The sequence below is a fragment of the Rhinolophus sinicus genome, linkage group LG03 (genome assembly GCF_036562045.2).
Source record: "Rhinolophus sinicus isolate RSC01 linkage group LG03, ASM3656204v1, whole genome shotgun sequence".
Classification (NCBI taxonomy): domain Eukaryota; kingdom Metazoa; phylum Chordata; class Mammalia; order Chiroptera; family Rhinolophidae; genus Rhinolophus; species Rhinolophus sinicus.
The window spans coordinates 177,195,587-177,772,302 of record NC_133753.1 but is presented as its reverse complement, the minus strand read 5'-3'; the positions used below and the strand labels follow the sequence as shown (position 1 = coordinate 177,772,302).

At 40.9% G+C, this 576,716-nt stretch overlaps 6 protein-coding genes across 13 annotated transcripts; 2 read left to right on the top strand and 4 right to left on the bottom strand.

The window, feature by feature from the left end:
- Nucleotides 1–100,679: 100,679 nt before the first annotated feature.
- On the top strand, nt 100,680–125,580 carry TARS1 (threonyl-tRNA synthetase 1). Its single transcript, XM_019737307.2, has 19 exons — nt 100,680–100,857; nt 104,820–104,900; nt 108,173–108,363; nt 111,841–111,964; nt 113,181–113,302; nt 113,815–113,932; nt 114,207–114,271; nt 114,351–114,429; nt 115,250–115,396; nt 116,502–116,600; nt 117,568–117,734; nt 118,709–118,871; nt 118,964–119,101; nt 119,460–119,537; nt 119,700–119,800; nt 119,887–119,991; nt 121,547–121,619; nt 124,474–124,588; nt 125,044–125,580. The coding sequence occupies exons 1-19, from the start codon at nt 100,801–100,803 to the stop codon at nt 125,190–125,192; spliced, it is 2,172 nt and encodes a 723-aa protein (XP_019592866.1). The 5' UTR covers nt 100,680–100,800; the 3' UTR covers nt 125,193–125,580.
- Nucleotides 125,581–145,566: 19,986 nt separating this feature from the next.
- ADAMTS12 (ADAM metallopeptidase with thrombospondin type 1 motif 12) lies at nt 145,567–419,485 on the bottom strand. The gene is made up of 24 exons (XM_019737332.2): nt 419,081–419,485; nt 411,382–411,743; nt 337,040–337,190; nt 282,009–282,205; nt 281,203–281,286; nt 273,325–273,449; nt 269,596–269,745; nt 262,123–262,266; nt 261,387–261,531; nt 259,738–259,830; nt 258,122–258,267; nt 255,189–255,358; nt 243,681–243,814; nt 236,703–236,823; nt 233,592–233,836; nt 231,970–232,108; nt 218,578–218,704; nt 210,872–211,082; nt 202,493–203,611; nt 192,922–193,074; nt 184,791–184,967; nt 181,597–181,740; nt 169,772–169,931; nt 145,567–149,569 (listed from the first exon to the last, which is right to left on the bottom strand). Exons 1-24 carry the CDS (start codon nt 419,211–419,213, stop codon nt 149,391–149,393), a joined length of 4,809 nt encoding a protein of 1,602 aa, XP_019592891.2. The 5' UTR covers nt 419,214–419,485; the 3' UTR covers nt 145,567–149,390.
- A 14,392-nt stretch (nt 419,486–433,877) lies between these two features.
- RXFP3 (relaxin family peptide receptor 3) lies at nt 433,878–437,098 on the top strand. The gene has a single exon (XM_019737198.2). The coding sequence runs from the start codon at nt 434,571–434,573 to the stop codon at nt 435,945–435,947; it is 1,377 nt and encodes a 458-aa protein (XP_019592757.2). The 5' UTR covers nt 433,878–434,570; the 3' UTR covers nt 435,948–437,098.
- Nucleotides 437,099–440,286: 3,188 nt separating this feature from the next.
- Nucleotides 440,287–471,429, bottom strand: SLC45A2 (solute carrier family 45 member 2). Of its 6 annotated transcripts, none has more exons than XM_019737259.2 (8): nt 471,308–471,429; nt 468,854–469,324; nt 466,805–466,981; nt 456,026–456,351; nt 447,738–447,929; nt 447,070–447,193; nt 442,894–443,108; nt 440,287–440,552 (listed from the first exon to the last, which is right to left on the bottom strand). In XM_019737259.2, the coding sequence occupies exons 2-8, from the start codon at nt 469,236–469,238 to the stop codon at nt 440,328–440,330; spliced, it is 1,644 nt and encodes a 547-aa protein (XP_019592818.2). In that variant the 5' UTR covers nt 469,239–469,324; nt 471,308–471,429; the 3' UTR covers nt 440,287–440,327. The 6 variants fall into 6 exon arrangements, with proteins under 6 accessions (XP_019592818.2, XP_019592820.2, XP_019592819.2 ...); XM_019737261.2 differs by having other exon boundaries at nt 447,840–447,929; XM_019737260.2 differs by having other exon boundaries at nt 447,738–447,881.
- AMACR (alpha-methylacyl-CoA racemase) lies at nt 471,324–492,446 on the bottom strand. Of its 3 annotated transcripts, XM_019737263.2 has the most exons (5): nt 492,092–492,440; nt 489,860–490,003; nt 488,405–488,565; nt 483,624–483,810; nt 475,009–475,946 (listed from the first exon to the last, which is right to left on the bottom strand). In XM_019737263.2, the coding sequence occupies exons 1-5, from the start codon at nt 492,336–492,338 to the stop codon at nt 475,540–475,542; spliced, it is 1,146 nt and encodes a 381-aa protein (XP_019592822.2). In that variant the 5' UTR covers nt 492,339–492,440; the 3' UTR covers nt 475,009–475,539. The 3 variants fall into 3 exon arrangements, with proteins under 3 accessions (XP_019592824.2, XP_019592822.2, XP_019592823.2); XM_019737265.2 differs by lacking the exons at nt 475,009–475,946; nt 488,405–488,565 and adding an exon at nt 471,324–471,455 and having other exon boundaries at nt 492,092–492,446; XM_019737264.2 differs by lacking the exon at nt 488,405–488,565 and having other exon boundaries at nt 492,092–492,443.
- Nucleotides 492,447–501,004: 8,558 nt separating this feature from the next.
- C1QTNF3 (C1q and TNF related 3) lies at nt 501,005–525,173 on the bottom strand. Its single transcript, XM_019737258.2, has 6 exons — nt 524,954–525,173; nt 518,894–519,005; nt 516,477–516,631; nt 513,237–513,366; nt 505,714–505,813; nt 501,005–501,879 (listed from the first exon to the last, which is right to left on the bottom strand). The coding sequence occupies exons 1-6, from the start codon at nt 525,155–525,157 to the stop codon at nt 501,720–501,722; spliced, it is 861 nt and encodes a 286-aa protein (XP_019592817.1). The 5' UTR covers nt 525,158–525,173; the 3' UTR covers nt 501,005–501,719.
- Between the last annotated feature and the right edge of the window lie 51,543 nt (nt 525,174–576,716).

The following is a 576,716-nucleotide window of genomic DNA, read 5'->3' as shown; positions in this document are numbered from 1 at the left end:
CCACAGCCTCACCACTAATGAAAAAGAGGTCCGAAGGCTTCAAAGCATGACACTCTTTTATCCGTCACCTCTCCCCACACCAAATAAATTACCATATTACAAAAGTATTCTTCCCTTTTACACATGTGGGAAAATTATCCACACTAATCAACTTTCTGAGAACCTATTTCTATAAAGATCCCACAGAAAAGAAGTCAGAAACAACTTCCAAAATTAGTAACTAGACACATTTTGTTTTCTACTTAAAAATTCCTAGAACCAGTTTCCAAAACCACCAAAGTCTTGGCTCTGTCATACAAGTATTGAAGAATTGCCCTCTTCTAAAACTTGGGAAGGTTATCTGTCCTGGAGTAGGTGCAATCCTTTCCTTTTTTCTTCTAATCACCCTAGTATTGCTGCCACCGATACAGGAGAGCCCTCTCCCTATTGGAATTTTAAGTCTCCTTTCCCTAATTTCTTACCTCCCTAGTCCCTGGTTTTAATCACTTTTAAAATCAGTTTCTTAATCTTAAACGAAAGATTGCTCCTAGTCTGAAATCATAGATAATTAGATAACATAATCATAGTTATCTGCTTCAGATAACTACCCAGAAGCCTATGATTTAAGCTTGTTGATTGTAATTATTGTGGCCCAGCATTCTCTCCAGGCCAGTCTGCAACCAACTCCTGGGTAAACAATGGCACCTGGATAACTAGTTAAAAACCAGAGGAAAAAGCCACAGGAGGCCCCATGAAACTAAATGGACTTTGAGTCCTGCTCCTTGGGCCAACGCTGTTAATCTGTTAACCAAAATCTATCTCTCCTCATCTAGGGGTCTTTGGGATACAAATGATGCCTCAGCAAAGCTTCCAGTACATCCCAACCAAGTAGGCCAACACGGTCTTCCAGACAGATCTCAAGACCCCTTCCTCTCATCTAAGATCAGATAGAGCGAGAGTTCCATGGATCCCCAATAGGCAGGGACAACAACCACATTCAACAGGACATAGATACAGAAGAAGAGACCGCCTGCCCCTCAACTTCCCATAGAGATTTATGGAGATCACGCCTCTCAGGGGAAATGAGGCAGGCAGCTAGAGATAGGAATGGGGACTCCAGACATTCCTACGTGTTCCACACGGCCCACAGAGAGTGACCGCCCAGAGACCTCCCCAAAACTTTCCCTCTACACCCAAATTTTTCCTTTATCTACCATAACCATTAACTACTATGAAGACACTAGAAGACACAAACTACCTAACTAGATTAGACCGGTCACCACACCTGAGCAATAAAGGCTGCAGCAACCTTCATCTCACCTTAGCCTCATTATACCATCATTTTAATATCATGTATATGCCCAGAAGTTTATTAATATCATTATAATAGACTGAATTCTGGGAAGGAACATGTGCAGTCTGAAAAGATGAAGTAATAGCCTCCTGTCAATCACAGGTGCCAATCAAGGGGCCCCACACCTAGAGAGGAGTAGCCCATTCTAAAGAAAAGAAAAACTAGCCGCTCTGTTGCTCGGGCCTACTCCTATCTCTTTGGAATATACTTTCACTTCTAATAAACTGCTCTTTCACCACTGCCTTTTGGTGTCCCATTCAATTCTTTGTTTGAGATACCAAGAACGTGGACACGGTGCTGAGAAGAGTCCGTTCTCTGGTAACACCACCATCAAAGCCACTGGCAGGAGGAATGGAGGAAAAATTTGTTCAGTGTCATAGCTTCTGAGGTCCTCTCTCTAGTCTCACATCCAGGGAGATGCCATTCTCCTGGAATAGAACAGAAATTCTACAAAAGTTCCCCAACAAATAAACACCTGCACTCGTGTATGCACAACATACATTTTGTTCTGTCCAAAACATACATTGCACATTTGGTCCATGTCAAAAGGTGTTTGATACTTGGTCCTACCCAAAACGTCCATTGAGACATTTGGTACATGCCAAAGAGCCCTTGAAATTTGGTCCTGTCCAAAACATCCATGGAGACACTTGGTTCACACCAAAATGTCCTTGAAATTTGATCCTATCAAGAATCTCCGCAAGCATATTTGGTCCATGCCAAATGGTCCTTGATATTTGGTCCTGTCAAAAATGTTCACACTTAGAAAATGTCCCTGGGTTCAATAAGCCAATAATGTTTACTTATTCTTTTGGTTTACAGGATTGGTACATTAAAAATATGTTTTATTGGTCCAATAATTATGTTGTAATTGCATTGCCAATAACAACCTTTCTTGCCTTGGTAACCTAGCTGATAATGGTACATGAGGCTAGATCGATGGATCAGGGTTTACATCTTGCAGAGAGAGGATTTTCATGTATTAACTAAGCATACTGAGAAAGAGTCCTACAGTTAGAGAAATGCACAAAGGACAACTCAAGGATGAGATCACTCTATGTATCGTGCATTAACATATCACTTGGCATTTGACTGGTTGTGGCTGGGTCATTCAGTAAGGACAGAGATTGAAATGGAGGTGTTTGGTCAAGTTGCTATGTAAAATGGACAGAAAACATGTTTCCATAAACACTGTACGGAGCATCCAGCTTGTTCAGGAGGAGTGACAAATAGTGTAGCTCTCCTACCACATAGCATTTGGGCATAATAGCTGCTATAAGAGGGGTACTGGGCATCTAACCTGCTTCCCTGAAAATAAGACCTAGCCAGACAATTAGCTCTAATGTGTCTTTTGGAGCAAAAATTAATATAAGACCCAGTGTTATGTTATATTATATTATATTACCTTATATTATATTATTGTATAAGACCCGGTCTTATAGTAAAATAAGACTGTATCTTATATTAATTTTTGCTCTAAAAGATGCATTAGAGCTGATTGTCCAGCTAGGTCTTATTTTCAGGAAAACACGGTAATTAACCCCCCTACAACTATTCCGTCACCCAGGATTAATGGGCAATGTTTCCCCTGAATTGATGTTCTTTACAGGCACAATCACCATAGACCACAAGCATCTGCTACTATTTGGAGAGGTTCTAGTGGGTGTGACTCCCACACTTACCTGCCAGTCGGTGTGGACAACCCTGCTGTTGGCTGGTGTCTACCTACTGACTGATCCGGGCCAGCCAAACTGGGTGGCAAGTCCAGAATACATTAGTAAGGTTTCCCTTACCAGTAAACCAGCAACCATTGGTGTAATAGTTACAAAAGAAGAAAAATCCCTTCTGTTTCTTGAAAACTCTCAGTGGAATATGGCAGCAATAGTATGCTCACACACACACACACAGTCAATGCTACATTATAATGGTTTTGTTACCATTTCCATTCCTTTAACAGAGATAGGAGTAAAAGTTACCGGCGCTGTGAAGAGAGGAGAATCTGCAATGCCCGATGTATGACTAGTCAGGATTTGGATAATATTACAGTCATTCAAAATGGGACAGGAAAACATCAGCACAATGTTGGTGTTGAAGGAGAAGTAAGGAAAACCCTAAATAGGTTAAAATGACAAACAGAAGAAGAACCAAATGCAACATCATTGTATATACTTTGAACACCTCTCGGGATACTCATGAGGAAGAGGTTCTGCTACATAATATTACCAAAAAGAACCTCATTAAAGAGGCAAATACATAGAATTCAAAACAGACATTGACCTCCAAACCCAACTTCATTGCATGGAATTGAAATTCCAGAGGAGTACAAAGTGACAGGATATGGAGAACTATTTCTTATGCATGGTTCTGGTGCTTGAAATGGTGAAAGAATTCTTATTCACACAACTTATGACAGTATTCGATATTTAAGTGCCAGGACTACATCATTCAGTGACGGCACCTTCAAGATGGCACCAACATAGTTCACTCATATACTTCCTGTGCATGGTGTAGTACTAGTTAAACTATGCCACTGATTTATGCACTAACAATGAAAAGGTGAGAAGACAAATACATACTTGTATGTCCACCCAAAACCTACATAGGGATGTTTATAGCAGCTTTGTTCAGAATTGCCAAAACTTGGAAGCAACCAAGACGTCCTTCGGTAGGTGATGGATACATAAACTGTGGTAATCCAGATGATAAATTATTATTCACTGCTAAAAAGAAATGAGCTATCCAGCCATAAAAACACATGGAGTAACTTAAATGCATATTTCTAGGTGAAAGAAGCCAAACTGAAAAAGCTACATACTGTATGATTCCAACTTTATGACATTCTGGAAAAGGCAAAACTATGGAGACAGTAAAAAGATCAGGTTGCTAGGGAGGGATTGGGAGGTAAAGATGAATAGGCAGAGCGCAAAGAATTTTTAGGGCAGTGAAAATACTCTGATGATATAATGATGGAGCTACGCCATTATATAGGTGTCCAAATCCATAGGATGTACGACATAAAGAGTGAACCCTAATGTAAAACATGAACTTTGGGTGATTATGATGTGTCAGTATAGGTTCATCCTTGGCAAAAACTGTGCCATTCTGCTGAGTGACGTTGGTAATGGCGGAGGCTACGAAGGGAGAGAGGCAGGAGTGACATGGGAAATCTCTCTGTACCTCCCTTACAATTCTACTGTAAACCTAAAATGGCTCTAAAAAAGTAAGTCTTTAAGAAAATGAACTACAAATGTGGGGAAGAGAAGACACCTGTTCAACATAGTTCTTTTAAAAGAGGCGTGTAGGTTTAAAAGTTTGAAAACCAGGACATCTTCCTGGTTTTTTGTTTGTTTGTTTCTCTCTCTCTCTCTGTCTCTCTCTCTTCCTGTTCCCTGTCTTTCCTTTCTTCTTTTCTTCTCTCTCCTGCTCCCTGCTTTCTTTTTTAGGACTCCCAAAAGTTATGTGAATTACCTTAGTAACCTCAATAGGCTCCTCGATTCCAGGTTTGGTTTACTTTAACCCGCTCTCCCTTACCTGCTACCAGGGTGATCTGATTAAAAAGCAAATGTGGGGCCGGCACAGTGGCTCAGGCGGTTAGAGCTCCATGCTCCTAACTCCGAAGATTGCCTGTTCGATTCCCACATGGGCCAGTGGGCTCTCAACCACAAGGTTGCCGGTTCAACTCCTCAAGTCCCACAAGGGATGGTGGGCTGCGCTCCCTGCAATTAGTAATGGCAACTGGACCTGGAGCTGAGCTGTGCCCTCCACAACTAAGATTGAAAGGACAACAACTTGACTTGGAAAAAAGTCCTGGAAGTACACACTGTTCCCCAATAAAGTCCTGTTCCCCTTCCCCAATAAAATCTTTTTTTTAAAAAAAAAGCATATGTGGGGTGGCCAGTTAGCTCAGTTGGTTAGAGAACAGTGCTCTTAACAACAAGGTTCCTGGTTCTATCCCCACATGGGCCACTGTGAGCTGAGCCCTCCACAACTAGATCGAAACAACCACTTGACTTGGAGCTGATGGTCCTGGAAAAAACATTTAAATAAATAAAAGGTTTTTTTGTGTGTTTTTTTTAAAAGAAAGCAAATGTGATCAAGTTGCTTTCCAGCTTATAATACTTCAATGAGGACCCACAGTCTTCAGTATAAAGTTCAAACTCCATTAAGCACACAAGACTTTATGGTCTGGGCCCTGCCTGTAATCTCTAGATCCTTCCCTAATCTTCTATCCCATCACTACACCATACGCTGCTTTCACTTTTGCCACATTTCACCTGAATGCGTCACACTTTCATATTTCTATGCTTTTGCTACTGCACAGTCCAAATATCTCGTTTCCTTTGAGTCCAAATTTAGGTGATCCTTTAAGAAAACAAAATGTCTTTGATGCATCCACTATGTATTCTATACATGTAGCGTATACTTTTATTTAGTGCTAATCACACTAAATATCTTTCCCATTACACACTAAACTTGTATTTAGTGTCTAATTCATACCCACCTTTGCCACTGTAAGGGGTGGAACAGATCCTCAAAACCTCCTGTGGATTGAGAGACTAAACGAACAGTGAGAGCCCCCAAACCATGCAGTATGTATTGACCACAGATATTTGCTCTACAAGAAAGAAGGCTTTGGAGGCTATAGCAACTCACTTTAAATGTACAAAGACATTCCGTTTGGTTACAGAGGACTGTGTAGAACAAAGGAACAGAAACTACAGGAAGCACATTTCTGTTCAGTGAATAACTAGAACTTTTACAAACGGGATGATTCCCATGAGGTGGAATTGTTCACTTTCAATAGAACTGTTCAAGCAGAGTTTGAACGTATTCCTTCACCAAGTGGAAGGTAGATAAAGAATTTGTAAGATTCCTTCCAACTCTAAGCTTGGTTGTTTTTTTCCAAAAAAAAAACCAACAAAAACATTTAGTAAACAAATCACAAACCATTTTTTAGTTAGAGGAACTATGGACCAAGAGGAATAAAGGCTAAAGCCCAAAGAAGTTGGCCATAAAAAAAGCCCCCTTTAATGTATATCTACCACTAAGATAAAGGCATCAACATACTTAGAAAAAGACACACTGCGATCCCAAGCTGTTACTGATACTCCACAAATCGGATAAAATTCTGAGAGCAAGTGGATCAGAGAAAACAAGTAACTGCTATTTATACCAACATCCGACCCTAAACCCTAAAAATTTTATGCACTGACAATGACTAATTCAGAGGTTTAAAATATAAAATCAAATAAATTATATTCTAATTCTTTTACTGTCCAAGCATAGCCAGGTCTTCCAATAAAGAAAAACTCAATAAATTACATGTACAAAGAGCAGCTCAATCACCCACGCAGCTCCTGGCTGCCACCAGAAAGATCAGAGAAAGTTATTATTAGAAACTTGGGAAAGACATATTAGAAACCACAGCAAAGACCTTGGATATTTAAAAATTCAAATAGTTTCCATGTGGGTTTAAAGTCATAGTCAAATTTGCCCAAACATTGAATACACAGGGAAAAGAGATAAATCAGATGCAAGATGCATAAATAACAGACACATGGGAGAGCAAACCATTAAAAAATGTAGATGTAGATACTGAGCAACTAAAAGTGTGTGTGTGTGGGGGCATTACAGAGGACATTTTTGCTAGAGAAAACTGCATAATTCCCTTTTTCTGAGCTATAAAGGTCTGCATTTCACACAAAAATTGAAGACCTTTCCTAGCAAATACAGCAAGGAAAATGCTATATTTCACCGTAAATATTTATATTTTAGGACACACTCTAAAGCCTACAACAAAAGATTTTAAAATAGCCAGGCCCTAATAGAGATCTGTGTTTGGCTCCTCCCAAAACTACAAAAAGCACATTGTGGAAACATGCCCAAGGGGCCACAGAACATTTGTGAAGGCTGCTAGGTGAGCCTGTATCTCTCTACATGACGGCTTTACCTTACCTTCACTTCACATGGCTCTCTTCCAGGAAAACTTCTCCCCTAAAGGTCAAAATTCCCACCTTCTCCTGAGACACAATAGGCACATACAATAGGTAAAGTCACTGAAAAGTGCCTATTGTAAAGCTTGTATCATGAATGAAGGAACAAACTTATCTGATGTAATCAGGCCCAGTGCCCTTTCCTTTTAAACAAATTTAAAACTCTTCAGGGGCAGATGGGTGGCTCAGTTGGTTAAAGTGTGAGCTCTGGGCAACAGGGTTGCCAGTTCGACTCCCACATGGGCTAGTGAGCTGTGCCCTCCACAACTAGAATGAAGACAACGAGCTGCCACTGAGCTGCCACCGAGCTCCCGGCGGCCGGATGTCTCAGTTGGTTGGAGCACATGCTCTCAACAATAAGGTTGCTGGTTCGACTCCCGCAAGGGATGGTGAGCTGTGTCCCCTGCAACTAAGACTGAACAACGACAACTGGACTTGGAGCTGAGCTGCGCCCTCCACGACTAAGACTGAAAGGACAACAACTTGACTTGGAGTTGATGGGTCCTGGGAAAATCACACTGTTCCCCAATAAAGTCCTGGAAATACACATTGTTCCCCAAAGTCCTGTTTCCTTTCCCCAATTAAAAAAATAAAATCTTTAAAATCCCTTATTAAAAAAAAAACAAAGCTCTTCAGATACAAATATTTTGGAATTCATATTAGGTCTTGTAGCACAGTGCAACATGATACAACCCCTAGAATATCTTTATTAGCACATCTTTGAAAATTACCTTCTGAAATCATTCAAAATAGAAATCATTCAAAAACAGAAATTCTGCTGAAAAATTAGTCCTGAATTTTATTACCAATTCTAAAATTTCAGCCTCCTAACAAGTTCCCTATAACTTAACATAATGCTAGGGTACCCATGACATGTGTACATGCATGTTTTTCAAGTTATTTTTCCCTTGTAGAGAAGATGAATTTTCACTAATTTATCCAAATACTTCTCCCCAGGATCTATGCTTCTTTGGGGATCAAAAAGAGGACTATTTAATTTATTTGGCCCTTAATTAAGGTTGCAGTCATGGCCTCTAATGTACTTTTCTTCTAACCAATATAACTGACCTTTACAGAGTATCTAATATTTTTATTAAATGAACAAAGAGATTCCCAAGCCTCAGTGCCTCCTGTAGTAGCAGCATATCATTAGATAGAAGATTCTCTTTACAGCTACTGAGTCTTCCCTCTCTTCTCCCAACCACACCTACACCGTAATAAACTTCCACCAAAACCAAGGCTACAAGGAAAGATGAGCTAGACAGAGCACATGAAATTCCTTTTTGAGGCTTATGGCCTGTTTTCCATTATCTTCACATAGATTTCCTTTAGGGCCTGGCTATTTTAAAATCTTTTATTATGAGATTTGGAATGTGTCTTAAAATATAAATATTTATGATGAAGAAAAACAAAGTCACACAGTTTTATAGTCAAAAGTCCTCCTTGGACATTATAAACGTATTTATTGCAAGCGGAGCTCTTGCCAGTCTGAGGAAAGAGGCAAAGGCCTGAGATGAGGCATGTCACTAAAATATCTAAGGATAAAGAGCCCAGCTCTGGATTATATTCTCAGCCACTAGCCTTGTGCTCAGAGCCACTTAATTCTCCAGGGCAGTTTGCTAATGATCTTCTTACCTTTGTCAAAGCTCTTTAAGGCCCCAAACTACAAAAGGATCTCACGTTAGTTGGGAAGATGGAAATTATGAGCAACAGAACTACAGCTGAACTCAGGACAGACAGCAGCCCCTTCACTCCGACCCTCTTTAAAATATACATACTTTAACCCCTGCCTTCAGCCACCACCAAATCTATTCAGTTCAATTTACACCATCCAGACACTTTTGCCCAAGCAACTAGCCTGAACAATTGTGTCCTGTACTGCCTCAGCCACCTCAGCTCCCAGCTCTAGTATCTCTTCAGGGGCCAAGTCCAGACTACAAGCAATGAAAAGGCAGTCTACTGAAAAGAAGAGTTGTATACGACAGAAAGCAAACTGGCTTGAGGTCAAGAAAAAAAGAAGAGAAAACAAGGGCTACAAAAGACAGAGTGATTACATTCATGTATCACTTTTGTAGTTATTTTCAGCCTCTGCTCTCAAAATTGTAATAAAGCATATTTTCAAACCATCCAGGCCATGGTTCTCTTTATTCTTTCATTTAGAATCCTGGCTCCACACATTCAGAAATTACAACATGGTTATGAAATGCAAGGTATGTGTATAGCATATACATATACTTTAAAATTCCAAACACATTTTAAGAGATCCCACAGGGAAATGAACCCCTGTACCATGTGGGTAAAGCAAAAACAAACAAACAAACAAACAAATCTCCTCTATGGAGTATGTCAATTAAGTACATTATTGACTTATCCTAAACCAAAGCTAAATACAAGCTGCAATATGCTGGGAAGCATCAGGGTTCTTTCCTCTTATCAAAAAGATACAGATACAATCCTAACCAGCTATAGAACTGAAACTCAAAATATGTAATTATGCTTGAAGAATGGAGAAAACTAAAAGCCCCAGAAACTTGATAGAAACATCTAGATTATTACTTGAATTTCTTATCTTATTCTTTCCTCCCATTCATCATTTTTGTCCATCATCATTAAATCCTCTTCTAAGCAATTATGTTTCACTAGCCTGTGTGGTCCCAAGTTTATGCTACAAACTATTCAAATGTTTTCTCTTAGAGAAGAATTATCCTTTGTGGACCATCTGTTTATCTAACATCTGAGTTAGAGACAATTTTATTTATTTATTTTAAAAGAGCTTGTTTATGATGTTAAGATGAGAGAAACTGGGTGAAGAGTATATGAGAATTCACTGTACTACCTTTGTAACTTTTTTTAAGTCTAAAGTTATTCCAAAATAAAAAGTATATTAAAAAAAAAAATTGACCTTCTCAGTCAAGCCAACATAGGATCAAATGCTGGTCCACCCTGACCAGGCTGTGACAAGAGGCAGATTGTTTTTATTTTCTTTAACTGTTTTAATATTGTTTTGACATCAAGGAGTATCAGTTACAAAAGGAATTGCGAAACATTGTCATTTTTTTGTTGTTGTGCAACAATTTGTAGTAACAGGTTACTACAAGCATGTATTACTTAATAATTTTTAAAATCCAACGAAGTGTTGATATATAATACTGTAAAGGGTACCCTATAGTAAAGTGTGTCATGAGTATATTTAGTGGTCCTAACTAACTTCTCCAGGATCTCGAGCAAAACCAGACCAACAAGTAGTGACAAAGAATTCTGTTGACCAGAAAATCCTCCTGTCCCAGTAAAGAACATTAGAATTAGTATTTCCTTTATCAAATCACTCATTATTCCATTCAAACAGACACAGTTCCTCCACCTAAAAGCATGACAGTCTGACAGAAAGTGGCTGCCTCCTCTGCTGTTTAGTTGACACCACACTAATCCTCCACACTGTGGGGATAGCTTTCCAGTTTCCTTTCCTGATAAATACAAGGGTTGGGTCAGATTCCCGCCAAGGACCCTGTGGGGAGGGCCATTCCACGGCAAGCCCTGTGTTTCCTGGGCTCTCTCTGCCTGAGTCCAGAGTTGCCAGTGCTCTTAGCTTCACCTGCCTCACGTTCTCAGAGCTAGAAGTCATCTTACGCAATCTCCTTTATGGCCAGGGCAGGTCATCTTAGTGACTGAAGAAAAGCAATGAGGTGAGTTAGGCCACTGTATGGAACAAAATTTTCTTATTGTTGGGAAATAAGCAGTTTTGCTCAGTAACTTCTGTTTAGCTTCTATTTGGGAAGATGACACCCTATTTGATGCCTAGAGGATAGTGGCAGACATACAGACAATACAGCAAAAGTATCTCAGCCGAAAGGTGCTGCTTATAAAATATCTTTCCCTATTCTATGGAAGTCTGCCTCCCCTTCACAATGTGCTTTGACTCTAAGGCACTAACAGAAGCTGAATAACACAATGACTGAACCAGAATGACACATCTTAATGGCATGGACATGTATCTAGAAAAATATGATTGGATTTATTCTATTCAAATAATTTGAGACCAGAAAATTAAAAAGGAAAGCAAGTCCAAATTCTGTAGGGTAGGATGGAGGACAGAAGATACAAAGATAAAAGGAGTAGTTTTTATCCTGAGCTTTGCTCAAGAGAGACTTTACTTCAGTAAAAAACAGTTTTTCCCTCCTCTGTATATATGCACGTAGTTCTTAAACTTTTAAATTTTATCTCTTGAAACACGATGATTGCTCTCACAGTTTACTATGTCAAGCAAGGATGTCCCTTTGTGATCGCTGTCCCTTCTGGGGAGTGCTCTCCTCAACACCCCACCCCTGGTACTCCCCAAAATATCCACAAACCCAGCTCCCTCACTTCTTTAAGTATCTGCTCAAACATCACCTTATCAGATATGTCTTTACTGGGCATCTTATATCCAAATAGTAGCTCCATCCCATCACTCTCTCTGACCTTAATTTCTCTCTCTAAGAGATGTTATCTATGTATTACTTTTCAAAGTTGAGTTGAATTAATTGCGGTAGCAAAATGTAGTATGATGTTCACTCAAAACATGGCATTAATCAAATGAATGCTAGCGTCATTCAATGTATTACAATTTTAATACATTTTTTTTTCCTTTCTTAAAATGTGTATACGTTTTTTGGCACCCTCTGTGTGTGTGTGTGTGTGTGTGTGTGTGTGTTTATTACATATATATATAGACATAGATATACACAATATTTGCCTAAGATAAATATATATATTGGTCTTTCTCTACCTATTTAAGTTCCATGAAATCAGGGACTGTGTCTGTTTTGTTCCCCAGAACCTATACCAGTCCCATTAAATAATGAATAATCAAAAAGTATTTGTTCTTGGCTGCAGATAAGTGTACCAACGGAAACGATTTTGTGCTTTTGGTTGCAGTATACAAAGTATGACTACGAGTATATGACATGTGACTTATGTTATTTTTAAGAGACACTCACCCTAAAACCTACACATCCAAATGTGTATTGTCCTGTTTAAGGTCTTCAATTTTGGTAGATATACCAATAGTCTCATTAAGTGCCATTACTTAAGACTGTCAGAGCTCTGTTTTATTACAGATATCAGGTCAAATTCTTTTGAGGAGTCGAAGTTGCAGCAGAAATTCATCCTCTGAATGTGAATTTCATTGTCTTGAATAACCCCAAATCACTCAGAGTAAGGGATGGCAAGTGAAGTGGATAAGCAAGTTGGGTAATACTAGTTGTGGCCAAATGCTCAGTTATTCAGAAGCTGGATTTCAAGATATTTACCCCCAAAAGAAGGAGTTACAAACATTTTTACACAGTGGTCATATCATCTGAATAAGTGTACCATCCTTCTAAGGAAACACTCTGAGGGAAAGCTGCCATTTTAATGTAAATATTCTAATTACGACTTCAAAAATCATCTCATTGCCCTGCCCCCCAACACGAGTCTCAGATTTTCCTCCCTGAAGAGTTAAGTAGGAGTTTAAAATAAACAGTTTCCACAAATTTCACTCTCCTTGAACTCATCAAGGACATATTTTAAAGTACACATCCTCACACTACTTTCGATTTATGGGGCATTATTTTTCTTGCCCCTAGAAATCTAAAGCTGTACCAGGGGACTTGTGATTAGGTTCTGCAGTGAAAACAACAAGAGCAGAGTGTGTTCAATAAAACAATCTCTTGTGTTTATAGCAATTCACAGTTTACGCAGGAACTTGTAAAATGAACCAAAAAAATATGTTTCCTGACTTTATGAGGTTTCTGAGAAATATCAGCACTTGGTATGAACCAAGCCAAACTAGGGCATCTCAGCTGGTCACAAACACAGACTAAGTTGACCACAAAGCCAAGACGACGTCTTAAATGGCCCCAAATGTAAAAAGTCCATTAACTAATGATATCCCAAATTCCTGGCTTGGTTATTGAATACAGCATGGACTTCTAAGGTTGTTTCCAGCTAGGAGACCCATGAGGTTAAGTGATCACTTCATTTTCTTTCCCCTCAAATTTACTGTCATATGTAAACAATTTATGGTAGGTGTGGTCCCTAAAGACATCAGTAAAAGTTTTTTTTTAAAAAAAAAAGGCCTTTTGGATTTTGTGGTAAATCAAATAATGCCTCCCCAAAGATATTAGGCTCTAATCTCTGGAACCTGTAAATACCACCTTATAAGGAAAAGGGGTCTTTATAGAGGTGAGTAAGGATCTTGAGATGGAGAGACTATCCTGGATATTCTGGTGAGCTCTAAATGCAGTCACACGTATCATGATAAGAGTGAACAGACACATACAGACACACAGAAGAGAAGGAAGCAACCTGACCATGGAGGCAGAGATTGGAATGATACAGCCACAAGCCAAAGAATGCCAGCAGCCACCAACAGCTGGAAAAAACAAGAAATGAATTTTCTGCCAGAGCCTCTGGAGGGAGGGCAGCCCTGCCAACACCTTAATTTCAGCCCAGTGAAACTGCGTTTGGACTTCCGGCCTCCAAACCTGGGAAATAATAGATCTCGTTGTTTTAAGCCCCTAGTTTGTGGTAATTTGTCACAGGAGCCTTAGAAAATGAATATAAATTTTTTTCGTCTGCTTCCCCTCATTTTTAATTTTTCTTTTTTCTTTAAATACAACAGCTTTACTGAGATATAAGTCACATGCCATACAGGTCATCCATAAAGTATACAATTCAGTTCTAAGGGTATTCATAGAATTGCACAACTATCACCATAATCAATTTTAGAACACTGTCATCACTTAAAAAAAAAAAAAAAAAACAGAAAACCACACCTACTAGTAACACACTATTTCTCCACAAACTCTCAGCCCTAGGCAACCTCTAATATTCTTTCTATCTCTATATATTTGCCTATTCTGGACATTTCATAGAAGTGGAATAATTCAATATGTGGTTTTGTGGTTGGCTTCCTTCATTTAGCATAATTTTTTCAAGGCTCATCTATGTTGTAGCATATATCGTACTTCATTCCTTTTTATTGCCAAATAAATTTTGTTTTATTCATTTATTTACTATTGCCATAATATTTCATTGTATGGTTATATCACAATTCCTTTACCCATTCATCAGTCAATAGATTTTGGGTTGTTATTTTTTAACTAACATGAATAATGCTAATATGAAAATTCATGTACAAGTTTTTATGTGGACATATGTTTTTATTCTTCTTAGGTATATACCTAGAAAGAAATAGCTAGTTATATGTTTAACATTTTGAAGAACTGTCAGACTGTTTTCCAAAGCAACTATTTTATATTCCTACCAACAGTATATGAAATTTCCAATTTCTCTACATTACATTATATGACCTATCTTTTTTTATTATAACCATCCTAGTGGGTATGAAGTGGTGTGTTACTGTGGTTTTTATTTACATTTCCCTGCTGGCTAATCATGTTGAACATCTTTCATGAGTTTATTAGCATTTGTATACCTTCTTTGGAGAAATATCTATTCAGATCCTTTGCCCATTTTTTGAATTATTTGTCTTTTTACTGTTGAATCACAACAATCCCTATATATTCTAGACCAAATGCTTTATCAGATATATGGTTTGCAAATACTTTCTCCCATTCTGTGGGTTGTCTTCACTTTCTTGAAGTTATCCTTTAAAGCACAAAAGTTTTAATTTTGATGAAGTCCAATTTACCTATTTTTTTCATGTTGTTTGTGTTTTTCACATAGTATCTAAGAAGGCTTTGCCTAACCCAAGGTCATAAAGATTTACTCCTATATTTTCTTCTAAGAGTTTTATAGGTTCTATAGCTCTTTTATCCATTTTCAGGTAATTTTTGTGTATGGTGTGAGGCAGGGATCCAATTTCATTCTTTTGCATGTGCATGTCCAGTTTCACAGCACCATTGACTGAATTCTGACCCATTAAAGCATCTCTAATATCCAAATAAGCTTCAAGCAACACATGAAATGCTCAAAAATCTGAAGAATTTGGTGGCCCCCTGCAAGCATTTGGTGGGACTGGGGCTTAGATTAAGCCATCCCTTAGTCTCCAACAGCAGCAACAAAAGCTATTTTTCTGATTTAATACGATGATTGGCATTGTGTTTGTCTCCATGACTACAGAAAATGGGCTTATACTACAGATGACACATTTTACAATCGAAATCGGGGATGAGGCACTTCTTGAATGTAAAGAGTATTAAGCTTTAAACTTCAGTAAAAATGAAATTTGTGGATTTTTGAACCTAGCAAAGATGGAATAAGCTACGGAAGCTTCTCTCTCCTAGTGATTACACTAAAAACTTTGGATAAGATACAAAAAGTTAGTACCTGAAGTAAAAACTTGGGGACTGAAGTAAAAACTTGAATAATACCCAGTACATGGACTGTGAAGTTTCTGGGTTTTATTTTTTCATTTTTTTATCTTCTGGATTTAACCATGCTGAAGATGACAAAATCAGGGAATGAGTATAACAATTCACAGGATATAAGGTAACTATAGAAAATCAACTGATTCTATATACAGCAGTGAACTACTAGAAATTAAAATTGAAACATCAGGCTTCATATATTCATTTTCAATAGCACCAGAAATTACTTACGTATAATTGTACACAAATATGTTTAGGATCTGTTTGCTGAAAACCACAAAATACTGATGAAAGAAATTTAAAAAAAGACCTAAGTTAATGCTCATAGATAGAAAGATTCGATATTGGTAAAATGTTGTTTCTCACCAGATTGATTTATGGATTCAATGGATTCAATCAACATCCCAGAATGATTTTCTATACATACTGACAAGCTACTTCTAAAATTAAATGAAGGGGTAGAGGATTTTGAATAGCCACAACAATATTGAAAAAGAACAAAATTAGAGAACTCACATTATCTGATTTCAAGGCTTATTGTAAAGTTAAAATAATCAGGATATTACAGTATTTCTAAAAAGGGAGAAATGGATCAATTGAACTAAGAGTCCAAAAGCAAACTTACACAAACATGATCAACTGATTTTTGACAAAGGTCCACAGGCAATTCAATGGAGAAATCACAGTTTTGTTTTGTGTTTCAACAAATAGTTCTGAAACAACTGAACATCGTATGCAAAAATAAATCCTGATCTAAACCTTATTGCTCACATAAACATGAACTCAAAAATGGATCATATAACCTAAATGTAAAACATGAAACTATTAAACTTTTAGAAGAAAACATAAGAGAAAATCTTTGTGATTTTCTTGGGTTAGGCAATGCGCTCTTAAGATACAAAACCAAAAGCAGAATGTATTTTTAAAAATTGATAAATTTGACTTCATCAGAATTTAAAACATTTGGTTTGTAAAAGACGCCATCAAGAGATTTAAAAGATAAGCAACAGAATGGGAAATAACATTTACAAATCACATTTCTGACAAAGGACTGATATCTAGAATATATAAAAGACTCAAAAAACTCAAAATAAGAAAACAACCCACCTCTTAAAAATGGCAAGAAACTTTGAACAAAAATTTCAGCAAAGAAATAGTGATGGCAAATATGAATATGAAAAATGCTCACCATCACTGACCTTTAGGGAAATGTAAATTAAGACCGCAGTGAATACCATTATTTACTTATTAACACAGCTACCAAAAAAAAAAAAAAGATAAACAACAACAAAAAACCTTACAGTATCCATTATTCACAAGGATGAGGAGCAAATGGAACATTGCCAGTGGGAGTGCAAAATGACACAGCCACTTTGGAGAAAAAAATTGAACTTTAAACATACACTTACCATATGACCCAGCAATCTCACTCCTGGATATGTATCCAGGTTAAATAAAAACCTATGCTCATGTACATGAGTTTTCCTAGCAGAATTACTGACGATTGCCTCAAAATGAAAACAACCTAAATGTCTCTTAACTGGAGTATGAATATGTAAACTGTGGTACATCCACAAAATTGAATACTACTCAACAATAAAAAGGAACAAACTATTTATAAATATAATAACATGGATAAACATCAAGTACGTTTTACTAAGTAGAAGAAGTCAGATATAAAATACTACTTACTATGATTCGATTTATATGACATACTAGAAAAGGCACAACAATAGGGGTGGAGAACAGATCAGTAGTTGCCAAGAGTTAAGGGTGAGGGGAGGGCTTAACTGTAAAGGGTGATTTAGCACAAGGGTGTGTGTGTGTGTGTGTGTGTGTGTGTGTGGTGGGAGGTGATGGAACTGCTCTGTATCTTGATTGTGGTGGTGGTTACACAATTCTATGTATTTGTCAAAAGTTATAGAACTCTACACACACACACAAAAAGAAAAAAGTGAGTAAAATGTAAATGTAAATAAAAAATAAATAAATGTAAATAAAAAATAAATCTTAAAAAGTGAGGAGAGGGTGGGGGAGATTTGTGAAAATGCCTTTTCTGAAGAGTTTAAGAATAAGAGGGTTCAGGAGCAGCCCTGAATGTTTTGAATCATTGGATTCATTGTGAATCCAATGACTATGGAGCTCTTCAAGTTAGCACTTTATGTTGCTTTAAAAACACTAGAAATAGGGGTGAGGTACTTCTTGAATGCAAAGGATGTAGCTCTGGTTTTCATTTTATCCATGAAAATAAAGAATTTGACAAGACATTGTAAACAGCATGTGTTCTTTTGTTTTATTTCAAACAAAGCCTAACACAACAAAGCAGTTTCCATGGTAATGACACTTTTTATTCAACATCAAGACAAATAACTATAAAAATGCATAGTTATGTGATGCACGAAGCATACATGCCAGGACTAAATCAGGCCTCTAGGAAAATGATTGGACACTTACAAAAAATATTGCTTTATTTTTCCAAGAGCAAAGTTAGTCTCTCAATCTTGTTTGCACCCCGTGGTAAGAAGCTGAAGGCCTTTCTCTAACTCTCATCTGTCACTGAAAATACATGGAGAAGAGAGAGGTCATCCATAGCATCTGTTGGTAAAGGGGTCCCACTATTTATACCTGAGAAGTTGCTGTATATGTATGTTGGGGGCCGGGGGGTGAGGGGTGGAGGTGGTTGAAGAGAAACGGAAAGAGATGTATAGTTAATAGTTAATCGGTTGGGCCGGCCCAGTGGTTCAAGCGGTTAGAGCTCCATGCTCCTAACTCCGAAGGCTGCCGGTTGGATTCCCATATGGGCCAGTGGGCTATCAACCACAAGGTTGCCAGTTCAATTCCTCTAGTCCCGCAAGGGATGGTGGGCAGCGCCCCCTGCAACTAAGATTGAACACGGCACCTTGAGCTGAGCTGCCGCTGAGCTCCCAGATGGCTCAGTTGGTTGGAGCGCGTTCTCTCTACCACAAGGTTGCCAGTTCGACTCCCACAAGGGATGGTGGGCTGTGCCCCCTGTAACTAGCAACGGCAACTGGACCTGGAGTTTAGCTGCACCCTCCACAACTAAGATTGAAAGGACAACAACTTGACTTGGAAAAAAGTCCTGGAAGTACACAATGTTCCCTAATAAAGTCCTGTTTCCCTTCCCCAATAAAATCTTTTTTAAAAAAAATTGTTAATGGGTTAATTATCACTGCTCTGTTTGCCTCCAAGAGATTGTAAATGAGTCACGTAATCAAAGGACATGGCATTGGAGAAAATCTTAGAGATCATTTAACTCAATGTCTTGTTTCAGAGAGGAAAACGAGGTGGCCCAGTCAGTGATCATACTGCTGGGTGGTAGCAGAGCCAGAAGTAAAACCCCAAACTTCTGACCCCTTCTAACCACTAATACTTTACCCAGAGCCAGCGTCCTGGTCTGTGACGTATGAAATCTCACAGGGCCTCACACTGAGAGAGCCCTGCTCTTCGTTTAATGCTCTGCTGTTCTTGTATTGAAGCACTTAGGAATTTTTTTAACAAAGGACCCTGTATTTTCATTTTACATTGGGCCCCGCAAAATATGTAGTTGATTCTGACCCCACCCTTCCACACTCAAAGATTGTTTCAAAGAAAGAAAACTTCATAGTCCAGCCAATAGAAAGAAGAAAAATTCAAGAGATAAGGAAACTTAACACAACAACAACAACAAAATCAAGTAACATTTATAAAGAGAGAAACTTCTTATGCGTCTAAGAGAACATTAACCAGCATGGGACTGAAAAAAATGGCTTCCTGAAAAGTAGGGAAGATACAACCTCAACAAGTTTTACTAGAGCTCAATAATAATAGTAATATTTCTATTTGTTCCTCAGTAATAATTCCCGGGGAATCAATAACAGCAGTGATTAAGTGGGAGGGGGTTAGAGCACATTCAACCTAGCTATGTAATTCACCTGAATGTTCTTTTACCAACCAAGCCTTAATAGACCTGGTTTGTCTCATGCTGGAATCACAGGAAATATCTCATCATACGGGAAAAGAACTATCTCGAGAAAGGCGAACATCAGATGTTTACACACCGAAGTACACACAGGTTATTTGCTATTGGAGAACCTGGGGTCTAATTGTTACAAATATTACATTGGACAATAATACATATAAGAACACTGGGGAAACCTAACGCTTTTGTCCATTATTAGTGTTAGTGATATTAACGTTTGATAGGAGACAAAGATTCTCTGATCATTAATTCCTTCTCCTTTCCTTCAGCAAAAACTTTATTTTTAGTGATGCAATATGGGATAAAAAGATTTGCAGCCTTAAAAACACCAACCTAACTTTAAATTGCAGTATTATCATTCACAGTGTAATGATTGGCAAGTAATATAAACCCTCTAAGCCTCAATTTCTTTATCTGTAAAGTAATGACCATACACCTCTCATGCTTAATTTGGTAGACAGGTTAGCTTGCAAGAATTTACTTTCCCCAATACGTGTTCCACAGAAGACAAGTTCTGGAGAACAGTACGTGAGATGTGTGGGTCAAATAAGTTTAGGAAACAATGGGTTAAAACTAATCACATTAATTTAGTGAATGCACAACTTCTCAAAGTTTTTAATATAATAATGTTCTTAGTGAATCAACAAAAGAGAGATACCATATATAGCGCTTCCCAAATTTGCCTGATTTGATCCTAGGTTTTTAGGACCATTTTTTGAAACTAGTATTGCATGGGGCACTTTTTCGAGAATGTTGAGTTAATTACATAAAGTAAACACTCAAATACTTAATAATTTATGTCAGTTTCGAGACCAATACAGATACAAAGGTTTTTAATATCACAATACATTATGACCTAAAAAAATATATTTTTTAAGTTTTCCCTCACAGTGTTTCAAACTGTTTTCTTGATAATGGTGTGGTTTTTTGTTTTGTTTTGTTTTTTAGAAGATCACCTCTGCTTCCTATTTAGTCATATGCTTATTGTTCCATCCTTCCCTGAACTTCCACTTGAGAAGAATCTATACTATCACTGTGGTCATTTGATCTAGGCTAAACCGCTACGGACAAGTCCAAATCCTCAGTTCGCATACCAGCTCTGCTATTAACTGTGTAACTGAGTTGTTGTTTTTAACTTTTTTAGGCCTTCATAAAATGACTGAAATAGAATTGTTCTGAGATAAAATTGTATAGCATTTTAGAACTGGAAGAGTTGATTAAAAAAAAAAAAAAAAGACTTTAGAAACTTCCAGTTTCCAGCCCAACATTAAGAGGAGCTTGGAAGTCATGACTCCCATCCATATAAGAAGAAAGGGACTGAACAAAATGAAAATCAACTTTTCTTAGAGCCATCAGAGAATCAATATCACGCAGTACACTACTGCCCCCAAATTTTGAGAGGCAGACAGGCAGATACAGAGAATCACAACTTACTGGAGCAGAAACGCAGGAGTAGAAACCTCTGTGGGAACCAGTACCAGAGTAGGAAAGTCTAGACTATAATTGATGAATTGCTGAAAACTCAGTGTGGACAACTTTGAGAGCTATAAATTCCAAGAGGGGCAGTCTTTGGGGGGTCAGGGGGGTGGGGGGGCTCCTACACTTCTGTGCGTATTCCCTTCAGGAATCCTATGAAGTTCTCACAGAGCTGATTGGAAAAATCCCCTCATGCTTCCATCAGGGGAGGAGCAAAGTAGACATTTGAAAGAAACCCAGAGCTCTCTGTTCTTCTTAACAAAATAAACTATCTTACCAGAGCCAAACAGGTCTGGGAGAAGGGAAATACCAAGCTCCAGTCCCCTCTAGCCTTGATGTGGAGGAAAGGAAATATACAACTGCAGCTTCTTCTAGTCTTCCTGTCTCACCTAAGCGTGTGTGTGTGTGTGTGTGTGTGTGTGAAGGAGGGGGAACTTGAGAAGCATTTTTAAGTCACAGTCCAGGGGCACAGGCTCTAAAAAACTGAGGCCAAATCAAAGGACTATAGAATACTTCCCCTCCCCCCACACCTACAACCACAAAAATAAGGCCTATAGTCTGAAGTTCCTTTTACCCAGTATGTCATATCCACCTTTCAACAAAAAAAATTGCAAGGCATACTAAAAGGCCAAAAATATAGTTTAAAGAGAAAGAGCAAGCATCAGAACCAGACTCAGATATGGCAGGGATGTTAGAATTATCACCAAACTGGGAATTTAAAATAACCATGATTAATATGTTAAGGAATCAAGAAAATGAGAAGATAATCCATAGAGTTAGAAAAAAATATTTGCATAATACACTAGTATTTGCATAAAGCACTACTATTCAAAATATATAAAAACAAAGTGGGATCCCTGGGATGAAAGGTTTAACATATGCAAATCGATCAATGTGATATATACTACATTAACAGAATGAAAGATAAATATCACATGGTCATCTAAATAGAAGCAGAAAAAGCACTGGATAAAATTAAATATGTATTCATGATAAAAACTCAACAAAATAGGTATAAAAGGAAATTTTCTCAACACAATAAAGGCCATTCGTGAAAATCTCACAGCTAATATCATAATCAATGGGAAAAAAATGAATGTTCTTCCTCTAAGATCCAGTACAAGGCAATGATGCTTACTCCTGCCACTCTCATTCAACATAGCCCTGGAAGTACTAGCAAGACTAATCAGACAAGAAAAATAAATAAAAGGCATCCAAATCAGAAAGGAAGAAATAAAATTGTCTCTGCTTTAAGATGATATATTATATATAGAAAACCCTACCAACTCTACCAAAAAACTGTTAGAACAAATGAATTCAGCAAATTATGAAAATATATTAAAATCAAAATGTATTTGTGTATGTATGCCACACACACACACACACACACACCATGAAGGAAAATAATGCTAAATTTTATGTTATTGGAAGGATATAAAAACAGGCACAAGGTGGGAGAAGATATTAGCAATAGAAGACTTTTTATATTTGTAGGAACTCCAACAAATAATAATAATAATGATAATAAGAGATATATTACCAATAAATTGAAAAAAAGGGGGGGTAGAGACTTGAGCAGGAATATCATGAAAGAAGAAATCCAAATAACCAATAAATGTATGTTAATGTGTTCAACCTCATATTTAATCAGACAAGTACACATCAAAACCAGAACGAGATACCACCGTACTCCAAATCAATTAGGAAAATTCAAAAAGTCTGAAAGTACCATGTGTCGGGTGAAGAAATAGAGCAAATGTGCGACTGCAAGTACTAATTAGTACAACCACTTTGGAAAAGCAAGTGGGCATAGTCTATGATCCAGCAATTTTATTCCTGGTTACATCCCCTAGAAGAACTCTTGCATATTTGCATCAAGATACATATACAAGTACGTTCCTAGCAGTCTGGTCCTTAACAGTCGAAAACTGGAATTTTGGAAACAACCGTATCCATTAACAGTAGAAGGAATAAATATTAGTATATACTTCTTTTTTTTTTAGTTTTTTTTTAGTGTATACTTCTAATGGAATACTACACTGCAATAAAAAAATGAATAAACAAAAACTATATCTATACAACAAGATGGTTGGCTCTTAAATAAATATTAAGCAAAAGAAGCAAAGATGACAAGATAAGTATAACATGAATCCATTTTCATGAGGTTTAAAAATGGACAATACTAAAATTATTATTTAGCAACGCATACCATTAAAGTATCCTTTCAGACTACTAGTTATAAGCAGTTATTAATATATTTTTTTATATTTTGCACACAGGGGAATAAACCTAGAGACCTATTCAAATATTTATTCTTTGTAGGTACATTTTATAGGAAAGGAGAATGGTTAGGTAGTAATTTTTCGTCTAGATATATAAAGATGAGCGTATGGTTAAAGGTAGTAAATTTCTGACTGAGAGTCAACTGAGAACCAAATTGACAGGCGAGTAATTAATATCCAAAACAAACCTTAATCTCATTAAAGTTCATCAGGAAATTGTTTCAGGCATTCTGTCAGGAATGCTAATCTTCTCCAAGAAAGTGGTTAAGTTACCTCACACAGAGAGTTTCTATTCCAGACCAGGCTGGATAGTTTTTCTTTTATGATACATAATGCACAAAACTAAAAAGAAAAGCAAGGAAATCATTGGCATAAAATGCAGTACAGTGGTTACCTGGAGGAAAAAGTCTGCGGGATGGGGTGCTTGGGAAGAAACACATAGGGCTCACAGAACACTGTTCACGTTCTCTCGAGTAACTACAATTACACGTGTAGCTTTATCTCACTTGATTCATTCATTAAACTGTTCTTCATTAAACTGATTCGAGGACTTTTCCACATAGGTGTGATATTTCTCATTTTGAAAGAAGGTAATAAAGAGTAGATGGAAATCTGAGGCAAAGATTAATTGATTTGCATATTTCACACTTGCAAAAAACGATGTTGGGTGAGTACCACCCTTTATAGGACACAGCCTTAGCATCCGGCTGCTTCCTCTAGTTCTCCAACAGGCTTTCGCACTCCTTCCCATCCCTCAGTGGCTGCTTCCTCTGTTCTCACAGAACTCACTGCCTAGACCTCTCCCGGACAGTTCACTCTGAAGTACCTCACAGCCCTTCCTGCACTCGTGGATCCACAGGTGGATGCTTTGTCTTCCAGTTTATGGCTTGGCTCACACAATCCCCTTGATATACATCTATTCCTAAGAATCAGCACAGAGTCTAAGTGTGAATCCCACATCAGAACAGGTCATGTTAAAGCAACGTTCCAGTATTCAGCATCATCGTTTCTAAAACACTTTTCTGAAGTCCAGCTGTGAGTGTTAGACACGAAGGCTCATGCCCTTCTTCCCTCAGTCAGAAAACTCTCCTCTTTCTATAAACTCAAGGACTGGTGGCAATATGATAGCACTTGTTATCCAATTCCAGGCCAGCTCCTTTAAGGACTCAGGAGGACTTAAGGCTTAAAAATGACTGACCAACTCCTTGAAGGAAAAAAAAAAGAAAGCAATGCTTTGTGTGGTAGTCTGATATTGAGTGAGGGCATAATTACCTTATTTGCACTACCTTGTGAGGGGTGGACTTAATTCTGACCATCACTGCTTTCCTAATATGAATCAGCTTTCCAATTTCCATTCCAACACAAAGCTCAATCCTGTCAATAAATATTTAAGTGATCTACTGTGTGCATATCGCCTTGCCAAGACATGATCCTGAATTTTCTCTCTCTACCAAACATATTCTCTTTTGCTGATAGTCATTATCAAGGAAGAAATACACAATTCCTTAATCAGCAAATAGCCTTTCCCTTTGTAAAAGGATGTTGCAACCAAGGCACCAAAATATAATAGTCTTTCCCCCAAAATAAGACCGGGTCTTATATTATTTTTTGCTCCAAAAGACGCATTAGGGCTTATGTTCAGGGGATGTCCTCCTGAAAAATCATGCTAGGGCTTATTTTCTGGTTAGGTCTTATTTTCGGGGAAACACAGTCATTATGACATTCCAGGGTGAAGTGCCAGTCCAAGATGTAAAATTTCAAAGGCGGCAGTCAAAAAACAATGGTTACACAATTCTGGAATCCCTCCCTTACATCCAGGGCAAAAAAAGATGGGGGAAGAAATTGGGTTTGGGTAAAAGATTTTCTTAGAGGATGTACTTTCTCCTGCCTCTTTTCCTCCATGAAAGAGATGTGGGAGAAATACTAGTCCCTAATATAAAGTCTAATCAAAAGGCTTCAAGGACATTCCTTAGGGAGAATTTCTAAAGATTTCTGTGGAGAAAATTCTTGGCATTCCATGAGTCTACCCCTTTCCAGGGGGAAGTCAGCTCTTCCTTCCTGACTCCAGTCAAGAGAGACAGTTGACAAAGAGAGCACTGGGAGAATTTATCATTCATTCCTTCTGTTAGAGAGAAACCCCGTGAACTGGTGTCGGACTCCTGCCTGGAAACTGCAGAACGAGAGGTCAGTTGGCTTGCAGCTTTCGCTCTGGGAGAGAAGATGCTGCTGCATTTACTGAGTTTACTGAGGCAAAGATGAAGGAGCAATTCTAGACAATGGGACTTGTATGAGTCAGCAATTTAGGTCGGTCAAAGACAGCGACCTGGAAGAAACGGAAGACAAACCCTCAGCTGCCCAGGTGGTTGACTAATTTGTCTCGCTGCTTCTGTCCTTGCACCCTTCAGTGTATTTCACCACAGAAGTCAAATGTTTCTGTTAAAACCTAAGTCAGATCATGCCACTCTCCTGCTCCAGACCACCCAGTGGCTTTCTACGTCACGTGGGCAGGCCCTGCCAGTCAGATTCTGTGCCCCGCATCCTGTCTCCCCGCTCCCCCTCACCTCTGCAATGCAGAAGCGCTGCAGCTTGTCCCCCAGGCGCCCCAGGACCCCTGCATGGAACACTTCAAGGCTTGGGGTCCTTAGTCCAGTCACTAGAAACACAATCTCCACAAAGGCTAAGCATTTTGTCTGTTTTGGTGGCTGTTGTCTTCTCACAACCCAGAACTGTGCCTGGAACACAGGGCTGGCTCAATAAATATTTGCTGAATGAATGAATGCATTTTAATAAAAAATTTTTGAATGACAATATTTCGTTGGTTTTGTTCCAAGAGCAGGCCAAAGGGGGAGAAACTGTCTTCTCCCCAAAGGAGAAAGTCACCAAGTCCGCATACAAGTTTGCTGGGAGCAGGAGGCTTGAGCATATTCGTTCCTTCCTCTTTCACATACACGTCCAGTGCACACATTTCACACAGCAGTGGTTGTGATCTACGTCTTTTCCCCCTTTGTTTTCCTTTTCTTCTTGGTGTTGAATAAAGAATTCTGCAACTCCATCATTAGAACACCGTAAATCACCCTCGTTACATGCTCTGCTCAGGCAGCGATGATAGGAACCTCCTGGCTGGACGAGAACTCGAGCAAGCCCGGGAATGTGTGAAGTCAGAACAGCAAAAGGGGGGAAACCCTAGGGCATGAATCATGTGGGATTTCAGTATCCCTGCTGCTAAATATGATAACTATTATGATTTCTAAGTAATGTTGAGAATATATGTTTTTCTTTAACTCCAAATTTTTCTACAACTGTGTTCCTGCCTTTAAACCTGCTGAGTCCGGAATTCAAGTGTTACAAGTGGCAAAGGAGTGAGGAACAGGAAGACGTGAAAGGGGCCTTCTTACCTCCCCATTCAGCAGGACTCCTACAGCTTCTGTCAAGATAACCAAGAAACCCCAAGATTTAAGGAAAATGGAGCATGGGGTATTAAAATTAGCCGAATAATATATAAACAGTATCTCAGATCCAAATAAACGGCTTAACACACACACATGCTCACAAGCCCACACTCAAGCAGATTCACAGGGCTCATTCCAATGGATCACAAGAAAACCACAGCCTTAAACTTCTCAGCCTTTCCCAAATGCCATGGCCTGCTGTACACAGGAGCTCATTCACTCCACCCCGTGCCCCTCTCAGACCATTTCTGCAGATGAGACTGCAGAAAATCGAAGTTACAAATGAATATGCTAGAGGATCACTCAAGGCCAGAGAAAGTAGCAGCAATAACAGTAGTAGTAAGAGTAACAAAGTAGCAAATGACTACCACTACCCAGCATTAATGCAAATCAGTGTTTCTAACACATTATGTCATTTGAATCTTCACAGTCCCATAAAGTAGATTATAGGGCTTAAAAAGAAGAAACCACTATCCAGTGTGGTTTTAAATTGTGAGCTCTAACAATAAAGCAAATTGGAAGAATGAAAGAAGATAAAAAAAGAAATGGTTTTTAAAATTCAGTTACAAAATTTTATTATTTTAAAGAAGTAATAAACCTTCCCTGCAAATCAATAAGAATGAATTGCAACAATATACAAGGGCCTCACTGTAAATTGTTACCAGTAAATTAGGATAAAGGCTACAATATCCCTGGACACATATTTACCTATACAGTGTAGGCCATGAGAAGTATTTGAGGAGTGCATAAATGAGGGAACAAAAAAGTGAATGAACAAATAAACCAAATAACCAGCACTCCTCTTTGTATTCTTGGTTCCCTAAGAAACATTAAGACTCTTTATTGCTCTTAAGTGACTTCTGTTGCTGGATCTCTGTCTCTCTCCACAAGCAGCAACATCTCCAGTGTTTTCTTGATAGTAAGAGACACTCTGGAGTTCTCTGATGTTCGGAAAATGCCTGATTCTATCCCTTCCATTCCATTCCCAATGCCACCATCCTCATTCAAGTTCAAATACACATCACAAAATCATCTGCTTTCACATTACAGTCTGATCCATCTTCCACATTGTCCAACTGCCTTTTATATCACTTTGCTTACATCATTCTTCTTGTCAAAATGGCTCTGCATTGCCTACACAAAGATAGCCTTTTGACTGACATTTAAGGCTTTCAACAATCTCACACCTACCCACATTTCCTCTTTTATTTTATCCCTTGGTACTTCTCAATATATTTTAGATCCAGCCATATTTGACATTCATAATTTCCCAAAATCTACTGTACTTTCCTTCTGTTCATGTCTTTATTTATGTCATTCCTTTTATCCATAAATGTCTCCACTCAGCTTCAGCTATGAAAATTCTATCCATTCTTCAGATTCTAGTTCTGATTTTCCACCTTCAATATGCATCCCATAATCGACTGAGTTGGAAAGATCCCTCCATCCTGTTATCGCCAATGGAAGCCTCTGAGATCAAAGAACACATTCCTTTTGCGTAATTGCAGTCAAATATTATCCAGTTTAATGTTTCACTAACTGTGCTACAAAGAACAATGTCTTGTGATTCTTCAATAATGTTGTAAAGATTTTGTAGGGTATCCGATGGACACTTGTCTCATTAGGGAGACCACCTCAGGGATGATGTAAATGCCTGATCACTGCACTGTACACCTGAAGCTGAACAATAATGAATGTCAACTACAATTTTTTATATATATACATAAACCATAAAAAAATATATATATATTTACAAGAAGCGGAGTACAGTATTAGGAATAGAGACAGTGGAAATGTAATGGCTGTATGCGATGTCAGAGGGTTAGTTTATGGGGGGAGGGTGGTGGTCACTGTGTGAGGGATATAAATGATAAATGTCTAACTATTACATTGTTTTGTATACCTGAAGCTAATAATAATAATAATAATAATAATAATAAACAAAAACAAAACCAAACAAAAAATAGAGTCCCTGGTCAAGCAGCCCTAGAAAACCCTATCCTCCTAGAGATTCATAGTACATATCAGCCAATCAAAGGCTCTGAGAAACCTGCAGTGAGGAAATGGGATTAACTGGGTTTAACCCAGTGTTTACCAAACATATTTGACTAGATTTTCCACATATGAATAAACCTTTCTCAGAAAACTACTTTTTCACGGAACACAGTCTAGGAAACACTAATCTAATACAATTCCCTCAGGGAAAAGATCAAGATGATGATGCAATTGAAATTCAGAGAAGTGAAGTAACTGAACAAAGACAACAGCTGGTTTGTACTGGAGCCAGTTATACACCTCAGGTCTCTTGTCTTGCAAACCAATGCTCCTTCATTACTATATTCCAATGATCAAATTCTATTACGGTATGAAATTGTAGGCCTAGGGTTTTTGTTTTATACCTCGACAAACTTCTTAGACAGTGAAAACCTTTTGGCAGTGATTTGCTTTGGGAGGACTATATTATCAGCAGAAAATGAAGCCATTTTTTAGCCCAATAAAGAATCTATAAACACACACACACACACACACACACACACACACACACACAAAAGGAAATGAATCAGGGAAGCTAACATCTGTATAGTCCCCAAGGATTAGAATTCATATTAACAAGTTGAATTTATAAGAATTCAAAATTCTGTGGTGCCCTATGGACCAGGTGGTTAACAAAGACAAATTCAATACCATAGGACAAATAGGCACAAAACGTACAATAAATATATAAGTTAATCCTTCCCAGGGTTCACCATATAGTATTCGTTCCCTTATAACAAGCCTTTGAGTAAAAACAAGAACAAAAGCAAACACATTTTTCTCTAGTGAGAGCTCCAGCAGAAGTTGTCATTTGTGACAGATATTATAGATTGCCTATTAAATGACTTCTCCCGTTTTGCTTTTCCTATCTGATTCGGTCAAAGTGGTCCACAGCCACGTGCCGAGGAAAGGTGAGCTCCTCCCCCATCTCCAAAAGATGAACCATGATTGATTCAGGCCAATCTCGATCATTCTCACCGCATCTGCCAATGTATTTAAAAGTGGGAATATGACCAATATGTAAGGAAAGCATATTGGGGTTTCTGGAGAAGATTTTCTTCCCCAATAAGAAAAGGGGGTGTGGGTTAGGATCACTTATTTACACCTCCCTGTATTCCTGTATCTGTATGCAGTTGTAATGAGGAAGTGATGTCTGGAACTCTGGAAACCATCCTGACACCATAAGAAATAAGCGTAGAACAAAAGCTAATATATGGAGGCTGGCAGAACAGAAAGTTCTCAGAACAGAAAGGTGCTCTCCCCTCACACAGTACTTCCTGTTTCTCTCTTCTCTTCACCTTCCGTTCCTCCAAACAATGCACTCCAAATCAACCTCTCCCTGGCTGCTCTCTGTTTCTGACTTTACTTCTAGAAACCCAAAATTCCTCACAAGTCCACATTGTCACCTCAGTGCAAATATTTAAACACTTAAGGTCACACATTTGCTACATATACTGACATCCCCTTTTCTCCACCCTCCCAGACTGCAGTTCTCTTCCTTCCCATTCAAGGGTATTTCAACAATGATTTCAGAATGGACACATTCTGAATCTGAGGACCTTCATTTCAGCAGCTCTTATTTGTACTGTGTTTTATGACTTATAACCAGCCTTGTGTCTGTTACCTCATCTAAGCACTCTTCATGTGATATATCATTTTTAGGTAAAACAAGTTTGTATAGTGACACTGGCCCGCAATTTGAGGATCCACATATGATCAGAGATCACTTGCAAACACATATTTTAATTATAAGTCGATTTGAAGTTTAAAAAGCAAAGAAAGAAAATGAGAATGCAAAATAAATTCTTCAGAATGGTATCCAATGAAGTAGGCCAGATCTGGGACACTGTGTTTATTTCTGAATGATGTGTTATAAAAAGGACAGTGTCAAAACAATACATCCAGACAAAGGCAACAAAGATGATGTCTGGAAATTATCTCAAATGAAGAATGAGAGAACTAGGAATGTTTTTAGCCTATAAAAAAGATAATTTCAGGGATGGCATCATCTTTAAATTCAAAGGCCGTCAAGGGAAAAGGTGGCAAGAGTCTTTCGATTGTGCTTCTGACAGCAGAGTTTGGCAATGTAAACAAATTAAAAAGACAAAGTCATCAACATAAGACAGGATTTTCTAATACCCGTCTCTACCACTGTTCTCCAACTTCCAGGCTGTTCAACATAAAGAAGAAATTTTTTTAAAATATATAATTGTCTAATAATAGACTGCACAACCTGCAAATTAGAAATATCTAAATGGTTTCTGGTGCCCTTCCTCGGGAATTCTGTGAGAGGGATTCCTGTATTGACAGGTGAACCAGATAACCTCTAGAAAATCTTCCGGCTTAAAAACTCAATGATTCCATGTTCTAAGAGTAGCCAAAATCATAACTGTTAAGCCACACTCAATTTATTTGTGTAATCAATCTTATCTTTCAAAGTAAAAAGATCACTAAATATATAATTTACAAAAGATGGGTAGACAAATAAAATCTAACCAGTAATGGTTGGCACTCAACATCCCCAGTACCTAGAACAACACAAGCATAGAGCAGAAACTCAGAAATATGTGTGATTTAATGAATGATGTAACTACCTAAATGTTAGGTAATTCTGACAGGTTTCCAAACATTTTCACACACATTCGCTCTTTGAGCTTTAGGCAACAACCCTGTGAAGTAGGTTAGGCAGGTTGGTATGCCCATTTTACAGACCTTATTTTGTGGTCCTCCCCCAAGAATGCTCTTCAGTTAACATTATGGCTTTAGGCTTCATTAAAGGTTTTTAAAGGAAAAATCCATCACAAGAACATCTCATGTAAAACCACAATTGGAACCATCATTATCCATCATGCCCCTCGTAGGAGAAACATGACAAATTCCTCCTGCAGTAAAACGCCAAGAAAAAGGTCACCTTGCCATACAAGGCATACAACTTTGTCTGCTGTCTCCCTTCCTTCCTTCCTTGTTTCTTTCCTCCGTCCTTCCCTCTCTTTTCTTTCCTAAATAAAATAACTGAGACTATAAAAAACATGGTTCCTTTTTGCCTCAGAAGTTGCCAGGAAGTTCAATCAACCTTCTAGCTCTAACTTTGACACCCCAAATTCCTAATATAAACCTCTCCAACATTATAACAAATTGGGACTCAGAAACTTTTGTTTCTTTGGTGAAGCAACAGACTCTTTGTTTTGAAAAAAAAAAAAAAAAAAAAAAAAAGCATTACTTGGACACTTGATACATAAAACAGATAAAAGTACAGCTGTTGAGAACAGAGCTCAGGGCTCTCCCAACTAAGCCTCCCTCAAAAATCCAACCCCCATGACCCCAGTGGCCCTAGATCCCAATTTTCCAGTGACCATCATTTCATCATTTGAAAACTACTGATCTATAGTATATTTAACAACTATTTTATCTGCCTTGTTTTGCGGCTTTTTATTATTGACCACATGAAAATGTTATAGTATTAGGTACGTGAAAAATGTGTGTATTTCCATACATGATTACACATGAGAAAATGGAAACATTAGGAATTAACAATATGCTGCAAATAGGTAGCGCCAAGATTATACTGGTAATTCAAAACTGACTTTAGACTCAAGCAATACCTAGGTCTGAATCTCAGTTTCTCACTACGTAAGGTTGAGAAAGTTACTTAACTTCTCTTAGCTACAATTTTTACACACATATAAAAATGGTTCCAATATTATCTATCTTAAAACGCTTTAGGGGCGACGGGTGGCTTAGTTGGTTAGGGTGGGAGCTCTGGGCAACGGGGCTGCCGGTTCAATTCCCACATGGGCCAGTGAGCTGCGCCCTCCACAACTAGAATGAAGTCAATGAGCTGCCACTCAGCTCCCAGGTGGCCAGATGACTCGGTTGGAGCGCGGGCTCTCAACCACAAGGTTGCCGGTTCCACTCCTCGACTCCCGCAAGGGATGGTGGGCTGTGCCTCCTGCAACTAATAACCTCAACTAATAATGGCAACTGGACCTAGAGCTGAGCTGTGCCCTCCACAACTGAGATTGAAAGGACAACAACTTGACTTGGAAAAGTCCTGGAAGCACACGCTGTTCCCCAATAAAGTCCTGTTCCCCTTCCTCCCACACACACACACACACACACACACACACACACACACTATATATATATATATCTCACTTCTCAAAAACAAAACACTGCTTAAATGAAATTAAATGAAGTACAGTGTGTAAATAACCCTATAGGGTACTTGACATAATAGGTACTTACTATTATCTGCATTACTTTTTGACTCCTACTACTCAGGTCTGGTCAATGTATTATGCCAACAAGATTTTTTTTTTTCTTTTCCAAAAAGGAGACACTAAGTCTGGAACCTGGAAACCAGAGGGACAACTGACCGCACTGAAAAGCAAGTGCGGGATGCTTTAGCTCTACCTCCGACATCTCCCTATAAAGTAATGTGATGTTTGGCATGGAAGGTTGTCCATTTAGGTGTGTGAAGGTTCTCGCTGTTAACTTGGAGAGAAGTTATTTCTCTACCTCCCTTCAGAGTACTTGTTTGACAGAGTGAACACCCATTACACACAACTGAGGGGCTGGGCCAGACTTCTGCAAAACTAAGTAGATGACCTCTTTTCTGACACTGCCCTTCCCACCTCTTTTGGCTGCGAGCCCCGTCTCCTACCCCCAGCTGTCCTACTAAATCCCGGTATCTACTCTGGGCTCTTTTTGCCAGATTTTGCTATCATCTAATTGTCTACTGATATCCTTTCTCTCTTTCCCCTATCCTTTCAAGCAGATTATAGCTGACAAGTGTTCCCAGGGACATTTACACTTTAATAGGTACTTAAGAATGTTGAAAGGTCTTCAGAACTAAAAGGAATGCAACCCAGCTGACAGAATTCCAGGTTACAAGATAAGACTGAAGGAGCTGTCCATAGGCTCACACGAGTTAATCAATCATCCCATTCAAGGGACCATCTGCTGCCCTTACACTCAAGGCTGACCTGAGAGGAGACAGTCGTTTTCTTAGAGACACCTAGGACAAAGGAATTCTATATATAATCTATCTATACATATACTGCACTATAATAGTAAATACTGTATCTATGTAAATACACATATTTATATATTTACACATATATGGTGTATATACACATATATAGTACATACCCCACATATATAGTATATACTTTATATAGTAAACACATACATAGGTAGCATATACAGTATATATACACACGAGTATATAGTGGTGTATTCTATATATTAATACATACTATATACATATGATAGTACATATGTATGTGTGTGTGTGTGTGTGTATGTGTGTATATAAATTCTATGCACACCCAACCCCTGTAAGTTTTTTAAAAATCCTTAGAGAATTTACTTTGTAGGTCATACAACCTTTGCCAATGCTTCCACAATCACATCCTGGCTGGCTGCAGTCATGCCGCATCATTCATTAAGGATGTTTTCTGTATTAACTGCTCATTCCCAACAATAATCCCCCAGAGCAGTGCAGTGAGGCAGGTAGGTGATTTCCAGAGAATGGGTTCTTAAATTCCCATAAATGCAGTTCATAAAGCTGAGTTGCCAAAAACAGCAAATCACAGCCTCTCACCCTTTTCTTTATCCTGAAGACTGCGGGACACCCCCCCAAGGCACAGACACAGGCCAAACACCCCAGGGGTGGTTTCAGCATTGACAAGGGTAAATCCTTTATGTCCAGCAAAGTAGATGCCTTGCCGTGGAAAGACATGGGATGAGAGGGAGAGGCGGGAGGAATGAAAGCCAACGTGAAGCAGATATGAAGCAGCTGGGAGGAATGAAAGCAGAATATGAAGAGGAAAGTGTATCCGGCACTCAAAATGCCAGAAAAATAAAGGTGGAATTCAAATTCTTCATGTGTAACTATCACAAGAAGTTGACAGTGGGTATTTTCTAAAAGCCTTGAAGTGGAGCCTCTCAGGCCAAAACATCTGTGGAACTGAACAGACAGGCCAGTAATTCGGGGCCTTGTGACTGCCAATGTCTCCCCTCCACCCCGCGCTCCTCAGCATCTGCAATGAGCAGCACATTAAAGAGGGGTTTAGAATGTCAGGAAATGCTACGGGCTTTTTCACTCTGCTGAGAAAGCCTGCTACGCACTGGAACAAAAAACAAATTCTTTCCTCATAAGCAGGTTTGGGTGGAACTTTTACATTATTTTAACACCCATCAAGGGATGGCCTTGTCTCTCCATGGAGAAAGGGAAAACAATTTATGTCTACAAAAAGTTTTTCAGCCTTTCAATGTCCCCCTTTTCCTCCAGAACCCCTTGGAATCTCACTCAAGACTAGAAAACCTCACAGTGGAAAATTAATAGAAACAGTCTACATAGGCGTATTTGCAGGACCAAAATGGGATAAGAAACATGAAAGCCTGGACTATCTGAGAACTGAGCTCTGTGGGACGGGAGCAGAGCTGGGTGGAGTCAATCAGCTCCGAATAAGTGGGGCTCTACTGAGTGCTCCCTTTTCCTGTCCGTCAAACTGATAGTCAGTCACCAGGAGACAGGTGATCGCTCATTACTACTAGGAAAAGAAAGGCAGAGCTTGGAGCCACGTGCCAGGATTGAGGATCAGGTGCCTTTTAATTCAGTGTGGACTGCAGATGGTAAAGTGATTACTATTAAGTAGCTACGTAATTTCTTACTGAAGGTCACACCATGGTCTGTTACTTTGCCAGGAAGAGAACTGTCAGAAAATGCCATTTCTCTTAGAAAAGACAAAAGGCCAGATATAATTATAAATAGTTATGCAATGTAAATTCTGAATTCAGATTTTACATTATACAACTCTATACTATCCTCCAAATCTACTATAAAACTGACAGTTTTTAAAGGACAAGAGTTCAATATAAAAGACCAGTAATTAAACCTAAGCATATCCCAAGGGTTTTTAGAAACATGAAAGTCATCATTTCCAATTCATATGGAACAGCTTACAGTTCAATGGTAATTTTTTTTTATTGTGTTTCTGAGTCCTGATGAGGTCAAACTGCATGGGATAAAAAGTGAGGGAAGAGTTGCATTGGCTTGCTATAATTTGGTTTATTACTTTGCTCTTAGAATGGAAATTGGATATAAAACGGCTTTCACTTAGAGATTTTTCTGGGGCAGGCAAAAATTTACGGTTTTGGTACCTTTTTAGTGATGGTTTTGTGTTTTGGGGGACCAAGAAACATGTGGCAGAAATGTGAGTTATGGGCAAAAACCCCTCAGGGGATACGTGTGTCCTATGATGTGAGTGATTATTAGGACTTAGGTTTATTTCCAAAATGCAATGGCTAGGACTTGTTCTGTGAGAGGCTGTTTTGTTGCTTTTCCATATGCATGTTGGGCAGGCAGCACTTGATCTGGACTCCTGCTATCTGGGTTTTTTTTTTTTTTTGGAAGAAGAAAAAAGAAAATTATTAACCACCAGGTCTGGAATAGTTTAATAACTGAAGAAAGAAAAAAGTACCTAAAGAGTTGTAACAAATGTTGGAGAGGCTGTGGAGAAAAAGGAACCCTCATACACTGTTGGTGGGAATGCAGACTGGTGCAGCCGCTATGGAAGGCAGTGTGGAGGTTCCTCAAAGAATTACGAATAGAATTGCCATATGACCCAGCAATCCCTCCCCTGGGTATCTACCCAAAATATCTGAAAACATTTAGAGATAAAGACACGTCTGCTCCAATGTTCATTGCAGCTTTGTTTACGGTGGCCAAGACATGGAAACAACCAAAATGTCCTTCGATAGATGAATGGATAAAGAAGTTGTGGTATATATACACAATGGAATACTATTCGGCAGTAAGAAAAGATGATATAGGAACATTTGTGACAACATGGATGGATCTTGAGAGAGTAATGCTGAGCGAAACAAGTCAGACAGAAAAAGCAGAGAACCATATGATTTCACTGATATGTGGTATATAAACCAAAAACAACAAAAGAACAAGACAAACAAATGAGAAACAGAAACTCATAGACACAGACAATAGTTTAGTGGTTGCCAGAGGGTAAGGGGGGTGGGGGGTGGGGGGTGAGAGATGAGGGTAAGGGGGATCGAATATATGGTGATGGAAGGAGAACTGACTCTGGGTGATGAACACACAATGGGATTTATAGATGATGTAATACAGAATTGTACACCTGAAATCTATGCAATTTTACTAACAATTGTCACCCCAATAAATTTAAAAAAAAAAAAAAAAAAAAAAGATCCCAGATAAAATACCAAAAAAAAAAAAAAGAGTCAAGAAAAAGTTATGTTTGTTCTATCTATTCTCCAGTCAATAAGAGACAGATATTTTATTATATCTGTGCGCAGCAAAGGGAGAAAGAAGCCAAGACTATCAGTGCTCCTATGTGGGGAATAATTAACATGTTATTAATTCTAACTATTATTAGAATTAATATTATGTTCCCCATACTGAACTTACGAAGGCAGGAAGCACTTCAACTTTGTCCAGTAAACCGTGGCCACGGTAACCTCGCTCTCTTCTGTAAAACCTACCGGACTACACTAGTCGTTAGGCACATACATAGGTCACCGTCTCCATCCCACTCATCTGTACAAAGATAGCACAAGACACATGTGTAAGACCGCCACCTTTAATGTTTCCAGAAGGCCAGACAGCACCAGTCTCCTCTAACCTTGGACGTCTGAAAATTGCACGGGGAATGCAATTGTGTCCTCTGCCCAGGCTCACCCCACTAGGGTACTGAAAGCACATAGCACAGCGCTGCAATGCTACGTCTAATTCTCTCCTTCCTCTCCAAACCTCCTTTCCGTTGGCAGTTCAAAGGTTCTTTTACCCACCCTTGCTGGAAGCAAGATGAAAACCCTGCTTGGTCTGTTGGCATCTTTTCCTCAAATGTCTCTATCTCACTCCAGTTGGGATCCTCTAAAGTGAGAAGCTAACTTTGGCCTGTGCTGTTTAAAACACTAAAGTAATAGGTGACCAAGGTACAACTGCGCAATGGGGTGTGATGGCCAGCTAACCTGGGAGGATGAAAACAAGCCCCTTTATTAAACGTCACATTTCATCACAACACAGATATTTGTATATTCACTGTCAACTACAATGTCCTGCATACAGTAAATGCCGGAGACAGGTCTGGGATTCATGGGTAATAACAGCGTTTTAGACATACTTTATATTAAAACAGTACTAGAGAGTTGTGATTCTCAATCTTGCCCAAGAAAATACTGCTAACAGCTGAGGTACATGAATGGTTTCCACAGCAAGGGAAATAGTCCTTTAAAGACTTGCGTTTGATCTTTATAATAACCAGAGATATCAGTAGCCCAATGTAGCCATTCTACCAAGCTGAGTAACCTAGATGAGATTTGCTTATATTTCCAAATTGAATCTCCATCTCTATAAGCAAAAACCACCAGACCTCCTAGAGTCTGAAAGGGGAACGCTCTCCCTCCATCAGTACCACCTCAAAACAAGCAATCTCTTGGCATGTTCAGTGTTTTAATTTCCAGTGGTCTAACCCCTTGTTCTTATTCTCCGCAGTCTAACAGAGACACTAAACCACACACATAATCATTTGATCAGTTCTTCATATGAGCAAAAATATCTTCATCAGCCCCCCCAATACAAATCAGCTTGTCCTTCCTAAATATAAAAATGACTGAAAACAACAGTGATTTTATACTAGCCAAAGGAAAAATATCTATCAAAGATCAAGCTATTGCTATAGAACTTGGGTAAGCTTTCTAAATCTAAATGCACTTCACTAATATAAAAATTCCTTTCTGCAGCCATAGAAATTGACATTCATTACTCATCTAAGGCCACAAGATAACATGTGGTGAATGGATGAAAGAAACCAATGATCTCTTGCCAGCCACATGGTAGACACTCAGAAATACTTTCTTTGTTGTTAATGGATTGTTTTATCTTTAAGTATTCCTCCATAGAGCAATATGTGCTATAAAGGACAAAAGAATTTTAAGTTGAAGAAGTCCCATGAACTAGGAAATGTGGGTGCTTTATAAAGAAGTTTACATAGAGAAAAAAATTTGAGAGTACAGACCCTTTGCCGTTTTTCATATTTTCTGATTTAATCACAGGCAGCATGATCTGAAGCTCAGAACATATTTTGAAGTATCTAAATTTATTGTACTTTATCATCTCGGTGAGCACTATGTTCCAGCAAGACCCTTTTTGTGAGCTATAGACAAGAAGCATGAAAAATATAAATGTGTACCAAGCTGTCACTTTTATCTTAAATTAGATCCAAAAATATACACAATGAATGGAGGATTTTTATGGGTAAAACAGCACCAATATTCTCACTAAGTGACTCAAAATGATAAATGGGACACATTTCTTCATTTTCTAAGACTGAAAAATTTCTCTCACATATGCATTACTTTACATATGTACGAAGATGCTATTATATTTAATAAAATACACATTCACTAAAAAGCTTTATTACATTCTTATTAGCTATTTTCTATGGATTTTCTTAAGTAACAGATAGTAAAACTAGTATTGTTTGTGCATGTGTGTGTGTGTGCGCGCACACGTGTGCATAGAAAGGTGGCATAACATTTTGACATTAAAAATGGTCCTTGTACTCAAATCATTGCTACGCAATTTGTGGCACAATTTTGGACCAACTTCTGTTGTAAACAGTGACGTCATGCACAACAGCAGTTACCTGCATCAGGATTCAACTAGCACATGAATAAGAGCCAACAGAATATGAAAAGGCTTCAATTCAAGTAAACATCCAAAAAAGATTTACATGTATAAGAGTGCTACTCAGTTCTTTTTTTAAGTGTGAATTATTAGATTCTGAAACAGACCACTAAAGGAGACTCTGACACAATCTCTTCCACTGGAGATTTAACAAGAGTTTAACAAGAGAACAAATGAAAAGCCAGGTTAGGTGGAGCTGGGCAGTCATGCCTAGTGGTTTTGAATGTGCTAGACATGTGTTTTAAGGTTACTTACAGCCAAAGGTTAATAAAAATACAAGTCAATCATTCCTTATTCTTAATGGTCTATTAGTTTCATACTTAACTAGGAAACTTTATTAAACTGTTTGCGAAGTTCAAGTAAAGATTTTGAGAAACGTTTGATTTCTGCAAAATTACATATTGTGTTCACTGAAGTAGTTCCAGAGTGGAGAAAATGTTGGCATAGAAATTGTAAGAGCTTCTTTGCACTGAATATTCAAAGCAAGAGGAGCCATCTGAGACCTTCTGAAGAGAAGGTTCAATTTTGATGGGGTAAAATTTATTTCAGGGACACAATAGCTTCATGCTTAAGAGTTTGTAGAGATTAAAAAGCAGTAACAAAACAAAATTTAAAAAGTCATTCTCCTTCTTCATCCTAATGCACATATAAAGGTGCCTACAAACGTTGAGGCACGGGAAAGGTATCAAAACCAGAAGAAAATGCCCCAGGTTTTCCTATTTGAATCCATGTATTTCACTCAGTCAATCCTGTCTCATTAACAAAAGCCCCAGTAACAGCCCACCATACAAAAAAGTGCTACAGTTAATGTTACCCTTTAAACCCACTGTCTGTTATCCTCATTATGGTGAGGTAAGAGCCCAGCCCTCTTTGGTTAGAGACAGAAGTCATCACGTTAAAGAAGAGATTGGTACCCATAGGTTACCTTCCTCTCCTAAAGCAATTAGAAACAATCTTTTGCTGTAAACTGAGCTTAGTGGGACTAACACATTGCTATAAAAATCAAAAGACTTAAATGGAACTCTTAAAAGACTTCAGTGGACGTAAAAAGTGAAACATGAGTGTGGGGACAGAGCCAGGAGTGCAGTTTCCAGGCTCTTGGCCTCATGTGGAAAGGTGCTGGCTCAGGTAGTAAATGGCCATCAACTGTGATTGGATGGCCATCAGCTGTGGCTAGTTGGCCGTCAGCTGTAACCAGTGAGCCATTGGCCACTAATATAACTCCTGTGGCTACACTAGCAGCAAATGGGGGCTAGCAAGAAAAATGGGGGCTAGCAAGAAGATGGTGGCTGAGCTAGCAAGAGCAGATTGCAGCAAGCAAGTTGTTCAGTTGGCAGGCAGAAAAGCGGACGGTAGGTTGTGGATAGTGTGGCTCCTGCTTCCTGTGTCTCCAAGCCAGCCTCCAGCAAGAATATAGTGGTATGACTTCCCTATCTATGGCTCTGTGGGTGTTCCTTTTGGCCTCACCATATTCTGTGTTCTTATGTGGGGAGCGGGAGCAGAGACCCCCGCAGGCTGCCCCACACGATAATGAGTCACTGTTTCTCTAGCAGTGTCTAGAGAAGCTACCAAATAAGTCAACAGAATGGTTGCTATTTCTATCAGTACAAAATCAAAGTAATGGTTAACAACACTGTATTCTAATAACTATTTCTTCTGAGCACTTAAAATATTCAAAGAAGTTGGAAGAGATGAATAAGACAGACTAGCTTGCTATTCCCTTGCTAAGAGATTCATAAGAGAAATAAAATTGAACAATAGCCAATATTCATTAAGAACTTACTGTGTTCCAGGCACTGTACTAGACTATCATACAGTATTTAATTTAATCATCACACTAATACTATCATGTAAGTGCCACTATTATCCAAATTTCATAGATAAATTGAGATTTATACAAGGTCAGACAATTAAGTTCACGAACTCATCCTAGAAAAAGTGCTACATACCTCATTGCTGAATATCACTATGGTCACCTTCCAAGTACTCCCCTTGGGAAGCTATGCACCGACGCCAGTGCCTAGTCCACCCTTCACAGCAATTTTGGAACTTTTTCTGGAATGGCCATCAGAGCTGTCGTTGTATTACCCTTGATGTCCTGAATGTCATCAAAATGTCTTCCTTTCAATATTTCCTTTATCTTAGGGTAAATAAAGAAGTCACCGGAGGCAAGATCAGGTGAGTAGGGAGGGTGTCCCAATACAGCTATTTGTTTACTGGCTAAAAACTCCCTCAGAGACAGTGCAGTGTGAGCTGGTGCATTGTTGTGATGCAAGAGCCATGAATTGTTGGCGAAAAGTTCAGGTCATTTTCATCTAACTTTTTCACTCAGCCTTTTCAGCACTTCCAAATTGTAAACTTGGTTAACTGTTTGTCCCGTTGGTACAAATTCATAATGAATAATCCTTCTGATATCAAAACACGTTAGCAACATCATTGCAGCAATTTCAGGAACTTAATTGTCACACCTCGTAGAGAACTTGCTCAAGTTCCTATTGCAAAGAAATAGCATAGCTCCATCTACTTCCAAATCCTGTGCATTTAAGCACTCCTCAAAACTGCTTTTGGTGGTTTGTTAGTTCTTGTTGGCAGTATTACATGAGCTTAAACAAAATTCTCAGGTTCAGCTTAACACTATGATCAGTTTTAGGGCCATAGAACATAAAATGCATAGCCAAACAGAATGTGTAAAATGAGACTTGGAGAAAACAATTAAGTATATAATCAACAACCTTCCCTTCGCGTCCCTTATCCCTACATGAAGGTCAGAAAGCATGAGTTTTTATATATTTTTACCATGCATTTTTTTGTAGACAGACTCTTTCAGCTATAAGCCTTGCCATCATTATTCTGACTTCATCACTTAACACAGTGTTGAATGAGTGACTATATTCATCCATCGGCTTGAATCAAAATCAAGCCCTGTCCTACAGATACTTGGAAACCTTCTCAACGACATCCACCACATATTAACATACAGTTGCAGCGGAAAGCCAGTCATCATCAGACCAATCCTCGCACCACACTGCTTCTTTCCCAAATTTCTCATCAAATATGCATTATAACAGGATAGGGTTTGCATCTTGAAACAGCAGGAATAATCTCTTTTGGACTATCCAGTCTCCCTCGTAAGTAAAATTGGGGAAAAACAAACACGAGTTGCCTAACTTTCATTATCACACATCTCTGATGTGAAGCTGAGACTGAACACCCTCAGCCGCCTAGCAAGTGAATGTCAAGTTTGCCATGGAAGGCAAGCATGTCCTATGGCTTTATTACGTCTATGGCAGGGCCGTGCTGCAGTGAAACTTCTGCTAATGCACATGAAACAATGGTTTAACCATCTGGTTGCTCGCATCACAGCTCAGTTTTTGTTTTTGCTTTGTTTTTTTGGCCCTAGTTAAAAAGAAGGAAAATAAAAACAACCCTTAGAACACATAATCTGGGAAGCTTCACATTATCTGAAGACTGGAGGCTAGTATACAAGAGTGACTTGATTATTCAGAAAAGGTTTAAACACATGAATCTATCCCCAGGTGAACGAAGAAGTGGGCCGAGTGCCGAGTGACCATGCCCTCGTGACGACCTGCCAGCGACGGCGAGCACGAGGGAAGGTGGTGGAAATACTAAAAGTACGTGTTTCTACTAATGTAAATAGTGTTTATTACCCTATTCATAAGCCTTTAAAGACAGTTGTTAGCACTGGGCACCAAATCAGGTTCAAGCCAGGCCTGGCAGCAGAATAACTCTAACAGTTAATAAAGTACATAGTGAGAACAGGATATGAATTTATGTCTCCTGAGAACTACTGTATTCACAAATGACCATTTCAGCGCAGCAGTTTTTGGGCACCGCTTGGGAAAGAAAGCACCGTGAGACTAATTTGAAACAGGAAGAGGGCAACATGCCACCTTCCAGGTATCTGATGGACATGGAGCCCTTTCTTGGGGAAGCAGAAGGACTTTAAAAACCCTGTAGTTTTAGGTTGTCACATAAAATACATAATGTAAACAGGCCCAAAAGACCAATATGGATGAGAAAATTTTACTTCTTCATGAGTGAGCAAAAGCATAAACTCCTTCCTGTCTTCTTTAGCGTCCCAGAGGTGAAAGAGAGATCAAGAACCACGAGCTTTTACATTTCCTTCCAGTGTATTTACTTCTGGGCAGATCCTGTCAGGTATAATACCCAAGAACTCGTAAAATCCAGGACTGTTTACTAAAAGGTAAAAATAGCAAATGTTTCTGATACCAATTAGGGCTGCGAAAAACAGAACTGCTCTTACCTGATGTCTTGGAGAGTTAAAAGCAGATCGCCTGACCAGCATCACCAAACCCCCCCGAGCGAGCTATTGCCCAACCAGCTGATGAGCACATACAAAACTCTACCTTGAGCCCAGCACTGTTCTGGGTGCCCTGAGAACAACAGAAGCAATTACATACATTCTATGTGGTCTCTGTCCTCCAAGAGTTTACAACAGTTGGAAATATACCAGCAATGCACACAAAATAACTTGGTTCCAAAGTAAGACAGTGAATGATTAAATCTCAGAAGAAGAGGTGCAGAATAAGGAGTGTGAAATTTCAGAGGAAGTTGATTAAGGCTTGGGACCAGGGAGAATTTTGTTGAAATCAAGATAACAAAAATAATAGCTATAACTTATTAAGCATTTATTAGATGCCCAGCCCTAGTCTGAGCACATCTGATATCGAGTGGCTTAATCCTCACAATACTAGCAGAAGGATAGTTATCCCCATTCTGCATAGGAAGAAACTGAGATGCACAGAGGTTAAGTACTGAATTGCAGTATTACTTTTGGCGCGAATCACTTAAGTGAGTCTGTTCTGGAATGTCTTCTGTTCTATTCGTCTATTTGTCTATTCTTGTATTGGTATCACACTGTAGTAATTATTATAGCTTTGTTCAAGTTTATATACCTAAAAAGCATCAAAGCCAGAATTCAAAAAAAGACAGTCAGCCTCTAGAATCTCCTCTCTGAATAGCTTTATTATTTGGAATTTGAGAAACGGGTGAATTTGAAAAGATAAAGGAAGAAAGAGATCTTCTGAGCAGAGCAGGCTTCTCCCCAGGAAGCCTAGAATTAATCTGCCCTGCCACCTTCCACTTTTATAGCCATCACTAGTAACATCTGACCAATTGCTTTCTATGCTGCCCCCCACCCCCCAGGAATATAAAATTGTCGTAGTTTTCAGAATTCTTCCTGAATGTAGGCTATGGCCCTCAAATGATAAGAGAAATTATCTCAAAACTAGACTTCTATACCTGAATGTAAGCCTGGAACATATTTCCAGGTATACATATTTTCAAAAATTTTACTTTGTGTGTGCCCTCTCAGAAGGCTACTAGAGGATGTAGTCCAGCAAAACAAGAAAGTAAATCAAGAAAAAGGACAACATAGACCCAGGAAATAGGAAAATAAGCACAGTAGAGAAGTCCTGGGAGGTCAGCTGTGTAGCACCGCTACAGGGAAATCAGTCCACATTAGAGCAGCAGGACCCAGGAGGAAAACGTGTATCTCCAAGGAGCACAGCTTCTTGCTCTATCATCACTGAATTACTAAGAGTTCAGAGCTGAACTTGGATGATGATGAGTACAAGGATAAAGTGGAGGTAACTAGGCAGAAAACTCACCAAACCCTCCCAAAGAGGGGGGGAAGGGAGAATTTACTAACTCCAGGGAAAACAAAAAAGTTATAAAATGAGTACATGACTCAAGAATGAATAATCTTTACGTACTCATAGCAAACACTAAATCCTGTGTTATGGGAAAGAAGGAAGGAATAAGAAAACAGAATCATCACCTTCTTCATATTCCATGGAAAAAAGGCTACATAGAATATATGTAATAAAGAAGTAGCAACATAAACATGTTATTTAGAAACGTGGATGTAAATAATAGAAATATCTAGAAGATTGGAAAATAATTGCCACTAGGAAGCAGGAACCAGGGGTGAAGAGGGGTGTAACAGACGACAACTCATTTTAATTATAAGCCTTGTAGAATTATTTCGTCTTTAAAATGATTCATTTGATCCACAGTTTCATGTGTTTGATAAAAATTAATTTAAAAATGTAAAAACAAAGGCAAGATTAGTATTCATGAAACAAGACCGAGAATTAGGTACAAACAGAGTATAAAACCTGATGTCATCAAAATAAAGAGTGAATATGTGGGCTCATCAGCAGACTAAGTACAACTGCATAAAACAGATTTCCCAGAATGCAGCACAGACATTTGAAGAAGGAAAAGGTGAAAGTGAATAGCTATGAAGGACAGAAGGAAAAGCTCCAACAAACATCCAAAAGGAGTTCCAGAAATATAACAAATAGAGAATGAAGGAGAAGCAGCACATCAACAGCATCAAGGGAGTTTATAAGGACAAATTTCAGGCTGCACACCAGATCTACTGTATCCAAATCTCCATTGTTAGAACCAAAGCATCTGGTGGTTCTGCACTTTTACAGGTGATTCTAGGGAAGAGCACGAGTTAAGAAACACTATTTTAACCCGCGTTGAATAAGCTACCTTTCTATAATGAAAGAGCACTCGACTAGGAGTTAAGAATCTCAGATTGAAATCTTACTCTTGACCACACATTAGCCATATGAACTTGAATAAGTCCCTGTTAATCCTCTGGGAGCTTTAGTTTCTTTACCTTTAAAGGGCAGGAAACAGTACACCTCCTATCTCACAAGTTTCAGAGGATCAAATACTTTCCCACTCGCAATGCACAGACACTGGGTTAAATGCTTAGTGTACAGTCTCCTTGGAACTTCACAAGTATTTTTATGTGTCTCATTTTACACATGAAGAAGTAAAGCTTAACAGTTCAAATAACTTGCATAGGAAAGTAACAAAGTTACCTGAATTTCTCCCTCTAGTAATTCACTCTTGCATATGAGAGTGCCTACACAGAGTGAGAAATTCAAATATTTTCATATTTTCCCCATTCTAAAAATTAGGGTAATTCAGTATTGAAAATTAGCCCAGTAACCTCAAGTTTTCTAAGAAAAATTAAGATTAGCCTAAAGAAATCCATCTGCAAAAAATGTGAACCTCTCCTGAAAAAACCTGCAAACATGACCCAATCACCACATTACCACCAACCAGCCAAGGGAGGACAGGTGAATCCATGAGTAAGTGGGCAGGCTACGTGCAAAATGCCCTTTGAGGGCTGTTGGGAAGGAAAAAAACAAAACCCTGAACATTTATGGAAATGTTTGCTCAGTTTGGTAATAAATGTCTGTAACACTGGAGTGTCTGCCAGCATAACTCCTCACACAATGGCTATGTGAGCAGTTTTTTTAACGGACTTACAATCAAACTGGCACTAGAGAAGAGCAATAACCATGAACTGAATTCTCAGTAATATCTTCTCGGGCAAAGGGCTGCATGACTATTTTCAGATTTGATTGTTATGATTCATAAATTCCAAAAGCCTCATGCTTCTCCATGTCACAATGCCGTTAGGTTTAATTAATCTCTCTAGAGATGTAGAGAATTCATTGCTTGTAAACCTTAGGAAAGAAACCATTAGCTTGGACCTCGTAAGAAATATAGACAAGCTGGCATCCAAGCAGAACAGGTGAAAAAGAGCTGGATGCAAGCCTGCCATCCATGTGCAGAAATAAGCCTTTATAAATTGATTTTTATAACAGAGCACTGCAGAACAGAACATATATACAATATGATCATTCGCCATTTTAACCTAATGCAACATTTCTGAAGACAACTGCTTCCAACAGACACTCCCCAGCATACTGATTCTTTGGTCAACGCTAAGGGTAACATAAGCCAATAAAAAGCACAAACTTCAATTCTGGCAAATGTCATTGTTTCTAAAGCATGTTTTCCCCAAAAGACGTTTAGGTGAGATTTCTTTGAGTTTTCTGTGGCTTAATGGAAAGAAAGGTCAAGTTAACAGGATTTACCTGAGCCTCATTCTAGATAACTGTCAAAGAAAACGTCTTCGAATGCGAGGGAAAACTTAAGAAGGGGCGTGAGTAGGCCTAAGACCCCCAAGTCTGAAGTGTGCAGGGAGCAAGAGGAGCAGTAGTTCCAAGGCCAGTCGAGCAGCTGGATGCTGCAGCACGATGGGTTCTCCTACGCAGATAACCAGTAACAGTTAACGACAGTCGCAGAGGTCATCAGAAAACATTTGAATGTGACGAAGTAAGTGAATGAAGGAGTATTAAAATCAATGACATTTTTTTACTTGACCCCCAAACTGCAAGTAACTCAAGAGGAACAATGAAAAGAAGCCAATACTAAGAATCTAAAAGCCATTACTTGGCACCAACCACATTAGCCTTTAGTAAAACAAAAGTCAGAGAAAGGGTTAGTAACCATGTCAGCCTCCAGGTCCTGGGTGCATGCTCTGTGCCAAGCATATCGAGAAAGTCTTTATGTTCATTAGCTCATTTAATTGAATCCTCCCAGGACCATTCTTAATCCCTTTTTACAGAGGCACATAGGTCGGCTCAGAGAGTTTAAGCAAATGAATTGCCAAAGTCACAAAGTTTGTAAGGGAGGAGCTAGGATATGAACACCGGTCAGTCTGACTCCAACATATGTCATTTAATGATCCCTGAAAGAAGTTTCGAAAATTCATTTTATTTATCAAAAACATTTTCGAAGACCAACTATCAGTCTCAAAAACTCTAAATAAGATTCAAATAGCCTCCTAACTGCATGAAACAGAAATGCAGCCAACTACATAGGAATAGCATTCAATCAGAGATGACATGGGATTATATTTTGCAATAAATCATGCTCCATTAGAACCTCTCACAGAGCTAAGAACTGCACCCGACAGTCTGCTATTGTTGGACAGTTCTAATTACTACTAAGTTCTCAATACTGAGCTGAAATTCTCCCTCCTCCCTTTGACTCCCACTCATGGGTCCTACTCTACCCTGTTACACACTGCAATGTGCTGAATACCTGCTCCACATTCCTAGAGGTAGCGAGGATGTCACCTTTTCCTAGGTGACAGCCTCAGTTCTGGAATCATTCCTTATATTGGAGATTTTTGTGCCTTCCTGTTTTCATCTAGACTAATTTCTTTGTAGGACTAGCTCTCTACAAGTATGATACCAAATTTAAATAGATACTTCTGGGATGGTCTAACCAGTGGGGAGCAGTACAGTGGAACTATGAGACCAATTTTGCTATGGATGTTACTACTCCAATATGAAATGGTCTTAGTGCTTTTGGCTGCCAAATAACATTACTGGCTTATTCATTTTGAGCCCCCAGTCCTTTCTGTACACACCCTCATTCTAGACAAGGGAATGTGAGGTCTTAAATAGAAGATTCTGTATTTATTTCAATGGAGTTTTTTTCTTATAAAACTTGATGAAATCCTAAACTGTCAAGATTGACTTGTGTAACTTTCATGCCAAAGACTAATATAGATGCTCGACCCTTGAGTGATTTTTTTTCTCCCTTGGCCATTTTGACTAGCAATGTTCTAGATGCTGGCTGCTCTGTGAACCTAGTTCCCAGAGTGAGGACGACAGTGTTGCATAACGAAGCCCTCTGTAAGTCACAGTGGATGATGTAAAACATTGTGACTATAATTGATAACACTGCATTGTGTAATTGAAATCTGTTCACAGTAGAATGTGAATGCTCTCACCAAAAAATAAAAGATAAATATGTGAGGTGATGGATGTGTTAATTAACTCTATGGGGGGGAATCTTTTCACGATGTTTATGTATATCAAATCACCACTATGTATACTTTAAATGTCTTACAATTTCATATGCCCATTATATTGTGAAAAAGCTCAAATTTAAAGAGACAAAACATAAAAATCCAAACTTATAAAACAATTTGAAGTTTATAATTTACTTTGCAAAAATGCGATATTTCTTTGCATGTTGAGCCCCTCTAAAGAATTTCAAATAATTCAATATATTAAGAAAGAACAGATTACTAAAGTAATTGGGGATAATAACAAGCAACAACTTGGTAAAGTTACCAGCTAGGAATCACACTACCCATGTTTCTTCCTTATTTACAACAACAATTCTTAATATTTTGGGGGATACAGATTTACTAAGGAATCTGAAAGACTATGAACCAACCTCTACCTTCAGGATAATACACATATAAATACAAACTTTTACAGTATTTTACAGAAAGCAGTAACACTAAGTTAGGAACAGTATTGACACAAATAACAATCAATTGAGATCAGAAATCCATTATTAGTTGGATAGAAGTTTGTATTTTAAAATGGGATGCCCCATGGGAACAATTTAATAAAATGACACTTGGAATCCCAAGATAGGCCACAAAAATCATTAAATCATGTGGGTAAAATACTGTACACATACAATTTTTAAATAGTAGAAGAAAATAAAAAACAGCAAACCCCTGCTTGCTGGAATCAACAGATAAATTACTTGTTAGGTATCGATTGTATATGCGACTGGGGTAGACATGTCAGGTGCACAGAATATTATGAGACTTGGTCATTCCTCTTTAAACAGGGATTTCGAATAGTTCCCCCAATAGCTATTCTTCCCTTCTTTCTTAGAACCTTTGATTTTCACCTGGTCATAAGGCATCCAGAATATCCAGAATACAGACTATGTTTTCCAGCCTACCTTGAAACCAAGTTCTATGTTCTGGACATTCAGATACAAGCGGAAGTAAATTGTGTTACTTCTACGAAGTGTCCTTAACAGGAGGGTGTTTTCCTTGCCCTACTTCCTGCATGCTGCTGAAATGTGGACATCATGACTGGGGCTCTTGCATTCATCTTGGACTATGTAGTAGCCATGGAAATGGAAGACTCACTCAGCAGAACAGTAAAACAGAAGGAGCTCGGACCTCTAACCTCACAGAGCATCATACCAGCCCTGAATGTCCTACCTCCAATTTATACATGAGAGAGAAATAAACTTCTTTCTTGTTTAAGCAACTGTTATTTTGGGTGTTTGATCACTGCACCCAAATCTAATCTTCCTCAAGAGCTTATAATGCTGGTGAGTAATTAGTCTATGTGAAACTGTGTAAAACCACACAGCCAGTGCCAAATTAAAAACCAGCCAGGATCTACTTGCATAAAAGTGTTCAACTTGAAATGGGATATACTTTCCCATAAGACCAATTTAATAAAATGGTGCTTAGAGTCCCAACAGAGTCCACAGAAAACAATAGCATAATGTGGTTAAAACACTGTGTGCTTAGAAATTTTTTAACAGTAAAATAAGTAAATAATATACAGAGGGTGCCAAAAATATGTATACATATTTTAAGAAAGGAAAACTGTATTAAAACTGTAATACTCAATATATACTGATAACAAAAGATGAATACAAGTCCCCTGTGACTTCTGCAATTGCAAGAGGTGCTCAAAGTGGTTACATCAGCATCCAGACACTTGTGATTACAACAAACTACTGCTTGAGCAACGTTGACCAAAGTGTCCACTGTATACATTTTTTTGGCACCATTGGTATTAGAATTTACAGAATCCATAGAAGAATGTTCAAAGAGAAACAACATAGGATTTCTTGATAAATTACAATGTTGAAACTGGAAAAAAATAGTGAAATAAGAATTATAAAAATTCACCAAGAATGCTGGTGCATTTAGAGTCCCCTGGTATGCTATTAAAAATACAGATTCCTGGATTCCCACCCTAGACTAAATCAGAACCGGGGGCAGTGGGGTGGGGAGGGTAAGGTCCAGCATCAATAGTTTACAAAGTTCCCAGGTAATGCTAAATTGCAGCCACAGCTGAAAACCACTGCGAAAGGAAACAAAAGGGCTGTAGCATGCTAAGAGGGATTTCTAGGTGCCTTCATGGACTTTAGTAAGTGATGCTACTAATTTTTAAAATTTTACCTAGTTTTACTGTAAAATAACTTGCTTTCAAATTTGTTTTGACTCAGCAATTACCACACATTATCTAGTACTGGAAGTTAAGGTCATTTTGGGGGGTTATAAATGGACTGAAGACCTCTCTATTTTCAGTCTAAATACAACATATTGTCTCCAATCACCAAAGCTCAACGTCCCATTTCACCAGCCTTTCTCTTTGTAGTTCTGCGGGCTCCTGTCTCTCTCAGGGTTTCTGTCTCTGTTTCCATGTTTTCCCCTCCTACTAACCCCCGTAGAGGTCAGATGCTCACCTCACCCCCTCCATTGTCCAGGCTCATGGGGAAGACAAAAGCCATGGGGCTGGGCGTCGCCAATGAACAGGCCAAAGGCAAAAACTGAAAGCCAGAGAGCAGGAAAGCATCATCAGCAGCATCAGTGAGCACAGATTGGGGGTCTTCACATATAAGGGGAGCTTGTCTGGTTGAGAAAGATACTTAATATTAGGTAAAGTAAGAAGTGTCTTTCTATAATAAATTCCAGATGATCCCAACTTTGGATTCTAGGACTAAACTCCCCAAGCCACCTGTAAGATTTAAAAAAGCCAAATGGATATATACCCCAAGATAAAGATGCACAAATTAACTAAATAGCAAATGTCTTTTCTTTCGGCTGGACCGATATCAATTCAGCATGTTAATTCTAGTTATCTCATACTCATCAGACCCTCTGACTGACAGATGTGTTATTTATTAAATAGGAAAATGACTTCTTTATAATAAATTCAATCTGGCTTGTTTTTCTGTTCAGGTCTTGAGATTTTAGAAAACATTTTTAAAAGAGAAGAGGAATTGTAATCTATTAAAAGAGGCTTAAGAGTACAGCAACCAAATCTTGATTCAAACAAGCCACATGTTAAAAAGTATTTTTGAGGAAATCAGAGCAATTTGAATATAGACTGGGTGTTATATGATAAAATGAATTATTATTAATTGTGTTAGATTGATGGCACTGTAATTATAAGAAAAAAATCCTTATCAATTCGACATACATAATGAGCTATTTACATAAGAAATTATATAATGTCTGGGGATTTGCTTTAAAATACTCTGGCAAAAATAAAAGGGGGGCAGGAGAGATGGGTGAAACAATATTGACAAAATGTTGATAAAACTGTTGAAGCTGAATTATGGATACATGGAGCTCATTATACTATTTTCACTGCTTTTATGTATGAAATATCCCTAATACAAAAACTAGCTTTAAAATATGCTTTCAACCACAGAATTTATAGGGAAATAAAAAAAGAGACTATGTGGGAAACGTTAGAAACTGCTCTCTAGATCATTTGACACAAAGAATGTGTAAATCAGGAGATTCAAGGAGACAGACATCAGTGGTGTGCAATGATAAAAGATGTCATCAAGAGGTGAAATTGGAACCAAAACTGAAGAAATTATAATTTAAAACAATTAAAAACAAGATAAGTAGTATTTTGATTAGATTTTCTTTTTTAAAAAACTTAGAAGAAGTAAACAAAAAAAAGTATATAAATCCACATTGTTGATTGAGAGAGATTTTTGTTAATGAAGATAGGAATAACACCAATCCCCAGATCATGGTGTAAGAGACCCAAATTAGTTAATTTTTATGGAAAAGTAGTGCTAAAGGTATCAATAATAATAACAATAATACAACTAGTAGCAATTGAGTGCTTACCACTTGCCAGCCACTATGCAAAGTACTTTATATACATTTCTCATTTAAGTCTTACAGCAATCTTATGAAGTGTGGGCTATTATTAGCACTCAACCCGTACTCCTTTCATATTTCAAGAAGCTGAGCTCAGAGAAGTAAAAACAACTGCCCAAAGTCACTTGGCAGTAAAAGCCATTGCTAGGACTTTAGTCAAGGTCTGTTTAAATCCAAATCCCAGGTCCTTAAACTTCTTGCTACTCTATTTCCCTTAGGACATGGTACATTTCTCTACATATAAATGTAAGGGCTATTTGGGGCTGTGATTCATGGCATTAGTGATTCCATATTGTTTCCTGGAGTGTTTGAGGAATGATCTAATAAAGAACTGTAGAGAATCCCTCAGGGAAAGGGTTACAAATAAGGACAAAGTACATGATGCAAGAGCAGAAGTACTATACCGCAGCCAAGTGCCGTCTAAGAGAGAAAGAGAAAAGGCAATTGGACATCTCACATATCCGGAGGGGATGACCTACCCAGAGGACCAGCTAAAGAAAAATGGAAGTATGTATGTCAGGGTCACACCCATCTGTTGGAATCCATTTCTATCCTAAAGGCAACCCATCTATTGCAGGTTCCCAGATTGTTCTGTGCTCTCCTCCATGAAACATTTTTCTCAGGTAACAAACTCCTATCTGGATTTACCTATGAAATAGGCTAACTTTCTAGCCTCCCTCAGGTATTTACCTTTTAAGCCTTAACACATTCCTACTACCCCAGCAGCAATCAAAACAATCTCTAATCCTCCTTGAGAAAGTGAGGAAGGAAGGTGAACCAAGGAGCGGAGGAACCCCTTCCTGGCCCCTGCAATGAGCACAGTCTAAAGGATGGAGTCCTCGGAGTTCGGTGTTATGGTGTTAGGGACTGGAATCAAAAGCATCGTCTGGGAGCTGGAGGACCTGCGCTCCTAGTTCCCCGCTTCTGCTGTCAACCTGCTACCTTATCTCTGGCAAGTCAATTCACCTCCTCTTGGGGCTTCCCAGTCTTCATCTGTAATGAGCTGGGGCTACGAAAAACAATTGTGTAACTCATTTCTAGCTGCAGAATCCTTTCAGAAAGTGATAGCTTTCAGGGAAAGTAACAATGTATATATAACAGACAAAAAGTAAAACTACTAGAGGGGGTCAAGGGTACCCCTTCCCGTGCCTTGTAGTAATACATCATGTTAAGGTGCTTTTCAGCTTAAACATTCTGTGATTATAAGTAAACTCCCTGCAGCCTGAGGAGGAGGCAGGGACCCAATGGGTAGCTGTACCAAAGGACCCTCTGGTCCTCAGATGGCTGTCCCCCTTTATCAGTAAGCCTCTTCCTAAAGCAAATAAGGAAAGAAAGAAATCCCACAGAAACAGAGTCCGACGTGAGGGCTCAGGGAGCCGACAGAACACTCAATTCCATCCAGGCAAACTAAAACACACTCCAAGGAAGAGATAAGGTTTATGAAAAGGAAACTAACACAATCACTTAAAAGAATTTCAACATGAAATGGCTCAGGCCAGGCTGCCAGGCCACCGGGAGGCTGAAAAACATCCAAAGTCGGCTCTGAAAGAAAAGACTTCACAGGGACCCATGCGTAGCTTTTCCTCTTTTGTTTCTCATTGCCCTGGGCCAAAGTCCTTCAGGTCCAGTGTGGGCAGCACACTGTACACAGCCCACGTTTCCCCTGGTGCTGAGTCAGTCCTGCACGACCTCAGCACTTCAGAAAAAGGGATTATGTGGGGGGTGGGGGGGAGGCGAGGGACTACAAATTAATAAATCTGGAATTTCATATATATCAAAACAAAGTAGCCAACTCAGTAGGGTCACCAGATGAAAAACACAACACCCCATTTTTAAATTTTAGATAAACAACACATTTCAGATAAATTTCAATTTCAGATAAGCAACAAATAATTTTTTATTGTAAGTATGCTCCAAATATTGCATACTTTTAAAGTCGTACTTGTTATTTATGTGAAATTCAAATTTAACTAAGCATCCGTATTTTTATTTGTTACATCTGGCAACCTTAACTCTCAAGATGAAAGCATATTCCAGTCGTACTCCAATATCCAAAGCATTTTTTAAAACTCCTCATTGGAAATGGCCTTTACAAGATGCAGAATATTCTTTCCACTAGTCTCTATGAAGTTAAAGCTTCAGCCTCAGAGACTATATAAAATTTATGAAAACTGCCAAAGGTTATTCATAAAGTCTGATGAATGAGAATGATCAAGGAGGGTGACTCCATTTGGGGCCAAAACATAAAGTGTGGCTCTATGTTGAGGAAATTAGTTGCCTTACAACACCCGTTATCCTTTCTAAGTCCCTACTGCCTATAGAGTAACTTCTCAGTTTTGTAATATTACATTCACGATATCTAGTCAAATCTACCTCTCCAGCTTCTGTTTCACCCTAGTCTGGGGCCACACAAGGCTACTTGTTAATGGATCCTTTTATACAACTTCTCCTGTTATTGCCTCTGTCAAGAATGCCCTTTCTGGCCTGATTGACACTTGCATGTCTTTTAAGACTCAGCTCAAACGTTACTTTTCCAAAAGCCGCCTTAAATCCTTTCTGAGATAAGCGAAAGGATGAAGGGATGATGGATGGATAGAGGAACTAATAAAACTTTTCTATACAATTTTCTTTCCTCTATTCTCAACCCCTAAGCAGTGGTTAAAAACCTGGGCTTTGGAGTTTGGCAGACCCAAAATCAAATCTCAATTCTGTTATTTAGTAGATAGGCAACTTTAGAAAAGACATTTAATGTCAATGCACTTCAATCCCCTTCTTTGTAAAACTGGGATTATACAGCCCATCCCACAAAGGGTTGTGGGGATGATTAAATAAGACAAGGTACAAAAAGCACGTAACATAGTGTCTAACTCAGAGTAAACATTTAATAATTGTAGCTAGTATCTTACTAGTATTACTTCCTATTTTTGTGTCCTCTCAGTACCCTCATATCACAGACTCAAACCTCTTTTACTGTACTTAACTATTTACATACCTCCTAGACAAGGATAACTTCCCTTCTTATTTTTTCTCTCCTTTGTATCATCAGCTTCTATCACAGTTCCTTGCGGGACAGAAGAACAAAAAAAACGAGAAGGCAAGGATCTAATGATTATTGAACCTAACTATATAACCATATGCTAGGCACTGTGCAAAACATTTTCATGTACTACTTAATTCCTACTTAATCCTCACAACAAGGTTCACAAAATAGATAAAACGGTATCTGTTTAAGAGCTGAGAAACAAACCCTAACAGCTCAGTGATTTACTCATCATCCAAAGGCAGTCAATGATGAGAGCAGGATTTGCCCCCAGGCTTGTCTGAGAGCAGGCCTGGGTTCACTCTGACACCACAAAGATTAGTCTCCTTACCTTTCCGTTTTTAGCTCTTCCAAGGTCAGGGCGGGTAACCACATGTATAGAAAGGAATAGAAAGTTTCGACTTAGCAGTAGGTAAACCAGGGATTGTGACCAGGAGCAAGGGGGAAGCACAGGGAGAGATTAGTCAGGGCAGTTATAGAAGGACATGGGGAAGAACGTCTTGTCCAACCACCTCAGTTTCTTTTATGCCTTCAAAACTCTGTTTCACATATGATTTAATAAATCTTCAACCAATGGTTTTTAAGTTAATATTAAAGAACATAAAATATAAATAAATCATTTTCCTTTAAAATAAATCAAACATTACAGGTAGCAAAGTTCTTTGCCTGCCTCTCCAATCCTGCTCCCTTCTCTGCTTCCTCCAAGATAACTGATGTTGGATGAGATATGTGCCCAGTAGACATTTAAACGTGCATTTGCATAAAGAAATATGTAGTCATATAAAATACATAATGTTGTTTTATGTTTAATTAATGAATAAATGATTTTTACTGTACACACACACACACACACACACAAACAAACCTGATTCTCCTGTTCTATGTAGGCATTCTCTTATTCCAAAATGGGTTTTTCCTAGATCCACCAAAGAAGATGGAATTCCAAAAAGTTGTTTGACCAAGGTAACTAAGAAGGAGGCACCTTTTCAAGTTTATTTTTGTATCAAGAATGTGTGCTTTCTCCAAGGCAGTTTGGGAATCATTGTTTCAATTAGAATCATCTCTTCTGACAAAGAGATGAAACTAATTTATTATTTAGTATTGGGAAGGTCTACAGACAACTAGCTTCCAAAAGAGAGATTGTAAAAGAAAGCCAAAATAAGGACAAGTACCGGAATCAAGAATTGACCATATTTTTAAAAATAAACTATGTAAATTCAAGCCAAACATTTACAGATACTTAAAATGCCTCCATGGACAGAGCTCCATGGAACACGGCCTGAAAACACTCGACTGGCCATTACCTCGGTCTTTCCTAGCACTGTGGTTCTATGATTCTAGCTGTTCATTAATAAAGTGTCTACATAAAGTGCATCCAGACCGTGAAAAGGAAGGACTTGGTTCTTTGGATGCCTACTCAAAGAATAGGCCCATGAGCCTCAGGTTAGAGCCATTTCTGATCTGCAAAAGGTTTTTCCTGCAATGCAAACAACCCATGTTGTTGTTTTCCCTTCCTGCACCAAAACAAAAATAAAAAACAAAAAAAACACACACACACAAAAAGAAAAAGTACACATAGACATTTCTTCAAATGTCAATTTCCTCATTGAGACCATGTTCCTGTTACAATAGAAGTGTTTTTGCTGAGCATTATTCATAGTAATTTCCTTCAGTAATGATATGCTGCTCCCTGCTTCTGGTTAAAGCAAGGAACTCTACCAGCCTCTACCTGGCAACCCTTTGCTACTTACATAAGAAAAAGGATGGTCATATATAAGATAAGAGGGTGGGTGAGGGGCCCAGAAAATGGGTAGAAGCTGGGGTGGTTTTTACTTTATTCTCTTGCAACACACTGTCCCCATTTTTGTGCATAAGAAACAAAGTAGAAAGGTACTCCCGTGGTCTCCCCTCCTCACAACTATCTAAAGCTCTCGTCTCCGAAGCAGGGAGGATTTTAGATTAAAAGAGACGTAAGACACAGAACAACAAAATGAAGCAAGTGGAGTTTTTTTGGCTCTAATTGGAAAAGCAATCAAAAACAGAAAAGCTATGACAATTAAGAAATGTTAACACAGAGAAATCTGAATATGGACTTAGTATTAAATAATAAATATTCAAGAATTAGTATTAATTTGTATTAGGTATGACATAGCATTGCAGTCAGCTAAAAAATAGCTTCCTTTTTTAAGATGCATCTTGGAGCTTTTAGGAGTGACATGTCTACTTGTGAGGGTGTGTTTGAAATTTTTCATGAAGTTTTAAGGGAGAGAAGTAAAAAACAGTACGGCAAAGTGTTGATGGTTTTTGAAAGTAGCAGATGACTTCATGCAGATTCACTGAACTCCTTACTTTTGTGTATGCCTAGAAATTTCCATAATAGTTTATTTTGAAACTTTTGAAATGTGACCCATTACTAGATCTAACCACATACCCACATTTTTCATTTTTCATACTTACCCATTATACCGATTTAATCACCCCCGTGACTGGCAGCAGAGCGTAGCGGTTAAGACGCAGGCTCTAGAGCTACACTGTCTGGGTCCAATTCCTAGCATTGCCCACTTATGAGTTCTGTGACCTTATGAGAGTTATTTAATTTCTAAATCTCCCCATCTGAAAAATGGAGACAATAGCATTGAGGCAGGATAGTTAGTATGTTGCTAGGTATACAAGGGGGTCCCTGGTGGAATACACAGAAAAAACAGCCATATCCTGAAACTCCAGGCCCTGGAATGTCTCCTTCACTCCAGGACAGAGACATGAGAATGCGCCTTATGGTTAATAGATAATCTCAAATCCCTTCTGGCCGGACAAAGGAGCAGATCTGATAGATAGGAATGGGTTGGTTTGTTAATCCCTTTAGGATGAGCAAACAGGACAAACCTAATAGATGAATTCCATTAGAAGGCTCCAGCCCCCTTCCCCAAGCCCGCAAGGGAAGGTATAAAAGTAGGAACTTTTGCCTCAGTCACTGGGCACCCCCATTCAGGACCCCCACCCCCTCGGGAGCTGCAGCCTCTTCTCCTGCCTCCAATAAACTATCCTTTTTTTAAAACTTTTTGCCTCTCCCTGGTCTGTGTGTCCATTCTTCCGTTTCACGAGACACGATCCCGGCCCACACCCAGAAACTGCCGGCAGATCCAACATCACCCACATCATTTGGGGACTCACAGGAAAAATATTCCTCCTTCAGCATTTAACTGATTAGACTGTTATGAAGATAAATGAGTTAATAAATGTATTTAGAATAACGCCTGGTATATAGTAAGTAGTCGATAAGTATTAGTTATTATCATTGTCAGTTACGTAACTTCTGAAAACAGAAAGGTATTCACTCTATGACATCATCTAGTCTAATTCTTTTGTTTAATAAAAGAAAATTTTAAGGTCAGAGTGTTTGAAAAAAACAAAACAAACCCGCCTATGGACACAAAGCTGGATAAAAACAGAGCAGATTAGAATTCACCTTTCCTAGAATCCAGACCAAAGTCCTTTCTTCCATACTTTATATATATTCACTTTAATATATATTCATATTGAATCGAATCATAACTACCATTCTTTCTGCTTAGTACTAAGTAAAAGGCTGGATCTTTTCTTTTAATATACCACCCAATTGAAAAACAGTGATAATACCAGATTTTGTACAGTAAGTTTCACTTTTCAAAGTGCTTCTAACAAAAGGAAAAAGTAATCTCTGGTGATAGAAATCAAAATAGTGTTTGCTTCTGTGTGGGAGGGATTAGTTGAAAAGGGATATAAAAGGGACATGAGAGAACTTTCTAGGGTGTTGGAAATATACTATATCTTTATTAGCATGTTGGTTACACAGATGTATACATTTTCTAAAACTCATCAAAGTGTATGCTTAAGATGTGTGTTTCACTGTATCTAAATAAATTTTACCTCAAATTTTTAAAAATCCTTCTCCATACATGTATTCCCCTAGTTTCTCACCAGTTAACTACCGCAAACAGGTTATTTATTGAGAGCTGAGAAAACTGGAAATTCTAAAGGCCATGTTCTGAGATACACAACAAAGCTAAAGCTAGAAGTAGGCCTCCTGATTCCTGGTCCTAAGTAATTTCAAATTCAAGAGTAAATTGAGACAAGACAAGGCATGAATGTAAGTGGGAAAAGACAAAGGGAAATAGAAGAATTGCTAGACTTGTTTGGACAAAGTATGGAGGAGACAGAGATCCACACAGGACAGATGCATTGGGGAAGGACACAGGGTGAAGTGGGACTTGTGGGACTTATTTGCGTCTGTCCTGATGCTCTGGCTCACCTACTCTGGCAGCGTCTGCCCCCCTTTGTCAGTGTTTCAGGCTATTTGACAGCAAGAAATCATACTGCATTCAGCAGACTCCAAGCATAAATAGTTATTTCAGCTTGTCCTCTGGTCCCTCTAATTCTGCTGCTTTATCTTGCCTCTCAATTCCTTTCCAATGAGCTCCCAAACCACTGTTCAATCTGCTAGAGATCAATTCTGAGCCAAGTTGTCTCTATTTTTCCTAATGGCAGAAGCATTGAGATTGGGAGAAGTAGAACAAAGCCCCAGGCATTATGTGGAATAAGGTGAGTGTTTAGTGGTTAAAATAAAAGTCCATTGTGCCTTATTCTTCTCTCCAGATCTTATCAACATGGAAAATAATACCCTTCACAGCAAGGCAAAGAAAAGCACAATGTGGTCTTTAATCTGTCAGTCAGAGTGTTTATGTGAGCCATTTGGCACCAAGTAAGCAAACAGGGGTTTTGTTAAGTGGGGGGTGGGGAGGGAGTTGTCACTTTCACACAATGGACCTGAGCTGTTCTACTGTCTTGACGTAGAACGAACCCCTAAGGAGTCCTAAACTGCTCCTGCTTTTATTGGCTTCAATAGCCTGTTGCTTTACTGCACGTAGCTGAGTGACTCAGTAGTTCACTGATGTATACAATCCTTGTGACCTACAATGGACTAGCTGTTAGGACTGGAGGTTTCCTTAAGGGCAAGGCGGACGAGTAGTCCAGTTATACAGCAGATCTGCCAGAGCCTATGACCTGCCTCTTTCTTGTGGATCTTAACATACAATTGATATTTGATTATTCTCTGGCCTACTTAGTCTCTAACTGCTCCATCCTGTGTTGTTTCCCTAACAACAAAAGCTCCCAGGGAGAGGTAATAACTACATACCTTTCTCACAGTCCTTATCATTTCCTGAGCACCTACCACGTGCTAGACATTGGATTCTTACAATGACCCTATGAGATTACATAACGATAATTATAATCCTCACTTTATAAACCAAGGCTACCAGAGCAGATACGAGCAGAGCTCTGATTCGATCTCATGTCTAACTAAAAATCCCATGTACTTTTCACTAATCCACACTTCTCATGGCATTTCCATAAGAAAGCTTGTGTAGCTTCGATTATCTGTATGTCTCAAATTGTAGTGATTCCTTTCTGTTTGTTATATTAAAGTAAAATGTTTCAAGCTACCCTTTAGCATTATTTGTCTTAGCAATCCTTTTAGAAACGCAAGAGATGGAATCATCCCAAAGACCCATGGCTGGATATTTTATTTGTCCTGTCAGATCTATTTTTCTCTACTTTCCACTCAACTTTGTGCCTTAGAAAGCAGTCTTTACAGACTACATCATTTAGTTTCCTGCCCTCTAGCTTTCAGTTGGGTTTACACAATGGGAGGCAATAGATGGAGGTCAAAAGAGGAAAAATGATGTTGGTGGTAATGATGTTTTACTTATTCTTATAAGTCTGGCATTTCTGGACACTGGAGAGCTTCTTAAGGTTGGCTGGGTTTGTCTGCAATGGCCACAGCTCGTATCCTGTGGCTCTCTTCTAAACCACAGCTATTCTCTTTGGGGTGAAAATTCTCCCTTCACTTGCTCAGTTTTGGAAGTACCAACTTCCCTCCAGTTTTGCTAGCCCCCAGGTGCTTCACCATCCCTTGCTAATTTCCCTTAAACCCATTTATACCTGTGTTCCTAGATGAAACTTTCCTCAATTGGTCCATCTGAGGATCTCATGTATGTCCTGCAGGAATTTGGACTGACACAACCCGAGCTCCAAAATCTCCTTGTTGCTTTGGATCACCAAACAAATGCCAGATGCCATTTCATGCATACATTTACACATCCCACAAATATGTTAAGCACCTATTGTGTGCCAGACACTGCGTTTACAATGCTGACAAATGCAGCCACTGCTCTCCTACAGCATAAAATATAGTATGATAGGTAGATTAAACAGAAAAATCACACAAACTAGTGGCAAATGACAATTTTGTCACGTGCTAATGAGTCAATCCAGTCAGGAACATCAGAAAAGGCTTGCAGGAAAAAGGAAATGTGAGCAGATATCTAAAAGACAAACAGACATTTATTGGGTATAAAAGGAAAGGAAAGATCATTCCAAGCAGAAGCTGACGGCTGATAAAAGCCAGTGTGTCTAGAACAGAGAAAGCACGGGGCTGCTTGAGAAGAAAGATGAAGCTGAACAGGCTTTGCAGACCATATTGAAATTTGTCTTTATCCTCTAGCTGCAGTGTGGAGACTGGATTGGAAGACCAGAGCACACTGAATATCAATGGGGGGGGGGGGGCGTTTATTATTGCAGTAGACAAGGTGAGAAGTGATCTAAATGGCAATGGGAGAAATGGAAAGAAATTGACAGATTTGCCCTTCCTTGGGAGATTTCAGTGCTTGGTTCCTTATATACATTAATATAACTGTCTTAGGATAATGACTTATCAACAAATGGAAATATGCTGCCTTCTCATTATGGAAGAGGGGTCAAGAAACATTGGTATACTTCTAAGAAAGAGGATAAAACTTAGTAAAGCAGTTATATTCACAGGCTCAGCAGAAAAACTGTCCCCATATTGACTTCCTGCCTTTCCCTCTAACAATTCTCACTTCCTAGAAATTCCATAAGAGGGAGAGTCTAGCAAGATCTGAGAGATCCAGAGAGACCTGAGTTCCCATCTTGGCTCCTTCACTTACAGTGTTGACTATGCAATTAATTAATTTCTCTGATCTTTACATTCTTCTTCTGTAAAATGAGAATAATAAGTATTCCATTGGACTGTCGTGAGGATTAAATTAGGTAATATACACGTATTTGTATGCTCTTAGCTAATTCAGGTAACAGAAAACTCTGATTTAAAAGGACTTAAACAAAGAAAACGTATCACCTAACATATTGGGAAATCTTGGGTACACAGATTTCATGGGTGATTGGCTCAGCAGCTTAATTGTCTTTCTATCTTTCTCCTCTATCACCCTGGATGTGTTCACTCTACCCTGAGCTGGCTTCCTTCATGATCATAAGTTACAAGTGTCATATTTAATGAGAGAAACATCTAGAGGTAGAAAGAAATGTCTTTTTCATTAGTGCCTACTTAAATGTGAGAAATATTTACCACAGCAACAGACTTATATCTCATTACCTAGAAAAAGAATGTAAGATACAAGAGGGCAGGAATTTTTGTCTGTTTTGCTTACTGATATCTCCCCAAGATAGTGGGTTAGGACTAATGACTATTTGTTATTTAAGGGCTGCGTGCCTAACTCTAATCCAACCACTAGTAAGCAAAGTGGGATTACTGTGTATTTTCTGTAAGAGACAAAATAATAATGATTTTAGGCTTTGCAGGCCATTTACAATCTCTGGAGCACATTCTTTTTTCAATCCTATGAAAACGTGAAAAACAGTCTTAGCTTATGAGTCATCAAAAAAACAGACCTGGCACTGGATGGCCTGCAGGCTCTAGTTTGCCGACCCCTGGCTGAGACCCATCATGTGGGGTGACAGGGGTGGAGAGTCAAGCACCAAGGCCAGTAGAAGGTTACAACACTCAGCAGAGTCCTCAACATGGAAAAAGCACTCAATAAATATTAGCTGCCATTGTTCTTTGATAATGCTGTTACCTTCCTTGTTCTTGGTATTCTAGGATAGCTGGACTCTGGAAATCTCTGCTCTGTGATAAACCTGCCACAGGGAGCTGATGGCCTCTGAACCCTGGACTGAAGCAGCACCTGGGGTGGGAACCATGAGACTCTGCATAGAAAGATATACCGCACAGGAATAAGTAAAGATACAGAAAACAAGAAGGTCAGGGTCAAGATTCGCAAAAGTAGCAGAGGATGTGATAGGAGTACTCTGTGGAAGAAATCCATTCTATTCTTAAATATTTGAAAATTCAAGTCAAAAATGTAAAATAAGTTCCTTTACTATCTCAGAGTCTTGAACAGGCAAACAAGCAACAAGTCGCAACTAAGGTAAAATCCTACGCATTATTTTCTGTACAATAGAATTCTTTTCCCAGTTGCCACTGCTATGACACCTTACAAAACACTGCCTTTAAAGTGTATAGCAGACGGTCATCCTCATTGTTTCCTACTGTCTGGCCCATTGGGAAGAATATCATCACTATTGTCCTCAATCATTCGTGACATTAAAAATATGTAACAACCAGTATGTCTTGGGATCAACCATAGCTCTGAAATGGAATAGGTGCTTAATGCCCCCTGCTGAGCCCAACATTGACCCTTTTGTAGCCAAATCATGGGCGGTTGGAGGGAATCCTAAGGGAGGGGGTCAGTTGGAGAGGCTATTCACCACAGTACAGAAGGATATCAATGTTCTGATAAGCACTATGGCTGTATCAGTGTGCGCCAGATGGCCATCAGGCCTGCCCACATTCACCAAATGGGAATTAAAAACAAATAAAAGTGGCTTTTCTGGGACTATAAACCACTAACTAGCAGAGCTTGAATTTCAAATTAGTCTTCAAGGATCCAAATCCCCCCAGGTTTCTCTTTGCCACCCACTTCTTGTGTGTTCTGTTACACATCCTAAGGACTACGCTAGTCACTCACTCAGAACAAGAAAAAGAATACCATATTTGGAGACAGAAGACTTATGTTCACGTCCTACTTCTGCTATTTATTAAGTGTGAACCCTTGGGCAATTTGCCTGATCCTCCAAGACTGAGTTTCTTCCCTGGGGAAATCACAGTAATCGTGTCTGCATAGCAGGGCAGCCGAAGAAAAGCTTTGGGAAATATGAAGTGCTATTCAGATGTTAGCCATTCACATTATGTGCAGATTGCCAGTTTTCATCTTAAAAATCTGAATGTTGAACCTGGAATGTTTTTCCCAGATGAGAAAACTCAAACTTCTGAGAGATTAAATTACTTGCCTAAGGTCACACAGCTAGTGACGATAGAGCCAGGACGGATGTCAAAGCTCTTGACTTGCAATTCAGGGCTCTTTGCTGGGCAGCTTCCAAACTCACATCACAGGCTGCCTACAAAGATGGAAATGTGAATGATTCTAAATTACAGTCACAGCATGCTGGCAGGTCGTTGTCATCAGCTCCTTCCAACACTGCAGGAGGAAGGCCTGCTTGTGGGCCCAGCATACATCTTCCATAGTGCGGGGTGCGGGGTGCACCTAGCCAATTGCTAGCTCACTCCAGAGGCTCTGGGGCTGGTATAGCCAAAATGGTGTTAATAATCCTGTTTCTGCTACAGACACAGAAGATAGCCCGGTCAGGGACAGTGCCTGTTCCACCAGGGTCTGCCATTCTCTCATCTGCCATAGGCCAAAGGAGTCATGCTTTCTACTGTGAAACTCAGAAGGAAGAATTATTCTTAGCCGAGGCTGCCTCAGAAAGACAACCCTCACTGAAAAGCAACAAAGTTCAATGATACGGATATCCCCTACTCCCAAAACTCTAGGCAAGTTCAGTAAAGCAGTGTGGCTTTGTGAAATAAACCTGGCTTTGGACTCAGATAATTTTTGGATTCAGAAACCAAGTCTTCTACTTACCTCTGGTGGTCATTTGCACTGCCCTCCCTCCCACAATGTCTTGCTCTGTCTTCCAGGAACATGATAGGGCTACACTTCCTAGCCTGCCTTGGGGTTGGGTGGAGTCATGTGACTAATCCTGGCCAATACATTATAAGAAGCAACAATGTATGTCACTTCTAGGTCAAGCTTTTATTGCTGATGAGACACTCTGGAGATGTCTTTGTCTCTGGTACAGCAATATTTGTGACGGTTGCTGCTCTGTGGCCTGGATCCCTGAGTACAATGAGCAGGGCCCTCCTGCTGACTCATTATGAACAAGTGATGCAAGCTAAAAACAAACCTTTGTGTGTTTTTTTTTGTTTTTTTAAAGATTTTATTGGGGAACAGTGGGTACTTCCAGGCCTTTTTTCCAAGTCGTCCTTTCAATCTTAGTTGTGGAGGGTGCTGTTCAGTTTCAAGTTGTTGTCCTTTCAGTCTTAGTTGTGGAGGGCACAGCTCAGCTGCAGGTCCAGTTGCCGTTTTCTAGTTGCAGGGAGCACAGCCCACCATCCCTTGTGGGAGTTGAACTGACAACCTTGTGGTTGAGAGGATGCATTCCAACCAACTGAGCCATTCAGTAGCTCAGCGGCAGCTCAGCTCAAGGTGCCGTGTTCAATTTTAGTTGCAGGGGGCGCGGCCCACCATCCCTTGCGAGACTCGAGGAGTTGAACCAGCAAACTTGTGGTTGAGAGCCCACTGGCCCATGTGGGAATCGAACCGGCAGCCTTCGGAGTTAGGAGCATGGAGCTCTAACCGCCTGAGCCACTGGGCCAGCCCAAACCTTTGTGTTTTAAGTCACTGAAATATGTAGGTATTTATTATCCCAGCATAGCCTATCCAAATGAATACATTAGCTATTTGATTTCTAGTAAGTTAGCCTCTCTGAGCATGGATTTCTGATATTTAAAATAAGGAGACACACCTTTTCAGAGCTGTAAGGATTACCAATAGCTTATGTAAAGCACCTCACAGCTCCTAGCACATATTTGGTCCTCAAGCAACGTTAACTATTGCTATTATCAAAACAGTCAAGGAAAAAGTCAGATGGAAGCAGGACATCCTTAAGCAAACACACAGTTCACAGACTTCACTCAGCCAGTCATGTAGACACAGAGCTTTGGCAGCCAGGTTAGCCAGCTAGAGGGAGACCCCTGAATGCCTCCAATCACTCGCTCATTCCTTCATTTTATAAATATAGAGTGAGTACCTATTATGTGACAGATACTGTTCTAGGCACTGTAAATATAATAGAAAACAAAGGAAGTCCCATCTCTCATGGCTTTTACCTGTACCACCTAATGCACTTGAATGGCTGTTTTTCAGATTACCCAATTGTACCCTCAGAGCAAAGAAGGAGCCTGGAATTTCATCCTTTGCATTTAATGGATTTTTAATTCCTTGGAAATATTTCATATATATCAGTAGATTTAATCCTTACTTCACTCTTACAATTAGAAAAAGAAACTATTAATGTATATATTCACAGATGGAAAAACTAAGTCTGAGGAGAGTTATTACTTTGTTTTTATTAGCAGCTAGCTACCCAGTGGTACTGCCAGATTGGGAATCTGTACTCTCTCAGATTCCTCATTCAGGGTCTTTTTTTAAAAAAAAAAATCCCAGGTTGACAATAAAAACTTGAATCATCATTTTGCTCAGGGATACTCCTGGATAAAAATATAAGAATGAAGTTGTTCCGTGATTATAGTAATAACAAACCACCACAAATGAGATACTAAATAGAAGTGCCCTATACCAAATTTTGCCTACTAAGGGATCAAATTTCAGGAAGTTCCTACTTCACAAATCCATGTATGGAAAGAGACCTAAGCACATCTCTAATGTAGGCATTGTTACCTCATTGGTGCAGTAAGAAAAGACCAATACAAATAGTATCTGCTTTCATGGTGTCTTTTACCGGAGTAAATGTCCTAGAAAGCTTGGCCACACCTAGTTCCTCACCAACAGCTCAGTATTTTCACCCATGCTGTGAAAATCCAACATGTCGAGAATCAGTTCAAATGTCATTTCTTTTATGAAATCTTCTCTGACAGGAAAATCAAATTCTTAGGAGATCAAAAGTGATCTCCTATCACTTTGATCTCCTATGATACTTTGTATCTTAATCTGGGACCTACTGTATCCTGAAGTCATATTCAGATGGCAGTGAAAAGGCCAGACTGAGCTGCTATTCCACACAGGGAAATGGTAGAAAATAAGAAATACAGATTGAGGCAAATTATGGAGGCTTCTGAATGCCATACTAAGAAGTTAGAGTTTCTTCTACGGGCAAGAGTTGCTGCTGGGAAATTTGGAATATTCACAAAATAGAAACATAATCATATTGTGCATCTAAAAGAAAGGGAGAAAGTGGAGTAGAAATCAGGTTTGGGATAATGTGAAATGACAGAAAATCTAAACAGCCACTTTTGTCTTGTAGATGTTTTTAGATTTACATTTAACTAGTTAGATTTGTTTCAAATCTGATAAACAAGCTGGAACTGAACACCTGCATCATAAAACTTGGAATTTGCAGGAACTCTCCTAAATCACGACTTGTACAGAAAATAGCCCCCACTTTCCCTGCAGACCAGAGAAATCTGAAACATACTCTTTCCACAAAGTTAAGAACGTGTATTAACCATATATTGATTGCCTTTGGAAAGTTAGTTTGTATTTACAAAGAATTCATAATTGCCAAGAAACCTCTGGCTTCTTCAGTTGGCAAACCCATCATTCATGGCAAATAACTAACACTTTATACCTTTTTCTAAATGGTAGGTGAAATTCTGAGGCGCTCTCATTTCTATGTATAAGACACACCTGTTCCGCATAAGTGGTCAGAAAAGGCCTTTTAGCATCTCTCGAGTAAAACCATCACAACTCCCCTCCACCAGCACTGATTCCAACTTACCAACAGGGCTTGGTTAGAACCACTTTGTATCCCATCTCGCTGGAAACCTGTCTCAAAAGCCGCTCTTGGCCCAAACTAATCTGGCCAGATCTGTGCGGAACTGAACCTTTATAACATCAGTCGCCATTTTGCTCTTTCCTGCGCATGCTCAAAGATTCACTTCCGGTCCCTCTGAACCTGGCAAAGGTCTCTCAGTCTTCCAACGCCTCTCTATGGTACGTCCACCGTGTTACATGCATGCTAATGTCCCCTTCACCGTTTCCCATTCCTCACCAAATACTCTTTGCTACCTACTGTACGCATATGCAGGGCACCGGCGTTAGCCGAACAGCATTTTGCACATTCCCTACAATAGTGATCTTCAAACTTTCTGGAGGGAGGTACAGCATACAGATATAAGATGTCAGTAGATAGGTTGACCGTAATGATGGTGAGTTTGTAGAAATTCTCTTGTGATTTTTTTCAATTTTCTCAGTTTAGAAAAGCAAGGGCACCAGGTGAGAATAGGGATATGAAAAGAGGTATTAGTGTTTTGAGGATAGAGAGGATGAATAAAATGGTCATTCAGGAGAATGGGACACTGAACATAAAATAAAAAATAAAAAATAAACTCTCAGGAAACCTGAAGAGAACACTTGAGTTTCACTGTCATGAATTTAAAGTGAGGCCAGTCAGCAGCGCTATGTGTCTTTCACTTGCCACGTGCAGTCACACTGATGTAAGCACAGAGCAGACAAATAGTTGGATTTTACCAGAGTTGTGGTTTCGACAAGCTGGTACATCAAAATGATAGAGAGAGAGAGGGTTTATGGTATATAAAAGTGACTCAGTATCCAGATAGGCCATGGAGTTTAAGCTGGTAGTGGACAAGAAAACACTACTATCTTTTTACTGTCTGTCACCTCTGTCATGTTGTCATGTGCTTTCTTTTCCTATGGATACTCTCCTTGCTTTGCCCTCATTATTGTCCCTCAAGAATGATGCAAAAATCATTACTCCCATCCACCCTGCAGTATAGTTGAACCCAGAGCACGCATGTCGCGTTGGTCTATTGCTGGTGATGCTGTAGGCTAAGAATTTCTGCGATTCTTGCCAGGACCTTCTTAATCCTAGCAAGACCCCACAGACACTCCCCCACTGGGCCAATGTGATCCAATGGTATGGCTGGACCAGCCCTTGTGGTTCTTAGGATGACAGGACACACTTCAGCAAAAACCTTTAGGGAATTTTGAGGAACAAAATTTATTCCTCAGAGGTCCTGGAGGGTACACAGCACACCTGTGGGCCACACAGTGAGGTTAAGGGTAGAGAGAGAGACAGGGCACGGAGCTGGGGCTCTATTTATTGGGGTACAGTATGAGGTGTCTGGGATTTTGTGGGTTCAGTCATTATTGGCTAATTTGAAGCAAATGAGCAGGAATTAGTGCATGGGAGAGTGGAGCAGGGCCACTCAAGCAGTCAGTTATCTAGGTCACCCAAGGTTTTCTGAAAGGGAAACTTCATAGACATGGGGGGCCTAATTCCATATCTGGTTGTTTTGCCAGTAGCTGTGTCATAGAGTTGGCAATATGTTTATTTGAGATTAATGTCTTTTGAAATGGACGCCTAAGCAATTAAAAGCTTAATGCCAGACACTTGCAGTACAATCCTAAAATGGGTCAAAATCCTCAGTTCTAAAGTTTGTTAGATAGGACACAGAAAGCAATAAGACACAAAAAGATGAGGAGATTCCCATGATTCTCTGCTTAAAGAAAGCTTTGCAAACTCCAATATTGCAAATTGTCCCTTTGTTTGTATCCCCAGGGAGTTTTTACAGCCTGAGGCAACACAGTATCGAAAGGTTCAGAATGGGTGGGAGGTGTGTCTTTCTTTTGTCAAGTGGTAGAAAAATGATTATAAAAGGGAAGTTGGGGAAAGAGAACTAGAACTATATCTACTTCAAGCAGATCAAGTTTAAGAAAAAGTAAATGCAAAAATTTAGGATGTAGAAACGAATTCTCTAAAGATCTCTCACCTCACTCAATCCCTGGAGGAGTTTTTTCCACACAATAGGGGTAAAAGTAATCCAATTTGTTGATAGCTGATCTAAATTGGGTAAATATTTGGGTTTCAAATGGCTCAATTGATGGGCATGCCCAGGATACTGTAAATGAAAAAGGGACCCTGTAATAAATCTGACACGTTCAGTGACCAAAAGTAACCTCACAGGGTGATCTGATCATAAATTCCTAACTAGGCAGGTCATGGTGAGACGTCATGACTAGGCCTATAACTTCTGTAGTATAAGGTTTATGTTTGCCTTAAGCCAGCCCTGTCCATTGTTCTTTTGGGTCAACGTTAACACAACTTTGAAATGCCAGAGTAATCCTCTTTTTCAGACCCCTCTGAGGCAGTAACCACTCTCAAAAGAGCACATAATCTTGTTAACTATCCTGTTTTTCAATCCCCACTTTGCTTTCTTCCACCATCATATAATCTTCACAGTTCCTCCTTAATTCCAAATGTATAAAAGGAACGGCAAACCTGTCATTTTGAGAAGCATTTGAGATCTTGCTTCACAGCGTGTTTTCAAATAAACTCATAAAATTTTTGTATAGGTTTGCACGTTTCTTATGTTGACAATACAAAAAGCAAATAAACAGAGACGTAAGCATTTATTGCCCAGACTATGTGTCAGACACTAGGCTAGGTGCTTTCACAAACACTAATTTCAGTCCTTACATTAACTCTGATAGAAAGATGGCCATGTATGAGCTTCCTCACAACACTGACATGCAAACATATCATACTTTTCAATTTTTTAAATTCAAATAAAATTTGGTTTAGCCCCGCCTGAGATGGGTAAAAATCAGCCGCCATTTAACTTCCTCATTTCTTTCCATAGCAGTTCCCAACTTCCAAACAAAGCTTTGGGTGATGGTAGCCTTATGAGAGGAAGATGCCTAATACAGAGAGAAACTTAATTCCCTTAGGGATCAGGGAGCACAGGACACAAAGACCTGGATATAGGAAGTGGGGAGCATGTCAGACAAAGAGAATATTACTTCTCAAAGTTCCCAGCTTTCCATAACACAGAAAACAAAACAAGATAGCAGTTAACATCTCGGTAAATTTTCTAGTGGCTTAGTTACTGTTATCCACATTTTAGAGAAAAGAAAACGGAAATTTAAGGAGTTTAAGCAATTTGTCTAAGGCTATGCAGTTAACTAATAAATGCTAGAATTAAGTCCAGAATTTGGGTCTCTTTTCTTATCGGTTCCATTATACCATCCCAGGGGACCCAAATGTAACTAATGAAGCAAAATACCACAGGAGTGGTCAAACTTAAAATCAGAATTATTTGCAAAATTGATTACTAGTCAGTTACATTGTTTGTGCTCTATGGCCTAGAAATAAATTGGCCATTATTCAGCACTGTGACTTATGACTATTTTATACAATAACATGTTGATTTTTGGCAGGCCACAGGAAGAACAGAAACCATTTGAACACCATGACAACAGACAGCCAGAACAGCTACGACTTAGAATGGCCTTGCTCCAGTTTTAATTATGCCACTAATTAGAGTTGGAAATGTTAGCCTTTTGTTTTTTCCTTTTTCCAATTCTTCAGCAGCTGTCACACATGAGTTAAGAAAGCAAGGCAGGCCTCCTCAGTGAATATTTGTGAGTATACCTATAAGTAGAATACTGGAGCCTTGGTGGGGTTTGTTGCTCAAAGATAGGGTATAGATGAGAAGGCTTGTATGCCAAGTCTACTTTTCCTGCTTCCTTCATTGACATCTGTGCTTTTGATTGGCAGGGATGTCACTTGATCCCACTAGAGTCATTCCATTGGCAAAATCAAAGCCAACTGGCACATTTATTGGGCATGTCTCATGGCAATCCTTTCTGCCAGGCTACAAAGGGATTATTGGGAGATTCTGGTCTGTCATGTTTCCACCCAAAATAGGATCTGGAAGAGGGGCAGTCCAGAATTTGACATACAGATGACAGAGCCAAGAATTAATTGAGGCATCCATTTCTTTAAACCCCAAACCCAGTCATTTTCTTTCTGGTTCTGTCAGAGTTCATAGAGTACTATCAACACGGTGAACCACTACCGGGTGCTCAGAACCTCCATGGTTTTGCTCTGAGGTAGATTTTGATCAGCCTCTCCCTCTTAAAATCATTAATAAAAGATTTCTTGCTTTTCTACCCTCTGCCTGAGCTTAAGGTGGATTCCTCAGAAAATAGTCCAGGTTTAAAGTGGAGCCAACACTTGGCTTGACCGTCTTCTAATCAACCCCCTCACCACTGTCAGCAGGAAATATTCTAAAGCCATAGAAGTCAATTTTTTTAAGATTAAGGCCTTTAATACATAGTCCCTGAGGGGGAAAAAAATCTCATTAGTGACTTCCTTTTTGTTATTTCAATTCAAAATGTATTTTTAAACCATTTCTATCTGCCTGGTGCTGTAGACTATATAAAAATAAAGCATTTGCAATAGAGTTGGGGGTCTGAAATGTATAAAAGGAAATAACCGAGTTTCTTAATAACAGAAACAGAGTTTTCACTCTCTTTGTAATCCTGGGTCCTGACCTGATGTGTGGTATTCTGCAAGTGCTTAACAAGATATGAATTGAATTGAATCAAAGCATCTCGAAATAAGTCAAATATAAGAAGACAGTTAAGTAACAAGATGGATGGAACCAAGAAGTAAAAGACAGGCTGAGGACCAATTCTGTAAACGTGTAAGGGAGGGGGTGAGCCAGGCCTTGAGGGGCAGACAGGTGCCCAACATGGAGAGGTATTTCATATAAAGCAAAACGCCGAAATGAGAAAAAACATGGATTGGCAAAAGAGAGCATTTTGTAAAGGAAATTTGAAAGAAAAGTCTAGAAAGGGTATGACCAATTTGGGAGGTTTTCAAATCCCTGTCTGAAGAGTTAAGTCTTTTCCTACATGCACTGAAGAGCCTTTGTAGAGAGTGGGGAGGTGGTTACTGCCTTCTGCTCCTCATAAAAGACCTTTGCAACGCTGATGGCCTTCCCGTTGCAACCTCAGCCCATTTACTAGGAGGTGCTTTGTAAAACATGTAATAAGAAAACTCTGTCACTAAGGCTAGGAAGCAGATAGGCATGTGTCTGAGTATGCATATCTTTACTTGGGAGGGAAGCTTCAGAGTTATTACAAAGAAGCAGAGAATCCCTGTGCACAAACTACGCTAGACCTGTAAATTACATAATGAACATCTCACATATACAGTGTCACTATTTTCAAATGTATATAGATGTAGATATTTGGGGGCTTAATAAAATATAAATTAGTCTAACTACGGGGACTGAATTTAGAATAACAGTTGGCTATTATATATTTCCTCGGCATTATACAGCTAGTATCATGTAAGGCTCTCTGTGTGTGCTTTGTTACTGAAAAGGAGCTTTCATCCACTAGAATCTTAATAACCACTGTATCAAGGAAAATTCTTCAATTTGGAATTTGATGGGTCATCATAATCCCAGGATATCAATACACACACCACAAGAAAACAAACTCCTCTAAAATTGTCAGTGCAGGGAGTATTTCCATGAGAAGAAGCAGTTAGATCTATGAGTCCCAAATCTCCTAATCCAGGATTCATTTTCTATTTAAGGGAGGCAGGTAAAGAATAATTGGGTAGTGATTAGATAATTATCTCACTAATTAATAGAAGATAGACAAGTGGGAGGGGGCATGAGCTCCACCACTATGGCAGGCTGACTGCATTAATGGCGCAAATTTTTCACATGTCCAGGCCCTATAACTCTGGCCACGTGACTTGCATCCCAATAGGATGCTAGCAGGCATGACACAGGCAGATGCCTGAAAATCACACATTTCTTACTGTTGCTCTTGCCTTCTGCTATGCCATGAGGTGGACATGTTGGAGGATGAACAAGACGTGGAGCAAAACAGAAAACTCCCAGTCATACCAGCCAAGGTTATCCTCCATCAGCCAATAACAAGCCAAACCCCAGACATCCATATGAACAAGACGAGCCAAGAGCAGCAGAACCACGTAGCCATCCCAGAGCTGGCAGCAAGCCTAAGAGCAGCTAAAATGAGCCAAGTCTAGATTAGCTAAATCCTAGACTCATGTGCAAAAAAAAAAACCATTTACTATTGTATGTCATCGAGGTTTTGTAGTTGTTTATTATGCAGCATTATTGTGGCAATAGATACCCAAAACTACCGCTTACCAGTTCTGTAACCCTCAACTATAAGTGGAGGTGTAAAGGTACTTACGTCACAGATTGGCATGAACATTGAGACCATATGTGTGAAGTTTTTAACACTGTGTCTAGCTCATGGCCTACACTCCAAAAGTGTTTAGCAGTATTTGGAAAGTAAGAAAGTAAGATTGAGAATGAGAGAGAAAGGAGGTAAAGACAATGAATTACTGCTGCCCCACTGTCCTTGGGGGGAATTACTGTTTTTTGGTTCAAAAGTCATAGCATAGCCAAGATCAGGTTTAAGTACTCAAATAAAACTTTGCTGAAGGTTCTCAGATCACAAAAAGAAAAAGAGCAATATGACGCAAGATAATCTGTCTTCCAGAATATCTTCAGCTGTGTCTTCCAAAATATCTTCTATGGGGGTGCCTCTTGGTATGCCCCTTCTGCCTCCATATAAAAGAATCTTCCCTCCTTACTCGGTAAGTCCCTTGAACCCCATTCAAAGCCCAGATTCACAATGAGGCAGACTTAAAAGATGCAGGTGTTCTTTCCCTATCTAAGAGCTGTCTCCTAAAAATTAGGAGAATCGATGTCCTGTCAGAAGAGTGATCCCTTCCATAGAATACGTATTCAAAGACCCACCCCCACCCCCATTAGAGGGGACCCCATTACCTAGACATGGTGGAGTGGCCTTAACAAAACAACAATTTCAGAACACAATACAATAGTTCATACACCTGTACAAGATGTGCAAACAAGCAGGGGGCAATGGGGAGATGAGCCCACAGATAAAAGAAAACAATGTTTATAGAGCCTTTATCTGTTACGTCTTCTACCTGCAATGCCAGGTCCCTTCTCTCCCTACTCTTTCCACTTTTCAAATTCTAACTGGTGTTTCAAAGTTATCTCATATGGATTTTACTTCTCTGACACTTTCTCTGATTATCATCCCAGTTCAAACTCCTGTTGGCATTTGTCTGTAGAATAGTCACATAGGAGAGGGGAAAATATATAACTTCCACAATCAGAATCCCATTAGCAGTGGAGCCTTCGGCAAGTTGCTTAATCCATCTGAGTCTCAGTTTCCTCATCTAAAAATGGAGATGGTAATAGCACCTCCCTTGAACAATGATGAAGTAGTCTATTAAAATACCTAATATAGCCTGACATATGGTAGGTACTCAAGAAATGTTAGTATTATCAGTATTAGTATTATTAGATAAATTATTTTGCCGTATGTAATTTACTAGCATAATAGCTGGCACATTGTAGCGAATATTATTTTGTTATTATTTAATCATTTTATATTGTATATCTTCTTACTTTTACTCTAAGGATTCTTAATCCACACAGAGAACTTCTTTTTGTAGTTAGTCACTGACCCATCTAATCTCAGTGAGATTCTAAATTCTTGAAGGCACATTTTTTTCAAAACATCTTGTCTACGGAGGGCAGAGAAATTTGAGATAGTCACAGTTTTAGTGTTATTCACTCTCTGGACAGATAATTAATTGCTAACCTTCCTACTAATGAAAGAAATACCAGCCATAAATGCAAGTCCAGTGTGCTGCTCTGCAGGGCTAACTGAACTAGGACACATGGTCTCTGTTGTCCTTAGCAACCAGGAATAATCGAAACGGATGCATCAAATCTCCAGCATTCCCTATGCAGGCCAGACAGATAGCCAAGAGAAGGAATGTCGTTAAATGAGTGCTGACTGAAAAACCAAGACATCCTTCCTGCAGCATTAATAAACATGGCAAACCCCAGGCAGCCTGCATGCATGCCTAGGTTGCGGGCAGACTTTGATTCAGTTTTTTGTTGTTGTTTTGTTTTTGTTTTTCCCACAGCAAATCATAATTGCCATAGTCCTAACACCTGTCACTAGAAAAAGGCAAAATCAGTATAATCTCCAGAGTAATTGCCTCAGAAATACATTCTTTTAGTAATTTGGTTGGAGGAAGTTCAAGAATGCAAGTGATGAGTTGGTTGCAAATGTGGAGTGACTGGGGTTGCTAGAAGTGCTGAGCTCTCTGAATTTAAGGGAGAAGGGGAAGAAAGAGAAGTTATATTATTAACAACAGCAGGAAATCGAGTTATTGAAGACTCATTCAGTGATGGGAAAATCAGCTCTGATACTACTCTTTCTAGTCTGCATGAAAATATGAAAAGAAAAAAACGGTATTAGATTCCCAACCAAGCAATGGAGTTGGCCTGATAAAAAGATAAGAATTGGTGGCCTAAAGAACAAGTGTCTGAGATTACACTCTCTTTTAAAAATAAAACCAGATGAAATATGACTAAGCAGGGGAAGGGTCTTTAGGTGATAGGGTAGAATTTACAGCTGATAGCACGCTACTGGCAATGTTATTTTCTTGTTGTCCATGTAACTAATTTCCTAAAAGTCCTGTATGCCATCTAGAAGAAATTAAAACCACAAACCAATGTAGTCTTCTTGTTCCTAGACCACCAACTTTGAAATTCCTATTGTTAATGGTCCAATTTCCTTGAAATTATTTTAGCAAATCAAATTATAATGGTCTGACTCCAGTTTTGATGTTTAACCTCTGATGGCTTTCAAGTCCTAAAAACTGGGAGAAAAGCAAAAGTTACTATTTTAAAAACTACACACTTTGCCTTTAAGAGGCTTACAGTCTAGATAAAGAGACACGTAAATAGCAGAATACTTGGTAGAGTGAAAAAAACACTCATGGAAGGTGAGGGAGAATTGGTTTCACACCAAAACTGGAACCACTACTCTCTCCAACATCTAGACCATGACCATGTTGTTCTATCAGAGGCCACTTTCTTCACTCACAATGATTTTCTCCCTGAGGCTCCATGATCCCTGATTGCCACCCCACCCCCAATCCTAAATCATCAGATAAGAATATTGATATTTGAACTTTAGTTGTGGACTGAGTTCAAATTCCCTCCCACAACAACTCAAGGATGCACCTGGACACCGGCTGCAGTGTCCCTGAACAAGTGTTAAGGACAATTCCAGAGGTCCCCTGAAATTTCATGATAGAAGACGACCTGCTCAGGGCAAAGATCACCTCCAAAAAACTATTGTATCCCCAGTGCCTGGCCCACAGTAGGTTCTTAATAATATTTGCTGATTGTTTAGTGGATATATTGAGAATAAAAGCATGGGCTCAAGATTGTTTTGGCAGACTGGTTAGTGCCCTGGCTTAATCTAGGAGGACTTCCTGAAAGAGCTAGAATTCTTTGGTTTAAAGCAATGTCTGCACACTGCCTCCACCCTTGTTGTGCTCTTTCTTTTGCGGTAATTCCAAGACAAAAATGTTTTCTTCTTGCCACTAGAATACTTTCCATGTCACCAGATGGGATATTTATAGACTCAAACTATTTCCTTTGATGGCCTGATTGAATCAAACGTTCTGGGCCTCTGTTTCCCCTTTTATTGTCTAGGGGAGCTGGTTTCTTCTATTTGCATCACTAAGCTCCCTTCAACTCTTGTCCTCTGTGATTTTATAATGTTCCCTTACAGATGCTTGGGGAAAGCAGGCATTTGGTAAGATGCCTCCCCAGTCCCTGCCATGTCTTACTGCTTGTCAGTATGTGTAACAGTAATAAATAACCCATTGGTTGTAAGAAAAGTATGCGTCAGATCAAGCTGATGTGTCTGCTCTCTGCTTTCTGGAGAGGACAGAGGAGGCTTTGAAGTTGTCAGAATGGGTTCCACATTTTGACCTTAGGGCCCCCTCAATTCCAAGTGGGCCCTCTTGCCAAATACATGAAACAATTATTTACAATTAAAGAAGCATTCCATATCTCTTTTAAAACTGCCACAGTTGTTTTATTTTAAAAAGAATAAAAAATATAATCCCAAAGTGGTGTGGAGCCTGCTTCTCATATACTGTTCCTGTTTAATAACAGGTAAGGAATAGGCTAAGTGATACAGCCAGTCTGAATATTAATATGGAACTAAACCAGATTCCTGTTTATACTGGAGAAAATCAACATGAAACACTTGTGTAATCCTACATGACACCCAAAAATCTTGAGAATGTTCTCTACTCAACTCTGGTCTCCAGATCAGGCCTATTCTCAGGCTGAGGGTTTGTGGTGGGCCATGAGATTGGTTACATAGAAGACGCAGCACACTTCCTGTCACATGAGAATTGTTACTTCCCTTCTCCTTCTGCAAATGTGCTGTTAAGGATAGCCAAAGGCCTGCCTTCCTCCACATTCACTCAGTTCCTTTAGAGAACTACAGTTATAGCATTTTCTGGAATGTGGCTTACAGAACTCTAATCCTCACAAATAAATAAAGTGATACATGTCCTAATATATTTGAAATGTGCTACATAATCTCTCTTTCTCTTGAGGTTCACGCAAAGGCTCTAAGAAGTCCCCCACCACACAACAAATGGTGGTTTCGTTATCGGCCAGGAAGAACAAAAACTACTGGGCCAAAGGAGCACTTCATTCCTCTGTACAGATTGTCCATATTTCCTGATCCCAAGCTCCCTTCTGGCATATCTCCCCAACCACTCTGACCAGCTGGAAGTAATCTCTCCTTCTCTGATCTACAACTGATTTTTATTTGCATCTGTCTCATAAACCTTTTATTTTTTATATTATAGATACGTACACATAAGTCTTAACTGTCCTAATTGCCTGTATGCTGCTAGAGAATAGATTCCTCATTCTTCAGTCTTTATTTAACATAGAAGGCTTTGTACATGAGATCAATCTATACATGTTGGATTAAAAATCGATCAATCAGATTAGGAACTAGCACCTCCTAAATATCTACACCATCATTGGCAAATATCAATGGAAACTACATAAATTCTCAAATCATAAAAAAAAGAAAAGAACAAAGAAAAAAAAACCAGCACTATACTCAAAGCTAAAGTTAGGGAAATAAAAATATTAACACTAAAGATATAAGCACCAAATGTCTCTCCTTTCCTTCTTTTCAATCACTAATTCAAGTATAAAAAGCTGGATATCATCACTCTTTCAGACTTTTTCAGGTCTGGAAATGTGCTTCATATTCATGCAATTTATCATAATTAAGTTTAACTTCAGGGGGAAATGTCAACTTCAGTTAATTCATTATAAAGGGATTATACTATTATTTGCAAATAACATTATGTAGTCTCAATATACAAGAACTATGGTATGAAAAGCTCTGATGCCAAATCTTATTTGTAAGAATGGTGATTCCTCTAGTTTTTATATAGAATTTTATATTCTAATTATGTAAAAATTACAAAATAAGAGATCCATATAGGTAATCAATTTTGAAACAATATAGTTCCATAAAATGTACCTAATATTAAGATCAGATTGACAGTATTAGGTCAGTTTTTGGAGAATATGAGAAACAAGTATTGATCTCTAGGGAACAAGTAGGAATAAGATACAATCTCTAACCTCAATAGGCTTCCATATAGAAGGGTTTCTCAGCCATGGCACTATTGACATTTTGGACCAAATAATTCTTCATTGTAAGAGGCTGTCCTGTACACTGTAGAATGCCTTTGACACTACCCACTAAATGCCAGTAGCACTTCACCAATTTTGATCAAAAATGTTTAGTCCTTGCTATGTATATCTCCTGGGGGACAAAATTGCCCCCAGGAGATATGTTGAGAATCTTGTAATGCAGGAACACTTAAAACTGAGTAGGATTTCAGAGTCATTTGACCATTAGTTTTCATTTTGCATCCTACTAGATATATGAAACGTAGAAAATCTTGGGCTAACTATACACTGAGGCCAAAACAAACAATAAATATTTCATATTAATTCTCCTATTCATAGAAGAGGAGAATAAACATTTCGATGTTTGTACTTTCTGGGGTTTGAATCAGCCACTAAGTATTAATTTATTGAGTTCTCCTTTGCATGCAGCACTCAAATTGGCATGAGGAAGACACAAGTGTCTGGCATGGTTCTAGGTGCAATTAAAATTTACTTGAGCAGCAGAAGTAATAGAATTAAACTTTAACTCATCTTAGAGATGATCTACCTACTCCTCTATTTTTATGAAAAAAATAAGACCCAAAAAAGTCAGAAACAGGATATGACCTAAGGACATCTCCCTAGTAAATGATCTTGGGTTAAACATAGGTGTCTTGACTCATAGTCAATAACTCAGACCAATACCAAATATTAGCTAACTGCTAAATAGTATAAGACACATTCCAAGTGCTGGAGGTGATCAGAGTGAAGGGAAACTCAGTAAGGGCTGGAATAGTTAGAGAAGACAACAAAGAACAGGAAGGACTCAAGCCAGGTCTCAAAGTTCACAGGTGGTTTCTGGGAAGGGTTGGGAAGGCCATTTTGGTGTCTTTCCCATGGCCATGGTGCCAAGTTGGGAACAACATGAGAGAGGCAGGAAATCATCTGATATGAGCCAGGGACTGAGTTCATGTGGGGAAAGAATAAAAATAAGATTTGGGATACTTTTCAAAATTATTCTGAGGAATCCCAGAATACCTTCTTTTCCAGGTACTATCCCCATTTTTGTTCTTCAATCTTCAGCTGTAAAACACCCTGCTGTCCCAGAGAGGTCCCTTGACAGCAGTTTTGTGAGAGGTGAAAGACATCCCCCATTTCAGGCACCCTTGAAGTTGCCCAGCCTTGAAAGGTACCATCTTTATGATTCAAATTATGAACTCAAAAATTTCCAACACATCAAAGTGCTAGGACCAGAAGTGATAATTGTGTTTCTAAAACTGAAATTTTCATCACTGCTTTCCCTTTAGTCTTTGATCTTGACTATTAAAATGGACTTGATTCCTTTGTTCTTGCACAAGCTAAATCTTCCTTCTATATCAAGGGAAGAATCTGGCTGGAATCAATGAAAGGATTATGTAAATCATAGAAAAGTGAATTTGATTATACAGCTCAAAAAATCGAATTAATCCAATACCAAAAATCAATAAATAAACCTAAAACATGAAAATTTCATCAAAATCTGAAAAAGATCCATTGATAGGACTTCTTCAGGAAAGAGCAGAGGCAAGTCAGCTCACTAATACTGTCTGCTTCTCAGAAAGACTGCCTGGAAAAAAAGAAAGAGAGAGAAAGAGAGGAGACATATCCCATTCCATTGGTCCATTAGTGATGGAGGTGATCCTTCTAATGTACGTGTGTGCGCATACATATGTGTGGAGAGAGAGAGAGAGAGAGAGAAAGAGGCAGAGAGAGAGAGAGAGAGAGAGAGAGAGAGAGAGAGAGAGCGCTTTTGGAATGGAGGATTAAATTGATGCTAGAAGGAAAAAATGTAGAAGAGAGTAAATGATGTAGCTCAGGTTTAAAAAAAAAATACAGAGAGGCAAGTACAGCTCTGAAACCCCACTTACCACCACTAACACCAAGTGATAATCAAGGTGAATAAGAGAAAATTAATTTTCTCACACTTTCTCAGGCATATTTCAAGCAAAACATGCCACTAGGCATTGAGGTGATTTTGCCCACTGTTCAAGCCTTCTAAACATATTTGCCAAGTAGCAACTAGTAATTTATTTTCTCTCTTATAACCAAATTTCACTTCTTTGAAAAAATTTGGAGAGAGGAGGAATAAGGACACAAAACTGAAGGAGACATCATGGTGTTTGTTTCAGATATTATTCCTAACCCTATGTCTGCATCCAGTGAAGAGGGGGCTGCAGGAAGAAGCCAAGGGAAATGTTTTCGAAGGGACTCTGTGAGACGTGAGGACAGACTCAGTGAGACACTGACGTTTTGGGTGGCAAGGTGTAGCACAGAGCTAAAAAGCAGGCCTTCGCCACGATTCTATGTGAAGTATCCCTCCAGTGTGGTGAGTACTGTAGGAAAAACATGAGGAGATGTCACTCTCATTGGGACAACAGCATCTTCAGAAAGAGCACCAGCAGTTGGGATACTCTTAGGGCATGTTCCTTTTTATTTACTGAACAGCTCAATACATGTTTATTGAGCAGCTCTCTTTGCCAGCCATTCTGTTTTCTGAGGATACTACAGTGAGCAAAATGCAAGGGCAGAAGGCAGCAATAAGAGAAATGGAAGAGCACATGAGAAACTATGTCTGAGTTCATCTGGGACGCCCAGATGAAGTGAAGTGAAGCTGGAGGGCTGCAGGTGGGGGCTGGAACTATGCAGATGAGGACTTAATCCAGTTAAATTTTGGTTACTATTCCTACTGAGACCCCATTGGTATGTGCACACTGGTACACATGTATGGATAAGGGCTGGAAGGAAATATACCCAAATAGTAACAAGATTATCTATGGGCAGTAGGAATATGAATTATATTTTTATATAATTTAATGTAATATTACCTATTTTCCAAATGGTCTAGGGTGAATATATTATTATTATAAACATAAAAATATTGGGGGTCAGGGAGGAGATGGTATTACTTTGTCATTAATTTAATTTGCTTTGGGGAGTATGATTTATACTCCCCAAAAAAGTGTGAGAAAATCTTTCTCTAAAGGAAACTGACTCTACTGTATATTTAGAAAAAATGTATTTCATGATAAACTTGAAACATGTTTCTAAACAACATTATACATAGAAGAATTGACCAACTTCTCTGCTGCTGATTTGTAATTAAATGTTTGTTTTTAATGAATCTATTACTCTTAATGAGTCCATTAGTCTTTCCAGCAAAGTAAACGTTACTAGAAGTGAAAAAGAAGAAAATAATTACCTCTTTCTGGGAACAATCATAAAAATAAGCTCTGTAATTTCCTAGAAGATCAATTTTACATCAATAAGTGGATAATTAATTGAACTCTCCAGACAATTCAAGAATTCAAATATCAGATCTTTGCCCTGGTATCTCCATAAAGAGATGAAATAGTTTACATGTGTGACTTATTCTATATCCCATTAGCATAAATGTGTACTTTTCCAGTTCATTTGTAAGGAATTGTACTTGAAACATCTGGTTTTCAAACATATATATATATATATATAATATATATATATATATATATATATACACATATATATGTATATATGTGTGTGTATACATAAACATTGAGGTACATGGTTACATTAGAGACAATATTTATATATATATGTTATATAAATTATATAACATTATATTATATATATAACAAATTAAATATATACAGAGGGTGCCAAAAAATGTATACACATCTTAAGAAAGGAAAAAACTGTATTAAAATTGTAATACTTAATATATGCCGATAACAAAAGATGAATACAAATCATATGTATACATTGTTTTGGCACCCCCTGTATATATAAATTAGTTCTCCTGGAGAAATATATTCAGCCTAATATTTATACAGTTGGTATTCCTTTGTCAATCAGGAAAAAAGAAGCAACAAGAAATTTTATCTTGTTTTTTCCTCTTCAGACCTAATTACAATAACAAAATTGAAGATTCATTTTTCTAAAAACTATGCATTGACACTTTATGACAAACATGTCTGTGCCAGGGTTAGAGAAATGAATAAGATACAGAGATACATAGCAAGCCTGAAAAGGCCAGACTTGGTCGGGGCATAAAAAATGAGGGATCAACATGGGGATCCCAGAATGTGGAAATTCCTAGAAATGAAACACTCTGGAAAGAGCGGTGATAGCACTGATGTATAGTGTTGTCCCCAAGTGAGTCACTAAATACTGCTTCGTGATGATTTTAATGTTAACTATGCACCTGCATCACTTCTCCCAGAAAATAAATGATAAATGCTGATTTGGTTGGATCAGATCTCCAACAGAGCTCATCCAAGAAGACCTTCAAAGAATTGTCAAGGAGGTTTACTGTCCACAAAACATTCATAACTCCAACTCAAGCACCAGGGCAAGCTCACCTAGTTTCTGAAGCCAGAATGGCTCCCGGATAAGGAAAGGGTGTGTCATAGCAATGTACATACATGGATATATATGTATACTTCGTCCTGGAAGTTCAAATCTTGGAGTCTATTTGTGCCCTTCCAGACCTGATTGGTTAAGAGATAACCTTTGAAGTGAGGAAGTTCACCCTTCTTTGGTCAGTTTTATCAGGAATCTTTAGTGCATTACAGACCTTCCTTTGAGTGCACGTTCCCTTTCAGAGGCCCTGTGATAAGATCTCCTGGGAAATCTAAAAGAAGAGCCGTGATGGGCATCACAGATTACAGCCAGTCTATAGAAAAGCTTGACAGTTGGTTCTTTCTACCACATTGAAAATGTGGGAACTCGCCAGTCAATACTCTACTGTTTTCTGTTTCAGTCCCAGACTGCTCTGGGAGCCAGACAGAGCCAAGTTGGAAGACATGAGGTATTGGGGGAGCTCCCTCCTTCCCGATGGAGATAAACCAAGTTGGATTCTCAATGTACTTCTCAGTCTTGCCAAATGAGCTGTTCTGCCTGAGTAACATTCCAACAACCTTTATTGTAAAAATGCATACACTTTTCCACATTACAAACTCTATACAGCTGAAAATGCAAGTCTTTCAATGATTGTCAAATCACACAAGAGGGTGGGAATGACACTGATGTTGAATTACAATTCACCATCTCTATGGTACTTGCCAAGGCTTTCTTATTGTTTCCATTTCTTCTCTCTCTCTCTCTCTCTCTCTCTCTCTCTCTCTCTCTCTCTCTTACTGGGGAAAAACAGAAAACTATGCTTTAGTTTTTCCCACTTAAAAAGAGAAACTCAGATCTAAATAAATAGTGCATCTTCATAGATCTTCTCTTCCTTTCAAGGGAGAAAAAAACAAGTGGAAAAATCATTAAATGCATTTGTGGAGAAGGAGAATCGCTCCCCTTTAAGCTGAGATATGAGTGAAACAAGTATAGCCACATATCAGAAAACAAAGCAAAACAAAACAACTTATTTTGACACGTATTACAAGCTAAATTCCAAGAATCACCTGAAAAATAGCTTCTCTGGCAAACGATTCTGATGCGATTCTATGACACTCACCAGTTGGCGTTATTAAGATTTGGCTCACATTCGCTAGTCTACATTGCTGCAGCTTAGCAATTCCCTTACAGAAACTCTCTTAGGTAAGAAGGTAAGTCTGTCTGAAGAAAAGAGTAAGAGAGGCTGAGGCAGGTGCAGTTGACGCCAGAACCCAGCTCTGCCATTTATTAGCTATTTGTCCTTTGGTAAGTGGATTAACTTCTCTGAGCTTAGGCTTCCTCATCCATAAGCTGACGACAGTAACAGGACCTACATTAGGTGTACTTGCTTGGTATATGCGTCTACAAGCATGCTTTAAACCAGAAGTCAGCAAACTACGGCCTACAGACCACCAGTTTTTGTAAATAAAGGTTTATCAAAACACCGCCACACTCATCCATTTATATATTATCTATGGCTGCTTTCTAGCTACAGGGACAGAGTAGGTAGTTGCTACAGAGACCATGTGGTCTATACAGATGATAACATTTGCTGTCTGGCCCTTTGCAGAGAAACATTTTCCAATCCCTGCATAAATGTTTAAAAATAATACGTATTATGATAACTTGCATTTCTCTCTCTCTCTCTCTCTCTCTCTCTCTCTCTCTCTTTCTTTCTTTTAATGTAGTCAGAAACTGACTTTCAGAGAAGGGTAGCAACTTAGTGAAAACCCCCAGCAAGGTGGTGACAGGGCTTCTCTCATCCCCTTTCCCACCCCATATTCCTTACTGTGCTTATACAACCTGGAATGGGGTCATTTTTTCAGAAAGCTTGTTTAGCTCGAGGTCCTATAACACATCTGCTTTTTTTCAACTGATTGGCTTTTAATTCAAATTGAACTTACTAAAACCAAACATGATCATTTAGGGTCTGAAGATGATTAAAAATTGTACATAATTTGGTTCATCCCAAGAACCCTACCCCAAAATATTCTTGATAAAAACTTGGCTCAGATATCTCCCCCTGTGCCTCACTCTGTTTGCTCTGAAATCAATGAGAGTAGAAAATATCCCCAGAGAGGAAGTGTCCCTACTGGAACCTTGTTCTCTGAAAGTTCAACACAACCCTCAGGGTCACTGAAATCATCGCAGAGCCCAGAGGTTAAAAACAGAGTGCAGACAAACTGGCAGTTAAAACTTAAAGTTTTCCAGAAAGACAGTTCTATTGAACAAAGTATTTCGCTTCCACAGCACCCTGGCTCACTTACTGATAAGCTATTAAAGAGACAATATTACAAAGTGAATTTGATGTGTAGTTATGTCCTGTTCACATCTATCCCCAGAAGTCCCTTGCTATTACAATAAAAAGTAGAATTTGAACTAAATCTTTAAAAAAGGAAAAAATAACTCACGAGAGAAAAGGTAAACAAAGCAGGATGTCTGTGGGTTTCTCTCTGAGGTTGAGGAAAGACAACATCAGAACACACAGAAATGGTTCTTCCCAGGCCTTTATGTTGTCTGTCCTTCCACTGTTTAGTAGTTCTGAAACTACTCCTTTAAAACAAGAAACTTAAAAAAAAAAAAAATAGCATGATTTTTCTCACGCAGATGTCGAGTTGGTTTATTTGCAGAGATAAAATGTCCCTCTCTGATCTAAAGATGGACTTCCAAACGATACTAAAAGTCATACAGGATGAGAATTCAAAATCTCTGCTTTTGAGTTTGGAGTTGATGAAAATAGCAACCTGATTTGAATAATTGGAGGTTTTCACCATGAATTATTTTGAGTCTTTAACAGTTTATTCCATTTAAGATACATTAATTTTTTTTCTTTCGTAAATGGCTCTGGAATTGAGAGCATCTCAAACTTGAGCCAGAATTTTACAGTCAAGTTACAAAAGCCTGACAAACAAGTTTATAATGGAAATTCGGACACCACCTTAAGTACAACCACGTGACCGACACCATGTTTGACGTAATGTGAGCAAAATATGTGGGAAATAAATTATTTTCAAGTAATATACAAGAGAATATGCAATTCTCACATTGAAATAAGGTACATTTGCTGGTTATTTCTGGATTCTGACATAACAATATTGTATAACATGAGGTGATGTGAGGGAATGTAGAAATTCAATGAGCACATTCATGAGAGTTGAGGAAATATCTGACAGCCAACTTGTCTTGCTTCCTCAATAAAACCAACTGGAATCTTCTCACAACAAGCAATTTTCATCATCAAGGATAAGTTCATCAAGAGGACTGAAAAAGAGGGAGAAAAATACTGAAGCCTAAACACATAAAATAGGCAAAACAGCAGAGTACGCCAGCTGTCCAACCCAGGGCAGATATAAAATAAAACTGAACACAGCTTACGGAAGACACTATACAGGTCCTGGTGTTCCTTCATGTTGGAATTGAACAGAAGGGAAAAAAAAGGAGAGAGGGAATACAGAGCTGGTCCATTAGCTTCCGAGAGCTCCACCCAAGCCGGAGAGCAGAGGTGTGCATACATTCATGAGCACAGATGGGTCCCATCTCAGTATCGGTTCTGAGTGTTCCCATTTCCTATCCCGGGCAGAATCTCTCTGATCTCTTCTTATCTTTTGGAAAGTAGACCAGTCCTGCTACTTCACCACCCACAGAGAAGTTAACCCATTTCTGTTAGGTCCTCCTTTCTGTTCTTCTAATTCTGAGCTCTTCAGTTTTCTCAGTTCATCTCCTTAGGGAGAGTTGTTCTAGAGAGGGTTTGTGCCTTCTATTTTCCTTACCATCCTCATCTTGATAGCTTACAAATATATAGCACTTTCCACTTTCCATACTCTGTCAAATAGCCCACAGAATGCCTATGCAGGGGTATTATAATTCTGAATTTACTCAGAAAATGAAGCCAGTATTAACAGACTCACTATTTATATACATGATCCATTCCCACCTCCATCCTGAAAAAAGGATTTATTGGAACTTCACATTTATAAGCATTGCATAAATAACTTTCTCATATAAGCAAACCTTACTTCTTTTGGACACCAAAGCTTCATTTAAACCATTTTGTAGAAAATCCATGTCACAAAGGATACTTGACATAAGTTAATCTTTTCTTGAAGACACAAGGTTGTCATTACAAATATCTGTTATTTTATGATGATGTAATATAGTTTTGTTTCTTTGAGTCTAGCAATTTACCCACTTCTTCTAATCAGGCTATCTGCTGTTGCTTCTTGTTTTAGTCTCTTAAAGTCCCATTTCTAGGTCATATCCCGTGGAGTCATCTAAACCAGGAATTAGATAGCCATGTTTTTTAAGAACTGCATGTTAGATAAGGTTCAAGGGATGACATAGAAATTAATGTTAACAGGTTTGGTACAGACCTCAAAAAAGCTATTGCACTTCTCAAAGAAAGCCCTTTTCAACTTACTTTCCATCCAGTGCCATGTTAAGACAGGAAAACCTGAGTTTGCCAAAACCTAAACCTTAGATAAGCTAAGTGTTGTGAACTTTGATTTCCTTTTTCATTCACATCTACCCAATTTCTTACATCCTCCAGTGAATTCCCTGCGAACAGTTCTCAGGACAGAATAGTAATCTGTGAATAACACTCTTTTTTTTGTCCCGTGTTATTGGTATTATTTTGAATGACAGAAATTTGAACAATTTATCCCAGATTTTGAGTAATATTATAGTTCAAGAAGAAAAAGAAAAAAAAAAAAAACAGTAACAAAGTTGATAACTGATACAAAAACATCATTTCCAAGCATTATTTACTTTTAAGAGAGGAAAGTCCACTAGAAGTCATGAAATCTGATTTTAATGCTAACTAGCTATGTGAACTTAGTTAAGGCATTTGATATCTCTAGCCAAATAGTCTGTTTTTGTTTTTAGTTAACTGGCATGATTGAAAAATATGATGTTTAAAGTCCCACTCAGCTCCCAGATATCCTGGCCTTTATAATTTGGTTTGGAAAGCAAAATCTGTGAAGTGAATGACATCTAGTGGCTTCTCAGTTTATATGCATCCTAACTAATCACCAATTTCAATGAAGTCACTATGGATCACTACAATCTCATACATGTAAATATTTAGAACTTGTAAACACAGAAGGATCTACAGGATTATCTAGTTCAGCTTCCTCATTTTACATTCATGACAACTGAGGGCCAAAGTGGTCATCTCCTTGACTTAGAATAGCCAGTGGCCATTTTTCCTATCACATGGAAAAAGTTCTTTTGAAAATGAAGCTAGCACATGAAGGAAAGCAGAGATAGAGAGAGACAGTGGCCTGGCATCATCAAAAACACTGGATCTGGCTCTGCCACTTTCTTTTTGCTTAAACTATCATGAGTGGACTTCTGTCCCTTGAAATCAAGTGCAGATAATTCTAAAAAACAGGACTCAAAAGCAATTTTTTTTTTAAATTACAAGTCTTTCAAATTCAGTTTCCCAACTCTTTCTACACAAAATTAGGAAACTATATTAACTTAGTGTGAAATAGAAAACCATATCCTAGATCAGAAATATGAATTATCTCTTTCTCTTTCTTGGAATGCTTATAAAATGCATAATATGATTCAATAATTGAATGTTTATTGTTAACCATTAGATTGAGATATTTTATTTATTTAAGCATACTGTGAATTCCCCAGAGACAAAAATCACAGACTACCCTAAAACAAAGTAGGCACTTAGTAAATATTTTTTAATGAATATAAGGTCTAAATTGTGTATACCTATATGGAGTTATATATTACATCCTCAGAAAATATTTTATGAGAATTATTTCAAATGCAGAATTTCCTAATTAAATAAAACTTGCAATAAGAGAGAGAGACTCATTATGTAACTTGTAGAATTACCTCCTAAGTGTTTGATCTCACGTGGCAACAGCTACTAGTTTTCCATTAAGATCTGTTCTTCCCAACAACGACAAAAATTAAACTAGGTATGTGACTCTTCATGTAGTAGCTGAGTCCCCCAGCCTCCCTTGCTGCTATGCAGCTAAGGTTGGACCAATGGGATATGAGTAGAAGTGACTATGGGCCACTTCTAGGTCTGGGCCTTAAAAGTTTAGGCATGAGCAATTTCACTACCTTTTCCCTTTTCTGAAAGTTGAAATTCAGAAGTGCCAGGAACCCAACTACAACCATGCAGATGAGAACAACACTCTAGACCAGGAGTCAGCAACTTACAGCCCACAGACAAGCCACCTGTTTTTGTAAAGAAAATTTTATTGGAACACAGATAGCCCATTTGTTTCCATAGTATCTCTAGCTGCTTTTGCATCACAGTGACAGAGTAGTTATAACAGAGACAGTATTGGCCTACAAACCTAAAACACTCACTATAAGACCCTCTCAGAATATGTTTGCTGACTCCTACACTAGAAGATGGCACAGCAAAAAGATGGGAGGAACATGAGTCCCTAAATGATTGTCATAGAAAAGTAAGTAAACGTCTAGTTTATTGTCATCATACTTTGAAGCCTCCCTTTTGCTTCAGTTTAGCCTTTACCTTATTACAATTTATGAATTGGATTTCTGTTTATCTTATATCTTATTGCCAGAAATAAGGGCTCACTATGGCTAGGGGGAAGCATGAATGTGGCACCATGGTTTTGTTGGCTCCAGGTAGCTGTGTCTGTGAAGGTGTTTCTGGAAAAGAATAACATTTGAATCAGTAGACTGAATAAAGCAGATTGCCCTCCCTAACATGGGTGGGCCTCACCCAATCAACTGAAGACCTGAATAGCACAAACAATCTGAGTAAAAAGACACTCCTGCTTGGTTATTGGAGCTGGGGCATGTGTCTCTTCCTGCCTTCAGACTCAAACTGAAAAATCGACTCTTCTTAAAAAAAACAATCAGGTCTCAAGCCCTCTGACTTTTAGACTGTAACTTACACCGTTGGCTCTTCTGAGTCTCCAGCTTGCTGACTACAGATCTTGGGGCTTCTCAGCCTCCATAACTACATGAGCCAATTCCTTATAATCAATCTCTCTCTCTCTCTCTCTCTCTCTCTCTCTGTCCCTCCCTCTCTCTCTCTCTCTCTCTCCACACACACACACACACACACACACACACACAGTTGGTTCTGTATCTCTGAAGAAACCTAATACAGAGGGTATTTCAAATGCATATGTAAATCATCTATGTACTCTTATGCAAAATAGAAACTGAAAATATCTTTTTATTCACCATCACAAGTCACCATAATTGCACCAGTAGGCAGGAAATGTTCAGGCTCAATATGGGTTTTATGTGCAGATTTGCTTGGAAGAAAAATAATCTGACCATGCAACTCATTTAGAAAACCAGGTGGTCCTTTACCAAGAAGAACTCAAGGTCCATATTTTAAGAAGGAACTCCCAGTTATTGCCCTAATAATACACATTTTCCTTTTGCTTTGATGGTGCCCAAAGATTACACAGGAAGAACCTTATCCTTTCAGACTAGTGTTTTCAACTGTGAGTGATTTTGCCCCCAGAGGATATTTGACAATGTCTGGAGACATTTGTGGTTATCACTACTGGAAGAAGGGTTGTGCTCATATTGAGAGGGTGGAGGCCAGGGATTCAGCTAATCATGCCACTGATGCACAGCATGGCCCCCAACAAAGAATTACTTGGCTCAAAATGTCAATAGCACTGACACTGAGAAAACCCTGCTTTAGACAAAGGCTTTTGCAATCCGAGTGAGGTAACGTATCTAAGTCAAGCAGCCGTTTAGTTAGTGAAAATGAATTCAGAGCCTTTCCTAGAAGATAACTTTCATAGAGGGAGGTGCGTGTAGAAGAGCGAGGGGTCCCTGAGTACCATCAAGGAATGGCAGAAGTACCTGATAAAGAAGTGAGAAGGGAAGGGACTTCAAAGATGAATGCATAATTTTACAAATTTACAACTTACTCTGGAGGAAAGCATGTCCTTTGGAGAAGAGGTTCCGAACCTTCCAAAAGCTATTCAAACATATTTCTAGTGGGCCAGGGTGATGTGATTTCTCGTGCATGTTAACGTGGGCTTGCTCTCCTGCTGGTGCCTCTCATCAGCTGAATCCAATGGGCATTGACACAACAAGAGCATCATTTGATGAAGGTAAGTGCCTTAGTCCATCATTCAATTTTGTTTTGTTTGTTTTTCTCAGGTGCTGAGATTGCTCCTCACTTGCAAGATTGTCACTCAGCAAAGAAAAATTAGAATTGTGATCCCAATTACACCATACAGAAGAAAGGAAAACAAGTAAGATAACCTATTTAACTGGAAAGCTTTTTCGGAACAATTAACCAGTAAATATATGCTCAATACATGCTATTCATTAAACCTTAGGTAAAGGTACATTGGCTGATATAGTGACATATAAAACAATGTTTCTGTCTTCACTTAGCTCTATAAATAATATGACCATCCTGTAGACAGAGGGCCCCTGACTGGTGACCGACTGAAGAAATAGTACTCCTTGAGCTCCATGTTGAGATAAAGGAAACAAACCTCAGAGCAGGAAAGGATCCAGGAAACACAGGTACAGGATGGAGAGTATTAGAACACAGCAAAATTCATCAAGCCCCTCCTTATTCACTACCTCTGGTACTCCCCTTATTTGCTACTCTCTACAAAGGCAAATGCAAATGCTTAAAGTAAGAAACACTATGGACTTCATTTCAGGGACATGCTAGGAGAGAGGAGGTGAGAAGAGTCCCATCTCACAATCCATCTTGCAAGGAGAAAAATCTCTGGAAAGAACATGGCTCCTGGCATCTTAAGAAGAAAGAGAAGGAGGCTGAGTCCTATGGGACGTACAGAAAAAGGGTGAGGTGAGAAACTGGAAATGTGGCTCTGAACTGCTATGAGGCACATTAAGGTCCCCAATAGTTCATTAATTTCCAAGAGAATTGTATACCCAATATGTGCTCTATATACAAACAGTAACTATGAATTTGCTGAGATGTGAGGCTGGGCATTGAAAGATGCCAAGATTTAGATGGATCTGAGAGGGTAAGTGCATGACCAATGAGCAAAGAGCAGGACACAGAAAAGCACTGTGTCAGCTCTCCTGGGGTACATCCCTTTGGTTGGAATTTATGAAGGCAGAAAAGAAAGATGAACTGGAAAGTGATTAGGGTCTAAACTGTGAAGATCCTTTAATGCTAGGATAAAGACAACCCATGCACTTGGAAGGTTCTCAGCAAAAAAGAGATATGACAAAAGGGAAATTAATTCAAGGGGATTTTTCAGGAGAGTTCCTAATCAACCTGAAAGGGTAATTAGCCAGAACAATCATTTCCCCAAACATAATTAATGTTTATAGCCCTTTAAAGTTTGTAAAGTACTTCTCATAGATCTACTTTCATTTTATGCTCCCAACAAGTTCTGGAATCATTTTTATTCTTACCCCTACTTAACAGCTGAGGAACACGAATATATCACAAAGGGTCCCAACAGGAAATAGATGACAAACTGAAATTATACTAATTTAAAGAGTGTTTATTTACAAGGGATTATCAAAGGATAGGGAAGAGTAGAGAGTCAGGAACCTGAGGCTAGTAATAGTGAAAAATCTGTTGCTACTCCTAGGCCAAGAGGGGTGAAGAGAGCCAGAGTTTACTGGAACCGAGAAGGAAAGAGCTGTGTAGAAAGGATGGCAACGAGATAAACAGTGACCTTTGGTAGTGAAACATTAACAGCTCAAGGCAACCTCCTCCCAGGAAAGAGCCAGGAGAATAAATACCGTCATTTTGTTCTCTGTCCTTCCATCTCTTGTTAAGGATCCCACTGGCTGGAAGCAACTGGAAGCCAATGGCACAGGTATCCATTGATATAGGCCATACCTTTCCCCTGTCAACATCCTCTCTAGTCTTTCACTCATGTGCAAAATGTATGTCCCCAGCACAAGGGGCACATGAAGTTCCTTAAAATTGTGTGTCATAATGGATTGATATTGATTCAGTCATATTCCCTCATGAAACGTACAATGTTAGCCACTCCTGATGCCTTCACACACATACGACAGAAGGAAAAGTTGGGGGGAGGGAAGAGAGAGAAGTGAAATAAAACAATTACTATAGCCCATGCTTCTTTGAGGGTACAAGGGCTAAATTCGTCATCACAGCACCAAGACTGGCTTCTTGGGAGCACAATCTGTGCAGTCACGGAACCCTGCACTTAGAAGGGGCCTGTGTTTGGTAGCTCTGCTGTTGCTTTGCTGAAAATCTTGACAATACGTATTTGAACAAGGGGCCCCATAGTTTGATTTTTGTCCTGGGTTCTGAAGATTATGTAGCCAATCCTGCATAGCTCCGTTCTGTTAGCACCTACTCAAGTTACTCTTAACCTTTGTCAGGACCTGGTTAGACAGGGTTCTTTACCCAGTGGGATCACCCAAATCTTCCTTCCTTCTCTTTATGGGGTTGCCAGAGTTTTCCAATGAGCAGAATATTAGGCAAGGAAGTACTAAACATGGCTCAAGAACATAGATCATACGTAAATATAGTAAACCAATTAAGAAGTGATGAGTTTTGAGCATTTATTATCTTTTTAAAATATAATTTATTATATGTTCCTGACAAAAGCCTCCTTTACGTAGCAGAAACCCATTTACCTCTAGTAATCAAGGTCAGTCATTCTGGCCAGAAAAGCAAGCCCCAGTTCTGTCTGTGGGTACAGCAGCATGTGGAGCCCCAAATGGCTAGGAGGCAGTCCCAGACCAATTCACCTGAAACACGGCCATGATCATGCACCCTGGGAGAAGCATTCTTTCCTTAAGATTAGGACCTTCAAAATCATGTAGCCCAAGGTTGTAGGAACAAGAAGCAAAAGTATTTCTGATGAGTTACTAAGGGTCAATAACGAGAAAGGCTTTTTCTTTGTCCCTGAACCCATGGATTTATAAGTTTACATATTGTAAATTTATAAAGATATATAATTATTATATAATATATGTATCTGTGGCAAAAATATAAAATTATTGCAGAATAAAAGTTACGTACTTTTTTTTGAGATAACTTTAGATTTATAGAAGAATTGCAAAGATAGTACATACATCCTTCACCCAGCTTCCTCCAATGTAATCATATGACTCTAGTACATTTATGAAAGCCAAGAAATTAATACGAGTGCAATACTATACACTGAACTACAGACTTCATTTGAATTTTATCAATTTTGTCACTAATGTCCTGTTTCTGTTCTAGGATTCAATCGAGGATACCACATTGTATTTAAGGTAATTTAATTTTCACTCATAGCTGTATTTAAAAACTGATTTGCAAAATTCTTAAACAGTTTTGCCTCTGTTTATATTGAGACCAGGAGCTGATTTTTACAGTAGCTGCAGCTGGCGCAGGCCAGGCACCTGTCCTGTAAGTGGGATGTGTGGGCCTCAGAGTGGCTGTTTCTACTTTTCCTGGTATTGAACATTAAGCTGGTGCATTCTACAGAGTGTTTTCAAATGGAACAATATTTGCTCTTTTACAGTGTTTTTTAGGCACCATGCGAGATGTTAAAGTGCAAAGGCAGTTTAGATACACATGGGCTGTGGAGTACTGCTGTGTGGTAGTACTAGTGCTGGTTCTAATTTTAGTACTAGGTTTAGATATCCAGGACTAGATCAGCTGCCCCAAATTCCATGCCTCTTTGCATTTTTTAACTGTATTTAAGGACAAAGGGAGAATCCCGGAAGGAATAACCTTTTTGACTTTTGTGGTTTGTCAAAAGTCTCCCCAGTTACGTGGTCTTAAGTAGGTTCTTGAGAGTTAAGAAGATTAAAAAATTGGTATGTGCTATTGAAAGCAAAACAAAAGGATATAGGCCTTTATTATAAAGAGAATATGCTCTTTTGGGGGATGAAAATAGAGAAAAAATTCAATTACATTATTGCAAATCCAGAGGTGAGAAGGTAATTACATTTTTTAAAAGATCTGTGTCTGAAGTCTCAGTCACTGGGAAGCAGATATTCTTAGGAGATCCAAGAGAAACTAGAGTAGCTTGAAAAATATGCTTCAGTTTTACTATTAGATATGAGCAATGGAAGGCTGAAGGCAAACTAAAAGACACGCTGATTACACTGGAGGAAGAGAGAGGTTCCTTTAAGACACAATTTATTATGTTAGAGGCAAGAAAGGAAAAATGGTATCTTTAAGGAAGTGATACACAGATATAAAATGGAGTAATTTCAAAGGTAGTAGAGAAGTAGAGGGCTCCTCAAAAAGGTGGTAGAAGTGGGGAGTGTGTTAGATGTTATTCGATCAAAACAATAATTAAGATCCACTGAAATTAAATCTAACAAAGGATGGGAGGCAAGGTCTCTAAACAGACTGGAATAACTCATAAAAAACCAGCATTCAAATATCATGGAGCGTGCCCTTCTCAAGGTGCAGACAGACTTTCTATTTTGGAACCACTTACTAAAGGTGGACATTGTCATTCAAAGTGCCCATAGAACTTTTGGACAGATTTGAAAGGGAAACCAGAAACATTTGGTGGAAAATACTCAAAGAACTATTGAGTGAGTTTTAAGTTGACAAAGTTTGTATACCTGTACCCTGAATAAACATCATCTAAATTCACATCAGCATCACCTTCTGTATGGTTGTCCACAGAGGTGTATTTTGTATTGCATGAATCTGTATCATGGTTGGTATCATTTTCAACTGAATTCATAATTTTAAGCATCTTTTTCAGATATAAAACAATTTGTTGTATGAATTGCAATGAAATAAGAAGAGGGGAAAATCACATCAGTAGAGACCACATGTCTTATAGCGTTAAGGATTTTAGACTAAATATAAACCAAGATTTATTTAGAAAATATGATGCTACTGTAAATGTGATTGCTGGGTAATTTTGTCATAATAACAAACACTTTACAAGTGTAGTGTCCCATTTTCCAAAGTGCATTCCATGGAACAGCTATAGTTCTATTAGATGTTATTAGAAGTTAAGCACCCCTGCCTCCCCTCCTCCCCAAAAAACTACCACAAAAAGCTCTCTAGACCCCTTTTAAGTGAAACAGAACCCACATTTCTCAATAGTAAGTAACTGAATATACTGCCAAATGAACCACAAACACATTTTGCTTTGGAGATATCACTCATAGCGCTTATCAAGCTCAGCATCTTCTTCTAAAGGTGTCCATAAGGAGGAAAGCCGCTGATCTCTGTACCATGATGGCTACACCATATGACCAGCTCCTCAGCCATTGCTCATTAGATCAGGGGAGGCACCTAACCCTAAGGAATGACCAATCGATCCATAAGTTGGAAATTATTATAGATAATCTTGAATCTTCTCTAATTCATATTTTTAAAAGGTGGATTATGTGTAATCTTCTATTATTTGTAATGCTATCTGTAGCATAATTCACATATAATTTTGGTCCACTTCTCAAGGCAGAGCTGTTGAGAGTCACTGTCCTAATAAGTAAGGCAGTGGGTGTAAACTATAACACTGGATGTCAATCAGCAGTTTTTCGTTGGTACATACACAAAAGTTGCTTAATAGTGTGTTGTGTCCTGGATCTGAGATCTGTTGGAAGCTCCCATTTATCTTGCTTAGCCCTAAAAGTGCATATGATGTAAGAACCCCTTCTAAACACCAGAGGGCACTGTGCCGTCAGGATGCCTCCCTGAGAGGTTCCCACACCAGCAATTGATGTTTACAGTTGCGTCCACATTTCTGCACCACGTTCAACCTTTAAAAAAAAGCCTTCCGCCTTTTCCTTTTGCTATTCTTAGGCCAGTACTTGTTCCTGGGTTGAATGAGAAAAAGGAGTTAAAAGAAGCTGCTAGAGACAGAGATGCATAACAGTAAACCAATCTATAATTTTAGCCTATATTGTTTTGCCTCTAGCAGAGTCAGTTATCTTGACCTTTCTGGTCCTCATTATACTCATTTAACATACAATTCAGGCAAACATGTCTAAAAAGCATAATTAAATTGTTTTACATTAGAAGGTAAGATTGATCCTGTTGATTCTCATTCTAATTTAAATATGGAAAGTCAGATTGGTTAACATAACGCTACTAAACTTGTGTATAACTCCTTAAGAACACCCACCACGTACTACCAACAATCTACTCTTACTATAAACCTTCTTCAAGATCTAATCTAGAAGTTTTGACTTCTTTTCTCACAATACAAATTAAGAGGCAATTTTTCAAGCAAGGTTTGTCTCAATGCTCATCAATTGCTTCAACATTTTTTGAACATCAGCTGTGTGCCAGGCTTACATCTGCTAATGTTGGCAAAAATACACAAGTTGTGCTTTCGTTAAGTTTTCAATCTAAGAGACAATAAAACAATTTAATTGTAAAATTGAGCTGATTGGCGATAGTAAGTGAGCTACATGAAACTATGAGCAGATGTAACAGGGAGACTTGCTCCATCCAGTAAGAGTGGTCAGGAAATGGCTCCCCTAAGAAAACGATTCTTGAGATCTGACAAAAAGGCAGGTACTAAATAGGCAAAGTGTGACGGCAGGCAGAAATAAGGCCGGGGGAGAACAATTTCAGCATGTACAAAAAAAATCTACGGGAGAAGACGTGAGAAAAATAAGCTCACTATGGCTGGAGTTCAGTGCATGGTAAGATAGCCAGAAAGTTAGGCAATCAGGGGCCTTCGAAGCCATGGCTATTTTTCATTCTAAGAGCAACTGAAAGCCAATGAGTAGTTTTAAGCAGGCGGTTGTGGTGATCATGTATTTGACAAGACTGTCCCGGTGCCCTGTGCAAAACGGATGCAGAAAGCCAGTTTAGGAGGCTATTGTTCTTCGCGGAAGGATGACCCTGAAGGCGGCGAGTTAAGGACTGATGTTTAGAAAGTAAAAATCCGTAAAACTTGGTGATGGAGCACATAAACAGTAAACGCATTCGTTGCACTTCTGACTTCAAATTAGAAACTATTTTAAATTGGCTGGTAAAACAAATGAACACAGGCCCGTTCGAATTCCAAAACTGAGACCTATGCGTGAGAATCCGGGGGTTCACCGCGGTTATTTCCATTAAGTAAACGTCTTATTGCATTTCCATGGGCCCTGCGGCAATGCTCCCGGAGGCAGTAGAGTGACAGTGGCATGCATTAAAGAACGTCGGAGGAAAGGCACACGTCCCTGGATCACCAAGGAAGCCTGGATTGCCATGAGGAGGGCTCGAATCACCGCTGCAGCCTGGGGGCCCTGGGAAGTCCCTAGCACTCGGCAGTCACGCCAGGTCAGACGGCGCCGAAGCCGCCAGAAACTCAGGCCTCTGCTCCGTACCGTCCCTGGCTAGGGATGGTGTTCCGGACGCTGGGGACTTCCGGAAGGCTCAAACCGAGGCCCTCTCATTCGCTACGGTGACCGGAAAGGCCCTAGACTGAAAAAGAAGACGCACGCGTATTGAGGATTTCTCGGCTCAGAAAGGGTTCGGCCCAGGGCTGGCAGAAAGTACGGGTTTAGCGTCAGCCGTACCCTCTCCTCACCCTCCGCGCCCCGATTTCCTAGAAGGGCTGTCACCCAACAAGCTTTCCCATTGGTTTAGAGAAGGGCGAGCCCGCCTTTCTCCGTTGTCGATTGGCTGTCCGTTCTCCCGGCGGTTAGGGGGCGGGGTTTGGGCGCTTTCCGATTGCATCAGCTGTCCCTTCCGGGCCACGTGGCTCAAGCGTAGTGTTCCCGGGAGCCCCAGCCCACCTCTGATCGGCCTCCGCTTTCGTTTCTAGTCCATAGTTTGGGGGTTCTGTCTTTTTTTCGTGATTCGTCCATGTCGGAGGAGAAGGCCAGCAGCCCGTCAGGGACGATGGGGGGCGAGGAGAAGCCGGTGAGTGGACCCGGGAGGCTGGGCTGGGGCTCTCCTTGGCGTCCAACTGCCTACTGGACCGCGGCGGAAAGAAAGAATCGGTCCGGGTCGTGTGGGACTAAGGAAACGGGGAGGGGGCGATGGAGGTCCTGCACAAGTCAGTGTCACTTTGGGGGAGGAATCCGTCCATTCATAAAGCAGGGCGGGACCCTGCCGGTCGTCTCTGGTTCCGTCCCCTTTTGGCAGATGAGGAAACAGACCTTTAGTGAGTGAGTTGCTCAGAACCATACATCTAATTAGAAATCGAGACAGAATTACGGGGCTCCCAGACTAGTGTTTTTACCCCACTTTAAGCGAAAACATTGCAGAGCCTCATTTAATCCTAAAACCCTGTTAAGGGCAAAAGGCTCTAGTTGAAGGAAGGGATACCGAGTTCCCGAGATCTGCTCCAACTTGCCCATTTGGGTGGTTTATAATAAATGGTGGAGGCCAGATGGCCTGACAAACTATAGAGAAGTTACACGCTTTCCCTGCCTGGTGCCGGAGACATGCCTTATCCTATTTCACACATGCTAATCACTTCGCTTTTGATCTTTCCCTTTGGTGTCATCCGTTGCTTAGAAATATCTCCCAGGTCACTTTCAAGCCTACAGGTCGAGGTTTTTGGTGTGTGTGTGTGTGTGTGTGTGTGTGTGTGTGTGTGTGTGTTTAACAAATAATGTCAAGTATCCATTCTGCTAGGCACTGTTCTGGGCCGTGCAAGTAGAAGGCGAATAGCACCCAGCCTGACCTTGAGGGCCTCACAGCCTGGTGTGTGAAGCTACAGAAGCGGGAGTGCCTGACCCTGCTCGGGAGGGCTCTCTTGAATTGAGTTTGGAAGAGAGTGTAAATTTACCAGATAAATCAGACAGGACAGGGCTTCCCAGGTAAAGGTAAGAAAGCAGTGTGAAAAGGCAACCTAGAGTGAATTGTCTGTGGGGTTGCTTGCAAGAGAAATGCCTGAAGGGGGAGCTACAGGAATCAGAAGGATCTTAGGCAACCAAGGATAGTTGACATTGTTTTCTATGAGAGAAAGTTTTTAAGCAGGGAAGTGATAGATGCGAATTGTAGTTTTAAAGATCACGCTGGCATTGGGGCGGAAGGTGTATTGGAAAGCGGTGAAACCACAAGCAGGAGGGAATTGTAATGGTCCCAGTGAGAGGTGGTGAGGTCTTCACTTAAAGCAGCCTCAACCCTAACCCTCTAATAGGACAGATCACTTAAAAGCCACAATTTTCTCATCAGTAAAATGAGTATGTCCTTTAACTTAGGGATTAAATGGGGAAAATTCACATGCGCACATTCTAAATGACTTTAAGTGATAAATGGTGCCTGTCCACAGACTTTTTTCAACCCATATTTTTTTCACTTAAAAATGAACTTTACTATTTTGTAACTTTTTTTTTTTTTGCTTAATAGTTTATAGTCAACTTTCATGTCCATAAATATTCTGCTGTGCCATTCTCAATCGGAGGTGATCTATGGCTAAAAAATATATGCTTTCTCCCTCCTATAATAATGATTACATAATACCTAATATTTATTATTAACTATGGGGTCTGGCACTGTATTACATGCTCATTCAATCTTCAGAATAGTTATGAAATGGTTTGTTATTATCCCCATTAAACAAATGAGGAAACAGACATAGGAACAATAAGTAACTTGCTCAGACCTAATATTCTGTAGCTAATACTCATAACCCCAGTGCTGTCCTGCCTCCCGTCATCTGCCTGGGAACAAGTCAAAGTGTTGGGGTTCCCAGGACATACCTATCCCAGCTGTCAGTCTCTGGGATTGAATTTACTTAAACTACATTCTACAGATACTTTTTTTCCCAACTCCTAAATATCCCTGAGGAAAGTAATTATGTTGCTTCGCTTCACAAACTGGTTCCATACCCGTTTTTGGGTTGAAATTTTAGATTGCTTTTACATAAATATGTAATATATAAACTCATATATTTTTCTTCTGTTTTCATTGGAAATAGAGAACAGTTGTTTATTCCCAATCGTAGTAAAGACAGAATGAGTCTCAGGGTTCCAAGAGATAAGTTTCAATGTCCCAGCTCTACCTACAACTTACTACCTGCATACGAATGGGTTAATTACCCTCTTTGAGTCAGTATTCCAATTTGTAAATGGCGAGGTATTTAGAACACAGAAACCTCTGTGTTAATTCTCTCCCTCTTTTCTACTACTCCTATTCATTCGACAAATAGCCTTATGACCAAAACCAAAAACATTTTATCAGAAAAATAGAATTATTTCATTCTTTTTCCATTTTAAACCTGCACAGACAGACCTGTAATTTGTTTTGATCCCTTCTGTTATGAAATAAAACAATTTACATCAGTACTATAGTATAGCAGAGGCAGGTAGAGACTTGTAACTATTGATTAGTACTTGATTAGAATGGACTTACTCATAAATTATGTTCATTATTCATCTGTAGACTATAAATGAACCTTAAAAGTTTATAAAATTCAGAATGCCAAAGTGGGGGAAGTTTTAGCTTAGCATGAAATTAGGAGTCCTATATTTTTAGTTTTTTTTTTTAAATTATATGAGTAACATGTTTTATAAGATTCAAAAGAGTAACCAAAGTGTCCAACTGTTAAATGGATAAATAATCAATGGAATATTATTTGGCCCTAAAAAAGAATGAAGTACTGATACATGTAACATGGATGGTCTTGTGAAACTTTTTATAGTGCAGTTTGCTTTGGCTGTTTCCATCTGAGCAGTCACAGTGATGTACGTGATACATTTCTGAGAAAATGCTCTTCACAGCGGCCCATATGTAGTTCAGGGTTTCTTGACTTCAACAGTGTTGAATTGACATTGGAGACTGGATAATTCTTTGCTGTGTGAGGCTTCCGTGTGCATTATCAAATGCTTAGCAACATCCCTGGCCTCTACCCACTATATGCCAATTGCACCCTCTGGTTTGACAACCAAAAATGTCTAAATGACCCCTGGGGGGCAAAATTACTTCTGGTTGAGAAGCACTGGTATAGACCTCCTCTGCTGTTGGCTGCCTTTTTGTACAGGGCTTACTGACTTAAAACTTTCTATGACTTCATGTACTAATTGAAGTCCACATTGCTTGTGGTAACTTTTAGTGCTTCTGTCTGAGCCCTGGTCTGTCTTCACTTACATTATTTCCTAAAACAGTCCTGCTTTAGTTAGCCTGACATTCTCTCTCTCTCTCTCTCTCTCTCTCTCTCTCTCTCTCTGTCTCTCTGTCTCTGTCTCTGTCTCTGTCTCTCTCATTCCCCACAGTAAGTTTATGTGTACACATAGAACACATTTCCTCCGTTCTCGAAATCCAGCCTGGTGAAATCTTCTTCATCCTTGAAAGCACTGACACTTACTATTGTCCTAGTAGCTTCTTTCACATCTAATCATAGTGCTGCAATTGTATTCTTTCTCCTCCAGGAGTTTTTCACACATGTATGCCTTAGTTTTCCCAGAGAGATTAAGTGTGCACATAGTAGAGATTGGGTCTATGTTTGCTTCTTCCACAGAGTTTAACAAAATACCATGATCTTGGGAGTACTTGTGGAATGAATGGATACATATTGCACTGATTTTGTTTTTTTCTAAAATACTGTTACTGAATAAATGGCATGCTTCCTTTTGGCTACATATTTAGTATATATCCACGTAAATCTGAACAAAGAGTCATAGGAACAGGCAAAATAAATGAAACGTGACAACTTCAACGTTATCAAGTAGCTCCTCTCTACTTTTTCAGGACTTATCTTTAAGTTGTTAACTTGTCTTTGACAGTGATCACATTTTCTAGTCTTTCAAAATCAGATTTTCACTTTTTAAAAATAGATGCTAAAAATAACATCCTCAAATATTTTCTGACGGCAGCATGGAGGGGTATCAAAGTACATTAAAATATAAACTCTTCATTTCTTTTTCGTTTTTTAGGTAGGTGCCAGTGAGGAGAAACGAAAGGAAGGAGGCAAGAAGAAGAACAAAGAAGGATCTGGGAATGGAGGTTGCACAGAGGTAAGTATTTCAGGGCTCTGTTATCAAAGATTGACAAGTGGCAGGGAGCTAGCTGTCTCAGATTTATCCCATGACATATTTTAGTGGTTTACATGGAGTTGTAAGACGCCTCTACGGTGTTTTCCCCGAAAATAAGACCCAGCTGGACCATCAGCTCTAATGTGTCTTTTGGAGCAAAAATTAATGTAAGACCTGGTCTTATTTTACTATAAGACCAGGTATAAATATAATATAATATAATTAATATAATATATACCTGGTCTAATATAATATAATATAATATAATATAATATAATATAATATAATGTAATATAATACCAGGTTTTATATTAATTTTTGCTCCAAAAGATGCATTTAGAGCTGATTGTCCAGCTAGGTCTGGTTTTCGGGAAAACACGGTAGATGGAAAAATCAGGGAGATGGTTTAGAAAAGTCTGAGAGGGAAACAGACTTGCAATTATTTGTTATTGAATGAGGAAAACAACTGAAGTGCAGTTGTAAGAAAACCTGCGAGATTAGATATGAAAATCAGAGAATACAAGTTGGAGAGAAGGGGACTAGGCTAATCACTCAGTTCCAGATTGGATGCTAGCAGTCCTGTCATTTCATTCAGTGAGGCGTTAAAGGGGAGAGACTTGGTGTTTGAGCCATACTGAATACAATAGAAACCAAAGAAAGCCCACTTCCTTGACCCCATTCACACTGTTTCCACCTGGATCTGCCACTAGGGTTTGGTTTTCAGCCAAGACAGAGCTCCTTGAGGCCTCTCAAGTATAGAGAAAATTCTCTCACTTCCCCGTGCTCATATTGAAAGGAACTGGCTTTTCCAAAAGCCCAGAATCAACCTGGTTCCTGGGTGTCCTGCTTTAGGAGGCAGTTAAGCTTGTCTTCCTACTTTATTTTTGAATTGCTATGAACTGTACTTCACTTTTTGTTTTAGTCATTGCAACCATTTTATTAGAGACTCTTTAGAAAACTACCAGCATGAGGAAGAACTAAGGAATAGCTTTTAAGAAGTATACTATAGCACAATAAACTGGCTTTAAAGAGCTGTTTTTATGAATGCTGTGTTGCTAAATTGATAGAGCTTCAATTTCCCTAAGGGCAAGTTTGTAGGTAATTAAGAACACCAAGTGTCGCTTAGAGCCCTGCCTCACCATTTCTCTTATGTTTTGTCCATTATACCCCATTGTAATTGTGGGCGAAATTGTTGATCGTGAATTTTAAAATTTGCAAGTAAATAGAAAAATGCATATGTTCCCTGATTTCTTATTTATACTTTCAATACAGTAGTACAAGCTGTTCTGTCACAGCTTGAGGATTAGCCTGGAAATAGGAACAAAGGGTATAATTAGAGGACTTTTATGAATAGAGAATTATAAATTATAGGTGCGACATGTGATTCTGTGTGTATTAAATGATCTGTCTGGAAAAATGTGTACAGTGAGATGTCCAAGATGTTTCCTCCTCTTCTGTGCTCCCATCATTTCTGTACTTGTCTTGTTCCCCTTTGAAGGGCAACACGCAGGTCTTATTGTCTATGTTCCCAGGGTCCAGCACAGAGAGTATCTGCACCATGAGTGTTGAATACATTAAATTTGACACTGAGTTTTTCCGATTAGGAAGCACCAAGTAGATGTGGAGATAAACTGCAGTAAAATACAGAGGGTCACGTGGGTAGGTAGGACTGTACTGATGCTTCCAAGTAGACAGGACCAGGTAGTGTGCTTCAGCTTGAGGGGTATAGGGTGTGGATGTAGAATGACAGGCTCCGAGCTTTTAGTATATTCACAGGGGCTTCATCCTTGAGGTTTCTGGACGCCTGTGACAATTGAATAAAAAGCTCCTAAAGAAGACCTGAACGATAGAGAACGAAAAGAACTGCTGCAGGAAGGAATTACAGAGCTTAAGCCTCTTCCGTTTTAAAAGATGGAGGCTGAGAAAAACTGATTGAAATGAGAAGAAAATTTTGTATAAGAGGGAAAAGTACTACTTCACATAAGATAAATTTATTCTAATAAGTTATATTCAAACAGTGTGAAAAAATATTTTTTTTTAATGATGTGATTTTTTTCTTTTTTCTTTTTTACTATAATATTTAGGGAAATGTTAACCTCTGAGGTTGACATAGCTGGTAACTGACCATCAGAAACCAAAGTACGCAAGCAGGTGAACAATGAGTCCACATAGTGTGGTTGATTTTTATTTTCTATTATCACAAGTCATTTTCTCAAGGATTTAGATACTAGCTCGTACTCCTTTCAGATTGTGTTATGTTGATATGTATATTATATTTAGAATTTTGGGTAGCATTGTCAAAACTGAATAAGTATTAAAGCATATATTTGACTAAGCTATTATAGATGATTGATTTAAATCTATGTCAAGATAGAAACTCATGGTGAAATTAAGCCATCCCCTCTTCACTTTTGTACGTAGCTGTTAATGTCCATGTTATTTTCATTTGAAGATCATAAATTATGTAGATGTTAGTGGTTTGACTATTTTATGACCACAGATTCACCACCTGCTTTTTGAAATATTTTAAAGACTGGAGTCTCAAACAGTAGAGGAAGTCAAATCTCTGATTATTGTCTCTTTTTCACTTTCTTTGTCAAACTTTTGGGAACCTGAGAGGGTTCCCAAAATATAAAAAGATTTTGGTTAATTAAGCACTGTAAGCATAGTGTTGTGCTGTTTTCTTATATTTGCTAATTAAATACTCCCAAGAAAGATAGTGATCATGGCTTCTTTGAAATACTTTCCTTGAATGGGAGTCCTTAAGTCAAATAAATTTAGAGTTGGTTAATTAAAAAGTGTGAGTGGACATATAGTCTGACCAGCTTTCAGACCATCCCTTGAATAAGATTGGAACAAAATGGAAAAGCCAGCTGGTTTTTATTTCTAGTATTATTTATAGTTGTAAAATCATTTGGTTAGAAAAGTCCTTAAGAGAACATCTTAAAAAAGAAAAAAAAAAATAATCACCTATGCAAATAATAGCAAAATGGCAGCCCAGATATGTATTGTTACTTATATTGTTCTATTTTTAAAAATTTCTAAAGCAAAAATTATAAGAAAAGAGCATTTAATTCCCTTTTTCACCTTCATTTGGGACAACGTTAAGGTAATGCTTGGTGATTTTGGCACTACATTTACCACACTGAATTAGTAATCATGGTTTTTGTATTGTCTTTATTATTTCTTTCCCTTTTCTAAAAAGGAAAGCAAGTATTTACTGATTATTTATTTCCTCATTTGTTGTCTTGCAGTTGAATCCTTGGCCTGAATATATTAACACACGTCTTGAAATGTATAATAAACTAAAAGCAGAACACGATTCCATTCTGGCACAAAGGGCAGAAAAAGATAGCAAGCCAATTAAAGTCACTCTGCCTGATGGTAAACAGGTTGACGCAGAATCCTGGAAAACTACACCATATCAAATTGCCTGTGGAATCAGGTATAAGTTGCACCTGTCTTGACCTTCTTTTGTCTGTAATTAAACTTTTAAAAAATTATCTTGCCAAGTTTTATCCTCATAATATTTTTAAGTTACTGTTCAATGTTTTTAATGTTTAATTGACATTATTTGGGATTTTTGAAAAATCGAAATAATATGGAGCTTTAGAGTCAAGATTAAAAAGTTAATTTCTGAGAGACTCCACTTTGGCCTTATCTTACAAAGGATTTTGTATTACTAGTTCTTATACTTTGATCATAAATGTCACAAAACCAAGTAGACAGTGTTTTACCTATTTTGACTTAAATGCCTCAGTTTTGAAGTTAAATGAAGGTCGATCATCTCACATGGGAAAGTTATGAAACTAATACATGACACATGAAAAAATGTACTATATTTATAAATCCAAAGAAGGGCCATTTCTAATCTAAAACTTAACATTTCTATTGGGTTCGGAATAAGTAACTGAGAATTAGATAGATGCATGCTTTGTAATAGAGTAAATGCTTTCTTAATCTGATACAATGTTGAGATCAATAGTTGGCCAGTTTATCAGGAAATGATAAAGCTGGATAAGCATAAATTGATGCATGTATCTTGTACCAGGTGTTGGCAAACTGTGATCATAGCCTGTTTGTGTATAGCGTGAGAGCCAAGAATAGTTCTTAAATGGTTTGAAAAAGTAAGACAGTAAGAAGAATATACAACAGAGACTATGTGTGGCCTGCAGACTAAAATATTTATATGGCCCTTTACAGAAAAAGTTTGCCAACCTCTGTCTTAAACATTTTAGTGTAAAACATGTAAATATATATTTAGTCACTAATTATACATATGAATATATACATATATATGCATGTGTGTGTACAGCCAAGGCTTTTTGGAGTAGAGTGCTGATTGAGTTTTATGCTGTCTGAACATACTTGAGAAGCAATCTGAGTGCAGAATCCTGCCAGATTTTTATAGAATTAGTTCATCCGCACCTAATTTGACAATTTTTTTTATTTAGTGATTTGCCTTTATCAAGCCTCCCCAAACATTTAACTTGTTTTTCATAGAAATCATAATTCCCTTGTGTTATTATTTATTTATATTTCTGTTTATTTATACTATTTAATTATATGTTGAGTTGAGCCACATGAAATCACCATGATTGATAAAAATGGTTGATTATCATCATTTTCATATTGTTGAACCTAAGACATAAAATAACAAATAGACAGGTCTGAGAACCAACCCAGCTGATTATTAGTAAGTCCACTATGCGCTGGTGGAAGTAGAAGCAGTTAGGTCGATGAGCCATGAGTCTTCAGGGTGCCAGGGACATTGGTTAGTACTTTTTACAAAGAGAATATGGGGTGTTTTAGTTAATTTCACCACTGCTTCTACCTAAAGTACTTCTACCTTACTCCAAAGGAAATAAGAAAGTAAGTTGTAATATCAACCAAGTTTCCAAGTGAGATCATAAATAACTGGGTAGACTTTTAAATTGCAGTTCAATCTGTTATTTTAGAGGTACTTTTGAAGGTCATTTGATTAAGGGATTCCTCCATTGTTGCACACTGATATTGTAGCTGTGTTGGGTTTAAAAAGCAGGCTCCTATTAGTCCAGGAAGTTTTTCTCTACATTCTATAATATTGTCCTCCATATTACATTATAATTTATCAAGTGGGCAAGTGAAAATAATTTTTCCAGAACTACACAATTCTAAATTGAATTTCATAAGACATTGATGCACTTTAGAACTGGACTTAAGTCACTGATCTGCGAGTGAGGGTGCTTTATGACATTTTTACAAAAGTCCAGAATAGCTTCTTGTTCCATGAAAACTTACAGCATGAATAACAGACTGTTTAAAGATTCAGATGATTACTAGTGAATATGAAGGAAGAGAAAAAGAAGGCATGCTTCATTTACTTCAGATGGTTTTCTTTGAAGTTTTGTTAAAGTATGGATTATTTTATCCCTTCTTTGGAAAATTGAAATGATCCGGTATGGGCCATGTGTCATCTCCATTTTCAAAGTAACTATTATTAGCATCTCAGGTCACCATTTTGAACCCTAAGATAAAAGTCATTTTCCCCCCAAAGAATACAGAGTATAGTAGTTGCCTTTTGATCAGTTCTTTAGTCTTCTGTAAACTTTTACACCAATGGTAAATTACATTCCTTTCTGCCAAATCCATGTATGTTTTAGGAAATGTGTATATTTTATTGATTTTATTGGCTCCATTTGATCTCAGGAAGAGAGGAAACCTTGGATATAGTCTATAGGAAACTCAATGGGAACATTGAAAGTGGGTTAGGAATTTATTCTTTACCTTCTCTTTGTTCCTCTTAAGTGGGGAGCTTATGTAAACTTGGATGTAAACCCTCAATCAGAGTAAGGAGAGAACCACCCAGCAGAGCAACCATAACATAGCTGGCTTATGCCTTCCTGTGGTATATTTAAAGACAGACAGTGGAAAGGCTTTGCAGTTTTCCTTAGTAGTGTAGAGTGTTGCCTGCTTTTTGTGGAGTTGTCCAGACCGTTATGGACCGTCATTTCTCTAACCACACATTCAGGTCTATAGTCTGACTAATCTTACTCAATTCTGCTATAGCCACGAAGCTTCCTGAACCTTTCTTAACTTGCATCCCTGTTTGCGTCCATGCCCACTCCCTCATCTGGTTTAGGAAGTTATCTCATCTCCTTTTCTTCCTGGCCAAATCTTTTGATCCTTCAGCCCCTTGTAACTTTATCCTTCAAGCTTGTGCAGACTCCCCTGACCTGTGTTACTTTCCCCTTCTCAGAAGTCCTGTGGCTTTTGCTCAGACTTGGTGTGGTCTGACATCTCATCCCTTGATGACAGTTTGTGTTTACTATATACTGTGGCTAGACATTTTTACCATATTATTAAAAGTTTTGTTCAGTAGTCTGTCGTTTTACCCATATATTTGTTATAAACTATACCATATTAGGCATTTAAGTAATTTATTCTTAGGTTAACATTGCCTCCCCCAAAAAAATTCTGGTACAGATTTTAAACAGGTAGAAGAGCAGAGAATTTACTTTACAGCCTCCTCCCTCCCCCATCTTTTTTTTCCATTGGAGTTTAAATACCTGGCTTTGTGGAGAAGTTATTTTAAAATTAATCAGACCACTGAAATTGTTGTTGTTTGTTTATCAGAGTTGCCATATCTGCTTAAATAAGCATTAAATGTCATAAAATAGTACTGAACTCTCAGGATGTTCTAGTTATATTCTTAGTTATATTATTTTGAGGGTTGGTTGCTTTTTCCATTTTATTTCAGAAAGATATATAAACACATATATATGTATATATACACATACATACACATCTATATATAATATGTAGTATTGATATATAATACATAGTGTTTATTTTCCTGTTCTTGTTCTCAAATTAAGTGTTGTGCTACAAAGGACGAATTTTCAGATTCTTGTATTTCATAAATACGCGTATATTTTTTAAGTCAAGGCCTGGCTGACAACACCGTTATAGCTAAAGTGAATAAAGTTGTCTGGGACCTAGACCGTCCCCTGGAAGAAGACTGTACCTTGGAGCTTCTCAAGTTTGAGGATGAGGAAGCTCAAGCAGTAAGTTTTTATTTACTGTTCATTGAATTTCAGGATGAAGATTCCCCTTTGCAATGTTTTCCAGCTCATTACTTACTGCCGTTGCCTGACTGAAGTTTACTGATGTCTCCTTGTCATATTTGAAATCTTCATTTTGTCTTTTATTTGGGGGGAACATAATTAAACTGCTTGCCTTATAAAATTAAGAGGAGAAGTTGCATACATTTTTTTTCACTACTAGATACTAAAGTGGAAAAAATGTTCTGGGACGTCTATTAAAATTTTATTAAAAATTGATTAAGCAAGTAGAATTTGTTTTCTACACTATCAATCACCACTTAAACAAGATGTATATACTTAACAAATAAAATTGAACATTAATTACTTAAAGTACTCCCGGTATTAGACAGTTGATTTCCATATTTTTCTCATCTTAAAATGCAGATCTGCTGGAAGCACTATAAAAATCAGCCTGCATTTGAAGGTTTTCTCCTTCACTATGGTATATTTCTATAAAGGAAAATAAAATATGTTGTTTTATTTAGGTTCATTGATGATGGTTTACTTATGTATGTGAATCGACGGTTTTCAAATGTATTCTAGATTCCTTAAATTTTTAAAGATAATTTTAAAAATCATTTGGGTACCTTACTATTAAATCTTAAAAACATTGCTTTGGATTTATTCCGACTCATCTGAATGACCACCTTGAAGCCAAGTGCTGCCATTTGATTTCAGTGTCCATATGCTTGTCCTTTATAATTGTTTTATAGGGTCAAGTTGTACCACCTTAGTTTGGGGCCAATAAGAAAAAAGCAGATACATTTTAAGTGATGCTCCACAGCAAAGTACAGGCAGAGCGGAGCACAGGGGACATGGGCACACTCACGCAAAAGACCTGGGCCACTGCTGTCAAGGAGACGGTCACACTGGGAGCAGCAATTGTTTTCAAGGAACAAAATCCATCCCACTTAATTAATGATGCTCATTTGACTTTAATTCACTTGAAAACAATTAAACTAGAGAATTTCTAAGTATCAATACAATTTAGTAATTAGTGTCCTTTTAAATTATTTTGTCTCTGAACAGAATCACACCGCCGTTTGTAGATTTGTAAATTTAGATTTTTATGACTTGGTTTTATTTACAATAAATTTTATATATCTCTTTCACACAATTATATTAACTTAAAGCTTGTATGGCCAGTCTCAAACTTTCTCATTTTGTGAATTTTCAGGTATATTGGCACTCAAGTGCTCACATAATGGGTGAAGCCATGGAAAGAGTCTATGGTGGTTGTTTATGTTATGGTCCACCAATAGAAAATGGATTCTATTATGACATGTACCTTGAAGAGGGGTAAGTTATGTAACCGGATGAAGAAAAATAAAATCTGAATTACTGTGGGTCTCTATGTTATTTTTAAAGAGTTCTCCATAAACGAGGAATGACATAAAACTTATTGCTTCCTACTCACCAAGTAGTCCCACTACCAAAACTTGAATTGTTGTAGTGACCTGTAAAGTTGTAGAGATATTAGTGAGAGCTTTGTTCCAGAGTGATGGAAGTGGAACCCTCAGGTATATTGGGAAATAAAATGAAGCTGGTCCTCTCCTCTCCTTTAAACGTGGTTATAAATTTGGAGGGAGGATTCACTAGTGGGAACAGTCTCCATGATGACTAAGGTAGAAGTCACTGAAAATATAAATTATAAAAATAATTTATGAAAAATGTCTAGTTTACAATTCTAATATATGATGCAAAGGTCTCATTTTTTTATATTAAAAGCTTGAAGTGTTCTAAACTGTTTCTCCAACCTGTGGTGTGAGTGGAATGGAATGGAAGGAGATTAATTATACTTTCTTCTTCAGGGGTGTGTCCAGCAATGATTTCTCTTCTTTAGAGGCTTTGTGTAAGAAAATCATGAAAGAAAAACAAGCTTTTGAAAGATTGGAAGTTAAGAAGGAAACTTTGTTGGAAATGTTTAAGGTAAATTGAACTGTGACGTGGTATGCACTCTTTATATCACTCATTAATGTTATTTGAAGTTGTCACTGGGGTTTAGAGTATAAGTTGAAGCCTGTCCTGTTTTTAGAAAAATGTAATGAAATATGAAATATTCATTTCAGAACATGAAATATTGACATATTTATATTCATACAATGTTTTGATAAGATATACTTTGAGTTATATTTTAGCTATAGTATTTAGAGATAAAAATTAAAGGAGGGTTTTTAAAAAAAATAATTTTTCCTGTTTTCAGTACAACAAGTTCAAATGCCGGATATTGAATGAAAAAGTGAATACTCCAACTACCACAGTCTATAGGTGAGAATATCAAATGTCATTACATGCAGTGGGTGTCATTTCATGTCTTTTATTAATATTCCTTTCATTTTTACTTTAGGTGTGGCCCCTTGATCGACCTCTGCCGGGGTCCTCATGTCAGACACACTGGCAAAATTAAGACTTTGAAAATACACAAAGTAAGCAATGGAACTTTCAAGACTCTCTCCATATAAATGTATTTGTCTAGTAGAGATACATATTTAAACTTGTATTGGTTTCTCTTTCTTCCGTTTTCTTTTTGCAAATGTAAGGGTAGATTTTTTTCTCATGCCGTCTCCTGACTGAGTGCTATATGTAATTAGGCTTTTTTTAGCTGAAATTCTTTCAAGCAGTGGTTGATTAGCCATTCATCACCAGAACCCACGGGGATGGAGGCTTGGGGGATTCACAAAGTCACGGGTATGAGCCTTCACCATCACGGCTCTAAAAGCTTTGAGACTCACTTAGGAGTATGTGCTTTGGCCCTTTGTATGCCTAAGGTAATAATTACGCAAGTTGTTCTTGTTAACCGAGCTAATCCTGCCAGTTTTATACTAGTTTATGAATCTTTTACAGGTGATTATTAGAATACACTTTAAATCGTAAGAATAAATAAGAGTCATTTCAGGATTTTTTTGTTGGTTTATTTTCCATTTTGGCTTAATCATTTTGTGAGAGATACCCTTGCTGTCAGTCATGTTCTTGGAGCTGTGGCTTGAGTGGGTATTGAGGGGGGCTCGTCTGAGGGTGGGCTGGATTAAACAGCCAGCTTTGTGCGGTAGGGTGAGCACAACTGTTGTGCCTCGGCCTCGGGGCAACTGTGAGATATTTACTAAGTGTGCACTTTTTGTGCCATTTTCTTGTATGAGGACGACTATGAATTTGATTCCTAAGGTGACTGTGAGAAGTAACATCCAACGCTTAAAATGAGGTATTTGCAAATTTGAATACTGTTTCATGGTTAATCCTTGTTTTCAGAATTCGTCCACATACTGGGAAGGCAAAGCAGATATGGAGACTCTCCAGAGAATTTACGGAATTTCATTCCCAGATCCTAAAATGTTGAAAGAGTGGGAGAAGTTCCAAGAGGAAGCTAAAAACCGAGATCATAGGAAAATTGGGAGGGTATGTTAAAAAAGAACAATAATGTGTATAGACTGTTTTCTTTATTTTCACTTGAAATTTAGCTAAGTACTAGGAATTGCCTTTTGAAGAAATACTATAGCTTTTAAGTACTGTACTGTGTCCTACATAAGCCATAAATTACTTACTGATTGTCCACATTACCTTTCTAGAGTGTGCTCAGTACTACACAAAAATTCATTAGCTACTTATATTAAGAACAAATGCTGATAACCTATAATTTTCTATAAAGTAAGTGTGGTGGTTTTTCATAGAGCTGGGAGATACTTTGGACATCACCTGTCTCACTGATTATTTTAAAGACATGGAAACTCTGTCCCCAGAAAGATTAATCTACTTGTTGCCCAAGGTGATGCAATGAGTCACCATTGTATTTTATGGTGTCATTTCCTTTGTCCCTCTACCCATGAATGTTGTCTAAACTGGGAGTTAGGTTTTAGATGAAAACGTTTCTTTCTGAAATTGTGTTCACTCTATGCCAGGCATCCTTGGCTGTTAGGTTATGAAGCTTGAGCAAGAGGCAGCATCCATTGCCATGCTCCCTTGACAGCCTGAAATAAATTCCAGCAGTAAGGAAGCCAGCGGTGATTGGTGGCACCTCCCTGAAAAGCCTGAGCATTTGTGGGTGGGCAAGTAGGAGGGTGTGCCTCATTCACCATGACCCAAAGTCTCCAACTCCATCTCCATTTTCTAGTTTATAATCAGGTCTTTTTCCCAATCTCCTTCCTGCCACTCCTTCTTTTAAAAAAATATGAAAAATTAAAAACAACCAGATGTTCGAGTTTTAAAGAGTTAAAACTAGGAGAGCTCCCTCCATGGATAGAAGAGAACTAAGACCCGTGCTCCATGTCACTCTTGGGTAAACTTGACTGGATTCAGGCATGTAATAGGGAGGGAACTAAGTTGTAAAACAAGTGAAATTCTGTACCATTAAATTGCACACCAAAAATGTTGACATGTTTCCTTTGACTTGGGAATGGCACAAATGAAAATATGAGACATCATGACGATATGCTGAATGGAAGAACTCTGAAGTTTGTTGATATTGGATACGTATATAAGAATTCTTTGCTTTTATTTTACCCAGGACCAAGAACTATATTTCTTCCATGAACTCAGCCCTGGAAGTTGCTTTTTCCTGCCAAAGGGAGCGTACATTTACAATACACTTATTGAATTCATCAGGGTAAGCCATGCTCACTATTTTCTTCTGCATATTTAGGACAAATTGATTTTATTAAATAAGGTCCACTAAAAGGAAAGATAGTCTTGTATTTAAGAAGAAATATTTAAAAGAATAAATGAAAAATGGAAGTCTGAGGTCTCGTAAAGTGTTTAAAAACTTCTTTCTTGCTAATGCATGATTTTGCCCATATGCATCAGTGTGTACACAAGACAGAAGCCAGTGACCTTGAAATGGGACTTGTGAGCCTTTATGCAGGACCTCTGTGCACTCTGACCATTCGTTGGTATTTTCCTGGAAAAGCAAGTCAGTTTTGACATTGCTTTTTTTCTTTGTGAATTATGAAGTGTTTAAAGCATACATTTCTAGAGAATATCACCAATGTCTGTGTACCTAATTTAACACATTTACATTTTGGACTGTACTTGCTTCAGATTTTTTATCGAAGTAAAGTAATACACATACAGTAAGGGGAGGAAAACTCCCCTTTTGGACCACTTTCTGATCCATTGCCCTCCTTTCCTAGAAGACACTACTCTTGAAGTTAGCCTGGATCTTTTTTATCCGTGTCATTGTGCTTCTAACATATTGTATCCCAAATTGTTTGTGTATTAGTCTGAATTGTGATTTTTTAAAAAGATACATACAGATTTAGTTTATTATCACTTGTTACATATTATTCTGCTATGTAACTACCACAATATGTCCAATCCTTTATTGGCGGACACTGGTGTAATTTCTAATTTTCCCATATTACTAACTGTGCTGCAGTAGCATCATTTGACAGCCTCCCTCCTTATGTACATGCGCAAGTTTCCTCTTCGGTATATACCTCCAAATGGAACTTCTAGATTATAACTTGTGTGTCTTGAACTTCACTACAGTACAAAGTTGTTCTTTACATTTTTACTCTCACCAGAAATATGAGCATTTCTTTCCCTGTGCATGCGTTCTGTTTGTTCTCTAACAGAGTGAATACAGGAAACGAGGATTCCAGGAGGTGGTCACCCCAAACATCTACAACAGCCGGCTGTGGATGACCTCAGGCCACTGGCAGCACTACAGCGAGAACATGTTCTCCTTTGAGGTGGAGAAGGAGCTGTTTGCTTTGAAACCCATGAACTGCCCGGGACACTGGTATTTGGCAGCTTTGAGTTTCCATTGAAGATTTTTCCATGCTGCAGTTAATCCTAGATTGCTTGACTTCCTTTGGAATAATTTTTGTTAAAAACAAATTATGGAATCAGAAGAGTATTTAAATGCAACATCCTTCGGCATTATCATTTCTTCTAGGCCTGATTTGGCCCTCAGAGCTATAGACAGTCAAGAATGGCACTGGGGTAATAGCAGTGAACAGGCTGGCTATAAAACAGGAAGACCGCGTGTGCAGTATAGCGAATTCTCTAGATTTTTTAAAGAAACGTTCTATCAAAACCTACTGCTAATGAATTAACAGTTATCCTTTGCCGTGTTAATCTTTGCCTTGAGGCTGCTCCACTTTCTATCCTTCTTGACAATTGGATGAAGAACAGCTTGGGGAAGACTAGGGAGAGCTTTGGCTGCAGGTAGCTCAGTGTCTGCTTTTCGCAAGCCCTGGAGGGCAGAGGCGGTGAGAGGGAGGAGTCTCCGTGAGGGAACTTTCTGAGTTCATTCTCAGTTTTCCCAGATTCTCCAAAGTGTCTGAAGCACCTTCAGGCTAACAGGGAAGTGCAGCCACTTTGGGGAGAGGCAAGAAAGCACAGACCTTACTTTCCAGGGTTATACATGATTCGTGTGTAGCCAAGTTGGCCTGATTTTTTCTTTCTTTTTTTTTTTAATCTGAGCCTTAAAAGCAATCCTCAGATGAACAGGAATAGTGAGCACGAGGATTTGACTCCAGAGTTATGGGAATCATTTTTTTATTCTGTCTCCATTATGGATAGTCGTGTTATAATTTATTTGTTGTTTTGTTCATGCAGTGCTTGCATTGTTGTATGAAGCCCAGAATTTGAGAAACGTTGCTTGTATGAACAACTGGCATCAGTGGCTTTCTGACAGCCTTTCATATAATATTAGAGAAGTTTTATTCTCATATTAAATAGCAGTGGGTTTTACTTTTATCTTTTCTTTAGCCTTATGTTTGATCATCGGCCAAGGTCCTGGCGAGAGTTGCCTCTGCGGGTAGCCGATTTTGGGGTACTTCACAGGAATGAGCTGTCGGGAGCACTGACAGGGCTCACCCGGGTACGAAGATTCCAACAGGATGACGCTCACATATTCTGTGCCATCGAGCAGGTATGAGACTCTGTAGCATAAAACACTTTGAAAGAAGTGTCAAGAAATTCTCGGGAAATTACCGCTGTGTCTTTTTTTTTTTTTTTTTTAAGATTGAAGAGGAAATAAAAGGTTGTTTGGATTTTCTGCGTACAGTGTATAACATCTTTGGATTTTCTTTTAAACTGAACCTGTCTACTCGCCCTGAAAAATTCCTTGGAGATATTGAAGTCTGGAATCAAGCTGAGAAAGTAAGTGGTGTTTTTTAGCAGGCTTGAATTCTATTTGGCTGAAATTGGCTTCCTCCACAGAGTAAGAAAGCCAAGCCTCTTTAAATGGATAAAAGCGAAAGAAAATTGGAAATGGTTCCTAGTTGTATGTTGTTGTTTTTTTCTGTATGATTTTGTGTTTAGAAATGGTTTGATGTGGTTTCAGTCATCAAGCTGTAACCTTTTAAAAGGGGTTTGTGTATGAGTAGGTTTAGGTGGACAAAATGATAAAGCAGACAATAATGACCCGTGAAAGTAATTATGATATTTTTAGTCCCAAATTAGACTGGTAGAAGTTGCAGATGAACAGAAATTAAAATCAGTTTTGATTTATCTTTAGCAACTTGAAAACAGTCTAAATGAATTTGGTGAAAAGTGGGAATTAAACCCTGGAGATGGAGCTTTCTATGGTCCAAAGGTCAGTATATTTGTGACTTTCCTTTTTGGGTGAATAAGAGACTACTTATTTTAAAATAACTTTTAAAAAAAAGGGGGAGAGGGGAAATCAGCCCAAACCCAATCATTGAGTTCAGCTTTAATATAGATGACATCTTATAATGACTCAATCTTCGCTCCATAGATTGACATACAGATTAAAGATGCCATTGGTCGGTACCACCAGTGTGCAACAATCCAGCTGGATTTTCAGTTGCCCATCAGATTTAATCTTACTTTCGTAAGGTGAGTTTATAGTGTCTGCTCTTCTTCAAGGACATACCAAGCAATACATATAAGAAAGGAAAACAAATTATATTTTTTCTTTCTAGCCATGATGGTGATGATAAGAAGAGGCCAGTGATTATACATAGAGCCATCTTGGGGTCAGTGGAAAGAATGATTGCTATCCTCACCGAAAACTACGGGGGTAAATGGTAATTCTCGTCATTGTTTCCTTCTGTGTTTTTCTGGACAATGTAAACTGGCTATAAGAAATGTCTACTGTCCAATTTAGTTACGTGATGAAAAGGGAGAATGATTCCAATTAGTCACTTCTAATTAATGACAAGTATTTGCTAAAAAGTAAGGAATCACAATCTAAACCCAAATTTTTTAGCTCGAAGAATATTTGTTATGAGTATCTTTATTTCAGAATTTGATTTGTTGAATGTTAGGTAATACTTTCTAATTAGGAATTATTATTCAGTAAGAAGCATATTTAGTTGATTGCTTTTCAAGTAACTTTGTTTTGGGATTTATATGTCTTTGATGTTTTTGTGAGAAAACAAGACTGTAGGCTTGGGCTTACCTTGTTCAGTATCCCTGACCATAATAAGCAAGTGTTTTGACACCCTTTAGAAGACAAGCATTTTTCAAATTGAAAGAACAGATTCTAAACCGATGAACATTTTGTGTCTTGTTTCTATGAGGTTATGTTTTTGCTGGGGAGATATGAGCACATGACTTCCATTTTATTTTTTAAGCAGTTTTATCTTTGCTCACAATTTGTAAAAGCAGTTGAAAACAGCACAAGGTTATAAGACATCGATTTTGTAGAGCCTGCCATATTGTATGCAAAACTTGAGTAAAATGTTGTAAATCTGTTTTGTACATTGCAGTCATTTCAATTTTATTTGTAATTTGATTAGTTCAGACATTAAGGGGAGTTTGTCATACTTGTCAGTGAAATAAGATAAACTCTTTTCAGTTACATTTCAAAAAATCAAATCAAATATGGGAAACATTCTCTATGTGACATCTAGAAAATAGGGGGATACTCAGCTATCTGCTCTGCCAAACCATGGTAGGTAGGGAAAAACCCAGAGTTTGGGTAGAATTTAATTCCACTGCAGCCTTTTCCCGGATGTAACAAAACAACTTAAAATAGAGGAATGATCAAGAGAAATACTGGCCTGATATCTGCAACATCAGGAGGGTTTGACCCTGAAATACCCCAAAAGGAGAATTGCAGATAGCGTCATCTTTGAATAAATAGTGAAAACACACTCATTTTTACCAAATATCTTCACCAGTTATCACTGGTTCCAATTTGGTGAATCCTGCGAATTGGATCTTGAATAAACAAGGCAGTCTGTGTTTCCCGTGAGGAATAAATCATAAAGTAACGCTGGAGCAAAATATCTTTTTGAGTAAAATAACTTGAATCAGTAAGTGTGGCTCCTTTCCAGTTCGTTAACCCCTCTGGCAGCCAGTGCCTGGTGTTCTGTTACCTGAAGTATTGAGTGTGAGGCTCTGTCCCTGCCCCCAGTTTGCTTTGCCATCTGCTCAGCAAGACAGAATGTAGTTACAGATTTTTCTTATTTAGGGTTAGTTTTCTGCACCTGTTAGTCTTTACTGAATATTGGAAAAAAGCCGTATTTTTAAAAATGTCCCCCACACGTTTCAGGAAAGATATGGAAGAGTAGACTTGTAAATGTGCCATCCGTGTGTAGGAAAATACACATTAAATATTTTTCATTTCTTCTAAAGGCCCTTCTGGCTGTCTCCTCGCCAGGTAATGATAGTTCCAGTGGGATCGACCTGTGATGAATACGCACAAAAGGTAATCCTTAAGTAGGGCTTGTCTTTAAATTCGGCGTCTGTTCTGCTTTTCAAATCCCATACACTGTGTTCTTGGTACATTGAACTGCTTATGATATGGAGAAATGCTACTATTTTCAATCTGTGGTAGGCTTGAATAGCTTATTGACCTCTTTAATGCTTTTCTATGTGCTTGCATGATCAGAAGACATAATTTGGGTACTGTTTTGTGTACATGTATATTTTAGTGTTAGCAAATAGCAAAGGCCTCAGTATGAGATGTAAATTCAAATGCATAATGCAGTTTAAGTTGCTCTTTGACTTAAAAAATAATTTTGCTTCATTTTCAATACAAATGTCTTCAATTATCTGAAACTTTTTTCAGGTTAATGACATGCCAATGTTTTGCCCTACCCACCAAAAAACTACCTTACTAAGATGTGGAAATATTCATACTTCACACCTTAAAGGCTAGAACACTCAGTTTTGTCAGAACAACAATCCCTACTGAGGAATATTAAATGATTAAAAGCTGTGATATAAAAAAAGCATGGTTTCAGAATTGCAAGTTAAAAGTAATAGATCGGTTAGTTAAAACAGACAAAAATCTAAATCTCATTGAACAATCCTGTAACATCAAACTATGTTTCTAGATCATCAAAATAAATTGCACTCAGGTCTCAACTGTCTTTAAGAAATAAATGATCATTAAAGCAGCTAATAAGCAAACCATTCAGACATACTAAATTCCTATTACCGCACACAGCAGTTTTAGTTATAAATGGTGAGAATCAGCTATGTTCCATGCTTAATTCATTGTACTTGATCGTGTTAGGAAAGCACACACAGTAGGAAAGGGTCTGTGTTAGTTAATTCATTTCTCAGCTCGAAATAGTACTGACCTTCCCTTCCCTCTGGGGAGTGGGGTAGCCTTTGGAATTATGTAGGGGTGGGGTTTTTATTTTGGGAGGTTTTTGGTTATATTGACCCAAGAGTAGCACTACTGCTGCTTCATGACTAGACACCAGAAGTTAAGCAGTCTGTAGTTATGGGGCCACTTCCCTAGTTGCAGGATAAACCAACTCATGAGGTTGTGGCCCATGTGGAAACTAAGACACCAGTGCTTTATTCTTTAAAGTAGGTTACAGTTGGAAATGTAGTCTTATCCTGGCACTCCAATAAACTATGTAAGAACCCTTGTGAAATTTACAAACTTACAAAATTCTCAACAGGTTCATTAGTTAACGATCACTAAGGCATGAGAACCTATTAGTGAAATAATTCTTCATTCAGACTTTTTTGTCAGTTTGATGGTAATTGGTTCACAAGTGGATGGAAAATTAATCTAGTGTGTTTAACTTAATTGGCAATTCATGCAGTGTAATCTAGTGTTCCTTTTTTTGGAAAGGAAAATTACTGAAAACATTGTTTACTTAATACTTAAAGACTTGAGACGATAAAGTGGAATTGGTATTTTTGAGGGGAAAAATGGCAGTGAATAATATCTAACATCGTTTGCCAACTTTAAATTCCTGGAAGTTTATTTCAAGATGTCCCTATTTGATCTTTGGCTCTAACTCTTTCATCTGCCTCCTTCATTTAATAAGCTTTCTTTTCTTTTTTGGGGTGAGCTTTCAAGACACATGGATATATAAAGATGTGAGAAGAAAAGAACAGTTGTTAGCCTGACTTTGGGATAAGATGACTGAGAGAGGAGAAAAGAGGCTATATTTTCTTAAGAACAAAATAAACTGATAGTTGGTTAATGATATTAAAAACAAAACAAACAAATATGTCTCAACACATTCAAATGAGTTCAATTAGTAGGTCTACAGAAATAATTTCATTTACATGTGGTGTATTATAACCTGGTGATATGTGTCCATTCCCCTAAACCATCAAAGTGGCCAATATTTACAAATTATATCCCTTATCATACTGTGTGGAAACACTATTTTTGTGCTTGTGTCTGCCATCAGACCCTTGAGAGCAGAAAAATCTGTTCTCCTCCTGTTTCCAGTGATTAGCTCAGTGCTCAGCACATTGCAGGAAGGCCTCGCATGACTGGCCAGTGAGAAGCAGAACAAACAGTAAGATGTTGTAAGTGGCCGAGATAGGACATGATAAGCTTTCTTTTAATTAAAAAGGAAATCACTGTTGAGAAAGAAAAAAATCACTTTTTACTGTTTCTCAAACCTGGTATTTTATTTTACTTAAATTATTCTTGTACAGCTCTATTTAATTAGGTCATTGTGTACACAGAATTATTAAAGAACTAACTAGTGTTAAAAGACAATTTTATATTGCAGTTTATATTCCATTTCCTTGGAACATAAAAGGAGCTGTTGTGATGCTTTTAGCCTATAGACTGTGCTATCCACGTTTTATTTAAAAAAAAATATTGCACATAAATGGCAGCAATGAGTGGATTCCTTGACTGACTTGCTGCCTATTTGAGGGATCAGAAATATTATAGTCTTTATTAGACTGGACGTCCATCATTGGATGTTAAATGGAGGCTGATAAACACTTCATTTCCTGGCAACCATATCAGGAACTTAAGAGATGTTTGCAAAACAATTTCTTTCTTTTTGTAATGTATGTTTTAAGACAGCTGATTACATTAAGCTGATTGCTTGAATTCTGATTTTTAAGGATTTTTCTAAAACATCTTTCAAGAGCAAAATACGTTGTTTTGATTTTCTTCTTTATTATTGTAGGCCCAAGTCACAAATTAATAATATGTTTTAATAGATATGTTAACATGTCTTTAAGGCTTGCATGGTTATCTAAACTGCAGATGAAATGAAATCATTTAAGATCAAAATACAATTCTAACTTTGGGTCTGAAGAATTGGGTATCTCTCTTTGCATAGGTGCGGCAACAATTCCACGAGGCTAAATTCATGGTGGACGTTGATGTGGATCCAGGCTGTACACTAAACAAGAAGATCAGAAATGCACAGTTGGCACAGTATAACTTCATCCTCGGTAAGAAAGGAAGGTTACTGAAGAAAATCTGCCAGACCAGGAAAATTCTGAAATCTTGAAACTTAGGCTTAAGAATTGTGGTCGTCAGTTTTGTTCCTTCCAAATCTCGATTCTTAAACTATTATGATTATTCAGTTGATATAAAAAAAGAAAATTTTGGTGTGAAAAAGAATAATCTTTAAAAGTCTGTCTAAAAAATTTTCTCCCCTTCACCTTTTATTTCTTCATATGGTTAAGTTTTTATTCAGTTGTCTGGATGAAGTGACTCAGTAAGCACAGCAGTTTTAGGCATCGCGACGTGGGGTTTTGAAATCGGTTGCTCAACTTATACACGGTCACTTGTACAGTTTAATTAGAAGAAGCTACAAGGTGGCTTTTGGGTCCTGGGATCATTTCTTTTTGAATGCCCAATAAGAAGCCTTCCATCTAAGGATTCTCACTGTCTTTTGTTTTAGTTGTTGGTGAAAAAGAGAAAACCAGCGGCACTGTCAATATCCGTACAAGAGATAACAAGGTACATGGAGAACGCACTGTTTCTGAAACCATCGAGAGGCTGCAGCAGCTCAAGCAGTCCCGCAGCCAACAGGCAGAAGAAGAATTTTAAGGAAGAACGTTGCCCTGATTGGCTCAGTGGAAAAGGACGTGCACTGTTCCCATAATATTAACTTTGTCCTCTGGAAAACATTCATTTACACCGATCTGGAAATAGTTTGACAGAGTCTGCATAGGTGATTGCAGAAGATCAGCCTTTTTTGACCTAGAAAGGTTTTAGACAATGCGTATTTAAAGGAGGTAATTAAAAGAGACACATTAAAATGACTATTCATTAAATATCTGAGCACTGGAAATAAACCATGAGGAATACTTTAGTGTGATGAGGGAGAACATTTTCATTAATTTAATGCAGTTGAAAACAAAAGTTTTCAAATTTGATTCAGATAAAAGACTACAATTGGATTGTGGTAAAAAAATAAAAACTTTAATTCATGTAAGATTCAAAAGATGTCTCTGACCTTCACATACATAGTACCCAGAACAAACTGCATGATTCAATATTTACCTTGACTGTCTTATAACAAATATGAGGTAAGATGGGTGGAGGGGAGCAAATCTACTGTGGATGCTGTTCTCACCCTGGGATGTGAGCTGGGCATCTGCTTCTCAGTCACGGGATAACATCTTTTAGGAGTGTCACTTTTACTTTACTTCTTTTTGGATATAAACCTTTAAACAATTAAAACCATGGATCTAATGTAGAGTAGATTTGCACAAATTTTTAAGATAAAGGATGAGTCTTCAAAGAAATACATGTTTACGGCAGACTGTTTTGGGCCATTGAGTCCCTTATACAAATTCCCTATTCTCTGATAAGGGATCATTTTTTAATTTTTCTGCCAGTGAATGGTGATTTAGAGAACACCACAAAATAAGGAATTCCTTATGTGGATATGTATGAATTTCTCTTTAATCCTGTTTAAAAGGCAACATCTTGGCCGTTTTCTAATAACCCCAACAGCGTGTTTGCAAGGGTCACTGAAAAGCAAAGCCTGCTCGCATAAATTAATCCTCACTTTAATAAAGGAGATACGATCTTTAATCATAGGGATTTTTATTTTTAATTTCATAATTAAGCCTTGCTTATGACTGTCTTAAAACTTGGCCTTTGATAGGTTTGCAATTAATTTTTATATGTATGTATCTTGAGGGAAACTATATTTAAACTAGAACTTTGCATTTTCAAGTTATGATACCAAAATTTCTGAACCATTTTAAAACTGTATTTAATTTTTATTTCTTCAAAATTCAAAGACTCTTCTTCGTAACAGACACTTTCTTAGCTTAGTCTTTGCTTCCAGTAGAAGCACCAGGGGACCATCCATTAAGGGCTCTTACAATTTGTGGGTTTATCCCGTCAAAGCTCTTTCCTCTGTAGTTAGTTTATTTTGTTATCTTTTCCTTATCTATCCTGGAGAGCAGAGACTGTTCCATTTACTGACTAATTCATCTGTTCTGTCCTGGCATGTAAGAAGAATTGAAAGAACCCAACTACTAAGCCTTTATTGAGCATCTAATCTATTGAGAGTTATCTTGGGGATCAAATATACAGGAACAATTTGAGAACAATGACAACAAAGTTGTAACCACCATGTGATAAATTCTGTAAAGACAGATTTTGTAGAATAAAAAATAGGTACCAAAACAAAGTAGGTACCCAAATGTATAAAATAGGTACCAAAACCAAAATCTGTGAAGACAGATTAGATTAAGTCGGGAGTACGGGGTAGTCAGGTAAAGGCAGAATAGGCAAGTGAAAGGGAGAGAAGGACCTAGAACGGTGGCCTGAGGTCACACTTGAACTCCCGATGACCTCATGGGCCCAGTGAATCCCCTTGCTTCAGTCCCTTACGTGTATTGCAGCAATAGACACCTGTACCGTGCACCGGTGCTGCTAGACCAGGGCATACAAATCAGCAGGTAATGGTGTCAAAATGCACTCTGGTTCTGTAGGTTTGGGCTGGGTCCTGAGATGGAGCTCACTTTGGGGCAAAGGCTCTCATTTCCTTCCTTGATTTGCTTCTCAAGAGAACTAGACTCTTGTCCTTGTGACCGTCATCTGATTCCCATTCTCCCAGGGAACCACTTTCAGCCATGCTGGTGTACGCCTCTGGTCCTGTTTCTAAATACTGTTATTCTCTTGATCCATCCCTTTTAGAACCCTCTCTATTAACTTCCTGTTTCAGAAGATGAGGGTTTTAGTTCACACCCCTTCATTTTCTCCCTCCATCTTTTTAATAGTATTGTAGCTCAACTTTTTGTTAAATCCATACTAGGTGTCTGCGTTACTATGTCCATAAACAGGCTTTAAGTCAAATAATATTCTGTGATTACGTTTCTTATAGTACAACCCTTTTTTATTGGACCTAAAAAGTACCTTCCTTTTAAAATGTTTTCTTTGACTATCTGACTTGAATAGCTCTGTTGTATACATTTCATTACAGTTCTTCCAGAAGTCGAATCTTTTTTTCTAGCTTTATTGAGATATTGATCTAACACATAAATTTAAGGTATACAATGTGATGGTTTGATACACATAAATATTACAAAATGATTACCATAATAAAGTTAACACCTCCATCTCCTCATAATTATCATCCATAAGTCAAATCTGAAAGACGATTCTGTAGTTGCATTTGTCTTCTGAGACAAATCCCTTCTAGAATCTATCTCCTCCAATCTGGGCTCATGGCAACCATCACCGCAGTCAGCCTTAGCCTCTCTTCCATATTGGTCCCCTCCTGGGTGCCATACGTTACTTTTTCTTGATTCACTTTCACATTGGTGGACAGGATTTTCCAGTTGCTTTTCAAAGAAGGACACATGGGATGTATAGAGAATCCTTGGTTGAAAGTAAATTTTCTTTCTCAGATTTTGGAAGACATGGCTCCCATTTAATTCTGCCTTTTGGAATCCATTCATTCCTATTCTGAGTCCTTTGTATATCACGCATTATGCTTTCCTCTGAAAGGTTTAGATCTCTTTTCTTTAGCCTTGTTCTGAAATTTCACGATGAGCATGTAGATCTTTTGCCTTCCACTGTGGTGAGCAGTCTTTTCATGCTGGAGACTCATGTCCCTCAGTTCTGAGAAATGCTTTTTGTGTTGTCTTTGATGGTTCCCTCCCCTACCTTTGTTCCTAATGGGCCTTCTATTATTTAGGTGTTCAACATGAGGAGAGATTTCCTTAACTTTCTCTTCACAATCATTCTGCTCTCTGTGTGTGTGTGTGTGTGTGTGTGTGTGGTTTTTTTTTAAAATTATTATTTCAACAGTCATTTTTTTTTCTTTTTAGTTTTTAAGAGATCTTTCTTGTTCTTACATTATTCTCATCTTAATGATCCTTGTTCCTTGGATCCAATTTCTTTTATCTCAGGTATTCCTTTAAATTACATGGAAGTTAGGTTTAACACACTGCATGAGCTCTGTTTTCTTTGAGTTGACTTGTTTATGTTTTGGTTTCTGTGTCATATTGTAAGCATGCCTAACTGCCAGAGATCACTGTTTAGGAGTGAAGCACTAAAAAACAATTAGAAGTATGCGTGTGTGATATGTGCATGGTTATTGAGGACAGTGATACACCTGAGAACTTGACTGAATTAAGAACAGGTAGGGAAATGATTTTTTCCTTCTTTTCTTAGGGGAACTTCTATTATTTACATGTTCTACTTTCTAAGAGTTCACCTTAACTTTATCTTCCCATTTATTCTATTGTTTTCAAAAAAATTTCAACTCACATTTTTAGTTTCAAGGTTTCTTCCTTATTCTTGTCATAGGGTTACATCCTGTAGGGCTCATTGAGGTTCTTTAGAGAAGTTTCTTCCCATCTTCCTGTGAGGTAAGCCTGTGGCTTTTGGATTTTGCATTAGGAAAGGGCTTGGGAGGGGAGGTCTTATCATTCAGTTTGCAGACTTTCACTGACTCTTACTCTCCCTCTGTCCAGAACAGCACCTCATCTCATCCTCCCCTGACTCTGGGGTCCCAGAAGGTTGCAGGCTCTTTAAGGTCTCCAGAGAGTAAACCCAACAGTCTTCTGGGAGGGGCGGGGGGGGGGGGCAAGCAATCACTGACTGCACAGGGAAGGGATTCAGACAGCTGTTCTTTATGCAGACTTTCAAACAATGCCCTTACTATATGTAGTCCCCTTCCTTCCACTGTCCCGTTTAAGGCCATTCCACCAGAGCTCCTGGTCCCATGGCAGAGAGGGCGGTACGGAGACAAAGACATGAGCTTTGGAAGCAGATAGTTGGGTTAATACCCTACGTCTGTCACTTACCAGGTTAGGCAAATTTGTTTAATTTCTCTGAGCGTCTTTTCTTATCCATAAAATGTAGATAATGCCTCTTTTGTGGAATTGTTATGAGTTGAGGTTTGTATGTAGTGTAAGAAAGGTAGTATTATTCTCATCTGCTCCAGTACAGTACTTGCTCCCACAGTTATCCCCGCTATGTCATCAACTTCTCCCCTAATTGCCTTTTAGCTCTCAACCTGCAAACATCTTTTCTACCCCACTATATTCTGCGTTCTTGTGTATTCTGACGTCAGCTCCCTCCACACCACTGAAATACTTCTTCCCAAAGACCAGAGATCCTCTGAAGGAATTCATGTGTTCAGGAAAAAAAATCAAAACCAAAAATAACCCTTAGGATCCAGCTATGGAACTGGTGCAACATTAGGCAGTGTGAACGGTGGACAAGATCCGTGTCCTTACAGAGTTTACAGTCTAAGCAAGAGAGGAAGAAATCAGATACAGTGGTGATGCTTATCATGAAGGAGGAAGCATTGGGACCACGGCAGCACATACCATCTGTAGAGTCATGGAAGGCAGATCAAGAATAAAGGCCTGAATGAAATCAGGGACTGGAAAATGAGAGGAAGGAGCTGACAGAAGAAGTACCAAGAAAGAAGTGACAGGACTTAGGAAGGGGGTGGGTTGGGGGAAGTAGTGGGGGAATAGGAGGTGGGGCCTCTGGAATTGAGGGTGCAACGACTGAGGACGGTGCCATGCCTAGGAGGGATAGATAATTAGATCTAGATTCACAATGGCCTGTTTAAGTGACATTTATGTGTTCACTTTGAACATATTGTCATGTGCTTTCTGTAGGCTCTTAAAGAGATTCAACCTGGGAAAGACTTAGGTCAACCAGTTTCTTCAAGGTACGACTTCTTGGAGTTTTCAATATCTGAAAGTGCATCACGAATATCCAACGATGCCAGAACTCCTTTTATCAAATGGGACTCTGACCAGTGGTATAAGGCATTTATTTATTTACTCTGGGGAAGCCAGTTCTATGGATATGCAGTCATGAAAAATTAAAGGCTGTTTTAATTCCAGGCAGCAGAGGGCAAGCTTGCCTTTCTTATCCAGAGAGATGCATCTATCAGACAAGGTTGAGATAAAAACAATTATTATATAATAACTGTAGTGCTATCTTAAATTTCAAGGGAAGCTGTTTCTTCCATGGTTCCACCCCAAGTTTATCTCCATTATTCCAGAAAATTCACCTTTAAGATAGTTTGAATGAGGTGCCCATTGATGTCAAGATAAACTCACATGGAAACATCTTTCTGAGTGATCAACTCGCTGGGGAAAGGTAGTGGAATCAAGCAGCATTATTTGATAATGTTTACATCTTGAAACAGGACCTTGCACTGGTCATTCTCGGCTGCCCCTCATTATAACCAATAAGGGAAGGACATGATAAGAGCCTGGAAAGCTGCAATGGGGGTGCCTTTCCCAACTCCGTTATCGTGAGGAGGGGTAGTGAGAGGGGGATGAGGCATAGGCCTGGAGGAAGGGTGGCTAGACTTCTGGTTTTTAAGCAGGGAGGAGAAAACTCTCACGAAAAAGTCCAGTGCCTAGAGTGCTGCAATGAGCAAAGGTTTAACAATAGGATGCATCTGTTAATAGATAGACCTGTCAAAGAGAGAAAGGGTTCCCCAGAGAAACACATTTTTCTGTGGCGTTATTCCTTAAAGAGAATCAGTAAAGCCGTGTTGCCAAGAGATCTTTCGGGAACATTTTAGTTAAATGAAGGATGTCAGGGGATCAGTAGCTAGAGATTAAATAGATAGGGATAGAACTAGAGAAAGAGAGGTAAGAATGTTAAGGTTCTAAGGTTTGGTTGAAGTAATTCCCCTTTTCCCCCTCTCCTGGGTGTGGAACCAATTGAGAGAGAGGGAGAGGAACACAAGAGTCCAGCAGCTGGAAAGCCAAACTTGACTTTCCTCACTGATAAACCGCTCGCAGCACACAGCTCCATATCTGTGATGAAATGGGCGAGCTGCCCCTTGTCTAAAGAGGTAGAAGGAAATTCCTCCACCCAGTCCAGACAGTTGCAAAACCTCTCCTGATACGAATACCTGCTTCCTGGACTAGTTGGTTCACAGCAGGAAGAAGGGGACAGATAGGCACTTTCTCCTACTCTGTACCTTAGATAACATGCCCCACTTAGGCCAGGAGTGGGAGTAAAGAGAGGTGAAGAGAGGGACCAGGAGATTCAGTCTAGGTAGGAGTAGGGGATTAACATTCCATCCTCACAACTGTCATTTGGACCCTTACTTCTATTCAAAGTTACTCCTGCCAATGAGAATGTCCAGAGGTATTTTGGCTGCGCAGGTCAAAGCTTCAGCCTAGGTCATTTCTCTGAAATGCAAGTAAGACTGAACTTTTTCTGTAGCCACTATTTTCAAAAGCACCTACTGTTTGGGACCTCCAGTTTTCACAATTGATTGCACAAGCAGAGACCCCGGGTCTTTACGTAATCTGGAATAAATACGTCCAACACACCGACAAGTCTCAGCGCCTGCTCCTGTGCTAACAGAAGGAACAGCACTTACATGTGGTAAAATCTACACCCAGGGTCGCCCCTGGGTGATGTGCAAGCTGCATGTGGGCTGGTCCCTGAAATGGAAGGTGGGGCCTCTGGGTCCCCAAATACAGCTTAACATGGGTTTCCTTTTAGGTATACAAAGAGAATGTTTTTTTTAATAATGATATGCCTATATTAAAAAAAAATAAAAGCTCAACAAAGTGGTATGATGACATTTACGATAAAGAATACTGTGTTTCCCCAAAAATAAGACCTAGCCGGACAATCAGCTCTAATGCGTCTTTTGGAGCAAAAATTAATATACGATCCGGTCTTATTTTACTATAAGACCGGGTCTCATCTAACATAATATAAGATCGGGTCTTATGTTAATTTTTGCTCCAAATAATGCATTAGAGCTGATTGTCCAGCTAGGTCTGATTTTCGGGGAAACACCGTAGCTGTATGTAGACGGCAGGATAGACAACCACTGTTCTCTATCAGGACTTTTAGTAGAAAACCACAGAACCCACTCCAGCTAGTACAAGTGGAGAGGAGTTTATTGAAGGATACTAAGTAGTTCACAGAATCCCTGGGAGGGGCTTGGGGTCAGACAGGGAAGCTGTGCAAAAGGGAACAGCCCCAGAGGGCAGCACCAGACTTCCCGTTGGAATCTCTGCTGCAGCCTCCGGACGACATAGCATTCTGCCCTGAAATCTCCACCGAGGTCCTGGAAAGCTGGGCATCGCTCCCCCATGACCTACCTGCCTCTCTTTGTCTACTGTATTCTCATGATGCTTCTCCCCAGTGAAATTTTGCTCCTTTGGCTCTCCTAATCTCAAGGGAGGTTGGTGGAAGGTAATTGCCCAGAAATAGGAACAGAACTCAACATGCATTGGGTGGCCAAAAGCATGACAAATGTCCATGCCCACTGCTATTATATTGTCCCATAGACAGAAATCTGGGAACTGAAATTTAATGCATCACTTAATGCATTTGGTTTGCATAGGCGTGTTCATGCATCATGGAACCAGCCTATGTTAATTTGCTATCACAGTTCTTTTTGTAATAAATAGTTATTTTTTAAAAAATTCAATTGAGGGAATTGAAAATTGTTACAGTGTTCATGGCTCTGGAAAAGGATATGTTATGTTAAATTACTAATTGAGTATTAATTCAATGTGCAGCTTAATGGAAAGGTTGGTTGGATTAGCTGTCTTAAAGAGTTTTGGGGGGGGCAGGAGGGTGAGTGATTGGGCAGAGGGGTCAGTCAATTCTTAAGTGTTCATTTTTCAAAGGTTAGCCCTTCTAACACATTTCAAAATCACCAAACATTCTCGTTAAAATCCTGGGCTCATCCCTGACCTAACAAATCGATCTCTAGAGGAAAAGTCTGGAATATATATTTTAACAAGCTCTAAAGCTTGAGAACTGGGGCTTGTTCCCTTCCCACCTGGCTCTGGCTTCTAACTGGCACTTATTTTTTGAAAAGTAAAAGTCATCCTCCTTTCAGGAAAATATTCCACCGACCTTTCACACTAGCTAAGTTTTTGAAGCCAGTGTTTCTCAAACTTAATGTGCGTCAGAAAAATCTAGAGGGTTTGTGGAGTCTGCAAGGCCTCTGACACAGTCGACCTGGCATGTGAGTGGGGTCTGCACGCTGGGCAATCGCCCCAGTGGACGCTGGTGCAGGAACCACCCTTCGAACTGTGTGGATGGTCCCAGCTCTCCAAGTTGTGATTATCCTTCTGCCATAGTCCCCCACTGATGTAGAATTAGTGCATCGTAGGTAAAGGGATGGGCTTCTGCTAGGAAAAGCCTCATTAGTCCCAGGAATAAGCCCTACCCACCTGCCCATGTGTCCCGTGCTGTCACAGGCACCTTTCTCAAGGTGTCATGATCCCCACAGCTTTCAAACACACCTACATGCTCCTCTGTGGGCTGTGGCACTTAACTTCCCTTGTCCGCGCACTTGGCTAATGGGATGTGAAATTTGGTCTGCCTCTTGCTCAGAGGACAGCAGAGACCAGGTGCCATGTGCTGGGGCTCAGCTCCCACAGGGACTTGGAGGAAAGGAGTCAGAAACCAATAAATGAGCACGAGATTCATCGGTTCCTTAATTCATTCTCCAGCTTTCCCCTGATAGCCTTGTAACAAGACAGAAAAACTCAACATATGTCACAACTCAGAGGTGCAGTGAAAAGGAGATTATTTTCTCTGTAACTGGAACTTTCCCCTAAGCCCTCTCCCATGGAATACGAGGCAAAAATTAACTACATCTCAATCCAATCTTATTCCCTTTCAGTGGCATTCAGTTTCTGTTAGTTAAAAATGCTCAGTCCCTCAAATAGCTGCTCTTCCTTTGTCTCTCTCCCTGAGATTGTGTCTGATATGGAAGGATACGGCTGACTTGCCCTTGTGGCTTTGTGTGGAAGTTGGTCCCCAGGGAGTCCTAGAGACCGTGTGCTGCCCAATGGATCTCCTCCTTTCTGGGTGATGTTTCTTTTCCTCCAGGTTCCTAGGTGCCTTGCTGGGCCCCGGTACCAATGTCTGGCTGGCTATCCCTCAGAGTTGTTACTATTCCGTGGGCAATGAACACACGGGTGCTTTCTGGGCAATCGCATTTCATCTCAGGTCTTGCTGGCACCATGAACAACTTGAGGAGAGACTGAGACACCCATTTGTCTCCCCAAAAGCTGCTGCTTTTTGTCCTGCAGGATTTTCTGCAGGATCCCCTTGTCTCAACTGAGACAAGTCCTCCGGGCCATTTCCCCTAGACAGACTGGCAGGTACATCCAGGACCTACGCAGCGTATCTCAAGTGGACTGGGGCCATGTACCTGGGACACTGGGTAATTTGCCGAAACTCTCTCGACCTAAGATTCTTCTTCTACAAAACGAAAGTAATGGTAACTGCTTCTAACTGAACACTTACTATGTGCTGGGCACTTTTTAATGTGCTTTACATTACAATGTGCTGGGTAGTTTCTAAGTCTACACTTCTTAAATTCTCTGTGAAACATGACTAGCTTTTTCTCTTAATTTCCAATTTGTCAAAATCAATGCTTTTTTTTTCTTTTGCAAAATGCAGTGAAAATGAATGAATAGGTAAAAGAAAAAACTACACTTGTACATAGTGTCCATTGAAAGTGTATATATAAGTCATGAATATAATCGTTATTATACGAATAACTTGTTATTTTTCAATTGTAACTTCACAACAAGTTGTGAGGGAAAGAGCGACTCCCCATGTTAAGGGCCTTTATGCACACTGTGAATAAATGCCATGCATTTTCAACACTTAAAGTGTGTAATGAGCTTTCTTCTCGCTTTGGAAACTCATCAATCCAATGAGATTTGATTGACAAGTTTCTAAACATTCTCTGAACTATCTTTCATACTTACCTAGTTGCAGACTGGGAGCAGGCAATTTGTGCACTTACATTGGTCCATAAGATACACTTTGAATAGCACTCTTCTACCCGTTTTTATGTGAATTAACTAACTTCATCCTCACGAAAACTTTATGAGGGCACTATTATTATACAACTAGTGAAGGTAACTAGTAAGAGTCAGAGTTTTGGGGAGCCAAGTTTTGAGGCCCCAAGGCCCCTATTCATACCACGTTGTGGAGGGAAGGAGGGATATGCCAGGTAGACTTCTGTCCTCATCTTGGAGATCCAGGGTAGAGGGAGCTAATGAGCGGTGGAAACGAGCAAACGAGATGAGGTAGACAGGGCACGGGATGGAATTAGGGTGGGCCAGGGTGGTCTGTCATCCAGGATGAATGACAGGTATGGGGAGACTCCAACAACCCCCACCTGGTGGGATCCCAGCCCTTAGCCCTGAGGGTGAGGGGAGGCCAGAGACGGGAGAGGGCTCTGTGGCTCAGTGTTGATTATAATCTTCAGCCAGAAGAGAAAGAGTAAAGCATGCAAAAGATTGCCATCTGTTCTGTAAAGACACTCCAACCAAATGGCTGGTATGGATGGTTGGTTGTCGGCCAGCAGAACAATGGTACTAATTAACTAAACGCAGTTGAAAGAGATGCTGGACCCAGGTCTCCATCCTAGTGCATAGTTATGTCATTTAGAAGGGAGGCTTGGCTCCTAATAAGTCTTCATATCTAGAAAGTTCCCCTTTGAAAGGGAAGTGTATTGATGGAAAGAGAATAAAATGTTTCCGACACTTTATCTTCTTGCGAAGACATTAAGGATTTGGGAAACATTTTCTCCATGACACAGCAGAGTTCAGTAAAGAGGTTAGAGGATATATTTCCTGAATTGTCTTATTGAAAGGGGTAGGGGATAGAAGCAGGAGATGCTGTTCCTGGCAAATGCAGGGAGATGGAAAGAAACCAAGAAACCAAGATGAAGGTAAGGGTGTGTGTGTGTGTGTGTGTGTGTGTGTGTGTGTGTGTGTGTTTCCCCACTCTGGGTGGCAGCTCTCTGGCTTTCTCACAAACTCTCTAATCCAGCCTGACTCCATAGGGAAATAGAGGTGACTGCAGGTTAACCTCATTTTATTGGGCCTTGTTTTGTTGCACTTCATAGATGATGCGTTGTTTTTTTTACAAATTGAAGGCAAGACCTTCCACTAGAGAAAAGATTACAACTCACTTTACTGACATACTTGCTTCATTGTGGTGGTCTGGAACCGAACCTGCAATATCTCCGAAGTGTGCCTGTACTTCGTTTACAATAGACTCTCAACTTACTGGGTGTGGATTTAGATGAGAAGGAGGTTTGAGAACTGGGCTACCGGTGTCCATCTGAAGTACTTCACCTACAGTGTCTCCTCTGTTCCCTGGAAAAGCCTTTCTCCTGGACCTAAGATCAGGCATAGGCCTGGGAGTGCGATTCCAAAGCACCTAGTCCCATTCCAAACTTCAGAGAAAAAGAATATAACAGAAAACACAATATGATCATGCTATTCATTTGCTAAGACCCCCAACTATCCTTAGGCTAAAGTAAAAACTCTTTTAAAAGTGAGCAAGGCCCTTTGTAACCTTACCCTTTAAGGTGGGCAGAATAATGGCTCTCCAAAAGATGTCCGTGCCCTATTCCCCAGAACAACCTGTGACTGTTAGGTTACAAGGCAAGGGGGGATTAAGGTTGCAGATGGAATTAAAGTTACTGATCAGCTGACACTAAGGGAGATCAACCTGGATTATCCAGGTGGGTCCAATGACGCAAAGCTTATTACAAGTCGACGATGGAGGCAAGAGAAGAGAGTCGGAGGAATGTGAGGAGGAGGTGATCAGCTACTGCTGGCTGTGAAGATGGGAAAGGAAACCATGAGCCAAGAATGAAGGTCACCTCTGGAAGATGGAGAAGGCAAGGAAATAGATTCTCAGCTGGAGCCTCCAGAAGCAACACAGCTCTGCCAACATCTTGATTTTAACCCAGTGAGATCTGCATTGGACGTCTGACCTGCAGAACTGTAAGATAGTAAGTTTGTGTTGTCTTAAGCCACCAAATTTGTGGTAGGTTTAAGCTCAGCTTCCAATCAGGAAAGCCAGCAGCAACTTTCTCTTTTTTTTTGTTTCTCTCCTTTTGTAGCTCCATCATCAGTTTCAGCTCTCCCAATGCACGGCTAGATGAGAAACATCCTATAGCTTTCTTTGTAGTACTAGGTGGGAGAGTTGTCACGAAAATTACTCGAGACTGGATGTAAAATGATTCATTCCAGAATGGCTCTGTTATACCAGCAGACCCTGTATGCGAAGACTACCGGTAGTTCTATCCACTTAGACTTGCACCAGTTCCTCAAATAACATTGTTTTGTACAACGTCATTTTGTTATAACATTGACGAGATGCTGTAGGAGTTTAACTCTTGTTTATGTCAATTAGCCACTTTGATATACCTACTCCCAGTAACCTGAAAATTTAGTTTAAAAATAACCATCTTGCTCCCAGAGTTGTATCTCTCTAAGTAAGAAGGACAGAAGAAACATTTGTCAGCGTGTTGCTTCCTTCTTTTACCTTCTGAGGTTCAGATGCCCATTCAGCTGAGCTAGTTCCCAGCCACCAGGCAAATGGAGAGTTTTCTTAGCGTTCTGCTCTTTAGTGGATCGAAAAGGCAATAGAGGGCAATGGTTCCTCAGCAACACATAACAAATCCGTTTCGAAATCCACAGGGGTCATGGAGGGCTAATTTAATCGCATGCTTCATTAGCTCATCTGTTGTCTAAAATCAAGAACAGATGCAAGCCAATCAGCTGAAAACAATGATCGTTTTGTGCAGCCGTGGATTTAAGTTGGTCCCCTGCAGCTCTATCCACTGGACTTCTTTTGCAATCATTTCCACCACGTTGGAGAAACGTGCTGCCCCGTATTAGTTTATCAGCACCCATTGTCTACCACGCTAATTTCTCTGCACAAGGGGATTCTTTCCTGGTGAGCTTGGTGTTGATTTTTAAACTAAATTTACTGGGGTAGAAAAGATAACAATTTTCAGGCGTGTATGATTATAATTCGACATCTGTGTTGGATTTTAAATGGGAAATGCCAGCTCTGTGTGTTGGTAACTCAGCTTTTCTCTTCCTGAAGACAGCCACCAGGGGGCAGCCCACACATGATTACGCCGGGGTTTGCGACCAAGGCCGTTAACACATGGAGGCAAAATCCGAGAGGTTTGGGAAAGGGAGGCAATTAGGAGACCAGAACTACCTTTGTCCTTGGAAGATCCTTAGAGTCAGTCTCCAGAGATGTATCTTGAAGAGGCTGCAGGGGGAGTGAAGATGTGAGCTTGTTAGGCTGGCGCCTGGGGGGTGGCTGGGCTGGCTGTCCCCAAATTCCTCCTCACTCTGGGTTAATACTTCATTCCATGGATTCCAGAGAGTTGTGGTTTTTATCCCTGTGAGTGTCGATCGTTTCTGTGTTTTACACTTTGGGACTGGGGAGTGCAGGTGTGTGTGCCTGAGGTCCTTGAACCCCTCAGTGCTCAGAGCGGCCACGTCTGGCTGCTACTGGTCTTACAGGTCACTGCTGCGGATGATGCATACATGGTCATCTTTCTATGTGCCATGTGTGAAGAGGCTGGGAAGAGTTGTTCTAACCAACCCTCCTCCTGACAGACAAGGATCAGTACTTCATCCCGAGGAAGCAGGACCCACATCAGAAACGTGAGGCATTCACTTTGTGATCAGGAGACTCAAGAGGGCTCAGAGATTGGGCAGAGCATCGGGGGAGCTAGAGGTCAGAATCCGGGGAGTGTCCTGAGAAACAGGCATGACTGACCAGCAGGAAGAAAGGAGCTTGATCCTGAGCCACCTGTGCTCGTCTCTCTGACACCCAGTGACCACCCTGGCCTCTGTCGCAGCCAAGACCAGACTGCGAGAACAGGTAGATCCTGGTCTGCAGAAGAAGCACGTAAGCAGCCTAGGTTCAAGGGAGACATGTGGGAAACACCAGATTTGATAAGGAGGCAGCACGTCCAAAGCCATTGTCCACTGTCTTTTTTCCCTACAGTAATGTCAAATGATGCTCTTGTGATCACATTCCACATCCTTTCACCTTCGGCATGCACCCAATTTTCTTAGTTTGGGTTCCCCAGAAGCAGAGCCTGAGATAGGACTTGGATGTGAGGAGTTTATTTGGGAGGTGATCTCAGGAAACAGAAGTGAGAGAGTAGGAAGTGAGACAGGGAAGGAGGAAAAGCCAACCTCAAGGCGCGTTATAGAGGTTGCTGCTGTGGGCAACTCAGCCAAGCCAGGACCTCCCGAATGATGCAGCGTCCTCCAGCTTTGTGCACCTGGAGGAGGGGGGCCCAGAACACTTAGCCGCCCGCTACTTTGTCCCCCTTTGGTTGAGAGTTGCCCCCAGCAGTCTTCATTCCCCGGCACTTTAGAGCTGCACGCACAGGAGGGTGCGCTGGAGCAGAAAGCAAACAGATGCAAGGGCACCAGAGGTATCTGCTGTATTAAGCAAGGAAACGTTAAAGCAGGTTCTCAAAGTGTCATTCCCAGGACTAGCAGCAACAGTACCACCTGGAAACTTATTAGAAATGCAACTTCTTGGTTCTGAATCAGCAATTCTGGGGGCAGAGCCCTGTCCTATCTCATGGGCCCTTTCTAGTCAATCCCCACTCCCCACCCAAGCCCTAGAGGCAACTGCTATTCTGACTTTTTCCCCCCACTATACATTGGTTTTGCCTGTTTTCAAATTTTATTCAAAAAATTGTGTAGTATGTCTTCTTTTGGGTAAAGTTTCTCACACTGAGCACAATGTATGGAGGTCCTTGCATTTTGTTACACATATCATTAGTTTATTTCCTTGTTATTGCTGAGCAGTATTGCACTGTATAAATATCTCACAGTTTGTTTACCCATTCTGCTCTTGACGGATGGACACCAGAGCTGCTTCCAGTGTTTTGAGTATTTTGATAAAGCTGTATGAGCATTCTTGTATCAGCTTGGGGACTGTTGCTGTGCTTCGTGCAGGCTAATGATAATAAAATACAACATGAATGCTTTACCCTAACCCTCGTGGTGGTATAATATCCAGTGCTGTGGAGATCACACTAACCCAACCTTCTGGCCAATGTGAGCCTACACATCACAGCCTTCTGGTGCTTAGGAGGACCAGACAGCAGTTCAGCACAGCACTTAGGGCCACATTACACAGCAAAATCACCAACAAAAAGTACTAACATGCAAAAAACATGGCACGAAGTCAGCTGTGGAAAGGACACGTGCGTACAGTATAAGAGCTGAAACAGGAAGCAGAGCATCACCTTGTCCGACCACAGCTGGAAACAGGCATGTAGGGTGACTCAAATTTTTCTCAACTCTGCACGTATATGTGAGAGCTCCATTCGTACTGATTTTGGAATTATAAATACATTTTAACAAATAGGCAGATTTGCAAATAAGGAATCTGAATAATGAAGTTCTGTTGTATATGGAGCTTGGAACTTGGTGCATGTGGTGACTTTTAATCATAGCTCCCAGTATTTGGCACTTGTTCCATTGAGAAGTGGGTCTGTGTCCTCTCCCCTGGAATGTGCGGGAGAGACCCCAGTGTTCTGAACTCAACTCCGATTTGTGCAAAGGAAACTGGACATTTTAAAGGGAGAATGAGAGTTGGGAGGAGGAGCAAGAAGGGGCTTAAGCAGAGTCAGAAAGTGAAAAATTAGTAAAATTGGGTAAGAGGGCTGGTCAGTGTCAATGTGATGAGGTCATTTGTGTCTGAAAACTGGTAGTTACCAAAGTTAGGCTTCTCCCTTCCCACAGAGGTTGGGAGACAGGTGCCCTATCCTTCCTGATGGTAACATTTCAATGGAACAACTTTCAGGTCCTTGAGAAAGACGCTCCTGGGTTGTAGAGGATATGCATACATTTCAAAGGGACAGAAAAAGGCTTTACAATAGTAAATTTGTAGTAAATGCTCTAAGAAAAGGAAAGTTAGGGACCCCTCATCAAGTGTTGGCTGGAACAAATACTAAATGCTCTTGGCATGCTTGATCTTTCCAGACAGGAAATCTAGCCTGGCTGGGTCATCCCAGGGCCACGGCCTTTGGGTGCTGGAAACTGTGGTCAAGTTCTCAGTGCGGGGGTTTGGACTGAGTCATTCATGCCAAGTTTTTTACGTTCTCCACACCATGGAGCAGAGGCGTCGGCCTTCTGTGTCCTGTCTGAATCCCCGATCCACAGAATTGGTGAGCACACAATATAGTGACTATTCTTACACCACTAGGTTTGGGAGTCGTTTGGGCTGCAGCAATAGTAACTGGAACCCTGCACCTTATCTCCTCTGGTAGGAGTGGCTACCGAGCCCCACCTCTGACCAGTATATAAGCCAGTTAAAGTGCCTTTGATGGATTGCTCATTCCATCCTGAATCATGGTCTGAAGAACACTCAGCAGTTGGCTGCTATGGGTTAAACCTGGACGAGTACCCCTGTTTTACTTGTCATCCTGCTCACAGATTCGATCCAGGATCCTGGAGCACAGTGGTGGGGCTGAGGGGTGGAGTGGAAAAAGCAAGTCAGCAGCCATCAGCGCTTTATTGACTGTGTCAAGAAAAACTGGCTTAGCAAACAAAGACCGTTTAGGGAGCACGGTGGTGAGGAACTGCGGCAGTGAAGGGTGATGTCCACTGGGATTTTCAAGGGGCCAGATTATAAGTTATCACATCACAGAATACCAGAGCAGATCTGACCTCAGAGAGCACGGAATCCAGCCTTAAGCATTTCCACCAAAGAACCCCGAAGGCAGGCGAGAGGCCCAGGGGTTTGACTGAAATGGCCTCTATGGTTGAGGAAATGCTCTTGAAGTTTCCTATCTTACTTTAAAAATTTATAGTTCATACTTCCCAGTATGTGTTTTATTTTTAAAAAGCTTCCCTTCTCCCAACTTGAATCAAAATGATGATTCAGAAGCTGCATCATGTTTTTTTTTTTTTTTCCCCCTGTGGTTTTTCACATCCCTTGGACACTTCAACTTAGACCAACACTTTTGCTTTACAAGTAGAGTCATTCATACATCCATTCTCTCAACTCTACTAGACATCCTCTTCATGCCAGGCATGGTAGTAAGAACTGGGAGAACAATGATGAATAAGACATGACTTTTGCCATCTGGGAAGATGGTCATTCATTGGGAGAGACAGATAGAAATGTAAGTGAATGATTGCGCAAGACTTTCCCAAAGTCCACAGTTTAGGGGTCATGGAACTGAGATTAGCATCCAGTTCTGCCCCCAGTTTAATCAGGGCTTTCTACCAGTCGGCTTGTTTTTCATCATACTGCCTCTCCAAACACTGGGGGAATCTCAGAGAATAAGTAGCAGACATTAGTAAAGTGGAAACATTGGGCTCCTTAGTTTTATCCCTTGGATACTGCAGAAAGATCCTGCCCTTTCACAGGGCACAGCATGTTCCAAAGTATTGTCAGTTATGTCAATAATTGTTCATTACTAGTTATGATGGTAAGTTTAGATCTGTGTGTTGGTTCTGAATGGCTTACTAAGTTCCATTTCTAGAATAAGCTTTCACCTTTCAGTTGCTAAAAGAACTTCACTTGTTTTCCCTAACTCCTTAACTTGGCATCAATTAATTTAACGAACCCAGTTTTGTTGAACACATACTATATACCAGGCAGTGAACAAAATTCCAGGAATAGAAGTACCAAACATTCCTTTCCCTCTCCTCAAAAAGTTGAGTCTAGAGGAGCAGCACATAGGTGAAAACATTGTTAGCAGGTCCTTCCCATTCTGGGGTTAAGAATGCAATGCTAGTGATGGTTAAGAGTTAGTTTTTCCCTGGTTCTGTTCCCACCCACTCTGAGAGAATTTCAGTCCCTGCAAATTCCTCTCCAATATTTCTGGGAGCAACAAGAGAATGTCTTCTGTGGACCAGTCAGCATTATCTTCCTGTCCTGCGACAGCTGGCTGTAGGGATGTTCCCAGTTGCTCTAGTAGCCAAAGAGAAAGCTGTATCATGATGGTACCAGGGGTGCCGCCATAGCCGGCACTGGGGCAGGAGAACCTCCAGCAGTTTGATGGTTGGTGTCAAGCTCCAGGTGGACTGTGCTTAGTTTTTGGGAATCCCTTGATATTACCTCAGCCCCAGGCACCACGTACCATCATTGTGAAGGCTGCAGGTGCCATGACTAAAGAACCCTAGTTCTGGAAACATCCCACCAATTTGGAGATGGGGGTGAGCCAGGCTCTACCACTAAAGGAAGGAGCCTGGGGGCTGTCCTGTGAGGGAGTGGGCAATGCTTGATGCTGGAGTGAGCACGGAAGGCGGTGACACTCTCTCATTAACTTCTGTATCTTGCTTTATCACTACTTCTTCCAAGTCATTTCATTATGATCTTTAAAAAAACAAATCACATCATCATTTAGGATTTATGGGCAAGGAACCATTTTTAGATAATGCTTCCTCTGCCCCTACCTCTTCCCTTCATGCTCATCTTACCCTCAGAAATAAGAGGGCTCCACTTCCAGGGTGGATAGTATTAGGATATCCCTTTGAGACCTTTATGGTACCCCTGTCAGGTGTTCTTCCCGTGCAGGGAGCAGTGCTGCCATTGATGAACATTTGATGCCCATGGATACTTCTATTAACTGAGGTTACTGGGTTTGAATGGTCCATTTCTCTCTCCCTTTCTCTCCCTCCCTGTACTTGTCCCTGTCCCTCTCCCACTTCTACCCCCAATCCCTTCCCTTGAGTCTGAACCCTGGAGGTGTAGAGAAGAGTAGGAAAGCCCTTTTCCATTTGCATCCAGGATGTGCTCTCCAAGCCAGCTTCATCATTAGTAAGGCTGGTATTTTGATCTGGCTGATTATGTCATTTTTTGTTAGAAACCTCAATCAGAGGAAGATGTTTATTTCAACCCTCCAACATATCACTTTTCCATGTTGCTTGCTTTTAGTTTATTGCCCATGGCGCTAGGATTGAGGCATCTGTGTCCCCAGGGGCCAGTCCAAGACACTCCCATCCAACATCAGGTGCTTTTATCAAACTGATGTACTTTGAATCCTGATGTGTTACTTTTCTTCTTTGGAGGTTTTCTGTCCTACCCCATCAATCCTTTTATGAGGTCTGAATTTTAGGATGAGCTCAGTTTTACCCAGCCTAGAAACTGCTACTCATTCCTAGGTGATAATTGTTTTAATGCAGAGTTTTACAACTTCAGAACTATTGACATTTAGAGCCAGATAATCATTTGGGGGAGGGGGGAGGAGAGGCTGTCCTGTAGGACGTTAGCAGCATCCTGGGCCTCTCCTCACTAGATGTCAGCACCACTCCCTCCTCTCCACTAGTTGTGAAAACCAATAATGTCTCTTGACATTGTCTAATGTCTCTTGGGGGACAAAATTGCCCTTGATGAAGAACTACTGTTCCAGAGGAAAATGGACAAAGTAAAAGAGGAGCAGAGAATTGCCTTGGTCTTTCTAGCAGGGTCAGTGTGAGCTTCTTGGAGGAGCAGTGCTTGAGGTGAGCATTGTAGAATAAATGTTACCTCATGGTCACAGGAGCGTTCTCAAGGTACAAAGAGGGAGGTGTTCATAGTCCTCTGTGATGGCTTCTTGGCTGAGAACAGATTCCTACCACTCCACTCAAATATTTCAGAGATCGCCTGTAGATGCCTGGTTTTCACTGCCTCAATGCTTTTACTCATTCCGTGAGTGAGTTTCGTGTCCATACGTCCAAATTCTACCTTTGCTGGCTGTACTTACTGTGTTGTGCACCATCTTTGAAAAACAATTAGAGTTCCAAAGCAAATTCCTCTAGATGTGGGTTACTTTCTCTTAAGCATCATGTCTACACTTTGGATAAGATGAGGGTGTAGGTTACGCTGCATGTCTGATACATTGGATCCGGTATTGTGGAGAACTTTAGGCATCACTTCCTATTATCATCTGGTAGATTGTCAGTCATTGCATAATTATTCATGAGAAGAGACCGAAATTCTACCTCACCTGGGATGTGACTCATCTGTTGACATACTAATTTAGAGGTGGAGTAGCAGAGAATCTGCGAGGCGTGTGGGAGGAAGCAGTTGACAGCATCCTCCTCCAGGATGCTAAACTCCAGGGTACCATGGGTGGGGGGTGGCAGTCTCACAGCAGGGAAAAATGAATCACACATGGAAACATCAATGAGTTTGGCCATTTATTGATGCCACATAATGGCAGGCTATGGTTACAGTCTGTTTTTAAATACCGAAGTACCCAGTGAGGCACCCCTTGAGGCTGGGCCTGGCAAAGCAGCAGAGACGCAGGGAGGGCAGTGGGTCGGGCCGTGTGCATCATACAACCAATTTGGAGGACAATGATAGGTAGAATAGTGCTTCCCCAACCGTATTTTTTTATTAGTTATATAACTTAAAATAATAATACTACTAATAATAATATTTGAATTAGCAATACAAAAAACCAGGAGTAGCATCAAATACATTGGCTAAGTTGTAGCACCAGGCAGTTCATCGTTTGATCGCTCTTGAAAGTCAATCACCATGCACCGCCTACCAGGACTTCATCTTCAAGTCAGAGGGGTGAAGGACTGAGACCTGAAATCTCTGGGGTGGCAATGTGTAGCGTTCAGAGTTTGGAGGATTTTAGCTAATTGATTGGGAAACTGTGATCTGAAACAAGACAAGCCCCTCAACTTGTGTTTCCGCAACTTGATGTAAGTTATCAAAAACATTCACCAAATACCCGAGAGCATCACATTGGGATGATCTACCACGTGGGGACTGGCTGTCCAAGGAGTGGCTAGAGGTGCGCTCTTGTTTAAGAAAACCCATTGGAAAGCAAGTCATTCCTACAAAGAAGCAAGTGTTTGTATCACAAAACGATTTCCTATTTTAGAAAAGTACTCACTGTTTAGTCTCTTGAAGTATTGTTTTCTCACGGTGTTGAATTATGTTTCGATGTTCAAGAATTTAATTAACCCACAACTTTGCAGGGAAGAGAGAACTCTACCCCTGTGAAAGGCAATGTAAACAAAACTGGGTTTGAGATCCTTGATTTGTTTGAGCACCAGGCCCTGTGGCAGCTTTCTCTGGTTCATGACAAATGTGTATCCAGTGTCTCTTGCTGTGCTTCTCACTTGCTTGCTCAAGTTGGCAAGGAAGGAGGACATAGATGAAATAAGCCAAAAAACGCTGCTTCATGTCGGCTCCTGAGAGCATCAAAGAAAAGAAGATACCACCTATGTTCTTGCCTTCAGAGTCTCCTGGTTCATCGGAGGCCCCTCTCTTATTACAAGCACAGCGACCTGTCAAAACCCACACGACTGTCTCGCAACACAGCCTCAATACAGGAAGTGCATGTCTATGAGGCATGACTCGGGGCCGATATTCTGCCTTCGAGAAACTGGAGAAAGGCCGAGAATGGAGCACCTGGCTAGGCCGTCCCTACATTTCTACCATCTTGGCCACATGGGTCATAAATAACATTTGGTGTATTGGGAAATCCGGCCTAGTTTGCTGAGGTCAGTAGGAAGCTGAGTCTGTTCCTGAGTTTTGTAAGACTGGTCACGACGCCGTGCATAACCCTATGATAGTACAGTACAGGTTCAGTCAATCCAGTTTACGAAATCAATCCCTTTGAAAGTCTACACTATACTTCAGAGACAGTCTTTGCGAATTGCCTCATTGGAAAAAAATTAGGTTCCCCTTCACTTACAACATAAGCATCTTGTCTCTCAAACCATTATTTCACCAGAGATTGTCATCAGCCAGCAATGTTTATATTTGAAGACAGAGAATACAAGACTGTAATTCTTATCTAGAAATAAATTCCCTGGCTTTAGGTAAACATTTCTACTTCCCTCTTGTTTCTGTTCAATCATAAATTTCATCCCAATCCCAGTGTTTTATGTTCCACAGAAATGTATCAGAATAATATACGTTGATGGCTTAGAAAAAAATAAAAGCACATAATATAAAAATCTTAAGCTTCTGGGATCCAAGCAGTAGAACTGGCATTGGCCAGCAACACCATCATACACTGAACAGAAGATGTCTATGGACTTGCCCACTTGTACATCTGTTTATTATGTTTACATTTGTTCTGCCACCATCTAGGTATTAGCACCATTTTTCAATAGCACCATTCTGCTGAATGGATAGATAATTCAAAGGAGATATGGGACACTGCCCTCCATGGTGAATATTAACTGTACCTGTGAATGAGTCTGAAAATACGCTGCCCATTACATGAAGGCCACATCCCTGCCTCCCAAGAGCTGATCTGGGGGCTTCTTCCCCTCGAGGCTCCACCCACCACCATCTCTCTCTGGGTTCAGTTCATGTGAATTCCTCCCTTTAGATACCAGGAAATTTGCCTTGAATTTGAGACCACAGCTTACTTTGGCTCTTGATGGGTGGTGGCAAGATCCAGAATAAGCCTTCTAACTTCCATGTCAGTTTTTTGGACTCCTCCTGACTGGCCTGTTCCCCTCAAGGAACAAGTGTAACTACTGGGTGGGCTAGGGAGTAGGTCATCTTTCCCTCACTTTTGAGAAATCTATACATATTTTTTCTTTTCTTCAGACTAGAAGTTTGTGTTCAGTTCTTGTGCTTAATACAATTTAGCGGGTTCTTTGAAATAGTCTAATCTGGAGCTCCAGTTCCCAACCTGGGCTTAGGTGGGAGGTTGCATCCATGGACCAGGCTATAACAGTTGTATGGAAACCCCCAGCAGTGAAAAGACGGTTCAGAAGCCTGAGCTGGTGAGTCAGGCAGGGGATATGCTGGAAAGGGAAAGCGAGCCAGGAACGGTCATTTGTTCTTCTGCAAAGGAATGGACATTTCCCAAGAAAGTGGGAAGAATAACGGCCCACTTTCCCTTTCTCATATAGTTGATCCTTGAACAATGCGGGTTTGCCAAACCTCACGCACTTGAAAATCTGCATGTAACTTCTGATTACCCAAAAGGTAAGTTGCCCCTTGGTATCTGTGGGGTTTTGGTTCCCAGACCATCACCACCCCACAGATACCAAAATCCATGGATGCTGAAGTCCCTTACATAAAATGGCATAGATCAACACATACAATCTGCCCTCCATATCCATGGACTGCCAAAGTGTGGCTGGAAAACAGTTCAGCTATTAATTGAAAAAAATGTACGTGTAAGTGGACCCATGCAGTTCAAACCCGTATTGTTCAAGTGTCAAGTGTATTAGCAAGAAATTGATTTCTGTGCCTTTGCTTTTGAAGAGGTCTCATAGAAATTATCTGCAGGTTAGAAATGTCTTCTGTATGACTCACTTAAATCCCTTAGGTCTACTAGATCCTACCGTTTCTGCTCATTTCCTCTTATTCTAGTATCTTTAGGTAGGCATGGGAGTCTGAACAGCCCAGACAGATATGGAGTCTACAGGGATTAGAGACAGACTAAAGGATGTAGCCAGTACTTTCTCTTCCTCCCTAGTTGAATACTGGGTGAAGAAAGTGGTCCTTTGCCTGGATGAATTAAAGGAATGTTCCTAAAAGCTCTCCCATGACATTTTAAACAGCAGTTGCCCCCAGCAGAAAGAAAGAGAAAAAATAAAAGATGATTCTACCAAGGTCAATTAACAAGATTCTTTTTTCCCTGGATAAATGTGGCTCTGTTTCCTGATACGTTTGAGGTAGTCTGGGAAAAATCTGGTCTCTTTGTTTTTCTCTTTGAGGAGGAAAAAAAGACATCATTTCACAGACTTGCCTAATTTGGCAACTTTCCCAGGAGCTGAGCCCAGGAGATGCCTAATTCTCCTGGGTATCTCACTTGTCTATCAGGGAGCATCGAGTGTCACAGTCCCACACCTCCTGCAAAGGACATTTTGTCGCCAATGGAACAATGGATTTTGTTTTGTTATGACCCAAAGTTGGACCTGAAATGCACAGAGTAAAACCATGAAGTGGTCCGTGGGGCTAGAACAGGTCACTGTCAGCAGGCTGTGGCAGTCTATGGTGGCGGGTGGCTTCCTCCTGGACTTAGAATGCTTTGGGGGTTTTGAGCAACTGTGGCTTTCTTGGCCTTCGGGTATGGCTGATGTAGGTCTGGGAGCAGGAGAGGCAGCACTGAGCCCGCACAGTAGGCACAGAACATTTCTGAAAGGTTTTCAGTGTCTGGCAGAAATTGGCTGATAAGTTGTCCTTGATGCAAAGCACATCTGCGGGAGGAGAAAAAATAAGAAAATTCCAAAGATTATCCTTTGTAAGTGAATCAGCACAACTTCTGTTAACGGAAGACTTTATATGTCTACGAAGAAAGGCTCCATAACAATTCATAGTAATAGTGGACATTCACTGAACATTTATGATGTATCAGGCACAGTGTAAAGTGTTGGTGTTAAACTGAGTTATCAATTACAATTCTTCACTCCCCTGTAATAGTATTAAACATTGCCACCTTTGCTGCGGCCGCCTGGTGGGTGGGGAATACTTCCGTACTTCTTGACTTCGGTTCAGCCTTACGACTTGCTTTGGACAATGGGACATTAGTAGATATGATCCCTATGGGGTCTTGGAATGTGCAGACGGATGAGCCTGTCCTGGTGAGCTTCTGCTGTTACCATTAAAACAACCTGGCTTGTGCTGCCACTGAACCAAGGAGGATGAAAGACTTACAAAGTTGACCTAGACCCAACCTACAGCTTGCAGCGAAGGCCGACCAGCTGAACCTTAGCTGACCTGTAGATGCTGAGCAAAAAAATATATGATTGTGGTTTTAGAGCCCTGAGTTGAGAGGTGTTTTGCTATGCAGTATTGTTATGCAACAGCTGAATGCAATGTTTTCCACGCATCGCTTCATTTAGTCTTCACAGCCATACTGTCCGGTAAATACAACTCTCCTTTCCGTTTTCAGATGAGGAAGGTGAGTCCTACAGAAGTTAGGAACTTGTACAATGTTTTCCAGCTGATAAGTGGCACAGCTAGATCTGGACACAGGCAGTATGACCCTAGATCTCTTGCTTTTATCAGTCCTACCATTCAGAGTGCAATGTAATTACCCAGTTAGCCAACCACCCAATGCTTCCTGAGCATCGCTCAGCACAGTGAACAATGTGTCACTGCCCTCCAGAAATGTACCATGTAGATGAAGGCCGCACACGTACACAAATCATCTCCATAGTAAGTATATAATTAGTTACCTGGGTTCTAATCCTTGTTCCACTCTAACTAGTTCTGGGCAATTAAGTTCCTTAATTTTGGGGGGGCCCTGCTCTCCTCAAACATGGAGCAGAGAATTAGACTAGATTCTCAGGAACCACCAACTCACAGGTTATGGGTGGGATTCACACTGCACTGGCCCACCAACTCCTGGTCTGGAAGGAATTCAATAAGGCCCACATAACAGATTTTTCTTCCAGAAAGGGAAATTGTTTATAACTCTGCTTGAGTGCCTCTCAGAGCTCCGGTTGTCTTTCTTTCTCCTTTACAGAAAAGATTTGAATAGTCATGAAGAGAAAGCTTTTTAACAGACTGTTGTCCTTTGTAAATAGAACCATCAATACAAGCAGAAATTGAAGTAATATCCTCTTTACTCAAAACCTGAGACAGTATTTTTGCCTCTTTGTGCTTTTTCACCTTCAGGTCGTGAAGGCAAAAAATGCTTTTTATCTCCTCCAAACACATCCTTCCATTGATGGTGCCTTGTTTTTTCTTTTTTTTGTGTGTGGAGAAATGTCTTCTGTTATCTGTCAAATTCCATTTTGTGAGCAAGTTATGTAACAGGTAACGTGATGCTCCTAGAACCCCAAACCTCCTTCCTCACTGCTCGTTCTTTTCTTCTTCAGGCCTCTTTTTACACATATTATAAAAGTCAATCTCTCTTAAAATCCCCAGGAAACCTTGGTGCATGCTCTGATGTTTCAGAAAGAGTACATGCTTCAGCCAAGTATTCCTACTGTGGAAAGGAATCAGAGCTCTTTGTCACCCATGTCCTCACCAGAGCAGCAGGCATTCTTAGTGGGGCCTGGGCCGTGCGTCACGTGACTGCTGCTCTGTTCAGAACAAGGCAAGATTCCTTCCTAGGCTTCTGGCTTTGGAGCAGGACCCAGCATGGAAGGCTGGGTAACAGAGCTGCTCCAGTTTCTTAGCCAGCCTCTCCTGAAGCCTTTGCGGCTGGTGGTTAGAGAAGGTGCATCTGGGGTAGTTCTTTGCCCGCCATTCCGTCTGCCATGAGTATGTGAGTACATGGAGAGAGGAAGATAGAGGAAGTGTCAAAGATCAGCTTATGTCCCTTCTCTCCACAGAGCTGCTTTCGGCCATGTTGGACCACACAGATCGCTTCCATCCCGATCTCCAAGGTGGTATTATTACTGGATCATTTGCTCCAATGTGGCACTAGGCTCTATCAAGAACTGTTCTGTAAATATGTGTAAGCCTTTTCTGCTAAGGGCTAACATGTGCTCTCTCTCAAGGGTGTCTATCATTACAAAGGGGGCCTCCTAGAGACCCCCAAAGTCTCTAACCCTGCTAAGGGTTAAACTGTGTTCTCCAAAGTTTGTATCCCCTAAAGTTGAAGTCCTAATCGTTGGTGACTGCGAGTATGACCTTATTTGGAAATATTTCTTTTTTTTTTTAATTTATTTTTAGTTATAGTTGACATACACTGTTATATTAGTTTCAGTTGTTCAATTTATACACCTTACAAAGTGATCACCACAAGAGGTCTAGTAACCATCTGTCACCATATTTAGTTCTTACAATATTACTGACTCTGTTCCCTATGCTGTACATTATATCTCTGTGACTTATTTTATAACTGGCAGTTCGTACTTCTTAATCTTCTTCCTCTTTTCTGCCCAATCCCCTTCCTTCTGGCAACCATCAGTTTGTTTTCTGTGTCTATGAGTTGGTTTCTGTTTCTTTTGTTTGATCATTTGCACTGTGTGTGTGTATACACACACACACGTATATATATCCTGTTTCCCTGAAAATAAGACCTAGCAGGACAATCAGTTCTAATGAGTCTTTTGGAGCAAAAATTAATATAAGACTGGTCTTATATTATAGTAAAATAAGACCGGGTCTTATATTAATTTTTGCTCCAAAAGATTCATTAGAGCTGATTGTCCGGCTAGGTCTTATTTTTGGGGAAACACGGTATATGCAAAATCATACAGTATTTGTCTTTCTCTGACTTACTTCACTTAATATAGTACTCTCTAGGTCCATCCATCTTGTCATAAATTGCAAGATTTCATTTTTTATGGCTGAGTAATATTCCATTGTGTGTATATATATATATATATATATATATATATATATATATATATATACACACACACACACCACATCTTTATCCAATCTTCTATTGATGGACACTTAGGTTGCTTCCATTTCTTAGCTATTGTAAATAATGCTGCGATGAACATAGGGATGCGTATTTTTTTTTAAAAAAAATAGTGTTTTGGATTTCTTCGGATAAATACCCAGAAGTGGAATTGCTAGGTCATAGGTAGTTCTACTTTTAATTTTTTGAAGAACCTCCATACTATTTTCCACAGTGGCTGCACCAACTTGCAATCCCACCAACAGTACATGAGGGTTCCCTTTTCTCCACATCCTTGCCAATACTTGTTCGTTGATTTACTGATGAGAGCCATTCAGACAGGTGTGAAGTGATATCTCACTGTGGTTTTAATTTGCATTTCTCTGATGATTAGTGACAATGAGCATATCTATTGGCCATCTGTATGTATCCTTTGGAAAAATGTCTATTCAGGTCCTCTGCTCATTTTTAAATCAGATTGTTTATTTATTTATTTTTTTTGGTGTTAAGTTGTATGGGTTCTTTATATATTTTGGATATTAACCCCTTATTAGATGTATCATTGGCAAACATCTTCTCCCATTTGGTAGGTTGTCTTTTTGTTTTGTTGATTGTTTCCTTTGCTGTGCAGAAACTTTTTAGTTTGATGTAGTCCCATTTGTTTATCTTTTTTGTTTTCCTTGCCCAAGAAGATGTATTAGAAAAAATATTAATAAGAGCAACATCAGAGAGTTTACTGCCTATGTTTTCTTCTAGGAGTTCTATGGTTTGGGGTCTTACATTTAAAGTCTTTAATCCATGTTGAGTTTATTCTTGTATATGGTGTAAGAAAGTGGTCTATTTTCACTTTTTTGCATATATCTGTCCAGTTTTCCCAACACTATTTATTGAAGACACTGTCTTTACTCCATTGTAGATTCTTGCCTCCTTTGTCATAGATTAATTAATCATAGAGGTGTGGGTTTATTTCTGGGCTCTCTATTTTGTTCCATTGATCTATGTGTCTGTTTTTATGCCAGTATCATGCTGCTTTGATGACTATAGGCTTATAGTACAGTTTGATATCAGGTAGCGTGATATCCCCAACTTTGTTATTCTTTCTCAAGACTGATGTGGCTATTCAGAGTCTTCTGTGGTTCCATATAAATTTTAAGATTATTTGTTCTAGTTCTATGAAAAATGTCATTGGTATTTTGATAAGGATTATATTGAATGTGTAGATTGCTTTGAGTATTATGGATATTTTAACAATATTAATTCTACCCATACCTGAGCATGGTATATCCTTCCATTTATTTGTGTTGTCTTCCATTTCTTTCATTAGTGTCTTATAGTTGTCAGATTACAGGTCTTTCACCTCCTTGGTTAAATTTATTTCTATATTAGGATATATTATTCTTTTTTATACAACTGTAAATAGATTCTTCTCATAATTTGTTTCTCACAGTTTGTTATTTGAGTCTAGAAATGCAACAGATTCCTGAGTTCTAATTTTGTAGCCTACAACTTTACTTAATTCATTTATTAGTTCTAATAGTTTTTTGGTAGACTTTTAGGGTTTTCTATATACAGTATGTCATCTCCAAATAGGGACCTTTTTACTTCTCCCGTTCCTATTTGGATACCTCTTATTTCCTTTTCTCCATGGCTGTGGTGAGGACTTCCAATACCATTTTGAACAAGTGTGATGAGAGTAGGCATCTTTATCTTGATCCTGATCTTAGAGAAAAAGCTTTCAGCTTTTCACCATTGAGTATGATGTTACTTGTGTGTTTGTCATATATGGTCTTTATTATGTTGAGGTATATTCCTTCTATACCCAGTTTGTTGAGAGTTATCATAAAAGGATGTTGAATTTTGTCAAATGCTATTTCTGTATCTATTGAGATGATCATATGACTTCTATCCTTCATTGCACTTATGTGGTATATCACACTGATTGATTTGTGGATACTGAACCATTCTTGCATCCCTGGAATGAATCCCACTTGATTATGGTGTCTGATATTTTAAATGTATTGCTGAATTTGGTTTGCTAATATTTTGTTGAGGTATTTTGCATCTATATTCATCAGGGATATTGGCTTATAAATTTTTTTAAGTTTACTGGGGTGACAATTGTTAGTAAAGTTATGTAAGTTTCAGGTGTATAATTTTGTAAAAGGGATCAAATATATGGTGATGGAAGGAAAAATGACTCTGGCGTTGTCAATTTTTTGTGTGTGTGGTGTCTGGTTTTGGTATCAGATGGCCTCATAAAATGAGTTTGGGAGCCTTCCCTTCTCTTCAATTTTTTGGAATAATTTGAGAGAAATACGTATTAATTCTTTGAATGTTCGGTAGAATTCACCTGTGAAGCTGTCTGGTCATGAACTATCACTTGCTGGGAATTTTTTGATTACTAGAAATAAAATTGAATTGGTAATCAGTCTGTTTAGATTTTCTGTTTCTTCCTGATTCAGTCTTGGAAAATTATATAGTTCTAGGAATTTATCCATTTCTTCTATGTTGTCCAATTTGTTGGCCTATAATTTTTCATAATATTCTCTTACTATTCTTTGCATTTCTGTGGTGTTCTATGTTACTTCTCTCATTTCTGATTTTATTTGGCCCCTCTCTTTTTTCTTAATTAGTCTGGCTAGAGGTTTATCTATTTTGTTTATCTTTTCAAAGAACCAGCTCATAATTTCATCGATCTTTTCTTTCTTCTTTTTCTTTCTCCCTCTTTCCCTCCTTCTTTCCCTCCCTCCCTTCCTTCATTTTTTTGTCTCTATTTTATTTATTTCTGCACTGATCTTCATTATTTCTTTCCTTCTACTCATTTTGAGCTTTGTTCTTTTTCTAGTTTTTTTAGGTGTAAGTTCGGATGGTTTATTTTAGATTTTTCTTGCTTCTTGAGGTAAGTCTGTATTGCTATGAACTTCCTTCTTAGAGCTGCTTTTCCTGTGTCCCAAGGATTTTGAATCATGATATGTCTATATGCATTTGTCTCAAGATATTTTATTTCCCCCTTGATTTCTTCAGTAAACCATTAATTGCTTACTAGCATGTTGTTTAGCATCCGTGTTTCCTCCCCCACTTTTCTTTTTGTAATTCATTTCTAATTTCGTACAGCTGTGATCGAAGAAGATGCTTGATGTGATTTCAATTTTCTTAAATTTACTGAGACTTGTTTTGTGGCCAAATATGTGGTCTGTCTTGGAAAATATTCCAGGTGCACTTGAAAAGTACGTATTCTGCTGATTTGAGGTGGAATGCTCTGTAAATATCTACTAAGTACATCTGCTTTAATGTGTCATGTAAGGCCATTGTGTGCTTGTTGATTTTGTCTGGATGATCTATCCATTGATATAAGTGTTATTATGGTTGTTAAAGTCCCCTGTTATTGTAATACTGCCAATCTCTCTCTTTACATTTGTTAATATATGCTTTATACATATATTAGGTACTCCTATGTTGGATGCATAGATATTTATGAGAATTATATCCACTTGTTGGATTGATACCTTTATCATGTGAAATGCTCTTCTTTTTCTCGGGTTGCAGCTTTTGTTTTTAAGTCTATTTTGTCTGATATAAGTATTGCTGCCCCTGGATTTCTTTTTCATTTCTATTTGCATGAATTATCTTTCCACCACTTCACTTTCAGTCTGTGTGTGTCTTTTAATCTGAAGTGAGTTTCTTGTAGACAGCATATGCATGTATCTTGTTTTCCTTTACCCATTCAGCCACTCTATGTCCCCTGATTGAAGCATTTAGTGCATTTACATTAAAAACAATTATGGATAAATATGCACTTAATGGCATTTTATTGTTTCCTTGTTGTTTTGTAGTTGTCTGTTACTTTCTTCTCTCTTGCACTCTTTTCTTGTACATTGATGGCTTTCTTCAGTGATTTGTTTGAGTGCCTTTTCTTTATTTTTTGTATGTGTATTATAGGTTTTTGGTTTGTGGTTACCATAAGATTCATATATATCAAAATATGTTTATAGCAGTCTCTTTAAATTGATGGTCACTTAATTTCAAATGCATTCTAAAAGCACTACATTTTTACTCATTCCCCACATTTTTTTGGCATTATATTTTACATCTTGGGTGTGTATGTGTATCCCTTTAATTTATTACTGTAGTTACACATGCTCTTACTACTTTTCCCTTTTAACCTTCACATTAGCTTTATAATTGGTTGATCCACTACACTCACTAAATGCTTGCCTTTATGAGTAACATTTCTCCTTTTCTATATTTACTTATTTTTAGTTTTGGCATTTTCTTTTTCACTTAAAGAAGTCCCTTTAACTTCTTCTTTTTTTAAATTTTTGGCTTAGTGGTGATGAACTCCTTTAGCTTTTGCTTGTTTGGGAAGCTCTTTATTTCTCCTTCAGTTCTGAGTGACAACCTTTCTGGGTAGATTATTCTTGGTTGTTGGTTTTACATTTCATCATTTTGGATATATCGTACCATACTGTTCTGGCCTGCAAAATGTCTGCTGAAAAATCAGCTCATAGTCTTATGGGGGAATCCTTTGTACAAAACTTGCTGCTTTTAAGATTCTCTTTAAATTTTGCATTTCAATTGTAATATGTCTTGATGTGGGCCTCTTTGGTTTCATCTTGTTTGGGATTCTCTGCACTTCCTGGACATAAATGTCTGTTCCCTTTACCAGGTCAGGGAAGTTTTCAGTTGTTATTTTATTAAATTGGCGTTTCTGTTCCTTTCTCTCCCTTTTCTCCTTCTGGGGCCCTTATGATTCAAATGTTGTACATTTGATGTTGTCCCAGGGGTCCCTTAAACTATCCTAAATTTTTTTTGAATTTTTTTTTTTTTTTTTTGCTCTTCTGATTGGGTGATTTTCACTACTTTGTGTTCCAGCTTGCTGACTCATTCTTCTGCTTCAACTAATCTACTGTTGACTCCCTCTAGTGTATTTTTCATTTCAGTTACTGTATTCAGTTCTGATTGGTTCTTTTTTTATATTTTCTATCTCTTTGTTAAAGTTCTCATTGAGTTCATCTATTCTTCTTCCAAGTGCATTGAGCATTCTCATAACCAGTGTTCTGAACTCTTTATTGGGTAGATTGCTTGTGTCCACTTAATTCTTTTTCTAGGGTTTTGTCCTGTTCTTTTGCTTGGAACATAGTTCTACATTTCCTCAGTTGGGCTGTATCTCTGTGTTTGTTTTTATAAATAGGTGAAACAACAATCTCTCCTGGTCTTAAAGAAATGGCCTTGTGTAGGAGCTTTGTAAACGTTGTAGACTGCATGTGCTGGGTGTCTTTGGCAAGCCAGCTGGAGCTGGAGTGGGCATGGGCTTTGGGGAGACCTGGGGCAAGCTTCACCAGGGCCAACCTAGTGGGCTGGCTGGGGCTCTAGTTGGATTAGGGTCAGGCTGTGGGAAGTCCTGGGGGCAAGTCGTGCTGGGGCTGCCTTGACAGGATGGTTGGAACTGTAGCTGAAGTGATCATAGTTTGTGGGAAGTCCTGGGGACAAGGTGAACTGGGGCAGGAGCTGAACCTAGAGTGGGTGCAAACTGTGGAGAGTCCTGGGGGCAAGCCATGCTGGGGCTGCCTTGGGAGTCCTGGGGGCAAGCAGTAACAGCTGGAAGCAGGCTGCAAGGAGACCTGGGAGTAAGCTGTGCTGGGACCCAGAGCTGTAGTTGGAGTGGGTGTGGGCCATGGGGAATCCTGGGGGCAAGCTGCAGAGCTGGTGTGGATCTGGGGCCTGTTGCATACTCTGATGGCTTTGACCAGCTGGCTAGAGTACTTGGATTCTGCTCCTGCCCATTTGATCAAGTTGGAGGGAAAGGACAACAAATGTTGTTCCTGCAGTTCCCCTCTCATTTGGCCAATGCGCCAGTGTTTGTAAATGGATTTCCTTCTCATACAGTCTAGGTTTCCTTTATACCACTGTTTTGTCCCTAAGCCCAAGGTGGTGGGGGGCAGGGGGCTAGTCTGAGCACAGGCCCTTCAGTGATCTCTCCCTCGTACAGGTCAGTGCATTGGGGATGGGGATCCCATGGTACCATGTATCTGTCTCTCTCCTACCCATTTCTATGTGGTCTCTCTCATTTGTTGTGCAGAAACTATTCAGTCAGCTTTCTATTCTTCTTTGGGAAAATTGCTCTATTTGTAGGTGTAACTTCGATGTGTTAGTGGGAGGAGGTGAGTTCGGAGTCTTCCTATGCCACCATCTTGTATCTAAAGCCTGGAAATATTTCTTTGTAGATGTGTTATGATGTAAATTAAAATATGGTCATATTGGAGAAGGCTGGGCCCTTAATCCAAAATGAATGTGTCCTTATAAGAAGAGAGACACACACACACAGAGGAGAAAGCTATGTGAAGACTGACACACAGAAGAAAGAAGGCTGTATGAAGACGGAGGCAGATTAGTGTTATGCAGCTACAATCTAAGGAAAGCTGAGGATTGATGGCAACCACCAGAAGCTAAGAGAAAGAACATGGCTCTGACAAGACCTTGATTTTGGACTTCTAGCTTTCAGAACTGTGAGGGAATCAATTTCTCTTATTTTAAGTCATGTAGCTTATGGTAGTTTGTTATGATAGCCCTAGGAGACTACTGCACCCCCTCCCTATTACAATAACAACAGATACAATTTATTAAATACCTACCACATGCTGGGCAATGTGCTTGACATATACACTCTCATTGGATCATAGAAATTTACTTGTGGATATAAATATTCTTCTTTAACACTTGTCTGAGATGTATCTTGTGATCAATAATATCTGCTGCATAAATGAATGAACTGAATCCTATTCATCTGGAAGAATATTCTTCAATAGACAGTTTGCTGACTCAAATGTTCATTTGTATCAACTTTGGATCGAAATACTTTCCTTATTCTTTTTCTTGCCTTCTTTACCCCTCACTCTTCAAATTAGAAAACAAAACAAAAACAAACCCCCAAGAATAGTGTGGATAAGGGTTTTGCTTTGATTTTTTTAATCATTATGAATGTAATGCCTAGAATATAGTTGATACTCAGGTAATATTTCTGGAAAAATTTTTTTTCTTAGTCCAGGTACATGAAAAGGGTTTTTATAGTCTCTAATATGGAAATGGTAGTTTTGATTTAGATTTTAAGTCATTAACAATTTAGATGGCACCCAAAGGAAGTATAACAGCTTTGAAGAAAGCAAATTTATACACAATACATTTGAATTTATATACAATCTTACAAGATGAACATGGAGGGTATGTTTATTGTGATGGCTGGATGGCTGACAAGAATCTGGGCACTGAATGACTCATTTTCAAAGCATTCTAGAGGGCATAGTAGACGAGGAGGTGTGTGGTTGGTACTTTAAATCAAGGAATTTCTCACAGCTGTTCTTTCATGTTGCTTTTCTATGAGTACGCATGGCTCTGCCTTCGAGAGAAGCTAATTAAACTTCGTGCCCTGATTATTGTTGGTGAGTGGAATTCATTGTTATTTACATCAATTGCCAGTCAACTGTTAGTCACCACCTCTTCAGTGTGAGAATTCAAGATAAAAAATACCAAGGATGCATTTAACCCAGTTTTGATTATTGAAGATTGCATTATCCAGCAATAAGACAGTTAAAGACCATCTACGTATAATTTTTAAAAAACCAATAGTACTAGGCATGTTCAACCAAGACTGTGTTGATACTTCAGTTGTGTAAAAATCAACACAACATAGAAGGATTCTCTAGCTTCAACACTTTATATTATTTTATTTTAAATTTATTGGGATGACCTTGGTTAATAACAACATTATATATGGCTCAGGGGTATCTTTATAATATGACATCTGCATACTCGCTAGTGTGCCCAATACCTGCAGTCTAGCCTCCTTTCATTACCATATATTTAAGCCCCTCTACCCTCTTCATTCTTCCCCACTGCCTTTCACCTCTGATAACTACCATTTTGTTCTCTGATCTACGAGCTTTTTTTGTTTTGTTTCTTTGTTGCTTTTCGTTTTAAATCCTACAAGAATGAAATCATACAGTTCTTGTCCTTTTCCATCTGACATATTTCATTCAGCATAATACTCCATCCATGTTGTGTCAAATGGCAATATTTCTTTTTATGGCTGAGTAGTATTCCATTGTATATACATACTACTTTTTTTTTTTAATCCATTAATCTGTCCAAGGATACTTAGGTGTTTCCATTTCTTGGCTATTGTAAATAATGGTTCAATAAATATAAGGGTATGTATATCTTTAAAAATAAGTGTTTTCAATATTTTCAGGTAGATATCCAGAAGAGGGATTGCTGGGTCATATGGTAGCTCTAGTCTTAATTTTTTGAGAAATCTCCATACTGTTTTTCATAGTGGCTGTACTAATTTATAGTTCCCACCAGATGTGTACGAGAGTTCCCTTTTCTCCACATCCTCAACACTTGTTATTTCTTCTCTTTTTGATAATAGCCAGTCTAATAAATGTGAGGTGGTATGTCATTGTAGTTTTAATTTCCATTTCCCTTAGAGTTAGCGATGTTGAGCATCTTTTTATATATCTGTGGGCCATCTGTATGTCATCCTTAAATAAGTGTTTACTCACGTCCTCTGCCCATTTTTTAATGGGATTGTTTGGTTTTTTGGTGTTGAGTTGTATGAGTTTTTATATATTTTGGGTATTAGACCCTTATCAGAAGAATCATTTGCAAATATTTTCTCCCATTCAATTGGTTGCCTTTTTGTTTTGTTGATGGTTACTTTTGCTGTGCAGAAGCTTTTTAGTTTGATGTAGTCCCATTCATTTACTTTTGCCTTTACTTTCCTTGTCTTTCTGGTCAACTTCATAAAAGCCCCTCAAGGTTAAGATCCATAAGTTTAATACCTATGTTTTCTTCTATGTATTTTATTGGTTCAGGTCTTATATTCAAGACTTTAATACATTTTGAGTTAATTGTTGTGTATGGTGTCAGACAGAAATCCAGTTTTGCATGTGACTTCCCAGTTTTCCAGCACTGCTTATTGAGAAACTTTCCTTTCTCCACTGCATGATTTTGGCTCCTTTGTCGAAAATTAGTTGGCCATATATGTATTTATGTATATGTATGTGTTTATTTCTGGGCTCTCAATTTTGTTCCACTAATCTGTATGTCTATTTTCTGTCAATACTATACTGTTTCGATTACTATAACTTTGTAGTATAGTTTTAAGTCAAGGACTATGATACCTCTGGCTTGGTTCTTTTTTCTCAGGGTTGCTTTGGGTATTCAGGGTCATTTGTGGTTCTATACAAATTTGAGATTTTTTTGTTGTTGTTCTATTTCTGTGAAAAATCTGGGATTTTGATAGGGATTTCATTGAATCTGTAGAGGTTGCTTTGGGTAGTATGGACATTATAATAATATTAATTCTACCAATCCATGAGCATGGAATATCTTTCCATTTCTTTGTTTATTCTTCAATTTCTTTCAACAATGCCCTGTAGTTTTCAGTGTACAGGTCCTTCACCTTCTTTGTTGAGTTTATTCCAAGGTATTTTATCCTTTTTGATGAAATAGTAAATGGGATTGTTTTCTTTATTTCTCTTTCTGATATTTCATTGTTAGTATATAGGAATGCAACAGATTCTTGTCTATTGATTTTGTATCCTGCAACTTTACTGTATTTGTTTATTGTTTCTACAGTTTTTAGTGGAGTCTTTAGAGTTTCCCATATAGAAAATCATGTCATCTGCAAATAGTGGCAGTGTTACTTCTTCAGTCTCAATTTGGATGCAATTTATTTATTTATTTATTTATTTATTTATTTATTTATTTAATTAATTTTCTTGTCTAATTGTTCTGGCTAAGACTTAAGAGTACTATCATGAATAATAGTGGGGAGAGTGGGAATCCCTGTCTTGTCCCTGACCTTAGAGAAAAAGCTTTCAGTTTTTCAACATTGACTATGATATTAGCTGAAGGTTTGTCATATATAGCCTTTATTTTGCTGAGTTATTTTCTTTCTATACCCACTTGATTGACTATTTTTGTCATAAATGGATATTGTATCTTGCCAAATGCTTTTTCTGCATCTCTTCATATGACCATAATTTTTATCTTTTATTTTGTTAACATGTTGTATCACATTGATTTGTGCATATTGAATCATCCTTGCATCCCTGAAATGAGCCCCACTTGATTGTGATATATGATCCTTTTAATGTTTTGTTGTATTTAATTTGCTAGTATTTTCTTTAGGATTTTCATATCTATGTTAATTGGAGATACTGGCCTGTAATTTTCTTTTTTCTTTTTTTTTTTTTTTTTGTGATGTCTTTGCCTGGTTTTAGTATCAGGGTAATAATATTGGCCTCCTAAATGAGTTAGGAAGTATTTCCTCCTCTTCAATTTTTTTGGAAAATGTTGAGAAGGAATGGTATTAAATCTTCTTTGAATGTTTTGTAGAATTCACCAGTGAAGCCACCTGATCCTGGATTTTTGTTTTGGGGGAGGTTTTCAATTACTGTTTTAATTTCATTACTAGTGATCAGTCTATTTAGGTTTTCTACTTCATGATTCAGTCTAGGAAGGTTGTATATTTCTAAGAGTTTGTTCATTTCCTTTAGATTATCAAATCTGGTAGTGTATAGCCTTACACAGTATTCTTGTATAATCCTTTGTATTTCTGTGGTGTCCATTGTAACTTCTCCTCTTTCATTTCTGATTTTGTCTTTTTTCCTATGTGAGTCTAGCTGTGGATGTCCTTTTTGTTTATCATTTGAAATAACCAGCTTTTTGTTTCATTAATTTAGTCTATTGTCTTTTTGTTCTCTATTTCACTATGATTTTTACTATTGCCTCCCTTCTACTGATTTTGGGTTTCATATGTTCTTCATTTTCCAGTTCTTTAAGTTATAATGCTAGATTGTTCATTTGGGATTTTTCTTGTTTCTTGAGGTAGGCCTGTAATGCTATAAACTTGCATCTTAATACTACTTTTGCTGCATACCCAAAATTTCGATATGTTGTATTTTCATTTTTATTTGTGTCTATGACTCTCTTGATCTCTTCTTTTCTTTCTTTTTGACCCAATAGTTGTTCAGTAGCATGTTTAATCTCCATGAATTTGTTGTTTTCCAGCTTTTTTCTTGTAGTTTATTTCCAATTTCACACTGTTGAAGTTGGAAACTATGCTTGGTATGATTTCAATCTTAAATTCACTGAGACTGATTTTGTGCCGCAACATATAGTCTGTCCTTGAGAATATTCCATGTGCACTTGAGAAAAATGTGTGGTCTGTCATTTTGGGATGGAAAGTTCTATAAATATCCATGAAGTCTATTTGGTCTAATGTGTCCTTTAAGGCCAATATTTTCTTATTGCCTTTCTGTCTGATCTATCCATTGCTGTGAGTGGGGTATCCAGGTCCCCTACTGTAATTGTATTTTTGTCAGTTTCTCCCTTTTGGTCTGTTAGTAATTGCTTACATATTTTGGCACTTTCAGGTTGGGTGCATATATATCGATAAAAGTTATGTCTTCTTGATAAATTGTCTCCTTTATCTACTGTTGATTCCCTCTAATGTATTCTTTATTTCAGTTATTGTATTCTTTATTTCTGACTGTTTCTTTTTTATGTTTTCTGTCTCCATTTTTATATGTCCTATCTCTTTGTTGAAGTTCTTCCTGAGAACACTGAGCATCTTTAAAACCAGTGTTTTGAACTCTGCATCTGGTAGATTATTTATTTCCATTTAATTTAGTTCTTTTTCTGGAGCTTTGTTCTGTTATTTCATTTGGTGAATGTTTCTCCCTCCCGCCCCCATTTTGGCTGTCTCTCTGTTTTTGTTTCTGCTTATTAGGAAGAGCTGCTATCTATGTTTCCTAGTCTTAGAAGAGTGGTCGTATGTAGCAGGTATCCTGTGGGGTGCAGTGGCTCGGTCTCCCTGGTCACCTGACCAGATGCTCCAGGTGTTTCCCCTATATGGGTTGTATGTGCCCTCCTGTTGTACTTGAGCCTTGGTTATTGTTTGTACATCAATGGGAGGGATTGATCCTCAGGCTGACTTTTTGTGAGGACTGGCAGTAACTACAGTGGAGCAGTTGTGCAGGAGCTGACCCTATGGAGCAGGAGCTGACCCTATGGAGCAGGATCTGCTTTAGCAGGGCTCTGATGCCTGCCCAGTCTGCCGTTTAGGTGTGTTGTTTGTGGAGGTGGTTGGCTGGTGCTGGCCACTAGGTGTGTTGGTTCTGAGGCTTCTTGAGAGGGGCTCTGTTGCAGGCTAAGCTCAGCTGCTGCCTGTGTCCTTCCCAGGCCACATGGTATGAAGTACAAAGTGATCTGCAAATGGTTGCCACTAATGTTGGCCTTGGAGGTGCCTGGGAGAGGCCAGCTGCTGCTAGTGCCAGGCTTTGGGTCAGCCTCAACATTTTAAAAACATGGTATAGGAGGTGATAAAATGACATCAAAGGAAGAGGGTCTCAAATTGGCCCCTTGGTCTAGAACAGGAATGTCCAAACTGCGGCCCATGGGCCAACTGCAGCCCCAATCCATTTTTTATTGGCCCACAGCAAATTCCAAAAATATATTTAGTTTACTTAAATAAACCAGGTGAGGCAATACGTACTTCACCTTGAGTGAGTAGCCCGGCTGTTTGTGTATTTTACCGCATATGGCCCTTGGTGAAAAACGTTGAAAAAAGTTTGGACACCCCTGGTCTACAAAAACATGATTCTCAAACTTTAATGTGCATCCAAATCACCTGGGGATCTTGTTCAAATGTGATTCTGATTCAGTAGGTCTAGCGTAAAGCCTGAGATCCCACATTTCTACCAAGCTCCAGGTAATGTCAATGCATCTAGTCCAGGGGACCACACTTTGAGTAGCAACAGTTTGCAAGACTAAAAGTTAATAACAACTCTTAAAATGAGCCTGAGGTAGCTTCTTTTAGAGTTTCAAGTATGGTCAGTGATAGCCACCCTCAAATACAAGTTGGTCATAAGAAAGTTGCACATGACAATCATATCTAAAGCATTTTCCCCCTCAGTGCATTGTGCTCAGTATTTCCAACCCAGAATTCTCTACTGGCTTCCATACTTGTGTAGAAAAATCAATCATAGGACATTCCTAAATGATAAGTCCCTCAACAAGCCTGTCTCAAGCAGAATTCATTCTCTTTCCCCATTCTCAAACCCACCCCTGGGCTTCCTCTCTCAGTGAATGGCAGCCTCATCTACTCAGCTTCCCCAGTCACAAGTCTGGGTATTATTATTCCTCTTCTTTCCCCAGGCACAAAGTCCTGTCAAGTCTCTGTTTTAAGTTTTAAGTAGCTCTTGAATCAACTTCTCTCTACCTTCTCTACTGCCCTAGTTTATGGCATATACATCTCTTGCTTCGGGTACCACTGATCCCCTAACTGGTCTTCCTTCTCTGTCATCCACACTGCCACCAGCATGATGACTTCCTTATCTTTACTCCCCTGTTTGGAACACTTCAACGGCTCCCTTCTTCCCTAGCGATAAAAATAAAGTCGAAACTCATTAGGATGCTTTACGGGGCTCTTTATCTTCTAGCTCCAGCTCACCTTTCTAGCCCTGCTGTTTCCTAACCAGCCTTGAACTTTGTACTTGAGTTAGTCTTATGTGTCATAACATCATCTTCTCCCTGTTTACTGTAGAAACTGAAAGCTTCTCCTGGAACTGCTCACCTAATCTCTCTACATATCCTTCACTTTGTCTGGAGGCCTTCCCTACTCCCCCCATTTTACATTTGATGCCCTTCCCAAGTACTCTAATGCTATGAGAGTACACCCTTGGTAACACCCTTACCTCCATTATCAGTGAGTCACTCGTTTGTAGTTTTGTTCCTTGTTGACATTATGTTTAGCACATAGTAAGTGCCCAACAAATATTTGTTAAGTAAATGCATTGTTTGTAAATAAACAACCGCTAGGGAAATTTTTCTCAGGATGTTAACTCTAATGGCAGTCTCTGTTGAACGGCAGCCCTCAGTACTTGGAAGGAGACGGGGAGCACAATAACAGACCACAGGTTTCATTATCTCTCATCTTTAAGGATCTTTGGAGACATTTCTCCAAAGAGGACATACACATGGCCAACAGACATATGAAAAGATGCTCAACATCACTAATCATCAGCGAAATGCAAATAAAAACCGCAATAAGATAATACCTCACTCTGGCCAGAATGGCTATTATGAATAAATCAACAAACAACAAGTCTTGGTGAGGATGTGGAGAAAAGGGAACCCTTGTGCACTGTTGGAGGGATTGCAAATTGGTGTAGCCACTATGGAAAACAGTATGGAGGTTCCTTAAAAAATTAAAAATAGAACTACCTTATGACCCAGCAATTCTACTCCTGGTTATGTATGTAAAGAAACCCCAAACACTAATTCAAAAATATATATGCACCCCTATGTTTACTGCAGCACTATTCACAATAGCCAAGATATGAAACAACCGAAATGCCTATCAACAGACGATTGAATAAAGAAATTGTGGTACATTTATACAGTGGAGTATTACTCTGCCACAAAGAAGACTGAAATCTTACCATTTGCAATGACATGGATGGACCTAGAGAAACTTATGCTAAGTGAAATAAGTCAGACTGAGAAAGACAAATACCATGATCTCACTTATATGTGGAATCTAAAGAACAGAATAAACAAGCAAACAAAACACAAACACACTCATAGATACAGAAAACAAACTGATGGTCGCTAGATAGGAGGGGGGTGGGGGATAGGGAGAAGGTGAAGGGATTAGAAAGCACAAATTAGAAGTCACAAAATAGTCATGGGAATGTGAAATACAGTATGGGGAATATAATCAATGTTGTAAAGACTATGTAGGATATCAGATGGGTACTGGACTTATTGGGGGGACTTATGCCTAATCACTGTGCTGTACATCTGAAACAAATATAAAATAATGTTGAATGTCAACTATAATTAAATACACACACGCACACACGGTCTAACAATTAAGTTCGTGAACTTGTTGAAATGATGGTGCTAACCTTTTTTGATATTAGAGGGATAATTTATTATGAATTTGTACCAACTGGACAAACAGTTAACTAAGTTTACTATTTGAAAGTGCTGAAAACACTGCGTGAAAAAGTTAGACGACCTGAACTTTTTGCCAATAATTCATAGCTCTTGCATCACGACAATGCACCAGCTCACACGGCACTGTGTGTGAGGGAGTTTTTAGCCAGTAAACAAATAACTGTATTGGAACACCCTCCCTACTCACCTGATCTGGCCCCCAAGGACTTCTTTCTTTACCTGAATATAAAGGAAATATTGAAAGGAAGACATTTTGATGACATTCAGGACATCAAGGGTAATACGACGACAACTCTGATGGTCATTCCAGAAAAAGAGTTCCAAAATTGCTTTGAAGGGTGGACTAGGCGCTGGCATGAGTGCATACCTTCCCAAGGGGAGTACTTCAAAGGTGACTGTAGTGATATTCAGCAATGAGGTAGGTAGTAGCAGCACTTTTTCTAGGATGAGTTTGCGAACTGAATTGTCCCACCTCATATATATACATATATATGAGGTCGGACAATATATATTTATATTTATATAGTCACGGGATATAAAGTACAGCATAGGGAATACAGTCAATGGTATTGTAATAGCTGTGTATGATGTCAGAGAGGTAGTAGACTTGGGGGGATTATTACTTTGTGAGGGGTGTAAATGTCTATAATCATTATGTTGTTTTTTACAACTGAAACTAATAAGTATTTTAAAAAAGAATCAAGATAGAGGAAAAAAAACATATCTTTGGGAAAAGACTACCACTGTGTATGACAATGTGGCACCCTCACCTCCCCAAGTCTCAGTGTCCCTCTTCTTTAGCTTCTCATACCCAGGGACCTTGGACCTTTTGGAGGACTGCCCACAACCTATGGGAGCTGCTTTATCTCCCCATGTAGAATGCCTTAAAAGCCTGCAAATTCACTTCTATTGAGGCAGCCGTTGGCCAGTGGCTGAAGAGTGTGGGAGTGTGATGGTCCAGCTTACTGCCTCTGACAGCGCTGAGACATAACTTACACCCTGGAGCATCCTAGTAGGACCAAGCTGAAGCTAGGACTATTCGTGAGGTGGCAGCCAGGGCAGGCCTCATCCCTTTTCTGTCTTGTTTCCCTCCACTCTCTTAATGGTCTTCCCTGGGATACTTCCTTAGTGAACCCCTTGAGCATGAATTTGCACCTCAGAATCAGTTTCTGCAGAACCTGACCTGAGACAGTGGCCATACTGATAGAGAGGGCCATTCAGTACTTGACCGTGTTCCTGAGCAAGGCCAGCGCCTACCCTATCTTTCTATGATAGGGTAGGTAGAAAGATAGAAATGAGCAGGAGAAGGAGGGAACCAGCCCTTGCAGCTGCTTCTCCTTAGGTCACAGATATCATAAACAAAGCTGGGCACAAAACAACTAGCTCAGCAGGACAGCGGCTCACACATGCCCCTAAAGCAAGAAGAAGGAAAAATGCCAGAGAAGGACGGCAAAACATCCCGTTTCTCAGAATGTACGCCCTGCTTCTCAGGGCCATTGTAATGAACTCAGAAACCTTGAGAGCAAGAAGTTAGTACAAGGCACACCCTCTGGGAGAATGACAGATACTGGAGAGGGAGATGGGGGAGACAATTCATAGAAATAAAAACTCTCACGCAATATAAGGAGAGGCCGTTTTTCCCTCCCTTGGGACAGCCCACTCCATAATCTTTACAGTATATGTGTTTTGCTAATAAACTTCTTATTATTCTCTCCTTGCACAAACTGTCTTTTGACTGAATCCTTTCCTTCAAGGAGACAAGAACTGAGGTACAGTCGTCACACCCAGTAACACTCAGAAATCTTTCACAACACAGAAGTGACTTTCATCTGTGTGGGATGACGTCAGTGTGAACCCACTTTCAGACAGGAAAATGGATGAGATAATCCCTCAAGGAATTGGAGTCAAACCTCGCCAAATCCAACAGCTTGCTCCTAGGGGAGCTGGCTGGCCTCTTCCGTATTAAGACTCCCAGCTCAGTAAAGGGGACTAAAACCATCCACAAATCAAGTCATGCAGGACAACGTATTTATGAAAAGCTCCCAATGGGACCAAGTCATTTACTCACCAGCATTCTTCTTGCAGGCCTGCCGGTTGCATTTTTGGAATTCCAGAGGTTTGGTTTCTTGATCACATCGGCATAGGTCTTGGTCTTCAGCTTGATTGTCCTCTGAGGAGACACAACGGACAGCCCTCTTCTGAAAGCCACCTCCACAGGAAGCGCTGCACTGAAAGAGGAGGGCACAGGAAAAGAGTCAGAATTCTTCCCCAGGACCACCAGGGGAACTCCAGTAGAATACCTCTAACCCCGCTGTAGTCATGTAGGGGAAAGTCTCAATGATCAGAAGCCTTTCTGAAGGAGTCATAGAATAAAGGCACTAATAATTTGGAGATGTGAATTTATAGACTGCCGAATGATGTTGGCTTAATTTATTATTGGGTTCTCTGAAGAATGTGGACAGAGGCTGAACTGCAACATAACAGAAACAAATTTCATATCTGGGTCCTAGCGCCTAAGCCACATCCAGTTTCTCTCAACTAGTTCATTGGGGGCTGCAAATCAGATGTGAGGAAAGGGGACACAGCTACAAGGGAAGCAGAGAGTACATTAAAAAAGGAAGTGGGAGAGGAAAACCATGGTGGAATGCAAGGAGGGTTTGGAATGGACCTAGCTGGACCATGTGTGTTCTCAAGCCATTCTAACAGATCAGATTCCACTGTAATGTCATGATATGGCTGCCTGCCAGCACAAGAGAGATTCTCTAGCCTGTGAGAGCTGCTTATGTAAGATGATTCCTGAGGGTGTAAGAAAATGTGTCTGAATTTACCTTATACACTTTTTTTTTTATAAAAGCAAACACAATTTCAGTAATTTTAATTCTGTCATTCTATGTGACCATACAAACATATTTGCAAATAGCTAGAATCAATCCAAAACAATCTACAGTGAGATGCTAAGCTTTAGACTTGTTTGCTGAAAACTGGCACATAGAAATAGTGCAAAACACCATTGCAAAAAAACAAAACATAAGGAAATTGACATTTCAAAGAAGAATGTCAGGAGAAACAACAAAAGATGGTGGTCTTCCATTGCCAGAAGAAATAAAAAGGATAATGCTTGAATGTTTCAATCATTTTCACCAAGAACTGAATCCTCATTCTAAAGTATAGAATCAAATACAACCAATATTTACTACCATTCAGTCACTTTCTCTGATTTTTGCAAAAGTAAAATTGGGGAAGTTTTTAACCAAATACAGTAGAAATTTATGATGAATTTTTGGTAAAGTTATTTTAGGGAATTTATTTATTTTTTTTAACTGCAGAGACATTTGAAAACTGCTACAATTCGTCCTGAAGAAACAAAGATATGGACAGTATTACAATCTCTGGGGTTTACTGTGAAATGGGATTATTATGAATATCTCCCACTCTCATCCTTAAGCACAGACTCTTTTGAAAATTATTTTTATTCTGGTAAAATATGTAAAACATAAAATTTACTATTTTAACCATTTTTCAAGTACACAGTTTGGTACCTTAAGCACATTCGCATTGTTGTACAATCATTACCACTATCCATCTCTAGACATTTTTATCTTCCCCAACTGAAACTCTGTAGCTATTAAATAAGAGCTTGTCACCGCCTATCCCCCTCCCTCAGGCTCTGGCAAGCACCATTCTATTTTTTTCTCTATGAATTTGACTGTTGTAAATACCTCATATAGGTGGAATCACACAATATTTGTCCTTTTGTGACTTGCTTATTTCAATTAGCATAATGTCTTCAAGCTTCCTTCATGTTATAGTATGTGCCAGAGTTTCTTTTTTAAGGTGAAATATATTCCATTGTATGTACATACAATATTTTGTTTATCCATTCATCCGCTGATGGACACTTGCATTGCTTCCACCTTTTGGCTACTGAGAACCACCTATACTCTGGTGATTTACCTTCTAGGTCATGTTTTATTACTTTTAGCCTCCTGTTTTTTATGTAATCAAAATCTCCCAGAGGGTAGAAACCAGTCTTTCTTTCTTCGTCCTGTCTGACAATTAGATGAGTGCTGAACATAGCCTGACATTCAATAAATCCTCATTGATCGACTGACTGAAAAAGTCTGCTGCATGGCAAATTCTGGATAAATCACTAGGTCCTAAAGATTCCATTTGCCATTTGAAATATCAGTGGTCACCCAGCTCACTAGATAAAAAAACTTCCACACTGGGACACCACTGATAAACTCAGAATACTGCTACCAAAACTTCCCACAAAACTTCCATATAGATAGGAGGAGGAACGTTAAATCTTTCTTAACATCTGCTTCTTTATTTTAATTCTACTCTTCATAAAGCCTAGGGCATGGTGGTCAACATGGAACCTCATGTTTGCTTTATAAATTCCGAGATTTCTGTGATTAAACCTGAATGTAATTTTACTCAGTGAATTCACCTCAAATTCTCCATGAAAATGGACAAGAAAAAGAGAAATAACTACTCAACGGATTCTGAGTAAATAGAAGTGTGCAACAGGACAGAGGGAAGCACAAGGGACGTTCATCAAGCCAGAATCTGATAAGGTGTACTGGACCAGGATTCAGGAGATTTGGGCTTTTTCCCTCACTGAATATTGGTCATTCACTCGACCTCTGTCTTCCTCCGTAAGGTGAGGTTGTTAGATAAAGAACAAATAACTTCCTTTCCTGCCTTCTGCTTCTAAGGGTGGGATGGAACAAGGCTGGGCTGGTCCTGGGTGCTGGAGTCCTGCAGGCTCTCTTAGGGGACACATTAAGATGGAAGAGCTAATTCCAAGCCAAGCACAAAAATAAGCGATTATTAGCCAATTAAAGTGATTCGTTATAAAGAAGATGCATGAATTTGTGTTGTACTTAATTAGGGGATTAAGCAGGAAGCATGGTGGCTGATTTGGGTTTTGTTGATTGTGCTAATGTTGTGGGTTTGGGGTTTTAGAGAGAGGGTACAACTCTCTTAATGCGCAGTTCCATTTCTTTGGATCCAGTAAAGATAAGGGATCTTTGTGCAGAACAGAGCACTCAAAATAGGGATGGGGCTAAAGCTGATTAGCTCCCAGGGAAGGCTACTGAGTAACTGAATTGTTCACACCCTAAAGTGAACTCTACTCTAGCCTTATTCAGTTGGCTGCCTCAATCAGAGTCCAAGGGTTCGCTACAGCATAAACTAGTCTATTTGGAAATGTTGACAGAGACATGAAGACTGGACTCTGTTATTATCCAGTCAACCAACAGTGATCAAATGGAGAAATATGAAGAAGAGAAACCATCTGATGTTCTAGAACTAATGCAAACATCTTCACTGAATAATTTTCTTGCACTTACTATTAATATATGGCAAGCACTGTTCTAAGCACATAAAAAATATCTTTAACTTCAATCCTTGTAACAACCATGTAAAATAAGATTTGTTTTCTGGTTTTACTGATGCAGAAACAGATAGATCCTCCTTTTTCCTGAGTTTTATTTCTTTTTCTTTTTCTTCTTTTAATTATAGCATTAATGGACACAGAGACTCGTGTCCCTCAGATTTGGAAATATTTTCTTCTGTTCTTTGATAATTTCCTCATTTCTATTCCATGTCTAGTCTCCCTTTCTGAAATCTTATTCTGATGTGTTACCTCCTAGTCTGATCCTCTAATTTTCTTATCTTTTATGTCATTTTCTTTTTGTTCTCCTTTTCTTGAGAGATTTCTTCACCTTATTTTCCCAATCTTTCCACTTAATTTTTTAATTTGCTCTTTTAAATTTTTCTAAGTTCTCCTTTTAATCTCTGAATATTCCTTTCATATAGCTTCAATAAGAAACTATGTCATGGATGTAGCCTCTTGTTTCTCTGAAGAGATTAACTATAGTTGTTTTGCGGGGAGATCATTTATTTCTTTCACGGTCTCTCTTCTTTGGAGTTCCTTTTGTTTTGTTTGTTTTGTTATTTTGTCCTTGGTATGACAGGTTTTCTCCAATGCCCAGTAATCCTAGGCTATCTATTTATATTAAGATGAGGCACCAATGAGCTATTGGAAATTCCATGGATGGCAGTTATTGAGAGATGGCTTTATATAAGGTGATCAGGAAGAGACGTATTATGTGTGTGTTTTTCTTTTCAGGCTAAGCCAGTTCCCCTGCCTTTGTGGAGCTAGTGTGGGAGAGAGGGGACACTATTTACTGAGTACATTTTCACTTAATCATTGGTGAGAAGAGCCCTTTCACATCCCCACCAACTGTGCCTGATTCCAAGGTCTCTTTTGATTTACTTTCTAAACATTCCCATCCCCCACACTCCTCTTCTTTATCAACCGCCAGGTTGTTCTCTTTAGCTTATGGGTCTCTTTCTGTTTTGTATATTCACTTGTTTTATGTTTTTACGTTCCACATATAAGTGAAAGCGTATGGTATTTATCTTTCTCTAACTTATTTCACTTAGCATAATACACTCTAGGTCCATCCATGTTGAAGCAAATGGCAAAATTTCATTCTTTTACATTACTGAATAATATTTTATCACACACACACACACACACCATATCTTCTATACCCGCTTTGTTGAGTTTTTATCATAAAAGGATATTGAACTTTGTCAAATGCTTTTTCTGTATCTATTAAGATGATCATATGATTTTATCCTTTATTTTGTTAATGTGATGTATCACACTGATTGATTTACATATGTTGAACCATTCTTGTGTCCCTGGGATGAGTCCCACTTGGTCATTGTGTATAATCCTTTTAATGTATTGTTGAATCTGGTATGCTATTGTTCAGAATTTTTGTATCAATGTTCATCAAGGGTATTGGTTTGTACTTTTCTTTTTTTGCAATGTCTTTATGTGGTTTTGGTATCAGGATAATGCTGGCTTTGCTGAATGAGTGTAGAAGTGTTCCTTCTTCTTCAATTTCTTGAAATTGTGTAAGGATAGGTTATTAATTCTTCTTTGAATGTTTGGTAGAACTCACCTGTGAGGTTGTCTGGTCCTAGACTTTTATTTGTTGGATGTTTTTTGATTACTACTTCAAGTTTGTTGCTAGTAATCGTTCTGTTTAGATTTTGCATTTAATCTTGCTTCAGTCTTGGAAGGTTATATACCTCTAGAAATTTACTAATTTCTTCTAGATTGTCGAATTTGTTGGCACATAATTGTTCGTAGTATTCTTTAATGATTCTTTGTATTTCTGTGGTGTCAGTTGTAACTTCTCTTTCATTTATGATTTTATTTGGACTCTGTTTTTCTTGATGAGTTTGGCTAAAGGTTTGTTGATTTTGTTTATCTTTTCTAAGAACTAGATCTTAGTTTTATTGATATTTTTGTTGTTTTTTAAATTTCTATTTTATTTATTTCCACTCTGATCTTAACTATTTCCTTCCTTCTGTTTACTTTTGGTTTTATTTGTTCTTCTTTTTCTAGTTGCTTTAGGTGTACAGTTAGGTTATTTATTTGGGGTTTTTGTTGTTTCTTGAGGCAGTCCTATATAGCTATAAATATCCCTCTTAGAACTGCTTTTGTTGTATCTCATAAATTTTGAAAAGTTGTGCTTTCATATCAATTTGTTTCAAGATAGTTTTTGATTTCCTCTTTGATCTGTTGGTTGTTTAGTAGTATATAGTTTCTGTCTCCATGTATTTGTGTGTTTTTTCCCCAGTTTTTTCCTGTATTTGATGTCTAGTTTCAGGCCAATGTGGTTGGAAAAGATGTTTGATACAATTTCAATCTTGAATTTATTGAGGCTTGTTTTGTGGCCTAATATGTGATCTATCCTGGAAAATGTTCCATGAGCACTTGAAAAACATGTGTATTCTGATGTTTTTGTATGAAATGTTCTATAAATGTGTATTAAGTCAATCTGCTCTAATGTGAAAGTTAAGGCTATTATTTCCTTATTAATTTTCTGTCTAAATGATCTACCTGTTGATGTAACTTGATATTAAAATCCCCTACTATTATTGTATTACTATGTATTTCTTCCTTTATGTCCATTAATAATTGCTTATATATTTAGGTGCTCTTATGCTGGGTGAGTAGTTATTTACAATTGTATATCCTCTTCTTGGATTGATTCCTTTACAATTATGTAATGTCTTTTTACATTATTTGTTTTAAAGTCTATTTTGTCTGATATGAGTATTGCTATCCCAGGTTTCTTCTCATTTCTTTTTCCATCCTTTCACTTTCACTCTGTGTGTCCTTCAATTTGAAATGAGTCTCTTGTAAGCATCATATGGATGGAATGTGTTTTTAATCCATTCAAACATCTACATGTTTTTATTGGAGCAGTTAATCTATTTACATTCAAAGTAATTATTGATAAGTATGTACTAATTGACATTTTGTTGTCTTTTAGTTGTTTTTATAGTTCTCCTCTGTTCCTTTCTTCTTCTCTTGATCTCTTCCCTTGTGGTTTGCTGGTTTTCTTTAGTGTTTTGTTTGGGTTCCTTTCTGTCTATTCTTTGCATCTTTTGTAGATTTTGGTTTGTGGTTACCATGAATTTTATGTACATAATTCTATATTTATAGCAGTCTATTTTAATCTGTTAGGCATTTAAATTCAAGTTATTCTATCAGGACTACATTTTTACTGCCCCCTCCACACTTTGTTATTGATGCCATATTTTAGATCTTTTTATGTTGTGTGTCTCCTAACTATTTATTGTGATTTGAGCTGAGTTTGATACCTTTTTCCTTTGTCCTTTGTAGAAGCTTTTTAAATGTCTGATACACTGTACTTATTAAATATTTGGCTTTACCTGTAAGGTTTTTTCCTTTCTCATAATTTCTTATTTCTAGTTATGGCTTTTCTTTTTCTGCTTCAAGAAGACCTTTTAACATTTCTTATAAAACTGGTTTAATGGTAATGAACTGTTTTATTTTTTGCTTATCTGGGAAAATCTTTCTCCTTCAGTTCTGAATTATAACCTTGCTGGGTAAGTTATCCTACGTTGTAGGTTCCTTTCTTTTAGTACTTTAAAGATGTCCTGCCACTCGCTTCCAACCTGTGAAGTTGCTGCTGAGAGACCAGCTGATATAGCCTTATGGGGTTCCCTCTGTATGTATTTGTTGTTTTCCTCTCCCGTCCTTCAAGATTGTCTGTTCAACTTCTGCCATTTTAATTACAATGTGTCTTGGTGTGAGTCTCTTTAGGTTCATCTTGTTTGGAATGATCTGTGCTTCCTGGACCTTGGTGTCTGTTTCCCAGGTTAAGAAAGTTTTCAGCCATCATTTCTTTAAAATAAAGTTTCTATTCCTTTCTGTCTTTCTTCTCCATCTGGGATCCCTATCGTGCAAATGTGTGAGTACTTGATGTTATCCCAGAGGTCCCTTAAACTAGCTTCACTTTTTAAAATTTTTTCTTTTTTGCTGTTCTCACTCGTTGATTTCCACTAATCTTTCTTTCCTGTTGCTGATCCATTTTTCTGTATTAGCTAATCTGCTGTTGACTCCTTATAATGTAATTTTCATTTCAGTTATTGTGTTTTTCAGGTCTGCTTGATTCTTTATTATACTTTCTAACGCTTTGTTGAAGATCTCCCTAAGTTTCTCTATTCCTCTCTAAAGTTTGATGAGCATCCTTAGGACCATTTCTTTATCAGTCAAATTACTTATCTATGCTCTGTTAAGGTTTTTTTCTGGGGAGTATTCTTGTCCCTTCATTTGAGAGATATTTTCATTTTGTTTGACTTTCTGTTTGTTTATATGAATTAGGCAAAATAGTTTTCCCTGTCTTGAAAAAGTAGACTTATGCAGAAGTGGCCTTTGTGTAGGCTGTGTGTGCTGGGTGGTTTTGGCAAGCTGGTAAAAGCTGAGCATGTATTTAAGGTGTCCAGGGCACTGGCCTACTGAGCCAGAGCTGTTCCGGGTGGGCAGGCCAGGTTGTGTTAGTAATATCCTATTGATCCTGCTTGCTTCCTTTGGATGGATATGGGTTCGGGTGATGTGTCTGACAACATGCTGCTGTGACCTTGAAGGTAGGTCACGTCACCTGGAGAGAGCCCCCCAATTCCCCACCCTGTAGAGGTGGAGGGAGACATAAACAATGGTGCTCACCAGCACCTCTGAACCCAGAGAATTCCTACAGTCCCTGGAGAGCTCCCACAGTTCCCCAGGCTTCTCTATACAGTCTCTTGTTTCTTGTATAGAAAGGGATCCCATGTAGGGGTCCCAAGGGGTTTCTGTGTAGGCTTTACTGTATAGATAATTATAACTGAAGAAATGCCCTGGAAAAATCTGGTTGAAGACTAATAACCACACAAAACCTCATGATTTACAACCTCAGTGCTACCGAAGCATCAAAATGAGGAGCAGGCTGCATGCTTTTGACAAATGGTAATATTTTTGACAATTTCCTCTTCTCAATGAGTTCCCTAAGAGCTTTATATGCTTCACATTATCATAATTTTCCAGAAAGAAAATTGCATTGTCCAACTTTCCTTTACAATGGATGACAAGGTAAGAGAGCCTCAGGGAATTGATAGAGTTGAAAATGTTCACCTGTAGTTGTTAATCGTCCATGGGATTTTGTGTCCCCAAATGACCCAAATTTATAACATTTTAATGACAGTTCACGTTGTATCAAATTTTCTCTTCTGATGGTCACATTTGATTTGGTTAGTGATGTTTATATTGTTATACAGGGCTGCAGGGTATTTATGAAGAGCCTAATTTGGAAACACATCTTTAATTGTTGGGTACAGTCTTTTCAGGTTAAATCAAAGATGGATGAAGCACATTGCTTTTCAAATAACTGAATTTCTAATGAATGGGAAAGAAAGTCAATTTCCAATGGAGATATTATATTATACCTAAATGTAAAGTAATTAAATTACATTTATATGGAAAAAATACAACTGCACATGGCATTTTCTATTGTTTACATGACCCATGGGGCAAGATGAAAAATCTCACATTTGTATGGAGCCACAAAAGACCCTGAATAGCCAAAGCAATCATGAGAAAAAAGAACGCCTGGGGTATCATACTCCCTGACTTCAAGCTATACTACAAAACTGCAGTAATCAAAACAGTATGTTATTGGCTGAAAAAAACAATCACACACAGAGACCAACGGAACAGAATCGAGAGCCCAGAAATAAACTCATAGATATATGGGAAATTGATTTTGACAGTGGAGCCAAAAATATACAATGGAGAAAGAAAAGTCTCTTCTGGGAAAACTGGAAAGTCAAATGCAAAAGAATGAGACTAGACGGCTATCTGAAAACATACACAAAAATTAATTCAAAATGGATTAAAGACTTGAGTATAATTCCTAAAACAATAAAATACATAAAACAATAAAAAACATAGGCACTAAATTTATGGACATTAGCCTCAGAGGGGTTTTTGTGAACTTGAGTCTAAAGACAAGGGAAATAAAAGCAAAAATAAATGAATGGAACTACATCCAACGAAAAGGCTTCTGCACAGCAAAAGAAACCATCAACAAAACAAAAAGGCAACAAATCGAATGGGAGAAAATATTTGCAAATTATACTTCTAATAAGGGGCTAATATCCAAAATATATAAAGACCTCTTACAACTTAACCAAAAAAAAGCAAATAATCCAATTGAAAAATAGACAGAGTACCTGAACAGATACTTATCTAAGGAAGACATACAGATGGCCAACAGATATATGAAAAGATGCTCAACTTCCCTAGCTGCAAGGGAAATGCAAATCAAAACCATAATGAGATACCATCTCACACCTGTAGAATGGCTATTAACAATAAAACAAGAAGTAAGTGTTGGAGAGAGTGTGGAGAAAAGGGAACCCTCATACACTGCTGGTGGGAATGTAAATTGTAGCTACTATAGAAAAGAGTATGGAGGTTCCTCAAATAATTAAGAATAAAGCTACCATATGACTGAGAAATCCCTCTTCTGGGTATCTACCTGAAAAATTTGAAAACATGTATTCATAAAGATATATGCACCCCTATGTTCATTGCGGCATTATTCACAATAGCCAAGACATACATATGTTTATATACATATATACGTGTGTGTATATATATAATGGAATACCACTTAGCCATAAAAAAGATGAAATCATACTATTTGTGACACCATGGATGGATCTTGAGAATATTACGCTAAGTGCAATATGTCAGATGGAAAAGAACAAGCATTGTATGACTTCACTTGTATGCTGGATATAAAGCAAAAAGCAAAACGAGAACCAATGAAACAAACAAAAAATAAACTCATAGATACAACAGAATGGTGCTTACAGACGGGAAGGGCAGTGGGGGAAGGACACAGAGGGCAAAGGGGGTCAAATACATGGTGATGGAAGGAGACCACACTTCAGGTGGAGAGCACACCACAGAGTGTACAGATGCATTATAAAGTTGTACACCTGAAATTCATATAATGTTATTAACCAATAATGTTACCCCAATCAGTTTGATTAAAAAAGAGAAGAAAAATAATATGTTCCAGGCAAAAGAATCAGCATGGATAAGGAGAAGAATGATCAATAAAAATAATAATGTAGTGATAGCCAAAACAAACAAACAAACAAACAAAAACACAAAAAAACACACAAAGCATCCCTGCCAGTATTTGAATTATTCATGGCTATGCAGGTACAACTACACAGCTACGAATGATGAAAATTACTAAGAGCAATATAACGACCAAAAATATCTGGGGTCATTATGTTTGGCAAAATACTTCACTGGCCTGTGTTACAATTACAACCATCAAAATAGACTTACATAAGAACAAGTTACTTCAAAAACTGTCACTAGTTGAGGGGTTAGTGCATCAGACCGTCTTGGCTCCCCTTGTGTGCCAACTGTGGGCCCTGATCTTCCCCAGCCGAGGTGGTAACCAACCTCATGGAAGCACAGCCCTCTGGCCTGCACCTTGTGCCCATGTTGTGCCTCCCACCTCCTGACTCGGAGCTTCCTGTTGCCATGGACACCTGAGACACACACATTGGGACCTGCCCGCACGTGAATAACCCAGGACCATGGTAGATACCAGCCATCTGAGTGGAGTCTTTTTACCCAGCCCTGGGAGACAGGAGCCAGGAGACCATCCCCTCTCTTCCTGCCCCTGGACAAACTACCCTCAGGGCAGTATTTCATACAGCTTTTATAAGGCCTTCTTTCGAGAAGGAGCGATCAGTTGCTCCTGACAACAAGCATCTTACTTGATTCCCCTCCTTTCCTGCCTTGTTTCTTTTATCTATTATGCCTGCTTCCCCGGCATTAGATTTCCTAATAAAGTGTTCACTTTTGCCTTAAGATTCTATTTTCTAGAGAATTCAGGATAGGACAAATCAGAGTGATGACCAAATCTATCTATGGAAGAAATTTTTATTTATGCAATAAATAAACTTTGAAGAACAATACATCTTTCCCTCATTCACAGTTTAATTATTTTATTTGTCTCTCCATCAAACAGGCTGGCCATCTGGCAAATTGATCTGCAGGTTGCCAAGAGACCTGAAACTTGCTAAATCAGGTTGAGTCTCTAACTTTAGGGCATATACGATTCCCATTTGCTCAAAGCCAGAGGATCTAAGGTATTCAGGCCCCAAACTGCCTTTCCTTAGGCTTTGTGCCTTTGGGATAATTTTGGTATTTGATCTTTTCTGTTTTAAAAGTCTTTTGTCATTTTCTCTTTTGACCGCAAGACAGTGAACATTGACCACCATGTCAGCTACAGGGTCAACTTCTAGCAGACTTAGAGTGTATTAGCAGAAGAATATTGGAACTAAAACAAATGGAAACACACTGTAAATCAATGGATATACTGCACATTTACAATGCATATATATTTCTTTGAACATCAAAAAGGAAACAAATGCTTTTTTTTGAAAGACTGAAATAAATTGAAGAGAATGTAACTCACTTACCAGGTCCCAGTTTCCAGTGGCCCAGTGACAACAAGGGTGCCTGTTGCAGAGGGCAGTAGATGCAGGCCTTTTTGCCCAATTACAGAGGTCTCTTGGACAAGTCACTCTCCTCTCCTGAACCCCGCCTCCACAGGACCTGGAACACTGACATACAACAGGGACAGGTTAGATAAGTATCACATGGTGCCATCTGCAGTGATCGGGGAAGAATTTGTATGATCATTGGTTGTGTACAGTTTTGTTTAGAATATTAGTATTTGCATTGGAATCTGCCGCATCCGGGCCAGGTTCCTTCCAATGACGACCCAGTCATTTCAAACAACAGTGGTGACAAGAATTAAAAAGAAGAAAGGAGATTTATAAAGGAAATTCTGAAGATAAGAGGAGGAGAAAACAAATCACAAGATGCCAAATAGTTCAATGTCAATATGTCAAACAGGAGGAATTTGGGTTAAAAACCTAAATGAGGCATCATTCCAAGATGAACATTGTTATCTGTATTTTGTCTTCTGACACAAGTGTCTAGAAACCAAAATGTAAACTACAGATGGTTTTATTATTATTAGCTCTGACAGCCTAAACAGTCACACATTTGCAATACAATTTTGTCCATCTCTTATTAAAACGGGATTCAGTCTTTCTTTCCTACTACACAAAACTGAGAATTACATTTGTCCATATTTGGAAGAGGGAAATTGGTAAGTTTGCCTGGGGTTGTTATGCGCTGGCTATAATGCACCCAAAATAAATCTGAAATACCAAGTTGGATTCCTGAAGGAATACAATTCTAAAATGTGTCAGGGTTTTGTTCACTAGAATAATTTTTAAGAGACATTGTCTCATTTTCCTGAGGTTTCTAGGAGGAATAATTCACCAAGAATCTTGAAAAGCACTTTGAGTATCTTGGATAATCTTAGTGCTTTGAAAAATCTTAATTATGGTATTGTAACAACAGCAAAACCATTACGGTTGCCGACATCTTGCCCTTCACATCAGGCACTACGTGTGTGGTAGTACCATAGTATATGTAACGGAAATTATATACAATTAACCCTTGCTGCTCAATGAAAGAACTAATCTATTGCTTTCACAATATTCCAGCTTTGAGAGTGACATGGATTCCCCGATACACACTTATTTACTCTATTATTAACCATATATTAATGGAGAGAAGGAGAGGGATCCCACATTTGGGACCCTTGGACATACCTACACGTGTGCATATGGATGGGGGGCACCTGGCCAAGTAATCTCCAGGAAGAAGGGATGGAGAAGGTATAAACCAGTGGTTCTCAAAATGTGGTCCCCATACCAGTGGTTTTAGCATCTTCTGGATACTTGTTAGAAATGCCAAATTTCACGCGCCACCCCCGACCTCTGAATTGGATACTCTGGAGGTGGGGTCCAGACATCTGTGTTAACAAACCATCCAGGTGATTCTGAAGCATGGTAAAGTCTGAGAACCCCTGGAGCAGACACATTCCCAGAGCAGAAACGTATCTTCCATTCAAGCAGTCTGGGCTGGCTGACACCCACTGAAGGGGCCCAGAACGTTCCCACGATAGCATCAGTGTGTGTAGACAGAGCAGCAGCATGATGGCTCAGAGAAAGCGCCTGCAGGTGTCTAGTCCCTCAGTAGCTCCAAGGAAATATCCAGCTGACTTTTACACTTTACATCTCCCCCGCTCAGAGCCTCAGAGGGAGGACTTCCAACTTTGTGGTTTGCTCAGAACAGAGCAATTTAGAGAAAAGGATAGTGGGAGGCCTTCAGGGAACTGGCTCATTATTGGGGATCCCAGGAGCTACTGAGGAAGCATAAAGAATACATCTTTTTCATAAACATAGAGCAGATATAATTGCTCATCTTTGATAACCTGCAAATGCTATGTCTCTGACAAGGCAATCTAAGCCCCTCTGCAAATTCCTGGATTCTGGAAGCCTTCCCCAGGCCTGCGCAGCATATACGGACAGCTTGGAGGCCAATGCCCAGAGCACGGGGGTAGCAGACACTTCATGTACTCAACAGCTGGGCAAGGGAAGGAGGAGAAAGACGGGACAGTGGTGGCTGCTGCCCCCAGAAACACCAGGTACTGGTCCAGAGGGTTAGGAATCAGTGTGGCTGCTTGACGCAGTAGACAGTAAGTAGCTCTGGGGGCTCAGTCTTCCATAGTTGGACCCTAACTCTATATCCTATAGTGTGGTTCTCTACTTTCCCTTCCCTGGCACATGGTAGTTTCCCCCCAAATAGTTCTTGATTCACTCCTCCTCAATTCACTGTTTGCTCAATGCCCTCTGGGCTAAGGTCTGTAGTAGAAAGAATAGAGGCATTGAAGTCTGCCTTATGCTTGAATAAATACCACACCATTTACTTTCTAGTTGTGTGACCTCATGTAAGCCTCTTAACTGCTGAGTCTCAATTTCTTCACCTATAAAATGGAATTAATAAACCTACCATCCAGGCTGTTTCGAGAATTAAACCAAGTATTGTAGGTAAAATGCCAAGCTCATGGACACAAAATATGCTACGTTCTTTTTTTCTTTTTCATCATGCATGGATGTAATTAGGAGTAATATATTTTGTTTGTTTGTTTTAAAGCTATTGAGGCATTTGCCTATTGGTAAACAAGATCATATTTCACCAAAGAACGGTAACTTGTTTTCCTGTGCTAAAGTAGGAAAAAGACCTGGGAGGGAGGTGCTCACAAAACAGATGCTCTCTCTCTCTCTCTCTCTCTCTCTCTCCCTCCCCCCCCCCCCTTCTGTCTCACACACACACACAGACTTTATTTGTGCAATGATCTGGGCATTTAACTGAGAGGTGAAACTCTAAAATATACTGTATGTGAAAGTATCTGACCATTGCCCCCAGCCCAACTACAGAAACTAGGACAGGCATGTGAGGCTCTGTCCGAAATGGCTCACATCCAAGTAGCCCTTGTACATTTCTCGAGCAGGGACGCCAACTCCCCTGTATATCTCCTGAGAGATTAGGTTCTAATAAAACCTTGAACTGTCACAGTTGAAACCACACAATACAGTCTTCAAGTTGTTGACCTGGTTGGCCTCTCCCACACAGCGTTGGGTCACTGAATGGAGGCCAGCCGTTGCCATGACACAAGTGTGGTCTTCCCTGACTTCTAGAGTCACATGGTAACACAGACATTCATGTGGGCCTGGTGGTGTGGATGGTGTACCTGGCTCCAGGGCTCCACCCGCCACTCCTCGCAGGGCTCCATGTTACAATTTGTACTCAGTGGGGGAGAAATGCCGGCCAGGAACCGGCAGTGAAACGGCCTCAGGCTCCGGTGGTCCTTGCTGTCCACACACTCAATCTCCCGGGTCTGGAAGCCCCCGCTGCAGTTCCTGGAGCACTGTATGAAGAGAGAAAAGGGGTTTCACAAAGCACTGTGAAGTTCCAGGCTTGCAGGCATGAAGAGGGATTAGTTCTAGTTCAAGTGAAGTGTTTTCCCTCATATGCCACAGAGAGGGAGTCACTCAAGCAGACCCTGGAGATGGGGCTCCCAGTGTCAGGCGTGGAAGGGTGAGGGTTTGATGTCTGACAGAACCGGAGGTGGAGTGCAGTTCTGTCACTCATTTGTCGCGAGCCCTTGGGCAAGTCACAGAAACACTCTGCGCCTCAGGTATTATATCTGTAAATTAGGATAATACCTGTTACCTCACAGGGCTGTCGTGAAGACTACAGACACTGGGGCTGGGGTGCCTGCTGGTGCAGCATCTGTCTCAGTGGACACCTGTTCCCTCTGGTGTCTGTCTTCATTCCAGGGGAACAGGACTGCTCACAGGGGATCTCTCTGCCAAGCCACACCCACCTCTCCCTCAGAATTCTGCTAAAAACCTGGCTTCTCCATGACTCTGAAAGCGAGATAAGTTATCTTTTCTCAAGTGAAGAGTCTATATGAAGGAAATGTATTGAATAACTGCTGAGTGGTTTCACTCACGAAAGAGCGCAAACTCTGTCTTGGTCCCCACCACCATCCATCCTCCGACACTCATCACCTGCCTCCCTCACTGAGTTTCCTCGTCACGTGCCCAATGAAAGCCGTGACAGAGGCCCTCCTCATGCCCCCTCTTCCCAAGAGCTCACGTCTGTGTGGCAGCCGCTTCGTCCTGTTGGGTCTCGGTAAAAGGCATGGTTCACCTGTAGACTGCTAACTTCCTGATTATCATAATAATAAACATGGACACACAATAGTCACCTAAAGTCAGTTTACGAGGCCTCTTCTGGAGTATTTCTTTTGTTTAGTCTCTGACCTCTTGTATTTTGGAATCCAAAATCCCCCACCTAGTTAAGATTGTATCTGATCATAACTTGCGCCTCTAGGACTTGGTATCCAGCCTGTTTATAATGCTAGTTCCCTCCAAATCCCTTTAGCTTGTCTTGTCTCTATACCCTAGTCTCTCACGGCCAGTCCTGGCCTGGTCTGTCTGGTCCCTTCCCACATTCAGGTGGGGTCGTGCAGTAGGTGAGATGGAGACAGACCCCTATGTGCCTCAGCCCTTTCCCCCGATTCTCCTTGGGTTAACAATACGTCCATGTGGTCCATACATCCTGAATGTTCCTTCCTCTACCCACTGCATTACCCACCAGCCACTGCTCTTCCTTTAGGCCTCAGCTTAAATGTCACCTCCTCAGAGAGGCCTTCCTTGAATGCCTTATCCAAAGAGGCTCTCCCTTTTGTTATTTACCTTGGCTCCTTCTCGGTTTCTGTCACAGGGACTTGGAATATGGAACATTTATTCTGTCCTTTCTTTCTGTTAGATTCTCACTGCCATGAAGTTGGAATCTGATCTGCTCTGCTCACTGTTAAATCCTGGGCATTTAGTATGGCGCCAGACACAGCAGAGATGGGATGGTCTGTACAGACTTTGTGAATGAATATGTAAATTTTGATGAAAGGACAACCAGGGGGGCGCTCCGTGGGAAAAAGACATCTGTGGTCACCACAGGGATGAAGCACAGCTTTCTTTACCCTCTTAATTCTTTTCTCAATTATTTCATTGCTGTCTTGGTTGAGCAAATGCACCCCCCAGAAAGCACGTGCATAGCTGCAGATATGTCTTCATCTGGCCCCTCTCGGCATGGTAAAAGATGATGCTCTCTTTCTGGTCCTACTGGAATACTCATAATTATAGCACTGTGGTTGGGAAAAGAACAGTCTTCCTAATCTTTCAGTAGAAGATCCAAAAATACTGTCCTGCTTCTATTGCTGCCTGGCAGATTGCACAAAATCAAATGACTTCAAACCTTGGGCTGTAACACAGAAAGATCTGGGCCTGTGTGATAAGGGGGCAGATTGATGCCCTAATACTTTCATAAACCAAGTGTGTTTGGCTTCTCAGAAATAAGCAACACTCGAAAGACAGCCCCCCCAAAAAAAACACACACAAAGACTTCATTTTCCTGCCATGCTCTAAGTACACTGAGAAAAAAGTAATGGCCAACTTAAAATCAGCTACAGAAGAAAAGAGGAAGCGTGCTAATAATGTGCACACAAGGCAGCCATTTGTCTGACAAAAGAGACTTCTGGGAAATAGCACATAGTTAAAACAAGAGGCCTTTTTTATTGGGAAAGGGGAATTTTACAAGACATAAATGTAAAATGGGGTTTTGTTATTTTCCGTTTGGTACTACAATCTGATATTCCTAAGTTGAATTTTCAAGTTAGCATTACCCTTTTGTCAATTCAATGGGACATGGAGTTTACTAATATGCTGAAGTAAATAATAAGGAAAGACACTCATTAAATCTATGACTTTATTCCATTTTCAAAAGAGAAATGGCAGGATATTGAATCACTCCACTCCTAACACTATTTTGTCTTTGTGTGCTGAAGGCCAATTATTATATTCATTTTCTTATTGCCCTACCGGAGGGTCATTTGTGGTTAAGACTGAAGACAGGAGCCTGGCTAATGAGAATAGAAAGACTGGCTAATGCCCTGTTGTGACCTAACAGGCCTAACTGTTTTTCCAGTTACTGCATCAGTTTAGCTGAGATTAGGTTAGTGCAAAAGTAATTGTGGTTTAAAAGGTTAAAAATAATTGCACAAGCTGCAATTACTTTTGCACCCACCTAATAGAAGCTGCAAACAAGATTGAGTTAGAATAAAAAAATATCCTTAGCTTACAGGAGCCACTGGCAGAGATAAAATGAAAACACAACCATTTCTTCCTTGTGTTGCTATCCTGATAGAAATGCTTTCCATGTTGGACTCACACAGAGTGTTCAGATGAGTTTTGTGAAATTGAGGAACAAAGGCTCAGGGGGTCAGTGGACTTCATTCAATTATGACCCTGACACCCAGTGGCTACATAACCATGGATGAATCACGTCAATGTTCGAATCCTCCGTTTCTCCATTGGTATTATGAGGAGGATACATTAGATGATTAAACCATCCCAACATTCCAGAGCGGTACAAGTGCATGGGCTCAGTATTCTGTTTTGATTTCAGGATACTTTCTTGCTCTCTAAGTTGCATGCCAAATACTAAATTAGGATACAGAAAGAATTCTGCTCTTTCCTTAGGCTAAACAGGTTCATAAGACCCTTAAGATCAAATAATTCACTCCAAAAATTCTAAGTTGAACAGCACCAAAATTCATGCTTCCAGCTGTTCCTCCCGCCACACCCCCACTTCCCTTCCTCCCAGTTACTGGGCACTTGTTAGGTTCCAGGCTCTGGATCCCAGTCTAGCAGCAGGGGAAAGTCACATAAATGAGTAGAAGTCGTAAAGATTTTATGTCAAAAGTTGTTCATGACCTAGTGAGGGCACAAAGAAGACATGATCAATTTCCCTGAAGAGGTGAGGAAAAGCTTGAAGAAATGAGCCAAAGCTTGAGCTGAATCACACAAGGCAGGCAGATTCTTACTCAGCCGGCAAAATAGGGTGGGGGGTATGTGAGGTGGAGAGAATGGGATATACGAGCACAGTGCTGTGAAACAAGGCTTCTTTAGGAACAGCAAATTGATCAGAATGCTACAGCAGAGGGTAGGGGTCGAGAGATGGGCAGGGCCATCACGGAGGGCCCCTGGTCTGGACATCAGTCCTCAGCGAGAGTGGACTTGGGTTCATGCTTCCTGTGATCCCAAAGGTGTCTAGTTAATTGCCGTTCCTCTAATCATTTCTTTTTAGGGCTCCCTTAATCTGAAACCTTCAGCGATGTCAAGAGAGGGAGACAGTGTAGACATACAAGAAATTATATCAAGAGTCAAATAAATGCAGTGATTCTCACTATATGATCCACCTTCCGGCTATTCAGTCTTTGCTTTCTGGGGATAGAAGCTCCCCTATTACACGCACGTCTATGTTTTGGCTTTTGCACATTGGACTCCACTATGTGTTCCTGGGGAAATGTTATGTGTGAAAGCCCTGCATTGAGCAAGACAGGGCTCTTTCTCTGTTTAACACATTTGTAAAAATTCAGATCTAAAAACTGTACCACTGTCATAGGCAATCTGTAAAATCCAATAAACATGGAGACAAGAAGTAGAATCAGACAGGATTAGCAATATATGCAAACATGTTAGCAAATATATGAAACCCAAGGCCATAAGGAACAGCTACCACTTTCTCTTATTTTCCATCAAACCTATAGATAATAAAGTCAACTACTGCTAAAATAAAATTGCAATATTGCCTAGGTGGGAAAAACAGAACATTGCAAGAAAAAAATGTAAACCTGTTTCTAATTTATTTCAGAAATAATCAAGATCTGTTAGGCTGAACTATGAAAAGGGCAGTGCTCATACTAAGAGAGATAATAAAGGGGTCGTCAAGCCACCAGCTCATCAAACTTCAGAGGGTACAGGCAAAAACTTCAATCCGGAAGTGTGTGGAGCTGTGGATGATTCACAGCTTTGGTGTCAAGCCTGAGGGTTTCCCCAGCTCACCTTTACCACGTACTGTCCTTCTTCCACCACAAGAATCACACTTTTTTCTTACAGAAAATTTTCAGGTTCTGATATTGGCATGTGTCTTACAACTGATGTACATATTTATTGGGCAGCGTTTCCTCTCTTTCTGAAAAGCTGTAATTAAATTGATGACTCATCCCCCAGGTGATGGTTTCTTCAAACTGAGGGTATTTAGAACCAGCTGTGTGATCAAATGTTAGTGATTTAAAACTCCAAGCTTTTCTTTCCTTGGTGGGAATTATAAAGGAGGTCCTGTATTGGATTAAAAGTGAATTGTTTATCTCAAGTGCAATGTTGGGAGCATGGTGGTCTTTGGCGAATGCCAGGGCCCAAGGTAGGTCAAGTGCTCCGAAGTTCATGGACACGTGGAGCACCTTGTCTGCTTAGTCCTGGGGAATGGACACCTGCTCGAACCAGTCACTCCACTGACAGGACTGACTCCACTGTCACCTGTCCACAGGCCTTCTGCCCTAAGTCCAGGAAAGCAGAGGTTACTAAATACGTAAGAGCCAGTTCTAATCTTTACCTGGAGTTTAAAGTTTGCCCAGGGCTTCATCTGAACAGTTTTTCACTATTTATAAAGTTGTTTCACAAATAGTCTCTCTTTTGATCCTTGTAACAACTCTAAGAGGTAAATAGAGGCAATGTTCTCCATTTTTCAGAGATGAGCAATCTAATGGTCTAAGACGTTAGCTGAATGGACCAGTGTCACACGCTGGTCAGTGACAGTGACAGAGGGGGCCACCAACTCAGAGGTGTCTGATCCCCAGCCTTGCGTCTCTTCTCATATTCAATTCTGCAGAACTACGTTTTCCAAGTATGCCTCTGAGATAAACCTGAGGACTATGGCTTTGAGTTTGCTACGGACAGATTAATGCATCAAGAGGAAGCAAGCCATTCTGAAAAACTACTTCTACACACTGTCAAGGTAGAGATCTGATGTACAGTCTCATTCTACTGTCACGTATATGAGAAATGTCCACAGCTGCTGTATCAGGCTGAATTCATCAAGGACATGAGTGAGGCTAGAGACATAAGCCAGTAAAACAACTGCAATTCAGACAGCAAGCACAGTAGTAGGAGATTACTGGTGAGAAACCCGGAGGCCTCAGGAGTTTTACCTATGGCTTCAGGTAAGGTTGCAGCATACCCTGCAGCCCTATGAGCATTCAAGTATTTCTGGATTTGGGGGAGAGATTGGTGGGATAATGCAGAAGGTTCAAGAGAACATTAGAATTCTTCTCTCTGAGAAAGAATCTGTGAAAAGGCAAATTTGTCAACTTGGCAGAATCTAAACCCCCTGGATATTTAAAGGCAAAACCAGGGGTCTACTTTCCTACTTGAGATTTTGGAGGTTTGCCTCTGAGTGAGCTGAAACGTCCTGATGGGGTAGTGACACTAAGAAGGCCCTCATATCTTTCCCTGGGCATGATTTGGACTTCAGACATCCGTATGAACTGGTTAATGCTGTGGGAGTCAAAAAGGAGTCTCTCTTCATCATCAAAATTTAAGATAAAACCTAAATCAACATCCCTAGGAAAAAAGGAAGTCATGTATGCAATATTCATAAGAATCAGACAAAACAAAAGTCAGGGCAACTGACTATCAGTAGTTAAACAGTGTCTCTGACATAAGGCCTATCTATTATCCTCAGAGAAAAGATATTTTCTTTGCTGATAGGACTGTAGTAACTTTGAGGATTAGATTTTAGCTGTGCTGATCAATACATTCTGGCAGAACTTGACGACACGTGAGCGATAGCTTCTACAGGACCACCAAGAATGCTTCAGGGGTTAATAAATACAGTAGCTGCCACCCTTTCCGGCCATGAGACATGGAGACCCAGAGACAGGGATGCACTGGCAGAGCAGGGCTTTCCTTAGCGGGTCTGACCCTGGAGAAGAACTTCTGGGACTCTCATTCAGTGTTTTAGACCAGCTGGAATTCCTAAGGTTTTATACTGAGTGACCTTTTCAAAATGTGAGCTATTTTATGTGTCTGTCCTTTTTATGAGCCATGTAATTTCCAAGGAAACAATTAGCTGCAATGATGGGAAAGTGGACCTTTAGGATTTGGTCAGCGCTTGGCAAGGTCGGAGACAGATGTTTTTGGAGATTTTTCTGGATAGTGAAACAAATTTGTAGCTAAGCACGTAGTCCTTGTTGCCCCCTGAGTTTGTTATGAGTTGGTATAGAAAGAAAAAAGGGTGAGTATTCATTCCTGAAAGAGAAATGGTGCGTAAACAGAGAAAGGGAGTTTGGCAGGCATCAAAGAAATGGAAAGTAGTTTTCTCAGGGAGTAGCCCTACTTTCCCTCTCTTCCCAAAGATCACAGCCTTACTTTGGGAAAAGCATCTTAAACAGAAGTGACATTCCATGTTTCTGTCTGCCAGGTAAGTCCGTCAGGAGAATCAGACAAGTCCAGTGAGACAGCTCATGGGGCTGCTTGTCGGGGGACATAAGCTCGCCACTACCTGAGGGTGCTAACTTCTAGAGGGGACGCCAGCCTCCCCAAACTTCTGGATTGCGCTTCCTTTTACCTTCTATGTCAAGGCTGTCAAGGGAAATCAGTTCCCAGGAGAGAAGACAGGTGTGTGGAGGGCATCCCAGGGTTGGGTGTGCTTAGCAAACAAAGTGTATACATGGTTCCCACCTCTGCACCCCCTCCTGCCAAGTGGCTCTCACCACCTCCATTGACCAGTGTCTTATGGCCTGGGTGTAACCCCCAGGAGCTGGCTCAGCCGCTTCCAGGGTGACAGGCAGCTTGGGCCTGGTCAGTGCCCCAGAGCACTAAAGCTGGCGAGTCCTAAAACCTAGTGCAGGCTTTCACAGGACTATGCAGACAGCACAGTGACATGAGTCACCACAGCCAGATTAGCAAAGACAACACACCTGCACTTGAAAAAGATGGCTACCAGAAATTCACTGTTAAAGACCAAGTTCTTCTTTATGGCTCAGCTTTCTTTTCATTTCGGGTCTGGCAAAGTAAACGGTATACTTGTTTTGTGAGCAGCTGCTGAGTCATGATTTAATTACACATGTGATAATGTGTAATTATTAACTATAATGCTAAATTTAAGCAATTTAGAAATAGTGCTGCATGCCGGACAAGCAGTTAATTATGCAAATGTAACTCCCCCCACCCCAGTTTATCTGGTAAGGGAAAAGACGGGCAGATAAAAATGAGCAGGTTAATAAAAACTCTGTACTTGTTCTAAGACTACACAAGAGTAGGCCAATGGTAATGCCTATGATTTATTCATCCACAATTTTATCAAACAAATGAGGCAGAAGGGAGGCAGGGAGGCAGGAAATAAGAGAAGCCCGCCTTAGCAAATGTCTATATAAATGACCCCCCGCCCCCAATATTGCTGAGCCTGAAAGTTACCTTGCTCCAGTTTCCCACTTTCCAGCTGGCACACGGGCGGAGGTGGCATCTCTTCGTGGGGTCAGGCCTCCGAATGGCAGCACAGTCGGAATCCACCTGGGTGCTGCACTCCACGTGGCGCCAGTGGGCCCCGAGCCCACAGGTGGTGGAGCACTGCATAGGCAAGGAGAGAGAGCCAGAAGCTGAGGGCCACCTCCTCAGACACACCCGCTGACACACTGGAGGAGGGAGTTCTCAGCCTCAGCGAATCACTAAAACCACCTGCCCACGGAGCTCTTAAAAAACACCAGCGCCCTCTCCCCCCGCCCCCTACCCCCTGCCCCAGGCAAATTAATGCAAATCTCTTCAGGTAGGGCCCAGACATCAGTCAGTTAAATAATTTCCCGGGTGATTCTAATAAACAACCAGGATTGAGAATCCCTGATTTATATGTAGGAAGAAAAGCCAATGCAAATGGGAATTTGCTTCCCTTTAAAAATTATGCTGGCATGAGTGCCAGACTGCCGCAATTCATGCCAATGCTGTTCCAAGTAGACGTCAGACCCATGCCTCTGCGTCTTACCTTATATTCATACACCATAGCAATGACATTATTTCACTTATTCCTCTACAAGACAAACTTTGGTATAGACTGGTAGTATTGTTAGAGTATAGACCAGGGGTGTCCAAAATTTTTTCAACGTTTTTCACCAAGGGCCATATGCGGTAAAATATACAAACAGCCAGGCCACTCACTCGAGGTGAAGTACGTATTGCCTCACCTGGTTTATTTAAGTAAACTAAATATATTTTTGGAATTTGCTGCGGGCCAATAAAAAATGGATTGTGGTTCGCAGTTGGCCTGTGGGCCGCAGTTTGGACACCCCTGGTCTAGACAAAGAAACCAAGGCTTGGCAAGCTGGCTGGCCCAAGCAGTAAGGCTAAGGTTTCTGCCTGCAAAACACAGTATGATATATGTTGTGGCAGTACTTCTCACATATGAATGCACATAGGAGTCACCAGGACGCCTCACTAACTGCAGCTTCTGATACAGTAGGTCTGGCGTAGGGCTGGAGAGCACTCATTTCCAACTGGCTCCCAAGTGACACAGGGGCTATGTGTCCTCAGACTACACTTGGAAAGATGTTACACGTGATGCTTTTCACCACTTGGCTGATTCATGGTGAATAAATTAATCACCTTTAGCCACACAGATTGCCCATCCTCACAAGATGTTTCCATTTATTTATAATTCTTAAATATCTCAGGTTTAGCATAGGGTCACCTTGATAACTACACAAACTTCCCCCTCCCATAATCTCTTCCATTCTGTGTGGCTAATTCTTACATACAGTTGTTTTTTCTTGCATGCCCTCTCCCCTGCCCATCCTCAGAACGAGGGGCTGTTTCTGGACATGTGAAACACAGCTCTGGGCTAATGGAAAAAAAAAAGGTGGAAGTTCCATCTATGACATTTTTGAACGTTTCTTTTGATGAGGTATAAATACAAACCAGCCTTACATTTCTCCTACATTTTCCCCTTCCATGTAATTTCATGTTTCACTTTGTGCAAACTCTTGTGTTATAACACATAGATAACACATAGATAACATAAAACAGTTACTTACAGGTAAGTAAGTTTGCTACAGAGTCATAGACAGGGAAGAGTAGAAAATAGCCTAGATCATCATTTTTGTTTTCCCAATTGGCTCATTTATGGAGGTAATTTCTCCTCCTCCTTAAAGTTCTTTAGGATTTGGTTTGCATCTCCCCTGAGTTCCTACACTGTCTCCTACGTACTACTGTATTATGTATATAATAGAGACAATAACAGCTGAAATGCATTGACCACTGTGATAGACTGACTGCACTAGTGGCCCATATTTTTCACACGCATGCTCTTTGTAATGGGACTTTGCAGCTCCTCTCAGCAAGCAGTGGAACATATTTCCCCAGCTTTTGAATCGAGACTGTTCTTGCAACTTTCTTGGGCCAATAAAATGCAGTGGATGATGTGCCAGTTCTCAAGAGGCCTTGCTTGTTTCAATTTTCTACCTGGGACCACTGTCTCTGCCATGAGTATAAAACTAGGCTAGCTTGCTGCAGGATGAGACCTCATGGGAAACAGAGCTGGGTGACGCAGCTGAGGCCATCCCAGACCAGTGAGGCTTCAGCCTACCTTCCAGCAGATGCAAGACAAGCCAAGCTGAGATCAGCTAAGCTTGGCCCAGATGGGCAGAACCTCTCAGCTGACCCACAGACTCATGAACAAAAATGTTTACTGAGGTGTTGTGGTTGTTTGTTACATAGCGTTACTGTAGCAATAGACAATTGGTACAACAACATAACAGTTACCCTTTCTACATTTTCTCTAACCTTCTGAGATTCAAAGTACAATTATAGTTCTGCAGTTGGCTAACTGTATGATCTTTTGCAGTCTCCTAACTTCCCCAGCCTGAAAAACTGGTGAAAACACTCAGACCTCCTTCATTGGGTTCTTGTAAAGACCACAGAGATAATTCATTTACACAGTTAGTTTTCTACAAATATCACCTACTAACCACAACACGCCTGCAAGGCCAGCACTATGAAGTGCCACTTTCCAGATATTGGGGGCCCAGAGAGTGTAGAAGCCATGCTCAATGTCACACAGACAATATGTTGTGAATTTCATAATACCACATGGAGAAACACATGACATTTGCCCAAATCCAGGAAAGGAGCTAGGGAGATCAAATTCCCAGGCTAGTGATGACCCTGGTAAATCTCAAGTGATAGCTATAGTTCTTTGCACCATATTTACATTGCAGATAGAAGATGTATGTTGTCTCTGGAGCTCTGCTGGATTCAGAGGTCATGAGCCGACATTTGTTTCATTCGTTTTTGACAGTTTCTATTTAGGCAGCAAACAGCAGTCCAAAGGTAAAACTGACAGGAGGATGTCCATGGAATGCAGGAAAAGTAAAATGGGATTCCATAGATTGTCACTTATTTTAGTTTCAAATTGGGAGTGAAGGATCAAAGAAGAAAGGAGGACCCTGAGGCAGTAGCGGGACAACTTCAATTTACCTTGCAAACGGATAGTGACCCCATGGCCACCGATTTACAGGTCAAGGAGCAGGTTTCAGCATGGTTAGGACTGGAACTGACGTGGGGGGCTACATCAGAATCATGCGAAAACTGCTGTGAAAGGCTGTGGAAAATTATACTGTCACTTGCACTTACACGTCTGCAGAGCTAACTGGCCCAGGGGTCTGACTGAACCAAGAGGCAATTCCAGGAGAGGTGATTTTCTGTCAAAATAAGAGCCACACCCATGCACACTGCATAGCACCTGTTTTCTGTTTTGCACATAGATTACCAGAGCAAATACTGAGTGCTCCCTATTTGTTAGCTAGGACAAGAGTCTCAGGGTCTGGGTTGTTCTTACTAAATGCTATTCTTCCTCAATGTTAAAATTATAGCACAGTATTTTGCAGACTTAGCTGTAAACAGGATGAACATGACAGGAACCCATCCCAATAATTATAGCCAACTGCAAAGAAGCAGTCAACAGGCAATTAACCAAATAGTGCATATAACAACGATTAAGCTTCCCTTTGGAGAGACAGAGCTTTGGATGTGAATCCCGTCTCCTTAACTTGCTGCAAGTAAATAAAATTACCTAACAACAACCACGTCTCCTTCTTGAATAGAATACCGGAAGTGGCAAACCCCTTGAGTTCAGTAATAGTATATACCTGACACTCTTCTGTGTTACGTTACACAGAGTTATTCCTTTTATCTCACAACAGACTTATAAGTCAGGCATTGTTATCATCCTCATTTTACAGATGAGGAAACTGGGGACATACAGCTAGTGATTGAACCAGAATTCAAACCCAGAACATATGGTTTTATACTTTACATCCATTTATAGTGTTAACTTGGTTTTTATATCAATTACTTAACTTTTGAAATCACAAGTAGTCAGACGAACACGATGTGTACACGAGGGACATGAACAGCCCTTCGACACAGGACAGCAAATAGGAGGACACAGTGAAGGAGACAGCAGAGCAAATGCTAGGGAACTTTAGAAATTATTTCCAATCTTAACGATCAGGAAACGCTTTAGAGTTGAAGCAGCTCAAAGCTTGATACTGAAGAACAGGCAGGATTTAAAAGGGCAGAGGAGAAAAGAGAGAACGATCCAGGTAGAGGAAACAGTGTAAACAAAGGCATTTGACTGAGAGGGGCAGAAGACTGGTGGAAGCTTAAGGTGGATGAAAAAAAGTGGGAGGTAGTATGGTTTGAAAGCTGGATTACGTAAGGTTGTGAAGGCTGCTGGATGTTAGAGTGGATTTTATCTGATCTGATATTCAACGGAGAGACATTAAAGATATGTGAGCAGGAATTTGGAATGACTAGAAAATTCCTTTCGGAAGACTAATTTGGCAGCCTTACATCTCCTGTGATGATGTGTGGAAAGCACTGGAGAGGGGAAAGACCGGAAGTGCATAAACCAGCAAGAAGGTATCCTAAGCAAAAGGAGGAACCAAGGGTTCCTCACTCTTGATACTGGGGCACTACTGGCATTTTGGACTGGACAATTCTTCCTTGTTAGGGACTTCCTCGGATGTCACAGAACTTGCATCATCTCTGGCTCTCAGACATGGAATGCTGGTAGCAACCCCCACCCCCCCATCATGGTAACAAACAAAAGCACCCACTCTTTTCCAAATGCCTCCTACCATTAGATAGAAAATCACTGGGCCCCAAACTAACAGATAATAAAGAGGAGATGACAGAATGATGACGTCACACTAACTTGAAAACTGTTAGGGTTCTTTTTAGTGGCATAGGGGCAGATTGTGATGCTGGAGTTTCTAAGACTTAGTGATTGAGAGGCTAGTAATGCTATTTTGGGCGGGGGGCAAGCCTAAAGAAACGGCTTCAGAAATGAGCAGAATACAAAATCGGGCAGTGGGGAACTCAAAACCCAGAGTTTTCATCCTGAGTCCTGATCCTTTCTGACAATTCTATGTAGTAAGCATTTTGTCTCAAAAGACACACAAAAGGAGCAGGCACCAAGCCCAGTCATGAAGGAAACTCCTGCCAAATGTGCAACTCTGTACTATCCTTGTAGCGTTGAGCAACTGCAAGCTGGGCCAGTTCCCTTGTGCAGCCAAACTGCCTGGAATTAAGAGCTCTCAATGGCTCCACCACGGTTGCCAATTTTTTGGTGAGCTACCATGTATTCAATAAGACAGTTTATTTCTGTCAAAGTCAAATGATGACATTTGAGATAAAACCAATTCCGTGTATCCTGATTTACTATAATCAAAGTGTATCAGTCAATGGTCATCAGGGTTGATGTATACTTTTATTTTGGTTTAGTTTGTTTTGATATAGTAATCTCATAGAATCAATGGACATTTATCAATTAATTCACACATTCACTGTCCTCAGGACAAAAGCATTAGAACACATTTGAATTTAATAATTCCACAACTGCTTTTGGATTTGGGAATGGATGAAAAGAGGATGGGACAGGAAACTAACTGATTTCTGGGTCATCCTCAAGCTACTGTTTAATGAAACTTTTGTATTCACTTGTGGACTGAGAGCTTGTCCATCCCTAGTCACAGTCCTAATGTGGGGACTCTTCTGTCTGAGGATGGTGACAGCCGCCTACAGGGCCTCTCCTGCGGACTGCACTTTGATATCTCCCTGCATCGCATTACAGAAGCTCTCTCCAAAGTCACCTGTGACCTGCTAACTGTCAAATCCATTAGATCCACTGTCAGTCCTTATGTTCCTAGACATCTTGGTTTATAGCTTAAGAATTAGACTATTCCTTACTGGTCTTCCATGTGTGAGCTCTTTGTTAGCCAGCTACCTAAAACGCGAATGTTTTCTAGAGTCCCATTCCTGGCCCACTCCTCTTTGCGTCCTGCAGGTTAATGGGTGACCTCATTCACTCTTAAAGCTCTAACTAACTTCTTCCTACTGGTCATGGCTACCAAATCTTATCTCCAGTTTTCACTGCTGAGTCTCAACAACCTCAGACGCCCACACACAAACATCGTCTGGTTATCACCTGGATATCCCAGAAGTACCATCAGTTAAACTCGATCTATAACTGAACTCATCAGCCCTCCTTTCTTTGTCTCAACTGAGACTCACTTCCTATACATTGTCTTAGTTTATGGAAGGATGAACCAACAGACACCCAGATTCCACCTGAATAGTCATGACAGACTGCTCTCCTCCTCTCTCCTTTTAGACCCCACATCTAGTTAGTCACAAAACCCTACTGATTTTAAGTTCTAAAGGCTTCTTAAATTTATCTTCCCCTCTTCATCCTGAGCATTCTTAGCTCTTGTGCCTCATCTAGACCACTGCAGTAACCTCCCAACAGATCAAATCCCTCATCCTCACTGCTTCCAAAATGAGCTTTTATATACACAGTGGGACATGCCATTCAGTGTCAGAGACTGCTAGCACTCACCATAAGCTTTTCCCTCTTCTTCCTAGGCACACAATTAGATTACATTGCCCAGCTGCCTTGCAGTTTGGTTTGGTCACGTGACTGAGTTCTAGACAACGGGACGTAAGCAGAAGTAATACATGCCCATTCCAAGCCTGGCCCATAAAACCCCTTACAGGAATACATTTATCTATGTTTTTTTTTCCTTTTCTGACTGACTGGATGGTGACCCCTGGATGGGAGGATGGCAGAACCACTGTCAGTCTGGATTCCCGAATGACCACATGCATCAGAGCATCATTCTCTACCACCACCATTGCAGACCTGAAATTACCTTATATTAGTATGTGAGTAAGAAATCAACTGCGGTTTTGGTGAACCATAATTTGTTTGGCTCTATCTGTTACAACAGCCTACCCTCTCGTGTGTGTGTGATATTTCTAATTACGTACACATACTGTACACATCTCATTCATACTTTGATTATTCTGATATCAATCCTATATCTATGCCTTTTATCATCTACTCTTTCATATTCTGTTTGACCAGGTTGTAGTCTTCTCAAGGCCCATAGTGTCTTTAATTGTAGGTGCTTTTAGACTTCATCTCCACTGACTAATTAACAAAACCCTACAAATTAAATAGCAGCCTAAGTTTCCACAACGTGTTCTCTCTGTCTTTGAGTTTGCAGAAGACACACACTATCCTGACTGCTATCGTGTTTGCCCGAAAATAAGACCTAGCTGGACAATCAGCTCTAGGGCATCTTTTGGAGCAAAAATTAATATAAGACCCGGTATCATATCATATCATATCATATCATCATATCATATCATATCATATCATATCATATCATATCATATCATATCATATCATATCCGGTCTTATGTTATAGTAAAATAAGACCGGATCTTATATTATTTTTTGCTCCAAAAGATGCACTAGAGCTGATTGTCTGGCTAGGTCTTATTTTCAGGAAAACATGGTATGATGGCTGGAAGATGACAAGCCTATTTATCTGTCCTTTAGGGCTGCTCTGTGTTTTTGGAAGGGAAGATATGTTTTGAGGGTACTACTTTTACGTCCATCCTTTCAAGGACATCACTCAAAAAACCTAAACAGATCAATTTTGTTTTGAACTATTTAGGCTAAACCCACTGTGGTGACATTATAGGGACCATTTGGCCCTGTGAGCTCAAAAGTAACCATGGATCTCTCAGTGTTATTTTAAAATACTTTCTTGTGGACTTTGTGATTTTTCTCATCTGTATACTCAGGGTCACCTCATGACTAGCATTGTTTTTATGTCCTATAACCAAAGAAGAAACAAATTGAACACAGGCAGAGTGGTGATGTTTTCTGATTGGCAAAACAATGGGTCAGAGGCTATGATCTGTTTCTTGGGTTCAAATCACTGCTCGATCACTCATGAGTGTGTGTAATTCTGGGCAGCTACTTAACTTCTCTTAGCTTCAATTTCCTCATCTGTAAAATGAGGACAGTATTATCAATCTCCTTGGGCTGTGATGAGGATTAAATGAGAGAATGCGTGTTAATTAGCATAAAATCATGCTATGCAACATGGTACATGCTTTATAAATGTTCACTGTCAACATCCTCCTCATTGTGAAGACCCCATTAGAACTTTCCTAATGGAATAAAATCTGACTAAAATGTCAGGGATCATGAGAACCATTCCTCTCATTTTTTCAACAAATTGGATATCTCTAAGCATGAAAATATTTTTTTTCCTCCTGAACCTGGATTCTTTACTTGAAAATGGAGATAATAAAATGCTGCTCCATTGACAGGAAATGTGACAACTTACTTTACAAATCAAACATAAATCAATGTGAAAACATAGCTCAAATGCAAACAACATTTTTTGGAAGTTTGAATTCTCTATTTATTACCAGTATAGTCAATTCCATAACCAACGATGCTGATTATTTCATAAGAAATAATTTATACAGCAAAGTTGTCACTTGTTGCTGAAATTCACTAGAGAGAGCAGATCCGAGTGGAGTTGGAATGTTCATCATCAAATTAACAAGTGTGTCCTTAGACAAGTTACTCAACCATTAAAAATCTTGGTTTTTCTATTTATAAATTGGTATCACTCACACCCTACCTGCTCCCCAAGGCTGTCAAAAGGAGAAAATAAGAGACTACATATGAAAGTGGTTTGGAAATTAACATGCTTTATAAATTAAATGTATTGTTATTTTTATATTAGCTGCTAATATTTCACTTCTCTTTAGCTAAGAAGTGGAGTCGTGAATTGTCATAAAAAATGTTCAGTGATTTGAACATGTGATTATTTTGCCACAAAGTCCTCTTCTGAATTGTCAAATTATTTTTAACAAGTTCATATACTTTGCATTCAAAATTCAAATGGGTGAGAAATGATTTTGATGTTTTAAAGGATTGAATTGGTTCTAGAAATGGTAAAACAAATATCTAGCCAAATTCCTGAAGCCTGAAAACAGAGGCCAACATTTTTTTCATCATGTGTTTTCTTCTCCCTCTATATCCTAATTTTTTTAATGGGCCAAAATGAATTTTTGCATATAAGCAAACAGACCAAAAAGAGAAGAAATCATGGCTACAGTGAGCTACCAAATTCTTTTAAAGAATGTGGTGTTAGATTTCCATCGCAACTGTTATTACTTGGCAAGTTTAGACTATGGCCTCAACATTAGCTTTCTAAATGAAATCTGCACTCAGGCCCATTAGTTGTTCATCATAGGATTATCACAGTTATAGCTGGAAGGGGCATTAGAGGTGGTCTACATTAGCTCACTATTCTGCAGATAAAAAGCAGGCTGAGAGAGAGTGGACTGAATTCTCCACTATCACAGAGCTGGCTGACTCAGACCTCCTGTGTTAGTTCAAGGTTCTTTTTACTGTATCTCACTACATTTGTTCTCTTCCCTGCACATTTTTTTTTTTTTTTTTTGAGTTGAAGGAAGGAGGTGAGGGCATGAACCCAATTACTTCACATTTATTCCTCATTAGACTATATTTCATATGTCTATTTTGAAATTTGCACAAGAATGCAAACACCCTTAACTATCTTCCATATAGAAACAGGCATGGGGTAAGACACCGAACTCCTACCTCACTCCAGTTTCCAACAATCCAGCGCGCAGTGCTGTGGCCCGTTGACAGCTGCTTGTAATGGGAGGCATTCAGCAAAAACCCCTCAGCAATCAGACTTGTTGCATCTTCCTCAGTCAGGACTGGTCTAGAAGTATGTGTTAGATTCATGTTGCTTGAAAGTTCTGGGAGGTTGTGGTTTATCCACTTTTCTGAGGGTGCTGGCTGATGGTCTCCTCCCAGAGGGAGTGAAGTATTAGCTGGCTTTTCAGTGACCATCCCCTCAGCTCTGAGTGTACCATTTTTGAGAGTAGGGGGCCTTTGGCTGGGTAGCAGTCCTTCTAGCACTGTGCTGAAAGGTGACCGCAAGGACACCCCCCAAAGATAAGGTGTTGGCAGAGGTCCAAGTGGCATTTCTGTACTTCTTTCCACTGAAGCATCATTTTCATGTCCCCTGGTCTTGGTCCATATTATAGAGCTGTTTTCATTTTTGTTTTCAGGTTGTTCACTGTCTTCTCCTGAGCCACTGTGAAGCTCCATTTCTGGCTCTTTGGTCGAAGTATAAAATGGAGTCAGGTGCCAAGTCACAGGGTTGCTGGAAGATGACAAATCAGAACCACTCGTTGTGCCTAAAAGGTCTCCCTCTGAGGTAGGACCAGGGGCTGATTTGGAAACATTCTCTTCATTTGGCTGGATACTCAGAGACCAGGAAGTGAGGATGGGCTGGGAAGTAATTCCAGAGGAAATGACATCATGGGAGTCCAGTTCAGTCTGGGTTGAACTATCCTGCCACCATTTCCCACCTAGGTTTCCTTCTTCGGAGGCTGTGGTAGGACTAGGGCTGCTGATTGCCAGAGAACTTGTGCTCACAGGCTCAGGAACCATGGGTATGGTCAGCATTCTGGGATTGGATGTCGTTGGAGTGATGGGTTTCAAGGGGTTTTGCTCGGATGGAGGTAGTTTTTTCCCATGGGAAATCATGCCTTTGGGGGGTCTCAGAACTCTCCGGCTAGATGGGCATTGCTGGAGGCCACAGAGAGCTCGGCTGTTGGGTTTCCTCGTCACATCACAAGGCTCATCATTGTTCTTGGCACACGTGACACTGCGAATCCTCACTCCACCACCACAGGACACAGAACACTGGAAAAGAGAGATACCTGTTAGTCTAGTGGGACAGAGGCATTGGTTGTCATGCTCAGATTCACAACAATCAGGACAAGACATTGAACTGTGCAGCTGAAATTATTTCCTTTGTCTTTTTTCATGCACATACATATTTTACATTTGGTTTCTGTGTTCCTTTAGTTTCCCATGGAAATATGTATCTCCTGGGGACCAGCTATGGCTCAGGACCAACCATTTATCCTCCACAAACTGAAAACACAAACCATGACATAGTATAGTTGACGTTTCCTTGGGCTTTGAACCTTTGGTGGATCTACAGAGCGCAATGATTTAAATATGTCACCTGACCTTTTTAAGAGATAATATCTTTCCTAGGGTTTTGATAGTATTAAATTAATGTAAAATGTTTACATAATCTCTGAAATCTATTAAGTTAGTTCTAGTAAACCCTCCCTATATATTTAGGAAATGGACGCTGAGCTCTATGTGGCCTCCAGCAATGCCCGTCTAGCCACAGAGCTCTGAACCCCAAGAAAGGCACAATTTCCAATGGGGAAAAAATACCAACATCTGAGTCAGACCCCTTAACGCCCATCCCTCCAACAACATCCAGCCCTATTATAACTCACAGCCTCACCCAGGCATCCTAAGTTCCATTTTCACTTGCCTGTGTTAGATGGAGTCAGATTAAGAGCTAGACAATCACTAAGACCTTTTCTGAAATTTAAAGGTGAGTAGTTAATCAAAGGTGGGAGACACCCTTTCCAGAGTCAGGTGAGTCCCGTAGCATATGCTGACCTATCCATGGGGGCCATGGCAGGGGCCCACCCCCACTGCTTCCTCCATATTCTGTAGGGCATGCCAAAGCACAGGCAGCTAGATTGCCTTTGGTGCAATCCTAACAGGACAATCCTTCTTCAGGATTTTTGGTAAAGAATATTTATTTCGTCAATCTCACCAGCTGCAAACCACATGTAGTTGCCACATGATACTAAATTTCTAGATGTTTTAAAAATCTGTATTTTTTTTACCGAACGGATCCATGTTTAGCTTTCCTTTCCAATGACATTTTAAGTTATCCACCAAACAGCTGGCACGTGGACGTGAACGGTCCAGGAGTCTTCCCTTGCTGTTTCACATTTGTCTGTCGTATATCTCTGACCCCAAAGCAGGGTTCTTGAGACTGGGGACTGCATAATGTTCAGTGAATGTCAAAGGGCTTCCCAACCATTATTCTGTGTGATACCCCGTGAGTATATGTTCCCCAGCACCCTGACCATTCCTCCCCATCTGCTTTGTTTACCGATGTGAGCAAAGACAGCAGGCAGCGAATCTTTCCAATAACTGACGGATACCGCTCCTTAGCAGTGGGGTACACTGTGCCTGTGGAACGGCATTAACTCTCTACCAAGTATATTGGCCTCAAAACTAAGGTGCCTTTTCTCATAGTCACACCAGAAAAAGCTGTACTGTTTTGTATTCAGCCCACACTTCTTCCAGTACATCTTCCAACTGTGTTTATCTCCTTAGGAACTGTCAAGACCCTCAGAAGAGATAAATGCAGGACACAAAGCCACACTCAGAACTCATCTCAATTGGTAGTTTCAGAATTCTCAAAACCGGTGTCTGCTATGATTATCATATGCTCTTACCTTATCATTTAGAACTCTGTGCCAGGCAAGCAGGTTGTCAATCTGCTAATGTCCTCCCTGGGAGTTACGCTACCCTCACTTGCCACCACTCCAGCTCTGGGGGAGCTGGCTGAGAAAGAGGTCTGCTAAATTAGTCAACTCCACCCACCTGAGGTGCACTGTCAAGGAGTGAGGCTCACAACTGGCTCAGAGCTACAGTGATAAGAAAGTTTTTTTAAAAACACACTTGGGGTTTATCAGAGAGTTTGAGCTAAAGGGCTGAATAGAGAAATAACTAATGCTTTGGACATGAAAACATTTAATGCATAGTCTCAGGAATTTATAAATGAAATGACTGGATCTCATACTAAAACCAGCTTTGAGAGTAAGCTAAAGCACTCAGGTACCTGTTATGAGTTGAACTATATTCCCCCCACCCCTCACCCCACCACCACCACCAAAGATATATCAGCATCCTAACCCCTCTTGGAAGTAGGGTCTTTACAGAGGAGTCAAGTTAAAATGAGGTCATTAGGGTGGGCACTAATCCAATATGACTGTTGTCTTTATAAAAAAAGGGGAAATTTGGATACATATATACATACATAGGGACAATGCCATGTGCAGGTGAAGGCAGGGATCAAGGTGATGCATCGACAAGCCAAGAAACACCAAAGAGTGCCAGCAAACCACCAGAAGCGAGGAGGAGGGCCTGGAACAGATTCTACCTCCCAGCCCTCAGAAGGAACTGACGCTACCAACACTCTGATCTTGGGCTTGTAACTTCCAGAGTGGTGAGACAATACATTTCTGTTGTTTAAACCACCCAGTTTGTGGTACGTTGTTATATGGCAGTCCTAGGAAACTAATACTAGATAATTTTTAAAACTTTAACATGATGAAGAGAATCAACATGGCCCCCAACTGGTTTACTGTGAGTAGCTGTTTCAAACAAGAGTGCCCATATGTGTTCTCCAGGAAGCCTGGCAAAGCACGGCTGCTCACATCTGGGAAGTACTGAGATATGGGCACTTACAGATGTCCCACACCAAAAGAGCAGGTAGTTGAGGCTAAAACCTCAGGGGTCCAGCCCCTACAGCAGCATTTTGGACCTTCATCTAAGCTGGGGAATAAATACTAATGTAAGCGACTCAAAAATGTCTCCCAGCCTTCCATGCTCTGCGTTCCTTCAGTTAGCAGGAACTCCTGTGGGACTGCACAGGAGTTTTACTTTGCTTCTCATTTAGCAGCAGACATGTTATTGGTGCTTGCCACAGTGTTTCTGTGTGAAGGGCCAGGAAAGCGCGTCTGTGAAAATCAGCCCTTCGTCTCGCGGGTCACTTGTACACTCCAACACCCAAATGAACAGCGTGGCACTTAATAGATTCTCAGTAACTTGGCTGATTGATTGTTTTGCTCATTTGTTTGCTTGTGTACTTTTTGTCAGGCACAGACAGGGCTAATCAAAGATCTTCACAGACCCTAGGCACAGCTGCTGGTGGAGGCTACACTCCATGTCCCATCAAATATATTAAAAAGCATCTCTAGTCTCAAGTGAAATATAATCTTTTTCTGTAAAAACAACTTGAAAGGCTTTTTAATCTTTTGCTTTTGAAAATATTTGGTGAGGGTAACGTTTAATTTGACTGGCTTTGATTTCTCAACAATCATTTTATAGAGTCTGGAATTCCAGCAAAGGGAGAAAAGCCAATCTACAAACTATTTCCAAACATAACACATTTTTTATGACTACTAAGAACGGTCACATTGTTTCATTTTGCAGACCTCTGAGATGCAGGATAGCAGAGGGTTTGGAGGAAAACCTCTGCTGCCTGCTTTCAAATCCTGACTCTATCACTTGGAGGCTGTGTGAGCTTGAATACATTTCTAAATATCTCTATGCTTCAATTTTTTCCCCCTATAAAATGGGGCTAATAAGGCCGTTGTGAGGTATTGTGTTAATACCTATAAAGGTATTTAATACACATACTAAATGCCCAATAAATATTTGTTATTAATATGTAATTAAATATTGATTTCTGATTTTGCAGTGTCCTTGTGTTTTTATGGAAGCAATGCATTAGCTTTTTCTCAGGTCTCTAACATTTCTATAGGCCCTTGAAAAAGTAGGCCTTAAACCCTGTGCTTATAGTGCTCTGTGCATAAAATGGCCCTGACCTTGGCTATTGATCTTTGGCCCCCAAAAGTAGGGAGCCAGGGATCAATTCCGTCAGGACATTTGGGTGCCATTGACTGGACAGGCTTGCAAAATTAGAGCAGCATGCAAAAGTGCCCCTTGTCTTCTTGCTTTATAATAAAGTGACCATTTAATGAACACTCACTATTTGCCAGGCACTACGTGAAGAAGGGCTTTCATGGATTATCTTTAAGCCTTACAATAACCCTGTCTTTCTAAATAAGAAAAGGCTGAGAGAGGTTTAATACTAGCTCAAGGCCATAAAATTAAGGTTTACCAGGGCTTGAAAACCTAGAGAAATTACTATTCCACTAAATCTATTCATCTAACTGCCAGGGAAAACAGAGAAATTAATGAACTAATACCAACCTCATGGAGTTATTTTAAGAGTTAAATGAGACAAGCTACATAGTGTGGAAAACATTCGACAAATGGTAGACATTATTGTTAACTCCATCTACTCACTTTACTAACAAATGATCACATGTATAGAGCTTACTAAGTGCTGGGCACTGCTCTAGTAAGAACTTTAGAAATATTAACTCATTTAATCGTGATATCTTCCCTTGAGTCTAAGTACTACTATTATCCCTATTTTATGGATGGAGAAAACAAGCCACAGGAAAACTAGAAGTAACCATAGAGATTAAATTCACACATCTAATAAGTGGCAGAGCCAGAATCTAAACCCAGGGGGCCGTGCCCTTCACCACGAGCTTGGCTGCCTCTGATGAGGTCTGTCACTGAAGCGGGGTACCTAGTAAAAACGGGAGCACGGAATCTTTGATACTTTGTCTTTATTGCAACAGAGTCGCACTTCTTTGCCCTCTACGCCCAGAAGTAGGTTGGACAAACCCAGGATAAGATTCTTGATGAAATTTGAGATTGGGGGTAGGAGTCAGATGTTCAGAACCTGAGCTTGGGGCTGGGGGTTGGTCATAGGGGGCAGCTGTAGCACTTAATAGGTCCCCCATTTGGCTGGGTCAAATTTGATCATTGGCTGTGTCAGGAGTGAGTGTACCTGGCTGGCACAGCTGAGCTCACCCTTCTCTCATTGCTTGGGTTGGCAGAGGTGCCTTGACAGAGAAGAGCAACTCATGGATTTGCCTCTTCTCCTTCTTCCCACCTTAGTCAGCCAGGAAAGACTATTTTATTGGAGTCTAGGAGCCTCATAACTCTTGGGTCTTTTGACCCAGTTATGTTGTAGCATCAGACTCATCCAGAGTGACAAATGGCTGGGTGCAGGCCAAATGATCGCGTATTGCTGGAGCCCCACCCTGCATGAACCAATGTCGGTCTCAAGACAAAATCCAGACCATAAATACTATGTACAGCAAGAATCACTATATCATCTCTCCTAAAGTATCTGGGCATAGGTAGAATGTCAAAGTTATTTTCCTCACATTCCAGCAAGGCTCATTAGAGGGCTAGGTAACAAAACAGCAGAGGGAAGAAAGGAAAACCCATTTGGTGAATATTCTGATGCTGATTGAACTAAAAGCACCTCTCCTGACAACATCTCTTGAATGAAGGCAGCGGCTCAGCCTTTTCTGTTCAGCTCCCTCAAGTGGAAGCTAGAACCTGGATTCCGTATCTGCCATCCATACACGATACAATGGTCTGTATTTGGAACAACAGACATGAGTACTTGTCACATTGTGCCAACTTTTTGGTCCTTTGTTCTCCAGTGAAAGCATATCATTTTCCTCCCCATAAACATGAACACAGCCAAATAAGTAATTGCAGAGTCCTTTAAAAAAGCATGAAGCTTCTGGCAATTAGTCAATTCTACATGACAAGAATTATTAACTGCTTCAGAGGCAGCCAAAACATTTTTGGTAAACATGTTTAATGCACCAGTCACAATACCCCATTCAGCCCTATTCTGACAACACTGTAATTTACAGCAATCTAGGTTGGCGGTGGACTAATAGGCCAGGCAGCCACAGGCTATCACTGTACCCTCCCAGGAACAGCAGGGGGAATATTCTGGCCTGGGGCTGACATGTACACGTGCATCAGTGCACGTCTCAGCAATACACCTACATTAGTTTGTAGGTATGTTTTCTTTGCATGTGTACCTTTGTCTTTCCTCCTTTTCCTATTTGACAGGAAGTTTTACAATATAGGGACCATGCTTGACATTTAAAAAAATTTCTCCTAGATGCGCAAGAGAGAATTCTGCACAGAATTATAAGCAAAATAAACCTACACTGTGACTACGAGCTAATGAAATAGTGGTTTGGAAATAAGGTTATCAAAGTGGCTGCATTCAAATGAGTATTTTCTGTTTTCAGTTAGTTGTATTCAGAGAAGGTGCATTTGCTTATACAAATTTTCAAGTTCTTCTTCAGACAATACCTTCAGAGTACCTTTATAAGCTATGAAAAGCAATCTATTTATAATCTAATATCACTTATTAAACAAAGCGTTCTAATTGACTTTCTGTGGAATTCTCCTGACCCAAATGTTTTCCATTTCTCTGAAGGTACGTCCTGAGAGGATTTCCTAAGATATTCTGGTTAATAGCAGGGTTTTTATGGAAAGCATGTGGCTTCCCAAGGAAGCTCATAAGAAGTCAGCATCCATCTATAAATTCTGACTGTTGGGTTCAGAAGATCATTTATTTTCTAGTCATTTCTTAGGTTATTGACTAAAATTCCCATAAGGAAGCAGAACAGGGCCTCCGGAGAATCCAGGACCTTTGGAAACAAAAGGTTTCCACTTTCACTGCAGAGTCTGGGAGCACAGGGTTTGGTAGTACCATGTTCCATGGTGACCCAAAGAAAACTGAAGCCTGGGAATTTCTTACGACCTTTTCTCCTACTGATTTCTAGCAATATTCAGAAAATGATATCAGACTAATTTTCAGAAAATGCAACACTTATTTGAATTTATGTGGCTAATAATTGATGCCCTAAGCCTTGCTCAGGTCTGGACTTGACACATGCTGAAAAGATGGATGATCTGAGAGGTGTCTTCAAGTGTCAAGAGTACCGCCTGTCATTCCATCATTACAGTGACACTCCTTTGGTTTTATTTAACTACTGTAGTTCCAGTGAAACATAACTACTGGTAAATGTTTAACAAACTGGTTCTTGAGGTGGGTGGGAAGCCCTGATATGCTACCAGTGGTTTCATAATGGGCCAGCAAAAGTCTTAACAATTTATCAATTAGCTGTTGTATGCCTGTGCAAGCAGTATCCAGCTCATCCCTGGCAGGTATTTGACCACTGGACAAGTGAGAGGAAGATCCTATAAGAATGGAAACCAAGAAGATAGAATACCAAGCAGTGGAAAATGCAGGAAACAGGCCAGAGATTATAGACGCTGGCCATTGTGCAATTTTCTCTAGCGTCACTTGGACTGGTTCTTGAGGAATGGTGGGGAAGGGAGTGCTGATGAGGCATAAATAAGGCCAGCTTCCCTTTTAACCCATGAGCTCACCTCACTCCAGTTGCCTACTGTCCAGTCGGATGGACACAAGATGTCTCTGTTGCAGGAAAGGAGACTCTTGGGCTTCAGCAGGTGCTGACAGTCTTTAGTCGGGAGAGCTTGCTCATCAGAGCCCATGGTCTGGATGCACAGCACGGTTCGCTTCTTCTCTCCGTGGGGACCACAAGTCGCCGAACATGTTTCCCACTCCCCTGCCCACCACCTGCAGACATACATGGACATGTAAGAGAAGATACACACATACACATTCAACTCAACCACTGAAAAGAGAAACCAGGTGCAGAAGTACAGATTCCTGAGCCAAGGGGGCCTTGGAGACGCTCCAGCCCACTAGGGGGCGCTCTGTTTGTTCAGTCACAGCTCAGGGCCCTGCATAGCACCTGGCATAAGTAGATACTACTGTTGAGCAAAGAAAAAAAGAAGGCCCCCTCTTCTCAGTCAAAAAACCTTGAGGTCTAGTTTTCTGTTGTACAACTTCAAGCAAATTAAAGGCTTTCTCTCCTCATCTGTTAAATGGATGTAACAATATTGATGAGTGTTGTGACTCAAGTTATGAACAGTGCATAGGCCAGAGCCTGACACACAATAAGAACTTGATCATTTGTTATTATTTATTGGTATTTTAACTGTTTTTATTGAGTAAAAGAATCCAATTAGAACTGAGGTCTCCTGGCTCCTAATCGAATGTAAAGCAGGCACTTAAAGGCTTATTAATTTTCAGTTATTTAGGAGACGATCAATCAAGGGTGTAGCCTTCATTCCCACCCCCTGCCGCCCAATCTTCTTCAGTCTACCTATTACTATTTCACTGGTCCCTTTGATAAGAAAGAAGTAGAAAAAGAAGAAACTTAAGATATTTCTTGTCAGTTGTTCTTGACAAGTTGAACAGTTGACACTATTGGGTAAATTAATATTCTGGAATCTCTGTGGAAAAATGAGTATGTATGCTCTTTCTCTACCCCGAATCACAGATGATTTATTCAAGATTCTAGGCTGTGGGTCCATTGGTTACACAGAAATAGCTTAGAAAGTCACAGGAAGCCCTCTTGGGGGCCCTTTCTTTTCTTCTCCATCATTGTACAAATCCTTCCCAACATAAAAGATAGAACAAATGTATTGGCCCAGTGTGGCTGGGGTTCACCATCGTTTAAATGTTCAGTTTGCTTCTTCATCTCTCCATGCAGTAATGAAATGGAATATTTCTATTTTTCATGGGAAAACAGTACAGCATATGAAGTCCTTCATTCCTGAATTTAAGGAAGCCTTCCAACCTTGAGATAGTATTGAATTTTGAAAAAGACAAAACTTTGTACTATGATTTATATTTGCTATATATTGGATTTGAGCAGAACTTGTTTTGATTCTCATACTCAAGGTTAAAAAATATTAGAAGACTCTATTCCTCAATTCTATTATATTCTTTAGTTAATAAGTAATTAAGGTTACTTATTTATTCTTTAGTGTTTGACATCTAGCTGTCTGGTGTGAATAAAGATCTAATATTGGAACCATATGATGTGAAACCAAATGAATGCCTCCTGTATTAATTTAATCACTTTATCTTACCTGACATTTCCAAAGGAGGTCAGACATATTATTGAATATATAAAATGCCATTCTGGAAGGGCCTTAATCAGAGCTGACTGGAAGTGTAATTTATCTAATTACTTGCTCCATGTATTTTAGCTATGTCACCCCAAAGTGAGAATGGATCTCCTTGTTTTCTCATTCTGGAATTTCCTCCAGTCTCCTGGGGACATTTTGCCTATGTTTGTCACTAGTTTCAAGTGAACACTGTCCTTTTTATTTCCCTGCAAAGGTCTTATAGGCCCAGGGTTCAGAAGCCACTGCCAAGTTGTTTTCTACTGCCCATCTCATTCTTTTGGTGTCTGCCACGATCCCACCTCTTCTAGGAGATTTATAATAGAATAAGACAATGTATATTTATTCATAGATTTGTAACAGACGACTGTTAAAATGCTCTGAGTGATTGGTGAGAAGGGCAATATAACATGCAACGAACTCAGCAAGACAAAAGACCCAGCCCATTTATTCACCTGAATAAGACAACCTCTCTGGTTCAATCAGTACAGAAGTAACAACAGCCTAGCCGGATTTTTCCTGTTTCTGCCATTGACTATTCTCCTACCAGAATGCTGATGGCACCTGACAAACGACTGGATCATTGATCATTGTCTTGTTTTGCCCCTAACATTAGTCAATCTTATCATCCCAGGTACACTGTAAAAGTCCTATGCAATAGGGCTATCTCAGTGATTCTTACTGTATCAATAGTTAGGACCTTTAAAAAGTTACTAGTGTTCAGGCCCCATGTAGACCAGTTGACCAGAATTTCTTGGGAGTAGGGCCAAGGCACCAGTGTTTTTTAAGAGTTCTTTGATGACTTTTATATAAAGTCAGGGTTAAAAACCATTTGTATTCTTGGTACCAAATAAATGGATTTGGTTGTTTATCATTTTTCTCCAAAGAATGGACTCTGTTGTTCTACTGTGAGTTACGTACGATGTAGAAGTGTGTGTGTATGTGTGTGTGTGTGTGTGTGTGTGTGTGTATATGTTTTGAGGCCTTTGAAAAGCCTGCAGTTATCTGGGAAAAGTTTACTGTAGTGTGGACACTCTCTGAGATCAAGTAGAGGAGATGGGGTTGAGACTCTTTCAGCCTCTCTCTTACCTGCGTCTTCTACTGCTTTCCATGCCAGTGCTTGCTCTGACAGCTCTGACTACCAATAAACCAATGAAATACAAAAATAAACTCTTTCTAACCATCATTATTCAGAAAACTGTTCTTGCTCAAAATAGAAACTCTTGCTCCTTAAAAAATATAAACTTTTATAGCTACTTTCTTTGAACTAATCTTTTCCCTGATAACATTTACATTCTAAAATCCAGTTAAACTGACATTCCAAATTCTAATATAACAACCATTATTACAACCAATATAAGCGCTATTGGCTCCTTGTCTTTTATACACAGTGTCTTCATATTCTGACTATATTCTGTTCATCCCACCTCATTTTCTGTAGCTTTCTTGTCCCCAACAAACACCGTGCTCATTTCCTCTCCTCACGTTCATGGACCTTTCTCTAGTCTCAATGACCCCATTCCTTTAATATAGATCAGTGGTTCTCAACCAATGGAGAGTCTCACAGTCCTTTCCTCAGGGGACATCTGGGAATGTTTGAAGACGTTTTTGGTTGTCACAAATGGGGGTGGGGATGGGGAGTGTGCTATCGGCAGCTTGTCAGTAGAAGACAAGAATGTGGCCAAATATTCTACAACACATGGTACAGCCCCCACAACAAAGAATTATCAAGCCCAACATAACTATAGTGCTGGGGTTGAGAAACCTTGATTTAAATCATGAGCCATTCTTTTCACACTGAAACCTACATGCAGCTGCCAGGGGTGAATGAATTGCTATTAGAAGTTTATTGAACACTTTAGATATGCTGGGCACCATCAGGGCGGTAACCTAGCAGAGCTTTGCTTTGCTGTAAACCAAAGTTCAAAGAGAAATCAATAGGGAGAAGAGACTCAAATGACCTCTTTCTGGAATCAGATATGCTTTAATTCCCAAAAATTTCTTTCTTGACAGACTACTCCATCCTGGAATGTGCTACACAAGACTTTCATCCTGAACGTCACTCATCATGTTAATACGTATTTCTTATGTTTAGATTATCAGAAAGGTTTATTTAAAAAAAATCTCTCTTGAATACTCATTTGAGAAAGAACATAGACTATCCAAATTAGATGTAGAAACAAACTATTACTGGAGAACAATAACCCAGAAAGATGAAATCCTGAACATGAAATCATTTTCGGAAAGGGGAATGACAGCTCTGAATAATGGGTATGAATTTCCAGATACCACGAAAATTTGATGACAGAGGAAGATGCTGCAACTTGAAATTCATATCCAAGGAAACTACTGGACAAAGCTTGCAAAAACAAAGACATCAACAAAGCAATCAACATTTATATTATTCATTTCTTCTTAAAAAAGCATATTAACTTCATTTCTTTTCTTTAATCCCTTTGTGAATTTGCTTGCATGATTTAGCTTTAGAGTCAGATTTTCCCGCTTGTTTATATCATTGTACTCTAAGGTGTGAGAAATACTTCAAATTTTGTGGTTCTGGTTTTAGAAGCAAAACCTGCCCATCCTGAGACCCAGGGCAGGAGCATGATGTGGTAGCACCAGCAAAGACTCCTTGGCAGCTAGATCTGCATCCAAATCCAGACTCGACCGCTTGTTGCTAAATGACCTTAGAAAGTTTTGTGAAGGCTTTAGTGTCCCCATTGTACAATGGCATAAAAATATCTACCAGTCAGGGCTCCTCTCAAGAATAAATGATTTGGCAACATGGAAAGGGCTTGAAAAAGAGTGGGTTCTCACGTGAGCTGAAACTTATGTCCACACAAAACCTGGTCTTGGATGTTTACAGAAGCTTCATTCATAACTGCCAAAACTTGGAAGCAATGAAGATGTCCTTCACATTGGTTGAATGGTGAATGGATAAACTGTGGTACAGCCAGACAATGGAATATGAGCTATCAGGCCATAAAAAGACATGGAGGAACCTTAAGGAGGAACCTTAAGGAGGAACCTTAATGAGGAACCTTAAATATATATTACTACATGAAAAAAAAAAGCAATGTTAAAAGGCTATATACAGTATGATTCCAACTATATGACATCCTGGAAAAAGGCAAAATTATGGAGACAATAAAAAAGATCAGTGGTTGCCAGGGATGGAGAGGTTAGGCAGGGGACATGAATAGTCAGAGCACAGAGGATTTTCAAGTCAGTGAAAATACTCTGTATAATATTATCATGATGGAAATATGTTTATATATTTGTCCAAACCCAAAGAATGTACAACACCAAGCATGAACACTAAGGTAAACTATGGACTATGGGTGATTATGATACGTCAGTGTAGGTTCATCAGTAAAAAAATAAATAAATAGACAAAGCAAAAGATCTAGTAGGTTCTTAAAAATTATCTCCTCCGTTCTCTTTATCCTAGGACATGGTCTCTAATTTCTCCAAACCCTTATCTCTTCATATACCATCTGGGGAAAATATTCACCTTCTATCCCAGACTATTTCATAAATATTTAGGGAAGCTGAAATGCAATCATAAATAAGGACTTTTCTAAATTAACCTTTATGTCAGAATACTTCATGGAATTCTATTTAGTTTATCATATCCTAGTTCAGAATGTATTTTCAGAAATCTCACCTGTTATGTGTGGTGTTTAGTTAATATTTTCAGGAGTCAAAGTCTCTGACCAAGTTAGAGAGCCTTATCTATTTCAACAAAAATGGACTGTATCATGGAAGTACCAAAGTGACTTTGCTATTTGTCAGTTTTGATAAAGGATTTAGTCCCGATTTTAGTCCAGATGCATTAAATAAGCAAATATGGATGCCTCACCCAGCGCCCTGCCTCCTGGTCACTGTCCATATAATCCCTGCCGTCCTTGGGACTTTGTGGGTAATTGACATCTCTTCACATCTCAGTTCTAAGAGCAGCGTTGTTAGAATAAGGCGAATGATGTGTTCCCCCCTCACCCTCACCCAGTGATGCGGCTTGTCTATTCAGAGCAAAATTTTGAGATGGACCAACTGCAAAGCTCCCTTATCACACCATTGGCTCCTGAGTTTAGGGGGTGGAGGACAGAAAGTTCGACCCTCTAATCACAGGGTTGGTTCCTCTCAGGCAACCAGCCCTCATCCTGAGGCTATCCAGGAACCCCCAGCCACCAGCCATCTCATAAGCACACAAAAAGACACTTATCATTTCCACTCTTGAGATTGCAAAGGTGGAAGGAGTTCTGCAAAGAACCAGGGATGGAGATCAAATACATGTCTTTTATTATATCACAATGTCAGTGCTCAATAAATGGTAACTACAGTGTTGTTACTATCAGCATTGCTTCTCTCATGGGAAATAACAACTGCTTCACAAATATTTGCTGGTAATATGAAGGCCAAGGCAGATGATTTAAAACAGTAAGAACAAGGACCTGAGCACCAGGGACAAAATTAGATTCAGGAAATAAACAGCAGCGGTTTTCAGAAGACAGCCAATCCATCAAAGAGAGTGGCTTTGAAAAGTGAGGCAAGAATCCCAGGCATGTGTGCAGTGGTAGCTAATTAATGAGTGCACAAGGAATTTACTGGTAGAGGGTCATGAACTGTGAGGAAGAATGGGGTGAGGGAAGCACGTGTGCTCTGCAAAGCAGTGGGCTAATGATTGGCTCTAAGAAACGTGCCTCTTTCCTGGCTCGCTCTTCCCTGAGAAGGATTTACAGAAACTGCACCTACATACAAACCCTGGTGCCGGCCTAAGCTTCATGTGAAGTTCCTAGTTCTTCCCAGCAAAAGAGCTACAACGAGATGAGGTGATGTCCCGCTCTGGCCTTATGGCCCACCTCTCACCCACAAGAAACCACAGAACTGGACAGAGAATAAACCTCTGATTCTGAGATGAGAACACCCTGGCCCCTGGGTCCTCCCTGTCTGAACCCGTAAGAGATTGATATGGTTTATCCTCAATGACTCGTCTAGACTCTCCTTTTTTACCTTGTTCTTTGGCATTTATCATATTCGTCTAGCTCTTCTTTGGAATTCAGCCTGTCACTTATTTATTATGTCAACTAGTCCCCTTCTGTTAAACTAAACTCCTCTTAGTGTGTCTTCTTAGGATTGGAACAAATGCCTGATAGAATCTGCAACCTAAATACACCCCTGTTTAAGGTCACTAGAGAGTGAAGACACTCCCCAGAATTCATCATACCATCCATCTTCCTTCCTTCTTCCCTCTCTCTGTCCCTTCCTCCCTCTCTTTCTTTCTTCTTCTCCCTCCCTTCTTTCTCTATTCCTATCTCTCTCCTTCTCCCTCTCTCTTTCTTTTTAACACAAACCCCTCATAACAACATCCCAGCTACCTTCTAGGATCCCAATATCTTGAACTAATATGATTAACAGCAAAAAAATACCTCTATGACAGTGGTTCTCAGTCAAGGGTGATTTTGTCCGCGAGGAGACATTTGGTAACGTTTGCAGACATTTTTGGTTGTCACAACCTGGATTGGGGGGGTGGGGTGCTACTAACATCTAAATAGACACAGGCTGGGAATGCTATTAAACATCCTACAATGCACAACACAGCCCCCCACAACAAAGAATTATCTGGCCCCAAAAATCAATAGTGCTGAGGTTGAAAAAGCCTGGCCTGTAAGTCTCCTCTTCCAGGCAGCCTGCGGTCCAAATGGGCACTGTGATCTGTAAGTGTCAACGTGTTTTCTGGAGGCCACTGTCACACTGGTAAAGTGCTCTTGGAAAAGCCAAATATAGTAACTGAAGAACTTTTGGGTGATGGACATAGCACTGTCTTCAACAATACTTCTAAACTTAGTCTTACCAAATAAGTAAACACAGAACACACCAGCTTTGTAAGAAATATTGCTCTCTGGGAAGAAAATGTCCTACTCACAGTTTGACACAGGCTCTGGCAGCATAGCTACTGTTCTGTCACAGCTTTCCTGTATTTATTCTAATAACAAAGCCACACAGCCCTCCTTTATCAGTGATCACTGGATTACTATTAAGTCAGACATCACTCTAGGAAGACAGACAGAGCTCCAGCTGTTATTACTGCTTACCTGGGTGGACAATCCTTTTCGTGGCACTTCTTTTGTCTCCCATTGGGCTGTGTTTCTGGGTCACAGAATGTAGCTTTCACCATTCCATGGCCCTTCTTCACGCAATGGGCAGTCTGGCGGCGGATACCTGGGGGTTGGGCAGAAAGGTTCACACATACTGAATCCTGAGTCCACAGGCCCAGGGTCACGTGATGGCCTTGGCCATGTCAAGGGATCATGCTTCTAGCTGCTGGGAACATTGTCCCTAGGTGTTTGGTTCTTCAAGTAGGGACAAGGAATGGGGACCTCTTATCCACGTCCATGAGGCAGCTGGTAATGGGTGGAAGGACTACAGATAATATAGGCAGGTTAATATATAATCTAATATCTAGAGTATGATCTAGCTAAGAGACAAGACTAACATACATCTGCCAAATAAAAAACACAGTGAGATTTAAATAACAAAAGCAGGTATCTCCACCAGGTGTTACAACACAATTGCTACATTATTCGTTTAGTAAAGGAATAGAGGAGGTAGGGACCTTACATTAGTTGGGGCTCATAAACTCTGAAAGACAGGAATAAAATTCAAGATAATGTTGTGAAGTTTGAGAGGTTATGTTTTTCAAGTAGAGGGTTTTGATAGCAAGAATAATACTGCTGCCTTTAGAGACCAAGTTGGTACTATAAGAGAAGCACCCAGGGGGTGTCAGGGGCTACAGGCAAACTAAGTATATCTGTAAGTGGGACTCGACTTTGGATATATATAAGAGTTAACACACGTAGTGCAGGCCTTGTCCCAGGTGCTGTTCTAAACTGTGTGCGTGTGTATCCCAGACAAATATATACATATATGAATACTCTCACACACACACATATATAATGTATTATCTATAATAACATAACTGAAAACCCACAATGATGCAGTGAGGTTAACACTGTATTATCACTTTCTGACAGATGAAGAAACTGAGGCACAGTGAAGTCACATAGATTGAGAAAGAAAAAGGACCACTGGCTTTGCTAACTAGGACATCACTACCAAGAGAACTTAGAGGCGTGGCCAGAATATCGCAGATTAAGAGGTGAGTGACAGTGAGGGAGACAGTCATTATGTCGCTTAGAGAACAGTCAATGTTAAATATGCAGTAATGCAATAGTGGGTGAAGAGACTGAAGACAGACTCCCCAGGGACAGAGCAATCAGTTTGCATGAAGGCTGGCACCCTGGGCTCTCAGGGCAGCCAGACAGTGAGTCGGCTCACTGGTGTACAGAACTCCAGAATTGGAAAGGCCACGAGTACACCAGTAAGCTGGTCACCTCCTGACTTTCCTGTCAAGGACATGGCGGGGCTTCCCCTTAGCCACACAGCCGACAGGACCCGACCTGGAGCCCGCTCTCCTATCACTCATCACCGCACACCGCCTCACACAGACTCAGCCCGGCCCAATCGCCCAGGCTGGCTTACATACTCAGGTGCCAGAGGCGGCATCCCACCATTGAAAGACATCAGAGGGAGCTGCAAAAACAGTAAGTGAATCCTTTAAAATGAATCAACAGCATTCTATTGTTAAATAAAACAATATTTTATTCTCTTTGAAAAGATAAGTAACCTTTCAAACATACAGGCTTTCTCAACAGATAGACAGTGCACGCTTCTTTTTTATGCATATAAATAAAACACTTTCAACAGCTGGAAGCAGCATCATAAAAGGAAATTTCATGGTACAATGAGTGAGTCATTGTTTGGAAAGACACAAACTCCTGTAGCAACATCTTAGACAATGTAAGTGGAATAGAGATTGAAAAAGGTTGCAGCCAGAAACGCTGACATGTAACTGCATCATAGAGTAGGAAAAACAAAAAGCTTAGATACTTAGAAATTCTGTTAAAACTTTGGGCAGTCTGGCAAATTCTTGATGTCAAAACTTAAAAGGAAACTGTCAGATAACTGTCAGGTGACTCTAATAGGTTGGAATCATCCCTAAAAAGGCTTGTTTCTATGCATGAACGGCAAAGATAAGTGTGCTCAGTGCTCCTGACTCTAGAGATGAAAGGGCACAAAACATTACATCAAATCCACTTCAGAACATTGATGACATTGCATGGGTCAGTCCGCTGGACCCGCAGAGATGAACAGATTGACTGGTCAGGCAGACACCATCGAGCTCATAAGGGAAAATTAATAACGATGTGTCAGTTTCTCTTTTGGAATCAATGGTCCTGGTGATCATTAATCTTCTGTTGTCCCAGCTTTTGAGTTCTCACATGACAGATCCAAAGCTCAGCCCCAATCTCCCATGAGAGGGCCCGACCTAATACCCTGGCTTCTCCCAGGTTACAGAAACGCAATACCTGGCCAGGTGCTTCTTCCTCAATTCTGGTGCTTGTGGGTTCATTTGGTAAAGTGTAATCTATAATTCCATTCCTTATCAAATTTCTGGTTACATAAATACAACAAATAAACAAAATCCACGGGTCCTAGGTTCTAGTCTCTGCTTTTCCTTCTACACATCACTTGACTAACTGCAGGAAAATGAGAATGGTAACATTCAGACAGTTTCAGGGCAGGAGGCTGAGCTGGTTGATCCCTGGAAGTGCTTTCTACATTTTAAAATCTATAATCCATGAAGGAAAGACAAAGTTAACGTTCAATCATTGGAAACCTTGTAGGAGGGGATTCTCTGGTTAATACAATTATACGGTTTACTTAGAAAATAGTTTGTTGCAACTGTTATCAGAATACTTCAAAATTATGTTAATTCATGTTGCCTTAGTAAATGTGCATATGGTAAGGCCTTGTTTACAGTGATGGCTGCAACAATCTCTCACCTAGTCAGCTCTTTCCACAATGTGACCATGCCATCCCTCCATCAAGACATGGTGTCTAGTTGCCCTGGCCTTGGATCAAAAGCAAGAGCGATATTGTGTGAGGTCAGAGGCTAGGTCATAAAAGGCCATGCAACTTTCATCTGATCCTTTTGGATCTCTTACTCTCAGGACACTGCAGACACCAAGGTGTAAGGTGCTGTACCTGACAGTCCCGGAGGAGACCCACCCTGGAGTCATCCAGCCCAGACGCCAGTCATGTGGGGAAAGGAACCTCCAGATGATTCCAGCCCCGGGGGCTATCTGAGTCATCCTAGCTGAGATGCCAAACATGATGGAGCAGACACAGGACATTCCTACTGTGCCTTGTCTACATTTCTGACTTACGGGAACCCATGAACATAATAAAATGACGGTTGAACAAAATGATGGTTGTTTTACTGCACTATATTTAGGTTGGTTTGTTATAAAGGAGTAGTAACTGGAATAGCACTCAATAAATGCTAGCTTTCTTTTGTTCTCAAGTCAAGACCCACAGCTGCAAATGAGGTTGGCTTGCTAGTAGCCTAACCACTATTGATTTTTATTGATTTTTAAAAAATCTCTTCTTCAGTGTTACATTTCTGCTGTTTGTCTCTCAAGATCCACTCTGCATCTGCTCTGAACCCAAGGAAGCTGATCCTATGGATTGTTGTGGCTTCCAGTTAGGTTTAGGAAATGGAAACACTGTCTCTTTGGATAACTGCTCCTTCCCCTTACTTACCTCTCGTTTGTCCCAACCTCTACTGTTAACAGACAGGGTAATGCATTACCTGTCTTACTTTCCCCAAACCCTACCCATACCTTGGAAAGTAAAGTAGTCAAGGTATTCAGTTTTGGTGTGCCATGTGTTTCCTGCAGGGAACCCCGACTGATAAGGTCTCCTTTGCAGGAAAAAAACTTAAACTATTAATCCCGAGTGACATACTTATTAATTAAACTCTGTAAACCAATTGTTTGAATAACAGAATCTTCCTTTGACATAGGCTATTGTAATACCTCTTGTGAAGGGGGTTAGAATCACGTCATCCTTCAAGAGCAGCGATCATGATGTAACACTGCAAATGCATTAAGTGTAAGAGAGTAGGCTGAAACTATATGACCTTGACCTTTCCATGGAAATTAAAGGAAGAAAAATGATACTTGCTTTTAATTTGGCTTGCCTTTTGTCGCTTTTTTTTACACACTGGATGGAGCTAAAAAATAAATTTTACCTAATTAAGAATGACAGTCAATCAATATGTTGTCACAGCACAGAGTTAGCTGCTTATCTGAAAGTATTTACTTGAAAAAGACATTAAGTATAAATCATTCACATTCTCAAATATCTGAGAAACAAATTAAGAATGTGATTTCCATATGATTCTGAGTCTCTTTCTCCATGTAGCAATGAGAATGTCACCATGCAGCTGTAAACAGTAAATCTTAGATACTAGCAGTGAAAGATCAATTAAGAGACTTTACTTTTAAGAAATATCTTCCTAAATCCGTAAGACTGATCATCGAGAGTGGAAATTTTGACTTGATATAAAGAATAAGTGAAGTTCCTTATGTCCAAGAAAAAAAAGAAAGAAAAAACAGTGACATAGCTCATCATATTCTTAATTCAATATTGAGACTGTAAAATAGAGGGAGCCTGTTAAATGGTTAATTTAATTCATATAGGATTTTTCCTGATTCAAAAATTCAATTTAGGAAGGATATAGAAAAAACAACTGAAGACATTGCTCATTGTAATAACCTATGGTGAAAAAATACAATATTTTCCTATTATATCTAAACTTAAGATCAAAGATACTCAAGGCACTAAATATTTAATCATATCATCTGAAAGATTCAAAGAGATTGAAGACTATATATCGTCTTTAAAATACTGACAAAGAACAAGATCTCTTTCTTTATAATCACTTAAGTGACTACAAGTTGAGCAATACAAGTTAAATTTTACATTAGCACATAAATTATAATGCTAAAAATTATAATATCTAAGAAATTTACTCTAAAACTAGGTATCACATTGATTTTAATAATGTGAGATGATAACTCTGTGAATCAGTAGAGGGCAGTCACTACAACCCCCCTAATTATACAGAAATGACGTTAACTACATGGAAAGAAGGGATGAGTAAGAGGGGATTGTTAACCATCTGTCTTGCTGACAAGTCCATCCTTACTCTACCAACTTTCAATTTCCATTTCCACTAAAAAAAAACCAAACAACAAACAAACAAAAAAAACATTGTTTTTTTCTGGCTCCTTGGACCATTCCTCTCTGATTTTCTTGATCAATGAGTTCAGATTTATATTTCATAATGAAGGCACAGTCAAGCAGAATTTGGGTCTCGCCACTAAAAGAGCTCAAATACATTGGAGCATGTGTGTGTGTGTGTGTGGGGGGGGTTGGGAGGGGGGGATCAATGATAACAACATCAATATCAATACCACTACCACCGTCAGAATCATAAATGGATTTGAATCCTGTTCTAAACATTTGCTGAGTGATCTCAGGCAATCTGCCTAACCTTCCCCAGACTCAGTTTTCTTGTCATCTTCATGAGACTACAATACAATAGGCTATGTACCCTGATATGTCCACGATGTACCCTTAGTCCTGGAATAGTGCTTAATGCATATTAGGTTCTTGAGAACAGTTTTTGAACCTGAATCTGAAGCGTCTTTGTAACCCACTTGCCCAATCATGGCCATTAACTTCCTCGACAACTGTTTCCCGCATGTTGTGAATTCAGGGTTGGCTTCACCATCTGAGATCAGGGAACAGAGCAAACCCAAATTGCCCAGTCCTCACACTCCTAGGATGCAGCCTCTTTACTACAAACAACTGAGCCATCAGTTACATAATCCATGTTTTTTCCTAGCTCAGAAGGACGTTGACACTGATTTCAATAAATACAAACCTTAATTGAGCGTCAATTAATGAAGTTTGACTTTATTATTATCCATCGCTGAAACCCACACACCTCAGAACAGTGGAGAACTCAAAGCCAATAGTTTTTATCCCCCTGAAATCCCAATGAACTGATTACATAAATTGACTGTCATAGCCAGGGGTCAACTTATAAGAAATTATGTAAGAAATGCTCAAACAGGACAATTGCTGGTACTTGAAGAATGTTTAATGGAATTAAGTAGGACAAAGTACTTGCGTATGAAGGATCTATTTTCAAAATTTACCATAACTAGCAAGTACTCCTTCCTGCTTATAATTCCATTCTGCAGCCACTGTGTACAAATCAGGCACACACTTAAAGAAAATCAGAGGCTTGAGAATCTCGTAATACTCATGAGTTAATAAGAAAAGCAGGCAGTCAGTGTTTCTCAGGGTACACCGAACAAAGCAAGTCTTCATAGAAACCAACTGAGACATCACACGCAAGTGTAGAGTGCAGAGAACAAAACCAAGGGCTTGCAAGTAAGGCACAGACTAATCTCTGCTGGCTGCATAGGGTAAAAATGGAATGGGACTAAGAAGACCAGCAGAATAACAGACCATTAAACTATCCACCTTGGAAAGATTTCCAGTTAACGGTTCCACACGTAAGAAACTTGGAAGTCGCCACTCTGTCCTTTTACATAAAAAGCCACAAACACTGAAAAATCAACAACTGTTCTTGGGTATACGAGAGAAGAGGGCCCAGGGCAAAATGCTGCTCCCAAGAGTTGGACAGAAGGAGTCATAACTTCCTGGAGCAGAAATGCATGAGCAGAAACCACCACAGGAACCAGAATTTCACCATTCATGTCAGATACCAAACCACAGATCCAGCAAACCCGGTAAACACCAAGCAGCATAAATGCTCCAGGAAATTACACCTAGGCATATTATTTTAAAATTACAGAAAATCAAAGCTAAAAAAAGTACCACTGAAAGAAGCCAAAGGGAAAGAGAACCTCCCTATAGAGGAACAAAGAAAGAATTACATCTGATTTCTCGGAAATCATTAAAGTAATAAGAGAATAGAGTGACATACTTAAAGTGTTCAGAGAAAAAACCCCACCAGTCTAGAATCCTGCACCACCCTGTGAAAATATCAGTTAGAAGTGAAGAATAAATAAAGACTTTCTTAGGCAAACAGAAATTGAAGGCATTTGTTGCCAGTAGACCTGCTGTGCAAGAAATGTTAAAAGAGTTCTTTAGAGAAAAGGAAAATAACATAGGTCAGAAACTTGGATCTACATAAAGAAAGAAAAAACATCAAAGCAACAATAAATGAAGGTTAAAGAAAAACTTTTATTTTTCTTATTCTGAACTGGTCTAACAGATAACAGTTTGTTAAAAATAATAATGCCAACAATGTATTTGGCTATGTATGCTTATGTATCTATATTATACTTAGGCATGCTTCCATATAAGTGAAATGAATGACAGCAATGATATAAGGGACGGGAGGTAGCAATTAGGATTATTTTGTTATTATAAGGCACTCGTACTACCCATGAAGTAGTATAGTGTTATTTGAAAGTGGATTTGGATTAGCTGTAAATGTATATTGCAAACTCGAGGGCAATCACTAAAAAAAAAAAAAAAAAAAAAAAAAAATGTGAATTAGCCACTCTGGCTACGGGTTCTCATTAGTTCATCTGTGAACTACAACTGAAAGGTTATTTACTTGTAGTTTATTTTACATATTTATATATATGCTTAAATCATGTCAATAAATCCTCCTATTATCTTCAGTAAGTCCTACATTTAAAAACATCCTCCAGATATTGTTAGAGGTTGGCATCTTGATTTGGTTGATCCTACCTGAAAATGACAGTGGACAAAGTCAGATGGATTAGCACCAAGATGAGTGAGTGCACTTTGAAAAAATCAAACACATATCGGACTCTGATTTGCTAAAGTGAATTCTGTCTTCTAAACGTCAGTACACGGTCACAAATGAGGGTCAGAATGGAGTATGTGTCCCTACTTATGACGCTCATGCTTTATCAATGGTATGTGGACATACTCATATCTCAAACTACATGGTTACTTTGAGTGTTATAGGAATACTGTCAGATAACCCCTAAAAGGACTAGTTTCAGCAAAACTAAGGCTCGGGAGTTATTTCCAGAGAACACAATGTAGTTTCCAAGGCAGCTTAAAACAGCATGAGCGTTCTCTAGGAGCTTTGTTGGCATGGTCTTTGGGGCCTTTCCCTAGTAGAACATGATGTTCCTTAAACAAAGGCACAAAAACTAAACTCCAGAGAGAACTCAGCCAAGTGAAAGGAAACTTGAAGTCCAGGCTCGGGCAGGGGGACGTGTTCTCCCTTACGTGCAGGCCACTGCAGTACTCATAGACCCGAACACACAGAATAGGGGAGACCACAGAGCACAAAATTGGAAAAGGTCACATTCAGAAGTGACAGCCTGTTTTCTAACACCAGTGCAATGACTATGAGTTTCATAGGAAACAAGGAAATGTTGGTTAGAATGTATTACCACTGACAGAGTTCCGCTGTACTAGAGATGCAGTGGGGCAAAAACGTAGCTTTTACATTTCCGTGAAAGCGATCTTATGTTTTTTCTAAAATATTTTCTTGTTTAATAAAGAGTCCTAATAAAGGTTCCCACTGAGACCAGCATCTGTGTCAAGCCATTTCTGCAGCTGCTTCTTCACAGATAATCCATTGGTTGAAAATTTCATGGTTGGTCTTCTGATGGGCCATTCAGGTGAATTTTTTTTTAACAAGGCTTTCGTCATGGACAGTAGCACTTATTATTCCAGCTCTTTCCAACTTTTCCTGAAGGATAGCTAGTCCTAAATTCCCCCAAGGTCACTCCCCACAGATAAGGCAGGAGGGAAAGCAAACGTGGCTGAGAGGACAGACGCCTGGAGAAGAGCACAGAGAGCAGTCGCTGGGGTTCTCTGAGGGTCCTCTTTACCTTTGAAAAGTGGGCTGTGGACAAGAGGCTGGCTTCATGCCACTTAGCTCAGTTTATAATACTGTGTTGCCAGTTTTTTCACATGGATTTCTGATCTCGAACAAAGATAAAAAAAATGTTTAAATAGTCAAACTAAGAAAACAGCATCTTAGTGAATTCATGCTCAAAGAGACTTTCGCTCCAAATAGCAACAGTAACATGTACAATACAAATATATTAAAAATATTAAGCTATAAAATGTAAAAATATAAAAAGGGAAAAGCAAAAAGACACAATGCTCATGTAGGTAAACGTCCCTCCCAAAGCGTGAGCAGGGTATCAGTGAAGGGTCTGCCGGGCCCTTGGCCAGCAGCAGTGGTGGCCATGAGCTCAGCGGCAGTGAAATTTGAGGACTTCATATGACATGGAAACGAGACCACCCTCATCACAAACTTCTGAGAGCCTTAACTCTTGAGTTTTAGGGCTAGGAAGGTGGCCAAACAAGGGCTCAGTTTCTCACTCAGGAGCTCAGCCAGAGGCCTGCTGGTTCCACAGTGACTCCTGACATATGTGAGACAACAATGCTGAATAACCTCAGCAAGTTCTGTCTTGAAATGAGGTCTCACAGTATGCTCAGGACAAAAACTGCAAAATACTAGAAAGAGTGGGGTGTACATGGGAAGAAGGGAGGAAAGGGGCAGGAAATTGAAAAAAGAAAAAGATACTAAAAGGAAATTACACACAAATCAAGCCTAAAATTGTAATTCCAAAATACATAACAAATCTAATGCTAAAAAAGGCAACAGAATAACTACAACAGGAATCCATTCCGCATAAAATAAATTTGATAGGTCATTGCTATGGACTGAATGTTTGTGTCCCCCTCAAAATCCATATGTTAAAAACCTAATCCCCAGTGTGATGGCATTTGGACATGGGTCCTTAGGGAAGTAATTAGGGTTGGATTAGGTAATGAGGGTAGGGCTCTCATGATGGAATTAATGCCCTTCTAAGAAGAGGAAAGGACAGCAGTGTTCTTGCTCTCTCTGCCATGTGAGGATACAAGGAAGAAGGTAGCCATCTACAAGCCGGGATTCTCACTAGGAACTGAATCTGCCAGCACCTTGATCTTGGACTTCCCAGCCTCCAAAAGTGTGAGAAATAAATGTTTGTTATTGAAGCCATCCAGTCTATGATAATTTGTTATAACAGCCTGACAAACACTGCCTTTGGGCATTTTCACCGGGAAATCTCACAGGCACTTTAACTGAACACACACACACACACACACACACACACATACACACACACATATATACACACACACACATATATATGTATACACACACACACACACACACACACACATATAAAATCATAAACTCTTTTTCAGACCTTTTTCTTGTCACATTTTCCACATCTCAATGAGTGACACCTCCATGTCACCAGTTACCCAGGGAAAAACACTGGCTTTTCCCCATCAGCCTTCCCTCATGCTCAAACCCACTCTCTACCAACAGATAAACTGAATCAACCAGTAAGTCCAGTCCAGTCTCCCTCCTCAATATCTTCACATTCGTATAATTCTTCCATCTTTGCCACCTTAATTCTCATTCAAGCCACGGTCATGATTTCCCCAGAGCACTGCAAAATCTCTTTTCCTTCCCTCTAGTGTTTCTTCCACACAAAAATAAAATAGTGACACTAGTCAACTCTGGAGAAAAAGGAAAGGAAGTAGAATTAGGGATTGTTCTTCAAGTGTTTTTGTGTATTTCTTTTCCTTTAAAAATAAAGAGTGAAACAAACATGACATATAATATGGGCTAAAGCTGAGTGGTTGATATACAAGAGTTTGTTATTACATTTTCCATTTTGCTGGAAGATTTGAAATGTTTTCCCAGTTTAAAAAAAGTGGAAAACGAAAATAATATGATACCAAAATAAAATAAAATGAAATTATTGCTACTACCTATTTATAACCCTTTTACTATGGGAATCAATTTGGTAAAAAGTTTCTTAATATTTATACTCTTTGAACTTAGAAATTCCATCTACAAATTCATGCCAACAAGATCATTCTTTACATGGACCCAAAGATGCTCATCAGAAAATGAGGATCAATAAGGAATTGGGTAAGGGAATTTTGCTTTGTCTTGCTAGTGAAATATAGTCTATCCATGAAAAATGGTAGCTATGAAGATTGACTAACACATGGAAAGACACCCACGGTGTTAAGTGAAAACACACATGTACATGTATATGAATACACCCATATGCATACAACTACCTACATCTATGATTAGAAAAACGAATATTGAAAGGCAATAAAGCAAAGTACCAAAGTGCATGTGTAGGGTGGTGACTTTATTGTTAATTTTTCAGTAATGTATTTAACTTACTTTTATAATATAGAAAGTTTTCACTTAAGGAAAATAAAATACATTGCTGAATGGTGCAGTGTTCCAGGCAGTCTTCCATCTTTATATGTAGCAGTGTGTGTCCTGTGTGAATATTAGCATTCTGTTCTCTGTGTTTGAGAGTATGAAAGTAGAGATGCTGTCTTTCTTTTCCGCCAAGTAAGAGAGCTCACTGTCATTTAAATAGGCAGTGTGGCTGAAACTCCCTGAGACTTCCTCTTAATAACCAGAATGACATTTGCCCAAGTAGACAGAAGTGTTACTAAAGGGTCAAACTGTATCAAAACCAAATGCCTTATTCACATTTGGTAAAGCTGCTTCATTTCCTAGCTAACTGCGGATGTATCTTTATGATCCCTGCACAAATCAGCCATTAATCTTATATTTCTTATGCTCAGAAGTATTGCATGTGTAATGTAGAGGGTTCATCTATGTTGAAAGAGAAGTATGTGTGTGTGGTGGTGGGGGTGTGTGGATGTTCTCCTGTTTTTTTGAGGAGTCCCTGCCCAGTCAGGCTGAGTTCCTCTCCTTGGTATCCTGGGACAATAACTTAAGCTTAAAGCTGCACTTCATTGATAAAAAAGAACAAAGGGGATGAGAAATTGAAAAAGTATTTGTAACTATAGTCCCAATGACTTCATTTGCCTCACAACTGCTTCTCAGGGAAATATTTTTCACCAAGTTATTTTTTGCTTAAATTTTGCTTTTGCTTCACGGGAGCCCAGCCCTTCTGGGCAGTGGGGGCAGGATGTGGAAATGCTGGAGGCAGCAGTGGGAACAGCAGTACTGACCTTCTTATGGCTGCTGCCACTGAGGCCACCTTTCACCTAGACAGATTTCCAGAGGCTTAGGAGTTTCAAAGCATCACACATTTGGAAATGAACATACGATTCCTGTGATTTCTAAAAGCAAACCCTTGTTTTTCCGTACTGAAGAATGGGGAAAAAAGAAGTTGGCAATACAAAAATTGTTCATAAGGCTGATGGCACTTGACTCAATGTCTGTCTCCAGACCTCTTTCCACAACCATCTCCTGGGATGCGCTAGAGAGACCGGGCAAGACCAAGGCAGCAAGGGGTGTTGAGACAAAGTATGTGAGCTAGAATCTCGTGGAGGAGTGGACTGGGTTCTTCTGAACCATTCACCCTCCCCTTCTATTCCCTTTGCTACAGTGCTGATCCTGGTACTTCATCCTGTAGCTGCCCAAGTGTCATAGGTAGTAGTTACAGGCTAGAGGCAGGAAGCTCCAGAACAGACTTAGACATGCTCCCAAAGGAGAAATAGAAGCAGAGGCTTTCTCACATGGCACTGCTATTAAAGGCCCCTCCCTTCCCCGACAAAATGTGTGACGAGCCACAAGTACCCAGCAGGCCCTGATCTCTGCCTTAACAGGCCTTGGAAAAGTCCATCTAGCCCTCCAGCATGAGAGTCCGTGCTCTACAAATGCCCACATGCTCCTTTATGGTCCCCAGCCCCTCTTTGCAGTTGGATCGTGCCCATAGAACTAAGGTCCAACAATGAAATGTGAGCAGAAGTGATCTGGGTCACTTCCAGGCCAAGGTCATTAGTAAGAGCCAGTCTGCCTCTTCCATTTCTCTCTTCCCCTGTGGGGCAAGCGGGAACCCACACATTTCAGATGGCTTAGCTACAAGATGAAGTAGCGCCACACAACTTGTGTCAGACTTGGAATGGCTTAAAAATAGACCTTCATTGTGTTGAATTCCTGTGATTTCAATTTCTTTGTTACTGTAGCAGAACCTATCCCATCCTAACACACAACAGCAAGGAATCTCTCCAACACCTGATTTTGTGAGAGAAAACTACTCTCCTAGTAGATATAAAAGACTGGTAAACTGGGGACAGAAAAAGAACATTGGGCTGGGAATTAGGAGAGCTGGTTATGTTTTGGATTTGGCCATGATTTATAGTATGTCTTCAGGCAGGTTGCTTGCTTTTGTGGTTCTCCGGTCTTTAACCAGAGCAGTGGTTTTTTTTAAGTCTTTCTGTTTTGCTTTTCAAAAGACACGTGACCCTGTCTTTAAACAAAATCTTTCATGAAAGACAATATGTAAAGTTGATGAAAGAAAAACTGCCTCTCCCTTTAGACCATGATCTGCACATTCATTCCCCCCATGGGCCCCTGGGCCACCTTTGTGGAACCCTGTAGACCTATGGGTGCAAAAGGCAATCAGTGGCTTGCATTGGCTCCGTGGCCCACTGTGGAGCTGATGTGGGTTCACAGTGAGAGCAGCTGTTCTTACCTGTTCCACATGTCACACTGCACTCTGTCCAGCGGCCATACTGCCAGAAGTACACCAGCTTCTCCACGTCATTGTCAAGGCCATCTTTCCGGATTGTGTACTCATACTTGATCCCAGGGTTAGTCACCTGGAATAGAAGCTAAAAGGCAAGGGTGGGGTCATGTCAAACTCTGCCATGATTTTACACTGCAAACCACTTGTGTGAAAATACTACACAATGTCCATCATCTTCGTTATGGAGCCATGCACTGGAACAAATGCCAGTAAATGGACATATTGCTAGCTCTTCCTCCACTTCCACCTGCATACCTGCATATAGCTATTGCTATATTTAATCTCCTCCATTCTATTATTTCTTGACTGAATTCTCACAGAAATTCACGGGTGGTCTAATCATATGGGAATTACTTTGAGGGAAGGGCAGGGAGCAACCTTTCCAACAAAAGGCTGGTAGGTCACCATGTGTACTTACTAACAATGGGGAAGTTACTTAATCTCTTTGTGCCTTAGTTTCCCCATCTACAAAGTGAGGATAATAATAATATGACTAATAGGGTTGTTGTGAGGGTTAAATAAGTAAATAAATGTAACATAAGTTAGATACGATTAGGACAGTGCCTGCCATGTACTTAGCATTCAATAAACATTAACTTTTGTTGTTGTTGCTGTTATTGCCTTATGATGCCCTTCACTAGCTGTCCAGCTGACTCGTTTATTTAAAGCATATAGTTCTGAGATAAAATTGGTCATGGGGTTTAGCCAAGGCATACTACTCTTAGGACATTCCCTTAACTTCCCTCTCCTGTAGGTAATCTACTACGTAATTATATGAATCTAAAGTAGATTCATCTTAAACTTAGAGGCAGAGGATTGGTTGCTTCATGGGATTCGAGGTTCCCATATATAAATCCTTTCCCATGTGGGCAGGTAAGATGTCAGGTCTCCTGACATTTATGGATCATAACTGTCAAGCCTTGACCTCCAGCTTCTGCGAGTGCTGTGATCTCTGGCTTTGAATTGACCTTCTAACATCTGAATATGGTTAGATCTGACTCTCTTGAGCCATCTGTCGACCCCAACCTGCTTTATTTCTACTGGTATAATATTCTACTCCTTTACTATAGTTCTTTTCCAATATGAAAGACAAATCACTTGTGCCTTTGAGGAATACGTCCTGTATCCTAACCCCTCTCTCCCTCAAGAGTTCCACAAAGTCAAACCTCTTGCCTGAGGACAACCACATGATACCATGTGGAAGAACTATATCAGTTCATCACCACTGCTGCAAAGCTACTTAGAAATTCATGCCAGACTGACATAGACTGATAACATCCTTTTTAGACCCAAGGAACAATCATCCTCAAATCAACAGCCTGTGTCCACCATACTGGAAACTAAACCCAATGAACAATTTAGGGCGCCTGGCATTTCATTATGGGGGTTTCAGCAATTTCTAGGCAATAAAGGATTAACAGCACAAATTAATATCTTGCTTCTCTCCCTGTTCCTTGCTAAAAGAAGCTTTAAGGATTCATAATCAATGTCCCCTAGCAAATATCTTGAAAAAGAAAATTAGAGAGATCCTAACTAATGTACATGTCAGCAGTTTCCTTTCTGTATACCTGGATCCACACTGACTCATTGGTGGGACCTGTAGCCATCAGTTTCTCCAGGTCTCCTTTCCTGTCATATTGAAAGATGGTCCCTGCCAGCTTGTAGTTCCCATTCCACTGGATAATAAATCCTCCATTGAGGTAATATTTTTCAGGGTCTTCACTCCTGATGGCCAGAAAATTTCCAGCTCCCTCCACCTCCATTACCCGTATGTCCCTTGCTCCTTTTGGAATCAGTCCGATGTCAACATAACCTAAGGAGAGAAGATACAATAATGAAAGAGGCAGGCTAGCTTAGCTGAACACAATCTGTTTCTGACTCATCATTCATCCTCTTCCCAGCATCTCCATTACTTAGTGCCCTTGCCCTCCTCCTGGGTGGTCACTGGGATTGGTAGATGTGCTAAGTATGGGGGGGGGGGTATGTTTAAAGAGCTTGGCCGTAAGGAGAACGCTCAGGGGCTTTGTGGCTCAGTATGTAAACAGTTTTGTGAGGAGAGGTGAAATAAATGCAGATTGGACTCTGAAGTTTTTGTGGTTGACCCAGCAATTTATTTTTCTGCAATTTTATGTTAATAGTTCAAAATTTTACATCCCCTAGCTAGCTTCTCATTAGCATCTCTGCTCCCCCATTTGTTGCTGCTGTCAGATTAATCTTCTCAAACATTGCGTTGGATACATGCTTTTGCTCATCCTCGTTGCCGGCAAGTTAAAGACAGACTCTTAGAAGTAAATTCATTAAGAGAATACAGGAGGGAATCTTGGATTGACAGCTATCTAGTGCTCTTAAATACAGCTGGTGAAAAGAAACTAAGCTCTGAGCACAGCTTTTTATGTTGCTTGACAATTCTATTCATTAGAAAGGGTTTTTGTTTTTTTCTTATGTTTCTTAAGTTTTGCTGAAATATGATCTTATATTTTACTTTCATGTCTTCTAATTCAGTCTTCTGAAAAAGCACAGAGGACATCCATTTTAAAGACGATCAGTTCTAGCCAGGCTTTCCCTTGCTTACTGGTTGTTATGGGAGGAGACAGCGTGTGGAGGAAAATAAATTAACACATAATGGTTGAGGAAAAGGAATTAACACATAATGGTTTCCGCTCTTTGGCAGCACATGCTCGGCAACTCATGGATTCATGTTATTTATGCTTCTTGAGAACCATCACCTCATAAACACAATAGGCTGGGAAAAACATGGACTCTGGGGATGGTACTGTGAAGGGAGTACTGCAGCCTGGGAGTCTGAACACTTGATTTCTAGTTTCTGTGTTACCACGAACGAACTCTGTGACATTCATCAACTTATTTAACTTCTCTGAATATCATCTGCAAAATGAAGGGACTTGAATGAGATGAGGTCTGACATCCTTCCCAGCTCTGGTATTCCATTATTTTGCCCTTTTCTAAGCTAAACATTCTCTATTCCTTCAATACTTTCATGTAAAACATGGTGGTAAGACCCTATCATCCTGGTCATTTTCCACTGACTATACATTTGGTTTTCAGCTTGACAAGCAAACCCTCATCTCTGTCACCTGAAAGTGGCCTGGATGCACCTTTTCTCCTGGACCCTAAAGTAGCATGGGGTACTGGGAGCTAAAACAGTGGGCTGGCCAGCAGGAATGATTTGCTCAGAAACTGAGGGTACAGGCCACAAACTCAGTCCCATTTTTCAAACTGGCAGCTCCCATCCAGAGGAACCAAAATGCAAGTCTTGTAGTACTTAATTAAATTCCATTTGGCCCTCACACACTTGCCTGAGACAGCACGTTAAAAGTACTAGTTTACAACTAGCTCAGGAGACATATTCATCACCTGTAATTGAGGCTAGTATGTATGGCTTTTGGAGTGTGCTACCTGTAGCTGATTTTCTGACCTAGGATATTGTATGGCTTCTCACAGTAGAATTCATGCAGGAAAATCACCTGGCTTCTATCTCATCCCTTGTTTAAAAACAAACAAAAAGAAAAGAAAGCTAGATGGAAAAACAAAACAGAAGAGATTGCATTTTATCTTCCATTTAAAAGAGAAAATCCAAAATTATAAATATTTATCATGGGCAGATTCTGCCAAATTGAAGGGGGACGTACATCAAATTTAAAATAAAAGTTTTCAGTGAATGGAAATGCTGCTTCTGAACACTTTATAGGCAGAAGACGTACACTGAAGTAGATTTAGCCATGAGCAAATGTAATACATGTTTGTAATATATATTTGCAGAAGAATACCCAGAAGAAAGCCAAAGGATAAAATTATAGTGATTTGGAGTTAAAACAAAGAACCATGGTAAAATATCAACCAGACTCCTTTCCACGTGACAGAAGAGCCCACAGTAGAGAAGGGTGTAAAAGGAAAAGTAAAAGTTTTCATTTCCCTCCACCTCTAGTCCTCTGTGTCAAAGATAATTGCCGTTAATAGTTTAATGTAATAGTTTATTCTCTTACAAAATTTTTCTTTGCATATATAAGCATGTATACACATACATTTTTAAACAAGTGGGATCATACTATATGAACGATTCTAACTATTGCTTTTAAAATTTAATATATCTTTTTATATTTTTTGAGCATTTCAATAACTGCAAAAATGACATGAACCCATTTATTTAACCAATCCCCTGTTAATGGACATTCAAGTGGAAGGGAATGGCTACCAACCTCTTTATCTAAAAAATGAGGAAATTGAGTTCCCAAGAGAAGAAATCGAGGCCACATCACACAGCGAGGTGGAGAATACCTATAACCACGGTTTGCTAACCCCCTAATCTAGTGTTTTAATGGAAAAAAGTGGTTGGCAGAACAGAGATGAAGAACAAATCCTGTGTGTCTCATCCTCATGGCCTTTACAGAAATGAGAATCATATTAAAAAGTTTCAGGAGTAAAGGGTCATCGAGACATTATTCTCTTTCAAGGGAAATAGAATAGTTCTATTTTCAGGGCCAGTAAGACTATCTCCAAAGCATTAAGAATGATGAAAATATTCATTCAGCAAAATCACTTTTCCTCCATCTTTCTCATTTTGAATTCTTTGAAAGTCACAACCTGTTTAAAAAAAAAATCAATCTTGCCCTTCAACTCAGTCCCCTGCCACTTCAATGATATATGTGTTTCTTTGTTACCAGATCCTTCTTTCTGTTTAAACATCTTTCTCACAGTCTGGCAGGCAGAGCCGTCCCCAAGGCACACTCCGCAGCGATCCTCTGTGGCGTTGGAATCGATCTCATAGTCACAGCCAACCCTCTGCAGGAAGAGAGATGGAGGATGAATGACACAGGCAGGAGATGTCACACCTGCCTTGGATCTTTGACTTCTACTTTCTCCCTTTGCTCTTGATGAGATTGGGGTGGGGGCAGATATAAGAACAAATGTTTCCTTTTTTTCTGGTGGCAGCAGAGGAATAACAAAGCATCCACTGATGGTGAAGGAAATACTTGCTTAGAGGAGTAAGAGGTACACAATGAGTGGGTCTCCAATTTCCCCTGAGTCAGAGGCAGAATTGAACACAGTTCCACAAATTTAACTAGGAAAATGTCTTAGAATCGAAGTGGGTGGTGCGGCCAAGTCCCTTTCAGATGTGCAAACCTCATGCCCCTTCTCTCTACAAAGGCTTCCCAGGGGTGATGCAGTTATTCCTCCTATAATTTGGTTGGTCGATCCCTTTACATTCCTCACTGGGTTATTCTCCCTGGTTTCTGTTTGAAGACAGCAGGTGAACCATCAGCCATCGGAGAAAGGCTAGCTTAACACTGAGACCATTCCAGTCCCTAATGGATGGAATCTCTGACCTACAGATCCATCATCAGACCCTGCAAAGCTTCCTGTGACCCCAGACCCCACATTTAGACTTATCCCAGCCATCCTTCCCTCCAGCCTTTCACATTTAGCTGTATCCCAGCCATCCTTGCCTCCAGCTGCTGAGGAAGAACTGGCCATTTCTCCTCCGAGCCAAGACTAATCTTGCCCTGTGCGCTGGACCAAACCCCTTCTCAGTGTTCTGTCCATTCTTTCCCTCTCTGTTTATTCCTTCTCCTCAGTCCATCAATAGAGCCAACTCTTTCCCATCCTAAAATTCCCATTCTGAAAAAAGAGAGCATCAGTGTTCAGTAGCATCAGAAACCAAAGAATCATGACACTTAGACTGAAAGTTAGAAAACATGGGAGCTTCAGTTGAACTTCTGTGTTGCTTGCTTTCTACCATGGCCTATGCTCCTAACCACATGTCAGTGGTAAAAGAAAGAGAGAGAAATATACCATATTCTATTAGTCAGATTGTTCTTTTCTGTTTGGGAAGAAGAACTGTGCCCAGGTAGTTTTCTTTCTCTCTCAAAGATAATCCCCTTTCTTATTTTAAAGCCACCTCAAATTGATTGACAAGAAGAACAGTTTGGGTCTTTAAATGCACCCTCCCTCCATCAGCTAAACAGGGAGCTTATGCCCACTGACAGATAGCTCCATTCCTAGGTTAACCATCAGTAATTTCCTTTAGGTCCAAAGACAGTGCTAATTGATCCAGATGTGAACAAACAAACAAAAAACAGTGCTGAGAGATTAAAAAGACTTACTCATGCTAATCACAATGGAAAGAAAAGAAATTGGATGCAAAGCCTTGTGAGTAAAACGCCAAAGCTTCACAAGTGATGTGTTTTCATTAAGGTGGACCATCCTCTAATAAGCTGTCCTTTACAAATCACATTCCCAGTGACTTTCTTTCCTTCACTTATTTAGAACAGGCCAGGGAAACTTACTCTGAGACATATTCATTTTAAAGTGTTTTTAAAATATCTCTACCAAATGTGGACAGATAAAAAATGTGAAGAAAAAAGGAAAGAAAGCCATAAAAACAAATACCTTGAGCCCATTTTTCTTCCCCCAAAGTATCTACAGGCATACATGGGGGCAGGTTTGGGGGAAGGAGACACACACACATCGTTGATATGCTGTCCCACAGCACATTGGATGGGTTCTCGTGGAGACTTCACTCCATTTGCTTCGCCCGTCAGTTGCACACAGCACAATCAACACTGAATTAAGTATTTAACAGAAGACCTACAAAGGCATAAGCCAGTCCTCCTTGTTGCACGTGAAGCATAAGGGCTCTCAGAGGAAAATGACTAGATGTCACTCTCCTCTTTCCTGCCATGTGTTCTGGCAACAGGGCCCACGACAGTATTGTCCTTGTGCCTTCAGCAGAATCAGAGGTGACTCTGCTCCTGCTACCGAATGTGGACAATGGCTCCAACATGGCTCTCCTCTGATGTGACTCTTACGATGCCAGAGAGCCATCCCAACAAGCAGCATTATTGAGCAAAAAGAAAATCACTTTAACTTTCCATCATATCATCATTTCTTTCTTTAAAAAACAAGCTTTATTGGGGTATAGCTGATTATATATAAAGTACAGCATCTATTTACTGTATACCATTCGATGAGTTTGGACTTCTGCAAACACCTGTGAAACCATTGCGGGAATCAAGGTAACAGACATAGCCATCACCTCCAAAAGGTTCCTTGTGTCCCTTTTGTGTGTGTGATAAGAACACTTAACATGGGATCCACCCTCTTAACAGATGTGTAAGTGCTCAATGCAGTACTGTTAGCCACAGGCACTGTGCTGTACAGCAGATCTCTAGGACTTTTCATCTGGTGTAACTGAAACTTCATATCCATTGAACCGCAACTCCATTGTTCCCTCTCCTCAGCCCTGGGGAACACCATTCTATTCTCTGCTTCTATGAGTTTGACTATTTTAGATTTTCATATAACTGGAATCATGTAGCATCTGTCCTTCTGTGACTGGCTTGTTTCACTTAGCCTTCCAGGCTCATCCATGTTGTCACAAATGGCAGGATTTCCTCCTTTTATAAAACTGAATAATATTCCATGGTATTATATACCACCTTTTCTTTATCTGTTCATATGTTGATAGACATTTGGGTTGTTCCCATATCTTGGCTATTGTGAATAATGCTGCAGTGAACATGGAAGTCCAGATATCTCTTCAAGATCCTGATTTCAATTGTTTTGGATATATATCCAGAAGTGGGATTTCTGGGTTACCTGGTAGCTCTATTTTTAATTTGTTGATGAACCGTCATACTGTTTACCATAGAAGCTGCACCATTGTATATTCCCACCAACAATGGGTTCCAATTTCTCCACATCCTCGCCTACAGTTATCTTTTTTTTTTTTTTTTAATAATAGCCATCTTAACAGGTGTAAGGTGATACTTCATTGTGGGTTTGATTTGTATTTCTCTGTTGTTCAATGAAGTGAAGTACTTTCTCATATGCCTGTTGGCTATATGTATGTTTTCTTTGGAAAAATGTCTATTCAAGTCTGCTCTTTTTTTTTTTTTAAGGCGGGCACAGCTCACAGTGGCCCATGTGGGGATTGAACCGGCAACCTTGGTGTTATCAGCACCACGCTCTAACCAACTGAGCTAACCGGCCACTCCAAGTCTGCTCATTTTTAATCTAGTTATTTGTTTTCCTGCTGTTGAGACGTAGGAGTTTCTTATACATTTGAGTATTAATCACTTATGTATATGGTTTGCAAATATTCCCCCACTGTGTAAGTTGCCTTTTATTCTAATAATTATTTCCTTTCCTGTGCAGAAGAATATCATTAATTCTTGACTATGTCATTTGGACTGAAGAGTATCTTGAGTATTGGAGAAATCAGGGTCCCAGTCTTTCACCAGGCTTTAGCCCTACATGAGTGAATAAGTAATACACATTCCTATCAATTATCTTTTTTCTTTTGCTTATGTGTTAACATTGTTTTACTTGTAAATTCTCAAGTGACTAAGAACTGAAATACCAACTGGTGCCATGACCTAATCCACCTGGAATGTCATCATTTCTTTCTACAGTCCCTTGGCAAGAGTAGACACGGGAAGAATGCTTGGTTCTAAGATGAAATTAACTCCCAGCTAATGGAACTTTAAGTGTGGAGATAGTTAGGGTACAGCCATGCTTAACTGAAGAGAACAGGTAAATTATTTTACCATTTAATAACCTGGACAGTAGCAATAATGCTTTCCTCACCATAACTTTGAGGACCAAGAGATAGGATCTGGCATTTTGGAGAGAGATTTGGCCAGAGAAATTGATTTGGGGATGGTCAGCATATCACTGAAATGGCCAATATGGCATTAAGAAAGAATAAAGAAGGTTCAGGACAGTTTCTGAGAAGAATGAGAGAGGGAACTAACTTTGGACGGGTAGGTCGATTGTCAGATAAGGTTAGGGATTCAGCTGGGATTAAAGACATTTGATTTTGAAGGGCACAGATTCACAAGGTTGACTTTTTATTTTAAGAAGTACATAGTAGGCTGATGTAAGATCAAAAAAGATTGTGGTTTGTTGATCAGAGCCAGGGTGTTGGGGTGAGATTGATGGAAGGCTGAGAGAAGCAGTCTAGGGGACAGCTGATATGATAGATAAGGGCATCTGGGACATCTGGGAAGGAAATGAAGTCCAACGTATGCTGGAGAAAAGGGAATAGTGAAAGAAATGAAAGTCAAAGAACTGGTTACCAGAAGAAAGGGGTGAGATTGCCGGAAGGTTAGCAGACTGTTCCAAAAGATTATTCCATGTCATATGTGTGATTAAAAATGGGAGATATACTGAAAATACGAAGTTTAAATTTATATCTTTGATAAATAAGCTTAGGAGTTCACTCCAAGTTAAAACTAAATTGGGGAAGGCATAGTTACCTCCCAAAACAAAGTCAGTTTTGATCAGGGCTTGTCATTCCTTTGACAATAGAATCTGCAAATCTAACACACCAAAATGTTGGCAAATATCATAATTTCAAAATAGACAGCTGAATAAATGAAAATAAGCAAACATAATAAATATTTGTATAAATATAACCAAATGTATTTCCATATCCACAGAGAAGATAGATTATCTAGATAAACACTGTGTACATTTTTTCCCTGATAGTGCTATTGTTTTATTTCAATACATGTTCAATTCACTCTGAAATTTATAATTGCAGTAAATGAGTAAGACTAATAAAGCTGAAAACATCTACAACCTGGATCTTTGGAAGATAAATTGCATGTAGGCTATTAAGGTAAATTTGATTTGACATAACTTTTCAGCCTAAAAACTTAGCTCAGTGTGGTATAGACAGAAAGTGGTTAATTATAGCTTCTAAAAGGCCTTAACTGGTTTCCAGAAAGAAGATAGCAAGCTGAGAGAAACTGGCTTATTCTATTAAACTGATTTAATTGGTTTTAAGAGAGGCATCCAAGACCCCTTATGCTTTGTTCCATCACAAGGTAAAGATGCTATCTCTATGCATGCAAAGGTATTTAGGTCTAAAAGATGATTTTAGCTCACACTCATTTCTTGGTGACTTAAGTTCTCAGCCCAAGCTGTATATATTGCAATCTGCAGGGGAGTTTTAAAAATGTCAATGGCCAGGCCCCAAATTCCAGAGATTCTGAATGTTGAGAGGGAGCCAGACATCAATAGTTTTAAAAGCTCTCCAGGTAATTCTAATAGGCAGTCTAGCTGAGAACCACTCCTTTAGGCAGTAGTGGGGCTATTTTGGCCTGAATTAGCTAAATAAACCTTTTCTCACTCTGGGGAACACATCTAACCTAAAATATACTAATTATCTTGGGCTCTTCATATAATGGCGACAATGGTAATTAGTGAGTCTGAAGGGAATGTTGCCTGGGCTTTTCTAATCTAGAGTCTGATTATGGCTTGCTGTTGGCTCACTCATTCCCGGGAATCAGCATGTTGCCTCCTGAGTTTTGGTCACTACTGGAAGAAGTCAAAAGGCAACTTCAAGTTGATAACTGCATCTTCCCAGGGTGCTGAACATTTATGGGCAGGAGCTTTTTACAATGGCAATTGGGTCCAGTAGGAAAAAAAATTATAACTATTTGCAAAAACAAATAAAATATTTTAAGAGTTTATTGTGTGCCAGGGCTGTAAAGGGCATAACGTATATGACCTTATTTAATCGTTTTGACAACCCCAACTAAAATAATACATTAATATCCCAATTTTATGAAAACAGCCTCAGAAAGATGTATAGGGTTATACAGCTAATAAATAATGGTTATGAGTTCATATTCTAGACTCAGAGCACTTCCCTCACAGTTAATTAGATATTTCTATAATACAGCTTTTCTTTCATTGATTAAAAACAACTTTTTAAACTGAACTTTATGCCTGGGTGTTGGGTTGCAAAATTTGTTCCTTACAAAACAGACTGTGAGCAGTGGGAAGGAATTCTTCCATGGTTGTACATATAAAAGCATTAACAAATCAAGTCTAAGTAATTTACATAAAGGTGGAGTTGATTAATGGAGTCATCGTGGAAAAGTCAAATAGAAATCAGAAGACCTGATTTCTGATTGGCATAACTACCTGTTGTGCCATTTCTCTTCCTAAGAAGATCATGTTGGAGAATTAAATGTAAAAAATGCCTTGTGAAAAACACTATACAAACTACTATTAATTTCAGTTTTTCCTCAACTTTACCTACTGTGTTGGCAAGTAACTAATGAATAATTTAATGCCACTGAAAAGATCTGGGTTCCCTGTTTCTAATACTTCCTTCTTTAATTTGGTTCTTCTTCAATTCTGACTTTGTTCCATGCCAAAAATAGTAACACAGAGCACAACAAATCAAGAAATGAAGACAGCAGTAGGAAGAAAACTATTCCATTCCAAACTATGTCTTTGATATACACAGAGAAGTCTTGCCTCACGGATCATATATACCGTTTCCCCGAAAATAAGACCTAGCCAGACCATCAACTCTAATGGGTCTTTTGGAGCAAAAATTAATATAAGACCCGTATTATATTATGTTATATTATATTATATTAATTATATTAAAGACCTGGTCTTACATTATAGTAAAATAAGACTAGGTCTTATATTAATTTTTGCTCCAAAAGATGCATTAGAGCTGATGTTCCAGCTAGGTCTTATTTTCGGGGAAACACGGTAAAACCCAGACCACATGCAAGTGCCATGAAAGAAAAAAGTTAGAACATCTGACTTCCTGAATTAATAAAAACATGATTTTATAAAGTTGTAGATTAAGGAAACATACCCAATACCTTACATATGCCATTAATACAGACATTTCTGCTGTTGCCGCCTTCAAAGCAAGGGGTTCCATCAATGACAGCATCCAGCATTTTCTCGGAAAACTGGCCATCTATGGGTCGGCAGTAGAGCTCACAGGGGCGTGCTGAAGTGAAAAAGAGAAAAATCCTTGCAAGTTAGCCTTTTAGCTCAGCATCCTACCCTCCAGGATTCTTTTGTACATATGACCCCAAGTGTCACTGATCTGGAGATTCCCATCTTTTACTTTTCTGTGACACATGCTAAAATCTGGGCTTTTTCCTTTTTTCACGTAAAGAGTTTTACAACAAATTAAATTCGGACGATTCCTTTAAAATGCTATGCCCTTTGTTATAAACGATGAGATCCTTCAATGAAATATTGAACTGTGCTTGTAAAAATAAGGTACTGCACATCTGGCATTAACCTAGAAATTAAGTAATATCAACCAGCGACGCAGGATTTTAGGCAAGCATGACACGTGTGCATTGTTTGCAGCAACGTAAGTGGACCTCCGGGGGAGAGGTGGTCCCTGCCCATGGGACCAGCATACCACTGACAAATAGTACTACCACTATCGTAACCCTACTCCCTAACAAATATTCTCCCTTATTCTCAAGCCCAAGAAGGCTTTGGACACAGATTTACAACCACACATAAACAAAGGGATCCACTTTTTTGCTGAAGCTGAAGCCAACTTGCTTATCATAGCAGTCCATCCATCACGCTGGGTCCTACACTGAATCTATTCTAAGGGTCAATCTTCTATTCCCTATGAGTTCTGGGTGATCTCCAGTGCACAATTGCTCTAAAGATTTACTTAATAAAATACGTACCTATACATAGGTATACTTGGAGTAACCAGAAAGATAGATACCTTTTAAAACATAAATTGTCTTAAGCTTTTTAATAGGCAATACATGTATATGATAAGAATTCAAATAGTAATTTTCTTTTGAATGTTATGTCTTGTTTTCTTTAGGTGAAACACTTGAGAGTGTCTTCTTCAGAAAGGTCATTTTGGGATCCTTCTGGAGCCGCATATTAGGGGGAGGGCTGTTAGTTTCTGGGTGGTCTGACCAGCTGAGGGCTCAATGAGATCAGCTGTAAGGCCATTTGCCATGGACCCACCTCAGTGTGGAAGGACACCAAAGGCAAAGCCAGACCACACAACTCTAGGTGGGCTGCTCAAGGATGCAATGATCCATGCAGTAAGGAAACAAAAGTGTAAAACTTACACAAATATAACTAAGAGCAAAAGCTCCAAACACTGAAACTCTGGACGAACTTGAGACAGAGGTCAAGAGTATGTGCTCAAAGCTTAAAGAAGAAAGGTAAAAGCGTGTAAAGAGTGCCAACTGATTTTATACAAAGTGCCACGGATAGGTTGTCTGAGGAAATGAACAGTCAGAATGAGTTGGCAAGATCACCGGACAAAGTGCCAATGGAAAAGGGCGAGAAGACTGAGGGAACTAGGCATGACGTGGACTGTTGTAAATCTTCATTGCTGGCTGCATGATCAGCTCTGTCACTGCCTGGACTGGAACAAAAGTACTGAGAGGGAGCCACTTGGGAGCAATTCTGCTCCTCGAGATGAGAACATCCACCCAAGTGTGCTGAGCCCAGGAATCACTTCATGAGAAACACTGGGATATCAAGAAGGATGGAGGCAGGGGAAACACTTTTAAATAAGACTTTGATTTGAGCTTTATTAATAATTTGGATTTGGGGTTTTGTATTTGGACACATAAAGCAAAAGGAGAATGGAGCCCTGAATAATTCTGGGAGCTTTTCTATAGGAACGATCCATTCCAGCTTGCTATGTAATGCTAAAACTAGAGGTGCCTCAGGTGCAAATTTTAAGAAGGCACTCACTCTTATGGTTGTACAAATGGGTCCCCATAGCAAGTAAACGGCCCTCCAATGGCCAGCATTGCACTAAATTCCAGAATGATGAAGTTCCAGTATTTGCCTTAGTTTTGTTTACTTGTGCTGTTAGACTCACTCCCTGAAGGATAAAGCCATCCACAGACTTTCACTAGTCTTGTTTATACAGTGATTTAAAAGGAATTTTGCTTGCTAAAATAACAGCCAATATATTATTCAAACAGTATTTTCCAGACCTTGCTGTGCTCTGCAATGGTTATCTTATCTCATTTTAACAATCACAACCACCCTGTGATGTTAGTTCTTTCATTATCCCCATTTCATGGATGAGAAAATTTAGGCATAGGCCACAGCATGACTGGCAGAGCTAAACTGGTGTGTTAGCTTAGAGCCCTCACGACTAATCCTAACCTACAGGCGTAGAATTTTCTTTAACAAAATATTAAATGTCTTTGATGAGCTCTTTAAAGTAACCACCCTTTACGTTATTCGGCAATGCATATCTAAGGAGCATATCAGAGGAGCAAACTTGGTACAATACCAATGACTCCATTTTAATGTTCTCTCATGGGGTTTAAATAGTGAGAATCACCAGCCTCTGGAACCATTTACTTCTACAGTGAGCAGTTGTAAAAGTTTTAGTCTACTATTACCTTGAGAAAGTTACTGAACCTTTCTGTGACTCAGTTTCCTCATCAGAAAAATGGGGACAATCACATCTGCTTTGCTGGATACTTGCAAGGACTAAGACAGAGATTGTATATCAAGCACTCAGGACAGTGCCTGGTGTATAGTAAGTGCTTGACAAGTGACAATTGTTAGGTTGTTGTTTTTATGTCATTATGAACTCGAATTCTAAAGATCCTTGCAGTTGCCCCAACATGCTACGCTTCTATCATTCCAATATTCTCTCATAGTTGTCAAGACATGTATTTTATAATGCTGGCTCAATTCTCACTCCCACTCCAAAGAATCTTTCCTGAAATATCCTCTTCTCCTTCAGATTATTCCATTATGCCATTTTAAATCAATTCTGCACAAAATTCACACTTTGTTTTACTATTTTCGAAACAACTGCTGTCTTGTCAGGTTAGCATAAAGAATTCTAGACCTTGCTAGGTCAGTGCACGATTCCATGACTTTCCCAAACTATGACTATGGACCTGGTTCAAAGATGTTCTACTCATATAATGACTACTGAGGTCCCATTAGCTCTGAAGTTCCAAGACTATGACTTTTACAAGCTCTTCAATTGAACTGCAGTGTCCTCAAGGTAACTAACTCAACGTCAATTGTGCACCGATTGGCTACTATTAGCCAGACAATATGAGAAGGAGGAGTCATAATTCACACTGGTGAGGACTCAAAAGCACAGCAGAGGTGGAAATAAGCACAGCCCGTGGGCTTCTCCTTCTCACAGGCTTTGGTGTTACATCCATAGGGATATACATCCCAGCTCTGATTGTGACACCTGGGCCAAGGCCTTCTCAGCCTCTGGTCTGCCTAGAGGGCATTGTCAGAGGGCAACATATTAAAACTTCTAATAACATGTCTGACATACTGGGGGTGCCAAAAAAACATATGCACATGTTAAGAGATGTTATCTATGTATTACTTGGCGAAGTTGGATTGAATTACAGTAGCAATGTGTAGTATGACATTCGCTCAAAAGATGATATTAATCAAATGAATCCTAGCATCACCGTGTGACAGGCAGGACAGTCAAAGAAAATGGCGGAAGCACGGTTGTTGTTAGAGGAGCACAAGACCATTTTGAAGTGGTGTTTGAAATTAGAGACTGTTGTGGAAGTACAACGACAATGGGGGTGTGAGTGTGCAACAGAACCTCCCACACGCCTAACAGGTGCACGCACGTGATAAGTCTGAGACGCATGGTGCTGTGTGATGTACACAAGGGAAGATCCGGGAGGCCTCACACAGCAACAAGTCCTGCTTCTGCTGTGGTGTTGGAACAGTTTACACGCTCACCACAGAAGTTAACCAAACAATGTTCGCCGTAATCAGAAGTGTGTGGACCTAATGGTAACAACTTTGAGCACCTCTTGTAATGGCAGAAGTCAAACGTGACTTCTACTCATCTTTTGTTATTGGTAGATGTTGAGTATTACAATTTTAATACAGTTGTTTCCTCTCTTAAAATGTGTATACATTTTTTTGGCACCCTCTGCAGAACGGTTGTTTAAATGTGGTAGTTATGACCATTAACCTTTTCTAATGAATACTAGCAGAACATTACATGTAGAAAAGGCTTTTAACCCATGTTTACTAATTAACAGACATGACAGTGACCAACACTGCTAGGGAGAAACTTTGGGACCACGTAGCAAAGAGATCATTTCAACCCTAGAGATCATCAACTCAGTCAGTCATAAAAATGAACACTGACCTCAGTGACAGAAATCAAGGATGTTCACAGCAGCAATTACATGTTTATTCAGAAAGAAATGGGCAAATAAGTAAGTTGCATTTACAATGGAAGGTTATGTAGTCACTAAAAGGAGTGAGGTAAGCCATGATGCCATGATCTTATGCTCAGTGAGTCAAGCAAGTTGCAGAATCAGCAAAGAATGACTCCACTTGTGTGCAAACAAAAGCCTGCTATTAACAATGGTTGCCTCTGAGGAATAAGAATGGTGGGATAAAAATAATTTATTTTATTCCATTCCATTACCTACACTTGCATTTTTATAATGAGCACAGATTCCTTTAAAAAAAATGTCAGCTCTCAAAAAAGAAAATTGGAAAGGCCTCCTTAATCTTGTGATAATCATGACACATCTCCATGAAGAGAGGCCCTAATTTCAAGGTGTCTCTCCATCTTGCTTCTGCAGTACAGAGCTAGTACATCCTTCTAGCTTAGGCAGGCTAACTCACATACACGGCACTTAAGAAACACAAATTTCTGTTGAGCATAATTGCAGTGGACTATGGAGACTTAGGAATATCTACCGAAAAAAAACAAAACAAAACCAAAACACCTTCATGGCAACAACAATAACACACGCAGACCTACTGCTGGGACTCTCCCAGAGCGTGCACACCACATGACCTATAGGTGCACCTAAGGCCAGAAAGAACCCTGTACTTGAAAGTAGCCATTGTGAAGTGAAGGTTCAGGGCTATTCAACAGTTTACAAGGCTGAACCTAAGTCCTGATTTCCTGTCCTCTTCTCCATTCCTCTGGCCTTTGTTTTCATGGTGCCCGTTCGGTTGGCCTATGATGCAGGGCTCTGCAGAAAGAGGCAGGGAAGGCAGCGGATGGTCTTAGTTCTCAGTGGTCATCAAGAGTATCAGAGAGTCTTTGTCCCAGATATCAATCTCAGAGATTCCATAATCCCCATAGAGTATTTTCACTGTCTCAGGTATATTCATCTGCCTGACACATCCTTTTGTCTGGGTCATGTGATTTTTGTCCCCCTCTAGCTTTCAAGAGTTTTCAAATCCATTTATAATTCAGCTAAGTGAAAACTCTAAAACTAATTTACTGGTGAACTCTCACCCTCACACTGCCTGAAAAACCCTCCGAAAGTAAGCTTAGGTAACTGAATTAACTTATGGACTCGAAAGTTGCATTTTCAATTTGCTGAAACAGGATAGCTCAACATTTTTGGATAATGATCTTAAGAAATGATCGTTAGAAGTGAAAGATAGAACTTGCTAATAAGGATAAAAATATTTCTCGGGTCAAGGAAAAGTTCTGATGCATTTCACATTTTCTGAGTAGATAGCAATTTCAGTTTCACCATTAAAAAAAATCCAGTTCCTAAAATCCATTTACAGGAGGTCTCCACGGGTATGAGCCCTGTGTAGTTGTCCAACACCTCACACTTGATTGAATGCTGTATTGTTGCTGTCTTGAAACTCTTAGTAATTTTATATTTGAACTTGTGTTTTGTAAGTGAAGTCTCATGGGACAATGGGACATGCACATGAACAGAAGAGATTTGTGATATGCATGTCTGAAGTTCCTTGCCAGATTTTAAGAACTACTAACCCTTAAGCCAAAGGCATGACTTAAAATGCTTTAGCATTGTACCATGCAATACTCAACTTCAAAAAAGAGGTTCAGCTTAATGACTAGGCTCAGATCAGTTTGAAAGGGAAAAAAAACAACAAAAGCAAATAAAAAGTCCTGATCAAAAATCCCCAGTAATTATTAAGACTATAATTTTGAATTGTCTAAAATGATTCATTTTACTTTCTGATATGGAAATACTACTGTAATCCCCAAATGCATCAAAATATATATCAGTTAAACATAAGAAGGCATTAAAATTAATAAATTTTACAATAACCACAGAATGACATGAAAACAAGAATAGAACTAATTTTTAAAAATGAATTAAATCCATGTCATTGATTTGTCAGACTAGGCGATATGTAGTATTGTTTACTGTTTCCTGCATATTTTTAAGTTCTGTCTTTTGGTTAAGATGTTTAAGAACCGTGATAGAGTCAATGGAATTGTAGCAGCTAAATACGATGTCAGAGGGGCAGTAGATTGGGGGGAAGAGAGTTATCACTTTCGGAGGGGTGTAAATGTCTAACTATTACATTGTTTTGTACACTTGAAACTAATAAACAAACAAACAAATAAATAAAATCCCTTTTTGATACTAACAAAAATGAAAATGATCAGTATATGATAAGACAAATTAGATTAAAAAAGAGCTGTGATGCTAAATTTTGAATTGCAACTTAAATTGTTTAAGAAATGTAACAATTTTGTCATAATGCTTAAATGTTTAGAAAAACTTGGTTTTCAAAGGTAAGAGAGATAAGTTTAATAAAGTGTGAATTCATCACAATACAAAGAGTTGGGTTCTTCCCGACCCCCCAGAGCTCATTTCCAAATATGAACATCTTCTTAGGTAAAATTCAATGTATTGTCCTTAAGGGAATGGGATTAACCCAGTATTCTTTGTTTTAGTGGTTAATATGTAGGCTGCAGAGTCAGGTCTGGGTTAACTTGTCTCTATTCCATAGTCTGAGTTTGGCCAAGTTACTTAAATTCTCTAAATCGATTCGCTCATCCATAAGAATTGGGTCAACAACTTAAATTTCCTCGCAGGATTTTCTTGTTGGAGATAAAATTAGGGAAATGCATATTAAATGCTGAGTGAAGGTCTGGCACAGAGCAAGTACTGATATAAGTTTAATATAAGTTGTTCTCATTATCAGTTAGGAATAAGTTTCACTGCAAGTAGCAGAAAATGTTGCTTCCTTGTCTTAAGTGGACAGGACTTTATTTTTCCCACAAAACAAGAAATCCAGAGGGAGGAGTTTAAAGCTATCCTCCTCTGTCTTCCTGCTCAGCCATCCTAGCATGGGCGTCAACTTTATGGTCTGCGCTATGACTACTGTACCCCAGGCAGCAAGAGGGGGAAGAGAGAGTGGCAGAAGGGCAAGGGTTGAGGGCCAGCTGGATCAGTACCAATTAAAAACTTTCTCAGAAGCCTTACTCAGTGAAGCTTCCATCTTTATCTCTTGGGTCAGAGCGGTGTCTGCAGGGAATACGAGTTAGTGAGTCTTCTAGTTTTTCCCTCTTCTATTGTAGAGAACAGTGAGGGTGAAGAGGGTTGTGAATGGCTTGCGGGTGTCTATAACATCATCCTTATTATTCTATCATCTTTCCTCTTGAAGCCACAGATTCCTAATCTGTGGAAGAGGATTGTCTAGAAGATCTCCCAGGTTCTCTGCACACTTACCTTCTCTTTAAAGGCGGTTTCTATCTAAAGCCCAAGTATTCTTGTAATAAACTCTATATGTGCCGCCCATGTCCCCCAGGTGCTGGGACTATCCCTTAGCTCCTAAGAGTGCTGCCAGCATCAGCCCTGAATTGTCACCTTGGCTTAAGACACTCATTCTTTCCTGGGGCAGACCACACCCAGTGACTGGTCCATTTGGGGCACAAAGGCCCCTATCCCAACAGTGACAATTCTGAAGGCCCATTCTAGCGTGTGAGCTACCAATGGAGTCGGAAGAAGCCTTTGTTGAGAATGCATTGAAGCCCCCCTCCTCTCCCCACCCAACCCCACTTCCTTCCCTCTTTCCACAGCTGCTGAACTTTCTGAATGCTAGTCTGTCTCAGAGTCTGTTTCCTAGGGAACCCAATCTGCAACAATTCCTTAAAGATGTTCCTGAAGGATCCTATCCCATGAAGAGCAGATTGTGGTCTGACCTCATGTCAGACCCTCCACATTTGCTTGAAAACTCACTGCAATGAAGCATTAATTGTGCTTAAATATTTAGAAGCAACAATGAAAAAAATTAGCTTAAATAAAGGGTTATTTGAATGTTATGAGAAATAATTCTAAACAGGAAGAGAAATTCCAGGAAAATGGTGACGTCTGGTCATTTCCTAATGGAAGGCACAAGATGTAAACACATTTCTATTAACATAAGCTAATGAAGACCCTGGGAACCTACATAAGTTTATATATACATATATATATGTGTGTCTATATATGTATATATGTATATATACATACACATATGTATATATACATATATATACACACATATATGCTTCTCAGTGGAACAGACCTATGGCTTCAATTCCAATTCCATTAAATAAAGTCCTGTAAACTTGAATAAGTGACTATGTTCTCTGAGACTAAGCTCCTTTACCTTGAAAGCGTGGGGAGGAGGATGAGATAATGTGCAGTCGCGTGATGACGTAAGGACTGGCTCAGAAAATGCAGTCGGCGCATGTAAGCTCTTCACACTGGGCCTGCATGAATGTGATCAAGTGGAGTTTGGATTTTTTTTTTTTTTTTTTTTTTTGCCAGGAATGCTGGTAAAGAAAATGGCTATATTGGAAAGTAGGTTGATTAGATTAGTAGTTTCCAAAACTTTTAAGCAGAAATATTTTTATTTTTTTCAAACAAGACCTTGCAAATAAGGCAGATGAAATCTGGATTTTACTAAGCATAGATTTTGTAAGTTCAAGTACATAATAATTAAAAATAAGTCAGTGGGATTTACAGAAACTATTAAGATGAACAGAAAATTTTGAAATCCAGCTTATGGGTGGCAGTTACAGCCTTGTATGGGTTGCAGCATCTCATTTTTTCTGTGAGGTTTCTGGTTGCAAGTATTAAAAAGTCTTGAACCATACAAACAAATAGTTGCAAATGATAACAGTTTAGGACAACTCAACCTGCAATCTCAGGATATTTCTTAATTAAATTGTGTTGATAAGAGACTTATTCTAAGGTTTGTAGAAAACCAAACTAATTTGTGTAAATTAATGCATGGGTGGCCTGTGATATGTTAAAACCTGACATATAACATTTTTTAGTATAAGCATTGTTCTTTATTGCACTTTTAAAAACAGTTTAATTTATTTTTTTAATAAAATTAGAATCAGGCAATTTTGGAAGCTCTGGGATTCCCTGGAACAGTGTTTGCAAACTATAAGATTTCATGGAGTTTCTATGCTTATTCCAAATGTTTGAATCTATGATACTCCTTCTGTCATTGGCTACTTAGCCAATCTGCAAAGGTCACGTACCAAGACTCTTAACGCTCAGTGGAGACACTGAGCGGGTAGAAAAGTTTGCTGTACGTATATGTTATTCTTTGGAAATTCTAAGGGAAGGCTGAGAGGACATAAAGTGCTCAATGCCTGGGACAGAATACGAGCTCCATACATTGTTGACCTGAATGACCTACTTGTCACCACCAGGGATGTCTGTCAATTAAGCAAATAGCAATTCTGTACGATCGAGTTTTATGGGAAAAAGAAATCAGTGTTTTGGTCACAGTAGTAGCTACTTGGAGTGGCAGCAGGGACGTCACCATGCTCAAATAATAGCACAGGAGCCTATAAGAGAACCAGTGGGATGGAAGACGAAGGCTTAGAGGCCAGGTAGGCAGTGAACTTATCTTAATTGCATCATATGGTTTATTCATCCTCATACTAGTTTCAGATGCAAACTAATCACTCCAAATGTAGTTCAATATACTTCTACTTTTAAAACTCATTTCTTTAGTACCTATGGCTATGCTAGGTCAAAAGTAGACCTGTAATAACTGCTTGTAAAAAAATGAAAAACCAAACTGAATCAAATCTTTTTATTCTAACGCTAGTTATTAAGCCTTCAGAGCTCAGCACACACAAGTCCAACCCTCAGGGGATGAGGGAGACTCCACACTATCCTTACCAGGCACCTGTCATATTACTGTGTGGCTATGCTACCTTAGTTCTGGAAGGGTGCTCATTTAGGGTCCAGGGGACCACGGACCTTAGTTTCAGCAAAATAGAGAATGTCCAGAATATAGGAAAGGTAGTACCTTTCAGTGTCAAGTTTTTTGTTTGTTTGTTTGTTTTGTTGTTTTTGAGTCCCTGTGAGAATATACATGAGTTTTGCTATATTCAAATACCTGGCTGAGGAAGCTAAATTGCACCAATCACCAAATGACTTGTTCCTTTAGAGCATAAGTGATATTAAACAATGAGGGGCAAGGTGCAGACATTGTCCATGACAATCAATAGCTATTAGGGTATTTTGGAGTCTCAAAATGGGCAAAGCACTACAGGGTCTTTCTTTCAAAAGCAATCGCCTGTATCATTTTTATAACAGCTCAAATATGTAATTTTCATTCATTGGCCAACATCGAAGATTCCTCTTGTGTACTGTCACATTGGAATTTCGGAAACTTAAAATCATGAAAAATTTGGTTAGTTATATTTTACTCCCTTGTCTCAAATCTCCTTAGCTCAGAAAAATATTTTCTGTTTCATTCCTCACTGGAATAATAGCAAATATCACAGATATTTTGTTGACGTTACTCTCTAGCTAATGGTCAATAATTCTTCTTCATCGCCAGAAGAGAGTATGTAACTGGTACTGAATCCGTGGCTGCACTGCTAAGGCTGTTGCTCCATTCTCCAACTCAGTTTTGGCCCCACCTCCTAATGTGCATCCTTTAGATGCTTGCTTTTCCTTTTTTCACCCTTCTTAAACTATCCTGTACATACAAAATGTTGAGTTCTGGCCCACAGCTGGCTCTCATTTTTTTCTAATGAAGGCATTCCTACCATCTTTCCTTGTGCTTTTCCTTGTGCTGTTCTCCCACATGGAAGAACTGACCCTATTTTGAATGCTTTTCCTTTTCCTTCTTCCAGTAGAAAGACTACTCATACTTAAGAATCAACTGTTTCCTTGAGAGCCATCTTTGAAAATACTCCAAACCCACAATGACCTCATTTTATGAATTTCTGCCAAAAATTACAGCCAGTTCAACATGTTCATCAACAAGCACTTTCCTCAGTAATCAGTTACTGAATTCCCACATGCCCCATTTATCACTAAGTTGCACCTCGGCTGTTTTGAAGTGAGCTACCATGCTTGATAAACTTCTCTTCCATCTCCCAGAGCTCAGCACATACCTGGACATATTCAGTCTTCAACATTTACTCATCAACTTAAACAGATCAGTGTTTTCAACTTCTACAATACAAAACTCCTGATGGCATAATTCTCTTTTTGTTGAACTTTGCAGGGCATCTCAGACTCCTGACATATAAATGCTTTCTGATAATGGCTGTGGCCCTAGATCTGGAATATACTGTTACAGCTCCTTACCTGGATTAAAAACTGGAAACCAGTTGTAGAATTCATTCTTGTAGGGAACAGTGTCAAATTCACTGCACTGCATCTGCCGAAATGTTGGTACCTCTGGGCGGCAGGGGTGGACGTTGCATAAGCGATAGCGTTTTCTTTCTCCAGTGCAGTACTTCCCTCCAAACTTTGGTCTGCAAATGAAACACACAAGCTGCTCTTTAGTTTCCTTAAGGGCAATGTCTTCCTTTAAAACTTCCTGGCATCTGGCCATGCTCATTCCTTCCCAAATCATGTCCCTTCCTATGCTCAAAACTCACCTTTTAAATAAATTCTTCCAATGTCATACATTTTTGTGTTGTTGCCCATGAACCTTCAGTACCAAGTGTGTAGTTACCTATTTCAAAATAGTTTGACCACTTCCCAAAGTCAGTCAGGTGCCTGGTCATCAGCTGTATCTTTGTATTTGTTTCTGCCTCTTCATTTCCACAGTCACCAAACTAGTCCAATCCTTATTTCCATTCCTGTCTTCTCTCTGCCCATCTTTTTTCCTCATTCAACCTATTGAGCTTACTATTACCTGGTGAATTTTCACAATTACCTTAATTATTTTAGTTTCTTGTTGAAAAAATTTTAATGGCACCCAATGGCCTCCAGAATCAAGTCCAGCCTCTTGAGCTTGGCCTTCAAAGCCCTCATGCTCCTGACTTAATTCGCTTTTACAACTTTCGTCCCACACGCCCCTTCATTTGCACACTGCTCCAGTCAAGCTGACTTATTTACTAGTTCTTTCTTGTGCCTCTGGATAGATTCCCCCTCTCTTAAGTCTCTAATCATCTACATACTGCCATGCTTCAAGGACCAAATAAATGCTATGTCCATCATCAATTCTTCCTGGAGTCCTGCCAGAAGTACTCTCTTTTTCCTCTCACATGACACTTCATTATCCCGCTGTATGTACTTCCTGCAGTTACCACTCACACAGATAATTCTTTGACCAAGGGAGTTCATATTCATTGACTCCCTGTAGGAGTTACAAAGAATTGTCTTTGATATTTGAGGTTAGGCGGGTTTTCTACTCGTTATGATGGAGTAACACTCGATGACTTGGAATCTCTCCAATTTATTTCCATCCCACAAAATCACTGAAGGCATGTTACAACACAAACACTGCTGGGTTCTCACTAGACAGCTGACCAATATCAACGATACAGTCTCAAGGTCAATTGGTCATGCATTGACATGAACCTGTGACCTGAATCACAGAACTGAATACGTGACTGTGTTTCCACTGGCATTATTCTCAGTGAACTTAAGCAAACCAGCTACCGAGATCAGACATGGTCACTCACTTAAGGAGACTCTATGACAAATCGTGGCCTCTGAGATGAGAGTAAGGACTATTTTCCCCCTGAAGCCAAGTTACAGAATCATTCTTCAGCTCCTTAATTAGGATGTCCCTTTTCTGATAACCATAGGTCACTGACCATTCTCCCACGAAGGCTAAAGATTGGTAGTAGCTGATACATAGCATTGACAATAGGTCCCAGCGCAAATCACCTATATTTCCTGATCTTTAAAATGGAAACCACCTGTCTGATCACATTGAAATAAATTATAAAAGAAAGATTTTCTGTAAAAATAAAGTATAAGAGATTCCTGGTTTTACATTTTTGAATTCACAGCAACCTTATATTTAAACAAAAGCAAATTTTATCAAGGGTAGATTTTAAAACACTTTTGTCCAAATTCCTCAAATGTACACTTACATGTGTGGTAAATGATAAGATATCATAATAAGGATCATAATAACTACATTTACTGACAAATTTTTACAGTAGTTATTATATTAAACTCTTTATAGGTATTAGTATATTAACCCTTAGAAGAAATTTTTTATATATATATAGTGTATAAACGCATATATACACATGCACATATATACATATACATTTAATAATATATTTGTTAATAAAAAGATGTAAGATTTGGAACTGAGATACTGAGGGAATTGTAATCACATTTATCACTGGCCTTTTCAAAAATGTGATTCTTACTTTTCAACTCCGACTAATGTAGAATTAGGTCAAAGAAGCTTAACACATTTTCCACTTATAGGAGGCATCATACGCACACTTTTTAAAAATTACACTTAGGAACTAGTATACCAGGAAATAATGAAATTAAGAGTGCACTATATTATATGTTTGGAAAACAAGGGAATTTAAATTTAATTCATAATAATATCATTATACAAATTTAAAATATGAAAAAAAATTAAGCAGTTTAATTAAAAAATTGAAAGCCACTTGTGAAGTAACTTCTATGAAATCCTCAACAGGCTAATGTGGAGCTCTAAGGTTTACAAAATCCTTATCTAAAACATTAAAAACTACCATTCTCAAAAATGTGCCTGGGTATTTTCTTAGTTCCCTGAGGGAAGAACAATCTTTTTATAAATTGTACATTCATTATGACTGAAAGAAAGCTACTGTCTTATCAGCAAAATTGTGTCTAACTAGCCTCTCACTGATAGAGTGGGGTTATCTAGAAGGATTTAATTTTATTAGGTTGGTGCAAAAGTAATTGCAGTTTAAAAGGCTGAAAATAATTGCAAAACCTGCAATTACTTTTGCACCAACCTAACATAATCTCCTACAGGCTTTTACATAGATTGTACTTTTAAAAGAAATTTGCTTATTTCTCCAAGTGACGGAATTGGCTTACTTATCAAAGTTCTAGTAAGAATCCAGCGCTAAGCCAAAATTAAACAAAACAAAACAGAATCAAAACTTTTTTTTTTTTTTTTTTTTTTACCCTCTATGAATCTTCAGGTTCCCTTTGTCTTTGGGAGCCCACTAATTTCCCTTAGGAGGCTTGGGATCACTGACGTCACATTAGCCAAGAGCAATCTCCCGGCACTTGTGAAAGGAGAGCATATCACTGGCGGGACTTACTCAGGGTTGTTGCAGAGCCTCTCTGCACTCTGGGCTCCGGCACCACAGGTCCGAGAGCAGTGAGACCAGGGTGACCAGCGGCCCCAGCCTCCGGGAATGCTCTCTGGTTTCTTCCCCACAGTGATACACTTGCCAGCCATACACCACTGGAAAGGGAAGAGCAGGAGATGTCAGGAGCGTTCCCACAGCAAGCTGAGCCAAGAACCCCGGAAGTCCAACCTCAGTGCTCCCTGAGCAAGCAGGCCGCCTACAGTCACACGTCACATGGAGAACAAAGAAGAGCTCAGAAAAGAACTTCCTCCAAGAGTCTTGGGTTTTAGAATCGGGGAATTTCAGGAATTGAAGGGAACGTTATGGGGCCTAGTTACAGCCAATGTAGAAGTGCTACTCAGTGTGGTTGGCAGATCGCATGCCAGAATGCAAAGCAACACATCACTTCCTCCTCTAAGAAAGTCTTGCTATCAACAGCATGTCAGCTTAGTACGCTCAGTAACAGAGTTGTTTAGTAACGTAATTTATTTACTTTCTGGTGCAAGCCCTCTACCTTGTAGAACATAACAAACATTTTTGCAGATGGTACTGCGATAATACTTTTTCACAGCTTCAATGGGTATTTAATGTCAGCAACAGATAACTTTATTCTCCTGGAAAAAGTCCACTCATTGCCAAAAAACACTACCTGTTAAGATGTTGAAGTTCTTTTTAATATCAAGAAAAATTTCTGCTTTCCTGTAACTCTACCCATTGTTTCCAGTTTTGGCCTTCCAAGCGACTCAAAAGAAGAAACCCAGTCTCTCTCCCTCTACAAGGCAATCCTTCAACAACTAAGTCTAGGAGGGTCAACATACAAAAAGGAAAACAAAAGAAAATGCAGCTTGGTTGTTAGAAATGGCCACATTTCCTGGAGGATTTGGGCATGTTTGATCTGCTGCCCTCATTGTCCTCATGATTTCTGGTCACTGTGTATTTTGACCCAATTCTATAATCTCATTAATGGGTCAGGCCATATACAAGCTGCAGAAAGATTCCCACTGGACACCTAAATCCTAGGCCCACAACAAATCCAACTCGTTTTGTGGAGCAGCACGCATTACTCTGTTCTCAGGAAGTCTGGAGACTATCTGACATCTCCGAGTTCTTGGATGTCTGGCTTTCCTGTTTAGTACAGTGGGCAGAACTTCAGGAAATGCAGTCAGGTCAGACGATGAGAAAGAGGGTAACAAGTAGTCCAAATCTGTCATCTGTGGAAAGAAGTAGCCCCTGGCGTGTCCTTTCCAATCTTTAACACAGAGTTGGGGAAAAGTTAAAATGAAGGTTGACAATCAGCTCAGTAGATATTACTGACCACAAACTCCATGGACATTCACCAGGGAAAGATAGAACAGACATTTTGCAAGTGAAGTGTGGAATCAGGGCTCAGCCCTCTCTCCTTAACTGCCTGTTTCCAAGGAAGGTTCAGAAGGTACAGTGGCAGTGAATGATTTCCTCTGGCTAGTTTGTCTATATGATCTCCATTTACCCAGAAACAGCTGCTCTCCAGAGCCTTCTCCCCAGCTCTTCCCAAGAACTCTATGCCCGCTGCCTTCCCACCTTCCTTCCTCAGGCTGACACATCACCTTCTTCTCGCCACATCGCGTCCCATCTGCAGCAGCATCCAGCTTTGAGCGACAAAAGCCTTTCACTGAGCACCACAGTGTCTGACAAACATTCTGGAAAATAAGTATGAGATTGCACATTTTTTATATCTTCAAAACTTGCACAAAAGCATCTCTACAGTGATAGTAAAATATACACACTCAACCACATACCCACAATAAACGCTGCTGTTCTTAGTGAACAAGAGTGATGGAATGTAATCATTCGAGAACTCTCAGTTCAAACTTAATTTGGACTTCATCGTCATTCATAAACAGTGGTCTGTAGATCATACTGGGCAGTAAGAAAATGGAAGATAAAACACATTTCCTAAAAGTTGAGACTGTAATTTCTATACATGTGACACAATATCATTGCCCTTCGGCAGGGAAACTGGTGACATTAGCCATCAAAGGCCAATCCAACACTGCAGATAGAAGGCATCTGATTACAATGAGCTGGGGTGGTTGTAACTTGAGACTACTCACTGAAGGGAATGGAAACTATTCCATCTAGAAAGCCTCACTTATTTACTTACTACTTAAAGTAGCCAGCTTGTTTTATCTGGCAGATTCTAAGAAAGGAGAAAAATCAGCAACTACTGCATGTTTCTAGGAACAGGTAGATTTTAGAGATATTTAGGAGGCAGACTTGGTAAAGTTAGAAGAGAGGGGTCAGGGGTTTTTGCAACAACTTTACCTTCTCTGTTCAGTTTTACTTGTTGTGTCTAAACAGTTATTTATTTCCTCCTCAAAGTTCTTTCTACATGTCTCTTTCTGTTTTTATCTCACTGTACTGAAATTTTTCTATTTGCTTCCTTCACCAGAGCACAATTTCCTCAAGGACAGAGAGCCTGTCTTATTAATTTTGGCGTGTTCATCTTTTTCATCTTATTCAGTCCACAGTGTAGAATCTTGCTTGTCCATGTCTATGTGTTAACAATGATACTTTTACACTAAAAGGCGGGCGTTCGGAGAACAGTCAAGACCCAGAGCACAAAGAAATGGCTCACAAAGGACTTGGGACTTCATTACATGATCAGTGGTGACCTTAAGGGCACAGCAGAACCGTCATTAGATTTGTGTGTGTGTTTTTTTGTTTTCTTTTTTTTGAAATAACTTGAGAAAGAATGTGAATGGGGGAGAGATTAAGTAGGAGTTAATTACAATAGCAATGACAGATGATGAGAGATTGACACAAAACAGCAGCACTGAGAATGACAAAGACAGGGCAGAGCCACAAACTCTTTAGGAGGTTAAATATCAGGGCTTTCCTTAGGATTTGGCTTCTGAAAAGAAAGGAGAAGAATGAATTGGGGATGAATCTCAGACCATCCTTAGGGTCTGGTGGTGTTCTTCACCAGATGGGAAATTCAGGAAAGGGAGCAATTTTAGGGATTAAGTTATTTGCCATGAAGTCTGTAGTTGTGAATCACTGTGATTCATGAAAATCACTATGGAATTTTCTTCACCATCACCCAGTTGCAAAGGATTGCTGGATCCAGACAATGCGAAGGAGGTAGGGTCAAAGAATATAAATGACCTCAACATCCGGATTTCGAAATATTTCCCTGACCCTTCTTCCAGCCCTGTACCTACCTACCAGAGGCTCCCCAATACCCAACACTTACTTCTACTTCCTGGCAGAAGGTAGCATTGGGGCCATACTGCAGCTGGCATTGGTGGTGAACATCATAGATCACTCCAGGGGCAATGACCTTGGACTTCAAGCCTTTCTTTTGGGGGATGTCATCAAGACAGAACCCCCAACCTCGGCTGAAAACAAGTTAATAGGAATGAGAGCAGATGCTTATGATTTCCTTCATCTTTAGTTTTTCATGCAACAGAAACTTCCATCCCTCTAGTTTACTTTCTGTCCTTCAAGACAACTTTATTTCCACAAGGCAGAGAACCCTCCAGGTCCATGGTGGGAGCTGTCTAAAAGGAAACACAAACCACGTCCCACACCATGAGTTCAGATGTAATCTAGGAAATACAAACAGGGGTAAACTTAGAAAGTTATCATATTACCCCTCATGGGGTTTCGGTGACCATTCCTGACATAGCTTGGTTGTTCCTGCCAATTCCCAAGGACTTAACATACACTCCGCTCATAAAGAGCCACCTTGAGACAAGAGTAAATGGGGGTGGCAGAGGGCAGGATGTTCGCCTGGCTGTGGCTGGAGGGCAGAACCCACCTGGCTCTCAGAGTCAGAAAGCAGAAGTGAAATCCACTGCGTTAGATGCCACCCTCATACTGTGACCTGTGAGAGGAACTGAGACTTTTCCAGGCCTCAGGTAAAACTCAAAGTGCTTCCGGTTTAAAGAGACCCAAGTGAGGCTGTCCTGACACACACTGTCACTTACTCCAGGAAGCGGGTGATGTACTCCTTGCTGCACTTGGACCACGTCAGTGGGGTGGGATTGTACTGGAGCTGGCGCGACATGATGTACGGGTGCCTGCCCACGGGCTCACAGTCATTTTCTTTCCCGTCGTGCTGGATGCCAAAGCTGTGGGAAGGCACAAGGCCAAGAATATCAAGGAGGCAGGCATGAAACAGGGAAAAAACCATAGTTTCTCCACGCTGAAAATACCCACGGAGAGCCACCTCTGTAAAGAAGGCATCTGTTTATTAAGTGGGACTTTGAAGTAGGAGGGGGAAGAGCTAATTTTCAACTAAACAGCACAGGGAACAGTTTAGGCACTGCTTTGCCTCAGATATGCAAACGTAGGAGCCATATGGCTACTTCAAGAACTTGTGTTGGGCAGAAAGTGAAGCGCTCCCAGCTTGGCTTCTATGAGTCTAGAGTCAGAAGGGCACATCCTGCCTCAAGCTATCTGCTTTCTCCTGCTGTAGTAACCACAGCCCCAAAGAACAAAACCTTCCTTCTCCCTTTTCATCATAATTTAAGGGAGAGTATGAAAGAGGACGCCTATGGGAGACTTTATCAAAGGCCACAAGCTTTGAGGGGATGGGTTTCTTTCTTTTATTGTGGCAAGAGTCCTCCAATATCACAGACATGAGGGAGGCCTCTGAATTCAGTGGTTTAAAGCAGGGTTTCTGAAAGGAGATGGACTGGGTTGGAATTCTGGCTCAGCCACTTAATGACCTGCGTTACTGAAACTTGCTCAGCCTCATCTTCCTCTGTTAGAAAATGGCACAGTCATCGCAATGTAGGATGAGATTTGAATGGAATCAAGTTTGAAAACCACTTAGCCAGGTGCCTGGCATGTCATAAGGGCTTCATAAATGAAATACATTTTTGATTGCTGCTTTTATTGCAGCTTATTTTCCTTTTCTAGATGAAGAAGCTTAGAGCTCGAGGTTTGTCAAACGTCACACAGTGTGTTAGTTGCAAAATTAGGTCTTCTGCAGATCTTTGTGCTCCCATTTCAGTGTTCTCATCTGGATCTCGCTCCATCGGCTCCTGACCTCCCACTGCAAGGGTTGGCCAGCAGCTTTGAAAGGTCCTAAAGCGCTTACCCGCCCACCGCAGCAGTGGGGTACCGGAAATAGAAGCCAACTCCGACATGTCTGGTGATTAGCCTAGTTCTCAGGAAAACCCCAAGATACCTTCTGAGATCCCAACAAGACTCCCTCCACTGGGGTCTGTTCATTGGACACTTACAACCCAGAGAAGTTGGCTCAGATTTCCAAATCTGAATAGAGGAAATAATGACCTTTCACTCTGCTAGTGAAAGTCAACCCTCTGACATGGAAGTGTGTATCCAACGTGACTAAAATCTCCTCATCAACATTAGCAACTCTTGCAATAGTCCGTGGGGGATTAAGAGACTCTCTTGTATTTTTTTTAATGCATTATGATGTCATTGACTTAACAGATTCAGATCACATTCCAAATGAATATAAAACTCACAAAGGAGTTAGAGAATTAATCTACAAAGTTCTTACCACCCACCCACAAAAAAATGTGACGCAATGAAAGCCTTTTTTCTATAATTAGTAAAAATCCTAAACTGCAAGCATGGTTCTAAAAACGTGCATGAATAATGGTGTTTCTAGGATTGGGTATTCCAGTGCAATAAGCCATATGGCTGGATCCTATACACTGGGTGGCTTCAAACCTATACTCAAAATATAATACACCAGTTGCCCAAAAGCTCATTTTCTTCTGTCTAAAGTTTTTCTTTCACTAAAGCATTTTCCCCTCCAGCTTTATCACCTCTCTCTACTCACATCTGAAGAGAAAAGCAGTGCTACTAAACAAGTATCCCTCTGGACTGTGCCTACTTTCCTTAAATGAGTGGAGCATTCCTATCACGTGGGAACAGTGGGTCAATGAGAAATGAAGGACACGGAAAGCACATGGAGCCATAGGGATTGAAGTCTTGTTTCAGGAAGCTACATTCCAGCAGGTGGGGTGGAACCTGAACAGCAGTGGGCCCTCTACAGTCTGAAAGAACTTACTGGGTTGTTGGATTAACCAGCTTTACTTGGTCTTTGTGTTTCAATTCCTTTCAGGTGGGCCTGCCAAATTGTAGACATGAAAGACAAGTTAATTGCCTGGGTTTCAGGGTATCACTTAGGGGAATACATCTATTCCTTGTTTTTTATTATTCATTTTATGGTGGAGTGGAACAAGCAGAGTGAGAACCATGCAAGCGTGAATGTCAGCTTTTCTAACTCCAGGCAGTAACACTTTTTTATATGCAAATGAGCAAAGCTCTGTACATGACATATACCACAATCCAGAAGTGGGGGTGGTGGAATACTGGATGGATATTGCCTTTTAAGTGTTTACCCGTATCATGACATCTTCATTACATAAAAAGAAAGAATGCTAGGTCCAGATAGTCTTTTAAGTTTCCTCCAAGAAGTCCACCTTCATTGCTGGTAACTCCCTTAGGAGCTAATCAGGGTGGCAGGATGAGACCTAGGTATGGATGGCTGGTATCATCCAGGGCCCTCACAAATGGATTTCGCAAAATAAAAGTGGACTCATTCACTTTGGTCACAGCACAAGTTAGTTAACTCCACTTCCCATTTTGCAGCATATACAATCAGTGATGAAACCAACAAGTTTCCAAGAAATGACGAGGTATTGTTGTTATTAAATTATAACGAGTGTCTCCTTGGGACATTGGCTTATTATATATGTATTTTGGCGGGGGTGGGGGGCAGGGACCGCTTCAGGCCATTTCGTTGATCTGCCCAGTGTTTCTCAGTTTGGTCCACAGCTAATTAGAATTATACAGCTAACGGAAGAACTAAATACCTCAGAAACATCTTTTGCTATGAGCAAAAGTTTCTCAGGAAGCTCCTAAAGTTTTTTCTCCTTTGGCTTTGTGTCTTACTAAATAATTTTTCTATCACTCAAACTCAAGCTTATATGTCTTCTTTCAACTTTCTCTTTCTTACCAGTGACTCTAAACTTTTTTCCCATTTAAAAGACAGTGTCTTATTTAGGTCACCTGTACATGGCCCAATGCCCTCTTTTAAAAAATAAACTTTTTACTTTAAGATAATTATAGAATCAGATGCACTTGTAAGAAATAATACAAAGAGGTCTCACGTATCATTCACCCACTTTCTCCTAATGGTTACATCTTGCAAAACTATAATATCTCAACTTGGATGCTGATGTTGACACAGTCAAGACACAAAATATTTTCATTACCACAAGGATCCCTCATGTTGTACTTCAGAGACACACCCACTTTCTTCCCTCTCCCAACCCCTCCTTAAACCCTGGCAGTCACTAATATGTTCTCCATTTCTATAATTTTATTTCAATAATGCTATATCAATAGAATTATACAGTATGCAACTTTCGGGGTTGGCTTTTTTTACTGCACATAATTGTGTGAAGATTCATCAAAGTCACTGCACGTATCACTAGTTCCTTCCTTTTTGCTGCTGATTAGTATTCCATGGTACGCACCCATCACAGTTCATCTAACTATTCACCCTGCTGGGTTGAAACAATCCCTGGGTTGCTTCCAGTTTGGAGCTATTGAGATTAAGCTTCTATTAACATTCGTGTACAGGCTTTTTTGTGAACATAAGTTTTCATTTCTCCAGGATAGGTGCCCAGGAGTATAACTGTGGGATCATATGGTAATTGCAGGTTTACTTTTCCGAAAACTGCCAAACTGCTTTTCATAATGCTTGAACCATTTCACAGTACCTAGTTCCCTGCATCCTTGCCAGCACTTGGCGTCATCACTATGTTTTATTTTAATCGTTCTGATAGGGGTATAGTAATATTTCCCTGTGGTTTAATTTGCATTTCCCATATAGCTGATGATGTTGAATAGCCTTTCATGTGTTTATTTGCCAGCTGTATATCCTTTTTGGTGAAATATCTCTTCATGGCTTTTGTCCAGTTTCTAAATGTACTGTTCGGTTTTTTACTACTGAACTTTGAAAGTTGTTTCCATATTCTAGATATTAGTCCTGTTGGCTACATGGTGTGTTCGCTTCCGAGGGCTGCCATAAAAATTACCATAAGCTCCATGGCTTAAAATAACAGACAGTTACTCTCTCACAATCCTGGAGGACAAGAGTCTGAAACTAAGGTGTCCGTACACTCTTCACCCTCGGAAGGCTCCAGGGGAGAATCTCTGCTCGCCTCTTCCAGCTTAGGGTGACTCAAGGCTTCCTTAACTTGTGGCAGCAAGATGCTAACCTCTGCCTCCATCTTTCCATGGTCTTTTTCCTTGGGTCTCTCTGTGTCCAATCTCCCTCCCTAGTCTTTGGATTTAGCGCCCACCCTAAATTTACGGTGATCTCTTCTTGAAATGCTTAACCAATTACATCTGCGAAGATTTCTGAGGTTCCAGGTGGACTTGAATTGGGGGTGAGGCACTATTTGAACCACTATCTATGGTTTGCAAATAAAAACATTTTAATCTAATAATGTGGTAACTCTGGAAATCAGATTCCTTCCCTTTCCTACGATTTGCTGGGTTTTTGGTTTTGTTTTGTTTTTATTATTTTAGGCTGCCTGTACCCAGGATCGGCCTGAGGTTTAAACTTAAGGTCTTCTCAGGTCTTTTCTGAGCTTTTCCCTGGGAATGTGTGGTCGTTTTCTAATTGTCCCCATATATGCAGTTGTTTTTGAAAGTCCTAGTCTTTATTGTCTGGCTCCCAAAAGGGGAAAAAGAGAAAACGAAGAGGCGGAAAAAGGGACGCCGGCCCTTTAAATCCTCTGGAAGTGACTTAAGCCAAAGGGGGAGGGGCTTGCAAAAATGGGGTAGGTTCAACAACAATGGTTTGCCCACCTCTTTGTCTGCACCTCTGAGATCGGAAGCAGCCATCAGCATCAGAGAACAGATCCTTGATATTTGGAGGACAAATATCAAATAACACATCGATTCAGGCAGTGGCCCATCTCCATCCAGTCTGTTAACTATCCACCACTTCCGATAACCAGTAAAACATCGACAACTCTTCATTGTCAAGTATTCAGGGAAATTGTGCTCAAGTAATGTTGCAAAGAGGTTCTATTGGAGAATATCCAAAATCTGAAAAGAGGATCATAGTTGCCCTTGGCTTTACTTACTTAGGCGGCTTTCTTCACAAAGGTGGTGTGCCCATGTCCAGGTAATCATGCCAATGATTGCCTCAAACATGGGGGCAATGCTGATTTTGCAGGACCTACTTAGCATATTTCTGAGTGTCTTCACAATGTCAGATTGAGTTTGAGGATACAAAGGATGCAGTCTTTGAACACAGACCTTAGCTTGGGTACACCATTGCTGGGAGGTCTTGAGCAATCGTTTCTCAGTCTGACCTAGGACTATTCACTGGGCATTGCTTGCCCAACAGGTGCTGCTTACACCAATGACTTGATTGGAGCCTGCTGGGGATACATCCCTCTGCATATCAGAGGGGTGACCGCATATCATTGAGGTCACCTATATATTTGCACATAAGAATAACTTTCATTTTGCCAAGTTTGACTATCAACATGCCATCAACCAAGACCAAGCCTTTCCAGTACCTAGCATTCTGTCACTAATTACTATTTAATTATAAGCAAGTCACTTACCTCTCTGTCTCAGAATTTTTGATAACTAAGGATTCTAGGATGGACATCAATGGGAGAATTAGGAAAGAGCACCCAGAGCAAAGATCTGTCATTAGCGACAAAGGTTAAGATCACCGACACCCTCGTATTCTCAATTACTATGTACAGATATGAAAGTTGGACAATGAAGAAGGCTGATGGAAGGGAAAAATGATGCATTTTAACTGTGGTGTTGGGGGAGAGCTCTATGGATACCCTGGACCACCAGAAAGACAAATAAGTGGGTCCTAGTGCAAATTAAGCCTGAACCATCACTGGAGGCAAAAAAAAAAAAGAGACAAAACTGAAGCTGTCCTCCTTTGGGCACATCATGAGAAGGCAGGGTTCTTAGAAAAAGACGATAATGCTGGGGAAAAACATAGAAGGCAGCAGGAAAAGAGGAAGACCAAATATGAGATGGACTGACTCCATAAAAGAAGCCCTAGGCATGAATCTGCAGAGCTGAGCAGGGCTGCTGAGGACAGGACACGGTGGACATCACTCATTCACAGGGTCGCCAGGAGTTGGAGCTGACTCAACAGCTCATAACAACAAGGATAATATCACATATCACATTTCTCTCCCAGGGCTTTTTGGTAGCAATCAAAGAAATCACAGTGCCTAAGAAACTGCCTTGCTCAAGCTACTCATTTCACAGATGACATAACAGATGCAGAGAGCTGAAGGGAATTATCTACGGTCATCATGCTGGCTGATGGAAAAGCCAGAATATACACTCCTCCAAACTTCCAAGCCAATACTCTTGTTTTGTACTACAGGTAAAAGAATTTTGAAAAGTCCCAATGTCACAAGAGAAAAAAATGCTGAGAACACCCAGGCCAGAGAGGCCAGGCCTGGAATAATCCAGTCTCCAGGGTTCTTCCCAATCCCACCTCTTTCCCGGCTGTACACACTCAGTATACTCCAGTGTTCTGCTTCCTTCTTTAGAGGGAGGAGATGCAGGCTGGCAGCTACATGACAGGGAGGGGGTATCGTTGAGTCATTTATGTGGCTCCCCACTCTCAGTTTCTAATTAGCATGATGCTCCCTTATTTGAAGTTTGTAAATAAACCAACAACTTAAGATACAGATGAGCTAAGATCTTTCCTCCATGGGAACCTCTGATACCTGGAGAGTATAGAATCCTCCTTATTCCTTCACTCAAACATTCTGAAACCTGCCTTCGGTGAATTCATCAAATCAAATTCACATATTTTTGTGATGACACGGACATCCTATTAACTGGTGTTTGATGGTCTTTTCAAGTTTATAGCAGTTTTTAATGTCTTACTCATTCAAGCTTCTCCTTTACATAATACAAGTAAAATGGGGCTAACAATAGTATCTACTCCATAAGGTCGTTGAGAGGATTCAATGACACAATACAAAGTGGCTGGCATAAAGTTAGGGCACAACATGGTAAGGTTTGTGACTTCCTAGTGATATTAATACTATTATTATTTCATAAAACCTAAACAAAATTGCTACTCCTGAAGTAATCAACTGAGCTAGAGCTTATCTCCTTGCTTCTGCTCACCTCAGTGTAATGCAGAGAACTGCAGTGGCCTCTGATTCTGTGATGTGAATGGTACAAGTGGTCAGGGCAGAGAAGACACTGGGCTCTTGAAAGTGCATGATAATCCCCACTTTACAGATGAGACAGCAGAGGGTCAGGAGGGCGGGTCTCAAGCCATAATACAATCCGACTCTCCTGATGCCCCATTTAAGATGCTTCCCCACTCCCTCTTCTGTCTGATATTGATGCATGAACACAATGAGGAGATCTCAGTTTCCTTGGCCCTTTACCTGTGTCCGAGCTCATGGGCAATCGTGAAAGCCAGAGGGAGGCCGGAGTCTTCATTGATGTTACAACTGCGGTGAGGCTGGCACATTCCCGAGAGGTGAGACAGACCCAGGGTCTCACAGGGGCGATTGACGCCAGCACAGATGTCTTTTCTGAAAGCAGAGAACAGAGATGTATGGGTGCCCAAAAAACAGCTGCAAAAACCCTTCCTGGAAAACGATCTGGGTATTAATTCACATTCAATATAGACTTAAAGGATGGTTAAATAAGTTTTTGGAAGTCCATATGAGTGTAGGGAGCAATTTTGAATTCATTCAGATTATTCTGATTTTACCTTGATTATTGACTCTCACTAACATCTAAGAATGTGAGAAAATATGGCAACTGTTTTGAGTTACTTTTGCTCTTAACCTCAGGAGACCAAATCATACCATTTGTTCAAAAAGAGAAGGATTTGGTTGAAAATTGAAGTTAATCTGAACTTTTAAATAGGGAAGGGACATCCAGCAGTGGCTGAGGTTTTCTCCAATGTGAAATCCTTGTTTTTGTTTTTCTGAGGTCTAAGCTCAAAACTCATCTAAGAATGTTTTATCATTCATGAAAAAGGCAAGGGGTCCCGTCCAGAGTTCAAATCAATTTTCTCTCCAGCTCCACTACCCTAATAATACTGCATATGGGTGGGGATGGGGAGAGGGAGAGAGAGGGAGAGAGAGAGAGAGAGAGAGAGAGAGAGATCTTTCCTCTTTTACCAGGACCTTATTACTTCCCAACCATGGAAAAAGAAAGGAAAGACTCTAGGATCTCAAAAATACAGCTTTTAAATATAAAAGTATGCTCCCATATCCTGGTAGGGGTTGTCTGAATCACTGATAAGTTTTGAAAGCATTGTTAATTGGTCATTTGGTTTTCTTCGCTTAAGAAGAGTTCTTTGCCAAGGGTGACTAGCACAAATGCCAACAAGGTTCTGATCTTCAGTTAGTTGCAGACCTTTAGCTCATAGGTTTTGTGTGGGTGCCATTTCTGGTGACAAATGGTCTGCTTTTTGTGTCTGTTGGACCATGGAAAAGATCCAGGCTTTGAAAACCCCTGCAAATTCTCAATTCTCCAGGAGGCAATGGCTGGGACGGGGGACAGGAAAGAGCATCCCCCCTCTCAGAACACGTGCAGCAGACATGAATTCCCCACTCGCACTAACAGCGCAGTTGCTGGGTAGTTCCGTGCTGGACAGCGAGACTGGAGCCCACTCATTCTAAATACTCTCTGGGTCTGCAGGACTAACCAAGTTCTTTTCCACCCCTATTGCAAGATGCACTTCTTACAATTACCATTTCATTCAAAAGTCCAGGTCTGCATGGAGCTGCTACGAAAATGAATGGTGCTCATTGCTAATCTGCCAACCTTCTCATTCTGATAGTACAGGAAATTAGGTCCATTAAATTGTTCATTGAGTGCTTACTAAGTATCTAGCGCTGAAGAGGATAAAAGAGGGTGAAAAAAAGAGTAGGAATATGGTTTTTGCAGGGTAAGCTCCCAAAAGGATCTTAGCTCTACCTCCCCCATACTCTGAGACATGATAAGAGAAAACATGCCTTGCCATGCAGCCACCAGCCCCATTCCATGGGGAGTGTTCAAGCCCAAGGCATCTCCTACTGAACACACCTCTGCAGAGAACTCTGTTAACGTGGATCTCAGCCCAGTCCTCCAGAGACCAGTTCAGTCTTACACCTCCCTCCCTCCCTGATCTTACCTACTTCTTCAGGCCAGAGGTTCTCAACAGGGGGTGATTTTGTTCCTCACCCCCTCTTAGGGAACACTTATTTGGTAATGTCTGAAGACAGTTTTGGTTGTCACAACTTGAAGGACGATACTACTGGCATCTCATGGATAGAGGCAAGAGATGCTGTTAAATCTACTGCAATGCCCAGGGCAGCCCCACACAACAAAAAATTATCCAATCCAAAACATCAGCAAGGCCAAGGATAAGAACTCCTGACTTAGAAACTGAAATACTCTCCACTGTCTAGGAGCTGCTGACGTTCATCATACCTTGCAACAGACCCCTATTCTAGGAACCAAAAATCATAATAAGAAAAACAAAAGAAGAGAGTATCCTTTATATTCTTATTTAGTAATAGTTAAGAGAATGGCTATTGGGGTCAAACTTCCTAGATTTAAGTCCCATCTTCACCTGTTAATGGCAATGAGATTTGGGGCAAGTGACATAACCAAGCCTCAACTTTCCCATCTGTAAAATCAGAATGATTGACCATGGTCAGCTACCCGTGTTGCTATGGGTATTAAATGGAATGGTGATTATTCTAACAGATGTAGCACAGTGCTTGGCCCATGTCAAACACTCCACAAATGCAAGCTGTCATTAACTCACTCATTTCTTCGTGTGAGAATGAGAGAACGCTTTTTGCTTTCAGGAAAAGAAAAGAGTCAGAGCTGAGACACGGGGTCCAGGCAGCCAGTGCTGCTCCTGGAACCCAGGTTCAGGCCTATAGAAAGGTCTGCCTGGACTGAAGTCTTCTGGCCTTTTGTCCAGACCCTCAGTGCTCCCTGGCTGCCTGCTGGCTCCCGAGAGCCCCCCTGCTTACGTTCTACACCCCCACTAACCTATTTCCCAGGGGAGCTGTTGATCAACCCAAGGTATCAGAGGTCCCAATGAACCTAATGTAACAGGTTGATGCCACAGACTTCTCCTGGAATATGTTTGCATTCAACCAAAGTTTGAGATTTTCACTCAAAAGAGTGATTCTCATGGCTGGAGTTTTCAGTCAGGGTAAGGTAGACATTTGGGGCGGGTGGGGGCTGATTATCATCCCTTGCAGGCATCCTATGCACAGGGACGATCCTGTCAAAGGGAGAAATGACAGGACAATATGTTCAGGGGCAGCCTGCCCTCAGCAGGGACAACACACACACCCAAGGCCATCACAGGAGTGCCCACTGAGAATTTACTTCTCCCCATTAATGCAAGACCCTCATTTATCTAGACTAAAATAGTGTCTGGTATACAGTAGGTGCTCAATAAACATTTATTGACTCAATGAGCAAACATAGCCTTCCAAGAGCCTGGGTTTCAGGAAAGTTTGCTAGCTTTTCATAGCTGGGAGTCCTAGAAGCTTTGATGATTCTTATTGGCACCACAGGGCCTGCCTGTAGGCAGAACAAAAGGGGATTTATAGGAGGGTGAAAGGTGTAAGAAAACTGTAAGCACCACTCTGCCTGTTCAGGGGAGGACCTGCTCCCCATATTCTGTTCCCAACATCAGTCAGAGATGGGTTACAAGGAGGACTGATATCTGTAGAAATCATTAGAGGAACTTTTTTAAAAAGTAAAATAAAAATAAAGGTTCAGAAATTCCATGGTTGAAAATAACCGGAGTCTTGAATGAGGCTGTGCAAACAAGCTTCCTGATTGTTTGTAGAGCTGCATGGAGAAGCTGATTTTAAAGCTGAAATCCTCATTGGGATAGGAAAGAGGCCTGCATTTTACCAGCAGACACAGTTTATTAACACAGAGACTTTTGTCATATTTAGCAAGTTTGCTAACTGCTCCCTTACTGGTATGGGAGTCAGGATTTGTCTACATCGTAGGAGCGACCTTTAAAAATGACCAAGAGCAGCAAAGAGTAGAATTTCATGAGTTTGCATACCTGGCAACCCTTCCGCCTGCCAGCCCTCCCTGCCTTGCAGCCCCTGGCTTCCCCACAGGCTCTGGGGTACCTGGTGAGAAGGACGGCCACATCGTGATGGGCAGGATTGAGGTCACTCTTGGGATTGATGCTCTTCTGCCACTTACAGAAGCTGGACAGTGTCTTCTCTGCATGGTGCACTATTTTCAATCCTTGCTGGAGAAGAAGAGGAAGAGATCAGCACAGGTGAGTTTACTGTGGTCAGCGCCCATCACATTCGTCCCTGGAAGCACCCAGGTGAGATGAGCTCTAGGCAGGTGCCTCAGACATTCGGCAGGAATCTGGCAGCGGCCAACTGAGTCGTCTGGGCTAACCTCTGCTCTAAATACTGTTATTCTCATGACTTCCACTAAAAGAATCCAAAGGGAAGAACTGCAGGACAAAAATGATCACTGGGACAAGTACCCTTGAAGAAAACTTTAAAATATATTAGCAAAGACCGGCAGCTGTTTGAAGTTCTATTTCCAGTGGCTCTCTGCTTCCTGAGGGAGTACAATCCCAAAGAGGCATTTTTATTTCTAATGCAGAATGAACAGAATTTCAACAAAACCTTCTTCCTTTCATGCAGTATCCTGCAAGGTTGGGGTTACAATGGATGTTTCCGTGCTCATGGTTTCCATCTGTTAAACTAAGGGTAGAGGGTTAGGAACCAGTTTGGATCACTGGTTGTCTGACAACCATTAGGAGAAGAGATGATCAAGGAGAAAGTACTGAGAACTAGGTTGAGGCTGGACCCTCTAAATAGATGGGCTAGGTCTGCATGGTTCTTGAGATATTTCTAGCAGCAGGACTATTGGGAAAAGAAGTAAAGGAAGGCAAAACACTGAAACATAAAGAGATGTCACCAGAGGGGATTCTTTTTACATTCCAACATTCCTATGAGAGCAATTCTAGAATATCGGAGGTACAGTCACTGAAGAGAAAAAGAAATGTTAGTGCCTGAAATCTAACCTCAAAATCTTGCTTGCTTTCTCCTTACTGCTTTTGTCAGTTCGTCTTATAAACAAAGCCAATGCACAAATAACTGAGTTGCTCACCATTTACAGCTCAGTACCCGCCCCTGTGTAGACACCTCCTCTACAATATGTGGCATTAGCACAGGTTAGTGACAGGATCTTCAGGATACCTTACTGCTTTTCTACTACATGTCACGATTCTTCCAGGAGGCTTTAATAGAGCACAGTGGGTTTTTTTTCAGCGTCTTTCGTCTCTTCATCTCTGAATCTCATAAGAGGTTAAATCCAAGAAACATTTAGGATCTTGAATGCACTTGATCACAGGAGCCTTGGGAAGAGAAATTAGCTATGCCTGCTACCATGCAGCCGTATGCATGGACAAGATGCAGAAGAACTTCAGAGAGATTACGCTTGCTCACAATGAACATGGGGAGACTCGTGCTAAACAATTTCCATAAAGCAGCCTTAAAATTATTTGAGCTTATCAAAACAAACCCCATCCACACTAATTCTTTTTCCCAGTTCCTTTGTAAACAAAAATATATTTCCCTCTTTGTTCTTTCACCATTGTCTTCTCATCTCATTTTTTCTAAGGGAGGTCAATTTACTTCCCACTTCACCTTTCCTATTCATTGGAGTGGTTGACTTTCCAGGACGGGGAGATGACCTCGAGGAAAAATCAACAACAGCTCACAGAAATAGGCCCAAATGAGAGACAGAAAAGGCTTTCGCAAGAACATGGCTTTTATTAGAAGTTGTTCTGCTGTCTCTTTGTAAGCTCTCTCTATAATGAAAAGAAACAAACAAAAATCTTGTCTTGATTTCTTTGAGAATTCCTGGTAGCAGCTTTTGACTTACTGTGCAATCTGACTGTGCTCTGCTAGCCAGACTTAGGTTCCTGGAAGAAAGAGAATGGGCAGAGAAGAGAAAAGCAGTAAAAAGTTTAATCTGAAAACGTCCCATGTGTTTAACAAATAACTCATCTGACTATCAAGAAGGAAAGAGATTTGACTTTAAAAAAGTGATGAGTCTACAAATTCTTTGCCAATATTTTTGACATTTAACCTGAAAGAGCAACAGTTGTATACATTATTACAGACCCACTAATCACCCTGGGGGCAGGGGAAATTATCAGCCTGAATTTTCAAAGTTTAACCTACACTTTGAACTCTGGATTCTCACAAAAGTGAACCCGACACTAAATCATTCCGAGACCAAGAGGGAAATTTTCTGTACAGTCATCTCCTTCCTGACTATCAGCCTCTACTGATGCTCCTTCAAACCAACCTGACACCCTTGGGCCCCACCCCTGGACGGCACAGGGACCTGGGGCCACGTGGCTTCATCCCAACTCACTCCCATTCCAGTTTTGTCTCTATTCTGTTCTTAAAAGAAGTCTCCAACCTCTTATGATCCGAATCTTATTCTTTAGGCCTTTTACTTTCCTTTGAGAACTTTGGCACAGTTTCCTCATCTGTGAAATGGGTGTAACAGTAACACGTTCACAGGGCTGCTGTGGAGCTAACGACATGATGATGATGGTGGGAATGATAAGAATGATACTAACAAGGGACATTTACTGAGTGTTTTCTATAAGCCAGATACGTGCTATTATATGGATTAACACGTTTGATTCTCACAGCAACTCTAGGAAGTAGACATTATTATCCCCATTTTGCAAAATGAAGATATGGAGGCACAGACAAGAAACCTACCAAAGGTCATACAGCTAGAAAGTGGTGGGACTAACTATAAATCTTATACTTTCCATTATGTCAACTGCTTATAACAGTTGACGAGGGAGGAGTTGGAGGGAAGACTCTCATCCTGCCCCTAACTCCTGACCCAAAAGGGGAGCAGGTAGACCATTGAACGAATTGGTCTAAAGTGGAAAGGGCTAGAGGCCAAGTTTGTGTCAAGTCCTCGACGGAGAAGGAAATGTCTGAAAGATAGGATTAGGGTCATAAAACAAAAACAAGAGCTTGATTCAGGGCTAGATGGAAGCAGGATAAGGATGAGAGCAAGGTGGCTCACATCTGAAGTCACACATTTCTTGGCCCCTGATGTCTAAATATGCTCGACATGCCTTTCTTGCTCATGGCTTTGTGTACTTTAATTTCCTCTTTTCTGAAATATGACCATCTAAGTTTTTGAGAAAGCCTCTAAGATGCTCCAAAGTGAGCATCACTTCAGACTATCCCAATTTATTCTCAAAATGTGATGAAAATCCATGGTGGTTTTTACATGGCAGTAAGTGACAAACAGGAGCTACATTTTATGTATGTAGATTAAGCACGAAGTCTCTTGAACCCACCACAGAAAATGAAGTCCAAAATGGTGTTAGCTGTCAGATAGGATTAGAATAAGAAAGACAGAAAGAGTCACAGAAAGTCACTGATGGAAGAGACCGACCTCCAGGACCCGGCCTCAGTACTCCACACTTCATGTCACTTTCCACAGAGCCCCAGAGCCATGTCTCTAATGCCTTTCTCTCCAGGTCATCTGTCAGGTTGGAATCATCCAGAAGGCTCTAATTGGATTAGATCCCAGTCCCTTTATATGGCCACAAGGTCTGTCATGACTTGGCCACTGTTGACCCTCATCTGAACCCACTGAACGCTGGCCTTACTCATTCACTCTTTTCCTTCTCTGTCCTGCATTAATAGGGCTAAATAGTGAGCAACATCCAACCTAGCGTCTGCCGTTAAGTCTTAATACTAATGGAGGAAAGTGCATCAATCAAAGAGCTGTAAAATGACAACTGCAACGTGCCATGAAGGAGAAATGCACGGTGTTATGTGGGAGTGTGTAATAGAATCTCACTGAGCAGGGGAGTCAGAGAAGGCTTCCCCAGGGAAGTGACTGTTGAGCTGGGTTCTGAGGAGTTAAGGTACTAACTAAAGGACAAGAAGGAAGACAGTGCAGGCAACAGCAAGACCAGAGACAGGAGAAATCATGGTGAGTAGAAAACTATTGTTCTATCCCCAAGTAAAGGGGGCAGGAAGAGATGAGACAGAGGCTCAGCCAACCATTGGATTGTTTAAGTCAGGGGTGTAGGTTGTAGAAGGGGTGTGAGGCAGGTGGATATGATCAGATGACCATTTTGAGATCATCCTGGATACAAGGAGAAAATAGTATTGAAAGGAATCCAAGTAACCCGAAAGTATATAAGGCTGATGCCCAGGAAAGAGACAACTGTATCTTGAATTAAAGTGATGGAAATGGAGATGGTCAGACAAAATTGGCAATACCTGATGATGGACTGAATATAGGGATCTGGGTGAAGGATGTGTCATGGATGCTTCCGTTTCTGGCTTCTACAACTGGAAAGATGATGATGTCATGTACAGAGACAGGCAACACTGGAACAAGACCGGGTGAGAATGGAGGTGTTTGACTGGCTATGTTCTCACTTGCCTCCAGCACAATCACATTGCTTCTTATCCTCCCATTTTGTAGTTCAATATCAGTGATGTGTTCACAGCCCCTTGTATGGAAAGTGCTAGTTGAAGCACTAAAGCTGTTGCCCACGCAGGTCCCTCTACCTGGAATGTCATTCCTCATTGGTTAATTCCTTCTCGTCCTCTAAAACCTAGTTTGGACATCCAAGTATCCTTCCCTATCCCAAGTACTCTTTTACTTTTTTGTATACTCATGATAAGCTCAGTTTGAAATTTCCTTTGTTGTGCTTTTGTGCAGTAGACTCCAAGCGCCTCAGAATCACAAAATGGGACTTATATTCCTATTTGTACCTTCAGTGGCTAGCACCATGTTTTACATATGGCTAATGTACCACAACTCTCTTCTCATTTACAGATGAGGAAAAATGGTACATGGAGCAATGATGTGATTTTCTCAGAGCTACCTACTGGATGAAAGAATCAGGATTAGAACGCAGGTCTCCTTGCTCAAAGGAATACTCATATCCCAATACCTCCCACTGCACTTTCAGCCTGTGGCTGCTACCCGGATGTTAGGTAAAGGCTGGAGTCATTGTTTTTGGTTGTTGTTGGGGCTGCTCGTTAGTCAAAGATGTGAAGAATAGCTTGAGCCATTCTCTGCGAATCAGGAAAATGAGAATTGTGAATTGCAACTCTACAATGAGCTAGCAATTGTGCTGTCAAACGATGAACCTTGTACCACTTGTAGATTCTATAAAAGCATGCAAGAGGAAGACATTTGGCAAGTGGGAGAAAGGAAGTCATGGCTTTTTGCAGCAAAGCACTTGTATCTCTTTGCACTTGCAAAATGAGGATGGGAAGAAGAAAAACAACGTAATTGTGATGGGGTCAGGAGGTAGTTGCCCATCAAATAATCCCCAAGGATTTCACTGCAGCAAGACTTTGGTGGGAGATTTTGTTTCCTGGGAATGAAGAATTGTGAAATGCGAAGGGATCTGATCTATGGACGCCTCTCTATGAGGTCCTACTCGTAGTGCTACTGGTGGGACTGAAAAAGGTAAAGGTTTTTCCTTCTCATTCCCAGAAAAACCTTCCTTTTTTTCAGGTCTGAAAACCCTAAATGTCCACACATTCATTGGCTAAGCATGCATACATGCTAGATCATCATACAATAGTAAAAATAAGCCAGAGGTATCAAAGTATAATTGTCACAAGTTCCAAACATAATTCTTGTACAAATTTATAGTGAGCACATGTTAAAGGTGTGTTTAACTCATTAATGAGGAGACAGGCAAGATGGTTCAAAGGCAAATACACAAAATTGATGCAACTATATAGTCAGTTAAAAAAAAGAAGAATGCTGAAAGAAGAGTGCTAAATTAGATACAAAATTAGTTACTATTCCACACACCAATAGAACCACAACTTTCAGAGTTATCTCTTTGCTGGACACAAATCATTTTCATCTCTACTGGATAAAAAACACTTGCACCCTAGAAGTTTTCTGCATGTAAACACCTAACTTTACCCTGTCTAGGCCCTTATCAATAGTAAATAATAATCCCATAGAGTCAAATAGGTCATGTTAGACACTGAAAAGTTAATAGTTTGGGTTTTGCCTAGTTTCTACGGATGTTTGCAAAACATTTTTCTTAGCAAAAGGTTCATAGGAAGGGAAATAATACATCCATCAGTATTCCAAGACATCCAGATTATGTCTTGAGTGACAACAGGAAGTGGGGGTGGTAGAGGAAAAGAAGAAGAAAAAGGAATCCAGGCTCTAGAGATTATCTTCTGATTGTGGAGGCTTCAGCTGCCCAGACAACAATAAACCTTGTCTTGGGCATTTTGACCTCAGGTGTCTCACTGATGGAAACCGGAATGACGCCCTTCTTTGTATACTTCAACTGCTGGTTAAGCTTTATAGATTGCAAAGGCATTTCCTCTGGTTGGTCAGTTCATTCATTCATTAAGTTACACGTAATTCATTCATTTATTTATTCATTCATGTCCTTCGCCCTGTGTTAGGTGCTGGAGATATAGCCAAGAATAAAGAAACAGTTTCTGCCCTCATGGATTTCATATTTTGATGGCAGCTGAGCTAAGCAAGAAAGGAGTAAACATCTATACAGAATATTAATGAATTGTGAGAGTGGTATCAATAAAGGAAGTAAATTGCATTCTGTGATGGAGAACAGTAAGTGGGGACAGCTTTGAGGATGTTGGTCATTGAAACTTGTCTGAGGAAGCAGCACGTAAACAGAAGCCTGAGAGGTGTGTGGGTGCCGGCGAGGAGCAGAGCCAGGGAACGGGTGTTCCAGACATTGGGAACCTCAAGTGCACAGGCCACAAGGCTGAAGATTGCCTTGTGTGTTCCAAAACCCACCCAGAGTGCAGTGAGTGTGAGGTCAGAAGCAAGGCAGAGGGTGACATAAGGAAAGACCGTAAAGATCATGAAAGTCTTTGCAGGACATAGTAAGAAATTTCTAAGATTTTGTTCTAAAAACAACAGAAATCCATTGACTAGTTGAGTGCAATGGAGCAAGAATTTGTATTTAAAATTATCATTCTAGCTGCTACGTAGAGAATGGATTGTGGGGCAAGGCTGGAAATAGAAAAAAAACATTTGGGAGCCCACTGTGGTAGCCCAGACAAGACACAAGGCCTAAAACAATGCAATGACTGTAGAGATGAAGAACAGTGGATGAGTTTGAGATGTATTTTGGAGGTAGGAATACCGTGGGCCTTGCTGTTGTACGGGGAAGATAAGAAAATCAAGAATGATTCCTGGGTTTATGCAATAGTGCATAGCAATCGATTCTCAGCCTTTTGGCTAAGATCAGCTGTAATAGTGCATAGCAGCAATGTTTACTGAGTTGGGCAAAATGGAGGATTGGGGGGATGGGGAGGAGGTGGAATTAAGGTGATTTGGGCAGAGAGTAATCAAAAATTCCATTTTAGACTTATTAAGTTTCCACGTTTGAGTGGATTATGACACATCCAGGTTGAGATGTCAAGTAAACAACTGGATATGAGTCTGCAGCTCAAGAGGTCTGGGCTTGATGGACGAATTGAGAGTCCCAGCATACAGATGAATACAAGTCTCTGAGAACAGATGGAATCCCCAAGGGTAAAAGTGCAGATGGAAAATCGGGCCCAGATCTGAGACATGTATTAATATGCAAGAGGTAAATAAAGGGAAAACATTTCCATGCCCCTCCTAACTCTTACTGAAACCACCCAGCCATGCCATGATTTAGTCTGTTTCCACTGTGGGACATTCTTAGTCACTGCTACAAATCTGGTCTGTGTGTCCCTAGACGCAATGACTGTCAGGTGATTCCAATATGTGTATCTCAGAACTGTTCTCCATCTCACACTTGATATCATAGAATTCCCAAGAAAATCCTACAGAAATATTATTTTCCTTCTCAACGGGCTTCTAAACACTTTTCTGATACCCTCTTTCTTGTAACCAAGAGCTCTTCTAAGTAAAGGAGGTAAGGAGTGAAAAGATACAGGCAGAACGGTGGAGAGGAAACTATTCCTTACCTCTTCTTCTTCAAGTAGAATGAGCCGAACCACAACAATGTGAATTGCATTGCCAATGCTTGGGTTATGGAACAACCCAGTGACCTAGAGTCAGAAATGGAGAACCATTAGCCCATATGGACAGACAATAGCTAAACGCCAGAGGTGGACAAAACAGCATTGTGATGCACTTAAAATAAACGTTATCTTACAGGTCAGGAAATTTTGGTGGCATGGAAAGAAGAGATATGCCCCTGGCCCAATCTACATTATGATATTTGAAAGCAAGCTTTCCAAGGTGATGGATTGGCTGTGTGCTTGATGGATTGGCACCTTTCTTCCCTTTGACCCTTTCCCTGACCCAGGGTCTGCCTCTCTTTTATTATCAGTGACTCAGGCAAATATCTTTCCCCATCTTCACCGCACTAACACTCTCTCTGGAAAGGCAGAAAACATCAAAAATGTAAAAGGGAAGCTTGGAATTAGGGATCATTAACTTTATTCCAATTCTAGCGCTAAGCACCTTGAGGAAATCACGTTCTAGTTCTTTGCCTCCGTTTACTAGTTTGTGCACTAAACATAAATCAGTGAGATGAAGTCATAGTAAAAGGAAAACGTGAGTGGTAAGTTACAAATTTTCCTAGGATACACATGTTTAAGAGAAAGACTAATGTCCTGAATTTCCATCTTTAATTACTTAAGCAGGGAATAGATTCCTATCTCTATGTTAAAAAGGACAAAAACCCGCCTCTCTTAATTTTGGAGGGTGGAGCAGTTCTAATGATATCTGTTTGCCAGCTGCCCCTCCCCCACGCAGTCTGACATACCATGTTCATGATGGTGAGGATATAGGACTCCACGTTCTCGCTCCCATGATACTCAATCATCTTCGTGTCAGCCACCACCAGCGTCTCCACCCATCTCTCTTTGCTGATGGAACGCCGGGAGAGGCTTCTGCTTGGCAAGTTCTTCCTCTCCCACTTCTCTCGCTGTAACTCTAGCTTCCGGGAAGTGCCAAGGCTGTCTATATATTAAACAGAAGATAGTGGGCTAGTTCTACATATCTCTAAAATATTACTTATGTTTGTAAAGATGCAAGGCCATAAGTTGATGTTTAATAACATACTCGTATGAATGCAATGTTCTTATATACATGACTGAAACGGAAGAAGGGGGCAATTTAAATGAATTTTATGACCAAGACAACTGAAATTTGAATTTTACAGAGAGGTTCAAAAGTACTTCTTTGAAATAATTATTACCTATTTCACGAAAGCGATCCCTCATTATTAACAAGATATTATCATCAAGAATGGGAACTTTTTCTTTCTTGTCTTTCTCCTCTAAATTATTCACTGCCTACTGTGTGCAAGGCAGTGTACTCGGCTTTAAAATGCCAAATTGTTTGTCTTCATGAACATTTGAGGTACATACTGCTCTTTTCAAATGTGGAAATTGATGTTCAAAGTGCCCGGTTAAATAACTTCCCTGAAGATCCAGGATTTTCTATGCCCTAAAGTCATGCATCTTCATCTAGACCACACTGGCTCCCACAGAGTGAGCACCGTAAAACTGAAGAACACGTAAGCTGGAAAGGCTGGATGCGGTTCAGGACCTCCCACTTCAAAAAGGTATAAAAAGAGCTGGAAAAGATCTGGTGAAGGACAGGAAAATTACCAACGTGACTAATAGGTTTCAGTATGGAAAAGGTTTAATATATGAGGGTCATAGTTTGGAAGGCAAAACCTAGGAGAGGCTATGGGATCCTGAACAAAACTGGAATCATTCTCAAACTACCGGAACAGCATAACCAGGGAACACCTCCCTGAAACTTGAAAGAGGTCTGTTTAAAACTAAACGGAATAAAGTGCTACTTCACTCCTCAGGAAGCTTCGCCCCAGTGGTTGGTGGTCAGGTGTAAGAGGTTGCAATGGGCTCACAATGGCTTAGGGAGTTGACGAAAGAGGAATTTACCAAGAGAGTAAATAAGGAAAGAAGTCTCAGTCTTGGAAGATTTCTATCAGGAGGCCAGCCACACACCCCTACTTCCCCCGTCGGCACCCTGGACCCCTGGCAGGGGCAGAATACAAGAGCAGGGTAGCAAACCTCACATCCCCTTCCGAACCTCTGGTGACGGCCATCCAGCCTCAACCTGAGTATTTCCGGTGGTGGGGCACTCACCACCACACAAGGAATCTTGTTCTGTTAGGCAGTTCCCTTCTGCACTGAGCTGAAACCTCCTCCCTGTAATTTCTAGGGATTAACCTGATCCTATTCTTCAAAGCAGTGTAGAGCACGCCCCCCCCCCCCCAGGACAACTAAAACCATATCCTCCCCTCTCCCCGCAGTGCCCATGGGTCCTAGAGCTGATTACACTGATTTCCTCTGTAACCCTTTGTTCCTCACTTTCAATGTCTATGTGAAGTTAGAAGACACTGAGTAATATTTACAAAATATCATAGGAGATAATCATAGGTCAAAATCAATTCAAATTCTATTATTATAAGTTTTGCGTGAAAATAATAAAGCTGTATTTTGATATAAGACTTTTGAAAAATAATCCAGGATGGTATAAACCTCAGAGGGAAGTCTTGAGAAAGCTTATCAATGGTTAACCCCTCATCTATGGTAGAATAACTTCTATTTTCCTTCTCCATGTACTTTGCATGGATAAGTACGACTTCCCTACAAAATCTCCAGAAATGTTATCAGTGGTTTCTAATTCTGCACCACTAGCTGTCCCCCTATCACCCTCTCATCTCTTTTTGAAGCTCATGGGAAGGTTTTCAAACTACAATCTGTTTCCAAACCTCTCTGTGCAAGCCACACATGAGACCATGTGGGGGTTCTGGAAGGGGCATTAGCAGACTGGGCCAGGGAGAGGAATCCTATCAACACAGGTCAGGTGCAGTGCGATTCTCTCAGTCCCCGCCCTGTTCTTGCTGCGTGGGGGTGGATCTCTTCCAAGCTGCAAGGATGCTAGGAGCTCTTCATGAGCTTATGTATTTGGGCAACCAACAGATAAGCTTCTTCACCCAAGTACCCTCATAAAACCCTTGGTAAACAGGCCTACTCTCCTCACTTGGCCCTGCAGGCTTGGCGTCCATCCCCTCAGTGCTGGACTCCGCTTGCAGGCTTCAGCTCACTGCAGTTGGCAGGGACCATGAAATATGCAACCCTTTCGTTAAAGCAGAACCATGTGCTCCAGGCTGCAGCCTTAGGTCCCTGGCCAGGTGTGGTTCTCCTCTCCTCTCAGGCCCTCAGGTATCGAAGGTTAGAAGCTAGCAAGAGGCTGGCACAGGTAAGAAGTTAGTAGGATAAAGGTGATTTCTCTGCTTCTCTCAGTCCTTTCTTTCTTTTCTCACTTCTCCTTCTTTAATCCCCCTCCTCAACTTTTCATCTTCCCAATTTTAAGAAAGAGAGTTTAAAGGAAAAAAAAAAAAGATCTCTTTAAAGCCCATCAAGTTATTTTCATTTTTCCAGTAAATAATCCAGTGAGTTACACAGTAAATGCTCATGTAGGAGGAAATGTGAAAATAAGAGCTGGGTCTAGAGAAGACATAGATCTATTTTAAAATTTTCTACAAGACCTATCTATGCTAAACACTGGCTGAAGGTCAAATCCTGTGCTAATCATTCTATACACAATATTTTACTTAATTGCGCCAGCAAATCCATGAAATAAGCCCTAATATCATCACCATTGTATAGATGAGGAAACTGAGGCTCAACAAGATTAGGAATTTCCCCAAAGTCACATAGTAAATGACAGAGCCTAGATCTAGCAAGTCTGTCTGATTCCACTACCGCAACAACAAAGATTTATGGACTAGGCTCTGTCGGGCAAGCCCTACTCTACTTTACTATGAATAGAGGCAAAGAAGTTAAGTGACATAATTCCTGCACTTATACAACAGCCAAACTAATTGTGAATAATGCAAAATGAACATATGACAATGTCATTATCAGGTTTTAAATAATTCCCAAGGAGAGAGATATTAGTTCTATTATGGAAAGTGCCAGAAGCTTTACTGACGTGGTGAGATTTGAATTGGGCCCTGATAGGACTGAGTTGGGAGAAAGGATTGTATATGTCTAGTCTGACTTTGCCGAGTCCTGATGAAGTCATCTCGGACGTGACAGAAGAAATGCTTCTGCTTTTAAAATTTCTAAGAATTTTGAAAGAACAAGAAGCCAGCCCTACACATTCATCCTCAAGGCCTGATTACAAAGCCAGACAGTTGTTCAGGGGCAGGGGAGGTGTCACAATTCTAAGAAGCTCTCCTGGCACCTCCAGACAGACAGACAGACAGACACACACACACACACACGCGCGCGCGCACACACACAGTCTTAATTTGCTCTGGCTGCCATACCAAAATATCACAGACTGGGTGGTGTAAACAACAGAAATTTATTTTCTCACAGCCCTGGAAGCTGAACCAAGACCATGCCTGCACGGTTTGGTCCTGGTGGGAGCTCTCTTCCTGGCTCCCCACTGTGTGCTGACATGGTCTTTCCTCAATGTGTGCGTGTGGAGCGACAGAGATCACTTTCTCATCCTCTTCTTCTAAGGCCACCAATCCTATTGGATTAGGACCCATCCTTATGACCTCATTTAACCTTAGGTGTCTCCTAAAAGCCCTATGTCCAAATATAGTCACAAGGGGCAGGGCAGGGCAGGGAGAACAGGGACAGAGTTTCAACACAAGACATTTGGGAAGACACAATTCAGTCCATACCACACGCACACTAGATCTCCCTCTTCTGGGCTGGGATAACTTCTAGGCAGGCCTGGATTTGAACACTTTCCACACTGCTGTCATTTCCTGCTACTTGAGAGGCTGTGCAATAGGCTTTAAGTACCTAAAGGGCCAGAAGTGCATCTCCTTCAGCTTCTCACCCAGTGCCCAATACCATGTCTGGCAAAGAGAGGTGCCCAATAAATGTTTCATACATGGATGAAGGAAAAACAAGATGAACCTGAACTAATTTATGAATCACAAATAAGAAAGAACTGTCTACTTTTCCCCATGACATGACTTGTTTCGATTAGAGAATTCTCCACGGTGAGATTGTGAAGTGTTTGCTTTAAGGGGAGAAATGCAGTAAAACAGGCAGTTTGAGTAAGGATAATTTCCCGTCCTGACGCAGGACTGACTTTCTTAAGCCTGAAGCTAAGGAAGTACCGATATCCATCCAGTATCTGCTGAGATGTCCAGGATGCCCTGGGTGGTAACAGATCACAGGTCCTAGAGACCCCTGGAAAGTATGAATAACTGAGTAGTTTTTCCTTCTCCAAATGGTTTAGGCAGCACTTCATAAAGCTGTCTCTCCTTTAGAGCTTTCTCAGGTAGCAGAGCAATCTCTCAGATTTAGGGTTGTCTGCAGACAAGCAAAAATCATGCCTTGGGAAGGTTGCATGGAGGAGGCTCGAGTGGTACCAGGGAGCAAGGAAAGTGAACACAGAAAGCAGAAGACTGGCAGGTACAAAGTCTCCTGTACTTGAAGGGATGCTTTTTAGCATTCCCGTGACCTCTAGCCTGGGCAACGAGGTCCACCTCTTCTGCGTAGGGCATTGCGCAAGGCTCTGCCTCCTACCCTAACTCAACTTTTCCCTCACCTGCTTCTCTTCTGCTGCCGCACACCCAGATCCCATAGAGAAGGAGGATTGCTGCCTGGCCTGTAATGGTTGCCCACTCAGTGGCAGGCACAAATTGCCTCAGGCATGTTCAGTATGGTCTTCTTGAGAGATCTGAAGGTACCAAGGTTTCATGGACAGGGGGAAAAAACAGTCCTCGATTCATGTGCACGTTTAAATGCAGCAAGAACATTTTGAGTGATACCTACTGGATTGCTCATAACGCTCTCCCCACTGGCATCAAGGCTCCGCATGTCGGTCAGAAAGAAACGTGGGAGGTGGTTATGTTTGCTGCTGCTATGCCCCAGACCACACATAACTGCTCGCTATTTCACGTCACCAACTTGACTCCAGGGCATAAATAGTTCTAAGTTCCTCCTCCTGGACCACTAGAGTCTCTCAGAAAAACGTACATCCTGCGTGATAAGTACTAACTTGGCAAGACAGCACGAGTCAGGCTGGAAGTCATGAGGGAAGAAGCCTTTGAGGGCACTAATCAGAAAACTACATCGCAGACACCTTGAGAAACCACCGGACCCTGTTTTGAGCAGAGGGAAACAGAACAACTCCACCCTGATGAGACTGAATTTTTAAAGAAAGTGGAAGAGACCATATTTACATGTGGTCATATTTATACACCAATGGACATATTATTATAAACATATGGGCATATTTTACAGTTCTTTCCCCCTACCTTATGCTAATGCTTCATTTCACACAAACATAACTTCTTGCTTGCCCATTTATTACAAATATAGTATTTATATTCATACAGATTTATAATGTTCTTTTTTCCTTCTAGCAGACATGGCCCTCTTCCACCCAGAACCTAAGCCAACAGAGGTACATTTCCTTAGTTTTCCTCTGTGGGATTCTTTTGTTGGTTGGTTGGTTTTGTTTTCTTTCTAGGACACCTCTTCACTGAGAATGACACTTTTTCAATTTCATCTTTATGTAGGCGTCTGCTTTCAGCTCTCTACTGTCTGTGAGCTCAGAAACTTGTCCTCAGTCCCCCACACATGGGCTCTTAGAATGCAGCGTTCAGAAAGCTCCAAGGAAGCCATCGTCTTCAGCGTTTGGTTAATTTCTGTGTCTGCATTCCCATCTTTTTTTTTTCCCCTTCCCTCCCTCCCTCCATTTTCTTTTGTGCCTCTGAGAACTTTGCACATATTCTTGCCCACTCCACTATCTGTATTTAAAGAAAAAAAAATTATAAAAGCTCTTTATCCAGAATTTTTAAGTTTTACATACCAGGGGTAGGGGTATAAATTTATGCAAGTTCTCTAGTTTACAATATTTTTGTGTCACTTTTCAGGGTGAAATTCAGCCTCACTCTAGTTACAAAAGAGTATATGCTATAGAAACAGAAATGCTATAGAGTGCATGGTTTCCCAATGTGTTATAAGAATCTATTTTAGAAAATAATCGAAAGACACTGAACCCATCCTTATTTTCCTCAGGCCCTCTGGGACATCACAAGCCTGAGAAAGTAATTCAGGGCAGAGGGACTCAGGAGACATAAATTATAATCTTAGGGGACATTAGATCCATTGTAATCAGGAATCACTTCACTCTTGTGACGAGTGCCAAAAAGAGAGACTCTGCAATTTGCTTTTTTCTAGTAAAGGTGAGAAAGATATTATTTTTTAATTTCCACATATTTGTGGGGTTTTTCCTGCTGTCTTTTTGCAGTTGATATCCAACTTCAAAGCCTTGTGATCAGAGAATATGCTTGGTATAGAATGATATTATTCTTGTTATAAACCAAACGCAGGATTTTATCTATTAGCAAATGTAGCAAATACAATGGATTTGCCATTGTTAATTCTCTTAGCTCAAAGAAACTTCTGTGTTTCATTTTATTTCCTTCTGCCTGGGTCAGCCTGCCCTTTTGGACAGCATGTCCCTGAGAGGAAAGGCTTTCTTTACAAGGGAGAACTAGATCAGTGCCTCAGTCATTTGTGTACTCAAAACTTGGCACACAGCCGGGTGTCATCTAACATGCAATAAATACTTGCTGAATGAATGTATGGACTCATTCACTTAATATTTATTTGTGGGGGTAGGGTGGTGGTTAGAGCAGTAAACAAAACAGAAACAAAACGGTGTTCACATTCTAGTGAATCTAACCTGAATTTTATCATTCACTCATCAACATGAGCCCCTCTGGGCCTAACTCTGGGACAGTAACAGCGATAAGTATGCTAGAGAAGATGCAAGTAGATAAACCACCAAAAGGGCTCTGAGACTCGAGACTTGTTAGTTTGTAAATGCTGACCTGATTTTAAATAGTTGTCTGAAGACAAAGACAACATCAATGGTGACAGAACACTGGGCCCTTCACAGACCTGATGATAGGTCCCTACGTCACCCTGGGCCTACATCACACGGGATGGGCCATGCTAAGGGGCAGACACTGGTGAAGGACCACGTCAGCATCAGGCGGCCCCCGAGTACCCCTTCATGTTGTCTCTCTTCCTCACTCTGGGGAGGAGTTACCTACCAAAATGAGAGTACTTCAAATGCTGGAGGTGTCAATGAACAGGAGGAGCAATTAGGTGAAAAGTTCTAGCAGGAGTATCTTGTGGTAAGAGAAACTCAGAGAGATAGCTAGAGGCCAGCTACGCAGGGCCACTGCCACAATCCAAGACACTCAAGGCCACAAGCTAATGGTCAGGGTCTGGCTTAGATAGGAGATCTGAATCCCACAAATACTGAACTCAGCCTTTCCCAGCTTTCTTTGAGGACTCCTTCATTCATTCAAGGGACCTGTCAACCAGTAACAGGCTGAATGGGGCATCACATTAATACTTTGTTTGGAATCTTTACCCATCTCTAACTCCAAACCCCCAAAGTAGCACGCTAACAACAAATGTGCAAACATGTCAAAATTGGGCAAGTTTTGTTTCCTAAAGGAAATAGTATTCTGGAGTAAGGTGCTCTCCTTCCTTTAAGGGACAAGGGATCCCACAAAATCACAAGGGATTCCCATTTCAGCTCTGAAATTTCTTAGAAGTTCATTGGAGGAAGTGGGTTATGGTAATTTTTTTCTTTTATCCACTTTATTGTATTTTCTATATTACTTTTATAGTTAGAGAATAAACTTTAAAAACATGATGGTCCTTCCCTTTTATTTTCTTCACTACAATTTTATAATTTAATAGCAGACTTTTTCTCAGTCTCTTCTCTAATTCTCTTGTTAATGTCTGTCCTTTTAACCAAGTAATCAAAGGCTATTCTCCCCAACCATGTTAAATGCTCCTTTAGCAACAGCATAATAACATAATAACCTACATAATTATTGAGAAATATAAATCTACTTATTACCTGGTTCTCCAAAGGTAGAGAAATAGACCTGGGGGGTGGGGGGGGACACAATGCAAAATCAAGGAGAAAAAAGGAATTATTCCAAGTAATAAGCCAGCCATTCTTCAATGAAGGTATGTGGCTGGTAAAGAGGTTTGAAAATATGAGCCAGAATTTCCATTAAGGAACTAGAGATACATGAAGTATAAAGTGAGACATTGAACTCAGCCAGATAAACATACTTCCTGGGGCAATGGAAAGAATACTGTGGTCCACAGAAGCACAGGACAAGACACAGCCACCAGGCACTTGGATAGCAATCAAGGGTCTCCTGTTTGTTGTTTTTCTAAAGTCTGACTCACGGAATTGCTATAAGTAAGGAATAAACTAGAATGTGGGACGAACACCATGCACAATCATCATTCCCAGAGTCACGGGAAGTGTTATTTTGTTTTCCTCAATCCTATTTATTAGCGACTAAAGATATGATGTTCATAACAGGGCAAAACCCTGTTCCTCTTGTTTTCAGGTAAGGTTTATTTAATTCCAGTAACTGGGGAGAACCATGACTTTAACCAGCCTGGCTGCCTCGTCCCTGCCCTCCCTTGTAAAATATTTCAGTTCCTCACTGACTAGAGCAAAGCGAACAGGAAACAGCACTCAAAAGCAAGTACTTTTTATCTATTGTTTTTCCATACTCTTTTTTTTTTTTTAGGAGAGAGAAAGAGATCACTAAGTTTCGACATGGAGATTTATTTTAAAAAGTAACGTCCTGTCCATGACAGATGAATAAACAAAATGCAGTATTCGCACATAATGGAATATTATACAGCCCTAAAAAGGAAGAGCATTCTGACAAATGCTACAACATGAATGAAACTGGAGGATGTTATACTAATAAAACAGCCTGTCACAAGAGGACACATACTGTATGATTCCACTTATGTGAGGCACCTGGAAGAGTCAAATTCAAGAGACAGGCAACAGAATGGTGGTTGCCAAGGGCTGGCATGGGAGGGAAATTTTGAGGAGCTATTGTTGCACTGGTACAGAGTTTCAGTTTGGGAAGATGAAAAAAGTTTGCTAGACACATAGACAGTGGTAGCTGCACAACAATGTGACTGTTTTAAAGCCACTGATATGCACACTTAAAATAGTTCAAATGGTACATTTTATGTTATGTAGATTTTACAATTAAAAAATAAATTTTAAAAAAATTAACTTCCATGGTAGATGGTGGAAGCTGAAGTGAACACAGACCTACCCAATCAACTGCACATTCTATCGTTGCATCAGTAATTCCCAAAGTGACCTTTCAGCCCCTAAAGAGACTCAATCACCCATCACTGTTTCACAATCACTGACGTGTGCTTATTGAGACAGTAACATTTCAACAACTGGAATTATCAAAGTAAGACTTTTCTAAATAAGCTTTATTTATTTATTTATTTATTTATTTATTTATTTATTTTGGAGTTGTTTTTTTCTGTTTTTTGTGTTTTTTTTTTAATTTACTGGGGTGACAACTGTTAGTAAAATTACATAGATTTCAGGTGTACAATTCTGTATTACATCATCTATAAATAACATTGTGTGTTCACCACCCAGAGTCAGTTCTCCTTCCATCACCATATATTTGATCCCCCTTACTTTAATTAACATTTTAATTAGCCAGAAATTCCATTTTCCAAAACATTCCAGTGACACGAGGTATAAATTAAAAGTTCTTTGCCTGGCCCTTTCCTGGAGCCTTGACTGCGACCTGACTGGTCCTGTCCTCTGTGACTTTCTCCCCTCGTCCTGGGGCTCCAATCCATCCATCAGTGCTGACAGGCCCATCTTGACTTAACCTTTATGCCTCTGCCCACTTCTGCCCTCTTGAGGCTATTAGAGTTTCCTAGGCAGCTCTTTTTGGCTTAATATTGTCAACCTAAGATATTGTGCCCCGTAGGTCTGCTTGCTTTTTTTGACTATACATTTCAAAAGTCTAGATTTTACTTTCTAATCTGCCACCTAACTCCTTGTTTGTCTGCCCAAGAAAGCAGCTCTGTCCACACATCTACCACATACAACTTCTCTCTGAGATGTCACTTTGGGCCTCCCAGCTTTAGAGATAGGGGTTCTGGAATCTCTTCTCAAAATGTGGTAGTGACTCAACATAATTAAATTGTGATATTTAATCAGGCAAAAGGTATTATGCACATATTCAGAACCGGCCAGGACCACACTAGCCTCTATGGGCAAAGATAAACTATGAACTATATAGTCCTTAATCTCAAGATGTTCTCTCAACTATTGGGGTGGAGAATAAAAAGCATCAGCAAGAAAGAAAATCACACCAACAATAAAGGATTAAATGTCACTAAGAGGGATGATAAGAGTTTGGAGGGTAAAGAGATCAAGGACAGCTGGATTCAATGAGCACCTATTTCCAATCACCCTGAAATCACGAAGATAAATCAAATCAACTTTGCTTCCACTGAGGCACTCTTTGTCCAGTCAGCAGGTGGAATAGACTTACTTCTCAAGGTGGGAAGCAGGGCTTTCGGAGTGAGTAGGATGTAACCAGACAGGATGAGAAGGATGAACAAGGTGCAGAGAAAAGGGTCATCGGGTAGCCTTTCGAGAATTCCGAATGGCCTGGATAATTCCAAACGGCCTAATCCTAAACTATTTCCATTTGTCAAGTAATTAGGGAACATCCGCTCTGTTTCATAATTATGTTATACTTTGCTTATTAAAATGAGCTTGTATTTCAGACCCAACACAAACGGGGATGGTGGGAGGAATCCAGAGAGCCTGCAAAAGGGCCCCAGATGGAAGCGGGGCAAGGACTCTCATTTCACTGCAAAGATTCCATAATGTGGACATTTATGGATTTTCCCATGTGTGTAACTGAGTGGTGACTCGTCGTGGTTCCCAGCATATGAAAATTGAACAGTGACCACCAGATAAGCTGAAAGAATTTAAAGAAAATGAGTGAAACTTGTTCTTCCCAATAAGAGCATGTATCTTTTACACAATCATAGTTGCTTCTCTTAACAACCTGGGGACAGGAGGGCAGGTATTACCAACCCCATTTTACATAGAGGTCAACTGTATTTTAAAAAGCTTAAATTAGGAGGCATAGACACATAAGTCAATGGAACAGAACAGAGAATTCAGAAAAAGACCTGCATGACGATGCCTAACCGATTTTTGATCCAGGTATAAACTCATTCAATGGAGGAGATCCTGGAGCAATTGGACAACCACAGGCAAAACAAACAACACTGACCTAAGCCTTATTTTTTTTTTTTAATAAAAATTACTTCAAAATGTATGACTGTATGGACTTAATCATGGAATGTAAAACTGTATAATTATCAGGAAAAACAGGAGAAAATCTTTGGGACCTAGGACTAAGCAAAGAATCCTAAGACTTAGACTATCCACAAAAGGGAAAACTGATAAATGGGACCTCACCAAAATTTAAAATTTTTGCTCTGCAAAAGCCAGTTTGAAATATAGAGCTTTGTTCTAGGGTCGTAAAAATGTTCTAAAGTTGACTGTGGTGATGATTGAACCCCTCTGTGCATATACAAACACCCACTGAATTGTAAACTTTAAATGGGTGAATTATAGTTAAGTGAATTACGTCTCAATAAAGATGTTATTTTTAAAAATGACTATGTGAAGAAGATGAAAAGACAAGCTCCATACTGGAAGAAAATATCTGCAAACCACATATTTAACAAAAGACTAGCATCATCAAGAGATATAAGGAAGTAAAAAACTCAACAGTAAGCAAAAAAAAATCAAATTAAAAATGAGCAAAAGACAGGAACAAATATTTCACTGAAGATGATATACAGATGTCTAAAAAGCACATGAAAAGATGTTCAACATCATTACTGATCAGGGAGGTGCAAATTAAAACCACAATGAGATATCACTACATACCTATCAGAATGGCTAAAGACAAACAAATGAAGAAACAAAAACTCATAGACACAGACAATAGTTTAGTGGTTACCAAAAGGTAAGAGAGGACGGGGGTGGTAGATGAGGGTAAAGGGGATCCAATATATGGTGATGGAAAGAGAACTGACTCTGGGTGGTGAACACACCATGTGACATATAGATGATATATTACAGAATTGTACCTGAAATCTATGTAACTTTACCAACCAGTGTCACCCCAATAAACCTTAATTTAAAAAAATTCAATGGCAATTAGTTTAGGTTCTAAGTTTTGGTTTGGTGATGGTGGCTTAGCAAAAATGAAAAAAAAATGGTGACATGGTGACATTATTACTATCGTGATACTGGATGTGGACAACTGGATCACCACACACTGTGGGTTTGGCAGTTTCTTACAAAACTACTCATGCAATTTCGATATAACCCAACAGTTATTCTCTTGGGCATTTATCTTAGAGAAATGGTCATTTATGTTCACCCCAAAACCAGTACACAAATGTTCCTTGCAACTTTATTTGTAATAACCAACAACTAGATAGAGCTGAACTATCCTTCAAGAAGTGACTGGTTCAACATTACAGTATGTACACACCATGGAATACTACTCAGCAACAAAGAGGAACAAACTATTGATACACACAACAACTTGGGGAAATGTCTAGGGAATTATGCTGAGAGAAAAAAGCCAACCCCAAAAGGTTAGACACTGCGTGTCTCCATTTATATAACATTTTTGAAATGAAAAAAATTCTAGAAAACTTTAGAATAGATTAGTGGTTGAAAGAGGTTAGAAATGAGGGATGGGGAGCACAGGAGGAAGGAGTGGTTATAAAACAGCAATATACGGGATTGCTCCTTGTGGGGATGGAACTCTTCAGTACCCTGTGTTGATGGATGCACGAAACTATATATGTAATAAAATTGTGTAGAACTAATTACACATACACACAAATACATACGCACAAATACAAGTGAAATTGGGGAAACCAGAATCATATCAGTGGATTATGCCAATGTCAATATCCTGATTGTGATATTATACTATTGTTTGTAAGATGTTACCTTGGGGGATACTGGGTAAAGGCTATAAGGGATCTCTTTCTATTATACCCTACAGTTGTATGTGAATCTACAATGACCTAAAGAACAATTTTATTAAAATAAAAATTATCTGTCCAGGCTCACACAGTAGCAGCAAAAACAAAAACGGAACCTAAATTTCTTGTCCAGAGGAACAGGAATTCCTCTACTCTTCTGGCTCAGAAGCTCTCTGAGACCCTGATCTGTGTTTCCTTCCTGCTTGACTGGACTTCCGTGTTTCCCCGAAAATAAGACCTAGCCAGAGTATCAGCTCCAATGCATCTTTTGGAGCAAAAATTAATATATGACCCAGTGTTTATATTATATTATATTATATTATATTATATTATATTATATTATATTATAAAGACACAGTCTTATTTTATATTATACTATATTATATTATATTATATTATATTAGACCCAGCATTATATTATATTATGTTGTTATACTATATAATTATAATATATATATATATTATAATATAAAATATATATGATATATTATAATTATATATTACATAATATATTATATATTATACATAATATTATATATAATATATATAATATATTATTATATATAATATATTATATATTATATAATTAGATTAGATTAGATTATATGTAATCTATATTATATATACATAGATTATATATAATCTATATTATATAGAGATTAGATATATATTATATATACATTATATATAATATATATAATACATAATCTATAATATATTATATTATATTATATTATATTATATTATATTATATTATATTGTAATATAATTTATATTATATTAAAATAAGACCGGGTCTTATATTAATTTTTGCTCCAAAAGCCACATTAGAGCTGATGGTCCGGCTAGGTCTTATTTTTGGGGAAATATGGTAGCGCCAAGAAGAGCAACCTCTGAGAAACGGAAGTGGGGGAGGGCAAAGGGAAATGTGCATAATAACAATAGCACGCATGTTATAATCCCAGGTATGGGAAATTAGAGATGTGTACATAAATGCATAAAAACAAATGAGGTAAATCAAATACAATTAGCCTGAAAAAAGGGCCTAGCTGGGCTGTCCACTTGCTAGGGGAATTTCTCCAGGTTTAGCTTCCCAACAGCCAACCCCCCTTAGAACCTTTCCTCTTCCGGTTTCCCTGGTGAGGCAAGGCTACTGCTCTCTTCCAAAATCTGTTTTCTTACTAGGCCTGTGTCTGCCTGGCTACCCCTTTTATTAAGTGGGACCCAATGAGCTCCATCCACATCCATTAAAGACCATACAGACCAGTGTTCACTTCCTTCTTTTGCGCTCCCCTTGAATCTCAAAAAGGAATGTCATTGACAACCACCCACCCATCCCAGCATAGTCCCTGGGAGGTCTGAAATCAGTAAGAATTTATCCAAATCTGAATTATGGAGCTCTCTGAGATTTTACATGTTCAAAACAATTAAATTAAAACAAAATTAAAATGCTCATCCAGGCCAGGACAAAGGTACTATGAGTGGGAGCAAATCCACAGTACTGACCTTCCAAATAACGTCCCTCAGTGCTGTCACTTGGGACAGGGACTCTAGTCACCTAGGTCCTTTGCCAACTGGAAACTTTACTTCTGGGGATAAAATGTAATAATACAAACCACAAAACCACTAGCATAATATCTTTCCCATCGTCTGCCTTATGCCATTTGAAATAAAAATGGAAAATCTCCCACAGACACAATACCCAAACATCCCTGTCATTTTCCTTTTTCAGGTTTCTTGTTAATGTCAACTTAAAAAGGAGTGACAATCACCAACAGCAACCTTTAAAGAATTTTTGTAGTGTACGCACTGGGTCAAATGGATTTTTCTGGATATTTACAGAAGGCTAAAAACAGACAAATTAAAGTGTCCCATATCCCATCCCACAGAAGGAGTGTTATTAACACAACACTAAATGACTGTGTCCATGAAACCTTAACAAGCACAAAGTTCAATCTGATACATGACTGGGACATCATTCTCCCCTTAGACACTCTTTTACAAGAGAAAAGAATGGACCAAATGATGAAGGCATTGATATCAAGTCCAGCATTTGTTCTAGAATCAGCCCAGCTTCACTACAGGGTATTCTTCCTTTCGCTACACTATTACGCGGCATTGACGGTGATCATGAATGTGAAGATCTATGCCTACCTTCTCAGTCATGAAAGAAACCCTGTGCCCAACTGAGTTCTCCTATTGAATACTTTCTACCATCTCCTGGGTTTTTCCACACTGAGGAGGTGTGGTGGCATAGATCAGAGTGTAAGTCAAACAGAAGGTGCAGTTTCCCTGAACCCTTCTTCAGCTCATAGTTCTGGATAATGGAGAGTCCACTGTACAATGAGTGTCAAGTGAACCAACTCACCAAATGCAAAAGCAGAGCTAAAAGTGCATGTGAGTGGCAAATGACACTCAATCTATGTTTCACCTCAGTCACGACAAACTCTTGCAGGTGACAGCTGTTTTCTTTTATGAACCAACCATGCATTTTTTTTTTCTTAAATCTGAGTTTTCTTAGGACCTTCTCATGGTACTCTTGAGATCTAGATAATCTGGTGGTGTTGGTGCTGGTTCAGCAGAACCAATGAGCTGAAATCTGCAGTGTCTCAATGATTCCAGCACATGACGTCAGTTTTCCATCGGTACCACAAGCTAACAACAGCATCTATTTCAGGGCTGTGTCTAGCACAGAGCCTGGTATATAATAAATGCTAAATAAATGGTAACTTGCCCTTCCCTGAACCCTATATCCTCCTTTAGAAACCATCCCAATCTCTCTTTTCTCCTGCCTACCTAATTCTCCAGCCCATCTCCTTCTTCTGCTCCTCACTCTCTAAATTCAACCCCCATTGGCCGTGTTCTGATTTCTTGAATGTGTGCTGCTCTTTTCTACCACAGGGCCTTTATATATGCTGTGTGTTCTGCCTGGAATGCTCTTCCCTTCCCCTTGATCTCACTGACTCCCAGTCTCCCTTCAGATCTAAGCTCAAATACCCCTTCCCCAATCTCCTTAACTAGAATAAATCCTCCATAAACATGCTCTCATCCCCCTACGTACTCCCTTTTGGAACATTTATCACATGAGTAATGTTACATTTATTTAAGTGTGTTTATATTGATGTCAATCTCCACTACTAGAATATAAGTGTCTTGAAGGCAGGGACAAGCTTTGAGGGCAGGGACTGCATCTGCCTTTTGTTTTATCAACTTTCATTTTGAAATATGTTCAGATTTATAAAAATCTGCAAAGATAGTATAGAGTTACTGAATGCCCTTTAGCGAGCTTCCCCATATGTTAACATCTCACTTAATCATAATTCAACTGTCAAAGCCAGGAAATTGACACTGATATACAATACTGTTACCTAATCTATAGACCTTATCAAATTTTGCCAAGATCCAATTAATGTTCTTCACCTGCTGCAGGCTCCAATCCAGAACCCACAATGCATTAAGTTGTCATGTTTCCTTAGTGTCCCTCAAATATGGCCCAGTTCTTCAGTTTTCCTTTGTCTTTCATGACCATGACACTTTTGAAGAGAACTGGTCAGTTATTTTGTACAATAATAACCCTCAAGTGGGGTTTGTCTCTTTCTTCAGGATTAAGTCAGATTATGCACTTGGCAAAAGTGCCACAGACACAAAACCATGGCCTTTTTAGTGCATCACATCCAGGGGTAGACGATATCTATCAATCATTACTGACGATGCTAACTTTTATCACGTAATTAGGGTGGTATCCATCAGGTTTTTTCTACTGTAAAGTTATTATTTGTCCCTTAGTAATTAATGAGCATTTTGTGGAGAGATACCTTGAAATTATAAAAATATCTTATTTCTCATACTTTCACTCACTAATGTTAGCAAACACTGGTCATTTTCACCTGCAATAATTACTGCTCTGACAAACAGAAATTTTTATTTGTATCATTTCACCTATATTTATTAATCGGAATTTTACTGTAAGGAAAATCTTGTCCCTTCACCACCATTTTTTTCAATTACTTATTTATAAACAGATTGGACTAATGAATATTTATTTTATTCTGTCAATCCAATACTATCATCATTTTATTTTGTTGCCTAAATTGTCCCAGCTTTGGCCACTGGGAGCTCCTTCAAGTTGGTTCTGTGCATTTTCAATATGTTTAACATTTTTAAGTACTTCCTTACCTTCTAGCACCATAAGATGATGCACGTTCATCTTCTATTTCACCTGCCCTAGGCATGGAATCAATCACTTCACCAACAAACTGGGGTTCCTTCTGTTGAAGAATGTTATCACAGAAACCAAGACCTGGATGTTAGATGTTCCTGTTGCTACTAGAATATCACTGCTTCTAGGCTCTCTCAGCAGACAGATCTAAGAAATATATGTATATTTACATCTACATCAATTTCTATATCTATTAATCTGTCTGTCTATCCATTCATCCATCCATCCATCCAGTTATCCATCTCTTAAAAACCCATGAGTTAATGCTGATACCTCTGGGTAGCCCACATCACAGTGTTTATTTTAGCCTTCCTCTTGTTTTTGTTTATAATTTCTTTATCTACCATTGATAAATCTGATTCTTATTACCCACAATATATTTAGTCTCAGTCCTCCAATACAAGTAGATTCAGAATTGCTAACCTATACCCTTAAGAAAAACAAATTTACTAACTAGAGTATAGTATTTGTGTATATTTTTTGTTGGTCTTTCGCCTTAAAATACAGTCAAAACATTATTTTCTAGGGTTCAGTTGGTTCTTTTGTCCCTGACCCATTTCATTGTGCTTATGTTATTCATTTATAATACAGTTAGGTTCATTTGCTACTTGTATTCCATTTTGATTCTCCCCACATTCTGGTTGATTTTAATTTTTTTTTAATATCAAATATGTTCTAAATGTCAGAACTGTACTCAAAGGCAAACTCAGAAGAGAAAGTGATAGGGACTTCAGGGTTACATAGCCAAAGGTGTGCACACAGAAAGAGATCAAAACTTGGGGCCATAAGTGCAATTAACCTATTGTGAAGATAATATATAAAAATAAACAAAACAAATACTATTTGAAAAAAAATGTAATATAAAGAGCGATCCATACAAACCTAGCATCCTGTATTCTAATCCCAGTTATTTGACACTGGAAATGTCTCTTTAACTCTCTGAGGCTAATTCCTCATGTCTGAAATGGGATTAAAATTGTATCTTGTTATCCCTTCCAAAGCTCTTATGGTGATCCAAGGACATAATAATTAATACCATCTGTGAGAAGTCCTGTGCTCATGTTAAGAATTAGTAACTGCTTTTTCTGTCTGATTTATTTCGCTTAGCATTATAATCTCAAGATCCATCCATGTTGTCATAAATGTTCCTATATCATCTTTTCTTACCGCTGAATAGTATTCCATTGTGTATATATACCACAACTTCTTTATCCATTCATCTATCGAAGGACATTTTGGTTGTTTCCATGTCTTGGCCACCGTAAACAAAGCCGCAGTGAACATTGGAGCACACGTATCTTTATGTATAAATGTTTTCAGATTTTTTTGGTAGATACCCAGGAGAGGGATTGCTGGGTCATATGGAAATTCTATTCTTATTTTTTTGAGGAACCTCCACACTGCCTTCCATAAGGGCTGCACCAGTCTGCATTCCCACCAACAGTGTATGATTTCACTGATATGTGGTATATAAACCAAAAACAACAAAAGAACAAGACAAACAAATGAGAAACAAAAACTCATAGACACAGACAATAGTTTAGTGGTTACCAGAGGGTAAGGGGGTGGGGGTGGGAGATGAGGGTAAGGGGGATCAAATATATGGTGATGGAAGGAGAACTGACTCTGGGTGGTGAACACACAATGGGATTTATAGATGATGTTTTACAGAATTGTACACCTGAAATCTATGTAACTTTACTAACAATTGTCACCCCAATTAAAAAAAAAATTAGTAACTGATATTATTTCAGGATTCTTCTTAAAGATTTGAATTAAAAAAATAAACTTCTGAAGGCTCAATCAATACCTTAAATTACTGGTCAGATCAACTTTCTGCTTCTTCACTTAGGTCTACACTCAAACCATCATCATAAGAAAGCTGGAGAATCTTCACGTAGAAATGATCCCGAGTCCAGTCTCTGCCACTGGAGCATGAAGTCAAGGAGCTGAGGCTGTAGGTTGGACCCTATCACAAACCATCCAGGCTCACCATGTCTCCCTTTTCTAATCCCAAATCACCAAGTCTTCCTCCCATGCCCTGCCTTTAAAACAAACATTTATTGAGCATCTACTATGAACCAGTCACTGTACTAGAAGTTGAGGAGACAGTAGTAAGCAATACTGACATGGCCCTGGCCTCACGGAGCCTGGAATCTAATGGGGAAGACTCACCACAAACTAGTGAGACAATCAAACTGATCAAAAATTAGAGGTTGTGATATGCATTATGAGAGACACAAATGGGCTGCTGGGATACAGAGCAGTGTAAGAAAAGAATGTAATTTAGATAGGCTGATTGGGAAAAAACACTGCAAGGGAGTGACATGTAACCTGAGGCTGAAGATGATGAAAAACACATGTGGAGACACAGAGAGAGAATGCTCCAGACATAGAAAAGAGTAAGTGTGTCACTTCTATGACAGGAACACCCTTAGGGGGTACTAGAAAGTACCAGAAAGATTGGTTGGGACATATGAATGTGGAGCAAGTGGCATAAGAGAGACTACGCGGAACACACAAGCAGGGCCAGATGATACGTGGCTTTGAGAGATGGCAACCAAGGAAGCACACTGAAAATTACGTGATCATTTCTGCCTCGTCTCTCTTACACTGAAGATGTCACTAAAAACGTTCACCCCCACCATTTTCAAATATCATGTTTTTCCCCTAAGCCAGCTCTATCCCCAACTCAGCACCCAGACAAGGCTCTCACACCCAAATCGCAGTCCGGTGAATAACTGATGGCCCTACTCCATTTATTCCCAGGACCCTGAACCTTCTCCCCGTTCCAGCCCCACCCCACCCTCTCCATCCAAATTAACATGGAACTTTTCCAAGGCACTTTGTCACTGAGTGCTCTCAGGGCGACAACCTTTGGTAACCTGGCCCCGTTGTTAGATGTCATTCCGTTTTTACAGCTGACTCCATCTTTCTGCCTTTTTTTTCAATTATTATTTGAATCACACATGAAATACTTTGGATACACAAGTGGCTCCGGAAATTCTAAATTAAAGCCCTTGCTGAGCTGCAGCTGGCCCAGCCAGGCCTCCAGAACCTGGGGTCCGAGCTACACAAACAGACACTGGTGCCCTTCCAAACACACTGCATGCTCCCAGCACCACTCCCTACCATCACACTCTCTGAAAGAGGAGAATTATGTCAACAGACACACAAGCACTATCCTCCCACAGAAGCAAAATGTAAAATCAATGACAGTAAGAGATTAAATATCATCAGTGACTCCCTCAGTGCTCTTATAATCTCCTCTCTGAACATGGCTACAGAGTTAGAATTGCAGTAGTGTCTTTTCAAATGCAGAGGTACAATTACTACTTAAACACGGAGAATACAATGGACCCTGAAGAGAAGGAGTGACCCTGAAGACGAGGGCAGCACAGAGATCAGTATTTTAATCTTAGTTTCGAGCACAGAATGATATCTATGTGCAATTTCAAAGCCAAATTAGCACTACTTCTTAGTAACTCCTGAGTAATTTTGGATAATTTACTTGACTTCTCTCTGCCTCAGTTTTCTCATCCGTAAATTGAGAACATACTGAAATTTATCTTATGGAATTATTATAAGCATAAACCAGTTGACGCATAAAACACCTATGACAGTAGTTGGGACACTGTAAAAAATTAATAAATGTTATCTATTACTATTAATAATTGATCCAATAAATAAAAACTGGCTGGAAGACCTAGAAGACTCACTGTCAATCACTAGCAAAGGCAGCCAGCCCCGGGGCTTTGAATGATGAGAGCAGGTCTCAGCATATTCCCCAAATGCACATACTACCCCGAGAGTTCAAAAGTTTTCAAGTGCCTTTCAAAGGCAAGCTTCAAATAGGTGAAGATAAAAGCGTGGGGATGGAAAATAATTGCGTAGAGGAGGGAAAGCGGGTTGTGAAAAGAAAGTCATGAAATCCTCATCTTTGTAGTGGATTTGCCTCTTGCAGGGCAGGGTCAGTTTGCAATACTAAGCCCCAAGGATTCAGTGAGTGTGAGTGTGAGTGAAAAAGTTACCATAGGTTTTAGGGGAGCCAGAGGTGGGTGGGGCAAGCCTCACTGACTCAATGAGGCTTGATAAGGTAAAGAGAGGAGAAAAGGCCAAGTCCAAGATCACTGAAGTAGGTGAGAAGCTGTGACTCTTTATGTAATAAACTGACACAGATGAACTAGTTTGGCCTCTCAACTCAAACCTCACCCCCTTGAGCCTATTGAGCCCCTCGTGCAGGGGGAGACGGCTCCAGATGAGATAAGCTAATACAATGTCCTCCTGCGGGACGCTGGGACTTTGGCTCCCTCAACCCAACATCTGGTCTCAGAACCGCCAAGCTGCCTGTGGACCGCTGGCTGGGTCATGGCCCAGACCCAATGGCAATTCAGGTCAAGGCAGAACAGGAGGATTTGGCTAGACTACAGGTAGCTTGGCCTCATTTTAAAATTAATTTGGGACTTGATAGGGGTTCACATCTTGATTTTAAACAAATACTAGTCAAATACCCCAATTCCACACTGGTTTTATAATTGTGGAAAGCATGTATGTAATCTGGGGCTCTGAATTGATGTCTCTGAATCTGAATAAATGCTTCCCACTCAGTTCTTAGAGTTTGATGCATAGTGTGAAATGCAACAAAAGGAACAATCAGTATTATCAAAAGGGCCAATCAGAGCTATACTTAACACCCCTCAGTGCACACAGCTTTATCAAGATTTATTGTATGTGTGTGTGTACTGTCAGCAGCAGCAGCCAGTGCTATTAGCTCACTGCTGAGGAAATCAAGTTCTAGGGAAGCAAAAACAGAACCCAGCAAACAGAAACCACCAACATACAAAATCATGCCCTCATTAGTTCTCACAAAAGCTACAACTTTCTCGTGTTTATTTGAAAGCACTGTTTATCCTCAAAACTACAAGGGACATCACAAACAGGAAACTGGAAATGGACCCAATATGGGAGTTTGATTTATGTATATATAGTCTGCTTTATTTCACAAAGGAGCTAATGTGCCTCCCACATAGAGGCCGCATGGCCAGATCTAAATTAGAAGACAAAATAAAGAAAGGAAAGAAAGGGAAGAAAAGGGAAGGGAAGGGAAGAAGATAAAATGAGTGGTAAATAATGAGACCAGTTAAAAAGTAGTTACTATCTTCTGTCTTTACTTCCTTTGTTTGGTCCACAAACTTGACTCCAGTTCTGGCCATTACTGAGAGAAGAGAAATGTGATTAGTTATTCAAGCCAGACTGTTTATATGGAGAAAAAAAAAAAAAAAAACCCACTTGGAGCAATAGAGGCCAAGCTATTTCTGAGACCTGAAAAGAAAATGTTAAGGCTCAGTTATTCTGGGTATTTTCATTCAGAGTGAAAGGCTTAACAACAAGGAACTCCTTTCCAGGGTGAGGGCATGGTCTACTTGGTTACACTCCTGTCCTCCAGGGAGAAACCTGGGTGTGAGCTTTCATTGTGATCACACTAGGTTGTATCTGAATGTCGGATAAAGTAATGGCCCATAGCTATTCATATGTTATGTCTGAAGCATGAGGAAAAATCCCTGTTAGTAAAAAAGTGTAGAGTGAGTAAATTATCCATTCTCAGGATCTGTTGACTTGCAAGGATTCTTTTTTCTTTTACTCCAAGAAGGCACTGGGTGGTTGGTTGTATCTGTGTCTATTCCTGCATCTGACTCAGTTGTAGATCTGAAGCTGCAAGCTCCAGTACGTGTGTGTATAAGAGATGTATATGGCTGCAGTAGGTCATGTTACCATGTTCGTGGACTTTGCTAGTCTGTTCTCGTGCTTCTTAAGATGGCTCTTAAAGATTACCTCCCAGCTTTCACTACGAAATAGAAATCAGTTACTTTAACTCAAAGTTGTAAATAAGATGAGTGGTTGAGACTACACTGAGAACGTGTTGTGTGGTACGTGTGATATATGCTGCCCCTCTGTAAATAAAGCAAGCAAAAAACACAAAACACGAGACCAGCCCATTTTTTTGTGATGAAAAATAATCTCAGGAGGCTGTTTATGACCACACAGAGGACCATTAGGAAAAATCATCCAAAACTCGGAAGTAAAGCAAAAGGATAACTGGGCAATCGTGTTATCATGCAGGGAGTTGTGTAACAAGCCCACCCACGGTTCACCTGACTCTCCAGGCTCCAGATGTAACTTTATTTGACTTATTATTTACCACTGGGAAGGGCCCAGGCAATTTACAGACCGGAAAAGACAGATGTTAATTTGTAGAAAATTTATGAAATAAAAATGCTTTTTGTCCAGTAGACAAGATAACCACAAAGGTTATAGTTTTATTGCTGTGTAGGAAATTAGCCAGTTGAGCATCTGACTTCATAATTTTATTGTAGTTTCTCTTTTACTGCAGTGCTCTCTTTTGTTTCCCTTTACTGGCTATATACACGGTAGTTTTTCATGCCCTCCTATAAGTCCTCTTGGTCACCCTGCTGGTTCCCTCATTACTGAGGTAATTAAAACCTGGCCCATGCTCACCATAATTTTTATCAGAATTGTGCTTTTTTATTAATTGAAAATTACATTTTTATATGAACAAAGGAACACAGTTCAACCACTAATGAAATAAATTTTAAATAACTCAAGTAATTTACTTGCAATGATGGATCATTGTGACCAAGATCAGTCTCTTACACTCATAGCATCCCTCCAGAATGGCCCTGAAAATCTCCTCCCCCAGCCCGAACAAAAGGGCTTCAGTCTTCCTCACTTTCACTTTCCTCCTGGTTCTACAATAAAAATAAAAATAAAAAAACCAAAGAACTGGTCTACTAGGACCAAACCCTACTCAGAGGATAGGGGGAGAATCATTGAGCTTTCCAAAACAGAATCCGTATTTCAATGGTTGGGGGAGGGGAAAATCCAGGGACATGCATACAATGACAATTTGGGTACCACCGTAAAATGAAAGAACTCTATGGGTTTAGAGGCTGGAAAGTTGGGTATGAGAGACTGATTAAGAAAAAAAAACTCCCTATTTTCTGGCTCTTTCTTGTGAGTATCACAGGAGAAAGGTGTTGTTGGCCAGGGAAGGCTGCAAAGGAAGGTTGTCCTATGTCCTGGCATCTTGCATGGCTTATATTTCCTGCTTAAGGCTTGTTGGATAAGCGATGAGGAGGAAGAAAGAGGCACCCATTTTTTGCTAGCCACTGTGCCCATCAAATAGGTGAAACACTGAGGCTCATGCAGACAACCTTTTTAAACAGATAACATACATTGTACCCCTCTCTTGCCACTTTCATTTAGCACTATTTTGCCTATTTTATTCAGATAGAAATGCTCAGTCCTTTTAAGTAAACTGCCTCTCTATGCATCCAAATTTCAGCTAGTCTTATGAAGAGAACTCAGAGGAGGCTTTTCATCTTTTTGTCCAATGGAGTAGTTAAGCACATAGAAAAAAAAGAAGCAATGAAATAATAATAATTGCCCTGAACTAATAATAATGGCTCTGTGCTAGATTCTGTTAGAACTACATCGCATATATTAAGTCTTTTAATCAACTCAGTAATTCTGTGTAATAAGTACAACTATTTCCCAACTTTATAAATGGCAGAAGTTCTTACTAGATATCACACAGATAGCAAGTGGCAGAGTAGGTATTTAAACAGAGGCAATGTGGCTCTTAGCCACTGCACTCTCTTTCATAAATACTCTCCTCCCCCACCAACCATCCTGTATTGAGTAAAAGACCTTGATCACTGTGAATAATTTAAAGATAAAGATATCTTCATATCTTTATCATTATGCAGGCATTCCTCAACTTACCCAATTTGTCTATTTCATTCGCTTTGTGAAATTGAAATTATACATAAACCAAAAGCCAAAATCCACAAATCAGGGCTTAGTAATTCTTTCAATCCACTTGGGTTTTAATTCTTAGATAAGAAAATAGATGTGTTGGGTGGGTGGATGAAATACATAGACAAATAATGTAAAAAATATGTAAAACTGTAAAAAGTGTGCAAAATAGGAGCCACACAGGAGAAAAAGATAGATGCTAAGGAAATGCAAAGTGGAACTATGAAAGGAGGGCTCTAAATGGAAGCCAAGAATAAATTTTTGTGTGTGACAGGTTTTAAAAGAGGTGATGAGAGAAACAGACATACTTGTATACTCTGGATTGAGTGAAAAGTTATGAAACTTTTCTGGACCATAATTTGGCAATATCTCTAACATTTTTAAATGTATTTTGCCCTCTGACCTAGCAATTTCATTTGTAGAAATTTAGCTACAAAGTAGTTGCATATGTGGTGAATTTGCCCTTCTTCCGGGGAGCAACAAGATGGTCAGGTGGCTCAGCTGTCCAACAACTGTCACATACACTGGTTTCACAGCATTATCAACTGCTAAGAATCTTACGGGGGTTCATCTTGCAAAGCAGCATTTGAAATCCCTTCAGGCCGAATATCTTACCCATAGGACAGACCCTCCTCAACTCCTAACCACTGGCTTTTGTCATCTTTACTTGCTGGAACTTAAGTTAATTGATGAGTTAAAGGCAGCAGAGAAAGCAGCAATTTTACCAGTTTTCTTAAAAGTGGAGACATTACCATGAGAGATGGGTGCTATGGTTTTTAATGTCTTTTGCCCCAAATCCAATTTAAAAAACTCTGAAATAATTTTTAAAAGATGGAAACTAAAGAGAACTTCTTGGGGAGCGAGGGAGGAAGAGAGGCCTCAAAGCACTCATTTATATCTAATTTAAATACTTAAATGTTACTGGGTTGATTTGTATGGTGATCTTATCCATCTGTATCCACAACCTCAAATCCAAAACCTTTATTACAAATGTTTGCAAAAAATTCCACAATACTGTTTCTAAGAACATCCAAACAAACATCCACAATGGAAGCTATCCAGGAACTTCTAAAACTGTGAACTCTTATCCAGTTGAACAACGGATTACGATGAATTCTTTGATGAGAATGAAAGAGATTCCTGGCATCAATGTATGAAGCTTCCTAAATAGGCTCTTAATAGCTAAAAATGATTACTAATCCCAAAATGTGGCTTTACTTTCCAACTCCTGAAAGTATTTTCTCCAGTGTCAGGAATAGCCATTCCAAGGGCTTCCACCTTTCTTGTCATAAATAGGTCATGGAGACTCAGTCCTTTGATGGCAAACATCAACAACTGATACTTAACAGGATTCTCAACAAAGGAAAACCAGAATCAAGGACCTGATTTGTGTTTCTATCACTGGGGATTTGATGGCTCAAGAACAAATGTCATCAGTCAGACGGAGCAGCTGAGGTGAACAGCAGCAATACTCGCTTTACTTTGAAAAGAATGCTGAGTTGCCTCTTTGAAGTAGGACTGTTTGCTGCCTGTTATATAATATGTGCTTATTCCACACGCAGTTTGTCATCCTGGCCCCAGAATCTAGGGAGACAAAAGTTGAATGGTGATCAAATGGAACCCCCAGGCTCTAAATTGGTACAACCGCTTTGTAAAACTGTCAGTATCAACTAAAGCTGAACATATGTACGACCCAGCAATTCCACTAATAAGTATGGAGAAAGTGTGTGTGTGTGTCACAAATACACACACATATGTATCCCCTCCCCAAAATGTACACATGTATTCACTAAAACACATGTACTAGAACGTTCACTGTAACACTAGTCATATATGGAAAACTAGTCATAAATGGAAACTACCAAATGCCAGGTACAACAGCTTGCATACTGAATTATCCCCTTTCCATGAAGTACCAAAGTGGCAAAAGTAAGCTATTCTGTTAGAAGTCAGGGTAGAAGAAAGGGCTTCTGGGAGGCTGGTCACGTTCTGTTTCTTGATCTGGGTGTCAGTTACATGGGTGTGTCCATTTGTGAAAATAATAAACTGTGCACTTATATTCGATATCTTTTAAAAGTTGAATCAATTTTAAACAGTAAAAAAATCCTATCCAGTCAATCCATTGGAACGGGGTGTTCAGATCAGGAGGTGGAATGAATTGTGATGGGGATCCATGCCTTTTCCCTTTGCGATAGCTCCAAGGTGACTGAAGCAAAGGGCTCCATGATCTCCCAGCATGGGAGGGTTCCTTTTCCCTAAATCTGGACTTCCACCTGCAAAATGCTAAGTGTTGGTATTTTAAAGGCCGCAAGCCTGGCAGTGACCGAGAAGTGGCCAGGACAGAAGATAATGCTGGGACAGCAGAGCGAGCATTCAACCCAGCCATTCTTGTAAATGCCAGAGTCAATGTTTTACTCCTGCAGCCTGAGTTTGGATTTATCTCAGCTCCTGGGTCAATTCCATGGGCTTCCCCCTTCACCACTGGCACCTTCTTTTGTTTGTTTTCAAGCAGAACCTTTGCTGAGAGTGAAACTCAGCAGCTCAGCCTACCATCTTACTAAGTTACATTGCCTTTCCTTCAGGGGTCATCTGAGACTCCAAAGGGCTGATCTCAAATGCTGTGTTCTCTGCTCACAGAGATCTGGGGCTGGGATTTCTTTATATAAACAAGTGATAGGATCAGGATGTGAAGACTTTTCATTCTGATGGCACTGTGACAAGATTTCCCCCTCATAGTGGCTTCAATGAGATGTTCCCTTATAATGAGGTAAAAGCACTCCTTTGGTACAATATTTCCCACTGAAAGAGTATGAAACTGCAGAACAACTAACATAGCAATCACATGTCCATCAAACTCATAAGATATATTTTTATAGTTGAATCTAACAAAAGGCTATAAGTAAAATATCAATATGGCCCACCAGTAATTATATGCATTAGAATAAGGCAAAGCAGTGATATAGATCTTTACAATGGACAAATAATAAAACAATTATCACTATTCACCCTGCATTGTGTACTTGTGTGTTTAGTAACAATCGTGACAATGGTAAGCAGTTATATTATTCTTACCACTATTCTAAGTGTTTTACGTATACTAGCAAAGTTGAATCCTCCGAAACACTCTATGAGGTAGAAATGGCTACTATCCCCATTTCAGAGATGAAGAATGCGTGTGGTCCAGAGAGACTAGGCGATCTGTGTAGGCCTCAGACTTGGTTAGGGGTGGGGCTGGATGTGAACCCAAGCAGCCTTGCTGCTCTCTGAACAAAGCTGGACCTTCCTAGTTTTTTTTTAGACCAAATATCAAAATGAGCTTGATTCCTTTAAGCTAGTTTAGCTATGAGAACTGTCATTGGCTGAAAGAATAAAAAGAGCTTAGAGAGGAGAACTACTCTAGTTAAGATGCCATCAGGAGTAATTCTCACTCATCAGGAGCAATTCTGGAAGCAGCTGAGTCAGAGGCCGACAACCAAGCGATCACTAAGGTTCGACTAAATTGAAACGGCAAACTGGCCTACCCTGAGGCCAGGTGGGGTTGGAGCAAAGAGGAAGTGCCCGCATGCAGCTACAGGAGCAAGAGGGGAAGGAGAGTATATCATGAAAGCCAGAGAAAAGCCAGGGACAGTGGTGACAATGAGGGGTAAGGTGATGGAGAAAGCTCAGAATCACAGGATCCAAGTAGGGACTGATGGCTGGCTTTAAAAGCTCAGCCTCTCCTGCATACTTGGGTCACCTACCTTGTTTCCCTGAAAATAAGACTGGGTCTTACATTAATTTTTGCTCCAAAAGATGCATTAGGGGGTCTTTTCAGGGGATGTCTTATTTTTTCATGTACAACAATCTACATTTATTCAAATACAGTCATGTCATCTTCTTCTGGAACATCGTAATAACGTACTAAATGCGTCCATCTAGCTGACGATCTTAACTGGGGCTTATTTTTGAGGTACGTCTTATTTTTGGGGAAACATGGTAGATAGATACCTTGCTCTTTTCCTATCCCCTCAGCTGGGGAAGATGCCTCCCTTCCCCTTTTTACTGTCATTGTCATCATAATCTCAGGCTTTGTATGTAAACTGTGGAAGGTAAACTCCATTTATCCTCATATTTACTGCATAGAAACTTATCTCTTATTCTTCCTTCTGTGTAAGAGGAAGAGACATAACCCCATCTCTTTCTGATTGCTAGCTTTTCATCTGTGCTTTTAATCCTATTTTTCTCACTAAGGTCTTATCAGTCTTCCTTTCAACCTCCTGCATTTCAACTTCTCTTCCACCCGTTTCTGTCTCTGCCTCCAAAGTACATAGATCTCTCCTACCTCCCAGAAACCTGGTGTTGGCTTCATGGTCCTCCGTAACTCTCTCTTTTCCCAAGGGGAGACACCAGAGTACTAATCATAAATCTGCATTCAAGTGCTGGCCACATCAATTGCAACCTGTGTGGCCTTGGCCAAGTTGCTTATCCTCACTGCTCTTGAATTTTCTCCTCTAGAAACTGGGGGATTAAAAACAGCAAAGATGGAGCATGTGTACACCCCCAAATCCTGGGCAAGGCAGAGGTAGTCAGTGCTCAAAGAGTATTCGTGTGCTCCCCTATACTTCCCAGCCTCCCTCGCAGTCAGGTTGGAGCCTGTCTGGCACAATGGCCTGTCCTGTGCACAGATATGACGCGTGTTTTCAATTGTTCCAGCAGTTCAGGGCCAGTTGTGCCACCTCCTTCCTTCTCTTCCCACAGAACACGCTGGAGACCATATGTCACAGCTGGTAATGACGGAAGACACAGGAAAGCTGCCGGACCCCTTCAGATGTGATATGAAAAAGACTCACCTTTACTGGGTAAAACTATTGAGATTTTGGTGGTGACTTGTGGCTGGGCCCAGCATCATTCTCCTGACCGCCCCAGGGGCTCAGCCCAAAGTAAAGCTGGAGAGAGTCGTGCACAGACTCCGTTCCTCTGCTATGTGTGACCCAACACTGACAGGGCAACTCACATCACCTCCCTCTGGACTTCAGGACTCTTTGCTAAAAGAAGATTTTATTTATACAGTTCTGGATTTTAAACCCTTTTCAAAACTTAAAGCCCTTTCCTTCAAAGAAATCTGATGTAGAGACCCAAAATAGAAAACAGAAAAATATGGCGATTCCCTAGTTGAATGAGAAGGCGGGGGAGGGGCAGGGACCCCACACAGTCAACCACTCTCCTCGGTCCCTGAGAGCTGAAGCCGACATAATTCCCTTCATTTCTTTATGCTAAACAATACTGGAAACAGACAGATTTTTCTGTCCCTATCTTAAATGATTCTGAGACCAGGCAAGAATATAGGAGCTGTGTGTTCTGGACATTCCTTTCCTGGCAGGATAAGGCTGTCACTCTTGTAAACAGCTTAGATATCAAGACTAACAGCTTGCTTGTCAAGACGCTGACCTTGCTGAGCCCACCAATCCAAAGCTATGCTGCCATAAACTCTTCCCAATCCCAACCATTTCCTCCCATACAAGATCTGCCTAGAAATCACCTACCCCAGGCCAGAAAATCCTATAAATGCCCTGCCCTGACTTCCCTGTTATGCGATACTGCTGAGCTGGCACTCACTTGAGCACATCTGATCAACCTGGCTTTGCCTGCTCAACTGGTCGTCTTTACAGGGTGAACAATTGGCACCCCTGAAACAGCCTCTGATACGATGCTGCAGAAACACTGTTTTTTAAACACCACTATGTTGGATGAATCTGTTAAGTCCCACTAGCTTTAATATTCTGCTTTAAAGTCCAATCCCGATTTCTTCCCAGTACAGTTGCCCAGCTCTCTAGATGCAGTTTCTCTTTATCTGAACATATAAGACCAAACATTAAGGGAAGGCATTTGGCACAAGGGTCAGCCCTTCCTTCCCTGCCTTCTCATCACATCCAGCCCTGAAGAGTGACATTTAGCATTACCCAGAACTTCTCCCCTTACAGTATCAAATCAGTTGCCACCCCCAAACCTCCTTAAAGCTCTGTGTGTATAAGCTTGCCCTATTAAAGGAGGGAGGGAAAGGGGCTGAGATGAAGCATCTGAAAGTAGATCATGTCGACCAGAAAACAGAACCAGGAGTGGGACACCATTTAGATCCCCCGGGGAAACAGGCACAGGAACTGTAGCCATGAATGACCTCGCCAGATGGGTCAGTGAGGAAGCCCTCACTCTGGGAAGTTTCCCATCATAGCCATAACTCAGCTTGAAGACACCACAGGAATATCCCTTCTCAAAGTGGACTCCATGGACCAGCAGCATCAGCATCCCCTGGGAACTTGTTAGAAATGAAATTTCTGGGCGCCACTCAAGACCTACTGAAGCAGAAGCTCGAGAGGGCCACTCAGCGATCTGTTTTAACAAGCCCTCCAGGAGATTCTGGTGCACGGTCAAGTTCTAGGCTCACTGGTATCTTAGAAAATACAGCCCTACTTCTTTCCTTTTACAGTGATGAAAACAAAACAGAGGCCCAGAGAGACTGAGTCACTTGCTTCAAAACCAAACAGCTCCTTGGGGCCAGGCCCAGGCCAGAACCCAGGTCTCCTGTGTCCTGAAGGCATTTCATCTTCCACCACACAGTCTACGCAATGGCCACCAAACGGACTCAGTGTACAGTAGTCACCAGAAAAGGTCCATAAGCAAGGGGCTTAGGCAGCAATCTGGTCAGAGCGGGAGTGTCCAGGGACTAATCTCAAAGTCCCCTGTACCTGGTGAGTACACTGGTTTCTCTCACACTGTAGGCTTATGTGAAGTGGCTGCCAGAGCGCTGCAGATATGGGCTTCTAAAGAAATTCAGGGGCTCAGCTCCAAGTCTCCAGTCAGTTGACCACCTAGAAATCATCGATGTATCTTTAGTACCTCACTAAAAATCATCCCTTAGGTTTGGCTCTCTGCACTTCACAAAGTGCCTTCATGCTCTGAAGCCACATGAATTCACCCTTTGAAAAGCCATGTCCAGAAAGCTGCCTGGCAAGCCCTTCCCTCAGAACTTGGATCTTCACCAGCTGCTATTGTGTCCTTCTGGCTCCAGGGGCAGCTCCTGGCTCTGGTCAAGTCAGCTTACCAACCTCCAGGCAGAGGCTCCCACAAAGATTCCTCTTCTCACCTACCCTGCAGGGGCGTTTCCACCTGACCTGCTGGGGAAACAGCAGGGAAGCAAGACAGCATTGGGCTGGGAGCTAGGAATCAGGGTTTCCCTGGTCCTGAAGGTCTAGGTCAAGGTCAGGCCCAGCCTGGAGATCTGGCCTGGGATGATCTGTACACATGTGTGTCCCTGCATTTCTGAATGAATTCAAAGTTATCCAAGAGCAGGTCATTCAGGCTTGTGTCTCTTTTCCTTCTCCTATGAGGCATTTCACAGCCTTGCAGCTGCCTCTCTAGAGGAGGAATGTAAGAGCCATTTTCTGACTGTGAATAGCTCTGCTTTGAAGAGAGCAAACCCAAAGCAAATCAAACATTAGTTTTACCCACTGTCCTGATGTCTCAGTTTCTTGGGTATTTCCATTTGCCAGACTTCCCAAGGCCTTCAATTATAGACACTTGAGTGTTAGCTCAGGGTTTATTGAAGGGAGCTCCTGGTTCTCTCTCCAAGCCAATTCCCTTTACTGTCTCTCTGGCCACACTAAGCCGCCTTTTAATTCCTCAAACAAGCTAAGCTGTCTGTGTGTGAGGCCTTCGTGTATTTTGTTCCTGGAACATACTTTTCCTGGGTTTTGAGTGGATGCCTCCTCCATCCTCCATTCTCAGCCTGCCAGCCCTACAGGCCATCCTGTACTTCCCTTTATCCTCTGTTGCTTCTCGTAGCTAATTCCATTTTGCTATTTATTGGTTTGCATTGATTTCTGATATTTATCTGTTTTTTTTTTTTTTTTTATCTGTCTTCCTGTGAGATAGTGGGCTCCCTGAGGGATGCTGCCTGTTGTATTCACACCCTACCCTCAGCAGGCAGCATGCAGGCACTCAGTCCGTATCTGTATCTGCAGATTGAACACAAGCACCAAGATGGCGGCCCCTCATATTTTCTAAAGAAAAGAACAGTTACATTTAACAAAAATTGGCTCTAGGTCCTGGTGTATCTGTGAAATGCTCAGGTGGCACGTAAATGAGTTTTGGACATCCTGTCTCCTTCCCAGGGCAGCCCTGAGACCATCCTCCTCCCACAGAAGGAAGCCCCATCTCTTTGTATGCTGCTGGGTTTCCTTAGGCTGGAGGAAGTTATTCAACTCGGGATGTTTACTGAAATAATACATTTCAGCTGAAAATCCACAGGCTAAAAGAGAAGAAAGGGAAAGGGGAGGAGCAGAGCCAAGCACTGACTATGAAAAGGACCCTGTGAGGAAGACGGGAACAGAGCCAGTTTCCAGCAGGCCCTGTCTGCTCTGGGGGGAGATGCTCAAGCTCCAGCCCTCGGTGGTACGTGGACCACACCTGAGAGAGTCAGCAGAGACGGAGGTCAACCCAATGATTGTCAGTGCCCACGACCTCCCCATGCTGCCCCTTTCCCTCCATGGAGTTAAGACCTTTACGCTCACAAGCCCTCTGCCCTCTCAGTATGCGGTCTGCTCACAGGCATTTGGGGGATCAGTCCATTCCTGGACCCTCTCTGCCGAGGCCATTTGCTCTTTAAGCCTCACTTCTCTTCACTGAGGGAAGGACAGTGTCCCTGCTAGCAGGGACTCAGGTCTCAGGTTATCACAGGCTCTTCCACAAAACCTCTTATCACCCCAGGCTGGGAAAGGTCATGTACTCCATGGGTAGCTCAGACTGTGTGGAATAGAGGGAAGGCCAATTGGAACAGGGATGGAGAGAAAAAATTCTAGAATCAAATGACTAATGTCAAGTATGGCTGAGCAAGTCCTTTAACCTCCTATTGTGATGATATCATTTATAAAGTATTATATTACAAAATAACATGTGTCATATACATATACATGTGTGTGCATATATATGTGGATACACATGGATACATATACGAGTATGTGTATATGTAAGTACGCATAGGAAAACTGACGCACACAACAGATAAAGTGTTAATACTAACACTGTGTGATGAGAATATACTGGTATTTTATACTCGTTACACTTGTGTGGAGTTTCCAAATGTTACATGATGCAGACGTGACTTACAGAATCAGAAAAGAGTTTAATGGGAACATAACAGTGCACGGGTAGATATGAGATCCAGGGGGATCATGCTCTAAAGTTGTCTGAAGGATCAGAGGCATTGCCCAAATGAACATCTGGGATTCGGGCAACTGGCAGGTTAGGCAGATCCTGTTAGCAAGTGGCAGAATCTCCCAGAGTTTCCCTCAAATGAAAGAAAGAGACACGGGCAGCAGAGAGATCCACAACACCTCGCTTCACGCAGTAGAGCAAGGGGGTTGAAAATCAATTTGTGTGCATGCGTGTGTGTGCGTGTGTGTATTATGAATCACTGGTACAGAGTGTGTAGCTTTTCAAGTAGTGCTCATTTAATACTCAATTTTTTAAAGCAATATAATTAAGGATCAGTCTATACGCAAAAATTCAATTCTGGAATTTTAAGCAAAAGTCATAGTGTAGAAGGCTCCTTTCTTCCACCCTGATGATCTTCACCACCCATCCAGGGTTAGAAGGGAGATCTGAATATTTCCAGGTCAAATGGGATTATACACGGTTTATGCTTATAGTTGCAAAAACAGCAACTCTGTGACATTCTATAAGTATCAATATCACACAAAACCACAAGATGGCGCCACTAGGCTATTAAAGTCTGTTGGGTGGGTGGGTGGGTGTTAAGAGTTCAGTCCTGGGGCTGCCGGATGGCTCGGTTGGTTAGAGCGCGAGCTCTGAACAACAGGGCTGCCAGTTCGATTCTCCCATGGGCCAGTGAGCTATGCCTTCCACAACGAGAATGAGCTGCCGCTGAGCTGCCAGAGAGGCAGCCGGATGGCTCAGTTGGTGAGAGTGTAAGCTCTCAACAAAGTTGCCAGTTCAATTCCCACATGGGATGGTAGGCTGTGCCCCCTGCAACTAAAGGTTGAAAATGGTGACAGAGCTTGGAACTGAGCTGCGCCTTCCACAACTAGACTGAAGGACAACTACTGGGAGCTGGCCCTGGGGAAACACACTGTTTCCCTATACCCCCAATAAAATTTATTTAAAAAAACAAAACAAGTTCATCCTTTTTGGAAGGGGTGAATGGACTTCTGGAAAGCTGGGAGGTGGGAAGAATCAAGGATCACAGAACCTTTTTTTGTTGTCTTCCCTATGTCTCCTCCTGCTCTTGAACTTGCTCCTTTATGTGGTTAGGGTTTAGTTTAAATGCCTATTTTTACTTTTCTTATACAATTTTAATTCATTATCTTAATCTCTAAGAGGAAGGATAAAATCTGTAATTTTATTACTTTCTTAAATAACAGGAAAATATGCTAAAATCAGTCAGTGGTCTTCTAAAGGCTGGTTCCCAACTCTGATCTATAGGAAGCAAGCATCAAAAGACAGAAAGTCCCTCTTTCACCTAATTAGATGGCAAGGATTATTTCATTGGGAGCCCCCACTTCATGTAATGTTTTCTACTCTGGTATGATGTCATTTAACTCCACTGATATGTCTTAAGTTCCCAACTGTGGCCATGAAAAAAAAGACAGGCAACTTTTTGCACGACACTTTAACTTTGCTCATGTTAATAACCTCAATATTTCCCTAAAGCTCTTCAGCAATGGAGAGGTCTCTACCTTAGTAGTGATAGTCAAAGGTCAAGTATGATGCTTAATAGCCTGGGAGTCAGACAAACCCAGATACAAATCCCAGCTCCACACTTACTAGTTGGAAAATCTTTGACCTGCCTCTGTTTTCTCATCTGTAAATAGGGATAGTATTAAAAATGGTCTTAGAGGGTTACTGTGAGAATTAAATACATGATATCTGTAGAGCATTTAACTCAATGTCATAAATACAATAAGTGGCAATTTATTTTTAACCATTCTTATTATGAATTAATAAATTCCAGGTTCCCCTCTGCTTATTACCTTTCTTTTCCTCTATAGTGAGTATTGAAGACAAGAAGCATACACACAGGAGCTCCTGCTGCCTTGTCATGCTATCCTAAGCTTCATTCAAATATGCTCAGGTATGGTCTTTATCTAATGCCTTAAAAAGGAATAAGACAACCAGGAGAGGGAGGGACATGCAATGCAGCTCAAAAACAGGGGCCAATAATGTCTACTAAGATGAGGGGTCAAGTCCCAGGAGCTCAGATAAGGCAGTAAGGAGCAAGCACCTTCTCAAGGACTAGACTGCAGATCTAAACTTGAGGACAGTTAGAAAGGCAGCACTAGTGATAGAAATAAGACCCTCTGTCCTAGCAGAGACTGTCCGGTAAAAACATGCCAAAAGTTTGCAGATGGTTTGTGACCCTGACTGAGAAATGTTAAGACTGCATCTTATTAGACTGTGTGCTATTTCAAATAAGACTATAAATTATTCCACAAATACACAAAATTTATAGGATTTTAAAACTACTCAGATTCACTGTCAACTTCAGAAAATTTGTTCTTCAGTAGAGGTGACAAAAGGTATAATCTCATGTTCCAACTCTGACCGGCTGGTAGTGGCTAGAGCTACAGATGCATTAAGAACCATTCTAGGGCTGCACCCGAACTGAGCAGGATAGGGTGCTGTGATGGATTAGTGATGCCTGCCCAAACACCAGGAGCCAGAAGCAGCAATGCATGTGTCATATACTAACCATATTTCTCTTCATTCAAAATCTAATTATAAGCCATGCGGAAAGTACCAGGAAAAATAAAAAAAGGTGAATACTTACCTCATATTAGAATGGGAAAGAACCTTGCAAGCATAAAAGAAATGAAAGAATTGCAAAGAAAAACATCTAAACAAAAATATGAAATATCTGGGTATCAAAAACTATTAAAATTTAAAAAAAACAGGAAAAGTAGTTTTCGCAAATATGACAAAGGTATATTTATATATGAAGTTGTCTTATTAAGAAAAATGTTAACAATTAAGAAAAATTACAAAAGAACCCAGAGAAGATTGTTAAGGAAGAATTCTGCATGACTCAAAATCTTAAGTTACAACTGTGCATACTTATATTCAAGGAAATAATAAGTAGAGAATTAATGAGAAAAGATATTTTACACATAAAATTAGAGAAGATTAAAAAACATACATTACTCAATGCTAGCTAGAATGTAAGTGGATATTTTTACATGTTGCCTTGGGAATATAAATTGCCTTTTTGTGAATACTTGGAAATATTTCCAGCAATTCATTTATAGAAATCTAATCTAAGGTAATATTTTAAATGTGGGCAAAATGTACAGCACAAAATTAATAATCATACAGAGTTTTACTGCAACAAAATTTTTTGGGGAAAAATCTAAATGTCTCAACTAGAGGAACAGTTAAATAAAATTTGATCTATCCAACTGTGGAATTTTAAGCAATCCTTAAAATTGTTTTGAAATATTTTTAATAACTTGGGGAAATGTTCCTAACTTAAGCTTCATAGAAAGATTTTGCCCAACCCAATTGTGTGTTTCATAATTTATTGTAGTGTATTATATTTTTATCCAATATTAAATTAAATTATATTGTCACAGTGTACGTCATATTATAGATAATAAATAAAATATCCATAAATAGTGATTATTTTCTGCTTATGTGGTCATGAGTAATTTTTATTATTTTGCTTATGTTATTCTGTATTTTCCCTGTAAAATAATAATATAGATTCATTATTTCTCTTAATTAGAAAAAAAATTAAATGTAATTTGATTAAAACTGTCACTTAAAATTTTTTTCAGGCAAACTAATCATAGAAAAGATTCCTAGAGCACGATGGGCCAAAACACAAGTTCAATAGTCATGCAGACCTTAGTCACTTTTAATAATGTGAGCTTGGGCAAGTCACTTCATCTGTCTAAGGCTCAGTCTTCTTATCTGTGAAATGGGGATAAGAGTGCCTACTCATAAGATAGCTGTGAGTCTTAGGTCAGAGATATTCTAAGTGGTTAGTATTGTGCCGGGCACACAGGACATACCAGATAGTCTGAGGGAACTGGCAATCAGCTTTGGATGAATTGGTCTCAGCCAATGAGAGTGGCTGCTGCACCCAGGTCCTTATATTCCAAATAAATGTCAACACAGCCATGCTTTGTGCAAGTCCAGCCAGCTTTGTGGGTGGCCAAAGGAACACATGTGAACTGGAGTTTCCAGACAGTCATCATCAGTGCCATCTCCTAAACCGTCATTCCACATGTAGCCCAGGAGGCCTGTCAATGAGACAGCTGCTACCTACCAGCCCCATAATAGAATTCAGCACCTACTGAGCTCTTCATCCTCTCCAATTCATACAGAAACTTAGCCAAGCAAGGACTATGTACATTTTACAGACGAAGACAATGGCATTCAGAGAGCTTCAGAAACTTGTCTGTGGTCACAGAGCTACTCAATGCCAAGATTCATGCCCAGATCCATGTGATATATCAAAGCCTGGACTCTCCTACCACCATCAACACACCCACTCACACTGAGCTCTTAACATCGGATTGCCTCTGGAGGATGGCTGAGCAGGCAGGGAGGGACGCAGCCACTGAGCAATGTACAAGCCATCAAAGGGAGTGCAAAGGCCTCAGTTTCCTCCTTTCTCTCTACTCTATAACAGAGATATGTTCCCCGCTTCTCCTGCTAGCAAGTGGAGACAAACACTCCTCTGTCTCTCAAGTGAAGTAGCCATCACATTGTTACTCCTGGAGTATTCTGGAGTGAAACCTGCCCCCTCAGGCAAAGAGGGACCCCTCAGGCTCTGCCTGAAATGCTCAAAGTGTTTCTGGGTTAGAGGGGAGGACACAGCCCTACTAAACCCACCCTCAGGAATTACAGAAGAGGACAGAGGCACAAAGCCCCTGAAAGGGCCAGCAACATCTGCCAGAAATGCCAGCTGACCAAAAGAACTTTCAGCTTCTCTTGACTTTAACCAGTTTGAGACTTAGTCACCATAAATTTTTGAGCAACAATGACAAATTTTTTAAATTTTAACAGCAGCAGCAGCTAATATGTATCATGCATTGGATTTACTGTTCTAAAATATGTATAGCTTTTTTAATCCCTCACAAAAATCCTACCCCCTGAGAGTGAATTTTATGAGACCAATTCCCCAGAGTGATTCATGAGTAAAGTACGCATGCTTAGGTTTAGGGTCGGTGAGGAAGTGGGATGCTGCCCCAGAGGATGAAAACCCCCAGAGGCCTGAAAGGAAGGGGGTTGGTGCCAAAAATGCAGGGAGCAGGCGGGAGGGCACTTCCTTGAAAGAAAGATCAACTGGGGTATCTGGTTGGGGCTGGAGAAATGCCCCAGAGCCAGGCTCGAGGAGAACCCATAAGGCACCCTGACACCATCTATCGCCCTTGGCACCCAATTTCTACAGCAACATGTTTGATTTCTGCCAGGGCATACCTTGCTGCAAAAAGCCTTGACAATTCCTGCTAAAATCTCAGGTCCCTTGTAGGTTCTCTTGATTTTTAACTGATCTGAGAACTAATAAAGTGTTTTTTTTTAATAACAATAAATTTGAAATCATAACAACTAACATGCACTGAGCAGTTCCTCTAATATATTGTACATGTTTTAGATCTTTGAATCCTTACAACAACTCTTACTGATGATGAAACCCAGGCATAGAGAGGTAAGTAATTTGCCTACATCCTTTTTTTAAGGACTAAAAGAATGAATGAATGACTGCACTAACAGCTAGATCAGTAGTTCTCAAAACCATAGCCTGCGTCAGAATCATTCAGTGGGTCCCACTCCCAGAGCTTCTGATTCAGTAAATCTGATATGGGGCCTGAGGATTTTAATTTCTAACAAGTTCCTCCTGGGTTATGTTGATGCTGCTGACCCGGGGAACCACACGCTTTGAGAACCGATGGCCTAGATGAGGGGTCAGCGAATTTTTTTATGAAAGGGCCAGACAGTAAATGTTTTAAGGTTTGTGGATCAAGAGGCAAAATCAAGGGTATTATATAAGCAGTCTCATAGTCATTTGAAATGTAACCATTTAAAAATGTAAAAAGGTGGCAGGACGAACTTGGCCTGCAGTGGAGACTCTGGACGCATGCCTGTCTTGGTCCCTCCATGGACTCCTCCCCACACCTATTTTCTTGCTCTTCCTAAGGACCCCGCTGCCTAGTGGCCTATAAAGGAAAGTGCGCCTAAGCTTCAAGCTGCTGAGAGGCCAACCAGCGTTCAGCACAGGACAGAAAGTGGCAATGTCGGTGGCATCAATGCCACGAAGGAAAGGAAACCCCTTTTGGAGCTGACCCCAAACCTCTGGGCGTCCTGGTCACTGCGAATTTGCCATGTTCCACACTGACAATTGGAAATAGATCATGTGTTTGATGTTTCCAGGACCAGATAACATTGAACGTTATCTATGGTTTGTTTTCTTTGGGAATAGAAGATTCCTATAGCTTTTTAAAGATAGTAATGATGATAATAAAGATCCAAATTAATGTAATCTGCTTGGAAAGTATATAATTCTTTGCATATTTTAGATAACCCAAAAGGGGAAGATCTGGTACCAAGGTTATTTTATATTTATCAGGAGGGCTCCACGTTCTGAATTTCTGTGCTCACGGGCGTTCATTTTTTTAAGCATTGACTTTTATCCCTGGTGATTACAAATGGGGAAAGAAAGCACAAGCCTCCTGCGGAGAACAACCTCCCCATTTTCCCCAGGAAGTATACAAAATGAGCAGTGTGAGAAGACATTCCAATCATAAGCTCGACCACTGTCAGGTAAGCCTGAGTTGGCCTTCTACTACCACACTATTGGAGATGTGTAAAGAATTCCCTGACTCATTCCAGTTACAGAGAACATGACTCAGAACCGGCCTCTAGCATGTGATCTGCTGGGGGATAACAAGGTGAGTGGTATTGCTTTTCATGACATGCCTGGAAAGTTCTGCAAAATAGATTGATTCAACTTCAAAGGTCTCCAGCAAGGTCTAAATGAGCTGTCAGCATGGTCCCCTCAGGGTCCGTCTACATGAAGGCTTGAATGCTTTTTCTCTGTGAAATCATCTTATTTATATCATACTCCATGGGATGGAACTACAAAGCTGACACCCCAACCAGCTGCCAATGTGCGCCCCTCTACTTCCTGAGGAAAAAGAAATGAGATTAGAGAAATGATAAAACAAAAAAAAGGAGGAGAATGTGTTAAGCACTGCTCACAGTACCCACTCTCTCTCTGCTGTTCGAGTGCAGTGGGCTTGCTCTCCAGTGGTGTTTGGCAATCTTTTCAGATGGGCACCCAATGCTGGGAAGCAGAGTGCTGCAGAGGAAAGATCTCGGTAAGGTCAGAGGAACGGGGTGCTTCAGGATTTCCTCCCAGGGTGTCAACTCTGTCAAACGTTGGCCACTCCTCTTCCCTCATTAAGGTCCCCCATCACTTACTCAAAACCCTTGGGGTCAGATGTGTTAGAATTCATAATTTCTGCAATTACAAAAGTACCTTGGGGGTTGGCTGGGGAGAGAAGGAATAGGGAGTTGTTGTTTAATGGGTGTAGAGTGTCAGACTTGCAAGATGAAAAGACTATATATAATGTTACTGAACTGTCTACTTAAAATGGTTAAGGTGGTAAATTTTATGTGTATTTTATCACAATTTTTTTTTTTTAAATCTGGATCATATACTCTAGGTTACTGGACATTCTTCGCAAGGTCTCGAGTGGTACCCTAAAATCAAACATGGGGATAATTCCACAACAAAAGGTGCACCTCGTCTCACTAATTAGGATAAATGAAAATCATAAGCAGCCTCACAGCAATTCAGGTCACATTCTGCCACCAAATGAGTTTGCTGAACACTGAAATACTTTTGGTTTTCAGGGGCCTCTGGATTTGCACTAGCAGCTCAGGAACTGTGAGCCCGTAACACCCACTCACCCCACCCTGCCCCACCTCAGTATGAAATGTTCATTCTCCACAGTTTACAGAAGAGAAAATAGAAACAGGAAGTAAGAGGAGGAGGAAAACAGTCACTTGCCCAAGGTCTACGAGCTCCTCGGACTTCAAATCTGCCTGGTTCCACAGCTGAGGTTTCACCTCAACATAGACATGATCAACAATGATATCCCAAAGAAGTCCCTTGACGTTTGAACAAGGAATTCCAGAGAACTCAGCCCAATCTGCGTGCTAGTGGAAGGTGTATGAAATGCAGGCATGTGGCAGTTTCGACAATGGCCTCCCCCTGGCAGGGCCACGACCTGCTCTCTCCCCAGCCCGATGTGTGTCATCCTCTGAGCCAGAATCATGAGCAGGATACCACTGCTCTGTCCCCAGACACTGCACTTTGATCTTTTGTTACTCAGGCCTGCAGTACAGGACAGCCCCAGCCAGGGAGCTCTTGCTCCCCTTCTCCCCAACACTAACAATCTGTTTTCAATTGGGTCTGTTCCCCAGAGATAGGAGGCATGCAAGTTAAAGGTATCTTTGATTCTCTCAACCTGACACGGCTCCTGCGTAGTCCCAGGAGAAATGAGAACGAGAGCTCCGAAGCCAGACAGAGCTGACGCAGAAAAGCTTTGGCTCTAGTCGCTCACGTCTGAGGTCAGCTGCTCTGCCCTTTGGTTAGGAATGGTCCTCAGTTGCAGATATTGTATCATTTAATCTTCACACCAGACCTGCATGAACAGCTGCCTGTCTTCTACACATCCACACGAGCACCCTGGGAAAGTCACGTCAAGGTGCTGAACTAGCTGAGGAAGGACGGCCCTCAGGACCTCAGCGCTTGCTGAGCCCATTGGGAGAAGCGCTAGGGACAAAGGCTTGGTTTTCCTGAGGTGCTGGTGAGAAGGGCTGACTCCCAGTTCAAGTCTTTCTGAGGGGATGGAGTGAGGGAGGAGCCCGCTTCACAGAAAAGGAGCCCTCTGCCCCTTTGTGTGTAAACGCAGCAATTCCCTCTGCAGTGCAGCCTGGTGTTGGTGCTGGTGGGCTGCTGGCAGGGTTGACAACAGCACTATTCTTAGTACAACTTCTCAGCAGGGGAAGCCTTTTTGTCTGAGGGGCTTGGGCTCTCCCCTCTCAGTCAAGTTAAACAAAGAACTCCTCTGTCGAGGGGAGAGAATACATTGGGCTTTCAACACGATATATTTAACAAGAATGGAAAGAACTCCCATAAAATCCAGAGTCATCACAGCTGAACAAGCAAGCAGTCTTTGCCTCCTGGAGCCAACTAATTGCGTGTGTTTACAGACACACACACACACGATAAGCAAACACATACGCATACCACGTAAACATACACACACCACACAAATACTCTACACATGAATACACATATAGACACACACACACACATACACCATACATATAAATACACACACACACACCCCACTCAGGCTGAATTTAGCTAAATCTTGAGGTCCTGAACTTAGAATAACAGCCCCACTGTATTTGGCATCACTCAAACATACGTGGAGTCTTTTTTACTAAGCACCACATTTCAAGAGACGTGTGTGAATGAGTATGTGCATGCATGCCTGCGTGTGTGTCTGAGTGTGTGTGTGTGTGTGTGTGTGTGTGTGTGTGATGGAGCCATGCCTGTGTAAGTAGGCCCTTTCATCTTGCTACATCATCACCCTCTCACCTCTTTTTCTTTCCAGATATTAGGGATCTTGGGTGCAGTCTCAGTTTTTGGACTGCCACTTCTTTCTTTTCACACTCTGACTTACAATGACAGCCCAAATATATCCACTAACTCATGACCTGAAGCTCTACTGCCTCAGTTGAAGGGGTCCTAAAATGCTGACCCCAGCGAGCCCTCTGTGTCAGCAGCCTGTGCTCCTGAATTTTAGGTATGGCAGCTTGAGATGCGGCACTGGGGTAAAGGAGGCAGAAGGCCCAGAGGGAACAAGCACTTGGGAGCCACAGCCTGGATACCGCAGAGACAGGTCAAGACCTTGTTCTTGTAAGTGTGAGATACCAGCGTGTACAAACCCACTTGACAGGTTTAAGACCATAATAGTATGCGTGAAGAATGTCAACATTGCTATATTTCCAGATACTGCTGAATAAAAACAGAAAGAGACTCATAACATATGAGAGCTTAAAAAAATCCTTTCCTTGAAGATCTTCCAACCCCTTCATCTTACTGATGAGGAAATGGACCAGGGTTCATGTAACTTGTCCAAGTTAGAGGATGACAATGCTGGCATAGAACATGGTTCTCCTGACTTTTAATCCGTTTCTCTATAAATGCTACTGTGAAAAAAAAACACGTAAAACTCATTTGCTTATATATGAGCAAAACTAAAAATAATAATAATAATAATTACTTTCTATGGTTAATTTTACAGTAATCTTAAGCATATCATTAATATGTGTCGGATTCATTTCAATTTTTTGCAAGCAAAGTAACTCTAAACCCAGGGCCAGCGACATGATTTGCAGAGTTTGGGGCAAAATGAAAACACAGGGCCTACCCAGGGCCAGGTAAGTCGATCTTTCCTCCCCATAGGCCGCACCCCAGCACACAGCAGATGGGCGACCCCCCAGGAATTGCAAACACTACACCAGGATATAGTCAGTATCTGGATGGGAGGCGGATGAGCAGTCCTTCAAGTTGCCAGCTTAGGATGGGGCGGACCACTGCCATGCCTCACCCCAAGATACTGTGGGACTCACACCCAACCCTGAACTTTACCATGTGTGTGCCCAGGCTCGTGCTAGGGACGGAGAGCAACCATGGAACACGCCTCCCCCATTGGTGCGACCTGGTCTCACTGGAAAGGTCAGGAGGGCCCAATGGGCCAGGGAGAAAGTGGCCAAGCAGCCACCTGGGAAGGAGGGATGTGGCAGGGGTAAGAACCTATCTGAGCTGAGGCTCCAGGCCCCTGGCATGGAGCTGTCATTCCATCAGCGTTCACTTACAAAGCACAAATTCAAAGACACAATCATTAAGAATTTCAAGGCAGTTACTGCATAGCCTGAAACCCCAAGCACAGAACTCCTCAGAGCATGACCCTCTGCGACTACACTTGGTCACACACCACGAAGCCAGCTCTCACTAAACCTGGTTGTCGTGTGTACAATCTTCTGTTGCTCCTGCTGCATAACTAACTGTCATCAGTTGAATTCATCGAGGCTCACTGTGCAGGCCGGCTAACAAATGGACACTGTATTAATCTGCTATGGCCACCATACCAGAGGCGAAGGAGCTCAAACAACAGAAATTTATTTCCTCACAATTCTCGGGGCCAGAAGTCCCAGATCAAGAAGGCTGCAAGGGTTAGTTTCCTCGGAGGACCCTCTCCTTGCCTTGTGGGTGGTTGTCTTTTCCCTGTATCTTACACGGTCTTCCCTCTGTACATGTCTGTGTCCAAATTTTCTCTTCTTTTAAGGACACCAGTCATATTGCATCAGGCCCACCCTCACAATCTTCTTTTAATTATCTCTTTAAAGATTCTATCTCCAGAAACAGTCACATTCTGACGTGCTGAGCGTTAGGACTTCAACACATGAATTTTCAGGGGACACAACTCAATCTATAACAGACACCATTCCTTGAATGCTGGATATTCTGTAGAAGTGATCTCAGGGAAAACGGCTCCCTAAGAATTTATACCCAGTCAATGGCTTATGCCAAGCAGGGCTTCTCTAATCTTCCTGATAACATACGTTCCTCTGCTATAAACTCTTACAGCATTCATCACAATGCCCATGTACATACTATTTTATATTTTTTGTTTACATTCTCCTCCCACTAGATTGTAAGTCCACGAGGGCAGGGACCAACTTGGCATGTTCAGAGCTGCATCCCTTAGCACCTGGCCCATGGAAAGCACCAAATTAATATTTCCCAAAGGAAAAAAGTTCAATCAATGATGCATAAACCAATGTAAATAAAATTCTGGAACTTTCTAATCCTTGGCTTATTGACCCAGAAAACATCCTTGGGATCTGCTTCTCTGCCTTTGGAGGAGAGGATTTAGAGCATAAAGTGCATTAATAATTTCCTCAAATATTTGATTTCAGATCTAACAAGTAAACTTCTTTCCCCATAAAGAAACAATTTTATGGTATTTATGGGACTTCCAGCTGCTGCACAGAAATAGGACTGTGGGGTGGGGAATACTTGTTTTCCCAAACACTGGCATGAAGCAAGCTTACATAGTTAACAGTGAGTGCTGCCAGAAGAACACATCTGCCTTGCCGCAGAGACTCACAGGACTCCCGGAACGCTGAGACCCCTAGCCCAGGTATGATGGTTGTGTACTCCCACCTGCAGGACCCTGCTGCAAATATACATCATTCATTCATTCAATGGACAAACATTTATCAAACAACCAATTATTATGCATCAGACACTGGGCTTGATACTTAGGATACAAAGAGAAGTCTAGTGGTAGAAATAGAAAATAAATTCAACAGGATAATCACGAATGAAGCTGTGATTCATTCATTTATTTACTCATTCATTCAACATTTACCAGGTGCTCATTACGGCAGGCTCTGCCCTAGGCAGCAGGGATACAGCAGAAGTGTCTGCCTTCCTGAGCTGACATTTTCGCTGGGCAAGAAAGATAATAAACCAATAAACCAATAAATAGATAAAATCACATCAGATGATAAGTGCTGTGGGAAAACCAAACAAAAACAAACAAAAAAAAACTAAGCAGGATAAAAGGTGTACAAAGTGACAGACAGAATGCTAAGATAGTGGTCAGGGAAGGCTTCTCTGACTGTGTGATTTTGAGCAGAGATTTGAATTGCGTGAGAGATTGAGCCATGAAGACATCTGGAAGAGGAAGGAGTGTTCTAGGCAGAGAGAATAGTGAGTGCAAGGCCCCGAGGTGAGCCACATCAAGCAATACCTCAAAAGTAGGGAAGGAGGGGGAAAGTGGCAGGAGGCAAGGAAGAAGGCTGCCAGGGGCCACATGAAAATGCAGAGTGAGCTTGGGGAAGGGACACATTGTGCTTGTAGGGCAGCTCATGTAGAGAAGTAGGACCTCACAGGAGGCAGCATTTAAAACGAGACTAAAAGAATGCCAGCAATTTGTCTAGTGGACTGGCTGAGAATTTGTCTTCCCATTCCCCACAGGAAGCTGAAAACCATGTGTGCTGTCGGTTCAGAGATCACCACTCAGCGTGCTTGTGTGGCTGCAGCTGCGTCCTTGGCCCTCTCCAACTATACTCATTTGCCAAGGCATCTGCTCTTCTTTACCTCACCTAGAGAGCACAGCTGGGCCTTCCGACCTGAGGTCTCTCTCAGGCCTCCATCTCTACATTGTTGCCTGGGTTGGTATTATGTTCACCACTGCATTCCCATTTCCTAGAACAGTGCCTGGCACAATGTAAGAGCTGCTTGAGTAAATGAATGTCACTTGCTTTCTCTTATCCATCTATCCATCCATCCGTCTATCCATCCATCCATCCATCCATCCATCCATCCATCCATCCATCCACTCATCCATCCATCCATCCTCTTTTATTTCCCAAAATAAGAATTTGAAGTAGTCATTTTCAGCGACAGCCTCAGGCCACAACTCCCGACCGTTGCTCCATTTTTGTCTCTTGTGTATCCTCTTCAACAGCGAGCATCAGAGTATACACTTAATTTCTTCAGGAAGACGTGGGTATTCTCATGGGTTAAACTGGCTCCATGTAGGTAAAATATAAGTACATATTGACGACCATATAGGTAAAATATAAGTATATATAGTAACTACCAAATAACAACCAATGAGCTACCAAATGCATCATAGATAGTAAGTTCAACATTTTTTAGTTCTCATCGTGGCCAGGAATTCTGGCAGACTTTGGAGACACACCTGTGAATAAGCTGACATGATTCTTCGCCTTGTTTAGCTTTCTGTCTAGAGACGAACACAGACAGATATTCATAACATGAGAAGGCCTGTGGCAGGGGAAGTAGCTGGTGTTGAGTCACAGGAAAGCATCTAATGTAGACAGATGGTCAAGATGGTTTTCTAAAGGAAGCCATGTGTAAATCCCAAAGAGAAGTCAGTAAAGCATTTGGGGAAAATGAGTTTCAGGCAGAAGGAACCTAAGTGCAAGGACTAGAGAAGCGAAAAGCAAGCTTCTTTGAGGAATAACAACTAGTGCAGGATGGCACAGGCTACATTTTGAGAGATAAGAGATGAAACTGGGAAAACAGGCAAGAGTCACACAGCGAAGGAGTTCCTAAAACATATTAAACACCCGTGTCTTTATTGTTAGGGTACACCGACAGCCTTTCGGCACGGGAAAGCTACGATCTGATCTGTGTTCTAGAAATTTCTCTGACTTCTAATGGGAGAGACCCAGGGCAGGGAGACTAGTTAGAGGATTTTGCAATAATCCAAGTGAGAGGTTATGATGCCGAAGCACACCAATGCCCTGGGGAAAGGCAGACGATTTAGAAAGCTTTTTAGGAGGCAGAAATGATAGGACTTGGTAATGTGGGTTAATGAAAGACACAGATAAAGAGGAAAAACCACATGAAGAGTTTGTTTGCCACACAGAGCTCTGAAGCTAGAGGCTGAATCTTTCATTTTTTTAGAGACAAATCACTGTCCTGTTAGGGACAATATCACTGATGGCTGCAATGATGAGCAGACAGGATGGGGAGGAAAGATCAGACAGCTACCTCAGGCCTCTGCTGGCAGCAGGAGGAAGCCAGGCTGGTCAGAACAGGATAAGCCTCTTCCTGTCTCTACCCAAAGCACATGGAAGCACAGGAACGACCAAGGACAAAGCTAGGTCGTCAAGATAACTTGTCCATTTCCCTGCAGATTTATGGGATGTACTGCAGATCTTGGAAACTAACATCTCAAATAACATTACTTCAGAATTTGGATTTGCTGTCCTACAAGAGAAGCATTTTGACTTGAAACTGACCCTTTGCTCAGATTGATCCAAAGCCCCTTCCCAGCCTAGAATGCACTCCCCAGTGTCCTCTGCCCTTCCAAATTTTACCCGCACTTCAGTGCAGTCCAGGCCACTCCGACAGTGTGTGCTCAGCCCAGAGCAACCTAGAGGAGATCAAACGAGCAGACGCCATGTTTCCTCGGGAAGCTGTTTCCTGTGTGGTGATGGAAACCTATGCGCTTGAAATGAAGGAACAAAGGCAATGATTGTCAAGGGATGAGGAAATGCAAAGAAAGGAACTACCATGGAGAGATCTGGTGAATGAATAAAGGCTTTGACTGGACATGTGAGTATCTCACAGTGACCGAGCAACTGTGTGGAGGCATCTGGTACTCTGAGTTCTTCCAGTCTTTGTCTTGGATCTTACCAAGCAAACATCACCATTTTATCTCTCCATCCAATGCATTAATTGTCTCCAACAATCTTCTCATCCCTCTCATTGGTAAAAGCTTGAAACACTTCACCAACCCTCCTAGCAGTCCTGAAAGCAGGTGATCAAAAACAATATGCCACCTCACTAAAAGAAAAAGTGCAGAACACCAATTTAAATGTTAACTACCGCACAGCAAAGCAAATCGTGGATCACTGGGGAGTGGCTATAGCCATAAGGCAATCAGGTAATCAAGGAATTCAAGAAAGGAATTACCATGGTGAGGTCTGGTGAATTAATAAAGGCTTCTGATTTGGCAGATTGTAGCAAGGAAGTTTGCTGTTAATCAAGGAAAACTAATAGTGCATTTTAGACTCAATATGGAGTGTGGTGGTCATTTAGAATCTTCAACTAACTGGATTTCCATGAAATCAGAACAAAAGTATAAACACCCCCCCCTCCAATACTCTATCAGGCTAGTAATCTAATGTGCTAATTAATTCTAATGAGCTATTGTTAATGTTTTTATAACATTTAACATGTTAATATTTAATACTGTTTGTAAATGCCATTTAAAAGGCAGCTCAAAGATATCTGAATTTCCAAATTACTTCCAAATAATAAATCCACTCAAGACTTTGATTTCTTGCAATATGGTAGACTAGATATCCTGAAAAACTCTCCCATTATTAGGCCCTTAACGATACGTAAAGCATAAAAAAAGGAGGGGGGTGGGAATAGTTCAGAGGCCAAAAATAGAAAAACAAAAAACAAAAACAATAGAATTCAGAGAGAAAAGCAAAAGATGCAGTGTGCTGATGATGGTCTTTTTTATATGTCCACTTTGCAGGACTACAGTCCTCAGTTATTCCATCAAACACTGACCTGGGTATTGCTGTGATGATATTTTGTAGGTGTAATTAAAGTCCATAATCGGTTGACTTTAGCTAAAGCAGATCATTCTTGATAATCTAGCAGGCCTTATTCAATCAGCTGACGAACCTTAAGAGCAGAGTCGAGGCTTCCCAGAAGAAGAATTTCTGCCCACAGACAGATGTTTCAGCCTATACTTGAGAGTGGCAGCCTGCCCTTCCTGAATGGCTGTCTATGGATTTTGGATTTGCCTAGCCAGCCCCCACTATTGTGTCAATCAATTTCTTGCAACAGATCCCTTAATATAGACTCCTTATCGGTTCTGCTTCTCTGACTGAGCACTGATTGATGTATGAAGCTACCTGCTCATCTGGGGCATCTGCTGCTCCCTCCTTTTGCTCTGAAGAAGAAGCAAGTTTAGGACCTACATAAGTGCAATGTCATATTGGAGGCTAACTGAAAAAGTGCACCAGAAATCCAAGAAATAATTAAACAAACTTAAACTTGGCTCTCTGGGTTTCGACTCTGGGCACGGGGGGAAAAGTATTCATGGACTATCTACAACCATAAGCCATAGATCTGGGGTTCAACTTCACACAGAATACATGTAACCTCAACATTAAGCACAGAGAGATAACACTTCATATCCAACAGACAGGCAAAGTTTAAAACGAGAATACTGAGTATTAGACAGAATATAGAACAATGCAGACTCTCATTCACGGCTTCTGAATGTCAACTTTAGAGAGCAATGTTGCATTATCTGGTAAAGTCATAGTTGTACATATCCTATGCAATATTGATTTAATTCCACCACTACTAGGTATATACCCTTGAAAACTCTCTGAACCTGTGCTTTAAGAAACATGCAGAAGAGTGGTCTTTGCAACATAATGTATGATAGCCCCAAAGTGCAAGCAATTCAGATCCATTCTGAATTGGATCTGTGAAGGTTGGATCAAGTGGAAGAGTCACATATTGGTGTACGACAGCAGAAAAAATGAATAAATTATAGCTACAGGTCCTGACACAAATATCATGTAGAGTAACAAATAGTAAAAACATCCAATACATTCATTAAGATTCCATTTCTCTTCACAGTCTTACCATATATTATAAAGATGAAGCCAGGACTGGATCCCTACTTACCCATGTCCTATTATCCAGGCTGTTAGCTCTTCAGATCAAGAACTATATCCTATTCCTAACTGTATCTACAGAAGCTAGGAGAGCAGCAGTCTTAAAGGGGATACCTGGTAGATATTTGTCGAATGAATCAATAAATTTTAAACACAAAAATACATGCCAGGAACCAGGCCCTGTGTTTCTAGCCTAGAATCCTGAGGCATGAAATCCCAAACTCCGACCTCACCTGCTGGGACCCCTTTCTGCCACAGAAACAGCTGACCCTGCCGCTATTGCCATCTGACCTATCTGACTACTGTTATCTCCAGCTTCCTAAAACCAAAGTTCCACCCAACACTTCCAGCCACTTAAGTCCCAGTGTGACACATTCCTGACAAAAAAACTAAGAGAAAGGAACTTGTCATTGTCAATAAAATGAGGTTTTGAAAGTTGCTCTCGATTTAATTCAGGCAAGCTGTATTTTCCCACCACTTAAAGCGGATCCCAGAACATTGGAGAAAACAAGAACTGTGGCATGGCTGGCACATATAAAGCTCAGAAAAGCAAACAAAACCAGCCCACAGATTAAGAAATTTTAGTTCAAACTGATCAAATCAATAACAGAAGAGCATCACAAGAAAGTCCTGGGGGTAAAAAGAACTTAATTACATTAGGCTGTATTGCTAAGGGACTTGCTGTGAAATTCCTGGGCTCCCTTCCATGAAGGAAATACCTAGAACTGAAGGGTCATATTTTAGGGGGAAGTAATTGATCCATTTTCTCCCCTAAAGTACTAGAATACTTTTAAAGTAAATCTTTGTTTTCAGGATCAGGGGTGTTCCTGCTTTGACTATGACAAAGACAGATGCTTTACACAAGGAATCTTTCTTGATGTAATCACAGTGATTTGGTCTTGCAACACCAACTAATCGAGGCGTGTAGTGTATCTTAGTGTGGGCTAATGACCTGGCTACTGCTAGTTAATGCCATCCTCTCTGCAGGGGGACGTGGTGTAAGAACACTGCAATTACCTGGTTCAGCCAGATCAAGAACATTGCCGTATACCAAGTTTTTAAAACTCCAAATGTCATGTACACTTTGAGAATATTCACAAGCACATCAGACTGTTCTTGAATCTCTAGCTATCGCTGAAGCACAGAATCACGCTCATTGACTTAGGAAGGGCGATGGTCACATACTCGTACAACTGACGCTTCCTCAGCATCTAGAAAATGTACATTTGTTTTTTCTTTCGATCAGGGTTATGGAAACGAGGGGCTAGTCTAATCTAGTTTCATCTACTTGGCTACAAATCACTCTCAGTTTCATTTCACTTTGCACCTAACACTATGTTGCATACTGTTTGGGGATGGAGTTCCTACTCTAATGGGGCTATTGAGACAGTTGATGAAACAAAAATTCTATTCAAGGAAGAGTTCAAGAATAAACATGAAGGAATATAAAGCCCCAGGCATAAGAGAATCTTAACATCTGAGCGTGGCTATATTCTGAACACCAACTCCTTGAAGCTTTTGAAAAATTCTCTCCCTCCTCTGAGCCACTGCTTCTTTGGTGAAAGAAGGTGGCTGCGGTAGGCACTCTCAAAAGTCCTTCCCGCAGAGCTGTACAATGACGACATTCTGCGGTTTTAATTTAAGCAAGTATAAGAAAATATGTTTTAGAAGATGTGTATGGAGAAATTCACAACACAAAGATGGTTCCAAGATGGGATGAATCAGAGTTTTCATAAAAATGGTAAGTCTTATGGTTAGCCTAGAAGCTCGATAGTGAAATGGTAGGGCAAGCACTGTAATTGTGGTGCTGTGTGACCTAACGGGGGCATGATACTTGTAAACTCTGCTCCTTTCCCATCCATGTCTTCTGCCTTCATGACTAAATGCGTGCCATCCTCAAGTCATTATTCATCAACTCTATCAACAGGGAAACTGTAAGGGAGAGAGGCATTCAAGGGGTGGGGGTGGGGGGTGAATGAGGACACACCTAACTCATTTCACAGAACAACCATGTCTACAGCAGCTAGTATCCAGCCACTTTCACTGACTGCCTTAGTAACTCTCTCTGCCATACTGATGAGCCCGTGATCTAAAAATATTGAACACACACAAACTGTTCTCCTTCTTCCACTGTGTAACAGAAATTGGGTAATTATCCAGCTGATTGGATCAGGGACAAACAGAGTCCTAAAAATTCACATTGAAACCAAGTTATCTGGATTGGTACCTTTATCAATCACATCAGCCAGAGAATGTGTCTCTTGCCTTCTCTTGGTACTTGACAGAAGGAGCTTTAAACAGGACATTCTCTAATTTAGGACAAAGTTACAACAGCTTACTAAAGTTCAAGAATGTAGACAGCGTCCATCTTTGTGCGCATAAAACATTATAGACTCGAAAGTTTCTTGTTGCTTACATATTCTATTAATATTATAGAAGAAACTCCCAGGAAACTTACCATCTATCACAGGGTCTGGGTGACGTCTGTAGAGAAATTTGAATACTTGAACCTTTGTCCTTTCATTCTCCTTTCTCTAACTTGGAAAGCTCAACTTCTGAGTCCTCTCAACCCCTTATCAGAGCGTTCCTGCCCTAATTCCTTCATCATCTATCTATTTTCCATTTGAAGTCCACAGTTTCCAAATATTTAAGACATAAACAATATTATGGATTCCTTTTATTAATTTCCCTCCTCACCCATTATTTTTTTGTCACTGAAGAAAGGAGGAATGATACAATATTTAAGAAAATGCCCCAGTTTCCAGGGGCTCTTTATGCATAGACATACACATTAAAGAGAATGTGGGAGTTGCAAGGAAATAATCTGGGTCAGTTTATCTCTAAAAACTACCTGAAACTACCTAGGATGGACTTACTTTCAGAATCTGAATTCTTTATCAATGAATAGAAGCAGTTTAGGTCATTCCAGGGGCTTTAGGGCAGGAGACATACCTCACTGAATTAAGCACAAAGCAAACAAAGCACAGCCAAAGAAGTGTAGCTGAATTCATTGTCTGATAATGTGTTGATATTTTTTTCAGTTTCTCTTCACACATCATCAGCATCATCAAACATTTAAATCTGCCTTCCACATGCAGATGACAAGCTGTCAATAATATTCCACACTAATGTATTGCAACATAGCTGATACGGAAAATCATTTCTTTAAACTATCTTCCTCTATGGGGTTCAGAAGAGTTTTTTTTAAACCAGTTCACCACTATGAATGTCATATGACTATCATCAACCAATGTGGCATCGATGTAAGAGATGCCTTTTTCCCTTCCGATTAAGAACATACAGAAACCTGAGCATAGAGAAGTGAAATGATTTATACAAAGGTGCAAAATTTCTGGCAACAGAATGGGGAGAAGATACCAGATTTGAATAAGCACAAGTTATGTTGGAATAAAGCAGTAATAGAGCACACAGAACCCAGGAAGGAGATTTAAGTTACAATACCCTTTAATCCACAGGTTGGCTCCTTCACGTCTGGAACTCTCTGCCTCTGCCTCCTGTAAACGATGTGTGGGTGGTACTCTCCCTCAGCCAGGGGATGCTTTTGGACAGGCTCAATAAAAAAGTCTCCATGTGGTAGATGGAAAAATCCAGTCTGTAAATATACGCAATGCAAAGGTTTATTTGAATCGCTATCTATGTAAAGAAAATTAGTAAAGTAAAAGTTATATACATCATGATGATCGTGAAACTTGTAAGAGCAGTGCTTTCATAGGCTGCCATTTGATCTCACAGAAGAGCTACACATAATGTAATGAAATGTCTTCAGTCATAGTTATTAAATATTTTGGGATCACGATGCCTTTGAGGTTCTAATGAAAAAGGTACACATATACGTATCTATCAAAAACGTAGCCTGCAATTTTGTAAGTTCATGCTTCCCCCTTCCTAAAACCCATCGCTGGCTATCTATGAATCTTAAATTCAGAGCCAGTGCTTCCTGGTTGCCCTATTATGGAGTTGGTACCTATATTCCTTATTCCACTGACAGCTTGGTGGAACATTTACCTGTATGCGGGTAGCCCAGCTATATATTCACATGACTGTTTGACTTGAAGAACTTAATGCCATTCTGTTCTCAAGAAAACAAAGATATTCCTAGGGACTTACATAACACTAAGTCCCTGACCTGAGACTGAGTGTGCAGGGGTCTACAGTGGATAGCCCTCTGTCAGTTTCTAGGGAAAAGGGGACACTCTCATCTCACAGATATAGGGATTCATCACGTGCTGCAGAATGCTGGTCAATGAGTAACTCTTTTTGGAGGTCAGGTCTAGAAGTGGTACGTCCTACAACTCTCTTTTCTCTTTAGGAAAATTTCTTAGTGCCTTAGTGCTTAGAAAACTGCTTTGCCAACGTCCTCTAGGATGGACTTAACTTTCAGAATCTGACGTCTTTATCAATGAATAAAGTGGCTTACTCTAGAGGACCTGCTTGAGCATCATAGTGAGGTGAGCAGGGGCTCAGACGCTGGAATGAAAATGGTTTCAAATACCGGTCTTCCACTTATTAGCTCTGTGACCTTGGCCAAATGACTTGCTCAGTTTCAGCTTTCTCAACTGAAAAATGGAGATAATCAAGGGTTGCTACAAAGATGATATGAATCAATATATACAAAAGTTCTTAGAAAAGGGCCTGGCTCGTAGTCTGATCTACTATAGACTCTTTCCAAATCTAAGATTTTACATCATTTCATTGTATGAGGGTGTCCAGAATCAACATAGCAGTTCAATGAACTTTAAGTTTGCAAAAATAAACCTGGAAACACTGGGGGATTAGGGAAACTGTGAAAGGCTTCCAGAATTCATGACCACCACCCCCCCCACACACACACCCATACCTCAGCGAGCCAGGGCTGTTCAGGTGAGTCTGAAGACCAGGTAAGCAGCCCCCAGTCAGGGGCGAGAGGGGTCCCATGAGAGGAGGCTAATCTGTACTAGACAGTCCTTGACTTGGGTGTCTTTCCAAAATGTTTGACTCATTGCATCAGTAATACAACCAGATCTTTATATAAATCTCACAGTTGGCTTCCTATTTTGATTACTGACAAAATATCTTTAATAACAAGGAGAATTTTTAAAAAGGAACACTGTACTGGAGCCTCAAGAATAGCCACGTGACCTCAAATTGGTGGCCCAGACTATAAAATGGGGGTAATGCCTACTACCTCATAGGGCTGTTAGGAGAATCAAGCAGCTGAAGCTTGTAAAAGTGCCATGCAACTGCTTTACAACGCAGGGGGGTAATATTTTAACCATCAACTCTAATATCGGTTACATGTGACTTCAAATTTGCGGACATTTCTTGGAAGACATGACATTTTTTCACAGTATTTTTCTCTGAGGGAAAAAAAACCTCTGGGACAGAAAGAACAGACAAGCTCTAGACTGCAATAAAATAGCTGCAACAAACTCGTGCAGTCCTGAGATTTGGTTCCATTTCTACTCTGAAACAAATACCAGGAACATGAGGAGAAAGCGGGCCTTTTGCTAATGAAGCTCATTTGTTCCGTAGACGTAGAGCAGAAGTCAAGGACTCAAAAATGGCTGGCTTGGGGTCCCTTTGTGCAACTGCTATCAACCTGATATTGATGTCCAGGGAAAAAAAAAATCACCAAGAAGAAGGATTTTCTTGGTAATTCTTCAGCCTCAAATTTTGGACCCAGGTGGTGCAGAAAAAACAGAAGGGAGTCCAGTTGGAGAACATAATAACTACTTATGGGCAACATGCCTAAGAATGCCTGAAAGCCAAACTAGCATTTTCCTAAAGACTAACTTCCATTTGTATTCCTCCACAAGACTAGCCCTGCTAGCGCGCATCTGGAATTACCTATTCAGCCTAACTTTTTCTCAGAAGCTGGATGAAGACCTAGGAGAGCTGTGTGACTCACCAGCTGGAAGGGAAGGAGGATACTTGCTCACATGCAAGGAGGCTTGCTGGCCCCAGGACCTCAAGTGTATGTCACAGCAAAGGGACCAGGCAGGAGAGGGGGTGAAAAGAGCGCTGTGGTTTGTGGGAGAGTGAGGTCGGAAGATTTCCCAGCTGAGCTCTGCACCGCCTCTCTCTCCCAACATATAAACACAGGGCTGTGTACACCTGGTCCCAGGTGGCCATGGTTTATTGGTCTCTTTCATTTAACCAGAGCCAGCTCATTTTGGAAGAAATCATCCACAATTTACTTTGCAAAGGAAGGACTGACTGGTTTCAAGCTTTCCCTGAAGCTAACTGCCCAAGAGAATCACCTTTTATTATAAGTTCTGGGTTTGGGCCAAAGAAGGCACCCTTCATTCCAAACTTCTCCACAACCTGCTCACCCCTCCTATACCTTTGAAGGAGAATGGCGATGACAATGAGGAAAACATACTCACTTCACTGGGAGCTGGTATTCTGTTCCCAGAAGAACCAGGTTAGAACGAGCCTGGGGCAGAAGCTCATGGAAGACAAACTTGCCCTTTTATCTTCTCTTGTCATCTACGCTTCCTCCTCTACACTGCTAACTCTCTTTTGGAAATAAATTCACCTCATTGTTTCAACAAAGAAATATCTGTGAATGCTTCCCAAGGCTATCCTGTAGGAGTTGCTTTACATAAACTTTATTTTGAAGCACTGTAAACATACTGAAGGTATACAAATCAGAACTGTGAAGTCCCGTAAATCTTCCATAGAGGGAACACCTAGATGGAGAAACAGAAAACTCCCTGCAGCCAGTCACTCCCCTGTTCCCGCTCCCAGCCAATACCATCCCCCAAACGTAACCGTCATTCTGATTTCTAACGCTAATGAATTAGTTTTAAGTCTATCCTTAATTTTTTACAGGAAACATTACATGATACAAAAGGAAAAAAAAAAAGTCTCCTAGTTCATCGCAAGTGTCAATGGAAAAGATTTTAAGGCAGGTGGATTTCTCAAGGCCGATTAGATCAGACTCTTCATATTGGTTCCTACTCATCAGGCAAGCCCAGCTGGTGGGGCTGAGACAAAGGGCTGAGCTCTCTTAGTGTGAGTCGACTGGCATTGATCCTCTATGAAAGGTGGGGAAGGACCTTCACAGATTCTTTAGAACCAATTTTTTTTTCCTACTGTCAGACTGAGAATACTCACCTACAACCTCTCCTCCTTCTCAATTCCCATCAGAGTGTTAGCCATCCTGATGTAGCTGCCATCGTCAGTTAGTGCAGTGATTTGGGATCAAACTGGCAGCATCTTACAAGGAATTTGTGAATAGAGTATTCTAGAATCACAAAGCCTAAAGACCTTGAAGAATCATGTAATCTATGCTATCGTTCCTTCAGAATTTCCACAGATAAAGCCCAGCAGATTGAAGAGTAAAAACCAACGGTATTATAAGAGACATAGGAGAGAATTATGGAATCAGTTCCAACCCTCAGGGCCCTGCACTGCACAACTCAAGGGGGTGCTGTGCACATCGGGAAAACTGAATAGTGCTCCCTGGAGTTGTGCTATGGAACAGCGCTGCGAAAACTCATCAACCTACCCTGGAAAGAAATTCCTTTCCATTTGAAAATTTCAGAAGTTACCAGATTAGTTTGTTTCTACTCATAGTGATAAAGATAATATTATCAACATATTCTGAAATCAACAGGAAAAAAAATTGATTTGGGATAAAGGTGCCCAAGACATTCAAATATAGTACGAGGATCACTGGACAAGATAGTGCCTCATACACTATATACACAGGGAAGAGGATAAAACTGCACCCCCAGATCACTCGTATTGCATATGAATGCATCAATTACTCTAAGAAGGCTAGTGACCTCTACTCTCAAAGTTTACAAGCCAGACAGGAAGACAGGACGGATATCCATAAAACAGTAGAAAGGGGGAAGGCAAAGTCTTAGCATTAGTGCGTTGAAAGGGGCCTAGTACTCACAGCCCAAGAGACCGGCCGCAGCATCTGGCGGCGCTGGACCTGGAACCCAAACCTCAAGCCCTATATCACAGACCACCTCACACAGCACCTTACAGGAAGTGAGGGGAGGCCCCTCCCTCGCTGCTACAGATTCCAGTGCTGTGGTTTAGGAAAGAGAGAGCCCAGTGAGGGTAGATGCTTTCCGGGTGAAGACAAAAGATTGAACTTCTATAGTCTCCAAAACACTTGGCACAGTCCTAAAGCTATGACAGCCTTCAAAAATTACTTTCTTGTTGCTGGTATGTAAGAGACAGAACAACTTTTTCTCATTTCATACATAGCCAGGACCTTAAGTCAGAAGTCAAGGGATGACAGAAGTCTTAGAATACAGAGAAGTGAGACCTCTGGAAGATTACTCCAGGAATACCCCACCTTCTACTGTGGTACCAAGAGCTCCCTGACTGGCCCCCATGGAGTCAAAGGGAGAGTGACTGGTAAAGTCCATTCATGAAGATTTAGCATTATGGTTTTGGCAGTCCTAGTAACTCATGTGGTTTGAGGAGGAAAAGCTCAAGCCAGGAAGAAGGTCTCTGGTGCATTCACCTGGTAGTTACCAAGTGCCAGGCAGCTGTTATAACCTACAGAAGATCTGCTCCCTACCTCCTACAGGTGCTGCCAAGTGGCACTGCCTGTGATGAGAGAGATGTCCCATATCTGTGCCATCCGATTCGAGAGCCACTAGCTACATGTGGTAGCTGAGCACTTTAGGTGTGCTGAATGCAACAGAGGAAGTGAATTTTTAATTTCATTTAATTTGAATTATCTTAAATTTAAATAGCCACAGGTGGTTAATGGCTACCATGTTGGATTTCGTATTTCTAGAGACTGTCTGATTAGTGAAGGAGAGAGATCCATAAGCATAGTCATCACATAGTGACGAACGCTACAATCAAGGGCAAATCTGAGGATTTGCCTTAAAAGAAAAACAAACGGCAAAAAATGTGACATTTCACTGTAACAATTTGTTTTTCTTGATCGAATGAGTCAGGAGCCAGCTTGGAAACACCAATGTACTACACAAAGACTTCAGAGACTTAAGAGGCAACTAGATATAAAAAAAAGCAATGTGCCAAAATTAAAATGAATCATCAGGAGCAAATTTGGCAGGACAAGGGCTGTATGAAGGGGCTGCCATTGTCCTAAGGCCAGACTGGGAGGGACATGGATGTCCCAGTAGGGGCCTGGGACTGGGCTTATACAGAACTGGAACAACTGGAAGCCAGACTACACTTCCAGAGGAGATGTCCCCGTGAGAGTCCTGGAGTATCAGCCTACATGTCCTCATTCCTCTTTGACACTCTTTGGAGGAGCCTGACACAGCCCTGATATATACAAGACCACATTCCACTCACTGACTAGCAGTTCAGAGTCCACATAGCAGAAGAAAATATCTCTTCATTGAAAAATTGATGAAATTGATTTAAAAAATTTTTAAGATCAAAGTTATGACAATGTTTAATAGAAACAGCATGAACTGTGTGATCTTGGTCAAATTAGTTAATAGATTGAGCCCCAGTTTTCTCATCTGTAAAATGGGGCAAAATCTATCTTAATTTGCAGGGTTGTAACTATCAGAGACACCTACGTAAACTGCCTAGAGGAGGCCTGGCATATGGTAGGTAATAAATGCACAATAGCACAGTTTATCATAGCATCCTCCACAGTGAACACAATATGTTATTGTGTTCATTATACAATTGTGTTATATTATCACAATATAATATAAAGTGATTAAAGTCATTTAGCAAGCACCCTGGGTTTTTTGATGTACATATTCCATGTATTATACTTTGCAAAACACTACACTATTCCATTATAATGGTGATGCTTGATTGGTTTTATTTTCTACCACCATCAAACAGTATAACACTACGTATATGAGGAAATAGTAATGACCCCAATTAAACACTTAGTTCATCTCATTCCAAAGAAGTTTCAGCTGTGATTGTTGATTGTGGTTTGTGGTGAACAGTCCCCTGAATTTGAGGTTCGCAGACAACACCCGAAACATCTTGACCGATCAGGGCAATTAAAAGATGCCAAAAAAACAAAAAAGTTTAAAACATTCTAGGAAGTAGATATCCTAGTTAAATAAATGTTTTGGATTTGAAATGTGAAATACATGTGAAGTAATTTCACATCAGGAAGAAAATGAACAGTCTGAAAGAAGCTAGCCTGACACAAACGCTGAAGAACCCTACCAAATGGAGCATTCTCAAAAATTAAAAAAGGAATTTTCATTACATCTCAAACCATGTGTTCCTAGATAAGCCAACAAAATCAAGGAACATCATCTAAGACTCACTGTCACAACCAAAATACTTATCAGAACTTCTGTCTCACACTGATAAGGTGGGAGCCTCATCTATGACAGTCCCTTACAAAAGGGTCTTTCTAGTCCTGAACAAAATGGGGGATGTCAGACTTAAGGGCATTTCTAACTACTTCTCCTCCTCCCAATAATCTTTTGTCAGGAAAGTTTTCTGGGTTTTTTGTTGTTGTTGTTGCTTTGTTTTTTTCCGGTCCTCTAACAATTTATGTTTGCCATCACCAGAAAATGAGGAGTTCAATTGAAAGAAAAAGGAAAAATTGCTAAGACATTCCAAGCCCGGGACATGTGTTATTAGGGAGAACAACAGGAGAGAACCAGCTTTGCAGGTGTGAAAGCAGTTGGAGGGAACAGAAAACCATTACGGAGGATTTAGCCATGACAAAGCACTACGATGTATTTCATGCTGCCTCAGCAGGCCATCATTAAACCAGAAACCATCCTCTATTGTAAGGATGCAAAGCCTTTTCCAGGCTGTGGAGAATCATGGTCCTGGCCCTGATTCTCCCACCATGATGAGCTACAATCCCTGATGGCAACCGCTCCCACCCCTGGAGGGAAGAGCCCAGAGCCAATCGAAACTGTTGCTATGGCCACCATAGTGCTTTTGCCCGTAAACAAGGCATCCCAGGGATGTTTAACAATGACTTAGGGGAATACCTTTTGGTGGCTTAGTGATGGGAATAGGTGACTGGGAGGAGTTTTATAGCATGTTAACTTCACTAAGTACCACAGTAGAGAAAGGATGAAAAAATGAAGAGGAGGTCTAGTAGGAGATGTTAACGACATGCGTGTGGACACTGATATTTATCTCCTCATTACATCTCTAAAATGAAAAGGTGAAGAAAGAAGAACTCTTTCATTAAAGAACAAGTCCACGTTTACTATTTCCACTTTCTATGCACCACCAATGTCCCAACTATAGTGGAACAAATGGATTTTAGTTATTTATAATCCTCCACTACTCTGTAAGGAGAATAGGTCTGGGTAACTGTAGTATTTTTTAGTCAAGGGCAAACAAAACCTTCCTACTCAGGAGTACAGACTTTCACATCCTTGAAGACAACATTGGAGTGGTAGAGATAAAGGAAATAGCAGCTGAGAATGTCCTAAATAACTATGTTTAAGAAAGAAGGGCAACGTTGGGTGTCCTGGAAATAACCCAGGTATAGACAAAGCAGCATCTGAAGATGGAGAGGCTGGAAAGTAAAGGATCCAAAGAGGAAGATGGACCAACTGGCAACCAAAGTGAAAGATTTGCAAAAATAAAATGGGGGTTTTAGCTTGGAGAATAGGAAATGCACAGTGTAAACTCCTTTACCTTATCACCTATGAAATCTTCAGTAAAATACACATTGGTCTCTAATACTTTGGTCTGACCAGAAGTGCTGTGTCCTCCTTCAAGGACGGCGGGGGAGAGGGTGGTGGAAGGGGGGCAGAGGGAAGGGGACGAGGTGAGTTGTTGAAGCAATATATAGGAGGAACAACTACTTCACCTAAGAAAATCAGTAATAATTCTACAACATAACCTAATTTTCATTCCATGTTCAAATTTCCCATATTGTCCCCAAAATGTCTTTTAGAGCTATTCATTGTCTGTTTCTTTGTTTGGAATCCAGAATCTAATCAAGTTTAATAAAATGCATTATATAAATTATTTTTTAAATAATTTCATATGTACTTCAAGTACATGGTTTAAAAAGTGGACTATTTCTTACAATCTTGTTATGAAAAACAATAATCTTTTGTGCTACCCTTCCCAATCTCCAGAGGTAATGACTTTTGACTTTTTTACCTTATTCTTCTGGAAGTTATCTCCATATTTCTAAATAACATACTGTTATTTTTAAAAAATCAGTTTTAGGCATTATCTGAAGTACGGTGCCTGCCATAATAGATGAAAATTTGGCTTCCTTATCCAATTCCCCCTCACTTCTCCCAATATCACTACTTCATCAGACCAATATAGACAACTCTATTTACATTATTAAAACAATGTACAGGCAAACCTAGTACTCAGCTAATATATGTACTAATACAACTTACATCTACTCACATAGAATGGTCTCTATGCCATATAGGTTACTAATATTTCCTCTCTCATACATACAGCTTTTTGTTTTTCTTGAAATTTCTACCTGTCTTTCTCTTTTCTTACTTGCATTGTCTTCCTTGTAATTACAATCCATTCTTTTTAAATTCCCAACATGTCAGGCACCACTCTACAGAGTTCCCTTTTTTCCTTGGAGACATCCCCGGGAGTTCTCCATCTCCCTGCTCCAAACCGGCCCAGAGGCTCATGGGCCCGCTCGCCTCCCATCTCCCACTGCCATCCAGGGACTTCCCCGGACAGCACCTCTAGGTTAGATCCACTGAATTCTGGGTCTCACATCTGTATGTTTTTAAAACGCAGAAGTCTGATCTTTTTCTGACTCAGTCCTTTCTGGATGGCCTCTGTCTCTCTCCTCAGAAGGTTGAGTATGTTCTCTTTAACCATGCTATTTGGAAATTTCACAGTTATGTACCTTTGAGTGAGTCTTCTTTCATCCCTTGTGCTGGACTGGACCTTCTCACTCCATATTCTGCCTTTTCCAGTTCTCCAGTTCTGAGAAATACTTTTGGATGTTAGCCCTCCTAGATTGCTCCTCCGTCTTCCTTACTTTTTCTCTCATATTTTCCTACTCCTAGGCTTCTTCTTTTTTTATTATTATAGCATACTTGGCATACAATATTATATTAGTTTCAGGTATACAACATAGTGATTTGACATTTATGTACCTTACAATGTGAATACCACACTAAGTCTAGTGACCATCTGTCACCATCACCATGCAAAGTATCACACTATTATGGACTGTATTTCCCCTTTACCTTTCTCACCCATCCCTAGACACACACACACACACACACACACACACACACACACACACACACACACACACCGGCAACCATCAGTTTGTTCTTTGTCTCTATGAGTCTGCTTTGTCTACTTTTTAACAGATTCTCTTGGCTTTATCTTCCAACGTTTCTATTAATTTCTTTTTCAAGTTTGTATCTTTTTCCCCCAGAGAGCTCTATCTGGCCTTTCCACAGTATCCTCTTCTCATTTATGGACACAATCTATTCTATAATATTTCTAACAACACTATTTCAAGGTTTTGAGGTTTGCTTATTTGCTTGTTGCATTCCTTTCTGCTTTCTACACTATCTGATTTCAACAAAGTTATTTTTTCCTGTTTATTTACCTTGCTCTTCCTCCTTCATATTGGAGGTTTCCCTAAACTATCTTGATACCTTTGCGTATCCATCCGTATTTATGAGGGGGTGCTGAAAAGCTGGTGAGGTGCTCTGTGTGTGCATGGAGGATTTCCGACTGTTCAAGTGGGGATCTAGCAGGTACCTCATCTTTATAACTGGAAGACTGCCTAAATGCCAGAATGTAAAGGTCTCTTTTCTTGGCCCATTTAATTCCTGCAGAGAAGAAAACTCGAGTCTACTGCTTAGGGGGCTAGACATCCAGCTGTAGTAGTTCTGCCTGAAGCAGTGGAAGCAGACAACTATTCTGTTGGGGGTTCCATGCCTCCCCCATCTCTGCCCTCCATCATATCTAGCATGTCTAAGTCCCAAACCATGCTGGGGTTCCTGAGTCACATCAACTTCCTTCTGGTCTATGTCCCCCCAGTGTGCACTCTCTGAGTTTGGCTCTCTTGGCCATGAAACATTGTTTATGACTTGTCCCAATTTCCATTCTCTAGAATTTTGTCAAAATCTAATATCCTAAGAAGGCTCCTCTTTCACTCTCTGTTATTGTTAGGAAGGAGAGGAAACCTATTATTCCATCTGTCATCTTTGAAAACTTTTTGGTGATTTCAGGAACATTGAAAATAAAAATAACTAGATTAATCAGACATACTTTTAACAGATTTAAATAGACAATGAGTTAAGCCTTCACACCCACATCAAAGAGGTTATAACATTAAATTCATTCTTTTGTAAGCTCAGAAAAATAAGTCTACTTCTATTGTAATTCACCATTTAAAACTGTTTATGCCCCAAATAATTCATAACAGATAAATGATAAATGGCTTGAAACATTAAAAAATCCCTACTAATAGAACAATTATATACTAAAACAACATGCATTCTTGTCAAAATCGAGCACAAATAATTTACTCATTTCTGGAAACAATGTGGTGAGAGATACAGAACTTTCTGAAGCACCCGAATGACAGATGAAGCTTACCCAACATTTGTGACCTTTTCGGTGACCTTAACCCTGATGAGGGCAGTGTTCTTGGAGATGAGCTGGCCTGATGCAAATTCCAACCTGTCTGACCCTTCATGACTTCCCAAGTCACTAAGGCACAGCACAAAGGTATAATAAAGAATTTCTGACACAGTAAAAACATCAAGATAAGGGTTATTTTCTCTTTTATACCATTTCTGTATATCTAAAACTGCAATAAAAATAGTACACTTCAAAAAATTATAAATAACTCAATTCTTTTTTATTAGTATTAAAGTTGATGGAAGGTAGATCCCAATCAAAATCTGGGAAAGGAAATTAAACATTTTTCCGCAGTAAAGTTGGCCACATGACAATAACATAGTCACACAGGTACTCTCTCACACTTCAGGGGAACCGAGGGAAGACTGTGTCTGCCTTTTGGGACAACAAGAATCGAGGGCCTCAGAAAGGCACACTTTTGACCCCAGAACTCCACTTGTAAAATTATTTCCAAAAGAACTGGTCCAAAATAAGGAAAGCAGTGGTGCACAAAAATATCCATCACTGCATGATTTGCAATGATGAATGGGAAACAACCTAAATGACCAACAACAGAGGATTGGAAAATACATTGTGTAACATCCATATAATGGGATACTATGCAGAAAATAAAAAATTATTACATTTTTGATATAAAAAATAGTTCATTATATGAGATTAAATGAAAGAATACAAAATTATACGTTGAGAATGCTTCCAATTATGTAGAAACAAAGAGAAATACTAAGAAAGAAATATATATTTTAATGTTAATCGTAGTCATTCCTGAATAGTTATAAAATTGTTATTTTCTCTTATGTTTTTGCTGAAAAGTCTGAATTTGCCACATTGGCTATATATTTATAACAAAAATAAAACTACCTTCAAACATTTGCTAGTGTTTTTCTTTGTGTGATTAGGTTACACATGATTTTTATTTTCCTTTGTGCCTTTCTGAACTTTTCAAATCTCTATATCAGCATGTGACACTTTTAAAACCAGATAGAATGTATAAAATGTTTTATTATGCTTCTATAAATTCAGTGGTTTGAGTGGTAACATATGTTTTATATAGGAAAAAAATTTCACGGACACTAAGTAATATACACAGATAGTCATCAATTACATTGCTAATTAGAGACCTGCAGGTGAATGGCTGAGAGCAGGGAAGAGAAGGGGGTAGGGAGGGAGAATACGGAAGGAGAGGAAGACAGAGAGAGAAAGGACAAATACACTGGAAAGGAAGAGAAGGGGGAAAAAATAGAAAAAGAGGAACAGAGAAGAGTGGAAAGGATGGAAGTGGAGCAAGTAAACAGGCAGGAAAGGGAGAGCAAAATATGTATTTCTTTCAAATCTATGAAGTAGGAAGTTGGAAATTAGGTGAAATAAATGCACTGAAAGAAAATTTCCTGGGGAGGCACCCACTCGTGGCTATGCCAGGGGGTAGACAAGAGCGCTGTGTGTAAGGAGACGTACAGGTGGTCTCCACACTGTCCAGGTGGGTTGTACGTTTCATTCATGGTGCGCCAGGCCTCCCCTTCAACCTTCACTTCTTTTCTTGGTCACTCACTCGTTTACTTCACAGCAAAAAGGAGAGCGTACATAATTTTTAAAAAGCAGATCTCTAATGCCAAAGAGGTGATTTTTGAATTCAACTGCTAGCCACTGGGAAATAACACCAAAAGCTTTTGGAGGCTTTTGGGTGATCAAAAACACTATTTCAAAAACTCTCTAAGCCATAAGAAAGGGAAATTCTTATTAAGTATTTTATGGGTGTTTGACTTGCCAAGATATTAGTTTTTGTATTAGCTTTCAATCATATTTAAATGATGCAGGAGAATTGTATTTTACCTGCTTTATAATTTTAGGTACATGAAAATGCAATATGTAATTACTGAACAGACTGCATTCATGTTGCTTTTGTAGGGTTTATGGTTTAATATTATTATTCCAACTAACTGTTAAAGCAGCAATAGGAAACTAATACAATATAGTTACATATATCAAGTGTAAAAGGAGACATAGTGCCAACTAGAATTGGGGTGCCAGCTCTAAATAAGAGTACCTAAACGTAGATGAAAGCTAGTATCTAGCCCTGGGGTCGATGAAAAGGGCTAACTATACTCCCTGGAAATTTTAGCTACTTGGTCCAAACTAAAACATTTAAAGAAGTTAAAATGAGGCCATTGTATTCACCTTAAATCAATTACAGTGATGTGAGTTAATCTTAGCCCCTAGAGTTTTTGCCAAATCAGCAAAGTGCAAAGAAAATGTCCAGTTTATTATGGTTGAAATACAATTCTCTTTCTTTTTTTTTTTTTAATTAAATTTATTGGGGTGACAATTGTTAGTAAAATTACATAGATTTCAGGTGTACAACTCTGTATTACATCATCTATAAATCCCATTGTGTGTTTATCACCCAGAGTCAGTTCTCCTTATCACCATATATTTGATCCCCCTTACCCTCATCTCCCACCCCCCACCCCCCGCCCCCCTTACCCTCTGGCAACCACCAAACTATTGTCTGTGTCCATGAGTTTCTGTTTCTCACTTGTTTGTCTTGTTCTTTTGTTGTTTTTGGTTTATATACCACATATCAGTGAAATCACATGGTTCTCTGCTTTTTCTGACTGACTTGTTTCGCTCAGCATTAAGAAAAATTAGACATAGCAGCAAAATATTTAGTTATCTTGCTGGAAATCTTAATATATGATTTGGGACTCTGATGTGGAACGTAAGGGGTGAAAAGGAATGACTTGAAAGAAACTGGCCTAGCAATTAAGAGCTGCAGCTGAAAAATGAAAATTATAATTCATGCCCTGCCTTCTTTCCTCGGGTATAGTGAAAGTCAAATAAAACTACATACATTAATCTGTTAAGTAATGCATATGTATATTCCTCTATCACTTTCAGCTTAATAATCACGACATTTTTTTGCTGCAAATCAAAATTATGCTTTACTGAATTTTCTCTCAAACTAATGACTGGGGAATGTGGATGGTTGCCTTTTATATAATGTGACAGTCCATGTGACAAAGTCTCATCTATGGAAAGCATGAGCTCATGGTTTCAAGCATGTCTTCATGCCTAAGGTTCCCACAAAGAGACCTTCCCACAACAGTTTGCTTGACCTCAAGGGCACGAAGGAGGAAACAGCCTTAAGTGTGGGGTCTTGGTTGTTCCCAACTATGAACCAGAATACAGGAAATTCTGAAATCTGTGGGGAGCAAGATATCCCATTCAGATGAAGTTTCAACCTTCCCGGAACCTACTGGGAAATCATACGGACAGTGCTGGATCCTTTCTCATTATTTGTTAATTTGTAACTTGTACAACGTTCGGGGGGAAGGGGGAACCTTCAAATGCCCGTGATTCAGCTTTCCCAACACATATTAGAAACTCCAATTAAGTCCAGCTTTCATTAATTATATGTCCACAGCTTTATCTGTGGTTTTGTGGCAATGGAAGCATGTTTTAAAAAGTGTTTCTCAAACCTGTCTGAAATACTTTCAGAAAAACTCAGGGATCTAAGCAGAGAGTCAGCTTTGCAATAGGCCCAGAGGGGATGACTGAGATGTTATTGCAGGGTCCCTGCCCTTAAATTCTGTCCTCATCCCGCTCCCCCAGATATGTGTACACTTCTAATGTTGTCTTCTAGAAAGCCCTTCCCTGACCATGCAAACAAAAATGTAAACAGCCCCCACCCTAGCACTCCCTATCCACCTGACTGCCTTTATCTGTCTTCACAGCACGTATTACATACTATACATAAGCATATATTTAGCAGTTTAATCTTGGTTAATGTCACTCTCCACACTAGAATGTCAGTTTCATAATGAAAGAAGTTTTTAATCTATTTTGTTCAATGCTGCATCTCCATCGCTTAGAATATGACCCAACACATGGTGGATGCTCAACGTGTATCTATTCAGTGCTGAATGTTGAATAATTGATGTTTAAAATCTAAAATTAGATCTTTATGCCTTTTGCTTAAAATTAATGAGGAATCTGTTACCTGAAAAACAGTTAAACTAATTTTGGAAGAAGTGTCTTAGTAAGGTTTTCATTCTGTATGAATGAACGGGTCTCAGTTCTTTTCTGAGAACAGATCTTGATACACAAGAGAGAAATGAAGCCAGAGCCTTAGAGCAAGTGGAGAGGCATTCACCAAAACATTAACAGTTCCATTGTAATACTATTAGTTCTCTTTCTTATTTTCTTGTGTATTCTATATCTCTTAAAGTGATTTGCCCTTACTATTAAAACTTTTAACTTAAAAAAGAAATCTCCATCCAGCAAAAATAAGCATAAAAGGGGCTTCCATAGCTGATGCCAAACCTCTAATGACCAACATCCCATCCTAATAACATGTAACTATCTGAACAGATTGAAAAAATCAACAACTCTTCTCAAATCCATAAGAGAGCAGAGGACACAGAGCAAACTGCTGACTCCAAGACTGGAGAGACAGACAGGGTACTACCGGGAGTAGCTGCTTACCGAACGGAGACTCAGGAGTGGAAACCACCATGGAAACAGACCCCGGTGGGAACCGGAACTGTAATTGACAAACTGCTGGAGGTTCAATATGGACCAAGCTGCAAGTTAACTCCCGGTGAACCCAATTAGAAGGGGCCCCTACAATATCGCGAGATCTACCTCCAGGCGCTCAACCAGGGTCCCACAGTAAGTATCAGAGAAAAAAGCCCCTCCTGCTTCCATCAAGGGGAGGGCAAAAAGAACCATCTTAAAATACACAGAGGACTCTGTTTTTCTCAACAAGGCCTGCCCTCAAGGGAACTAGTTAACCAGAGCCTAACCTGCTGGTGTATTATCAGAGCCTAAATGATCTGGGGAAGGGAAATATAGCTCTAAAGAGCGCTAGCATTCCACACAGGAGAAAGGAAATACCCAACTCCAGCTCACCCTAGCCATCCTGTCCCACCTAAAGGGCAGAAAATATAAAAAAAAACACTTGTGAAGTTCCCAGTCCAGAAGCACAGGCTCACTAAAATACTGAGACCTAATCAATGCATTATAGAACAGCCCCCTTCTCCTACACCTCACTGCCACATGACTCAAGGTCTATTTACTGTGCTTCCTTTTACCTGGTACGTAACATCCACTTATCAAGAAAATATTACCTCCCAAAATAGTAACTACGTGAAGACATGGTGTCATGCAGGGTATCAGGCGGGGTCTCAGTTCCTGCTCCCCACATAAGAATGCAGGATGTGGTGAGGCCAAAAAGGAACACCCACGGAGCCATAGATAAGGGAGTCATACTACTATAGTCTCGCTGGCGACTGGGTTGGAGACACAGGAAGCAAACATCTGCCAGCACCCTGACAAGGGGTCTTTCTGCACCAGTCTCGCTTGAAAGCTGCAATCCACTCTTGCTAGCTCAGCCATCATCTTCTTGGTAGCCCCCATTTTCTGCTAATGTAGCCACAGCAGTTATATTAGTGGCCAGTGGCTCACTGGTTACAGCTGACGGCCAACTAGCCACGGCTGATGGCCATCCAATCACAGCTGATGGCCATTTACTACCCAAGTGAGCATCTTTCCATGTGAGGCCTAGAGTCTGGAAACTGCACTCCTGGCTCTGTCCCCACACATGGATATGTTAATTAGCTTAACTAGTAATCATTTCACCATGTATATCAAAATATCATGTGGTACACCTTAAACACACAGTTTATCTTTTAAAAAATTACAAGGCATACCAAAAGACAACACAATTTAAAGAGCAAGCATCAGAACCAGACATGGCAGGGATGTTGGAATTAATCAGACCAGGAATTTCACTGTATGTTTAATATGTTAAGAGCTCTAATAAGTAACGTAGGCAGCACGCAAGGACACATGGGCAATGTAAGCAGAGAGATGGAAAGCCTAAGAAAGAATCACAAATAAATGCTAGAAAGCAAAAACACTATCAGAAGTGAAAAATATCTTTGATGGACACAACTGAGGAAAGAAAATCTCTGAGCTTGAGGATATATTAATAGGAACCTCTAAAACTGAAAATCAAAGAGAACGAAGACTGGAAAAAAAAAGAACAATATCCAAGAACTGCTGGGATAATTACAAAAGGTTTAACATACACATAATGGAAATACCAGAAAGAGGAGAAAGAAACAGAAGAAATATTTGAAACAATGATGACTAAGAATTTACCCAAATTGATGTTAGACACCAAACCACAGATCCAGAAAGCTCAGAAAACACCATGAAGGATAAAATAAATTAGTCCTCAGCATTTCAAAAACACCTGATAGACTATCTACAAAAATAACCCTACATCGGATACCCTACAAAATCTTTACAACATTATTGATTACATTCCCCAAGTTAACTTTCATATATATATATATATATATATATATATATATATATATATATATATAGTACAGCATTAGGAATAGAGACAGTGGAAATGTATTGGCTCTGTGTGATGTCAGAGGGATAGTGGAGGGGGAGGGGGTTGACACAGTGTGAGGGATATAAATGATAAATGTATAATTATTACATTGTTTTGTGCACCTGAAACTGATAAAAAATAAATAAATAAATAAATAAATAAATAAATAAAAGCATATTAATGAGGGAAAAAATAACCCTACAGCTAACATACTGAATGATGAGCAATTTGAAGCTTTCTCACCAAGAACAGACACAAAGCAAGTATGTCCTCTCTCAGCACTCCTTTTCAACATCTTACCAGAAGTTCTAGCTAATGCAAAAAGACCAAAACAGAAAAAAAGGAAGTAAAAGGTACACAGATTAAGAAGAAAGAACTAAGACTATCTTTGTTTGCAGATGACATGATCATCAATGTAAGAAATCCAAAAGAACCAACAAAAACACTGCTGGAACTAATATGCAATTATAGCAAGGTTTTATGATATGGGTTAACATACAAACGTCAGTGACTTTCTTATATACCAGCAAAGAAAAAATAGAATTTGAAATTAAAATCACAATACCATATACATTAACACCTCCTGAAATGAAATACTTAGGTATAAATCTAAAAAAATATGTACAAGATCTATATGAGGAAAACTACAAAACTCTAATGAATGAAATCCAAGAAGAAATGGATATATATTCCAAGTTTATACCTATATAGAAAACTCTATATTATCAAGTGTCTGTTCTTCCCAATTTGACCTATAGATTCAATACAATCCCAATCAAAATCCCAGCAAGCTATTTCGTGGGTATTGACAAACTGATTCTAAAGTTTGCATAAAGAGGCAAAAGATCCAAAAGAGCCAATACAATATTGAAGGAGAAGAACAAAGTTGGAGAAATGACACTACCCAACTTCAAGATTTACTGTAAAGCTATAGTAATGAAGACAGTGTGGTATTGGCAAAGGAATAGACAAATAGATTAATAGGACACAACAGAGAGCCAAGAAATAGACCCACATAAATATAGTCAACTGATCTTTGACAAAGGAGCAAAGGTAATACAATGCAGCAAAGATAATCTTTTCAACAAATTGTGCCGCTAGCCATGACCTTACCCCTTCCCAAAAATAGATTCAAAATGGATCATGGACCAAAATGTAACATGCAATCTTAAAACTCAGCATAGGAGAAACATAAGATTACATAAGAAACATAGGAGAAAACGTAAGATTACCTTGAGTGTGGCAATGACTTTTTAGATACAACACAAAGGCATGATCCATTAAAGAAATAATTGATAAGCTGGACTTCATTAAAATTAAAAACTTCTGTTTTGCAAAATACAATGTCAAGAAAATGAGAAGACAAGCCACAGACTGGGAGAAAATATTTGCAAAAGACACATATTTGCAAAAGATGTGTTACCCAAAATGAATAAACAAAGAACTTTTAAAATTCAACAATAAGAAAACAAACAATCCGATTGAAAAATGGGCCAAAGACCTTAACAGACACCTCATCAAAGAAGATATAGAGATGTCAAATCAGCATATGAAAAGATGTTCCACATCATATGTCATTAGGGAAATGTCACTGCATCTATCAGAATGGCAAAAATGTAGAACTTTGACAACAGCAAATGCTTACAAGGATGTGGAGCAACAGGAACTCTCATTCATTGTTGGTGGAGTGCAAAATGGTACGGCCACTTTGGAAGTCCGCTTGGCAGTTTCTTACAAAACTAAACATACCTTTACCATACAATTCAGCAATCGAGCTCCTTGCATGTACCCAAAGGAGTTGAAAACATATCCACACAAATATCTGCACATGGATATTTATAGCAGCTTCATTCACAATTGCCAAAATTGGAAACAATCAAGATGTCCTTCAGTAGATAAGTGGAAAAATAAACTGTCGTCCATATAGACAATGGAATATTATTCAGCATGAAAAAGAAATGAGTTATCGAACCATCAAAAGACATACAGCCCACTTACATGCAATTACTAAGTGAAAGAAGCCAATTGTGAAAGGCTACTCACTGTATGATTCCAACTACATGACATTCTAGAAAAGACAAAACTATGGAGGACAGTAATAAAATCAGTGGTTGCCAGGGATTGGGGGTGGGAGGAAGGATGAATAGGCAGAGCACAGAGGATTTGGGGGCAGTGAAAATATTCTGTATGGTAATATAATGATGGATAAATGTCATTACACATTTGTCCAAACCTATAGAATATAAAGCACAAAGAGTGAGCTCAAAGGTAAGTTATGGACTTTGGGTCCCATTGTGATGTGTCATTGTAGGTTCATCAAACGTAACAAATGTAACACTCTGGTGGGGGTATTACTAATGGGGAAGGCTACACACGTGTCTGGGCAAGAGGTATATGGGAGATCTCTGTACCTTTGTCTTAATTTTCTTGTGAACTTAACACTGCTGTTAAAAAATGAAATCGTCAAGAAAATAGGTACAGAGTTTAATAGCTACAGAATTTCAGTGTTGCAAGATGAAGCTTTCTGCAAATGGATGCATTTCATCCACAATGGAAAGGTACTCAGTGCCACAGATGTACACGTAAAAATGGTTAAGATAGTAAATTTTACATTATACATATTTTACCACAATATAAAAAACTGCAAAAAAATGAGAAAAGGAATATCCATTGTCCTTAAAAAGATAATACTATCAAGTAAAATGATATTGCAGACTAGATGTCTTCTGTGGTCCCTTCCCTTTCAAAGAGTAAATTCTTATAGTTTTGATTCTAGACTCTTAGCAGCCATGTACTTGCAAAGAGCTACCATCATCTGTCAAGAACAGAGATGGCAAAAACATGGTCCATACACGGCTTCCTGCCTCCCCTACAATGCTCCTGTACTGTGTTCACGGCAGCCACTGCTATTCATTCTGGGCACACTATCCACACCTTCCACCCACCTTACCCACACTGTCAACAAGCAGTCTAGGCATCCTCTACCAATTCATCAAACTTGACAATGTGAGATGAAACTAATTTACCATTGTGATCTAGGCATAACTCTAAGGTAGAATATGACTCATTTGGAAAACACACAGGAGATTGAACACAACAGAATTGTAAAAAATATTCTAGGACAAGAGATGGAGACAGCTCCCATAGGTGCCTGCGTGCATACACAATAAAGTATGCATGAGTGAAAAAATGAGATCCTTCTTTTCCAGGATTCTTGGAAAGGAGCCATGAGGCTGGTGCTTCACCTCTTTGCGTAATGAGCGTTCTGTCTTAAAGACAAGTCTGCACTACTCTTAAGAATTGAGCTAGTACTGGGTAAGTTTTCACTGGATTCGATTTTGATCACCTACCATTGGAAGGGCATTAAGATAAGCACCACTACATAAGACGTACATATGAATAAGGCTTGTATTTTGACTTTTAGATACAGGCATGAATAACGCTAATACAAAGTGGGCAGTGAGAAGAAACAGATTTCATGCTGTGGCTATGCTAAAGAGAAAGAAATTAATTCCATCTGGGAAGGTTTCATAAAGGAGGTGCCTGTGATATGGGCCTTGGAGAATGAATAGTGTTTTACAGTTTGGGGTCAGAATCCTTCTGTCAGCTGAAAAGACTGCACAAAGCCCAGATATGAAAGGTACAAGGCATATTAGGATTCCAGAACATGTGCGTTTTTCTTGATTGAATCTTCTGTTCCCATTTTTCTGTGTCCTTTTAATAACGACATTTGCTGCTTATCTTTCTGCCCAAAGACATTTCAGGCCCCAGGGCTTGTCTCTTCCTGGATTTAGAATCAACACAGCAAGTGTGACCAACTTCCCAATAATCAGTCTATTTGACACTAAGAAAGGTCACATTTTTGCTATTTTGATTGGAGCTTGGTACATAGCAGGTAAAAAAGTTCTCACAGCTTTAAGAAACATGCTCCCTTTAGTTTTCATTGTTCTCACTTAGGGACTTTTAAGTGAGAACTGGCTGCTAATGGGTGAATTATGTTCTTTATAAAATGAAAACCTGCTTGCAACCCAACAGTTTATGGCCTGATGTGCTCTCTACGTGTGCATGTGTGTCACCTACAGAGCCTCCTTTATGGCTTGTCACAGCTCCACCATAGTGGCCATCAGGATGATAAACCAGGGTCATTTTATCTCTGTGAATTCTTAGTAATTGGACTCAGAACTACCCTGACTCCCAGGAGGAGAATGGACCCACAAAACTAGGAAGAGATCAGTTTCCTTGTCTGCCCTACACCGTGCATCCTGTTTAACCCCAAGTAGGTCTTGATGACGTTGAATGCTTTCTTTCCAGGAGTCCAGCACTGTACACTGAGCTACTAGAAAAGAAAAAAAGTTAGCTTTCATAGGATGTAGAAGATGATTGCCTTTTTTGTAAAAAGATGCACATATAACATACAATCCTTTATGTTGAAGGAGGAAAAAGGGCTGAGCTAGCCCTTCATCAAGAGAAACATGGTTAAGAAGCAGCTGACCATCAAGGATTGCCCGAGGAAAGCAGCTGGCTGGGTTTCTCTGAATCCATGATCCTGGACTTTTGTTTCACAGCACACTACCTGGTCTGAGATCACCCCTTTCATCTACCCAATCAAGAAGCGTCTATTAGGTGTTTCCTTGTGCCAGCTCCTCTGTCAGAGCCCTGGGAATACAACAGTGAACATTCTTTCCCTCATGGAGTTTACAGTCTAGTGAAGAGCGCAGAGAATTAAACAAGCAATTAAAATGTATTATAATGCAAGTCCTAATAAGGAAAGGGTCGGCTTTCATAAGAGCACATAAAAACCTAAGGGTTCTGAAAAACGTTCCCCATGGAAATTGACAGTTAAGCTTATTTGGCACCAAATAACATTTTTGGGGTAGTTCGTATGCGGGTGAACTGTGCTAGTTCTTTCTAAGCATGGTAGTACATAATGTTCTGAAAACTTATCAAACACGCTGAAAAACTGCAAAAGGATGGCAACACGTCCTTTTGATTTCATGCTGGCACACTGTCTAACAGGCCCACTAAAAGGTTATCTTAATTCTCCAGAGGAACTTACTCTTATATGAGTTGCTATTTACCTTTGAAGAGAGTCCAGACTCCCTGAAGTTCGAATTAACTTGTAGAAGATGGAATAGTTGAAAATAACTTTTATCCAGTAGTAATGCAAATGCTTACTGTGGAGAATGCAAATCTTCTCAGTGGAGAAGATAAGCCGGAAGGCTAATTTCTAGTGCTTTGTGTATATGTATATATATATGTATATATATAAATATATATATGTATATAGCATTAACCCACTGTGTATCTGACTTGGCATTCTTATCCCAGCATTCTCTTTCATTAACTATCACTTGTGTTCTTCCTTTATCAGCTTTATTATGTTGCTGGTTTCACCTTGAATGACTTAATTAAATTCTCATATATACATATTTGTGTGAAAATTATGTTTTCAACTTTTTGAAAATGATACAATGACAGTGAAAATCAAGTAGGGGAGGGAAGAGGGGAACGTTGTAAAAATACAGATTCTGAGTCTCCAGCCGAAACCGACTGAATCCGAACCTCAGGGTGTCAGAGCCTTGGAATCTTGCCTTTTCTGAAAGCTCCCCAGGTGACTCTGAAGCTGCAAGTCTGTGTGATACGGCTGGGGCACCACTGGAGGAAAAGTACCAAGAATGTCCCAACGTCCAGAGAAATCCTCCTCAGCACAAGCTGATACCCCATTGATAGAGCCTCTCCCTCCCCTTTGCATCAGGGCTTTGGGCCCTGAAAAATATAACCTCCTCTTGAAGAGTGATAATGACAGCTATTAGCAGTCATTTATATTGTGGGGTTGTGCAGGGACAGAGCGTGCAAGGGAAGAATGTGAGAGAATAGTTTTTCTGAGGGAGCATAAAAGGCCCACAAAGAGGGGGAAATAAAAGTCGGAATGGGGGTGGGGGTGGGAAGGTCGTTGAACATCATTCTCATCACTATTTTTGCTTATCTAATGCCTCCGACTTTTAGAAATAAATGTTGCTCTGTAGACCACTGGTTACCAAAAGTATGCAAGGTTACTTTTTTTTAAAAATCTCTTATTCTCTTACATATCATTTGAAAAAGCTCATGATAGGTGATATATTCAGAAATTACCATGTAATAGTTTTCCCCTCCCCGCCCCCCAAAAACTCAAACTATATCAAAATATACTATGCCAGTTTAAGGGACTTCATACACATTTATTCTTCATAGCAACCTATCAGATAAGTACTAGAATCCCCATATTACAGATTGAAAAGTGAAGGTTAGGTGATATTGAAATTCCCATTTTCATAGTAGAAATATTGAGTGAAATCTGAATACAAAGTCAGGTCTGTATGAGTCTCAAACTCTTGCTCTTTACACCACATAATAAAGACAATTTTTTTAAGTACTGAATTTTTGACTGCTAATGACAATGTTTTGAACTTTTGTTATTATTTATAAAGTTTACAAATATTCAAAATTTTAATGAATTAAAATTATTTCAATTATTTTGTGGCCTTTAAAACAGAAAAATATTCATTTTCCTGGTTTACTTAGGCAGGCTACCTCTAATAAAAAATGCACACAAGAAGTTTGTTGTGATATAAAAAGGTTAAATCCATGAAGGTAAAATTTAAGTACCTTCACCACAAAGGCCAAAATTGAGCATTACTGCAATTTAAAATTAATTTGCCCTGAGCTTCCTGTAAGCTAAAGTTATAAAGGAAACCAGATGATTTACATGATTCTTATTCTCTGAAAGAAGGAAGTGCACCAAATGTTCAGTAATGAAGACTTCTTTTGACACTAGAAATCTGACACACTCATATAGAGCATGGTGAGATGCTTGAAAGATAATGGATTTAAGAATATTTTTACAGAGAAAGAGCACAAGTGATCTTCATGTCGCTGTTTCTTTTTTGCCACCTCTCAATAAAAACTGAGGGCATCTCGTTAATGTAAGGTGGTGACAGAAATTCGAAGAGCTGAAAGGAAAGTAAGATAAGGTGACTCAGATATAATAGATTTACATAAAAAGAAACAGGGTTGGAGAGTTTCCTATGTAACGATCTTCTACAAAAGAGCCTAAACTTTTATTTATACCACCAAATACTAATTCTTCATCAGTCAGTATTCAGGACTTCTTCAGGCTAATATGATACTCATACTGCTTTCTAAATCACATGGCTTCAAGAGGTGAGCATCCAACTTCATTCCCCAGCTCAGGCACCGTTTGGTGCCTAACTGATTTCTTTCCTTTTATAACTCTCTCCTGAAATGAGTCTAACACATGTGAAATTGGTTTTTCCCCTTCGCACTGACAGCAACATTTCAGAAGTTACTGAAGTCACGCAGCACGAGTAATATCATCAGGGAGTTTCAGCGGTGAGATGGCAGAAGTTTCCGGGTAAAAACTGACAAATGCCTTCTTCTTGTCTTCTCCTGTTTTGTTACATTCGCCAATACTGTGGTGGTAGAAAGCAGGCTGTGATAATGAATTAGGAATAGCATGTGTTTCCTGGAATTAAGTGAACAGCACAGCCATAGCCACAGACGTAGGTTCTTGAGGACATTTAGTCTCTTAGGCTTTATGCTCTAAGGTTACAAGATGGACAGTCTCGATTTATATATGTAACAGATAAAAAATTTTTTTAACTTGAATCAGTAACTAAAAATCTTCCTGCAAAGAAAAGCCCAAGCCCAATGGCTTTACTGGTAAATTCTATCAAACATTTAAGGAAGAAATACCAATCCTATACATATTTTGTTTCTTTCAGAAAACAAAATAGAAAATAAAATTCCCAAAATTTTTCTGAAGCCAGTATTACCATGATATCAAAGTTAACAAAGACTACCAAAAAACTACAGACCAATATCCCTCAAGAACATAAATATAAAAACTTCCAAAAAAATTAATGAACCAAATTCATCAATATATGAAAAGTAATATGCACTATGACCAAGTGGGATTTATCCCATGACTGCAAGGTTCATTCAACATCAATTATTGTACAATACCAAATTATTAAATAAAGGATAATAAAAACCGTGTGATCATCTCAATAGATGTAGAAAAAGCCCTTGACAAAAATCAATCACCTATGCATAACAAAAACTCTCAATAAACTAGAAATATAAGGAAATTCCTCAACCTGATAAAACGTATATTTAAAAAATTTAATCCCTATAGAAAACGCATAGTTAATGGTGAAAGACAAAATTCATTCCCCTAAGATTGAGAAAACAAGGCAAAGATGTCCCGTTTTACCACTTTCATTCAACATTGTATCAGTGGCTATAGCCAATATAACAAAACAAGAAAAAGAAATTAATTGTATACATATTGGAAATAAAGAAGTAAAACCGTCTTATGTTGCAGACAATATAAACTTGTATTTAGAAAATCCTTACAAAAATTCAAAAAACTTACTAGACATAAACGGATTTAGCAAGGTTACAAGACACAAGATCAATATAGACGAATTATATACTAGAAACAATCCAAAAATGAAATTAAGAAAACATTTCTGTTCCTAGTATCATTAAAAAGGTCAGAATAATTATAAATAAATTATTAAATAAATGTGCAAAATTTATACCCTGAAACCTATAAAACATTATTGAGAAAAATGAAAGAGTTTCTAAATAGTTGGAGAGACAGACATACCATGTTTAAGGACTGAAGGCACACTTTTGGAAATTCTCCCCAAATTGATGTATAGACTCAATACAATCCCAATCAAAATTCTAGATGGCTTTTTTTATAGAAATTAATAAGATGACCCTAAAGTTTATATAGAAATGAAAAATACCTAGAAGAGCCAAAATAACTTTCATAAAGAAGAACGAAGTTGGAAATTCACTACCTAACTTCAAAACGTACCGTAAAGTTATAGTAATCAAGACAGTGTGTATTGGTGTAAGAAAAGATATGTAGATAAATGGAAGAGAATAGAGAGCTCAGAAATTAACCCTTATTCTTAAGTCAATTAATTTTTAATGAAATTGGCAAGGAAGTTTAATGGGGATAGGACAGAGGAAGCAGGAAAGGAAACGGGGCTGACACAACTGGATATACACATGGAAAAGAATGAGGATGGATGACTACTCATACCAGACATAAAAATTAACTCAAAATGGATCATAGACCTAGATGAAAGAGCAAAAACTCTGAAAACTATGAGGAGAAAATCACTGTGACCTTGGATAAGGCAAAAAAAGATATATGATATATGATACCAAAAGCACAACCCGTAAGAGAAAAAAATTGATGAACTGAATTTCAACAAATTAAAATTTTTTTCTCTTCAAAAGGTATCTTTTAGAAAATGAAAAGGCATGACACAGACAAGGGGAAAGTATCTGCAAAACATATACCTGATGAAAGACTTTTATTTATTATATAAATATAAATTAATATATAAGAACATATGCATACAAAAGAATATATATATTTTATAACTCAATAAGAAGACAAACCAATTACAGAATGGGCAAAAGATTTGAACAGAAACTTCAATAAAAATATGAGTTGCTACTAAGCTTATGAAAAGATGTTCAACATCATTAATTACGGAAATACACATTAAAACCATAATTATATACTATTATACTACATACCCATTTGAATGGTTATAATCTATAAGATTAGCAATGCCAAGTGCTGGCTAGGATGTGGAGAAACTGAAGCCGTCATATTTTGTTGGTGGACATGTAAAATGTTACAATTATTTTGGAAAACAGTTTGGAAATTTCTTGAAAGACTAAACATATATTATTCATATAATAAAGCAATTCCACTCCTAGGTGTCTACTCAAGAGAAACTAAAGCATATATTCACACAAGGACTTGTATGCAAATACTCATAGCAGCATTATTCATAGTAGCCCAAACCTAGAAACAGTCCAAACCTCCATCAGCAGGTGACTGAATAAACAAACTATGATATATGAATACAATGCAATACCATTCAGCAGTAAAAAGAACAAACTACTTATGAATGCAACATAGATCAACCTCAAAAATATTATGCTAAGTGAAAGAAGCCAGACACAGAAGACTATGTCTTGTATGATTCCATTACATAAAATCTCTTTAAAATGCAAATCTTGACAGACACAGAATAGTATTTGCCTGGGGCTGGGATGAGAATGAAAAATGACCGTAAATAGACAGACGTGAATTTTTGGGGGTGATAGAAACATTCTAAAAATGTACTGTGGTGATGATTCCACAATGCGTAAATTTACTAAAAATCTTAGAACTATACACTTACAGTAGGTAAATTTTATGTTATATAAATGATACCTCAATAAATTTACTGGAAAACTTTTTTTTTATAAAAAAAGTATTTCTTTTTTTCTGGGTTAGTGGTTCCCCACTGAGGGTGGGTGACGGTGGGGGTGGGCCAGGGAGAAATACAGGATGCAGCATACTGGAATCAATGAAGAAATTTTTTTTTAACACACATATATTTGCTCTTCCCCACAGTATGAGAAATCAAAGAAAATCACATCTATTACGGGGAGGCTCTATATAGTTTGCAAATGCTCCCCCAGATGATTCTGGTATGCATTATCTTGCACACATATATCCCTGAGAATCTCCTCTTGATCAAATTGGGCCCCCAAAGTCTGTTTTTAATAAGCAAAAATGGTGATTCTTGTAATCAGAAAAGTTTAAGAAGTGCCTCCCATGTTCTACACGGCTAGGAACCTTCAGAATTGTGGAAGGCACAGTGGAAAAGATATTACTCTGAAAAGACCCTCTTTCTGACCCTCTTTTAATCACTTCTACCCAGTCCATCACCAGTGCCAGACACCAGGGACAGCAAATACCTACTTGATCCAAATGAATTAAACCAACAATTAAAACTCCCAATTCCTCCACCTTTGGGGGGATTCTAGTTCATTGAAAGGGATCCCTCCGACCTCAATACCAAAAGGGCCAACCATTTCATTATGATTTTGACCTAATCATACTCATTACACATGGTAGCCATGAAATAATCTCCTACATTTGTGCCTCAGTATGGTCCTCCATGGTTGAAAGTGCTTTAGGTCTTTCCAATTCAGTGGTTTTTAAGACCATACTTCCCTTTTGAAAAAGTAGTGTCTTTTCCTTTGAAGCATTTTGTCATTTTTTTAGTCAATAGGTGTTTCCCATTCGTAATTGGAACCATACACAAACGCTACAGGAATCGAATGGCCGTCCTTGGGAAGGCCTATTTCCTGGTTTCCACATCAGCTGCCTATATCCTCCCCTCCCAAGGGGGACCCTCAGTTTTGACCACTTCTAGGAATCGTTAATACATCACTATGTGGGGTTACAGAAGAGTCTCCCATATAGAAAAGGGAGTGATCTTTTTTCAACATTTTACAGAGGCACAGGGAATCAGAATAAGAAACAGAGCTGTTTTCTTCTGACTCTTCCACACAAATTAAACAGATACTTACTGAGCGTCTACCATGTGTGAGGAGTATTCTGGCGCCAGACAACTGATGACAAACCTAACAGTCCCTGCCACCAAGGAGCTCCTGGCCTCTCTCAATAGGAGGAAACACAATTCTTTGTCACCTTCAATCAAGATAATCTCATAAGGATGTCAATTAATTCCAGAGCTGATGGGCACCCCTGTCCCTGCCCTCATCAGCAGCTAATGCCCTGTCTCCCCGAAAATAAGACCTAGATGGACAATCAGCTCTAATGCGTCTTTTAGAGCAAAAATTAATATAAGACCCAGTATTATATTATGTTATATTATATTACATTACATTACATTACATTATATTATATTATATAAGACCAGATCTTATAGTAAAATAAGACAGGGTCTTATATTAAGTTCTGCTCCAAAAGATGCATTAGAGCTGATTGTCTGGCTAGGTCTTATTTTCGGGGAAACATGGTGGTTATGGAGCATGCCTATGACACACTGCAATCTGTTTTGGAACACAGATTGTTCCTTCTGAACAGCCAGCAGTGTTTCCTGTCACTTAACAGACCTTGGAATAATATATCTCCTCTAATTGAAACAAGCAAGCAACTTTGGGACAAGAGTCTCTCTCTCTCTCTCTCTCTCTCTCTCTCTCCTATCCAAAATATAAGTACATGTCCAAGGTGAGAAATGTAATTAAATTTGATAATGACTCACTGGAATGGCATGAAAATGTACCAAGAGAGGAAAGAAGGGAGGAAGAGGGTGACAGAATGGAAGAGGCAAGGATGGAAGGAAGGAGGAGAGGAGGGGAAGGGAGGGGAGGGGAAAGGAGGACTACAAAAATATATCAGGTAGAGTACACAAAAAAGCAAATGTTGTCCTTTTCTTAGTTCCATGGGATTCTATTTTTCATGGAACCCAGGTGAGTTGGTGAGGAAAGGAATGGGGTATGATTAGGAGAAACGTTGGAAGTAGGTGCACCAGGCAGCTATTTTGGATTTCTTCAGTTCGAAGAGGACCCTTAGATTATAAGGGAAAGGGAGGGGCTGTTTAAGAAGAGAAAGTGACTGTCACCATAAGCAAACCATGAAAAGCCCACTTTACAGTTTCTAAAGCATGTCCACACACACGCTCGTCTGTGCTCCCGTAACTGCTAGAGGCAGGGTATGCATCATCACCCCCTTCTGTACACTGTTTCCACAGCGCTCTGCAGGAGGGTCTCGCTCCCCAGGAAACTAGAAACTCCAGTCTCTCAAACAGTGAAGTCCCAGCTCACTGAAAATGTTATTCAGAGCACTGAAATAAACCTCTCTCTCTGTCTCTCTCTCTCTCTGTCTCTCTGTCTCTCTGTCTCTCTCTCTCTCTCTCTCTCTCTCACACACACACACACACACACACACACACACACACACACACACACACTGGGATATGTTCTGCTTTGTAATGATTGGGAGCTGTGGGAACACAAGAGATTTCATAGGTGGTAGATATTGTGTGAGTTCCGTACAGGACAGAAAGGCCACACATGCTCAGCAAGGGAACAGCTGCTGTGTCTCAGGCCCAGGGCCTTGGTTCCCCAGAGAACCAGCTGCTGCCCCACTGTAGGCATCATGAAATGTGCACGTGGGCAAATTTGTCAACCAAATGCCAGCAGGCACTGCCCACCTGTTCTGTCCCCCAGGCTGCAAGTGGGCCATTCTGAAGGAGGTGAGGAGTGTGACACCCTCGGTGACAGAGGCCACACTGCCTGATGAACAGCCTGATAAATTATCTCCCCATCTCTTCTCTATTCTGTCAGAAAAAGCCCAGGGAGGTTTCTGTGGCTTCCCCCACTGGTCTCTCAGGCAGGAGAGCAGAAACCAATACCCTGGTCCACTGAGGAGGGAAATTGCTGATGGCTGAGGGAAGCACATCAGCTGTGTTCCCAGCAGGTGTGAAAAGAAATGATTAACGAATGTGTTAGCAGTAGCGACATTTTGATAATGACACAGACACCAGGTTTCTGACAACCTGTCACGAGCATTTCAGAGATATGGTTTGTTTTCCTTTACTTTGAAATTCCTTGGTGTTCCTGAAAAATTGACCAACTCAGGAGAAAGTAGATTTGCCCGCAGCAGGTCCTCACAAGTTGGCTCGAGGAGCAGAAGGTCTGCTGGGCTCTGCGGCCCCCGCCTAACGGGACACCTCAGTCTGCCTCTTGGGCTGCTTCTCCGGCTGAGAACAGGTCCATGTTGGCTGCTGAAGCATTTTTAAGTAAATCCCAGACATCGTGTCATTTCACCTCAATAGTACACTGACTCTCTTAAAATTATGGACAATTTCAAACATAACCACAGTGTCTTTATCACATCTAACAAAGTTAAAAAGTAATTTGAGTATTCTAAATTTTGCAATTTTCTCAAAAACAGTCTCTTTGCAGTTCATCTGGCCACACTTGGCATTTGGTTGTTTTGTCTCTTACATCTGTTTTGTTCTAGAGCAGGCCCACCTGCCTTTCCCTGTCGTTGGCAAGTTGCAGAAACCAGGTCAATTGTCCTGTAGAATGTTCTACGTTCTGGATTTGTCTGTTTGCTTGTTTATGGTTTCCCTTTACCCTGTTCTCCTGTAAATCTGTAAATTGAGGTCGAAGTTTACTAAGATTCAGATATGTGGTGCATGGATGTGTGTGTGTCTATACACATGTGTGTGTACATATATGTATACACACATTTATACGTATATATGCATGCACGTGCACACGCACACACACACACACACACACACACACACACACACACATCTGAATCAAGTTAAGCTTCCTGTCTCTGCCTTTGCTGGCCAAATGATTGAGTGGACATCTGAAGCAGGACTGTAGAGGCCAGTAAAGAGGGCTGTGCCTGGGTCAACTGCCCTGGATCCAACCAAAAGAGCAGGAGGGCATCTGAGAGTGCCCCTTTTACTTGCTACATGCACCACCTTCCCCTCAATCCAGGTAAAACCGGCACTGGGGTGAGGTCACTACATGAAGGAGCAACAGAGAGCAGAAGCCCAGAGTATGTCGTGGGGCTAGAGGGATGGGTGACCAACATTCTTGAAAAATGCTCCTGGCACCAGGACTATGGCTTCCTGCACAAGCTGTGCCAACCAAGCACTGGAACCAAAAGAGATAGCAATATGGTACAGGTTTTGATAACTTTAGAAACATACAAGGCCTGTTCCAGTTTTCACTCATTCAGTGGACTTATACACACGTCCATGTACATGTACTTCAATTAGGTGAGTGGCGCAGTCACTACATAACCAACTAATACTGGAGACATTTCTGAGTTCAAGGCCCTGCACAAGCGTATAGGGCTGAGTACAGGGAGAAGGCCAGACATACTGAGGAAGCAAACCACACAATCCCTGCCCAAAGAGCTCAGCCTAATGAGGCAGATGAGACAAAGCACATAAGGGGGGAAAAAAACAACAAACCCAGGGCTGGAAAACTTGACATGAGGGGAACATTCAGAAAATGAGTCACTGCAGATATGCGGGTTTTCCAAAGAACATGACACATGCAAACTTTGGCCATGGCTCCACTGGATTCTCTCACAAAGCTGTGAGTTTTGATCATGTCCCTGAACCTTTGACTATTTGTTTCTGCTACCATTCTCACGGTCTGAAGGTTTTCCTAGAAATAAACAACCAGAATGGTTTGACATTAACTAGCTTTGGGGTTGTCACTAAGGTCTCTTATAGTCAATTCAAAGCATTTTCTAAGCACTAGCTCATACCAGCTTGCTCCAAACTGGGGATTGTAGAGGATACAAATTAAGGCATAGCCTCAATCTTCTCCCGCAAGAAGTTTACATTCAATGGTGTGCTGTAGCCCCTTGTACCTGCTTATGAGAACCATTTGCCAAATATTCAGGAATTTTGTGAGCTGGTTGTTAAAAAGAGTGAAGGTTGCTTGACCCTCCAAAAGATATCATGTCTTAATTCCTAGAGCCTGGTAATGTTAACTTCTATGACAAAAACAAAAAACAAAAAGGACTTTGCAAATGTGACTAAGTTTAGGATCTTGAGATGGGATTATCCAGGTTGGCCTGAAATGCAATCACATCTATGCTTCTGAGAAGCGCACAGAGGAGATGAGACGCACAGAGAAGAGGAGAAAGCACTATGACCGCACAGGCAGAAATCGCAGCGACGCGATCACTAGCCACACAATGTCAGCAGCCACCAGAAGCTAGAAAACACAAAGAGAAGGGCCTTTGCCTAATTTCAGCCCAGTGAGACTGATTTTGGATTGTTAGCCTCCAGAACTGTAAGAGAATAAATTTTTGTTGATTTAAAACACCAACTTTGTGGTAATGTGTTACAGCAGCCACAGGGAACTAACAAGGGTGAGTAGCTTGAAACTGGCCATGTTGGAGTATTTATACCACAGAAATTGGCAAATGCTACAAATCAGGACTTTTAGTTCCAGGGAGCTGGTGTGCTTACATTATAACTGGTTAGTTCAGCTTTAGATAAACAACTAGAGAATGTCATTTCATGGTGTGGTGTGATGTGACATGACGATGTGATGTGATATGCTGTAATGTGATGTGATATACTGGAAAATGCACTTAACTTTGTCCAGGTTCCTTATTTTGACATCTCTCAAACAGATTCTATCTATTCTTACATACATCTCTTAACTTTTCTCTGTGGTTTCCTTCCTGAAAGAAATAAGAGCCTCAAAACCAACTCACTCAGAGTCATTTACTAAGAACCTGCTATGTACCAGAAACAGTGCTGAAAGTACAAAGCTGAGCAAGACATGATGCCTGTCATTGGGAGGGGACACACAGTGACATCACATAGCTAAATGACAAAAATTGCCAGTGTAAGGTAAAGGTCAAGGATAACTGCTAAGGTGTTTCCCCTCCTGTGATTGTCAATCTTTTGCATCCTAACACCAAATCACTGAGGTAATTTGTCACTGGGGAGTGGAGCTTCCAGTGGGGGATATTTTCCCAGACTAATCAAAGAGCTTTCTCTGAAAGGGGCTGAGTGGGAAAGTGTGTTTCTCTGTTGAACACACGCCCAGACCACTACCTCTCAGCAAAGCTAAACTGAGACAAGCACAAAATCAGATTCTAGCCACAGGCAAGTAGCATTTGTCAAACAAGAGGATGTCATCCACGGTGTCACCAAGGTGGGGGGTGGCACGGGGTGCTCACACCAAAGACGCCCCTGCTCCACCGATGCTATGGCAACAGCAACATGGAAACCACAGTTCAGGTGGCCTCCTGGGTCTGCAGCATCTTTTCCCATTACTCCCCATATAAGCTATTAAAATTGTAATACTCGATACAAACCGATAACAAAAGATGAATACAAGTCACGTTTGACGTCTGCAATTACAAGAGGTGCTCAGAGTGGTTACCATCAGAGTCCAGACACTTCTGATTATGGCGAACTACTGCTTGAGCAACGTTGACCAAACTGTCCACTTGGATACATGTTTTTGGCAGCCCCAGTGTGTCCTCACTGAGTGCTCTGCTTAAAGTTTAAAGAAGACTGCAGTCAATTTCCTTTGGTGGCATCTGACATCAACATGCAGAGGTAGCTAACAGAAAAAAATCTAGCCTTCCTTTTTTAAGACAGCACATCTCTGAATCCTTACTATGTCCCCCACGCCCCAGTAAACCCCGTGAATAGTTTTTTAAGGTGTACATGTTAGCAACAGTCAGGCCACGGAGACATCCCGTGACTTACCTTTTATGGGAGAGGTAATATGTTTGCTATTATTAGGCAGTTTACACAGGGTAACTAATAAGTTTACTCCTCCAGGTGTGGGACCTGTTTAGAGAAAATTTTGTCTATTCCTTCATTTTAAAAATGCTGATTGAGGGGCTTTCTATGCCAGGCACTGAACTACCATGTTCCCCGAAAATAAGATCTAGCCAGACAATCAGCTCTAAAGCATCTTTTGGAGAAAAAAATTAATGTAAGACCCAGTCTTATATTATATTATACAAGACCCGGTCTTAATAGTATAGTAAAATAAGACCAGGTCTTATATTAAGTTTTGCTCCAAAAGACGCATTAGAGCTGATTGTCCGGTTAGGTCTTATTTTCGGGGAAACACCGTAGGTACTAGAGAGCCAAACACAGTTAAAAAGCAAGCTGTGTCCTCAGAACAAGACTTACCCAGAATCATCAAGTGTTGCTGGTATTCGGTGATAAAGATATTCAGGGTACAATAAGGTCCAAAGGAGGCAGTGGTAAGCCACTCTAGAGGGCCAAGAAAGGCTCCATAAATGATCAGGTGTATAGATTCTAAAAAGATGGAGGCACTGATGGTATTTTTTGAAATCTCCCCAAATTCCTCATAAAATCAGACACATAAAGCAGGATCACCAAACCAAAAACCTACAGGCAAAACTACCACAAACCCCAAAAGAAGAGTAGTGAGGACACCACTCGTACATCAGAAACATGATCAATGACAGGACATAAGCCCTGTCAATGAGAAGCTTACATTTAGAGAGATAGACAATTACATACATGCTACATGCAACCTAAAGCAGTAAATGCTATCACCAGGGAAAAGGCCAAAGGTGATGACACAAGTTCACTCTTATGCGCACTGAAGTTCCTGCACAGAGCTGAACCATTTTAGTTTGGGTACTCTTCCTTAGGATGCCATCAGCAAGTAACACTAATACCCACAGCCACTTTCATGTTCCCCAATGGCAGTCCTGAGTGTAAGTTCTCCATGGTTCATGTGAGATCAGGCAGGGATAGAAACAATGTAGGGAGAGAAGACAGGAGCCCATCTTTGTCACCTACTGGCTGGCCATCCTTTATCAAATGTCTTTAACCTCTCTAAGCCTTAATTTCTCATTAAAAATGGAGACCAATACTATAGGTACCTCACGGGGCTAATGTAAGGACTGAATGGGATAATATGTGTGGAAGCTTTTGCAAACTGAAAACTGCTCCAAGATGTTCATTCTTCTCATTCATAGGCTGTGGTAGATTAGATGACTCAAACATATTCTCTCCCTCTTCTTTCATCTCCATGCAAGGAGCATACCTCTTTGCTCCTTGACTTTGGGCTGGTCCATGTGACTTCTTTTGGTGAAAGGGATGTGAGCAGACCCAGTGCAACCAAACTTGTGAACTAAGTTTGCACAGTAGCACTCACCTTCCACCCCTCTGCCATCGCCCTGGGAAGATCTCCCCACAGTTGCTGCCCCTCAGCTCGGCCTCACAAGGATGGTACATGGAGCAGGTCACATGGAGCAGACCTGAGCTCAGCCCTGCATGGGAAGCCAAGCCCAGCTCACACCCCGCTGATCTGCGGGTGCATAAGCAAGAATAAATGATCATTGTGTTAAGCCACTGCGTTTTCACTTTCCTCCTCAGACTAAGGGGTCTGGGGAAATTGACAACACACGAGAAACCATTTAGATAAAATATTTTCGATACAAATCATAAATGAAAAGAAGAATGCTTTGGCCAAAAGGAGGAAGTGGCCTAAGGCAGTGGACTAGGGAAGGGGTGGTATCAGAATCCCTTGCAATTTCAGATTACATATACCCGGTTTCCTGAGCGTTCTCACTCCTTCAGTCCTGTCCGATTTTCCTGCCTCTGAGTGAGAAAGGGGGAAGCAGAGCACTGCTCTCCAATAAGTCATATTAAGAACACCATGGACCACAGAACGGAGAAATGCATGGAAGCCAAGGGGAATTAGCACGGTAAAGACCAAGTTCCCAGTCATTCCAGGCAATGTGACCCCTCAACCACACAAACACAACTTGTGCCAGTGTACTCACAGGAACAGGTGTCATGAAGTCCGTAAACTTTCCATCTTGTCAGTGTGATATTAAGCGTGCATCTGTTCGTTTAAGTTTAAATTCTAAGACTGGCCAAGGGAGCAATGTGCTTGATGCAGAGAGCCCCGGCGTGGTCAGCCAGCATTAAAATAAAAACAGCCACCTTCCCCGAGTGGCTCCCACTAATTCTACTACTGGGTCAAGGTACATCAACAGTCTACCCTTGCTAATCAGCATAGTGCATATCAAAGAAAATAGTTGGTGACAGTAGGGTCTTGTTCGTTAGCATAAGGAATGTTACAAATGTGATCTCACTGAAGAAATTAAAGACTTTCAAGATATAAAAAATTCTAGAACAGTTAACAACACTCCCTTCTTACATGAACGAAGTATAAGAATCGAGCAAGGCTAGAAACCTATATAGGGCGAGTGAGCCTTCAGCCTCCACCAGACCCACAACCAGCTGTGGGGTTCGGAGAATCTGATTGCACAGAATCCGTGCACTGTTTTGTGCCTGCCTTGTCCAGGAATGTTCGTCTAATAAATGACTGTATGTGTAACAGAAAAAAGGAAGTTATGATGTCTATGCTGTAAAAGAAAAAAAAAGCCTTTCCTAAATTGGAAGAATGACTTTGTAAAGAATGTAAATCATACAACATTCAAAAATAAATTAAATATAATTGTGCCTAATTAGAGTCCACGGCAGTCTCATGGGCAAATAAGTACAAATGTCTAAAATTAGATGTATTTTTTGTACGATCGTAAATTAGATGATTAAATATTAAAAGAAGTCATGCTTTAAAGTCAGATAAGTCCTAATTCTCCCATCTACTAGCTATAGATCTGCTGTGAACTTCAGCTTTCTGATTTGTAATATCGAGGGCACATATAACTTAATGGAGTGTTGTATTAAATGGGACAATGCATTACAATAATTACAGAGTACTAAGAGTACTCACAGCAGGAGACCTTGAACAAAGAAGCACTGTGCATTTTCAAAAAGTGTTAATTCCCTCTCTCCCCTCACCCCCAATATGTAGAAGTCATTGAAGAACCTAGAAATGTATTCAGTATATACACAGAGATGTCATTAATGGAAGCATAGTCTCTTAACGATGGAAAGACCATTCATGGTGGCAGACTAGCTAAGTACTTTTTCAATGCTGGTCTATGGAGTAAAATGATACTAACCAGTTATAGCTGAAAGTGGTTGTAACTTTTAATATCCTTACGTAAAAGTACAAAGTAAAATCATTCACTTTCTCATGCGAACCTTTTACTTCTTAACAACTGTTCAGTGAAATCCAAGTCAAGGCATCCCAGGTCTAGTGAAGCAATGGAGCTGGTGCTAAAACCCCCCCTTCTCCATGACTCCTGACAAGAGTACATTTCAGGCTTTATTTGAGCTCTTTTGATGCACAAGAACACATTACTGAGGCAAAAACCCTCAGTGTACAATCTAGATTCTAGATATTCTAAATGTGTTAGTAGCTATAGAATTCGTGGGGGAAAAAGTTGACACTTCTTTTTTTAAAAATGAATATTCTCACGTGACAGATTTCCAATGTATCCTATTTATTTGGATCATAATCGTACAGGAAGAAGCACCATCTGGGTAATCTTGGGAAGTCACAGCTCTGTGTGACTCAGTGCTTTCCCTCACAGGATGCGTGATGACAGGCTTTGTGCCTGGGCCATACTGTGAAGAGAATGATGCCTGGTATCTGGGAAGCTGGACTCTGGCCACAATCCCACCCCTCACTTTCAACTGCCATGCGTCCCCGAAAACAAGACCGGGTCTTATATTAATTTTTGCTCCATAAGGGCGTATTTTCAGGGGATGTCTTATTTTTTCATGTATAACAATCTACATTTATTCAAATACAGTCATGTCATCTTCTTCTGGAACATCGTCATAACGTACTAAATGCGTCCGTCTGGCTGAGATCTTAACAAGGGCTTATTTTTGGGGTAAGTCTCATTTTCGGGGAAACACGGGATGTCACTTAAAATGACATGACCTTAGTAAAAGCTCAATTACTGTGAGCCCCAAATTTCTCAATATGCAATAAAAGAAGAAACTGATCAAGATTGTGTCTAGTATGCTTTCCACCACAAATATTACATAAGAAAGAATTGGTTAGGGGCAGCCATTTGGCTCAGTTGGTTAGAGCGCTGTGCTCATAACATCAAGGCCGCCAGTTGGATTCCCACATGGGCCAAGGAGCTGCGCCCTCCACCACTACATGGAAAACAACAACTTGACTTGGAGCTGATGGGTCCTAGAAAAACACACTGCTCCCCAATATTCCCCAATAAATTTTTTTATTTTAAAAAAGAAAAGAAAAAAACTGGTTAAAAATAGCTGCATGCTATTTTTGCCCTATTCAATCTGGATAAACATTGCTTATGATGGCTCTCTTTGAATTCCACCCATTTTCTATTTGCCCAAGCTCTGGTATGTATTTACTGATCTTTCACTGGATATAAGTAATTTACAGTCCATTTTTAAAATGGTTCCATATTTCTGGCTAAATTCACTATGTCCTTATTTTTATGACTACATTAGATTTAAATCCAAAGAATCAAGCATCAAACCAACTGATGCTTGACAATGATGACATTAAATCAACAACACAATACCAGATTTTTATCTAATGCTTATGATGTGCCAGTCTTTGTAATAAGAATTTTACATCTGTCATCTCATTTCATCCTCACAAGTACCCAATGATAAAAGTTCTACCATTAACCCCATTGTATAGATGAGGGAAAGAGGATTACAGAAGAGTTAGGTCATTTGACTGAGGTCACATAGCTAATAAGGGATGGAGCTAACAGTTGAAGCCAAATTTGTCTGGTTCTGGAGACACGCTATTGTCTTTCTCTGCTGTACTCTGGGATAGATGTCTCCTTAATGAACAAACAGATAAAATGTTTACAGATAAGTCAGTTTATTTTCCTGAACTTTAGTTTTCTTCCTGTAAAATGACTGTTTCAGGTAGAGAAAAACAAAAAGCAGCAAGTACAAAGGCCCAAAGGCAGAAGGGAATGTAGAACTCCAGAGGAAATACAAGTCCAATATCACTGGAACAGAAAGAAAAAGGAGAAAAATGATTGGCGACATAAAGGGGCCAGAGAAAAACAGGGCCATATAAGCTGTGTGAAGGCTTTCAGACTTTACTCTGAGGACATGGAAAGCCATTATTGGCTTTTACATAAGGCAACGACAAGAGCAGATGTACATTTTCAAAATATCACAGAGGCAGTAACGTGGAAAATGAATTGCAGGGGTTAGAGTGCAGGCAGGAAGCAATCTGGAATCTGCAGTCGCTGTGTGGTGGATGGGAAGACAGTAACGAGGATGGGTGACAGTGATAGTGAAAAGAAATGTAAAAGGGAGAATCAGCAACAGGATGTGATGAATCACTGTCTGTGGGAGATAAGGGAAGGAGTCATGAGGACGCAGGATCTTGGCTTGTGTCACAGGATGATACTGGTGCCATTTATGAAGACGGGGACACTGACAGAGAAAGGATTGGGGAGAAAACCAAATTCAGTTTTGGACAAGTTGAGTTTGTATGACATCTGTTTGGAGATTATCAGTAAGCTCTTAGAGCTCAAGATAAAGGTTTGGGGCAAAAAAATAGAAATTTACAAGTTGTTTCATATAGATAGAAATGGGGAGGAGATGAGGTAAAAGAGAACAGCATAAAAAATAAGATGAAAGAAATGGAACTATACTCTGAGAAAGAGTAAAGGCAGTAAGAGACAGACAGATGATATAGAAAAAGCAAGTTTGTCTGGTTCTGGAGCCATGCTATTGTTTTTCTCTATATAGAGAAAGCAAGTTTAGGGAGTAAGGAGGGGGCAAGATCCTGAGTTTAGTCGTGGATGTGTTAAGTTTCAGATTCTAGCAGACATCCAAGTGGAGATGTTGCATAATCAGTTTGATGAATTTGGTGAACATAACTCTGAAGTCTGAGGGAGAGAAACGTGGACTGCCAATTGGGAGCCATCAGCTTGTATCAGCCTGTATTTGTGAGTGGGTGAGATTACCAAAGGAATGAGCAATGAAAGAGGGGGGAAATGGCTAAGGGATGAGCCCTCGGGCATCTTAAAGTAGGTACTTTAAGAGGTCAAGGATGGTCCAGCAAATGAAACCAAGGAGTGAGCAATGGAATAGGAAGGAATTCAGGAGAGTTTAGTGCCCTGGAGACTACGTTGAATAAAGTGTATCAGAAGGGAGAAAGGGATAATTTGTGTTGAATGCTGTTTACAGGTTAACTAAGATTAAAATTGAGAATTGACTACAAATTTTATCACAGTGAAGGTCATGTGAAAAATGGGTCATAAATATCCCATTCTACAAAAGAGGAAACTGAGGTTCATGATTTGTTGAGTGTTGGAGCCAGGACTCAAACCAAGGCTTCTTGTCTCTAAATCTCTCACCCAGTATGACCCTAGGTGAGAATTCAAGGTCAAATCTTGTCATTGATCTGACTCCACAGTCAAATTCAGTTTAGAGATACCTGAAGACTTTGTAGCTTGTAAAGTATTTGGGCCTGACATTGAGGGAATAAATAAGTGGAAAGCATTTCAATCCTCAAGAAGTTTACATTTAACTGGGAAAATCAGATTAGAAGCAGTGAAGACCGTGACGTACTGAAAAATGCGAAGTTACAGAGTTCTGGCTAAGGGTGCTTAGAGCAATGGCAAGAGTGGAAGCACAAACGTGAGTCTCACAATGCAAATCTCTCCTCCCCAAAACCCCCTACCCAAGCATTCTGCATTTTAATCTCCAGAGAATGATATTGGATAAGTAAACACTCATCTAGGAGCAGAAAGAAATGCTTTAAAATAGGTCTGTAAAAATAAACATCGACTAATGAATTCAATGTTCCTTAAATAGGATTTGTGTAATGGGTTCCTCTTAGATTGCACCCCCCCTAAAGTTCATGTCCCTGTAACCAAATATTGAGCATGTTTTAATCAGACAATAACGGCTACTTTTCATTTTCTCTTCAGCTCCCCAAATGATCAAAACCAAATGTTCCAATCACAGTAAATTCACTAGAAAAAAATTTTTGGTGCATTACATCTCCCTGCCCCCACATATGCTATTTATCTTTTATGTTTATGCTGTTGGTCCTATTACATTGTAAGCTGTCTCAAATCTGTTTCAAAGGGAAGTTGGAGGAAAAGAATACAAAAAATATAATGAAATAATCTCTAGAAATTTAGACCTGATTCTCAAGTGAATCCCCTGGAATATCTAAGACCCTCCAAGGGATCTGTGGGCACCAGCAAAATAATGAGTATAGCAACACAGTCCTGGAACTTGGTCCTGAAATTGAGAGATTCGGGCACTAAGGGATTTGCCTTTCTCCTGCTCCACTTCCAGCCTCCAGACATGGAATAAAGCCAGGATTGTCCTTACTTGACTCCACAGCAGTCCCTGGGGCTGGTTATCTCGAAACTTAACAGGCTCTGTCATTTTTCCGTCCACACACTCCATGCCACCCCCCATCTTGCTTCATAACTAAATTAAGTCTGGTCACTCCCCTTGCTCTTTGGCCCACCTCTTTGCTGGGCTCTCACCAACCTCCCATCTGCCTTTTAGTTACAGCTGTTTGCCTTAGGGAATGACGTGTTATGGTAGAAAGAACAACGGCCTTGGAGTCAATTCCTTGAAGACCAAAGTACAAGTCTTGGCCCTGCCACTTTCTAGCACCATGACCTTGGTCTCAGCCTTTGTTCCCTTTCTGTTAAACAACAACAAAAGTCAGGAGTTCATAGTACTTGCTCTGCCAACTCAGGGTTAAAATCAAACTCAATGATGAGATGTAAAAGCATTTTCCAACTGGGAAAACCAAAACCAGAGCTTCCCAGACTTTCAATTGCTTTAAAAAAAAACAACCCAGGGAGTTTGTATAAAAGGGAAAGACAAATAATAAACATATAAATAAGGAAAATATATAGTTTATTAGAAGGTAATAACTACAAAGGTGAATTTCAAAGCACGGCAGGGGAGTGCAAGGGGAGGGTGATTTTAATTAGGGTGGTCAGAGTAAGTCTCTGAGAAGGTGATATCTGAAGAAAGACAAAATAGGTGACAGTCACGCAGCATTCTGTTGGGGGGAGGGGGATCAGGATGAGGGAATGGGAAGGGCCCTGTGGGGAGGGTGTGCAGGCTGTGTTCAAGGAACAGCAAGCTGATCAGAATGGCTGGAGGAGGAACAGAGAGGAAGCGAGGCTGTACCCTCCGGATCCTGTAAGCTGCATTCAGGACTCTGGATTTTACACTGAGTGAGACGGGGGCCACGGCAGGAGTGCCATCAAGTTCTGTGTTTTGTGTTTCGATTGGATCATCTGGCTGTGGAGCTGAGAAGAGCCTGTAGCCAGGTGAAGGTAGAAGCAGAGAGATCGGTTTGGAGTCTAAGGCAATAATCCAGTGGCAGACAAGGTGGCCTGCACCAGGATGGTTCTAGAGGAGGAGAAAGAGTGTTTGGAGGGGCGGCCGGTTAGCTCAGTTGGTTAGAGCACCGCGCTCAAAGTCACCAGTTCGATTCCCACATGGACCAGTGAGCTGCGCCCTCCACAACTATATTGAAACAACTACTTGACTTGGAGCTGATGGGTCGTGGAAAAACACACTTGAATAAATAAAAGTTAAAAAAAGGAAAAGTTATTAAAAAAAAAAAAAAGAGTGGTTAGAATCCTGACCTGAAGACAAAACCAAGCAGACCTACAGATGAATATGGATGTGAGAGGAAGAGGGAGTGAAGTTAGAGATGACTCACAGGGAAGCCACTAGCTCAGATGGGAAGATTGTAAGTAGTGCAGGTTTTGGTCAGAGGATAACAAGTTCCGTTTTAGGCAAGTTAGTTTCTTTAGCTCAAGCAGACATACAGAAAAAAAAAGAAAAGAAAACACGCACACATCTTAAGTGGGCAGCTCAATTAATTTGTACACAAAGAACGCTCAGGGTCATCACCACCAAAATCGAAAAATAGAATATTTTTTGCCGACACAGAAGCTTTCCTCATATCCTTCCTAATTACCACTCACTCACCCCAAAGGTAACTGTCATTCCATCATTCATCACCGTAGATTCGTTGCCTTTTTGAACTCCATAGAGTAGAACCATACAATATGAAATCTTGTGCTTTTTTAAAAAATGTTCTTTCAGTAGTAACTTAGTAAGAAGCATCCACACTGTTCAGTATAGCAGAGGTTCATTTATTTCATTCCTGTATATTATTCCATTGTTTGAATACAACACTATTTATTTATCCATTCAATTGTTGATGGATATTAGGCTTGTTTCTAGTTTGGGGCTATTGCTAGATACTTCTTATGTGAATATTCATGTACATATCTTTTGTTGACATACAAATGCATTTTTCCTGGGTACATATTCACATATGCTGCTTCCTGTCACTTGGAATCCAGCCACCACACTATGAGGGAGCCCAAAGGCCACATGGAAAGATTCATGTGACGGAGAACAAAGGACCGCAGCCAATAGCCCCAGTGGAACTTCCAAGGGACAGCCAGCCCCAACTTTCAGGCCATGTGCGTGGCCTGTGGATCACGACAAACAGATTTCCAATATTGTATATTAAGTTCCCACCAGCAATACTTAAGAGTTCATATTGCTCTACATCCTCACCAACGGTTCTACTGTCAAATGTGTTTGTTTTAGCCATCCCGACTGATATGTAGCATTATCTTATATTTCAACTTACATTTCTCTGATAATTAATATTGTTGAGCACATTTTCATGTCTACTGGTAATTTGAATGTCCCTTTTTTGCAAAGTACTTGCTCAAGATTTGCCAATCTTTTAATTAGATTGTAGAAATGGATTTAAAGGTGGCTAACATTTGTGGTAACCATCCCCACACTCAATGAGAGATGGAGTATATTTCTCTACCCCCTTGAATCTGGGCTAGGCCATGGACTAGTTTGATCAATAGGATACAATGGAAGTGATGCAGGGGCAGTTCTGGGCCTCGCCCTGAGGAGACCTGACAACTACTGTATCCTCTCACTTGGCATCTAGTCACCATGCTGTGAGGAAGTCCAAGAAGCCATGCAGAAAGGCCCATGTGGAGGAGAATTAAAGTTCCTGGCAAACAACCCCGGCTGAATTCCCAAGTGACAGCCAGCACCAACTCGTAAGTGGATCCTCCATCCCTAATCTCACCTGATGCCATGTGGGACAGACACATGCTGTCCCCAATGACCCCTGCCCAAATTGTAAAACTGTGAGTAAATAATTATTTAATTATTTTTAAGCCGCTAATTTATGTTATTTGTTATGTGGCAATCAATAAATAAAACAACTTTCTGTATTTTTTTATTAATTTTTAGGAAATTGTTACATATACTGCATATGAATCCATTGTTGTATGTAAAAGACATTTGTCAGTTCATTTGAGCACAAGAAACTGCCCCTAAGTTTACATTTTTGCAAGCTTCAATGGTGAAATTTAGTCAATATAAAAATAAAACAACAAATGAGCAATAATGTAAACCTGAAATAACATAAGCCTGAAAAAATAGATTCCCTCACTCTAAGTCACTCCGTCTTTATTTATCCAGAGCAGAGGTAAAGCAGGAGAGGTCCCTGCTGGTTGCCTAAGGAGAGGAGCTAGTTAGCTGGCTCTTGTTAGATCAATTAAACAAGGAGGCCATTAGACGGAGGTGGCTCCAATGCTGTGGTGGCCTACGTAAGCAAACCAAAATATAAGCCTGTAAATGCCTCACGGTTACGAAATCGAAACCTAAGGACAACCAATCAAACAGCCAACTGGGCTTTAAGTTACAGCCAACCAAATAAATTCCTTTCTTTGGAAATTATTTGGGGTGCGGGAGAGAGGGAGACTTACTATATAAGTCTTCCCACTGGTTCCCAACGGAGTACTTAGTTTGGTGCTGCCTGATTCAAATAGATTTTTGCACAAATAAATTCGTCCAAATTTTAATATGACTCAGTTTATCTTTTAACACTCTAAAGAATGGCTGTCCAGGAGCAGACCATCAGTTCAAGAGGACAATGAGGAGAAAAGGTCCTGTGACATTGTTTGTGGCCGAGTCTGCCTAGATGTTCACCAATCTCATTTCCTCTTTTTGGGGCAAACAAGACAACTTCACTTCCCCACATCCCTTACTCTGTAAATTTGTGCAGTCATGGCTAGGATGACACTTCCTGACCTGGCCCCTAACATCTCCTAGGAGATCCTCAGTTCATACCTTGATAGGTTTTCAGCAGGGTGGGATGTAAAAGATTCTACCATGATAAAGCCACATGATGAAGGAGCCTGGGTTCCTGAGTTACCCCTGGAAAAGGAGCCATTTCTAGAAGAGAGCCATCCAGAGGAGATGCCATCCAGGAGATGCTGGCTATAATGTGAATGAGAAACAAGACTTATTGTGATTGGCCACTAAGCCTTGGGAACTATGTGTTAAAGAAGTTAGCAAGCAAATCTAGAGTGGTTTCCTCTATGCCTAACCAAGGATCCAGTTTGCAAAACCTTTTCTGCCCTTCAAATGATCAGAGATTACTATTGAGGAGGTCCCCAGAGATAACCCCACAAAACGTACTGAAAATCTCCTTATCTGTGTGAAGAGTCAAGTCACTTACTGAAATTCTACAGAAGCCCTCTTAGCCACACGCCAGAACACAGAGCACCTGAAGGACACCAGTGGTGGCCAGGAGTCTAGTGACAGCTGTGGAAGCACTGTGGGCCCACACCTTACAGGAATGCAAACTGGGTTGGACAAATCATTTCACTGGACAGGAGTTTTAGACAGTGACCAAAGTTGGATGACTTCCAGCTGATGGATAGCCAGAGCAATGAATGTGGCAGAAGCTCCCACCAAGAGAGAAGTTTGTATACCCGGGATTTGTGTTTTAAAAGCCACACAAAACAAAAAGAGTTAAGAAATTAAAAACAAATTGTTTTAAAACTATTTGATCAAGATGTAGTGCTTTAAATTTTTTATGGGATCAGAACTGTTTTCGTTTTTGCAAAGAAAGATCAGATACTTTCCAAGGAATAATTTTTAAATGTATAGGTTTTGCTCAACAAATTATGATTGAGAAAGAAGCAATAACTGATTATATGAAAATTCTTCCAAAGTGGGAAAGAAAGTTGGACCAAACTGCAAGCAATTCTTCCCCATACAAGTCTTGGCTCGACTCTTCCCGGGAGAACCCGCAGACATGTGTATCCTCAGTTATGTCACCTGAAGACTGTGCCCCAGACAAGAATCAGACTTGTTGTAGAGGATGAGGGTGAACCAGGTCACTCCACAAATTGGATTTAGAAGCCACCACCACGTGCCACACCTGAATAGGTTAGACAAATCATCGGACTGCTGTCTGAATGCAGTTAGAGTGTTAAAAAAAAAAAAAAGCCCTTTTAGAACAAGGAAGATGAAAATACGTGGTACTTTCACCTCCATCTTCCCAGATCATTTGTTGATGATAAGAGTTAGAGACATTTCCAAGGGAAGTCAAGAAATAAATTGGTTTTTCTATTTCTACTCTTCTAAATATTTATATTCGATTTATGCCTCTTGATAAGCTCCACAGTAGTGTGCTTGTGGGGAAAAAACAGCTTTTCTTTTTTCAACCGTGGAACTGAAACTTTTTTAACAGCAGTCTACACAGTGGGGACAAAAGATTCACAGCTCACTTAACTCATCCATTAAAAAAAAAATTTAATGGAAAAAATAGTGATAACAGTACTTGCAAATTTATACAAATATACACAAAGGTGTGAGCAATACAGTATGGGTAATTCAATTTGCACCTCATTGTTTGAAAACCTGTCAAAAATATTCCTGATGAAAACGTGTACCGTTACTCATTATTTGGTTAACTATATAACAAATATCAAATTAAATTAATAATCATAAGCACAATTTTTAAATTAAAAACCAAGATTAGTAGCAAATAAAAACAAACAACTAAGTACCACGCTGATGGGTACACAGGAAGAACTTTTGTCCAAAAGCCATAGAACCGCAGCCACCCACGTGTTGGGATGGGAGGGGGCCCTCTGCTACATCGCCAGGCATTACAAGGTGCCTGGGCTTCTCAGTAAAATACCAAATTGAGTCCATAATAGGCTCCAGTAACACATTACTTTTAGTTTATGAATACTAAAATTTAATAATCCTTAATAACGCACAGAATTGGTTGCCATTAAATAGCTCTCAGTCATCCATAAAAATTAAAGTCTATGGCACTTTATGCATCATTCCCCTTATAAAGACCTGGCCTCCTCTCAGCTCATCAGGAGGCTGCTCAACACTGACATGTGGGCCTGGGGTAGCACTTTCAGAATCAACCCCAATGAGACCCCAACTTTGACCACCATCAAGCAATATCAGGTCTCATAGGGAGGTAAGAACAGAGGAGGGTTAGTCTTATTGATGTTGAAGAAATGGATAAAAAGATACAGCTAGAACTTTATACTCATAGCTCAGGAAGTGTATGCTTTCTAGTCAAGTCACAAAATAGAACATGAGACCCAAATGTTTTTTCACTGAATTATTTCTTTAGCGGAAGTCAGGAGAATTTATAGCTTAAGGAATAAGATCTGGGTTCTGAAGACACATGGGAAAAGCCAATCCCAGCTTTTCCACTTCTTAGCTATGTGACATTAGACACATTAGTTAACTCTTCTGGACTTTAGTTTCCTCATCTGTAAAACGGGGGTGATAATAATAATTCCTATCTATAGGGTTCATATGAGGATTAAATGATATAATTCAGGGGTTGCCAAACTATGTGGTCCACGGGCACACCTGTTTTTATAAATAAAATTTTATTGGACCACAGTCATGCTCACTCATTTCTGTATTGTCTATAACTACTTTCATGCTGTAACAGGAGAACTGAGTATCTGTGGTAGAGACCACATGGCCTGCAAAGGCTGAAATATTGACTATCTGATCCTTTATAAAAACAATTTGCTCTCCCCTGATGTACTCCACATACATCATCTTGCACAACTCCTATCATATAAACACTTAGCGATTATATTGTTACTTACAGAAATTAACTTGTGAATTTAAGGAGCTAAAATAGTTACAAATGAAAACCAGATGCTGGCAGCAGGTTCTCAGAACACTTGGTTGCAAGGAAAAGTCACCCAGACATATAAACATATGAAATAGTTAAAAACAGAGCAGCTCTGATTGAAGCCATGGTGGGGGGTCTGGGAAAATACTGTATCATACACACATAATTACAGAGGTGCTCCTGAAACCCTGTAGAAATTAATTGAAAACTTGAAATTCAAAATCTGAATGCTAGAGGGCTTTTTGTTTGATTCCCACGGGTAGTTTTATTCTCATGTATTACTCTCAAAAGGCACAAAAGCAATGAACAACAATAGTGTAAGGTAATTAAATCCATGATATCCCTCTAGACTACATGGAGACAGAGGGATTCTCAAGTCACTCCGGCTTCATAAAGTGTTTTCCTTTCCTCATATTTTCTATTCTATGCATTTGCAAAGGGACCATTGGACAGATTTACACTTGCTCGACAACTCTTGAGTGTGAACTCCGGAGGAAACCTTCCCATTCCTGAAGTGAAGCCAAGCAGAGTAGAAGGAGAAGATGCTGCAGAAGAAAGCTGGGCACCCAAAGGCCAGGAAAACAGCCCCAGGTGAGCAGAAACTGGAAAATGTAACTGAAAAGCTAATTCTTCAAAGCCAGTGGTGAACGACATCAGCGCCATCTTGGGGGCACGCACCTGCTATGCTTGGCAGGCTGTGGGGAACAGATGAGGCAGCCTGGCAAAGTCAAGTCGCTCACAAGAACATGGTGTTTTGTGGTGTTTGGAACACTGACTTCAGCTAGGTAAGCCTAAACTGACTTCCTGTGGAGGAAGAGTGCATACAGCTCATTACATTAATGCCAAGATCAGGTTCCACCTGGTACATTCTATGATAGATTTACTCCCAGACCAAGTCAAGATTTAAGATGAGGATGAGGTCTTTGCAAGTGAGGAATGTTAAATGAACAAACAAATGTGAAGCCCTTTCCTGGAAACCAAGAATTCTGAAAGGAATTCCCTAGGTCAGCGTGGTAGGCAGACGTCAAAGATGGCCCCAGCACCACTTGTAAGCACAGCTTCTCCCAGTTGTTCAATGGAACACTAATCTAGGTGCTACTGTGAAGGGATTTTGTTAATGTAATTAAGGTCCCAAAATAGCTGATCTTAAAATATGGAGATTATCAGAGTGGCCATGATCTAATCACATGAGTCCTTTAAACCCAGTTTTCTCTGGCCTGTCACAGGGGAAGAGATTGGAAGCAGGAAAGGATTTGATGCGTTACTGCTGGCTTGAAGATGAAGGGGGATCCTGTGGCAAAAACTGAAGGTAGCTGCTAGCAACTGCCAGTGTCCCTGGCTTACAGCCAGCAAGGAAATAGGGACCTCATTCCTACAACCACGAGAAACTGAGCTTAGACACAGACTTTTCCCCACAGTGTCCAGAAGGGAACTCAGTCAACCAACACCTTGATTTCACCCATGTGCTACCCTGAGCAGAGAACCCAGCCATGCTGTCTGATTTCTCACCTACAGAAAGCTGGAGCTAATAGATGAGTGTTGTTCTAAAGTCGCTAAGTTTGTGGTAATTAGTTTCAGCAATAGAAAAGTTAATACCTCAGCAAATTTCCTTTTATCCCCATTCCTTTCTCTTGTTTCCCTTCACCCAGAGGCAAACTGCTGTTTGTGATTGATATGTATCCTTGAATTTGTATATGTCCTTGAAAAAAAAAAAAAATATATATATATATATAAATAAAATATATATAAAAATATATATATATATATATTCGTGTTTTGTGTATGTAGTTTAATTTACATGAATAGTATTGTGCCATATATGCCATGCTATCAATTTTTTTTTCTCAGATTTATCTTAAGATCCACCTATTTCTTGCAGGTAGATAGAGTGAGTTCCTTCTGATTGCTGCAAAGTATTCCATATTGTGTATCCAATATATTTTTATGTATGCATTTTTCTATGTTGGACTTCAATTGCTTGGTACCCAAATCAGCACTGTGGTAAGCGTCCGTCATAGATGTTTCTTCAGATCCTGTCTAAGAATTCTTCCAGGGTATATACCCAGGAGTAGGACGGATAGGTCACAGGCCATACGAATACTTAATATAACTATGTGCTATCAGGTCACTCTCTCAATTGATCACAGCAGGCTACTCCCCTGGCCGTGCGAGGGTTCCTGTTGTCTATCTCTTCCATGGTTGGACATTACCAGCTTCCTAATCTTTGCCAATCTCCCAGGTATAAAGTGTTACCTACTTTTAATTTGCATTTCTCTGAATCAATGACTTTGAGTGTGTCACTTCACATATTTATTAACCATTTGGGTTTCTCCTTTTGTGAACTGCCTGCTCATGTACTTTGTGAATTTTTCTCTCAGGTTTCTCATTTTTTTCCTAACATTGATTTCTAGACTGTCCCTGTATCTTTTAGACATCAGATTCTTCATGTATCTCCCAGTGATGTTTTTATGTTAACTCAGAAATACTTAATGTTATATAACCATATTCATCAATGCTTTGCCTTATAATTTGTGCTTTATTGGAATCTTTATTAAAAACTATTACCCACCATTAAGTTACTAAAATATAATCCAGTATTTTTTTCTCTTGGCTTCAGATTGTTATCTTTCACATTTTAGTCCTTGATCTACCTACGGTCCAGATTTGTATGAAACTCTCTAGTTTCATGTTTTCCATATTGTAAGCCAGTTTTCTTAACACCATCTGCTCAACAGTCCACTCTGGGTAGAGATTAGATGAGAAGTATGGATGTGGGTTGGCTGGGAATGCAAAGTGATCCCACTGTCCTTTGGAGACATGATGCAGTGACTCAAGATGTTGGTGGGAAGAGTCTTTTTTTTTTTTTTTAAGGATCTATCTCAGTAGATACTGTCCTGAACATCTTCTTAATTATAATTACTAATCTCTCATTCATCAGCTTCTATTGGAAACCAGAGTTCCTTTCCAATTGGGGCTGGTGGTGGTAGAAAAAAGGCTCATGCTGACATACGCCAGATAAGCCATGGTGATATCAGCAGCTGGCATTTACCATGCTGCTCTGGATGTGCTCCATCCCAGCACATACCATTCCATCTTAAAATCCTATTCATCACAAAATTGATGAGGTCCAATGAGATCAACAAATGGCACAGCTCATTAGGCTAGAGCCTTCCAATGATGGGAAAAGAAGCCATTAAAAACACCACACCTGTGAGCTGTGATTCTCTAAGCTGGCCCTTCCTCAGCGTAACAAGGGGAAGACTCTCGGGCCAGCTGCAGGATTTGGTCTCAGAGATCCGGCGTCCTGAGCTGCCTGGTTAACAAGGCCTTGGCCAGATCTGATCTTTCATTATGTACTTGAAACTCACTTCTCTTTTTTTAAAGCTTTGAGGGAAAGATTTCCATTCTTCGCACACAGCCCAGACCTTCCTTCCCAACCTTTGCAAAGCAGCACACAACTTACTTTCTGCTATATCTGCTCCCCTCAACTTCTAATTCAGTCTGAAAGTTCAGAAGTGATTCCCAAGAACTGCATAGAGGGAGGATCCGAGCCCTGGCCTTTGCGCTGCCCCTTGCCTTCTTTAACCCCCATGGGCCTTAATAATTAATTCCTCCCAGGGCCTCTCTGTCCCCTTGAACTCATTCCCTGGAAACAATTCCTCTATACAGCTGTGAGCAGATTCCACTGAACTAAGAAACTATGGTCGTCCAGTACAAAGACTCCCTTAAGAATGGCCCTTTCCAGTCCGCTCTAATGTCAACCAGCTCTCCTCCATTGTCAGAGAATCCAGCCTCTCTTCACTGAGGAATACATTTGGCACCAGTGATGGAAAGCCCACACAATTTCAGGGAGGGCAACAGCCTCAACGCTCCTCCGTGGCCTTCAGAGAGCCCTCTCCATCCCTTCCTTGGTCAGCTTATACCTCTGACTCAATAAAATGTTAGTATCCCACACCCCGGCACATGAAGGAAAGCAGGCAAGACTTTCCAGACTGGAAGAAAGGCCAGGGTCACCGAATATAAATCAAAATCAGGAAGATGAGGCAGCTATTTCTGGCCGTCCTGTGGGAATGAGGCTGTCATGGGTTAGAGGAGCAGAAAGAGTGGGACCCTTTGGGAGGAAGATGAAGGATCTATGAGAAAGGCAGATCTGAGTGAAATGGCCCAACCAGGGCTCCTGAGAGCTCAGTGCTGCAGTGATTCCCCTCGGAAGTTACAGGGAAGGAACGATAGGAAGGGATGAGTGGCAAGAAAGGGCCAGGACAATTGGAATGCAAATTTGGTCTACATCACACTTCACATACGGCCAGCCCAATACATGATTATGTTTATTTTCAAAAGAGAACATAATCAGAAAATGGTCAGCCCACCAAGAAAGTAGCTGGTTGATACAGAACAAAAAAAAAGGAAATGTTTGGGGTCAGGGTGGTCCTGACAACTTTAAAGCTACTCACTTGTTAAAGAATTCAGCCTTTTCATCAGCTTCTGCAAAAAAAGCTCATACTATTATATAGCTCCTGGCAGTTGCTGATTTGATGCCTCTAGTTCCTGATTTAATTTCATTTTCAAAATGATTTCCATTGTGGCTATCTACAGACTTTTGCCTTGTGAAGTACACATCTATGTATACATACAGATAATTTAGATAGAAATAACCAGAATCAGAATGGAAATAAAATAATTGCAATAATAATAGGAGAAAATAATGGAAATATTTACTATGTTCCAAACACTCTTTTAAGCATAAAACATACATTATCTCATTGAATCTGCACCTTATAAAATAACTACTATTAAATCCCCATATATTGAGGCATATAGAGATTGAATACCTTGTGCAGGATCATACAATGAGAAAGGGACAGAACTGGAATTACAATCTACGCTTCTGGCTCCATTATCCATCATTAAAACTACTGTTACACTGACTCTTAAATAATGGCAATTTATCTGCCCAGCAAAAATAAACAGGGACCCTAAGTCAAGCTTACCTGTGAAAGATTCCTCACTAATTAACCCAAATAGCAATCTAGCAGCGAACGGCAAATATTTTGCTTGACTTACTGCATTTTAAGTAACAAATAGCAAGAGCCATATAATTGGTTTCAATCAAAGGGTCCTATTTCCATCTCTGGTTGGTCCTTATCCTGGATGACTTCTCACTCCCCAACCCACATGGGAGGGTGGCCGGTTAGCTCAGTTGGTTAGAGCACAGTGCTCTTTACACCAAGGTTGCCGGTTCAATCCCCGCATGGGGCACTTGGAGCTGCACCGTCTTTAAGAAAAAAAAAGGGGGGGGGGGGGAACACCACATGGGAGACAGCATTCCCAAGCCGAGAGCTTGCGTGATCTACATTTACCGTACTGCTTAATTAGTGATAGAATGATAGGTACAATTTAAGTCCCTTCATTATCTGCTTTCTGTTCTGGCTACTTTGAACAATTATTGCCCTGCCTACATTCACAGGAAACAAAAATATATTGCCATGGCAAATGAATAGCTCCCGCAAGATGCAAACTCCAGGTGGCAGAGACAGTTATGAAAGCCCTGCCCCATGACGAAGGCCCTGCAGGAGCAGGAAGCAGGCAGGTCCTCTCAAGTACCTCCTGACATCCAGGCAGAGTCTTGTCAGTAATGATAAGACAAGGAGGCAAGATTGGCAGCATCCCTAAAAAGTAGCTGGTACCAAGACAGCTTCCCCCTTTCTGAAGAATTCAGCCCTTTCCGTGGGTTTCATAGTTCCGGTGATCTCCACGACTATCATTTGTGACCTGTTGCTGAAATTATCTGAAATGGGTCAAATGGGAAAAGGGGAAACAGGATCTGCAGTTTGCTGTCTAGAGGCAAAATCTAGGACTCTGTAGGAGGGTATGTAGGTCGGTGGTTGGAGTAATTAAATAGGAAATGTGATCTTTTATTCATTTCTAAGCTGTGCCTCTGATTCACTGTGTGAGCATAATCAAAATCCAGAAGATTACCATGCCTCAGTTTCCTCATTTGCACTACATGAGGTTCCCACCTGACTATGTGTTTTGCAAAGAGAATGGCCTAATAAATAAACGATATAGTTGAAATTTTCTGAAACAGAATGGAATTTCATTTTCTTGTTTCAATTGAGTTCCATTCAACTGACATGCAGGCAAATGTGTTATGCATTAAAAACTTTATAATATGCACACCATGTATAGTTTGTACCACTTGGTATGGCACATGCTCAGAAAGGAAATTTCCACTCAGCAATGGAGGGGTAGTGGTGTTTTCTCTTGGTATATTTTGATTTGGGGACAATGACACAATGTTTGCTTGTTTAAAATGATGGTTTACAAAAGAATTGGATTTCCCCTTCTTTAAATATAACCCATACTTTGCCTCCATGTATATAAATGTAAGGTTCACTCCTTCTGACTCTCATACGTGCACCAGAGAGAACTGTGGGAGACAGAGACCAGATTGAAAAATTGGTCTGACATCACAAAGTGCAGGGGGGAAGACCACTTGTTTATTTCTCCATCCTTTGGTGAACCTTTTCTTCTTCCTTTATAATTTAGTCAATATAGGCCTGTTGTTAGCACAGATTCCAGGAACACACTTGTTTCCCTGTAACAGATCTTCCAGGAGTACAATTTCTATGAATAAGTCATCACAAATAAAAGTAAAAAACGTGAATCATTGCCCCATAATTTTATAAAGACACATGGAAATTAGTGTGAGATGATAAAGATGAATAACTAAAGTGGGAGTGTGATGGGGAAAGAGAGGAAATAAAATTGTGTTAAAAAAAAAAACCACCTTGTTCTGATAAGATCCAAGTATGCCGCAGATCGCAGAACTTGCGTTTTTAGTTCATAAATCGCTATGCAAATTGACTTCACTGGACTTAGCTCAAAAGTGGCAGAATAAGGGGTGAATTTCATCTTTCTCTTTAGTATTTTTATGAGTGTTTCAAATATTCTACAATAATATTTGTTACTTTTATATTTAGGGGGAAAAAACAAGAAAGGTTATTTTTAAAATAAGTTCTTAGAATTCTTGAGAAACATGGAAAGGCTTTCCTGCAAAGCCACAAACTTAACATGGAGCTGGCTGCCAGGTATGTGTCAGGGAGTGACTTACTCCTTAGTCAGGAACCCCTGACCGTCTATGAACTCTTGGCTTGCATTCCAGAGGGACAGGGGCCCAGCCCTTTTCCACAAAGCCCCATTGGGGGAGTCAGAAGGGAAAATCCATCAACCCAAGTCAGATCAACACCTCTTAACCACCTCCCACCACACACACACACACACACACACACACACACACACACACACACACGGTTCACCCAAATTCCTTGGACACTAGGAATTTAGGACAGATACCACCATTTCCTTGGAGAGTTTGGACACTCTGTCCCAACAGTGCTACACACATGCTGCTACTGGCCAAAAGTGCTTCTTTCAAATATCTGCTTAAAAATACATATTTAGGTGACAAGTAAAAGGCTGAGGCCTTACTGATGCAATACTCAAGAAGACCAGATTGATTCCAATTCACCCAGTATCCTGGGGAACAGCTAAGTCCCAGGTGGCACTTGGGGAGAAAGGGCAAAAAAAGAGCAGGAAAAGCATCTGACCCTCTGGCGACATCGGCCCCAGTGACATCAGTGGAATACAAATGTAAGTCCATCTCTTCAGCAGGCTCCAGCACCATTTTTCAAATACTATCCCTTTCATTCTCAGGACAACCTATCATGTCTATTCTATTTTTCACAAGTGAGGAAAATGAGACTTGGAGAAGCCTGTCCAAGGCTGCACAGGTAATAAGTGTTTAAGCCAGAATTGGAGCCCCAGCCTCTCCTCGGAGCCCGCATAAGCTGTCAGGACCATAAACTCCATAAAGGCAGTGGCGCCATGTCTAGTCTACAGTGTCTCCAGTGGGATCCACAGTAAGCAGTCATTGAATAACGAAAGAAGACCATACAACCCATCCCCCAAATTAGGTTCATTTACTAAGCACCCAGAGTGCCAGGTAAGGACTTGTCAAACATTACTCTAGTCCTTACATTAACTTTGTAAAATCGATGTTATTAGCCCCATTTTAGATGTGAGATCACTGAAGCCTGGAGAAATTAAAATATAATGCAACAGTCTCAGAATTGGAAAATGCAGAGCAGTGTAAGGTTTTCCCCTAGCCTGTACAGAATTTATAATTAAAATGAGGATAACACCCACCCATTCTTTCTCTCTCTCGCTCTGTCTGTCTGTCTGTCTAACAATCTAGGCAGTTTATGCAGATCCAAATGAGAGATACATGTTACAGAAGCTCAGGACAAATATAAATATTCCTGGTTTTGTTTTTGTTTTCTTGAAGTCCATATCCTCATTGCTTTAAACTATTACAAAACATTCTCTAAAGTGAGAAAGCCTAGTGAACGTGACGCACCCAGGATCTGGAAACCACGTGGTCATGCCAGCCGTGGTTGGTTGGGTCGAGGGAGAGGAGTATTCACCAACCACAAGAAGACTTCCTAAGCTGAGAGAAGTGAGTGGTGCCAATTTGGAATGGCTTGAAAGCAGCCAGGCAGCCCCTCCACCTCTAGAAAATGTCCCTCCCCTAAACCCCGACATTCTCCAATGGGTGATTCACTCCCTATGTTAGGACCAACCTTCTCCACACATCCTGCTTGAAAATGCAAAGGGGTGGCATCAGTAAATTTCTGGGAGGAGAGGACAAAAGTCAGCTGGACAACCTGGGAGTCTGGAAGAAAATTCATTCAACAAATCTTTTCTAATTTTCACTAGACATTAAGGTTATAACAGAACAAGAGCAAACAAGACAGGGACTCCTCTGCTCTTGGGGGAACTTCCATTCCAGTGGAGGAGGCAGACGATGGGTTTAAGGCAACGACGCAGCAAAAGTTACAGAAAGCACTGGGAAGAAAAGAAATGGGGAAAAGGAATAGAGAATAAAGAAGTGGAGGTGACACTGCCTTGGAGAGCTTGACTAACTCTCAGAGGAGGTGATAAGGAAACAAAGAACTGAAGGACCAGAAGGAACCAGATGAGTTAAAGAATGTTCAGGTCCAAAACAGCAGCAACCAAAAACATCAAAGGCAGGCCCAAGTAGCTAAAGCCTGAGGACTAGAAGGTAGAACGGAAAAACCAGAAACTGCAGAAAGAAGCTGTGCTGGCCTCTGCCAACAGTCTGGATTTTATCCTAGGTAAGAGGTGGGGCAGGGGGGTGGGGGCTCAGGCGTTTGGAGCTCCGTGCTCCTAACTCCGAAGGCTGCTGGTTCGATTCCCACATGGGCCAGTGGGCTCGCAACCACAAGGCTGCCGGTTCAACTCCTCGAGTCCGCAAGGGATGGTGCGCTCTGCCCCCTGGAACTAAGATTGAACACGGCACCTTGAGCTGAGCTGCCGCTGAGCTCCTGGATGGCTCAGTAGGTTGGAGTGCGGGCTCTCAACCACAAGGTTGCCGGTTCGACTCCCGCAAGGGATGGTGGGCTGTGCCCCCTTGCAACTAGCAATGGCAACTGGACCTGGAGCTGAGCTGCGCCCTCCACAACTAAGATTGAAAGGACAACAACTTTACTTGGAAAAAAGTTCTGGAAATACACACTGTTCCTCAATAAAATCCTGTTCCCCTTCCCCAATAAAATCTTAAAAAAAAAAAAAAAAGAGAGATGGGGGCCTGGACCATGGTGGGGGAGTGGTCATGGGGAGAAGAAAAGGACTTGAACTTGCTTTGGAGACAGGAGCAACAGGACTATGATGGACAGGGAGGGGAGAGCCCATTTCCATCACTTTAGGACAAATATGTATTATAAGAAAGTCATCACAAGAGCTCTGCTCATCACATCCCCACAAATAAATTTCTTTGGACAATTGGCCACTTGGGTCCATCAAGTAATTCTTGAGAAGCACCCATTTCTTGTAGGAGTCTGATCCTACAGAGCAGGGAATGCCTTTGTTTCCCGCTGGATGGGATTCCTGGGCTTAGGTAAAGCCCTTCCCATTACCTTACCAGCATCTGCAGTAGCTTTCCTGCTTGGTACCTCTTGGACGGTATGATTATTTTGAGAAAGAAAGTTTAAAAGAAAGTGTGGAGTATGATAATGCAATCAAGGAAACAGGTCAGCAACAGTGAATATCTGGATTCAATCACAGCACTTCCCACAATCAGAACGCTGCTGAGAAATAATTATTGAAAGAAACCTCACTTGTACCTTTTTACCAGATTCCCTATTGAACAAAGCTTGCCTTTCAGAAAACTTACTTTTCAAGAAGTTTAAAAGTTGTGTACGGTAGAAAGTTCAACATAAAGACTACAATTAACCAAGAACATTAAAATGTTATAATTAAATTAGTATTTGTGGTTCAGCTTACCATCTCTCACATTTTTTAAAGTAAGAACTGTCATGAAAAGTGACATTGCATTTTAATGACTCTCCACAACATTACCACAGAAATGCTTACATAGAAATTCCCCCAATGTCTCATGGAGACACATGGGTGTCTAGACTTCCACGATGAGCAAAGACTACACAAATTTAGAAAATATGAAGCAATCTTTCAAGAGTTTAAAGGATTCAAAATATTCAATCACAAGAATCATGTCAATTATACTTTCTTAGAGCCCATCAGCCAAACCCAATGGAGTCAGAAAGAAAAGCGTAAAAATAGAAAATGATAGTATTAGAAAAGAAGGCGAGGAAAGTTAAATGCAGGCAAAGAATTATAGAACATAAAAGAATTAAAGTAGAAGTAACAGGGGAGTGGAGAATGGGAGACAGAAACAACGGAAGGATGGAGAAGAGGACTGGGAAGGGGATGAAGAGACAGAAGCGTGTAGGAGGAAAAAAGAGAGAAGGAAGGGTTTACCATGGAAGAAGGAAGGTCATTTCCTAAGAGGAAACGTACCCCTAGGCTACACAACTGACTAAAACACTTGGAAACCACAGCATCGTTATCGTGACTTCCTCTTCTGATTGAAATACAACTGGACTCAGAACATCCCAGCTCTGACAATAATCTGAGGTGCTACTACAACTCAGAATCCAGGCTCCCTCAACTGCAGCTCCCTCGTTATAAAATGAAGCTCCTAAAACAGGTCTTTTCAAACTTGACCCTTCTGTGATTTTTTAAAAGGCAGAATAGTGTTGCGATTAAGACAACAGGAACAGGATGCTAAATTTTTCAATCTCTTCAGGACGTCTGCTTTTTGGAAAGTCACTTAACTTATTTGTGCCTCAGTTTCCTTGCCTGTAAGTGGGAGTTGATACTAATACCTACCTTGTAGGGTTCTAGTAAGGACTAAGTCAGAACAGAGCCTGGTAATATAAGAAGCGTGAGCTACTTATTAGCAGAGATCTTTTACCCCAAATTCCAAGGCTTTTTATTTTATTTTATTTTTTTTATTGGGGAACAGTGTGTTTCTCCAGGGCACATCAGCTCCAAGCCGTTGTCCTTCAATCTAGTTGTGGAGGGCGCAGCTCACTGGCCCATGTGGGAATCGAACCAGCAACCCTGTTGTTCTGAGCTCGCGCTCTAACCCACTGAGTCATCCAGCCGACCCCCAAGTCTCCTTTATCAGCTAATCCACATGGGGGTTTGTAGGTGAACCACATTTTAGATCAGAATTTTGCAGCCTGTTATTCTTAGGCATTTTGCAGTCATACTGATTAGTATGTGCTTTTCTCAAGCCTACACATTATAGTGTCACACTGACGCAAGGTGCTTTAGTTTCTTTGGAGGATCCCAAGTCAGTTTCCCTTCCCAGCCTGATGTGTGGTTGCCCAACCCAGGCTCCATCCCTGGGAGGGATCAAGAGAGTGGAGGTCTGCACACCATGCTGAGGGAAGTAGGTTGAACAGGGGGTGCCTGTGCTTGGTTCCCACCAAAATCAACTCCTTTCCTGCTAGGTTTGACTATGTGGCCACTGCACACCCAGTCAAGTGTTAAAGCTAGAAACAGTCATAAGAGTAGAACTCGGGGTATTAGCTCTCCACCCAAGGCCCCAGGAATGCAGCAGCCTTACTGTAGCCCTGGTCACCTGTCATATGAGACCCTGGATCCTCAAGGCCAACCTGCAGAGGTAGGAACAATCTTCAGCCTGCAGACTCAGCCTGTGTTCAGTTTCTGATCCACCCAGGGTATCAGCCTCAGACCCCAGCTACCAAAGTCTGCGGTTTAATGCAGAGGTTGGTGAAGCTAGAACCTTCCATGCCTGCTAAGCTGAGCGGCCTCCATGCCCAGCCTGTCATGTTTGCCCAGTCTCTGAGGCTGACCTTCAGCACAGTCTCTTGGCCCACATGCCACCACTGGATTTTCACTGTGAACTGCAGCCTACTCAGCCAGGGCCTGATATCCAAAGCCTTTACCAGTTCTGACCAGGGTTCAGAGGCTCCAGGCACTGCTGGAGCTCCCTTCACCTCCTGTCCCCCAACCTCACATATTTCTGCATCTTCGCTCACCTTCACTTCCATCCTCCCTGTGTGAGCAGAAGATATAGAGACGCTGGTGTTGGGCATCGCGCTGGCCCAACTGTGCCCCAAAGCCTTGACCTGGGTGCCCTCTGCCTGCTCCTGGACAGCCTCGTGCCCAAGTTGCACCGGTGAGCACGTAGCTGTAACAGAGTCCGCAAACAGCAGCAGCTGGGCAGCTTCTATGGGCACCATGCTTGCCTACAACCTAACCTACCTCCAGGGTTGTACACCCGACTATATGTTTAAAGGCTGGAGCCAACCCTGGAGGTCTGTCGCTTTCCCCAGCGTGCATGCACCTACTACCCGCAAGCCCCTCACCTACCAGGCAAAACAGCTCATCACCCTCCACATAAAAGTGGAGAAGAAGCTGCGGGAGGATGCCTTGGCCGGTGCTGGGGACAGCAGCCAGGTGGACCGGTGTCCCCCAGGGGCCCAGGGGCCGCTGAGGGCGATAGGGAGAGAAGGGCACAGTCACCCACCCATGAAGCCGGAAGCAGCTACTGGAGTGCATCCTGAAGAGAGCGGCCCTGGAATAGCTGCCCAAGAGGGACGTCTTCAGTTGTGAGGTCGCCAGGACAGCAGCAACCCTGAGCACAGAAGACAGGACCCTGAGTGGCTGAGGGGCACAGCGGCGGGCAGGCGGGCGCAATGTCTGCTTCCGCTGCAAGGAGGGCGCCTCCAACGCCGAGCGTGCACGTAGCGCAGCCTGTCCATCAGGGACCTGCCCTAATCGGGGCCCACGCTGGATGTCGCATCCACGCTGGACCGCCCTAATCCACGCCAGATGCCCCAGGTACATGCCGGACGCCCTGGGGCCCACGCTGGACGTCCCGGCATTGGTTTTTCTCTGCTAGAAAATGTACCAAAGTACACCACACACCCCCAAAGTCTTTTGAAAAACTCCCATCCAAGGAAAAGTCTCAAAATGCTCTCGGGGCCTAGACCCTATTATTTCCTCAGGGTCCTTGTTTCATCAACTATCCTCTCTCTGTATGGTTAACCTCTGGTTCCCCGTGGCTTCTCTCAAGCCTCTCCCAATTTCCAAAAATAAAAAGGCAGCTCACACATAACCCTTTGTTTTTCTCTATCCACGGATGTGTATTTTTCTTTCCTTCAAAAGAGTTGCCTACATTTGGAGCTTAATTTCCTCCCACTGACTTTAACGTGTAATTCATTGTGGTTCCTGCCTCCCCCACCACTGTTCCAGACCCAGCCACCGCTGCACTTTCCCCTTACACCTTTCCCGTTCTGACTCCAGGATCTTCCTGCACCGCTGGGTACCCACGTAAAAGTAATTAACAACACCCATGCATCAGAGAAGACTCAGTTGTGCCTCCTTAACCATCTTTCAGCAGTGCCTTCTCAGTCTCCCTAACAGAAGGATTATAATTGTCCTCTGTTAGGACAACTAGGTATGTCGGCCAACAGGTAATTAGAAATGTTCATCAGTAACTCAAAAAGAAAATATTTGGTAATCCTACCCACAGAAGTGAAATGTGCTCTCCCATGCCTTTTCTTTTCTTTTTTTTTTAAATTAGTTTCAGGTGTACAAAACAATGTAATAGACATTTCACCCCTCACAAAGTGATAACCCCCCTGCTCCCAATCTACTACCCCTCTGACATTGTATATATCTATTACAATTCCATTGACTCTATTCCCTATGCTGCACTCCATATCCCGTGACTATATATATATTAAATTATAGTTGACATACAATATTATTCAGCTTCAGCTTCAGGTGTACAGTGCAGTGGTCAGGCATCTACACCATCCGTGAAGTGGTCTCCCTAATTAGACCTGTGCCCATCTGACACCCTACAAAATCTTTACAACATTATTGATTATATTCCCCAAACTGTCTTTCATATCCCGTGGCAATATTGTAGTTACCAATTTGTGCTTTCTAATTCCCACCTTTTCAGTCAGGCCCCATCTCCATTTACTGATTTTCATTCTTCCTTTCCATTCCACACATAAATTTAAAATGTGCTTTACTTAGAAATACATTTCAAATTATATAGTTGAATCAATGGTAAAATAGAATTTGCTTTGAAGATGGCTCCACTCTAAATAAAATTACAGGGTTGCACCTATCTAAAGAGGGAGGGTTAACAAAAGTACATGTCTCTATCTCATAAAAGCTTTTTACAGCAAAAGGAGTTGTCCCCACTGCAACTTTGAAGCAGACCTTTTCACACTGAAATTAGCATAAAGTTTATTTAACATTCACAGTGCTGCATAAAGAACTATTGAGAAAACTCCAGGGGCAGCTGAAAAAACACAGGGAAATAGGAAGCAGGCATGGTGCCGGGCACTGGGCAGCCTGTCCAACCAAGCCCTCAGAGTTGGAGCAGAGGCCCTGCAGATGACACATATAGGACAGAAGACCCCAGGACACCAGGACAGTGGGCATCGCACCAAGAGCCAGGGTAACAGTGAGGTGTGAACACAAAGTCAGGAAGCAAAGGCACGGACAGCCACCAAAGGCAGAGCCAGGCTTGGTGGGCACACAAGAAATACCATGAGCTGGTAATCTGTCCCCAACCCAGCACCCAGCATGGGGTCACAGAATACCTGAAATGAAGGGCATTTGGTGATCAGCTAGACAAACTCTTCTTCTCCCTCTCTTTTTTCCTCTCCCTCTCCTTCTTCTTCTTCCTCTCCCTCTCCCTCTCTCTCAACTCTTCTCTTCCTGAACGTGTCAGTTCTAAGCCCTTAAGAGCAACACAGGCATCTGTGTGGGGTTGAAGTCAGGAGGTTGGGGGTACAGGGAGAGCTGAGGTGGAGTGTTGCAGAGTGTCTACCTGAGCGGAGGGGAAAAAATATCTGCATAGGAGGGTTGCATGATGCAGGGTAACAGAACCCTGAACCCAAAGAAGGTGAGAAAGGCATCGTTGTTGATGGAAAAGTGGTACAGTGCTGGGCTTCAGAGCCTGAGCTCTTTAACTCCACAGGGAAACAGCCTAGCTGGAGAATCAAAACCCCATGGCCTAGTATGAAGGTTAGAGCCCAAGCAGGGCAAAGAGGGCATTCATATGAGGCATCTGGGGGTAGCCAGCATGGAACGCAGGAGCCCAGTTGAGGTAAGATAGGCATTTATGCAAGCAAGAGGTAGTAGCAATGATAGCAATGAGACATTGGTTATCAACTAGGGGATTGATCAAATGAGTAAATATGCTAAGAATAATGGGAGCCAGTTTGGGGATTGTCAGAGATGTTTTTACAAATTTTAGAGTGAAAACTAGAATGAATTCTATGGTGTTGGACTGGAATTGAATCTATTGGTGCAAATTCATAATTTTCTAGATAGATAGATAGATAGATAGATAGATAGATAGATAGATAGATAGATAGACTAATAACTACAGATGTAATTGTGTGTTTTGACTTACATGTATGTATGTATACACATATTCCATTGAGAAGGTCTGGCACAGCATCACCCAATAGCAATGAGCACATCTAGTGCCCAGATCTCTGCTTCTAAATACCACTCTTCAGGAGACGGGTTCGGGGGTAAGTTCCTTGAAGAAACAACAGATTCGAGGACTAGAAAAATACAAGATGAGCCTAGAAAATCTCATTGTACCTGGAAGCAACAGAGTGCTCAAATAATGATGGGACAAGTCAAAAGGACACAGAGCTAGATTGAAGGGCTTCCACTGGCCAAACTGAGATAATTGAGCATCACAATAAATAATGATGCATTAGTATGGACATAATTTCATACTAATATAAATAAATGAATGAATGAATTGAAAGTCTTTGTGGAAGAGAATGTTTCCATAGTTTCAGTCTTTTCCCCCAAATATTTATTAATAACAAAGAGGGAAAAGGCTAACTTGCTTTCTGCTCTCCAGCCATACTGCCTTCTTGCAATTCCTCCAAGCTGGCACGTCGAGGAGTTAAGGGACTTGCCTCAGAGCTCCTGCTAGCTAGGAGCAGTCAGACATAAAATGCAGGTCTCTCCACTCCAAGTCCAATGCTTTTGATTAATCAAAGCCTAAATCACAGTGGACTGAGTCAGAAATTAAGTAAAACGGAAGAAAAACCTGCTTCCCAAACTTGCATCTCTTTATTGAAACAGTTTAATATAAACAAAATTAACTAATAAAAGGGAATTCTTTCCAGAGGAGGAAGGATTTATCAGTAGATCTCAATTCCATTCCTGGTCATTTGCCAAAGCAACAGCCATCACAATCTTCCACATAATAAAGAAAACTCACTCAGAAGGGAAACTGCATCTTTACCCCCCATCCATCCTCCAAGTTCAGGGTACCCTCTGCTCCAATGCAATTTCAAATAAATGAGGGTCAAGGATATTTTGATATCTTTAACTAACTGTGATTTCATCCATTTCTTTTGAATCATAGCTTCAGATAAAAAAAAAAAAAGGAAACCCTTTCTGTGGACTTATTCTGTATTAGCTATCTCCCTCTCCCCTAACACACACACACACACACACACACACACACACACACACACAGAGCTACCTGCAATAAACTCCAACTTGTCTGGAAGCTCTGCTATGAGGAGCCCATTCTCAATGTTCTCTCTCTGTCAAGCTATGTAGAGGTTGGAAAAGAGATAAAAAAAAAAACTTATAGAAATTATATAAGTTAAATAACTTATAAGTTATATAAGTTAAATATATATACATTTATAAAATATATATAGTATATTAGAAAATATAGAAGACATACAATATATATAACATGTTATATATGTTATATATTCAATAACTTATAAATTATACGGTAAATAAGCCCATTAAAATAGCTCAACCTCATGTGTTCTTTCTGCAGAAGTGCTAAAAAAAAAAAAAAATAGTTAAAAAAAAAGTCACTAAAACACCACAAAAGCAAGAAAAAGAAAAGCTGAAGAGAAAACCCAGAAACCCCACAACCAGGGGAGAAAAATAAATCATTCGAGATAAGCTGAGAATGTTGGAGGATTGAAAAGAGAACTTCAGTTGCAAACTTAAAAAAAAAGACTTGCTAGAAGCAAGGAAGCCTGCTTGGAAGAAAGATAATGATATCTGATGACCCAGTCAGAAACTGGAAGCTATGCATTTTTAAATTGTGAGGCTCATTCCTTAGGGTCACAGCAGAAATCAAGTGAGGAAGGAATTTCCAGAGAAAAATCTGTCTGTAAACAGGGTGGTAGGGGATGAGGGGAGGGTGGCTTGGTGAAGGAGGAAATCGATAACATCAAATGGGACTATTAGTATGCCATTTTGTAACTGAGAAATCTGTTTCTTGGAATAGCTGACTGTCCTCCCAGCCGATTTCACTGCAGAACCACGAAGGGATGTGTAAGTGGGTATGTGCGGTCTTAGAGAAACTGGGTCTGGCAGGAAGCACTAGTGCACGAAAGTCACTGTTTTTAAATAAATGTCTGAAATATCTCAAGGAGGGAAATAAGCAAATCCAACAACATACACCTTTGGGAAATCTCAGAAGGTCATGGTTTTCTGAGGTGTTTAGAGGAACACTTTCCATGTTTGACTATTTTAAAAGCCCTAAAAGCAAATAACCAGGTATAATCAGTGAAGAAGGCGAACAAGACAACTGTAGGTTGGACAAACGGTTTATGGAGAAGTGGGAAGAGAAACATATGCATACCTTCTCTAAATCCCCAGTGCATTTAGTCAAGGATACAGAACTCAGTGGAAGAAAGGTGGGCCCAGCCCAGGAGCAGCGAACACGTCTCCTATCCCTGTGGCCATGGGCTGCACTGCCGTAACCTCTCTGCTTGAACTCTCTGCATGGACTGTCTCCCAGAGCAGAGAAGGAAGCCTTATTCTTGCTTTGCCATTGCCCTTTTATACCTCGACTTTCATTAACATCCTGGAAAATGTCACACGTGCAGTGTCTTAAGGGAATATTTATAAACATCAAGGTCTCTGCATTCTTACCTCAAACTTAGTTTCATCCCCTTGGAGTTGGGAATGGAAGTCTAAACAGTGTCAGTTATTATTCTCTGTCCCAGCCTTCCGGAGGCCCAGAAAGTCTCTCTCTTCTCAACAGTTTAGATGAAGACACTGAAACAGCTTAGCACACTCACCAGAGAGATGAGAATGAAAGAACCTGAGAACAACCGGAGGTTTTCCTGATAAAATCAGTCCATGCCAAGGACATGATTTGAGACTTAACAAAACACGGCAGAGGACAGGAGAGCAGCAGAGGATGACAATGTGTATACCTGGCCACTATAACCCCTTTTATCTGCTCACAAGGTCCATGGATCTTTTCAGTCTTTTTCTGAATGACATTATCTAAGATTCCTCTTCCACCCTTTCACCCATCAACACCGATTAGAACAGCAGCATCCCCCCCACCACCAGCACCGCCACTATTTCTAAGTAACATTAGGCATTCAGGTGTTTGCCAAAAGGAGGCCATACTTAAAGGATGAACTCAAATAGAGTTGCTGTCTCTGGATGCGATGGGCCAATGCTTGTCAAATTTTAATGCATGTACAAATCACCTGGGGATCTTGTTAAACTGTAGGTTCTGATTCAGCGTATCAGGGGAGGATCTGAGACTGCATTTCTAACAAGCTCCCAGGTGATTCCAGGCTGCTGGTCCAAGGGCCACATATTTGGTAGCGAGGGCCCAGTCCATTCACATCACAGACCCAAGGAGGCAAAGGATCTCATCTCAGACAAAACTAAATCAGTCACATCACACTGAAAGATCATGTCCAACAACCAAGTAAAACATTTTTTCAGTCACCAAACCTAAAATCCAGGTCTCTTGTTTTCTCATTTCTCAAAGTCTTTATTAGTATCTGTCAGTCAATGGAAACATTTTTGAAAGGAGCTAGATCTTTCTGAAAGCTAACATTTAGGCTCCCTGGACTTACGATTCATTCTACATCCAAAATAAAAGAGAAATATTAATATACGGACATCTAATGGGAAGTACTGGACACCTAACCTTCAGTGCCTGTAATGAAAACAGAAATGAGATTCAAAGTAAAGTTTCTAGGGAAGAGAAATACAGAAGGAAGTAACATCTCTATGCTGCACTGGCGTGAACCTGTGTGGGGACAGAGCCAGGAGTGCAGTTTCCAGGCTCTCGGCCTCACGGGGAAAGGTGCTCACTCGGGTAGCAAATGGCCATCAACTGTGATTGGATGGCCATCAGCTGTGGCTAGTTGGCCGTCAGCTGTAACCAGTGAGCCATTAGCCACTAATATAACTGCTGTGGCTACGCTAGCAGCAAATGGGGGCTAGCAAGAAGGTGGTGGCTGGCAAGCGCTGATTGCAGTTGGCAAGTGAGGTTGGTTGGCGGAGAGGCCAACGGCGAGTTGCAGATCGTGTGGCTCCTGCTTCCTGTGTCTCCAGCCCAGCCGCCGGCGAGACTATAGTGGTGTGACTCCCCTACCTATGGCTCCGTGGGTGTTCCTTGTTGGCCTCACCATGTCCTGTGTTCTTATGTGGGGAGCGGGACCAGAGACCCTGCATGACACCCTGCCTGACAACCTGTAAGCCAAGTAATCACCCCAATAATAAACAGGGCATCTGGCTTCTTGTCTCCCCATAACCGCTGAGGGTCATTCCTTCTCCTTCACCATCCCAGGACCATAGGGATGGTCCCTAATTCAAGATCCAGCAAAAAGAAGAAAACAAGACTGCTTCTTGAAGTACAGATTCTTCAGCTCCCTCTCCCAATCCATCACACTGGGAACTCACAAAATGAACCCAATGAATTGAAAAGTAAGCAGAAAGATGAAAAGAGAAGGAGGGTGAAAAAAGAAAAAAACACACTCTCATGTTTATGAGTTTGTAACACAAAGCACTAATACTGAGGAGAGGAATCTCCCCCCAGCCAGAGGCCCTGTTCCAGGCGCATGTCTGAGTAAGCATGGGTTTTACCAGGCAACCCCCAAAGGTCAGGGGTCAGGGAGAATTCTTCAGCTTGGGAACAGAGTTAGGAGATACACAGAGCATTTTTTTCCCCACCCCCTGTTGAGGAACAACAAACCCTGACTCATAGGCCTCCCACAACTCAAATGAGTGTTTCCTGCCAACGAGCCACGAAGTTCCAAATCAGGAAGCAAGGCGAGAAGCCATGCTGGGAAAGTTTTCCCACACAGCTCTGCCAGCGGATTTCATTCCTCAGCCACATCACCCCAGGCTGCAGCTGGAGTTCAAGAACAAGAGGGCAGAAATGGTTACATTCTTTGACTGTATGGAATAGGACCCAGCAGGACTTTCCATCTGAGCCAAGAACTGCACTGCACTTGAGGGAATCATGTGGTATACGGCACGTGCCCTCAATAGAGGTGCCATCTTAAAACATCACTAATTCCATTTGTAGCATTTGCACAGCAAAATACAGAGAAAACTTAATTCTTGCATTTTTGAAAACTAGAACCTAACACGGCTTGAAGAATTAAAATTATATATATAAAAGTATATCCTAGCAAAAACTCATACCTTGCAGGTTAGAACCTGGAAAGCTATTCCAAAGCTTCACGTTCTCCTGCACCTAAAAGAGCGGAGATTAAAGTTCTTTGTGGAGCATACCTTCCATTTGTTCTGGTGACAAAAATTAAAATTTTCACCTCAATGTAAAGACGGCTATACAAGAAAACAAAGGATTGCCTTCAAACATGGCTATTGGGTATATGTTTCAGCAGAAAGTTTCACTGCGATTTTGGTTGTTTGTATGAGAGAAACGTTTTTCCTCTATACATATTTCCTCTATACATATTGATAGGATCTCAGCCTTTATGTAACTGTGTCTTCTAGAGCAGGCCTCCTCCTTTGTTTTCCAGTTCAAGCAGTTGTTCACTGCAGGTCTGCAGCAAAGACCCCAGTGGTTTCAGGAAATAGACACAGACTTGTTCTTGAACTTGAATCAAAGGAGATATTGGGAAAGGGAACTCATCACATCTTGCTGCAACTCAGTGAGAAAGGACCTATTATTAATGCATACACATCCCAACTCTCTACACTGTTACTTGAAGCTGAATACTTCCGGCTTTGGGAAACATGCTGGCAATGGATTTTTGTGTTCTCATGTAATCGTTATCTGGGGGCCACAGAGCCAGGCCAAATCCTGTGAGTAGGGGCCTCCGTGGCTATTATAGTAGCACCCATTTATGCAAATTGCAAGAAAGCATGCAGGGGAAACAGATGCCCCCTCCAGACAGATGAATTTTAAAAGGCACCCCATCTAGGCAGACAAATTACAAAAAGGATGCCCACTTTTTGTGACAGTGTTCTGGGCTAAAGGATTATAAAAAGGCCCCTTTTCCTCCTGGAGCCAGGACTTGGTTCGCCTGGCTGAGCGTTAGCTGGATTCAATCTTCCACTGGTCCCCTGAATGGGGTACCTCGGCAGGGTCTGCAATGCACACACTGCCCATTGGGACCCAACAGCTTTTAGGTGGGGTTGCCCTGAAACAAGTAGCTACTCCTTGAAAGAAATGCCTGGAAGGAAAAACCAGAAACAAAGATGGGCCTGAGACTGGGGTAAGGAAAACTTCCTTCTTTCTCAGAGGCTTCATGATTGGGCCCAGGACTCAGGAGAGAAATGTTTCAGTACATCCCTGAGAGGGGCGCTTTCTGGTAAGAGTCATCCTTGCTCTTTACCAGAAGGCCAGTTGATTAGTTAGAGACTCTCTTGAAGCTCAGCCTAGACTCTGAGCATAGCCAAGATGAGCAGAAGTTTTAGGTTATTATTTTGTTGTATGTCTCTTCCTTTTCTGTGCATATCCTTTAAAAAAAAAAAAAGTCTCACTGAAAAGTATAGTTTGGATTCTATTGTTCCTTGCATAATGAAGGAAAGGCCTGAACCATGTTTAGAAGAGGACAGTAAAGTTGATAGCCCTGTCCTCTTCCCCAAGTCAACAGGGTGGTGGCAGTGACCGTGTCCTGTGAGAGCCGTGCAGTAGAGGCAGCATCACGCTGCCATCATGTGGAGCCAGCATGCTGGGAAACCATCAAAAGTCGTTCGGGGACATTTAAGCAGAATTCAGTAAGGTGGCATCCAAGCCATTGTTGGGGTAGTTAAGGAAATATAATCTCACTGCGAAGCCAGAGGCTGGGGGCATCTGCAGGAACGTGGAACAGTCTAAAGGCTAAATACGGAAATAAACACATTCATCCATTCAACTGGCATTGACTGAGTGCTTATTATGGAACATAAACATACGTGAACAAGACAGGGTAAGGGGGAGAAAAGTTAAGCGAGAAAGAAAAGCTATGATGTACTGTAGGTTCGTTTTTAAAAATAAAATAGGTGATGTGATAGCATGCTGGAGGAGTCTACTTTAGAAGGAGTGCTCAGCAAGGACCACAAGCTGGGATCTGGAAGATGAGAAGGAAGAGCATGCAAAGGCGACAAGGCCAGAGTGCTTGGTATGTATGAAAAACAGAGAGGTCAGTGTGGCTGGAGTGCTGAGCAGGAGGGCAGTGCGGTGGGATAGGAGGGAAGGTGGCTAGTGACCAGATCGGATGGAGCCCTGGAAGCCAGAGCAAGGCATTCGGATTTTATTCTGCTGTGATGGGAAACCAGTAGAAGATTGCAAGCAGAAGAATGGGCTGCTTTACAAATGTGTTTAAAAGTCCAGTCTGGGCACTATGTGAAAAGTAGCCTGCAGGAAACGCAGAGAAGAAGCACAGGACCACTTGGGAGGCCAATGCAAATGGTAGGCATTTCCTTAGTACGGGAGACCACAAGTAGGGCAGGGTTTCTCAACCTGGAAACCACGGACGTTTTGGCCCAGATGTTGTGGAGGGCTGTTCTGTGCACTGCAGTTTAGCAGCGCCCTTGGCTTCTTCTTATACCAGATGCCAGAAGCAATCTGTGGAAACCAAAGCTGTCTTCAGACATTGCCCAATGTCCCCAGAGGGCAAAACTACCCCTGCTGCGAATGACTAGACTGGGCTGTTAGCTTGGAGGTGACAAGACTGGTAGATTCTGAAATATTTTGAATGAAGAGATGACAGGAGTTGCTGACATGAATAGATACAGCGTGCCAGAGAAGACAAGCGTCACTGATAACCTAATTCCACGGGTCTGAACCTGGGTAACTGGAAGAATGAGGTTGACGTGTACAGCAGCGGGGACGGCTACAGGAGGAGGGAATCAATCGCGCTTCTTTCGGACATCTTAAATTTGAGACTTTTGTTAGGCACACATGTGGAAATGGCAGACAGCTGAAGTTCCAAGGAAATACTGGAGTTAGATATATAAATGCAGTAGTTATTCACATACATATACAGATGTAGATGATACAGACAATAGATAGATGCTGAAAAAATGAGTACATATTTATATAATCAGATAGCAGTCTGGCAGATAGGTAGACAGCATTTGCGACTGGTTAAGATCACCTTAAAAGAGCGTGAAGTCAGAGGAGAGGGGTCCACAGACAAAGTCCAAGGACATTCTAGTAGTTAAAGATATGGAAAGGAACAAAGGATATTCATTGAGTCAGAATTGCCACCATGGTAGGTAGGAGTAAAATCATAATAATCGAGTGTGATTTAAGCCAAGAGGGAAAATGACTTACAAATAGGAATGAGTGCTTGTAGCAAATAGTGCGAAGACATCAAATACCATGACAACAGAGACGTCCCCACTGTCAACACAAAGTTCACTGATGACTTGACAAGAGCAGATTTAATGAAGTGTCCCAACAACGTGGGTGAGGAGAGATTCAGCTACTGTTACTAAGCCAACAAGAGGACTGGAGTACTTTCTAAACTGTTTTGAAGCTTTTATCTACAACAACAATGTGAGGGAAGCAGGGCTGACATACTTTCCATGTAGGAATAGTTTGCAAGGGGCACATCAGGGTTAAGAATCACTAAATAGACGGTTCTTGCTAAAATTTTTCCAGACAGGTTGCCCATAAAAGCCTTTAAGAAGGGATTCAAATGAAAGGGGCACTGAAGTTCTTCAGACTGAAAAAGAAATCATAGATCATACTAATGAGGCATAGAAACTTAGGTTACACCGGAGCAGACTCTTCTCCAAACATGCCCTGGATTGATGACCCAATCTCCCCTGTGAATAAAACATACTCATCCTGCCAGGCCCCATCTTTCAGCGACGGGGGAGACAATGAGGTTCAGCAGAGAAGAAATTGCTATCATTCTACCAGACAAATTTAGAATCAGAACACTCTCCCTAGGAGTGGTGGGGACCAGCATAGCCTAAACCTGCCATCCTGTGAATCTAAGTGTGGGGTCATCCCTGGGTGGAAGGCAAAATAAATATCCTAGAGCTCAGACCCCAGAAAACTGATCAGGAAAAATCAGACACAAGTCCAACCACTCTCCTTTGGACTAGGGCCACTCTAGGTGAGCCTTGACAAATCATGACACATGAACAAGTGAACTTGAAGCCAGCCAGCTTGTGAGCTCACAGAAAGAAACTCATTTGGCGTTTGGTGCCTTTTTTATAACCATCCATTAGTTGTCCAATTATATGTGAAAGGCTCCAAAATAATCCCTGTGGATTGGTTCTTCTGGCAAAATCATTCAACGATTTGGATCTAAAAATGTTTCATCATCTTGGCCACTACCACAGAATTCCATTAGCTAATAGTTGCTTCTTTGTGCTCTGGTACTTAGTATGAATCTGAAAATGTCCACACGGTGGTTCTCACTGCTTGCTGGGGCCATTTGAAATTGAAAAGGCCCCATTAATTCTATTCCCAAGTCTGGCATTATGCTAAACAGTACACCATTTCCCTTAGAAAACACAGCATAAAAGTAGGGAGCAACTGAGAGCAGCAGCGCTTCTCAACCCTGGCTGCAAGCTAGAATCACCTGGACAGGGAGGCTGCTTTAGAACCCTTACTCCCAGCACCTCCCAGATTGACCTACTTTTAATTTTATGACTTTCTTCCCAACCCGTTTGCAGGCCAGGACCATGTACATCTTAAGTGCTCAACAGGCACGTGTTGAATGCATCTATGAACCCACTGGCAGTGGGTGTGCAGGTCCAGATGCTAGGAAGCTGGGAGCAGAGGAGAGAGGTGATGGACCCAGGCACTCACCAGTCCATGGCAGGAACTGAGGGCTGCAGTGCCGATTCTGGCGCCCTGCTGCAGAACCGTGCCCCTGAGATGGCAGGGGGGGCCCGAGGAAGCCACCATCTTAACATGGGAGAGGTTCCCGTATCTCCTCTCCACAAAGTAGCTTTTGGAAAGAAATCCCCGATTGACCGTCAAGTTAAAAAACAAGTCCTCGTCCTCGTGTGAAATTCTGTAGTACACCCGGTCCTCTGAGCCATCCAAGTCTCTCTTCCTCCTGCTGCTGGTGAAGGGGTGGTGCAAGCCATAGGACAGAAAGTGACCGCTGGCATCTACTTGGACAGGGGCCACCACGTGGTATTCGGGCAGGGCCTTGAGGACATGCTCTGAAAGAAAAGGAGACACAGAATGAAACTGAGCGAGATCCCTGCTGAGTCCATAGCAAGGCAAGGCACTCCTGTTTGGAACTTAGATGTTAGCTTCCAAAATTCTGATGGCGAAACCCCACTGTTGACGTGACGTTTCAATGTCCCTTCCACCACACCAATGCTGTCGACGTGAAATTGCCTGAACTGACACCGGACGCCCTCCTCCATGACTTGTGACCTTTTGAGCTGACACCAAAGCATAGCTCTGCATGTCAGATGTTTTCCCAAAGACAAATGAAGGCGTGAATTAATTCATAGGAATGCTGTTTGGAAGAAGGCAGAATCAGTGTGATGAACAGGAACATTTCAAATTAAGAGTTCATTAATACAAATCACAGCACTTCAGTGTTTATTATAAGGAGTGTAAATGCCTCAGGAATGTTCTGTTAAGTCAGGCTGAAGGAAAAATGCAAAAAACCAGTAAACCCATCACCAATTACAGCCTAAGTGTTCCGTAATGTAGCAAAGAGTACTTAAAGGAACTTGAGTGTTTCTTTTCTATTTTTACAAAATATATGCAACGAACAGGTAAGCAATTATATTAGAATCCAAAGCATGGGTTCGAAATTGCCACTTTAACAATGCAAAACAGGAACACCTATTCCTTCCACACACAAGAACACATATGTCTTTTGATTTAAATTTAGATCCCCTAATTTTTACCATTAGCTCCTAATTTTTACCATTTCTAGGTCAAGCACTGCCTCATTTTGGTGTCTGAGAATAACGAGAAATCTCAGTATCAGGGAATCATCACCACTCTGGATTACAGACTACTTAAAGCAAACCATTAACCAACTTACTAAGATCAACTTACCTTTTGTTTTGAGGAGGGGAAAAAAAATTAGAAAGAGGGAGAAAACAAAACCAGGAAAGGAGAGGGAGGGAGGGAGGGAAGAAAAGAGGAAGAGAAGAAAAGAGAAAGAGAGGAAAGGAGGAAGGAGAATGGGAAAAAAACTCTACTTGCCATCTCACAGCTGTTCTTGCGCTTTCTAACTTGTATTACTCTGCTTCTGTTACTTTACTAACTCCTACCCTGTTCACACGAAAATAAGACCTAACCGGACCATCAGCTCTAATGTGTCTTTTGAAGCTAAAAATTAATATAAGACCCGGTATTTATTATATTATATTATACTATACTATACTATACTATACTATACTATACTATATTATATTATACCCGGTCTTATAGTAAAATAAGACCAGGTCTTATATTAATTTTTGCGCCAAAAGACGCATTAGAGCTGACGGTCCAGCTAGGTCTTATTTTCAGGGAAACACGGTATGTTGTTTGCACTCTCTATCAATATCCTGTTTATTCCTGTTTATGTTTTAAAGTCCAATTCCAATACTCCCTCTTCTCGCTCCTACAGTCCCTGGTTGAAGTTTTCACTCCTTCCTCTGAACCTCCATGTCCTTTCTTTCTGTAGCTCCCAGAATAGCCTTATTTTACAATACCTTTCATAATACTATTTATCCCCCAACCTTTTGGAGGCCTTTTGTGATTCCTGTCCCTCACAGGTGCCCGATTCATCTGTGGGATATTGCAGTGAACACATTTGTAGCTGGTTAATTAAAAGAACTGAACCTGATGGGGTACAATTATAAAAGACCTTTTTTTCTCACGACAATCACCTTCAAACACACTTTGTGGAGTTTTTCATCTCTGCCTTGGATGAAATATGGGACAAAGCACAGAGTTTTCACTCCTATATATCAACAAACTGTCTCAATTTTTAGGTGTAAAACGTCCAGACCCACTGCTTGTAACTGCAGCAGTTAGGAGCAACAGACTACAGAGCAACATGGACGGATCTTACAAACAATGCTCAGTGAAAATGAGAAACAAAACAAATTAATACAGAGCCATTTACATTCATGGAAAATACATGCACACAAAAACAATACCACAAAGTTTGCCAGGACATACGCAAACAAAAACTACATATGGAACCCATTAAAATGGTTTTCTGTGAGGAAGCATGGAAGTGGGGACTGGGGACAAAAAAATGCATAAAAAAATAAAACAAGAAAGGGGGTTTGCACAAATTGACAATGCTCCTAGGCCATGAACTAGGAGTCAAAATGACTCAGTCCTCTGTGTTGCCCGCTCCCCAAGGACTATCTGGACCTCTTTAGTATCAGAGCTTCACTGCCCTTCCAAGTTCAGACCTCAGGAGAGGAATGGCTGGGTTAGGTGAGGCCGATGTCATCGGCTTCTGTTAGTATTTCTCCCATATTTCTCTTCTCTTCTACTTGCAATGGTGCGTGGCTCCTCCAGCGTTAGAGGAGTAAAAGGATGTTGGGGCAGGAAAAGTCTCATTCAACTGAGTGTAGCCGCCATCTTGTAGTGGTCCGTCCGCCTTGTGTGCGGTCAGTGTCTGGATGCTGCCTCCCTCTCTCAAGGGAAGCTTCTGTGTTCCTTACAGCGCCTGTCTCTGAAGACAGATCTCAAAGAGTTAAACATGATTTTTGAAAATGAAAGCACCTCCAATATATGGTGATGGAAAGAGAACTGACTCTGGGTGGTGAACACACAATGTGATATATAGATGATGTATTACAGAATTGTACACCTGAAATCTATGTAACTTTACTAACAATTGTCACCCCAATAAACTTTAATTTTAAAAAAATGAAAGCACCTATTGCCCAAAGAATGAAAGAGCAAACAAATTTACAGCCTTTTACCAAGTTGCTTTTCATCTAATGGATTTTTAAGAGAGCCAACATAAGGTGGATGTACAATAGATACTACAACAATAACAATAATTATAGCCACTTAATGAGCATTCGTTATGATCCAGGTACCATAAATTTCTCCTCATTCAATACTCACAATAACCCTGTGATATAGATTATTATCCCCATTTCACAGATTAAGAAACTGAGTCTAAGTGGGGGACACAGAGCCAATCTGCAACATTACTAGGATTAAAATCTTGTGCTTCCTGTTTCAATATCATGTTCTTACCACCGTACTTCCTGTACATAAGCAGGTGCACTTGGCAGAGAGTATAACAGACTAGAGGTAACAGTCATTGCTCTGGCAATGATGATCTGACCAAAAAAACAACTGCTTGGTTTCATTAAGAGGCCTCAATTTGCTCAGCAATAAATGGAGATAATAACTGCCTCTTTATCAGCAGAGTAATGGGAGATAAGGCCGGTTCTGCCTCTCGATTTTATTGCAAAGGAGGCAGCTAAGCCATGTCAACCCATAGATGTGGATGGAAATAGGAGGCCATGTACGGAGTATGGTTTATGTTGGTGGCTCAACTACAGTCACCTCGTCTACACCTGGGGCATAACAATAACAGTAACCACTTCCTAGGGTGGTGTGAAGACCCAATGTATTCATCTGTGTAATAGATTCAGAACAGTGTTTGACAAATAGCACTCACTAGCTATTCCTGGTCGTAAAGACAGAAACCTGGCCGCCAGGGATCACTGTGGCCATACACACATGGAACCTCCAAGCAGAGCAGGGAAGAAACCTGAACTCACCTTGGCTTCCTCTCAGTTGGCATTTAGTTTGGAAGATTAGGTAGCTATACCCTTGGCCAACAGGAAGCAGAGTTCACAGGGGCTATGACAGGCATGGAGAAATACCATGTCAGGAAACAGTAACAGCCCCTAATTTTCACCACTTCTAGGTCAAGCACAGCAGTAAGACTAAACCACCTTGGTCTTATCTAATGCTTATCAGGGTAGGTTTTAATGAAGGGTAGCCCTCATCTTAGCCTCCACTCCCACTTCTGTAAAAGAACAAAAAACAATAAAAAGGGGTGAGGATTCGTGCTGGGGCAACTGGCCCCCAGAGTCCACCTTTCTAAGCTCTGTCCTCACGGCTTCTCAAGGGTCCACCACTGAGCACCAGATACAAGGCTGAGGAGAGGCTGAGACACATGGGAATGACATCAGAGTCTGCACTGGGGTTTATGGAAATAAATTACAAGCCCTGAATACTTTGATTTGCCTTGTTTAAAATTCGATTTGAAATCCTTGACCACAAATCCTGACATTTCATGAGAAACTTGAAGCCTGTTGGCGCGAGCACTTTTAAAAATACAAAAGACCAAGTGATCTTTTGCCCTCTACTTAGAAAGAAAGGAGAGAGGTGAGAGAATATGTACCTGCCAGTTTTTATAAATTGTAGGATAAATCTATATTTATTTTTCATATTTATTTCTATCTTAGAGAGCAACTGAATTTCTAAGACACCTTGCTGAAAAAAGGGCAATGAAACTCCTATAATGGAAGTTTATTTTCATAACTATCTTCTATGGTTGTTGTAACCTTTCAACTGTATTTTTATTACAGAAAACTGCAAATGTGGAAATGTTGTGGAGAATTGTCGGTCCCCTCAAAGTGGTAAAAAAAAATACCACAGGAGGTTGGATTTGCTCCCTTACCCTGCGAAAACTTACCTACTGACCATAATTGCTCATTATTTCTGACACAAATAAAATATCAAAACGGTGAAGTCTCTTCTCACATTAAGAAAATACCTGAAATCATTTTCTACTGGCAGAATTTATTGTTTGTGAAAATGGCAGAAATACATGATTATAACATTCGTGTTGAAACACACTGCAACACTTGCAGCACTCTGGCACCCGTCTGTGCAGCCCAAGGCACATCTCTCACATGGGATCAAGTGCCTGTCTTGTTGATTGCATGGAGTTGTCGGGAGCAAACGAGATCACAGAAGTGACCCGTGACTTGTAAACAGTACAAGGAATTACAAACCTACGGGGATATCATTGGCTGTAGAAAAGAGGCAGCAGGTTGGATGCAAGAGTAATATTTCCCATTGTTCTGCTAATTGGTTGGGAATCTGTCATTCCACAAGTGAACAATACGGAAAGAATACTGAGCAGAGTTTGTCAAATCTGCCTGTTCCTAGTCCCAGAAAGGGCTGGGTTTATCTACTTATCCTTCCTTGGTCTAAAATCCAGACTGGGCCCAACCAACCGTTTGAATTAGAAGGAACCTTAAAGGTTCCAACCAAGCGTGTTTCCAACTGTGGGGCCCTGTGCAATTCCCTTCACACCTCTGGCGAAGTAGCAATTGGTAGGTGCACGATAAATATATGTTGATTAACAGACTGACCACCTAGGACTTCCATGCCTCATCTGTAAAAATAAGATGGATGGGAGAGATGATATCTAAAGTACTTTACAAATTTAAGTGCTCTGCATTTGGGTGCAATTCAAAAATGTTGTCAGAGTACAAATGGCAGTCTAGGGAGATTGACTAATCCTGAAGCCGCAGGCAGGTCATTTGGAAGCAAAACCCAGGTCATCCTATTCCCAGGAAACCTTACAATTTCTTTCTCTCAACTTAGTCCGAAATGGAACTCTGCTCAGAAATTTCTCCTTTGCATAAAATGTGGATTACTCGCAAATCCACTGGTGACTTGATTAAGAACAAATATTTGGGGTAAACAGGCTTTTAAAATCTGAAATTGTTTTTAAACCCTAAAATGTCTATGCATCGCTAAAAAGCTTGGCGCGCTTTACAGCTATTTTTCAATATTAAATACTCTCAGTTCATACCCCTAAACGTGACCAGGGAAAACAACCATCTCCCACTTTCCAGAGAAGAGAAAGCAAGACCCAGTGGTGTCAGCTCCACACTAAGCTGAACTTGCTTACAAATAAGATGCGGAGCAGGCAGGACTGGAAACCAACCCAGGAGAATGTGTGTCTGCACTAAACCATCTCCAAACGCCCTGGGAAGTGCTCACAGGCTTTGTTTGTGCTGCCGCAGAAGAGAGACTTTTCACAAAGGGGCTGTTTTTCAAAGAACAACAAACGCTGCTATTTTAAACTTGGGGATGGAAGATTGTATCTGGACCGTTTACACAAGCAAGTGCTGGCTGATTGGCATCGAATCCCAGTGTTTGTGGGCTCCAGTTTCCAAGGAAAGCAAAGGGACTTGCTTCTGATGGCTCTTGAAGTCTCAGCAGATGAGTCTCTAGCGGTTTTAAACTTTGCAACACAAGCAGAAATCCCTAGGTGGAAATCCTAAACAAGGACAGGCTGGTGATATTTGCCACCTAAGTGGTCTTGGGGAGTAAAAGGGGGTCAGAAAGCTATGGCAGCTACCCAAGACTTGAGCACAGTCAGCAGACACAGGACTTAAGGGATGCTAATGCAGGAGTCTGTGTGTGTGCATGTGTGGGGGTGTGTGTGGGGGGGTGTTGTCCCCCCATTACTCTATTATTGCTATAGAGTAATGCTGCTTGACTTTAAGAGGCCAGCCTCTGGAGTCAGGCTACCTGGGTTCAAAACCTCACTCCACCACTAGCTTGGACCGTAAACTCTCCATACTTCAGCAGCCTCATCTGTCAAACAGGAATGGTAACAAAGATCCCTGCACTGCAGGGCTGTAGGGGGTGGTCAGTGGACTGACACACACACAGAGCCTTAGCAGTCTCGGCATATGGAACATTCTCCAGCCATGCAGGCCATCACCACTGCCAGGACTGTTTTCTCCCGGAGGTACAATGAACTCCCCCAAAACAGGGAAGCATCTCTGACCCTTCCAAGTGCAATAAAATACCAGAGGCAACACCACTACCCTGCCAGGATGTAAGCTTAAAAATAATAAATAATAATAGCAAATTGTGTATCACAACTCCTCCAGTGCTTTCTATGGCATTATGAATTTCCCATAACTCAGAAAGCGTCGCAGCTGGCTGTAATCAGGAAGGCAGAACAAGGAAAGGTGAGCCCCTAAGGTAGTAAATTTTCCCCAAAAGGACTGTATTTTTAAAACACAGCCCTAAATCTTTCCAGGAAACCAAAACACAGCCAAGATCACTCAGCAGGAGGGCAGAATCACATTTCCTCTTCCTTGACCAGAAGTTTAAAAGTAACTAGAAACACTGCAATGCCTGCCAGGAGCCAGTTGGAACATTTTTCAAAAAATCATTTTCCATATTCAGAATCTGAAAAATAGGGGGACTGAAACAGTGCAGCCTTCAGAGGAGACAAAAGAGAAAGGTGGGGGTGGTTACCAGCTACCTCTGGAGTCTTGACTGCGGCAGCTTCAGTGTAAAAGAGATCACCATACTCACCTTTCAGTAAGAATTAAGGAATCATCACTGAAACACCGAATTCTGAGAAACCCTCTGTCACTGAGCTCCCAGCTCCGATTTCCTTCCAACTCAGCCCAAAGGCTCTGCAGAGTTCAGCTGAGTGGGGGAAGGGAAAAGGGAGCCACCACTTTTCCACACAGTTTACCACTAAGATTTCCAAAGGAAATGAAGCGAAGTCACCAACCTTGCCTGCTGTCCCGGAAGCGGAAGCGCACCTGGTCTGGCTGAGGGTATCTCCCATTGCATAGGCCCCCCAAGTTCAGAAGCTGAGTCACCACCGAGAAGGTTGCAAGCCAGCTCCTCTGGGCACATGGCATGATTCAGTTGTCGGGAAGAAAAGTCACCAAGTTTTAGCTCTCAGCTCAAGAAATTGAGTCCTTGCCTGTGGCCGAGCAGGGAGACGCAGGGGTGCATGGTCCAGGAGTGGGACTGGAGCGACTGCAAAGCTGCCCAGATCTCCTTTCCCTTTTTTAAGCAGCAAGGGGCTAGTTACCTTGATTTCCCCTCCCTCCTCCTGAAAGGGGAGTGATTTTAGCTGACAGCGTCTGCTTTGAGCGGGGTGTGGAATGGGTTGGAGAGTGAGGGCGCAGCCCACCCCAGGTCCCCACCCCTCTGCCTTCTGTGCCGGCCTCGCAGCCAGCTAGCTCCACGCATCTTCCTCGGGGACTCCCACCCCCGCGCTCCTCCGGCCCCGCCCAGAGCCCGGGCGAGCCGGCCAAATAGGGGAGCCCCGCGAGAGCCACCCTGGGCGGGACTCCCAGTGAGAGGCCCCCTGGCCAGCCCCCCACCAGGCCGAAACAGCGGAAAATGTTGCGCTCAGAAACCGGGCAGGGGGAACCCACTCCCCCACCCTCCCCAGCTCAGCGCTGCCCCCTTTCCTGCCTTCCTCCTCCCGGTTCCCGAACTTTTCCTAACTTTGCTCTCTCTCTACGGAGACTCGTCAGCTAGTCAGACTTCTCTGGAATTCTCTTCCAGGGCAAGCTAGGACTCCCATTTGAAAAAAGTGACAGTTTTTTCTATTTGCCAAGTCATACAGAGGGAAACGGTCCGAGCCAATCTGCTGGATTGACCCTGGACGAGTCCCGTCCTCTGTACAAAAGGTGCTGGGACCAAATGATTACAAACCACTCTGAGTCTGCAGCTCTCTCTGGTGCTTTCCTGCTTTTACAACCCCACCCTTCCTAGCCCACCTCCGCTCACCCAAAAGGAAACCAGGAGAGTGCAGGAAGTCAGTCAGTCCAAGAAGGTGTGGAGGTCTTTCTCCAGTTCATCGGAACTGACTGCCCCGCCCCCAGCGAGCGGGTGTCCATTCAGAGGCCCAAGCTTTACATCACTGAGGGAATGCCACAAACCAGGGAGCTTGCCAGGCTTCCTGAGAATTTACTGAAATAATCCAGCCAAGACTTTGCACCTCTGGACTGAAACGGGCCTCCTTACTCCTTTCAGGAAGAATTTGACCCTGTATTGGTTCTCCAGGGCTTCCAGCCAACCATGTGTTCAGCAAGAGGTTCCAGATACCAACCCATCCAACCTTGCCCAGCGCTGAGGCAGCTACATCAAAGCAGTGACTCAAGTGCAAGCTGGTCCTCATAGGCCTGGCTGGAGAGTCTGCAGAACTTCAGCCTGGATACATACATACACACCACAACATTTCAAGGGATACGTATCAGTTTCCTTTATTGCCGTTGCAAATTCCCATATACTTGGCAACTTAAAACAACACAAATTTATAATCTTACAGGGCTCACTGGGCTAAAACCAAGGAGGTGTTAGCACAGCTGCATTCCTTTCTGGAGACTCTGGGGGGAATCCATTTTCTTGCTTTCTCCAGCTTTTAGAGGCTGCCCACATTCCTTGGCTCAGGGCCCTCTTCCCCCATTTTCAAAGCCAGCAATGGCCAATTGAGTCTTTCATGTCATACCCTCACACCACTATTTCTTCTTCCTCCCAGTCCCCTTACAAGGACCCTTGTGATTACATTGGGCCCACCGGGGTCATCCAGGGTAATCTCCTCATCTAAAAATCAGCTCATTAGCAACCTTAATTCCATCTGCAACACTTATGCCCCTTGCCATGTAGCATAACATGTTCTGTTCTGTCATGTTGGGCCAGTCATGGAACTGCTAGAAAAGGCAAGAAAAATCAGAAATGTAAAAAATCAGAACTGTGCACTACCCAGTACTGACAAGAACAACAGCACGTCTGTGAAGTATCTGCCAAAGATACACAGCCTGATTCTAATAATAAGGAAATCAGACACACCGAAATCGAGGGCTGGTCTACCAAATAACTGGCTTTTTCTCTTCAAAAGGCTGTGAAAGTCAAAGGAAAACTGCAAAACTGTCCAAGCTTGAAAGAGACCAAAGAGATAGGACAACTAAATGCAACACACAATTCTGAATCCGATCCTTTTGTTACAAAGGACATTGTTGGAACAATTAGTGAAACTTGAAAGGGGAGAGCGGATTGCATGGTAGTATGATATGAGTGTTAATTCCCTGATACTGATGGTTGTGGTTATGTAGAAGAATATCCTTCTTTGTTAGAGATACCCATTATAGTATTTGGAGGGCTTGGGGCATCCACTTGACAACTTACTCTCAAATGATTCAGAACACAAACTTTTTTTTTAACTTCACTTCCGATCTTTCTGTGAATTAGATTATTTCTAAACAAACAAAAAAGCCATCAAATTGGGAATATAGCAATGAAACAATAGTGAGAGACTCTTTCCTCAGGCTTGCGTATGCTCTAGTTTCGGTTGTGAGAGGCAGAGGGATAGAGAGAAATAAGCAAGTAAATATGTGATACGTAACATAATGATAAGAACCACGGAGAACAGTAAGCAGGCTGAGGGAGTGATCGAGAGGGTGGGTTCCTGTTTTACATAAGGGGGTTATGTTTTAAGGAGTGATTCACTAGCTTAAACTGGAGATAAGGACAGGAAAGGAGTCCTGGCTCTACATACCTGGTTGCACAGAAGTAAAAAATGGAAGAGAGATGGAACATTGAGTAACAGTAACTCATAGTCCACTCACTAGTCAATGCAGCTCAATTCATGCCCTTGAAATCTGACCAGATTAGAAATTCTCTCATGGAAAACGGTGTCAGGAAGGGATGGAAGTACCAAGGAATGTCCACAGCCCTAGTTTATCCCACCCTTTATATTCTCTTAACCCACTGAGCTCAACCACAGCCTGTGAGTAGCTGGGGCTTGGGTTCTCCTCCTTAAAAGAGGAGAGCAGCTGGGAGTCAGGGATCCTACTCTGGTCCCAGAGGGCCACTCCCCTATATTTGTCACTGCTTTTGGGTATCCTCCTGGGATCATTGGGAGCCGAACATCAGCTGTGCCCCCAAGAAACTTTGGAGTAAAGGAGTTCAGTTCAGGTAGCAATAAGGACTATACCACAATAGAGTGCACTCTTTTTTACCCCAGCTTTATTGAGGTATAATTGACGTACAATAAACTGCACATGTTTAAAGTTACAATTTTATAAGTGTTGACATACTATATACACCTGTGAAACCATCACAAGTTTTGACGTGTGTGTGTGTGTGTGTGTGTGTGTGTGTGTGTAACCAGAAGTTTTCTCTCACCCCTTTGTAATCCCTTCCTCCTGTTCTTACTTGCATCAGGCCCAACCACAGTAGCTGCTATCCTTTCTGTCCCTGGAGATTGGTTAGCGTTTCTAGAATTTTATATAAATTGGGGCATGTAGTATGTACTCACTTTTATCTGCCTTCTTTCAGTCAGCATAATTATTTGAGATTCATCGATGTTTTGTTTGTCGACACTTTGCTTTATTTTATTATTCCTGCATAGTATTCCATTATATGGATCTACCACAATAAGTCTATTCATTCACCTTGTCACTGACTTATCCATTGACCATTGGAAAAATGATGGAGAGAAAACTTGGTCACGGACATGTAGCCTACAATCAGGCAGATGTACGCATACCACTAATTCATGTTAAAAATCTGCCCTTGCAGCCGAGGAAGCAAGGTCCCTAAGTGCTCCAACAATTGCATTTCAATGGGCAGTATGTGTTTCTCTTCAGGATAAAGTAAGTAACTTTAAGACATACACATCAAAATAATAAAAAATCAGCTTTGAAGTTCACACTGGAGTAAGATAAAAGTTCTCTTTATGGTTTTGTAGAGTCTCAACAGAGCTTGCCCACACTGCTGGACAGAGGTTAGGTTATCTCCACAGCCACGAGATGAATGTGTGCAGCACTGTAATTCTTCAGAGCACAGAAAGCCAGACTGTGCTCTCAAAGACCCTTTCCTGAGGCCCAAGGGACAGCCAACTGAGGGCTAGATGCCTCTCCTAACACCATTATCCACCTCCGCCCTGCTATCCAAAGGGTGCCCACCAGGATTTCCTCCGTGGCAAGGAGGCCTTCTTTGATGCTTCATAGTCCCTCTGAATATTGCAGATAATACCACCTCACTCTATTATTAATAGTTACTTGTTTTGCTGTCTTGCTAAATCTGCACCAAGTCTCCGAGAGGCCTTGGGGAGCAAAGGGTTGCATTGATTCAGTCACGGCTTCCTGCAGTAAAGTGGTGGCTGTGATCAGATTAAGGTGTTGTGCTTCATCTTTTGAAGGTAAGAGGGGTGATGCGTGTGTGGATAGACTGATGAAGTCTTTGAAACCTGGTGTGAGAAAATTAGGTGCACAGGATAAGTTTACTGAATACCTGGAATAGTATGTAAGGCAGACAGGGGTCTGTGAAGGACTCGTAGAAAGAAGTGATGCTATCAAGTGGTGAATAGAAAGTGGGCAACTGAGATGCATGTCAGACAGTAAGTAAGATTCAAGTTAATGAACCTCATAATTCATTATGATTGATTTTCTACTTGATTATAAATTGGAGGTACAGGGACTATGCTTTATTCATTTGTGCATTTCTCTCAAAGATAAAAATGGTACATGAATATTTGATCAGTGGATGGGCAAATTAGTAGGGAATGATCTGGGGGAATAATCTGTTTTGAGGCCCAAGGAGACGTCCCTCTATTAAAGAGTTGACTTCCTCTCCTAACTCCCACCAGACCTTGGGAAATAGATTCTGGTTTTACTGTTAGACTTTTCCTTCCTCTCATTGACCCCAAGGATAAACATTGTCCTTTGTGGATTTGCTTAAAGCAAACATAACTATTTAAATCACCAGTCGCTGCAGCAAAAAGAGGTTTGCTCATATTGACCTAGGGAACACTTATTACAACAGAAATGCTGTATGTACCTCAGTAGAAGGTGGGGTATTGGCCGGTGCTCAGGGGATGATGGCAGTGCTGAGTACCACCTCTTTGCACATGGTTTTGGCTCCAGAACCTAACCTTGGAATATAGACTATAGACAAGAAAGAGGAACCAATGGCGGCCCTCTGCTGGTGAGCATTTTGGTAAGTGGGACCCAGATCTATATGCAGTTTTATTCAGGGGGAGGGGATGCGATATTTGTAATTTACTTCAAAATATTTTATTGTCAATAATATTAGTATGGAAATAGAGATCTAAGATGGTGGAATAGATAAATGCTGTGCCTGCTTTCTTCCATAAACACATTAAAATTACAACTAAATAATAAAACTATTGTCAGGCAGGGTGTCACGTGGGGTCTCTGGTCCCACTCCCCACATAAGAACGCAGGACATGGTGAGGCCAAAAAGGAACACCCACGGAGCCATAGATAGGGGAGTCATACTACCGTATTCTCGCTGGTGGCTGGGTTGGAAACACAGGAAGCAAATATCCGCCAGTACCCCAACAGGGTGTCCTCTTGCACCCCAGTCTCGCTGGCGGCAGGCAAAACACAGGAAGTAGGAGCCACACGATGCACAATCCGCCATCCACTTTTCTGCCTGCCAATCAACCAACCCACCAACGCAGTCATGGCAGTTATATGAGTGTCTAATTGGTTAACTGGTTACAGCTATGGCCGTCTACTACCCGAGCCAGCACCTCTCCATGTGAGGCCAAGAGCCTGGAAACTGCTCTCTGGGGCTCTGTCCCCACACTATCAACCTGGAGAACTATCTGAAATCTGGCTGAACACAAGTTTTATAACTAAGCATGTAAAGAAGAAGCCATGTCAAGATTGGTAGCAGGGACAGAGACGCTAACCAGGCTAGTCCCAAACCTCCGTGTGGCCGTTGAAAATAGGGGGGATACCTTGGCTGTGGAGGCTGCCCCTGGAGGAGCGAAGGACCCCAGCCCCACTCCAGTCTTCCCAGGCCAGAGTACTAATGCTGGGAAGAGAAGCCCCCACAACATCTACCTGTGAAAAACAGTGGGGTTCCAACCATCCTAGTGGCATGGAAAGCAACGGGAAACCCAGATGTCCTCTTAAACTGCCCGTGCACAGACTCACTCACCCAAAGGCACTCACCTTGGGAGGGATGGTGACTCAGAGAGCGTCAGAGGCACATGGGGAGCAGACTGAGGTGTGTGGCTTCAACACCAGGGCTGGAGGACAGTCCCATTTTTCCTGTGAGGGATCCTTCTCCTGTGCAGCCAGGCAGGCAACCGCCATCTTTAATGTGTTGAGCCCGCCCCCTCTGCTTACGGCCAAATCTGAATCTGATTGGTCTGGTGAGCTCCAGGGCTCCATCCTGCTGACTCACTGGGACCCCACCCCACCCAACTCCCCCAACCTTGAGAATGGTTAGATAATATTTCATCAAAAGTTCACATTACCAGTCAGCAACTAAAAATACTTCAACTATCTTTATCTCTGATAAACACCAGATGTTTCTTAACTACAGTATTGAAGCTATGTGGCTTGATGAAGATATTGTAGAGACACTCCCCAACCTTGTACAAACAGGATATAAATATCCAGCAAAAGAGATTTCCATTCTCAACCTTGATGGAATAACAGGAATGCAATCGGCCCTTTCAACTTAAACAACTGGAAAAATAATGGGTAACATATGTGAAATAATGGCTTTCATACATTGGACAACAAGCAGCACAGGACAACAATCCTGAGAGAAAGCAAACAAGTGATGTGAGCCCGATAGTTATTTAGCTTACGGTAGAGAGAGTTTCCAGGCTGTAGTGCAGGGAGGGGACCCCACACAGATCAGTGGTCTCTCTGAACTCAGGAGACGGTTAAGAAATTAAAGGAAGCCAAAGTAGCTAGGAGTTTGCAGGACAGACTATGAAAAAGGGGAGACCTAGGTTCCCAGACAGGAGAGAGCTGCATAGAGAGAGTTTCAGAAATGTGGAAGGGATCCCCTCACATCTTTAACTGAGTACTGTTCAGCACAGGCATGCGAATAAACTTTCTGCAGCAGGAGAAAAAGAGAAAACATTGGAAGGCTTCAGGTGGAACAGTTCCAGTAATTATATAGGACCAGAAATAGTTTGCTGGGAAAAGCCTGGTAGTACACAGGGCGTCAGAAGGATATTGCCTTGTCAGTGGGGCAAAATTAGACCTGGAATAGAGGTTGGCCTGGTCTCACGTAACACAACTTAAATGCAAGCCTCCAAAGGACCAAACTGTGTACAGTAACTTAAATACGACACCAAGCCAAATGCAAGACTATTTAGAGAATAAATATCATAAACCTAACAAGGTAAAATTCACCATGTGTGTCATCCAATTAAAAAAAAAAAAAAAAGGTCAGGCATACAAAGAAGAGGAAAATGAGGAGAAAAAGCAGTTTAGTCAATAGGAACAGACCCAGAAATGACACTGATGATAGAATTAGTAGATAAGGCTATTTTTTAAGTTATAATAATTACATTTTATAGGTTTAAGAAGGTAGAAGGAAGCATGAGCATATTAAGGAGAGATACAAAAAAAGACCCAAATCAAACTTCTAGGAATTAAAAAAAAAAATAATGCGTGAGATGAAAACTACGTGACGTGATATTACTAGCTGATTAGGCAGTGCAGAAGAAAATATCAGTGAAACATAGAAACTATCCAAAACAGAACACACACATAAAAAGACTGAGAAAAACAACAACAGCACTGTATCAGGGAGCTGTGAAACACCTTCAAGCAGCCTAATGTACACGTAATTGAAGTTCACAAAAGGGTTCAGGGGGGACCGAAGACTATTGGAGGAAATAATGGCCAGAAATTTTTCAAATTTGATGAAGACCATGAACTGTTGTATCCAAGAAGTTTAATAAATCCCAGACACAAAAACGCTTTATGCAAGATGCCACCTAGATTCACTGAGCCTACAGAATGGGTTGTATGATTCTTTTGTTTATGCTCACAAACAGATGTGTGTGGCAGAATTTGTTATGGGATATGCTTCTTTGAAACCTGGTAAAGAGGTGGAGGGAGGGGACCAAGATCATCCCTTAACCCACCTCCAACTATGGTGACTATTGATTTTTAACAAAGAGACCTAAAAGCTGTACAAGAAAAGTCAATCTAAGTTAGGTTGCAGTGATGGAAGTGGGAGGCGTCTAGGGGCTGATACTCAAACATTCCTCATTGACTTGGTAATTGTTTGACCTATGTGTGAATGCTACAATGGCTTTTCTGATCATGAGTAAGTGAGCAAGGAAAAGAATGGAAACGCCAGCTCCAAGCTAAATATGAGGCAACTAGGAGAACTTATGGACGGATGCTTCCATTTTGTTCCTGATTGTCACAAGCAAGCCTAGAAGTTAATAGGGAGTCAATATAATCTGTGCCATTCTTTAAAAAAACAAACAAACAAATAAACAAACAAACAAAAAACAGGGATGGTTTTTAGCTTTACCCACACGTGAGAGTAACCTGGGGAAATAACATTTGAATCTCACTCCAGACCTATTCAATCAGAATTCCTAGGGGAAGGCACCCAAGGATTGGAATGCTTTTAAGCTCCTCAAGAGATTCTAAGACAATTAAAGAAGGTTATTCTGCCACAGAAATTTTGCTCTGTTTCATTTTTTTCTCAGACAGGCATTCATAACCTTAGAAGGGAAAAGGAGTCAGTCCCCATACCTGCACTCCCTCCCTCCCTCCTGTCACGTCCTTATTATCGGTGCTTCCTTCCATTAAGGGGAAGCACAGCTAACAGGTTTTGCTTTAATGCATTTCAGAGTAAAAATTGGAGGAAAGCTACTTCTTTGTTTTAGAATAGTCATTCTCAAACTTCAGTTCATCAAAATCACCTGGAGGGCTTGCTCCCCGCTGGATTGCTAGGCCTGCCCCCAGAGTGTCTGACTGAGTAGGTATTGGATGGGGCCTGAGAACTTGCATGTCTAACAGCTCCCATGTGATGCTGCAGCTGGCTGGGACCACATTTTGAGAACCACTATTTTAGAGGGCATGAGGTGATTAGGTTGAGTTTTTTTTCCTCAGCAGGGAAAGAAACAGAGTTTCAGTAATTAATAAAGTGCTCAACCCCAGAAGATTGTGAACTTTAGTTACTGGGATAGGAGGAAGGTTGGAGATTTCAGAAGGGGTTCAGAGCCTGCCTGAATGCAGCCTCCCAGAGCAAAGATGACTGTATGCGTGTCTTGTGACATCAGGGCCATAACATTAAGACACTCAACAGAAGACTCCAGAATGTAGCATGAAAAATGAAGCTGGCAGTGAAACGGTCCAATTTGTTAGGCCACTCAGCCCTGGGCAAGCAGCACGAGCAGCAGTGTGGCACCACGAGGAAAGCATCAGGGCCCTGCCTCCCTTCTGCTGACGGCAGGGGCCTAGGGTGCAGCCCCAGTGAAGGGCAGAAAGTCACCAACGTTGACTGGTCTTGATTGATTTCTCTCCAACTTAATCAAGGGAGCATTAAGCCAGGTTTAATTTGATTTAGAAAAATAATTCAATGGGACTTTTTTTTTCGCTCTCAGAATGTTGTAAAGTAATCCAGATTTTGTTTTAATATCTTCTGATGAATCAAGTTTCCATTAGCTCTTTAATTGCCAAGCTGTGTGGATCGTAGGGAGGAAGACTGGAGAAGCATTTGAGATGGATTATTGCAGGGCATCCAACTGGGACTTGCTTTCTTATTGTTGAATGCGTGTTAGTGGTCAGTAAAGAAATGGAACTGATGACTCATGCATGGATTCAAGCTGCATATAATTTTCCAGGCACGATGTCAGGAACTGAGGATACAAAGATGGATTAAATATGGACTCTAGTTCTCAGAGGTATTCAGTTTAGAGAAGGGCTAGTTGTTTATTATTTTCTGTCTGAGACAGTAATAAGCATGATAATAAATGTTCATACAAAGTCCTATGGGAGCACAGAAAGAGTGACTAATTCTGTCTAGAAAATATTAGGAATAAGAAAATCTTTCAAAAAGGAAATAATGTATGGGTTGAACCTTGAAGAATAAGTAGTAGTTCAGCAGTCAGGCAACAGGGATAGAAAAGAAACGTCCATTTATGTAAAGAGGACACAGTGGACAAAGCGGTGAGGGAGATTGCTTATCAAAATATGGGGGGGTGACTAGTCGGGTGGTGTCAGTGCAATTCAGTGTTAGGGTGTTGTTGTTGGTGGAAAGAAGTTGACCAGTGGTGCAACAGAAGGTGGGACCATATTGAGAAGACCCCATATTCATATTTGACTGGTATGAGCAAGTATAACAGTAGAGAATTTTAAAAAAATGTTTATATATCTCCCTACCTACTGGTTAACACTACCCCAAGCCCCCTGAGTAGCCTCACTCTGGGCTGTTCTGGTCCTTTCTTGAGACTCTTTTCATTATCTCTCTATGATCCAGCAACTAAAAGGTTAATCCCTGACAAAGCAGGGGCCCTCCACATATTTCTCTGCTCTTATGTTTAATATTCCCAATAATTTAGAATTGACTTATTTGTCTTTCTCTAGTATATTGAGTTCACAGCTTAGATCATTGATGTTTAACCTTTTTTCTTTAAAAAAAAAAACACACTTATGGCTATAAATTTCCCTCTAAACACTGTATTAATTGTACCCCACAAAATTTGATCTGTCATATTTTTATTATGGTTTACTTTAAACTATTTTACAACTTTTCTTAATAATAAAAGTTATTTTATAACAATTTATAAATGTGAGTTCTTCTTTAATTATGGGTTGTTTAAAATGTGTTGCTGAATTTTGAAACATTTATGAACTTCTAGTTATCAATTTTTCATTGATTTCTAATTGAATCCCACTATGCTCAAAATACATGTTCTGTATTATTTCAATCCTTTGAAATTTGTTGAAACTTGATTTTGGCCCAGCATGTGGACTATTTTTGTGAATGTTCTATGTGTACTCAAAGAAAGTGTGCACTTTCTGATTGTTGAGAATAGAGTGTAGAACTTACCTTTAGCATGTGCCTCTTCTCAGGTTTTGACCGAAAGCCTGGACTATTTCCTTATTCCCCTCCACTTTACTAGGCTTGAACTTCAATCTCTGTTGCCCTAGCATTACGTAGCTTTTGAAATATCTGCTCAGCTGAGCAGCCCTTCAACTCTTGTTTTCAGCTGGATATCATGACAACCTGCCATCTTGCTATGGTAGTCAGCCTTTAAGATGGTGCCAACGATCCCTGTCTCCTAGTAGTCATACTCTTGTATAACTCCCCTCTCCTTCAGTGTAGACTTTACTTACTGACTCACCTCTAAAGAATAAAACATGGCAGAAGTGGTGAGAGTGTCATTTTTTATATTAGGTTATGAAAACTACAGCTCTCATGCTTAGTTTTCTCTCCCTCCCTCCCTCCGTTCCTCCCTCCCTCCCTCCCTCCCTCCCTCCCTCACTCTTTCCCTCTTTCTGTCTCCCTCTTCTTCTCTTTTCTCCTCTCCTCTCCTCTCCTCTCCTCTCCTCTCCTCTCCTCTCCTCTCCTCTCCTCTCCTTTTCTCTCCTCTTCCTCTCCCCCTCCTGCCATATTGTGAAACAGCCCTGTGGAGAATTCCACATGGTGAAAGATCAAGGTCTGCCAACAACCATGTGAGGGAACCTCAGGGCAGCTTCCTCACCCTACCACTAAAGCCTTAAGATAAGACCTCGGCCTCAGCTGATAGGTTGACTGCAACCTCATGAGAGACTTGGAGCCAATGACATCACGCTACACTTGGATCTTGACCTACAGAAACTGTGAGATAATAAATGCTTGTTGTTTTAGCATAAATTGTTATTTGGCCAGAGATAACTAATACAGACAGAAATGGAGAAATAGATGAATTCAGGAAATTTTTGGTTTCGGTTTAGCTTGAACACTAAGTGAACAGCAATGCCATTTACTAAGCTTGAGAAATTTGAAGGAAAATCAGCAGCCATGTACAACTGTCAAATAGCAGTTAGATATTCAACTCTGGAGTTCTAAGGATAAAGGGCTGGAAATGAGATTTGGAATAATAATTGTATATCAGCCTCACTGGTATGAGTATTAGGTATGATATGATGTAATGCAGATAAAACTCTTTGCACAGTGCACACAATTGTTACCTGTAGTAGGTAGAATTGTGTCCGCCAAAAAAATACATTCAAGTTCTGGACTCTGGTACCTGTGAAAGTGACCTTGTTTGGAAAGAGGGTCTTTTTAGGTGTTATTAGTTAAGAGGAAGTCACACTGGATTAGAGTAGACCCTAATCCAATGACTGGTGCCCTTGTGAGGAGATAAAACAGACACAGAGATACATCCAGAGAGGAGAATGTCATCTGAAGACAAAGACAGAGATGGGAGTGATGTAGCTACAAACCAAGGATTTAACTTAGAATCATCAGAAGCTATGAGAGAAGCTTTGGATGCTTCTTCCTCAGAGCCTTCAGAAGGAACCAACTCTGTCAACACCTTGATTTCTGACTTGAAGCCTCCAGAATGTCTGAAAGAATAAATTTCTATTGTTTTAAATTATCCAGTTTGTGGTAATTTGTTACAGCAACCCTGGGAAAATAATACCGTGTCCAAATAAATGTGTAATGTGAATGGTTATCATTGTTTCTATTATTCATATTTTGTCATTGTTGTTGTTGTTTTTATGTCTCCGAACACCTAACGTTTTGCTTTGTGCATAGTAGGAACTCAGTTTATAATCATGGTAGAGTAAAAGATCTGTGATGTCTGCATTCTGCAGCACTCTCTGGGAGCCATGCTTGGGAACATCAGCTCCTGAGGGCTCAGTCTGAGTGGTGCTGGCTAGTACTGAAGGCCTGGTGTACCTCAGGAGCAAATGCTCCTAGGCCAACAATGAAGAAAATATCACCTGTTGGGCTTAAGTGTGATTTTAGAGAAACTCAGCAAGACCCCTTCTCTTCCCTTGCTTCCAATCCCAGTATGTGATAAATCATCACTGGACATTAATTCTTCTTTGGCACTTAAATATTTTTACACAGAGAGTTGGAAAAGGAATAAAAATTCAGATGTTCCCAAACTTGGGATAAAATTAGTGTCACCTGGAAGAATATGTGTAAAATCCGCATTCTCTGGCCCCTTTCTAACTCCACTGAGAATCAGCATCTCTGGGGCTGACGTGGGGCGGGAGGAGGGCTGCAAGCGCCCCAGCTCACTCTGATGTCACCTGCTCAGCACCCATTCTCAGAATATTTGAAAACCACAATTCCTTCCATGTACAGATGAGGAAACTGAGGCGAAAGGCTTTCAGGGTATGCCCTAGACTTCCTTGTTTTTCAACAGAACTTGAAATATTTTTTAAAAAGAGAGAGAAATTTGATGGAGGAAGAACTAGTAAAAAAATGAAGTGAGAAGAGAGCTTAAAGATGAGGCTACTAAAGCAGGGATAAGCGGTGTCCACAGAAGCAGCCAAGAGCAGAGCTCAGCTTCTTTAGGTTACAGCTGTTCAAAGGTGGTTTGGTTCAGTTTGGTTTGGTTTGGTTTGGTTTGGTTTTTACCAAAGCTCTGGCACCCCCTAGCGGATAAGATGAGCAGTCCAGCGTTTATAGAGAAGAGTGTTCTCTACGCAACTGTGTTCTCTTGCTTTAGAATCAAAGATTGCTTTCGTTTCCCTTCATGTTTTGGGTAACATTGTTTCCTTTTTACGAAGCTTTTTTTCTATCTCCTCTGCTTTAAAGTTATATCCTCTTTATCTCTGTCAGTAAAGTCGCGAGCCCTGCAGAACTAAAGACAATTATGCTTAAGATACTTTTGTTTCAGTTTAGTTCCACACAGTGAAGAAAGCATTTCAAATTTCTGAAGTCGATCCAAAAAAGTGTAAATTACACTAGAGCAGTTGATCTGGCACTTAAGTAAACCTCAATTTTAGAATCAAAATGGTTTACAGTAGTTCCCTTTGCCCAACGAAACTTAGAATGATTCCTTAGAATTTTCTAAGTAAATTCTAAGTAAATTCTAACACCTGGTAAAGAGATTTGATCATGATAGTAGTGGAAATAGGGAACTGGTGGTCCAAAACAGCCCTGTGGAATCTTCTATTCCAACTGCATCAAGGTAAAGAGAGTGAGGGTGCATGTGAGTGAACCATTTATTGAAGAGTGTTGGGCTGAGACAGGTGGAATCTAATGTCTGTGAAGTCAGCTCACCGATCATATGCTCTGCTTAGCTTCAGATCTCAGAATATACCAAAGCAGAGCGCAACACTTGAACCCAGAGTTCTACTATGTGAAAATCTTTTGAAAATCCTGACAATCACAGATACCAATTGAAGTAGTGAGCTAATTAAAGAAGGGGAAGCTTGCATTTGTGTATTCAATAAGAGCCTATCATCTGATTTAGGGTCTGGGCATGAAAAAAGGCCACTATCATTGCTTTTAAAACAAAAAAATGGACAGGAGATCGTGCATTTTTAGAACCACACTTAATCAAATGGGATAATTTCAAAGATAAAGTGGGAATGAGGGAGAAAAAATCCAATAGTTACGTTTCTGAATATAAAACAGGGACCACAAATCAAAGCAGACTTTCTCCAGCAGCATGGAAAAATAAAGGGTTACGACCATTTCCTTCTGAAACTGGAAGGACGCAAAGGGGAGTTGGCCAGTGGGCTCTGCCTGCTGCCCACCTCTCCCTCCTCCCCGCGCCGGGCGCGGCGAAGTTCAGCACCTCGGAAAGCGCCCCCTCTCGCTCTCAAGGGTTACGCATGCTCCGTGGGAGCCCGCAGGCTGGGCTTAGCGGGTGGGAACAGAACTCCGGTGAGTGCCACTGGCAACTCACTGAGAGTTGACAACAGCGGAGAAACAGAGACTCAAGGCAACGAGACGACATCGACAAACCTCTAGAGAGTCACAGCCAGGTAGAAGGCTCTCTTCTCTCTCCTTTTCTCTTAAAGAACAGAAACCTCGTCCAAGCTGCAGCAGAAGAAACCAACAAAGGTATTTGAAACAGAAGGAGCGGGTCCTCGAGCAGTCCCGAGCGCACGGGTGGGTTATGTGGTAGTGCTCAAGTGACCGTAGGAAATGCAGGGAGGGACGTTTGCGTAGCACAGTAGGGACCCGGGGATTCCCACCTTGGTCCGAAAACCCTTGGTCGCCGACCGCTTGCCGTAGGAGCTGCGTTCCTCTGCTCTCTAACTCCCCTCCAGAGCAGACTCCGAGCGCAACTCCTGCGCCCAGGCCCGCCCTCCCCGCGCCGGGGATGCGTATGGTACCCAGTTCCTAGGCTCTGTTTTCAGCTGCTGCGTTGAAAGCTCCCACCCACGCCCTGCGCCCTCACCTGGGAAGAACCCCCCGCGAACTGGGCTCTCTCAGGTCTTGTCCCCTGGAACATGACCTAGAGGCACCCACACATACAGGTGGACGCTACCAGAGTCACCATGAATAAGGCGGCTGGTGGGGACGAGCTCGCAGAACTCTTCAGTCTGATCCCGGACCTTCTGCAGGCGGCCAACAGGAGCGACAACGCTTCGCTGCCGCTCCCGGACTTGTGGTGGGAGCTGGGGCTGGAGTTGCCGGACGGCGCGGCGCCAGGGCATGCCCCAGGCAGCGGCAGGGCAGAGGGTGCGGACACCGAGGCCCGGGTGCGGATTCTCATCAGCGTGGTGTACTGGGTGGTTTGCGCCTTGGGGCTGGCGGGCAACCTGCTGGTGCTCTATCTGATGAAGAGCAAGCAGGGCTGGCGCAAGTCCTCCATCAACCTCTTTGTCACCAACTTGGCGCTGACGGACTTTCAGTTCGTGCTCACCTTACCCTTCTGGGCGGTGGAGAACGCTCTCGACTTCAAATGGCCCTTCGGCAAGGCCATGTGTAAGATCGTATCGCTAGTGACGTCCGTGAACATGTACGCCAGCGTCTTCTTCCTCACCTCGATGAGCGTGGCGCGCTACCACTCGGTGGCCTCAGCTCTTAAGAGCCACTGGACCCGAGGTCACGACCGGAGGGACTGCTGCGGCCAGAGACTGGGGGACAGCTGCTGTTTCTCCGCCAAGGCGCTGTGCGTGTTGATCTGGGCCTTGGCGGCGCTGGCCTCGCTGCCCAATGCCGTCTTCTCCACCACCGTCAAGGTGATGGGCGAGGAGCTATGCCTAGTGCGCTTCCCCGACAAGCTGCTGGGCGGCGACAGGCAGTTCTGGCTGGGCCTCTACAACTTGCAGAAGGTGCTGCTAGGCTTCGTGCTGCCGCTGGGCATCATCAGCCTGTGCTATCTGCTCTTAGTGCGGTTCATCTCCGACCGCCGCGTGGCGGGGACCCAAGGAGGGGCCTCGGCAACCGGGGGAGGCCTGGCTGGAGCCAGCGCCCGGAGACGGTCCAAAGTCACCAAGTCAGTGACCATCGTGGTCCTCTCCTTCTTCCTGTGCTGGCTGCCCAACCAGGCTCTCACCACCTGGAGCATCCTCATCAAGTTCAACGCGGTCCCGTTCAGCCAAGAGTATTTCCTGTGCCAGGTGTACGTGTTCCCAGTGAGCGTGTGCCTGGCTCACTCCAACAGCTGCCTCAACCCCATCCTCTACTGCCTCGTGCGCCGCGAGTTCCGCAAGGCGCTCAAGAGCTTGCTGTGGCGCATCGCGTCGCCTTCGCTCACCAGCATGCGCCCCTTCACCGCCACCACCAAGCCGGAGCCGGAGGACCAGGGGCTGCGGGCCCTGGCGCCTCTCCATCCCGTCGCGGAGCCGGACCTGATCTACTACCCGCCTGGAGTGGTGGTCTACAGTGGGGGCCGCTACGACCCGCTGCCCAGCAGCTCCACCTGCTGAGGCGGTCACCACAGAGAGCCCCCCGCCCCCGCCCCCCCCCCCGGCGCGGAAAGAGAAGAGCCGATTAGGGGATGCTGGGGACACTAAATCCGAAGGTAGGTGGGATGGAGACGAGGAGAAGCGCGGAGGGGCAACCTGTGAAAAGGCCGGGGGACCTTCTTCGAGAAGGGAGGCTTTGAAACCAGGAGAGAGGAAGCTGGCAAAGGAGCCAGAGTTCAGCCTCCTGGGGCCAGGACGCCTCCGTTCCTCCGCCCTCCAACACACCTTTTCCTCTCTTTATGGTGGCAGCTCTGGGCAGTATGGGGGTGTCCAGAAGAGAAGGTATGAGAAATTTGGGCGCAAGGAAGTAGGGGCTCAGACAAATGGAGCTCAGACTCATTTCTTCCTGCGACTTTGTGGAGCCCTTGAAAGGGTCCTGCAGGGGCAGCCAGCCAGGGGAGCCGCCCACAAAACCTTTCATTGGCGCCCTGGCCAGGGAGGGCGCCCTGGCGTGAACGTCTGGCTTGCGAGGCTGCGCTGACAGCCTAGAATCTGGGAGCAAGGAACTTTTTCCGAGATGGGAGAAAGGAGTGACAATCTCAGCCCCCAGGAGAATGCAGGAGAGAGGCACCTCCTATAGAGCCATTGTGCCCTTTATCGTCCAGGACAAGGCAGCGGGCACACGGGGCACCCACCCTGCCTCTGCACGACCTCCAGGATCAAATGTCATCGGGGCAAAACACTTGTCTACCAAGAGCGACTCGCTGGGGGGTGGTGTCTGCGCGGGCGGGAGCAGACGCAGTGTGATTATAGGGGCTGAATAGAGACTTCCTCAGGCTACTAACCCTAAAGGAAAAAGGGGTCTCACTGCTCACTGGGTAACCGAGCAGGAAGTGCGTGCACGGCGTGCTGGAAGCTTGGGTGGCCCGTGCTCCTGAGACCAGTGTGGGTGCCGGGAGACAGCGCGGGCTCCGGTCTGGTCACTGCAGATGGTGAGCTATGCCCAGAAGCAACGTGCAAAGGTGGGAGTGGGGACTATGAATATTTGAATGTGTGTGTATGAAAGAGAATGTTCCAGCTCCCTGGCTTACCTTCCCCATCCCAGTTGCTCATCCAATGTTCCATTTGAAAAGAGCTTCACTTGTAATAAAGACCATGCCCTGGGTTCGCCAGAGATGACTACTTTTGACTTTGGGGGGGGGGGGGGTCCAGGTAAGATGGCCCTGGGCTACAGGTCACCCTCCCAGGTCGCCCAATCATTCATCTCAAAATCTTCAAACACCAGAACAGTCCTCGGAGAAATGATCAGGAAATAAACATTGAACTCAGGAAATGATTTCATTTCTAAACCTTACAGAGGCCAAGGACAGGTAGGCAAAGCAAGAAAGGCGGCTCGGTGCAGCTTCTTCGTGATGCTGAGCGCTGCGTCAGTGGGGTCCTCTGAGCATTTGTCCTTCATCATCCTGTGCTATGGGGTGGGGAGCAGGTGAGCTCCCAGATGGCTCCTCTGTCAGTCATGACCTTGCTTCTCTCAGACGGGTGGATGTGAGGGTAGGAGGGAGGGAGGAAGACGGAAGGAGTCCTTTGGGGTGTGACCCTCCCCAAAGCAGGAGATGACTTCATCTGGGAGTGAATACACCAGGAGAATGCAGGGGGGTCTGACTGGGGGGGGCAGAAAATGAGAAGGCCCATGTGAAAACATGTGAAAAGAAGAGCGAGGCTTGGAGGTCGGTAAGGGAAACAGAAGGACATTGAGGTTGGAGGAGACAACCCCGCTCAGTCTTTAAAGAATCAGGGATCTAGAGAGAAATGGGGTAAACTGCAGGAGCCTGGGTGCCTGGTGCAGGATAAGGAAGCTGCGTGCTCCGCAGGAGGCAGTGTGAGCAGTGGCAGGAAGGAGTGCTCACGTCAGGGTGAGTCCCTGCCTCACCCCCCGCGGACACACACACACTAGAAGTGGCCAGATCGCAGGGGCGTTCCAGACGCCCTTACCCCACTCTGCTCCAGTCACAGATATGATAGCCCAACCGCAGCAGAGAGCGGGCTCTTAACCAAAAGGAGTCAATCAAGAGAACTGCAGCAGCAACCTGGTGGCCCAAGCAGGAGAATGTGAGTGAGATAACAGAGATGTAGCTTGAGGCCACTGGAGAAACTGAGAAGGAGGGAGAGGCTACAGCAGTGACAGTAGATGTGCTCTCTGCTCAAGGCTGGCACTTGTCAGGACTGCCCTTAGACCTGGGCAGCCAGGACCCCTGCCCTGGGTTGGATTATTTAGAGGACTCTGCTCTAACCTCTCTCCCAACAGCAGCCCTCCACACATGGCAAGGAATCCACCCCCATTCTAGATTATGCTCCAGTACCTGGGACCTCAGAATTCCCCATCCAAATGGCCTTGCATCTATCTACCCGACCTTCCTGGGTCCTTTCCTAGTCCGTCCTCCAGAGGGTGGACCACACTGCTGAGTCTCTATGTGCCAGTAAGTGTGAGGGGCGGCTGAGGGTGGCTGTTTGCAGGTGTGGTAGAGAGCGGACGGGTTGGGGAAGCTATGGATGTGCCGATGGCCGCGTGCACACAAGCTCTCATGGACAAGGTGCTGTGGACCAAGGGCTGTCATTACTGTCCCTGCTCTGGGTCCTGCAAATGTTAGGAGTGGGACTGTACCCCTTATACCCCCAGCAGTGGTGTGACAGACCTTCCAAAGACCAACCAGAGCATGTGCGTCCTCTTCTCAGCACCACCACCAGGAAAGGGAAGGAGCCAGTAAGGTGGGCCCCTGGTCACGCTACTGAACCCATCCGTTCTACCACCTGAGGTAAACACAGCAACAGCGCTAATCCCCATGTCTCTGTTCTCAAAAGCAGCTCATTTCCTTTTTCCAAATTCCCTACAGCACCAAAAGGGTTGGTAAATAACAAATTCATCTGAGGCAATGACTGCACTGTCAGACTCTACGATGAGGCAGGAAGAGTAACCACATACATTTTTTAACCTGTAAAAACATGGGGGCCAATTGTCATTCTGCACCGCTCAGGCACATGTGTAGACAGATGCTTATAAGGCACTGGGGCAGACCTGGGGCGGGGGGGGGAGAGGACGGGGAGCCTTTACAAAACAGTGACAAACAATAAATAAAATAACTACATGATGTGGTATGTCGGCTCAACAAATATTTGTTGAATGAAAAACAAAACAATGACAATCAAGTGCAGACCAATTGCCAGCTTCCAGCCTAAGTGCTGTTCTTACAGGAAACAGCAGAAACCGAGTGCCTGAGTTCAAAGCCCAGCTCTGCCACTTACGAGCTGTGTAGCTTCAGATGAGTTATGTAATGCTTCTCTGCCTCAGTTTCCTCATCTAGGAACTAGAGATCAGTAACAGCGTCCACTCCCAAGACTGCTGTGCTAACACAGGTAAAACATGTAGAAGTAAGGTAAGCACTCCGTGTTATATATTATTAAGGGTCAGTCACAACTCCCCTAGATAGGAATTATTTCCCCTAGATGAGCAAGTGTGCCTTGGGAACATTCAGTAGTTTGCAGCAAGCCAGGATTCAAAACCAGGCTCGGCTCTGGAGCCCATGGTCTGTCTCTTCAACCATGCAGCCTCTCAAGGCTGCTGGTGACCTCAGCGTGTGAGAAGGGTAGAAGGTGTATGGCCGGAGAAAAACTGCTTCGCTTGGAGAAGAGGTCTTAGGGGATGGGAGGCTGTTTTTGAAAGGCTCTCATACGGATTCCAGAGGATGGAACAAAGGTGCAGACTAGAGAGAAATATTTTCACTGTATCAATGAAATGAGCTGATTTGAAGTGGTACGTCCTCCAGCATGAGATGTTCAAGCAGACTTGTCAGGGATATCATAAATTAACATGAATTAATTATAAGCACGTTAAATATGAATTAAGTATGAGTAAATTGATACCATACAATAAATCAGCAATATTTTGAGTACTGGTCAATTTGATGAAAAGTATGACCTCCCCCCACCCCGACTATATATGGACCCCTGGTTAAGAAAAAAAAAGAAATCATAGAATGAATCCAAGAGTCATGTGTAGAACTACTCAGCTTCTCAGGTTTCAAGACCTGAAATGCCCTGCGGAAAACACACCGTCTCTCCACTGCCCTGCACTGAGACACAGCGAGGAAGGCGCATGCGGGTGCTGTCACCCACCAGTGAATGGAGGCACGGCCCAGTCTGGCCCAGGACACGTGATGCATAGAATATGGGGACGGGTGTGCAGAGGGCTGGGTGAAAGCGAGGGGCAGGCAGATGACTGCGAATGAAGTTACAACACCGGGCATGCAATGAGCTGACCCCAAAACTGCAGAGCTAAGGACAAGAGTGATTTCCTGCCACGTGCTCCTCTGTGACTGAGATTAGGGGCAATGTCTCTTTATTGACCTAATCCACATATCTAACAAAGAGGGCCACAAAGCAACAGCCAATCAGTGCTACCGCAGAGGCCGTGATCACCACGACCACGACACTGCCCGCCATGTTGACCAGAAAGCCCAGGCCGCCTCCGACCAGGATCTGAGCCAGCTGCACCATGCAGGTGAGGGTGGAGCAGTCCAGGCCCTGCCCTCTTCCGCTGCTGCCCGGGTCCCCTCCTTGGGTTTGCTGCCTCTGCAAAGGAAACACAGGAACAGCATTTGGTCTACACGGAACTGTCCTTTAGGGCAGAAGTGGGCAACCTTTCTCTGTAAAGAGCCAGATAGTAAATACGTCTGGCTTTGTGGGTCACAGGCTCTGGGTTGCAACTACTCAACTCTGCCTTATAACTTGCAAGCGAGCGGCTACGTTACATACCCGACTTGGCATTCCAATACAACTTTATGGACATTGGTACTTGAATTTCATGTAATTTTCACTTGTTACTAAGTATTATCCTTTTGCTGATTAAAAAAATAATTAAAAATTTAAAAGCATTTTAGCTCACAGGCTGTGCAAAATAGATGGCCTGGGAGACATAGTTCGCCGACCCCTGATTCCAAGGACACCAAGGGCACCAAGCAGCTCTACGCTCTTCTCGGAAAACGTCTTCCTAACCTGTCACACAGTCTTACATTCCAGTTAATTTAATTCTGTGGGAATTAGATGGTTACTGTGTACAAAATTATCTCTTCTGACGAAGTCAACAAATACAATGTAGTAGAAACTCAGTAACTATCCCATTCCTTTCTTTCTTTAGTTAAAAATTCACACATTTCTAGAAGGATCACAGATATCCTTGAATCACAGATATATATAACAGCAACATAAAAAATATGGTTAATGTTTGGTTAGTATATTCATATTTGATACTTGGTCTGAATTGGTTGATAATGTTGTCATTCATTGGGTGTCTTTTGTGTGGTAGGCATTGTGCAAAGTTCTTTCATATATGTTACTTCATTTCATCCTCACCCCCTCCCTAGATGCACATATTATTATTATCCCTGTGACAATAATAATAATAATAATAATACCATTTTTTGAGTCTTTGCCAGATGCTAGTTAGGCACTATGCAGGCAGGTTACCTATACTATTGTTTAATTTTCCAACAACTCTATAAGGTGGGTATATTATTCCCATTTGATTGATTAGAAAACTGAGGATCTGAGAGTTTGAATAATAATTCCTATACTATTAAGTAAAAAAATTGTGCCTAAAAATGCATATTATTCTTTGAATAAGAAAGGGAAAATAAGAAAACAAGTTCATATTTGCTTGATTTTCATGAAAAATGTGGAAAAGATAAAGAAAACCCTAATAAGAGTGGGTACATGTAAGAGCCAGGAGGAGACAGGAGCATACTTCTCTACATCATTGTGGTCGTTGAGCCATGTGGCTATATTACCTCTGTGAACTGACTTTAATATTTAATAAATCAATAAATAACATCCCAGTGTCACACAGCTGCCAAACAAGAGAGGCAGGATTTGAGTCCAGGTTTCTCTGAGTTCTAAGCTTATTTTTGGCCCTAGGACCATCTAACTCGCTCCTTGGAGGGATAGTTTCTTTATGATGCTGTCTCTTTACCAGCAAAACTCCTGCACACACTGACACATTAGTGACATTGTAACACATTAATGGCAAACATTTTTGCCAGGGGATGGGGACAGCCACAACTCTTGTTTGGAAGGTTTAAATTCTGGGACAACTCTGCCCTTCTGTGGCTTTTGCCAGATCAAATAACGGAAAAGAAGGTCGGCACTGCGGTCACGGGTCACCAGTGCTTTTGCAGTTTCATGCTGTGATGGATTAAACTCGAAGGTCTTTCTCTAGCTTTTACATCACTGCTCCAGTTAAGAAACGTAAGCCTATTTTCATGCAGCGAAAGGTGCACATTTTAGTAAGAAGATGTGATAATCTTAGAGCAGAAATCCCTAACCTAGTGTTCTGTTAGGGCCGTTAGGGCCTTGCCTTCTAGCCTGAGCTCCAAGGTGGAAAAGGGACAGACCTCCCTCAAGGCAGCTGGTGGGGGTGACCACCTACAACCAACTTTCCTCCCTGCACGCAGGGTCTGACTTACTAACATCAGGACTTACAAGGAAAATGTCACCTAGGAAAGCCCTACCCTCAATCAATAACTCCCGGAAATCCCACCGTGCACTTCTGCAGTGGTTGGGGTGAAGGGACCCAGAAATATCACAGGTGCACCTGGACATGTGGGGCAGTTGTCAGAAGCCCCAGGTTCCCCTTTGCGTGCTCTGTGTGATTGTGGGCTGATTTCTCAGCATGATGAAGCCCCCTTTTCCTAATCTGACAATAGGGAGTAAGGGGGCCTGCCCTACTGCTCCCAGGTGCACAAGGCTTCAGAGTAAGGAGGAGGGGCCAGTGGTCATGCCTGGACCAGCCCATCAGTACATCTGGCTCCGCCCCTTCAGTGCTCCACCCCCTTCAGTGTTCCGCCCACCTTCAGTGCCCCGCCCGCCTTCACGTGAGTGCAGCTGTCACTCAGCGCGCACAGGTACGCCCACACACCTGCTGCTCCTGCTCCTCGCGGTGATACTCGGCCATGAGGTTAAAGGGCACGGTGTACAGGGTGCTGGACATCACGCCGAACGAGGCGCACAGCACCAGGGTGGAGTACACATTCGGGAAAAGCCCGATAAATCCTGTCCCCAGGCCAAACAGCAGATACCCCAGGAAGTAAAGCCCCTTTAATCCGACGTAGGACAGCAACGCTTTCTGAAAGTCTATGGAGAGAAGAAAGGGCGAAATTACAGCTGGCAGTGCCACACACCACTAATAATTTCAGACAATCCTTTCTTCTGAAGATTCACTTTTTGAAGGAGCCTTTTTTTTTTGCTACTGAGTCAGGAACAAAAGAACCTCCCTATCTGTGCTTGAAAACAGCTGGCTTTTGAAATCAGCTTTACATCCCTTGGCATAAAAAAGAGCTGGAAATTGCCTGGCTAGGTTGATTTTCGTTCCCACAGGGAAGGACCAGGCACTGTTGAGCAGGCAGCTGAATAGAAACAGGGTGCAAAAGAGGTTGAAGCAAAGCCCACCTGACTCTGGGACCCTGGGGCTGCAGGACGGGGAAGAAAAACGGGGGGCGGGGATCATTCTGATTCGCAGGGGTCTAGCCTAACATTACCAAAATAACAACCGAGCCCTCTCTGGCCCAAGGCCCAAAGCCAGGTTGGAGGAAACTAAAACCACCAGATTCTATAGAATAATCCAAGTCATTCAGTTTCCTGGTCCCCACCTGAATGCTCTCGTGCACATTTGAGGAGGAAAAGGTGGACCAGAAATGCAGACGCTTTCCCTGACTTGCCAACCCCTCGCAGGGGGAGCGGCTCCCACTGCCCCCACACCCCCCTCAACTCCCATCACCGGCTCCCTCATTCTCTGTGGACAACTTCCATAACTTCTCAAAATCTCATCTTCCTCATCTGAAAAGTGGGACCAATTAAAACCCTTTTTGGGGGTTGCTGTCAGCATCGAATGAGATAAAAGGTCTGTGGAATCACTCCGCCCAGTGGTGGCTATCGTCATTTCCAAAGTACAGGCTGGGCTGAAGGTGGCGGGCTCAGCTTGGGCCCACTCCCAGCAGCTACACTTGGCTTGCTCATAAAGACTGTGGTACAGCTCATTTTTAAAACTTGAAAATTCTGTTTTACAGTGTTTTCCACCACGGTGGGGAAAATCCCTAAAAAATTTGATCGTCCTTTTTCCATCAGTTGCTTTTAATCCATACACTCCGTATCTTCCCCCTGCCCCATTCTAATGGAACACGTGAACCCAGAGGATAAATGATAGATACTTAGAATGTGCCTATTCAAGGGTGAGATTTTCCATGTCTACCCAAATAATGAGTGGACTTACACTGCACAGACAAGAAACCTAATCTGTTATTCCATTTGAATGAGTTAGGAAACTAAACACTGTTGCAGGTCATCATGGACGGAAGACAGCTCTGAAACTGACAAGTGTGAGGCATTGTTTCCTCTTTAAATTCATACCAGGCCTGGAGGGCTGGTGTCAAGGTTGAGAATGAAAGCAGCAGAAAGCTAGGTCTGCTTCCATTTGCTTAATGATTACATTTATGCAGAAAATGTAACCTAAGGTGTCTCAGTACCTAAAAGATACCATCAATATTCTTTAGGAAAATGCTCTTGTCCAAATGTATAGCCCAGCGAAGGAGAAGGTGAAGAAGGATAAAGAGATATTTGGAAACGTAAGTAACTTCAGCACAAAGAGTGAAAGTCTGGCAAAGAACGCTTTACTCATGAAGAGAAATCAATCAATGTAAGGGCCATGCTGGCTTGCCCTGTGCTGGGTCTGATGCCCACTAGTGGTCGTACCCTCGCACTGTGCCTCTAGTTGGGATTGGAGGGAAATGAGGGATTCAAGCACCCGCTATGAACAGTAGCGTATGATATGAACAATCGGCTGTATTTCAGTACTTTGTTGCTATTCTCACTGTTCGAAGAATGCTTGCTGTGCAAAGGACCTTGAAAACAAATCCCTTATCACCATACCCTACCCCCATCCCAGCAGCCAGACTGCCCTGCCAAACTCCGGCTGGATAGAAATTCTGGATTTGCACCTGATGTTATGTGATGAGCCCAAAATAGAGGGTTGTTCATGTGCTCTGGAATTAAATGATTGATTCTGCCCAGGATGGGTAGGGATATAGGGGGTGGAAAGATGTGAAAAATTTCCCAGAAGAGGTCATTTTTCAGCTGGGTCTAAAAGCATCATTAGGAGTAGTCTAGGTGGGGAAGTAGAAAGAACAGTTCAGTTAGAAGAAGAAACCAAAAGCAGGAGCAAATACACAGAGATGAGAAGGTCTTTGTAGTGAGTCCTCGTGGGTAGTTAATGTGTGTGGGAGCGGCAGAGGTCAAAATGTGAACAAGGCCAAACTCTGGGACACCAGGTTCTGGGCTCTGACTTTCTGCTATGGGCATGGGGACCCCTGGAGATCCCTGAGCAGGGCTAGCGGGGATTTCATACATAAAATTTTAGTTCTAATTCACAATGATAGGGGTCCCATAGATTTATACATGAATGTAACTTCGGGAAACTATTCAAATAATACTTTCTTTTGTACACAGCGCTTTTAAATAGAAAGGGCCTAAAAATAACATGCTTTGTAATTTTCAAATGACATGAAATACATACAGGAACTCAAACTAGACTAATAGAATGGTATCTAGTAGAAATTCTTTGAGAGGGGAAAAAGTTAAAATTGACATAAAATTAAAATGTTAATTACTTGAGGAAAACTGAGTTCCTCTTAAAAAAAGAATGAGAGTAGTAGCAAATAGTGCCCCATCTCTTGAAAGCACAAAGGGATGTATATTTATTAGACACTTTCAGTCTAACGCTCCTGGATTCTATTTTCTGTACTTGAAATCTTCCTGGAATTTTCCTGAAACGGAATTTTTTTCATTTCACACACTCTGAGGGGAAAAAAGAATGTGCTAAGGAGAATAGTAAGCCACCACTATTTGGTTATAACATATTTTAAAAGGATGAATTTTATGGCTTTATGATTATTGGGCTCATGAATTCCTTACATGTTTATGTTAGGTCCCCCTTTCCCAGTTGTGCCTTGTTTGGAAGAGAGTTTCTTGATCTCAGGGCAGGTTTCCTGCTGTGCTAGGGCTGGGGAAAGGGTTCAATGCCAGACAGGGGTCATTATGTATGTTCGCCTCCCTCCCCCACAGGAAGCACACTTCAATGACAGGATGTTATCCCTGAGAAAGACAACAGGGACTGTCCCCCATCTCTCCCCCTAGACCTGGGCCATACCTCTGCTGTCCCCAGGGCCTGTTCAAAGTCTAGAGCTCTGCATGGAGGGCCAGCTATTCTTGTCACAATGCTGGAGGACCTCCCAAATTTCCGCTCCAAATGGGGGACCCGCATACATTTTATAGACCAGAGTTTTGACTTAATTCAATGTGTACAGAATTTCGAGATTTCCACACACATTAGTGAGCACAAAAGGAGCCTGTGTGATGACCTCGAGTTGGAGTACATCTGTTTGGACTTATTTAAAACCAATTCTAGAAATTCATTTGTTGACAGTGTCCTCACAGCTGAAAGTTGGGTAGGTGGGGGGTTAACAGGCTCCAGACCCCATGGAAAGCGGGGACCTGAGAAGGAAAGCCATTGTCCTAACATGGAACAGTGCTCCTGTAACATAACGCCTTGTCTGCGCTAAGATAATTTTACATGTTAATTTGGTCACCAATATATTACCCATCCCTCCTATTTTGTGTCACCTACAAATCTGATACCTATGAAACTCCACCAGTGACCTCCCTCCAGTGGAACACAGACCTAATGTTAATTAGTACTCTGTGCTAGGACTCTGTCCCTCCTCCATCCAACACGTCACCACCTTGTTTAGAAGATCTCCTTTTCTTTTCCAGAGAACCTTGATCAGGAACCCACTGGTTGCAAGGGCAAAGTAACCACCGAACAATCAAGTACTATTCCCACGACACCTGGAATTCACTATGAAAAGGATTTTTTTTTCCTTTCCATGTGGTCCTTTCTAAAAGAATAGCTTTTCCTGACCTCCATATATTTATGAAGACTCTGGTATTTTAAAGGCCAAAAAAATAAATACAGAAATATCAAATCCAAGATTCTGCTAGACCAGCGCCCTTTAGGAGACAACCTTAGGAAGAGGAGACTTACAAGAATAAAGTGAGGAAAATATGGAGTTGATGCACAAGCCCCAACAGCCAACCTCGACCCCTCTTTCGTAGATGAGAAACTCTGTGGAGTTGTGTGCACTGTAGGGATTCCCACGGTACACAATCTGAAAGAGAGATTTGGGTGGTTGAGCTGCAAATGCAGGGTGGTAGGGACCCCTTCTCACACGTGCTGTGTCTCCATCCCTGGGGAGCAACATGTCCCCGACCAAGGCCCCTTCCTAGGGCACAGAGCTCGTTCTCTCATGACCATACCACCTGTCTCACCTTCTCACACCTGTACTCAGGACCCTCAGGAAATCCTAATACCTGCGGCCAACGGGCTTCGGACTCTTCTCCACTCTCCTCCCTCTCTCTAGCTCTTACTCACCCTTCAAGGCCCCTTCTTTATGAAGCCTGCCATGACCGCTACAGCTCACACTGATTTTTCCCTATCTGTTGTAGTCAATAAAGTCCTGGTCCCATAGTGTCCTCTAGTCGTCCAGGGTGTAGGAACTTGCCTCTAGAACCTGTGTGTACGTCAGCTCCTTAAGTGTCTTTCTGACACTCTTACTGTGTCAGCCCCATCCTCCAGGCTAGCCCAGAAGCTCCACAGGTGCTGACTGAAAATTGATGCACTAGTTAGTGAGTGTGCACAGACGTGGCGGTTACCTGGCCCATGAAGTCTGTGAAGAAGAGCATGTTGGACAGGAAGGCGGTCCATCCAATGAGGTGGCTGAGGCAAAGGCAGCGGTAGTGGGCAGGCATACTCACCAGCGCCCTCAGCAGCGACTTCACGGTCATTGTCCTCCCAGTCTGGAATAAACATGAGACAGGCGTGACCTTCAGTGCAGATACAGCCAGCTGTGGGAGCCAGAGCACACGGCCATGTTACGTATCTGTCAGTCCACCATTGCACAGGGTCACACTTTCTGGGTGTGGCACTAACGGTGCCGTGGAGTGACCAATAGGAGGTGTTAAGTATGTATGGATACTTAGCACTTTCTGGCCCACAGTGGGGCTTTGGGGAACTGGAAGGGTCTGGAAACAGTTTGCTTTGAACCAAGATATAAGAGACATCTAGCATTCTCCCTTTCAATGACAGAGCCACTGCATGAGGACAAAAGTCAAAGATTTAACCTAGCCTTAAATGATTATAATTCATAGATTTCTTGACTCTGAAAGTGTGGTAGACTGAATTCTAACACGGCATGATCTCCACCCCCTGGTATTGCTCCATGATTATGTTATGTCACATGGCGAAGGAATTTTGCAGACATAATTAAGGTTACTAATCAGTGACTTTGACTTAATCAAAAGAGAGATTATCTGGGTGACTCTAACCAAATCACATAAGCTCTGTAAAAAGCAGAGTTTTCTCCAACTGGGATCAGAAAGGGAAGTCAGAGAGTTTCAAAGCACAAAACTTGCTAGTTTTGAAGGTAAAAGGGGGCTATGTGAAAAGTACCAGAGAGTGTCCTCTAGGAGAGCTCAGTGACTCCTAGCCAACAGCCTGCAAGAAAACACGCACCTCAGTCCTACAACCACAAGGACCTGGATTCTACCTGACTGAGCTCAGAAGCCAATTCTTCCCCAGTTGAGCCTCCAGGATGAGATTCCAGTTCTACTGACACCTTGATTTCAACCTTGTAAGACCCTGAGCAGAGAACCCAGTTGACCCCATCCAGATTTCTGACCTACAAAACTGTGATATAATAAATGGGTGATAATTTGTTATGTAGCAATAGAAAATGAATAGAGAGAGCTAATCAGCTCCCTGCTCTTGGCTAGGTACGTCCTCCCAGTTTATTTCCCTAGATTCTGCCACCAGTCCACACATGTAAATGAGCCCTATGTTGAGTCAGAAGTGAGAAGATTGTAGAATACACACACACACACACACACACACACACACACACACAATGAATATATATCCCCCAAATTCTTTAATTTAGACTTAAATTAAGTTAAAACCAGAGGCTACAATTTTTAGTTATCAGAAGCCTTGAGAGAATAAAAATTTTTTGAACTATTGACATAGCTATTTTGAAATACAAAGAATGAAGCAGGCTTTAACATCTTGTCACATAAGAGAAGAAAGACACCTCAGGGATACTAAGTAGTCACTTGTCCTGAGGACACTGAGACTATAAACATCAACCATAGTGGGATGATAGGTCTCTCTTGGCAGATTTTTATTTGTTCTGAATCTTGACATGATGAAATTGAATCTTGGCTAGTTTATTTATAAGACGGTCTCCTGAGATTTTCTGTTTTAACTATAATAGCATAATGTTTGTATTAACGCTTAACCTTAGATGATAATGCTTTTTACTTCCTTGTTGCAGAAAACTGTATATACTCATGGTAGGTTTGCTGTGTAAATTGATTTTTTTTAATTCATCAATTTTATAATATTTAAACTACTGACCATGACTGAACTAATCTTGTTATACTTAATCAGTATTTAAAAGTATAGGCATTCCCTTAGAGTTAGAAAAAAATAACTGTTTTCTTAATGTAAAATATGGTACCTGTCAAAATAAATGGTGACCATAACAGAAAGCCATGGCAGAATTATTTATTTTTCCTTGACCACAGGAAGAAGCGGCGAAAGGTCTAGACCAAGAAACAACAGCCTGACTGTCTTGACTCACACTAAATGATTTATCTTCACTTTCCTTCCCTTCTTTCCCAAATGCAAAATTTTTGAAAGTGAATTTGGCCAGCACATAGTCAGCTTCATTCCAAATATTAATTTCTGCTCCTGCCTTATATACAATTTTCAGCCTGCTTTCACTGTTAACCTAATTTTTTTCCTTTCTTCCAAAAGTAAATATGAGCTTTAAAATTATGCCTAGTATTTCTGCAAAAGATGGGAATGTAAATATTCAAAGGTCCTTTGGGTATTTTAACTCAGAATAAAAATTCAGCTGGCATCTCATTATTCTGACTCATTAGTTCCCTTGGTAAAGCCCTTTCGATAATTCTGAGCCCATGGGAGATGTGTTATTGCATGTATTGTGTGCCTTTGTCCACTGGAGACTGGGTGGTGATGGATTTGTAAGTGAAAAGGAGAGATTCACAAGAGTCCACCCCAAAGAAGACGGCCGAGATGCTGAAGGGAGCGATGACGGCATGGGGAGGACTGCACGTGGATTTTCTGGGAGCTGTTTTGAGCTCTGCAATAATTCAGGCCTTTTTCCATTAAAAAAAAAACACCACACACACAAAACCAGTTCTCAAACTGCACAGCCACCCTGACTTTGGGAAGCAATGACTTTGATGAACCATGAGAGCCAGGGCCCCAGCCGACACAGTGCGGAATCCCACTGCTCAGCTGGACGCCCAGAAGCACATTTGGAACAGAAGAGTCGGAAGTTTGACAGTGAACCTAAGAGTTGTTACCCTGTGTTTTTAATTTTGTTTTTTTAAACCAAATAACAAAACCACTGAGAGCGTTGTGTATGTGGCACGTACGAAAAAGTTAATTGTATTTGATGCATTTATTTTCTTACTAGTGTGGAGCATTTTATGCCTTTCAAAAGGCTTCTGCTCACTTGTTTCATTTGATGCTTCTCAGCCTCTGCTGAGTCATGATTAATCAACAGGACAAAGAGGCAGTGAGACTCTATCAGGGTGATATCTCCTGATCTGTAGTAAAGCCCGACTTGTTTTGTTCCTTAAACTGTGACATTACTTTCAAAGTAATATTTGTCCATTATAAAAATGTTGAATCTACTGAAGGGTTTAGAAAAGAAAATTAAAACCACCTGTTAGCCTATCATCCAGCGAAAATAACTTCAATTAACATTTAGGGAATATAGCCCTCCTATTTTTCCTCTGTATGTGTGTAGATATTCCCAAAACGCAGATCATCTTGTGTGTGTGTGTGTGTGTGTGTGTGTGTGTGTGTGTGTGTTACGTGATATGTCTTAAATACATCTTCAAAAACATATCTTGTAATGATCACGTGGGTTCCACTGCACGGCTAGCCCAGGAGCCCCATGCTGTCTGGCAGAACTGCACAACAAGGGGGACCAGTAATCGGGGAGTTCTGGCCTCTTAGCAAAGGATGGAGGCAGTGGGAGTGCTTCCCGAGGCGGCCTGGGCTAGGGAAGGGTGGTCTAGCCTGGTCTCCAGAGACCTAGACTCCATATTTTCTCTAATTGCTGTGTGATCAAGATAAGATAAAGGCAGTTTCTTTAATATGTCCGCTGTTTATTTAATAGCATTGTCCCAGTGCTATCTTCTTAGTTTTGAAAAATGTACCACGGTTATGTACGATGTTAACATTAAGGAGAAGCTGGTGAAGAGGAGACAGGAACTCTCTCTGTTCTCTGCAACTTTTTTGTAAATTTAAAAATATTCGAAATTATACATTTACTAAGAAAGTAAGACAACACATAGCTGCACTTTGCTAGATGACAACTCTGGGACAGGGACAGGGTCTGTCTTGCTCACTAGTGTCCTGATTCCTGATGCTCGGCTGGAGTAGGCACTCAATGAATAGTTGTTGAATGAATGAATGAATGAATGAACAAACGAACGAACGAATGAGCTGTGTACACATTGTGACCAGTTCTTATGATTCTTATTATTCACCCAAACAAATTCCAGCAAGATCCATATTTCAGACGACCATTTCTGCTGCATTCATTCAACAAACGACTAAAGGAACATTTGTTGCCTGCTTCCTGCATGCCAGGCACTGAGGTAAAGGTCAAGAATGGGAAAATGCACCAGAAGCCACGTCCGCCCCCAGGGAGTTCCCTCACCATCCGGTGGGGAAACACAGACAAATTAACAAACAAGTAACCATTGGTATTAAATAAAGCAATATTTATGAAGTCCTCAAATACAAAAAAAAAAAAAAAAAAAAGACAGAAGGTGAAAGGACTCCAACTGAAGACTCAGTTCTGTAATACATGGAAACAGAGGAGCCGCTGGACTGGGGGACTGGGAAAGGCAACGCAGAGTCTTCAGAAATGAGGAGGGATTCTTGGAGAGAGCAAGACAGGGGAGAGCATGAAGTTAATAAAACTGCATTCATGGGAAAATATGTGGCAATTCACTTTTTCGTTCTTTCGTAATTATTAAAAAATATGCCTCCTAAATCTTGCCTGCTCCAATGCACCAAACTTGCCTAGATTTTAATTCTGAATTTGGGATGCTTTAAAAAGGGAAACAGACTTCTATAACACTTACTATTTGTAAATCACTGGGCTAGGTGTTTTCACCTGCAATGTTTCTTTTAACCCTTAGAAATTCTCTGTAAGGGAGAAAGCATTATCGTCACTTCACAGATGAAAAAACTGAGCCCAGCTCGGTTAATTTACTGAAGGTTACACAGCAACTAGGATTAGGGGCTAGTGAGTTGTCAGAGACTAACAACTGGCTACCAATACCTGTTCTTCCTTTCTTAGGTGTAATGATGTTTCAGTTGGGGGGATGGCTTCCAGCTCAAGGCTATATTACCCATTTTACTTGCGTCTCAGTGTGTCCATGTGACTAAGCTCTGGTCAACAGTAGGTAAGCAGAAGTGATGTTTGCAACTTTTGAGTTGCATCCTTACAGGGAAGGATCATGTCCTTCCCTTTCTTCCTTCCTGCTGGCAGAAATATAGACATAACAATGAGAAGCTACCTTGGATCTCAAGATGAAAGCTCCACGTTCAAAATGCAAGCAACAAAACAGAAGGGTCCAGGACCCTTGTGGAATCAGTAGGTTAGCCCCAATCTATCCACCCATCTCTGGACCTTTAGTAGAGAGAGAAACGAACTTACATCTTATATAATTTACTAGGGTGTCTTATATTCTAACTCATTCAGGAGCCCAGATTGAAATCCTGACATGATTGTTCCAAAGCTTTTGCCCCATTCACTAGCAAACACTTTTGGTAGCCCCTGGCAATTTTTCTTTCTACTCTACTCACTGCCTCCCCCAAATTTTTGTCAGAGTTTTCCTTCAAACCCCTTTGCAACTTGTTACCCAAACTACGAATCTCCTGTCCTCATACCTTGAAGTTTGCCTTTTCAGATCCAAGGAGTTTCCCCAGTCTTCACACTCTCTCGCTGTCCACCTGAGCTTTGTGGCCACCCAATCAGTTCTCCCTGTATTTCCTTTCACTCAGGCACTAGCACTTCTCCCTCCTCCCATCCTTTCTCTTGCTCTTTCTCTCTCTCTACTTCTCACAGGCAATTTCAATCACTTCCCATGGCTTGTGTGTTATGTTGAATCTTCCATAGCTACTCTTGCTCTCTCCCTTGAGCTCAAAACCTACATTTTCTCCTACCTGCCAGGCACATTCACTGTACTAGTCCACTGGCATCTGAAATAAACTCACCAGTTCCTCCATTCCTGTCTCCCCACATAGAACCAGTTGCCCTGTCCTTTGCTTTACTCCCTCATGCCTCTCCCCCTTTACCTCTCTTTTATTCTTATTGTCACTTCCCTGATCCAGGCCTATCATTACTTCTTATCTGGGGCCACGAAGATAATCTGCTGGTTTCCTCTTTACCCCTATAGTCAGCAGCCAGACAAATATTTAAAAAAATAATATTAAGGAGTCCTCTGCCCTACTAGTTTCAGTGGACCCCTATCATCTACATAATGAAATTTTAACTCCTATGCTGACATTCAAAAGCATCTGTCTTCAATCTGGTTTCCTAAGTTTCTTTCACAAACTCTGTGATCTACTGAACCTTCCCCAAAATATGCCTCATGCTTTTTCGTTTGTTTGTTTGTTTAATACCTGTGGCTTTGCTACTGCTATTCTCTCTGCCAGGAGTATTCTTCCCCAGATCTCTACCTATTGAAATCCTAACAGTCACTCAAGGCACAACTCAAAGGAGGCCTCTTCCAGGAAGCTTTCCTCTGTTTGCTTAGGCACAATCGCTCTCTCTTGTGAAACTAACAGCAACTCTTATCCCGTCGCATGTGGCCAACATGGAAATATGCCACCTGGATCCCCTGTTGGAGAAAATATAGTTGTCTGCCGGTCCCCAACTGCTGCTTCTCTGGATCCAGCACCTGTTACTGTCAAGGATACCTTTTCCCTGGCGAATCCCAGCCAGTGACTAAGCAAGACTGGCAGCCCATTCCTGCAAGACTTGGGATGCGTCCAATGGGCAGGGTGACTGGAGGACTCCCTGCTGGCTTGGTGAGAACTTTGCTCGAACTACATTGCATCTGAGATGTTTCCCGCCCTATCATCCTTCCATTCCCTTCTCCTTTCACAGGTGCTTGACTTGCATCACGATATGAAGACTTTCCCTGTTTCCTTCTACTTTCCCTCTCCCTCTCGATCCTTCATGGCGTTTTCCCCAATAAACCTCACACATCTAACATTGTCTTTGTGTCTTCTTTTCAGAAGACCTGAACTGACACATTGCTTTTTATAGCATTTACCACATTCTACCTTGGAATATAAGTGTTGGTATGAATGGCTCATGCCCCGATTAGGCTGTAAATTCTTAGGCATAGTGATCGGACATTAATCAATTTTACAATCCCTAAATACCTCGGAGAGTGCTTTGGATATCCTCAGCACCCAGAGCAGTTTGTTGAATAGTGATTATAATCTGTTTATAGTCTTATGAAAAAGCCCCTTTACCTGCTTTATCTTACTTGAGCATTCGAACAACCCCAGAGAAAGAGACCAAACCAACACGAGAAGCCGAGCTCGTAGAGGAGATGAGACTCACTGAGCTTGTCTGAAAATTCTCTTAGAGTACACATCAAGTCTGTTCCCTGTTTGTGCGTAGAGCACTCAGCTTTCTGCCAGGCTCACAATCACAGCACCTGGACCTAACACCTTCCTATGTGGTGTTAGGACAACTCTGAGTAACTTTGCACAGATAATCTCATGTAATCTGCACAAAACCCTCATAGGAAGATAGACTTCCTTTCTCATTTTACAGAAATGGAAATGCCCAAGGTCATTCATACGAGAGGTGGAAGAGGCAGGATTTGGAAACCTGTGCTCTGAGTTACTAGGCGATCTACAGCCAGGGCCTGCTAGCTATTTTTGGAATGCATAACACAGGTCAGCAGCTAGAGGAGCCAAGATTTAAAACCATGTCTTCTACAACCTCTTTGCCAGTAAGAGAAGCCTTTGTTCTCTGTCCCTGAGGTGCTGGTATTCAAACTCAGCTTTAAGAAGGACACAGCTGTACATCAGCATTGTCTGAAAGAACTTTCTACAATGAGGGAACTGTGGTATCTTTGGTGTCCTGTACAGGTGTTTCTAGCCTCATGGGGCTGTTGAGCATTTGAAATGTGGCTAATGCAACTAAGAAACTGAAGTTTTAGTTTTATTTCATCTTAATTAATTTTAACTGAAATAGCCCCATGGGACTAGTAGCTACTGTATTGGTCAGTATAGTTCTGATCTTTTCTCTTTGACCACTTCATCTTAATCTGGTCCCATTTCCCCGGCATTTAATAGAGTTTTCTTTAAATGGTAAGCTAATTAATTCACTAAGCAGTTGAGTAGAAATGGACTAAAAGGAATATCTAAACAATTCACAAAATACAAATTCAACACACGCAACACAGTTACCAACCCAGGGATACTGTCATTTGGAGGAACAAATTTATAATCCCAATATAAGAAGTGAAGGTATTTCTTGTGGCCTGAGGATGGTTTCAGGCTTTGCTTATGGTCTCTCATTCTGTACCTGGTTTCATCTTCCCTGGTTTGATGTTCTGAAAAGGATAAGAGACAGGAGGACAAGAGGAAAATGCAGACATTTTCTTTGAGGTGCAAAGTTTTAATCCTAAGGGAATAGCTACTGGGGATTTGAGCATTCAACTAACTTCACAAAACTCTTTATATCAAATAAGCAAACAAAACAAAGACAAAGAGTAATTTAAAAAGAGAGAGAGAGAAAAGAAGAAGAAATGGCAAGAACAAGAATATTTTTCCCAAGTAAAGAAAAAAGAATGTGCGTTTTCACCTGTTCAGTGGGATTTTTGGTTTCCACTCCCTGCACCTCCAGCTCTGGATGTACATAACCGTTTTTAACTTTCTCGATAGACCCATACTCGTACAATCTGTCTGATGATAATGGAAGGTCCCGGGGCGCTCGCTGTGGGAGAATGTCCTTTGCGACATCTCTAAGTGGGGCTTCAGGGATGCTGCACAGATGGATAGTAAAACACGAAGTGAGGACCAAGGTGGAGAAGAAGAACATGACCTGGAATTCTGTGCCCAGCACTCTGCCCAGTTTCAAATGGGTCCAGTCGATGGCACCCAAAAGGTAACCCAGGGCACCTCCAAAACCTGGAAAGCAAGAAAGAGCTGTATTAACATATGTAGCAAACCATCTTCCCTTTCCATTGTGCCTGGGCCCTTCCCTCCAGTGGGAAAGTTCCCTGAGGACAGCACAGGTGCCTGGTTATGACTGCAGAGGCAACACAGCAAGAGGTTAAGACACCTGCAGCCAAGAAGTGGGGGGGTAAGGCTCAGCTCTAGCATGTACTTGCTGTGACCTTGAAATTCCTCCCTCATAATATGGGATGACAATAAAAGATTCACCTACTAGTAGAGTCATAACTGGAAAATGCAATGGTGCCAGACATAGTAGCTGCTTAGTAAAGTTGCCACTCCCAGAATTCTTGTGGGCTATCCAAACTATACTCTCTACACTGCTTAAAAACTAACATACCTGATCTTGAAGAACCCCAAAGAAAACCAATTTCTGACTGCAATAAAATATAATTATGTGTATTGTCACTTATCTATTAATAAGCTTCCTAGGGTGATGCAAGTTTGCAAAGATCAACCAGCCTTGGAATATGTCTTCTTTCCTCCATTAGAAACTAAAGGTACTTGTTCCCAGCTGATAACCACGGAACAAATAAGAACAAAAATTTAAACACAAATTTTTAAAAACCCTATTATCATCTCACAAAATTCTGACCTGCAGTTTTCCTGGGCCCTGTTTTATCTACTTATGCTTAAAGGTAGTGTGACTTGAGGGAAGCACTCCTCAAAGCCGATCCTGCCTAATGGTCTAATATTTGAAATCCTATTATTAGTGAGTCATTCTTTTGGGTTCCTGTTTTAAAATGCAAGTGCTCTTGGTATGGATGAGACATTACACTACTCAGGTCCAAAGCAGTAAGTGCCCCTTAGGTGTTCCTCTGGATGGCAGGCAGGCATCGGTGGAGGCTGAGAACGCCAGGGAGAAGGAGGTGCAGGTCCAGGGAAGTGAGGAGATGGAGGCAAAACATACCACCTACGTCACAAGCTTACTTAGGGCTGAATCCTCCTGTCAGATACCTTTAAATGACAACCTCCCATCATGTCTTACCAAACACAAATATCTACCTGGACAGATCAGCTTATTCTTATCTTTGCTTTTCTTGTGTGAATGAAGTCTCCATTTGATTTCCCAGATAAAGACAACATTCTCACAAACCAGAGAATCAAGGAAGGAAACAGAACTTGAGGAATTCTTTATCTCTAACCCTAAATACCTAAACTTATATAAATCATGTCCCGAGGAACACTAATCTAAATGACAAGTACCATGAATCCTCATTTATCCAGAATGGCGGGAGAATGGACAATGCTGGTCACTTCACATTCTAGTTAATTGCAATTTACCAAAAAGGATATTTACAGATGACCAACTTTTTAACCATTGAATTCCCAAGATAAAGCAGCATTACCATGCCCCGAGTGCCAAAGTGTGTTAAGGTGGAATTATGGGAAATGGTGGCCAGTGGCGTGCGATGAAGTAAAACATACATTCTCTGCCAACAGGAATATATGGTCTTGTTATGTGTGATTGGCATATACATAAATAGATAAATGACACACGTGGTGTCCTGTCCTGGATGGTATGTGCCCAGGATCTGACAGGAACGGGAGGCCCTTGAGGCAGCCACACTCCACTGCTGATTCAGAGGGCAGTTCTGCAACTGGTGGTGCCTCTGGATCACCAGTAGACAATGACTCTCTTTATGCAGTTGTGGGGATGCCAAGGGTATCAGAGGTCATGTGCTGAGCCAAGCAGTCAACCAAATAAGAATGCATTAAATGCCCAGTGCTATTCAAGGGTCTGTTTAACTCAGGGTTTCTCCATCTCGGCACTACTGACATTTTGGGCTGGATAACTGCCATGTGCGGCTGCTCTGTGCATTGTTGGATGGTTAGCAGCATCTCTGGCCTCTCCCCACTAGTTGCCAGTAACAACCTCTCCAGCCCCTCCCCACCAGTTATGAAAACCAAAATGTCCACAGACATTGCCTAATGTCCCCTAGAGGGCAAAACAGCCCTGACCTTAATTAACCCTATGAAAAACTTACACGTTCCTTTTTTGAAACTATTTCTCATTTGCAACCAGCTCAATGGTTGTCATATTGCCATCAAATTCTACTATCATTTATTCCTTTTCCTTCAAACTTATTGTTCTACTGAGCAGAGGAAAGTAGAACAGAAGACCCCTGCCCATTTGAAAGAACTGATTTGTAAAATCAATCATCCACTGTATTACAGAATTGTATACCAACGGAATGGTGATTTTACTTTATGAATATAAATATATGGATATAAATACAATGATGGATTTATATTAGATCAATTCTACAATTGGAGAGTTTCCTAATCCAGTTTTATGTCTATTGGTTTAGTTTACGTCAATAAAATTTATTGAACACTAAATATATGTAAAGGACTCTACTAGTTTCGGGGGCTATAAACATAAATAAGACACAGCACCCCATCCCTTCCTCCCCAGAAGGTAATTCCAAGAGGGAGAAGCAGATAAGTAAACTAGTTTCAAAAAACTGTAATAAATGATAAGTCAGCACTGTGAGTTGGGTACTTAAAGAATCTAGCAGAATTCTAAAGAGTTTATTTTTGGTGCTAGTTAGTGGTATCAAGATGATGTTGATTATTAATAATGATCGTAAGATTCCTGTTACTTAGCAATGAAGTTCATAAGAGTTCAACATACCAATGAATCTAAAAGGTTTTTAAAGGTAGAAGGACGTTTGGAGCTTGTCCAACTGAATCAGATCAGAAAGCCACAGGCTACAGTGGTGGAAAGACAGGAGACAGCATGGAAAGAAGGGGTTTGGAATTATCCCAGATTCCCATTCCCAGCTGTGTGCTTTCTAGTCATGTGATGATGGGCACTTGTCTGAAAAATGGGGGTGGTGATGCCTTCTTGTATGAATTTCATGAGGGTTAACATGTAAACTATTAGCACATACGAGGTATGATCAAACAATACGGTGAATGTTTAAATTTTTCAAAAAAATGTATTACAGTAAAAGACACATTGCCATTAATTCCCCTCAAAATACTACCCCTCACTTCGAACACACTTATCCCCATATTTGTGCCACTTTCTGAAGCAGTTCTGAAAGTCCTCTTTCATGAGTGTCTTTAGTTGCACAGTCGTGGCTGCCTCAATGTCCTGAATCATTTTGAATTTGGGGAAAAGCCAGAAGTTGCACAGTGCCGGATCTGGTGAATAGGTGGATGAGGACGCACCGTAATGTTTTTATTTGACAAAAGTTGCCATACTAGAAGCAATGTGTGACATGGAGCTTTGTCACGATGGAGGATGATTTACTGCACACTTTAAAACACACCTTCCCTCAACCGTAGCTCACACCCAACTGACTGCACTGAACAAGTTGAAACTTGTCACATACTGTTACTAAGTTTCAAAGTGCCACTTCCCAAATTAAAGATCCCTGCCTTTCCACTGGATGGCACTCAGCAGCAGCATTCACCATATTTTGTGATCACAATAGAAAGGCTCCGTGTTACACATGGCTTCTGGTACGGCAATGTCTGTCAAATAAAAACATTACAGTGTGTCCCCAACCACCTAATTCACCAGATCTGGCACCGTGCAACTTCTGGCTCTTCCCCAAAATCAAAATGACCGTTAAAGGTAAACGTTTTGAATCGATTCAGGACATCGAAGCAGACATAACAGCGCAAGTAAAGACACTCACATAAGAGGACTTCCAGAACTGCTTCAGAAAATGTCAAAAATGATGGGAAAAGTGTGTTTGAAGAGAGGGGGAGTATTTTGAGGGGGATTAATGGCAATGTGTCTTTTACTGTAATAAATTTTATTTTTTAATTTAAACATTCACCATAGTTTATGATCACACCTTGTAGTGGCAGAACTGGGGCTAAAACCGAGTGCCCTGCTGACTTCCAACAGAAACCTAACTCCAAAGCCTCACCCAGAAGCAAGAGAGAATGACAGATGCTCCTTGACTTACAATGGGGTTATGTCCCAATAAGCTATTGTAAATTGAAATTATCGTAAATTGAAAATGCATTTAATATACCTAACCTACCGTACATCATCGCTTAGCCTAGCCTACCTTATATGTGCTCAGAACACATACATTAGCCTACAGTTGGACAAAATCATCTAACACATGAAACACTGTAGAGTATCCGTTATTTCCCCATGTGATCGGGTGGCTGCCTGGGACACACTGCTGCTGCCCAGAAGCACAAGAGAGGATCTAATGCCTAACACTATCCCGGGAAAAGATCAAAATCAAAATCTGAAGTACAGTTTCTACTGAATGGTATTGTTTTCACACCATCATAAAGTCAAAAAATCGTAAGTCACACCATTTTAAGTCGGCGACTGTCTATACTGCCCTGAGGGTGACAATTTACCTAGAGGTGGCTGGAAGGACTTCATCATTCTAGGCCCAATGATTAGAATCAGGGGGTCGTTCTGAGGGCAGAGACTTGGCTTACTGCTGACCTAGTGTGGCAAGTACTGTGGAAGAAATACGTGTCTCAAGCCTGGAAGAGTAAAAGTTGATAAGTGCCTGATTCTTAAAGACCATCCTAGGACCGTGCTTCGTAAACTTCAGTGTGACCTGAACCATACGGATGCCTTGTGAACATGCAGGTTGTCTTGCTCCAATCAGGCCACTATAACAAAAATGCCCCTAACTTGGTAGCCTGTAAATGATAAATATTTACCTCTCACCGTTCTGGAGGCTGGGAAGTCCAAGATCACGGCACTGGCAGATTTGGTTCCTGGTGAGCACCAGCCTCTGCACAGACAGCAGTCTTTTCACTGTAACCTCACTTGGCAGGAGGGCAAGGGAGCTCTCTCTTATAAGGACATTAATTCTAGTCATGACTCCTTATGGTCTCATCTCCTCAAGGCCCCACCTCCTAATACCATCACATTGGGTTTTCAACATATGGATTGTGTTTTGGGGGCAGGGAGACAAACATTCAATCTATCGCACAGGTTCTGATGCTGAAATTCTGCCTTCCTTTCAAGTCTCCCAGTGACACCGACGCTGCCACACTCTTGAACAGCCCGGTGATAGAACAGTTTCCAAACAACCGGCTCTACCCACACCTGGAATTCTTGGGAAACAGGACTTTATTGTAATAGGATATTTGACCAATAATCTACAACTGATGAAGCATGGTGTGCAGTCCTCTAAAGTCAAGGTTAATTTGCAGACATTAGTGGGGTTCTATGATTTGTATTATGTTTTTATAACCTCGTAGAGAAATTGCCCCAAAACAATTACAGAGGAGTTATTGCTTTCCTGCCTTGTAGGTTAATTGAATCTAATCTAATCTAGCACTTTTTTCTTTTGTTAAACACACACACACACACACACACATACCCTGCAAGAACTTGGGGAAACTGCTCTTCATGTCTTCCCAGGCATTTCTCTCATTAATCAGTTAAGTAAAACTTTGACATATGCGACAAGTAACTTAGAGAATTTCTAATCCTTTCTTCTCTTGGTGGGAGGTTCTTGGTGAAGTTGGGAGACAAAATAGGTAAAACTATGGGATGTAACTAAAAGTTACAACAGAACATACACTGAAGTAAGAGTGGGCCATTGGAGAAATTATTCCAATAGATACCATATTAAAGCTCTGGATTAAACTTTATCTATTCAGACCTCCAGATATGATAAGGGGCAGTAGGGGACTGTAGAGATTAATTGAATGCTTTCCTTTTTGCTTCCTCTGCTTAAAGTAAGGATTTATCTTCAAAGATTGTCTCCTAAACAAAGCCCAGTCATCTCAGCTACAACAAAGGCCAACACCAACTCCCACATCTATATCCAAACTTCACTTATCTCTACTGCCAACCTTAGTCTCCCTGGAATTAATCACCAGGCCACTGGCCAAACCATAAGCTGGAACATCCAAAGGACATCTGCTGCCACATGAGAACACAAACCTTTACAAAAAAGGACCCATACGTGGTCCAGCTGCCTCCTCCCCAGAGTCAGGCCGTGGTGGCAAGCTCAGCCAGAGCTCGCATACTCTGAAGCATACAAAAGCAGTTAAAAGAGGCTGAGCCTCACAGGTTACCCATTCTTCCCAAGATGCACATGGGGCAAGTTTCTCACTGAATATTTACAAACAAAACTTTTGGGGGTGGCCAGTTGGCTCAGTTGGTTAGAGCGCAGTGCTCATAACACCAAGGTCACCGATTCGATTCCCAAATGGGTCAGTGAGCTGCACCCTCCACAACTACTAGATTGTAAACAACGACTTGACTTGGAGCTGATGGGTCCTGGAAAACACACTGTTCCCCAATATTCCCCAATAAAAATAAAAATAAAAACAAAAAAACTTTTGAAAGCCCTGTGGGGATGGAGGAAATAAAGTAAATATGCACATTTGGTACTGAAGCCTTTTAAATGGTTCTTTACCCCAGGCCTGGTACCGTTTGTCAAGAATATTAACAACTAACATTGTGGAAAGATTCACAACCTGTGAGAAAACAAAGGTTCCGAAATACTGAGGACACTTAGCAGTTAAGAGGAGCCAGGATTTGAACTTGGATAGCCTTTCCCATCATGCCTCGTTCTGGCCTCCTGTGTGGGGTGGAGCCCACTGCTAAGGATGGTAAGGCCTTGGGCTCAATTTGGCAGAAATATGCTCCATTAAGCACAACAGAGGAATTTCCTTGTGCTGGGTGTGGGTTCCACAGCCTCAGATGCACCCAGAGGTGAAGGACTGGGTGAGAGGGTGAGGGTGGAGCCTCCAAACCCACCATGGCTACTACATATTCCAGGATGGAAGGTAGGTAGAGTTACCTTTAAATATAAGAGATAGAAGAAGCAGGAGGATGAAAATGTCCCCCGGGAGTCGGGAGTGGGGGGATGTCAGAAATATGCTAGGAAATATTTTGGCAATGAATCCTTTGACACTTATATGAAAGCATTTAAAATTGTTAGGCCTAGACTACAGTTCTGAAATAAATAAAAAGAATTTCAGTTTACTTGGATGATTGGAGTTCTTGGGTGAAATATATCTTAGTGTTGGTGAAAATGAAAATGGGCCTTGACACTGAAAATGTCTTTATCATAAAATGCTTGTTTGAAGCAGAATGTTACAGCCATCTCTTCTCCAAGTTCATGTAAATTCGGGAGGTCTAACATGTATGCAAAGACAGAGCAGAGTGATAATGCCAGTACTGCTTGTTATTTTTCACTCCATCTTTTAATGTGGTCTGCCATTCACAGCAAGAACACTATGGTAGGGTCACACATCCATATTAACTCAACAAAATTCAACTATTAACACTTTTGAAAAGAGGGAGAGAGTAAGAGAGTACGAGAAAGACAAAATAACTTTTTAAATAACATGGGTGATCCAGTTTGCTATTCCATTCATTGAGCCCAGGTCCAGGAGTAAACATTAAAGAGGAGATGAATGTGCAGATACATTTATGTGTATCCATCACTATGCATGTCAGTATACACAAGACAAGGCCTGCGGCATTTCACGGGTGATGATGAGAGATGTTTACGAATAATGTAGACTCTGGGATTATCACTTAGGCAGGGACTTGAAGCTTTCAACAAGGTGAGAGACTTCACTGTACTGTTCCATAAGAGGAAGGTGTTTTAAGTTGTTTTCTTTTTCTACTAGGGAAAAGAACTTGCTTTGAGCTATACACACACAGGGGGCCCCTATACCCCGAGACAGTTGGCCGAGGTTCAGAGTTTGGTGTTGGTCATGAGACAAATCAAGTAAATAAATGAACATATTCATCTGGTTGGTGCAATGTGCCATGCAGTTTAACTTGATATAAAATTGCATGAAACACAAGCAGGGATTTGAAACCCTGCTTTTGCACAGCTAACGTTTCTAAGTGCCAGCTATCAGCAAAGCAATAGGCAGAAGCCATGGGGAATTTGTGGGTGAGCCCTCATGGGGGAGTTTACCAACCTTGTAGAAGAGGTAGATAAATACAGAGGGAATTATAATACAGGGGAGAATGTGAATGGTACTATAATAAATGTGCAGATCAGAGAAAACTGTGAACAGGAGTATAATTATTAATTAATTACTTACTAATAAATAGATGGGCTTTAGAAGCTCTGGCTGTCACTTTCTTACAATAGTCTTGGTCTAGTTGTTCTCATTAGGCTAATACTCAGTTGACTTGAATTCTACGTGACAACTACTGACTGTGGCCTCTTCAGTAATTACCCATTCCTTCTGGCTAACAGAATACCAATTTAATTCAGGGAGATGACCCTCCCCTCCAAAAACCCCTCACTTTTCCAACCTCCTAGGCCCTTGGGTATTCATATGGCCCAATGAGAAACAAGCAGAAGTCTGTGGGGGTTCTAGGAAAGCTTTTGCTTTCTTCATTGAGAGACATATATTGAAGCCCTAACCCACAATGCAACTATATTTGGGGGTAGGGCCTTTAAGGCAGTAATTAAAGTTAAATGAGGTCATAGGGTGCAGCCCAAATCTAATAGAAGGGGGAAGGGAATTTCACCGTGAGTAAAGACCCAGAAGCTAGAAAGGAGAGCACAATCTCCTTCATTTGTTCTGTTAAAATTTATTTTGAGCACCTATGACATGTCAGGCAGTGTTGGAGTACGAGGGACACAATTAGTAAAACAGACCTGGCCTCTCCCCCAGGAACATGTTGGTAAATTGTCCGGAGCACAGAGAATGTGGAGGGAGAAGTGGCAAGTAAAGCTCGAAGAGTACGATGGTAATGGCCTGTGGGGAGAACCCTGTCTAGTAATTTGTTGATTACGCAGTAGGCAATGAGAAGCCACGTCACATCACGGAGCAGGAGAGTGACCTGGTCTTAGTTGTCTTTTAGGAGTATGAATCTGGAAGCTGTGTGTTGGTTCAGTTGGAACAGGAAGAAGTTAGAGACTGGAAAAACAGTTAAGGGATACATACTAAAGCTCAGGTAAGATGTGAGGTCCTGAACCAAGGTAATGTCAAAATTATATGTATTTGCTGAGACCACACCTTATGCTAATATCAACAGAAAACCCCCAAATATTTCCTCAAACTGATAGAAATCCTATTGATCACATGTTAGTCTTGGAAAAGTATCCAAAATACAGAGGTTCAGTCTTCTAATATCAGAGGCAGCAAAGCAGAATTCGTTTGGCCAAGACTAACACTGCCGTTAGCTGGGAAGTGGCAGCCACATTGCCCAAAGTACTTTAGAGCAGCATAACTCAATGCATCAAGTTCAAAAGCCAGAAAGTCTCCCATGACTTTGTTGTAATTAATTTCAGTATATTATGATAAAGCAGAAGGAATTATGGGACTTAAATTAGGAGGACGCAGTCTGAATCTCTATTCTGGGACCTTCTAGCTGTAGACAGGGTGGCCAGTCAGACAGGGATGGGCTCCTCCTCCTCCACCTTCCCTAAGCTAAGAGGAACTACACGCTCTCCTGGGAAGCCCATTCCTCCAGTTCACCACGCAAACATTTGCTTAGACAACAAATATTGACACAACGGCTTCCATGTGTAGGCACTGCTCTTGGCTATGGAGACATAAACCACGAAATTCAAGCTCTTACTTCTCATGGGACCTACCTGGCCATGGGAGGGGACAGAATATGTCAAACTGTGAAATAAATAGATTAGCTGGGTTATGAAGACAATCAAATAAGGCAGACTGATAGACTCTCCCCCCTCCCACTAGACATAAAAACCCTCATGGCAGACTCGTGCTGTAGCCTAATGTGAGACCCGCAGTCCTAGGACAGTCCTAACTGGTGCTCTATAAACGCATGTTGAACGCGAGCTGCATAGCTCTACATGAATGAACCAAAAGCAACCAAAGGAGGCTGGCAACAGCCCCAGGAAATGGAGAGAGCTGCCCCACTGTCTTCCTGGCATGGCCTTTTTCAAGTCAGGAGGTTGAGGAAATGCCAACTCTTTATATAACTAAGAAATCTCTAATGCATGGGGATTTTTTAATTTACTTGGTTTGTTTCTACTGCTGTTTTTAAATGTGGTTCTTGGGATACTTGCCACAGAATCATCTGGGGCACTTATCAAAAATGCAAATTTCTGCACCCTCACTCCAAACCCAATCAAAAGAACTGGAGGCAGGGCCCAGGAAACTACATTTTTAACAGGTTCCTAAGTAATGCTGATGCTATATTACTGATAAAAAAAAAAATACCCAAACGTAAAGTGCACAAGGCCTCTTTTCATCTCAGTTGTAAATGTCTCCACAAATGGTTCTTCAGAAAGCTCTTAGGTAAACTTCCTTTGTAAAACTCTGCAGTCTGGTCACAAGCTGACTTTGTTTGGAGAAATACACTGAGAGACAGAACCCGCGTGATGGGAGCATTTCGTCAACTGATGCACTCATTCAAAGAAATTCAATGTGCAGAGACACTGGATGGCTTCAGCGGAAGCACCTCCCTGTCTGGGAGCCAGAGACTTTCTGGAATATTCCCTACCTGTGAAGAGGGCATGGTAATGGAGGCCCCTCTCCTTGTCCTTATGAGAGCAGACATCAAATAAGTAGGCTTTGATGGGCCCATCAATGAAGTCAGCAGCAAAATCAAAGAGAACCACACCCATCATGGTGATGGTTATGGCCCAAATCAGCTTTCTCCCTGGGTCAGCAATCAAAGCTAAAAGAGAAATAAACATTGGTTACCTAAATCCTGGTTTGAAATGACTCACATTTTTATTCCCACCAAAATTTTTTGTCATCAAATTATCTCACTGCTTTCATTTTGTTTTGTTTTTCCAAAGAAAAACATTATTTTTCCAGGTTTTAAAAATTATGCAAATGCAAGTCCAGAAAAGGCAAATCCATAGAGACAGAGAGCTGGTATTAAGTCAAAATATTAATAGGTTGATACCTTTTTATAAACTTTTTCTGGATACTATTTTGTGTCCTTTCCTGAACAGAAGTTTTTTACACACACCTCAAGAGTCAAGCACTGAGTGGTTGCCTAGGACTGGTAGGGAGGAGGGACCTCTGGGTTTCTTTTGGGTGTGATGAAAAGGTTGTGGATGAGATAATGGTGATGGTTGCACAACCTTGCAAATATATTTTTAAAAGCCCTGAACTGTACACTTTTAAATGACAACTTTTATGATATGTGAATCATATCTCTTTAAAGCTGTTTAAAAAAATTATGCACGCTTACTGTAAACCATTCCAAGGATCTAGAGAAGCTGGGGGAAATGCTTCAGATCCCAACCCCCAATGATGGCCATCCTTCAGACATCCCTTTATACACTTACACACATGCAGAGAAAGGTGTACATCTGTGCCCTAAGGCAGTGCTTCTCAAACTTTAGAGTGCTTAGCCTTCACTCGAATGATTTGTAAAACAGATTATTGGGCTCCCACGATTCTCCATGATTCTCCCATGATTCCTCAGTAGGTTCAAGGTGGCGCCTGGGAATTTGCATCTCAAAAGCCCCAGTAGTGGTTCAGGTTGGAGGACCACGCTTTAAGAAGCACTGACCAATGGAATCACGTATACATGTGCATTTATAAGCAACTCTCTTCCTATCTTTGCATGTCAGTTAGTAAAAAGCAATTTCACAATTTTTAACAGCTAAATAATAGTCATTCTATGGATATGCCACAATTCATTGACCCAATCTTAAAAATGTTTCCTTGCTTTCAGTTTTTTTTTAAGAATAATATATAATACATGTTTTTAAAAATATATAGTATAAAAATAAGTGAAAAATAAACCTATCCTCCACTTCTCACCTCCTGTCCTTTAGTACCCCTCCCTAGAGGCAACTATTCTTATCGGGATTTTTATGATTCTTCCAGAATTATCCTACATTTATGTATTTATACCCTCTTTTAAATATATGTAAATGATAAGTAATTATCTTGCCTCATTATCATCCATTCTGCTAGCCTGAGAAAGGCTTAAAAATGTGTGCTCTTTTCAAGTTTAAGATCCTTTTTTATGCACTACTACCAATACTGATTACTGGTGGCTGATTAATGGCTAGAAAAAGTGCTCACCTTCAGGTTTGTTTTTGCGCAGAGTTTGCAGTGCAAAAATGTCCCCTTGAGCTGAGAGGCTGATACCCTGCGCCCATTGAAAGGCTCAGGTTAAGCTATGAACAGAATTAACCCTTACTTGGACACACAGGTAATTCATTGTAAATATTTATGGAGCCATTTGGCAGCTGGTTAATTTGACAAAGTACTAAATAAGGTGTAAGGGGCTCCAAAAATACTGCAATTGATAAATATGTGAAGATACTTAATATAAGATAAAAATTTAATCCTATTTTTAAATCCTCACAATTAAAAACAAAAAACAATTCATCCTGATGTTTCTAAAAATGAAGGCTCCCCAACCATAGAATTTGGGGCAGTCAAAGGCGGAAGGTCACTGCAACTTAGGAGAGATAATCAGTTCTAACCAATTTTTAAGTGTCACAGAAAGAAATTTGAAAACTCCTCGAGCTGTGTAACGGAGCCCTTCTCCCTGCCTGCCCACCTTGCGTCGTCCACTGACCTGACGTAACAGCGTCCCCGTTGAGGTAGAGAGCCATGCCCAACAGCATCATGACGCCCAGGGTGAGGATGTAGGGTCTGCGCCGGCCCCAACCGGCCCGGCTGTGGTCGCTGGCAGATCCCACCACGGGCTGCAGCAGGAATCCCAGGACGGGGCTGATGAGCCACACCACGCTGTACAGGCTCTTGGGCAGACCCACGCTGAGCAGGACTGGGGTCACGTAGGCCGCTTCCACCGCATAGCAGAACTCCCGGCCGAACATGGCCATGCTGTGCATGATGAGCCGGCCTGTGGGTCTTTTGGGTGGCTCCCCGGAGCCCAAGTGGCCATCCTCAGCTAGCGATGTGTAGGTGTGACTGCGAGGCTGTCCACTGTTGCCGCCCATGGCCACTGGGTGAGGAACTCCCCGCAAGCCCACCACCTCCTGCGTGGCCCCTCGGGTTTGTGAGCTCGATTTGACTTGGAGCCTGGCTGAGAAGCCAACAGAGATGGTTAGGCGGGGGGAGGGGCTCAAATTCTTTCATGCCTCTAAGATCACAAGTTATGATGAGAGGGAAAGGGGGTGGGGCCTGGAAAGCCTGCCAGAGATTAGCAGCTGTGAGCCCTCTGGCTCCGTAAAATGTTTTTCTAAAGCAATCTTCTTTTGCACTGTTCTCTCTCTCCCCCTCTCTGTCTCTCTGTCTCTGTCTCTCTCACACACACACACATTTTATTACACACACTCTCACAGCTTTGAGATAATAAAGCCCTATATGCAGATGTTAAGTCAAAATATTAATAGGTTGATATATTTTTATAAACTTTTTCTAGATATATTAATAAATATTGTGTCCTTTCCTGAACAGGAGTTTTCCACACACACCTCGAATCAGCTAGCTAGACTAAAACGGTGAAAGGTTGCATCCTTCCTCTAAATCACTAGCTGTCCCAGAGCACTGTGATGTTGTCCTTCATTGCACTTAACACGCGTTATAATGACATGGTCCTGTGTTTGTTCTATTTTTCCTGTGTTAATTAGTCTCTGATCCCGTTAAGAGTAGTGATCAGGTCCGTTTTGTTCATTATGGTATTCCCAGCAGCTAGCAGGATACCTGGCACCTAGTAGGTCCTCAGTAAATATTCACTAAAGGAATTATTGAATGAAGTGTATACACTACATTTTGCGGTGCCAGTCAACTGTCTATTTGCTCAGATCCATTTCCTGCCCCTCCCATGCTTTGTATCTTAAGAGACTACATTTCCCAGGTTTCATTGCTCTCTGGCTATTGGGTACATTGAGCCAATGGAGGCATTGGTGAAAAGATGGGAAGGAGTCTGGAGAAGGGAAGAAGGGGGTCCCCTTGACCCCACCCCCTTTCTGCTTCTTGGCAGGTCTCTGGTAGTGGCTGCATCTCCACTGTGGGTCCAGTTTCCACCAGGAAACCTTAGCTTCTGGGTCCTGGTAACACTCCTTTCCCTTCATCCCTGCAGACATGGGAGTGGTCGTGGCTTCCCAGTGTAGTTCAGATCTGGGTTCCCTCACTGTCCCCTCATCTACTCAGCTCTTTTACCATCAGTGTAATTCTCTGTATTAAGTTTCCTCTGTTTTAAAGACTTGGAGTGGTCTTATTTTCCTTGCTGGACCCTGAGTTCAAATGATAAGTCCGAGTGGCAAGGGAAGATAGGATCTTATAGGAAGGGCCCTAAACATGGTTTAAGAGCAAATGTTGGAGTCAGGAGTCAGAATATCCAAGTTTAAATTCTGGTTCTGCCTCTTCCTAGCTGTGTTTCCCTGGGCAAATCACTTAAAATGGTGTTTCCCAAACTGTGTGCCAAGGCACCCTAGGGCACTACAGTGAACTCACAAGGGTGTCTGAGTATATTTAAAAATGTGGAGACAGTAAACTGAATGAAACTAAGCATTTGTTAGACACCACATGAACTACTTGTGAATCCACACTTCAACATAAGATTGTACGACAGAACATGAGAGTAGGACTGTCCAATCTGATTCCAAGGCATGAGATGCTGTGTGGTGTCAAACAGGTACATGTGACACATTAGTAAGTAATGGTGATTGAGAATGAAATAAAAGTTGGGACTTAATTATGTATAAATGGAATAGTTAGATATTTCTTCTGGCCTAGAGTCACAATGAAAAACTTACTGAGGCACTAAGGTAGATGAGAACTACGGTTCAGGACCATCTGAGCCTTGTGTTCTCATCTGTAAAATGGAGAAACCTGCCTTCCCTTCCCCTGTGATTGTTCAAGAGCAATTGAGATATTGTACATAATGGATGTTATTGCTATTGGCTGCCTACCCAACATCCAATCAGCACTCCACACCCCCATCCTGATGGAACCTAGGTTAGATTCCGGAGCCCAGCCCTCCCTCACACACCCATGTGCTTCCAGGAAGCTGAGTTCAGGGGAGTTCCAGGACCAGGCTGGCTTTATCTAAGGGCAATCTTACCTTCTCTGCCAAAGAATGGTGGACGACTGGCTTGTAACTTAACTGTCTCTGAGAAAACGCAAGACAAAATATGCTGAGAACTCTCCTGAGACCTTCTCTTCTGCTGGCTGCTGCTGTGTGGATGTGAGATCCAGAACTTGGTACCAAGCTGAGGATAAAGCAAACACATGGAGGGATGGCAAGTTGGCAGCACCAGGAGAATGCAGAGAAACAAGGCCCAAGTGACTAGATTCATGCCACCCTAAAACTCACTGTCCTTTTGGACTCTAGGTATGTGAGCCAAAACATTTCTTTCTTGTTTTGGATTTAGTTATTTGCAGTTCAAGCCATCCTTATTTGATATAAGTATTTACCAAATTATAAAAGTGCTACAATGTCATTGTGACTGAAGCCTGGAATGTGCTTAGAGGGAAAGACATGAACCCAGAGATAAGAGACCTTGATGCAACCAGTCATCTTCTTCCATGTGACTTATTTTATTTATCACGTTTGTAGCATTTCATCACTTCCTACACTGTAGGATCAAAAGAAAATGTAAATAAATGTATATTGAACTATACATTCAAGAATATAATTCCTATGTATTCAGGAATGTAATTCCTCTTGTGGGAATCTATATTTGTGCAGTCACTCTGGAAAATAGCATGGATATCTCTCAAAACATTAAGAATAGAACTAGCATATGACCCAGCAATTCCTTTTCTAGTATTTACCCGAAATATATGGAAACACTTATTCATAAAGACATATGCACTCTATGTTCACTGCAGCATTATTTACAATAGCCAAGACATGGAAACAACCTAAGTGTCCACTGATGGATGACTAGAGAAAGAAGATATGATACACACACACACACACACACACACAATGGAATACTACTTTGCCATAAAAAGGTGAAATATTGCAATTTGTGACACGAATGAATCTTGAGAGAACCATGCTAAGTGAAATAAGTCAGACAGAAAAGGACAAAAACCATATGATTTAACTCATATTTGGAATATAAAACAAAAAGTAACAAATTAATAAAACAAACGCATAGATTCAGACAACAGAATGGTGGTTACCAGAGAAGGGGGTAGGGGAGGGAGAAGGGGGTAAAGGGGGTCAAATATACTCGTATGGTCATGGGAGGAGACTAGACTTTGGGTCGGGAACACAAATGTCAAATCATAATCCTGTACACCTGAAATTTATGTTGTTAACCAATAAACTTAATTTTTTTTTAAAGTAAAAAAAATAGTATAATCCCTCTTTCACTAGAATTTGCCATCTCCTTACCTACTCCCTTGCCTATTTCTAAATCTAGTTTGCCAAAAGATAACTAAAAAAAGAGGAAGTATAGCGTTTTTTGCACAAGGTCTTAGAATCCTCAGAAGTATGGGTCATTAACAAAAGCTACTAACCCTATTTTTATAAATGTATTCATTAATAGTTCACACCATACAAAAACCAATTTTTCATTTAAATATTTTTTGTAGTCATTTAATCACAGAAATCAATATTCTAAGTTAGCTCATCTGTTTATTTGCAGGTTTTTGCCTACTTGTTTTCATCCTTTCCCTCACCAATCCATTCAACAGATTTTTCTTGTAGCATCTCTTAGGACAATAAAGAGAGAAAATGATTTCTCGTTCATATCCATCAAGACAGTGTTCCTCAAAATGTGACCTTTGAACTGGAAGCGTTATAATCACTTGGAAGCTAGGTAGAAATGCAAATTCTTGGGTCCCACCCTAGACCCACTGCATTAGAATCTCTAATGATGGGATCCAAGAATCTGTGTTTTAACAGCATCTCCTGATGATTCTTTTGTGTGCTAGAGGAAATACTCCAGGAGCTCATGGCCTAGTGAAGAGTTACATAAGCTACACTAAAACCAATTACTATCCTTGGAGATATGAACAAAGTGCAATGGAAACATAGTAAGGGCCTCTAAGAATAGGAGCTAACACCTAGCGCCCAGGACGCTCCAGACGTGTCACAGGCATTGTCTTAGCACAACGATAGAGCGAGATTTAAACCGAAGGCCTTTCTGCTCCAAAGTTCACAATCACTATACAAAACCACCCGAGGTTTGAGAAATGAAGGAATTTCACAAAGAAGGCTGTGTCTGAGTCAAGTCTGAGATTGCTAGATTAATATGCTGGAGCAAAAGGAGTTAGTAGTATTGTTAGTACTGGAAAATGTTGCAGCATATGGAAAAGAATGGAAACAAGAGAGACCATCACATATTTAGAAACTTCAGGCAGCCCAATAAAAGGTGCTGGGGAGCAGACAGGTAGGGATGGGACGGGACAGCTAGATACAAATCTTATTATAAATAGAGGGTTGATGTGCTACACAAATGAGTTAATATTTTATTCCATAGGGGAAAAGAGGATCACTGAAGAATTTTCCAGGACTGAAAAGACCAGTTTGGTGTCAAAAACACGATAGGAGAAAAACAAAGGCAATGATACTAGAAGTCAAAGTCAGGGAGGGAAGCTGAGCAGCAGTCCCGGGAAGAGGTAATAGGGGCCTGAATGAATGAGATGGGCAGAGGGAAGGAGGCAGGAGCTTATGAAGGTGAAAGTGACAGCACATCACTGTTGAGATTCATCCCTTTAATAAATATTCACAAAGTGTCCACTATGGTCCAGGCACTATTCTAGGAACTGGGGATTTAGCAGTGAATAAAACTTACAATGCCCTTTATAAAGCTTCCACTCTGGCATGTGTTGGTTAAGAGGGCGTGAAGATTGGGGTTAGTATAATGTCAGTGATGATATGTGGTATGAAGAAAAATAAAACTGGCGTGAGGACAGTGAGGGATGAGGTGGCTGCTAGTTTAGACAGGGGTCAGGAAAGGACTCTCGGTAAGGTGACATTTGGGCAGTGGCCTAAATGAAGTGAATGGTAAGCTGTGAGTCTACTGGGGGCAGGGACGTGATGGGAATGGAAACCTGAGACTGGTAAGAGGAGGAGTCTACTAGGACTATCAAATGGATGACAGTACAATTTACTGTGAAAGAGACACATTTGTGTGATGCTAACAGTTCCCCAAGAAGGCGAGTTCTGAGTAGAGCAATCTAGATGGAGGAAGGGAGGGAAGGAGGGGGACACCTCGAGAACATTTTCTGATATTTCAATTCAGAGACATTGGCTGATGATTTCCCCATCAAATTAAAAGGATCAGATTTTTCTATCTAAGAACATTCATTTTGGTAAACAGCAGAACCAAAAACATTTCAATGAGTCACAAAATGCTACTCAAAGGACTTTCTTGAAGTCTTTTCAGACCTCAAAGCACATGTAAACTTTAGCAGGGGGTGGGGAGGGCGCTTTATTTAATAAAAAGCATTCTATTAATTATTTTAAAGTTCATTATAAATATTTAAGTATCTTATATCAACAAATATAACCTATCAAGTAAATTGGAAGGCAGAAAAACTGTCATATTTTAATATAAACTAAAAACATTCCTAAATCAAAGCCATGTTAACCATTTTCAGAATTCCATCATTGTGTAATCAGGGTTGTTTCTTGATTAGAACAGTTAGACCCTGAGCACTGTGATACTGTTCTTCCACGTTTCCATGCGTACATTTGTATGTGTTAATCTATACTGTAAACGCAATATTCGAATTCACTTGAGCTTGTTGCCAGAAAACAGATTCTTGGCGTCGCCGCAGGAAAGAATTCAAGGACACACCGAATGAGCCAAGCAAGCAGTGCATTTATTAAACTAGGACAGTACACTCTCAAGAACGGAGAGGGGGCAGGCCTGGAGAAGAGCAACTGCACGGAAGAACAAAGAGGCTTAAGAATTTATTACTTCTAAAATGAGGACGTGAAATATTCAAGTTTTAGGGGCGGCACGACAGGTGTTCTAGGCGGTGCCTCACTGACCACTCCTTCCCATCCGGAGGAGGGATTTTTGTTCTTGTTTAGCTTCAGTCGGAACTGTCATGGCAGTACAGGGGGTGGAGACTTTGCTAAACCACAATGCTAATAATACTACGATCTATTATATTATAATGAGCTAAAGTTCACCTTGAGGGGCAAGATGGCATCCTGGATCTGTTCTTGGGCCACCGAAATCTAGTTCTGGCTGTTCCGGCAGTTACTTGCACTTCTCCTTAAGGACGATCTCATGTCCTTTTGTCTCCGCGCACTTCTCCTTCCCGTCCTCCTCCCTCTCCCCACAGCCCTCTTCTGCCTACACTAACAAACTGAGGTGCCTGAATTTAGAGATTAGCTTTCAGTTTATTACTTTCAATAATTTTATCTGACATAAGCTGATCAATCTCTTCCTGGCTGACCCCAAATTCTTTAAGTATCTCTTCAGTGTGTTCTCCCACAAATGGATCCCTTTTGGAAGGAATAGCTGGGGTGTTCGACAGCAGAGGAGCAGGGCGGGGACTCACACCCTGCTCCCCATCTGTAATAAATGAGCCCCGTTCTTTGTTATGACCATGATGGGCAACCTCTTCAAAAGTCAGAACCGGAGTCACACATGCATCTGTGCCATCAAAGATCTGACACCACTCTGCCTTTGTCTTCTTTGCAAATATATCTGCAAATTTCTTCTTCATTTGTGGCCAATCACTCATGCTCATCTGATTGGGAAGTTCATCAGACTTTAGCCCAAGTCCTGAGAGAAAAACACAATTTCTTAAATTATTCTGCTTTTGCTGGAATGATCATAATCAATGAAAATGAGTTTTAAGCTTACTGTCCCAAATAGGATGTTCTCTAAGGGCTTCTCAAATGAAGCAAGAGAAGAAATTCAAACTCAGCTTGCAGTTGGAGCCAAAGGCTGGACACGACAGAGGTAGTGGGGGTAGCAGGACTCAACACCGACTCCATGCCAAGATTTTAATATTTACACTTCACCAAAAGCAGTCTGCTTTTAATGGTCTAGTTTCCAGAGATCGATTTCTTCCCTCTGAGTACGTTTTCAAAACGAAATTCCCTCATGATGTTATTATCTGTCATACTGGATTAAAATAATCCCATATTGTATATAATACTCCCAAACCCTACAAAAGATAAAATTACACCTGTCTATCTCAGTTTTTAAGTAATAAGCCTAAACATACATGATTCAATTTAAGATTGCAATTTTATAAATAATAGGCATTTCTCTGTATTTTGATGAAATGAAAGAGCTCCAGGAGGCAGTGATATTGCCCTCCTAAAAACACTGCTGTGAACTAGGAACAAGACTTGTAAAGTAATGAAAGACTCATTGCAAATTGTTCCTATAGCAAACAGGGCAGCAAGTTATGAGCCAGTCACCGGTGGGGCACAGACTTTTCTCTCAAGCGTGAAGGGCCTCGGAGGGCCCATCAACACATGGCGCAGAAAGGATGAAAGCACCAAGCTGTGGAGTGAACAGGAAGGATGGCTCCTCTGGCCCACGACCTGACCTGTGCTGCCTTACTGACCAACAGGCACCTACCCCTGCAGAACAGCCAACTCCAGTGCTGATTAGGTCATATCCAAAGGGCCACTTTACTAGGGTTTGGTGTAAATGTCACTGAATCCCTCATGGAAGAGGGTTTTAAAATGTGGATGGTTAAGAGTGGAATAATAATAAAAGACCCTTCTTATGTGTAATATTTTGTGTAAAGTTAGTTAAGTTAATCAAATTCTCATTTTTACCATCCTTTCTTTCTCTACCATGTTGAAGAACAATGACTAACTGTAAGCTGCTCTGAAGATGCAAAAGTCCCTACAGAGGTAAGAAGACATGAATACTGTAGGCGCTTTTTTGCGTATGGAAGGATATAAGGAAAGAAAAAGAACACACGTAGTTCTGGATAGTTGTGAAAAGACACCTGAGAAATATATAAGCAAATTTTTCTCTGTAGTCATTTGTCCCATTCAAATACCAGGAAAGCTATGGAGCCATAGTATCGGGTTTATCACTGTAACCTACAAAGAAATGTTCCTAAGGATGTCTCACTTTGCTTTCTCTTTCCTGATTGCCCTAGAAGTAGTTGACTACTGAAAACATCTTTGCATGTTTTTAAACAGTTTTTTTTTTATCAGAATGTTTTTTATCAGAATGTGATCACAAGCATAACACTAAGTAAACTTTGAGCCAATGTGTTCTGTATCAAAAACATACTTGAGATTACACAGGCCATAGTTTATCTACTGGAAAAATAAGAGAAATAAAAAAAACCCAGGTTCCGCCCCTGCTCTGGCACCCCAGCTCTTCCCCTGTGCTATTATCCTTTCTCAGCACACAATGTCCCATGTGCCCAGGACCCTGATCAAGGCTACAGGATTAACTACCAGTGATTTGGGGGGGCTGTTTCCTATGCTCTCGACATTCTTACATGGAACTCTAAACCCATTCCTCCATAGAAATACAAATATAGATTGTGGCTAGTTTTCATAGCACAACCAATATTAAATTTCTGGTATTGTAAGGCAAACAGACTCTTAGGGCCCGGACTGGGGACTCAGACACCATTCGAAACTTGAAAAAGTATGCTTGGATTTCAAAAAACTACCTTCCACATACATGTACACATTCACAATTACACAAAATACTTATTGTTTTAAGTACATATCATAAACTTTTCTACTCTATAACAGAGTATTAGGCACATATTAAGCAGTAAAAAATTCATGTTGTTAAGTATGCAATGACATATGTGCAAAGATTAATGTCTATTAATAAGTAATAAACATTATATGTTTAATGAAAGACTGGAAAAATGTAAATGAACTTTAATAAAGATGGTTAATCAGTTTTAGAACCAGCATACCACAGAATATCATACGGCTGCTATAAAAAAGGGTGAGGGTAAAGATTTGTATACTGACAAGAAAGGATGACTTTGTTATACTGCTGAATAAAAAGAAATAGCTATTAATTATAAAGTTATATAATTGTATTATTATATGTAAATTGCAAATTGTAAAAAAAAGAAGACATTTGTGTTTTTATGTGTACAGAAAAAGTTCTGAAAGGCCATATCCCAAACTTTCCCCAAGTGGAAGTACAGGAAAAAATTTTTACTTCTTACTTTACAAATTCCATATTGCTTAATTTTTTTCCCTAAAAATATATATATTATTTTGAAATTTGTTTTTCATGTTTTTTAATTACGGCAATATATACATACATAAAATTTACCATTTCAGCTATTTTTAAGTGTTCAGCACTGTAGCATTAAGAACATTTATATTGTTCTAGAACAACATAAATCACCACCATCCACCTCCAGAGCTTTTCATCTTCCCAAACAGAAACTCTGCGTCCTTTAAAGACTGACTCCCCATTCCCCCTCTCCCATCCCTAACCACCATTCTACTTTCTGTTTCTATTAATCTGACTACTCTAGGTATCTCATATAAGTGGAATCATACAATATTTGTCCTTTTGTGACTGGTTTATTTCACTTAGCATAATGTTTCCAAGGTGCATCTATATGTCAGAATCCTTTTCCTTTTTAAGGCTAAATAATATTTCACTGTACGTATGTACCACATTTTGTTTATCCATTCACCTCTTGATAGACACCTGGGTTGCTTACACTTTTTAGTCACTGTAAACAGTACTAATGAACATGGGTGTGTAAATATCTGATCGAGACCTTGCTTTCAGTTCTTTCGCATATATACCCAGAAGTGGAATTCCTGTATCATGGTAATTCTACGTTTCACTTTTTTCAGGAATCGCCATTTTCCACAGGGGCTGCATAATTTTACATTCCCACCAATAACACACCGGTTTCCATTTCTCCACATCCTTGTCAACATTGGTTACTTTCTGGTTTTCTTTTAATATGTTTTGAAATTTTAAAATAACTTTAAAAAATTCTCTACTGCTTATCTGATTATACTACAAGAGTCTACTTGAACTACTTGTATACTACTTCAAAATGTTATAAAATGCTCAGTGTTTTCAAATTTCTTTACCCCAGAAAGCAGCAGTGATGAATGAAGCATTGTGGTTTATGTTTGTGTGTTTGTGCTCATATACTGAAGAGATAAATTAAGGTATGGTCTCAGAGATCTCAAAACATAAGATGAAATAAATTAGATATATAATTAATACTACCTCAAAAAATTATTATAGATGTGGGGGTTTGTCCAGTTGGGCCTATGAAGGAAGTATATATACGTGATTTGCAAATAAATATTGTGAAAGAACGAAAACGCTGAGGCACTTTGGTATGGACTATGTAGATTAAACAAAAGCTGACTGAACATGCTAAGTTTGATTAAGCACAATCCATCTGTCAACTAAGGATCCTTAGGGAACTTAGAAGGGAGAGAAGAGGTTAAGGACACCACACAAAAGGCTGTAAAAATAGCAAGGGATTATAGAGTTTAGGCTCAGAAAGAGAACATGCAGGGGAAGGTGATCAGAAGTTGAGGGGCTGGAGCAATGACCCTACTAGAAAAATGTTCCAGAAAAGGCTCATTCATTGAAGTAGAGAGTGCATGTTAGACACAATCATTCCAAACATGCTTTAAAATGACAACAAGATACACCAAGGAGGGGAATTTAACTTCTGGAATGGTAGAACAAGAAACTTTGAAAATCTGCTCCTACATAAAAGTAACAAGAACATGACACAAATTGTCAGGATCAACTTCTTTATAACTTCGGAAATTAACTAAAAGCTTGCCACAGTCCAAAGAGCTGTTTTTTTATTTAAAAAAAAGACTGAATCTCAGTAAGACCGATGAGCTTTTTGGTGTTATAATTTGTGCTAATTTCATTCCTCTCACTCCAGCTCTGTGGTATCCTTGAAAACCAACAGGCTTTCAACTATCCGGCTGTGAAAATCAGCAGGGTAACAGCCACTAGAGGGGGAAGGATGAGTTTAGAGCTACCAAAAAAGCCCTTCCTCAGAGAACTGTCACTATTTGGCCTGTCCAGAAGTTCCCTGAAAAGCTCCATTCTCAGGGCCTGTCTTCATCTGAACTGACTCAGAGCTCACACTGCCCATATTCCCAGGACATTGTTAAAAAAAAAAAAAAATCAGTGTCAACTGTTCAATATCACAATTATCTGAGGTGGGACTAACATGAAGTTGACCAAAAAACTTAAAAAAAAAAAAAAAAGAAGTAGGGACTAGGATGTCCACAGGGGACTTTGAAAAGCTCCAACATGTTCCCAAGAATTTAGAATCCATGCACATGCCCAGGGCAGCAAGCATGCTCAGGAGAGATATGAGAAGGTTCTATTCTTTCTCCTCTGGCTGACCTTGACGCTCTGCACAAGCAAGAGGTGAAAGCACAGAGGACTTCAGAGAAACATGGGTGATTTATTGATTCAAGGCATTTAAGGACATCTCTGTCCAATCATTAGCTGACCACCTAGCTAACTGAGCAGATTTCAGTAGCTGCACATGCCAAAAAAATACAGATTTAGTCCAAGGAAGTCATTAAATAAACAGCAGCAACAACAAATACAGGACTGGGGAAGGGAAAAGGGAAGGGGAGACCTGATACCCACAGTTGCCAAATTACATTATTTAAAATATTCAGTTTCAACAAAAAATTGCACAGCATGCAAAAAAGAAGGAAAGTATGGTCCATACACGGGGGAAAAATCAATAGAAACTGTCCTTGAGGAAACCAGATGTTGGATTTACTAGACAAAGGGTTTAAAATCAACTATTTAAATATGTCCAAAGCACTGAAGGAAACCATATCTAAAGAATTAAAGGACAGAACAGTGTCTCATCAAATACAGAATATCAATAAAGAGCTACAGATTACTGAAAAAAGGAACCAAATAGAAATTCTGAAGTTGAAAAGTACAATAACAAATAAAAATTTCATTACAGGGGCTCAACAGCAGACATAAACTGATAGAAAGAATTAGTAAACTTGAAGAAAGGAACGCTGAGTTTATCCAGCCTGAGGAATAGAAAGAAAAGGAATAAAGGAAAATGAACAGAGCCTCAGAGACCTGTGGGACACCATGAGAAATACCAAGAAGAGAGAAAAAGGGCAGAAAAACCCTTGAAGAAATAAGGTTTAAAAATTCCCAAATTTGATGGAGAAACATTAATTATACATCCAAGAAGCTCAAGGAACTAAAGCAAGATAAACTCAAAGAGATCCACATCTAGAACTAATAAACGAGCCCAATAAGGTTGGAGGAAACAAGACCGATACACAAAAGTCGCTATACATCATATATCTCTATATGAACAATCCAAAACTGTTACCATTTGCAATAGTATCAAAAAGAGTAAAATAGTTCAGAATAAATTTAACCAAAGCAGTACAGGACTTGTGTCTTGAAAACTACGAAGCATCACTGAAAGAAAGTAAAGAAGACCTAAATAAGTGAAAAACATACCATATTTATGGATCATAAGGCTTAATGTTAAGATGGCAATATTCCCCAGATTCATGTATAGATTCAACACAACCCCTATCAAAATCCCAGCTGCCTTTTTTGCAGAAATTGGCAAGCTGATCCTAAAATTCATGTGAAAATGGAAGGGACCCCAAATAGCCAAAACAATCATGAAAAAGAACAAAATTGAAAGACTAACACTTCCTGATTTCAAACTTACTACAAAGCTACAGTAATCAAGACAGTGTGGTACTGGCATAAGGATAGACACATAGATCAATGAAACAGAATTGAGAGTCCAAAAATAAACCTTTACATTTATGGTCAATTGATTTATTTTTTTTGGGGGGTGAAGCTTATAAGAGTTTATTTGAGCCAAACTGATGGCAATTGCTGGGAAACAAAATCTCAATGGATTGAGAAATTACTCCATGAAATGGCTGGCCAATTGATTTTTAACAAGGATGCCAAGACCATTTAACAGGGAAAGAACAGTCTTTTCAACAAATGGTGCTGGGAAAACTGGAGAGCCATATGCAAAAGAATGAACTTGGATCCATACCTCATCTCATACATAAAAATTAAAACTCAAAACGGATCAACTGAAATGTGAGCACTGAAACTATAAAACTCTTAAAAGAGGATGAGACTGTACAATTAGAAGTTCTCTAACTTCTATGCAATGTTTACTAAAGGATAAATTTAAAAGATGTGCTAATAAAGCTCCATATGTTATTGAAACTCAACAGTAGCCGCAATTGTTTAGAACTCAAACCAACAAACGTTTTTTCAGTGTGTATGTTTTATTACTGTCATTTAGAAGTGACTGTGCATGGTGATAATAAAGAGCTGGCTGAAGTTTGGTCATTTTTATTATTATATTTAAGTTCTCTATAGACAATGCAAAAACATACAAGGTTTCTATAAGGTGTAAACTCCATGGTGCTATGTCCCTGCTGCTTTCCAGAGCCCTGCAACCACCATGAGAGGAATGTTGTTCCCACCATTCAGCCCTTCGTATATGCCCAGAATTTTGCTCTGCCCAGAATTTTGCTCTGCCCAGAATTTTGAATTAACACCTTCTATTTTCAGTTTTAATTTCTGGACAGAAAAGCATCCTATGTGATTTAGGTAAACCATTCTGTTCTACAGTGTTCCCAACTATATTTAAGTTGGTGACGTTAACATTGTTGATCATAAAATGTTTTCTGATGCTTTCAAAATCATTTCAGCTGTATGCAAATAACTTTGAGTAGTACATTGCATCTGAAAAGTTACCAAACATAACAGTGAAACTCTAAACTTAAAAGATAAATGTACCGTGACCAGCTTGTCACACACCTTGCGTATATTCTAAAACTTCTTAGATACTAAATTATCTGTAAAGTGAACTTTAAGTTCAAACATTTCACAGGAAAATAACTTCAGTTCAGTTATTTAATTATGGAAGAAGGGACTGCAAATTTTCTTGCTACCTTGTGGTAGCATGCCAATAAGACAAGATCTGCAAGAAAGTTAAACTGCAGAAGCATCAAGTGATAGTAACATATTCCAACTAAACCTCATTCACCAAAGTCCCTCTGCAGGTGACCTCTGACATTGACGTGCCATGAGGGCACATCTATCAAGAAACAGGAACTGGTAGAACTAGCATATGTTATTCTCCTAGGGAAGAGTAAGATAAGAGCACACAAGGGCAAGATAAATAGCCAACCCTACTGAGTATGACATGTAGCAAAAATATTAAACTCCCACAAAAAAGATTATTATTTTTTAAAACCCTGAGCTATTTTATAGAATTGTAAAATTACCTGTCAATTTAAAAGATGGGGGAAATGCCCCACAATATTATGATGGCTATAATTAGGTTAATTATAAACTGGATATGTAATAAAAGATATCATGAATTTCAAAAGGCCCCCAAATAGAGGCTAAAGAACATCCACAGAAAAGGAGGGTGGAGGGAGGCATATGAAAGTTACTTACCTTTGATCAGCATCTCATAGAACTGGGGTTCTAGTGCTCCAACAGCCATGAACTCCCCATCTGCCGTCCTGTAAGTTGTGTAGAAAGGTGCTCCACCATCTAGTAAGTTCTCTCCTCGAGGTTGTTCCCACAGTCCTGTGTGTTGCGTTTTCCACAGAAAAGAACTTAGGTATGCTGTTCCTTCTACCTTTAAAGAAACAGAATACAGTACAAATCCAGATAATTAAACTGTAAAAGCATGATTACTTTCTACTTAGGTTTGTTTTAATATTTGTGCAAAAAAGTGATCTTAAGAGTATAGGAATATTATATCTAACTTTATAACTTCTTAAGTATTTTGAGAAAATGAGTTAGAGCAGGTCTATAGTTAAGGTGGGTTTCTATACTATTCAGTTCAGAAAATACTGTTCAAAAAAGACTTAGAAGGTATTACTTTTGTTCTTCCTTTCAAATAAGACTGGCAAAATGTTGATAATTTTTTGAAGTTAGGTGACGGTACATGGAAGTTCATTTACAGTAAATTTGTCCTACTTTTGTACATGTTAAAAAGTGGCAGGATAAAAAGTTTAAAAATAAGGCAAAAAGATTTTTAAAAATCCATCTCCTGATCTTAATATCCATAAACACATACACAGTTATGTGAAGCATATCACATTCTAAAGGTAAAATCATACTACAGTTAAATTTAGCTTATTCTAGTTTGACTTCAAGTCCAAGAAAACTATATGTAAATGTTTAATATAACTTAACTTTAATAATCACTAGAAAGTTTCAAAATACAGGCATACCTCACTTCGCAGATATTGTATTTCTTACAAATTAAAGGTTTGTGGCAACTCTGAGTCGAGCAGGTCTATTGGTACCATTTTTCCAACAAGCTCAGATGCTGGTTAGCATTTTTTAGCAATAAAGTTTTTTTATAAAAAACTGAAAGTATGTACATTATTTTTTAGACATAATGCTACTGCACACTTAATAGACTAAAGTATGTATAAAATAACTTTTATATGTACTGGGAAACTGAGAAATTCCTACGACTCACTTTATTGCAATATTCACTTTATTGCAGTGGTCAGGAACCAAACCCACAATGTCTCCAAGGTCTGCCTATAACATAACAATATGGGCAGCACGTATATGGGTTTTCTGAGTCCAGACAAACTAGTTGAGGAATGCCAACTTCCCACCGAATCCTACAGTAACAGAATGGATTCACATTCTCAGTTATGGATTTATCACAAGGCTGCATGCACTGGGCAATCTAGAGAAGACTACTTCCCTTTCCTTATGGTTTGATGGTCCTAATGATGCCAGTTCCCTAAGCAGAAAGCCATCAAAGCATCCTTGCCTCTGAGGTTACCAAGAGGGGCCCCATTTTAACTGTGAGCATGGGATTGCTCAGTTACTGGCTGTGAAAGAAACGCAAAATATCACTTTGCATACATCCCAATTTTCCCTTTTAACTGCAATCTCATGTACACCTGAATTTATGGCTCTGATATTTGACATCACCAAATAGCGGAGTTTGTATGAACAGCCTATGGCAGCGTTTTTTGAAACTGGGTTACATAGATCTTAGCGAGTCCCCACATTTATACATATACATATACATGTACATGTACATATACATACACATACATATACATACACATACACACATATATAGCGATACACACAATTGTATATATACATATATAATCTCTTATACACTCAATGTACTGAAGAGTGTTGGAAAAAATGCGCTAATGGAATCACAGGTCAAGTTTGGCCCACCCAGGACGCAACAAATCTAATCTAATCCCACCTCTAGCTAGTGCCATAGGAGGATACAGGATAAGAGGCAGAGCAGTCGCAATCCTCATCTGATCACCAGGCGCCCCAGGCACAGGGCTCCGTTGCCCCCTCACACCCAGGCAGGGTGTGCAGCCACAGACGAGAGCCCCATGACAGTAAAGCTGAAGCCTCCATTTCCCCACCTTGTACGTTCCCATCATGTAAGCCAAAGGCCTGCGTGCCAATGCACATCCCCCTAGGTCAGGTGCACTCCTCCAGGTCAGGCGTAAACACAGCAAGGGGACCCGACATTCCCCAGTTGTCTTAAGTCTACAGCTTCCAGGAAAACAGTACTATGAAGACAACTCCAGGTGACCACAAGCAGGCCTGAGTCAAGGATTCTGCTGCTAACAACAGTTAAAAACTACTGGCTTGAAAGAATATGTTATCTGCTCCTGGTAATCAGCTATTTGTATCCTGAGGGTTCCCAGAGATGGGGAAGTAATGACTATGACAGTGTCCTGATCCATCTGGACTTGAGGAGTCAGCCAGCACTCACTATGCCCTGAAGCACGCTGAGGAAAGCTCACACGTTCACATACACTAGAACCTTACCATTTTCCTAACCAGCATGAACATCTGATTAGACACAGTCTGATGGAAGCAGCAGTTATCTTTTATTGATATTGACTATAAATAAGCAATTACATGTCATTAGTAAATTATTCAAATTATTACTAAGTAAGTACTTAGCCTTAAATTCTCTTTAAAACAACGCGTATGTTTGTTCTTAGTTCAGTCCTTTCGGATCACAGAGACCATGCCCGGAGAGGGCAGTAGAGAGCAGGCACTGAAAGCAAGGGCTTCAGCGTCAAACTGCCTGAGTGAAGCGCTTCTGACCCTTCAGAAGAAGGCAGTTACCCTTTCCAAATCTGAAAGTCTTCAAACGCCGAATGAGAGTGAGCAAACCTTCTTCAGGGAGTTGTGTGGCTCAGGAGGGTAGATACAGGTAAAGCACCTAGCCTTGTGCTTCCTTGGCTTGTAGTAAGTGAAGCTGGCACTGCTGCTGCTACTAGTGATGTAGAGTGTTTTCTTTGTGAGTGCCGGCATCATGTCTTGTGAGACCAAGAATGGAAATGCGGACCAAGGAGAGGCAATGAGTATTTTTTTTTTTTAAGAGGATAGTTCATTGAAAGCAAAGGGTCAGAGCTCCTGAGTGGGAGGGGGTCCTGAATGGGGGTGCCCAGTGACTAAGGCAAAAGTTCTTACTTTTATACCTTCCCTTGCCTGCTTGGGGAAGGGGGCTGACACCTTCTAATGGAATTCATCTATCAGGTTTGTCCTGTTTGCTCACCCTACAGGGATTAAAGAACCCATTCCTATCTATCAGATCTGCTCCTCTGTCTGGCCAAAAGGGATTTATGAGATAATTTATTAACCTTAAGGCGCGTTCTCATATTTTTGCCCTGGAATGAAAGAGACATTCTAGAACCTGGAGTTTTAGGATATGGCTGCGTTTTGCTTATTTCACCAAGGATCTTTCCTGTCTGCATAACATGTTAACTAACCTGTCTCACTAGTGCATGCTGGGACTGGGCCAGGAACTGGAGACAAGAGGTCAATGACACAGGGCTCCTACTGAAGCCATTTCAGAGATGGAAACCAAGGACAATGTGAGACACACCCTGAGGGCAATACCAGGAGGCACAGAAGTAGTACAGGGCTGGGAATGATTAGCCTGTGAGGAGAAGGAAGTATAAGCCAGGGCTCTGAAGACGAGGGAGTCTGGTAGAAGAAGGCTTTCACAAACATCACCAACGACAAATCCAATTGACGCATTCAGTTTTAATCTCTTGAGGTCACCACCAACATATGACCCCTAACCATTCCTTTTTCTTGACACTTTCCCTTTCCTTTGTTTCCATGACAACACTCCTTCTGGTCCTCCACTGAACCAGCTCTCCTTGGCACTTGCTTCTCTTCTTCTGCCCACTCACTCCTCAAATGCTGGTGTTCTGTCCCATTCCACAGCGAATCAGTCTCACACGTCTCCCAAATGACTGAAAACTGTTTCTAGTCCCTAACTTCAAGTTTTCCATCTGGATGAAAGGCACTTCAAACCTGAAATGACCAAAACCGAATTCTTTTTCTTCTTCTTCCATCAGCAGCAGCAGCAGCAGCAGCAGCAGCAACAACTGCTTGCAAAGTGCCTTCTCTGTGCCAGGCACTGTTTACACACTGAACACTGAACTCATTTCATTGTCTAGCAATGCTATGTGATACATACCATTATTATCTCCGTTTTACAAAGAACCGAGGCACAGAGAGGTTATGTATCTTACCCAGAATCACAGAGCAAGAAAATGGCAGAGCTGGCATGAAGGTAGTCGGCCACCAGAATCCGTGCTCTTGACCACTGTGTCACACTGCCCTTCCTTCAGGAGTCCTCCCCGAGGGTGCCAGGACAGCCTCCACCAGGTCATCCAAGCCAGAAATAGGGGAGCCATCCATGATTCCTCCCTCTCCCCTAACTGTCAATGCATCACCAAATCCCAGCAATTTTACATCTCAAATAGTCCTTAAATCCAGACCCATTCTACTTTCACTACTTTAGCACTTGCCCTTATCTCAGCAAAAACCCAGTAACCATCTCTCTGTCTCCAGTCTTATCACCCTCAAGTCCCTCCCCATCGAAAGATCTGTCCAGATGCAAGCGTGTAGTGGTGCTGGGGGCTCTTACCAACCAGCTTGGGGAAAATTATTAAAACACAAGAATTAGGTGAGTCACAAAAATTTTAGAAAATTGACTCCACAAACATGATCAAAATATAATATGCTGACACACGTAAAGGCTATGAGGCTTTAAAGAAAAGAATATTCTTGGTAACTTGGATTCAAACTTCAAATCTCATTGATCTCTTGTCTTAGATAAAGATGTGAGACAGCCATATATCATACTTAGGAACAACTGGCAGGATTTTAATTTCTCCTAATTAACACTTACTTACCATGCTTGCATCAATGACCTGACCTTTGCCAGAGTGTGTGCGTTCAAAAAGAGCCATCATGATGCCCAGTGCACACATGAGGCCACCACCACCAAAGTCAGCCAGGAGATTCAGTGGAGCATACGGATTCTCACCACTTCTGCCAAGTTTTGACAGGACACCTACCAAAAAAATTGGGGAACACTACCTGTAAATTTAATGTCTCTTTTAAATAAATATGTGAACATCTTAGAGGAATAACCAATCTTCCTAGTTGCTGACATAAGTGAAAACTACAAGGTGTGATCAGAAAATATGGTTGAGTGTTTAAAAATTTATTACAGTAAAAGACATATTGCCATTAATCCCCCTCAAAATATTTCCAACCCCTTGCTTCGAACACACTTATCCCATCGTTCTTGCCACTTTCTGAAGCAGTTCTGGAAGTCCTCTTTTGTAAGTGTCTTTAGTTGCACAGTAGTGGCTGCCTCGATGTCCTGAATCAATTCACGTTTACCTTTCACAGTCATTCTGACTTTGGGGAAGAGCCAGAAGTCGCAGTGCCAGATCCAGTGAATAAAGTGGATGTTTTTATTTGACAGAAATTGCCATATATTACCATAATGTTTTTTGACAAAAATTGCCACATATTACCAGAAGCAATGTTATAAGGAACATTGTCATGATGGAGAATGATTTATAGCACATTTCAAAACACACCTTCTCTCAACCGTAGTTCACATCCAATTGACTGCACCGTACAAGCTGAAACTCGTCACACATTGTTACTAAGGTTTGATGCCCCGCTTTCTGTATTGAAGATCCCTGCCTTTCCATTGGATGGCACTCGGCAGCAGCATTCACCGTATTTTGTAATCACAACAGAAAGGCTCCGTGTCACACATCGCTTCTGGTACGGCAATTTCTGCCAAATAAAAACATTACGGTATGTCCTCATCTACCTTATTCACTGGATCTGGCATCATGCAACTTCTGGCTCTTCCCCAAGGTCAAAATGACCATGAAAGGTAAACATTTTGAATCCATTCAGAACATCGAGGCAGCCACGACAGCGCAACTAAAGACACTCACAAAAGAGGACTTCCAGAACTGCTTCAGAAAGTGGCAAGAACAATGGGATAAGAGTGTTAGAAGTGAGGGGGAGTATTTTGAGGGCGACTACTGGCAATGTGTCTTTTACTATAATATGTTTTTTTTATTTCAACATTCACCGTATTGTTTGAACACACCTCGTATGTTAGTTACTATGAGAGTATATTATGCCTTAAATGTGTTAAGATAGGCGAAATGGTTTGAGAATGACTGTCCCAAGACAAACCGAACTTTTTAAACAGCAAAACTCTCCTTATCGATTCTGATAAGTATTTAAATCTTCACCTTTAAAGATTCCTTTTAATTAGTGTAACTAGATCTTGACTGGAAACAAAATATATAGAAATTATGTTTTCAACATACCTGACAAAGCCAAATAGTTGATGTCATGGCCTGCTACCGTAGAGAATCTTCCTGAATGGCCAAATCCACTCAACCTGGCATAGATGAGCTTTGGATTCTCTTTCAGCAGAATCTCTGGGCCGAGCTGAAGTTTTTCCATGACACCTTAAGAGAAAAAAAAAAAAAAAAAAAAAAAAAATATATATATATATATATATATACATATTTTTTTTAAGAGCGCATGAGTTGAAGATGAGTATACTCCCTTTTCTGTGGCAAACATAAAATAGCACTCTTGCAGGTAATCCTAACATTTTTTGTGGGTTTATAGTATGTTTCCAGTAATTAAGAACCCAAAGACAAGGTCACCATTTCAAAACATGTGGCTTCTGCCCAAGAATGCTATTTCCTTCTAGCACTCCCCATTCTCTTCAGACATATCCAAGACTCTTCAATCCCTATAGTGACCATTTCATCCCTTTAGTCAGTCCCTTTATAGTTTCCCAAATCCTCCCCTTAGTAATTTATTAGAAATGGTTTGTTCTCTTAGAACAGTTACACTGGGTCTTTCTTTGGTCAAAACTTAACTTTTGAAAGCTGCTATTCCTTTTAGGGCCTCTTTTCAATGCCCGTATCAGTGCCTCCCACCTTCTACCTCATGCTGTATATATTCCATCTTCCCTATCAGCTCAGAAGTTCTCTGGCAGGATTCATGCCTGATTCCTGCTGGTCTCTAAAGCGCCTAGCATCATACATTCACAAAACGGCTCAGTAAATATCCGTGGAAAGAAAAGTTAGATACAATAACATCTAAGATCTTAAGTAATTACAAAGTACAGCATTTATTGCACAAAATTCAGGTAACTTGGCACCTGAAGTCTCCTGGGATTAAAAATAATAAAGATTGCACAATACGTTCACTGTCATATTCTTAAGGCTACAATACATTACAAAAGAGCTCCTCCTAAAATCAGCCACAATCTCCTCACCTGGCAGCTGTATCTGTATTCACAGCTCTATTTGCCTCCTAATTGCAAGATCCTGGACAAATTATTTAACCATGTTGAGCTTCCTTCATCTTCAATTGGGGCATTAGTAAATTATGCTATAATCTTAATTATATTATCCTCAAATCTGGCTGTGAGGGTAAATGAGTTAACACATCTCATGCCTGGTGCCCCAACAGACATTCAATTCATTCACCATTTACTGACTTTCTTACAGGCAAAGTTTTGGATTTGAACTTGAGCGTGATTACTCAGGCAGCTGTCTGAGAGTGGATGGGAGTGGTGCTACGGCCATCATCTTCACAAAGGCTGTAACAACAGTGTTAAGAAAGTTGCCGCAGATATGGAGAAAAAGAACCTTAAGTCATAGAAAAGAGGAAGAATGACTGGATTAGTGATAACTGAAAGTGGGTGGAATGAAAGGAAAATTTGGAGTCAGGATGAAGTACAGGTTTCTGACGAAAGAGAAATTCATTAGAAACCTGTTTCTAATCTCAACTGGGTGGATTGGTTCCATTCACTGAGATAAATAATACTGGAGATGCCATTTTAGGAGGGAAAATGATGGGCTGGGTTTGGGATTTGTGAAGGTTGCAGTGTCTGGGGGACAGGCAGATAGAAATGCACAGGACCTGTGTATCCCTGCAGTCTATGGCTCCAAAGGAGGGGGATGCAGTTACACATTTGGGCATTATCTGTTTATAAAACGTGAAAACAATGGGAATGGATAAGGTGGCTCCAGGAAGCAATGTAAATGAAATTGAGCTGAAGCTAGAACTTGGAAACACCAGCATTTAAGGGAAGGAGTGTTAGCCTTGGATCTGCGGCTGGCTTTAGGGGGTCCATCCCTCCACACCCCGAAGGGTAGCCAAATGCCTATGTACCTACCTGCCTTTTTCTGGGGAGAGAACCTATGACTTTCATTAGCGTCACATAGGGTGCGTGACTCAAATAATTAAGAAAGGCCAATATAAATGGGTCATTAAAGGGAAACTTGGGAAGAAGTCTGAGAGAGGTGTAAGCAGAAGCAGGGCAACAGCAGTATCTCGGAGTCCCAGTATGGAAGATCGTCTCAAGGGGCGAATGATCAACAATATCAAATGCAACAGAAAGGTCTAGAAAGACAGGGACGGGAAGGGTTCGTGTGGCAACAGGGCAAAGATGTGTCCACAGCCTCACACTGTTCGGCTCCCTCCCTTCTTCCGAGACCTTCGCAGTCCCGCCCCTCGGAGGGGCCGATGCTCACCGCGGCGGAAGGGCTCCAGCACCACGTCCGCCCGGGCGCACAGGCGCCGCACCACGGTCACTCCCCGCGGCCGCTTCAGGTCCACAACTAGCGAGCGCTTGCCCCGGGACAAGCGGCTCACGTCGCCGCCGGCGCCGGGCCGGTCCACACGCAGCACCTGGGCCCCGAAGTCCGCCAGGATCATACCACAGAACGGACCCGGGGCCAGGCCCGCCAGCTCTACGACGCAGACGCCCCGCAGCGCCATGGCACCCCGCGTTTCTACGTGTAGTTGACCGAGCAGCGCCCGCCTAGCGCCGCCGGGCCTGGGCCCAGCGGCCCGACCGCGCCCTCCCTCCCTTGTGCGCCTGCGCGGCGCGGCGGAGTCGGCGCAGTGGCGCGTTTCTCCGCCTCCCATCCCCGGGTCATCAGCACAGGGTCCGCTGAGCAGCTGTAACTGTTGTCCCGGAGCCAAGTCCGAAGTTACCCCAGAGTTTGACTTTGAGAGCCCTCTGGCCTATCACCGTCCTCTCAGGACGCTTTTACCTACCTTTGCGATCCCAACCGTTGTGCCATTTGAGCCCCTACACCTGCCCGTCCCTGGAGAAATAAAAAGCACATACTCGTAAATATTTATGAAGGATGCTTAAGTATTTTCGTCTGTGGACTGCAGGTTGTCTCCTTCACCGCCCCTGCTTCTTAGCCACCCGATGATGGCATCCACAAGCTGCTTGCGATCCCTTCTGGATTGCGCTCGATTATGAGTTATAAACTTTGTGCATTACATACCTTTCAAAGAAAGTTCAAGCTACACTGAGGAACGTATGTAATTGTGTAATATCAGAAGAACATCGGAGCGGGTGGTGTTCATGAGAACCAAATGAGAGAACTTGAAAAATGTTTTTGATTGGTCACCTGCCGTTTCTACGGATAACTACAGTTTTGAGTTTTTAATGTTCATGCATAACCTTTTTTTCTTTTTCAAGTACAATAAATCATCACAAATAGCCCTACTACTTTTTTCATTGATTTTTTTAAAATTAGTTTCTGGTATACAGAACAGCATAATGATTAGACATTTACACTCCTCACAAAGTGATACCACCCACCCCCAAGCCTACTACCCCTCTGACCTCCTACGTAGCTATTAACACCTGAAGCTGATAGATTAGGTTGATGCAAAAGTAATTGCGGTTTAAAAGGTTAAAAATAATTGCAAAAACCGCAATTATTTTTAACCTTTTAAACAAAAGCCCTACTACTGTTACAAATCAGTTTCTTTCTTCTCGAAATGGCCTGTGTAGGTGGCCTGACAATTTTTGACTGTTCTGGAATTTTAATAGAGCCAGAAATGTGTGCCAAAGAATTCTCTGCCCTAATCCTTTGATAAATATGGGCTTATATATGCTGAGGCAGGTGATAAAAGTGTAGGCAAAATTTGGCACAACGGTAATCAAGATTTTTTAGGCAAGCTTGAAATAGTCCTGATCAGTTTTTAGAATTATTTCAGGGTTCTTGTGGCTTTCCCTAAAGGGCTGCCTTCTACCTTTTCTTTGCCTTCCTCCTTCCTCTCTGAATATCCACAGTTAAAAGATACACTGTGGCATATTAAAAACTTTAAGAGTTTATTTGAGCAAAAACTTATCCAATCGGGCAGCCCCAAACAGGAAGTAGTTAGGAATTCTCTACCAACAGGAGCTGGGAAGAGATTTTTACGAGAAAAGGTGGAAGCAAAGCAAGGAAATTATTGATTAGCTTTAGTTTAAAGTATAGTTAGCTGTTTGTGATTTTTTATTCTTAGGTTTCAAGTTTGTAACGTTGAGGAATTTACAGGCTTATGTTTTGGTTTGCTTACACAGGCTGCCACGGCATGAGAGCCACCTCAGTCTATTGGCCTCCCTGTTTAATCAACAGCTCCTTGTTCCTCTCTATCCCTTGTTCCTACCTTTGTTCAGGCATAAGATTCCTTACCCCTTTCTCTTTTATTTTGACAAGCTTAAAAAGAAAGAGAAAATTACAAATGATGTAGCAGACATCCAGATTGACACAATTTTTTCCCCCATTTGCTTCCAGTCTATTTTTCTAAAAATTAAAGAGTACAGATATAGCTTGAGCTAACACCCTGGATCAGATTCATATGAATCAGAGTTCCTACCCGCATCAAGTTTTACTAATAAATTCATAGGTACCAGTCATGGAAAGTCTCAGACAAAGCAGAGGTCTGGAAAATCCCACATGACTCTTCAGATTATACCCTCTGTTACAGGTCGATTTGTATCCCTTCAAAATTCATATATTGAAGTCCTAACCCTTGGTACTTCTGAATGTGACTGTATTTGGAGATAGGAGTTATAAAAAGGTAATTAAGGTCAAATGAGGTCATGTTGGTGGTTCCTAATCCAATATGACTGATGTCCTTATAAGAAAAGATTAGGGTACAGAAAGCACAGACTGAGGGATGCCACGTGCGGACACAGCAAAAGGCAGCTGCCAACCCAAAGAGAGAGGCCTCAGAATACCAAACCTGCCCACACCTTGACTTTGGACTTTTAGCTTCCAAAACTGTGAGCAAATAAATTTCTGTTGTTTAAACTACCCAGTCTGTGGTATTTTGTTATGGCAGCCCTAGCAAACTAATACACCCTCTGTCGCACAATTTTAGATGAGGTTTCTAATGAGGTTCTCAGGTCACCTAACAGACTTCATTTTATGTCCTAGGGAGTTACTTAGCTAGGAACAATGCTTCCTAGATTCTGGGTTTATTTAGCATAAGTAATCCTATGGCCAGGGATATCCTGTTAAGTGCATTCAATAGATCAATTCTCTTCCTCCTAGAAAATATCATTCATCTATTTACCCAAGGCCCAGTTGATAAGGAGGGTTACCTGCATTTCTCTTTAGCCTCCCAGGACATCCCTGTAATGAGTAAAAAGGTCATAAACTTGCTGCTTTTAACTCCTTCCATAGCTAAAGTCTCCTTTAACTCCCACCCGAAGTCATATTTTTTTGCTCCCTCTCACCCCTCCCCCCACTCAAGACACAGCACTCCCATGATTTTGATATGTTGGTCTACAGTCCATTACATCTGTCAATGCTATAGCTATACTATTTATACCTTATTTTTTCACTAAACAAAATGTAGTATTATTTTGTGGATTTTACTTCTATAACTGATGCTATATTGCATTTACTTTTCTGAACTTGCTTTTGCATATCCATTTTATGTTAATTGGTCTCCCCATTTCTACTACTTCCATTGAGATCTTGACTTAAATACAAAAGAATTTATTGGAAGGATATTAGGTAGCTCACATAATTGCCTGATAAAGCTGAATTTGGCAGCTGGGAGGACTTGGGCAGCTGGAGTCATATTCAAGGTCACAGCACGAAAGTCTGGTTAGGATACAGTTCTGCACAGTTTCCACTCAACTCTGCTCTGCAGTGAGAGATTTACACCAGGCTGAGGCTGAGTCAAAAGGATAGAGGTATTAACTCTAAGGGATTCCATTGACAAGTAAGATGGGACTATTAAATTAGAATTACTGCAGTGGATTGAAACATATCAAATAAATGAAAAATCATGAGGTAATAATAACCCTTTTTAAAAGACCTTATTAATCACCTCTGGAGGTTGCTAGGGCACCAACTCATTATTCTAAAAATTGGTAAATAAAAGTGAAAAGAATCAAGCATTTATCTTAGCTCTCATGTGAACAGTATTTCGGGATAACAAAATAGCTAATGAAAGAATGTCTTTCTTTCAAAATATCACAAATATGCAGCTGCCAGTAAAATGGTAGATTGAAGTTATAATCATCAAAGGCTAGTAAAAACATTAGGCAAAAAGCTAATGGGGGAATTTTATCATATGTGGATCTGGCTGAGATACCTTGAATCCACTGATAAATTTTAGTATCATAAAGAGACAGTAAGATATTATGGACCTCCTGGTGTGATGCAATAGATATTACTACCCATGAAGTTTTCCAGCAAAAAGATTAAGCCTAAATCTAATCAAGCAATTGTCTGTTTATGGTAAATGCAAGGAACAGAGGAAAATGATATAAGGGATAGAGGAAGATGCCATATAACACCAACAGATAAAATCAGCAAAATTCACAATGTTGGAAAGCAAATGATAATGAATTAATTACATGAGAAATCACTGCAGATTTCAAGGCTTAGATGTGTCAATCAAATGTGATGTATAAATCTTGTTTTGAATCATGATTTAAACAGACATACTGTTGAAATATATGAGTGCTTAGGAGACAGTTGGGGATATTTTAGAACACTGACTAGATATTAGCTGATAGTAAGGAATTTTTATTTTCTTTTTGTGAAATGTTATGGTGGTTATAATTTTTTTTTAATATCATTTCTCTGAGATACATACTGAAGTGTGTACAGGCCTTTAAAGCTAGTCAAGGAACTTGTAATATCAACTTGATTTTAGAATTGCCATGGAGCAGTGCTCCCATTTCCTTCTTTTTGCATAGGAATGTCTATACTGATTATCCCTTCTCTGTCCTACCACTGAATTAGGTGGGTGGGCGGTAAGGTAACACCTTGTCTCTTTCATTTCACAGGTGAACACATCAAGAGGAACTGTGCCCAAGATGCTAAACTAAAGAACTGCATTCAAAACTCCTGAACCTCTTCTGGATCTGATACAGATGATGAGATTCTGGACTTTAAGAAAATACTATAATGGGAGGAGACCTCCGCGGACTTTCAAGGGGTGAATGTATTTTGCATGTGGGAGGGTGAATAAGAAAACCTCACTTTTTTCTATGTTTTTCTTTTATTTTCACACTATGACCACACTCACATCACTTCTGCCTTCAGTCGTGTGGGTTCTTTATTCCCCCACATGAAGCAATCCTCTGTGACACCAGTTGGGTGTCCTACAATACAATTCAGTTCTGACACTAACTGGAGGTAGCAGAGGCCCCACTGATTAAGGACTCAGTCTCACAAGACTGCCCCTCACTTCAGGTGCCATTACCAAGTAATAGATCCCCAGGTTACCCACAACTTCTGTCTGATTTGGCAATGAATTATACGTTTCCATGACCCGCCACTTGGAATCAATTATTTGCTAGAACAGCTCAGGGAACACTTACATATGTTTACCAGTTTATTACATAATAAAAGATATGATAAAGGAGCAAGATGAACAACCAGACAAAGAAATACATAGGGTGAAGTCCAGGTGAGTTCCAAGCACAAAAGATTTTGTCCTGGTAGAGTTGAGGTGTGACATCCTCCCAGAACAGATGTGTTCACCAACCCAGAAGCTCTCTAAACCCCATACTTGTGGGATTTTTATTAAGCCTTCATGATGTAGGCATGGTGAAACATTAATTCCATTTCCAGAGCCTCTCCCCTCTGAGAATGGAGAGGTGGGACTGAAAATTCCAAGCTTCTCATCATAATTTGGTCTTTCTGGTGATCAGCACCTATCTGAGGGCCAACCAAGAGTCACCTCATTAAAACAAAAGGTACTATCACCCAGGAAATCCCAAGGATGTAGAAACTCAGTGTTAGAAACCGGGGTTGAAGACCATATGTTAGAACCAAAGGTGCTCCTACTGTTCTTACTGCTTAGGGAAATCACAGAGGTTTTAGGAACTGGAGTCAAAGACTAATGTTGGAAGACTCTTCTAGCACTCCTATTTAAAAGCATTTTAGGAGATTTGTGCCAAGAACCCAGGGTAGAGATCAAATTATTTATAATAGAAAAAAAAATAAATAAAAACAGCAAAAAGATCCCCCCAAATGGAAAAGGTTAAATATGCAGCCATTAAAATTATATTTTCAAATAATTCTGCTTAGCATTTGAGAATGCTCTTAATATGTTAAGGCAAACAAACCATAGCAAGATACAAAAATATATAAAGTGTAATATCAAGTGATTTGTTTCGTTACTATGTTTTTAAAAATAAAAGTCATAAAGATATGCAGGAAAAGACAGAAACAAATACTTCAAAATGCTATTATTATGTGTGGTGGGATAATGAATTTTTATACTAAGTGCTTTTACTAAATGCTTTTATGTATTTTATAAATTTTCTACAGTATTTTTTATAATCAGAAAAGAACAAAAAGATATTTTTAAAAATAACACTCCAAACATAATAGAGCATGAACTTGTCTCTCATCATCAAATACTACCTTTTCCACAGCTGTCTCCTGCTGTGAGCTGGGTGTTGTTTCTCTCTCCTGTGGATCCCTAGCCCTTTGCCTTCTGTGGCTCTTAAAACATTCTACTTTACATCATCCACGCACTTAACCCATTTTCCCTCTCTTTCTCCATTATGTTTGTTAAACAAAAACCTTCAAGATTGAAAGTTTTCCTGAAAGGCGGGGCTTGTTGAGCCATATGCTCGCCAGGAAAAGGTCCTGGGGCATAAATTATAAGCTACCAGCAGCAGGGCAGGATGGAGAAGACAGACATGTCCACCGTCCTGGGGTTGCCAAGGAAGAAAGATGTAAGTTGCTTTGAAAGGATTTACATTAGCTATAGATAAAGGGGGAGGGAAAAGGTGCATCAGAGAAAGTTCTGGGAGAGGTGAATAGCCCATAAAGGAGAAGTATTTGATGCTTCTTGGTTGTGGGCAACAGTCCAGAAAGTTCACGTGTAAGTAGGAAGATGTGGCATCTGGTGGACAGCTATTCCTTCTAGTTGGCTGCTTGGAAGTTGATTCAAAGTTTCAGCATACAGTCAGAAATGTGGGCAGTCTTTTGTTGGTTTCAGCCTCTGACTATTATTAACTGATCAACGTCCCTTGTCTCTTCCTCCCACCCTCCAGCCTGCTGTAATTTAATTTAGGGCATCTTGGAATTTTTCATTTGTCAGGTTAAAAATTCATGAAAGGTAAGAAATGCACTTTAAATGTTGAGCACGTCCTGGAATAGCATAGTACTTTTGCACAAAGTAGATGTTTATCAATTCCAGCTACGCCGTTTGGAGTTTACATTTAATTAGTCTACCCTCTGCTTGAATATTTTTGACTTCAGCTTTTATTTACAATATGCTCAATGTAATTCCTTCAATATAATCTCCTTGTCCAGAGTTCAAATGCAACCTGTCTACACTGGAAAATCACCCAACCTGCCCATTCTATGAAGTAGTTCTGCACTGTATGTATTACATTTCTGCAGCAAGCAGAAACCCACGTGCTTCATTTGTGGAGTTTGTCTTCATTTGGGCTTTAGGATTTTAAACTTGGATGCTTATACCTTTACATTTACCATGATTCCTACTATGGATCTCCTTTTTAGAGCCTTAGTTTTAGGAAGGCTTGTAAAACTAGTCTTCCATGTCTAATTCTTGTCATGGGTGAAAATTGGAAAACATCAATGATTATCTTAGCCTCCTCCCACCTTCCTTAATAATCACTCTTCTTCACACCCTGTACTTATTTGCAAGCCCAAAGTGCTTTCCACCTGCGCCCTTGGATGTGTCTACTAAAGTGAAAACTGGAATTTAGACATCACCATAGACATACTTCCAGTTGTGATGAAGATCTCTTACCCTCCAAGATACTCAGATTTCATTAAAGGATCCTGTAAACATCACTGTCTTCAAAACTCAGAGGATTGAAGTTATAACAATGGAATAACTGAAAGGTGGAGTTTTTGTTAGACAAGTGACCCTGCTTTGTGTCCATCAAAACAGTGTATGGCGGTTCACCTCATCTGCATGAAAATCTTTTAACTTTACATTAACAAATCATAGGGACTTAAATTGTATGGCTATTTAACTTTATTAAGAACACTATAAAATGGTACATTAAACAAAGGTGTGTATATTTTCATATAATGCTTATTAACGTTTTTCTTGCCTCGATTTTATCTAAAGCCAGAACAATATCTTCCTCCTCTAGGTACTGTACTTTTAGAGTTTGTTTTTAGATGTGGAATTCCTTTGGACAGCATGCAACATCCAAATAGCTATTGGCAATGTACTGTTACGAAATATATTATGACATTTGGTCACTGTAAACTTCAACCCCATAACCCCACAGCTCCAGAGGAAAGGATGGGGGGTGGGGATGTATCCAACACCACAAAAGCATTACCAGTCAAGCACTTTATAGCTAATATCCATTCACTTTTAAATAGTACTGCATGTGGAAAAGTTTAAAAATATTTGCAGATCAAAAGAGAAGTGTCAAAGGCTGAACTGAGCATGAAACACACTAAGTTGGCTAATAGTGCAGCCCTAATTGATTCTCTCCGCTTCCGGAGACAGGGGTAATCAATATGAGTAAATTCAGAGTTTAAAAGCCTCTGTGGAAATTCAAATGGTAACAGAAAATAAATTCAGAGCTCATTACTTCTAAGGGAATTCATTATACGGTATTTGTCAAATATGCGTCTCTCTAGTGCATTTTAAATATGATTCAACATCAGGCTAAACACGTGTTCCAATGATACTTTCTTTGCTTAATTTGGGGTACTATCTTTGGGTACTATCTTCAGAGAGTATCTATAGTGCATTCTCGTGAATATCCTTTTGGTGACTGATTTAATCCTCTGAGAATAGATTTTGGGTGGAGGGATATGCAAAAGTCAAGTGGTACAGCTGTTGTGTGAATATTGATTAAATATGGTAATCCAGGAAGTCATGGCATTTTTTATTTAAAAAGGTTGGGATTTTATTGCATGTCTCCTATTTTGTCACCGTTATTTTGACTGTGTATAACTGAGTCTTTATCTCCTTTAACACGACTTGTCAGTGTGTGTAAAGTTTATTAGGATAATTTCTAAATTGAGAGAAAAGAGGTGATTCTGTGCGTACGATGTGGACTTAAACTCACCTCAACTGGTTCTGCAGGTCAGTGTGAACAAAGAGCTATCATAATCTAAGAAACACAAGGGAAAAGAGTCAATCTGATAAACCAGATCTGGTAAACTCAATTCTGGATCATGAGAAAATTTTATTTCCCAAAATACAAGCTGTTAGAAGTTAATATTTAATTACAGCAGTATCCTTATTTAAAAAAAAAAAAAAAGGAGGCATCGATTATTTGTGGGCATTGTGAATACTTTTGCTATCTAAAAGCTATCTGGAGTTACTAAAAAATTTCTCTACTTTATTCATGAATATTGACCCACTGGATCAAAGTGTTACTTCCCAGTGTAGGCTTCACAAATGTTTCTGGTACCTCAGTCCTGGCAAGTGCCCCTGTTCTTGCCCTGTCACCATCATAATCACTGCATCCTATTCTCTGAAAAGTTATAATAATGAACCCAAAACCTCAGGGGTTCCTGAAACCTGCTATTATAAGAAAACAGAGCAGCCCAAACCCTTTATGAATGACTTCTCTGATGGGAACAACTATTTCCAACCTGTATCAAGAGGGTAATTTTCTTTTAGGTGCTGAGGGAAGAGTGATAAAAGTGCTAAGTATACTAGTCAAGGGCACTTGGGAAAGCTGTTTTGTGGTTTATTCTTCTGAGCCCCTGAGTCATCCCACATTAATGCTGTACCTGTAGCATGATTAACAATGTAACCAATATAAAAATTTTAAAAACATGACATGTAGAACCCTCAACTCTAATATCCCTCAGATCATATTAATAACAATACCAGCTGGCTACAAGTCTTCCCTAAAGTGGATCTGGTCTATTCAAATATTTACTTAGTTTCAAAGAGCAGGAAGCCTGCAAAGGTAGAGAAGCGTTGGTGGTCCCCGTGAAGAGCGCCATTGCCCATCCTCAGCCAGACCTCGTCTCCTTTGGCCAGCTTCAGGACTGCATGGTTGCTGGACGTATCTGATTTCCCCTTTGTTTCATAGCTGGAAAGGAAAAAAAGGCACCAACTACTCAGTCTTTGCAATGGACAGCCAGCTCTTTACCAAAATCTGCCCTCCCTTCACTCCCAGACTCTCATGCATTTAGGTATAGACCTGGGATTAAGTTCTTCAAATGGCAGGTGAACAGAAGTAATATGTGCCACTAACAGGATTGGCCGATACAACTCTCACAAACATCGCTCCTTGATCTTCCTCACTATGACTGTATGGGATGCTAATGAAAATGACGAGAATTACTCTGGAAGTTATATGTTGAAGCCTAAGTGCTTGAAAACTATGTAGAGGAAAGCTCTTTCTCATGTGCCTCAACCTAGAACAACCATTCTGGACTGTTCCATGAGAAGAAAAGGAATTTCTGCTATGTTCAAGCCATTACATTGGGCCAAGGTGACAGCAGTTTAGTCTACCCTAATTGATTTAGAATTTGATACTAAAGGAGGGTGCTGCCATAACCCAAACTAAAATACAGATGCTCCTTGATTTATGATATCATTATGTTCAAATAAATTTGTCATAAGTTGAAAATGTACTTACTACACCTAAGCTACTGAACACCACAGCTTAGCCTAGCCTACCTTAAATGTGCTCAGAACACTTACGAACTAGCACATTAGCCTACAGTTGGGCAATGAATGCACTGTAGACTATCAGTTATTTACCCTCGTGACTGTGTGGCTGACGGAGAGTGGAGGCTCATTGCTGCTGTCCCGCAACGTAGAGAGTATGGTACCACACACCACTAACCCAGGAAAAGATCAAAATTCAAAGTTTGAAGTACAGTTTCTACTGAATGAGTATCACTTTCACATATTCGTAAAGTCAAAAAATTGTAAGTTGAATCCTTGTAAGTCAGGGACCATCTGTATGTTGCATTGGGTCATGGTCAGGCAGAGAGCTATGAGGAAGCAAATAGAGAGGGTTTAAAAGCTGGAGATCCATGTTATGCTGTAGAAAATATTTGAGAAAACATGCAATAACTTGGAAGGTAGACCTAATGCCTAACAAGCCTATCAAAATACACTTGGCTGTTTTTAGAAAGATGTTTCTAGTATAGATAAGCTCAGACAAGAACTGACATGTTTGAAGCAGAGAGAGTGTAGACTGTTGGGGCGTAACAGGGTTAGAAAAGACAAGTGCTTTTATACCAGAAAGAACAGAGATAAAAGTTGATGTCAGCCCATTAAGACTTCTCATTCAATCAAATAGACACAGCCTGTGACACAATCTGATGAATTAAAAATATTGTCTTTCTAGGACAGTCTCTTTAATAAATGGTGTTGGGAAAACTGGACAGCCTCATGCAAAAGAATGAAACTGGACCACTATCTTATCCCATATACAAAAATTAACCCAAAATGAATTAAAGACTTGAACGTAAGATGCGAAACCATAAAACTCCTAGAAGAAAATATGGGTGGTAAGATCTTTGATATTAGTCTTGATGATAATTATTTTAATTTGACACCAAAAACAAAGGCAACAAAAGCAAAAATAAGTAAGTGGAACTATATCAAACTAAAAAGCTTCTGCAAAGCAAAGCAAACAATCAACAAAATGAAAAGGCAACCTACTGAATGGGAGAAAATATTTGCTAATCATATATATCTGTTAAGGGGGTTCATATCTAAAATATATTTTGAAAAACTCATACAACTTAATAGCAAAAACCAAATAAACAAACAAACAAACAAAAAAACAATCCAAAGAATCCGGTTAAAAATTGGGAAGAGGATCTGAAGAGACATTTTTCTAAAGAAGACATACAGATGGCCAACAGGTACATAAAAAGATGCTCAACATCATTAATCATCAGGGAAATGAAAATCAAAACCACAGTGAGATATCACCTCACACCTGTTAGAATGGCTATCATCAAAAAGACAAGAAATAACAAGTGTTGTCCAGGATGGGAAGAAAAGAGAATCCTTGTGTACTGTTGGTAAGAATGTAAACTGGTGCAGCCAATATGAAAAACCGAGCTTCCGGAGGGGCAGCGGATGGCTCAGTTGGTTAAAGCACGAGCTCTCAACAACAACGTTGCTGGTTCAATTCCCACATGGGATGGTGGGCTGCGTCCCCTGCAACTAAAGATTGAAAACAGCGACTGGACTTGGAGCTGAGCTGCGCCCTCCACAACTACATTGAAGGACAACGACTTGGAGCTGATGGGCCCTGGAGAAACACACTGTTCCTCAATATTCCCCAATAAAACTAAAACAAAACAAAACTGTCTGTGGTTTACTAACACATATAACTCACTGGTAGCCAATAGAGCAAAAGCCTGCTAAATTACTGAGAAAATGGTATTACCCCAAAAAATCCAAACCTGGCCTAAAAAGGGCTTGGGATGTTCAACTGAATACTCTGAGCCCTCAACTTTGCACCAGCAGAAAGTGGGCTGTGAAAGAGCCAAGGAGAACCTATTTATCTTTTTGATGAGGCCGTGGAGACACATAAACACGGAAGACCCTCTCAGAAGAAGAATCAGAAGCCAAGGGAGAAAGAGCCCAGAGACTGATTTGATGAAAAGGACTGCTCGTCCACTGAGGTTCTGGGCTTTGAGCTGGATGCATTAACTGAAGTTTAGTCTCTCTCCCATGGGGGCAGAGATGGGGAGACAGGCATTCTAAGTGTGGGAAGAAGGGTTCAAGAGATACTTGGTAGTCAGAGGGGCACAGAGGGTAGCTAGCTGTTCACTAGACTCCATTTCCCCTCTTCCATAGAAGCTGCTCTCCATTTCCTTGCTGTCCTTGCACTCGTTAGGTGCAGTTAGGGGTGGGGAACAATGTGACAATGTTCTCTGAATAAAATGCCTGATGGATAAAAATTTCCACAAGCTTGATGCTCTTTCCTCCTTCTGACTGTGGCAGACAATGACGGCGAGAATTTGGAAGTCAGTTTTATAGATAGCAGAATGGCTTTCACCAGACTATGATTTCAAAACCCAGGCCGAGCCCCACGCCCTCCTCCCAACATCCACACAATCCCCTCCTTCACCCTTTCTGCCTCGTATCTTTCCCAGCCTGGAACTGAACAAGAAAAATAGAGTTCTAGAGTGTTCGAGCCTCTATATTCTGGATCTCTTTGTTGCAGAAGCTTTACATACTTAACTCATCTTTTTCTCCTTTGGTATTTCAAATGCATCCTCCCACTGGAGGCCAGACTCCAGAAGAAAATATGGTAATTCTCACAAGTCATCAAAAATAACAAGGAAAAGATAACAGCCTCAAAGGTTTTCATAGATCACTCACCACTGATTTAATTATAGGAAAGATGAGGGCTCTGCTTCTCTCCCACATCCTAAGTTTACATCAGAGCATGTTGAAATATTTCTTTCTAAAATAATCCCCCCCCCCCCCCAAGGATTCCTGGTGCCAGGTTGCTAGGATAAATATCAGAGCAGCAGCACAGCCAAAAGAGAGGGACCCACTCCCAGCTCTCAATCCGCCAGCTGGACGGTGGAGAAGGCTAAAATCTAGGCAAAGGGGGCAAGAGAGTAAGAAAGCAGAAGAAAAGGCTGAGAGAGAAGAGAAGAAATAGTGAGTTAAGAAAAGAATACAAATGATTAGTTATGGAGAGTGATGCAAGAAATTAGCTCAAGTCTTCTTAACCTGTTTATGCTTAAGTGCATCGGGTTTACTTCCTCCCAAATAGTAATTATAATCTGGCCATACATTGGTGCCCAGGAGTTCTCAGTGATGACAGTGTCCACGTCAGCCTGTGTCGATTCCTATAGAATCAGTTCCCTGGCATTTGCCATCCTTTGAGCAAACTATGGCGGTGTGGATGCTACCTGTGATAGAAAAGCCCACCCACCTGTACATGCTGAAGACCGTGTTGCCATTGTGCATGAGGTACACATACACTTCCTCAACGTCTTCATGTTTCATCATGCTGAAGGTGAAGAAATACACACCTGAAAAAGGCAGGTATTTATTTACATTTATATTAATATGTCGTACATTGAGTACTGTGAGATCACAGGGAGAGGTGCCACATGACTTCACACTTCTTTTGTTGATAGTCTAAGTGGTGTGTAGGTTCTTCTTGGCCCTCATTTGCATGAGTGCCCCTTTACCTGCTCTTACCTTCAAACGGCTTTAAATTTTTTGGAGACTTTCTCAATGTATATACGAGGTCTGACCATTAAGTTTGCAAACTTGTTGCAGCAATGTTGCTAACTTTTTTTGATATCAGAGGGATTATTCATTATGAATCTGGACAAACTGTTAACCAAGTTTACTATTTAGAAGTGCTGAAAAGTTGCGTGAAAACGTTAGATGAAAACGACCTGAACTTTCACCAACAATTCCTGGCTCTTGCATCACGACAATGTACCAGCTCATATAACACCATCTGTGAGGGAGTTTTTAGCCAGTAAACAAATAAGTGTATTGGAACACCCTCCCTACTCACCTGATCTAGCTCCCAGTGACTTCTTTCTTTACCTGAAGATAAAGGTAATATTGAAAGGAAGATGTTTTGATGACATTCAGGACATCAAGGGTAATACAATGACAGCTTTGCTGGCCATTCCAGAAAAGGAGTTCCAAAATTGCTTTGAAGGGTGGACTAGGCGCTGGCATCAGTGCATAGCTTCCCCAGGGGAGTACTTCGAAGGTGACCGTAGTGATATTCAGTGATGAGGTATGTAGCACTTTTTCTAGGGTGAGTTCTCGAACTTAATTGTCTGACCTCGACCTTGTACTGTGTGTCCCTAATCAGATTACAAACTCTAAAGGAAAGAGTCAACCTCATTTTGGCTGTGTCTCACTTGCCCCCGACCAAGTGCTTAGGGCACAGAACATGCTGTTCCTACGTACAGATTAACTGTCCTCAGCACCCAGCACAGGACATGTATGGACAAGGTAAGAGCTATGCACTGATTAACACCTGGCCCTCTGGGGCCCAACAAAATAAACAACGTACAACATTACAGGGAATAAGTACACTTGCCACAGATATTAGCCAAAGAAAAGAAAGTACTGTCGCAAAGCTAAATGTTCATCAGTTCTAAAGAAATATTACAATTCCAGTAATTTCCAATGTTATCCATTGTGAGTAGGTAAAATCATGTACAATAAACAGAAAGATGCAACTTTGACTCAGCACATAACCTTGCTACTAAAACTATGAATCCTTCTCATTTGAAAAAGTTGAACATATTTTAAGAGATAAGAGTTTTCTTGTAAGATTCTAGGGCTCCTAATCGAAAACAATTTACTATGACCTGTTACATTCTAAATGCCAGTGTGGCAAACACCTTCACCGGATGATTAAGAAGAATCCAATAGTAGGAAGATGAGAGCAAAGGAAAAATCTTCTCAACCCCAATGGGTCTTAGACTTGAAAGTACATTTTGGAATGATGAACGAATATAAATCATCAAGCTCTTATTATTTTCCATGCTACATTTTTAAGCTAATGGCCTTGTCTTAGTCTGTTCAAGCTGCTATAACAAAATACCGTAGACTGAGTCGCTTCTACTCGTAAACAACAGAAATTTATTTCTCATAGTTCTGCAGGATGGAAGTCTGAAACCATGGTGCAAGCATGGTCAGGTGAGAGCCCTCTTCGAAGTCACAGACTTCTGGTTGTGACCTCACATAGAAGAGGGGTTAGGGGGCTCTGTGGTGCCCCTTCTTTGAAGGCAGTAATCCCATTCATGAGTGTTCTGCCATCAGGATCTAGTTACCTCCTAATACCATTACTTTGGACATTGGGTTTTCAATGTATGAATTTGGGGTGTGGGGTGGGGTGGGACACAAACATTCTGACAATAACAGGCTTTGTGAGAGAAAAACCCGGAAACATTTTTTGAAAGAGTACTGCACAGTGTTATGCTCTTTTCCAAAGGTGTAATCAAGTAAGAAGCTGCAAGGGTATCATGTTGATTCATCTGCCTCTGAGTTGAATCAAATAAAGAAGTATGATTATGCTTCGTTTAGCATCAGACTTGCATATTCAATATGCTGGGAATAAAGGAAATGGAATAGAAATCAGTCATGTACATTCATAGGCCTAGAGATTAGTCCACCAATGAAAAGTAAAGGCAGATAAAAATTAGAGGACTCAAAGAAAGTAGTGTATATGTGTTCAGTTTTTCACATTTCATAAAACTTCTTATTAGTCTCTCTCTCTCTTTCTCTCTCTCTCTCTCTCACAAGCACTCCAATTTTCAATGCCTCAAGAAGATGTAGCTGGAATCAAAAGGACAAGAAAGGATATTAATTTTCATGAAAAAAATGATGACTACTATAAAAAATAGATTGCAGAGGCATTTTAGAAAGAGCAGACTAAGAAACCAGATGGTGAATAAATGAAATTCCTAGAGTTGGAAATATAAAAGTGAATATATATTTTATCCACATATGGCTTTCCTCTACAAGGGAAGGTACTGAAAACAGAGGCAACACACCTGCACTAGGGTTTTCAGCTCTTTGTGTTACTGTAATTGCAGAAAGCAGACTTTTTGTTTCATCCCAAAGTGGAAAAGCATAAAATGGTCATTTTGCAATCTATTGGATGAGGTTTAAACAGTAAAGTGGGAGTCAAATAATTGTTATTGTCAGAATTCTGTTCAGCCCAAAAGAGTTCTAAAAAAACTACCAAATCCTTCAATTATGAAGTATTTCGAAGGTGACCGTAGTGATAGCAATGGAACCATTGATTGGGCTTATCTAGGCATTTATGTCATCTGTGGCACAGATGGTGTTTAAAAAAAAAAAAAACAGTTACAGGAAAATGATAACATAGACTTTCAAAGCAGAAAAATCACATAAGAAAGTTTAAAGCTGATTGAAGTGTGATGAAAGACTGCTTCTATCACTACATGTGTCAGTTCCTTTCTGACCTGGCGGATAGAAAAATAAATCAAGGCACACATTCAAAGCATCTATGACAAATCTCACATGGCCACTGCATCCATCAGAATTTTCTTTTGCTTCTGTGTACCATATAGAGAAAGAAGAAGAGTTGAAAACAAATACCAAAAGTATCCATTTTCTGCAAAACTAAGAAACTGGGGGGAAAAAACACACAATACATTTAAAATACTTATAAGTGCTGTCAAATGTCACTGACAGCAGGCAGAGTCACATGGAGGGAACATGGGTGGGGGGCAGGGAGATTTCAGGAGGCCAAATAACAGCCCATCTCAAACAGTGCCAAGAAAAATACACTCTCTGACAGGGAAGGGCCAATCTGAAGTAGAAATGCTGCAAAGAAGCTCCAATGAGCAGGGCTGAGATCAAGCAAAGTTACGTTTTCGGGAAAAGTTGCTAAATAAAGTACAGAAAGTGTGCAAAGCAGTCCTGCAGTGGCAGCTCTCAGAATCTGCCAGCTAATAGAAGACTCCTAAAGACAAGAGAAGTGGCAAGTCCAAGGCCAGTTACAGAAGTCTCCCTGGACGCAGCACAGTCTGGGGAATCAGAGGAAGTGTGGCCATACAGGGAAAACACACAGAGAGGGGCTCTACTTAAAAGGACCAGTGAGTCCCATGAGAGCAGGGGAGGGAGCCATTGACTTACCAAGCCTGGAAAGCTGCTGGGGTCCCCACAAAAACTACTGCATATAGTGGGTCTAGAAAAATCCAATTCATTCAACTACCAGTTAATTTTTAAAAAGTAGAAAAGAACAGCAAAAGTTACCAATAAATGAAGAAGACTCACCAAGAGGAAATGTTGTCATGTAGTCGATGAAAATTGTAACCAAATATTGCATCATGAGTTTAAAACATATTAATGAAGTAAATGTCTCTATGAAAGAATATTATGAAACAAAAATGCAAGAAATCATGAGAGAAATGGCCCCTCAAAAGAATTGAAAACTGGTGTAAGATATAGAAAAAGCAAAGAAAAGAAAAAAGAAAAAAAGAAGTATCACAGAAACAAAACCAAGAGAGAAAAAATTGAAAGAGGCAAAAAGGAAAACAAACCCTCAGAAGATACAATTAAGAACATGCAGTACAGAAATAGAAAAAGCAAACAAGATGGAATGGAAATGAAGACAAAGAACAACGAAAGATTAAATAATAGACACAGAAGACAAAAAAAAAGTTGAAAACAAAACAAACAGGCATAACTGGAATCCTTAAAGAAGTTAACCAGTGGTATACTAAGGAACATGGGGAGGGGGTCAGGGCTTGGGGGGAATGCTTGTGAGTGGTCCACCCCACAGGAAATATTTTATCAGTGACATTGTTTAGAATTGCTGGTCTATGATGATAAGAAAAATCTAACTTTTAGTTGATTTCATTACAGTTTTAAAATATTCTATAGACAATGTACCACGTATAGCCTGAATTCTTAGCACATGTCAGACTGCTCCCATTGCCACCTCACCTTAGTACAACAATGAGAAAAAAAACAGTATGGATATTTACATTTAAAAATATAATCCAAAGAAACTTTCCTGGACAAAAAGATTTACCCTCACACAACAAAAGGACACACTGCATAGCAGAAAAAGTTGACCCAGAATGACCAACTCTTATCCTAGAAAAATCATTGGACTTTGAAGTAAAAAAAAAAGAATCTTTGGATGTTAAACAAAATGATTAAGTCACTTATAAGAAGAAGAACTCAGACTTATTCCAGAGTTCTCCAGGCCAAATGCCAAAAGACAGGGAAAGAAAAACTGTAAGCCAAGATTTTTATATGCAGCCAAGGTTATGACAAAAAGTTATGACATATAAAGTCTCAGGGAACATTGACGTCATAAGCCTTCTTGAGAAAATAATTAAAGGATAAAATTTAGCTAATAAAGAGATGCCTGGGAAATTCAGTAAAATGACTAATGGTGAACACTGAATATATTAAATTGCAGGATAAGTCTAAACTAATCACCTCTGATTGAGAAGCACTATTCTAAGAGATAACTGACTATCTAAAGCAAAAATGGTAGCAATTTATTGTGTGCTTACAGCATGTAAAAAAATTAAAATGTGTAATAACTATAATGCAAAGGATCAGAGGGAAGAATTAGGAAAACACTGTTGCAAGGTCAGTACACTGTACATTAAGCAGTCTTATATTATTTGAATTTAGATTCTGATTAATTGGTGGTTAATATTGTAAATGCCAATGTAACAACTGAAAAAATAACTTAGGAAAGAGTTTTAAATAATAAATCAATAGAGCTAAAATGGAATGAAAATGTGCTCAAGAAATGGGGAAAAAGAAAACAGAAACAACCGGTAGGACAAATAGGAAACAGCAAGAGGATAAATCTTAATCCAAATATATCAATAATTGCATTAAGTGTGAATGACCTAAACACTCTGGTTAAATCACAGAGATTATCCGATTAGATTAAGAAAATTAAGACTAATAATATGTTGTCTATAAGAATATCACTTTAAATATAAAGATATAAGTTGCTTTAAAGTAAAAGGATGGAAAAATACACCATGCAAATACTATCCAAAAGAAAGCTAGAGTAGCTATAATATATTAAACAAAGTAGACTCCAGAAATATGATGAAGGATAAAGAGAAACATTACAAAAAGCCCATTCTCCAAGACTCTAAATGTGGTTTTTGTTTGTTTGTTTGTTTTGTCTTAAACTCATGAGTGGATAAACAAGCTGTAATATATTCATTTAATGGAATGCTACATAGAAAGGAAAAGAAACAAACTACTGGTCCATACTGTGGCAGTGGGGACCCATTTCTATGCACTTGTTAAAACCCACAGACCTGTATACCACAAGAATTAATTTTGCTGCATACAGAATTTTTAAAACTGGGCCAGAATGTCAAGGAAACTCAAGATGAGACAGACAAATGAATCTAACCATATTGTAAATGAATGAAGTAACCAACTGAAGGGCATGGGGAAGAAAGGATGTGACTGTTTTAAGTGGATACTATAAAGATAAAAAGAATTGTACACCAACATTATACCCTATTTGGTAAATTTATTTCTCATGGACATGCAATTTTGTAACTACTTTATTTGAATACTAAGGTTCATAAAATACGTAAATATATTGTAGATTTCTAAAGCTAGATTTCTCACTATCAAAGAAGGAAGTGACAAATAAATAAAGGGAATTCTAGAAAGAATCCAGTGGTGCTATATTTGAGTCGGATGTATGAGAATAAACTCGTGTGTGTGTGTGTGTGTGTGTGTGTGTGTGTGTATGTTTGTTAACACACAATGTTGATAGACAGGGAAATAAATATAGATATGTGTATATACATGGGTTAGTGTCCAAACATATATTTTTAGCTCTTCTGTTGATAGGAGCCAGAAGCAGTGACATCACAATAGCAACGAGCACACCTAGTACCTTGATCTTGGTTTTTAAATACTATTCTCCAATTTAAAACAAACAAACAAAAAGGCTCCTTGCAGAAGTGGTATTTCCAGAGCTGGGACAGGAATAAAATGAAAGATGAGCCTGAAGTAAGTTGTGGTGCCAGAAAGTAATGAAGTTGGTGGGGGACTGAATAATGGCTCCAAATAGACGCCCAGGTCCTAAAGTCCCCAGCATCTGTGAATGTCACTATAGAGCCAAAAGGGACTTTTCAGGTGTTAAATTTAGGATCTTGAGATGGGGAGATTATCCTGGATTATATAGGTGGGCCCAAGGAAGTCACACTGTTCTAATAAGAGAGCCAAGGAGGTCAGACTCTGAGAGGAGGTGATGTGACAGTGGAAGCACAGATTGAAGAGATGTGGCCAAGAGATAAGCAATGACCACAGCCTCTAAAAATTGGGATAGGCCAGCCCCTGGGGCTTCCGGAGAAGCCAGCGCTGCATATCCCTTCAGTTTAGCCAGTTAAGCTGATTTTGAACTTCTGACCTCCAGAATTGTAAGAGAATAATTTTGTGTTGTTTTGAGCTCCTTAGTTTGTGATAATTTGTTACAGCAGTAGCAATAGGAAATGAATATAGAAGTGCTCAACATTTTTTTAAAATTAAAAATAGGATCAGGACTTCCTTGGGGTGGTGGCTAGGAGAGGACAGTGTTACGACACATCTAAACTATAAGAATTATTATGTAAGGACTTTTCAAGTCAAAGGTAACTATGCCCTCCTTAGGAATTATTTAAGTCAGTTCAAATCAGAGATAATAATTTTAGTAACCATGGACATCATTTTAAAAAGTGTTTTTGTCTTTTGAGGTTCTAATTCATTTACTTTGAAATCCAACAGAAATCTATATATGAGCAGCTTGTTTTAACCAGAATCAGAAAGAATTAACTCCTTTCTTAGTTCCCTCCCACTTCATCCTTTCCCTCCCTCCCTCCCTCCCTCCCTCCCTCCCTTCCTTCTTTCCTTCCTGATTGTTAGAGTGATTGATTCAGCTATTCATTTATTTTCACATCTCACCTGATACTGGGGCCCCAAATCTACCAGTCATGACATCAAAGAAGTTTCCAATGTTCGTCTCAACGCTGCTGAAGATAATCCCACTGTTCTGATTGCTGAAGTGAGTTGCCAGAGACGCCATGAATGCAATCTAAGGAAAGAGTTGGTGGTTAATTCATAGGCAATTTATTTTAAAGAAATAAGGTTTTCATACAAGTAAGTTTATTTCAAAAGTATGTGTAATAGCAAGATCAGAGGTAACTTAAACATTAATCTATGGAGAATAAATTAAATAAATGGTGGTAATATCTAACATGTTCATGCTAGGCAGCCATTAAAATGATCATATATATCATGGGTTTCAAGGAACATTTGACTTTCAAATGGTTTTTGAAATATTAAATTCTGTTACCAAATAGTATTGGGAAAACTTGGATGAAATCTTCTACTTATAATTATAAAATGCGTATTAGCATATTAACGATCTGAGAAGCCCTGAAGCCAAACAACTTTTTAATTCTTTTTACCCTGTGTCATTTTTTCCCCCAAAAGCATTTATAATAAATACCGGGGGTGCCAAAAAAAATGTATGCACATGACTCGTATTCATTTTTTATTACCAGTATATATTGAATATTACAATTTTCATACAGTTTTTTTTCCTTTCTTAAAATGTGTATACATTTTTTTGGCACCCTCTGTATATATTTAGTCTTCATCCCAGGTGGTTCTGGCACACAGCTACTAAAACCCTTGGAAGTTCATAAAGGCTGAGCATGATCAAGGTGTCTTTTGTTATATCAATGAGGTGACTTTTGGAAAGTGGCACAGGTAACCTGAAGCTCGGGCTGGTTGCCAGTGGAGCCAACGTTGTGATTAGAGGGTCAGAAGTTGCAGTCCCACCCAGACCTCTGGCTTCTGGAGGGAAGAGGGGCTGGGGGGATGGAGTTCAATCACCAAAGGCCAATGATTTAATCAATCACGACTATGTAACAAAGCCTTCACATACACACACACACACACACACACACACACACACGAAAGGGGTTCAGAGAGTTTCTGAATTAGTGAACATATGCACATTTAGGGAGATTGGTACATGTTCTAGGAGAGGGCATGGAAGCTCTGTGAATTTTCCCCATACTTTGCCCTCTGCATTGCTTTCATCTGGATATTCCTGACTTATAACCTTTTATAATAAACCAGTGATATAGTAAGAAAATGTTTCTCTGAATCTGTGAGCCACTCTAGCAAATTAATCAAAATCAAGGAGGGGGGTCATTGAAACCTTCCATCTATAACTGGACGGTTGGAAGCACAGGTGACAACCTGGACTTCTACTGGCATCTGAAGGGGGCGGGGCTGTCTCGTAGGATGACGCTCATAGCCTGTGGGAACTGATGCTACCTTCAGATAGTGTCAGAATCAAGGGAAATTGTAGGACACTCAACTGGTGTTGGAGAATGGCTTGGTGGTATGAGAAATACCCACACATGGGAATTATACTGCCGGTGGAGTCACATTTGAAAATCAATGCCAATCCCCTGTCCAAACAGGTCATTGAAACTGAGTGTGAATTAGATCTATAAATTCTTTAACTTCGAGGATTATCTGTCTTTAGTGAATGAAAGTTTTAGGGAAAGAGGTGAGAGCTCAAATAATTTGAAGTTCTGGAAGACGTGGGGTGGGGGGTGAGGAAAAGGCAGGCCTGAGAGAATCAACAGAGAAAGGACTTGGACAGTCAGACAGACATAATGAGAGCAGTGGATGCAGAAGGATGGGGAAAGGGTGACACCAGAGGAGGGATTTTTAAAAGAGGAATAAAGCGGCCTGGAAATCACCCTCTTTTACAATCTGCCTAAGTCCAGTCCTCCCTCCTGTGTAATGCCTCCTTTAAAATATGTGAAAGTAGTTCTTCTAAATTATTATACAATTGTGGTTTTAGGGTCAAATAGTTGGTGAAGCAAATTTAGTAACTGTTTTCCATGAAACCAGATACTCCAGGGTCCCTTGGCCAGGTATAACCATTTACAGGTTTGAGGTTAGTTTCTAGCTTTGAAAATGTTCATCATTCATCTTATTAGGCATCTTTAACGCGGCCAAGAGGCATTTGTCTCCTTGTCTTTGTAAATTTATACTGGCACATGGCTCACAGGCTGCTAAAATTATTAAACAGCATTCATTAAAAAGTTGCAAAACCACAAAACCAGTTAGAGTAACACACAGGACTTCTTAGTGCACAAGGCCCACAAAAATGACAGAATTTATACATGGTCATACAGCCACTACAGACAAGAGTTGCTTTATATTCTAGTTCTTTAAAAATCTCTCATATTACATTACGTTCCCTCAGTTACTTTATTTTAACCACAAGTTTCTGTTTCAGGAAGACATACCAGTCAGAAACAACTTTAATAAAAAACAGTAACTTTCAATGTTCATAGGAATCCCTTGGAAAAATCAATTTTAAAACTATTAACCAAAGTAATAAAAAATAATCCAGACTTAGTTATTTTCTTGGTGACCTAACTTCACATTTTCAAGTTTTAGATGTCACTGGCAAAAAAAAATTTGAAGATCACTTATACAAGAAAAAAACATAGATAAATCGATACTTGAATTTGGGTTAAAATGTCCAATCATAGCCTGACGAATGGATTTTTAAAACTTTAAGCTGAAATAAATATGATCTTGTCTGGAAATCTGTAGGTGGATAACTCAAAATAAAGTGTCTCTAGTGATAAAGAAGATACTCATGAAAAAAGTTTAGATAAAAATTTTGCCACAAAAATCTGAGTTGATAGAAAGCAATATATGTTCATTAATATCCATATATATGTATATGTGATTTAAATATGTAAATGTAACAAAATTAATAAACAAATGGCATGGTCAGATGTCTACTTACAATATTCTATGTATCCAGAAGTTTATATATTCGAGTTGCGAAAAAACATTTTTATTTAACATATCTTCTCATTTGGAAAATGGGAGAGGAGCTGATATTCAGGGTTGCCTTGTATTGGGTCTATTGAGGAGCTGAATCTCACCCTTCATCAATTTCTCTTCTCCCTAAGAATGATTGCAAACCACCCTGAACAGCATAGATCTTACGCAAACATCCTACAGATGAACGAATTGAGACTCAGATTTACTCAACATTGGTGCGCTCTTGAAGAAGCACTCAAGCCTTCTGACTCCTGGACCCTAACAGCCAAGACAATTCAGAAGTCACCTGGAGATACACCGAGCACGACTTACCTGCAGTTCTGGTGGGATCCCCGGGTGGCCCTTCTCTCCTTTGGGGCCATGCTGGCCTCGTTCCCCTCTTGGCCCCAGGTCACCTTTGTCTCCTTTCTCACCTTTGGACCCTTCATGGCCAGTGGCTCCGTTATTGCCGTTGTTCCCATGATTTCCTTAAACAACCAGACATCGTGATATGAGGAAGCCCAGTCACTCATATTCACCATCTATTTTTACACAGCCCCTTTCTTCAAAAATGTACCAGCTCAATTGTAAAAGAGGATCATTCGAAACAATCCCAAATACAGCCATGGAGACATTATCAAATGGGATCTCTTTCAAATGGGACACTGAAGACAGTCTTAGACACTCTTAAGGCTCCAAAGCCTGTTTTTCCTATAAAGTAAAACTTGGATGAAAAATTGTGTAGAAGACTTATTATCAAAGCATCATTTATAATAGCAAAGATTAGAAACCACCTAAATGTCCACCAATACTGGAAGGACTAAAGAAAAAAAATAGTACATCCCAGAAAATGATGTTATATAGTCACACAAAAAAAGAATGCTAAAGAAAAATATTTAATAACATTTATAATATTTTTAGATAAAAAGGATTTGAATCAACAGGGACAGGATGATACAATGGGGTGCCAAAAAAATGTGTACACATTTTAGAGGTGTTATCTGTGTATTAATTTTCGAAGTTGAATTGAATTATGGTAGCAGTGTGTAATTGCAGAAGTCAAACGTGACTTGTACTCATTTTTGTTATCGGTATATGTTGAGTATTACAATTTTAATAAGTTTTTTCCTTTCTTACATACTATGGTATGTGTATATATATGTACACGTTATATCAAAAGGGGAAAAAGACTAGAACAAATTACATAAAAATATGTGCAGAATATGTTTTTTGTGTGTGAATGGATGGAACACGAGTGATTTTTGTGACACTCTACATACTTTTCCGTCCTTTTGAAGTTTTCTACAAGACATGTACCACTTTTATAAATGGTGAAAAAGTGAAATCACTGATAAAAAAAATTCACAGTAATTCCGAAAGCACAACTTGGATAATGATTTCAACTCTTCACTTTGCCACTAAGAGACAATGTCTACACCTCTTCTTTTATTTTTATATTTGTTGACTTTTAGGTCCTTTTGATGTTTCTTTTGTCTGTGACCTTTGGTCAAGTATCATACCAGGCTTGCAATCTTTCCAGATGGATGAACTTTGACTGTGTTGACCAGTTAATGTGCTAATGACAAAACTGTTCCTGCTAGGACAGCCTGTCCTGTAACCTCAGAAGAGTTTAGACCTTAGGAGATTGTAGAAGGGTCTGACTAGCCCCTACCCCTAACCACTGCACCTGCTACCTGCTGTCCCTGGTGTTCAGTGACATAGATTTCAAGCCAGTCATCACCATTTAAAGTCAAACAGAGTGTTTCTTCATTTTAAATTTGGTTACATTTGAGAAATCACTCAAAAATATTTTTAAAAATTAAACTTCATTTGATAAATATTAATATTGATGAGGGTAAGTCAGAGAAAAGCAAGTGGACCTTTGCCAACCCCTGATAAAATGTCCTACCTCCAGGAATTGACCGGGGAGGAAGGAAAATAATTAAAACCCCCGATAGATTCAGAAAGAAAGTAGTTAAAACCCCAGATAGATTAGGAGAGAGGGGACCTGGGTTGCCATTTCCGTGGCTGACTCAGGATACTGGCAAATTACCCAAACCCCACATGCCTGGGACACCACCCAGTAGAGCAGGGATGGCTGAATGGTGGGTCTAGAGGAGCGCAGTGGAGCTCTACAGCATTGCCCACGCCACCACATGGTGCAGGAGAGGGAAAATATTCCCAGGAGCCCAAAAGAGGCATACAAGTCAACTGGGAGATAGCTGAACATGAAAGACCCTGAGGCCACAGGAAGAAAAATTTCACTGGATGAAGAATCTGACAGAAAGATGGGTAGCTCAGGGAACGACACCATGGAGGTACCTATACGCCAGACCAGTAGACTCCTCTCCTTCACATCCTCACTTCACAAATTCCCTGAAAGTTAGATATAATATAATGCATGAACCATGCTGTGGCAGAAACACTGAAACGAGGGTAAGTCCCGATTAAGATGAGGTAGTTCCATACGCCATGATTGTGAAAAGACTCCCAGCCTGGGAATCTGGTGTCTCAGGGTGACCAATGCCTGTGGGAGCCTTCGGGTTGTATAGATAATCAACATTACAGAGTTTAAACTGTTCCACCTACACTGTCTCTATAAACCCAGTCTACCCAACTCTCCTGGATTTTCCATGTATACACTTTGGATCACACACAAGTGATCTCTAATTATTTAGGTTCACTTCTGGCTTGTATTATAGGCACAGTCTGGAATCAGGCTGGCACCAGTTCATCTCTCTCCTACTTACCTGGAATGCCAGGGGGGCCAGGAGGTCCCGGTGGCCCTTGGTAGCCTCGGAAGCCGTAATCTCCATGGCAACACTTGCTGCAGTCTGGGGGCAGTCCTCCCGATGGTGGAGACTTCAAAAAGATACAAAGAGACGCTTCAGAGAAAGGTGCTTGTGAGTAATTAGGACTTTTGAATTTCTTCTGTCCTTGTTCCCTAGGTAAGTTTAACTCTAAACAAACCCCAGCAACATCAGAAAAGATGGTATAGGGTGGAGATGTCAGTGGCAAAGGAGTCACAGGGTAGCTAAGGTGAACCAAAGATCAAAAAGGAAAAGGAAACAGGAGCGTCAATAGAACAATGTGCTCTTTGGAAAGGAGTGTGAGTGGGAATGAGGGATTGGGGCAGTATTCCTGAGAAGTACTTTTCTGCTGCTACTGATGACAGCCAAAAGAAGAAACCCCAGAAGTAGTCTTGAAACAGTCTTTCTTTCCCAATGGCCTCAGTTGCCTCAGATGTAGCTAGACTAAATAGAATGAACCTCAAATAATAAGAATTATCAACTTCAAACACAGGTAGTAAGACTATCAATATTCATGACATTGGGTTAAGAATTCTTAGAAATTCTGAATTGTAACACTGGCTTTTCAAACAGCCACAACACACTTAAATTACCTTAGGAAATAAAGCACATGAAGTAAGTATTCATTAGTCCAATACATTTTTGTTAATTGCCTCATTTCAAGTTTGGTTCATCTGAGAAGCCACTCAAAAGTGTTTTTAACAATGAAACTTCAGTTGATAAATAGTAACATCAATGGTGGTAAGTCTTGAAACAACTTAAACTTCCTGTACTGGTGTACTAATTAGTTATCCCTGGTCATCTGCAAAAGTGAAAGAATCCACGAGATTCTACAAAGTGAGAGGAAGAAAAGGTTTATTGAAAGTCAGGCAGAGAGAGAGAGAATACAGGGAAAAGGAGTTTAGCCAGGGCAGAGTCCCATAGGTACACCTGCAGCGGGTTTCTGTTTATATTTTATATAAATATAGGATGTAGGGGGGCTGCCATTACAATTGTCGTCTCCTGGGAACTGTTCTGTTCCCACCTATGATGGATGTAAGGTGCTTGTCAGGTGCAGTGCTAGCCAGGGTTTCAGAGCCACGTGGTTAATTTTTAAGGTCATTCCTGCTACCTCACAAGCCTGCTTCTGTTAACTCTTTACTTGTCTCATCACTTCCTCTTCATAAGTATTTAACATGATCTGTTTTGTACTCCACTTCAAAATTTAAAGTGATTACCGCATTGTGTGAACCATATTTAATGAGTACTTAAAGGGTACTAAATGTATTCAAATATGACACTGACTTAAACGTTTATTTATTCAAAGATAAACTTCTGAAATTTGTGCTTTCACTTCAAGCAGCTACACATCTGGTGGAAATTGATTGACAGAAGGGTTACAGTTGCGTATGAAATTTGGAATCTCATCTAAATGGACAACTTGCCTCTTTATTACATCATACAAAATACTTGTAAAAACTTTCCTAGACACCAACTGTAATTCAACAGTTTCTTGAAAACAGCATATTGTTGCTAAGGGATTCATTTAAAAAAGGAAAGGAGGGAGGGAGGAGGAGAGAAGAGAGAGAGGACGGGAGGGAGAAAAGGAGGGACAGAAGAAGAAAGGATGTAAAATTTGCTTTTTCTCTATCACTAGAAATCTGAACAGAAAAGTGGATCAAGGCTTCACATTGCGGTACATTTAGACTTTACTTATTTTTCTTTGTTTTTTTTTTTGTTTGTTTGTTGTTTTTTTAAATAAAAAATGAGCTTGGACTTTTCCCTCACTCTCTCATTCCTGTTTCCTAGAGGTTTCCACCAAGCTATCTGGGGAAACTGCAGAACAGTACCCATGGTCCAGGCCGTCTCCTGAAACAGTTCAGAGCCCAAGTCTTGAGTGATCAGGAGCTACAATTTGGAGCTAAGTCTTAATCTAGTCTTTAGCCCCCTAGACCCAAGCATGTAAAGGTATGAAAACCTTTTGTGAAACTGGTGGAGGAAAAGACAATCAGTGAAAGTAATTGGTCTGAGACAAGGGCTTTCAGACACTTGGAAAGTCAGACACCACAGCACCGCCCCATCTTCTAAAGCAAAGATGCAATTTGAGAAGTAAGTATTCCATAATTTCCTGGTACGACTTTGCTAATGTGAAATACAGGTCTCTAAGTTCCAAGAAATCCAGGACTCTGCCAATAATGGATTTTAGAGAAGAAGGGAGGGGCAGGAGGGAAAATCCTGAAACGGAACCATTTGTTTTAAGAATAGAACTGAAATACTGAGACATTAAGAATGTTGGAAAGATGACTGAACTGGAACTTGAACTCCCATCTCAGTTCTCTGTGACTTTACTGAAGTCACTTTCCCCCAGACATCATTTTTCTTGGTGGCTAAATTAGAAGATTGGGTAAAGATGGTCATGAATTTTCTTTCCAGCTCTAAGATGCAAACGAAGATACTAAAGTCTTTCCCAAAGTCTCAGTCAATAACTTAGAAATGTTTTGTTTTTAACGTCTGGTATCTAGGCATGAGATACTAGATAAGACCAGGAGAAGGGGTTGCTGTACCAGAGCTAACTAGGGCTGGTGTGCATGCCCATGCTTCTTCGAGCACTAGACCCACCACCAAAACAGGGAGACACTTCTGGTTACTACTAGTTGGGCACCTGCAGAGGACATTTCACATGTTCCTCCCTTTGGCCTTGTCTTTCAAAGTTCAGTCAAATAGAACAAAGTTAGTGAGCCTTTTGATGAAGTCTTAGAACAAGTTAGATGACAGGATGTGTGAATTGAGAAGTTTTCCCCTAGGTAAGGGAGGGTTACATATTAGGTAGTTACTGTATATCACCCTCTTAAGTTTATCAACCCCTTTCCCAAAATTAAACCAAATTTGAACACCAAGGACATGCAAATGGGTGGGAGGAGGAGTCTCTAAGAGAAGTTCCATCCATTTGGTAGACAGAGGCCCAGGAGCAGTTGCTCAGAATTGAGCTCTGCTATTAGTAAGTAACTTCTAGGAAAGAAAGGCCATAGCTCCTTCTTTAACCTAAGGAAGAGGGAAGAGAAAGAAGGAGACGGGAAATGGGAGGAGGGAGAGAAGGGTATCCAGAAGGAGGAGGGGAGATTGATAAAGGTGATTGATGAAGAGCTGTGGAGAAGAAAATGCCAGGAAAAGAGAGTCCAGGTCTGCTTACCCCCATCTCTGCACATGCGAATCCACCATGAACCCCATAGCCAGAGGCATCTTTCTAGAACACAAACCTGATCACCTCACTGCTCTGCTATGAACAAACAAACAAACAAACAAAACTTTTGCTGGCAAAGTAACATCTAAGCTCCTTATTTGGCCAACAGAATCCTCCAGCCTGGCCCAATAACCACCCCTTGTCTTTCTCCCATACCTCAGGAGCTCCAGCCACACGCACTCCTCATGGGCTCTCTCAAGTCTCTGCTGTGGCACATTATTATTTTTTTATTTTTTATTTTATTTTATTTTATTTTTTTAATTTTATTATTATTTTTTATTTTACTATTTCTTCCATGGACAGCTAACTTTTTTGTCTCATCTTTGAGATCCAGCTCAGTGGTCACCATCACTCTAACAGTTTCCTCATCTGCCTTTTGTGCATTGACTTCGTCACATGGTGTTTACCTATCTGCTAATTTATTCCCACTAGAATCCTTCAGAACTGCTCAGAGAAAGGAGCTTGGGCATATTTATGCCCATTCTAAAGCTGGGCACATAGTAGAAGATCAGGAAACGACTGGTGAAAGAATGAATGAGGAGAAAGGAGAATTGAAAGAAGAAGGGTGGGGAAGTGAGGAAAGAAGGAAGAACACAGTATAATCCAAAATTCAATGTGGGTTTCCATACCCATTAGCAAAGGAGTTGTTTCTTTTATTTTAAACTTTTATTTATTTAAGTGTGTTTTTCCAGGACCCATCAGCTCCAAGTCAAGTAGTTGTTTCAATCTAGTTGTGGGGGGCGCAGCTCACAGCGGTCCATGTGGGGATCGAACCGGCAACCTTGTTGCTAAGAGCACCCATGCTCTATCCAACTGAGCTAACCGGCCACACCCAGAGGAGTGTTTTGAAAACCACTAGAATACCAATGACTAAATTTCCTCAGTATCTCCTGTTGGGCGTTTGTTTGGAAATGCTTCAGGAACCCAGGGGAGTTTCAAAGCCCCCTGGCTTCAAAAACAGCCAGAAAGTGGCTTTTTGCTCCTCCCTCCCATCTGTTTTCCCATGCTAGATGCCTACGGGACCAGAATGTGGGTGGAGTAGAAATTAATTTGGATTTCAGTGGCCTGCTGGGTGTCGGTTGCCAAGAAATAATGACTGATGACAGTCTGCATCTGCCTTCTGCTGCCTCTGGGGACTCACTCTGCCCTGGCCAGGAAACATGCAGCAAAGAGTCCATCTATTGAAATGGAAAGTCCAGACCAAGGCTTGGATAAAGGTGAAAATATCTTCACCACTATGGAAAACAGAAATGAGCGTAAACACCCATTAGCCAGAAGATTGTCAGACAGAAGGACAACCTTTAAAAGTGGTTTTCAAACACTGAGCTTACATTTAAAGGTTATAATTTATTCTGTAGCTCCTTAAAGAAGCATTTTTTTTTTCTTGACACAGCCCCACAGAATTGTGTGATCAAGTTCGAAGTCCCAGGTTAGTCCCAGATCTACAGCTGATTCTGTGTGTGACCTTGGTATGTTCAGATAACCCGTCTCAAACCAAATTTCTCCATCTGTGGTAGGAGGGGTTTAGATTTCAACGGCAAGCACTTTTTCAGGGCCCATTTAATGCATGGAAGCAGTCAATTCTTGTGGTAAAACCTATATGTTCAAATACCATATAATTCAGAGTAACTCCACGTGCCCCTTCATCTGATTTCAGCATGCTTGATACCTAGAAGGTAAATCAAGAACTGTTTCTCCCTTATGTTGTACACCTGAAATTAATATAATGTTCTATGTCAATTTTACCTCAATTTAAAAAATGTTTTAATAATTTGAAAAATAAAGACATTGAAAGATCTGTTTCTTCCTTTTCTTAATGTTTTAAATTAAATTGAGTTTTTCACCAATTTGCCATTCACTACACTGAAACCTTGACACTCTCACACTACCTTAAGAAATATAAGATGTTTCCTGATTGCTAAGTTTATACCCTGAGAAATATATCAAGTCCACTGTAATTATCAGGCATTAGAGCATACATAAAAGGTTTGCATTTTAAATACACACAGTCTTGTTTTTTAACTCTTTGATCCTTTTTGAAACATATGTCCAGGTTGAACATAGAAATTTAGCAACCTTGAATGCTATAAATCAAATCAACAAGCCTGGCATGAAATGTCACAGTAAACTCGCAAATCAAAGTGAAGAACTCAATGGGTAGCTTCTTCCTGCTGGGAAGGATTAAGAAAATCCATCTGTCTTATGATCTGCAAATGATTAGCTACAGCCATCCATCTGTCTGCATAGGTCAGCACTCTTTCTTTCTGCACTAATACTAACGGAAGGAAGAAACCAAGTCACAGCCTAGCAGGGAGCTGGCGGCCCCTGTTCTCCTTTCGGACGCTGCAGCCTCTCATCCCAGCACATCAGTTCTACCTCTGTTGATTTTCTCACAGAGACCCGCAGTCCCCCTCTTATCCCAGAGCCACCCAGAAAGAGACCCACAAGCAGCTCAGCAAACTTCTAGAAAGCATTCATCCTCAGAATCATAGCTGAAAAGAGCAAGAACAGCCAAACTCATGAAGCTTTCCCAGTAATCGTTAGAAGAGAATTCTGAGTACCTGGCCCCAGAATGGGGTGATCTGGGCTAGGTCATCTACCTCGGGGTGCGGTAGCTCATCAGGTCTCAGGGATTTTAGGTCTGTAGAAGTGTTATTATCCACAGTCCCAGTTTTAGGATGGCTCCGCTCTCTCACTTTCTCCCTCCTGGAGCCGCTATGGCCAGTCTGCTGGTGGCTTTGCACTATTCTCGCCACCACTTTATTAGCTCTTCTGCTCACCTCCATGTATTCATCTTGACACAGGCAAAATGGGAGGAAAAAGAAAGCCAGCAGGTGCCAACAGACGAGCTGCCCGAGCATGATTCTCAACAGAGCCACACAGCCTCCTGGAGAAGACGGCCGGGGCTCCAGGCGCTGTAGTCTCCTCGGGCAAATGCCAGAGCTGGAGACAAGAGCTACAGCCAGCCGAGTGGTTTTATACATTGGTGTGCAATAAATAAGGCTGCAGGCACGCCAGAGGGAAAGCAGTCCTCCTCTCCAGGCAGAACAGCCCATTCATCACTTTCCCACATCACAGGCGAAACAGATTTGTGTGCACAGCTCCCAGTTGCTGGGGTTCATAAATGTCACACCTTGGCATGTCTTTTGTTAAAGTGTGAAGAAAACATATGCAACCATCTGGAAACAGGGAGTATGTGTCCAGGGGTTTGCTTTCGTGATTAGACATGGAAAGGCTGTGCCTCCGCCGTCAAAGATGCCTTTTGGAAAAACCTACCCTTGGGCGTGCCAGGAAATCCGGGCTTAACTGCACCAATTCTGTCTGAAATGGCAACGGGAACCCATTCAGGGCAAACAGGGGAGCTCCTGCACTCTCGCTGTGCGTTAATATTTCCCCTGTGACCAGCTTAAAGTAACTCATTTCCCCTTCCCGACACCAGCAACAGAAGGCAGTTGGGTGACTCCAGAACACTGAGCTGGATTCAGGCGCAGACTTGCTGGGTTTAGCAAACGCATTTCCCAGTCCTAGATTTAATTGCCTTTTCTTTTGAGTTTCCAAAAGCCAAAGTTAAAACAAAGTTAATCAGGCCGCTTATCGCCAGATGAAGATACAACATCCTGCTTTGTGTTAAAAGTATATTGCTTGTCTCAGGCTACTCTTCCTTCTGACATATTCTTGATTGAAATTGAAGAAATGGAAAGATATGAGAGGGCTTTTGTCAGCTGCCCCCCGCCACTGAGCAAAGGGGCCTGAGAAGCAAAGCCATCTCCTGGCACTAGTTGCATCCTGCAATTGCCAGAACAGCTGCCTCTAGAGACCACATTTGTATATATTAAAAGGACTTGGTGCTGGGGATGGAGTGAGAGAGTTATTCTGTAAAACAGAAGCTCTCCAGTACACAAATGCAGGGCCTTGGGAATCGTGCTCATTCAAAGCAGGCAGTACCCACCTAGTGTAAGAAGCTCTGCTATCCGTTCCACAAGTCTATCCTCAGGTATCCAAAATGTCCTTACTGGAGAATTCTTTGTATTGTGTGCTGAGGACTCTTAGGAAAATACCCCTGCGGAAGGTAGCACATGGAGCAGTTATCTGGCTTTAACTCTCACTTAGGACTTTTTAACAGACCTGCAGCTGGAGACAGGAAAAGGATAACGCCCAGGTCCTGTGAACAAGCAAATGGATGAACTATTGCTGTTGGAGAAGAGGCCCAGAGCAATGTCTCACTGGGGATGCTCCCTCATCAGGGAGGCCTGGAAACAATTTTACAGGGAGACCACAAAGCAAGAAGTGGCTCTGAACTCTAGGCCACCTAATTCACAAGTTTTCTAAGAACTGTGTCTGGCAGCTCTTACAACCTGGACCGTCTGGCTAAGTGGCTACAAGTCAACCTCTTCTGACTTTCAACTGCATTGAGATTTTCCATTGGTGTTTTCAATCCTTTCATCTATTCTAGTGGTTCTCAAACCTGGCTGCATAATGAGATAAACAAGGGAGCTTCTGATTCGATCAGTGCCTGGAGCCCATCCCAGACCAATTGAGTCCGAATCTCTAGTCGGACCTGGGCACCAGCGGCTTTTAAAAAGTTGACCGAGAAGCTTATAATGTGCAGCTGAGGTTAGAAATCACTGACCCATCCTCTCCTTGACTCAACAAGAACAAATAATAATGTCTATAATTTCTTGATCACTTACCATGTGCCAGCCAATACTTCTTTGCTTTAGCTCACTGACATTCCTCAGCAAACCTATTAGCCCCATTTATACATGAGGAAATAGAGGCTCACAGAGGTTAAGTGACTTGCCTGGAATTACGTCGTTGAAAAGAATTATCAGGATTTGCTTCCATCCGTCCTCCTGCCTCCTACAGAGAAACAGGGGAAGACCAATGACAAGCTAACTGCAGAAAGAAGGTCAGCTCCATAGCTGCCAGGCCTGCCCACAACAATCTGAGGTCAGAGAGTTATGAGTTGAATTGTATTACCCAAAAAGATGTTGAAGTCCTAACCCCCGGTACCCACGAGCACTGCTTTATTTGGAAGTAAAATCTTCATAGATGACCATGTTAAGATGACGTCCTTAGGGTGGGCCTTAACCAGATAGGACTGTGTTTTTCTAAAGAGGAAAAAAAATGGACACAGAGGCAGACACTCACACAGGGAGAATCCATTTGAAGATGAAAGCAGAGGCAGGGTAATGCATTTACAAGCCAAGGGACACCAAAAGGTGCCAGCAAACCCCCAGAAGCTCGGAGAAGGGCCTGATACAGATTCTCTCACACAGCCCTCAGAAGAATCCAACTCTGCTGACACCTTGATCTCAGACTTCCAGCCTCCAGGACTGTGAGACAATCAATTCCTTTATTTAAGTCACCCGATTTGTGCCACTTTGTTATAGCAGCCCCCGCAAACCAATACAGAGAGCATGTAGGGAAGCTTGAGAAAACTCCATACCCCATCATCTTGCAGATGAGGAGATGGCAATCTGAAAAGTCTTAGTCAATTGTTCAAGTTCATGGATGGAGAGCAGCACACCTGACCCAGAGAAGAATCCCCAGCCTCTCAGTACATGTCCTTTGACTTTCCTCCAGTACCTTCCCATGAATGCATTTTAAACCTTGGCTTATTAAATCTCACTGGGGGCTGTCCTTTCATACATGCTCTGGCAATGTCCCTTGGTCAAAGAAGGAATTAGTGTTGGGCCTAATTTCTTGCCTGTGGACTGTGTACTAAAAACATCTCGACTCTTCCCCAGGCAAATGCGGGGAAGAGTTGGAGTCCCATATCTGCACCCCTGTCTCTGTCTGTGAAAGCTCACGAGAGATGCGTGGGGACATCGGCTGCTAAGATGTACTGGGACTACCACTGACCCTGGCTTGCTCAGCGGGCCCCAGGAGTGCAGCCAGGATGTCGGCATAGCCATCACCATGAGCAGCAGAGGTGTACATGAGTAGCACGCAAGCTCCGCTCCATGAATCAGCTCTGCCAGCTGGAGGCAAATATTTATTTAGCTTTACAAAGAAGGCTGTTATGAAATGTGTAGGTGCCCTGTGGCCTCCCCCAGGGCACTCCACTGTGGCCTTGGCCAACAGGAGAACAGCTATGGTCTGGCAAGGGACAGTCAAGAACTGTGTGGGACTGAACATGTCTTTATATCAGCGCCAACTTCAAGGGCAGCTAAAGAAGGGGTCTGTTCGCACGATTTTCAGGAGCAGTGGAATGTGACCCACCTCTCTCCATCCCTTCCCACTGAAACATTGCCCCTGTACTCAGCTCTGTGAGCTCTGAGATTCTAAAACCAAGGCTGGATCCCTTTGATTTAAACAAATGAGGAGCGTATTTTAAAATGCAAATAAAATTAAAAGTGGGCAATGAGGTAGTTTAGCTATATTGGTCATTTATAACTTGATGTTGAAGTCTTTTCAGAGCCTTTCCAGAGAAGTCTTATTTGGAGAAGACTTGAAAGGAGGGAACTTAGTGTATTCAGAAAGGGGACATTGTATCTCAATAACAGCTATTGCCATTTGGAGAAAAACAGGTTCGTGCCCAGTGTAAGGGTGAAATTCAGGGAATCAATAATGCAGTCAGACTTAGCTAGTTTGCAGTTGAACTCACCACATAGCTCGCTATCTAGCCACCTATAATTAGACTTAGTTTGTTTGATCCATCCTGATATTCACGTTTTCTCTTTGTTTCTCCCCTCACTGATTAACTGAAGAACTGTTTGTTCCCTTTCTCAAGACTACCCATACCTCGTAAATATCCTAACCTGGAAAGAGCAATTTCTTAATCCTCAGGTGCCCGGACACTGGACACTGGAATCCAATTTACAACTTCGTGCAGTTTTTCCTGGTGACGCATTAAAGTCCCAGGCCTTGATGGCTGAGTCTGAGCCCCGAGTCCAGAGATAACATCATCTTCAAACAGACCAGACCCCAGGAAGGATGTCAGCCCTCAAACCTGACTGACTGACTCCCCCTTTCCTATATAAGAAAAAGCTAACCCAGAGTTAGGTGCAGCTGTCCACTCCGAGACTCTGGACTCTGCTCCGGGAACCCCTGCCTGCGGGTGTTTCTCTCCTTAAAACCCGTGGTAAGACAGGTTAGCTAGCATGTTATGAGGTAAACAGGAAGTCCCTGGTGGAATAAACAAAGGCAGCCATATTCTGAAACTCCAGGTTCTGAAATGACTCATTTACTCCAGGACTGAGAAAAAAGGTAATTGCACTCTGAGGTTAGTAAGTTATCTTGTAAATCCCTCAGGCTGGACAAACAGAGCAAATCTGATCAACAGAAATGGGTTATTTCATAAATCCCTTTAGGCTGAACAACAGAGCAATCTGATAGACAAACTCCATTAGAAAGGGCCTGCTCCCTTCCTGAGCATACGAGAAAAAGTATAAAAATAAGAGCTTTTTGCCTTAGCCAGTGGGCATCCCAATTTTGGGTACCACTTCTCGCTAGAGAGCTGCTTTTTTGCTTTAATAAAAACCTTTGCTCCTCTACCTCTCCTTCGGAGTCCACGTTCTCATTCTTCAGGTGTGTGAGACCAAGATCTCCGGGCCCAGACACCAGAACCCTACATCATTTGGGGGACCAGATCCATATATCAGTGGCAGCCATCTTCTTTAGACACTGCCATGGGCATTCTCTCTTCCTAACTTTAATAAAAACTTCCTTTGTAGAGTTTGTGAATGCTTTCACCTTTGGTGAATGACCAGGGGTAAATTCCACACCACGACACTGGGCACTAATAGGCAAAAATCAGAGGAGGAACACAAGAGGCATTGGCTAGTCAGGGTGGCATCACCTTGGTGGAATTACACGGTTTAGGGCCTGATCCTCATTAGGTGAGTGCAGGAAACACATTGCTAGGAACGATTGGTCTCCATAGCCAAAAGAAGGCTGTCAGACTGTCAGAGACTGATGTATGAAAACAGCATTCTGATGAAAAAATATACTCGTAACTCTCAAGTGGACTATACATGTATTTCTATGTTTACCGAACAACAAATTCTCGCTGTAGGAATTCTACGTGAGAAGCCAATTCCAATCAGAGAGATGTGTGATAAATAGGAAAGTGTGTGTGCGTGCGTGTGTGTGTGTGTGTGTGTGTGTGTGTGTGTGTGAGAGAGAGAGAGAGAGAGAGAGAGAGAGAGAGAGATGGAATTTTTGGAATTTGTTGTATAATAGAGTATTAATGATAAGACAGGGGAATTGTAATGATGGCACTAAATCTATTTTGAGATTTAGACTCTGGTATAATTTAATTTAACAAGTGTAATTTAGCTTGGGACTTTTAGAAAGTTGTTTTTTTTTTCTCTTTTCTTTGCCACTCTTCCCTTCTGCCAAACCTTAATGACTCTGTTTACTATACATTTACTATGCAGACCAATTTCAATGGTTCTGTTTATTTCAGCCATGCAGGACTTGTGATTTGGGAGAGGCTTTGTATCTGTATGGGATCCACTCCTGTCTCCAACTTAAATCTACATAACAATGCAAAGGTTTGATAACCAGTTTAACCAATAACCCGTTTAACCAAACCTTCCCCCATCCCAATGGAAAAAGCAGAACTCAATAGCCAAAGCAATTTATGTCCTGGTTAGAAAATATATAACTTCAGATGAAACAAAGACTTGGGGAAGTGGTCTCCAGGAGACTCTGCCCAGCTAACCCCCTCCTCTTACTTTAATAAATCTTCTTTCTGTATTTCTACCTGCCTTGTGAATTCTTTCACAACCTGCAAGCGTGTGACCACAACAATTAATGGCTGGTATTATCAAGCATTTGTGTCAGTCAGGGTCCAAACAAAAAAAACAGAAACCACCCCAGATATTTCAATGAGATAATTTAACATAAGGAATGGGTTGAATACAGAGACAACTGCAGGAAGCAACCATCCCCTAAGATTGGGAGTAGAAAGGGAAGAGGTTGGTGTTATCAGAATTTAGAAGCTGGAAGAAGGGACCCTGCAGAGCAGGGATTCACATGACTAAGGACAGGTCACTGCCCAACTAAAGTTGGCACCTTTGCCAGGGTGCAATGAGGCTAAATCTGGGAATATATAATGACGCTGGCCTGGAACCAGCTATGGCTATTAGAGTGAAGGGCCATCACTCAAATGATACAAAAAAAGCAAGGAAAAGGAAAGAGCGAGTCTCCCTGGGATCCTCCTAACCTTCCATCACCTTCTTCTAGCACCCCCTACTGGTTGACAAAGGAGGACAGTAATTTGCAGAATCCTGGTCCCAGCATCGCCAGGCAGAGCTTTGAAGGCTGGGGTGGAGCTGAGAGACAACCGCATATAGCTTTAGTAACTGAAGGCAGCAGTTTCCTCTCTAAGAATATTCCTGCCACAGGGAACAGGTACATTACCCAGGTGGGTCTGTCTGAATTCTTTTATAAATTTTATTCAGTTCATCTCCATTTTTCCTAATAATTTCTTTCTTGAGGCAGAGGCCAATACAATTTCTCTCTTTTTTTTTTTTTTTTTTTTTAATTTATCAGGGTGACAATTGTTAGTAAAATTACATAGATTTCAGGTGTACAATTCTGTATTACATCATCTATAAATCCCATTGTGTGTTCACCACCCAGAGTCAGTTTTCCTTCCATCACCATATATTTGATCCCCCTCACCCTTATCTCCCACCCCCCACCCCCCTTACCCAATACAATTTCTTATACAAAAGCTTTCTAATTTCCTCCGGAGATTGCACCCAGGACACCTAGGTTAGACTTAGGGAACTGATAGACGACTACTTGAGCCTTTCCCTTTCAGGTGACTTGCTAACTGCATATTGGACACTAACGTAGCAACCTTCCCCAGGACTAGTCTGCCCAACCCCTTTTTCCACATTCAGAAACCAAAGTCCACATCTGCCGATGGAGGGCAAACATGCTTGATCCATACCTTGAAGAAATGTGAAGTAGACGCAGCTCTGACCCTCAGGAACCCTGTTTCCCAGCAGGGGCCATGCCATGCTGGCCTTCTGGTTATTTGACAAGACAAACTACATTCACATAATGGTGAGATAAGTGTTTTCTCAAAGATCCTGCTGCACTAAGATTCTAAAAGCAAGATCCTAAAATCCAAGCTAATCCTCAAAATGGAGATGTTGTCATCAGAGGTACATTATTAGTCAGCGTTATCCAGAGAAACAGAACCAATAGCATGCACATATATAGAGTGAGGTTTGCTGTAAGGAATTGTCTCATGCAATTGTGGAAGCTGACAAGTCTGAAACCAACAAGGCAAGCCGGTGGGCTGGACATTCCATCAAGAGTTAATGCTACAGTCATGAGTATGAAGGCAGTGTGGAGGCAGAATTCTTTCTTTCCCCTTCAGAGATTTCAGTCTTTTCCCTTCAGGCCTTCAACAGATTAGATGAGGCCCACCAACTTGTGGAGGGTTATCTGCTTTAATGTTAATCACATCTTTAAAAATGCCTTCACAACAACATCTAGACTGGTGTTTGACCAAACAACTGAGCACCAGAGTGTAGCCAAGTTGACACACAAAATTAATCATCACAGGTGTCATTGTGAAAAGTGAACAGATATCCCAGGAGAGCTGGGTACACTTGGTAACCACAGAGAAGAATTCAGTAATGCTGGAGACTCTGGAAGAAGATAATTTTCTCATCCTGAAATGTTCCAGGGAGGATGGCATAAGCACTTTCGGATGGGCCTGTGGAGATCACCTCACTATCCCTACCCCCAGTTTCTCTAAGATCAGCCGTCCTTACACTCCCATAGACCACTGCTCCAGTCAGTCACTTCCTTCCATTGTCCATCAACCCTTATATGTTCCTCTCTTCTGGTCATTGTCTTCTTCCTGAAAAGCCCTCTCTGAACCTACAGTCTTTCTTCATGAAGTGTTGTCAGGCTCATTCAGATAACACTATAATGGGTCCTCTTGCTGTTATGATACATGGCTGAGCTATTCATTCAGCACATGGCAGACACTGTTTATTTGGGGTCCAGCAACTACGATTCCCTTTCTTCCTTGTAACAAAATTTGATTTTGTTCTTCTTTCTGAGGAAGCAAGTCCCAGTTGCAGGGATTAAATCTTGACTGGGGTGATCATGGTGCCAGTGATTATGTTGGCAGCACAGTGTCAGAGGAATCTGCTGGGGCACTTGGGAGAGAGACTTCTCACTTTTAAAAAGGGATATGCAAAATGGAAATGTACCTTTTCTGTCTCTTGTTCCACGTAATACTGTCCTGTTTACATACAAAGTAGGACAATGCAGCCAAGCCTGCAGACAGCAGAACAGAAAGATATAAAGTACCTGGTGTGTGAAGGCATCCCCGAGCCCCTGGGCACCCAATGTCAAACCACTCGATTGTCTTGCTATGTGAGATAATACATTTTGTGTTGTCGATGCCTTTGATAAACAACACTGTCTTTATTGTGTGATTACTTAACATTCTACATACTTGTCTTATCTTTCCGACTAGATTGAAGACCCTTGAGGGAAAACAACAATGCTATGTTTACTATTGGACAGAGCTTTATTCTGCAACTTTCTTCCAGCAGTAAAATAAGTAAATGGAAAATACAAACCAAATTAATAAATTGTACAGACTAAATAGTTAAAGCCTGCCTAAGCTCAAGTAAGCCCATTATAAAGGAGCTGAGGGATTCAGAGGGCTGGAAATTCTTCCCCATTTGGGTGCCCCCCCCCCGCCCCCGTACTTCCCAAGGAAGCAGTACACCTCCTCCTTCTGTCAGTCACTGTGTCCCCAGGGAAGCCTTCCATGACTTCTCACAGCAGAAACAGCGCCCTGTATTTTCATTTCATTGTTCAATTCCTAGACATTTCCCAGCCTCCTTTGCAGTTCAGTTGGGGCCAGGTGACCGGATTCTGGTTAATGGGCATGGGTTAGGTGAGCCACTTCTGAGCTTGGCCTTGAAAACATCCGGTGAGATCATCCTACTTTTCTTCTCCTCCCACAATGGGTTTGGAGGCCACATACTCCAGATGGGAGCTGTGATGGCAGAGTCTCTGTCAGCCTGGGTCCAGGATTGACTGGGTGAAGAACCCTGGTGATCCTTTTAAAAGGATTAAAGTTAGTTTATTACTAACTTTAAGTTAATAATAAACTTTCTTATATTAAACCACTGTGCTTTCAGGATTAATTTGTTCCTATGGGTAGTGTATATCCTACCTCACCTAATATTCATCTTTAACTAGATCAGTTCCCTCTCTCATAGGTTCTTGGAGCACTAAAATCTCTCTTGGTAGTACTTCCTGAGTTAAAATTTATATTTATCTGTTGTATTGTTTTTTCAATGCTGTTCTCCTCACTAGAGCATTCCATGATGAAATCTTTTGTTTTCTCACTGTTGTATTTCTAATATTAAATACAGTGCCAGGAATACGATAAATGTCAATAAATATTTATTAATGATGGACAGGAAGATGGATCGAAGAATGGGTGGGTGGATGGATGGATGTCAGATGAATGGTTGATGGATGGAAGGATGGACAGATGGACATTGGTTTGGGCTCAGACCCAACCTGAGTTTGAGTCCCAACTCCTGAACTTTCTAGCTATGTTACCTTAACCATTCTGAGCTTCAGTTTCCTCATTAGTAAAATGAGGCTAATGCTATGTCTCACGTGGTTTTTTGTGAAGATGAAAAGAGATGGTTCGATAGTCAGGCACTCTCTTCCCAGCGCAGTGCCTGGCACCCACTACCTCTCATTCTAGTTCAGGGATAGAAAAAAGAGGTGGAGATGAAAGAAATTATTAGAAAGAAAACATTAAGTCAAGATCAACTTTATTAAACTTCCTGCTAGTCAGTTAAAAAATAGCATTTGAATAATTAAACCTATGAAGAGGTTTCAGACCAATGGAAACAATCAGTTTCTCTTTTTAAGTCCTAGGAGACCTTTTTCCTCCATTGAATTCAGCTTTAGGTACTACAGGGTGTTGGTGTTCATTAAATAGTCTGGGAAACTTGTGCAATTTTAAAAGATATTTCATTAACTTCTTTTACTTCCCAAAGATGAATTTGAGAAAATAAGGATTGATTTCTTTTCTAGGCGGAAACAGAGAGACCTCCTGAAGGAATAAAACTCTACAGATTTATGAATAACTCAGATAAAAATTTTAATCCACCTTGAAAATTAATCATTTGTCTCAGCAAATAATAAGGCAGCTCTGTCTTGCCTGCTTTCATGGTTTGCCACAGCTTGTTCCAGGATCTTCTGGAGGTATTAAAGAGCAAAATGTTTCCACATGAGTAATGCTGATTCCAGACACTCCACCCGAACCACAGAGGGAGCAGATCTGGGGTTGGCTTCTCAAATACATTTCTTTACTCCAAGCCTTAAACTAGGCCATACACGAAAAGCATTCTTGAATTGCAAACCCAGAGTCCAGCCAGCCATGTCCCACAATGCGTTCACTCATTCCATTGGTTCCTGTCAGGTGGTGTGACATGGTCCCCCATCTTTCAGAGCCATTTGCCTCAGTTGTCTGCACACCTTCCTACAAATCCAGTCAAATGCTCATGCTTCATGACTGCCTCCTTGGCTGGCCCCATCCTAAGGTGGATTTTGGTGCAAAATCAGCCAGCTTTTAGGCACCTGGGATCATAAAATATGAGAGGTCACATATTTTATGAGTAACAGGAGCATTCCAGAATTTTAAGAAAAGCAAAGCCAGCTGCAGCCCATTTAATCCAATTCCTCTGGCCTGTTGTGTTTGAGCAAATAATGGCCCAGAAAGGAGAATATGCTTAATGTACTGCAGCTACTTAGTGGCAGTGCCAGAACTAGAACACAGGTCTGCTGACTTCTAGCTGAGTAATCTTCATGCTTCACAATGAATGACACCTCAGTTCTTAGAGATCCACACATTCTATTCTCGGGGTCAGCAATCTTTTCTGTAAAGGGCCACATAGTAAATATTTTAGTCTTTGCTGGCCGTACAGTCTCTGTCTCAACTACTCAACTCTGCCAGAGCAGCTCGAAAGCAGCCACAGACAGTACAGGAATGAATGAGTGTGACGTGTTCCAATAAAACTTTATTTACAAAAACAGATGGCAGCCCTCAGGCTGCACACCCCAATCTATTCTAAGCCTGATCTCTCCAGGGTCTTCTTGACAAAATGAAGAAGAGATTGTCAGGGAAGTCACTGTGGTTCTGTCACTCTTAAGGAAAATTGTCAGCACATAGAAAGATACAATAAAAAAGGACAAGAGATAATGCTTCCAAGGCAGCTGTGGGAATCTGAAATTTCGATCTACTTCATAACCTTCCTATTTGTCTTCTTTTTGTTTCTGCCCATAGCTTTATAATATTTCTATCATCTCCTCTTCCTCTGCTTCCTCCTCCTCTCCCACCTCCTCCTCCTTTTTGATTACCACCATCTCTGCCACCCACCATACATAGGTAAAAAGGCATGTGTATCAAATAAGGATTCAGATATTCAGCAACAGAAGCCATTACAGTATGTCTCAGGCAGAGAAGGCGTGCAGTGGAAAGTTGTGAGGTGTTCATAGAATTGACTGGCAGCTACAAGACCAGACTTGAAAAACACGCAAGAAAGGCAGTCTAGAGGGTCCCACACAGGAAATTAATCAGTTATCTTGCAGTAGGAACCATCAGGCTGTATTGTCACTGTCCTGGAGTCAGATCCTGCATACTCTTAGGTACCCCGAAGCCACTGTGATTAAATCTTAACAGACCCATTGTTTGTCACTTATTCCAAGTACAGGTCCTGGGGGCAAGTATCTGATTGCTTGATTCTAAACCACACACCCGTGTGGTGGCTAGCAGAGGGGAGGGAGAAAAAGAAATGTCTATACTTCAGGTGCTAGAGTGGACACTAGGTCATTGAGTCCCACCAGTACTACACTATATGGGGAATTGTCACCATATGGACAGGATTACATACATTGGACAGACAGCCAATACAATGACAAAAGTCAATCGGCACAGATGAAGAATTCAAGGCCAGAGTTGACTCCTGTGTGAAACACCCAATTCCCAATTCACATCTAAGGACTGACATATTCATATCTAAGGACTGAGGGGTGGATTCTGAATTGACCACTGCCCTGTTACATTTGCTCTGCCTATGGGCTCAAGCAAGACAGGGAGGTGTAGATTGTCACCATAATCAGACTCATGTTCTCCAGCTGTAGAAGAATTTTTCAATTCAGAGCAGGGAGCACAAGGCTGCAGATCAATCACCGACATGGGTTTGTACTCCTGTTGGTGCTGGGTACTCTACAATTTATTCTCTAAGTCCAGGGGTTTTACTAATAAATTGGAGTTTCAGAGACAGACACAATGCTCTGGCAGCTATGCCCATGAAAATCTCATATTTTCCAACATGCAGTGGGAAATCTGCATACATCTGTTTTTAACTCTGAAACACACAGCAGCTGGAGGACAGCTGCTCAGCCCAGGGATAATAGAGTTCATTGCCCCCTGACGTCCATCCCTCATAATCTGGATATTCTGTTCAAAGGGTTGCAGTTCTAGGTAACCTAGTCTGAAATGTATCACTCAACCTGGTCATTGTCAGTAGAATTTCAGAGATCTCACTTCAATTTAGGAGCAGCGTTCATCAGTTTTACTCTGAAATGCATGATTTTACACTTGTTCTAGAAATTTTAATTAGTTTACCAGAAAATTTGATTGAAAATTATGCCAGGCTTTGATGAGTTCCAAGCCATTATTTTATGGTTTCACAACAGACAACACATCATAGCTTTATAATATCTATAGGAATTAGATATTCCTATAGAAGGGGGAAGAAAGAGGAGAGTGAGCCACTATAGAATCAACAAAGTGTGATTTTAGGTATTTGTCATGACAAATACCTCAAATTTTCTCTTACATTTTCTCTTATAGTTGCTTGCACATATTTATCAACTCATGGTTTTACCTGTCCCAGAACACACATATTAGTGTCTAATACTTACACAGGAGTTCACCTTTTCCTAAATTTTTGACATCATTTGGGTAGTATAATTATACCTTATTAATTTTTATCATGACTTTCATATTCTAATGAACCAGTCCAGGTAGTTAATGCATTTTTATGAATTGGGATATAATGCAGACCAAAAAACAATAACAATGAAAAATGCAAATTTAACAAGCAAAAGAAATAACTTACTAATGCCATCAGCAGACTCCAAGCGATCCTTAATTGAACATGAGCAGAGCTCAACCGACCAATATAGATCTTGGGTTCCCTTAAAAAGTATAACACTTAATTAAGAATGCTGTGGTATTTCTGGAATAATACTTCATCTTACATTTCAAAATGTGTGAAATTTATGTATACCAATTTGTTTTCTTCTGAAACTGTCATACCACCTGCTATCCACTTGATTGACATGTGACAAGCAGTGGTCCAAAGACCACATTTTGAAAAGTACTTCGTCTTCGTGTTGGGAGCCCTAGAATCATTGACTTTTTGTATGTAAGGAACTATAGGAATCATCTACAACAATGTTGAAAGTTGTGGGCCATGTGAGTAGCTCATTTTGTGTCAACTTGTTCGGGCCTTGGTGCCACGATATTTGGTCAAACGTTACTCTGGATGTATCTTTGACTATATTTTTTGGATCAGATTTACATTTAAATCAGTGGACTTTGAGTAAAGCAAGTTGCTCTCCACAATACGGGTGGGCCTCATCTAGTCAGGTCAAGGCCTAGAGGGACAAAGTCTGACCTCCCCCAAGGACAAATGACTTGTGCCAGCAGATCGCTTTGGGACTTGAACCACAGCACTGACTCTTCCCTGCGTCTCTAGCCTGACAGCTACTATACAGATGTTGGATGTGTCAGCTTCCGTACTTGCATGAGCCAATTTCTTAAAATCAGTCTCTCTGTCTCTCTCTCTCCGTATATTGGCTGTTTCTCTGGAGAACCCTAATACAACCGTGTTTCCCCGAAAATAAGACCTGGAAAGACCCTCAGCTCTAATGCGTGTTTTGGAGCAAAAATTAATATAAGACCCAATCTTATAAGACCTGGTATAATATTATATTATATCATATCATGTCATATCATATCATATCATATATCATATCATATCATATTATATTATATAGACCAGGTCTTATATTATATTAAATAAGACTGAGTCTTATATTAATTTTTGCCCCAAAAGACGCTTTAGAGCTGAAGGTCTGGCTAGGTCTTATTTTCGGAGAAACACGGAATCACTAAGGATGGATGTGTGAAACTGAGTCAAGCAGAAGAGAAAGATGACTATGAACATATATAGTGAGAGTTTTTTAATGAGAATAAAGAAGATTGCCCTGGCCTGTCCTCTAAGAGGACTCAGTCTGCTCAAGAGCTGTGAGTTTTCAGACACTCTCACAGCACGAAGAACGGTGGATATTGTGAGACTTCTTTTCATTTCAGACCTGATTCCACCCTCACTCCTTTACCTTTGCCCACCTTCCCCAAAGTACTGTAAAGATTATATGCTCTTCTTGAATCCTGAGTCTCACCATTAACTGACAGTTGCTGATTCGGGATGGCAGGCGGGGGTAGAGCAAAGGAATGGGAGAGAGAGAGAGAGGAAGGAGCAAGGAGCAAGGAGCAAAAAGAATACCTACTTAACTGCTTTTCTGCCAAAGTCCATATACTTAACCACACTTTGCATCAGTGGCTCACTGGGCAGCTATCTGCACACTTTCGAACACCCCAGAGGTCTCAGAGAAATGTTGTTCTCATTAGAATATGATAGCCTTCAACCCAGGGAAAAGCCTAAGTAAGACAAATGAGGGCTGGCAAGAGAGGGCTGGCTGGCTCTCAGTGCATACCGAAGCAAGGAGGAGATGGAAATGTCACCCGGCAAGCTAGCTCTGAGGTTTTCCCTTTCTCGAGGAGTTGATCCCGTTCAAAGGTTTAGGCAATGTGCTAAGTTGCAGAAAGAAGAATTTCAAAGCCCACTGTTGGAATCGCAAATGTCCTGACATGCAGTCTGACACTGTGCATAAGACAGTCAACTGTCCTATTTCCACCAGTAAATCTGAGAGAAGGCCCTTAAAGCATACATAGGAGTCCTCGCTTGCTCTCTTTGGGGTGGAAGATGAGCACAATTTACCCTCCTTACCTGTGTGGTCACCGCAATTTGTTCTATCCATAATAACATTATCATTTTGCATCGCAATATATGTTTGCAACTCTGAATTCATAAGTTCATATAGGTTGGGAACTCGAGGCTATGTATTTTGTTTTCCTAGAATGTAGCCCATCACTATAATCTAGGTTGGAATAGTGACTGTGTTATTCTTTAAATGAACAAATAATTATTAGCACAAAGCAGTCTTTTAGTAAATATACTTTGAATGACTGAACAAATGAATGCATGATATATCTTCAGCAAGACGGCCACAGAGGTGCCCAATTATACCCTCCTCCAAATCTTCACAATGGAATCAAAGTGCCAGATGCTGAAAACACAAGTTGACCAAAACATAGTCCCTCCCCTGCAGGGACTCACCACCAAGAGGAAGAGGCAAATAGGAAAACAAGAAGTGTAGCCACATGAAACATTCTGGCGAAGGTTGAATTAGGTGCAGGAAAGCAGAGGGGAAGCTGGAGATGCCAGGCGGGCCCCCTCTTAACAGCTGCATTAGTCTGCTTGGGCCACCATGACAAGACACCACAGGCTGGGCGTCTGAAAACACAGAAATCGATTTTCTCTCAATTCTGGAGGCTGGAAGCCTGAGACCAAGGTGCCAGCACGTTTGGTTACTCCTAAGGCCTCACTCCTTGGCTCATGGGTGGCCGCCTTCCTGATGTGTCATCACCCAGTCATATGTGCATGTCCTAACCGCCCCTTCCCAAGTCCACAGGGTTACCATGACCTCTTCCTATAAGGACACCAGTCACATTGGATTAGGGCCTCACTAGAGGTCTCACTTGAATGGGATTACCTCGTGAAAGGCCCTTTCTCCAAATATTCACATTCTGAAGTAGTGGGGGTTAGAGCTTCAACAGATGAACTTTGGGGGAGCACAATTCAGCCCATAACAAGAGCTATGGCCCATGAGGAGCCTGGTCCCGACCTCAAGCCCCAGCGGCCCAGCCTCCAACATGTGCCGGGTCCCCCACAACTACCACAGTCCCTAGGCTCTGGTCCTTCATTTCCCAGACCCTCCCTACCCCTACCCCGCACCTCCGGGCCTCTGAGGGATGTCCTTACATAATGGGGAGTGACTACCCTCCTCAGTGCCTGATTGGAGAGTTAGGCATGTCATTCAATAATACCCTTCCACAGACACCATCAGCAGGTAGAGTGTGACTATTTATACCAGCTTGCCAGCAGTGGCCTCTCATGCAAATATTTTCTCATTTCAATGACATCACTGTCTGGCTCTGTGGGGCTGGCCTCGCTTGAGCAACATGCAAGAATGGACAAAGTCCTTCTCAGCTGGTCTTTGGTGGGCACTTCTTCCTCCCTCTACCCCACAAAGGTCTGGTGTTTGTACGCAGCCCCTTGCTCTATGTGAGAGGAGAAGACCATGATGTTTACTGATAAGTCAGGCACTGAGGCATCAACCTTCCTACCATGACTACATTTTTAAAGAGGAAGGGACAGGCGATTTTTAACTCAAAACAACACATGGCTATGATGACATTTTATCAATGAATGCCTGGCACATATTAAATGCTCGGTAACTAGTTACTGACTGAAGCGATACACTCCTGCCTGATATGTTACCAGGGCTATGACCACGGTCTCTCAGTGCTGTTCCCTGTTCCCAGTCTGATCCTGCTGGTGGCTGTAACCCTCCAGTGCCAGAGGGTTCTGCCGTGCTAAGATCTAAGGTTGATCGCGACTCTTCCATATTTCAATGCCTTCAGGTTCTCCCCCTCCAAGTAAAACTATTGTCAACTGTTGATCTGCCTGCATTTCAGCCTTCACATTCAGTACCTACACCTCATCTTACACTCTAGTTAGGGTGACCCCTCCACAACCTGCCCCTCCTGGTGAAGCATTCTTTCCTTCAACTAGTTCAGTGAACACCTCCAGTACTCCAGGCACTGTCCCAGGCACTGGGGACAACAAAGTCAACAACGGGTGTGAGCCTCTCTTCCCAAAGAGGTTACAGCTAGTATGAGTGCTGGCCGTATTCACGTTACATGGAAATGTCTGCATCCATGTGCTTCCCTCACCAGACAGAGCCTGTGCCTCTGCCTGTATCCTTCCTCCACTGCTCCTAGTGCAGTTTCTTATCAGTGCCCATCGGTCCCCTCAACCACGGGAAACCAGCCCAGTCACTCCAGCTCATGACACACAGTGGGGTTGGATGACCCCCTCTTCCATTTCACCCTCTAAAATGTCTCTTCCCCAGTCCACAGGATTACCATTGCAAGTTAAGGTGCAAGTGACCAATGAAAAGCTTTTCTCTTTGTGCATTAAAAATAGCAAATATTTGGAGCAAAAGATTCAGAATAATCATTAGCCAATCATCCTAAAATACTGCCACTTATAATAAACCTACTTAAGTTGTAACTGTGACCATGTGTTATCCTTTAAAATGAACAAATAATTATAAGGTTTGGGGTTTTAACTTTTGGTGTGTTTTTCTGAAAACACTGCATAATACAATATCCTTCATGTTTTCAACAAAACAATCCAAAAAGGGTGATTTTCACAAGCTTCACCAAGTGCTTCTCCCAATCCTTAAATATTCAGACAATACCCTTTTGAAATGCCGTAACAATTTTCCCTTCTTTAACTGTTAATTCATTTCCCTCTTTGTAGGTGCTCATTTGTCATTGGTTTGGCGGTGATACAGAAGTTCCTTAATATCATTTCATGAGTTCATGAAACCCTGGACCTGTAATATTTGCAATGTCACTTTGCAATCTGTTTGCCTGGCATTTGCCTTCTGTTGCATTACCCAAAACTCTAGGAGAGGCTGAAGGAAAAAGTTGTGAGGAGATGGGCAGTGACAGATGTTAGCATTAAGTGAGGAGGGAGAGATGGGTGGGGATGAATTTTACACATGGCCAGTTCATTAGTGACCTTTAGTTCCTTGTTTGGGGACTTGAACAATGAACATTTGGATAATCATGCTCATCTGTAGTTTCTTTACACCTTCTAGGCGTATATGTAGCTTATGAGAGATCAATTTGGTGATCACTACCAGCCAGCAGGTAGGAGGACTCAGAAGGAAACCAGAAGATAATTGTAGACTTAGATCTATGGCAGACTACTATTCTCCTCCTCCCCTCCCCCGCCAATATTCGTACTCCCCTACTTCCTTAGGAATAAGAACAAAGGGAATAACTACTACTTAGAATAGAGATTACATTTCCCAGGTCCCCTTATAGTTAAGGGTAGCCTTATGAACAACATTTGGCCAATGGAATATAAGAGGGAATCTTATGTGTGATATCTTTATTCTTTTCTCCTTCCTGCTGTCTGGAATGTAGATGTAATTGCTGGAACTCAAGCAGCTATTTTGTACCATGAGACTGAAGCCATATGGGGAAAATGAAGCAATTAAATAAATATTGGCTGTGTCCATGACTATTGTGGAGCTACTATACCAGCTCTTGTGTAATTTTGGACTTCATATATATGAAAGAAGTAAACTTCAACCTTGCTTAAGCCCTTTTACCTCTTTAAAAATTAAATTTCCTGTCACTGAGCTGAACCTAATCCTAACGGATACAAGATTTTTCCAGGTACATTATTTCTCTTCTCTCTCAATTCTAAGTTCTTGTGCACAGTGAGAAGTGCTGTGTCCAAACTGAGATTACCACTGTGATCCTTCTTCTTTCCTCAAAAGTTGACCTCAGGATAGAGAAAAACTGGAATATGTGAGATGTGACTCAGGTTAAAAAACATACAAACAGATTTACTGTAATGTTATCTACAGCTAAAGTAAGACGTGAACCTGAATGGTTCTGAAATTAAGGCCATTAACATTCATAAAGCACTTAACTATGTGCACACATGATGCAAAACACTGCGGCAGGCAGAACAGCCCCCAAAGATATCCACACATTAATCCTTGGAAACTGAGAACATGCTACATTCTGTGGAAAAGAGACTTTGATGTGATTTAGATTATGGACATAGGATAGGATGGAACTTTAAGTTGACTGGAGCCAGAAGAGATGCAACAGAACAGGCAGGAATCTGAGAAATTCCAAGAGTGAGAAGGACTCAACATACCATTTCTGGTTTGAAGATGGAGGGGGCAAAGTACCAAGGAATGCAGGTAGACTTAATGAGCTGAGAAACGTTCCCAGCTGAGAGAGGCTCCCAGCTGATAGCCAGCATGGAAAAGGAATGGTTGAGTAAATGATGGTGTGGTCATTCAGCAAAATACTACATGACTATTAAAAATAAGGAGCATTTTTGACATGGAAAAGTACTCATAACATATTAAATGTTAAGAAGTGTTCAGTCAGATTTCCGGTCAAGAAGGCAGAGTAAGTAAATGCTGTGCTCACCTCCTCTCAGGACCACATCAATTACAACAGAACTACAGAACAACTATCACTGAGAATCACATAAAGTCTAGCTGAACCAAAGCCCTACTACTATGGACACACAGAAGGAGCCACATAAAGACTGATACCCTGTTTCCCCGAAAATAAGACCTAGCCGGACAATCAGCTCTAACGTGTCTTTTGGAGCAAAAATGAACATAAGACCCGGTCTTACATTATAGTAAAATAAGACCAGTTCTTATATTAATTTTTGCTCCAAAAGATGCATTAGAGCTGATTGTCTGGCTAGGTCTTATTTTCAGGGAAACATGGCAGAAGGGGCAGAGACACAGAATGGACTGGTCCTGTGACCATTAAAAATTGAAAGGATCATCTCACCTGCAGAGGTCCTCCCTGAGGTGTGAGGGGTCCCAGGCCCTCCCCAGACCAGGATTTCAGTGCTGGGGAGAGAAGTCACCACAACTTCTAGCCGTGAAAACCAGCGGAGATTGTGGCTAAGTGAGATGGAGGGTTGCTACACTTCTAGGCGCTCCTCTTTAAGGGCTGGCATATGGACTTACTTGCTGATGGACTCACTCACTCTGAGCTCCAGCACTGGGGCAGCAGCTCGAAGGGTGCCAGGGACATATGGGGAGAAACTGAATTGTCTAGCTTCAGGGTGAGGGCTGGAGGGGCAGCTTTGTTGAACCCTTTCCCTCCCTGCATGCAGACACCAAATCTGAGTCTCCATCAAATTGGCTATCACCTTTTGTCTGCCCTGCCCTAGTGATTCCCTGAGACCCTGCCCTACCCAACATGTGGGCACACCCAAGCTGCTTCCAGTGAATTTTATGCGCAACCTGTCTTAGCTCATGATGCAGACTTTCATAAAATCTCGTAAAGTTTCACAAGACCCAATCTGGCTTGTCCTGTACCTCTGGCTAAGCAGCCCTAAGTTCTGCACTAGCGACAGCCAGCCTTGGTTCACAGATTTTGCCTCTCAAGGCACCTCCATGCCCAATGCAGGCGGCAGCCATCTGTGGATTGCTTTGTGGCACATAACAGCTGGCCCTGGGTTGGGCACAGGCTGTGGCTAAACTTGGCCCACAGTGAGTCCCATCCCAAGAGGCCCCAGGGCTGGCACACCTGGTTGTCAGCCTTTGAACCCAGCCAAAGCATCACCCAGCCACTTCTAAGGACAACACACCCAAAGGGCAAACTGGGCAGGCACCAGAGCCCTGCTAAAGTGAATCCTGCTCTACAGCATTGGCCTTTGCACCACAGCTCCTTCACTGTAATCATAGCCAATCCTCATACCAATCTGCATGAGGATCAATCTCTCCCATCGACATGAAAACAGCAACCAAGGCTCAACTACAACAGGAGGGCACGTACAACCCACACAAAGGACACATCTAGAGGACCTGGTTCTGGTGATTAGGAGGACTGCACCACTTATATAGGTCACCTCCTGTATAAGTCCACAGAGACTGGGAGGCACAGCAGCCCTACCTAATACATAGGAACAAACACAGGGAGGCAGCCAAAATGGGGAGACAAAGAAATATGTCCCAAATAAAAGAACAGAACAAAGTTCCAGAAAAAAAAAGAAAGAAAAGAAAAACTAAATAAAAGGTGACGATCGATCTACCAGATGCAGAGTTCCAAACACTGGTTATAAGGATGCTCAATGATCTCAGGGAGAACATCAACAAAGAGACAGGAAACATTAAAATGGATATAGAAAACATAAAAAACAACCAGTCAGAAATAAAGAATACAATAACTGAAATGAAGAATACATTAGAGGGAATCAACAGATTAGATGAAGCAGATGATCGAATCAGCAATTTAGAAGATACAGTAACAGAAAACACCCAATCAGAGGAGAAAAAAAAAGAATAAAAAAATGAGAAGAGTTTAAGGCGCCTCTGGGACAACATCAAGGTACCAACATTTGCATCATAGAGGTACCAGAAGGAGAAGAGAGAGAGAGCAAGGAATCAAAAACCTATTTGAAGAGATAATGACTGACAACTTCCCTAACCTGGTGAAGAAAATGGATATTCAAGTGCAGGAAACACAGAGAGTCCCAAAAAACATGAACCCAAAGAGACCCACGCCAAGACACATCATAATTAAACTGCCAAAGATTAAAGACAAAGAGAGAATCCTAAAAGCATCAAGAGAAATGCAGTTAGTTACCTACAAGAGAGCTCCAATACGACTATAAGCTGATTTCTTAACAGAAACTTTGCAGGCCAGAAAGGATTGGCAGGAAATATTCAAAGTGATGAAAAGCAAGGAACTACAACCAAGATTACTCTATCCAGCAAAGCTAGCATTTAGAATTGAAGGACAAATAATTTCCCAGACAAGAAAAAGCTAAAGGAGTTTATCATCACCAAATGAGTATTACAAGGAATCTTAGAGGGACTTCTTTAAAACAAACAAACACACACAAAAAAAAGATAAAAAATATGAATAATAAAATGGCAATAGCTACATATCTATCAATAATTACTTTAAATGTAAATGGATTAAATGCTCCAATCAAAAGACATAGGGTGGCTGAATTGATAAGAAAACAAGACCCTTACATATGCTGCCTACAAGAGACTCACTTCAGATTGAAATGCACACAGAGACTGAAAGTAAAGGGATGTGAAAAAGGTATTTCATAAAAATGGAAACAACAACAAAAAAAGTTGGAGTTGCAATACTTATACCAGACAAAATGGACTTTAAAACAAGGCTATAACAATAGAGAAGGAAGGACCCAGTAATCCCACCTCTGGGTATTTATCCGAATACACTACTTTGAAGGGACATGTGCTTCCATATGATCATTGCAGCACTGTTTATAATGGCCAAGATGTGGAGGCAGCCGGGGTGTCCATTGATGGATGAATGGTTAAAGAGGAGATGGTACAGATATACAATGCAATGTTGCTTGGCCATGGAAGGGGATGGGTTCTTTCCATCCATGGCGGCATGGACAGCCTTGGAGGGTATTGTGCTGAGTGGAGTGTCGGACAAAGATGCAATGCGATTTTGCTCATATGTGGAATCTAAAGAACAAAATAAACAAACAAAACAGACATGAACTCATAGATACAGAGAACAGTTTGATGGTTGCCAAATGGGAGAGTGGTTGGGGAGAGTGAAGAAGGGGAAGGGATTAAGAAGTACAAATTAGTTGTTAAACAGTAGTCATAGGGATGTAAGTTACAGATAGGGAATATAGTCAATAATATTGTAATAACTGTGTATGGTGTCAGATGGGTACTAGATTTATTGGGGTGATAGATGGGAAGGGATTGGGGGCAGGGTGTAAAAGGTGAAGGGATTAAGAAATACAAATTGGTAGTTACAAAATAGTCATGGGGATGTAAAGTAAAGCACAGGGAATATAGTCAATAATATGGTAATAACTATGCATAGTGCCAGGTGGGTACTAGACTAGTCAGGGGGATCCCTTCTTAAATTATATAAATGTCTAACCACTATGCTGTACACCTAAAATTAATATACAATAATATTAAATGTCAAAATAAATTTTTTTAAAAGTAGAGCACATACAATTAAAATAAAAATTTTAAAAACCTGAAAAGAGGATACATCTCATGTTAAGTGTTTTTAACCACAATAAAAGAAAAAAAATAAGTGTTTAGTAAAAAAAAAGAACTTATACAATAAACATACATGTATCTACAGTATAAAAATGTTCAAAGTCATAAAATTCCTCTTCAAAACCTCACTTTTTAAATTTGTTCAAAACTTAAGTTAAATTTATATCTTGAGCTGCCATTCCCCTTGGAATGGAAGCAATATTGTCAGTACAAGACATATTTGGTTAATTTAACAATAATTGCATTATTTCATGTATGACAATTTTCAATTTCAGGAGGCTGTTTCTCCCCATCTTTTTTCCCAGGGTGACAACTAACTTCTTGGGACAGAGTTTACACCTGAAGGCTATGGTTGATATGTGCCCTTAGGGGCACAGTAAACACTAGCGTGTTCTGTGCTCCTCTGGGGCCTCGGGGAAGCTCAGGGGACTCTGTCAAGCTCCCCTGCTTGCATATGCCTGGCAGCCATTCCTATTTCTACCCACTGATTCTGCTTGTTTAGTTTGCTGCTTCCATGTGCTTTACTCTGGGAGACAGACAGAGGATCTCTCTGCTTTCAAAAGGAGTGAGGGAAGGAAGGAAAATTGGGCAGAAGAGTTTGAGACTGTCATACAGCTCTAGGGAAATTTGGCAAGGCCTATGTGGAGTCCTCAAACCAAAGTCACCCACCCCAGAAACAAGCCTGCCAAGTGTCCCTGCCATGCTCATTCAAGAGCTGGGAGCAGTCCCTGGAAAGACTGGTCTCATGGGAACCCAGTGATGGACTTCTGAGCACAGCATCTGAGGTGTTGGTTACTTATAAATAACAAGATTAAAAATATTTCCAAAGCATTGTATCATCCAGATTGAAAGAGAGGTCAGAATTTTTTGAGAAAGCCATTTATAGCCAAGGCATGGTAAGGAGATGGAAATACAATACATTTGGCTGCTGGAAATTCTTGTTTCATTCATTTGGTCAGAAAGTCATTCTCATTTTCCAAGTTTCAGCTGGAAAAAGTGCTTGGTATCCTCTTACCAGCTTCCCTTCACTCAAGGAGTTTACACTTAGGTGGGGAGACAGATACCAATCATCAACAAATTTACAATTGCAAATATATTTATGTGTGCACGTGCATACACATTTTTAAGATAATTGGGGCCATGCATTTGTCACTTTCTATACATTCTTTTATTGAATTCTTTAAATCATGGTGAATTTTTGTTTCTGTAATTAAGAGTGCTGGCAATGATGACAATGAAATGCCTCTGTGGCTGTGGAAAGTATTTAAAATGTGTCTATTGCACAGCTCAGACGTTGGCTTTCTTGTGATGGCCACCTGTAAGGCTGACTTCCATGAAAGTAATGAAGAGGATCAGAACATGCCACTCCAAATATGCCACTTTGGCATAAGGATTACTTTGAACTGAAGGCAATTGAAGCAGCAGATTGACAGTCTTTCCTTTACCTAACTTTAGTTAGCAGATCTGAGCCCTCTGCTCGAGTGGCCTAGACTTTTGAACTTCCATGTTCATCAACACATTGTCCAATTTTAGCTAGACAGCTGCTAAGTCGGTTTACCCAGAATTCCCACCTTCAGTATCTGGTCACCCTTGCTATCTAAGTGGGTTCCTCACCCTCTGTTCATTCCCTGGGGTTGTCTGATCACCCTGGCCTGCCTTTAGCAAGAATCTCCCCTTACTCCTGATGTTTCCTTTTAGTAATTTTCCATCCACTGACTCCCACCCTACCCCTGGGCAAAGTCCCACTTGCCCATGCTGTCATCAGAATTGAGCCCAATAATATACTGAGGTCTCTTTTCCCCTATTGCAATAGTCCCGAATAAAATCTGTTTTTGCTTCTTTAACCACAGTCCAGCTCTGATTTTTCTTTTATAAGATCAAGAAAAGCCCTCTATTTGCCTCTTCCTATTTGCCTAAGTGCAGGGCCTAGGTTTCCCTTTGTGGAGGCGTCCTTCCTCTCCTCTCTCACACCAGGAAGGGGAGAATGACTCTGAATCGCCTGAATCACCAGAGGTGACAGCTAGACTTTTATCCACACAGAGAGGAACCTGCATAACAAATTACCAAACAACTCTTGTCTTCCATTAGTTTTCCCTATATGTTTACCTTTTCACAATTTATTGCCTCCAGAAGCTCAGAATCCTTTTCCCTTGTCTGTCATGTCACCACAATTTATTGCTCTTTGGTAAAAATAGTGTATAAGCTCTCAGGCCGAAACATTTCTTTGGGTCTTCATTTCTTTTATATGAAGACCTCCATGTACACATAAAAATACTAACATTAAATACAATTTGTATGCCTTTTCTCCTGTTAATCTGTCTTGTCAGTTTAATTTACAAATCTCCAGGCTCAGAACCTAAAAGGGTAGATGAGGTTTTTTCCCACCCCCACAGTTTAACAAGGCTGCAAATCAGCATGGAATGAGAAAATGAAACGGGCAGCCTAGATCGCTGAAAGGGAATGTCAGCCATTGTCATCTGTATCACTGTTGAAAAGAGTTTTGCTGTGTAGTGATTGACAGGGAGGGAGAAGTTTCACCCTCCCACCCTTCTTGAGTTCTTATGGCTGGACTAATTAGAAAATTGACATATAACCAGATTAATGGGGGGAAAAAAAAACAATGTAATATGTGTGCTTGGGAGATCATAAATGATGCTTGGAGAAATCTCAGAGAAATACTGAATCAGCCAGCTTTTTATACTTTTTAGACAAAGAAACAATAAATTTGTGAAGCTGTGACAAGACAAGGACACGTAGGTTTGGGTGCTCATTAGTGAGGAATCTAAACAAAGTTTGGGTTGGGGTAGTAAATTACTAATAAAGATGTAATCAGCCTTGGTTATGTAAGCTTTTTGGCCCTGGGTCCTTAACTCTGGCAATAAGGATATCTGTTAGCCTCCTTGGAGCAAGAAGGGCATCTTTCACAGGGGGATTTACTTCCTGCATTCAAGGAGACAAAAGCGGGTCAACGTGCCCTTCCTACATCAGCTGCTTTTCAAGTAACTTTAATTCAAAGTAATCGACATTGAGCTGGGGGGTATTTGGGGGTGGTCTGCCCTGGGCCCTAATACGATCTAATGGTTATTTGCAAACTGGACTCTTTCGTATACAGAGACTCTGGTATTTCAAAGTGGGAACTACTGTCCTAAAATGTATACTGTTGGTCTTGGTTGAGCTTCTGGCCTCTGTGCGGCCTGGAGCCTGGGGTTGATCTGACCACACTGCTGTGGAAACAGCGGATTGGTCAGTTTGAAAGTTTCTTTGACCATGGTTTGGTCAAATGGGTCTGCCACAAAAAATACAATCCCAGCATCTATCTGTCTCTACTTATCCCAGAGTCGTAGTGGACCAATTTTGTATAGTGTTCTAAAATTTGTCTAGATCCCCCTAGTTGAGTCCTTCGGGGTTGGGAGTCTTCCCTTTCTCATTCCTCAGTGACTTCCACAGATTATTTGCCCAGGGAGTACTGCCCATTAACTACCTCTGCCCAATCCTCACCACAAGAATCAGAGAAAGACGAGGCCCCCGCCCCCCCCACACACAAAACTTTGTTAGGACAAGGAGATGCTGTTATCTAAGACCCTTTGTTGCAGGCTTTGTCATCAGGGAGAAGCCCTCTTCCCAGTTTGTGAGGGAAGGCGCTGCACAAATGGGCTTCCTGGCTCTCTGACCACAGCCATGAAGTCGGTTCTCAAATGCAATTCCCAGCTGCTCCCTCTGACTTGACCACAGGCCACATGGCAACTGACTAATCCAGGAGAAAAGCCAGGCCACTCTCAGCAGTTCATCTGTGAATCTTATTCTCCTGGTATTAGAGGAACATCTGCAAGGTTCATTTTACCCTGCAGACTACGGAAAAGGAAAATGCCACATACTGGCTTGCTTGTTAGAAATGAAAGACTTTCCATTGAGCTGGGCCATTTGCTTCTGAATAGCAATGTAACTGAAATCATTCTGCAGCTGGAGCTCCTGCAGACAGACACCCTGGATCAGAGACCAGGCTGTCTGGGCCTGGTCCCAGCGTGGCAGATGGGAGGATTTAAGGGCAGGTGAGCACAACAGGCGATATCTATTCTTAGACCCCCAAACACAAAAAGGTGGGATGAAAGTGAAGCAGGGGAGATACGGGATCTGAAGAACTCCTGGACTGAAGGCACTGTAAAACCCTGAAATGGATAGCAAGTTAGGAAGATTATAAGAGCATGTCCCTTCACATCTTCAAGAATAAAGGACCCATTCTTTGTCCTCCATCAAGAAGAAACATTAGTGCACCTAAGACAGTCATTTCTACGTCACAGCCTTCTTCTTCAGTCCTTCTCTGGGGTCTTATTATTTGGGGTTCTGAATATTATTATACATGCCCATCTCGCCAGAAAATCATGACAACATAATAAACCATGTTTAAAATGTCCAGAGCTGGAAGCTTATTGCCGTCATCAGATGGATAAAACTGTAAGTGGAGAATTCAGTCCTCATCTTCTGGTATATACTGAATAACGTGCCGTATATAATTATAAATGCATCTGAATTTTGTCCCCCAAAAAGACAGGTCAAAGTTCTAACTCACTGTACCTGGGAATGTGACCTTATTTAGAAAGAGCCTTTGTAGATATAATTAAGATGTCAGTTAAGGTGAGGCCGTACGTACATACTTTCTCCTGTTGGCGTAGGGTGGGCCCTAACCCAATGATTGATGGCCTTACAAGAAGAGAGAAATTTGGAGGCAGAGAGACCTGGAGAATGCCATGTGTAACAGAGCTGAGATGGAATAATGCAGCTGCAAGCTAAGGGATGCCAAGAATTGACAGCAATACCAGAAGCTAAGAAATGGTGAAGAAGGATTCTTTTCAGAGTCTCAGAGGGAACATGGCCCTGACAACACCTTGATTTTGAACTTTTAGCCTCCAGAACTGCGAGAGAATATATTTCTGTTGTTTTTAGCCACCCGATTTGTGGTGCTTTGTTATGTTAACACTAAGAAATGGATAGAGTACCTTACTTCTTTTTTTTTCTTTTTGGATAGGAATCTCATGAAACAGAATTTACCAGGATTCCTGTGTTTGTAGGGCACAAATCCATAGCAGGACTAGAAACAGTGAATGTGTGGAATCATATATTCTATGCATCCCAACTATTAATCATAATATGCACATTTAAATCCATCACGACAGAGTAAACATTGAATTTCCATTGTCTCTAACATGAAATTACAAAATTATTGTCGTAGGGAACAGCAATCAGAGTAGACAGCCAAAAAATGTAAAAAAGAGTATTTGGAAGTGTGTTAGCAAGTTATTTAAAAAGAATGTAAAGATACATCCAAAAAAATATCCATGTCCTAATTCTCAAAACCTGTAAACGTTACCTTATTTGGAAAAGGGGTCTTTGCAGATGTAATTTAAATGAAGGATCTTGGGATGAGGGCATCCTAGATTTTCCAGGTGGGTCCTAAATCCAATGACAAGGGTCCTTATAAGAGACACACAGGGGAAACAAACAGAAGAGGAGGAGGCCATGTGACCACTGAGGCAGAGATTGGAGTTATATAGCCACAAGCCAAGAAATACCAAGGCATGCTGGGGAGGCCACCAGAAGCTGGAGTGGCCAGGAAAGGATTTTCTCCAGCGTCCCTGGAGGGACTGTGTCCCTGCTGACAACTTGACTTCGGATTTCTGGCCTCCCAAACTGTGAGAGAACAAATTTTTACTTCTCTCCCCTCCCTCGCCATGGGCTGTGCCCCTCAAACAGAAACCTGACTAGGAGCTCTTCCCTGATGCCCAGAAATCTCCATCCTGTCTTCAGCTCTAAAACACAAAAGCTGTTAAGTAAGCCCTGGGGGTCCCTAACTCTAAAGAATAATCCTTGACTACTCTCTTAGGATGAGGGTAGCCCAAAACACCTCCTAATCTCCCATCTCTTACAAAGCAAGCACAGAAACGAAAAAAGTCAAAACACACTCACAAAAATCAAAATCTCAATCAATGAGCCTGCCACGGTATTACGTTTCAGTGGGTGACGGTGAGGTCCTTGAGGTGAAGTAGCTGGCGCGGGATGAGATTTAAGCAGCCTGGCCCCTGCCCTGGTGCCAAGCAAAGCTCTATGTCTGAGGGGAAGGGCCTTGGCCAGCCTTTCAGGAGCCCTAACTCCCCGCTAGGACTCTGCCCAGGTCTCCACATGACCTTTAAGTTTTAAGAGTAGAGGTCCACTCTCCCTCTTCCACACAAATGCCCCCTTCCTTTACAACCCAGGAATGATGGAAAACATTGCAGCTGGGACATCTCAGAGTCTTCCCACCATCCAGAAAGCAGTCTGAAGGGACACAGGAAAGGTAATAACATTTGGCTGCAACAGTAGCTACCCTGGGACACATTGTCTCACGCTGGCTCTTGTCTGAACATTTTGAGGAAAAACACATATCTGGGCAAAATATACAATTGTGCATTACTGGAGGAGTCGTCATTAGCGAGTTGCCTGCCTGAGTAAAAATCTTTCCTCTCCCAAGGAGAGGGAGGCAGCACTGGATTGATGAAAGGGTCTGATTGTAGCTGTGGTCAACACAGCTGTCTGAAACTAACAAGCTGAACGCCCCCACCCACATTCCCACCCTCCCAGGTCTGACCAGCTGTGGTTGGGCAGCTGTCTGGTCAGAGCAGTTGGTTCAGGAAGGTTCTATCTGGATCTGAGGCGGGCCTGTGCTTGTTAGCTCAGCCTTTGGTTCTTCTTTCACTTTGGTATAAACCTTCACCATGTGCAAAGTGCTTGCAGAGCTTGCAGAGCTCTTCTCCTGTTTTATTCTCAAAACAGCCCTGAAAGGGCTGAAACTGATACTCAGGAAAGTTAACTGGGGGTTCTCAGGCTCCCATCGCTGGTAGGCTGCAAAGCAAGGCTGGAATCAAGTGTTCTGATTCCACACTCAGTGCTCAGATACTATTAGGCTGGTGCAAAAGTAATTGTGGTTTAAAAGGTTAAAAATAATTGCAAAAATCGCAATTACTTTTGCACCAGTATAATAATAACAGTGGTAATCATTTACTGAGCACTTATTATGTGCCAAGCACAGCTGTCAGCACGAACTCCACAAATCCTCCTATCTACCCTAGAAGGTAAGTTTTTCCGTTTGTTTTGTTTTGTTTTTTTATACTTTTTTTTTTGTTTCAGGTGCACAAGACAAAGTAGTACTTAGATGTTTATCATTTATATCCCTCACACTGTGTGAACCCCCCTCCCCCATCCACTATCCCTCTGACATCGCACAGAGCCAGTACATTTCTACTGCCTCTATTCCTAATGCTGTACTCCGCTTCCTGTAAGTATATACATACATACACACACACACACACACACACACACACACATATATACAGATATATATATATAAACATGTACTTGATATTCATTATTGTTCAGCTTCAGGTGTACAGTGCAGTAATCAGGCATCTACATCATCACTGAAGTGGTCTTGCAAATGAGACAAGTGTCCATTGGATACTCTACAAAATCTTTACAACATTATTGATTACATTCCCCAAATTAATTTTCAAAACCCCATGGCCGTCTTGTGGTTACGACTATTTTGTAATCCCCTCACCTTCCCCCTTATTCCCACCCCCCCTCCCATCTAGCAACCCTCAGTTTTTCCTCTATATCTCCAAAACTCCAAAATTGTTTCTGATTAGTTCATTCACTTATTCTTTTCTTTAGATTCCACGTATAAGTGAGATCATATGGTATTTGTCTGTCTCTGTCTGACTTATTTCACTTAACATAATGTTCTTTAGGTCCATCCATGTTATTGCAAATGGTAAGATTTCTTTCCTCTTTATGGCTGCGTAATACTCCATTGTGTAAATGTACCACAGTTTCTTAATCCAGTCATCTACCGATGGGCATTTCGGTTGTTTCCATGTCTTGGCTATTGTGTATAGTGCTGCAATAAACATAGGAGTGCATAAAGTTTTTTGAATTAGAGTTTTGGATTTCTCCGGATAGACACCTAGGAGTGGAATTGCTGGGTCATAAGGTAGTTCCATTTTCAGATTTTTGAGATACCGCCATACTGTTTTCCATAGTGGCTGCACCAATCTGCAATCCCAGAAGGTAAGTTTTTGGATCAGCTTAAAAGAAGACCTTGAGATGAGGACTCAAGTGCCAGGAAAGGGACACTGGTAAGTGGTTTCGGATGGGATAACGGAGTTTGTTCCTGCTAAGGACACTCTAGAACCAGTGCAGAACTTGCATCAGATGTTTTCACAAAGGGGGAGGAGAACTAGGGTTTTGACACACTCTCCAACACACTGTGGTGTTAAGGAGGGAGGGCATGGCGGTTGGACAGGCAAAGAGGCCTAAATATCCAGAAAGAGCCTGAGCAAAAGAGCCGGGGAGGAGCACACTGGAGGGAAAAGCATGGTGTGTGGCTGAAGCTGGCAATGCCTGCTACAGTGCTGCTACTGGCTATTAGATTTTTAGAGAAGAAGAAACGGAGGTCACAGAGAGTTTTAAGCCGCTTGCTCAGGGTCACACACAAAATAGGTGGCAGAGTTGGATAGAAGCAGTGAGATGAGAGCTTGTGCTCTTAGCCACCAGGTGCCGCCCTGCCATTGGCCCCAATGGCCTGGACTCATCCCTCTCCCCAGGAATCCCACATACTTTTTGTCTCCCACCTCCAGCCCTGCCCTGTTCACTCTCCTCTGCCCTCAGGTGCCCCACACTCCACATGCTCCTGTCTCTGGACCTCTCCTTTTCCACTACACAAATGCATGACCCCAGTGGTTCAGTTACGCAGGCATCGGAACTCCCTGGGAGCTGCTCCATCACAGCCTGTGGGGACCCCAGCCCCAGAACTGTGGGGTTCAAAGGTCTAGGGAGCAGCAGAGAATCTGCGTTTCTGCCAAGTTCCCTGGTGATGCTGCTGCAGGACATGGTTTCAATACCACTGCCCCACATTCCGGGCAGGGCTGCTTTCTCCTGATCTGCCCAGGTTGTGTGGATCTTAGAAGCAGAGAAAACTGGAGGCTACAGAGTCCCTGGAACCGGAGCTCATGTCCCTGATGAGGAAACCAGGTCCAGACGGGCTAAGTGAGGTGTCCAAGATCACTTCTGAAGTTCTGAGCATGTAACTCAGCCTCCTTTTTGGGGCCTGCTCTGGAGGAATGGGACTGGGAGGAAAAGGACTAATCAGAGGAGGGGATTGAGTCCTACCCCCGTCCCCAGGGAGCAGGACCCTTGTCTGCAGGCTTCCCACCCCCCAACCTAGGGGGAAATGCTGGCTTGGTCTCTGCCAGGGCCAGGCTCATACCAACCAGTCTCCAAGCGTACCCATAAACAAGAAAGTCAAATAAGGAGAATGCAAGGCTTTCAGGAAAGCTGAGGGGAAACAGGCAGTGTTTGGTCAATGTATTTGTTGACTTTATTCCTGCATTTATGTGATCTTCAAACCAAGAGCCAATTCAGTTAGCTGAGTTTATTTTTAAAAGTAACTTAAAATGGTTAAATGTTGTTTAGTGTGCATTAACTGAACAGCCAGTGGATTGAATTGCTCAATGAATTTTGATATTGAATATACCAGTTACGATTTGGGGATATTTATAAGCACCTAGCAGACAGATGCCAGGTCCTGGTGAAGCAGTTGTGAACCAAAGTCCCTGCCCATTTTGACCAATGATTAAATCAAACATGTGCGTGTGTGCGTGCATGTGTGTGTGTGTGTGTGTGTGTGTACACGTGTGTACTCCCTTTGCTTCCTTAGGACGCACAGCCCCCACTGTTCTGCTTTCTCCGCAGTCCAAATTCCCCTTGCATCCTTGAAGTGCTTGCATATTTGGCCTCCCAAACACAAAAATGATGTGCATTCTGTGTGCAACAAAATAATGCTGCCCAAACTGTCCTCTAACTGTCATCTAACGTGTTCCTCTGGGCTAGACCAGGCTGTTGACTTACCTGATCAACGCATGTGCACACGTTTCAGAGACCCTGTTGTAGACAAACATCTTCACCACAGCTGAGCAGGAAGCTGAAAAAAAAAATTCATTCTGGGATTGCTCAAAACGATGAATTTTCATAGACTGCAGTGGGAGGGGACCACTTACCCTGTTGGAAAATGCTGTAGTGGAACTTGAATAATGTCATTTTGGTTGGGTGACAGTACCCTCTGTTGGCTCCTTTAAGGAAAACAGGCAGCATTTTCCTTGAGAGCTGTTACGATGTAGAAGGGAGCTAGCTGTACACTAAGGTCCTGGTGGAAATGTTAATAGTTTGTTTTGAGACATTTGTCAGGGTATTTGTCCCCAGAGTGTGTGTCCCTAGGGTGCCCTCTTATTTACCTCATGACAGCCACCCATTACTCAGATTCTGCCTTCCCAAGTGTGTTTTTTCCCCCAGGCTGCTCAGAACTCCCGGCCAGGGCTGCTTCCCTCTCCTCCTTCCACCCACGTTGCTACCTTTCTCCCTTTCTTCCGACCTGTCCCTTGTCTCCTCAGGGCTGTAGTCCAAGGCCTTGAGTGTCTTAACATCACTGTGCTAAGGGACAAATGGACACATAAGACTAAAGAGCCTTCCTCCCAACCCCAGTATCATTCCAAAGCCACAAATGGACAACTTCTTTAGACAATGATGCAGCCTTTGTTATTTGGCCAGAGGCTCTGAGTAGGAAAGAGATTTCAGGCCAGGAAGAAGGTAGGGAAGTATCATACATCATAGACCCAAGCAGGAAGCATTCCTAGATGGTTTCCTCAAATTAGAACTATAGGTAGCAATGACTTTATAGTGATGGGGCATGAACATTTCAGAACAACATCTTAAGAGTCAGAGACTCCTCTTTCATAAAATTTCCACAGTGCCACTCCTGGAGAATTCACGATGCTCTTTAATACGTCTTCGTTATATCATATAGGTTATGCAAAAGTAATTGCCGTTTAAAAGATTAAAAATAATTGCAAAAACCGCAATTACTTTTGCACCAACCTAATCATATGTCTTCATGAACTACATAAAACTGGCCTCACCAAATCCCCTTTCACTGAGCAAAATCTTTCTCTAGTTCATAGCTCAGCTAACCTCCTGCTGAAATGAGGGAGTGCCCTGGCTGAGTTAGAAGCTAAAGCTTCAGAAAAGTAAAGACTTGCTTATAAAACTTTCCTTTTAACCTCAAGATTTGTCAGGCCCTGCACTGCTAGAAATTAACAGCTGAGCTTCATTAACAGAAGATGTGCAGATGTCGCCTTGCTGAGGTCACTTGCAGGTCAAAGTAGGGACAGCAGCCAGCCCTGCCTAAACAGGGCCGAGAATGTGCCACCACTCATTTTTCGGGTTGGGTGACTCCATAGCTGGCTGTCAGCATCTTCTTGTGAGGTTCGTGCATGGGAGGTGGTTTCCAGCTTTTTTGTGACCTGATTTTAACTTGTGACTATAATTTTAACTTCACTATAGTTTTAAAATGAATAAATAGGATGAAAGGATAAGAAACTGTTAAAAAACCCCTTCTTTTCAGACTCATTAACATTCACTTGAGATCTTTATCCGCCATCTCCCACTTGTCCAGCAAATTCCCGAGTAGCTTGGGTGATGTCACTAATGCCTGAACTACAAATCGGCACCATCGAGCCCCATTTGGTTTGGTGCTGAGTTGAACCTGCTTAAGAATCTCTTATTTTTCTACAGCTCCTCTCACTCTCAGAGACATTTTCTCACTGGATACCAGCAATTCCCCTGGGCAGGAAGTGGACTGGATATTATTATTATTCCCAGTTGAAGGGAAGGAGGATAAGAAGGATTAAGGGATCTACTTGAAATTGGTAGATAATGAAGTCCCAGTTTCCCACACCTGGTTCTCTTCTCATTAAACACCACTATCCCGCCACTTTACAGGTTATGGCCAATCAGGGCAAGTCACTTGCTCAAGACTGTCACATTTCATCTTTGTTCCAGGGATTGCCGATGCCACCATGATCATGCACTAAATATCCATATGTACTTGGGGCCGTTTCTCGACTTTCTTTCCTATTCCATTGGTTAGTCTATGCAAAATAACAAAAGCCTACCAGTACTTACTATTGGGAGATAAATTTATTAATGGGGAAATGGTATCTTGGTAATGTCGAGTCCTTTTACTCAAGAACAAGGAATATCTTTCTGTTTGTTTAAGGTGAATTTTATGTCTTTCAGAGCGGTTTTATTGTTTTACTCATTTACCATCTCACATTTCTGATTAAGCTTATTCCTAACTATTTAATATTTTTATAGCTATTGTTCATGGGGTTCTTTTTTAACTGGTTATTATTTGTGTACATGAAGGCCGTGTATTCTTTTTAATAAGATTTTGACTCTAAAATCGTTCAGATCCCCCAAGTTACCACATAGTATATAGAGATACAACATACCCACCTCACCTGCTTCCCCTAAGATGGACATCTCACATTATCATGTAGCCTTTGTCTAAACTAAGAAACCAGTATTTCTACTTTACTGTCAAAATCCAGACTTTATTCAGCTAGTACTTGTTTTTCCACTGTCCACCCGCGATACTACATTGCATTTAGTAGTCACGTGTCCTTAGTTTCCTCCGGTTTGTGACAGTTTTCCAATCTTTCCTCTTTATGACCATGACAATTTGGGGGAATACTAGTCAGGCATTTTGCAGAATGGCCCTCAATTTGGGTTTGATATTTTTTTCTCACAACTAGACTGGGGCTGTAGGTTTGAGGGCAGAATGTCACAGAGGTGACATGCCCTTCAAAGAGACTGATTTTGCACATGTTAATTTTATATCCTGCTACACTGTTTAATTCTTTCATTGTTTGCATTAGTCTTATCATTGATTATTTAAGAGTTTCCAGTTATATTGTCAGGTCAGCTATAAAAAAATAAAATAAAATGAACAGGATAGTTTTACTTCTTCTCTTCCAATTCTCATTGTTTTTCTTCCCTCCCCAGAACCCTGAGGGGAGTGGAAGCAAAAGGTGAGTGAGAGCAAGATCTGATAGAGGGTAAAAGCAAAGGGGTTTAGATGGTGAAGGAGGGTCAAAAGAGAGGAAAGGGAAGAGGTAGATGGGGTTGGAAGAACAGGATACAATGACAACCCATATAATGAATAGGGCAGAACACAAAGGAAAGGCCAACTTGCTGCCATCTCCATTAGAAACACACAGTCTGTTCCTACAGAAACTATGGTAGCCCATTTGGGACCTAACAAGACTCCCACAAGCTGATGTCAATTTACCCTGTTTCTGAAAGGCCACATTTGATCCTCTATTGAGGCCCCATTTGATGATGGAAAGGCTACTGCAGAGTCCAGACTATTGTACCTCAGACCTGTCTCGCCTACCACCACCTCTGTGAGCTGGGGAAATCGTGCCTCCTCTCACAGCCTCAATTTCCACATCTGTCATCCTACCTAGAAAGGAAAGAGCAGGCACCTTGGACCTGGGTAGGCTGGGGAGGGAGGTGGGGGAGGAGGGGATTTTGTTGGGGGAGGGTAGTTCTCCTTCTTGCAGGGTTTTTCAAATCACGCTGCCAGAGAGCACCTGGCAAGAAACAAAACTCATGTGATTTAATTCAGAAAGCACAAAAAGGGGTTCAGTGCAACCTCTTTGGTCTCTTTTCTCTCTGTAGGGGCTCAGAGGCCACACAATAGACCTGTGAGTTTGCGGCAGCGGTAAATCTCTTTCCCAACTTTGCCATGAGTCAGTGGCTTTGTGTTTACAACCATTGCCTTTGAGCCTCTCTGGTTCAATTGAGACAAACACTGAGGCTGTTTGGTAACATGTGTCCTGTCCCCAAACAAAAGGAAATTCATGTTAGGAAATTAATTCCAATTAATTGAATGCATTTGCCAGCAAGAGGACCCATACAAAACTAAACTACACTTAACAGAAAAAAATCAGGACCACTTGCATGAAGAAAGAAGTAAAACAGGGTCAAGTTCTGGGCTTTGCTACTGATGTTGTGAGGGATCAAGGGCATTCATCACCTTGCTGTGACTCAGTTTCCTCTTCTGCAAAATGAGGGGGTTGACCTGAAGTCTTTTCTAATTATTTGTTCACAACACTAAGTTTTCCCCCCAGAACTCTGATATTAAAAACAAACAAACAAAAAACCCCACAAAAAACAGTTGTACATATACAGTATAAATTCATGTATGTAAACAACTTCAAATGCATATTGGATTATTACAAAGTAATGAAACAAGGCTACCTGTGTATTTATGTTGGCTGCACTATAACACAAAGTTTCTATTTGATACAAGTAAGTGTTTGCAAATACTAATAGTCTTTTTCTTTTTTTCTCTCTCTTTTTTTTTTTTTTGTCTTGGTTTGTTTGTTTGTTTTCAATAGTTGCCTGGTCAACTGAGAGTACTCCTTAACTGCGGCAGAGCAGGTTTTAATCTGAGGTCATCAAAAACAAAACAACCCCCCCAAAACTAGCTAACCAGGCAGCACTAGTTAATGCATTTGAATGTATCAATAATGTTGAGTATGCATTTTAATGGCACTTTTTAATCACAAGTTAAAATATATCTTTAAAATGAAATTGGAATAAAACATTTGAACAGTCCTGACAAGCCCTCTGCAGAACCCTGGGTTCACAGAGTGCCTGAAATCTACTGGGCTAGAGGTTCTCTAAGGTGTCTTATGGTCTGAGAGTCTCTGCTCCTTGCCTCTCCCCAACCCCTGAACCCCACCTCTGCCCCTGTATTCACAATAAAAATACTTAGTGAGTTCCTACTGTGAATCAGGCATAGATCTAGGCCCTTGGGACACTTCAGTGAATCTCCCCAAATATGCACAAAACCCTACGTAACAACTGTACCTTGCACTTGTAGTGGTTTAGTTTAATAACTTTGAAACAGCTACAGTGTATGCTGTATCAGACAACAGCCTAGTTCTTTTCTAAGTGACTGGATTTCCTACTCAGTGAGTTACCTATTCCCCAGCTGTACCACAAGATGGTAAATAATCAATCTATTAACCCTCTAACAGGCAACCGCTGAAGACAAGAGATCTGATTGTACTTTCCCTTCTCATTCATTGGCTAAACTCAGGGAACAGCTCTTTAGTCAAACAAGGTTCCCAGCAGACTCAGTCTTCCTTCCTGGAGTTTTGGGAAGCTTATAGGTTAGTAAGTCATTGACATTGGAATCCATTTTGTATTTTTTCAAGATGTTCTAAATAAAGTTGTAGGGGTTTTTTGTTGTTGTTGTTTTTAACACGATGCCCCATTCAGAAAAACTCAGAGTCCTCTCAAAATGCCCCCCAAGATGGACCAGTGGAATAGTGGCCTTTGTAAACCTGGAGATTAACTTATTGTCAAAGAAACTTGTTTTGTTAAAAGCCGTCTGTACCCTTAGAAACAACGCTCAGAAGACTCATCCAGCTGAAAGTAGAATATTTAGTTCTCCAGACTCTTAGAGAGTGTCAGTGGAGATTCAGATTATGTCATTTGAGTTCTGTGCTCTGTCTTCTTAACAACTAGGTTATTCCCTCCTAAACAGGAACAAGTAGACTAGACAAGCATGAGCATTCTTGTCCAACAGGGGACACTTTTCCATGAGCACAGACTATGGAACTGGTGTAGGACTGTCCCTCCATCAGATGCAATTCAGATCTGCTGTTGGAAACAAATTAATCTGATTGGAAAGGGTATGTAGAGGATGAGGTAGATGCATTTATTGGGGGAGGTAGATACATTTATTTTTGATAAACAATTTTATCAGCTCTCTTGACACTAGAGAAAAATCAAAGCATGAATTTTTCCAAAATCCACGAAGTCATTTGGCTTATTTCTTGAAGTATAAAAACATCTTGTACTGAGATTAATTTAATCAAGAATGACAACATGGTTGGAACTATTTAACATACTGCTTGCTCTCTTCCAGAAGCCGGGAAAGAGTAAACCTTGCGAGAGTACATGAAGTTTTTGTCTTCGTCCACCAGGGGGCATCAAAGTCCTAGGAATCGCTTTCCAAGAGCCCTAGATGGCTTTAAGGAGGAGGAAGAATACAGTGGGTTGTCGGGCTCAGAGCAATGCTCTGAAAGTAGTAATGTCCAATGCTTGAACTCCTCGACAACAGTACTGTCACGTGGTCGTACAAAAATGTGTGGACATGAGGACCGACTGAGAACTGACTCTCTTAAAGCCACTCTTCCGGTCGTCTAGTTTTGCCACTTGAGCCTCATGGAACAAGTCTGATCTGGCTTCTCCATGGCCAGATCTTCAAATATTTGCCTACAGCTCTCACGTTCCCTTGGAGTTTTTTCTCTACCAGAATAAATGCCATGGTCGTTTCGATACTTCTTATACAGTATTAGTATTTTTCTTTTCTGTTGCTGGTTACGGAAATGGGCTCTGATTTAGCTTTACCTGAGATGTCTCACGGAATCCAGAGAATTAAAAACATCTAGGACTCGAGAAAGCAGCTGCTGGAAATTCAGGGCAGGAATCTTTGGTCCTCTTACTACAGCCCTGCTTTTCTGCTTCTCATACAGCTCATGTCAGTGATTCTCATCTCTTAATTCCAAATTTCATCTTCCTATAAGAAACTCTGAAGACCCTCTTGGGATCATAGGTCCACCCCAGATCAGTCAGCCTTGGGCAGGGGAAATGTGTCACCTAATGCAGACATGGCTACTGAGTCCCAACACAGAGAAGCGAGAAGGCACATGTTCTAGTTTCCTTATTCTGATCTCGCCTCTGACCATGGACCGTTTGTTAACGTTCCCTTTACAGTGTGGGGCTGAGTGTGACAGTGGTTCTGACCACCCAGAGCAGAGAACGAACACCCTCCGATTCTGGACTCCATACTTCTATTATTATGACGTAAGTTGATGAGCTTTTTTTGATTCACATTACTCTTTCTCGGCTGTTTATTGATGGGGACAAAGTAAAGGAAACCCTGTGCCTTCTGACAGTTTACAAGAATAAAAGTTTCTCAGATGTAAAAATGCAAACATTTATTTACAAAGACTTCTTCACAATATAAGACATCACGAAATATGTATAATTTTCATAAATTTAGCAGAAATGTAAATGATCTCAATAAAACTTTGTTCCCCTCACGTATTTTTTAGCAAAATTTTGTTTCATTTTGTTTTGTTTTGTTTTGTTTAAGAAACTGAGTTTGGCAGGAGAGTGAGATAATAGAATCACTGAGCTACCCAGAGAAATTGTAGGAAATGTGTAAGGAACCTAGAAATAACACTTCTAGGAATTTATCATATAAGTTACGTTGCCTCTATCGTGTATTTCAGCCATTCATTTTGGTGACTTAAATGCTAGATCATTACCCCAATAATTTTCTTTTGTGACATCTGAGCTACTGTTCCAGTCTGTCAAATCTTTTGCATTTTTATTCTATTACTCATTATAGTAGAAAGCTGTTGGTACAGCTTTCTGTGTAAGAAATGTGTAAGAAACCTAGAAATACCACTTCTAGGAGTTTATCATATAGAAATTCTCAGAGCTATAAACACAGATTTGCATACTTAGATATTTTCTCATTTATAATTGCAAAAAATATTAGAAACCCATTTACCATCTAACAGACTAGAAAGGCTTTCATAAATTTTGATATACACATTCAATGAAATATTTTTCCCATCAATAAAAATGTATTTACAAAGACTTCTTCAAAATATAAGAAAAGATGTATCATGAAATATGTATGTAATTTTTATAAATTTAGCAGAAATGTAAATATTTTCAATAGTGTTTTGATTTTTCTTTTTTCTTTATTTTTAATAGAAAAGAAACTGAAAGAAATGCACCAAAATGTTAACTGTGTTTTATCTCTGGGTGATGACGTTTTGGTGATGTTATTTCCTTTTTAATACTTGTCTACATATATTTTCACTTTTACAATGAGCATGTATTTCTTTAAACTTTTATATATTTACGTGTGTTTTTCCAGGACCCATCAGCTCCAAGTCAAGTAGTTGTTTCAATCTAGTTGTGGAGGGCACAGCTCACTGGCCCATGTGGGAATCAAACCGGCAACCTGGTTGTTAAGAGCACCGTGCTCTAACCAACTGAACTAACCGGCCGTCCCTAATAGAAAGTCTTTTTAAAAGAAAGTTTATTTCATGATTATTCCTGTCTCTTGACTGTCGATAAACTCTTTGCATTTTTAAGTCTGAGGAACTTTTAACCTTTTAAATTGTCAGGAGGTGTGGGGTTTCCTTCACTTTGTCCCCCTCACATATCTTACAGTAGAACCACCTGAATGAGATATTTAGAACTTTCTGTTGAGCCAATTGGCTGCCTTGGGACCATTTGGGAAGGACACCTCTGAAGCACCAAGTCTCTATCCACCTGTCTATCAAATGGGCAGCATCCTAAAGTGGGAAATCTGCTGTGTCAGCTCCCTGGAGTTGCGAGTGTAGTACAGTGCCTGACATTAGGCTTTTTGATTGTAATGTAGGTGCCTGACATCAAGAGGCCTCTATTTCAAAGACATCCACCTCCAATAAACATTGCCAGCTGTGTGGCACAGCTACTAGCTAAACAACTAGATGAGGAGCCAGGCCACACCACCCACGCACCTTTTAGAAAGCCTTGGGTGACCTAGGTAACTGACCACTCGTGTGACCCTGCTTTTCCCTTCCAGTGCCCTAATTCATACTCTTATGTTTTATATTCGCCAACCAAAAGTGAAACCCTGCCCTCGACCCCAATAAAGGCAGAGAGAGGGAGGTCCACTCACTCTCTATCTGTCACCTCTCTGTGTGGCCCAGGATTTGCAAGTAATAAAACCTGGTGTCATGCGGGACAGCCTGCGGGGTCTCTGCTCCCGCTCCCCACATAAGAACGCAGGATGTGGTTAGGCCAAAAAGGAACACCCACGGAGCCATAGGTAGGGGAGTCATACCACTATAGTCTCACTGGAGGCTGGATTCACATGACGTGCGACCTGCTGTCCGCTTTTCTGCCAACCGACCGACTCTCCTTGACTGCCCTCGACTCTCCTCCCAACTCCACTCCCCAACGCAGCCGTGGCAGTTATATTAGTGGCCAATGGCTAACTGGCTACAGCTGACGGCCAACTAGCCACAGCTGATGGCCATCTACTACCCGAGCCAGCACCCCTCCACGTGAGGTCGAGAGCCTGGAAACTGCTCTCTGGGGCTCTGTCCCCACACCTGGTATTTCCAAAGTTCCTGATGGTGGTTGCTGAGATACGTCTTACATGCATGTAAGAACCACAGGGTACAGTCCAGTCACAACACTGGCTCTGGCTGGCGGGAAAATGTCTGTGGGAGCTGCCACAAGTAGTGGGCCCAGGTGAGTGGCCTTCAGCATTCCTAGCCAATAGCATCGCTATCGATGGGTTGAGACAACAGAAAACAGCCTGTCATTGGTGTTCTCTACCTGCAGGCTCAGCCTTACTCACTTTCTGGGTTTATCACGGGAGCAGCAGAAAGAACATCAGCCTCTGAGCCTCAGACCGAGTGGGGCCTGAAATTATATCATGGGCCGGCTCTAGGATTCTGTGCTGGGAATGAACCCTGATGTCACGGAGATTTAAGTTAAAGGGTTTCTGCTGTTGCTCGTCACAGAACTGAGCTCTGCCTCAGTTTCCCTACCGCTCTCACTTTACTTGCATACTCAGATGGTCCCTTGGGGCCCCAGCCTCTTTGGCTGATGTCCTGTCACTCCATTCAGGTATTGACAGTGGCCTTTTATCCCATCACCTACCAGACTGAGCCATCCTGTTGCCACCACTTTCCCAGCCTTTAATCCTCTCATCAGAGTTTTCTCCTCCTTCCCTGACTGCCTATGAAATCAGGCACCCAGGACACCTGCCCTGACCCACGACTCCTATGATACTGTGAATGTCCAGTATGGTGGGCACACCTGGTGCTGGCAGAACTGGGGGGAGGGGGAGAAGGGTTGGGGGAGGGGACCATCTTAGAATGTATTTCTTATTATAAAAGCAGAAAGTAAAAATTACACACTTCTCTCACTTAGGAATAACCTTTACCGCCTGACATATTTTCTTCTAGTCTTTTTTTGTTGCTGAAACTATATACGAAGTAGATTTTTATAGTAGTGGAAACGACTTAAAGTAGCCTGGAAGGGTTCTTCTCTGCTTTTTTCTTTCCCCGTCCTACTCTCCCTCCTTGCACATCCTTTGTTGGTTACTGGCAAGTACGGTACGTTCAGGGGAGAGGAGGAGGCAGAGTTAATGCCCTAGTTACCCCCATTACTGCTAATGGCAACTCCTTGCTGTGTTGATTCATTAGGTCCATGGCCTCCCTGCAGGTGGGAGTCCGGGTACCAGCATTAGCTGCCTTTTAGAGATGAGGAAACTCAATATTCATTGAGCTTTAGTGGTTTCCCCATCATTAGACAGTGACAAGAGGCAAGGCCAGCACTGAAGCTGAGCCCTCAAAGTCCACTTTTCTGGGTCCCTGTTGTAAGCATCAGGTCCATGGGATTTGACAATAATCTCCTCGGGGTCTGATTTCGAGTCGGGAGAAGTAGTGGCAGGTGAATGGAGCCAAAAACAAAAGCAGCAGCAAGAAGTCGGCAGCTGGGGTGGGCTGGCTCTCGCTGAGCCTTTGCTGGGCTTTCTGGAAGGGCTCCAAAGAGCTGGCCTATTTTCCCACAGGAGAGTTCGCTTTTGTGTTCTTAGACACAAACTTGGTTTTTAGTCCATATGAGTCTTCCTGGTGGGCCATTCATCTGAGGCACAGCCATAGGCCCACCCAGGAGAGCAGGGTCTGCATTTCTCTGCTCTTTGTGTATTGGGGGGGAGGGGATCTCCTCACACACAGGATACAATGGAGCCGCCAGGGCTCCCACAAAACGCTATAGTCTTTGATAGATGCAGTCCTCAGGCATCACCCACTATTCTGCTATCAGCCCCTCCCAGACCTTCTCCTTGGATTTCTAAATGACTCTTCATTCCTTTTCTCTGAAAAGAAGATAAAAAGTATCCTTAGTTGCCCTCATATCGGTGTCGACCCCCTGGGAGCTCTGAGTGTCCTAAACACCCTGCAATGAGAGTTCATTTCTCATTCTACAAACACTTAGTTGGGAGCTAGTAAGTGCTAGAGAGGGATGTGACATAATCCCCGTAGCTTTCTGGGGACTGGGTCCAGAGGTAAAGCTGTGAGACTCTGGAGGTCTGTGCCAAGAGTCTGAGCAACCACTGCAGATGGGTCAGGTGGTGATGGGGAGCAAGGGGAGGAATGAAGTCGGTGGAGTGCTGGTGAGCGTCATTCTGCCACAAAGTCCTTTTTCTACTTTCAGTGTGACCCCAACTCTTTTGGACACCCCCATATAAATAAACAACAGAGTTTATCCAAAGTGCCAACAGAGCCTAAAGTCAGAAATTAGTTGAGCTGGGGGTGTGGAGGTGGAGGGGGGGCAGTGTATGGATGACTGTGAAGGTTTACTATGTTAAGATAAGCAAATGTGAAATCTGATGTAACAATGAAATAATTGTCATGACTTTAAGGCAATAATAATTACTTTGTGCAGGAAGGGAGAAAGGTGAGTTTCTTCCTAAACATAAAGATTGTTTCTTTATAGTTTGCAGGCTCACTTTCTTGACAGGCTACTTAAAAAAAAAATTGTGTAAAGTCTGTTTTTAAGTTGCCATTTTCTTCATCTCTAAAAATTAGTATTTCCCCTAAACATAAATATTAAGATATACATCATATATTAATTCTCTCAGAAGGAGGCTTATCCTTTTTTTCTGAGTTTATGCCCTTTATAATTATCTCAATGTTATAATGACTTTCTTTTCTTTCTTCTTTTGCTAGATGATGATAATAAAGAATAGCTGCTCTTGGGTGACCAGATGGCTCAGTTGGTTAGAGTGCGAGCTCTTAGCAACAGGGTTGCTGGTTCGATTCCCACATGGGACAGTGAGCTGCGCCCTCCACAACTAGATTGATGACAACGAGCTGCTGCTGAGCTGCTGGAGGGTGTGGCCAGATGGCTCAGTTGGTTACAGCGTGAGCGCCTAACAACAAGGTTGCTGGTTCAATTCCCACATAGGATGGTGGGCTGCACCCCCTGCAACCAAGATTGAAAATGGCGACTGGGCTTGGAGCTGAGCTGCTCCCTCCACAACTAGATTGAAGGATAACGACTTGACTTGCAGCTGATGGGTCCTGGAAAAACATACTGTTCCCCAATATTCCCCAATAAAAGTATTATTATTTTTTTAAAACGCTGCTCTTTGTTAATATCCTTGTATGATATAATAAAAGGTCCCCCATATTTGTTTTTAAATTTTTGTTATTCTAGTATTTTTAAATGGCAGAGCAAACACATAACTGCCTCTTTCTTCTACAGGAAATCACCATCAACCCCCTCCCCCCCCAAAAAAAAAATGGAGAAACAGCAACTCCATCTGTGATTAAACTGAGCAATATCTGTGATCCCAAGTTATCCCAATTGCAGCATCTGGGGAAAGGCTGCTAAATCCACTGCAAGTCAAACATAAGAGAGATGGGTACCAGAATAAGCAGAGCCAGCTTGCCCCCCCCCCACCGCTTTCTTTTTGAGAAAAAAAAGTGGAGAATATGATACTGAGAGAGGATTCACCCAGACTCCCCATATTTGCAGAAAGCAGTCTGTTGGCGAGCCAGGATAAAGGCAAGAATCTCCACATCGCATGATGAGCAGCCCTGCAGCTAATATCTGCTGGCTGGAGAGAAACAAAGGCTAAACTAGTCACCTACTCACATAACCCTGAGTCTTCAGAAACTGCACTGTGATCCAGGGACAAAATCCGTCAGTTCTGTGTGTCAGACATCAATTGCTGGTTAACAAACGACCCCCAACATAGTTGCTTAAAAGAACTACTATTTTATTTGTTAAAGATTCTAGGGGTCAGCAGTTTGTGTTGGGTTCAGCTGGACAGTTCTTTGGATAGTCTTGCCTGGAGTCACTCATAAGGCTGAAGTCTTCCTGCTGTTTGCCTGGGGTTGGTCCAAGATGGCCTCCCTTGTGTGTCTGGCAGTTGGAACTGGAGAAAGAAATTCGACCTGCCTCAAACTTTCTCCATAACAACATGCAGGACTAGAAATCAATAGAGCAATGCCTTCCAAAGTTTAAGAGACAAAAAGTGACCAAGAAATAAAGACACAGAAAAATGTTTTTAAATGTACAAGAATTCAAGGGAATACAGCTTCCATATGCTCTCTTTGAATTAACCACTAAAGGGTGAAGTTTAGCCAACTGCTATGGGCTAAATTGTGTTCAGCCCCCACCCCAAATATTCATACCATGTTTCACCGAAAATAAGACCTAGCCGGACCATCAGCTCCAATGCATCTTTTGGAGCAAAAATTAATATAAGACCCAGTCTTACGTTATATTATATTATATAAGACCTGGTCTTATATTACAGTAAAATAAGACCGGGTCTTGTATTAATTTTTGCTCCAAAAGATGCATTGGAGCTGATGGTCCGGCTAGGTCTTATTTTGGGGGAAGCATGGTACGTTGAAGTCCTAATCTCCAGTGCCTCTGAATGTGACTGTATTTTGACATAGGGTTTTTAAAGAGGTAATTAAATTAAAATGAAATCATTAGGGTGGGCCTTAATTCAATATGAATTGCATCTTAATAAGAAAAGGAAATTTGGACACAGACACACAAAGGGAAAAGATCATGTGAAGACAGTCATCTACAAGCCAAGGAGAGAGGCCTCAGAAGGAACCAACCCTGCGGACATCTTGATCTTGGCCTTCTAGCCTCCAGACTGTTAGATAATACGTTTCTGTTATTTAAGTGTATGGTATTTTGTGTGGAAGCCCTTAGAACACTAATATACCCTCCAAGAGAAATTACTGAAATTAATGAAAAAAGAAATGGGATGAGCGCTGAAGCATTTCACCATAGAGCTAAATCTAACACAAATGTGGATTATATGTTACACGTTGTCAGAACATTTGTAAATGCTTAAATCCAGCTGTAAGAGACCTGGGTTCCAGTTGTGCCCAGGTCTCCAAGTAACTGTTACGTTGGGCAAGCCAGTAGGGTTCTCTGGACCCCACTCTGCTCTGTGGTAATGAATAACTTTCAAAGTGGACTCTAGAGAGTCCTAGGCTTCTAGATGCGGAAGTGAGTCGGTGGATTCTGGACCCTTTTCTACTTCCTGAGCACCTCCATGGGCTTCTCAGTAAGATTTCACCAGAAGGAAGTTTGCTGTGATGAAACATGCCTGATCACCAGTGAACTGGATTGTTTCCGAGTTCCCTTCCAGGTCCAAAAGCTATTAGCGTTTTAAGGTGTGTTTTTTTTCATTCCATTAACCCTGAAAAATTGTAAGGACATATTGATAAATTACATGGGATTTGGCTGAAAGTTACCACCCACGGTCCCGGCCAAGACCCACCATGGAGGCAGCAAACCAAACCTGCTCCTTCTCTCAGGATGGGCCTGCATGGGAAATGGGTCCTGCCGCTGAGCACAATGACCAAAGAAGCTGAATGGGGAGCGAATCCTGGGACCTGGCTGCCCAGCTCTGGGGTGGCCTCAGGGGAAGAGCTCAGAGTGACTGCCAATCCTGATGGACAGGAATAGGCTCTGTCGGAGGCATTTGTGCCAAAGCAAATCTTTGTCACTGTCGCTCTTCTCCCTCCTTCTCAGCTAATGGCTTGGCTCTCACAACCAGACCTCAGAGAGGCCAGGAATTCCCCTTAACAAGCAGACAACCAGCAGACAGCTTCTAGAAAAATCTACAATTTTTCCTCAAACTCTCCTTAAAGAGACTATTGACAGGTGGCTACATGTCTCCCTTTTTAGGGGCACAAGTCTTTTCTTTCTAGTCAGGACCTCTGGGAGGTTTTAATTGGTGTGTGGCAGTGTTTTCAAGGTGTGCGGTGTGTGGGATGAAGGAGGAGCAGTCAGATAGCACGAGTGAGAATTGTCTGAGGAGAAACTGACAGAATATTCCACTGTGGGACTCAAGTTCTGGATGCCGCAGTTGTTTCCCTTCCAGGAAATGTCAGACAAGTTCATAGACCACCATGAGCTTGCAAACAAACTGTTAATAAAGAGACCTCCAGCTGGGCTGGCGCAGGAAAGGGGAAACCCTGAGGCCATTCACCAAACAGAAACAGAAAAACAAGTGGTACTCAGAAGACAAGGAGGGTGAACCTTAACCTGTTTGCTGGGGAGCCCAGAGGCCGCAGAAAATGGTCAGCAGCTCTGCAGAGTCTCCAGAAGCAGGCGCATGTCAGGCTTTGGAAGCCAGCCAGGGTGACCGAGGTCTAGTTTACTGGGTTACTAATGGCTCCTCTGAGACCCAGCATTGGACAAGAATTAGTAGAACAGACGGTTGCCTGATTGAGTTCCCACAGCGCAGCTTGGATGGGCTGTTCATATGATTTAAGAGCCGTGGTTGTCTCTGAAAGAGAACGCAGTGCAGCTGGCCCACAGAGCGGCTGTAGTTTGGAAAAATCTTCAGAGAAAGTCACATCAGCTCTGAGTGGTGACTGGGGCCAGACGTCAGGCTACCCAGGGAAGCAGCTGTCCCCAGGGTGGTGGGGTCAGCAGGCAAGACACCTAATCAACGCTGTGCCTTCTAAATGGATGAGAGTGGGTGCCTTTGGTCCCTCTCAGAGGCTCATTTCCGTTTCCTGGGTGGCCTGAGCCCTAGCAGTCCTGAGAGGAAGCATTACTGTGTTAGCTGGGAAGCCAGGAGAGGACAATTCTTGGGGATGGTCCATGCAGGCTCCATCCACACTTTGTCATGGAGGAATTGGTTCTAATAGACCCCAGAAGCGGGTTCAGAGTTCAACTCCCAACGGAGCCAGAGACTTCCACTTGTCAGTATTTCTGGAAACCTGTGCTCTTGCAATGTGCTAGTTTTGGTAACCAAGTTATTCTTCTCCCATCCCCTATTTGGAGCATAACTCGGTTAGTCATTTATGTATTCATTCACTTAAAAAACAGTTTGTGCCCACTGGGTGTAAATCCATAGCAGCAACAACAGTGCTGAGAAGGTCTGGCACTGAGCTAGCCACTGTGGTGAAAGAACAGCCAGGTCACTGGCTGCCACTGTCTTCACACAGTGTACAGTATGGTGGAGGGAATACATCATTTCTTTAGTACTCATAGTCCCTGCTGTACCCAGGGCACTGCTACAAACATTAACACATTTATTCCATCAAGTGGGTAATAGTAATATCCCCATTTTACAGATGAGGAAACTAAGGCACAAAGAAATCTACCCAGGATCACACAGCTAGGAAAGGCTTTAATCCACGCAATCTGGCTCTAGCACCTACACCCTTGAATGTTACACCAGACTGCCTCTTTAGCAGACAAAGCCAAATCAATAGACTATACTGGAATGAAGAGTGTGCTTGGTGCTTCGAAAGAAAGGGGATGGGGGAAGACTTTTCACATAGTTTGGGAGTCAGAGTGGACTTGTCTGAAGAGGCGAGAGAAAGGAAAATTGCAAAAGCAAAGGCCCTCGGATGAGAAAAGTCTTGGTGAATTCACGGCCTTTGGAAGGAGGTCGGTGCTATTAAAGGGAGATGGTGGGCAGCAGAAACGACAATGGGGAGAGACGAGGTTGGAGGACAGGCAGATTCAGGCCATATTCGGTATCATTTGGTGGTTCCCAAGGTAAAGTGGGAAAAAAGGTCTATCTCTAAGAAAATAGGCATATATTGAAGAAGATGTGGTATATATACACAATGGAATAATTCTCGGTCATAAGATGAAATACTGCCGTTTGAGACAACATGGAAGGATCTTGAGATTATCATGCTAAATTAAATAAGTCAGACAGAGACAGTCAAGAGCCATATGATTTCATTCATATGTGGGATATAAAACTGAAAGCAACAAAGGAACAAGACAAACAAACAAAGCAACAAAACCTCATAGACACAGACAACAGTTTAGTGGATACCAGAGGATAAGTGGGGAGACGGGTAAAAGAGGAAAAAGGGGGTCAAATATATGGTGATGGAAGGAGAACTGACTCTGAGTGGTGAACACACAATATGATATATAGATGATGTTTTATAGAAACGTACACTTGAAACCTACATAATTTTACTCACCAATGTCACCCCAATAAATTTAATTTAGAAAATTTCCTGTAAAAAAAAAAAGGAAAAAATAGGCATATAAATTAGAATGATCATGCAGGGAAATGCTTTCATTTTGAAAAGAGCCTCATTGCACACTTCACATGTATTTGATTCTCTCAACCACCCTGGAAGGAAATAGCTCAGACCAGATTGACCCCTTTGTGACAGCACCCCACCCAGACCTCCCTAGTACCCATTCCCTGTCCTTTGTGTCTGCGAGCAGACCACAGTTCTTCTCTGGGAAGCCATGTGTCCAGCTCCACACAAACACCCCTGTTCGCACTTACCCCATGGCCAGGGACGGCCATGCACACCATCCTGGCCAATGAGGCATCGATGGAAATCTGCTGGGGTCTCTGGGAAGCCTTTTGTGCTTCGCAATAACAGGCATAAACTTGAGGCCATCATCACTATTCCTTCCTCTCTACCTTGAAAGGGACAGGAAGTGTATACCTGCAAGAGCCATCATACAACTGTGATGCAACGGGCATAGGAGAAAAGCCAAGAGAGACTGAGAAGCTGGCCCTGAGCTGAACCACCAGCCCGCTCACAGCTAGACTTCTTGTTATGGGGGGTGAGAGGGATATGCTCTTATTTGTCTCAGCCATTTCTATTACTGTGAGTTCTATTACTTGCACTGTCTTCCTGAAAATACACGTATTACACTCTAAGCAAACTGAGGATGAGGAAATATCAGACTTACTTAAGCACCAGAGAGGAGATTTAAACCCAGATTCACCCAGCTCTGCACCCAGTGTACCTTCCACTATACTATGAAAGAATTCTTATTTTGCCTTCAGGGATTTCTATGTGTGTGTAACTTTTCTTGACATTAGTCTTGCCAACCCCCAAATCTGCGTCACCCAGAGCCCCGCCCAGGCAGCCATGACTTCAGGCAATCTCACCCTCTTTTAGTTACTAGAGGAAAGTCCTTGACCCAGTAGTGTCTACGTATAGACTAGCCAAAAGCCCATGACACGGTCTGCTCCAAAAAAGATGAGTTGGCCAAATAAAAATCTCTCTTGTAAAAGAGATTAGTTCATTCGGGAGATTTTGAGAAAGGGAAAAGGGGAGTTGAAATGGGAAGGTCATGGTGGTGATAAGAGCTGGAAGGATGTCATGTGTGATAAAGTTATGAGGAAGCAGAAATTATGAGAAAGCAGATGTTACAATGCGGGGAGTGGGGGAACGTACATATAAAGTGTGGAGGATGGGCAAGATGCAGCTGTGGACCCAGGGCAAGGCAGTGGGAGAAGTCCAGCCCACTGCAGGCATTACTGGAAGAGACTTTAAAAGTGATCATGAAACCCACCCCTCAGTGATCTGCTTTCATTATCACCATGCCCTGGCAAATCTAAACAATGTCAGTAAAGAAACCCTTTGCTGGTCTAATTCTAAACTATTGCTG

What these genes read in the sequence shown, in the direction of transcription:
- C1QTNF3 (XM_019737258.2), bottom strand. Translation starts at nt 525,157, where the DNA reads ATGTATAAAACCACTCGGCTGGCTGTAGCTCTTGTCTCCAGCTCTGGC. An exon ending in ATTTGGGGCCCCAGTATCAG is followed by an intron (nt 505,814 to 513,236) that starts GTGAGATGTGAA and finishes TGCCTTTTTCAG; the next exon opens with GTGTGTATTTCTTCACCTTC. An exon ending in ACGGTCTTCAGCATGTACAG is followed by an intron (nt 501,880 to 505,713) that starts GTGGGTGGGCTT and finishes TTTCCTTTCCAG; the next exon opens with CTATGAAACAAAGGGGAAAT.
- SLC45A2 (XM_019737259.2), bottom strand. Translation starts at nt 469,238, where the DNA reads ATGGGCGGCAACAGTGGACAGCCTCGCAGTCACACCTACACATCGCTA. An exon ending in CCAAAAATCCCACTGAACAG is followed by an intron (nt 447,930 to 456,025) that starts GTGAAAACGCAC and finishes TGGCTCCCACAG; the next exon opens with CTGGCTGTATCTGCACTGAA. An exon ending in GCGAGGAGCAGGAGCAGCAG is followed by an intron (nt 440,553 to 442,893) that starts GTGTGTGGGCGT and finishes TTTCCTTTGCAG; the next exon opens with AGGCAGCAAACCCAAGGAGG.
- ADAMTS12 (XM_019737332.2), bottom strand. Translation starts at nt 419,213, where the DNA reads ATGCCATGTGCCCAGAGGAGCTGGCTTGCAACCTTCTCGGTGGTGACT. An exon ending in CCTTCTGCCAGGAAGTAGAA is followed by an intron (nt 259,831 to 261,386) that starts GTAAGTGTTGGG and finishes CTTATTTTCCAG; the next exon opens with AATGTTTGTCAGACACTGTG. An exon ending in TTGTTGGAAACTGGAGTGAG is followed by an intron (nt 193,075 to 202,492) that starts GTAGGAGTTCGG and finishes TTGCCTATGCAG; the next exon opens with TGCTCCACCACCTGTGGGCT.
- TARS1 (XM_019737307.2), top strand. Translation starts at nt 100,801, where the DNA reads ATGTCGGAGGAGAAGGCCAGCAGCCCGTCAGGGACGATGGGGGGCGAG. An exon ending in AGGATGAGGAAGCTCAAGCA is followed by an intron (nt 111,965 to 113,180) that starts GTAAGTTTTTAT and finishes GTGAATTTTCAG; the next exon opens with GTATATTGGCACTCAAGTGC. An exon ending in CCAACTACCACAGTCTATAG is followed by an intron (nt 114,272 to 114,350) that starts GTGAGAATATCA and finishes TTTTTACTTTAG; the next exon opens with GTGTGGCCCCTTGATCGACC.
- RXFP3 (XM_019737198.2), top strand. Translation starts at nt 434,571, where the DNA reads ATGAATAAGGCGGCTGGTGGGGACGAGCTCGCAGAACTCTTCAGTCTG.
- AMACR (XM_019737263.2), bottom strand. Translation starts at nt 492,338, where the DNA reads ATGGCGCTGCGGGGCGTCTGCGTCGTAGAGCTGGCGGGCCTGGCCCCG. An exon ending in GCTGGAGCCCTTCCGCCGCG is followed by an intron (nt 490,004 to 492,091) that starts GTGAGCATCGGC and finishes TTTTCTCTTAAG; the next exon opens with GTGTCATGGAAAAACTTCAG. An exon ending in CTATGAGATGCTGATCAAAG is followed by an intron (nt 475,947 to 483,623) that starts GTAAGTAACTTT and finishes TTTTTCTCTCAG; the next exon opens with GACTTGGGCTAAAGTCTGAT.